The sequence below is a fragment of the Hevea brasiliensis genome, chromosome 8, assembly GCF_030052815.1.
Source record: "Hevea brasiliensis isolate MT/VB/25A 57/8 chromosome 8, ASM3005281v1, whole genome shotgun sequence".
Classification (NCBI taxonomy): Eukaryota; Viridiplantae; Streptophyta; class Magnoliopsida; order Malpighiales; family Euphorbiaceae; genus Hevea; species Hevea brasiliensis.
In genome coordinates, this window is record NC_079500.1 from 31,453,033 (window position 1) to 32,029,748 (window position 576,716).

Sequence of the window (576,716 nt, forward strand, 5' to 3'; positions counted from 1 at the left end):
TTCCCTTCAATTCATTTCTTTAGTCAACCTATAATGTTGACCCTTGATGCACTCTACGTGAGTCAATTCTAATGTTACCAATATGTCACATTTTAGTGTTGGTATATGTTACCAATTTTATTTCCAAGTGTATTGCATTTTATTGCAATTTACCAAATTTCGGTATACTATTTTGACCTAGCCAGACGACCTAGTTCCCTCGGTTTTTGGGTTTCGATCCAAACTACAAACTTGTAGGTCTATGTCTTATTACGCACGGGGCAGACATTAGTCGTCGGAACAGTAGAATGTACGGACTACGAAAATGAGGATGTTACAACTCTTCCCCTCTAAAAAGGAATTTCGTCCTCGAAATTCATGTGATTCAAACGACCGAGTTTATCGTTGTCTCATAATTTTATTCACTTTTCCATCATTGTTTTCCTCTGCCATTAGTGTTCCTACTCATGAAATTCTATTATTCATTAGTTTCTTGATCTCTCATACTAGGATTATTTACCAGTCCTTCTGTCTCTTTTACCAATTCTAACTCTATTAAATTACCTTTTGTCTAGTTATTTTGCATTTATCTCATACAAGACCTTATACCTTGGTATCTTCTTGCTTCTTATGAGTAAGAGGTAGACCACTGACAATGTCCATAGTGACTCGATCCCATTTCCATTCAGGTATGTTTATGGGCTGTAACAAACCTGATGGAACTTGATGTTCTGCTTTGACTTGCTGACATGTCACGCATCTAGTTACATAGTCAACTATGTCCTTCTTCATACCTGGCCACCAGTATCGGAGTTCCAGGTCATGGTAGACTTTTGTGCTTCCTGGGTGTATAGCATACACACTGTTATGTGCTTCTTTCAGAATATTGGTTTTCAACTCTTTATCATCTGGTATACATACTCTTTCTTTATAGTACAGGCACCCATTTTCTTTCACTTCATATTCAGTTTCCTCCCCCTCAGTGATTTTGCCCATAACAGCCATTAATTTCTCATCTGTCTTCTGCCCATCCTATATCTATTGTAATAGATTTGGCTTCACTTGCAACTCAGCCAAAGTAACTCCATAATGAGTTAAGGACAGTTGGGCATTCAAAGATCTTAATGCTATAATAGATTTTCTACTTAAAGCATCAGTGACTACATTTGCCTTCCCAGGGTGGTAGTCAATCTTAGAAAACACACCGGCTCCCTTCAACTGATCAAACAGATAGTCAATTCTAGGCAGCAGATACTTGTTCTTCACTGTTACTCTGTTTAACTGCTGGTAGTCAACACATAACCTTAGTGTCCCATCTTTCTTCTTTACAAATAGTACCGGAGCTCCCCACAGTGACACACTGGGGCGTATGAACCCCTTGTCTAGTAATTCTTGTAGCTGGATTTTTAACTCTTTCAATTCAGCAGGTGCCATCCTATATGGAGCAATTGAAATTGAGTCAGACTGCATAATCTCAATAGCAAATTCAACTTCCCTTTCTGGTGGCAAACTAGGCAATTCCTCAGGAAATAACTCAGAGAAATCCCTTACTGTGGGTATGTTAGACAAGTCAAATTTACCCTGCCTAGTGTCAACCACGTGTACCAAATAGGCTTCACACCCTTTTCTCAACCATCTCCTTGCAACTGTAGCTGAGATGACATTGGACAAGAAATCTGTCCTTGCACTCACTACTATTATTTCTTCATTCTCAGCAGTTTTCAGAGAGATTCTCTTCAATTTACAATCTACTATTGCCTGATGATGGGATAACCAGTCCATTCCCAAAATCGCATCAAACTCATGGAAAGGCAGTTCGATTAAGTCTGCTAAGAACTCTTTCCCTTGAATCTTCAATGGACAGCCCTTATACACCTTGTTTACTACCACACTGTGGCCTAGTGGATTCGTGACCAGGATGTCTTGGTCACTTTCCTCCACTGGTATTCCCTTTTCAACAGGCAGCTTGATACAAATATATGAATGAGTAGATCCATAATCCACTAATGCATGCACAGAAGTATTATAAGGGAGGAACGTATCCTTGATGACATCTGGAGCATCCTGTTCCTCCTGTGCCTGTATAGCATAGGCTCTGGCTGGTTTTCTGCCTTCTGCTCTCTCCACAGATTCTGATACAGGTTTCTGTGAAGTACTGGCTGCCTCAACCTTACCCGGCCTTCTACCCCTTGGAGCTGGAGGGGCAGGCCTATCAGTTGATACTGGAGTGGATGTAGCAGTTCTACGAGGACAATCTCAAACTAGGTGGTCTGTAGATCCACACCGTAAACAAGCACCTATCATCCTCCAACATTCACCTTTATGCCATTTTTGGCAATGTGGGCAAGCAACAGATACTGTTGGGGCTGGTCCCCTATACCCTGTCCTTGGAAAGCTAGCCATTGAAGGGGTGGATTGACCTCTCCTTGGTGCAAACTGAGATTTGGTGTAACACCCCAAAGTTCGGTAGTGCGTTCTGCTGCTCCGGTGACCAGTGTTGTCCGGACAGCTAGGATGCCTAGAACCGTACTTCGATATGAGTGAGGAGACATAAAATAATGAAATACAAGAAAAGAAAACACAAGAAAAACAAAGGAAAAATCATAGCAAAGAAATGTAACCAAGTTAAGCGAGCCGGGAACCCTAGCGATGGGTGATCATGACTGGAAGCTACCAGCGTGGACCGTTGACTAGCCCTGGACTGTGGGGAACCCTAGAAAACATTTTTAGGACTTAAATAGAACCTTATTGAAGAATAAATATCATTAGAAAGATCAAAGAAAAATTAAATAATTAGTACAAAGAAAAGTGAGAAATCGAAAAATAGACAAAACCCGGTAATACGGAAAAATCGGGAATACCACCCGAACAGGGGCATTATGGTCATTTGACATCCCGAAGTGTCTTTTGACCTAAATTTCCATTAAAAATAAATAGTATTACACTTAGAAAATGAAATGAAAAATTAATTTGGTGGTACCTAAAGTAAATAGCTAAAATCAAGGGTTTAATGTGGGATTAAGTGAAAGTTTAGCTTAAAATATGATTTAAATTTTTTAGTGGACCACTAAGAACATTAAAATGATTAAATATACTTATAAGTGGGCAGATTATTCCCACTCAAAGGTCATCTTCCTCACTTGGCTTAACCTAGCCGAATTGAAGGAGAAAGGGATCCACCATTAACGTTTTCTTCCAAGCTCATCTAATCCCTCATTTCAACCCCAAATCACCTAGGGTTCTTCATTAAACTTTGTCTACACATCACAAGGAAGATATTGATACCAAATTTGAGAAGTTTGGTGAAGGTTTAGCAAGTTACAATCAAAGGTAAGTTTACACTTTTGAGAATTCCTTTGTTAAACTTTATGTTCATGTTATGGGTGTTAGTTTTGTGAAGGAAATTTTAAAGTTTAAATAGTTATTGAGATAGCCATTTTTGGACAGCCATGGGGTCACGCATTTAGCGATTTATTATGCATATAATTGATGAGAAATAATGTTGATCATGGTGATTTAATATCCTAGTGAATTATTTCACATATATATGTTGATTTATGCACTTGGATGGGAATTGGTTAATTTGTAGGGCACTTTGATGTTGGAGGACAATTTTCGGCAGCTTGGAAAACTTGAGTAAATGTATGTAGTCATGGAAGTGTAGGCAGAATATTGACCTAGAAGGATTGATGGATATGTATGTAGATTGATATTGTAAAGTGTATGTAAGATTTGTAATGGTTAGGTGTATATGTAATGGTATTTAGAACTTGTGAATGTGAATTATATTTGGTGTGTTGAGGGTAATTGTAATCTACCCAAAGTAATGTTAATGTAAAGTAGAATATGCTTTTGGTAATGTACCAAAACAGATTGGTAGGGAAGTGAACAAATTGCAAGGTAAATGTGTGTTTGAATTGGGATTTGAAAGACATATAGAGGGCAGTGTACATTTTAGCCAATAAGTTTAAATGTGTAACCTCAATTGGTATGAGACCAATTGGAGGTGGAACTAGGCACAAAATGTGCCAACTTTCATTGAGAAAACATACCAAAATTCTGCTTGCAAGGTGACCTAAGAAAATGACCAATTCGGATTAGGTGCAATTAGGACCTGAAAAATGACCAATTGGGCAGCAGTGAGTGTTTAGGCCATAACTCACTCAAAACAGGTCCAATTGACCTAAAATTTTAACCACGAATATTTAAGACCCATACCTACAAGTCTTATGAAGACACCAAAGCCCAGAAATGACCATAAGCAAGTCAAAAAGCTTGCAAAATTTCGGGTCCAAAAACTGGCCGAACCAAAGTTGACCAAATTGACCAAAAAAATGACCTAATTGATGCCATTTGACCAGCAATAGTGTAATGACCATAACTTGGTCTACTTAACTCGGATTGACCAAATATTTTGCACTGCGGTCCATAAGACATAGATCTACAAGTTTGTAGTTTTGACCGAAACCCGAAAACCGAGAGAACTAGGCCGTCCGGCTACGTCAAACCAGTGTCCCGGAATCCAGCAATTTGCATTAAAATGCACTAAACAAGGAAATGACTTTGGTAAAACATACCAAACCTAAAACCCTATCGAATATGACATATTAATGACACTAAGACCTAAATTACCTAGAACACGTCGAGGGTCGGTATATTAGGTGACTTAGCAAATAAAGGTATTCAGTGAATTGTTTATCGAACATTATCGTTAGAGGCAAATTAATTTAGCACTGAAACACTTGAAATTGTGTTTCTCAGTTAACAAGGACTCAACAAAAGGGAAAGAAATACTAAGTCAGGACCAGGAGACAGTCATCAGAGGTTTGTGCACAACAACTGTTTCTTTTGAATTATTTTCAATTGAAATAAATATTGACTATTTGTATATTATTGTTTTAAATTGTGTAAATGAGTTTGATGGACACTTATTAATTGAAAAATATTGTGAATGGTTTGAAACTGTGAAAAATTGTTTGAATGACATTGATGGTTACTTATTGATTGAAAAGCATTGAAAATGGTTTGAAACCACAGCTATCATGTATATTGATCGTATTCCTAATTAGCTTGTCTAGTGGGACGAATTGAATTCCCTCTCTGGCTGAAGTGTTGAGGTGTGTGCCTGTTGAGGACGAATTGAATGAGTACTCATATTTTTGCTAGCTAGCCATGTTATTCCTCATTAGTCATCGACTTTTGGGACGAATTGAATACCTCATTAGCCATTGGCTTTTGGGACGAATTGAACTATGGATCATGATTAAGCTGTGTGTGATTTATTGATGTGTAATTTGAGATTGTGAAATGGATTTAAACTCTCATTGACATATACTGTCTTTTGAATTCAAACATGATCTGACTTATGGAAATCTATTGTGATATTGAGAAATGGAGTTTAAATTCTTATTGACCTTTATTGTCTTGAATTTGACTATGGTTTTAAGTATCCACTATTTATATGATTTACGAATTGTGATTTAAATTTGTATTTGGTTAATGTTGTACACCACTGACACATTGTCTCAGCGATAGCTTTCTATTGCTGTCGCAGGTAGAGAGACAGACAGGGCAGCAGACTAGGCTGTATATACATCCAGCGAGGGATTACCTGGTATAATGAGTATACCAATATTTTGCATTTTATACTGTAATGTATAACACTGTATGTACATTTTGTTTTTGGTTTTGAGCAGTTGTAAATTCAAATTGTACCTTGAAGTTGTAAATTAATTATGAGTTATTTGACTTGTGAAAATTGTATTATATTTCCTTATCTCAGACTTTGAAAAATTTCTATGGAATTGAGTTGATAAATTGTTGTGTTGAGAAATATATTGGAGTTGAGATTTGGAACATTATTGAAGTGCTTTTTACAAGTTTTCTGAAGAACTGTTTTGTCCAAAATACAGATGGCACTCTGCCAAAATTTTTACAGAAATTCCAAATAAATCAAATGAGTTAGTTGTTTCACTTCAGTTCACCAAAGTTTTTAACACCTGTAAATAGTGCTCACCACGGTAAAAGAAGTAAGAAAAGTTTTTAAAATCCCTTGTAGTATATTTAATGGGTTATCAGTAGACGGAGTTGGTAATTCATTAGGTATACTACGGGATCATGTTATGCCTTACAGAGGAGTAGGGTGTGACATGTTTTGGTGGTATCAGAGCACAGTTTTTGAATTCTGTTTTCACCTGTTATTTGAATGTTCTTTCTTCATAGTACAACTGCTCAATATCATTTTTTATACATACAGTACATTACATTATAAATATGCACTAACGGGAGGAAATCTCCTTGTGTTATTTGTTCAGGAGATCTAGAATCCTCGCATTGACTATGGAAGAGGGTGATCGTTCAGTCGATCAATCTATTGAGGCTGAGGTGCAAGGGGATGCCCCAGGCCTACAAAATGTCAGTGGTTCAGCACAGACTGCGATACCGCGATTTCTGCTTTCGATTCGCTCGTGAGATGGTGCAATGTTCCAACAAATGGTGGCAATGTACCTACTCAAGTCCCAATACAGACACGATGGTACAACCACGATCTCCTATGAGGCAGTATGATAAATTGATGAAGTATGGGGCTACAGAGTTTAAGGGGACAGTAGATCCTCTAGAAGCTGAACAATGGTTAGAGAGGATGGATAGGGTGTTCAAGAAGCTACATTGTACAGAAGAGCTTAGATTTGAATACTCAGTGTCCTTACTACGGGGATGCTTATGGTGGTGGAAAACCATTCCCCACGATGCAGTAGAGCTGCGGTGCTAACATGGAATGACTTCCTCGGGAATTGAGCGAAATATATCCCTGATGCTTATGTAGACCAGAAGCTGCAAGAGTTCCTAAGTTTGAAACAGGGGGGCAGATCAGTGGCTGGGTATGAAAGAGAATTTTCCCGCCTAAGCCATTATGCAGTGAGTCTACTCTCTACCAGTAGGGAGAGATGCAAGAGGTTTGAAACTGGCTTGAAGCCCAGTATCAGAGTACAAGTGCTCGGCTTCAAACACACTAACTTCTCTGAACTTGTTTCTCAAGCCCTAGAGTTGGAAAGAGTTGAGTTTGAGACTGCTCCAGAGAAAAAGAGATCAGAGAAGACAGAGAAAGAGGGAAAATCAGTGAGCGAGTTCCAGTGGTTATACTGGAAAGAGGAAGAACTATGGGGGACATGGCAGAGGTGGCAAGAAATCTAGTAGGGGAAGATATTCGGGACAGAGACCTCCCCTATCTGGACAGCAAAGTACCAGAGGTTCCTATCCTCCCCGCCAATGTGAAACATGTGGAAGAAATTATGGTGGGATATGCTACAAGGCTATTGGAGCCTGTTATAACTGTGGAGGCACAGGACACTTTGCCAAGGACTGCACTGATGGTCGCAGAGTTGGACCACCTCCTACTCTGTAGAAGGGTCGGTTCGAGCCACTGTCACGAAGCTCACAACCACCTAGCAGAGGTAGAGGCGGGGTAGAGGTAACCCAAGAGCAGCCAAGGCACGATAAAACAATCGAGCAAGATAGTGCTCGATCGAGTCTATGCCATGAGACAGAGGGAAGAGGCGAGACATCGATGTTGTGGTAGTACCTTCTCAACTTTTAACGAGAATGTGTTTGTGTTATTTGATCCGGTTCTACCCATTCTTATGTGAGTGCTAGCATCATTGATTGCATTCTTTGTTCCATGTACAAAAATGGACTTTGAGGTGCTAGTAACAAGTCCGTTAGGACAGAGGTCGAGGTTAATAGAATGTATAGAGATTGTCCTTTGGTGATCCAAGGACACACTTTCTGTCGATTTCATCGAAATGCCCTTGAGATTATGATATCACCTTGGGCATGGATTGGTTAGCTAGGCATCATGCCATGATTGGCTGTAGGCTGAAGACAGTCACTTTTGGCCTTCCTCAGTATAGTGATGTGGTAATACATGGGGAAAGGCAGTTATTGCCATCAAACATCATTTAATTTGCACTAGCGGAAAAATGATCGAAAGGGGTGTGAAGCATACTTGGCACATGTGGTAGACACCCAAGTGGGAGTCGGCAAGATTGAAAGACATCCCTACGAGACATGACTTTCGGATGTGTTTCCTGATGAATTGCCAAGATTACCTCCGGAAAGAGAAGTGCAGTTTGAAATTAATGTTATGCCTGGTGTGGATCCAATCTCCATAACGCCATACAGAATGGCACCAGCAGAGTTGAAGGAGTTGAAGATACAGTTACAAGAACTACTTGAAAAGGGCTTCATCCGCCCTAGTGTGTCACCTTGGGGAGCACCAGTGTTGTTTGTTAAGAAGAAGGATGGTACTCTCCGCTTATGCATTGACTACCGATAGTTGAATAAGGTGACAATAAAGAACAGATATCCATTGCCTCGCATTGATGATCTGTTTGATCAGTTGAAGGGTGCAGCTGTATTCTCCAAAATTGATTTGCGATCTGGTTACTATCAGTTGAAGGTGCAAGAGCAGAGTATTCCAAAAACTGCTTTCAGAACTCGATATGGCCATAATGAGTTTCTAGTAATGCCATTCGGGTTGACAAATGCTCCAGCTGCTTTTATGGATCTGATGAACACTATCTTCAGACCATATCTTGATCAATTTGTGGTGGTGTTTATTGATGACATTTTGATATACTCGAGGAATGCAGAAGAGCATGACAGACATCTGCGGATTATCTGCGGACCTTAAGGAGAAAGCATTTATCGCCAAATTGTCGAAGTGTGAATTTTGGCTGAAAGAAATCTCCTTTTTGGGACATGTTGTGTCAGCTGAAGGGATCAAGGTAGATTCCAGCAAGGTAGAAGCTATCCTTAATTGGAAGCCGCCCAGGAACATCACAGAAATTCGTAGTTTTCTGGGTTTAGCTGGATATTACCGTCGGTTTGTGAAGGGATTCTCTATGTTATCTTCTCCACTGACTAAGCTGCTTCGGAAAGATGTAAAATTTCAGTGGACAGACAAATGTCAGCAGAGTTTTGATGAGTTGAAGAGGTGCTTAACTGAAGCTCCAGTCCTTACTTTACCTACTCTGGGTAAAGAATACACAGTTTATAGTGATGCTTCTCTCAATGGGTTAGGCTGTGTACTGATGCAAGATCGAAATGTCATTGCTTATGCATCACGCCAGCTGAAACCGCATGAGAGGAACTACCCAACACATGATCTGGAGTTAGCAGCTATTGTTTTTGCTCTAAAAATCTGGAGACACTATCTGTATGGAGAGAAATGCTACATTTTCACAGATCACAAGAGCTTGAAGTACTTAGGTACCAAGAAGGAATTGAATTTGAGGCAGAGGAGATGGTTAGAACTCATTAAAGACTATGATTGCTTAATAGACTATCAGCCAGGGAAAGCAAATGTGGTGGCTGACGCCTTAAGTCGCAAGACTATGGCAAGTCTCAGAGTTTCTCCTTTGTCCATGGTATATGAGTTGAAAGCCTGACATGCGGTTTAGAGATTGATGATGAGGGACAGACAGTAGTTGCATGGCATGTACAGCCAGTGTTGATTGATCAAATCAGAATGGCTGCTCAGAGTGATGAAAAATATCAGAAGCTACTGAAAGAAGTCCAACAGGGCAAGAAACCTGAATTCTCTGTGAGAGATGATGGTTTATTGCTACATCAGGGTAGAATGTGCGTTCCTAGTGATGTGGAATTGAGACAAGTCATTATGAAGGAAGCACATGAGTCTCCATTTGCTATGCACCCTGGTGGAACTAAAATGTACAGAGGGCTGAAGGAACATTACTGGTGGATGGGTATGAAGAGAGATATAGCTGAATTTGTTTCCAAATGCCTAACTTGTCGATGAAGTAAAGGCGTAACATCAAGTTCAGTGGTTTGTTACATCCTTTGTCGATGCAGTGGAAATGGGAACGAATAACTATGGATTTTGTTACAGGACTTCCAAGGACACAGAGTAGTCATGATGCAGTATGGGTTATAATTGACAGATTGACCAAGTCTGCTCACTTTTTGCCAGTTCGGATGGATTATAGCCTGGAAAGATTGGCCAGATTGTATATATATGAGATTGTAAAATTGCATGGAGTGCCAGTATCAATTGTGTCTGACAGAGACCCTAGGTTCACTTCTAGATTCTGGGGTAGTCTTCAGAGAGCCCTAGGAACTAGATTGAACTTCGACCTGACATTCCACCCACGCAGACGGATGGCGATGCGAGAGGGTTATTCAGATATTGGAGGATATGCTACGGGCTTGTGTGATTGAATTTGAAGGTAGTTGGGATACACACTTGCCTTTGATTGAGTTTGCTTATAACAACAGCTACCAATCAAGCATAGGGATGCCTCCGTATGAAGCCTTGTATGGCAGGAAGTGCAGAACTCCCTTATGTTGGGATGAAGTAGGTGAAAGGAAGATGATTGGGCCAGAAATTGTCCAGCAGACAGAGGAAAAGATTAGATTGATCAGAGATAGACTCAAGGCTGCATCAGACCGTCAGAAGTCCTATATTGATATGAAAAGAACAGATATTGAGTATGCAGTGGGTGATAAGGTATTCCTCAAAGTTTCTCCTTGGAAGAGGATTATGAGATTTGGCAGAAAGGGGAAACTGAGTCCTCGTTTCATCGGACCATATGAGATTCTGGAAAGAGTGGGTCCTCTGGCATATCGGTTGGCATTACCTTCAGAGCTAGCAAGGATACACAGTGTCTTCCATGTGTCCATGTTAAGGAGGTACAGATCAGACCCATCTCATGTCTTTGTCGATTGAAGAGATTGAAGTAAATCCAGACCTCTCATATGAGGAAGAACCCATAAAAATTACGGCTTATGAGGTGAAGCGGTGAGAAACAAGCAGATACACACTGGTTAAAGTCTTTGTGGAACCATCATTCAGGCCAGGAAGCTACTTGGGAACGTGAAGAGGATATGAGGAGACAGCACCCACAGCTGTTCAGAGACTAATGCCAGGTAAAATTTCGAGACGAAATTTATTTTAAGGGGGAGAGAATTGTAACACCCCAAAGTTCGGTAGTGCGTTCTGCTACTCCGGTGACCAATGTTGTCGGGACTGCTAGGATGCCTAGAACCGTACTTCGATATGAGTGAGGAGACATAAAATAATGAAATACAAGAAAAGAAAACACAAGAAAAACATAGGAAAAATCATAGCAAAGAAATGTAACCAAGTTAAGCGAGCCGGGAACCCTAGCGATGGGTGACTTAGGAAACCACGGCGTGGACCGTTGACTAATACTGACTGCGGGAACCCTGGAAAACATTTTTAGGACTTAAATAGAACCTTATTGAAGAATAAATATCATTAGAAAGATCAAAGAAAAATTAAATAATTAGTACAAAGAAAAGTGAGAAATCAAAAAACAGACAAAACCCGGTAATACCGAAAAATCGGGAATGCCACCCGAACAGGGGCATTATGGTCATTTGACATCCCGAAGTATCTTTTGACCTAAATGTCCATTAAAAATAAATAGTATTACACTTAGAAAATGAAATGAAAAATTAATTTGGTGGTACCTAAAGTAAATAGCTAAAATCAAGGGTTTAATGTGGGATTAAGTGAAAGTTTAGCTTAAAATATGATTTAAATTTTTTAGTGGACCACTAAGAACATTAAAATGATTAAATATACTTATAAGTGGGCAGATTATTCCCACTCAAAGGTCATCTTCCTCACTTGGCTTAACCTAGCCGAATTGAAGGAGAAAGGGATCCACCATTAACGTTTTCTTCCAAGCTCATCTAATCCCTCATTTCAACCCCAAATCACCTAGGGTTCTTCATTAAACTTTGTCTACACATCACAAGGAAGATATTGATACCAAATTTGAGAAGTTTGGTGAAGGTTTAGCAAGTTACAATCAAAGGTAAGTTTACACTTTTGAGAATTCCTTTGTTAAACTTTATGTTCATGTTATGGGTGTTAGTTTTGTGAAGGAAATTTTAAAGTTTAAATAGTTATTGAGATAGCCATTTTTGGACAGCCATGGGCTCACGCATTTAGCGATTTATTATGCATATAATTGATGAGAAATAATGTTGATCATGGTGATTTAATATCCTAGTGAATTATTTCACATATATATGTTGATTTATGCACTTGGATGGGAATTGGTTAATTTGTAGGGCACTTTGATGTTGGAGGGCAATTTTCGGTAGCTTGGAAAACTTGAGTAAATGTATGTAGTCATGGAAGTGTAGGCAGAATATTGACCTAGAAGGATTGATGGATATGTATGTAGATTGATATTGTAAAGTGTATGTAAGATTTGTAATGGTTAGGTGTATATGTAATGGTATTTAGAACTTGTGAATGTGAATTATATTTGGTGTGTTGAGGGTAATTGTAATCTGCCCAAAGTAATGTTAATTTAAAGTAGAATATGCTTTTGGTAATGTACCAAAACAGATTGATAGGGAAGTGAACAAATTGCAAGGTAAATGTGTGTTTGAATTGGGATTTGAAAGACATATAGAGGGCAGTGTACATTTTAGCCAATAAGTTTAAATGTGTAACCTCAATTGGTATGAGACCAATTGGAGGTGGAACTAGGCACAAAATGTGCCAACTTTCATTGAGAAAACATACCAAAATTCTACTTGCAAGGTGACCTAAGAAAATGACCAATTCGGATTAGGTGCAATTAGGACCTGAAAAATGACCAATTGGGCAGCAGTGAGTGTTTAGGCCATAACTCACTCCAAACAGGTCCAATTGACCTGAAATTTTAACCATGAATAGCTAAGACCCATACCTACAAGTCTTATGAAGACACCAAAGCCCATAAATGACCATAAGCAAGTCAAAAAGCTTTCACAAGTTCGGATCCAAAAACTGGCCGAACCAAAGTTGACCAAATTGACCAAAAAAATGACCTAATTGATGCCATTTGACCAGCAATAGTGTAATGACCATAACTTGGTCTACTTAACTCGGATTGACCTAAAATTTTGTACCGCAGTCCATAAGACATAGATCTACAAGTTTGTAGTTTTGACCGAAACCCGAAAACTGAGGGAACTAGGCCGTCCGGCTAGGTCAAACCAGTGTCCCGGAATCCAGCAATTTGCATTAAAATGCACTAAACAAGGAAATGACTTTGGTAAAACATACCAAACCTAAAACCCTATCGAATATGACATATTAATGACACTAAGACCTAAATTACCTAGAACACGTCGAGGGTCGGTATATTAGGTGACTTAGCAAATAAAGGTATTCAGTGAATTGTTTATCGAACATTATCGTTAGAGGCAAATTAATTTAGCACTGAAACACTTGAAATTGTGTTTCTCAGTTAACAAGGACTCAACAAAAGGGAAAGAAATACTGAGTCAGGACCAGGAGACAGTCATCAGAGGTTTGTGCACAACAACTGTTTCTTTTGAATTATTTTCAATTGAAATAAATATTGACTATTTGTATATTATTGTTTTAAATTGTGTAAATGAGTTTGATGGACACTTATTGATTGAAAAATATTGTGAATGGTTTGAAACTGTGAAAAATTGTTTGAATGACATTGATGGTTACTTATTGATTGAAAAGCATTGGATATGGTTTGAAACCACAGCTATCATGTATATTGATCGTATTCCTCATTAGCTTGTCTAGTGGGACGAATTGAATTCCCTCTCTGGCTGAAGTGTTGAGATGTGTGCCTGTTGAGGACGAATTAAATGAGTACTCATATTTTTGCTAGCTAGCCATGTTATTCCTCATTAGTCATCGACTTTTGGGACGAATTGAATACCTCATTAGCCATTGGCTTTTGGGACGAATTGAACTATGGATCATGATTAAGCTGTGTGTGATTTATTGATGTGTAATTTGAGATTGTGAAATGGATTTAAACTCTCATTGACATATACTGTCTTTTGAATTCAAACATGATCTGACTTATGGAAATCTATTGTGATATTGAGAAATGGAGTTTAAATTCTTATTGACCTTTATTGTCTTGAATTTGACTATGGTTTTAAGTATCCACTATTTATATGATTTACTGGTGTGATTTAAATTTGTATTTGGTTAATGTTGTGCTGTGACACATTGTCTCAGTGATAGCTTTATTCTTTATCGCAGTAGAGAGACAGACAGGCGTGAGACTAGTGCATATACATCCAATGAGGATTACAGTATAATGAGTATACCAATATTTTTCATTTTATACTGTAATGTATGACACTGTATGTACATTTTGTTTTCGGTTTTGAGCAGTTGCAAATTCAAATTGTACCTTGAAGTTGTAAATTAATTATGAGTTATTTGACTTGTGAAAATTGTATTATATTTCCTTATCTCAGACTTTGAAAAATTTCTATGGAATTGAGTTGATAAATTGTTGTGTTGAGAAATATATTGGAGTTGAGATTTGGAACATTATTGAAGTGCTTTTTACGAGTTTTACAAGAACTGTTTTGTCCAAAATACAGATGGCACTCTGCCAAAATTTTTACAGAAATTCCAAATAAATCAAATGAGTTAGTTGTTTCACTTCAGTTCATCAAAGTTTTTAACACCTGTAAATAGTGCTCACCACGGTAAAAGAAGTAAGAAAAGTTTTTAAAATCCCTTGTAGTATATTTAATGGGTTATCAGTAGACGGAGTTGGTAATTCATTAAGTATACTACGGGATCATGTTATGCCTTATAGAGGGGTAGGGTGTGACATTTGGGCCCCTGTGACTGACCCTGACTTGGTGCTCTACTATTACTCTGAGTAGGCGAACCTCTGAATTTCTTGCTTCCGGAGAGAGTATCAATACAATTTCTAAATGTATTCTCAAATACCTACATCATTCCTTTCTGTCAAAAATATTAAAATACTGATAAGACTCTATATCTATGTTCAAATATCTTCATCCTCAAGGTGTTCTTTCTATTTTATAGCTATACTGAATTCTCAAAGCTTATAGCAATTTTTTTATGGTAACTGAGTCACTGACTCTAGCTACCTTAGAAGTGTAGTCTTTCGATAGGCTAGTTCTGAAGTTTTAAATTTCTGACTAGAATTTTCACATTTATTTCCCGTAATAGTACTCTATTCGGGCATAACTGTATCAAATTATAGATTACTTACAAATATTCTTATTTTATTCTACTAAAAGGAAACACATAGCTCTACACAATAATCTCATGTCGGTACTGTAATCTGCAGCTCACTATACAAACATCGAAAACATTACGTAGTTATTACGTTATAACCTCATGAACTAGGTTTTCTACTTCTTTTTCAAATGCCCTCTGCGACTCTAAGTCCATATCTTAACTTTGAATAATCAAAAGTAAACAGATCTGCATTAGTGTCACCTCGACTTTTATGAATGCAATGCATGTATGCACACTATCTTTCCACTTATCTTTGCCTAGGAACGCCTAAACCGTGCTCTGATACCACTAAATGTAACACCCCTCACCCATCTACAGTGTAGCCGAGTAAGGCGTGTCACACAGAGTGCGGGAGCACCTAATCTTATCTGATTTCATTACTGTTCTTGATTTATTTATTCAAAAACTTTATTTAAGGTTTAGGCTATTTTTACTTTTATCAAAATCTAACTAATTTTGAAATTTCAAAAATTTTAACGATGATCCGACAAAGTGTCGGCTGTAATTTGGACTAACAGTTCTTCTGAACCTGCCAAAGACAATTCACAACATGTTCAAATTCATAGCTCAATTTATCTCAATAATATCTCATCAGTTTCTCAAAATTTCTTAAACTCAATCTCATTCAGAGTCATTATGATTAGACAATCAATTCAGACATCATAATTCTTACATTTCATTAACTTATATAATTTTCCAATTAAGTACATAAATTTGTCAAGTATAGGATATACAAATGAAATTACAATATGCTTAGATTGAACAAAATACATAACATGTATAATTATGAGCCCTATCTACATGCATTGCTGAGGAGGTGACAATCTTGAACTCTTCTGACACTTCTGCAGATCTGGACTCTAAAAATCTCAGTCGACAGTCTACGGGTTTTACCTTCAGTACCTGCGCGAGGAAGCAATTCCATCGCGCTAAGCATTTCTGCTTAGTGGTGCAATAGTATAACAAGAAATAATATATATAAATAAAGAAAGAAATAAATCATAATTCGAATACTCAGGAATCAATTTAGTTTGATATGGTACTTCTAGTATCAATGACCTTATGTACTAGTTTGTTCCTCTTTGGAAATGCTTAGTTTGTAACTTTTCAGTAATACTACCCAGTATACAAATTATTCTAACTATATTGTATTTCAAGTCTCTACTATTCTGTAATTTATATTTTTTGTTATGTTTCTTTTGCTAATCTCTTTTACTCATTTATTCAATACTTAATTTAATTGTACTGAAATTTCGTTATACTTAACTTAGCTTCCTAAATTGAATAATGTTTTAATTGACTGCCCATGTAGCCTATACACTGACCAGACTAGATAAACAGATATACTAGCACTGGGTACCTAGTGCCTCGGGCCGTTACACTATCGGTCACAAAGTATCTCCCGGTGTGCAAACAGTGTGGCTAAAAAGCCATATAATCAATCAGGCATTAAGCCGAGTATAACAACACAATCTGTATAGCCACAGGCTATTAAAATCATAGTATGGCATAATAAGCCATAAAACACAGTATGACGTAAAGTCATTTATAGAACAGCTGTTAAAATCCTATTGGCATGCCAACCTATCCAAACTAGTCAACTAGGCAAATGAGGGCATATTACAATGTTACATATTTAATTCTTTATTCATAGGGTTTATACATCTTTATGCCTTTCACTGGTCAATAAAATTTTTGACCTTTTTATGCATCATGGATAGGTTGATTCTAGCATTAACATGTCACAATTTAAAATTCAATATGTTGTCAATATAATGCAATTTACCCTTTTCACAAGTTGGTATTCATTACCAAATCACTTTAAGCATCATTTTATGTAATTACCAATTTGCAATTTTAGTATGCTAGATTGGTCTAGCTTAAAGTCCTATTTTCCTTGGTTTTTAGCTTTTGGTCAAAGAAGCAAAATTGTAGCTCTATGTCACTCGGGGCAAAATTTTAGGTCATTATGAGTTGTATAGAGCAAGATATGGTCAATTTACTAAAGCTGGACAGATTGCACCTTAGGTGCAAAATTTGGTCAATTTCTCAATTTTTGTGTGCTAGATTTATCTAGCTTAAAGTCCTATTTCTCTTAGTACTATTCCTTTCAATTCTTTTCATTAGTCAACCTATAATGTTGACCCTTGATGCACTCTACGTGAGTCAATTCTAATGTTACCAATATGTTACATTTTAGTGTTGGTATATGTTACCAATTTCATTTCGAAGTGTATTACATTTTATTGCAATTTACTGGATTTTGGTATACTATTTTGACCTAGCCAGACGACCTAGTTCCCTTGATTTTTGGGTTTCGGTCCAAACTACAAACTTGTAGGTCTATGTCTTATTATGCGCGGGGCAGACATTAGTCGTCGGAATAGTAGAATGTACGGACTATGAAAATGAGGATGTTATACCTAGCCAGGATAGATAGATTTAATCAGAAAAGAGTTTCTGATGAGAAAATCTTTTTAATCAAGAACTGGAATTAAAAGAGAACATAATATTCATAGCAAATGGGGTTTGACATAAACCATGACTCCAGCTCAAATTGGGATTTTATGACAAAGAGATTCTAGTGCATGGTAACATATGATTATAAGTTTATTTAAGGTAAACCTTATTACTAATTGGGTGGCCATGGCATGCTGTGCTAGGTGTTAACCATGGTCTATGAGGAGCCTAAAATGATTTAGAGAAATCATTTACGGTAAGAAAGTGTTCTAATGATATTAAGAGTTGATATCATATCTCATTGCCAATTAGTGATGAGTCTAGTGAGTCACACACATACATAAGTAATCACCAAGTTAAATGTGATTTAATTAATTAGTTAAAGAGTTTAATTGATTAATTAAATAGGTTTGGTCTGCAATTAGATTGCAAAGTCCCTAGCATGGCTTGAAACCAAATCTAGGTTATTGGATGTATAGTATAAGTTAAATTTATATTTAAAAGTGCTTAAATATGAATTTAATTATGAGAAATTAATTAATAGAGATTAATTAATCAATTTATATTTGATATAAATTGATTGGAAGAAGAGAAATAACTATTTTGGGTTGAGAACTCAAAATTATGACACAAGGGTAATTTGGTCATTTCACAGGGTGACATGTGGCACCATGAGATGGTGACACAAAGCACTACACATAAGCTTGCCATTTATCTTTTAATCATGTAAGATGGTCAAAGTCAAGATTAAATCTAAGTTTAACACTTAGCACAATGTGATTGGGTCAATTAAACTAAGAGTCAATCAGAAGATGACATATGGCAAGGGTTTTAAGTGATGATCTAACCATATAAGGGAAAGGATGAGAGAAGAAAATGCAATATGATTTTCTCAAAAGAGGTGCCACCATGCTTGTTTTCCTCTTCGTCTCTTCTTCTTCATCTCTCATCAATTGAAAGAGAATTGCCAACATTCTCTTGAATTAAAAATTGCTAGAAATCATTTCTAATGTCCTGTATACATCTATAACATCTCTAAAGGCAAAACCTTAATTTCTAATTGATTAGAAAGGCTTGAGAAGCTATTCAGGGGGCTGCCATTGGTGATCTTGGTGTGGACAAGCTAGAGGGACAACATCTGGTGTCCTAGGTGCACCCCAATGGTACCAAACACAACTACAGTGCATCAAAAGGTTAGTGCCCTTGTTCTTGATTTAATCTAGAGTTCTAATGAATTAATCTGTTAATTTTAAAATCTTAAATAGTAAATGTAGATCCAAAAACATATTAAAAGTTTTTTAATGTGCTGTTTAACATTGAAATCAAATAGATAAATAATGAATCTTACATGATGCATGAGACCCTAGAAGAAAAATTTTGAATACAGTGATCTAAACTTTTGTTTTTCATGCTTTTGCTCCTTTAATTGGTATCAGAGCCACTATATTTGCCATTTAGATGGATTAATATATGATTTAATTGTGTGATTTGATCATGAGATGATTGATTCATTGCTGGTTGCAAGGAATAGGTAACGAAATGATGATGAACACCTTTGGTGCGCATGGTTTGACGCATTCAACCATGCGCATAGCTTTTGGGCTTGAATGTGAGCTTGGTTTCAAGGCCTATAATTAGGACCATGAATAATTAAAGTTTTTAATTAGGAATTTTTGAAGGAGCAAAAGCATGAAAAATATAAGTTTAGATCATTAAATTCAAAATTTTTCTTCTAGGGCCTTATGCATCATGCAAGATTCATTATTTATTTATTTGATTTCAATGTTAAACAGCATATTAAAACACTTTTAATATGATATTGGATCTACATTTTCCATTTAAGATTTTAGAATTAACAAATTAATTCATTAGAACCCTAGATTAGATCAAGAACAAGTGCACCAGCTGTGTTTGGCACATTTGGGATGTGCTTAGGACACCAGATGTTGTCCCTCTAGCTTGTCCACACCATGATCACTAATGGCAGCCCCTTGAACAGCTTCTCAAGCCTTTCAAATTAATTAGAAAATCAGGTTTTTCCTTTAGAGATGTTATAGATGCATACAGGACACTAGAAACGATTTCTAGTATTTTTAATTCAAGAGAATGTTAGCTATTCTCTTTGAATTGATGAGAGATGAAGAAGAAGAGAGGGAGAGGCTCATTGGGTGGTGGCACAAAAGAATAGAATAGCAGATTATAATTTTTCTTTTCATCCTTTCCCTTATATAGTTAGGTCACCACTTAAAACCCTTGCCACATGTCACCTTCTGATTGGCTCTTAGTTTAATTGACCCAATCACATTGTGCCAAGCATCAAACTTAGATTTAATCTTGACTTTGATCATCTTACATGATTAAAAGACAAATGGAAAGCTTATGTGTAGTGCCATGTGTCACCATCTCATGTTGCCACATGTCAACCTGTGAAAATACCAAAATACCCCTGTGTCTTAATTTTAAGTTCTCAACCCAAAATAATTAGTTCTCTTCTTTTAATCAATTTATTTCAAATATAAATTAATTAATTAATCTCTATTAATTGATTTCTTATAATTAAATTCATATTTAAACACTTAAATATAAATTTAACTTATACTATACATCTAATAACCTATATTTGGTTTCAAGCCATGCTAAAGACTTTGCAATCTAATTGCAAACCAAAACTATTTAATTAATCAATTAAACTCTTTAAATAATTAATTAAATCATATTTAACTTGGTGATTACTTGTGTATGTGTGTGACTCACTAGGCTCATCACTAATTGGCAATGAGATATGATATTAACTCTTAATATCATCAGAACTCTTTCTTACCACAAATGATTTCTCTAAATCATTTTATGCACCTCATAGACTATGGTTAACACCTAGCATAGCATGCTATAGCCACCCAATTAGTAATAAGATTTACCTTAAATGAACCTATAATCATATGTTACCATGCACTAGAATCTCTCTGTTACAAAATCCCAATCTAAGCTAGAGTCATGGTTTATGTCAAACTCTATTTACTATGAATATTATATTCTCTTTTAATTCCAGTTCTTCATTAAAAAGATTTTCTCATCAGAAACTCTTTTCTGATTAAATTTATCTGTCCTGGCTAGGAATTTGAAACATCAAGAACAATTAAATGAACATAGAATTTTACTCCTATTCACTTAGGGTAACAGATTCCATCTTGATCAACACCTACCTCCATATATAACTAGTAGGAGCAAACACATGCCTATATACCCATACACAGTACAAGTATGAAAGCAGTATCAAACTCAATCTACCTATATACAAGATAACTATGCTATCTCGGGTCTAAAGATTATATGCACTAATATGATTTATGACAATGCATTGACAAGAGTAACTCCATGTGCTTGTCATAAATGTAACTAGTTCGGCCTACTTATCATATATAAGTACCTATCATTTTTGTTATATGGCATGAGACTCACCATTCCGTCTTATTTACATCTCGTATAAATAACTTGGGAATAAACATGATTATAATCTTTCTGGATAAGTAATATCCTTATTGTGAATTATCCTCAATTGTGAACCAATTTATGATACTTTGTGCTAGAAATACTGTCACTCATATTCTTAATAACTTAAGAATAGAATTTCTAATAAAATATCAATGGACCTTTTCTACTACACATAAATATATTATGTAAAGGGAAAAGTGAAAATGCCTTTATGAAAACTAGTTGTTCTACTGATTTATCTCTCTCTTCCATTCTATTCACAAAATCTTCTTTTATCAGGACAACCTACACAAGGAGATTTCTCTCCATTAATTCATATTTATGATGCAATTGTACTATATGTACCAAATATTTGAGCAGTTGTATGTACGGACAAATATTTCAAATTCATAGTTCAAAATTTACTTTAAAACCATTGCTCTGATACCACTAAACATGTCACACCCTACCCCTCAGTAAGATGTAATATGATCCCCTAGTACATCTAATGAATTACTATACTTCGCCCACCGGTAACCCATTAAATATACTATAAGGGATTTTAAAATAATTTTCTTACTTTTCGAAGGTAGCGAGCACTTTTGGTAGGAATTAAAAACTTTTACTTGAAGTTTAAAGACTAATTGAAAATTTTATACATTTTTATTTTTACACAAATTTTGGAAAATTTTTGGCAGAGTGCTGTCTATATTTGGGAAAAATAGTTCTTCAAACACCTGTAAAAACACTTCTAATAATTTATTTCATCAAAATCAACCACTACCACAATACAAATCAACATCATTTCTCCCAACTCCATAATTCAAAACAAATCTCAATTCAATTGTCTTCAAAAATAATATTAAATAACTTCATTCGTATTCTACTAAAGAAAAATTAATTTACATTCATTACAAAACTCAAAAATAAGTTTGAACATTACAATAATTTGCACTTCCATTACACACCCAAAATAACATTTCAAAAGTTTTATACATCTGCTCAAATAATTTACACACATATATTTATATGCATAATCAAAATCTAATATACAAGAGTATACCTATAATATACCCGAGGCTAGTCACAAGCAGTCTTCAAGGTGCAGCTGCAGGAATCTCACTCAACTGCTCTATCTCTACTCTCACCTGCGACAGCATACAAATCTATCACTGAGTGGTGAACTCAGTGCACAACTAGAATTTAAAATGTAATACAATATACATTGATAATAATTATATAAAAAATTTAAAATTTTAAAATTTAACCAATTTTCAAATGTCAAAATTTTCTGTGCCAATAATAATAGTCACTTGTTAAAATAACCTTGATCAAAATTTCAATTTGTCAAATCACAACTGAACAATAAAAATAATTCTTGTAATTATAGAAATAAACAATTATTTTAACAAAATCATTTGTGCACAATCTCATTTAAAATCACAATTTCTTTTCAATCAAAACCCATTCTTTATCTCACTAACTATGCAAGACTATTCCGAAAGGGCCATCTTCGGGGTGATTCTAACTCCCTATGATCGAGGAGGTCGAATCATTGTGTACAATACACAACATAATAATGAAACTTCGGATGGGACCATAACAATTACTTAGATCTAACCTCTAATAAGAGGAGCATCTAAGCCTGTGCACATACCATGGTATTTGAAACAAAACAAAGCTAACTCCATTGTCTCATCAACAAATGATATAGAGACGGGTAATAACCTAGTCAAGCATCTATAGTGAGATATAAAACCATATCATGCATTTCTTTGTCTTTTTTGGTGAGCATAAATCACAACATAATATTAATTCAAGAAGAATTCCAATATTCCACAATTTTTTTATGCTCATCACAATCCAAAACAAAATTTTATATTTTATTTATGCAAATTGCTCAACACAATTCAAAACATAATTTATCTAGTCCAAAACAATATTCAATAATTGTTGAAATAATATTTCACAAAACTAAACCCATGCTTGCTATACCAATTTCAATAATCATTGAAATAAATCCCATAATTGATAAATATAGTGCATAAGGAAGAATAAAATCATTTAATTACGTAAAATATTCAAAACAAATTCAATAAAAAACTAGTTGTGCACAAACCCCTTTTTTTAACTCAATTTACTCAAACTTTCATTTCTCCTTCGAAGATCTCTTTCCAACTGAAACACATAAATTTAAAGTGCTTCAGTATCCATTTCTAATACTTAAATTCTAGCAATTTCTTTACAAACTTATCCTTCCTATTACGGTTTATAAATTTCGGGTCTTTCACATTTTTATGCATGGTGGCACTATTCACGGCACTATTCAAGTCAAAATATTGACTTTCTTATACTTAATAGGTTTATTAGTTCTAATTGCACCCATACACCACATTTTGGGTGTCACTTTTGTTGGCATTGATTGCCAATTCAATTTCTAAGTCTCATAAGAGAAATTACAATTTTTCAGTTTTAGTCTCTTCTTTTCTAGTGTTCCATTGGTCAAGTTGCTGTGAGAATTTGGCTAAGTGTCCTCCATCAAAGTTGTTCCTTATTGTCTTAGCTTTAATTCTCTTTTTGAATCACTCCATTTGGATTTTTGTAGCACAAGTTATGCATATTTTTCTTAGGCTGGCCAGATTTGGTCCAAACCCAGAATTCTGGGCATTTTCTGGATATTGGCAGTTTTTGGTGTGTTGAATGCAGGTGAGTTTTTGGATAGGTTATGGTCAAAATTTAGTTTGTTTTCTTCATGAAAGTTGTAGAGTCATATCTCAGCATTCCATCAGATAAGATTCAGGTCATTTGGACCTTTCTAGACCAAGTTATGGTCATTTACGTAACTATTGTTCATTTAGTCATTCTTATACAAGTCAGTGTTCCCAAATCCAGATTTGGCCTAATTGTTCACTATCCTAATATCATTTTCTGGGCATGGTTCCGAAGTGAAAAATGTGCCATTTTGTGTCTAGTTTCATTCTCAATTGACCTCACACCAATTGGGCTAGTAAATTTTCAGTTTTGGTCCCTCAAAGGGACCTAGGTCAAGCTGTCAGCATATTGACCCTAACCAATCCGTATTGAAACTTAGTTCCATCAATTCACACACACCACAAATGGTTACAATTGACTATTTCTTAACTCAAGTAAGGTTATTTGCATCAATTGACCATTTTTTAAAATTTTTCTCCCAAACCCTAAGTGCCAAGAACCCTAATTCACTAATAGTTACATCTCACTAAATCAAAGCATATAAACATGATCAATCAACTCATTCAAGCTCATGATTACCTTTAATTCCAACAATTTCTGTCAAACCCTAATTAATTTCATGCTGATCGAATTTCATAAAGCTTCACACATGAGTGATTTCTTGAGTTTCTATGTAATTTCCTACTTATTCAAGCTCATTTCTATGCATTTTACTCAAATTAAGTTGAAAAGTTGAACTTACTTGTTGAGCAGAATTTGTTACTCTAAATCTTCACTTCTTTTTTATTTTTCTTATTTCCAATCTCTCTATTAAAGCTAAAGAGCAAGACCTTACTTCGGTGAGTATGAAAATTATGAAGAAATAATAAGGTTTAAGAAGCTTAAATGACCATTAATGGAGGAAATTGAAAAGAGAAAGAGAAAGAAGAGAATGGGAGCCGGGTAAAGTTGTAGGGAAGAAGAAAAATGCTTTTTCCTTTTAATTTTTGTCTCCTTATAATAAGATAATTATCCCATAATTAATTAATTAATTTTTAAAAGTTTAATTATGTCATGCATGAGGTCATAATTCAATTATATTTTGAAATTTTCATCATTTCATTTTTTTAATTGTTTTTTAAGTCAAAAATATCTTAAAGTTTCTTAAATTAAAAATTATCATTTATTGGGTCATGCATGTGTCATCCATGATGATGTCATAATCTATTTATTTTATTTTCTTTTCTTTTCCTTTCTTTTTCCTCACTTCTTTAATTTAATTATATATATTTCAAAATTTTCATTTCTAAGATTTTATTAGACAGTTAGGTCATGGGTCAGCTCTAGGGGTGAATTTACCATTTTGCCCCTCGCCAGTTTGATCTAGTTTGCAAGTTATTCGATATTTCTTCTGGATCTCTAACCTAATTATTTGACCTGTTTAAAAATTCCTTTCTGTGATTTTCTCTTTTCCACTGTGTTCGCAATAGTCCTAAGGACCGTGGCGTCATATTTTTTGGTTCAGAATTTGGATTACGATTGACCTCGCAATCATTTCCTGGGAAGGTCACCCATCACTGTGACTCCCGGCTCATTTTACTTTTCATGCTTTGTTTTTCTTCTTTATACTTAACTATTTGACAATTAGTAATTATTTGCATTCAGGGCTTATTTAGTTGTCTTAAATGTGTTTCTAATCCCCTTAATTGTCTGGACCAATACTGGTCACTGGAATAATAAAATATACCAGGCTATGCAAAGAGGGGCGTTACAATTCTCCCCCCCCCCCCCTTAAAATAAATTTCATCTCGAAATTTTACTTGGTATCAGTCTCTGAACAGCTGTAGGTGTTGTCTCCTCATGTCCTCTTCATGCTACCAAGTAACTTCCTGGCGTGAATGATGGTTCCACAGCACTTTAACCAATATTATTTACTCATTGATTGCTCACCTTGTGTGCCTAGTTTCTTATGAGCTTTTATCATAAGTTAAATTCAAATTCATTTCAATTTTAGAGATAAGTAAATATGTGTGCTAGTGGATCCACTTTTTCTAGGATCTCGTATGATCCTATGGGGGAGAACTTAGTTTTACTCTTTTCTTATCAAATCTCTTGATCATTTGATACAACCTTCAGTTTAGTTTGGAATATTGTAGTCTTTTCTTGCTGTTGTTTTAGCAAATATTTTCCTTTGTAGTTTTTTTTTTTTTTAAATGACCTTGTTGGTCATATTTGAACTGCTTATCTCTTTATTGGCCATAGGTTCATAACCATTATCTTACCATCTCCATTTATGACCAAGGCCTATGTGCTTTTTTGCAGTATCCTGTTTGCTTTTGTTTAACTTATTTCTTTCTGGATAAAATAGTTCGGGTAATCGTTACGCGTCTTAAGTAGGTTATTTGCCCTGGTGGCAATTCCTCATCTAGTGTTTTTCTCATTTCTTACTGTTTTATTTGTTTCCTTTTTTTTTTTTTCATTCCACAACTTAACTTCAATTATTTTATTCCTCAATCTTATCTTCTTTCTTAACTTGACTGTCGAGTCAAGATTTAGCACCTCTTATCATCCCTAATAAATCCGCTATACTTTAATATTACTTTGATTTGGTCCTTTGACCATCCTAGTCAACACTTTAACTAATATTCATAACGTATCATTATTACATTTGCACTAACTATTCTAATTTTTACTTTCAAAACTCTTTTATCTATCGATATTCTATAGCTTATTTTGCACTAATATGTAGTAATTACTTCCTTTTGTACTAACCTATAATCTTTCGATATTCTAACTTTAGAGTTTTAAATCCAAGATTAGGATTTTCAAACTCCCTTCCAATAGTAAAATTCTGTCCCGGCAGAATTTTACCAAAACAGATGCCATTTGTAATAATCCTCATCTTAGTGCACTATCGGGTAGTACGTAGCTCTACACAATAATTTCAAGTCAGTACTGTAATCTGCAGCTTATAGTACAAACATTAAGAACATTGCATAGTTACTACGATACATTCCAATAGTTCAAACTTTCCTATATTTTATTCTTTTAGAATTCACTAATATCCAAAACTTATTCTAATTACCGTATCCATTGACAATTACTAGCAGTAACATCTTTGCCCTCATCTAGAGCAAATATATGGCTATAATTTACTTTTAGGTCCTCTACCTTATCTTAAATAGGCTCACTAATTAACTTATAATCTATTGTATACTAATAATAACTTTTCGCTGACAAACTCTTCCAAAACTAATGTCAATCACACTTATTATCATAGTTTATATCCTAAACGACTTGTTACTAATGCATCAAAATTTATTCCATGCAAAGGAATAACAACAGAACATATAATTCTAACATTAACATACAAATAAGTAGTGCTGGGGTCCAATAATAACTAATTGTTTCATCTAAAAATTAAAAACTTACCAGCAGCTTCATCCGAAGTTTCTGCTATTTTTCTTTGGCGCATAGTGGATGCTCTGACTGATGCGCTACTATGATTCGGTGGCTTCGCTGTACTTGGAATGCAAGGAGTACTAACTCTATTTCTAACTTGGCCCTGACCGACTATCTATGAACTCTGGAGAGCTGATCGAGGTGCTCTAGTACCATCTCTAATAAAGTGTCCATGTCCAGCACAATTGTAGCAGGCTCTAGTGGCTTTATGACACATACCCTCATGTAACTTGCCACATACTTCACAGACACAGATAGGGTTGGAACTTCTGATTCTTTGCCGATGAGTTCTCAATTGCTTTTGCCCTAAAGATCCGCCTCTGTCAGATCCATAACCACTAGGCTCTCTAGTATTCTTTTTTTTTTCCCAAATTACTATTAGAACTTTAGCCAGTCCATTTCCCGCTTTTTCCTTTTTCATGTAGCTCTTACGAGGATTGGGTTTTTGCTTAGTTAAAGAGTTTAATTAATTAATTAAATAGGTTTGATTTGCAATTAGATTGCAAAGTCCCTAGCATGGCTTGAAACCAAATCTAAGTTATTAGATGCATAGTATAAGTTAAATTTACATTTAAAGTGTTTAAATATGAATTTAATTATGAGAAATTAATTAATAGAGATTAATTAATTAATTTGTATTTGATATAAATTGATTAGAAGAAGAAAAATAATTATTTTGGGTTGAGAACTCAAAATTAAGACACAAGGGTATTTTGGTTATTTCATAGGGTGACATGTGGCACCATGAGTTGGTGACACATGGCACTACACATATGCTTGCCATTTGTCTTTTAATCATGTAAGATGATCAAAGTCAAGATTAAATCTAAGTTTCATACTTGGCACAATGTGATTGGGTCAATTAAACTAAAAGCCAATCAGAAGGTAACATGTGGCAAGGGTTTTAAGTGATGACCTAGCTATATAAGGGAAAGGATGAAAGAACAAAATACAATATGCTATTTCTTTCATTTGTGCCACCACCCAAAGAGCCTCTCCCCTCTCTTATTCTTCATCTCTCATCAATTCAAAGAGAATTGCCATCATTCTCTTGAATTAAAATTGCTAGAAATCATTTCTAGTGTCCTGTATACATCTATAACATCTCTAAAGGAAAAACCTTAATTTCTAATTGAATGGAAAGGCTTGAGAAGCTGTTCAAGGGGCTGCCATTGGTGATCTTGGTGTGGACAAGCTAGAGGGACAACATTTGGTATCCTAGGTGCATCCCAAAGGTGCCAAACACAACTATAGTGCATCAAAAGATTAGTGCACTTGTTCTTAATTTAATCTAGGGTTCTAATGAATTAATATATTAATTCTAAAATCTTAAATAGAAAATCTAGATCCAAAAACATATTAAAAGTGTTTTAATATGCTATGTAACATTGAAATCAAATAGATAAATAATAAATCTTGCATGATGCATTAGAACCTAGAAGAACAATTTTCAATTCAATGATCTAAACTTATGTTTTTCTTGCTTTCGCTCCTTCATGTAGGTAGTCTGTACCCTTACTATTTGTTTATTGGTTGATTTTGAGAAATTGACCATGAGAAATTTGGGTGGTTCCTCCATCCAAGGTTGTATGTGTTTGAATATGGGTTGTGGGGCTGTGTCTAGTTAAAGTTTCCTCCATTATTCACATAGTTCATCTGTTCTGTGGGTAGTTCATTGAAGCTGTTGTACTCTGAACTCATGTATCCTCCTCCATAACTATTATCATGTTGACTGTTGATCCCTATAGCATTGCCCTGCATTTTATCAAGCCTCTTTGTGAGCTAGCCAAATTGAGCATTTCTCATGCTTAGGGCATCCACTTTTAGGATTCCTGTTGTTCTCCTTGTATTTTCCCTTTCATTCGACCACTCATAGTTGTGATATGCGACCCTCTCTAGAAGTTTAAGTGCTTGATCCACTATTTTCTCCATCAGGTCACCTTCTGCTGCTAAATCTACTGTGCTCCTTGTAGAGGGCAATAAGCCATTATAGAAGTTCTAAACCAAGAGCCAATTTTTATGCCATGGTGTGGGCATTCTCTCTGTAGGTCCTTATATCTCTCCCATGCATCATAGAGTGATTCACCTTCCCTTTGCCTAAAGGTGTTAAATTTAACTCTCAACTTTGCAGTCCACGCAGGTGGGAAGTGAAGGAGCAGAAGCATGAAAATTGTTACATTATAGCATTGAATTTCAAAAATTTTTCTTCTCGGGTTACGTGCATCATATCTCATCTCTTATGTGCCTAATTAATTTCAATGCTCAATTGCATATTAAAACACTTTTAATATATATTAGGATCTATGTTTGCCATTCAAGATTGTGAAATAACAAATTAATTCATTTAAACCCTAGTTTAAAAGAGGAGTTAGAGCATTAACCTCTTTGATGCACTATGGATGTGATTGGCACCTTTAGAAAGCACCTAGGACCCCAAGTGTTGTCCCTCTAGCTTGTCCACTCCAAGATCACCAATGGGCAGCCCCCAATTTGCTTCTCACGCCTTTGCCAACCAATTATAAATTGGGTTCTTACCTTTAGAAAGGTTGTATGTGTGTATAGGACACTAGAAATAATTTCTAGCAGTTTTAATTCAATGGAATTTGGGCAATTCTCTTTGAGTTGATGAGAAAATAAGAAGATGAGAGGGAGAGCTATGTGTGCTGCCACCTTTAGGAGAGAATAAGTGTATGTGTTTCTTCTTTTCCATTTCTCTTTTATAATTAAGTCATCACTTAAACCCTTTGCCACATATCATCACCACATTGCATCTTAATTTTAATTGACTTAATCACATTAAGCAAAGTGCCAAAGCTAGACTTAATCTTGATTTTGATCACCTTGCATGTTTGGAAGACAAATGGCAAATTTATATGATGCCATGTGTCACCATCTCATGATGCCACTTGTCACCCTGTGAAATGACCAAATTACCCTTATGTTGTAATTTTGAGTTCTTAACCCAAAATCATTATTTTTTCTCTTCTAATCAATTTATATCAAATATAAATTAATTAATTAATCTCCATTAATTAATTTCTCACAATTAAATTAATATTTAAACACTTGAAATATTGTCACACCTTACCCCTCTGTAAGGCATAACATGATCCCATAGTATACCTAATGAATTACCAACTTCAACTATTGATAACCCATTAAATACACTACAAGAGATTTTAAAACTTTTCTTACTTTTTTTTTACAGTAGTGAGCACTATTTACAAGTGTTAAAAAATTTTTTGAACTGAAGTGAAACAGCTAACACATTTGAATTATTAGTAATTTCTGTAAAAATTTTGGCGAAATGTCATCTGTATTTTGAATAAAACAGTTCTTAAAAAACCTGTAAAAAGCACTTCAAATATATTTCTCAATCTCAAACTCCAACATTTAATCAACACAATATGTTTCTTAACTCAAATCCACAATAATTTTTCAGTATTTTCAAAGGCTGAGATAAAACAAATATATATCACAATATTTACAAATCAAAATAATTTACAATTTATTTTACAACTTCAATGTACAATTTTAATTTACAACTGCTCAAAACCAAGAACACTGTATACATACAGTGAACATACATTACAATACAAAATGCAGAATATGGTATACTCAATATACTCGATGGTCTCTCAATGTAGTACTAGCAGCCTAGTCTGCTACCCTGTCAGTCTGTCTACCTGCGACAGTAATGAAAAGCTATCACTAAGACAATGTCTCAGTGGTGCACAACATTAACCAAATACAACGTTAAATCACAATTCATAAGTCATACAAATAATGGATACTAAAAACCATAGTTAAATTCAAGGACAGTGAATGTCAATAAGAATTTAAACTCCATTTCACAATATCACAATGAATATCAATAAATCATACACACAGCTTAATCATGTTCCAAAGTTCAATTTGCCCTAAAAGCCGATTGCTAATGAGGAATTCAATTCGTCCCACAAGCCGATGGCTAATGAGGAACAACATAGCTAGCTAGCGATAATATGACTACTCATTTTATTTGTCCTCTACAGGCACACACCTCAACACTTTAGCTAGAGAGGGAATTCAATTCGTCCCACTAGACAAGCTAGCGAGAAATTCAATCAATATACATGATAGCTATGGTTTCAAACCATTTACAATGCTTTTCAATCAATAAGTATCCATCAATATCATTCAAACCATTTTTCACAATTAAAAACAATAATATACAAATAATCATAATTTATTTCAATTGATAATTTAAAAGAAATAACTGTTGTGCACAAACCTCTGATAACTGTCTTTTGGCCCTTACTTGGTGTTTCCTTCCCCTTCCCTGAGTCTTTGCTAACTGAAACACACAATTTGAAGTGTTTCAGTACTCATTTAAATTGTCTCTAAGAATAAAGCTTAATAATTTACTTATTGAATTCTATTATTCCTTAGTCAACCCAAAATGTTGACCCTCGATGCAATCTAGGTGAATTAGGTTTTAATGTTACCAATATGTCACATTTGTAGTCTTTTAGTATTGGTACATGTTACCAATTTCATTTCCAAGTATGTTGCATTTTATTACAATTTGTCAGATTTCGGTATACTAATTTAACCTAGCTAGATGACCTAGTTCCCTTGGTTTTCGGATTTTGGTCAAAACTACAAACTTGTAGGTCTATGTCTTATTGCACGCAAGGTAAAATTTTAGATCATTCTGAGTTGTGTAGACCAAGTTATGGTCAATTTACCAATGCTGGTCAGAATGCATTAAAATGGTCACTTTAGGTCATTTTTAGGTCACTTTTAGTTCGGCCAGTTTTTGGACCTGAACTTGTGCAAGCTATTTGGCTTGGTTCTGGTAATTTTTGGGTGTTGGTGTCTTCACAAGAATTGTAGATATATATCTAAACTATTCATAGTAAAGATTTCAGGTCAATTAGACTTGTTTTGAGTGAGTTATGGTCAAAATACCAACTGCTGCCCAAATGGTCAATTTTCAGGCTTTCAAAGTACTAATCCAGATTTGGTCATTTTTCAAGTCACCTTCTAAGCAGAATTGTTTGTAAACTCAAACCTTTATACACATATACATTCTATCATAACAAGCACCATAATTCAACAATATAATTCCATAAACCAAACCATGAAACAACACATTTTGGTTCACACTTCAAAGTTGCCGATTGTACATCTTCTTCAATTAGTTTCCAAGCTTCCAAAATCAAGTGTACTATCACATACATCTAGTATACATTATCCAATTTATTCCTACACACATAAACACCTACATCAACACTTTAATCTACCATTTACATGCAAGTATAAATTGCTCTTATTGAAGTTCCATGGCTGCCAAAAATGTACCTCTCCCTTAACTCATCAAACTTCAAAAATCCTCCCATAATTCAACTACCCATAGCATCCCTTCAAGGTTTAATGAAACAAGCATAAAAAATACATACTTACCACTTTTGAAACTCTTCAAAACCTCACCAAAACTTGATTTTCTTGCTGCCTATCTACTGCCCAAGTTGTGCAGAACAACTTTAGCGAAGGAAAATGTAAGGAAATAGGCTTGGATCATGGGAGAATGGAGCTTGGCCATGGACGGCCATGAAGGATTCTTTCAAGAAAAATTTCAGCCGGTTTTTGGCAAGGTGAGAAAGATGAAGTTTCTGCTGTCCACATGGTGATTAAGTGTCCACTTTGTTGAGTTAGTGGAGCACCAAGTAAGGGTTTAATGTTTGTTTATTCTAAAGTTTTCATATTCCCACATTTAACTCCCATCTTTTGCTATTTAAATTAGGTACCACCAATTTAATTTTTCAGGACATTTTCCAAGTGTAATATCATTTATTTTTAATGAACATTTAGGTCAAAAGACAACTCGGGGTGTCAAATGACCACAATGCCCCTATTCGGGTTGCATTCCCGATTTTTCGCTAATACCGAGTTTTGTCATTTTCTCGATTTCCCGTTTTTCTTTGTTCTAATTAATTATTTTTTCTTTGATATTTCTAATGATATTTATACTTCAATAGGTCTTTAATTATGTCTTAAAAATATTTTCCAGGGTTCCCCGCGGTCCATGGCTAGTCAACGGTCTACACCGTAACTTTTCGGTGCGATCACCCATCGCTAGGGTTCTCGGCTCGTTTAACTTGGTTACATTTCATTGCTATTTTTTTTCCTTTGTTTTTCTTGTATTTTCTTTGTTTTTCTTGTATTTTTTTCTTGTATTTCATTATTTTATGTCTCCTCACTCATATCTAAGTGTAGTTCTAGGCATCCTAGCTGTCTGGACAACACTGGTCACTGGAACAGTAGAATGCACTACCGAACATAGGGGTGTTACAAATATAAATTTAACTTATACTATACATCCAATAACCTAGATTTGGTTTCAAGTCATGAATCGCTAATAAGTTTCACTGGTTTTACAACCCCGCAAGTGCATGAATCGCTAACAAGTAATAAAGTGATGAGTAGAGTATTATTCCCACGAGGAATTTGATTAGTAAGTACCAATCTACATTGACTGTTTAGGCTATCAAACAATGAAGGAATGGAAGTTGTCTAGTTTAAACACTAAAATGATAAACTTAAAATGAAGTAATCTATTTTGGAACAATTCCGGAATTAAGATTTTACACCTAAATCTTGCTATGGATGTTATCTTATTTATTTACTGGTTTTAAGAATTGTTTACCTTTATGGAAATCAGTACTAAGGTATCCTAAGTCCTCTCTCAAGGTATCTAAGTTGTATTCTAATTAATTTAAACCTGACTTTCGTGGCGATCAGATTAATTAAAATCCCTTAATTTCTTTGACTAATTTTGAAGTTTCACAAAGGTATCAGCCTATGTCTAGGTCAGAATTCCTAGGTTCAAGATCTTGATTTTCTAATATTAATCTTTAACTTTTAGTCCTTCAATTAATATCTACAATCAATACTAAGTGGGTACCAGCACATAGCATGCACGAAGATCACAAGAAATTAAATCAATGAATAAATCTCAAATCTATTAAATAAAATTTAATGTTTATCCATAACAATAATTACAAGCGTTACTTTCCCAATTTCAGAATATAAAAACTACTTACTCATGAGTTCAACAAACATCATGATAAAAAGGTAAAAACAATAAAAAGAAGTCATATAGAAGAAATAAAACAATAAAAATCCATTTAAGGAGATTGAATGAAGGAACCAAAGAGAGAGTTTACAGCTTTGATCTTGTGGGACTTCGACTGGAGAACTCCCCTTGATACTGATATTCTTCTCCTTAAGACGGCTGGAGAGAGTGTAGAATGCAATTCTCTCTAAAACTCCTAAAAGTGCTATCAAAAGATAAAAGAGAGAGAGCCCCTTGTTTTGATGTTTTCTCTTCTATTTATAATGGTTGCTCTAGGGTTAGGTAATTTTGAGTCCAAAAGGCTTTAGGAATCTAATTTGAATCCAAAAACAATAGAGGGAATTCGAGTTACAAAACTGGCTACTGCATAGTACACAGCTCGTGTGTCACTACATGGGTCTCGACAAGTAGGGCCATGTAACTTGCTAGAGTGGAACTGCAAAGTTTTGCATTGGCACAAAGAGTTACATGGGTCTGCGCCAACTACACGGGCCTGGTTACACGAGCCGTGTACTATTGTTCCCATAAGGTTCTTCAAGCTTGTGCCTGGCAGAGACTTACACGGGTCCCTGCAGATTACACAGGTCTAATTACATAACCTGTGTACTTTTGTTTCTTTATTGGCTACCTGGCTTTCTTCTGGAAGAAGGTTACACAGGTCTGGGGTTTGGCTTACATGACCTGTGTACTTTGTATCAGCAGCAATACTCAGTCTTTTGACCTTCCCAAGCTTCCTTTTGCACTCCTATATTGTGGAGCTTCACCCAAACACCTAAAATGATGCAGAAAACTTGGAATTAAAGGCTTGACAATAAAAATTACAAAAACTAATGAAATCAACTACTATGCATGAAAATACTTGCCTAAATGCTATGAGATAGTATACAAACGTGCTTAAAAACATCTATACAATTCAAATGTGTCAAATACCCCCAAACTCAAACTTTTGCTTGTCCTCAAGTAAAGCAAAACTATATTTTAAAACACATTTCACGGGATGCTTAGGAATATAACCAATAATTTAATAAGCATAGAATTGAACTCCTCTAACCTTCATACCAATTTCCCTCTTTCAAGGCATAAGGGTTATATTAGCTGCTGGTTTGGAAATTCACCTCCTTTCATGGTGCTTCAACTAATTATTCCTCTATGTAAGGCCATTAATAAGTCACAAATAACCTGTTTTATCGGGATAGATTTGAGAAACACTAACTCCCCCAAATTTGCCTCTTTTGTGAGTAATTGTGATGAAGTAATTCAATTCCAACTCCATAGGCATATCTCAATTTTCTATCTCCACTAATATAGCATGCACTTTTCAAAAGATCAAAAGGTCTTTAAAAAGGGTTGTAAAGGGGCTAAGGGGATAATGACTTGGTTGCCAATGAAAAGTTTTTAGGGAATGTAAATATGAAGGTAGCATGTATGCATAATGTAACGATCGGGCTCTAACTGCTAGAGGAATTAGCTGGTTTGGCCGTAAGCCTCACGATTTTGTCCCATAGGTAGAATGGAGAACTTCCCAGGATGTCACCCATCCAAGGATTTCTCTCAAGTGAGCACGCTTAACCCTGGAGTTCTCCCAACTCTCCAGGCCATTCCACCAAAAGGCGTCTCCAGTGATTAGTTCCCCTATTTTATATATCATTACTTTTTGAACCTAAGACCATCTCCGTGCTTTGCCGATGTGGGATTTGCCTAAGGGACCATTCTCCCCCCCTTTCGGGACTCAGCGTCTTCGTTGAGGTTTGCCCCACCATTGCCCAAGAGGACACGCGAGCGGCTCTGATACCAATTGTAACAATCGGGCTCTAACCGCTAGAGGAATTGTCCGCTTTGGCCGTAAGCCTCATGGTTTTGTCCCATAGGTGGAATGCAGAACTTCCTAGGAGGTCACCTAGCCTAAGATCTCTCTCAAGCGAGCACGCTTAACCCTAGAGTTCTTCCAACTCTCCAGGCCATTCCACCAAAAGGCATCTCTAGTGATTAGTTCCCCTATTTTATATATCATTACTTTTTGAATCCAAGACCATCTCCGTGCTTTGCCGATGTAAAATTTGCCTAAGGGACCTTTTGGTGGAATGGCTTGGAGAGTTGGCAGAACTCTAGAGTTAAGCGTGCTCACTTGAGAGAAATCTTAGGATGGGTGACCCCCTAGGAAGTTCTCCATTCCACCTATGGGACAAAATCGTGAGGCTTATGGCCAAAGCAGACAATTTCTCTAGTGGTTGGAGCCCGATCGTTACAATTGGTATCAGTGCCGATCGCGTGTCCTCTTGGGTGATGGTGGGGCAAACCTCAGTGAGGACACTGAGTCCCGAAAAGGGGGTAGAAAGGTCCCTTAGGCAAATCCCATATCGACAAAGCACGGAGATGGTCTTGGGTTCAAAAAGTAATGATATATAACATGTTGGGAACTAATCACTAGAGGCGCCTTTTGGTGGAATGGCCTGGAGAGTTGGAAGAACTCTAGAGTTAAGCGTGCTTGCTTGAGAGAAATCTTAGGATGGATGACCTTCTGGGAAGTTCTCCATTCCACCTATGGGACAAAACTGTGAGGCTTATGGCCAAAGTGAACAATTCCTCTAGTGGTTGGAGCCCGATTGTTACACATAAGATATCAAGTATACTAAGTTCATTTCCACATATTTTGGAGGAAGAAGAGGGGCTTTTGGTTTTTTTCTTTTTCTTTTTCTTTTTCTTTTTTTTTTAGAGTGCCAAGTATGCTTCCATGATACTTATCTTGGGACTTTTTATCTTTTCTTTTTTTTTTTTTTTATGTCCCTTTTGTCCTCTCCCCCAAACTCATTGCTTTTGCTGGGTTAGAAAGGCAAATTTTTCTTTGATTTCAATTGCACACTTGCACTCTTTCTTAAGTTCTACATCCTCTCTTCATTTCCCTTATGCATTTTGCTTCCTCAAAAGGGTATGGTATGTGTTTAGGCTAGGGGCTAGGTAAATAACATGGGTAAGCAATAAATTCTAAGGGATAAACATAGGCTTCAAGTTGGCTACAAGGGATATACATTTTAGTTAGGGGTGGTTAAGGCTTAGTGAGGCTATAGCAAAGAATGCCTTAATCATTTCTTCATCAAGCATATGCTAGGATTTTGCCTTGATAGGTCCAAGAGATATGTTCTAGAGCTAGTGAGGCATTTTTTTTTAGGTTTGCTTGTATTTCAAAACATTTTCACCTAATTTTACAAGTTCAATGTGATAAATTAATAGTTATGAAGAGGTTTAACTAGTCTAGTTCCATTAAAGAGATTAGTTTCTTCACAAATAACATGTTAGAATCCCTTTTTGCCTATCTAGATACGTTTATTCCTCTATCCCATGGAGTCCAATTATTAGCTTACTATAATTTGGTTATAGTGCTAAGTTTCACAATTTAAAGTCCAAAATTTTTCAAAAATTTTCAAAAATTTTGATACACAAGAATAATGTAGCTGAATTTAAACAATGTAATGATAATGATATGTAAATGCAATGATATGCAATGCACTTGTATCCCCCCCCAAACTCAAACTAGACATTGTCCTCAATTTTAAAATAATATGCAAATTCAGAGCAAATGTATAAAGATTATAAGGAAGCATATTATTTATTAGGTATTGAAAAGTTTGGACATTAAGCACATAAAAGAGACCTATGATTGCAACTTAGGACTAAGGCATGTAAGATATTACAATAAATATCCTATCCTATATTCCTAGCTCTAAAAGGTCTCTAATGGTGATGATGGCGATGCTGGCTTCTCCTCCTCATCATCTAGCTTCTCCATTAGTATGTCCAATTTATTGTGGGCTTCTTGGAGGCTGTCCTCGATTGCTAGCATTATGCTATATATTGTGGTCTCCATGCACTGTAGGTCTGCAAGGACCGGATTTGTTGGTAGCGGTGTGTATGGAGGCACTCGAATGGGGGACTCTTGGAATATCTGCTCTTGGCCTTCTTCTTGAGGTTATGAAGTCTTGCCAGGTCCTTCTCATGCTTTGTCTCTCCGAGGGATGGCGTTTCCTCCGGCATCTAGCAGGTAGCATGTGTTGCCCACTTTCTTACATATCCCTATGGATATGCAGATAGTTTGATCTATTATTGACATTCCAGTGATAGAGCACAGCCTGCGATGCCTAGAAACAAAGCCAAAGTGGAGGGTAATGGTTGTGACAAGGCCACTAAGCACAATGTGCCCGATAGATTGATGACAGAGGCATCAGAGATGGTTGCATGAAAAGAAGTCGGTGCTGCAGCATTTTCTGGTGACCATACACCACAAGAAGAATAGCTCATTGGTGTTTACAATGCCAAGGCTGTCGCCATAGCCCATGATGGTGTGGGTGGCAAACTAATGCATATAGCGCAGTGCTGGACTTGTGATGCCCATGGATTTGGACTTGATGGAGTTGTATGGCTCCGTGTTTGGGGCAATGGAACTCCAGAAGTTAATTTTGTTGTAGAGCATGTGGTCCCTAGGGATCTCTTAGTTGTTGACACTGTCAAAGTTGAATATGGCATTGAACTCATCTATGTTCATCACCCGGTCGACACTGAGGAGGTAAAATTTAATTCTACCCCTATCCTCCTTATCGGTAGGCCATAAGGTGGCCTTGAAACTGCCTAAAAACTCTAGTGTGGTGTCTTTGTATGCTGGAAATTATAGTTGGGTGAACCTTGTCCACTCGATGATATTGAGTAGCCCATTTATTTCATTCTGTAGCCTGATTTGCTCCAGCTGTGGAAAATCCATGTATTTGGTGGAGCTTATTTTCCGGGTGTGAAGCCAGGTGCACATTACCTTATGGGCATCATCTCAGAATCCCTAAGGAATAGAGATTTTAGGTTATGGAGCAGCTTGTGGTTGGGGTTGCGGTGGAGGATGGGCTGGTTGAAATGGTTGGGGAGTGGCTACCCTTGTTCCTGGGGGTTGGGGTGGAGGCTGAGGTGGAGAAGATGAGGATTCTCCTCTTTGGCTCTTCCCTTGAGGAAGAGCCAATTCTTCTTGCATATCGCTTTACAGGAGCCATTGATGAGTTTTTGGGAAGCAGAATAGTAGGGTTTGGTGAAGGGAGATGAGATTTGAGGGGTTTTTATAGGCTAGAAGGGGTGGAGATGAAGGGTTTTGCCTTTATGAAGGGTTTTAATGCTAGGGGTGCATTTAAAGAGCCGTTAGGACTCTTCGTTTCACGCATTTTGTGCCCTAGGAGTCACGTCTATGACATGATACACGGGTCCCGACATATAGGGCTGTGTAAATTTTTGCCTAAAAATTTCAAATTCTATCGTAGTACACGGCCCGTGTAAATGAGCTCTAGGACTCGTGTAACTTTTTGTCTCCCGAGTTTCTTTACTGGATATGTTACACGGCCCCTATCAAATACAAGGAGGCCCATGTAACTCCCTGGCTTTAAGTTATTCTGCTAGAGACATTACACAGTCTGTGTAAATTGGGCTATGGACCCGTGTAACTTTCTATCCCCCTCAGAGTTAAAATTCAAGAAATTTATGGACTTCTAGAAAGTTGCACGGGGTGTGTAAAACCAATACACGACCTGTGTAATTTTGTGATTTTCCAAATTTTTGTCAAATAAAAAATTTATTCATCACAACACATGAAATGGATGTAAAGTTTAGCAATAGAGCTACTTCCCTGGTTTTGTCCAATTTTCCCTTTTGTGGTTTTGACTTGGTGATTATTTTCCTCTCTTGATCTCCACTCCCTTTTCCAAAAAATCCTACAAAATGAAATGCTAATGAGTACGAAACAAAAATTAATATGAAAAAGGAGAAAAAAAGAAGAAGAAAAGTTCAGAAAAATTTTTGGGTTGCCTCCTAAAAAGCGCTTGTTTATAATCTTCAGCTGGACTTTGCTTGTTTATGGTCTGTCGGTAGGATGGTCGAGGGTGCAATTGACTCCCATTTCTATGGGTTCTCCCTGAAAGTAAGGCTTCATCCTCTGCCCATTGACCTTAAATGCACCTGAGGTTTCGCTCCACACTTCTACTGCTCCATATGGAAAGACTTGGGTGACCTTGAAAGGTCCGGACCATCTTGATTTAAGCTTCCCTGGAAAGAGTTTCAATCTAGAGTTTAATAAGAGGATAAGATCTCCTTCTTTTATTTCTTTCCTTGCTATGCACCTGTCATACCATCTTTTTGTTTTATCCTTGAAAATTTTAGCGTTTTCGTATGCATCCTATCGGGTTTCTTCCAACTCATTCAGTTGTAGGAGTCTTTTCTCACTAGCAGCTTTAAGGTCAAAGTTTAGGATCTGAATTGCCCTATAAGCTTTATGCTCAAGTTCAACATGGAGATGGCATGATTTTCCATAGACCAGTCAGAAGGGTGTTGTGCCAATTGGGGTATTATATGCAGCGCAGTATGCCCATAGTGCATCATCTAACTTCATGCACCAGTCCTTCCTGGATCTGTTTACAGGTTTCTCTAGAATCTGCTTTAGTTCCCTGTTTGATATTTCTGCTTAACCGCTAGTTTGAGGATGATAAGGTGTGGCCACCTTGTGAGTCACTCCATATTTTTTCAGTAGTGTTTTGAATTGTTTGTTGCAGAAGTAACTTCCTCCATCACTGATTATTGCTCGTGGTGTGCCAAATCTTGTAAAGATGTTCTTCTTAAGGAACCTTGTGACCACTCTAGCATCGTTGGTTGGTGTCGCAATTGCTTCTACCCATTTTGACACATAATCAACTCCAACCCAAATATACTTGTTTCCACGAAAAGAGGGAAATGGGCCCATGAAGTCTATTCCCCATACATCAAACAATTCTATCTCAAGTATACCATGCAATGGCATTTCGTTCCTTCTTGAATTGTTACCTATTCTTTAGCATTGATCACAAGCTAGCACAAAGGATCTTACATCTTTAAACAAATGTGGCCAGTAAAACCCCGCTTGCAAAATCTTGGCTGCGATTTTTGAGGTGCCAAAGTGTCCTCCGTATAGTGATGAATGGCAGTGATGAATGGTACTTTCCATATCTTCCTTTGGTATGCATCTTCTTATCAGCCCATCATTCCATCTCTTGTATAGTAGAGGTTCCTCCCATATGTAATATCTCACATCATGTAGGAATTTCTTCCTTTGCTGATAAGTCATGTTTGGAGGTAGTACCCTGCATATAAGAAAATTAACAAAGCCAGCGTACCATGGAGCCTTGGAGAATGCAAGTAATTGCTCATCAAGAAATGAACCACCAATTGGAAAATCTTCAAAGTCCTCTGTGTACTTCAATTTTAATCTGGAAAGATGGTCAGCTACTACATTTTTTAATCCTTTTTTGTCCTTGATTTCAAAGTTAAATTCTTGTAGGAGTAGAATCCATCAAATTTGCCTTGGTTTTACTTCCTTCTTATTCAAAAGGTATCGGATTGCAGCATGATCTGTGAATACAATGACTTTTGACCCAATGTGGTAAGATCTGAACTTGTCCATTGCAAACACCACTGCTAGGAATTCCTTCTTTGTGGTGGCATAATTGATTTGTGCATCATCGAGTGTTTTGCTGGCATAATAAATAGCATGGAGCTTTTTATCTTATCTTTGCATGAGCACTGCTCCAACTGCAAAGTCACTCGAGTTGCACATCACCTCGAATGGTAGCTCCCAATTTGGTGGCTGCATTATTGGTGCTGATATCAGGGCTTCTTTGATCCTGTTAAAGGAGACAAGGTAATTTTCATCAAAATCAAAGGGAACATCTTGACATAACAAGTTGGTAAGTGGCTTAGCTATTTTGGAAAAGTCCTTGATGAATCTTTTATAGAATCCTGCATGTCCCACAATGCTTCGCACTCCCTTGACTGATGTTGCGGGTGGCATGTTTTCAATGATCTCAATTTTTGCCTTATTAACTTCAATTCCTCTTTCTGATATCAAATGTCTCAGAACTATGCCTTCCCTTACCATGAAGTGGCATTTTTCCCAATTTAGGACCAGGTTTGATTCTTCACATCTTTGCAACACCTTAGATAAATTAGCTAGGCAATCATCAAAAGTAGTTCCATAGACAAAAAAAATCATTCATAAAAACTTCTATGATATCTTCAATATAATAAGAAAAGATAGCCATCATGCATCTTTGAAAGGTAGCAAGGGCATTACAAAATCCAAAAGGCATTCTCCTATATGAAAATGTTCCATAGGGACAAGTGAATGTTATACTTTCTTAGTCTTCTGGGTGAATAGGAATTTGAAAGAATCCCGAATATCCATATAGATAATAGAAATAAGAGTGTTTCGCTAACCTTTCTAACATTTGGTCGATGAAGGACAGGGGGAAATGGTCTTTTCTGGTAGCACTTTTCAATTTCCTATAATCTATGTACATTTGCCAACCAGTGACTACTCTAGTAGGGATTACTTCATTGTTTTCATTTTGGATAACAGTTATCCCACCTTTCTTAGGAACTACATGTACTAGACTAACCCATTTACTATCAGAAATTGGGTATATGATACCTGCATCTAATAGTTTTAAAATTTCTTTCTTGACTACTTCTTTCATGTTTGGGTTAAGTCTTCTTTGGTGTTCGATCGTGGGTTTACTGTTTTCTTCCATGGGTATCCTATACATGCAAAACGAAGGGTTGATTCCCTTCAAATCTTCTATTTTATACCCAATGGCTTTGTTATGGATTCTAAGTTCTCTTAACAATTTTTCCTCTTCTAACTTAGACAGGCTAGCATTGATTATAACAGGATATTTAGAATTTAAGTCCAGAAATGCGTACCTTAGCGAGGAGGTGAGAGATTTATGCTTTACCTGTTTGGCGTTTTCCTGGAGCTTACCTTTGGTTTGTTTCTCCTTCAACTTCTCCATCTCGGAAGCCTTAACTAAAGGTAGGGGTGGTTGAGCTGCTAACTATTGTGTACAGGCTACTATTTCTATATTTTCATCATCCACTGTGTGGCTGTGCATAATACATACTTCAAGAGGATCTTTAAGATGTGTCTTATGAAATTCCTCTTTAACTTGTTCATCAATTATGTCAACCTTGAAGCATTCATCGGGTTCAAATTTGTGTTTCATTGTGTCGAACAAGTTGAACTCCACTTCTTCTTCCTTTACCTTGAGGGTTAATCGCCCTTTTTTTACGTCTATGATGGCTCCTGAAGTTGCCAAGAATGGTCCTCCCAAGATGATAGGAATTTGAACATCTTCTTCCATCTTAAGGACAACAAAGTCTACTGGAATGAAGAATTTGCTTACTTTGATAGGGATGTTCTCAAGTATGCCCACAGGATATTTAACAGATCGATCAGCCAATTGCAATGAGATTATTGTGGGCTTCAGTTCTCTGATCTCCAGCTTTTTGCATATTGATAGAGGCATTAAATTGACGCTTTCCCCAAGATCACAGAGGGCCTTGTCTATTTTCTTATTACCAATGAGGCAGGGTATGGAGAAGCTTCCTGGATCTTTCAACTTTGGAGGCAGTTTATTTTGTAGTATGGCACTGCATTCCTCTGTTAGAGCTATTGTTCCATAGTCTTATAACTTTCTTTTCTTTGATAGAATTTCCTTCAGAAATTTGGCATAGGATGGCATCTGAGAAAGCGCTTCAGTGAAGGGGATGTTGATGTAAAGTTTCTGTAAAACCTCCAAAAACTTCCCAAACTGCTTGTCCAATTTAGCTTTCTAAAATCTCTACGTAAAAGGTAGGGGAGGCTGGTATGGCTCTAGTAATTTCTTTGTCTTCCATGCTTCCTCTTCCTGATCTTTCTTAGCTTCTTCCTCCTTTTTCTCTGCTTAGCCTTTAGATTTTTCTATGGTTTCCTCTATCGGTTCTACCACTGGTTGTACTAGAGTTCTCCCACTCCTCAGTGTAACTGCCTTACAATGCTCCCTTGGGTTCATTTCTTGTTGGCTAGGCAGTTTGCTAGTAGCCTTACTTGAAGAACTTGCTTGCTGAGCGATTTGATTCTCTAGCATCTTGTTATGAGTAGCAAGTTGGTCCACTCTATAAGTCAGCTACTTAATCAATTCATTTTGTTGTTGTTGAGCTACTAGGAATCCTTCCATCATGGTTTCCATGGTCATTTCCAGTTCAGGTTATTGAGGTTGGAGAGGTAGTGATGGCTGTGTAAAGTTTTAACCTCTATTCTAAAATCCAGGGGGTGCTGGTGGTTTGTACCCTTGTTGCTTATTTATTGGCTGGTTCTACTGATTGGACCATGAGAAAAGTGGGTGGTTCCTCTATCTAGGGTTGTAAGTATTTGAATATGGATTGTTAGGCTGCCTCTGGTTGAAGTTTCCTCCATTATTCACATAGTTCATCTATTCTATGGAGGGTTTATTGAAATTACTGTATTCTGAACTCATGTATCCTCCTCCATAGCTGTCCTTATGTTGATGTTTGTACCAACTGCATTGGCTTGCATTCTTTCGAGCATCTTTGTGAGCTAATCAAATTGAGCATTCATCATGCTTAGGGCGTCTACTTCCAGGACCCCTGCAGTTCTCCTTGCATTTCCTCTTTCATTTGACCACTCATAATTATGGTATGCAACCCTTTCTAGAAGTTCAAGTGCTTGTGCCACTGTTTTCTCCATTAGATCTCTCTCTGCAACTGAATCAACTGTGCTCCTTGTAGAGGGTAGTAATCCATTATAGAAATTTTGCACTAATAGCTAATTTTCTATGCCATGGTGTGGACATTCCCTCTGCAGGTCTTTATATCTTTCCCATGCATCATGGAGTGATTCTCCTTCCTTTTGTCTGAAGGTGTTGAGCTCAAGCCTCAGTTTTGCAGTCTTTGCAAGTGGAAAATACCTTGCTAGAAAAGCTTGAGAGAGGTTTTCCCAAGTGGTGAATGTTCCAGCCGGTTGAGAAAGTAAACACTTCCTTGCTCTGTCTCGAAGGGAGAACGGGAATGCTTTGAGTCTTATTGCTTGATCAGACACTCTATTCATCTTGAATGTGTCACATAGGGCAAGAAAGCACTGGAGGTGATAGTGTGGGTCTTCTGTTTGTGAACCTGCAAACTGGATTTGTTGAATCATTTGGAGCCCTACTGGTTTTAATTCAAAGTTGTTGGCTTCAACTGTGGGTCTAGTGACATTGGGCTGAAATCCTTGGACAGATGGAGCTCCGTAATCTCTCAAGAGTCTTGGTCTGTCATTATTATCGGCCATGGTTGGAATTTCAGGATCTCGTCGACCATGCTCTTGATGTTTCCTTTTCGTCCTGATGGCTCTCAGAGTTATGTCTATCTCCGGATCACAGTCCAAAATTTCTTTTTCTGTCTTTGTTCTGGTCATATAGCAAATTGGGCACCTGAGAGAAAATAAGAGAAATACAACCAGTAAAATAAAATTAGATATTAAATATAATTGCCTAATTGTTAGTAGTATGCCCTAGAGCATATCATTTAGTATGTATCTTGTACATGTTTTTATTAATAAAAGGCATTTTCACTTTTTCGTTTACATAATATATTTATGTGTAATAGAAGAGGTCCATTAATATTTTGTTAGAAATTCTATTCTTAAGTTGTTAAGAATATGAGTAACAGTATTTCTACTACAAAGTATCATAAATAGGTTCACAATCTATAATACTTCACAATAAGGATATGACTTATCCAGAAAGATTGTATTCATGTTTGTTCCCAAGTTATTTATATGAGCCATAAATAAGATGGAATGGTGAGTCTAATGCCATATGACAAACATGATAGGCACTTATACATGATAAGTAGGCCAAACCAGTGACACTTATGACAAGCACATGGAGTTTACTCTTATCAATGTATTGTCATAAATCATATCAGCATATAATCTTTAGACCAGAGATAGCACAGTTATCTTGTTTATAGGTGGTTTGAGTTTGATACTGCTTTCATACTTGTATTGTGTATGGGTATATGGGCATGTTGGCTCATACTAGTTATATATGGAGGTAGGTGTTGATCAAGATGGAATCTGTTCCTCTAAGTAAAAAGGAATAAAATCCTATGTTCATTTAATTGTTCTTATTGTTTCAAGTTCCTGGCCAAGACAGATAGATTGAATCAGAAAAGAGTTTCTGATGAGAAAATCTTTTAATCAAGAACTGAAATTAAAAGAGAACATGATATTCATAGCAAATGGGCTTTGACATAAACCATGACTCCAGCTTGAGTTGGGATTTTTTAACAGAGAGATTCTAGTGCATGGTAACATATGATTATAGGTTCATTTAAGGTAAACCTTATTACTAATTGGGTGGCCATGGCATGCTATGCTAGGTGTTAAGCATGGCCTATGAGGTGCATAAAATGGTATAGAGAAATCATTTATGGTAAGAAAGAGTTCTGATGATATTAAGAGTTGATATCCTATCTCATTGCCAATTAGTGATGAGCCTAGTAAGTCACACACATACACAAGTAATCACCAAATTAAATATGATTTAATTAATTAATTAAAGACTTTAATTGATTAATTAAATAGGTTTGGTTTTCGATTAGATTACAAAGTCCCTAGCATGACTCGAAACCAAATCTAGATTATTGCATGTATAGTATAAGTTAAATTTATATTTAAAGTGTTTAAATACGAATTTAATTAATGAGAAATTAATTAATAAAGATTAATTAATTGATTTATATTTGATATAAATTGATTAGAATAAGAGAAATAATTATTTTGGATTGAGAACTCAAAATTAAGACACAAAGGCATTTTGGTCATTTCACAGGGTGACATGTGGCACCATGAGGTGGTGACACATGGCACTACACATAAGCTTGTCAAATATCTTTTAATCATGTAATATGATTAAAATTAAGATTAAATATAGGTTTGACACTTTGCACAATGTGATTGGGTCAATTAAACCTTGAGCCAATCAGAATGTGACATGTGGCAAGGGTTTTAAGTGGTGACCTAGCTATATAAGTGTAAGGATGAAAGAACAAAATACAACCAGCTGCTACCTCCCTTTGTGCCGCTACCCTTGAGGCTGCCATTCTCTCTTCTTCTTCATATCTCATCAATTCCAAGAGATTTACAAACATTCTCTTGAATTAAAAATACTAGAAATTGTTTATAGTGTCATGTTTACATCTTTAATCTCTTAAAAGGCAAAACTTGATTTTCTAATTAATAGAAAAAGCTTTAGAAGCTGTTCAAGGGCTACCATAGGTGATCTTGGTGTGGACAAACTAGAGGGGCAACATCTGGTGTCCTAAAGACGCATCCCAAAGGTGCCAAACACACTACAGTGCATCAAGAGGTTAATGCACTTGTTCTTGATCTAATCTAGAGCTCTAAAATTAATCTGATTAATTTTAAAATCTTAAATGGCAAATAAAGATCCAAAAACATATTATAAGAATTTTAATATGTTGTTTATCATTGAAATCAAATACATAAAAATAAATCTTGTACGATGCAAGTGACCCTGGATGAAAATTTTTTGAATTCAATGATATAAACTTGTGTTTTTCATGCTTTTGCTCCTTCAACTGGTATCAGAGCTACTATATTTTCCATTTAGATTATTCAATATGAGATTTGATTGTGTGATTTGATCAAAAGTTGATCAATTCATTACTAGTTGGAATGAATAAGGTGGTGGCATGGTGGAGTTCACCATGGGTGCGCATGGTTTGGCTCCTCCTATGGTGTGCGCAAAGTTTGGCTTTTTAATTTGCAATTATTGTATGATCTAAAAGCTCATCCTATGTCTAATTAAATTGTTTAATTAGAGTTTTAATCACACAATTAAATTTTGATTCAAATTAGAATTTTAAAAATTGTTTGAATGTGATTCAAATCTGAATTTTAAAAGTTATTTGAATGTGATTCAAATCTGAATTTTTAAAGTTGTTCGAATCAAATCTGAATTTTTAAAGTTGTTTCAATAATATTCAAATTTGAATTTTTAAAAATTGTTTGAATGCGATTCAAATATGATTTTTAAAAATTATTTGAATGTGATTCAAATCTGAATTTTTATGGTTGTTTGAGTGTGATTCAAATCTAAATTTTTAAATTTGTTTGAAAGTGATTCAAATCTGAATCTTTAAATTTGTTTAAATCATGTTCAAATCTGGATTTTTAAGTTGAATATGAGATATTCAATTTAATTTAAGTATGTATGTTTCATTTAATGGTTAAATAGTGATATACATGATGGATGATCATGGACTATAAAAGACCAATGTGATTGGATTTATTTCTCTTATGTTTCTTTGGGATTGTAAATTAATTAATTTATTTTAATTTATTTTGGGCATGTATTATTAAGGTTATAATAATTTTGGGTTGTAATTTCATTTATTTAAGTTCTTGTAAATTCACCTTGGTATGCCAAGGATTACTATGTAATTGGATCGCAAGAAGATGAAGGAGGTCAAGAGCATTGATGGGACCAGTGGAAGGAATTCAATATCAAGTGTTGATTATGTACTCCTTCAGCAACTCTTGTAAAATGAATGAATGAAATGCACCTAGGAATGCCCTGATTCAACTCTTGGTGGCTCAGAATTGAATCCCTTAGAAAGTCCATGATCATACCATATTTACTATTTATTCATGAATGCATGAGATGTATGGGAATGTATGCAAGTATATGATATATGCATGCTAAATGGATAATGTGCAAAGTGAGACCTTAATAGTAATTAGGATGACCATAAAATCTTCCAAACAAATGATTAAGTTAGAAATGCTATAATTAAAGTAATTATAACATGGGCTCTCCATTGGGGCAATTATTTTAAAAAATTTTAAATAGTTGCACATGATGCAATTAATTTAAGAGATTTTCTTAAGAATAATTGTTAAGTATGAGATGTTGTAAATATGTAAATGGTTTGGTGGCCAATATTAGATGTACCTGAGGACATTAAAATTACCTGCACAATTACTGGCTCAATAGGATTAACTTAACTAATGCAAGATAAGTCAATAATGGATGTAACTAAGATTTTGAGCATTAGGGGCTAGGTAAAGGATTGAACCTCGCATGAGATGTGATGGGCAAGGAGTTACTCACTTATAATTTATTATAATCCCAATAATGGATGTACCTGAGGATAATCAATAGAATTATAAGAATTCAATCACCCACTAGAAATCCATCCAACTAGGATTTCCGTTTTCTACTTTGGAAGTGTAGGATTTGCTAAGTTAGTGGGGGGGACCAATTTGATTAAAAGACCATAATCATTTTGGTTAATTACATGATACATTTATTAATTAATCTGATTATTTTCTGCAGTTAATTTTCTGATAATAATGAGCACAGAACAACCACCACTATCCAATATCCTTGCATGCATACTTGATCGCAATAGGTTGACAGGACCTAATCTGTCTAATTGGCTAAGACATTTGAAACTTGTCCTGAACCTTGAACATATAGGATATGTTCTAGACTCAAATGTTCCTAGTCCCTTACCTCTAGAGGCCACCCAAGAGGAACATGAAACTTTGGACAAGTGGAAGGAGAATGATATGAGAGCTAAGTGTTACATGCTTGCTTCCATGAGTAATGAGTTACAGAAGCAGCATAAGAACATGCAGAGTGCGAGTGAGATCCTCCTTCACCTACAAAAGTTGTACAGTGAGCATAGTAGGAATGCTAAGTATGAGATATCTAGGTAGCTATTCCGCATAAGGATGTCTGAGGGACAAAATGTTGCAGATCATGTCCACAAGATGATTCGGCTAATTGAGAAGCTAGAACATCTTGACTTTAACATGGATTTCCAACTGCAGATGGATTTGATCCTTCAGTCCCTTTCTGATTCTTTTGGGAATTTTGTGACAAATTTCCATATGACTAAATAGGAATGCACCTTGGCTGGTTTACTCAACATTCTGATTATTGCCTAAAAGAATATACCGGGCAATAAAGGAAAAGAGGTAGCTTTGATTGCATCTTCTTTTGTTGGAAAGTCCAACAAGAAGAAGGGCAATAAGAAAAAGAAAGCTCAGATTCCTGGTCCTTCAAAGAAAATAGCTAAACAGAAAGGGAATACTAAAGCTGATGGAGGCAAAGGAAAGTGTTTCTACTGCCAGAAGGATGGGCACTGGAAGAAGAACTGCCCAGAGTATCCTGCTTCTCTGAAGGACAAGAAGGATAGACCTTTGAAAGGTATGTCCATATCTTGTTATTTAGATTCTGATGATACTCATAGTTCATCTACAGCCTGGGTTTTAGATACTGGTGCCAGTTCTCACATTTCTTATGATATGCAAGAATTAGCAAATAGTAGCGGCTTGCGTTCTCGAGATGTTAGAGTTCGGATTGGTAATGGCTCAACTGTTGAAGTTTTAGGCATAGGTTCTAAATCTTTTTACATGTCATGACATATTTTGTGTTTGGAAAATATTTTATATGTACCTGATGCTTTTAAGAACATCATTTTTATATCTAGTTTGACTCAAAATGGCTATAAATTTCAGTTCATAGATGATGTTTGCAATATTTATTTTGGAAATAAATATGTTAGTTCGGGTTATATGAATGATGGTCTTTATTATTTGGATAATAATGACAAACACAAAATGAATGCAAGTGATCGGAATGAATACAATGCCATGGTGAAAATCAACTCAAGTTCAAAATATATTTGGCACTTAAGGTTATGTCATGTTGTAGAATATAGGATTGCAAAATTGGAGAAAATGGGGATTCTTTCCTCATTGGGCTCTGAACTTACTCCAACTTTTAAATCTTGCCTTCAGAGCAAGATGACTAGATCACCCTTTGTTGGACAAGGGCTAAGGGCTGAAAATATTTTAGAGCTAATACATAGTGATGTATGTGGTCCATTTAAGGAAATGGCTAGAGGCTGTTTTCATTACTTTATTACCTTTACTGATGATAAATCAAGGTTTGGGTATTTGTATTTAGGAAATTGTTACTAGTATGCCCTATAGCATATCATTTAGTATGTATCTTGTACATGTTTTTATTAACAAAAAGGCATTTCCACTTTTCCATTTACATAAAATATTTATGTGTAATAGAAAAGGTCCATTGATTATTTGTTAGAAATTCTATTCTTAAGTTGTTAAGAATATGAGTGACAGTATTTCTAGTACAAAGTATCATAAATAGGTTCACAATCGAGGATACTTCATAATAAGGACATGACTTATCCAGAAAGATTGTATTCATGTTTGTTCCCAAGTTATTTACATGAGATATAAATAAGATGGAATGGTGAGTCTCATGCCATCTTACAAACATGATAGGCATTTATAAATGATAAGTAGGCCGAACCAGTGACACTTATGACAAGCACATGGAGTTTACTCTTGTCAATATTTTATCATAAATCATATCAGTGCTATAATCTTTAGACCTGAGATAGCACAGTTATCTTGTATATAGGTAGTTTGAGCTTGATACTGCTTTCACATTTATACTGTGTATGGGTATATGGGTATGTGTTGGCTCCTACTCGTTATATATGGAGGTAGGTATTGATCAAGATGGAATCTATTCCACTAAGTAAATAGGGATAAAATCCTATGTTCATTTAATTGTTCTTGATGTTTAAAGTCCCTGGCCAGAACAGATAAATTTATTCAGAAAAGAGTTTCTTATGAGAAAATCTTTTATTCAAGGACTGGAATTAAAAGAGAACATAATATTCACAGCAAATGGAGTTTGACATAAACCATTACTGCAGCTTGAGTTGGGATTTTGTAACAGAGAGATTTTAGTGCATGGTAACATATGATTATAGGTTCTTTTAAGGTAAACTTTATTACTAATTGGGTGGCCATAGCATACTATGCTAGGTGTTAACCATGGCCTTTGAGGTGCATAAAATGATTTAGAGAAATCATTTATGGTAAGAAAGAGTTCTGATGATATTAAGTTTTGATATCATATCTCATTGCCAATTAGTGATGAATCTAGTAAGTCACACACATACACAAGTAATCACCTAATTAAATATGATTTAATTAATTAATTAATTAAAGATTTTAATTGATTAATTAAATAGGTTTGGTTTGCAATTAGATTGCAAAGTCCCTAGCATGACTTGAAACGAAATATAGGTTCTTGGATGTACAGTATAAGTTAAATTTATATTTAAAGTGTTTAAATATGAATTTAATTAATGAGAAATTAATTAATAGAGATTAATTAATTGATTTATATTTGATATAAATTGATTAGAAGAAGAGAAATAATTATTTTGGGTTAAGAACTCAAAATTAAGACACAGGGGCATTTTGGTCATTTCGCATGGTGACATGTGGCGCCATGAGATGGTGACACATGGCATTACACATAAGCTTTTCAAATGTCTTTTAATCATGTAAGATGATTAAAATTAAGATTAAATATAGGTTTGACACTTTGCACAATGTGATTGGGTCAATTAAACCTAGAACCAATCAGAGGGTGACATGTGGTAAGGGTTTAATGTGTTAACCTAGCTATATAAGTGTTGTTATGAAGAGAAAAAATACAACTAGCAGCCACTCCTCCTTTGTCATGCCATTTTGAAGCTCTCCCTCTCTTCTTCTTCATCTCTCATCAATTCAAAGAGATTAGCCATCAATCTGTTGAATTAAGAACACCAGAAATTGTTTCTAATGTCCTGTTTACATCTTTAATCTCTTAAAAGGCAGAACTTGATTTTCTAAATAATAGAAAAATCTTTAGAAGCTATTCAAGGGCTGCCATAGGTGTTCTTAGTGTGGACAAGCTAGAGGGACAACATTCGGTGTCCTGAAGATGAATCTCAAAGGTGCAAATACACTACAGCGCATCAAGAGGTTAGTGTGTTTGTTCTTGATTGAATCTAGGGTTCAAAAATTAATCTGATTAATTTTAAAATCTTAAATGACAAATACAGATCCCAAAACATATTAAAAGATTTTTAAGATGTTGTTTATCATTGAAATCAAATAGATAAAAGTAAATCTTGCATGATGCATGTGACCCTAGGTGAAAATTTTTGAATTCAATGGTATAAACTTGTGTTTTTCACGCTTTCGCTCCTTTAATTGGTATCAGAGCCACTATATTTTCCATTTAGATTGTTGATTATATGATTTAATTGTGTGATTTGATCATGAGATGATTAATCCATTGCTGGTTACAATGGATGTGTGGCGGCATGCTTGAAGAACACCATCAATGGTGTGCATGGTTTGGCTTCATGGGTGGTGCAAAGGTTTGGCTTTTTAATTTGCAATTGTTGTATAATTTAAAAGTTCATCTTATGTCTAATTAAATTATTTAATTAGAATTTTAATCACACAATTAAATTTTGATTCAAATCATAATTTTAAAAATTGTTTGAATGTGATTCAAATCTGAATTTTAAAAGTTATTTGAATATGATTCAAATCTGAATTTTTAAATTTGTTTGAATCATATTTAAATCTGATTTTTTAAAGTTGTTTGAATAATACTCATATATGAATTTTTAAAAATAGTTTGAATGTGATTCAAATCTGATTTTTTAAAAATTGTTTGAATGTGATTCAAATCTGAATTTTTAAGATTGTTTGAATGTGATTCAAATCTGAATTTTTAAATTTGTTTGAATGAGATTCAAATATAAATTTTTAAATTTATTTGAATCATATTTAAATTTGGATTTTTAAGTTAAATATGAGATATTCAATTTAATTTAAGTATATATGTTTTATTTAATTGTTAAACAGTGATATGCATGATCATGGACTATAAAAGACCAATGTGATTGGACTATTTCTTTTATATTTCTTTGGGATTGTAAATTAATTAATTTATTTTAATTTATTTTGGGCATGTACTATTAAGTTTGTAATAATTTTCTGGTTGTAATTTCATTTATTTAAGTTCTTGTAAATTCGCCTTGGTATGCCAAGGATTACTATGTAATATTGGATTGCAAGAAGTTCAAGGAGGTCAAGAGCATTGGTGGGACCCGTGGGAGGAAGTCAAGATCAAGTGTTGATTATGTACTCCTTCAGCAACTCTTGTAAAATGAATGAATGAAATGCACCTAGGAATACCCTGATTCAATTCTTGGTGGCTCAGAATTAAATCCCTTAGAAAGTCGATGATCATACCATATTTATTATTTATCCATGAATGCATGAGATGTATGGGAATGTATGCAAGTATATGATATATGCATGCTAAATGGATAATGTGCAAAGTGAGACCTTAATAATAATTAGGATGACTATATAATCTTCCAAACAAATGATTAAGTTGGAAATGCTATAATTAAAGTAATTATAATATGGGCCCTCCATTGGGGCAATTATTTTAAGAAATTTTAAATAGTTGCATAATATGCAATTAATTTAAGAGATTTTCTTAAGAATAATTGTTAAGCATGAGATGTTGTAAATATGCAAATGGCTTGGTGACCAATAGTGGATGTACCTGAGGACATTAAAATTATTTGCATAATTACTGGCTCAATGGGATCAACTTAACTAATGCAAGATAAGTCAATAATGGATGTACCTGAGATTTTGAGCATTAGGGGCTAGGTAAAGGATTGAACCTCACATGAGATGTGATGGGCAAGGAGTTGCTCATTTATAGTTTATTGTAATTCCAATAATGGATGTACCTGAGGATGATCAATAGAATTATAAGAATTCAATCACCCATTACAAATCCATCCAACTAGGATTTCCATTTTCTACTTTGGAAGTGTAGGATTCGCTAAGTTAGTGGGAGGACCAATTTGATTAAAAGACCATAATTATTTTGATTAATTACATGATACATTTATTAGTTAATCTGGTTATTTCTACATTTAATTTTCTGATAATAATGAGCACAGAACAACCACCACCATCCAATATCCTTGCAAGCATACCTGATCACAATAGGTTGACAGGACCTAATCTGTCTAATTGGCTAAGAAATTTGAAACTTGTCCTAAATCGTGAACATATAGGATATGCTTTAGATTCAAATGTTCCTGGTCCCTTACCTCCAAAGGCCACTCAAGAGGAACATGAAGCTTTGGACAAGTGGAAGGAGCATGATATGAGAGCTAAGTGTTACATGCTTGCTTCCATGAGTAATGAGTTACAGAAGCAGCATGAGAACATGCAGAGTGCAAGTGAGATCCTCCTTCACCTACAAGAGTTGTATAGTGAGCACAGCAGGAATGCTAGGTATGAGATATCTAGGCAGCTGTTCCGCATGAGGATGTCTGAGGGGCAAAATGTTGGACATTATGTCCATAAGATGATTCGACTGATTAAGCAGTTGGAACATCTTGATTTCAACATGGATTTCCATCAACTGATGGATTTGATCCTTCAGTCCCTTCCTGAGTCTTTTGGGAAATTTGTGACAAATTTCCATATGATTAAATAGGAATGCACCTTAGCTGTTTTACTCAACATGCTGGTTATTGCCCAAAAAAATATGCCGAGTAATAAAGGAAAAGAGGCAGCTTTGATTGCATCTTCTTCTACTGGAAAGTCCAACAAGAAGAAGGGCAATAAGAAAAAGAAACCTCAGATTCCTAGTCCTTCTAAGAAAATAGCTAAACAGAAAGGGAAGACTAAAGCTGATGAAAACAATGGAAAGTGTTTACACTATCAAAAAGATGGGCACTGGAAAAGGAACTGCCCAGAGCATCTTGCTGCTCTGATGGACAAAAAGGATAGACCTTCGGAAGGTATATCCATATCTTGTTATTTAGATTCTGATGATACTCATAGTTCATCTATAGCTTGGGTTTTAGACACTGGTGTTAGTAGTATGCCCTAGAGCATATCATTTAGTATGTATCTTGTACATATTTTTATTAATAAAAGGCATTTCCACTTTTCCGTTTACATAATATATTTATGTGTAATAGAAAAGGTCCATTGATATTTTGTTAGAAATATTATTCTTAAGTTGTTAAGAATATGAGTGACAATATTTCTAGCATGAAGTATCATAAATTGGTTCACAATCGAGGATACTTCATAATAAGGACATGACTTATCCAGAAAGATTGTATTCATGTTTGTTCCCAAGTTATTTATATGAGATATAAATAAGATGGAATGGTGAGTCTCATGCCATATAACAAACATGATAGGCACTTATAAATGATAAGTAGGCCGAACCAGTGACACTTATGACAAGCACATGGATTTTACTCTTGTCAATGTTTTGTCATAAATCATATTAGTGCATATAATCTTTAGACCTGAGATAGCACAGTTATCTTGTATATAGGTAGTTTGAGTTTGATACTGCTTTCATACTTGTACTGTGTATGGGTATATGGGCATGTGTTGGCTCCTACTAGTTATATATGGAGGTAGGTGTTGATCAAGATGGAATCTGCTCTCTAAGTAAATAGAGATAAAATCCTATGTTCATTTAATTGTTCTTGATGTTTCAAGTTCTGGCCAGACAGATAGATTTATTCGAAAAGAGTTTCGATGATAAAATCTTTTAATCAAGAACTGGAATTAAAAGAGAACATAATATTCATAGCAAATGGAGTTTGACATAAACCATGACTCAAATGAGTTGGGATTTTGTAACAGAGAGATTCTAGTGCATGGTAACATATGATTATAGGTTCATTTAAGGTAAACCTTATTACTAATTGGGTGGCCATGGCATGCTATGCTAGGTGTTAACCATGGTCTATGAGGTTCATAAAATGATTTAGAGAAATCATTTATGGTAAAAAAGAGTTCTGATGATATTAAGAGTTGATATCATGTCTCATTGCCAATTAGTGATGAGCCTAGTAAGTCACACACATACACAAGTTATCACCTATTTAAATATGATTTAATTGATTAATTAAAGAGTTTAATTGATTAATTAAATAGGTTTGGTTTGCAATTAGATTGCAAAGTCCCTAGCATGACTTGAAACCAAATCTAGATTATTGGATGTATAATATAAGTTAAATTTATATTTAAAGTGTTTAAATATGAATTTAATTAATGAGAAATTAATTAATAGAGATTAATTAATTAATTTATATTTGATATAAATTAATTAGAAGAAGAAAATAATTAATTTGGGTTAAGAACTCAAAATAAAGACACAGGGGCATTTTGGTCATTTTACAGTGTGACACGTGGCACCATGAGATGGTGACACATGGCATAACACATAAGCTTGCCAAATATTTTTAATCATGTAAGATGATTAAAATCAAGATTAAATATAGGTTTGACTCTTGGCACAATGTGATTGGGTCACTTAAACCTAGAGCTAATCAAAGGGTGACATGTGGCAAGGGTTTAATGTGTTAACCTAGCTATTTAAGTGTTGTTATGAGAAAATAAAACACAACCAGCAGCCACACTCCTTTGTCACACCACTTTGAGGGTTTTCATCTCTTCTTCTTCATCTCTTATCAATTCAAAGAGATTAGCCATCAATCTCTTGAATTAAGAACACTAGAAATTGTTTCTAGTGTCCTGTTTACATCTTTAATCTCTTAAAAGGCAGAACTTGATTTTCTAATTAATAGAAAAAGCTTTAGAAGCTATTTAAGGGCTGCCATAGGTGTTCTTGGTGTGGACAAGCTAGAGGGACAACATCTGGTGTCCTGAAGATGAATCTCAAAGGCGCAGACACGCTGTAGTGCATAAAGAGGTTAGTGTAATCGTTCTTGATTTAATCTAGGATTCTAAAATTAATCTGATTAATTTTAAAATCTTAAATGGCAAATACAGATCCAAAAACATATTAAAAGAGTTTTAATATGTTGTTTATCATTGAAATCAAATAGATAAAAATAAATCTTCCATGATGCATGTGACCCTAGGTGAAAATTTTTGAATTCAATCGTATAAACTTGTGTTTTTCACGCTTCCGTTCCTTCAACTGGTGCCAGTTCTCACATTTCTAATGATATGCAAGAACTAGCAAATAGTAGCAGCTTGCGTTCTCATGATGTTAGAGTCCGAATTGGCAATGGCTCAACTATTAAAGCTTTAGCCATAGGATCTAAATCTTTTTACATGTTTAGATATGTTTTGTGTTTGGATAATATTTTATATGTACCTGATGCTATTAAGAACATCGTTTTTATATCTATTTTGACTAGAAATGGCTATGAATTTCAGTTCACAGATGATGTTTGTAATATTTATTTTGGAAATAAATATGTTGGTTCAGGTTATATAAATGATGGTCTTTATTATTTGGATAATAATGACAAACACAAAATGAATGCAAGTAATCTAAAAGAATGCAATGCCATGATGAAAATCAACTCAAGATTCAAAATATATTTGGCACTTAAGATTAGGTCATGTTGCAGAATATAGGATTGCAAAATTTGAGAAAATGAGGATTTTATCCTCATTGGGCTCTGAGCCTACTCCAACTTGTGAATCTTGCCTTCAGGGCAAAATGACTAGATCACCCTTTGTTGGACAAGGGCTAAGAGCTAAAAATATTTTAGAGCTAATACATAATGATGTATGTGGTCCATTTAAAGAAATGGCTAGAGGCGGTTTTCATTATTTTATTACCATTACTGATGATAAATCAAGGTTTGGGTATTTGTATTTGATGAAATTCAAACATGAATCCTTTGAAAAGTTCAAAGAATTTAAATCTAAAGTAGAAAATCAAACAAAAAAGAGTATTAAAGCTCTTTGATCAGATCGTGGTGGTGAATATTTAAGTACTGAATTTGATGAATACTTGAGAGAGCATGGCATTATTTGCCAGCTGACTCCTCCAGGAATGCCACAGTGAATGGTGTATCTGAAAGGAGGAACCATACCCTATTGGAGATGGTACGTAGTATGATGAGCTATACTGATATGCTAATCTCCTTCTGGGGATTTGCATTAGAATCAGCTTTGTATATTCTGAATAGGATTCTATCAAAATCAGTTTCTTCTACACCTTATGAGATATGGCATGGAAGAAAACCAAGTCTTAAGCATATTAAGATTTGGGGATGTCCAGCTTATGTCAAAAACCTGAACACTGATAAATTGGAGACCAGATCAGAAGAGGGTCAATTTGTTGGGTATCCAAAAAGATAGTTTTAGATATTATTTTTATTTTCCTACTTCACAAAAGGTTGTGATAAGTAGAGATGCCCCATTTCTTGAACAACAGTTTGTTCAAGAAGAAGGCAAAGGAAGGCAAATAGAGTTAGAATTGGAGAATTCTGACCAATCAACAGATCAGATGGATATAGATCCATCAAGTCAATCTACACCCGTTGATGAAACATCTACAGCTGTTCCTCGTAGAACAACCAGGGTATCTCACCAACCAGTGAGATATGGTTTCCTTCATGAAGAAGAACAAGAGTTGTCTACTCATGAAGAAATAGATCATGGAGATGATCCACTTACCTATGAAGAATCTATATCAGATATGGACTCTTCAAAATGGGTTGAAACAAGCTTCGAGGAGTTGGAACATCCATTTTGATGATGCCATTAAATCCTTTGGCTTTATCAAAAATGAGGATGAGCCATGTGTATACAAGAAGTTTAGTGACAGTGCTATCACTTTCCTTGTCTTATATGTGGATGACATACTATTGATGGGTAATGACACAGGTATGTTGACAACTGTAAAGGTATGGTTGTCAAATACATTATCCATGAAAGACTTAGGGGAGGCAACCTATATTCTTAGGATTCGCATCTATAGAGATAGAGCAAAAAGAATAATTGGTTTATCATAAAGTCTATACTTGGAAAAGGTGTTAAAGAGGTTTAACATGCTTGATTCCGAGAGAGGATTGTTACTAGTGAGACATGGTATCCATCTTTCTGAAGAGATGTCTCTAAAGACACCTGAAGAAAGAGATAAAATGGCTAAGATTCCATATGCTTTGGCTATTGGAAGTTTAATGTATGCAATGTTGTGTACTAGGCCGAATATCGCATATGCTGTTAGTTTGACTAGCAGGTATCAATCTAATCCAGGTTTGGAACACTAGATAGCTATCAATAATATCCTTAAGTACTTGAGAACAACTAAGGGTTTATTCTTGATTTATGGAGGTGGAAACTTGCAAATGGATGGTTATACTGATTCTGATTTCCAATCAGATATCGATGATAGAAAGTCTACCTCTGGATATGTGTTCATTTGTAATGAAGGTGTAGTTAGTTGGAAGAGTTCCAAACAGAGCACGACTGCAGATTCCATTACCGAGTATATTGCTGCATCAAATGCTGTAAAGAGAGCTATTTGGATAAAGAAGTTCGTGATAGAACTTACAGTAGTTCCTTCCATTGAGTTAACAGTTCCACTACACTGTGACAACAATGGAGCAGTCATACAGGCTAAGGAACTAAGGTCTCATCCAAAATCCAAACACATAGAAAGGCACTACCACATTATCAGAGATATAGTTGGGCAAGGCGATATAGCCATGCAGAAAAAATAACATCAGCTGAAAAACCAACTGATCCATTCAATAAGCCTTTGTCACAAGCTCAGTTAGACCTACATCTTGAGAAGATGGGTCTAAGATATTGTAATGAATGGCTCTAGTGCTAGTGGGAGATTGTTAGTAGTATGACCTAGAGCATATCATTTAGTACGTATCTTGTACATGTTTTTATTAATAAAAGGCATTTTCACTTTTCCATTTATATAAGACATTTATGTGCAATAGAAAAGGTCCATTGATATTTTGTTAGAAATTTTATTCTTAAGTTGTTAAGAATATGAGTGACAGTATTTCTAGTACAAAGTATCATAAAAAGGTTCACAATCGAGGATACTTCATAATACGGACATGACTTATCCAGAAAGATTGTATTCATGTTTGTTCCCAAGTTATTTATATGTGATATAAATAAGATAGAATGGTGAGTCTCATGCCATATGACAAACATGATAGGCACTTATAAATGATAAGTAGGCCGAACCAGTGACACTTATGACAAGCACATGGAGTTTACTCTTGTCAATGTTTTGTCATAAATCATATCAGTGCATATAATCTTTAGACCTGAAATAGCAAAGTTATCTTGTATATAGGTAGTTTGAGTTTGATACTGCTTTCATATTTGTACTGTGTATTGGTATATGGGCATGTGTTGGCTCGTACTAGTTATATATGGAGGTAGGTGTTGCTCAAGATGGAATCTATTCCTTTAAGTAAATAGGAATAAAATCCTATGTTCATTTAATTGTTCTAGGTATTTAAAGTTCTTGGCTAGGACAGATAGATTTATTCAGAAAAGAGTTTCTGATGAGAAAATCTTTTAATCAAGAACTGGAATTAAAAGTGAGCATAATATTATAGCAAATGGAGTTTGACATAAACCATAACTTCAGCTTGAGTTGGGATTTTGTAACAGAGAGATTCCAGTGCATGGTAACATATGATTATAGGTTCATTTAAGGTAAACATTATCACTAATACGGTGGCCATGGCATGCTATGCTAGGTGTTAACCATGATCTATAAGGTGCATAAAATGATTTAGAGAAATCATTTATCATAAGAAAGAGTTCTGATGATATTAAGAGTTGATATCATATCTCATTGCCAATTAGTGATGAGCCTAGTAAGTCACACACATACTAATCACCAAATTAAATAGGATTTAATTAATTAATTAAAGAGTTTAATTGATTAATTAAATAGGTTTGGTTTGCAATTAGATTGCAAAGTCCCTAGCATGACTTGAAACCAAATCTAGGTTATTGGATGTACAGTATAAGTTAAATTTATATTTAAAGTGTTTAAATATGAATTTAATTAATGAGAAATTAATTAATAGAGATTAATTAATTGATTTATATTTGATATAAATTGATTAGAATAAGAGAAATAATTAATTTGGGTTAAGAACTCAAAATTAAGACGCAAGGGCATTTTGTTCATTTCACAGGGTGACATGTGGCACCATGAGATGGTGACACATGGCATTTCACATAAGCTTGCCAAATGTCTTTCAATCATGTAAGATGATTAAAATTAAGATTAAATATAGGTTTGACACTTGGCACAATGTGATTGAGTCAATTAAACATAGAACCAATAAGAGGGTGACATGTGGCAAGGGTTTAATGTGTTAACCTAGCTATATAAGTGTTGTTATGAAGAGAAAAAATACAACCAGCAACCACTCCTCCTTTGTCATGCCATTTTGAAGCTCTCCCTTTCTTCTTCTTTATCTCTCATCAATTCAAAGAGATTAGCCATCAATCTCTTGAATTAAGAACACCAGAAATTGTTTCTAATGTCTTCTTTACATCTTTAATCTCTTAAAAGGAAGAACATGATTTTCTAAATAATAGAAAAAGCTTTAGATGTAACACCCCTAAGTTCGGTAGTGCGTTCTACTGTTCCGATGGCCAGTGTTGTCCGGACAGCTAGGATGCCTAGAACTACATTTCGTTATAAGTGAGGAGACATAAAATAATGAAATACAAGAAAAGAAAATACAAGAAAAATAAAGGAAAAATAATAGCAAAGAAATGCAACCAAGTTAAGCGAGCCGAGAACCCTAGCGATGGGTGACCGCACCGGGAAGTCACGGCGTGGACCGTTGACTAGCCCTGGACCACGGGGAACCCTGAAAAATATTTTTAGGACTTAAAGAGACATCAATTGAAGTATAAATATCATTAGAAATATCAAAAAAAATTAAATATTTAGTACAAAAAAAAGTGAGAAATCGAAAAACGGACAAAACTCGGTGTTACCGAAAAATCGGGAATACAACCTGAACAGGGGCATTGTGGTCATTTGATACCCCGAGTTGTCTTTTGACCTAAATGTCCATTAAAATTAAATAATATTACACTTGGAAAATATAATGAAAAATTAATTTAGGGGTACCTAATATAAATAGCTAAAATGGGGTTCAAATTAGGTAATTAATACATTTAAACATAAAATATGATTTAACTAAGGTGAGTGGACCACTATGGGAATTAATTTAACATCTAATGGGCAGGTGTAAATCCACTAACAAATATGCAATTCACCTTCTTCAATTGAAAAGTCCCATTGCCGCATAAAAAACTCTCAAACCTCTCCCATGGCCACCCCCTTCAAACCATTACAACTCCATGATCAAGCTATCTTTTCCCACACTTGTCTTCATTAAAGTTTATCTCCACATCACAAGGAAGAGTTTGATACCAAAATCAAGAAGTTTAGTGAAGATTTGAGAAGTCTCATCCATAGGTAAGTTTGAGTTTTTGATTGTTGCTTTGTTAAAGTTTGTAAGGGTGTTATGGGTGTTTGATTTATGAAGAAAATTTTGAGGTTTGATGTTGAATGGAAATGTGTACTTTTGGCAGCCATGGAAACACCTTGAAGATAGTTTACTCTTGCTTGTAAATGGTGAATTAAATGATTGATTAAATGTATATTGTGTAGGAAATTGTTTGGGTGATGTATACTTAGTGTATATAAATGTAAAATAAGATTTAAAGCTTGGAAAGTAATGGAATGTAAGTGTACCATTGTGGCAGTTTGCTAACTCTTGAAGAATGCTGAAATTCATGCTTGGTTTATGGAATAATGATGTTAAAATGTGTTGGTTGTTATGGCAGTTTGAGTGTGTGTATGGTGGTGTGAAGTGGGACATGTAAATGAGTGTGAATTGGTGATTGAATTGTTGTAAATTAGGTTTGAAAAATTCTGCACTTGTTGGTGCACTATTGTACATTATTGTTTTAAATTGTGTTTGTGCATAATAAGTATTTCTTTTAAATTTTTCAATTGAAATAAATTATGATTATTTCTATGTTATTATTTTAAATTGTGTTTGTGCACAATAAGTTTGACTTCTCATTTTGTACTTAAAAATTTAATTCAACAATATAGTTTTAAATTGTGTCCGTGCACAATACTTTTATATTCACTGCTTTTACTAGCAAATTTATGTAGAGAAATGAGTTATGAATAAGTTTTGATTACTTTGGTTTTGGGAATATTATTTGGAACTTATTGTATTGCCAACTTTGCAAATGGAAATTTTGAGATAAAATGTGATTTATGGTTTGTATGAAATATTATGATTTGAAATTGTTTTGATTCACATTTGGCATGACACTGTTGATATATTCCTCCCTCTTTGACTTATCAGTCTGGGGTGAGTGTGATTATGTTCCTCCCTCTTTGACTTCCATGCGAGGTGAGTGTGGATGAGTACTCATTATATAGCTAGCTTCCTCCCTCATTGATTTCGATTATTGGGGTGAGTGTGTCTTGTCGTGGTATACAACACGGCATGTGTGGAAAAATTGTGTCATGGCCTAAATTATGTTATCGATTATTTGATCGAATTGTGTTATTGATTTGCAAAACGGTATTATTCAGTTATTTGATCGAATTGTGTTATTGATTTGCAAAACGGTATTATTCAGTTATTTGATCGAATTGTGTTATTGATTTGCAAAACGGTATTATTCAGTTATTTGATCGAATTGTGTTATTGATTTGCAAAACGGTATTATTCAATTACTTGATCAAATTTGTGTTAGGTGAATTTTGTAAATTGTGAAATGGAATTGTGAATCATTTGATTTGTGAACTGTCAATAAAAGATTTATATATCGCATTTCAAATTGTTATTGTGCACCACTGAGTAAATTTTACTCAGCGATAGCTTTTCATTCTTTATCGCAGTAGACAGATCGACAGGCAGACTAGGCTGCTAGTACTACATTGAGAGATCATCGGGTATATTGAGTATACCACATTTTGCATTTTGTACTGTAATATATGTTCACTGTATGTATATATTGTTCTTGGTTTTGAGCAGTTGTAAAATAAAATTGTACTTTAAAGTTGTAAAATAAATTATGAGTTATTTTGACTTGTAAAAATTATATTATATTTCTTGTATCTCAGTCTTTGAAAAATTACTATGGATTTGAGTTGAGAAATATGTTGTGTTGAGAAACATGTTGGAGTTGAGATTTGGAAATATATATTGAAGTGCTTTTTACAGGTTTTCCTGAAGAACTGTTTTATCCAAAATATAGATGGCACTCTGCCAAAATTTTTACAGAAATTCCAAATAATTCAAATGTGTTAGTTCTATCACTTCAGTTCAAAAAGGTTTTTAATACTTGTAAATAGTGCTCACCACTGTAAAAGAAGTAACAAAAGTTTTTAAAATCCCTTATAGTGTATTTAATGGGTTATCAGTAGACGGAGTTGGTAATTCATTAGGTATACTACGGGATCATGTTATGCCTTATAGAGGGGTAGGGTGTGACATGTTTTAGTGGTATCAGAGCCAGGTTTTTAAATTATGTTTTCACATGTTATTTGAATATTCTTTCTTCATAGTACAACTGCTCAATATCATTGTTTGATACATACAGTACATTACATTATAAATATGCACTAACGGGAGGAAATCTCCTTGTATTAATTGTTCAGGAGGTCTAAGATCCTCGCATTGACTATGGAAGAGGGTGATCGTTCAGTCGATCAATCTATAGAGGCTGAGGTGCAAGGGATGCCTGACCCTACATAATGTCGATTGTTTAACAGCTGACCAGCGATCATGATTCCACCTCGATTCGCTCGGCAATGATGGTGCAATGTTCCAACAAATGGTGTAATGTGCCTACTCAAGCCCCAATACAGACACCGATGGTACAACCACGATCTTCTGCTGGACAATATGACAAATTGATGAAATATGGGGCTCTGAGTTCAAGGGACGATAGATCCTCTAGAGGCGAAAGTGGTTAGAAAGGATGGATAGGGTATTCAAGAAACTGACCGCATGCAGGAGCTCATATTTTAATACTCAGTATCTTTGCTACAGGGGGATGCTTATGACTGATGGAAAACCATTCCCCACAGTTTGGTAGAACCTGCAGTGCTAACCTGGAGTGACTTTCTCAAGGAATTCAGACAAAAATATGTCCCTGATGCTTATGTAGATTAGAAACTGCAAGAGTTCCTAAGTCTAAAATAGGGGAGTAGATCGGTGGCTGAATATGAAAGGGAATTTTTTCGCCTGAGCCATTATGCAGTAAGTCTACTTTCTACCAGTATGGAGAGATGTAAGAGGTTTGAAACCGGCTTGAAGCCTAGTATCAGATTACAAGTGGTTGGATTCAAACATAACAACTTCTCTGAACTTATTTCTCAAGCACTAGAATTAGAAAGAATTGAATCTGAAGCAGCTTTTGAGAAAAAGAAATCAGAGAAGACAGAAAAAGAGGGAAAGTCAGTAGAACAGAGTTCTAGTGGTCTTACTGGAAAGAGGAAAAACTTTGGAGGATACAACAGAGATAGTAAGAAGTCCGATAGAGATAGATCTTCTGAACAGAAACCACCTCGATCCGATCAGCAAACTCAACAGAAACCCAGGAATGCGCTGTCAGATCGACTTTGTGAAACTTGTGGTAAACCACATAGTGGGGTATGTTATAGAGCCGTACGAGCATGTTTTAACTGTGGAGAGACTGGCCATTTTGCTATGGATTGTGTAAATCCAGGTCGTTCTGGATCATTTACTACACCAAAGGGATCAACCCAAGTTTCTACCCCAAAGAGTTCACCATCAGTTAATAGAGGCAAAGGTAGAGGTAGGGGTAGTATACCTAAAAGTCAGAGTACTGTGATTCAGTCAGAACAGGGTGATGCTCCAGCTGGAGTATACGCTATACGGCAGAGAGAAGAGATTTAGACTTTTGATATTATTACTGGTACGATCTCAAATAGTAACTAAGATATATATATATATGTATTGTTTGACCTGGAGTTTGCATACTTTTATGTTAGTGTTAGAACTAAATATTCTATTGTTATTCCTTTACAGGGGAATAAATTTTGATGCATTAGTGATTAGTCCTTTAAGATAAGGATTGTGATAATAAGTGAAATTAGTTTTGAAAGAGTTTATTGGCGAAAAGTATTTTCTAACACACCATAAATTATAAAGCTAATTGGCGAGCCTACTTAATGTAAGGCAAGAGGACGTAAAAGTAAGATGCAGTAATGGAATTGCTCTAGATGAGGGCAAGGAGGTTACTGTTAGAAATTGCTAATGGATATTGTAATCAGAATAAGATTCGAATATCAGTAAATTCGAAAAGGACAAAATATCGAAAAGTTTGATCTATTGGGATGTATCGTTGTAACTATGCAATGTTCTTGATGTTTATACTGTAAGCTGCAGATTACAGTACTAACTTGAGATTATTGTGTAGAGCTATGTACTACCCAATAGCACACCTAGATGAGAATAGTTGCCAATGGCATCTGTTTTGGTATAGTTATGCCAGGACAGAATTTAATTGTTAGAAATAAGTTTAAAAATCCTACTTAGGGATCTAAAACTCAAAGATTAGAATATCGAAAGGTTATAGTTCAGTACAATAGGAAGTAAGCTATAGAACATTGACAAATAAACAGAGTTATGAAAGTAAAAAAAAAAAAATTTGAACAATTGGTTCAAATATAACAAAGAAATGTTACGAATGTGAGGAAGACTATGGACTACAATGGTCAAAGGACCAATGACTAGATAAATGATTTTAACATGACCTCAAGGGTCATTCAAGAACGAACATGAATCGAAATATTAGACTGGACAATAGTAAGAGAAGATTGGTGATATACAAACAAATTAAACATTGTATTAGATTGTTAAAAGTCTTATACAAATTTGAGGAAAAGAAGAATATTCGATCGTATAAAAAGGAAAAAAATAAACGTATGACTATTGTAAGATGACTATTGGGTAAAATTTCGTGGACGAAATTTTTTTAAGGGGGGGGGGGGGGAGAATTGTAACACCCCTAAGTTCGGTAGTGCGTTCTACTGTTCCGGTGACCAGTGTTGTCCGGACAGCTAGGATGCCTAGAACTACATTTCGTTATGAGTGAGGAGACATAAAATAATGAAATACAAGAAAAGAAAATACAAGAAAAATGAAGGAAAAATAATAGCAAAGAAATGCAACCAAGTTAAGCGAGCCGAGAACCCTAGCGATGGGTGACCGCACCGGGAAGTCACGACGTGGACCGTTGACTAGCCCTGGACCACGGGGAACCCTCAAAAATATTTTTAGGACTTAAAGAGACATCAATTGAAGTATAAATATCATTAGAAATATCAAAGAAAAATTAAATAATTAGTACAAAGAAAAGTGAAATCGAAAAACGGACAAAACTCGGTGTTACCGAAAAATCGGGAATACAACCCGAACAGGGGCATTGTGGTCATTTGACACCCCGAGTTGTCTTTTGACCTAAATGTCCATTAAAAATAAATAATATTACACTTGGAAAATATAATGAAAGTTAATTTAGGGGTACCTAATATAAATAGCAAAAATGGGGTTCAAATTAGGTAATTAATACATTTAAACATAAAATATGATTTAACTAAGGTGAGTGGACCACTATGGGAATTAATTTAACATCTAATGGGCAGGTGTAAATCCACTAACAAATATGCAATTCACCTTCTACAATTGAAAAATCCCATTGCCGCATAAAAAACTCTCAAACTTCTCCCATGGCCACCCACCTTCAAACCATTACAACTCCATGATCAAGCCATCTTTTCCCACACTTGTCTTCATTAAAGTTTATCCCCACATCACAAGGAAGAGTTTGATACCAAAATCAAGAAGTTTAGTGAAGATTTGAGAAGTCTCATCCATAGGTAAGTTTGAGTTTTTGATTGTTGCTTTGTTAAAGTTTGTAAGGGTGTTATGGGTGTTTGATTTATGAAGAAAATTTTGAGGTTTGATGTTAAATGGAAATGTGTACTTTTGGTAGCCATGGAAACACCTTGAAGATAGTTTACTCTTGCTTGTAAATGGTGAATTAAATGATTGATTAAATGTACATTGTGTAGGAAATTGTTTGGGTGATGTATACTTAGTGTATGTAAATGTAAAATAAGATTTAAAGCTTGGAAAGTAATGGAATGTAAGTGTACCATTGTGGCAGTTTGCTAACTCTTGAAGAATGCTGGAATTCATGCTTGGTTTATGGAATAATGATGTTAAAATGTGTTGGTTGTTATGGCAGTTTGAGTGTGTGTATGGTGGTGTGAAGTGGGACATGTAAATGAGTGTAAATTGGTGATTGAATTGTTGTAAATTAGGTTTGAAAAATTCTGCACTTGTTGGTGCACATTGAATGCAATTGTAAGCTGCCAAATTGACCTATAATGTGTTATGAATTATGTTTAGGTCATGATACAACCAGAATTGACTTGAAGGTTGAGTTTGGTTGTCACACCCTACCCCTCTGTAAGGCATAACATGATCCCGTAGTATACCTAATGAATTACCAACTCCGTCTACTGATAACCCATTAAATACACTACAAGGGATTTACAAAACTTTTCTTACTTCTTTTACAGTGGTGAGCACTATTTACAGGTGTTAAAAACCTTTTTGAACTGAAGTGATAAAACTGACACATTTGACTTAATTGGAGTTTCTGTAAAAATTTTGGCAGAGTGCCATCTATATTTTGGACAAAACAGTTCTTCAGAAAACCTGTAAAAAAGCACTTCAATATGTATTTGCAAATCTCAACTCCAATATATTTCTCAACTCAATCCATAGTGATTTTTCGAAGACTGAGATAAAGGAAATATAATACAAAACTATTTAAGTAAATGAAATCTCAAATTTACATTTACAATAATTTACATTTAATTACATACCAAAATGTTTTACAAGAGTTTTTATACAACTGCTCAAATAATTTACATACATATTATTACATGCTTACATCAAAACCTATGTACATGGGTATATCTATGATATACCTGGAGCTGATCTGAATGTATCCTCAAAGCAACTTAATCACTGCTCTATGCTCTGCTTACCTGCGACAGCATACAAAGCTATCGCTGAGTGGTGAAACTAAGTGGTGAACAACTATAATTTAAAACATAGTACAATATACATTGACAAATTTTCTGATAAATAATTTGAGAATCTGAATACTGATCAAATTTCACAACTCAAAATATTCATTGCCAATAATGTAAATCATTTGTATAAATAACTTGGAGCACAAAATTCAATTTATCAAATCTTGACTATCCATTAAGTAATTCTAACAAAATCAATTATACATAAACCATAATTGAAATCACCCTTCCTTACCATTCAAAAGCCATTCTGTATCTCAAAAATCATACTGTATCTCAAAAATCATACTGTATCTCAAAAATCATACTGTATCTGAAAAATCATACTGTATCTCAAAAATCAATCTTTATCTCACTAATATGCAAGACTAATCCGAAAGGGCCATATTCGATGTGATTCTAACTCCCTATGGTCGGGGAGGTCGAATCTGATTCTAACTCCCTATGGTCGGGGAGGTCGAATCATCGTGCACAGTACCATCACAATAATGAATCTTCCGCAAGGGCCATAACGATAAAATAAACTTAGATCTAACCTCAAATCAGAGGAAAATCTAAGCCTGTGCACGTACCATGGTAATCAAAACACAACTAACTCCATTGTCTTCTCAACAGATGAGAGAGACGGGTAATAACCTAGTCAAGCATCTATAGTGAGATATAAAACAATATCACAATCCTTTTAGTGAGCATAAATCACAATATAATTTGATTCAAAGTCAATTCCAATATCCAATAATTTTTTTATGCTCATCACAATTCAAATCATAAATTTACATTTTTCCATGAAAATTTCCATCACAATTCAAAACATGTTATATCACAATTTTCCGAAACATAATTTATTCAATCTATAACGATGCTTAATACTTGTGGAAATACCATTTCACAAAGATAAATTCATACATACTATAGCAATTTCAATAATCATTGAATTAAATCCAATGCCTGTTAAACATAGTTCATAAGAAAATATGTCATTTAATCATATAAAATATTCAGAACAAAATCAGTTAAAAACTAGTTGTGCACAAACCTCTGATGACTGTCTCCCTGATCTGGACTCAGTGTTTCCTTCCCTTTTCCTGAGTCTTTGGTAACTGAGAAACACAATTTGAAGTGTTTCAGTACTAATTTAAACTGTCTCTATCGATGGTGTTTGGTAAATAATGCACCGAACTCAATTATTCACTTAATCACCTAATATACCGACCCTCGTTGCGTTTTAGGTAAATTAGGTTTTAGTGTCGTTAATATGTCACATTTTATAGGGTTTTAGGTTTGGTATGTTTTACCAAAGTCATTTCCTTGCTTAGTGCATTTTAATGCAAATTGCTGGATTCCGGGACACTGGTTTGACATAACCGGACGATCTAGTTAACTCGGTTTTTGGTCTCGTCGAAACTACGAACTTGTAGATCTAGGTCTTATTGCACGCGGTGCAAAATTTCAGGTCAATCCGAGTTAAGTAGACCATGTTATGGTCATTACACTATTGCTGGTCAAGTGGTACCATTTTAGGTCAATTTTAGGTCAAATTGGTCAATTCTGGTTCGGCCAGTTTTTGGACCCGAACTTGTGCAAGTCGTTTGACTTGCTTATGGTCATTTCTGGGCTTTGGTGTCTTCATAAGACTTGTAGGTATGGGTCTTAACTATTCTTGGTCAAAATTTCAGGTCAATTGGACCTAGTTTGAGTGAGTTATGGCCTAAACACTCACTGCTGCCCAATTGGTCATTTTTCAGGTCCTAATTGCACCTAATCCGAATTGGTCATTTTTTTAGGTCACCTTGCAAGCAGAATTTTGGCATGGTTTCTCAATGAAAGTTGGCACATTTTGTGCCTAGTTTCACCTCAAATTGGTCTCATACCAATTGAGGTTACACATTCAAGGTTATAGGCTAAAATATACACTGCCCTCAATATGCATTTCACACCCCAACTTCAAACACACACTTACCTTTGCCATTTGTTTACTTACCTACCAAACTGTTTTGGCACATTACCAAAAGCATTTTCTACATTACATTAGCATTATTTTGGGCAGATTCCAATCACCTTCAACACACCAATAATCATTCACAATTACAATTTCTAAGTACTATTACAAACACACCTAAACATTACAAACTTTACATACACTTTACAATGTTAATTTACATACATATCATCAATCTTTCTAGGTCAATATTCTGCCCACACTTCCTTCAATATATACCATTACTCAAGTGTCCACAAGCTGCCACAAACCATTCTTCAACATCACATTGCCGTCCCATATACCAATTCCCATCAAAGTGCATAATTCACCATATAAACATGAAATAATTCACTAAGTTACTAAATCACCATGATTAACATTATTTCTCATCAATTATATGCACAAATACCTCATAAAAAACGTGACTCATGGCTGTCCAAAATGAAAACAACAATAACTCTTCAAACTCAAAATTTTCCTTCACCAAACCAACACCCATAACATGCACACAAAACTTAACAAAGGAATTCTCAAAAATGCAAACTTACCTTTAATTGTAACTTGCTAAACCTTCACCAAACTTCTCAAAATTGGTATCAATATCTTCCTTGTGATGTGTAGACAAAGTTTAATGAAGAACCCTAGGTGATTTGGGGTTGAAATGAGGGATTAGGTGAGCTTGGAGAAAATGTTAATGGTGTTTCCTCTCATTTTCATTCACGGCTAGTTTTATGGAAATGGAGAAGATGAAGTATCCAGCTGCATATTAAGTGTACACATGTCCCACTATGTGTTTAATTAATTCCCTTAGTGGTCCACTTAGTCACTTAATCATATAATAAGCTAAATTCCCACTTATTCCACATTTAACCTTTAATTTCTACTATTTACTTTAGGTACCACCAATTTAATTTTTCATTTTATTTTCTAAGTGTAATATTATTTATTTTTAATGGACATTTAGGTCAAAAGACACTTCGGGATGTCAAATGACCATAATGCCCCTGTTCGGGTTACGTTCCCGATTTTTCGGTAACACCGTATTTTGTCTGTTTTTCGATTTCTCACTTTTCTTTGTACTAATTATTTAATTTTTCTTTAATCTTTCTAATGAGATTTATACTTCAATAAGGGTCTATTTATGTCCTAAAAATGTTTTCCAGGGTTCCCCGCAGTCCAGGGCTAGTCAACGGTCCACGCCGTGACTTCCCGGTGCGGTCACCCATCGCTAGGTTTCCCGGCTCGTTTAACTTGATCACATTTCTTTGCTATTATTTTTCCTTTGTTTTTCTTGTATTTTCTTTTCTTGTATTTCATTATTTTATGTCTCCTCACTCATATTGAAGTGTAGTTCTAGGCATCCTAGCTGTCCGGACAGCACTGGTCACCGGAACAGCAGAACGCACTACCGAACTTTGGGGTGTTACATTGGTAAGTGTTAAAAGTGATGTTTGATATGTATGCAAGAATTGCGATAAGGCAATTTCTGTTTTAGGCCTATAACTTTAAGTGTGTGGCTCCAATTGGTATGAGACAAATTGGAGGTGAAACTAGGCACAAAATGTGCCAACTTTCATGAAGGAAGCTTGCCAAAATTCTGCTTGCAAAGCAGCTTGGAAAATGACCAAATCCGGATTAAGTGCAATAAGGCCTGAAAACTGACCATTTGGGCAGCAGTTAGTGTTTAAGCCATAACTCACTCAAAACAGGTCCACTTGGCTTGAAATTTTAACCATGAATAGTTAAGACCCATATCTACAAGTCTTATGAAGACACAAAAGCCCAGAAATTACTATAAGTAAGTCAAACAGCTTGCACAAATTCGGGTCCAAAAACTAGCCGAACCTAAAATGACCTAAAGTGACCTAAAATGACCAATTTTGGTGCAATTTGACCAGCAATAGTAAAATGACCATAACTTGGCCTACATAACTCAGAATGACCTGAACTTTTGCTCCGCATTCCATAAGACATAGATCTACAAGTTTTTAGTTTTGACCGAAACCCGAAAACTGAGGGAACTAGGTCGTCCGGCTAGGTCAAACTAGTTTCCCGGAATCCAGCAATTTGCAATAAAATGCATTAAACAAAGAAATGAAATTGGTAACATGTACCAACTCTAAAAGACTATCGAATGTGACATATTAGTAACACTAAAACCTAATTTACCTAGAACACATCGAGGGTCGATATATTAGGTTGATTAAGCAAATAATAGCTTTCAGTGAATTACTTATTAAGCATTATCGTTAGAGACAGTTTAAATGAGTACTGAAACACTTCAAATTGTGTTTCTCAGTTAGCAAAGACTCAGGGAGGGGAAGGAAACACTGAGTCAGAGCCAAGAGACAATTATCAGAGGTTTGTGCACAACGACTATTTCTTTTGAATTTTTCAATTGAAATGAATTATGACTATTGTACATTATTGTTTTAAATTGTGTTTGTGCATAATAAGTATTTCTTTTGAATTTTTCAACTGAAATAAATTATGATTATTTCTATGTTATTATTTTAAATTGTGTTTGTGCACAATAAGTTTGACTTCTCATTTTCTACTTAAAAATTTAATTCAACATTATAGTTTTAAATTGTGTCCGTAAACAATACTTTTATATTCACTGCTTTTACTAGCAAATTTATGTAGAGAAATGAGTTATGAATAAGTTTTGCTTACTTTGGTTTTGGGAATATTATTTGGAACTTATTGTATTGCTAACTTTGCAAATGGAAATTTTGAGATAAAATGTGATTTATGGTTTGTATGAAATATTGTGCTTTGAAATTGTTTTGTTTCACATTTGGCATGACACTGTTGATATATTCCTCCCTCTTTGACTTATCAGTCTGGGGTGAGTGTGATTATGTTCCTCCCTCTTTGACTTCCCAGTCTGAGGTGAGTGTGGATGAGTACTCATTATATAGCTAGCTTCCTCCCTCATTGATTTCGATTATTGGGGTGAGTGTGTCTTGTCGTGGTATACAACACTGCATGTGTGGAAAAATTGTGTCATGGCCTAAATTATGTTATCGATTAGCAACATTGTATTATTCAATTATTTGATCGAATTGTGTTATTGATTTGCAAAACGGTATTATTCAGTTATTTGATCGAATTGTGTTATTGATTTGCAAAACGGTATTATTCAGTTATTTGATCGAATTGTGTTATTGATTTGCAAAACGATATTATTCAATTACTTGATCAAATTTGTGTTAGGTGAATTTTGTAAATTGTGAAATGGAATTGTGAATCATTTGATTTGTGAACTGTCAATAAAAGATTTATATATCGCATTTCAAATTGTTATTGTGCACCACTGAGTAAATTTTACTCAGCGATAGCTTTATTCTTATGTCCGCAGTAGATGATCGTGAGGCGCAGACTTGGCTGCTAATACTACATTGAGAGATCATCGGGTATATTGAGTATACCACATTTTGCATTTTGTACTGTAATGTATGTTCACTGTATGTATATATTGTTCTTGGTTTTGAGCAGTTGTAAAATAAAATTCTACTTTAAAGTTGTAAAATAAATTATGAGTTATTTTGACTTGTAAAAATTATATTATATTTCTTGTATCTCAGTCTTTGAAAAATTACTATGGATTTGAATTGAGAAATATGTTGTGTTGAGAAACATGTTAGAGTTGAGATTTGGAAATATATATTGAAGTGCTTTTTACAGGTTTTCCTGAAGAACTGTTTTATCCAAAATATAGATGGCACTATGCCAAAATTTTTACAGAAATTCCAAATAATTGAAATGTGTTAATTCTATCACTTCAGTTCAAAAAGGTTTTTAACACCTTTAAATAGTGCTCACCACTGTAAAAGAAGTAAGAAAAGTTTTTAAAATCCCTTGTAGTGTATTTAATGGGTTATCAGTAGACGGAGTTGGTAATTCATTAGGTATACTACGGGATCATGTTATGCCTTACAGAGGGGTAGGGTGTGACATGTTTTAGGGGTATCAGAGCCAGGTTTTTAAATTATGTTTTCACATGTTATTTGAATATTCTTTCTTCATAGTACAACTGCTCAATATCATTGTTTGATACATACAGTACATTACATTATAAATATTCACTAACGGGAGAAAATCTCCTTGTATTAATTGTTCAGGAGGTCTAAGATCCTCGCATTGACTATGGAAGAGGGTGATCGTTCATTCGATCAATCTATAGAGGCTGAGGTGCAAGGGGATGCTGACCCTACATAATGTCGATTGTTTAGCGGCACCATGATGTGATTCCACCTTTCGATTCGCTCGTGAGATGGCTGCAATGTTCCAACAAATGGCTGGTAATGTGCCTACTCAAGCCCCAATACAGACACCAGTGGTATAACCACAGTCTTCTGCTAGACAATATGACAAATTGATGAAATATGGGGCTACAGAGTTCAAGGGGACAGTAGATCCTCTAGAGGCAGAACAGTGGTTAGAAAGGATGGATAGGGTATTCAAGAAACTGCACTGCACAGAGGAGCTCATATTTTAATACTTAGTATCTTTGCTACAGGGGGATGCTTATGACTGGTGGAAAACCATTCCCCACAGTTTGGTAGAACCTGCAGTGCTAACCTGGAGTGACTTTCTCAAGGAATTCAGACAAAAATATGACCCTGATGCTTATGTAGATCAGAAACTGCAAGAGTTCCTAAGTCTGAAACAGGGGAGTAGATCGGTGGCTGAATATGAAAGGGAATTTTTTCGCCTGAGCCATTATGCAATAAGTCTACTTTCTACCAGTATGGAGAGATGTAAGAGGTTTGAAACCGGCTTGAAGCCTAGTATCAGATTACAAGTGGTTGGATTCAAACATAACAACTTCTCTGAACTTATTTCTCAAGCACTAGAATTAGAAAGAATTGAATCAAGCGACTTCCAGAAAAGAAATCAGAGAAGACAGAAAAAGAGGGAAAGTCAGTAGAACAGAGTTCTAGTGGTCTTACAGGAAAGAGGAAAAATTTTGGGGGATACAACAGAGATAGTAAGAAGTCCGGTAGAGATAGATCTTCTGAACAGAAACCACCTCGATCCGATCAGCAAACTCAACAGAAACCCAGGAATGGGCTGTCAGATCGACTTTGTGAAACTTGTGGTAAACCACATAGTGGGGTATGTTATAGAGCCGTAGGAGCATGTTTTAACTGTGGAGAGACTGGCCATTTTGCTATGAATTGTCTAAATCCAGGTCGTTCTGGATCATTTACTACACCAAAGGGATCAACCCAAGTTTCTACCCCAAAGAGTTCACCATCAGTTAGTAGAGGCAAAGGTAGAGGTAGGGGTTGTACACCTAGAAGTCAGACTACTGTGAATCAGTTAGAACAGGGAAATGCTCCAGTTGGAGTATACGCTATACGACAGAGAGAAGAGATTTAGACTTTTGATATTATTACTAGTACGTTCTCAAATAGTAACTAAGATATATATATGTATTGTTTGACCTGGAGTTTGAATACTTTTATGTTAGTATTAGAACTATATATTCTATTGTTATTCCTTTACAGGGGAATAAATTTTGATGCATTAGTGATTAGTCCTTTAAGATAAGGATTGTGATAATAAGTGAAATTAGTTTTGAAAGAGTTTATTGGCGAAAAGTATTTTCTAACACACCATAGATTATAAAGCTAATTGGCAAGCCTACTTAATGTAAGGCAAGAGGACGTAAAAGTAAGATGCAGTAATGGAATTGCTCTAGATGAGGGCAAGGAGGTTACTGTTAGAAATTGCTAATGGATATTGTAATCAGAATAAGATTCGAATATCAGTAAATTCGAAAAGGACAAAATATCGAAAAATTTGATCTATTGGGATGTATCGTAGTAACTATGCATTGTTCTTGATGTTTATACTGTAAGCTGCAGATTACAGCACTAACTTGAGATTATTGTGTAGATCTACGTACTACCCAATAGCACACCTAGATGAGAATAGTTGCCACCGGCATCTGTTTTGTTATAGTTATGCCAGGACAGAATTTAATTGTTAGAAATAAGTTTGAAAATCCTACTTAGGGATCTAAAACTCAAAGATTAGAATATCGAAAGGTTATAGTTCAGTACAAAAGGAAGTAAGTTATAGAACATTGACAGATAAACAGAGTTATGAAAGTAAAAAAAAAAAATTCGAACAATTGGTTGAATTATAACAAAGAAATGTTACGAATGTGAGGAAGACTATGGACTAGAATGGTCGAAGGACCAATGACTAGATAAATGATTTTAACATGACCTCAAGGGTCATTCAAGAAGGAACATGAATCGAAATATTAGACTGGACAATAGTAAGAGAAGATTGGTGATATACAAACAAATTAAACATTGTATTAGATTGTTAAAAGTCTTATACAAATTTGAGGAAAAGAAGATTATTCGATTGTATAAAAAGGAAAAAAATAAACGTATGACTATTGTAAGATGACTATTGGGTAAAATTTCGTGGACGAAATTTATTTAAGGGGGGGAGAATTGTAACACCCCTAAGTTCGGTAGTGCGTTCTACTGTTTCGGTGACCAGTGTTGTCCGGACAGCTAGGATGCCTAGAACTACATTTCGTTATGAGTGAGGAGACATAAAATAATGAAATACAAGAAAAAAAATACAAGAAAAATGAAGGAAAAATAATAGCAAAGAAATGCAACCAAGTTAAGCGAGTCGAGAACCCTAGCGATGGGTGACCGCACCGGGAAGTCACGACGTGGACCGTTGACTAGCCCTGGACCACGGGGAACCCTGAAAAATATTTTTAGGACTTAAAGAGACATCAATTGAAGTATAAATATCATTAGAAATATCAAAAAAAAATTAAATAATTAGTACAAAGAAAAGTGAGAAATCGAAAAACGGACAAAACTCGGTGTTACCGAAAAATCTAATACAACCGAGCAGGGCATTGTGGTCATTTGACACCCCGAGTTGTCTTTTGACCTAAATGTCCATTAAAAATAAATAATATTACACTTCGAAAATATAATGAAAAATTAATTTAGGGGTACCTAATATAAATAGCAAAAATGGGGTTCAAATTAGGTAATTAATACATTTAAACATAAACTATGATTTAACTAAGGTGAGTGGACCACTATGGGAATTAATTTAACATCTAATGGGCAGGTGTAAATCCACTAACAAATATGCAATTCACCTTCTACAATTGAAAAATCCCATTGCCGCATAAAAAACTCTCAAACTTCTCCCATGGCCACCCACCTTCAAACCATTACAACTCCATGATCAAGCCATCTTTTCCCACACTTGTCTTCATTAAAGTTTATCCCCACATCACAAGGAAGAGTTTGATACCAAAATCAAGAAGTTTAGTGAAGATTTGAGAAGTCTCATCCATAGGTAAGTTTGAGTTTTTGATTGTTGCTTTGTTAAAGTTTGTAAGGGTGTAATGGGTGTTTGATTTATGAAGAAAATTTTGAGGTTTGATGTTGAATAGAAATGTGTACTTTTGGCAGCCATGGAAACACCTTGAAGATAGTTTACTCTTGCTTGTAAATGGTAAATTAAATGATTGATTAAATGTATATTGTGTAGGAAATTGTTTGGGTGATGTATACTTAGTGTATGTAAATGTAAAATAAGATTTAAAGCCTGGAAAGTAATGGAATGTAAGTGTACCATTGTGGCAGTTTGCTAACTCTTGAAGAATGCTGGAATTCATGCTTGGTTTATGGAATAATGATGTTAAAATGTGTTGGTTGTTATGGCAGTTTGAGTGTGTGTATGGTGGTGTGAAGTGGGACATGTAAATTGGTGATTGAATTGTTGTAAATTAGGTTTGAAAAATTCTGCACTTGTTGGTGCACATTGAATGCAATTGTAAGCTGCCAAATTGACCTATAATGTGTTATGAATTATGTTTAGGTCATGATACAACCAGAATTGACTTGAAGGTTGAGTTTGGTAAGTGTTAAAAGTGATGTTTAATATGTATGCAAGAATTGCGATGAGGAAGTTTCTGTTTTAGACCTATAACTTTAAGTGTGTGGCTCCAATTGGTATGAGACCAATTGGAGGTGAAACTAGGCACAAAATGTGCCAACTTTCATGAAGGAAGCTTGCCAAAATTTTTCTTGCAAAGTAGCTTGAAAAATGACCAAATCCGGATTAAGTGCAATAAGGCCTGAAAACTGACCATTTGGGCAGCAGTTAGTGTTTAAGCCATAACTCACTCAAAACAGGTCCACTTGGCTTGAAATTTTAACCATGAATAGTTAAGACCCATATCTACAAGTCTTATGAAGACACAAAAGCCCAGAAATTACTATAAGTAAGTCAAACAGCTTGCACAAATTCGGGTCCAAAAACTAGCCGAACCTAAAATGACCTAAAATGACCAATTTTGGTGCAATTTGACCAGCAATAGTAAAATGACCATAACCTGGCCTACATAACTCAGAATGACCTGAACTTTTGCCCCGCATTCCATAAGACATAGATCTACAAGTTTGTAGTTTTGACTGAAACCCGAAAACTGAGGGAACTAGGTCGTCCGGCTAGGTCAAACTAGTATCCCGGAATCCAGCAAGTTGCAATAAAATGCACTAAACAAAGAAATGAAATTGGTAACATGTACCAACTCTAAAAGACTATCGAATGTGACATATTAGTAACACTAAAACCTAATTTACCTAGAACACATCGAGGGTCGATATATTAGGTTGATTAAGCAAATAATAGCTTTCAGTGAATTACTTATCAAGCATTATCGTTAGAGACAGTTTAAATGAGTACTGAAACACTTCAAATTGTGTTTCTCAGTTAGCAAAGACTCAGGGAGGGGAAGGAAACACTGAGTCAGAGCCAAGAGACAGTTATCAGAGGTTTGTGCACAACGGCTATTTCTTTTGAATTTTTCAATTGAAATGAATTATGACTATTGTACATTATTATTTTAAATTGTGTTTGTGCATAATAAGTATTTCTTTTGAATTTTTCAATTGAAATAAATTATGATTATTTCTATGTTATTATTTTAAATTGTGTTTGCGCACAATAAGTTTGACTTCTCATTTTCTACTTAAAAATTTAATTCAACATTATAGTTTTAAATTGTGTCCGTGCACAATACTTTTATATTCACTGCTTTTACTAGCAAATTTATGTAGAGAAATGAGTTATGAAAAAGTTTTGATTACTTTGGTTTTGGGAATATTATTTGGAACTTATTGTATTGCCAACTTTGCAAATGGAAATTTTGAGATAAAATGTGATTTATGGTTTGTATGAAATATTGTGATTTGAAATTTTTTTGATTCACATTTGGCATGACACTGTTGATATATTCCTCCCTCTTTGACTTATCGATGCAGGGTGAGTGTGATTATGTTCCTCCTCTTTGACTTCCTCCCGAGGTGAGTGTGGATGAGTACTCATTATATAGCTAGCTTCCTCCCTCATTGATTTCGATTATTGGGGTGAGTGTGTCTTGTCGTGGTATAAAACACAGCATGTGTGGAAAAATTGTGTCATGGCCTAAATTATGTTATCGATTGGCAACATTGTATTATTCAATTATTTGATCGAATTGTGTTATTGATTTTCAAAACGGTATTATTCAGTTATTTGATCGAATTGTGTTATTGATTTGCAAAACGGTATTATTCAGTTATTTGATCGAATTGTGTTATTGATTTGCAAAACGGTATTATTCAATTACTTGATCAAATTTGTGTTAGGTGAATTTTGTAAATTGTGAAATGAAATTGTGAATCATTTGATTTGTGAATTGTCAATAAAAGATTTATATATCGCATTTCAAATTGTTATTGTGCACCACTGAGTAAATTTTACTCATGATAGCTTTATTATTGTCGCCGCAGTAGATCGATCGACAGTAAAGCAGACTAGGCTGCTAGTACTACATTGAGAGATCATCGGGTATATTGAGTATACCACATTTTGCATTTTGTACTGTAATGTATGTTCACTGTATGTATATATTGTTCTTGGTTTTGAGCAGTTGTAAAATAAAATTATACTTTAAAGTTGTAAAATAAATTATGAGTTATTTTGACTTGTAAAAATTATATTATATTTCTTGTATCTCAATTTTTGAAAAATTACTATGGATTTGAGTTGAGAAATATGTTGTGTTGAGAAACATGTTGGAGTTGAGAGTTGGAAATATATATTAAAGTGCTTTTTACAGGTTTTCTTGAAGAACTGTTTTATCCAAAATATAGATGGCACTCTGCCAAAATTTTTACAGATAATTCAAATGTGTTAGTTCTATCACTTCAGTTCAAAAAGGTTTTTAACACCTGTAAATAGTGCTCACCACTGTAAAAGAAGTAAGAAAAGTTTTTAAAATCCCTTGTAGTGTATTTAATGGGTTATCAGTAGACGGAGTTGGTAATTCATTAGGTATACTACGGGATCATGTTATGCCTTACAGAGGGGTAGGGTGTGACATTAGAAGCTGTTCAAGGGCTGCCATAGGTGTTTTTGGTGCGGACAAGCTAGAGGGACAGCATTTGGTGTCCTGAAGATGAATCTCAAAGGCGCAAATACACTGCAGTGCATCAAGAGGTTAGTGTGTTTGTTCTTGATTTAATTTAGGGTTCTAAAATTAATCTGATTAATTTTAAAATCCTAAATAGAAAATACAGGTCCAAAAACATATTAAAAGAGTTTTAATATGTTGTTTATCATTGAAATCAAATTGATAAAAATAAATCTTGCATGATGCATGTGACCCTAGGTGAAAATTTTTGAATTCAATGGTATAAACTTGTATTTTTAACATTTTCGCTCCTTCAATTGGTATCAGAGCCACTATATTTGCCATTTAAATTGTTGATTATGTGATTTAATTGTTTGATTTGATCATCAGATGATTAATCCATTGTTGGTTGCAATGGATGCGTGGCGGCATGCTTGAAGAACACCATCAATGGTGCACATAGTTTGGCTTCATGGGTGGAGCAAAGGTTTGACTTTTTAATTTGCAATTGTTGTATGATATAAAAGCTCATCTTATGTCTAATTAAATTGTTTAATTAGAATTTTAATCACACAATTAAATTTTGATTCAAATTAGAATTTTAAAAATTGTTTGAATGTGATTCAAATCTGAATTTTAAAAGTTGTTTGAATGTGATTGAAATCTGAATTTTTAAAGTTGTTGGAATCATATTTAAATCTGATTTTTTAAAGTTGTTTGAATAATATTCAGATATGAATTTTTAAAAATAGTTTGAATGTGATTCAAATATGATTTTTTAAAAATTTTTTGTATGTGATTCAAATATGAATTTTTAAGATTGTTTGAATGTGATTCAAATATGAATTTTTAAATTTGTTTGAATGAGATTCAAATCTGAATTTTTAAATTTATTTGAATCATATATAAATCTGGATTTTTAAGTTGAATATGGGATATTCAATTTAATTTAAGTATGTATGTTTTATTTAATTGTTAAATAGTGATCTGCTTGATGGATGATCATGGACTATAAAAGACCAATGTGATTGGATTATTTCTTTTATATTTCTTTAGGATTGTAAATTAATTAATTTATTTTAATTTATTTTGGGCATGTATTATTAAGTTTATAATAATTTTTTTGTTGCAATTTCATTTATTTAAGTTCTTGTAAATTCGCCTTGGTATGCCAAGGATTACTACGTAATATTGGATTGCAAGAAGTTCAAGGAGGTCAAGAGCATTGGTGGGACCAGTGGGAGGAACTCAAGATCAAGTGTTGATTATGTACTCCTTTAGCAACTCTGTAACACCCTCCCTGTAGCAACTCTGTACATTCTACTGTTCCGGTGACCAGTGTCGGACTGGACAGCTAGAATATTCGAAAAAATGTTTAAACTAAAGTGAGGAACCATAATTAACTCAAATATCAATAAGAAAAATTTAGGAAAAATTTTAGAAATAAAATACAACCAACTTAAATGAGCCGGTGCCCTAGCGATGGGTAACCTAGTGAGAAGTTGCGGTTCTCGCAACTAGGAGCCCTAGACCGGGGAGAAAAATTATAAAATAATTATTGGGACTCCAGAGAAGGGTCATTGAGGTTCCTATGGAATTAGAATGCCAAGAAAATATTTAGAAAAATTTTTCAATTGGTACAGACAATTTTGACCCATTAAGCCAAACGGAGGGCATTTTGGTCATTTCGTCTTCAGAGATAATTTTTGGCCGACTTGTCTAGTTAAGTAAATAATTATTATGATCTAAAATATGAATAAATATTATTAAAAATTGAATTAAAAATGGGTAGGAGAGAAAAGAAAAGAAATTGAATGAAAACTTGAATTATGACATCATAATGATGTCATCAAAAAGGCCTCCACCAATCACATGTTAACAAGCACTCTTAAACCAATTAAAAAGGAAAGAAATGAGTTAAAAATTTAACAAACTTTCTGCTCTTCTTCTCGAAATTTCGGCAGCCCTCTCCCTCACCTCTTTCAACCTCTATGAAAGCTTCCTTGTAAGCTTGATTTCTCCCTTCATCCCACCATAAAACCCCATCTTCCCTTCACAAAAATTGGTCATCACAATTTGTGCAATACCTGGGCAGCAAAAAGAAGTGAAAATAAAGAAGTTTTTCAAGCTTGGATTGGCACACAACAAGGTTAGTGCCCAATTTATTCTCTCTCTCACTCAATTCATGTTTAAGGACATGATTTAAGTTGAAATTGCAAGTTTAATGCATAAATTGAACTTTGAGAACTTGGAGACTTGAAAAAAAATTAGGGTTTGCTCATGAAATGGTATATGAACATTCTAATGGTCAATTAGTGACCATTTGAGGTAAATTGACCACAACTTGGAGTGAATTGTAGCATTAGAAAACTGATTTGGTATACTACCTAGTGAAACCAGCAGGTTTGGATGTGAGTCCAGCCTGTTTGGACAGACATAACTTGGGCTGTGTAGGTTCAATTGGTGTTTGGCCAATTGGACATGAAACTAGACACATAATGGCACAACTTTGGTGAAGAAACCATGCCCATAAGACCAAACTAAGTGTACCAAAAACTTGCCCCAATCCGGGTGTCCTGCAACCAGTTTCTGCAGAATGATCAAATGAACAGTGATTGTTCATTTGGACATAACTCAGTGTAGAATGGCCCAATTGACCTGAAATTTTACCAGCAACAAGCTAAGATATAGACCAACAACTTTCATGAAGAAACCCACCGCAAATTATTACCAGAACCTATCCAACAAGGCTGTTGTATTCACTGTTCACTGCACTGTAGATATGGTCAGTCTAGAAAAATTCTAATCCGGCCAGTTGTGTTTTTTGGACCATAACTTGAGCTACAAAACTCCAAATGGAGTGATTCAAAAAAAGAAATTCAACTAGACAAAATAAGAAACAACTTTCATGTTTATCATTTTCCCAAATTCCCACTGCAACAGCAACAAATGGAATAGTAAAAATTGGGTATGAAAACTGAAAATTCTGCTCCATTAATTTTAAGCTTAGAAATGGTATTGTTAACCAATACCAATAAATTTTGAATGCAAAATGTGGTATGTTGGGAGTGTTAAAACTAATGTACCTATTTTCTATGCAAAAGTCAACATTTTTGTTGACTAATGAAGGGAATAGTAACACCAAAACTTGAAATTCAAAAATTGTAAAATTCAAAAGTATCAAATGCCCTAGTATACCTAACAAGATTGGTTTGGATAGTTTGGCATGCCAATAGAGTTCAGTTAGCAGTACTGCACATGGCATTATACCATTCTATGATTTCATGGCTTTTAGCCATTCTGACATTGTATTGAGATTTGGCCTTGTGCCTGATGTTATTACAGCTTATTAGCTATTCTGTTGCACACCGGGAGATACATATGTGACCGATGGTGTGACAGCCCGAGGTACTTGATACCCAAAGGCTACTTACCCGTTTATCCAGTCCAGTCGTCCAGTACAGGTTACTTGGGCAACAAAAAAATGAAAGTGGATAAATGTAATGAAATAACAAATATAACCAGTACAAAATAAGTACGACTACAAATACTCAAAGAAAATTTATTTACAATGAGACATTAATACATTCACTACATATTTATTTTCTGTTATTTCTTTTTATTATATTATTGGCACCACTAAGCATTATTGCTTAGCGCGTTGCTTTTGCCACGCGTAGGTTCTGGAGATCCTGACCGAGAGCCCGGTAGACCACAGACTGGGTGAGACCTCCTGCAGCTCTGCATAGTGTCCGTGTCACCTCACCATCTTCAGTGCATTGGTAGGACACTAGGTTTCATTTTGGTATTTTGTAACTAACTTTTATTTTCTTTTGTGTAAATGAAACTTATGTAATGTATTTTGATATTCAAGTAAATAATGAAAATTGTGATTATGAATGGAAAAATTTGAGTATTTACTTATTGCTTATATATAAGTACCATGAGAAATGAATGATTGAGAAATGGAGATGTTGAAAACAAAAATTATATTGAGATTTTGATATTGGAGTTTGAGAATGATTGAATATGATTATTAGAAGTGTTTTTCACAGGTTCCGAAGAACTGTTTTCTCCATTTTTAGCCGGTACTTTGCCGGATTTTCTATAAAATTTTCGGAACCTCAAATAAATTATAATTTCAATAAATGACTTAAATGAATTATATTTCACAAGTTATATTCAAAACTATGATAAAAATTAACTAAGGTAGAATAAAAATAATTAAGATAAAATGGAGTATTCCGGTACACCGTGTGACATAGCTTACTCGGATATACTGTAGACGGGTAAGGGGTGTCACAAACTCTTGTAAAATGAATGAATGAAATGCACCTAGGAATGCCCTGATTCAATTATTGGTGGCTCAAAATTGAATCCCTTAGAAAGTCCATGATCATACCATATTTACTGCATATCCATGAATGCATGAGATGTATGGGAATGTATGCAATTATATGATATTTGCATGCTAAATGGATAATGTGCAAAGTGAGACCTTAATAGTAATTAGGATGACTATAAAATCTTCCAAACAAATGATTAAGTTGGAAATGCTATAATTAAAGTAATTATAGCATGGGCCCTCCATTGGGGCAATTATTTTAAGAAATTTTAAATAGTTGCATAAGATGCAATTAATTTAAGAGATTTTCTTAAGAATAATTGTTAAGCATGAGATGTTGTACATATGCAAATGGCTTGGTGATCAATATTGGATGTACCTGAAGACATTAAAATTATTTGCATAATTACTGGCTCAATGGGATCAACTTTACTAATGCAAGATAAGTCAATAATGGATGTACCTGAGATTTTGAGCATTAGGGGCTAGGTAAAGGATTAAACCTCACATGAGATGTGATGGGCAAGGAGTTGCTCACTTATAGTTTATTATAATTCCAATAACGGATGTACCTGAGGATGATCAATAGAATTATAAAAATTCAATCACCCACTAGAAATCCATCCAACTAGGATTTCCGTTTTCTACTTTGGAAGTGTAGGATTCGCTAAGTTAGTGGGAGGACCAATTTGATTAAAAGGCCATAATCATTTTGGTTAATTACACAATACATTTACTAATTAATATGGTTATTTCTGCAATTAATTTTTTGATAATAATGAGCACAGAACAATCACCACCATCCAATATCCTTGCAAGCATACTTGATCGCAATAGGTTGACAGGACCTAATCTATCTGATTGGCTAAGAAATTTGAAACTTGTCCTGAATCTTGAACATATAAGATATGTTCTAGATTCAAATGTTCCTAGTCCCTTACCTCCAGAGGCCACTCAAGAGGAACATGAAGCTTTGGACAAGTTGAAGGAGCATGATATGAGAGCTAAGTGTTACATGCTTGCTTCCATGAGTAATGAGTTACAGAAGTAGCATGAGAACATGCAGAGTGCAAGTGAGATCCTCCTTCACCTACAAGAGTTATATGGTGAGCACAGCAGGAATGCTAGGTATGAGATATCTAGGCAGCTGTTCCGCACGAGGATGTCTGATGGGCAAAATGTTGGGGATCATGTCCATAAGATGATTCGACTGATTAAGCAGTTGAAACAACTTGATTTCAACATGGATTTCCAACTACTAACGGATTTGATCCTTCAGTCCCTTCCTGAGTCTTTTGAGAATTTTGTGACAATATTCCATATGACTAAATAGAAATGCACCTTAGCTGGTTTACTCAACATGCGAGTTATTGCCCAAAAGAATATGCCGGGCAATAAAGGAAAAGAGGTAGCTTTGATTACAACTTCTTCTACTGGAAAGTCCAACAAGAAGAAGGGCAATAAGAAAAAGAAACCTCAGATTCCTAGTCCTTCTAAGAAAATAGCTAAACAGAAAGGGAAGACTAAAGCTGATGAAAAAAATGGAAAGTGTTTCCACTGTCAAAAGGATGGGCACTGGAAAAGGAACTGCCCAGAGTATCTTGCTTCTTTGAAGGACAAGAAGGATAAACCTTCGGAAGGTATGTCTATATCTTGTTATTTAGATTCTGATGATACTCGTAGTTCATCTACAGCTTGGGTTTTAGATACTAGTGCTAGTTCTCACATTTCTAATAATATGCAGGAACTAGCAAATAGTAGCAGCTTGCGTTCTCATGATGTTAGAATCTGGATTGGCAACGGCTCAACTGTTGAAGCTTTAGCCATAGGATTTAAATCTTTTTACATGTTTGGACATGTTTTGTGTTTGGATAATATTTTATATGTACCTGATGCTATTAAGAACATCGTTTCTATATCTAGTTTGACTAGAAATGGCTATGAATTTCAGTTCACAGATGATGTTCGCAATATTTATTTTGGAAATAAATATGTTGGTTCGGATTATATGAATGATGGTCTTTATTGTTTGGATAATAATGACAAACACAAAATGAATGCAAGTAATCTAAAAGAATGCAATGCCATGATGAAAATCAACTCAAGATTCAAAATATATTTGGCACTTAAGATTAGGTCATGTTGCAGAAGATAGGATTACAAAATTAGAGAAAATGGGGATTTTATCCTCATTGGGCTCTAAGCCTACTCCAACTTGTGAATCTTGCCTTCAGGGCAAAATTACTAGATCACCCTTGTTGGACAAGGGCTAAGAGCTGAAAATATTTTAGAGCTAATACATAGTGATATATGTGGTCCATTTAAGGAAATGGCTAGAGGCAGTTTTCATTATTTTATTACCTTTACTGATGATAAATCAAGGTTTGGGTATTTGTATTTGATGAAATACAAACATGAATCCTTTGAAAAGTTCAAAGAATTTAAATCTGAAGTAGAAAATCAAGCAGGATAGAGTATTAAAGCTCGTCGATCAGATCATAGAGGTGAATATTTGAGTACTGAATTTGATGAATACATGAGAGAGCATGGCATTGTTTCCCAGCTGACTCCACTAGGAATGCCACAGCTGAATGGTGTATCTGAAAGGAGAAACCGTACCCTATTGGATATGGTACGTAGTATGATCAGCTATACTGATATGCCAATCTCCTTTTGGGGATTTGCATTAGAATCAGCTTTATATATTCTGAATAGGATTCTATCAAAATCAGTTTCTTCCACAACTTATGAGATATGGCATGGAAGAAAACCAAGTCTTAAGCATGTTAAGATTTGGGGTTGTCCAGCTTATGTCAAAAAGCTAAACACTGATAAATTGGAGACTAGATCAGAAAAGGGTCGATTTGTTGGATATCTAAAAAGATAGTTTTGGATATTATTTTTATTTGCCTACTTCACAAAAGGTTGTGATAAGTAGAGATGCCATATTTCTTGAACAACAGTTTGTTCAAGAAGAAGGCAAAGGAAGGCAAATAGAGTTAGAATTGGAGAATTCTGACTAATCAACAAATCAGATGGATATAGATCCATCTAGTTAATCTACTCCCATTGATGAAACATCTACAACTGTTCCTCATAGAACAACCAGGGTATCTCACCAACCAGAGAGATATGGTTTCCTTCATAAAGAAGAACAAGAGTTGTCTACTCATGAAGAAGTAAATCATGGAGTACCTATGAAGAATCTATATCAGATATAGACTCTTCAAAATGGGTTAAAACAAGCTTCGAGGAGTTAGAACATCCATTTTGATGAAGCCATTAAATCCTTTGGTTTTATAAAAAATAAGGATGAGCCATGTGTATATAAGAAGGTTAGTGACAGTGCTATCACTTTCCTTGTCTTATATGTGGATGACATACTATTGATGGCTAGTGACACAGGTATGTTGACAACTGTAAAGGTATGGTTGTCAAATACATTCTCTATGAAAGCCTTAGGGGAGGCAACCTATATTCTTGGGATTCGCATCTATAGAGATAGAGCGAAAAGAATAATTGGTTTATCCCAAAGTCTATACTTGGAAATGGTGTTAAAGAGGTTTAATATGCTTGATTCCAAGAGAGGATTGTTACTAGTGAGAGATGGTATCCATCTCTCTAAAGAGATGTCTCTAAAGACACCTGAAGAAAGAGATAAAATGGCCATAATTCCATATGCTTCGGCTATTGGAAGTTTAATGTATGCAATGTTGTGTACTAGGCCGAATATCGCATATGCTGTTAGTTTGACTAGCAGGTATCAATCCAATCCAGGTTTAGAACACTGGATAGTTGTCAAGAATATCATTAAGTATTTGAGAAGAACTAAGGGTTTATTCTTCATTTATGGTGGTGGAGACTTGCAAATGGATGGTTATACTGATTTTGATTTCCAATCAGATATCGATTATAGAAAGTCTACCTTTGGATATGTTGTCACACCCTACCCCTCTGTAAGGCATAACTTGATCCCATAGTATACCTAATGAATTACCAACTTTGTCTACTGATAACCCATTAAATACACTACAAGGGATTTTAAAACTTTTCTTACTTCTTTTTACAGTGGTGAGCACTATTTATAGGTGTTAAAAACTTTTTTGAACTGAAGTGAAACAGCTAATACATTTGAATTATTGGTAATTTCTATAAAAATTTTGGCAGAGTGCCCTCTGTATTTTGAATAAAACAGTTCTTCAAAAACCTGTAAAAAGCACTTCAAACATATTTCTCAACTCAAATCCACAATAATTTTTTTTCTCTCAATATCTTCAAAGGATGAGATAAAAGAAATATAGTACGAATTTTACAAGTCAAAATAACTCATTATTTATTTTACAACTTCAATGTACAATCTTAATTTACAACTGCTCAAAACCAAGAACAATATATACATACAGTGAACATACATTATAGTGCAAAATGCAAAATGTGGTATACTCAATATACCCGATGATCTCTCGCTGAATGCACTAGCAGCCTAGTCTGCTGCCCTGTCCATCTGTCTACCTGCGATAGCAATGAAAAGCTATCGCTTAGACAATGTCTCAGTGGTGCACAACATTAACCAAATACAATTTTAAATCACAAATCATAAGTCATATAAATAGTGGATACTTAAATCATAGTTAAATTCAAGACAATGAATATCATAAAGAATTTGAACTCCATTCCACAATATCACAATAAATCTAAATAGTCAAAACATGGTTAAGTTCAAAAGACAGTGAATGTCAATAAGAATTTAAACTCCATTTTACAAATTATCAAAGCTCATAGTAACATAATTTAGTCAAATAATTTAAGAACACAGTGTTGCCAATTCATATATAACTTAAGCCATGACACAAATTTCCGATCAATGCCACGTTGTACACCATGACAAAGCAATCTACAACTCCACTAATCGAAATCAATGAGGGAGGTGGCTAGCTAGCTAATGAGTACTCATCCGATCTACAACCTCAATTGGTGAACCAGAGAGGGAGGAAAATAAACGATCTCAACCCCATAAATGGAGGAGGAATAATGTGATACTGTCATCCTAAGTGTGAACACAAAATCAATTCCAAACATTTTATTCAAGTGATTCGTGAGAAATCCAATAAATTTCCAACGTCATAACTTCATTCACAAGATGGCAACACAATTCATAATTAACTTCAAATTTCCATAAATCACACTAAATCAATTTTTCAATGACAAAAGGCTAAAATAAGGTTTATTGTGCACAAACCTCTGATAACTGTCTCCTGGCCTTGACTCAGTGTTTTCTTCCCTTTCCCTGAGTCCTTGCTAACTGAGAAACACAATTTGAAGTGTTTCAGTACTAATTTAAACTGTCTCTAATGATAATGCTTGATAATTAATTCACTGAATTCTATTATTTGCTTAGTTAACCTAATATGTTGACCCTCAATGAATTCTAGTTAAATTAGGTTTTAATGTTACTAATATGTCACATTCAATAGTCTTTTAGGGTTGGTACATGTTACCAAATTCATTTCCATGTATATTGCATTTTATTACAATTTGCTAGATTCCGGGATACTAGTTTGACCTAGCTGGATGACCTAGTTCCCTCAGTTTTTGGGTTTTGGTCAAAACTAAAAACTTGTAGATCTATGTCTTATTGCACGCGGGGCAAAATTTCAGGTCATTCTGAGTTTACTAGACCAAGTTATGGTCATTTTACTATTGCTGGTCATAATGCATCAAAATTGGTCACTTTAGGTCTTTTTAGGTCATTTTAGGTTCGGCCAGTTTTTGGACTCGAACTTGTGCAAGCTTTTTGACTTGCCTATGGTCATTTTTGGGCTTTGGTGTCTTCATAAGACTTGTAGATATAGGTCTTAAATATTCATGGTAAAAATTTCAGGTCAATTGGACCTGTTTTGAGTGAGTTATGGGCTAAACACTAACTGCTGCCCAAATGGTCAATTTTCAGGCCTTAATTGCACTAATCCGGATTTGGTCACTTTTCAAGTTACCTTACAAGCAGAATTTTGGTAAGCTTCCTTCATGAAAGTTGGCAAATTTTGTGCCTAGTTTCACCTCCAATTGGTCTCATACCAATTGGAGCCACACACTTAAGGTTCTAGGCCCAAAACATAAACTGCCGTATTGCATTTTGTTCATTACTCATCAAAGTACACTTCTAACACTACCAAACTACACATTCATGCCAATTCTGGTTTGTACCATAACCTAAACACAATTCACAACATATTGTTGGTCATTTTGGCATCTTACAATCACACTCAATATGCACCATATAGTACAGAATTTTTCAAGCTCAAATTACAAATAATTCAATCACCTAACCTACCTCATTTACATGTCCAACCTCACACCATCATACATATACACAAGCTGCCATAACAAGTACCACAATTCAATATTAATATTCCATAAACCAAACATGAAATAACATTTTTATGATTCACCAAATCAAGCTGCTGATTCATATATGACACTCCATTAATTTCCAAGTTTCCAAATTCAAGTACACATTTACATATACTTAATATACATCACCTAAATTATTCCTACACATATAAACACATAATCAACCCTTTAATCTACCATTTACAAGCAAGAATAAACTGTCCTCAAAGAGTTTCCATGGCTACCAAAAATACACCTCTCCCTTTAAACATCAAACCTCAAAAATCTCTCCATAATTCAAGTACCCATAACATTCTTACTAACTTTAATGAAGCCATAACCCAAAAACACAAACTTACCACTTTGGAAACTCTTTAAAATCTCTCCAAAACTTGGTCTTCTTGTTGCCTATCTACTGCCCAAGATGTATGGACAATCTTTAATGAAGGAAAGTGCTAAGAAAGGAGCTTGAATCTCACATGCATGGAGCTCCAAGGTGGACGGCGATGGTGGTTTCCCATGAGAGCATTTCGGCTGGTTCCTTGGCAAGGTGAGGAAGAAGATGAAATCTGTCCAAATGGTGAGTTAGTGGTCCACTTTGATGGGTGAGTGGAGCACTAAGCTTAATTTAATATTAGTTTAACCTTAACTTTCCTTATTCCCACATTTAACTCCCCATTTTTGCTATTTACATTAGGTACCACTAATTTAATTTTTTTATTATATTTTTCAAGTGCAATATCATGTATTTTTAATGGACATTTAGGTCAAAAGACAACTCGGGGTGTCAAATGACCACAATGCCCCTGTTTGGGTTGCATTCCCGATTTTTCGGTAACACTGGGTTTTGTCCGTTTTCGATTTCTCACTTTTCTTTGTACTAATTAATTAATTTTTCTTTGATAATTCTAATGGTACTTATACTTCAACAGACATTTATTGAAGTCCTAAAAATATTTTCCAGGTTCCCCACGGTCTAGGGCTAGTCAACGGCCCATGCCGCAACTTTTCGGTGCGGTCACCCATCGCTAGGGTTCTCGGCTCGCTTAACTTGGTTACATTTCTTTGCTATTATTTTTCCTTCATTTTTCTTGTATTTTCTTTTCTTGTATTTCATTATTTTATGTCTCCTCACTCATATCTAACTGTAGTTATAGGCATCCTAGCTGTCCGGACAACACTGGTCACTGGAAAAGTAGAAGGCACTAACGAACTTAGGGATGTTACATATGTGTTCATTTGTAATGGAGGTGCAGTCAGTTGGAAGAGTTCCAAACTGAGCACGACTACAGATTCCATTAACGAGGCTAAGTATATTGCTGCATCAGATGCTGTAAAGGAAGTTGTTTGGAAAAAGATGTTTGTGACAAAACTTACAGTAGTTCCTTCTATTGAGTTAGCAGTTCCACTACACTGTGACAACAATGGAGCAGTCATACAGGCTAAGGAACTAAGGTCTCACCCAAAATCCAAACACATAGAAAGGCACTATCACATTATCAGAGATATAGTTGGGCAAGGCGATATAGTCATGCAGAAAAAATAACATCAGCTGAAAAACCAGCTGATCCATTCACTAAGCCTTTGTCAAAAGCTCAGTTAGACCGACATCTTGAGAAGATGGGTCTAAAATACTATAATGAATGGCTCTAATGCTAGTGGGAGATTGTTAGTAGTATGCCCTAGAGCATATCATTTAGTATGTATCTTGTACATATTTTTATTAATAAAAAGGCATTTCCACTTTTCCGTTTACATAAGATATTTATGTGTAATAGAAAAGGTCCATTGATATTTTGTTAGAAATTCTATTCTTAAGTTGTTAAGAATATAAGTGATAGTATTTCTAGTACAAAGTATCATAAATAGGTTCACAATCGAGGATACTTCATAATAAGGACATGGCTTATCTAGAAAGATTGTATTCATGTTTGTTCCCAAGTTATTTATATGAGATATAAATAAGATGGAATGGTGAGTCTCATGCCATATGACAAACATGATAGGCACTTATAAATGATAAGTAGGCCTAACCAGTGACACTTATGACAAGCACATGGAGTTTACTCTTGTCAATGTTTTGTCTTAAATCATGTCAGTGCATATAATCTTTAGGCCTGAGATAGCACAGTTATCTTGTATATAGGCAGTTTGAGTTTGATACTGCTTTCATACTTATATTGTGTATGGGTATATGGGCATGTGTTGGCTCCTACTAGTTATATATGGAGATAGGAGTTGATCAAGATGGAATCTATTCCTCTAAGTAAATAGGGACAAAATCCTATGTTCATTTAATTATTCTTGATGTTTCAAGTTCCTGGCCAGGACAGATAGATTTATTCCGTAAAAAGTTTCTGATGAGAAATTCTTTTAATCAAGAACTGGAATTAAAAGAGAACATAATATTCATAGCAAATGGAGTTTGACATAAACCATGACTTCAACTTGAGTTGGGATTTTGTAACAGAGAGATACCAGTGCATGGTAACATATGATTATAGGTTCATTTAAGGTAAACCTTATTACTAATTGGGTGGCCATGGCATGCTAGGTGTTAATCATGGTCTATGAGGTGCATAAAATGATTTAGAGAAATCATTTATGGTAGGAAAGAGTTCTGATGATATTAAGAGTTGATATCATATCTCATTGCCAATTAGTGATGAGCCTAGTAAGTCACACACACACACAAGTAATCACCTAATTAAATATGATTTAATTAATTAATTAAAGAGTTTAATTGATTAATTAAATAGGTTTGTTTTGTAATTAGATTGCAAAGTCCCTGGCATGACTTGAAACCAAATCTAGGTTATTGGATGTACAGTATAAGTTAAATTTATATTTAAAGTGTTTAAATATGAATTTAGTTAATGAGAAATTAATTAATAGAGATTAATTAATTGATTTATATTTGATATAAATTGATTAGAAAAAGAGAAATAATTAATTTGGGTTAAGAACTCAAAATTAAGACACAGGGGCATTTTGGTCATTTCGCAGGGTGACATGTGGCACCATGAGATGGTGACACATGGCATTACACATAAGCTTTCCAAATGTCTTTTAATCATGTAAGATGATTAAAATTAAGATTAAATATAGGTTTAACACTTGGCACAATGTGATTGGGTCAATTAAACATAGAGCCAATCAGAAGGTGACATGTGGCAAGGGTTTAATGTGTTAACCTAGCTATATAAGTCTTGTTATGAAGAGAAAAAAATACAACCAGCAGCCACTCCTCCTTTGTCATGCCATTTTGAAGCTCTCCCTCTCTTCTTCTTCATCTCTCATCAATTCAAAGAGATTAGCCATCAATCTGTTGAATTAAGAACACTAGAAATTGTTTCTAATGTCCTGTTTACATCTTTAATCTCTTAAAAGGCAGAACTTGATTTTCTAAATAATAGAAAAATCTTTAGAAGCTGTTCAAGGGCTGCCATAGGTGTTCTTGGTATGGACAAGCTAGAGTGACAACATTTGGTGTCCTGAAGATGAATCTCAAAGGCGCAAATACACTGCAGTGCATCAAGAGGTTAGTGTGTTTGTTCTTGATTTAATCTAGGTTTCTAAAATTAATCTGATTAATTTTAAAATCTTAAATAGCAAATATAGGTCCAAAAACATATTAAAAGAGTTTTAATATGTTGTTTATTATTGAAATCAAATAGATAAAAATAAATCTTGCATGATGCATGTGACCCTAGGTGAAAATTTTTTAATTCAATGGCATAAACTTATGTTTTTCACACTTCTGCTCCTTCAGAAATACAAACATGAATCCTTTAAAAAGTTCAAAGAATTTAAATCTGAAGTAGAAAATAAAACAGGAAAGAGTATTAAAGATCTTTGATCAGGTCGTAGAGGTGAATATTTGACTACTGAATTTAATGAATACTTGAGAGAGCACGGCATTGTTTCCCAGCTGACTCCTCCAGGAACACCACAGCTGAGTGGTGTATCTGAAAGGAGAAATCGTACCCTATTGGATATGGTACGTAGTACGATGAGCTATACTGATATGCCAATCTCATTTTGGGGATTTGCATTAGAATCAGCTTTGTATATTTAGAATAGGATTCCATCAAAATCAGTTTCTTCCACACCTTATGAGATATGGCATGGAAGAAAACCAAGTCTTAAGCATGTTAAGATTTAGGGTTGTCCAGCTTATATCAAAAAGCTGAACACTGATAAATTGGAAACCATATCGGAAAAGGGTCGATTTGTTGGATATCCAAAAGATAGTTTTGGATACTATTTTTATTTGCCTACTTCACAAAAGGTTATGGTAAGTAGAGATGCCACATTTCTTGAACAACAGTTTATTCAAGAAGGAGGCAAAGGAAGGCAAATAGAGTTAGAATTGGAGAATACTGACTGACCAACAGATCAGATGGATATAGATCCATTTAGTCAACCTACACCCATTGATGAAACATCTACAGCTGTTCCTCGTAGAATAACCAGGGTATCTCACCCACAAGTGAGATATGATTTCCTTCATGAAGAAGAACAAGAGTTGTCTACTCGTGAAGAAGCAGGTTATGAAGATGATCCACTTACCTATGAAGAAGCTATATCACATATAGACTCTTTAAAATGGATTGATGCTATGAAATCCGAGATTGATTCCATGTATAAAAATCAAGTTTGGGATCTTGTTAACCCAGCTGAAGGCATTGTACCTGTAGGGAACAAATGGGTTTTCAAGGAGAAAATTAGTTCTGATGGAAAGGTAGAGACCTATAAGGCAAGGCTAGTAACGAAAGGGTTTTGCCGAAGGCAAGGAATCGACTATGAGGAGACTTTCTCGCCTGTTTCCATGCTTAAATCAATTAGGATTCTATTAGCAATAGCTGCATACTATGATTATGAGATTTTGCAGATGGATGTCAAAACAACCTTTCTCATGGATACATTGAAGAAAACATTTTCATGGAACAACCTAGGGGTTTTGAATCCAAAGATGGTTCCAAGGTATGCAAGCTAAAGCAATCCATTTATGGGTTGAAATAAGCTTCGAGTAGTTGGAACATCCATTTTGATGAAGCCATTAAATCATTTGGTTTTATAAAAAATGAGGATGAGCTGTGTGTATATAAGAATGTTAGTAACAGTGCTATCACTTTCCTTGTCTTATATGTGGATAACATACTGTTGATGGGTAATGACACAGTTATGTTGAGAACTGTAAAGGTATGGTTGTCAAATACATTATCCATGAAAGATTTAGGGAAGGCAACCTATATTCTTGGAATTCGCATCTATAGAGATAGAGCGAAAAGAATAATTAGTTTATCCCAAAGTCTATACTTGGAAAAGTTGTTAAAGAGGTTTAACATGCTTGATTCCAATAGAGGATTGTTATAATTGAGACATGGTATCCACCTTTCTAAAGAGATGTCTCCAAAGATACCTGAAGAAAGAGATAAAATGGCCAGGATTCCACATGCTTTGGCTATTAGAAGTTTAATGTATGCAATATTGTGTACTAGGCCAGATATCGCATATGCTGTTAGTTTGACTAGCAGGTATCAATCCAATCCAGGTTTGAAACACTGGATAGCTGTCAAGAATATCCTTAAGTACTTAAGAAGAACTAAGGATTTATTCTTGATCTATAGAGGTGGAGACTTGCAATTTGATAGTTATATTGATTCTGATTTCCAATCAGATATTGATGATAGAAAGTCAACCTCTAGGTATGTGTTCATTTATAATGGAGGTGCAGTCAGTTGGAATAGTTCCAAACAGAGCACGACTGTAGATTCCACTACCGAGGCTAAGTATATTCTGCATCAGATGTTGCAAAGGAAGCTTTTTGGATAAAGAAGTTCGTGACATAACTTGCAGTAGTTCCTTCCATTGAGTCAGCAGTTCCAATTCATTGTGACAATAATGGAGCAGTCATATAGGCTAAGGAACCCCGGTCTCACTAGAAATCCAAACACATAGAAAGGCACTACCACATTATCAAGGAAATAATTGGACGAGGCAATATAGCCATGCAAAAAATAGCATCAGCTAAAAATCTAGCTGATCCATTCACTAAGCCTATGACACAGACTCAGCTAGACCGACATCTTGAGAAGATGGGTCTAAGTTATTATAATGAATGGCTCTAGTGCTAGTGGGAGATTGTTAGTAGTATGCCCTAGAGCATATGATTTAGTATATATCTTGTACATGTTTTTATTAGTAAAAGGCATTTCTACTTTTCTATTTACATAATATATTTATGTGTAATAGAAAAGTCCATTGATATTTTGCTAGAAATTCTATTCTTTAGTTGTTAGGAATATGAGTGACAGTATTTCTAGTACAAAGTATCATAAATAGGTTCACAATCGAGGATACTTCACAATAAGGACATGACTTATATAGAAAGATTGTATTCATGTTTGTTCCTAAGATATTTGTATGAGATATAAATAAGATGGAATGGTGAGTCTCATGCCATATGACAAACATGATAGGCACTTATACATGAAAGTAGGTCAAACCAGTGACACTTATGAAAAGCACATGGAGTTTACTCTTGTCAATATACTATCATAAATCATATCAGTGCATATAATTTTTAGACCCGAGATAGCACAATTATCTTGCATATAGATGGTTTGAGTTTGATACTGCTTTCATACTTGTACTGTGTATAGGTATATGGGCATGTGTTGGCTCCTACTAGTTATATATGGAGGTAGGTATTGATCAAGATGGAATCTGTTCCTCTAAGTAAATAGGGATAAAATCCTATGTTCATTTAATTATTCTTGTTGTTTTAAGTTCCTGGCCAAGATAGATAAATTTAATCAGAAAAAGAGCTTCTAATGATAAAATCTTTTAATCAAGAACTGGAATTAAAAGAGAACATAATGTTTATAGCAAATGGGGTTTGACATAAACCATGACTCCAGCTTGAGTTAGAATTTTATAACAGAGAGATTCTAGTGCATTGTAACATATGATTATAGGTTAATTTAAGGTAAACCTTATTACTGATTGGGTAGCCATGGCATGCTATGCTAGTTGTTAACCATGGTCTATGAGGTGCATAAAATGGTTTAGAGAAATTATTTATGGTGAGAAAGAGTTCTGATGATATTAAGAGTTGATATCATATCTCATTGCCAATTAGTGATGAGCCAAGTAAGTCACACACATAGACAAGTAATCACCAAATTAAAAATGATTTAATTAATTAAAGAGTTTAATTGATTAATTAAATAGGTTTTGTTTGCAATTAGATTGCAAAGTCCCTAGCATGACTCAAAACCAAATCTATATTATTGGATGTATAGTATAAGTTAAATTTATATTTAAAGTATTTAAATATGAATTTAATTAATGAGAAATTAATTAATAAAGACTAATTAATTGATTTATGTTTGATATAAATTGATTAGAAGAAGAGAAATAATTATTTTGGGTTGAGAACTCAAAATTAAGACACAGGGGCATTTTGGTCATTTCACAGGGTGACATGTGGCACCATGAGGTGGTGACACATGGTACTACACATAAGCTTGTCAAATGTTTTTTAATCATGTAATATGATTAAAATTAAGATTAAATATAGGTTTGACACTTGGCACAATGTGATTGGGTCAATTAAACCTAGAGCCAATCATAAGGTGACATGTGGCAAGGGTTTTAATTAGTGACCTAGCTATATAAGTGTAAGGATAAAAGAACAAAATACAACCAACTATTGCCTCCCTTTGTGCCACCACCCTTGAGGCTGTCATTCTCTCTTCTTCTTCATCTCTCATCAATTGCAAGAGATTAGCAAACAATCTCTTAAATTAAAAATACTAGAAATTATTTCTGGTGTCATGTTTACAACTTTAATCTCTTAAAAGGCAAAACTTGATTTTCTAATTAATAGAAAAAGCTTCAAAAGTTGTTCAAGGGCTGCCATAGGTGATCTTGGTGTGGACAAGCTAGAGGGTCAACATCTGGTGTCCTAAAGACGCATCACAAAGGTGCCAAACACACTACAGTGCATCAAGAGGTTAGTGCACTTGTTCTTGATCTAATCTAGGGTTCTAAAATTAATCTGATTAATTCTAAAATCTTAAATGGCAAATATAGATCAAAAAACACATTAAAAGAGTTTTAATATATTGTTTATCATTGAAATCAAATAGACAAAAATAAATCTTACATGATGTATGTGACCCTAGGTGAAAATTTTTTGAATTCAATGATACAAACTTGTGTTTTTCATGCTTCCGCTCCTTCATAAATCAGCTAAATTACCTATCGCTTGGTAGTACCAAACCCAAAAATTCCCCAGAAATAGCACCAAAAACTTGTTTCACTGGTTTTACAACCCCGCAAGTGTACGGATTGCTAACAAGTAATAAAGTGATGAGTAGAGTATCATTCCTGTCACACCTTACCCCTCTGTAAGGCATAACATGATCCCGTAGAATACCTAATGAACTACCGAACTTCACCTACCGATAACTCATTAAGTACCCTACAAGGGATTTTAAAATAATTTTCTTATTTTTGATAAGTGGTGAGCATTTCTAATAAGTATTTTAAACATGTAATAAGGTTTACCTTAAATGAACCTATAATCATATATTACCATGCACTAGAATCTCTCTGCTACAAAATCCCAACTCAAGCTGGAGTCATGGTTTATGTCAAACTCTATTTGCTATGAATATTATGTTCTCTTTTAATTCCAGTTCTTGATTAAAAAGATTTTCTCATCAGAAACTCTTTTCTGAATAAATCTATCTGTCCTGGCCAGGAACTTGAAACATCAAGAAGAATTAAACGAACATAGGATTTTATCTCTATTTACTTAAAGGAACAGATTCCATCTTGATCAACACCTACCTCCATACATAACTAGCAGGAGCCAACACATGCCCATATACCCATATATAGTACAAGTATGAAAGCAGTATCAAACTCAAACTACCTATATACAAGATAACTGTGCCATCTCAGGTCTAAAGATTATATGCACTGATATGATTTATGACAAAACATTGATAAGAGTAAACTCCATGTGCTTGTCATAAGTGTCACTGGTTCGGCCTACTTATCATTTATAAGTGCCTATCATGTTTGTCATATGGCATGAGACTCACCATTCCATCTTATTTATATCTCATATAAATAACTTGGTAACAAACATGAATACGATCTTTCTGGATAAGTCATGTCCTTATTATGAAGTATCCTCGATTGTGAACCTATTTATGATACTTTGTGCTAGAAATATTGTCACTCATATTCTTAACAACTTAAGAATAATATTTCTAACAAAATATCAATGGACCTTTTCTATTACATATAAATATATTATGTAAACAGAAAAGTGGAAATGCCTTTTATTAATAAAATTATGTACAAGATACATACTAAATGATATGCTCTACGGTATACTACTAACAATCTCCCACTTGCACTAGAGCCATTCATTACAATATCTTAGACCTATCATCTCAAGATGTCGGTCTAACTGAGTCTGTGACATAGGCTTAGTGAATGGATAAGCTGGATTTTCAGCTGATGCTATTTTCTGCATGGTTACATCGCCTTGCCCAACTTTTTCTCTGATAATGTGGTAGCGCCTTTCTATGTGTTCGGATCTCTGGTGAGACCTTGGTTCCTTAGCCTGTATGACTGCTCCATTACTGTCACAGTGTAATGGAACTGCTGACTCAATGGAAGGAACTACTGTAAGTTCTGTCATGAACTTTTTTATCCAAACAGCATCTGATGTAGCAATATACTCAGCCTCTATAGTAGAATCTGTAGTCGTACTCTGTTTGGAACTCTTCCAACTGACTGAACCTCCATTACAAAAGAACACATATCCAGAGGTAGACTTTCTATCATCGATATCTGATTGGAAATCAGAATCAGTATAACCATCCAATTGCAAGTCTCGACCTCCATAAATCAAGAATAAATCCTTAGTTCTTCTCAAGTACTTAAGGATATTCTTGACAGCAATCCAGTGTTCCAAACCTAGATTGGATTGATACCTGCTAGTCAAAGTAACAGCATATGCGATATTCGGCCTAGTACACAACATTGCATACATTAAACTTCTAATAGCCGAAGAATATGGAATCCTGGCCATCTTATCTCTTTCTTCAGGTGTCTTTGGAGACATCTCTTTAGAAAGATGGATACCATGTCTCACTGGTAACAATCCTCTTTTGGAATCAAACATGTTAAACCTCTTTAACAATTTTTCCAAGTATAGACTTTGGGATAAACCAATTATTCTTTTCGCTCTATCTCTATAGATGTGAATCCCAAGAATATAGGTTGCCTCCCCTAAGTCTTTCATGGAGAATGTATTTGACAAACATACCTTTATAGTTGTCAATATACCTGTGTCATTACCCATCAACAGTATGTCATCCACATATAAGACAAGAAAAGTGATAGCATTGTCACTAACCTTCTTATATATACTTGGCTCATCCTCATTTTTTATACAACTAAAGGATTTAATGGCTTCATCAAAACGGATGTTCCAACTCCTCGAAGCTTGTTTCAACCCATAAATGGATCGCTTTAGCTTCATACCTTAGAACCATCTTGGGATTCAAATCCCCTAGGTTGTTCCATGAAAATTTTTTCTTCAATGTATCCATTGAGAAAAGTTGTTTTGACATCCATCTGCCAAATCTCATAATCATAGTATGCAGCGATTGCTAATAAAATCCTAATTGATTTAAGCATGGCAACAGGCGAAAAAGTCTCCTTATAGTCGATTCCTTGCCTTTGGTGTCACACCCTACCCCTTTGTAAGGCATAACATGATCCCGTAGTATACCTAATGAATTACCAACTCCGTCTACTGATAACCCATTAAATATACTACAAGGGATTTTAAAAACTTTTCTTACTTCTTTTACAGTGGTGAGCACTATTTACAGGTGTTAAAAACCTTTTTGATATGAAGTGATAGAACTAACACATTTGAATTATTTGGAATTTCTGTAAAAATTTTGGCAGAATGCCATCTGTGTTTTGGATCAAACAGTTCTTCAAAAAACCTGTAAGAAGCACTTCAATTATTTTCCAAATCTCAACTCCAACACATTTCTCAACACAACAATTTATCAAGTCAAATCCACAGTGGTTTTTCAAAGATTGAGATACGAGAAATATAATACAATTTGTACAAGCCAAAACCACTCATAATTATTTTACAAATGAAATGTACAATTTGGATTTACAACTGCTCAAAACCAACAACAAAATATATATACAGTGAATATACATTACAGTACAAAATGCAAAATATTGGTATACTCGTTATACTGTAATCCTCATTTGGATGTACTAGCAGCCTAGTCTGCTGCCCTGTCTATCTCTCTACCTGCGACAGCAATAAAAAGCTATCGCTGAGACAATGTCTCAGTGGTGCACAACATTAACCTAATACAATTTTAAATCACAATTCATAAATCATATCAATAGTGGATACTTAAAACCGTAGTTAAATTCAAGACAATGAATGTCATAAGGAATTTAAACTCCAATTCACAAATTATCAAAATTCATAATAACACAATTTAGTCAAATAGCTTAAGAATACCGTATTGCCAATTCATACACAATTTGATCAAATTACTGAATAACACAGTTTTTCCAATCAATGACACAATTTGATCAAATAACTGAATAATATCGTTTTGCAAATCAATAACACAATTCGATCAAATAACTGAATAATACAATGTTGCCAATCAATAACACAATTTAGGTCATGACACAAATTTTTCCATATATGTCGTGTTGTACACCACGACAAGACATACTCACCCCAATAATCGAAATCAATGAGGGAGGAAGCTAGCTATCTAATGAGTACTCATCCACACTCACCTCAGACTGATAAGTCAAAGAGGGAGGAACATAATCATACTCACCCCAGACTGATAAGTCAAAGAGAGAGGAATAATCACACTCACCCCATTAATGGAGGAGGAACATAGTATCAGTGTCATGCCAATTGTGAGTCAAAACAATTCCAAACATTTTATTCAAATGATCCGTAAGAATCCAATAACTTTCCAAAGTTATAATTTCATTCACAAAATGGCAACACAATTCGTAATTCACTTCAATTTCCACAAAAATCATTTACAGTGCTTTTCAATCAATAAGTATCCATCAATATCATTCAAACAATTTTTCACAGTTTCAAACCATTCACAATGTTTTTCAATCAATAAGTGTTCATCAAACACATTTCCACAATTTAAAACAATAATATACAAATAGTCAATATTTATTTCAATTGAAAAATTTAAGAGAAATAGTTGTTGTGCACAAACACAATTTAAAACAATAATGTACAATAGTCATAATTCATTTCAATTGAAAATTTCAAAAGAAATAGCCGTTGTGCACAAACCTCTGATGATCATGCAGTGCGGACTCGGTGTTTCCTTCCCTTTTCTTTGAGTCCTTGTTAATCGAGAAACACAATTTGAAGTGTTTCAGTACTAAATTAAACTGTCTCTATCGATGGTGTTTGGTAAATAATGCACTGAACTCAATTATTCACTTAATCACCTAATATACCGACCCTCATTGCGTTTTAGGTAAATTAGGTTTTAGTGTCGTTAATATGTCACATTCGATAGGGTTTTAGGTTTGGTACGTTTTACCAAAGTCATTTTCTTGTTTAGTGCATTTTAATGCAAATTGCTGGATTCCGGGACACTGGTTTGACCTAACCGGACGATCTAGTTCCCTCGGTTTTCGGGTCTCGGTCAAAACTACAAACTTGTAGATCTAGGTCTTATTGCACGCGGGGCAAAATTTCAGGTCAATCCGAGTTAAGTAGACCAAGTTATGGTCATTATACTATTGCTGGTCAAATGGTACCATTTTAGGTCAATTTTAGGTCAATTTGGTCAACTCTGGTTCGGCCAGTTTTTGGACCCGAACTTGTGCAAGCTTTTTGACTTGCTTATGGTCATTTCTGGGCTTTGGTGTCTTCATAAGACTTGTAGGTATGGGTCTTAACTATTCATGGTTAAAATTTCAGGTCAATTGGACCTGTTTTGAGTGAGTTATGGCCTAAACACTCACTGCTGCCCAATTGGTCATTTTTCAGGTCCTAATTGTACCTAATCCGAATTGGTCATTTTCTTAGGTCACCTTGCAAGCAGAATTTTGGTATGTTTTCTCAATGAAAGTTGGCACATTTTGTGCCTAGTTTCACCTCAAATTGGTCTCATACCAATTGAGGTTACACATTTATGGTTATAGGCTAAAATGTACACTGCCCTCAATATGCCTTTCACACCCCACTTCAAAGACACATTTACCTTTGCAATTTGTTTACTTACCTACCAATCTGTTTTGGTACATTACCAAAAGCATTTTCTACATTACATTAACATTACTTTGGGCAGTTTACCATTACCCTCAACACACCAAATGTAATTCACATTTACAATTTCTAAGTACCATTACATACACACCTAAGCATTACCAATTTTACATACACTTTACAATATCAATCTACATACATATCATCAATCCTTCTAGGTCAATATTCTGCCTACACTTCCTTCAATATATACATTTACTCAAGTGTTCCCAAGCTGCATAAATCTTCTTCAACATCAAAGTGCCGTCCAAGTTACCAATTCCCATCCAAGTTCATAAATCACCATATAAACATGAAATAATTCACTAGGTTACTATATCACCATGATCAACATTATTTCTCATCAATTATATGCACAAATATCTCATCAAAAACGTGACTCATGGCTGTCCAAAATGAAAACAACAATAACTCTTCAAACTCAAAATTTTCTTTCACCAAACCAACACCCATAACATGCACACAAAACTTAACAAAGGAATTCTCAAAAAATGTAAACTTACCTTTGATTGTAACTTGCTAAACCTTCACCAAACTTCTCAAAATTGGTATCAATATCTTCCTTGTGATGTGTAGACAAAGTTTAATGAAGAAACCTAAGAGGTTGGAGTTAAAAATGGAGAGTTAAGAAAGCTTGCATGAAAAATGGCTATGGAGTTTCCTCTTACCTTCATTCACGGCAATGTTGAATTCATGTGGAGAAGATGGAGTTTCAGCTGCGTATTAAGTGTACACATGTCCCACTCTGTGTTTAATTAATTCCCTTAGTGGTCCACTAAAAAATTAAATCATATTATAAGTTAAACTTTCACTTAATCCCACATTAACCCATGATTTTAGCTATTTACTTTAGGTACCACCAAATTAATTTTTCATTTCATTTTCTAAGTGTAATATTATTTATTTTTAATGGACATTTAGGTCAAAAGACACTTCGGAATGTCAAATGACCATAATGCCCCTGTTCAGGTGGCATTCCCGATTTTTCGGTATTACCGGGTTTTGTCTGTTTTTCGATTTCTCACTTTTCTTTGTACTAATTATTTAATTTTTCTTTGATCTTTCTAATGATATTTATTCTTCAAATAAGGTTCTATTTATGTCCTAAAAATATTTTCCAGGGTTCCCCGCAGTCCAGGGCCAGTCAACGGTCCACGCCGTGACTTCCCGGTGCGGTCACCCATCGCTAGGTTTCCCGGCTCACTTATTCGGTTACATTTCTTTGCTATGATTTTTTTCCTTTGTTTTTCTTGTATTTTCTTTTTTTGTATTTCATTATTTATGTCTCCTCTCTCATATCAAGGTGTGGTTCTAGGCATCCTAGCTGTCCGGACAGCACTGGTCACCGGAACAGCAGAACGCACTACCGAACTTAGGGGTGTTACAATTCTCCCCCCCTTAAATAAATTTCGTCCACGAAATTTTACCCAATAGTTATCTTACAATAGTCATACGTTTATTTTTTTTCCTTTTTATACGATCGACTAATCTTCTTTTTCTCAAATTTGTATAAGACTTTTAACAATCTAATACAACGTTTAATTTGTTTGTATATCACCAATCTTCTCTTGCTATTGTCCTGTCTAATATTTCGATTCATGTTCCTTCTTGAATGACCCTCGAGGTCATGTTAGAATCATTTATCTAGTCATTGGTCCTCTGACCATTCTAGTCCATAGCCTTCCTCACATTTGTAATATTTCTTTGTTATATCTGAACCAACTGTTCGAATTTTTACTTCCATAACTCTTTTTATCTGTCAATATTCTATAACTTACTTCCTTTTGTACTGAACTATAACCTTTCGATATTCTAACTTTTGGAGTTTTAGATCCCTAAGTAGGATTTTCAACTTAATTCCAACAATAAAATTCTGTCCTGGCATAACTATACCAAAACAGATGCCGTTGGCAACTATTCTCAGCTAGGTGTACTATCGGGTAGTACGTAGCTCTACACAATAATCTCAAGTCAAGATCAGTGTCTGCGACTACGATTATAAACATCAAGAGCATTGCATAGTTACTACAATACATCCCAATAGATCAAACTTTGTTATCTTTTATTCTTTTTGAATTCACTGATATTCGAATCTTATTCTGATTACAATATCCATTAGCAATTTCTAACAGTAACCTCCTTGCCCTCATCTAGAGCAATTCCATTACTGCATCTTACTTTTACGTCCTCTTGCCTTACATTAAGTAGGCTCGCCAATTAGCTTTATAATTTATGGTGTGTCAGAAAATACTTTTCGCCGATAAACTCTTCCAAAACTAATTTCACTTATTATCACAATCCTTATCTTAAGGACTAATCACTAATGCATAAAAATTTATTCCCCTGTAAAGGAATAACAACAAAACATATAGTTCTGACACTAACATAAAAGTATGCAAACTCCAAGTCAAACAATACATATATATATCTTAGTTGCTAATTGAGAAAGTACTAGCAATGATGTCAAAAGTCTCAGTCTCTTTTCTGTCGTATAGCGTATACTCTAGTTGAAGCATCACCCTGTTTTGGCTGATTCACGATGAGTCGACTTCTAGGTGTACTACCCTACCTCTACCTTTGCCTCTACTAAGCGATGGTGAACTATTTGGGGTAGAAACTTGGGTTGATCCCTTTGGTGTAGTAAACGATCGAGCGACTGGATTTACACAATCCCTAGCAAAATGGCCAGTCTCTCCACAGTTAGAACATGCTCCTACGGCTCTATAGCATATCCCACTATGTGGTTTACCACAAGTTTCACAAAGTCGATCTGACAGCGCATTTCTAGGTTTCTGTTGAGTTTGCTGATCAGATCGAGGTGGTTTCTGTCCAAAAGATCTATCTCTACCGAACTTCTTACTATCTCTGTCGTATCCCCCAAAGTTTTTCCTCTTTCCAGTAGGACCACTAGAACTCTGTTCTGCTGACTTTCCCTTTTTTTCTGCCCTCTCTGATTTCTTTTTCTCAGGGGCCACTTCAGATTCAATTCTTTCTAATTCTAGTGCTTGAGAAATAAGTTTAGAGAAGTTGTTATGTTTGAATCCGACCACTTGTAATCTGATACTAGGCTTCAAGCCGGTTTCAAACCTCTTACATCTCTCCTATTGGTAGAAAGTAGACTTCTTGCATAATGGCTTAGGCGGGAGAATTCCCTTTCATACTCGACCACCGATCGCCCCCTGTTTGGACTTAGGAATTCTTGCGACCACGGTCTACATAAGCATCGGGGACATATTTTTGCTGAATTCCTGAGGAAGTCATTCCATGTTAGCACAGTAGGTTCTACTGCGTGTGGGAATGGTTTTCCACCAATCATAAGCATCCCCACAGTAGCAAAGATACCGAGTACTCAAATCGAGCTCCTCTGTGCAATGCGTTTCTTGAATACCCTATCCATCCTCTCTAACCATTGTTCAACTTCTAGAGGATCTCTGTCCTTAAACTCTGTAGCCCCATACTTCATCAATTTGTCATATTGTCTAGCGTAAGGCGTGGTTGTACCACTGGAGTGCAGATTGGGGCTTGAGTAGGCACATTACCATCCATTTGTTGGAACAATGCAGCCATCTGCTGAGCGAACTGAGCAGGGAACTGCGGTACTGCGGGGGCTGGTGCTACTGAACCACTGACATTATGTAGGCATGGGGCATCCCCTTGCACCTCAGCCTCTATCGATTGATCGACTGAACGATCACCCTCTTCCATAGTCAATTCGAGGATTTTAGACCTCCTGTACAATAATACAAGGAGATTTCCTCCCGTTAGTGCATATTTATAATGTAATGTACTGTATGTATCAAACAATGATATTGAGCAGTTGTACTGTGAAGAAAGAATATTCAAGTAACAAGTGAAAATAGAATTTAAAAACTTTGCTCTGATACCACTAAAACATGTCACACCCTACCCCTTTGTAAGGCATAACATGATCCCGTAGTATACCTAATGAATTACCAACTCCGTCTACTGATAACCCATTAAATATACTACAAGGGATTTTAAAAACTTTTCTTACTTCTTTTACAGTGGTGAGCATTATTTACAGGTGTTAAAAACCTTTTTGATATGAAGTGATAGAACTAACACATTTGAATTATTTGGAATTTCTATAAAAATTTTGGCAGAATGCCATCTGTGTTTTGGATAAAACAGTTCTTCAAAAAACCTGTAAGAAGCACTTCAATTATTTTCCAAATCTCAACTCCAACACATTTCCCAACACAACAATTTATCAAGTCAAATCCACAGTGGTTTTTCAAAGATTGAGATACGAGAAATATAATACAATTTGTACAAGCCAAAACCACTCATAATTATTTTACAAATGAAATGTACAATTTGGATTTACAACTGCTCAAAACCAACAACAAAATATACATACAGTGAATATACATTACAGTACAAAATGCAAAATATTAGTATACTCGTTATACCAGGTAATCCCTCGCTGGATGTACTAGCAGCCTAGTCTGCTGCCCTGTCTATCTCTCTACCTGCGACAGCAATAAAAAGCTATCGCTGAGACAATGTCTCAGTGGTGCACAACATTAACCTAATACAATTTTAAATCACAATTCATAAATCATATCAATAGTGGATACTTAAAACCGTAGTTAAATTCAAGACAATGAATGTCATAAGGAATTTAAACTCCAATTCACAAATTATCAAAATTCATAATAACACAATTTAGTCAAATAGCTTAAGAATACCGTATTGCCAATTCATACACAATTTGATCAAATTACTGAATAACACAGTTTTTCCAATCAATGACACAATTTGATCAAATAACTGAATAATATCGTTTTGCAAATCAATAACACAATTCGATCAAATAACTGAACCATACAATGTTGCCAATCAATAACACAATTTAGGTCATGACACAAATTTTTCCATATATGTAGTGTTGTACACCATGACAAGACATACTCACCCCAATAATCGAAATCAATGAGGGAGGAAGCTAGCTATCTAATGAGTACTCATCCACACTCACCTCAGACTGATAAGTCAAAGAGGGAGGAACATAATCATACTCACCCCAGACTGATAAGTCAAAGAGGGAGGAATAATCACACTCACCCCATTAATGGAGGAGGAACATAGTATCAGTGTCATGCCAATTGTGAGTCAAAACAATTCCAAACATTTTATTCAAATGATCCGTAAGAATCCAATAACTTTCCAAAGTTATAATTTCATTCACAAAATGGCAACACAATTCGTAATTCACTTCAATTTCCACAAAAACCATTTACAGTGCTTTTCAATCAATAAGTATCCATCAATATCATTCAAACAATTTTTCACAGTTTCAAACCATTCACAATGTTTTTCAATCAATAAGTGTTCATCAAACACATTTCCACAATTTAAAACAATAATATACAAATAGTCAATATTTATTTCAATTGAAAAATTTAAGAGAAATAGTTGTTGTGCACAAACACAATTTAAAACAATAATGTACAATAGTCATAATTCATTTCAATTGAAAATTTCAAAAGAAATAGCCGTTGTGCACAAACCTCTGATGACTGCATACAGTGCGGACTCGGTGTTTCCTTCCCTTTTCTTTGAGTCCTTGTTAACTGAGAAACACAATTTGAAGTGTTTCAGTACTAAATTAAACTGTCTCTATCGATGGTGTTTGGTAAATAATGCACTGAACTCAATTATTCACTTAATCACCTAATATACCGACCCTCATTGCGTTTTAGGTAAATTAGGTTTTAGTGTCGCTAATATGTCACATTCGATAGGGTTTTAGGTTTGGTACGTTTTACCAAAGTCATTTTCTTGTTTAGTGCATTTTAATGCAAATTGCTGGATTACGGGACACTGGTTTGACCTAACCGGACGATCTAGTTCCCTCGGTTTTCGGGTCTCGGTCAAAACTACAAACTTGTAGATCTAGGTCTTATTGCACGCGGGGCAAAATTTCAGGTCAATCCGAGTTAAGTAGACCAAGTTATGGTCATTATACTATTGCTGGCCAAATGGTACCATTTTAGGTCAATTTTAGGTCAATTTGGTCAACTCTGGTTCAGCCAGTTTTTGGACCCGAACTTGTGCAAGCTTTTTGACTTGCTTATGGTCATTTCTGGGATTTGGTGTCTTCATAAGACTTTTAGGTATGGGTCTTAACTATTCATGGTTAAAATTTCAGGTCAATTGGACCTGTTTTGAGTGAGTTATGGCCTAAACACTCACTGCTGCCCAATTGGTCATTTTTCAGGTCCTAATTGTACCTAATCCGAATTGGCCATTTTCTTAGGTCACCTTGCAAGCAGAATTTTGGTATCTTTTCTCAATGAAAGTTGGCACATTTTGTGCCTAGTTTCACCTCAAATTGGTCTCATACCAATTGAGGTTACACATTTATGGTTATAAGCTAAAATGTACACTGCCCTCAATATGCCTTTCACACCCCACTTCAAAGACACATTTACCTTTGCAATTTGTTTACTTACCTACCAATCTGTTTTGGTACATTACCAAAAGCATTTTCTACATTACATTAACATTACTTTGGGCAGTTTACCATTACCCTCAACACACCAAATGTAATTCACATTTACAATTTCTAAGTACCATTACATACACACCTAAGCATTACCAATTTTACATACACTTTACAATATCAATCTACATACATATCATCAATCCTTCTAGGTCAATATTCTGCCTACACTTCCTTCAATATATACATTTACTCAAGTGTTCCCAAGCTGCCGCAAATCTTCTTCAACATCAAAGTGCCGTCCAGGTTACCAATTCCCATCCAAGTTCATAAATCACCATATAAACATGAAATAATTCACTAGGTTACTATATCACCATGATCAACATTATTTCTCATCAATTATTTGCACAAATATCTCATCAAAAACGTGACTCATGGCTGTCCAAAATGAAAACAACAATAACTCTTCAAACTCAAAATTTTCTTTCACCAAACCAACACCCATAACATGCACACAAAACTTAACAAAGGAATTCTCAAAAAATGTAAACTTACCTTTGATTGTAACTTGCTAAACCTTCACCAAACTTCTCAAAATTGGTATCAATATCTTCCTTGTGATGTGTAGACAAAGTTTAATGAAGAAACCTAAGAGGTTGGAGTTAAAAATGGAGAGTTAAGAAAGCTTGCATGAAAAATGGCTATGGAGTTTCCTCTTACCTTCATTCACGGAAATGTTGAATTCATGTGGAGAAGATGGAGTTTCAGCTGCGTATTAAGTGTATACATGTCCCACTATGTGTTTAATTAATTCCCTTAGTGGTCCACTAAAAAATTAAATCATATTATAAGTTAAACTTTCACTTAATCCCACATTAACCCATGATTTTAGCTATTTACTTTAGGTACCACCAAATTAATTTTTCATTTCATTTTCTAAGTGTAATATTATTTATTTTTAATGGACATTTAGGTCAAAAGACACTTCGGGATGTCAAATGACCATAATGCCCCTGTTCAGGTGGCATTCCCGATTTTTCGGTATTCTGGGTTTTATGCTTTTTCGATTTCTCACTTTTCTTTGTACTAATTATTTAATTTTTCTTTGATCTTTCTAATGATATTTATTCTTCAAATAAGGTTCTATTTATGTCCTAAGAATGTTTTCTAGGGTTCCCCGCTGTCCAGGGCCTGTCAACGGCCCACGCCATGACTTCCCGGTGCGGTCACCCATCGCTAGGTTTCCCGGCTCACTTATTCGGTTACATTTCTTTGCTATGATTTTTTTCCTTTGTTTTTCTTGTATTTTCTTTTCTTGTATTTCATTATTTATGTCTCCTCTCTCATATCAAGGTGTGGTTCTAGGCATCCTAGCTGTCCGGGCAGCACTGGTCACCGGAACAGCAGAACGCACTACCGAACTTAGGGGTGTTACATTTGGCGAAACCCTTTCGCTACTAGCCTTGCCTTATAGGTCTCTACCTTTCCATCAAAACCAATTTTCTTCTTGAAAACCCATTTGTTCCCTATAGTTACAATACCTTCAAGTGGGTCAACAAGATCCCAAACTTGATTCTTATACATGGAATCAATCTCAGATTTTATAGCATCAATCCATTTTGAAGAGTTTATATTTGATATAGCTTCTTCATAGGTAAGTGGATCATCTCCATGATCTACTTCTTCATGGGTAGACAACTCTTGTTCTTCTTCATGAAGAAAACCATATCTCACTGGTGGGTGAGATACCCTGGTTGTTCTACGAGGAACAGCTGTAGATGTTTCATCAATGGGTATAGGTTGACTAGATGGATCTATATCCATCTGATCTATTGGTTGGTCAGAATTCTCCAATTCTAACTCTATTTGCCTTCCTTTGCCTCCTTCTTAAACAAACTGTTGTTCAAGAAATGTGGCATCTCTACTTATCATAACCTTTTATGAAGTAGGCAAATAAAAATAATATCCAAAACTATCTTTTGGATATCGAACAAATCGACCTTTTTCTGATCTGGTCTACAATTTATCAGTGTTCAGCTTTTTGATATAAGCTGGACAACCCCAAATCTTAACATGCTTAAGACTTGGTTTTCTTCCATGCCATATCTCATAAGGTGTGGAAGAAACTGATTTTGAAGGAATCCTATTAGAATATACAAAGCTGATTCTAATGCAAATCCCCAAAAGAAGATTGGCATATCAGTATAGCTCATCATACTACATACCATATCCAATAGGGTACGATTTCTCTTTTTAGATACACCATTCAGCTGTGGCGTTCCTGAAGGAGTCAGCTGAGAAACAATGCCATGCTCTCTCAAGTATTCATCAAATTCAGTACTCAAATATTCACCTCCACGATCTGATCGAAGAGCTTTAATACTCTTTCCTGTTTAATTTTCTACTTCAGATTTAAATTCTTTAAACTTTTTCAAAGGATTCATGTTTGTATTTCATCAAATACAAATACCCAAATCTTGATTTATCATCAGTAAAGGTAATAAAATAATGAAAGCCCCCTCTAGCCATTTCTTTAAATGGACCACATACATCACTATGTATTAGCTCCAAAATATTTTCAGCTCTTAGCCCTTGTCCAACAAAGGGTGATCTAGTCATTTTGCCCTGAAGGCAATATTCACAAGTTGGAGTAGGCTCAGAGCCCAATGAGGATAAAATCCCCATTTTCTCTAATTTTGTAATCCTATCTTCTGCAACATGACATAACCTTAAGTGCCAAATATATTTTGAACTTGAGTTGGTTTTCACCATGGCATTGCATTCTTTTAGATCACTTGCATTCAATTTGTGTTTGTCATTATTATCCAAATAAGAAAGACCATCATTCATATAACCCGAACCAACATATTTATTTCCAAAATAAATATTGCAAAAATCATCTGTGAACTGAAATTCATAGCCATTTCTAGTCAAACTAGATATAGAAATGATGTTCTTAAAAGCATCAGTTACATATAAAATATTATCCAAACACAAAACATGTCCAAACATGTAAAAATATTTAGATCCTATGGCTAAAGCTTCAACAGTTGAGCCATTGCCAATCCGGACACTAATATCTTGAGAACGCAAGCTGCTACTGTTTGCTAGTTCCTGCATATCATTAGAAATGTGAGAATTGGCACCAGTATCTAAAACCCAAGCTGTAGATGAACTATGAGTATCATCAGAATCTAAATAACAAGATATGGACATACCTTCCAAAAGTGTATCCTTCTTGTCCTTCAGAGAAGCAAGATACTCTGGGAAATTCCTTTTCCAGTGCCCATCCTTTTGGTAGTGGAAACACTTTCCTTTGCCTCCATCAGCTTTAGTCTTCCTTTTCTGTTTAGCTATTTTCTTGGAAGGACCAGGAATCTGAGGTTTCTTTTTCTTATTGCCCTTCTTCTTGTTGGACTTTCCAGCAGAAGAAGATGCAATCAAAGCTACCTCTTTTCCTTTATTGCCTGGCATATTCTTTTGGGCAATAACCAGCATGTTGAGTAAACCAGCTAAGGTGCATTCCTGTTTAGTCATATGGAAATTTGTCACAAAATTCCCAAAAGACTCAGGAAGGGACTGAAGGATCAAATCCGTCTGTAGTTGGAAATCGATGTTGAAGTCAAGATGTTCAAATTGCTCAATCAGCCAAATTATCTTGTGGACATGATCCCCAACATTCTGTCCCTCAGACATCCTCATACGGAATAGCTGTCTAGATATCTCATACCTAGCATTCCTGCTGTGCTCACCATACAACTCTTGTAGGTGAAGGAGGATCTCACTCGCACTCTGCATGTTCTAATGTTGCTTCTGTAACTCATTAGTCATGGAAGCAAGCATGTAACACTTAGCTCTCATATCATGCTCCTTCCACTTGTCCAAAGTTTCATGTTCCTCTTGTGTGGCCTCAGTAGGTAAGGGACAAGGAACATTTGAATCTAGAACATATCCTATATGTTCAAGGTTCAGGACAAGTTTCAAATTTCTTAGCCAATCAGACAGATTAAGTCCTGTCAACCTATTATGATCAAGTATGCTTGTAAGGATATTGGATGGTGGTGGTTGTTTTGTGCTCATTTTTATCAGAAAATTAACTGCAGAAAATAACCAGATTAATTAGTAAATGTATCATGTAATTAACCAAAATGATTATGGTCTTTTAATCAAATTGGTCCTCCCACTAACTTAGCGAATCCTACACTTCCAAAGTAGAAAACGGAAATCCTAGTTGGATGGATTTCTAGTAGGTAATTGAATTCTTATAATTCTATTGATCATCCTCAGGTACATCCATTATTGGAATTACAATAAACTATAAGTGAGCAACTCCTTGCCCATCACATCTCATGTGAGGTTCAATCCTTTACCTAACCCCTAATGCTCAAAATCTCAAGTACATCCATTATTGACTTATCTTGCATTAGTTAAGTTGATCCCATTGAGCCAGTAATTATGCAAATAATTTTAATGTCCTCAAGTACATCCAATATTGGCCACCAAACTATTTTAATATTTACAATATCTCATGCTTAACAATTATTCTTAAGAAAATCTCTTAAATTAATTGCATCTTATGCAACTATTTAAAATTTCTTAAAATAATTGCCTCAATGGAGGGCCTATGTTATAATTACTTTAATTATAGCATTTCCAACTTAATCATTTGTTTGGAAGATTTTATGGTCATTCTAATTACTATTAAGGTCTCACTTTGCACATTATCCAATGAGCATGCATATATCATATAATAGCATACATTCCCATACATCTCATGCATTCATGGATAAGCAATAAATATGGTATGATCATGGACTTTCTAAGGGAATCAATTCTGAGCCACCAAGATTTGAATCAGGGAATTCCTAGGTGCATTTCATTCATTCATTCATTTTACAAGAGTTGCTGAAGGAGTACATAATCAACACTTGATCTTGAATTCCTCCCACTGGTCCCACCAATGCTCTTGACTTCCTCGAACTTCTTGCAATCCAATATTACATGGTAATCCTTGGCATACCAAGGCGAATTTACAAGAACTTAAATAAATGAAATTACAACCCAAAAATTATTACAAACTTAATAATACATGTCCAAAATAAATTAAAATAACTTAATTAATTTACAATCCCAAAGAAACATAAAAGAAATAAAACTAATCACATTGGTCTTTTATAGTCCATGATCATCCATCATGCATATCACTATTTAACAATTAAATAAAACATACATACTTAAATTAAATTGAATATCTCATATTCAACTAAAAAATCTAGATTTGAATATGATTCAAATAAATTAAAAAATTCATATTTGAATCTCATTCAAATAAATTTAAAATTCAGATTTGAATCACATTCAAACAAATTTAAAATTCAGATTTGAATCACATTCAAACAACTTTAAAAATTCTGATTTGAATCACATTCAAACATTTTTTTTAAAAATCAAATTTGAATCACATTCAAACATTTTTTAAAAAATCAGATCTGAATTTTATTCAATCATTTTTAAAAAATCAGATTTAAATATGATTCAAACAACTTTAAAAATTCAGATTTGAATCACATTCAAACAACTTTTAAAATTCAGATTTGAATCATATTCAAACAATTTTTAAAATTCTGATTTGAATCATAATTTAATTGTGTGATTAAAACTACTAATTAAACACTTTAATTAGTCAAAGAATAGGCCTTAGATCATACAACAATTGCAGAATTAAAAGCCAAACCTTGAACCACCCATGGAAGCCAAACCATGCGCACCATTAATAGTGTTTTTTCAAGTATGCTGCCACCTTGCTTTGCAACCAGCAATGAACTTTTGATCTCATGATCAAACACACAATTAAATCATATAAACATCAATCTAAATGGAAAATATAGTGGCCCTGGTACCAATTGAAGGAACGGAAGCGTGAAAAATACAAGTTTATACCATTGAATTCAAAAATTTTCACCTAGGGTCACACGCATCATACAAGATTTATTTTTATCTATTTGATTTCAATGATAAACAACATATTAAAACCCTTTTAATATGTTTTTGGATCTGTATTTGTCATTTAAGATTTTAAAATTAATCAGATTAATTTTAGAACCCTAGATTAAATCAAGAACGATTACACTAACCTATTGATGCACTGCAGCGTGTCTGCGCCTTTGAGATTCGTCTTCAGGATACCAGATGTTGTCCCTCTAGCTTGTCCACACCAAGAACACCTATGGAAGTCCTTGAACAGCTTCTAAAGCCTTTTCTATTAATTAGAAATTCAAGTTCTGCCTTTTAAGAGATTAGAGATGTAAACAGGACACTAGAAACAATTTCTAGTGTTCTTAATTCAAGATATTGATGGCTAATCTCTTTGAATTGATGAGAGATGAAGAAGAATAGATGAAAAACCTCAAAATGGCGTTAAAAAGGAGAGGAGTGGCTGCTGGTTTCTTTTCTTTTTCATAACAACACTTAAATAGCTAGGTTAACACATTAAACCCTTGCCACATGTCACCCTTTGATTAGCTCTAGGTTTAAGTGACCCAATCACATTGTGCCAAGTGTCAAACCTATATTTAATCTTGGTTTTAATCATCTTACATGATTAAAAAACATTTGTCAAGCTTATGTGTAATCCCATGTGTCACCATCTCATGGTGCCACATGTCACACTATGAAATGACCAAAATGCTCCTGTGTCTTAATTTTGAGTTCTCAACCCAAAATAATTATTTCTCTTCTTCTAATTAATTTATATCAAATATAAATTAATTAATTAATCTCTATTAATTAATTTCTCATTAATTAAACTCATATTTAAACACTTTAAATATAAATTTAACTTATATTATACATCCAATAATCTAGATTTGGTTTCAAGTCATGCTAGGGACTTTGCAATTTAATTGCAAACTAAACCTATTTAATTAATCAATTAAACTCTTTAATTAATTAATTAAATCATATTTAAATAGGTGATAACTTCTGTATGTGTGTGACTTACTAGGCTCATCACTAATTGGCAATGAGACATGATATCAACTCTTAATATCATCAGAACTCTTTCTTACCATAAATGATTTCTCTAAATCATTTTATGAACCTCATAGACCATGGTTAACACCTAGTATAGCATGCCATGGCCACCCAATTAGTAATAAGGTTTACCTTAAATGAACCTATAATCATATGTTACCATGCACTAGAATCTCTCTGTTACAAAATCCCAACTTAAGCTGGAGTCATGGTTTATGTCAAACTCCATTTGCTATGAATATTATGTTCTCTTTTAATTCCAGTTCTTGATTAAAAAGATTTTCTCATCATAAACTCTTTTCTGAATAAATCTATCTGTCCTGGCTAGGAACTTGAAACATCAAGAACAATTAAATGAACATAGGATTTTATCTCTATTTACTTAGAGGAACAGATTCCATCTTGATCAACACCTACCTCCATATATAACTAGTAGGAGCCAACACATGCCCATATACCCATACATAGTACAAGTATGAAAGCAGTATCAAACTTAAACTACCTATATACAAGATAACTGTGCTATCTCAGGTCTAAAGATTATATGCACTGATATGATTTATGACAAAACATTGACAAGAGTAAACTCCATGTACTTGTCATAAGTGTCACTGGTTTGGCCTACTTATCATTTATAAGTGCCTATCATGTTTGTCATATGGCATGAGACTCACCATTCCATCTTATTTATATCTCATATAAATAACTTGGTAACAAACATGAATACAATCTTTCTGGATAAGTCATGTCCTTATTAAGAAGTATCCTCGATTGTGAACCTATTTATGATACTTTGTGCTAGAAATATTGTCACTCATATTCTTAACAACTTAAGAATAATATTTCTAACAAAATATCAATGGACCTTTTCTATTATACATAAATATATTATGTAAATGGAAAAGTGGAAATGCCTTTTATTAATAAAAATATGTACAAGATACATACTAAATTATATGCTTTAGGGCATACTACTAACATTCTAAGTATTCTCTCAAGGTATCTAGGGTGTATTCTAATTAACTTAAACCTGACTTTCATGGCGATCAGATTAATTAAAATCCCTTAAGGTCTTTGACTAATTTTGAAGTGAAGGAGTGGAAGCATGAAAAACATAAGTTTAGATCATTGAATTCAAAAATTTTTCATCTAGAGTCACATGCCTAATGCAAGAATCATTTTTATCTATTTGATTTCAATGATAAACAGAATATTAAAACTCTTTTAATATGTTTTTGGATCTATATTTGCCATTTAAGATTTTAGAATTAACAGATTAATTTATTAGAACCCTATATTAGATCAAGAACAAGTGCACTAATCTTTTGATGCACTGCAGTGTGTTTGACACCTTTAGGATGCGCCTTAGGACACCAGATGTTGTCCCTCTAGCTTGTCCACACCAAGATCACCTATAGTAGCCCTTGAAAAGCTTTTAAAGCTTTTTCTATAAATTAGAAAATCAAGTTTTGCCTTTGGAGAGATTACAGATGTAAACAGGATACTAGAAATAATTTCTAGTATTTTTAATTCAAGAAATTGTTTGCTAATCTCTCTGAATTGATGAGAAATGAAGAAAAATAGAAGGGACAGTAGCCAAGGTAGCGGCACAAAGAGATGAATGGCAGCTGGTTATATTTTGTTCTTTCACCCTTACACTTATATAGCTAGGTCACCACTTAAAACCCTTGCCACATGTCAACTTTTGATTGGCTCTAGGTTTAATTGACCCAATCACATTGTGCCAAGTGTCAAACCTATATTTAATCTTGACTTTGATCATCTTACATGATTCAAAGACATATGGAAAGCTTATGTGTAGTGCCATGTGTCGCCATCTCATGGTGCCACTGAAGGAACAGAAGCGTGAAAAATACAAGTTTATGCCATTGAATTCAAAATTTTCACCTAGGGTCACATGCATCATACAAGATTTATTTTTATCTATTTGATTTCAATGATAAACAACATATTAAAACTCTTTTAATATGTTTTTGGATCTGTATTTTCCATTGAAGATTTTAAAATTAATCAGATTAATTTTAGAACCCTAGATTAAATCAAGAACAAACACACTAACCTCTTGATGCACTGCAGTGTATTTGCGCCTTTGAGATGTGTCTTCATGACACCAGATATTGTCCCTCTAGCTTGTCCACGCCAAGAACACCTATGGCAGCCCTTGAACAGCTTCTAAAGCTTTTTCTATTATTTAAAAATTCAAGTTCCGCCTTTTAAGAGATTAAAGATGTAAACATGATACTAGAAACGATTTCTAGTATTTTTAATTCAAGAGATTGATGGCTAATCTCTCTGAATTGATGAGAGATGAATGGAGAGCCTCAAAATGGAGTGACAAAGGAGGAGTGGTTGCTGGTTGTATTATTTTAATTCATAACAACACTTATATAGCTAGGTCAACACATTAAACCCTTGCGACATGTCACCCTCTGATTGGTTCTAGGTTTAATTGACCTAATCACATTGTGCTAAGTGTCAAACCTATATTTAATCTTAATTTTAATCATCTTACATGATTAAAAGACATTTGGCAAGCTTATGTGTAATGCCATGTGTCACCGTCTCATGGTGCTACATGTCATCTTGTGAAATGACTAAAATGCCACTGTTTCTTAATTTTGAGTCCTTAACCCAAAATAATTATTTCTCTTCTTTTAATCAATTTCTATCAAATATAAATTAATTAATTAATCTCTATTAATTATTTTCTCATTAATTAAATTCATATTTAAACACTTTAAATATAATTTTAACTTATACTATACATCCAATAATCTAGATTTGGTTTCAAGTCATGTTAGGGACTTTGCAATCTAATTGCAAACCAAACATATTTAATTAATCAATTAAACTCTTTAATTAATTAATTAAATCATATTTAAATAGGTGATAACTTGTGTATGTGTGTGACTTACTAGGCTCATCGCTAATTGGCAATGAGATATGATATCAACTCTTATTATCATCAGAACTCTTTCTTACCATAAATGATTTCTCTAAATCATTTTATGCACCTCATTGACTACGGTTAACACCTAGCATAGAATGTCATGGCGACCCAATTCGTAATAAGGTTTACCTTAAATGAACCTATAATCATATGTTACCATGCACTGGAATCTCTCTGTTACAAAATCCCAACTCAAGCTGGAGTCATGGTTTATGTCAAACTTTATTTGCTATGAATATTATGTTCTCTTTTAATTCCAGTTCTTGATTAAAAAGATTTTCTCATCAGAAACTCTTTTCTGAATAAATCTATCTGTCTTGGCTAGGAAGTTGAAACATCAAGAACAATTAAATGAACATAGGATTTTATCTCTATTTACTTAGAGGAACAGATTCCATCTTGGTGAACACCTACCTCCATATATAACTAGTAAGAGCCAACACATGCCCATATACCCAGACACAGTACAAGTATGAAAGCAGTATCAAACTCAAACTGCCTATATATCAAACTCAAACTACCTATATATAAGATAACTGTGCTATCTCAGGTCTAAAAATTATATGCACTGATATGATTTATGACAAAACATTGACAAGAGTAAACTCTATGCGCTTGTCATAAGTGTCACTGGCTCGGCCTACTTATCATTTATAAGTGCCTATTATGTTTGTTATATGGCATGAGACTCACCATTTCATCTTATTTATATCTCATATAAATAACTTGGTAACAAACATGAATACAATCTTTCTGGATAAGTCATGTCCTTATTATGAAGTATCCTCGATTGTGAACCTATTTATGATACTTTGTACTAGAAATACTGTCACTCATATTCTTAACAACTTAAGAATATAATTTCTAACAAAATATCAATGGACCTTTTCTATTACACAAAAATATATTATGTAAACGGAAAAGTGGAAATGCTTTTTATTAATAAAAATATGTACAAGATACATACTAAAGGATATGCTCTAGGGCATACTACTAACAATCTTCCACTAGCACTAGAGCCATTCATTACAATATCTAAGACCCATCTTCTCAAGATGACGGTCTAGCTGAGCCTGTGACATAGGCTTAGTGAATGGATCAGCTGGATTTTCAGTTGATGCTATTTTCTGTAAGGCTACATCACCTTGCCTACCTATTTCTCTAATAATGTGGTAGCGCCTTTCTATGTGTTTGGATTTTTTGTGAGACCTTGGTTCCTTAGCCTGTATGACTACTTCATTATTGTCACAGTGTAGTGGAACTATTGACTCAATGGAAGGAACTTCTATAAGTTCTGTCATGAACTTCTTTATCTAAACAGCTTCCTTTGTAGCATCTGATGTAGCAATATACTCAGCCTCAGTAGTGGAATCTGCAGTCGTGCTCTGTTTGGAACTCTTCCAACTGACTGCACCTCCATTACAAATGAACGCATATCCAGAGTTAGATTTTCTATCATCGATATCTGATTGGAAATCAGAATCAGTATAACCATCCAATTGCAAGTCTCCACCTCCATAGATCAAGAATAAATCCTTAGTTCTTCTCAAGCACTTAAGGAAATTCTTGACAGCTATCCAGTGTTCCAAACCTAGATTGAATTGATACCTGCTAGTCAAACTAACAGCATAAGCGATATCCGGCCTAGTACACAATGTTTCATACATTAAACTTTCAATAGTCGAAGTATATGGAATCTTTGCCATTTTATCTCTTTCTTTAGGTGTCTTTGGAGACATCTCTTTAGAAATATGGATACCATGTCTCACTGGTAACAATCCTCTCTTGGAATCAAGCATGTTAAACCTCTTTAACACCTTTTCCAAGTATAGACTTAGGGATAAACCAATTATTCTTTTCGCTCTATCTCTATAGATGCGAATCCCAATAATATAGGTTGCCTCCCCTAAGTATTTCATGGAGAATATATTTGACAACCATACCATTACAATTGTCAATATACCTGTGTCATTACAACAATACATCATCCACATATAAGACAAGGAAAGTGATAGCACTGTCACTAACCTTCTTATATACACTTGGCTCATCCGCATTTTTTTATAAAACCAAAGGATTTAATGGCTTCATCAAAACGGATGTTCCAACTCCTCGAAGCTTGTTTCAACCCATAAATGGATTGCTTTAGCTTGCATACCTTGGAACTATCTTGGGATTCAAAACCCCTAGGCTGTTCCATGAAAATATTTTCTGCAATGTATCCATTGAGAAAAGCTATTTTGACATCCATCTGCCAAATCTCATAATCATAGTATGCAGCTATTGCTAATAGAATCGTAATTGATTTAAGCATGGCAACAAGCGAGAAAGTCTTCTCATAGTCGATTCCTTGCCTTTGGCGAAACCCTTTCGCTACTAGCCTTGCCTTATAGGTCTCTACCTTTCCATCAGAACCAATTTTCTTCTTGAAAACCCATTTGTTCCCTATAGGTACAATACCTTCAGGTGGGTCAACAAGATCCCAAACATGATTCTTATACATGGAATCAATTTCAGATTTCATAGCATCAATCCATTTTAAAGAATCTTTATATGATGTAGCTTCTTCATAGGTAAGTGGATCATCTCCATGATCTACTTCTTAATGAAGGAAACCATATCTCACTAGTGGGTGAGATACCCCAGTTGTTCTACGAGGAAAAACTGTAGATGTTTCATTAACGAGTATAGGTTGACTAGATGGATCTATATCCATTTGATCTGTTGATTGGTCAGAATTCTCTAATTCCAACTCTATTTGCCTTCCTTTGCCTCCTTCTTGGACAAACTGTTATTCAAGAAATGTGGCATCTCTACTCACCACAACCTTTTGTGATGTCGGAAAATAAAAATAATATCCAAAAATATCTTTTGGATATCCAAAAAATCGACCTTTTTCTGATCTTGTTTTCAATTTATCAGTGTTCAGCTTTTTGATATAAGCTGGACAACCCCAAATCTTAACATGCTTAAGACTTGGTTTTCTTCCATGCCATATCTCATAAGGTGTGGAAGAAATTGATTTTGATGGAATCCTATTCACAATATGCAAAGCTGTTTCTAATGAAAATCCCCAAAAAGAGATTGGCATATCAGTATAGCTCATCATACTACGTACCATATCCAATAAGGTAAAATTTCTCCTTTCAAATACACCATTCAACTATGGTGTTCCTAGAGGAGTCAGTTGGAAACAATGCCACACTCTCTCAAATATTCATCAAATTCAGTACTTAAATATTCTCCTCCACGATCTGATCAAAGAGCTTTAATACTCTTTCCTGTTTTAATTTCTACTTCAGATTTAAATTCTTTGAACTTTTCAAAGAATTCATATTTGTATTTCATCAAATACAAATACCCAAACCTTGATTTATCATCAGTAAAGGTAATAAAGTAATGAAAATCGCCTTTAACCATTTCCTTAAATGGATCACATACATCACTATGTATTAGCTCCAAAATATTTTTAGCCCTTAGCCCTTGTCCAAGAAAGGGTGATCTAATCATTTTACCCTGAAGGCAAGATTCACAAGTTGGAGTAGGCTCAGAGCCTAATGAGGATAAAATCCCCATTTTCTCCAATTTTGCAATCCTATCTTCTGTAACATGACCTAATCTTAAGTGCCAAATATATTTTGAATTTTGAGTTGATTTTCATCATGGCATTGCATTCTTTTAGATTGCTATACTTTAGACAGTGGAAACACTTTCCTGCTGGCAGTGAAAACCCTTTCCTGCTGATAGTGGAAACACTTTCCTTTACCATTGTCAACTTTGATCTTTGTTTTTCTGTTTGTCTATCTTCTTGGAAGGACTAGGAATCTGAGGTTTCTTTTTCTTATTGCCCTTCTTCTTGTTAGACTTTCCAGTAGAAGAAGATGCAATCAAAGCTGCCTCTTTTCCTTTATTGCCCAGCATATTCTTTTGGGCAATAACTAGCTTGTTGAGTAAACCAGCTAAGGTGCATTCCTGTTTTGTCATATGAAAATTTATCACAAAATTCCCAAAAGACTCAGGAAGGGACTGAAGGATCAAATCCATCTGTAGTTGGAAATCCATGTTGAAGTCAAGATGTTCCAACTGCTCAATCAGCCAAATCATCTTGTGGACATGATCCCCAACATTCTGTCCCTGAGACCTCTTCATGCGGAACAGCTGCCTAGATATCTGATACCTAGCATTCCTACTATGCTCACCATACAACTCTTGTAGGTGAATGAGGATTTCACTCGCACTCTGCATGTTCTAATGCTACTTCTATAACTCATTACTCATGGAAGCAAACATGTAACACTTAGCTCTCATATCATGCTCTTTCCACTTGCCCAAAGTTTCATGTTCCTCTTGAGTGGCCTCTGGAGGTAAGAGACTAGGAACATTTGAATCTATAACATATCCTATATATTCAAGGTTCAGGACAAGTTTCAAATTTCTTAGCCAATCGGAGAGATTAGGTCCTGTCAACCTATTGCGATCAAGTATGCTTGCAAGGATATTGGATCGTGGTGGTTGTTCTGTGCTCATTATCATGAGAAAATTAATTGCAGAAAATAACCAGATTAATTAGTAAATGTATCAAGTCATTAACCAAAATGATTATGGTCTTCTAAAAAAATTGGTCCTCCCACTAACTTAGCGAATCCTACACTTCCAAAGTAGAAAACGAAAATCCTAGTTGGATGGATTTCTAGTGGGTGATTGAATTCTTTTAATTCTATTGATCATCTTCAGGTACATCCGTTATTGGAATTACAATAAATTATAAGTGAGCAACTCCTTGCCCATCACATCTCATGTGAGGTTCAATCCTTTACCTAGCCCCTAATGCTCAAAATCTCAAGTACATCCATTATTGACTTATCTTGCATTAGTTAAGTTGATCCCATTGAGCTAGTAATTATGCAAATAATTTTAATGTCCTCAGGTACATCCAATATTGGCCACCAAACCATTTACATATTTACAACATCTCATGCTTAACAATTATTCTTAAGAAAATCTCTTAAATTAATTGCATCTTATGTAACTATTTAAAATTTCTTAAAATAATTGCCCCAATGGAGGGCCCATGTTATAATTACTTTAATTATATCATTTCCAACTTAATCATTTGTTTGGAAGATTTTATAGTTATCCTAATTACTATTAAGGTCTGACTTTGCACATTATCCATTTAGCATGCATATATCATATAATTGCATACATTCTCATACATCTCATGCATTCATGGATAAGTAGTAAATATGGTATGATCCTGGACTTTCTAAGGGATTCAATTCTGAGCCACCAAGAATTGAATCAGGGCATTCGTAGGTGCATTTCATTCATTCATTTTACAAGAGTTGCTGAAGGAGTACATAATCAACACTTGATCTTGAATTCCTCCCACTGGTCCCACCAATTCTCTTAACCTCCTTGAACTTCTTGCAATCCAATATTACATAGTAATCCTTGGCATACCAAGGCAAATTTACAAGAACTTAAATAAATGAAATTACAAAAAAAAATTATTACAAACTTAATAATACATGCCCAAGTAAATTAATATAAATTAATTAATTTACAATCCCAAAGAAACATAAAAGAAATAAATCCAATCACATTGGTCTTTTATAGTCCATGATTATCCATCATGCATATCATTATTTAATAATTAAATAAAACATAAATACTTAAATTAAATTAAATATCTTATATTCAACTTAAAAATCTATATTTGAATATGATTCAAATAAATTTAAAAATTCATATTTGAATCTCATTCAAACAAATTTAGAAATTCAGATTTGAATCACATTCAAACAACCTTAAAAATTCAGATTTGAATCACATTCAAACAATTTTTAAAAAATTCAGATCTGAATATTATTCAAACAACTTAAAAAATCAGATTTAAATATGATTCAAACAACTTTAAAAATTCAGAATTGAATCACATTCAAACAACTTTTAAAATTCAGATTTGAATCACATTCAAGCAATTTTTTAAAATTCTGATTTGAATCAAAATTTAATTGTGTGATTAAAATTATAATTAAACAATTTAATTAGACATAGGATGAGCTTCTAGATCATACAACAACTGCAAATTAAAAAGCCAAAGCTTAGCACCACCCATGAAGCCAAACCATGCGCGCCATTGATGGTGTTCTTCAAGCATGCCGCCACATATCCATTGCAACCAGCAATGGATAAATCATTTCATGATAAAACACACAATTAAATCATATCATCAAGAATTTAAAAGGAAAATATAGTCGCTCTGATACCAATTGAAGGAACGGAAGAGTGAAAAACACAAGTTTATGCCATTGAATTCAAAATTTTCACCTAGGGTCACATTCATCATGCAAGATTTATTTTTATCTATTTGATTTCAATGATAAACAACATATTAAAACTCTTTTAATATGTTTTTGGATCTATATTTGCCATTTAAGATTTTAAAATTAATCAGATTAATTTTAGAACCCTAGATTAAATCAAGAACAAACACACTAACCTCTTGATGCACTTAGGTGCATTTGCGCCTTTGAGATGCGTCTACAAAACACCAGATGTTGTCCCTCTAGCTTTTCCATGCCAAGAACACCTATGGCAGCCCTTGAACAGCTTCTAAAGCTTTTTCTATTATTTAGAAAATTAAGTTCTGCCTTTTAAGAGATTGAAGATGTAAACAGGACACTAGAAACGATTTCTAGTATTTTTAATTCAAGAGATTTATGGCTAATCTCTCTGAATTGATGAGAGATGAAGAAGAAGTGATCGAGAGCCTCAAAATGGTGTGACAAAGGAGGAGTGGCTGCTGGTTGTATTATTTTTAATTCATAACAACACTTATATACCTAGGTCAACACATTAAACCCTTGCCACATGTCATCCTCTGATTGGTTCTAGGTTTAATTGACCCAATCACATTGTGCCAAGTGTCAAACCTATATTTAATCTTAATTTTAATCATCTTAGATGATTAAAAAACATTTGGCAAGCTTATATGTAATGCCATATGTCACCATCTCATGGTGCCACATGTCACCATCTCATGGTGCCACATGTCACCCTCTGAAATGACCAAAATGCCTCTGTGTCTTAATTTTGAGTTCTTAACCCAAAATAATTATTTCTCTTCTTCTAATCAATTTATATCAAATATAAATTAATTAATTAATCTCTTTTAATTAATTTCTCATTAATTAAATTCATATTTAAACACTTTAAATATAAATTTAACTTATACTATACATCAAATAATCTAGATTTGGTTTCAAGTCATGCTAGGGACTTCGCAATCTAATTGCAAACCAAACCTATTTAATTAATCAATTAAACACTTTAATTAATTAATTAAATCATATTTAATTAGGTGATAACTTGTGTATGTGTGTGACTTACTAGGCTCATCACTAATTGGCAATGAGATATGATATCAACTCTTAATATCATTAGAACTCTTTCTCACAATAAATGATTTCTCTATATCAATTTATGTACCTCATAGATCATGGTTAACACCTAGCATAGTATGCCATGGCCACCCAATTAGTAATAACGTTTACCTTAAATGAACGTATAATCATATGTTACCACGCACTGGAATCTCTCTGTTACAAAATCCCAACTCAAGTTGAAGTCATGGTTTATGTCAAACTCCATTTGCTATGAATATTATGTTCGCTTTTAATTCCAGTTCTTGATTAAAAGATTTTCTCATCAGAATCTCTTTTTTGAAAAAATATATCTGTGCTGGCCAGGAAGTTGATACATCAAGAACAATTAAATGAACATAGGGTTTTATCTCTATTTACTTAAAGGAACAGATTCCATCTTGATCAACACCTACCTCCATATAGAACTAGTAGAAACCAACACATGGCCATATACCCATACACAGTACAAGTATGAAAGCAGTGTCAAACTCAAACTACCTATATACAAGATAACTGTGCTATCTCAGGTCTAAAGATTATATGCACTGATATGATTTATGACAAAACATTAACAAGAGTAAACTCCATGTGCTTGTCATAAGTGTCACTGGTTCAACCTACTTCTCATTTATAAGTGTCTATCTTTGTTTGCTATATGGCATGAGACTCACCATTCAATCTTATTTATATCTCATATAAATAACTTGGTAACAAACATTAATACAATCTTTCTGGATAAGTCATGTCCTTATTATGAAGTATCCTCGATTGTGAATCTATTTATGATACTTTGTACTAGAAATACTGTCACTCATATTCTTAACTTAAGAATATAATTTCTAGTAAAATATCAATGGACCTTTTCTATTACACATAAATATATTATGTAAACGGAAAAGTGGAAATGCCTTTTATTAATAAAAATATGTACAAGATACATACGAAATGATATGCTCTAGGGCATACTACTAACAACCACATGTCACCCTGTGAAATGACTAAAATGCCACTGTGTCTTAATTTTGAGTTCTTAACTCAAAATAATTATTTCTCTTCATCTAATCAATTTATATCAAATATAAATTAATTAATTAATTTCTCATTAATTAAATTCATATTTAAGCACTTTAAATATAAATTTAGCTTATACTATACATCCAATAACGTAGATTTGGTTTCGAGTCATGCTAGGGACTTTGCAATCTAATTGCAAACCAAACCTATTTAATTAATCAATTAAACTCTTCAATTAATTAATTAAATTATATTTAATTTGGTGATTACTTGTGTATGTGTGTGACTTACTAGGCTCATCACTAATTGGCAATGAGACATGATATCAACTCTTAATATCATCAGAACTCTTTCTTACCATAAATGATTTCTCTAAATCATTTTATGCACCTCATAGACCATGGTTAATACCTAGTATAGCATCCCATGGCCACCCAATCAGTAATAAAGTTTACCTTAAATGAACCTATAATCATATGTTACCATGCACTAGAATCTCTCTGTTACAAATCCCCAATTCGAGCTGGAGTCATGGTTCTCTTTTAATTCCAGTTCTTGATTAAAAGGATTATCTTATCAGAAACTCTTTTCTAAATAAATCTATCTGTCCTGATCAAGAACTTGATACATTAAGAACAATTAAATAAATATAGGATTTTATCCCTATTTAATTTGAGGAATAGATTCCATCTTGATCAACACCTACCTCCATATATAACTAGTAAGAGCCAACACATGCCCATATACCCATACACAGTACAAGTATGAAAGTAGTATCAAACTCAAACCACCTATATACAAGATAATTGTGCTATCACAGGTCTAAAGATTATATGCACTGATATGATTTATGACAATACATTTATAAGAGTAAACTCCATGTACTTGTCATAAATGTCACTGGTTCGGCCTACTTATCTTGTATAAGTGCCTATCATGTTTGTTATATTGCATGAGACTCACCATTCCATCTTATTTATATCTCATATAAATAACTTGAGAACAAACATGAATACAATCGTACTGAATAAGTCATGTCCTTATTGTGAAGTATCCTTGATTGTGAACCTATTTATGATACCTTATGCTAAAAATACTGTCACTCATATTCTTAATAACTTAAGAATAATATTTCTAACAAAATATCAATGGACCTTTTCTATTACACATAAATATATTATGTAAACGGAAAAGTGAAAGTGCCTTTGATTAATAAAACATGCACAAGATACATACTAAATGATATGTTCTAGGGCATACTACTAACAATCTCCCACTAGCACTAGAGCCATTCATTATAATACCTTAGACCCATCTTCTCAAGATATCAGTCTAACTGAGCTTGTGACAAAGGCTTAGTGAATGAATTAGCTGGATATTTCAGTTGATGGTATTTTCTGCATGGATATATCGCCTTGCTCAACTATCTCTCTGATATTATGGTAGGGCCTTTCTTTGTGTTTGGGTTTCTAGAGAGACCGGGATTCCTTATATCCTAAAAACTTCTTTTGCAGCATCTTATGCAGCAATATACTCAGCCTCGACAGTGGAATCTGCACTCGTACTCTGTTTGGAACTATTCCAACTAACTACACTTCCATTACAAATGAACACAAGCCTAGAGATAGGCTTTCTATCATCGATATCTGATTGGAAATCAGAATCAACATAACCATCCAATTGCAAGCCTCAACCTCCACATATCAAGAATAAATCCTTAGTTCTTCTCAAGTACTTAAGGATATTCTTGATAGCTATCCAGTGTTCCAAACCTGGATTGGATTGATACCTGCTAGTCAAACTAACAGCATATACGATATTCGGCCTAGTACACAACATTGCATACATCAAACTTCCAATAGCCGAAGCATTTAGAATCCTGGACATTTTATCTCTTTCTTTAGGTGTCTTTGGAGACATCTCTTTAGAAAGGTGGATACCATATCTCACTAGTAACAATCCTCTCCTGGAATCAAGCATGTTAAATCTCTTTAACACCTTTTCAAGTATAGATTTTGGGATAAACCAATTATTCTTTTCGCTCTATCTCTATAGATGCGAATCCCAAGAATATAGGTTGCCTCCCCTAAGTCTTTCATGGAGAATGTATTTGACAACCATACCTTTACAGCTGTCAACATACCTATCTCACTACCTATCAATAGAATTTTATCCATATCTAAGACAAGAAAAGTGATAGCACTTATCACTAACCTTCTTATATACACATGGCTCATCCTCATTTTTTATAATACCAAATGACTTAATGGCTTCATCAAAACTGATGTTCCAACTCCTTGAAGGTTGTTTTAGCCCATAAATGGATCACTTTAACTTGCGCACTTTGGAACCATCTTGGGATTCAAAACCCCTAAGTTGTTCCATGAAAATGTTTTCTTCAATGTATCCATTGAGAATAGTTGTTTTGGCATCCATCTACCAAATCTCATAATCATAGTATGCAGCTATTGCTAATAGAATCCTAATTGATTTAAGCATGGCAACAGGTGAGAAAGTCTCCTCATAGTCGATTCCTTACCTTTGGCGAAACCCTTTCGCTACTAGCCTTGCCTTATAGGTCTCTACATTTCCATCAGAACTAATTTTCTTCTTGAAAACTCATTTGTTCCCTATAGGTACATGAAGGAGCGGAAGCGTGAAAAAACACAAGTTTATACCATTGAATTCAAAAATTTTCACCTAGGGTCACATGCATTGTAACACCCCTCACCCATCTACAGTGTGAAGGAACGGAAGCGTGAAAAACACAAGTTTATACCATTGAATTCAAAAATTTTCACCCAGGGTCACATGCATCATGCAAGATTTATTTTTATCTATTTGATTTCAATGATAAACAACATATTAAAACTCTTTTAATATGTTTTTGGATCTGTATTTGCCATTTGAGATTTTAAAATTAATCAGATTAATTTTAGAACCCTAGATTAAATCAAGAATGATTACACTAACCTCTTGATGCACTGCAGCGTGTCTGCGCCTTTGAGATTCGTCTTCAGGACACCAGATCTTGTCCCTCTAGCTTGTCTACACCAAGAACACCTATGGAAGCCCTTGAATAGCTTCTAAAGCTTTTTCTATTAATTAGAAATTCAAGTTCTGCCTTTTAAGAGATTAGAGATGTAAACAGGACACTAGAAACAATTCCTAGTGTTCTTAATTCAAGAGATTGATGGCTAATCTCTTTGAATTGATAAGAGATGAAGAAGAAGAGATAAAAACCCTCAAAGTGGCATGACAAAGGAGTGTGGCTGCTGGTTGTGTTTTATTTTCTCATAACAACACTTAAATAGCTAGGTTAAAACATTAAACCCTTGCCACATGTCACCCTTTGATTAGCTCTAGGCTTAAGTGACCCAATCACATTGTGCCAAGTGTCAAATCTATATTTAATCTTGATTTTAATCATCTTACATGATTAAAAAAAAACATTTGGCAAACTTATGTGTTATGCCACGTGTCACCATCTCATGGTGCCACGTGTCACACTATAAAATGACCAAAATGCCCATGTGTCTTTATTTTGAGTTCTTAACCCAAAATAATTATTTTCTTATTCTAATTAATTTATATCAAATATAAATTAATTAATTAATCTCTATTAATTAATTTCTCATTAATTAAATTCATATTTAAACACTTTAAATATAAATTTAACTTATATTATACATCCAATAATCTAGATTTGGTTTCAAGTTATGCTAGGGACTTTGCAATCTAATTGCAAACCAAACCTATTTAATTAATCAATTAAACTCTTTAATTAATTAATTAAATCATATTTAAATAGGTGATAACTTGTGTATGTGTGTGACTTACTAGGCTCACCACTAATTCGCAATTAGACATGATATCAACTCTTAATATCATCAGAACTCTTTCTTACCATAAATGATTTCTCTAAAACATTTTATGAACCTCATAGACCATGGTTAACACCTAGCATAGCATGCCATGGCCACCCAATTAGTAATAAGGTTTACCTTAAATGAACCTATAATCATATGTTACCATGCACTAGAATCTCTCTGTTACAAAATCCTAACTCAAGCTGGAGTCATGATTTATGTCAAACTCCATTTGCTATGAATATTATGTTCTCTTTTAATTCCAGTTCTTGATTAAAAAGATTTTCTCATCAAAAACTCTTTTCTGAATAAATCTATCTGTCCTGGCCAGGAACATGAAACATCAAGAACAATTAAATGAACATAGGATTTTATCTCTATTTACTTAGAGGAACAGATTCCATCTTGATCAACACCTACCTCCATATATAACTAGTAGGAGCCAACACATGCCCATATACCCATACACAGTACAAGTATGAAAGCAGTATCAAACTCAAACTACCTATATACAAGATAACTGTGCTATCTCAGGTCTAAAGATTATATGCACTGATATGATTTATGACAAAACATTGACAAGAGTAAACTCCATGTGCTTGTCATAAGTGTCACTGGTTCGGCCTACTTATCATTTATAAGTGCCTATCATGTTTGTCATATGGCATGAGACTCACCATTCCATCTTATTTATATCTCATATAAATAACTTGGGAACAAACATGAATACAATCTTTCTGGATAAGTCATGTCCTTATTATGAAGTATCCTCGATTGTGAACCTATTTATGATACTTTGTGCTAGAAATATTGTCACTCATATTCTTAACAACTTAAGAATAATATTTCTAACAAAATATCAATGGACCTTTTCTATTACACATAAATATATTATGTAAACGGAAAAGTGGAAATGCCTTTTATTAATAAAAATATTTACAAGATACATACTAAATGATATGCTCTAGGGCATACTACTAACAATCTCTCACTAGCACTAGAGCCATTCATTACAAAATCTTAGACCTATCTTCTAAAGATATCGGTCTAACTGAGTCTGTGACATAGGCTTAGTGAATGGATCAGCTGGATTTTCAGCTGATGCTATTTTCTGCATGGCTACATCGCCTCGCCCAACTATTTCTCTGATAATGTGGTAGCGCCTTTCTATGTGTTTGGGTTTCTGGTGAGACCTTGGTTCCTTAGCTCAGATAATCGCTCTCCATTGTTGTCACAAAGGTAATGGAACCGCGACTCAATGGAAGGAACTACCGTAAGTTCTCACGAACTTCTTTATCAAAACAGACTTCCTTTGCGATCTCGATGCGAGAATATACTCGGCTCAGAGTGGACTCTGCAGTCGTGCTCAGTTTGGAACTCTTCCAACTGACTACACCTCCATTACAAATGAACACATATCCAGAGGTAGACTTTCTATCATCGATATCTGATTGGAAATCAAAATCAGAATAACCATCCAATTGCAAGTCTCCACCTCTATAAATCAAGAATAAATCCTTAGTTTTTCTCAAGTACTTAAGAATATTCTTGACAGCTATCCAGTGTTCCAAACCTGGATTGGATTGATACCTGCTAGTCAAACTAACAACATATGCGATATCCGGCCTAGTACACAACATTGCATATATTAAACTTCCAATAGCCAAAGCATATGGAATCCTGGCCATCTTATCTCTTTCTTCAGGTGTCTTTGGAGACATCTCTTTAGAAAGATGGATACCGTGTCTCACTGGTAACAATCCTCTCTTGGAATCAAGCATGTTAAACCTCTTTAACACCTTTTCCAAGTATAGACTTTGGGATAAACCAATTATTCTTTTCGCTCTATCTCTATAGATGCGAATTCCAAGAATATAGGTTGCCTCCCCTAAGTCTTTCATGGAGAATGTATTTGACAACCATACCTTTATAGTCGTCAACATACCTGTGTCATTACCCATCAACAGTATGTCATCCACATATAAGACAAGGAAAGTGATAGCACTGTCACTAACCTTCTTATATACACATGGCTCATCTTCATTTTTGATAAAACCAAAGGATTTAATGGCTTCATCAAAACGGATGTTCCAACTCCTCGAAGCTTGTTTCAACCCTTAAATGGATCGCTTTAGCTTGCATACCTTGGAACCATCTTGGGATTCAAATCCCTTAGGTTGTTCCATGAAAATGTTTTCTTCAATGTATCCATTGAGAAAAGCTGTTTTGACATCCATCTGCCAAATCTCATAATCATAGTACGCAGCTATTGCTAATAAAATCCTAATTGATTTAAGCATGGCAACAAAGTAGAAAGTCTCCTCATAGTCGATTCCTTGCCTTTGGCGAAACCCTTTCGCTACTAGCCTTGCCTTATAGGTCTCTACCTTTCCATCAGAACCAATTTTCTTCTTGAAAACCCATTTGTTCCCTATAAGTATAATACCTTCAGGTGGGTCAACAAGATCCCAAACTTGATTCTTATACATGGAATCAATCTCGGATTTCATAGCATCAATCCATTTTGAAGAGTCTATATCTGATATAGCTTCTTCATAGGTAAGTGGATCATCTCCATGATCTACTTCTTCATGAGTAGACAACTCTTTTTTTTCTTCATGAAGAAAACCATATCTCACTGGTGGATGAGATACCTGGTTGTTCTACGAGGAACAAATTGTAGATGTTTCATCAACGGGTATTGGTTGACTAGATGGATCTATATCCATCCGATGCTGGTTGGTCAGAATTCTCCAATTCTAACTTTATTTGCCTGCCTTTGCCTCCTTCTTGAATAAACTGTTGTTCAAGAAATGTGGCATCTCTACTTATCACAACCTTTTGTGAAGTAAGCAAATAAAAATAATATCCAAAACTATCTTTTGGATATCCAACAAATCGACCTTTTCTAACTGGTCTCCAATTTATCAGTGTTCAGCTTTTTGATATAAGCTGGACAACCCCAAATCTTAACATGCTTAAGACTTGGTTTTCTTCCATGCCATATCTCATAAGGTGTGGAAGAAACTGATTTTGATGGAATCCTATTCAGAATATACAAAGCTGATTCTAATGCAAATCCCAAAAGGAGATTTGCATATCAAGATAGCTCATCATACTACGTACCATATCCAATAGGGTACGATTTCTCCTTCGGATACACCATTCAGTTGTATGCGTTCTGGAGGAGTCACCGAGAAACAATGCCATGCTCTCTCAAGTATTCATCAAATTCGATTTCAAATATTCACCTCCACGATCCGATCAAGAGCTTTAATATTCTTTCTGTTTGATTTTCTACTTGATTTAAATTCTTTGAACTTTTCAAAAGATTCATGTTTGTATTTCATCAAATACAAATACCCAAACCTTGATTTATCATCAGTAAAGGTAATAAAATAATGAAAACCCCCTCTAGCCATTTCTTTAAATGGACCACATACATCACTATGTATTAGCTCCAAAATATTTTCAGCTCTTAGCCCCTGTCCAACAAAGGGTGATCTAGTCATTTTGCCCTGAAGGCAAGATTCATAAGTTGGAGTAGGCTCAGAGCCCAATGAGGATAGAATCCACATTTTCTCCAGTTTTGCAATCCTATCTTCTGCAACATGACATAACCCTAAGTGCCAAATATATTTTGAACTTGAGTTGGTTTTCACCATGGCATTGCATTCTTTTAGATCACTTGCATTCAATTTGTATTTGTCATTATTATCCAAATAATAAAGACCATCATTCATATAACCCGAACCAATATATTTATTTCCAAAATAAATATTGCAAACATCATCAGTGAACTGAAATTCATAGCCATTTCTAGTCAAACTAGATATAGAAATGATGTTCTTAAAAGCATCAGGTACATATAAAATATTATCCAAACACAAAACATGTCTAAACATGTAAAAAGATTTAGATCCTATGGCTAAAGCTTCAACAGTTGAGCCATTGCCAATCCGGACTCTAATATCTTGAGAACGCAAGTCGCCATCGCTTGCTAGTTCTGCATATCATTAGAAATGTGAGAACTGCACCATATCTAAAACCCAAGTCAGATGAACTATGAGTATCATCGAATCTAAATAACAAGATGTGGACATACCTTCCAAGGTGTATCCTTCTTGTCCTTCAGAGAAGCAAGATACACCGGCGGTTCCTTTTCCAAAGGCCCATCCTTTTGGCATTGGAAACACTTTCCTTTGCCACCATCGCCTTTAGTCTTCCTTTCTGCTTAGCTATTTTCTTGGAAGGACCAGAATCGAGGTTTCTTTTTCTTATTGCCCTTCTTCTTGTTGGACTTTCCAGAGAAGAAGATGCAACCAAAGCTACCTCTTTTCCTTTATTGCACAGCATATTCTTTTGGGCAATAACCAGCATGTTGAGTAAACCAGCTAAGGTGCATTCTGTTTAGTCATATGGAAATTTGTCACAAAATTCCCAAAAGACTCGGGAAGGATCAAGGATCAAATCCGTCTGTAGTTGGAAATCCATGTTGAAGTCAAGATGTTCCAACTGCTCAATCAGCCGAATCATCTTGTGGACATGATCCCCAACATTATGTCCCTCAGACATGCTCAAATGGAATAGCTGTCTAGATATCTCATACCTAGCATTCCTGCTATGCTCACCATACAACTCTTGTAGGTAAAGGAGGATCTCACTCGCACTCTGCATGTTCTCATGTTGCTTCTGTAACTCATTACTCATGGAAGCAAGCATGTAACACTTAGCTCTCATATCATGCTCCTTCCACTTGTCCAAAGTTTCATGTTCCTCTTGTGTGGCCTCTGGAGGTAAGGGACCAGGAACATTTGAATCTAGAACATATCCTATATGTTCAAGGTTCAGGACAAGTTTCAAATTTCTTAGCCAATCAGACAGATTAGGTCCTGTCAACCTATTGTGATTAAGTATGCTTGCAAGGATATTGGATGGTGGTGGTTGTTTTATGCTCATTTTTATCAGAAAATTAACCGCATAAAATAACCAGATTAATTAGTAAATGTATCATGTAATTAACCAAAATGATTATGGTCTTTTAATCAAATTGGTCCTCCCACTAACTTAGCGAATCCTACACTTCCAAAGTAGAAAACGGAAATCCTAGTTGGATGGATTTCTAGTGGGTGATTGAATTCTTATAATTCTATTGATCATCCTCAGGTACATCCATTATTGGAATTACAATAAACTATAAGTGAGCAACTCTTTGCCCATCACATCTCATGTGAGGTTCAATCCTTTACCTAGCCCCTAATGCTCAAAATCTCAGGTACATCCATTATTGACTTATCTTGCATTAGTTAAGTTGATCCCATTGAGCCAGTAATTATGCAAATAATTTTAATGTCCTCAGGTACATCCAATATTGGCCACTAAACCATTTACATATTTACAATATCTCATGCTTAACAATTATTCTTAAGAAAATCTCTTAAATAAATTGCATCTTATGCAACTATTTAAAATTCCTTAAAATAATTGCCCCAATGGAGGGCCTATGTTATAATTACTTTAATTATAGCATTTCCAACTTAATCATTTGTTTGGAAGATTTTATGGTCATTCTATTTACTATTAAGGTCTCACTTTGCACATTATCCATTTAGCATGCATATATCATATAATTGCATACATTCCCATACATCTCATGCATTCATGGATAAGCAGTAAATATGGTATGATCATGGACTTTCTAAGGGATTCAATTCTGAGCCACCAAGAATTGAATCAGGGCATTCCTAGGTGCATTTCATTCATTCATTTTACAAGAGTTGCTGAAGGAGTACATAGTCAATACTTGATCTTGAATTCCTCCCACTGGTCCCACCAATGCTCTTGACCTCCTTGAACTTCTTGCAATCCAAAAATTCAGATTTGAATCTCATTCAAACAAATTTAAAAATTCATATTTGAATCACATTCAAACAACTTCAAAAATTCAGATTTGAATCACATTCAAACATTTTTTAAAAAATCAGATTTGAATCACATTCAAACATTTTTTAAAAAATCAGATCGGAATTTTACTCAATCAATTTTAAAAAATCAGATTTAAATATGATTCAAACAACTTTAAAAATTCAGATTTGAATCACATTCAAACAACTTTTAAAATTCAGATTTGAATCACATTCAAACAATTTTTAAAATTCTGATTTGAATCATAATTTAATTGTGTGATAAAAACTACTAATTAAACACTTTAATTAGTCAAAGAATAGGCCTTAGATCATACAACAATTGCAGAATTGAAAGCCAAACCTTAAACCACCCATGGAAGCCAAACCATTCGCACCATTGATGGTGTTTTTTTTCAAGTATGCCGCCAACTTGCTTTGCAACCAGCAATGAACTTTTGATCTCATGATCAAACACACAATTAAATCATATAATCAACAATCTAAATGGCAAATATAGTGGCTCTGATACCAATTGAAGGAACGAAAGCGTGAAAAACACAAGTTTATACCATTGAATTCAAATATTTTCACCTAGGGTCACATGCATCATGCAAGATTTATTTTTATCTATTTGATTTCAATGATAAACAACATATTAAAACTCTTTTAATATGTTTTTGGATCTGTATTTGCCATTTAAGATTTTAAAATTAATCAGATTAATTTTAGAACCCTAGATTAAATCTAGAACGATTACACTAACCTCTTGATGCACTGCAGCGTGTCTGCGCCTTTGAGATTCGTCTTCAGGACACCAGATGTTGTCCCTCTAGCTTGTCCACACCAAGAACACCTATGGCAGCCCTTGAATAGCTTCTAAAGCTTTTTCTATTAATTAGAAATTCAAGTTCTGCCTTTTAAGAGATTAGAGATGTAAACAGGACACTAGAAACAATTCCTAGTGTTCTTAATTCAAGAGATTGATGGCTAATCTCTTTGAATTGATAAGAGATGAAGAAGAAGAGATAAAAACCCTCAAAGTGGCGTGACAAAGGAGTGTGGCTACTGGTTGTGTTTTATTTTCTCATAACAACACTTAAATAGCTAGGTTAACACATTAAACCCTTGCCACATGTCACCCTTTGATTAGCTCTAGGTTTAAGTGACCCAATCACATTGTGCCAAGTGTCAAACCTATATTTAATCTTGATTTTAATCATCTTACATGATTAAAAAAACATTTGGCAAGCTTATGTGTTATGTCATGTGTCACCATCTCATGGTGCCACGTGTCACACTGTAAAATGACCAAAATGCCCCTGTGTCTTTATTTTGAGTTCTTAACCCAAAATAATTATTTTCTTCTTCTAATTAATTTATATCAAATATAAATTAATTAATTAATCTCTATTAATTAATTTCTCATTAATTAAATTCATATTTAAACACTTTAAATATAAATTTAACTTATATTATACATCCAATAATCTAGATTTGGTTTCAAGTCATGCTAGGGACTTTGCAATCTAATTGCAAACCAAACCTATTTAATTAATCAATTAAACTCTTTAATTAATTAATTAAATCATATTTAAATAGGTGATAACTTGTGTATGTGTGTGACTTACTAGGCTCATCAATAATTGGCAATTAGACATGATATCAACTCTTAATATCATCAGAACTCTTTCTTACCATAAATGATTTCTCTAAAACATTTTATGAACCTCATAGACCATGGTTAACACCTAGCATAGCATGCCATGGCCACCCAATTAGTAATAAGGTTTACCTTAAATGAACCTATAATCATATGTTACCATGCACTAGAATCTCTCGGTTACAAAATCCCAACTCAAGCTGGAGTCATGGTTTATGTCAAACTCCATTTGCTATGAATATTATGTTCTCTTTTAATTCCAGTTCTTGATTAAAAAGATTTTCTCATCAGAAACTCTTTTCTGAATAAATCTATCTGTCCTGGCTAGGAACTTGAAACATCAAGAACAATTAAATGAACATAGGATTTTATCTCTATTTACTTAGAGGAACAGATTCTATCTTGATCAACACCTACCTCCATATATAACTAGTAGGAGCCAACACATGCCCATATACCCATACACAGTACAAGTATGAAAGCAGTATCAAACTCAAACTACCTATATACAAGATAACTGTGCTATCTCAGGTCTAAAGATTATATGCACTGATATGATTTATGGCAAAACATTGACAAGAGTATTATCATTTATAAGTGCCTATTATGTTTGTCATATGGCATGAGACTCACCATTCCATCTTATTTATATCTCATATAAATAACTTGGGAACAAACATGATTACAATCTTTCTGGATAAGTCATGTCCTTATTATGAAGTATCCTCGATTGTGAACCTATTTATGATACTTTGTGCTAGAAATATTGTCACTCATATGCTTAACAACTTAAGAATAATATTTCTAACAAAATATCAATGGACCTTTTCTATTACACATAAATATATTATGTAAATGGAAAAGTGGAAATGCCTTTTATTAATAAAAATATTTATAAGATACATACTAAATGATATGCTCTAGGGCATACTACTAACACAGTGTAGCCGAGCAACGCGTGCTACACGGCATGCCAAAGCACCTAATCTTATCTGATTTCATTACAGTTCTTGATTTATTTATTAAAAAACTTTATTTAAGGTTTAGGCTATTTTTACTTTTATCAAAATCTAACTAATTTGGAAATTTCAAAAATTTTAACGATAATCTGACAAAGTGTCGGCTGTAATTTGGACTAACAGTTCTTCTAAACCTACCAAAGACAATTCATAACATATTCAAATTCATAGCTCAGTTTATCTCAATAATATCTCATCAGTTTCTCAAAATTTCTTAAACTCAATCTCATTCAGAATCATTATGATTAGACAATCAATTCAGACATCAGAATTCTTACATTTCATTAACTTATATAATTTTCCAATTAAGTACATAAATTTGTCAAGTATAGGATATACAAATGAAATTACAATATACTTAGAATGAACAAAATACATAACATGTATAATTATAAGCCCTATCTTCATGCATTGCCGAAGAGGTGACAATCTTGAACTCTTCTGACACTTCTGCAGATCTGGACTTCAAAAATCTCAGTCGACAGTCCACTAGTTTTACCTTCAGTACCTGCGCGAGAAAGCAATTCCATCGCGCTAAGCATTTCTGCTTAGTGGTGCAATAGTATAACAAGAAATAATATATATAAATAAAGAAAGAAATAACTCATAATTCGGATATCCAGGAATCAATTATTCTAACTGTATTATATTTTAAGTCTATAAGGTTCTGTAAATTGTATCTTTGTTATGTTTCTTTTGCTAATCTCTTTTACTCATTTCATTCAATGCTTAATTTAATTGTACTAAAATTTTCGTATACTTAACTTAACTTAACTGCCTGAATTGAATAATGTTTTAATTGACTGCCCATGTAGCCTATACACTGACCAGACTGGATAAACGAATATACTACCACTGGGTACCTAGTACCTCGGGCCGTCACACCATCGGTCACAAAGTATCTCCCGGTGTGCAAACAGTGTGGCAAAAAAGCCATATAATCAATCAGGCATTAAGCCGAGTATAATAACACAATCTGTATAGCCATAGGCTATTAAAATCATAGTAGGGCATAATAAGCCATAAAACACAGTATGACGTAAAGTCACTTACAAACCAGCTGTCAGAATCCTATTAGCATGCCAACCTATCCAAACTAGTCAACTAGGCAAATTAGGGCATATTACAATGTTACATATTTAATTCTTTATTCATAGGATTTATACATCTTTATGCCTTTCACTGGTTAATAAAATTATTGACCTTTTTATGCATCATGGATAGGTTGATTCTAGCATCAACATGTCACAATTTACAATTCAATATGTTGTCAATATAATGCAATTTACCCTTTTCACAAGTTGGCATTCATTGCTAAATCACTTCAAGCATCATTTTTTGTAATTACCAATTTGCAATTTTAGTGTGCTAGATTGGTCTAGGTTAAAGTCCTATTTCCCTTGGTTTCTAGCTTCTGGTCAAGGAAGCAAAATTGTAGCTCTATGTCTTATTGCACTTGGGGCAAAATTTCAGGTCATTATGAGTTGTATAGACCAAGATATGGTCAATTTACTAAAGCTGGACAGATTGTACCTTTGGTGTAAAATTTGGTCAATTTCTCAATTTTTGTGTACTAGATTTGTCTAGCTTGAAGTCCTATTTCTCTTGGTACTATTCCCTTTAATTCATTTCATTAGTTAACCTATAATGTTGACCCTTGATGCACACTACGTGAGTCAATTCTAATGTTACCAATATGTCACATTTTATAGCCCTTTAGTATTGGTATATTTTACCAATTTCATTTCCAAGTGTATTACATTTAATTGCAACTTACTGGATTTCGGTGTACTATTTTGACCTAGCCGAACGACCTAGTTCCCTCGGTTTTTGGGTTCCAGTCCACACTACAAACTTGTAGGTCTATGTCTTATTGCACGCGGGATAAAATTTCAGGTCATTCTGAGTTGTGTATACCAATATATGATCAATTTACCAATGCTAGACAGAATGCACTAAAATAGTAGGCTTAGGTCATTTTTAGGTCACTTTTTGTTCGGGCAGTTTTTGTACCTGAACTTATGTAAGCTATTTGGCTTGCTTCTGGCCATTTCTAGGCTTTGGTTCTTCATAAGAATTGTAGATCTATGTCTAAGCTATTCATGATAAAAATTTCAGGTCAATTGGACCTGTTTTGAGTAAGTTATGGTCATCCTAATGACTACTGTTCATATGGTCAAAAATCTGGGTTGCAAGGTTGCTATTCCGGATTTAGTCATTTTTAAGGTCAGTTTCTAGGCCGAATTTTGGCAATATTTCTACATGAAAGTGAAGGAACGGAAGCGTGAAAAACACAAGTTTATACCATTGAATTCAAAAATTTTCACCTAGGGTCACATGCATCATGCAAAATTTATTTTTATCTATTTGATTTCAATGATAAAAAACATATTAAAACTCTTTTAATATGTTTTTGGATTTGTATTTGCCATTTAAGATTTTAAAATTAATCAGATTAATTTTAGAACCCTAGATTAAATCAAGAACGATTACACTAACCTCTTGATGCACTGCAGTGTGTCTGCGCCTTTGAGATTCGTCTTTAGGACACCAGATGTTGTCCCTCTAGCTTGTCCACATCAAGAACACCTATGGCAGCCCTTGAACAACTTCTAAAGCTTTTTCTATTAATTAGAAATTCAAGTTCTGCCTTTTAAGAGATTAGAGATGTAAACAGGACACTAGAAACAATTTCTAGTGTTCTTAAATCAAGAGATTGATGGCTAATTTCTTTGAATTGATGAGAGATGAAGAAGAATAGATGAAAAGCCTCAAAGTCGCATGACAAAGGAGAGGAGTAGCTGCTGGTTATTTTTCTTTTCATAACCACACTTAAATAGCTAGGTTAACACATTAAACCCTTGCCACATGTCACCCTTTGATTAGCTCCAGGTTTAAGGGACCCAATCACATTATGCCAAGTGTCAAACCTATATTTAATCTTGATTTTAATCATCTTACATGATTAAAAAACATTTGGCAAGCTTATGTGTAATCCCATGTGTCACCATCTCATGGTGCCACGTGTCACACTATGAAATGACCAAAATGCCTTTGTGTCTTAATTTTGAGTTCTTAACCCAAAATAATTATTTTTCTTCTTCTAATTAATTTATATAAAATATAAATTAATTAATTAATCTTTATTAATTAATTTCTCATTAATTAAATTCATATTTAAACACTTTAAATATAAATTTTATTTATACTGCACATCCAATAATCTAGATTTGGTTTCAAGTCATGCTAGGGACTTTGCAATTTAATTGCAAACCAAACCTATTTAATTAATCAATTAAACTCTTTAATTAATTAATTAATTAATTAATTATACTTAAATAGGTGATAACTTGTTTATGTGTGTGACTTACTAGGCTCATCACTAATTGGCAATGAGACATGATATCAACTCTTAATATCATCAGAACTCTTTCTTACCATAAATGATTTCTCTAAATCATTTTATGAACCTCATAGATCATGGTTAACACCTAGCATAGCATGCCATGGCCACCCAATTAGTAATAAGGTTTACCTTAAATGAACCTATAATCATATGTTACCATGCACTGGAACCTCTCTATTACAAAATCCCAACTCAAGCTGGAGTCATGGTTTATGTCAAACTCCATTTGCTATGAATATTATGTTCTCTTTTAATTCCAGTTCTTGAATAAAAGATTTTCTCATCAGAAACTCTTTTCTGAATAAATCTATATGTCCTGGCCAGGAACTTGAAGCATCAAGAACAATTAAATGAACGTAGGATTTTATCTCTATTTACTTAGAGGAACAGATTCTATCTTGATCAACACCTACCTCCATATATAACTAGTAGGAGCCAACACATGCCCATATACCCATACATAGTACAAGTATGAAAGCAGTATCAAACTCAAACTACTTATATACAAGATAACTGTGCTATCTCAGGTCTAAAGATTATATGCACTGATATGATTTATGATAAAACATTGACAAGAGTAAACTCTATGTGCTTGTCATAAGTGTCACTGGTTCGGCCTACTTATCATTTATAAGTTCCTATCATGTTTGTTATACGGCATGAGACTCACCATTCCATCTTATTTATATCTAATATAAATAACTTGAGAACAAACATGAATACAATCTTTCTTGATAAGTCATGTCCTTGTTATGAAGTATCCTCGATTGTGAACCTATTTATGATACTTTGTGCTAGAAATATTGTCACTCATATTCTTAACAACTTAAGAATAATATTTCTAACAAAATATCAATGGACCTTTTCTATTACACATAAATATATTATGTAAACGGAAAAGTGGAAATGCCTTTTATTAATAAGAATATCTACAAGATACATATTAAATGATATGCTTTAGGGCATACTACTAACAATCTCCCACTAGCACTAGAGCCATTCATTACAATATCTTAGACCTATCTTCTCAAGATGTCAGTCTAGCTGAGTCTGTGACATGGGCTTAGTGAATGGATCAGCTGGATTTTCAGCTGATGCTATTTTCTGCACGGCTACATCGCCTCGCCCAACTATTTCTCTGATAATGTGGTAGCGCCTTTCTATGTGTTTGGATTTCTGTTGAGACCTTGGTTCCTTAGATTGTATTACTGCTCCATTATTGTCACAGTGTAGTGGAACTGCTGACTCAATGGGAGGAACTACTGTAAGTTCTGTCACGAACTTCATTATCCAAACAGCTTCCTTTGCAGCATCTGATGCAGCAATTTACTCAGCCTCTATAGTGGAATCTGCAGTCGTGCTCTGTTTGGAACTCTTCCAACCGACTGCACCTCCATTACAAATGAACACATATCCAGAGGTAGACTTTCTATCATCGATATCTGATTGGAAATCAGAATCAGTATAACCATCCAATTGCAAGTCTCTACCTCCATAAATCAAGAATAAATCCTTAGTTCTTCTCAAGTACTTAAGGATATTCTTGACAACTATCCAGTGTTCCAAACCTAGATTGGATTGATACCTGCTAGTCAAACTAACAGCATATGCGATATCCAGCCTAGTACACAACATTGCATACATTAAACTTCCAATAGCCGAAGCATATGGAATCCTGGCCATCTTATCTCTTTCTTCAGGTGTCTTTGGAGACATCTCTTTAGAAAGGTAGATACCATGTCTCACTGGTAACAATCCTCTCTTGGAATCAAGCATGTTAAACCTCTTTAACACCTTTTTCAAGTATAGACTTTGAGATAAACTAATTATTCTTTTCGCTCTATCTCTATAGATGCGAATCCCAAGAATATAGGTTGCCTCCCCTAAGTCTTTCATGGAGAATGTATTTGACAACCATACCTTTGTAGTCGTCAACATACCTGTGTCATTACCTATCAACAGTATGTCATCCACATATAAGACAAGGAAAGTGATAGCACTGTCACTAACCTTCTTATATACACATGGCTCATCCTCATTTTTGACAAAACCAAAGGATTTAATGGCTTCATCAAAACGGATGTTCCAACTCCTCGAAGCTTGTTTCAACCCATAAATGGCTCGCTTTAGCTTGCATACCTTGGAACCATCTTGAGATTCAAAACCCCTACGTTGTTCCATGAAAATGTTTTCTTCAATGTATCCATTGAGAAAAGCTGTTTTGACATCCATCTGCCAAATCTCATAATCATAGTATGCAGCTATTGCTAATAAAATCCTAATTGATTTAAGCATGGCAATGGGTGAGAAAGTCTCCTCACAGTCGATTCCTTGCCTTTGACGAAACCCTTTCGCTACTAGCCTTGCCTTATAGGTCTTTACCTTTCCATCAGAACCAATTTTCTTCTTGAAAACCCATTTGTTCCCTATAGGTACAATACCTTCAGGTGGGTCAACAAGATCCCAAACTTGATTCTTATACATGGAATCAATTTCGGATTTCATAGCATCAATCCATTTTGAAGAGTCTATATCTGATATAGCTTCTTCATAGGTAAGTGGATCATCTCCATGATCTACTTCTTCATGAGTAGACAACTCTTGTTCTTCTTCATGAAGAAAACCATATCTCACTGGTGGATGAGATACCCTGGTTGTTCTACGAGGAATAGCTGTAGATGTTTCATCAATGGATATAGGTTGACTAGATGGATCTATATCCATCTGATATGTTGGTTGGCCAGAATTCTCCAATTCTAACTCTATTTGCCTTCCTTTGCCTCCTTCTTGAACAAACTGTTGTTCAAGAAATGTGGCATCTCTACTTATCACAACCTTTTGTGAAGTAGGCAAATAAAAATAATATCCAAAACTATCTTTTGGATATCCAACAAATCGACCCTTTTCTGATCTGGTCTCCAATTTATCAGTGTTCAGCTTTTCGATATAAGCTGGACAACCCCAAATCTTAACATGCTTAAGACTTGGTTTTCTTCCATGCCATATCTCATAAGGTGTGAAAGAAACTGATTTTGATAAAATCCTATTCAGAATATATAAAGCTGATTTTAATGCAAATCCCCAAAAGAAGATTGGCATATCAGTATAGCTCATCATACTACATACCGTATCCAATAGGGCACGATTTCTCCTTTTAGATACACCATTCAGTTGTGGCATTTCTGGAGGAGTCAGCTGAGAAACAATGCCATGCTCTCTCAAGTATTCATCAAATTCAGTACTCAAATATTTACCTCCACGATCTGATCGAAGAGCTTTAATACTCTTTCCTGTATGATTTTCTACTTCAGATTTAAATTCCTTAAATTTTTCAAAGGATTCATATTTGTATTTCATCAAATACAAATACCCAAACCTTGATTTATCATCAGTAAAGGTAATAAAATAATGAAAACCCCCTCTAGCCATTTCTTTAAATGGATCACATACATCACTATGTATTAGCTCCAAAATATTTTCAGCTCTTAGCCCTTGTCCAACAAAGGGTGATCTAGTCATTTTACCCTAAAGGCAAGATTCACAAGTTGGAGTAGGCTCAGAGCCCAATGAGGATAGAATCCCCATTTTCTCCAGTTTTGCAATCCTATCTTCTGCAACATGATATAACTTTAAGTGCCAAATATATTTTGAACTTGAGTTGGTTTTCACCATGGCATTGCATTCTTTTAGATCACTTGCATTCAATTTGTGTTTCTCATTATTATCCAAATAATAAAGATCATCATTCATATAACCCGAACCAACATATTTATTTCCAAAATAAATATTGCAAACATCATCTGTGAACTGAAATTCATAGCCATTTCTAGTCAAACTAGATATAGAAATGATGTTCTTAAAAGCATCAGGTACATATAAAATATTATCCAAATACAAAACATGTCCAAACATGTAAAAAGATTTAGATCCTATGGCTAAAGCTTCAACAGTTGAGCTATTGCCAATCCGGACTCTAATATATTGAGAACACAAGCTACTACTGTTTGCTAGTTCCTGCATATCATTAGAAATGTAAGAACTGGCACCAGTATCTTAAAACCAAGCTGTAGATGAACTATGAGTGTCATTAGAATCTAAATAACAAGATATGGACATACCTTCCGAAGCTGTATCCTTCTTATCCTTTAGAGAAGCAAGATACTCTAGGCAGTTCCTTTTCCAGTGCCCATCCTTTTGGCAGTGGGAACACTTTCCTTTGCCTCCATCAGCTTTAGTCTTCCTTTTCTGTTTAGCTATTTTCTTGGAAGGACCAGGAATCTAAGGTTTCTTTTTCTTATTGCCCTTCTTGTTGTTGGACTTTCCAGCAGAAGAAGATGCAACCAAAGCTACCTCTTTTCCTTTATTGCCTGACATATTCTTTTGGGCAATAACAACATGTTGGGTAAACCAGCTAAGGTGCATTCCTGTTTAGTCATATGGAAATTTGTCACAAAATTCCCAAAAGACATAGGAAGGGACTGAAGGATCAAATCCATCTGTAGTTGGAAATCCATGTTGAAGTAAAGATGTTCCAACTGCTCAATCAGTCGAATCATCTTGTGGACATGATCCCCAACATTCTGTCCCTCAGACATCCTCATACGGAATAGCTGTCTAGAAATCTCATACCTAGCATTCCTGCTGTGCTCACCATACAACTCTTGTAGGTGAACGAGTATCTCACTCGCACTCTGCATGTTCTCGTGTTGCTTCTGTAACTCATTACTCATGGAAGCAAGCATGTAACACTTAGCTCTCATATCATGCTCCTTCCACTTGTCCAAAGTTTCATGTTCCTCTTATGTGGCCTCTGGAGGTAAGGGACCAGGAACATTTGATTCTAGAACATATCCTATATGTTCAAGGTTCAGGAAAAGTTTCAAATTTCTTAGCCAATTAGACAGATTAGGTCCTGTCAACCTATTGTGATCAAGTATGCTTGCAAGGATATTGGATGGTGGTGGTTGTTTTGAGCTCATTTTTATCAGAAAATTAATTGCAGAAAATAACCAGATTAATTAGTAAATGTATCATGTAATTAACCAAAATGATTATGGTCTTTTAATCAAATTGGTCCTCCCACTAACTTAGCGAATCCTACACTTCCAAAGTAGAAAATGGAAATCCTAGTTGGATGGATTTCTAGTGGGTGATTGAATTCTTATAATTCTATTTATCATCCTCAGGTACATCCATTATTGGAATTACAATAAACTATAGGTGAGCAACTCTTTGCCCATCACATCTCATGTGAGGTTCAATCCTTTACCTAGCCCCTAATGCTCAAAACCTCAGGTACATCCATTATTGACTTATCTTGCATTAGTTAAGTTGATCACATTGAGCTAGTAATTATGCAAATAATTTTAATGTCCTCAGGTACATCCAATAATGGCCACTAAACCATTTACATATTTACAACATCTCATGCTTAACAATTATTCTTAAGAAAATCTCTTAAATTAATTACATCTTATGCAACTATTTAAAATTTCTTAAAATAATTGCCCCTATGGAGGGCCTATGTTATAATTACTTTAATTATAGCATTTCCAACTTAATCATTTGTTTGGAAGATTTTATGGTCATTCTAATTACTATTAAGGTCTCACTTTGCTCATTATCCAATTAGCATGCATATATCATATAGTAGCATACATTCCCATACATCTCATGCATTCATGGATAAGTAATAAATATGGTATGATCATGGACTTTCTAAGGGATTCAATTCTGAGCCAGCAAGAATTGAATCAAGGCATTCCTAGGTACATTTCATTCATTCATTCATTTTACAAGAGTTGTTGAAGGACTACATAATCAACACTTATTCTTGAATTCCTCCTACTGGTCCCACCAATGCTCTTGACCTCCTTGAACTTCTTGCAATCCAATATTACATAGTAATTCTTGGCATACCAAGGCAAATTTACAAGAACTTAAATAAATGAAATTACAACCCAAAAATTATTACAAACTTAATAATACATGCCCAAAATAAATTAAAATAAATTAATTAATTTACAATCCCAAAGAAACATAAAAGAAATAAATCCAATCACATTGGTCTTTTATAGTCCATGATCATCCATCATGCATATCACTATTTAACAATTAAATAAAACATACATACTTAAATTAAATTGAATATCTCATATTCAACTTAAAAATCCAGATTTGAATATGATTCAAATAAATTTAAAAATTCAGATTTGAATCTCATTCAAACAAATTTAAAAATTCAGATTTGAATCACATTCAAACAACTTTAAAAATTCAGATTCGAATCACATTCAAACATTTTTTAAAATATCAGATCTGAATTTTATTCAATCAATTTTAAAAAATCAGATTTAAATATGATTCAAACAACTTTAAAAATTCAGATTTGAATCACATTCAACCAACTTTTAAAATTCAGATTTGAATCACATTCAAACAATTTTTAAAATTCTGATTTGAATAATAATTTGATTGTGTGATTAAAAATCCTAATTAAACATTTTAATTAATCATATGATGAACCTTTCATCATGCAACAATTGCAGAATTTAATAACAACCATGCGCACCATGATCTTCCCAAGCCACGCGCACCATGTTGGAGTTCATCAAGCATGCCGCCACACCTCTTGATCCAACCAGCAATGGATCAATCATCTCATGATCAAATCACACAATTAAATCATATAATCAACATTCTAAATGGCAAAGATAGTGGCTCTGATACCAATTGAAGGAACGGAAGCGTGAAAAACACAAGTTTATACCATTGAATTCAAAAATTCTCACTTAGAGTCACATGCATCATGCAAAATTTATTTTTATCTATTTGATTTCAATGATAAACAACATATTAAAACTCTTTTAATATGTTTTTGGATCTATATTTGCCATTTAAGATTTTAAAATTAATCAGATTAATTTTAGAACCTAGATTAAATCAAGAACGATTACACTAACCTCTTGATGCACTGCAGCGTGTCTGCGCCTTTGAGATTTGTCTTCAGGATACCAGATGTTGTCTCTCTAGCTTTTCCACACCAAGAACACCTATGGCAGCCCTTGAACAGCTTCTAAAGCTTTTTCTATTAATTAGAAATTCAAGTTCTGCCTTTTAAGAGATTAGAGATGTAAACAGGACACTAGAAACAATTTCTAGTGTTCTTAATTCAAGAGATTGATGGCTAATCTCTTTGAATTGATGAGAGATGAAGAAGAATAGATGAAAAACCTCAAAGTGGCGTGACAAAGGAGAGGAGTAGCTGCTGGTTATTTTTCTTTTCATAACCACACTTAAATAGCTAGGTTAACACATTAAACCCTTGCCACATGTCACCCTTTGATTAGCTCTAGGTCTAAGTGACCCAATCACATTGTGCCAAGTGTCAAACCTATATTTAATCTTGATTTTAATCATCTTACATGATTAAAAAACATTTGGCAAGCTTATGTGTAATCCCATGTGTCACCATCTCATGGTGCCACGTGTGACACTGTGAAATGACCAAAATGCCCCGGTGTCTTAATTTTGAGTTCTTCACCCAAAATAATTATTTTTCTTCTTCTAATTAATTTATATAAAATATAAATTAATTAATTAATCTCTATTAATTAATTTCTCATTAATTAAATTCATATTTAAACACTTTAAATATAAATTTTATTTATACTGCAGATCCAATAATCTAGATTTGGTTTCAAGTCATGCTAGGGACTTTGCAATTTAATTGCAAACCAAACCTATTTAATTAATCAATTAAACTCTTTAATTAATTAATTAATAAATTATATTTAAATAGGTGATAACTTGTGTATGTGTGTGACTTACTAGGCTCATCACTAATTGGCAATGAGACATGATATCAACTCTTAATATCATCAGAACTCTTTCTTACCATAAATGATTTCTCTAAATCATTTTATAAACCTCATAGACCATGGTTAACACCTAGCATAGCATGTCATGGCCACCCAGTTAGTAATAAGGTTTACCTTAAATGAACCTATAATCATATGTTACCATGCACTAGAATCTCTTTGTTACAAAATCCCAACTCAAGCTGGAGTCATGCTTTATGTCAAACTCCATTTGCTATGAATATTATGTTCTCTTTTAATTCCAGTTCTTGATTAAAAGATTTTCTCATCAGAAACTCTTTTCTGAATAAATCTATCTGTCCTGGCCAGGAACTTGAAACTTCAAGAACAATTAAATGAACATAGGATTTTATCTCTATTTACTTAGAGGAACAGATTCCATCTTGATCAAGACCTACCTCCATATATAACTAGTAGGAGCCAACACATGCCCATATACCCATACATAGCACAAGTATGAAAGCAGTATCAAACTCAAACTACCTATATACAAGATAACTATGCTATCTCAGGTCTAAAGATTATATGCACTGATATGATTTATGACAAAACATTGACAAGAGTAAACTCCATGTGCTTGTCATAAGTGTCACTGGTTCGGCCTACTTATCATTTATAAGTGCCTATCATGTTTGTTATATGGCATGAGACTCACTATTCCATCTTATTTATATCTCATATAAATAACTTGGGAACAGATATGAATACAATCTTTCTGGATAAGTCATGTCCTTATTATGAAGTATCCTCGATTATGAACCTATTTATGATACTTTGTGCTAGAAATATTGTCACTCATATTCTTAAAAACTTAAGAATAATATTTCTAACAAAATATCAATGGACCTTTTCTATTACACATAAATATATTATGTAAACGGAAAAGTGGAAATGCCTTTTATTAATAAAAATATGTACAAGATACATACTAAATGATATGCTCTAGGGCATACTACTAACAGAAAGTTGGCCTATTTGGTGTCTAGTTTCACCTCCAATTGGCCTCATACCAATTGAGTGTACAGTTTTGGACTTACGACCTAATTTAGGTACTACCATCAATACACAACCTGCACAAAACACATACATTTCCAATTTGATATTCCTTCTCCTCCTCATTACTTCAATATTCAATCAATGACACTTCCATATATATATGGTACACAATTCCAGCAATAATTTTGGGCAGAATATTCAAGTGCTCAATGCACACAATTCACCATTAAGTTCAACATTCATTTCCACCAAAATTCAACATATCTCAATGTCAATATTACACATACACTTCAATATAATCATACTTCAATATCACTTACACGTATTGCTCACAATTTAATACTAGCATATTTCATTAATAAACTACATATTCACACACAAATTCAAGATTTAATAGGCTGCCATACATGGTAGTTTGCCAAAGCATCAAGACCCATATTCAAACCCTTAGTTCAAGCACTAACATGCACATCATTAGATATCAACTTACTACCACTAACATTTAAGTTAATCAACCTTAATTTCCATCCATTATAGGTAAGAAAAACTCAACTACAATAAACTTTCATGGCTGTCCAAAATTGAATATATCAATAACTCATCGAATCCTTCAAATTTCTTCACCATCCAACTCATCTCAACCTTAATACAAACTTTAATGAAGCAAGGGATGAAAAACTAGCACTAACCTTTTTTAGCTTCACCAAAATTTCATCAAATCCTCTTCTTTTTGCTTCCAACATACTGCCAAAGGTGTGTGTGCATGCTTTGATAAAGAAACTATGGTGAAATGAAGGCTTGAACATGGTTGCATGGTGATGGAGGGAGTTTGGCCATAGTGGACTTCCATGGAGGTAATTTCGGCTAGTTATTTCCGAAGCTTGAAGATGATGATTTCTGCCCAATTCCACTTTGACATATCCCATTTATTTAAGGTTAGTGGAGCACTACCAAATAAATTAATGTTTAATGACTTAAAAGTTACCTAATTTGCACATTTATCTCATTTCCTTCACTATTTACATAATGTACCACCATTTAATTTTTCATGACATTTATAAAGTGTAATATCATTTATTTTTAATGGAAATTAAGGTCAAAAGACAACTCTAGGTGTCAAATGACCAAAATACCCCACTTCGGGCTATATTTCCGATTTTTTGATAATACCGATTTTTGTTTGTTTCTTGATTTTTTATTTTTCTTTGTACTAATTTATTAAATTTTTCTTTGATATTTCTAGTGTCAATTATATTTCAATAAACCTTTATTTATGCTTCAAAATTAAATTCCGAGGGTTTCCCACAGTCCTGGGGTTGGCAACGGCCTTCCCGGTGCGGTCACCCATCGCTGTGGTGCCGGCTCATTTAACTTAGCTTCATTTTCTCTCTTTCATTTCTCTTTGATTTTTTTTGTATTTTCTTTTTATTTATTTCATCATTTTATGTCTGTTCATTATCACCAAAGTGCAGTTCTAGATATTCCGACTTTCTGGGGCAAACATTAGCCGTCGAAATAGTAGAATGTACGGACTATGAAAATGAGGATGTTACATGCATCATGCAAGATTTATTTTTATTTATTTGATTTCAATGATAAACAACATATTAAAACTCTTTTAATGTGTTTTTGGATCTGTATTTACCATTTAAGATTTTAAAAATTAATTAGATTAATTTTAGAACCCTAAATTAAATCAAGAACAAACACACTAACCTCTTGATGCACTACAGTGTATTTGCGCCTTTGAGATGCATCTTCAGGACACTAGATGTTGTCCCTCTAGCTTGTCCACACCAAGAACACCTATGGCAGCCCTTGAATAGCTTCTAAAGCTTTTTCTATTAATTACAAAACCAAGTTCTGCCTTTTGAGAGATTAAAGATGTAAACAGGACACTAGAAATGATTTCTAGTATTTTTAATTCAAGAGATTGATGGCTAATCTCTTTGAATTGATGAGAGATAAAGAAGAAGAGATGGAGAGCCTCAAAATGGCATGAAAAAGGAGGAGTAGCTACTGGTTGTATTTTTTCTCTTCACAACATAGTTATATAGCTAGGTTAACACATTAAACCCTTGCCACATGTCATCCTCTAGTTGGTTCTAGCTTTAATTGACCCAATCACATTGTGCCAAGTGTCAAACCTATATTTAATCTTAATTTTAATCATCTTACATGATTAAAAGACATTTGGCAAGCTTATGTGTAATGTCATGTGTCACCATCTCATGGTGCCACATGTCACCCTGTGAAATGACCGAAATGCCTCTGTGTCTTAATTTTGAGTTTTTAACCAAAAATAATTATTTCTCTTCTTCTAATCAGTTAATATCAAATATAAAATAATTAATTAATCTCTATTAATTAATTTTTTTTAATTAAATTCATATTTAAACACTTTAAATATAAATTTAACTTATACTGTTCATCCAATAATCTAGATTTGGCTTCAAGTCATGCTAGGGACTTTGCAATCTAATTGCAAAACAAACCTATTTAATTAATCAATTAAACTCTTTAATTAATTAATTAAATCATATTTAATTAGGTGATAACTTGTGTATGCGTGTGACTTACTAGGCTCATCACTAATTGGCAATGAGATATGATATCAACTTTTAATATCATCAGAACTCTTTCTTACAATAAATAATTTCTCTAAATCATTTTATGCAACTCATAGACCATGGTTAACACCTAGCATAGCATGCAATGGCGACCCAATTAGTAATAAGGTTTACCTTAAATGAACCTATAATCATATGTTACCATGCACTGGAAACTCTCTGTTACAAAATCCCAACTCAAGCTGGAGTCATAGTTTATGCCAAACTCCATTTGCTATGAATATTATGTTCTCTTTTAATTCCAGTTCTTGATTAAAAAGATTTTCTTATCAGAAACTCTTTTCTCAATAAATCTATCTGTCCTGGCCAGGAACTTGAAACATTAAGAACAATTAAATGAACATATGATTTTATCTCTATTTACTTAGAGGAACAGATTCCATCTTGATCAACACCTACCTCCATATATAACTAGTAGGAGCCAACACATGCCCATATACCCATACATAGTACAAGTATGAAAGCAGTATCAAACTCAAACTACCTATATACAAGATAACTGTGCTATCTCAGGTCTAAAGATTATATGCACTGATATGATTTATGACAAAACATTGACAAGAGTAAACTCCATGTGCTTGTCACAAGTGTCACTGGTTCGGCCTATTTATCATTTATAAGTGCCTATCATGTTTGTCATATGGAATGAGACTCACCATTCCATCTTATTTATATCTCATATAATAACTTGGGAACAAACATGAATACAGTCTTTCTGGATAAATCATGTCTTTATTATGAAGTATCCTCTATTGTGAATCTATTTATAATACTTTGTACTAGAAATACTATCACTCATATTCTTAACAACTTAAGAATAGAATTTTTAACAAAATATCAATGGACCTTTTCTATTACACATAAATATATTATGTAATTGGAAAAGTGGAAATGCCTTTTATTAATAAAAATATGTACAAGATACATACTAAATGATATGCTCTAGGGCATACTACTAATAATCTCCCACTAGCACTAGAGCCATTCATTATAATATCTTAGACCCATCTTCTCAAGATGGTGGTCTAGCTGAGTCTGTGACATAGGCTTAGTGAATGGATCAACTGGATTTTCAGCTGATGCTATTTTCTGCATGGCTACATCGCCTTGCCCAACTATTTCTCTGATAATGTGGTAGCGCCTTTCTACTTGTTTGGATTTCTTGTGAGACCTGGGTTCCTTAGCCTGTATGACCGCTCCATTGTTGTCACAGTGTAGTGGAACTGCTGACTCAATGGAAGAAACTACTATAAGTTCTGTCACAAACTTCTTTATCCAAACAGCTTCCTTTGCAGCATCTGATGCAGCAATATACTCAGCCTCTGTAGTGGAATCTATAGTCGTACTCTGTTTGGAACTCTTCCAACTGACTGCACCTCCATTACAAATAAACACATATTCAGAGATAGACTTTCTATCATCGATATCTGATTGGAAATTAGAATCAGTATAACCATCCAATTGCAAGTCTCCACCTCCATAGATCAAGAATACATCCCTAGTCCTTCTTAAGTACTTAAGGATATTCTTGACAGCTATCCAGTGTTCCAAACTTGGATTGGATTGATACCTGCTAGTCAAACTAACAGCATATGCGATATCCGGCCTAGTACACAATGTTGCATACATTAAACTTCCAATAGCCGAAGCAAATGGAATCCTAGCCATTTTATCTCTTTCTTCGGGTGTCCTTGGAGACATCTTTTTAGAAAGATGAATACCATGTCTCACTTGTAACAATCCTCTCTTGGAATCAAGCATGTTAAACATCTTTAACACCTTTTCCAAGAATAGACTTTGGGATAAACCAATTATTGTTTTCGCTCTATCTCTATAGATGCGAATACCAAGAATATAGGTTGCCTCCCCTAAGTCTTTCATGGAGAATGTATTTGACAATCATACCTTTACAGTTGTCAACATACCTGTGTCATTGCCCATCAATAGTATGTCATCCACATATAAGACAAGGAAAGTGATAGCACTATCACTAACCTTCTTATATACACATGGCTCATCCTCATTTTTTGATAAAACCTTAATGGCTTCATCAAAACGGATGTTCCAACTCCTCGAAGCTTGCTTCAACCCATAAATGGATCGCTTTAGCTTGTATACCTTGGAACCATCTTGGGATTCAAAGCACTTAGGTTGTTCCATGAAAATGTTTTCTTCAATGTATCCATTGAGAAAAGCTATTTTGACATCCACCTGCCAAATCTCATAATCATAGTATGCAGCTATTGCTAATAGAATCCTAATTGATTTAAGCATGGTAGCAGGCGAGAAAGTCTCCTTATAGTCGATTCCTTGCCTTTGGCGAAACCATTTCGCTACTAGTCTTGCCTTATAGGTCTCTACCTTTCCATCAGAACCAATTTTCTTCTTGAAAACCCATTTGTTCCCTATGGGTACAATACCTTTAGGTGGGTCAACAAGATCCAAAACTTGATTCTTATACATGGAATCAATTTAAGATTTCATAGCATCAATCCATTTTGAAGAATCTTTACCTGATATAGCTTCTTCATAGGTAAGTGGATCATCTCCATGATCTACTTCTTCATGAGTAGACAACTCTTGTTCTTCTTCATAAAGGAAACCATATCTCACTGGTGGGTGAGATACCCTAGTTGTTCTACGAGGAACAGCTGTAGATGTTTCATCAATGGGTATAGGTTGACTAGATGGATCTATATCCATCTGATCTGTTGACTGGTCAGAATTCTCTAATTCCAACTCTATTTGCCTTCCTTTGCCTCCTTTTTGAACAAACTGTTGTTCAGGAAATGTGGCATCTCTACTCACCACAACCTTTTGTTATGTAGGCAAATAATAACTAAAACTATCTTTTGGATATCCAACAAATCGACCCTTTTTCTGATCTGGTTGCCAATTTATTAGTGTTCAGCTTTTTGATATAAGCTGGACAACCCCAAATCTTAACATGCTTAAGACTTGGTTTTCTTCCATGCCATATCTCATAAGTTGTGGAAGAAACTGATTATGATGGAATCCTATTCAGAATATACAAAGTTGATTCTAATGCAAATCCCCAAAAGGAGATTGGCATATCAGTATAGCTCATCATACTACGTACCATATCCAATTGGGTACGATTTCTCCTTTCAAATACACCATTCAACTGTGGTGTTCCTGGAGAAGTCAGTTGGGAAACAATGCCATGCTCTCTCAAGTATTCATCAAATTCAGTACTCAAATATTCTCCTCTACGATATGATCGAAGAGCTTTAATACTCTTTCTTGTTTGATTTTCTACTTCAGATTTAAATTCTTTGAACTTTTCAAAGGATTCATGTTTGTATTTCATCAAATACAAATACCCAAACCTTGATTTATCATCAGTAAAGGAAATAAAGTAATGAAAATCACCTTTAACCATTTCCTTAAATGGATCACATACATCACTATGTATCAGTTCAAAAATATTTTCAGCTCTTAGTCTTTGTCCAACAAAAGGTGATCTACCCATTTTGCTCTGAAGGCAAGATTCATAAGCTGGAGCAGGCTCAGAGCCCAATGAGAATAAAATCCCCATTTTCTCCAATTTTGCAATCCTATCTTCTGCAACATGACCTAATCTTAAGTGTCAAATATACTTTGAACTTGAGTTGATTTCCATCATGGCATTGCATTCTTTTAGATTGCTATACTCTGGACAGTGGAAACACTTTCCTGCTAGTAGTGTAAACACTTTCCTGCTAGCAGTGGAAACACTTTCCTTTACCTATGTCAACTTTGATCTCTGTTTTTTCTGTTTGGCTATCTTCTTGGAAGATCTTGGAACTTGAGGTTTCTTTTCTAGTTGCCCTTTTTCTTATTGGACGTTCCAGCAGAAAAATATGCAATCAAAGCTACCTCTTTCCCTTTATTGCCCTGTATATTCTTTTGGACAATAACCAACATGTTGAGTAAACTAGCCAAGGTGCATTCCTGTTTAGTCATATGGAAATTTGTCACAAAATTCTCAAAAGACTCAGGAAGGGACTGAAGGATCAAATACATCTATAGTTGGAAAGCAATGTTGAAGTCAAGATGTTCCAACTGCTCAATCAGCCGAATCATCTTGTGGACATGATCCCCAAAATTCTATCCCTTAGACAACCTCATGCGGAACAGCTGTCTAGATATATCATACCTAGCATTCCTGCTGTGCTCACCATATAACTCTTATAGGTGAAGGAGGATCTCACTCGCACTCTGCATGTTCTCGTGCTGCTTCTGTAACTCATTACTCATGGAAGCGAGCATGCAACACTTAGCTCTCAAATCATGCTCCTTCCACTTATCCAAAGTTTCATGTTCCTCAGGAATGGCCTCTAGAGGTAAGGGACCAGGAACATTTGAGTCTAGAACATATCCTCTATGTTCAAGGTTCAAGGTTCAGAACAAGTTTCAAATTTCTTAGCCAATTAGAGATATTAGGTCCTGTCAACCTATTGCGATCAAGTATGCTTGTAAGGATATTGGATGGTGGTAGTTGTTCTGTGCTCATTATTATCAGAAAATTAACTTCAGAAAATAAACAAATTAATTAGTAAATGTATCAAGTAATTAATAAAAATGATTATGGTCTTTTAATCAAATTGGTCCTCCCACTAACTTAGCGAATCCTACACTTCTAAAGTAGAAAATGGAAATCCTAGTTGGATGGATTTCTAGTGGGTGATTGAATTCTTATAATTCTATTGATCATCCTCAGGAACATCCGTTATTGGAATTACAATAAACTATAAGTGAGCAACTCCTTGCCTATCACATCTCATGTGAGGTTCAATTCTTTACCTAGCCTCTAATGCTCAAAATCTCAGGTACATCCATTATTGACTTATCTTGCATTAGTTAAGTTGATCCCATTGAGCTAGTAATTATGCAAATAATTTTAATGTCCTCAGGTACATCCAATATTGGCCACCAAACCATTTACATATTTACAACATCTCACGCGTAACAATTATTCCTAAGAAAATCTCTTAAATTAATTGCATGTTATGCAACTATTTAAAATTTCTTAAAAAAATTGCCCTGATGGAGGGCCCATGTTATAATTACTTTAATTATAGCATTTCGAACTTAATCATTTGTTTGAAAGATTTTATAGTCATCCTAATTACTATTAAGGACTCACTTTGCACATTATCCATTTAGCATGCATATATCATATAATTGCATATATTCCCATACATCTCATGCATTCATGGATAAGTAGTAAATATGGTATGATCATGGACTTTCTAAAGGATTCAATTCTGAGCCACCAAGAAATGAATCAGAACATTCCTAGGTGCATTCCATTCATTCATTTTACAAGAGTTGCTGAAGGACTACATAATTAACACTTGATCTTGAATTCCTCCCACTGGTCCCACCAATGCTCTTGACCTCCTTGAACTTCTTGCAATCCAATTACATAGTAATCCTTGGCATACCAAGGCGAATTTACAAGAACTTAAATAAATGAAATTACAACCCAAAAATTATTACAAACTTAATAATACATGCCCAAAATAAATTAAAATAAATTAATTAATTTACAATCCCAATGAAACATAAAAGAAATAAATCCAATCACATTGGTCTTTTATAGTCCATGATCATCCATCATGCATATCACTATTTAACAATTAAATAAAACATACATACTTAAATTAAATTGAATATCTCATATTCAACTTAAAAATCCATATTTGAATATGATTCAAATAAATTTAAAAATTTAGATTTGAATCTCATTCAAGCAAACTTAAAAATTCAGATTTGAATCACATTCAAACAATTTTTAAAAATTCAGATTTGAATCACATTCAAATAATTTTTAAAAATTCAGATCTGAATATTATTCAAACAACTTTAAAAAATCAGATTTAAATATGATTCAAACAACTTTAAAAATTCAGATTTGAATCACATTCGAACAACTTTTAAAATTCAGATTTGAATCACATTCAAATAATTTTTAAAATTCTTATTTGAATTAAAATTTAATTGTGTGATTAAAATTCTAATTAAACAATTTAATTAGACATAGGATGAGCTTTTATATCATACAACAATTGCAAATTAAAAAGCCAAGCCTTTGTACCACCCATGAAGCCAAACCATGCGCACCATTGATGGTGATCTCTTGCATCCCGCCACACATCCATTACAACCAGCAATGGATGAATCATCTTATGATAAAAACACACAAATAAATTATATTATCAACAATCTAAATGGCAAATATAGTGGCTCTGATACCAATTGAAGGAGCGGAAGCGTGAAAAAATACAAGTTTATACCATTGAATTCAAAAATTTTCACCTAGGGTCACATGCATTATGCAAGATTTATTTTTGTCTATTTGATTTCAATGATAAACAACATATTTAAACTCTTTTAATATGTTTTTAGATCTGTATTTACCATTTAAGATTTTAAAAATTAATTAGATTAATTTTAGAACCGTAGATTAAATCAAGAACAAACACACTAACCTCTTGATGCACTACAGTGTATTTGCGCCTTTGAGATGCGCCTTTGGACACCGGATGTTGTCCCTCTAGCTTGTCCACACTAAGAAACCCTATGGTAGCCGTTGAACAACGTCTAAAGCATTTTCTATTAATTAGAAAATTAGGTTCTGCCTTTTAAGAGATTAAAGATGTAAACAGGACACTAGAAACGATTTCTATTATTTTTAATTCAAGAGATTGATGGCTAATCTCTTTGAATTGATGAGAGATGAAGAAGAAGGGATGGAGAGCCTCAAAATGGTGTGACAAAGGAGGAGTGGCTGCTGGTTGTATTATTTTTAATTCATAACAACACTTATATAGCTAGGTCAACACATTAAACCCTTGCCACATGTCATCCTCTGATTCGTTCTAGGTTTAATTGACCCAATCACATTGTGCCAAATGTCAAACCTGTATTTAATCTTAATTTTAATCATCTTACATGATTAAAAGACATTTTGCAAGCTTATGTGTAATGCCATGTGTCACCATCTCATGGTGCTACATGTCACCCTGTGAAATGACAAAATGCCTCTGTGTCTTAATTTTGAGTTCTTAATCCAAAATAATTATTTCTCTTCTTCTAATAAATTTATATCAAATATAAATTAATGAATTAATCTCTATTAATTAGTTTATTATTAATTAAATTCATATTTAAATATTTTAAATATAAATTTAACTTATACTGTACATCTAATAATCTACATTTAGCTTCAAGTCATGCTAGGGACTTTGCAATCTAATTGCAAACCAAACCTATTTAATTAATCAATTAAACTCTTTAATTAATTAATTAAATCATATTTAATTAGGTGATAACTTGTGTATGTGTGTGACTTACTAGGCTCATCACTAATTGGCAATGAGATATGATATCAACTCTTAATATCATTAGAATTCTTTCTTACCATAAATGATTTCTCTAAATCATTTTATGCGCCTCATAGACCATGGTTAACACCTAGCATAGCATGTTATGGCTACCCAATTAGTAATAAGGTTTACGTTAATTGAACTTATAATCATATGTTACCATGCACTGGAATCTCTCTATTACAAAATCCCAGCTCAAGCTGGAGTCATGGTTTATGTCAAACTCCATTTGCTATGAATATTATGTTCTCTTTTAATTCCAGTTCTTGATTAAAAAGATTTTCTCATCAGAAACTCTTTTCTGAATAAATCTATCTGTCTTGGCCAAGAACTTGAAACATCAAGAGCAATTAAATGAACATAGGATTTTATCTCTATTTACTTAGACGAACATATTACATCTTGATCAACACCTACCTCCATATATAACTTGTAGGAGCCAACACATACCAATATATCCATACACAGTACAAGTATGAAAGCAGTATCAAACTCAAACTACCTATATACAAGATAACTATGCTATCTCATGTCTAAAGATTATGTAAACTAATATGATTTATGACAAAACATTGACAAGAGTAAACTCCATGTGCTTGTCATAAGTGTCACTGGTTCAGCCTACTTATCATTTGTAAGTGCCTATCATGTTTGTCATATGGCATGAGACTCACCATTCCATCTTATTTATATCTCATATAAATAACTTGGGAACAAACATGAATATAATCTTTCTGGATAAGTCATGTCCTTATTATGAAGTATCCTCGATTGTGAACTTATTTATGATACTTATACTAGAAATACTGTCACTCATATTCTTAACAACTTAAGAATAGAATTTCTAATAAAATATCAATGGACCTTTTCTATTACACATAAATATATTATGTAAACGAAAAAGTGGAAATGCCTTTTATTAATAAAAATATGGACAAGATACATACTAAATGATATGCTCTAGGGCATACTACTAACAGTACAATGCCTTCAGTTGGGTAAACAAGATCCCAAACTTGATTCTTATGCATGGAATCAATCTTGGATTTCATGGCATCAATCCATTTTGAAGAGTCTATATCTGATATAGCTTCTTCATAGGTAAGTGGATCATCTCCATGATCAATTTCTTCGTGAGTAGAGAACTCTTGTTCTTTGCCTCCTTCTTGAACAAACTGTTGTTTAAGAAATGTGGCATCTCTTCTTATCATAACCTTTTGTGATGTAGGCAAATAAAAATATTATCAAAAACTATCGTTTGGATATCCAACAAATCGACCCTTTTCTGATATGGTTTCCAATTTATCAGTGTTCAGCTTTTTGATATAAGCTGGGCAAACCCAAATCTTAACATGTTTAAGACTTGGTTTTCTTCCATGCCATATCTCATAAGGTGTGGAAGATACTAATTTTGATGGAATCCTATTCAGAATATAAAAAAGCTGATTCTAATGCAAATCCCCAAAAAGAGATTGGCATATTTGTATAGCTCATCATACTACATACCATATCCAATAGGGTACGATTTCTCCTTTCAGATACACCATTCAGCTGTGATGTTCGTGGAGGAGTCAACTGGAAAACAATGCCTTAACTAGAAAACAGTTGTGATGTTCCAGCAGAAGAAGATGTAATCAAAGCTACCTCTTTTCGTTTATTACCCGGCATATTCTTTTGGGCAATAACCAGCATGTTGAGTAAACCAGCCGAGGTGCATTCTTATTTAGTCATACGAAAATTTTTCACAAAATTCCCAAATGACTCAGGTACGAACTGAAGGATCAAATCCGTCTGCAGTTGGAAATCCATGTTAAAGTCAAGATGTTCCAGCTGCTCAATCAGCCGAATCATCTTGTGGACATGATCCCCAAACTTCTGTCCCTCAAACATCCTCATGCGAAATAGCTGTTTAGATATCTCATACCTAGCATTCCTGTTATGCTCTCCATACAACTCTTGTAGGTGAAGGAGGATCTCACTCACACTCTATATGTTCTCATGCTGCTTCTGTAACTCATTACTCATGGAAGCAAGCAAGTAACACTTAGCTCTCATATCATGCTCCTTCCACTTGTCCAAAGTTTCATGTTTCTCTTGAGTTGCCTCTGGAGGTAAGGGACCAAGAACATTTGAGTCTAGAACATATCTTATATGTTCAAGGTTCAGGATAAGTTTCAAATTTCTTAGCCAATCAGATAGATTAGGTCCTGTCAACCTATTATGATCAAGTATGCTTGCAAGGATATTAGATGGTGGTGGTTATTTTGTGCTCATTATTATCAGAAAATTAACTGCAGAAAATAACTAAATTAATTAGTAAATGTATCATGTAATTAACCAAAATGATTGTGGTCTTTTAATCAAATTAGTCCTCCCACTAACTTAGCGAATCCTACACTTCCAAAGTAGAAAACAGAAATCCTAGTGGGTGATTGAATTCTTATAATTCTATTGATCATCCTCAGGTACATCCATTATTGGAATTACAATAAACTATAAATGAGCAAATCCTTGCCCATCACATCTCATGTGAGGTTCAATCTTTGACCAAGCCCCTAATGCTCAAAATCTCAACTATATCCATTATTGACTTATCTTACATTAGTTTAGTTGATCCCATTGAGCTAGTAATTATGAAAATAATTTTAATGTCCTTAGGTACATCCTGTCACACCTTACCCCTCTGTAAGGCATAACATGATCCCGTAGAATACCTAATGAACTACCAAACTTCACCTACCGATAACTCATTAAGTACCCTACAAGGGATTTTAAAATAATTTTCTTATTTTTTGGAAGTGGTGAGCATTTTCTAATAGGTATTAAAAACATTTAATTGGATATTTAAAACTAGTTAGAATTTTTTTTCCATTTTTATTTGTCCATAAATTTTGGAAAAAATTCGGCAGAGTGCCGTCTATATTTGGGGAAAACTGTTCTTCAAAAACCTATAAAAACACTTCCAATAATTCTTTTTCATCAAAATCCATCACTACTACAACAAACTTAACATCAATTTTTCCTAAACTCCAAAACTCCAACATAATTCTCAATTCAAATATCATAAAAAATAAAACTAAATAATTTTATTAAAGCAAAATCAATTTACTTTCATCAACCAAACTTTACATAAGCAAATCCAAAATAATATTATTAGAAACTCTATACAACTGCTCATGACTAGTTTTTACATATACATATAGTTACATACACAAATATAAACATTACATTCAGGGTATAAATTTATACCTGAAAAAACTTCAGGAATGGTGGCTTCAAGATCCTCAGCAGCTCACTCTGCTGCTCCTCTAGTTTCTTTATCTGCGACAGCAATAACAGCCATCGCTGAGTACTATGACTCAGTGGTGCACAACATACTAAAATACATTTATGCATAATTCAAAACACATTTATTCAAATACTGAGCGAGATATGAGAAACAGATGAAGAACATGATTTACAAACTTTTAGTCTAAACAATTTCATTTAGGAAGTCTCAAAATAAATTTCATAAAAACACACAGTTATATCATGCCATTCGAAACAATAATCATCTCAATAGCCAAAGGCTTATGAGAAATTACATCACAAGGCTAGCTAGCTCAAATATATGAGTACCCATTCAATTTCTTCTTCTACTGGCACACACCTCAACACTTCAGCCAGAGAAGGAATCAAAATTCAAAACTATTTCTTCTCACTAGTCATGCTAGTGAGGTATTCAAATATATGGTCATGACACTGTGGTTTCAAAACTATCTTAATAATTTACTAACATTTATTGCCATTTCAAACACATACAAGTAAACTTTCAATAATTTAAGTCAAAAACATAATACACATTTTGCAATATAAGTAATTCATTTCATGCACTTTGTAAATGAATTTTAAAGAATATTGATGTTGTGCACAAACCTTATACGAGTCGCCTCTTGGCCTTGACTCGATATCTCGGGTTTTTTCCCAATATTCTTTTCAACTGAAACACACAATTTCACAGTGTTTCAGTATCATAATTTATCATAAATCCAAAAAATGAATTCAAATCTACTTATACCTAGCTTTAATATGCTAAACTTGACATTCTTTAAAATTTGTATTTTGGGGTTACTATTCATGACACAATTCAAGTTAATTTATCGACTTTCTAATGCTTAATAGGTATGGGAATTCTAATTTCACCCACATACCACATTTTGATTACCTAATTTTTTGGTTTTGATTCTTTTCTCAAATCTTAAGTCTTTTAGGCACAAATTTCAAATTTTCAGTTTTGGTGCCCTATTTTGTACTGTTCCATTAGTCATGTTGCTATTAGAATTTGGCTAAGTTTTCTTCATAGAAGTTGTTCCTTATTGTCTTAATTTTATTTTCTGTTTTTAATCACTACATTTGTAGTTTTGTAGCCCAAGTTATAGCCATTTGAACATGGCTAGCCAGATTTGGTTTTACCCAGAATTCTGGGCAAATTCTGGATTTTGGCAATTTTTGTGGTTGATTGTAGATAGATTTTCAAATAGGTTATGGTCAAAATTTGGGTTTTTTTTCTTCACAAAAGTTGTAGAGCTATGTCTCAGCTTTCTACTGGTAAAATTTCAGGTCATTTGGACCTTCCTATACTAAGTTATGGTCATTTGTGTAACTACTGTTTATTTAGTCATCTTTGTACTGGTCAGTTTGCCTAATCCGAATTTGGCCAATTTGTTCACTAAGTTATGGTCACTTTCTAGGCATGATTCTAAATAAAAAATGTGCCACTTTGTATCTAGTTTCATTCTTAATTGGCCTCACACTCATTGGGTTGGTAAATTTTCAGTTTTGATCCCTGAAAGGGACCTAGGTCAAGCTGCCTATAGATTGACCACAACCAATCCAAATTTAAACTTGCTTCTTACACTCCATACACACCCCAAATGGTCACACTTGACCATTTCTCAACTCAAGTAAGGTCAATAAAATCATTTTGCCAATTCTCAAATTTTTCTTCAATTTTTTTTCACATGGGTCAAGAACCCTAATCATGCAATTGATTAATTCATTCCCAATTCACTACACTAATCACATATTCAACCTTAATCAAGTTCAAATTCATGTCTAATTTAAATTGAACATATCAAAACTCCAAGGTACCATGGCTGGCCGAATTCCCTTCTCTTCCTACTCATTAATTTTTTCCAATTTCTTCATATAATCTCATCCATTTCTACCCTAAATCAATCATGTATACTAAAATGAAAGGTTTGATTAGCTTACCTTAAGTGAGCAAAATTTATATCTCCAATTCTTCAAACTTTGCTTGATTTATTTACTCTCAATCTTCTTATCAAAGCTTAAACACAAGTTTTAGTTAACGGATGTAGGGATTTCATGGCAAAATTTAGGGTTTAATAAAGCGTTAGGTGGGCTTCAATGGAGGTTTTATGAGAGAAATGAAAGAGATGGGAGAGAGAGAGAGGGTAGACGGGTTGAAGATAGGAAATAAGACCAATTTTTTTTATTTTCTTAATTTGTCTTTTAATTGTTAGAAATTATCCCAAAATTTCAAATTTTAAAAATAAAAATTTATTGCATCATGCTTATGTCATGCATGATATCATAACTTTTGATTTTTTTTTTGGATTTTTCATTTCTTTTCCATTTACTTCTTTAATTTAATTCTTGATCCCAAAATTTTCTTTTCTTCAATTTTATTGGACAATTAGGTCAAGAGTCAGCTATAGGGGTGAATTGACCAAATTGCCCCTCGCCGGTTCGATCCGATTTGCAAGTAATTTGATATTTCTTTCGGATCTCTAACCTAATTATTTGACCTGCTTAACAATTGTTTTTCGTGATTTTCTCTTTTCCACTGTGTTCTCAATAGTCCTAAGGACCGTAACATCAGATTATACGGTTCAAATTTCGAGTTTAAATTGACCTCGTAGCCCTTCCCGAGAAGGTCATCCATCGATGTGACTCCCGGCTCATTTAACTTCTTGTGTTCTGTTTTTCTTATTTACACTTAACTATTTGACAATTATTAATTATTTGTTTTCAGGGCTTATCTAGTTGTCTTAGATGTGGTTCTAATCTCCCTAATTATCTAGACCGACACTGGTTACCGGAACAGTGAAATATACCAGGCTATACAAATAGGGGTCTTATAATTCTCCTCCCCTTAAAATAAATTTTGTCTCAAAATTTTACCTTGTATTAATTTCTGAACAGCTGTGGGTGCTATCTCCTCATATCCTTCTCTCGTTCCCAAGTAGCTTCTTGGCCCGAATGATGGCTCCATAGCACTTTCACTAATGGTATCTGCTTGTTCCGTAGCTACGTCACCTCATAAGCCAAAATCTCTATGGGTTCTTCCTCATATGTGAGGTCTGGATTCACTTCAATTTCTTCTACTGGTAGTACATGAGATGGGTGTGATCGATACCTCCTCAACATGGACACATGGAAGACATTATGTATCTTCTCTAACTCTGGAAGTAGTGCCAAACGATATGCCAAAGGACCCACTCTTTCCAGAACCTCATATGGCCCAATGAAACGAGGACTTAGTTTCCCCTTTCTACTGAATCTCATAATTCTCTTCCAAGGGGAAACCTTGAGGAATACTTTCTCACCCATGGCATATTCAATATCTCTTCCCTTCAGATCAATATAAGACTTCTGACGGTCTGATGTAGTCATAAGTTGATCTCTTATCAATATGATTTTCTCTTCAGTTTGCTGAACGATTTCTGGCCCAATCAACTTTCTTTCACCTACCTCATCCTAACACAATGGGGTTCTACATTTTCTGCTATGCAAAGCTTCATATGGAGGCATTCCAATGCTTGATTGGTAGCTATTGTTATAAGCAAACTCAATCAAAGGCAAGTGTGTATCCCAACTGCCCTCAAATTCAATCACACAAGCCCGTAGCATGTCCTCCAAGATTTGAATTACTCTCTCAGACTGGCCATCTGTCTGTGGGTGGAATGCCGTACTGAAGTTCAGTCTAGTTCCTAGGGCTTTTTGAAGACTACCCCAGAATCTATAAGTGAACCTAGGATCTCTATCTGATACGATAGATACTGGCAGTCCATGCAGTCTTACTATCTCATCAATGTACAACTTGGTCAATCTTTCTAAACTGTAACCCATCCAGACAGGCAAAAAATGAGCAGACTTGGTCAGTCTGTCAACTATAACCCATCTGCATCATGACTCTTCTATGTCCTCGGAAGTCCCATCACAAAATCCATCGTTATTCACTCCCATTTCCATTCCAGTATTGGTAGTGGATGTAACAAACCAGCTGGTACTTGATAGGGCCCATATAGATTACATTATATATTTTATACATTATAATTAGTTATTATTTATAATGTAAACTATGAATTGTATGTTGAAATATAGATTATGGAACTCTAATTAATTTGTAAATCATGTAAATTAATGAAACTTGAGAACTTATATATATAAATTGTGCATGAATGGAAATGCATGGAAATGAATATGAAATTGAGATATATGAATGAGATGTGAATAATTAGAATAATTGATGAGATTTTTATTATAAAATATTATTGAAATTTTCAAACAGGTGAATAGTAAAACACGTCAAACGATAATAAAATAGGGGAAACTCCGTTAGTTCTCTGTCAAAAAATAATCGATATTAAATATAATGATAACAAAATTTTTAAAGCAATATAGTAAGATAAGTTAGGGTACTCCTGCACCGAATATAGCGCACCTTGCTCGGCTACACTATAGTGGGGTGAGGGGTGTTGTATGATCTCAGGTCAATTTTAGAGAACACAGCTACACCCCTCAACTAATCAAACAAGTCATTAATGTTGGGTAATGGGTATTTGTTCTTTATTATCACCTTATTCAACTGCCGATAGTCGATAAATAAGCGGAGAGTGCCATCCTTCTTCTTGACAAACAACACTAGCGCTCCCCAAGGTGACACACTAGGGTGGATAAAGCCCTTATCAAACAGCTTTTACAACTGCACTTTCAACTCTTTCAGTTCTACTGGTGCCATTCTATACGGTGTTATAGAGATTGGGTCCACACCAGGCATAACATCATTTTCAAACTGCACCTCTCTTTCTAGAGGTAATCCTGGCAATTCATCAGGATACACATCTAGAATGTCACATATAATAGGGATGTCTTTTAGTGTCAGACTCCCCACTTGGGTGTTTATCACATGTGCCAAGTATGCTTCACACCCCTTTCTGATCATTCTTCTGGCTAGTGCAGCGGAAATGATGTTTGATGGCAGTAACTGCCTCTCCCCATGTATTACCACATCACCGTACAAAGGGAGACCAAAAGTGACTGTCTTCAGTCTACAGTCAATCATGGTATGATGCCTTGCTAACCAATCCATGCACAAGATGATATCATAATCTCTGAAGGGCATTTCAATCAAATCTGATAGAAAAGTGTGTCCTCGGATTACCAAAGGACAATCTCTATAGATGCTATTGACCCGGACCTTTTGTCCTAACGGACTAGTTACTAGCACTTCAAAATTCATTTTGGCACACGGAAGAGCAAGTGAACTGACTATGCTAGCACTAACATATGAGTGGGTTGAACCCGGATCAAACATTACAAATACATCTTGATCAGAGATAGAGAATGTACCGGCTATAACATCAAAAGTCTCAACCTCTTCCCGCTGTCTCAAAATGTAGACTCTGGCCGAAGCACTCCCTTATACTGACTAGCTAACAGTACCCTGACTACCAGAAGCATTACTCTACCTCTGCCTCTTCCTCTGCTAACCGGTTGTGAACCTCTGATAGCAGGACTCTAAACAAACCCTTCTGCAGTTATAGGAGCTGGCCTAAATCTAGGGGCACTAGTGCAGTCCTTAGCAAGATGGCCTTTGCCTCCATAGTTAAAGTAAGCTCCTGTTGCCCAATAACATTCTCCCCCATGAAATCTTGCCACATGTCTCACAGGGGCGGGCAAGATATGAATCCCTAGTCGACTGCTAACCAGATCTAGGGGGTCTCTGTCCAAAGAATCTACCCCTTCTAAACCTTCTACCGCTACCTCTGTTTGGTCTCCCAAATTTGTTTTTCTTTCCAGATGTACCACTGGGACTTTGCTCTACTGATTTTTCCCCTTTGTTTTTCTCTGATTTCTTAGTCTTTTCTGATTTCTCTTTTGCTGGTGTCACTTCTAATTCAATCCTTTATAGCTCAAGTGCCTGTGAGATGAGCTCAGAGATGTTACTGTGTTTGAATCCCACTACTTGCATCCACAGACTGGGCCTCAAACCAGTCTCAAATCTCTTGCACCTTTCCTTGCTAATAGAAAGGAGACTACCAGCTTAGTGGCTTAAGCGGAAGAACTCCCTCTCATATTCTGCCACTGATATGTTGCCTTGCTTTAGACTCAGAAATTCTTGTAGTTTCTGATCCACATATGCATCTGGGATATATTTCTACCTAAACTCTTTGATGAAGTCATCCCAGGTCAGTACTGGAGGTTCTGCCAAGCTTTGGGGGATGGTCTTCCACCAATCATACGCATACTCTTGCAGTAGTGATACTGAGTACTCGAATTTTAGTTCATCTTGGCAGTGCAGCTTCTTAAACACTCGGTCCATCCTCTCTAGCCACTGCTCTACCTCTAAAGGGTCCACTGTACCCTTAAATTCTATCACCTCATACTTCAACAGCTTGTCATACTGTCTGACTGGAGCTTGAGGTTGCACCATAGAAGTCTGGGGTGGAGCTTGAGTAGGCATACCCCTAGCCATTTATTGAAACATCGCAGACATCTGCTGAGCAAATTGTGTAGGAAACTGCGGCATTTGTGGGGCTGGTGCTACTGACCCACTGACATTTTGTAGAACTGAGGCTTCCCCTTGTGCCTCAGCTTCAACAGATTGCTCTACAGAGCGATCCCCTTTTTCCATTTTAGTCTGGAGTTAGGATATCTCCTGAACAAATAACACAAGGAGATTTCCCTCCGTTAGTTCATATTCATGATGTAATACAACGTATGTAACAAATAAGGACATTGAGCAGTTGTACTTATCAAAGAAAAGACACAAATTCACAAATCAAAATATATTTAAAAAATTCGCTCTGATACCATTAAAACATATCACACCTTAACCCTCTATAAGGCATAACATGATCCCGTAGAATACCTAATGAACTATCGAACTTCACCTACTGATAACTCATTAAGTACCCTACAAGGGATTTTAAAACAATTTTCTTACTTTTTGGAAGTGGTTAGCATTTTCTAACAGGTATTAAAAACATTTAATTGGAGTTTGAAAACTAGTTAGAATTTTTTTCCATTTTTATTTGTCCGCAAATTTTGAAAAAATTTCGGCAGAGTGCCATCTATATTTTGGGAAAACAGTTCTTCAAAAACCTGTAAAAACACTTCAAATTATTCTTTTTCATCAAAATCCATCGCTACCACAACAAACTCAACATCAATTTTTCCCAAACTCCAAAACTCCAACATAATTCTCAATTCAAATATCATAAAAAATAATACTAAATAATTTCATTAAAGTAAAATCAATTTACATTCATCAACCAAACTTTACATAAGCAAATCTAAAATAATATTATTACAAACTCTATATAACTGCTCATGATCAGTTTTTACATATACATATAGTTACATACACAAATATAAATATTACATTCAGAATATAAATTTATACCTGACAAAACTTCAGGAAAGGTGGCTTTAAGATCCTCAATAGCTCACTCTGCTGCTCCTCTAGTCTCTTTATCTGCGACAGCAATAATAGCCATCGCTGAGTACTATGGCTCAGTGGTGCACAACATACTAAAATAATGCATAATTCAAAACACATTTATTCAAATATTGAACGGAATATGAGAAACAGATGCAAAACATGATTTACAAACTTTTAGTCCAAACAATTTCATTTAGGAAGTCTCAAAACAAATTTCATAAAAACACACAGCTATATCATGCCATTCGAAACAATAATCATCTCAATAGCCAGAGGCTTATGAGAAATCACATCACAAGGCTAGCTAGCTCAAATATATGCGTACCCATTCAATTTCTTCTTCTACTGGCACACACCTCAACACTTCAGCTAGAGATGGAATCAAAATTCGAAACTATTTCTTCCCACTAGTCATGCTAGTGAGGTATTCAAATATATGATCATGACACTGTGGTTTCAAAACTATCTTAATAATTTACTAAACATTTATTGCCATTTCAAACACATACAAGTAAACTTTCAATAATTTAAGTCAAAATCATAATACATATTTTGCAATATAAGTAATTCATTTCATGCTTTTTGTAAATGAATTTTAAAAAATATAGATGTTGTGCACAAACCTTATACGAGTCGCCTCTTGGTCTTTACTCGATGTTTCGAGTTCTTTTCCTGTATTCTTTTTAACTGAAACACACAATTTCACAGTGTTTCAGTATCATAATTTATCATAAATCCAAAAAAATGAATTCTAATCTACTTATACCTAGCTTTAATATGCTAAACTTGACGTTCTTTAAAATTTGTATTTTGGGGTTACTATTCACAATACTATTCAAGTCAATTTGTTGACTTTCTAATGCTTAATAGGTATGGGAATTCTATTATTACCCACATACCAAAATTTGGTTGCCTAATTTGTTGGTTTTGATTATTTTGTCAAATCTTAAGTCTTTTAGGCACAAACTTCAAATTTTTAATTTTGATGTCCTGTTTTGTATTATTCCATTGGTCAAGTTGCTGTTAGAATTTGGCTAACTTTTCTTCATAGAAGTTGTTCCTTATTGTCTTAACGTTATTTCTGTTTTTGAATCACTCCATTTTGCAGTTTTGTAGCCCAAGTTATAGCCATTTGAGCATGGCTGATCGAATTTGGTTTTACCCAGAATTCTGGGCAAATTCTAGATTTTGCAATTTTTGTGGTTGAATACAGGTTAATTTTCAAACAGGTTATGCTCAAATTTTGGTTTGTTTTCTTCATGAATGTTGTAGAGCTATGTCTCAGCTTTCTACTGATAAAATTTTAGGTCATTTGGACCTTCCTAGACCAAGTTATGGTCATTTGCATAACTACTGTTCATTTAGTCTTTTTTGTATAGGTCAGTTTGCCTAATCCGGATTTGGCTAAATTGTTCACTAAGTTATGGTCACTTTCTGGGCATGATTCCTAAATGAAAAATGTGCCACTTTGTGTCTAGTTTCATTCTCAATTGGCCTCACACTAATTGGGTTAGTAAATTTTTGGTTTTGGTCCCTGAAAGGGACCTAGGTAAAGCTGCCTGCAGATTGACCATAACCAATCCGAATTTAAACTTGGTTCCAACACATCATACACACCACAAATAGTCACACTTGACCATTTCTCAAATCAAGTAAGGTCAATAACATCATTTGGCCAATTCTCAAATTTTTTTTCAATTTTGTCACATGGGTCAAGAACCCTAATCATGCAATTAATTAATTCATACCCAATTCACTACACTAATCACATATTCAACCTTAATCAAGTTCAAATTCATGTCTAATTTAAATTGAACATATCAAAACTCCAAGGTACCATGGCTTTAACACCCCGAACCTCCGAGTTATGAATAGTACCAGTTTTGGTCCATGACTAATACTATTCAAAGACACCTTGAGGATCAAAAATAAATAAAAAATTAATTGAGATAGACACAATAAAAATTCTAATGAACAAAAAAGCTAAGGACTCATCGGGTATTATAAAAAGAAGGATTATGACCCGATGAGGGGCATTTTGGTCAATTCACCTCAAGAGTTGACTTTTGACAAAAATGTCAATTAAATTAAATGAAATTAATGAATTGAAATTATGGGGTAAAAAATTGAAGAAAAATTCAAGTAAAAATATGTAAGGAAAAATTTAAGAAATGAAAACTTAAACTTTCATTTCCATTATGACAAAATTAAAATGAAAGACTTATGGAGTTTTGATAGTTAAATTTAATTATTTAATTAAAAGGAAAAATTAAGTGTAAATGTTTAAAAAAAAAAAGAGGAATAAAAATTTAAGTTAATTATCCTTATGACACAATTAAAATTTATAATTTTAATAAGCTAATTTTGGGGATATATATATATATATATATATATATATATATATATATAAAAGAAGACAAATGTCTTCTTCATTTCTTTTTTTCATAAGATGCCACCACCCTCTCCTCTCTCTTCCTCTTTGTCTCTTTTTCTCTTCTTCTACCACTTCTTCACCTCATTGATTTTCCCTCCCAAGTTTTAATTCCCTTAAATTCCCTTCATAAATTCTATAGCCCACTAAAAGAAAACATCAAAGAGATCTTTTATTGAGAGATTAAAAGCAAGGAGAACAAGAATTGGAAGAAAAGTGAAGTTGGAAAGAAATCAAGAAGAGGTAAGTTTCTTTTCATGTTAGATTAGTTGTATAAGCTTAGAATGAAGTTAATTTAGGATGAAATTTCATAAGAAAATGAAAGAAAACATGTATGGAACCTAAACTAGGGTTTTGGCCAAGTGGGAGAAAAATTAAGGTTTGATGTATTTTTAGTTAAATTGATGATAAATCTAAGTTGAAGTGAAGCAGTATGCATGATTCGAAGTAGTAAGATTTCATGGGATTGCATAAATTTAATTATGGGAGATTAGGGTTCATGGAAAAATTGGGTTTTGGTGCTAGAGAGTGAAATTAGTGTGTGCAGTGTTAAATTATGATCATTTGAGGTTTATTTAGTTTGAATTGACATTGGGTTGATGAATGGAAGTAACGAAATGGTAGGACTAGGGAAAATTGCAAACTTTGTTGTTTGAAAATTGTGGGTTTTGTGCTAGGAAGTGCCATTGATGTGTCAATGCTAAATTATAGTCATTTTGGGTGAATTAAATGTGAATTGAGGTTGGTTAGAGGGAATAATTGAAGAAATGAAAATTTTAAACCTAGGGCAGAATTTGCACACTGAGTTCAGTGTGTTTGATAGCCCATAAATTGAGCTACACAACTCCAATTGGTGTGAAACCAATTGGAAATGAAACTTAAGACATAGGGCTAGAATTTTCATGAAGAGACCCACCCCAGAAACTGCCCAGAAATTGCCTAAACCTTGGCTTGAACTTTGAGACACATTTCTGGAACCTGCAGAATTTGACCATATGAACAGTAAATTTTGCATGGCCATAACTCTCTTTAGAAAACTCCGATTTAGGTGATTCTTGAACTTAAGACATAGTAGAACATTTCATATGAAGAACTTGAGGCCAAATTATGGACTTAACTCAATCAAATTGCTGAACAAATTTGAATCATCGAATCTGCAGAATTGCAGATTTACCATATGAACATTAAATTTTCCATGGCCATAACTCTCTCTAAAAAACTCTGATTTAGGCAATTATTGAATCGATGGAAACCTAAGACATAGTAGAACATTTTGTTTGAAGATCATTAGACCAAATTTGTAACATCCTCCCGGTAGCAACTCCGTACATTCTACTGTTCCGGTGACCGGTGTCGGTCCGGATAGCTAGAACGTCCGGAAAAATATTTAAACTAAAGTCAGTAACCATAATTAATTCAAATATTAATAAAAAAAATTTAGTAAAAATTTTAGAAATAAAATACAACTAAGTCAAATGAGCCGGTGCCCAAGCGAAGTGTAACCAGAGGGAAGTTGCGGTTCTCACAACGAGGAGCCCTAGACCTGGGGAAAAATTCATAAAATAATTTTTGGGACTCCAGAGAAGGGTCATTGAGGTTCCTATGGCATTAGAATGCCAAGAAAATATTTAGAAACATTTTTCAATCGGTACAGACAATTTTGACCCGTTAAGCCAAACGGAGGGCATTTTGCTCATTTCGCCTTCAGAGACGATTTTTGGCCGACTTGTCCAATTGAGTAAATAATTATTATGGTCTAAAATATGAATAAATATTACTAAAAATTAAAGTGAAAATGAGTAGTGATGAAAAGAAAAGAAAAATGAAATAAAAAGCAAATTATGACATATGATGATGTCATTTAAAAAGCTACCACCAATCACATTTAAACAAACATTCAATTAACAAATAAAAAGAGATAAATATGGCCAAAAAAATTAAAGAAAGCAGCAGCCCCTTCATTTCATTCCCGCACCAAAGAAAACAAAAAGAGGAAAACCACCATTAAAGCTCCAAATAAGCTTGATTCCATAGCCAACTACACCAAAACCTCACCCTCTCTTCACAAAAAAATTTTCCTTATCACTAGAGCTAAATTTGGGCAGCCATTAGAAGAGAAGAAAGTGAAAAAAAGTGAAGTCAAGCTTGGGAAAATTCTGCCCTACAAGAGGTTATTGCCTATTATGCATACATCTTTCTCTTTCCATGATTAGAGACCTAAAATAAGCAAGAATTTGTGAATTAAATGAATGGAATTTATGTGTATGTATATAATGAATTTTGGCAGCCGTAGGGAGGAACAAGATTAAGTGTTTTTGATGGACTTAGAGTGGACTAAAGATGATGTTTAAGGTATATATATATATATGTATGATGAATTGGTGTGCTAACTAAGGTAATTGGTGTAATCCTTGAAAATGAGCTAGGGTTTGGGAGTGAAACTTGGATTTAGCTTATGAAATTGTGAAAGAACATTTTAATGGTCAATTAGTGACCATTTGAGGCAAGTTCATCATAATTTGAAGAGATTTAGAGTGATGCAAAGTGAATGTGTAGGCTGCCTAGGGACAGCAGCAGGGTGACTGAAATTTCAGTCCACTTGGACAGCCATAACTTTGGCTGTGTAAGTTCAATTGGTGTTTGGCCAATTGGACATGAAACTAGGATTATAATGGCACATTTTTGCTGAAGAAACCATGCCCAAAAGACCAAAGCAAGAGGACCAAAAGTTGGCCCCAATCCGGATACCCTGCAACAGCACCTGCAGAAATGACCAAATGAATAGTAACTGTTCATTTGGCCATAACTCACTGTAGATATGGTCAATTGACCTGAAATTTTTACAGTAACAAGATATGATATAGACAAACAACTTTCATGAAGAAACCAACCCCAAATTATGCCATTAACCCATTCAAATTATTGAACAAAGTTGAGTTATCAAACCTGCAACTCTGCAGATTTACATTTGAACAGTAATGTTTGGATGGCTATAACTCTCTCTAGAAAACTTGGATTTAGGCGATTCTTGAACCGATGGAAACCTAAGGCATGGTAGAACATTTCATATGAAGAAAGTTAGACCAAATTATGAACTTAACTTGGTCAAATTACTGACCAGAATTGGACCAAAATCTGCCAAAACCCAAAATTTCAGCAGGAACAGTACCCATAAACAGTAAACTTATTTTGGCCATAACTTGAGTACAAAACTCCAAATGAAGTGATTCAAAAAAGGAAATTCAACTAGACAAAATAAGGAACACCTTTCATGTTTACCATTTCCTCAAATTCCCACTGCAACAGGGCTTAATGGAACAGTAAAGTTAGGCTTCAAAAACTGAAAATTCTGCCCTTTTGGTTTTAAGCATAGAAATGGTAATGGCAATCAATTCCAACAAGTTTTAAATACAAAATGTGGTATGTTTGGGGTGTTAAAACCAATACACCTATTTTCTATCCAAAAGTCAACATTTTTGTTGACCAATGAGGTGAATAGTGACACCAAAACTTGAAATTCAAAATTTGAAATTAGAAATGCATCTAGGGGACTTTAAATTGCAATTGGCAATTAATACTAGCAAATGTAAAACTCAAAATGTGGGATCTTGGTGTAATTAGAATTAACATATCCCTTAAGTATGAAAAAGTCAACATTTTGGTTGACTAGTAAGGTGAATAGTAATCAAAATGAGTAACAAACTAAGATGAAGACCTAGAACCAATTCTAAGCTTAAATGCTTAGAATTATATGACAAATGTGGACTATGTATCTTAGTCAAAATTGTTAAAAGGAAATTAAGACCATAAATTTGAAATCCATGAAATATTCATGGATTACTTGAAACATGAAAAATAAGTCACCTAATTGATGTGAATAGATAGTTAGGGCTTATATGCCCATCAAAAATGGAATTCATAAAATATTATTAACTCAACTTGAAATATTAAATTGTGACTACATAAGTAGATTCTTAAATGTATAAATGAGAAAGGAAAATGTTTTGAATACAATGGTACATGTGAACCATTGTTTAGAATTGTGATCAATATGAATAACATAATGAATGAATAAATGAACTATATTAATGTATGAATGAGACATTAGTTCTCATTATTATAGAAAGAAGAAGTATTTTGAGTACAATGGTATAAAAGGATAATTGATGTGAATTGTGATCATATAAATGATCAAATGATTGTATGAATTATAATTGAAATTTATCATGAAATAATGAATTCATAAAACAATATATTAATATTTAATGATATTATGTGGCCTTGTATTGCCTAGACACGTGTGTCAGATTGGATAGATTGGCATGCCAATAGGGTATTGTTTTAGCAGTACTGTGAAAGGCTTTATGCCTGTATTCATGGCTTTATGCCCGTATTCATGGCTTTTATGCCCGTATTCATGGCTTTTATGCCCGATTATGTGATATCATGACTTTTTAGCCATACTGACTGCATACGTGGTAGACGTTCTGTGTCCCATGGTATGACGGCCCGAGGCACCGAGGTGTCCAGTGCCAACGACCTGTTATCCAGTCCAGTCGTCCAGTATAGGTTACTTGGGCATGGAAAAGTATAACTATGATTAAACTGATTATTAAAGAAAATACGAAAATTAAGAATCAGGAATGATTACAAAAATACAAAGAAGCTCAAGATCATGAAGAAAATAATTAACGAAATGCATGAAGAAGTTAATATCATAAAACATGATTAGCCCTCGACTAAACAATAAGTTAGTAATTATTCATTTCTTATGAACACAATAGCAAGGAAATTATTATTTTTATTTGCATATTATATTTTCTTGTATTATTTGCACCACTAAGCTTTATGCTTAGCGCGTCGCTTTTGCAGCGTAGATGCGAAAGATTTGGACAGAGGGCCCGATGAGACCACAGTTCGGTAAGGCGGTTCACGATTACGCATAGTGTCCGTGTCACCTCACCATCCACAGTGCATTGGTAGGACACTAGGTTTCATTTTGACATTTTGTAACTAATTTCTATTTTCTCATATGTATTTGAACTTATGGAATGTATTTTGAGGTTCATGTAAATAATGAAAAATCGTATTAATGAATGTAAAAGTGAATGTTTATCTGTGATTTATACATGATATCACATGAGATGAATGATTGAGAAATGAATGGTGAAAAATGTTGAGATTTTGATATCGAAGTTTGAGAGTGATGAGATGATTGAATATGATCATAGGAAGTGTTTTTCACAGGTTCCGAAGAACTATTTTCTCCATTTTTAGCTGGTACTTTGCCGGATTTTCTATAAAATTCTCGGAACCTCAAATAAATTATAATTTCGATAAATGGCTTAAATAAATTATATTTCACAAGTTATATTCAAAAGGAAGAATAAAAATGAATTAAGATAAAATAGAGTGCTCGGCACACTGAGTGGCATAACTTGCTCGACTACACTGTAGTCGGGTAAGGGGTGTCACATTTAGTGGTATCAGAGCGCGGTTTAGGCGTTCCTAGGCATAGATAGATAGAATAAGATTGTGTACATAACATGCATTGCATTTGTATGAGTTGAGGTGACACTAATGCATATCTGTTTTCTTGGTTATTTTAGGTTAAGGTATGGACTCATAATCGCAGAGGGCAGTAGAAGAAGAAGTAGTAAGTCGTATCCCGATTGGGAGTGATATTGGAAATCAGGGAGATCCTGCTCCACCAGTGCAAGAGGTGCCTGTACAACCCCAACAGGCCTTGTTTGAGCAGATGACTGAATTCTTCGGACAGATGACTGGGGTTATTCCACCACCGCTTCAGCGGAAATCACCTCTAGGAAAAATTAGGAAATATGGAGTTGTAGATTTCAATGGTAGAAAGGAAGACGATTCTGCAGCGGCTAAGTATTGGTTAGAAAGGACTGAAAAAGTCCTGCAGTAGCTCCATTGCACACCAGAACAGAGTTTGGAGTGTGCAATTTCAATGTTACAAGAAGCTGCATATCGGTGGTGGGATGTCATAACCAAGGTAGTGCCACCAGCTGACGTAACTTGGGAATTCTTTCTGATAGAGTTCAGAAAGAAATATATTAGCTGTGTTCATGAAGAGGAACAAAAGAGGAGTGGTGATCAGCAAAAGAGGAAATTTGGACAATCTAGTAATAAGAGGCCGAGAGAACAGTTAAGTCAGACATCTAATCAAAGTAGGAGATCTAGACCCAGAAGAGATCAACCAGAAACACAAGTAGTGAGTGCGTCAGGACTAGCAAGAAAATGTGGCCATTGTAACAAGTGGCATAAAGGTGAATGTAGGGGATTGACTGGAGCCTGTTATAGATGTGGGGCATATTATATTTTCTTGTATTATTTGCAACACTAAGCTTTATGCTTAGCGCGTCGCTTTTGCAACGCGTAGGTACTGAAGATTTGGACAGAGGGCCCAGTAGACCACAGATTCGGTAAGGCAGTTCACAGTTCTGCATAGTGTCCGTGTCACCTCACCATCCACAGTGCATTGGTAGGACACTAGGTTTCATTTTGACATTTTGTAACTAATTTCTATTTTCTCATATGTATTTGAACTTATGGAATGTATTTTGAGGTTCATGTAAATAATGAAAAATCATATTAATGAATGTAAAAGTAAATGTTTATCTGTGATTTATACATGATATCACATGAGATGAATGATTGAGAAATGAATGGTGAAAAATGTTGAGATTTTGATATTGAAGTTTGAGAGTGATGAGATGATTGAATATGATCATAGGAAGTGTTTTTCACAGGTTCCGAAGAACTGTTTTCTCCATTTTTAGCCGGTACTTTGCCGGATTTTCTATAAAATTCTCGGAACCTCAAATAAATTATAATTTTGATAAATGGCTTAAATAAATTATATTTCACAAGTTATATTCAAAAGGAAGAATAAAAATGAATTAAGATAAAATAGAGTGCTCGGCACACTGAGTGGCATAACTTGCTCGGCTACACTGTAGTCGGGTAAGGGGTGTCACAAAATTATGGACTTAACTTGATCAAATTTCTCAATGAATTTGGATTGATAAATCTGCCAGAGCTGATTCTGCAGCATGAACAGTGACGTGAACAGTAACCATATTTTCGTCATAACTTGAGGTACACAGCTCCGAATTAGGCGATTCGAAAAGGAAAATAAATTGAAGACCTAGATGAACAATTTTCATGAAGAACACCTCACCAAATTATGATCGAGACTAGGTAAAAATTGGATTCAAAGATTGGGGCACCAAGCTGTCCAAAACCAAAATTTTCTAAAATTTGGAAAGCTAACTTGGGATGCATTAGACATGCATGTAATGAGTTTTTGGTAGCAATTAAGATTGAGGTATTCTATTTGTGTATTTTCAGTAGAAAAAGAAGTTGGAACAGACAAGGAATAGTGAGTAAAGAGAAAGGAGAGCATTGAAGGTTTGTGCACAACTAACCTTTTTCTTTGTTTTAGCTTCGTAAATTGATTTGAATGAGTTTATTTGAATGAGTTTGATTTGAAATGAGTTTATTTTGAATGAGGTATGTTTTTCTCTTGTATTTGAGGAATTTATGTGTTGCACCCCTTTTATGGGTTTTATGATGATTTGAATATGTTATTGTTTTGCAAACGTGATTATTGATTTAGAAACTCTTGAAAGTTGTTTTGAAACCACAGCTAGCATGACAGTCCCTTTCAGAACTTCCTAGTACTTGGGGTTGATAATTGATACTGATTATGTCTCCCATTAATAACGGTTAGTGGGGTAAGACTACATGAGTACTCATTAGCTAGCTAGCCCTTCCCTCATTAATAATGGTTAGTGAGCTTGAGATTGCTTTGTCGTGGTGTACAACACGGCACTGATTGTGAAATTTTGTGTCATGGACTAAACTGTGTGTTGATGTTGGCAACACTAATGCTTTGTGAATTGTGATTTATGAAATGTGATTTCTCATTTGAAATGTTATTCCAATAAATGGCTCTTACGGACTTAGAACTATTGTGAAGTTTTCATGCTTATGAAAAATGTGATTTATTATGCTTTGACAAATTGTGTTTTACCTTAAGTTTTAAAGTTATTAGTTGTGCACCACTGAATGATATACTCAGCGATAGCTTCTTTATGCTGCCGCAGGTAAGGGAAAGAAGAAGGCTGCCGAGTGAGAGACTTGAAAGCAGCATTTTGGTATTGCTTGTGGGTATTTATGTTAGGTATACCCTTGTGATTCCTTTGGATGTATTTTATACCTTTTTGTATGGATGTACGGACATTTAGCAGTTTGTATTTAAAAGCATTGCTTTGCTATCACATTTTGAGTTTGTAACTATTTTGTATTTTACTTTGAGACTTATGAAAATGTAACTTTTGCAATATTTAGTCTCTTATTATTTTTCAATGAATGTTTACATGGAATTTTAACTATTCTCATGCAGTGTTCCGTAAAATAATTGATAGGATAAAAAGCTATGATTTGTTTTAAAATCCTTTGTAGCATAACTAATGGGTTGTCGGTAGGTGGAGTTCGGTAATTCCTTATGTATGCTACGGAACCATGTCATGCCTTACTAAGGATAAGGTGTGACAATGGCTAGCTGAATTTCCCTCTCTTCCTAATCATGAAAGTTTTCCAAGTTCTTCATATAATATCATCCATTTCTACCCTAAATCAATCATGTCTACTAAAAAGAAAGGTTGGATTAGCTTACTTTAAGTGAGCAGAACTTATATCTCTAATTCTTCAAACTTTGCTTGATTTATTTACTCCCAATCTTCTTATCAAAGCTCAAACACAAGTTTTAGTTAAGGGATGTAGGGATTTCATGGCAAAATTTAAGGTTTAAGAGAGCTTTAGGTGGGCTTCAATGGATGTTTTATGAGAGAAACAAAAGAAATGGGAGAGAGAGAGGGTAGACGGGTTGAAGATAGGAAAGAAGACCAATTTTTTCCTTTTTTTAACTTGTCTTTTAATTGTTATAAATTATCTTAAAATTTCAAATTTTAAAAATAAAAATTTATTTTATCATGCTTATGTCATGCATTATGTCATAACTTTTGATTTTTTTTTTTTGGATTTATCATTTCTTTTCCATTTACTTTTTTAATTTAATTCTTGATCCTGAAATTTTGTTTTCCCCGATTTTATTAGACAGTTAGGTCAGGAGTCAGCTCTCAGGGTGAATTGACCAAATTGCCTCTCACCGGTTCGATCCGGTTTATAAGTAATTCGATATTTCTTCCGGATCCCTGACCTAATTATTTGACCTATTTAACAATTCTTTTTTCATGATTTTCTCTTTTCCACTGTGTTCGCAATAGTCCTAAGGACCACAAGTTTAAATCGACCTCGCAGTCCTTCCCGAGAAGGTCACCCATCGTTGTGACTCCCGTCTCATTTAACTTCTTGTGTTATGTTTTTCTTATTTATACCTAACTATTTGACAATTACTAATTATTTGTTTTCAGGGCTTATCTAGTTGTCTTAGATGTGTTTCTAATCCTCTTCACTATCCGGACCGACATCGGTCACCGGAACAATGAAATATACCATGCTATACAAATAGGGGTGTTACACATCCAATATTAGCCACCAAACCATTTACATATTTACAACATCTCATGCTTAATAATTATTCTTAAGAAAATCTCTTAAATTAATTGCATCATATGCAACTATTTAAAATTTATTAAAATAATTACCCCAATAGAGGGCCTATGTTATAATTACTTTAATTATACCATTTCCAACTTAATCATTTGTTTGGAAGACTTTGTGGTCGTCCTAATTACTACTAAGGTCTCACTTTGCATATTATCCAATTAGCATGCATATATCATATACTTGTATACATTCCCATACGTCTCATGCATTCATGGATAATAAGTAAATATGGTATGATCATGGACTTTCTAAGGGATTCAATTCTGAGCCACCAAGAATTGAATCAGTGTATTCATAGGTGCATTTCATTCATTCATATTACAAGAGTTGCTGAAGGAGTGCATAATCAACACTTGATCTTGAATTCCTCACACTGGTCTCACCAATGCTCTTGACCTCCTTGATCTTCTTGCAATCCAATTACATATGTAATCCTTGGCATACCAAGGCAAATTTACAAGAACTAAATAAATGAAATTACAACCCAAAATTATTACAACCTTAATAATACATGCCAAAAAATAAATTAAAGTAAATTAATTAATTTACAACCCAAAGAAACATAAAAGAAATAAATCCAATCACATTGGTCTTTTATAATCCATGATCATCCATGATACATATCACTATTTAATAATTAAATAAAACATACATACTTAAATTAAATTGAATATCGCATATTCAACTTAAAAATCTAGATTTGAATATGATTCAAACAAATTTAAAAAATCATATTTGAATCTCATTCAAACAAATTTAAAAATTCAGATTTGAAACACATTCAAACAAATTTAAAAATTCAGATTTGAATAACATTCAAATGATTTTAAAAAATTCAGATTTGAATCATATTCAAACAATTTTAAAAATTTAGATTTGAATCACATTCAAACAACTCTTAAAATTTAGATTTGAATCACATTCAAACAACTTTAAAATTTCATATTTGAATCACATTCAAATAACTTTAAAAATTCATATTTGAATCACATTCAAACAACTTTTAAAATTCATATATGAGTCAAAATTTAATTGTGTGATTAAAACTCTAATTAAACAATTTAATTAGACATAGGATGAGCTTTTATATCACAAAACAATTGTAAATTCAAAACCCAAACTTTGTGCACACCATTGGTGACCATAAAGTGTGCGCACCATTGGTGTTCATCACCATGCCGCCACCTTTACTCTGCAACCAGTAATGGATCTATCATCTCATGATCAAACCACACAATTAAATCATATAATCAACAATCTAAATGGCAAATATTGTGACACCCCTTACCCATCTAATAGTGTAGCCGAGCAAGATATGCCACACAGTGTATCGGAACACCCTATTTTAATTCAATCATTTTTATTCTTCCTAATTTATTATTATTATTTTTTTATAGTTATGAAGTACAATTTGTGAAATGTAATTCATTTCAGTCATTTATTGAAATCATAAATTTTTTTTTGAGGTTCCTCAAATTTTATAGAAAATCTAGCAGAGTACAGGCTAAAAATGGAGAAAACAATTCTTCGGAACCTGTGAAAAACACTTCCAATATGTTTTCAATCATTCCCAAACTTCATTTCATCAACAATGTCTCAATATTTTTCAACAATATTTCCATTTCTCATTCATTCATTTCACATAATATTCATATACAAGTCATAAATAAATACTCAATGTTTCATTCATAAACACAATTTCCACTATTTACATTAATATGAAAATATATTACATAAGTCTTAATTATACATGAGAAAATAAAAGTTTGATTACATAATACCAAAATGAAACCTAGTGTCCTACCAATGCACTGAAGACGGTGAGGTGACATGGACACTATGCAGAGCTGCAGAAGGTCTCACCCAGTCTGTGGTCTACTGGGCTCTGGCTCGGTCTCTCCAGAACCTACACGTGGCAAAAAACAACACGCTAAGCAATAATGCTTAGTGGTGCCAATAATAAAATAAAAAGAAATAACAGAAAATAAATATGCAGTGCATGTTCTGATGTCTTATGCAGACAATTTTTCTATCATTATTGGCAATCTTATTTATTTTGTATTTCTTATATTCATAATTTCATTAAATTTATCCACTTTCATTTTTAGTTGTCCAAGTAACCTATACTGGATGATTGGACTGGATAAATAGGTAAACTGGCACTAGGTATCAAGTACCTCGGGCCGTCACACCATTGGTCACATATGTATCTCCAGGTGTGCAACAGAACAGCTAATGAGCTGTAATAAATATTAGGCACAAGGCCAAGTATCATCACAATGTCAGAATGGCTAAAAGCCATAAAATCACAAAATGGCATAATGCCATGTGCAGTACTGCTAACTAAACCTTATTGGCATGCCAACCTATCCAAACCAATCTTGCTAGGTGTACTAGGGCATGTTACACTTTTAAACTTTACAATTCTTGAAATTGAAGTTTAGATGTTACTATTCATTTTATTAGTCAACTAAAATGTTGACTTTTGCATAGACAATAGGTACATTGGTTCTAATACTCCCAACATACCACATTTTGCATTCTAAAATTGTTGGTATTAGTTGCCAATACTATTTTTAAGCTTAGTATTAGTTATTCAAAATTTTCATATTTCAAGCATTATGTTTACTATTCCATTGATCATTTATACAGTAGGAATTTGGCAAAATTGTCTTCATGAAAGTTGTTCCTTATTTTGTCTAGTCACATTTCCTTTTTTGAATTACTCCAGATTTGGTAACGTAAGTTTGGTTGGCAATTTGACTAGGTTATGGTCAGAATTTGGATTTGTGTTCTTCATGAAAGTTGTAGGTCTATGTCTCAGCTTTCTGCTAGTAAAATTTCAAGTGAATTGGACCTTTCTACACTGAGTTATGACCAAATAAATAAATACTATTCATTTAGTCATTTTGCCCAGGCAGAATGTAAGTCACCCGGATTAGGATAATTTTTAGGTTAACTTGGTTTGGTTTTTTGGGCAAGGTTTCCATACCAAAGTTGTGCCATTATGTGTCTAGTTTCATGTCCAATTGGCTTTGCACCAATTGAACCTCTACAATTCCATTTATAACTACCAAAACCTGCTGGACTCATGCTCAGTCCTGCAGGTCAGCCATGGTAGCTCACCCATACACAAATGCCAAGCCTCCATTCACTTCATTTCCTCATCATACACATTCAAATGGTCACTAATTGACCATTACAAGGTTAATGAACCATCACATGAGCAAACCCTAGAATTGTTCAAGTGTCCAATTTTATTTTTTCATTTCACACATGCACAATTCTTGCATTTCATGTACTCAATTATGTTTAATCCCTGATCCACTACCAAAGGCTGCTCATAACTAATTTTCTAACAAGCAAAATCATCAAACCCTAGCTAACCCTAGCTGCCAAAATTGTAGGGTGCACACACACACTTGTTTATTTTATTTTTCTTACATTTCCTACACAATTCATGCACTTAGACATGAATTAAAGCAAAAGGAACAAAGATTGGACACTAACCTTGAATGGAGCAGAATTTCAAGCTAACCAAACTTCTTTTTTTCTTCCTCTTTTGGCTGCCTAGAGGATGTTCAAGTTGATAGGTTAATTTTTTTGTGAAGCTAAGTGGTGGTTTCAAGGTGAGATGAGGTGAGGTTGGGAGCTTTAGTGAGCTTTCATGGTGGAATGGGTATGGAGGAGAGGGAAATGGCTGAAATGGTTTAGGAAGAAGAAACAGATTGCTTTTGTTAATTTTTACCTCATTTTACCTCTTTTTAATTGGTTTTTAATAGCTTGTTCAAATGTGATTAGTGGGATCACTTTTAATGACGTCATGGTGATATCATAATTGACATTTTATCTCATTTTCCTTTCCTTTCTTCTCTACTCATTTTCAATTTAATTTTTAGCAATATTTATTCAATTTCATGTCATAATAATTATTTAATTAACTGGACAAATTAGCAAAAAATCACCTCTAAAGGCGAAATGATCAAAATGCCCTCTGTTTGGCTTAACAGACTAAAATTGTCTGTACCAATTGAAAAATTTTTCTAAACATTTTCTTAGCATTCTAATGCCATAGAAACCTTAATGACTCTTCTCTGAAGTCCCAAAATTTTTTTATAAATTTTCTTCTGGGTCTAGGGCTCCGAGTTGAGAGGACCGCAACTTCTCACTGGGTTACCCATCGCTAGGGCACTGGCTCATTTAACTTGATTGTATTTTATTGCTAAAATATTTCCTACATTTTTCTTGTTAATATTTGAGTTAATTATGGTTCCTCACTTTAGTTTAAATATTTTTTCGGATGTTCTAGCTGTCCGGACTGACACTGGTCACCGAAACAGTAGAATGTACGAACTTGCTACAGGGAGAGTGTTACAACTCTTCCTCTCTAATTTAAATTTCATCCTCGAAATTTACCTGATGCAAATAGTTGAGGGAACTGTTGCCTCATCGTCTCTTCACTTTCCCAAGTTGCCTCCTCAGTGTTGTGGTGCCTCCAAAGCACTTTTACCAATGGAATCTGCTTATTCCTCAACTCTTTCACTTCCCGAGCTAGGATCCGTATGGGTTCTTCTTCATATGTCAAATCCGATTGTACTTCAATTTCTTCCATGGAGATGACATGTGAAGGATCTGAGTGGTATCTTCTTAGCATAGATACGTGGAACACATTGTGGATTTTGTCCAGCTTTGGTGGTAAAGCTAGCCTATAGGCCACTGGATCCACATGTTCAATGACTTCATATGGGTTAATGAACCTAGGGCTTAACTTACCTTTTCTTCCAAACCTCATTACCTTCTTCCACGGTGAAACCTTGAGGAACACTTTGTCTCCAACTGTGTATTCTATTTCTATTCTCTTCAGGTCGGCATAGGATTTTTGTTTGTCTGAGGCAACCTTCAGATTGGCTTTGATTAGCTTTACCTTCTCCTTAGTCTGTTTCACCAGGTCTGGCCCTACCAGTTTATCTTCACCAAATTCAGTCCAGGACACTGGAGTTCTACATTTCCTCCCATACAGTGCTTCATACGGGGCCATTTGGATACTAGCTTGGTAGCTATTGTTGTATGCAAATTCTGCCAGTGGGAGGTATCTGTCCCAACTTCCCTCAAACTGAATGACACAACTCCTCAGCATATCCTCAATGACCTATCATATATTTCATGTTATTATTATCATTTCAGTTCAATATTTGTATTAGTTCAATTAGTTTCAATTATTTACCTGGATTACTCTTTTTGATTGCCCATCCATCTGAGGATGGAAAGCTGTGCTGAAGTGGACTTGTGTACCCAAGGATTCATGCAATTTCTTCCAAAATCTTGATGTAAACCTTGGGTCTCGATCATATATGATGGAAAGTGAAATTCCATGCAGTCTAACTATCTCACTAATACACAATTCTGCTAACTTCTACAGTGAGTAGTCAGTCCTAACTGGCAGAAAATGTGCTGACTTCGTCAATCTATCTACTATCACCCATACTGCATCATGCTTCTTCTGGATGAGAGGTAGACCACTTACAAAATTCATGGTGACTCGATCCCATTTCCATTCAGATATGCGTATAGGCTGCAGCAAACTCGATGGAACTTGATGTTCTACCTTGACTTGCTGACATGTTAAGCATTTATTCACATAGTCAGCTATGTCCTTCTTCATACCAGGCCACCAATAATGAAGCTTCAGATCATGGTACATTTTTGTACTTCCTGGGTGCATAGCATAAACACTGATGTGCGCCTCTTTCAGGATACTGGCCTTCAATTGCCTATCATTTGGTACACAAAATCTTCCTTTGTAGTACATACACCCATCTGTTTTCACTGCATAGTCAGTTTCTTTTCCTTCTAGGATTTTGCTCATAATAGCCTTTAGCTTCTCATCTACCTGCTACCCATCTAAAATCTGCTACAGCAGGTTTGGCCTCACTTGTAACTCCACCAAAATAGCTCCATCTCAAATCAAGGATAGACGAACATTCAATGATCTTAAAGATGTGATGGATTTTCTGCTTAAAGCATCAGCAACTACATTTGCCTTCCCAGGATGGTAGTTAATCACACAATCATAGTCCTTCAAGAACTCAATCCATCGCCTCTGTCTAAGGTTGAGCTCCTTTTGGTTTGGCAAGTATTTTAGACTTTTGTGGTCTGGGTAAATGCAACACTTTTCACCATACAAGTAGTGCCTCCATATCTTCACTGCGAAGATAATTGCTGCAAGTTCTAGATCATGGGTAGGGTAATTCTGTTCATGTGGCCTTAGTTGCCTGAAAGCATAAGCGACCACCTTCCCCTCTTGCATTAATACACACCTTAATCCATTATGAGAGGCATCACTGTAGACCACAAAGTCCTTTCCCGACACTGGCTATGTCAACACTGGTGCCTCTGTCAACATAGCCTTTAACTTCTCAAAACTGGTCTGACACTTGTCATTCCAATCAAATATTCCATTCTTGTGTAACAAATTGGTCATTGGAGCAGCTATTAAGGAAAATCCCTTCACAAATCTTCTGTAATACCCAGCTAGCCCTAAGAAGCTTCTGACCTCAGTTGTATTTCTGGGAGGCTTCCATTCCATCACTGCTTCTATTTTCTTGGGATCCACTCTAATCCCATCAGCTGACAATATGTGTCCAAGGAATCAAATCTCACCCAACCAGAAGTCACACAATAAATTTCTCAACATTATCAACTCAGTTTCTTTGGATCCACTCTACCCCTCCGTAAGGCATAACATGATCCCGTAGTATACCTAATGAATTACCAACTTCGTCTACTGATAACCCATTAAATACACCACAAGGGATTTTAAAACTTTTCTTACTTCTTTTTATAGTGGTAAGCACTATTGACAGGTTTTAAAATTTTTTTTTTTAACTGAAGTGAAACAGCTAACACATTTGAATTATTAGTAATTTCTGTAAAAATTTTGGTAGAGTGCCATCTGTATTTTGAATAAAATAGTTCTTCAAAAACCTGTAAAAAGCACTTCAAATATATAATTCCTCAATCCCAAACTCCAATAATTTGTTCAACACAATAAATTTCTCAACATTATCAACTCAGTTCAACAATCAAATTTCCAGTGTTCCCGAAAAAAAAAAACTAAGATAAGATAAATTTATCACAATACTTTTACAAGCCAAAATAATTTACAATTTTAGTTTATAACTTCAATGTACAAATTTAATTTACAACTGCTCAAAACCAAGAACAATATACACATACAGTGAACATACATTACATTACAGAATGCAAAATATGGTATACTCAATATACCCGATGAACTCTCAATATAGCATTAGTAGCCTAGTCTGCTGCCCTGTCAGTCTGTCTACCTGCGACAGCAATGAAAAGCTATCGCTGAGTAAAATTTACTCAGTGGTGCACAATAACAATTTGAAATGCGATATATAAATCTTTTATTGACAATTCACAAATCAAATAATTCACAATTCCATTTCACAATTTACAAAGTTCATATAACACAAATTTGATCAAATAACTGTATAATATAGTTTTGCTAATCAATAACAAAATTTGATCAAATAACTGAATAATACAGTGTTGCCAACCAATAACACCATTTGATCAAATAACAGAATAATACAGTTTTTCCAATCAATAACTCCATTTGATCAAATAACTTAATAATACAGTTTGTCAATCAATAACACAATTTAAGGCCATGACACAATTTTTTCCGCACATGCCGTGTTGTACACCACGACAAGACACACTCACCCCAATAATCGAAATCAATGAGGGAGGAAGCTAGCTAGATAATGAGAACTCATCCACACTCACCTTAGACTGACAAGTTAAAGAGGGAGGAACATAATCACACTCACCCCAGATTGATAAGTCAAGAGGGAGGAATATAATAACAGTGTCATGCCAAGTGTGAATCAAAACAATTTCAAATCACAATATTTCATACAATTCCCAAATCACATTTTATCTCAAAATTTCCATTTGCAAAGTTGGCAACACAATAATTTCCAAATAATATTCCCAAAACCAAAACAATAAAAAATTATTCATAACTCATTTCTCCAAATAAATTTGATAGTAAAAGCAGTGAATATAAAAGTATTGTGCACGGACATAATTTAAAACTATAATGTTTAATTAAATTTTTAAGTAGAAAATGAGAACTCAAAATTATTATGTACAAACACAATTTAAAAAAATAACATACAAATAATCATAATTTATTTCAATTGAAAATTTCAAAAGAAATAACTATTGTGTACAAACCTCTGATAACTGTCTCTTACCTCTGACTCAGAGTTTCCTTCCCTTTCCCTGAGTCTTTGCTAACTGAGAAACATAATTTGAAGTGTTTCAGTACTCATTTAAACCATTTCTAACAATAAACCTAAGATGTTGACCCTCGATGCAGTCTAGGTGAATTAGGTTCTAATGTTACCAATATGTCACATTTGTAGCCTTTTAGTATTGGTACATGTTGCCAAATTCATTTCCATGTATATTTCATTTTATTGCAATTTGTCGAATTCCAGTATACTAATTTGACCTAGCCGGATAACCTAGTTTTCTCGGTTTTCGGTTTTTGGGTTTCGGTCAAAACTACAAACTTGTAGATCTATGTCTTATTGCATGCGGGGCAAAATTTTAGATCATTCTAAGTTTACTAGACCAAGTTATGGTCATTTTACTATTGCTGGTCAGAATGTACTAAAATGGTCACTTAGGTCATTTTTAGGTCACTTTTGGTTCGGCCAATTTTTGGACCCGAACTTGTGCAAGCTATTTGGCTTGGTTCTTGCCATTTTTAGGCTTTGGTGTCTTCATAAGACTTGTAGATATATGTCTCAAATATTCATGGTAAAAATTTCAGGTCAATTGGACCAGTTTTGAGTGAGTTATGGCCAAAACACTAACTGCTGCCCAAATGGTCAATTTTCAGGCCTTAAATGCACTGATCCGGATTTGGTCATTTTTCAAGTTACCTTTAAAGCAGAATTTTGGTAAGCTTCCTTCATGAAAGTTGGCACTTTTTGTGCCTAGTATCACCTCCAATTGGTCTCATACCAATTGGAGCCACACACATAAGGTTCTAAGCCAAAATACACACTACCCTATTGCACATTGTTTATCACTCATCAATTACACCTTTAAAACTTACAAAGTTACACATTCATGCCATTTCTGTTTTGTACCATAGCATAAAAAAATTTCACAACACATTTTTGGTCATTTTGGTAGCTTATAACCACACTCAATATGCACATTATAGTCCAGAATTTTCCAAGTTCAAATTACAAACAATTTAACCACATAACCTAGCTCATTTACATGTCCAAACTCAAACCTTTATACACATGTACAAGCTGCCATAACAAGTACCATAATTCAACAATAATATTCCATAAACCAAACCACAGAATAACATATTTTAGTCCGCACTTCAAATTGCCGAATTGTAATCGTCTTCACTTAGCTTTCCAAGCTTCCAAAGTCAAGTCTACATTCACATACATTTAGTATACATCACCTAATTTATTCCTACACACATAAACACTTCATCAACACTTTAATCTACCATTTACATGCAAAGATAAACTACCCTTATTGAAGTTCCATGGCTGCCAAAAATATACTTCTCCCTTAACTCATCCAACTTCAAAAATCTTTCCACAATTCAATAACCCATAACATCCACACAAACTTTAATAAAGCAAGCATCAAAAATACCTACTTACCACTTTGGAAACTCTTCAAAACCTTGACTAAACTTGATCTTCTTACTGCCTATCTGCTGCCCAAGTGGTGTAGAGCAATTTTAGTGAAGGGAGCTAGTGGAAAAATGGCTTACTTCATGCTTGCATGGAGCTTGTCCATGGATGGCCATGGAGGATTCTTCCAAGGGAAAGTTTCGGCTGGTTTTTTGGGAGGGTTGAGGAAGATGAAATTCCGTCCAAAATATGCTGGTCACATGTCCACTTAAGTGGAGTTAGTGGACCACTAACTTAGATTAAGTGTTTAATATTCTAAAGTTTTCATATTCCTCATTTAGCTCCTATATTTTGCTATTTAAACTATGTACCACCAATTTAATTTTTCATGATATTTTCCAGGTGTAATATCATTTATTCTTAATGGACATTTAGGTTAAAAGACAATTTGAGGTTTCAAATGACCACAATGCCCCTGTTCCGATTGCAATCCTGATTTTTCGGTAACACTGAGTTTTGTCCATTTTCTCGATTTCTCACTTTTCTTTGTACTAATTAATTAATTTTTCTTTGATATTTTTAATGTTATTTATACTTCAATAGGTCTTTAGTTATATCTTAAAAATATTTTTCAGGGTTCCCCACGGTCCAGGGCTAGTCAACGGTCCACGCCGCAACTTCCCAGTGCGGTCACCCATTGCTAGGGTTCTCGACTCATTTAACTTTGTTACATTTCATTGCTATTATTTTTCCTTTGTTTTTCTTGTATTTTCTTTTCTTGTATTTCATTATTTTATGTCTCGTCATCCATATTTAAGTGTAATTCTAGGCATCCTAGCTGTCCGGACAACACTGGTCACCGAAACAGTAGAACGCACTACCGAACATAGGGTTGTTACACCCACTACCTCAGATTTGCCAGATTTCCTACCCCTTTGTAGTGCAGGAGCAAGTCTATCTGCTTGTGTTAGAGCAGTTGTAGTAGTTATGCATGGACAGTTCCTCAGCTGATGCTTTGTCGACCCACACCTTAAGCAGGCACTAGTCACTCTCCAACACTCCCCCTTATGCCACTTTAGGCAATATGGACATGGAGAAGATGATGGGGTTAGTCCCCTGAACCCCGTCCCTGGAGAGCTTCCCACTGATGGTGTGGACTGATCTCTCCTAGGGTTCAACTTTGGCTTGGGTCCTTGGGACTGACCCTGACCTTGAGGTCGACCTAAACTCTATGCAGGTGGACTTTTGAACCTTTTTCCTGGTGCAGGAGATGAGCTAGACTAACCCAGGCCCCTCTTCTGCTGTCTCTCCCTTCTGGTCTGCTCACTTATTCTAACCTTTTCAACTTTTAATGTAGCTTCCACTAACTTGGTGAAGTCTGTAATTCCCAAGGCAGCAATCATGATCTTTATGTTATCATTTAATCCCTCTTCAAATCTCTTACATCTCTCGACTTTATTAGGGACTATCTCCCTTCCATAATGACTTAATCTGACAAATTCCTTTTCATACTAGGCCACTGTCAGCTGTCTCTGCCTCAGGTTAATGAAATCTCTTCTTCTCTCTTCCAGATATACACTACCCACATATTTCTTCTTGAATTCTGAGAGGAAGAAGTCCCAAGTTATTACTTCTGGCTGCACTTCACCAGACACTGTATCCCACCATTGGTAGGCATTATCTTGCAACAGAGATACAACAGCTTCTAGGTTTTGCACTGGAGTGCAGTGGAGTTGTTTAAAACCCTTCCTGTTCTATTCAACCAATTTTCGGCTGCAATAGAATCATCTTCTCTCTTGCCAAAGAAATCCACTGCTCTAAATTTTCTTAGTCTTTCCAAGTGTGATTTCTGTTATGGAAGTGGTGGTGGTGGTGGCATTACCCCAGCCATTTATCTGAAGAATTCGGCCATTTGCTGGAACATGGCCTGTGGAGGCTGAGCAGGCCCTGCTTTAGCTAGTGGAGCAGGTTCTCCCCTACCCCCAGTCTTAGTTGCTGCAGGTGGAGCATGACTCTCCACTTCCTCCTCAACTACCCTCTGAGATGTAGGGTCCATATCCTATTTAACAAAGACAAACAGATCTGCATTAGTGACACCTCGACTCTTACAAATGCAAAGTATGGTATAGACTCTATCTAAACCAAGAAACGCCTAAACCGTGCTCTGATACCACTAAATGTCACACCCCTTATCCGTCTATAGTGTAGCCTAGCAAGATATGCCACACAGTGTATCGGAACACCCTATTTTAATTCAATCATTTTTATTCTTCCTAATTTATTATTATTATTTTTTATAGTTATGAAGTACAATTTGTGAAATGTAATTAATTTCAGCCATTTATTGAAATCATAATTTTTTTTTTGAGGTTCCACAAATTTTATAGAAAATCCAGCAGAGTACCAGCTAAAAATGGAGAAAACAGTTCTTCGGAACCTATGAAAAACACTTCCAATATGTATTCAGTCATTCTCAAACTTCATTTCATCAACAATGTCTCAATATTTTCATTTCTCATTCATTCATTTCACATAATATTCATATATAAGTCATAAATAAATACTCAATGTTCCATTCATAAACACAATTTCCAATATTTACATTAATATCAAAATACATTACATAAGTCTTAATTATACATGAGAAAATAAAAGTTTAATTACATAATACCAAAATGAAACCTATTGTCCTACCAATGCACTGAAGAATATAACCATCCAATTGCAAGTCTCCACCTCCATATATAAAGAATAAATCCTTAGTTCTTCTCAAGTACTTAAGGATATTCTTGACAGCTATAAAGTGTTCCAAACCTGGATTGGATTGATACCTGCTTGTTAAACTAATAGCATATGCGATATCCAACTTAGTACACAACATTGCATACATCAAACTTTCAATAGCAGAAGCATATAGAATCCTGACCATTTTATCTCTTTCTTTAGGTGTCTTTGGAGACATCTCTTTAGAAAGGTGGATACCATGTCTCACTGGTAACAATCCTCTCTTGGAATCAAGCGTGTTAAATCTCTTTAACACCTTTTCAAGTATAGACTTTAGGGTAAACCAATTATTCTTTTCACTCAATCTCTATAGATGCAAATCCTAAGAATATAGGTTGCCTCCCCTAAGTCTTTCATGGAGAATGTATTTGACAATCATACCTTTACAGTTGTCAATATACCTATGTCATTACCTATCAACAGAATTTTATCCACATCTAAGACAAGGAAAGTGATAGCACTTATCACTAACCTTCTTCTATACACATGGCTCATCCTCATCTTTGATAAAATCAAATGACTTAATGGCTTCATCAAAACGGATGTTCCAACTCCTCGAAAGTTTTTTTCGCCCATAAATGGATCGCTTTAGCTTGCACTTTGGAACCATCTTGGGATTCAAAACCCCTAGGTTATTCCATGAAAATGTTTTCTTCAATGTATCCATTGAGAAAAGCTATTTTGACATCCATCTGCCAAATCTCATAATCATAGTATGCAGCTATTGCTAATAGAATCCTAATTGATTTAAGCATGGCAATAGGTGAGAAAGTCTCCTCATAGTCGATTCCTTACCTTTGGCGAAACCCTTTCACTACTAGACTTGCCTTATAGGTCTCTACCTTTCCATTAGAACTAATTTTCTTCTTGAAAACCCATTTGTTCCCTATGGGTACAATGTCTTCAGGTGGGTCAACAAGATCCCAAACTTGATTCTTATACATGGAATCAATCTTGGATTTCATAGCATCAATCCATTTTAAAGAGTCTATATCTAATATAGCTTCTTCATAGGTAAGTGGATCATCTCCATTATCAACTTCTTCATGAGTAGATAGCTCTTGTTCATGAAGGAAACTATATCTCATTGGTGGGTGAGATACCCTAGTTGTTCTACGAGGAACAGCTGTAAATGTTTCATTAATATGTATAGGTTAACTATATGAATCTATATCCATCTGATCTGTTGGTTGATCAGAACTTTCCAATTCTAACTCTATTTGCCTTCCTTTGCCTCCTTCTTGAACAAACTTTTGTTCAAGAAATGTGGTATCTCTACTTATCACAACCTTTTATGATTTAGGCAAATAAAAATAATATCCAAAACTATCTTTTAGATGTCCAAGGAAACCGACCCTTTTCTGATATGGTTTTCAATTTATCTGTGTTCAGCTTTTTGATATCAGCTAGACAACCCCAAATCTTAACATGCTTAAGACTTGGTTTTCTTCCATGCCATATCTCATAAGGTGTGGAAGATGCTGATTTTGATGGAATCCTATTCAGAATATAGAAAGCTGATTCTAATGCAAATCCACAAAAGGAGATTGGCATATTACTATAGCTCATCATACTATGTACCATATCCAATAGGGTATGATTTCTCCTTTTAGATACACCATTCAGTTGTGATGTTCTTGGAGGACTCAGGTGGAAAACAATGCCATGCTCTCTCAAGTATTCATCAAATTCAGTACTCAAGTATTCACCTCCACGATCTGATCGAAGAGCTTTAATACTCTTTTCTATTTGATTTTCTACTTCAGATTTAAATTCTTTGAACTTTTCAAAGGATTCATGTTCGTATTTCATCAAATACAAATACCCAAACCTTGATTTATCATCAGTAAAGGTAATAAAATAATGGTAACCGTCTCTAGCCATTTTTTTAAATGGACCATACACATCACTATGTATTAGATCCAAAATATTTTCAGCTTTTAGTCCTTGTCCAACAAAGGGTGATCTAGTTATTTTACCTTAAAGGCAAGATTCACCAGTTGGAGTGTGCTCAGAGCACAATGAAGATAAAATCCCCATTTTCTCCAGTTTTGAAATTATATCTTCTGCAACATTACCTAATCTTAAGTGCCAAATATATTTTAAACTTAAGTTAATTTTCATCATGGCATTGCATTCTTTTGGATTGCTTTCATCATGGCATCACATTACCTATGCTGTCACAGGTGAAAAGAGCATAGAGTAGTCGAGTAAGCTTCTTCGAAGACACATTCAGATCAGCTCCAGGTATATCATCGGTATACCCATGTACATAGGTTTTGATGTATGCATGTAATAATATGCATGTAAATTATTTTAGCAGTTGTATAAAAACTCTTGTAAATTATTATAATGTAAATTTGAGATTTCATTTACCTGTATAGTTTTGTAATATTAATTTTTGAGTCTTGTAATTAATGAAATGTTTCTTTTGTGATGAGGTTGGTTTGAAAATAAATTGATTTGATTATTGAGATTTGAATTGTGAGATGAAATGAAGTTTATTGAGGTTATATTTGAGAAATCATATTAGGAGTATTTTCCTTTTCAGGTTTAAAGAACTGTTTTCTCAAAATACAGCCGGCACTCTGCCGAAATTTAAAAAAAAAAAATTATAATATCAGATTTTAATCGATGATTTAAATTTCACCAAAATTGATTTAAAATCCCTTATAGCATATTTAATAGGTTACTGGTAGGCAAAGTACGGTAATTCATTAGGTGTACTACGGGATCATGTTACATCTTATGGAGGAGTAGGGTGTGACATGTTTAGTGGTATTAGAGCAATGGTTTTAAAGTAAATTTTGAATTGTGAAATTGAATTAATTTTCTTAGTAAATACAACTGCTCAAATGTTTGATACATATAGTATATTTATATCACAAATATGAACTAATGGAGAGAAATCTCCTTGTGTTGGTTGTACAGGGAATAGAAAATCCCGTGAAAAGATATGGAAGAAAAGGATGAGACAATAGAACAGTCTGTGACGGCGGAAGTGCAAGGGGAGGCCTTGGCTCCTCAGAGTGTCGAAGGCCCGACTATGCCAATTTTATCGGTACAAATTACCACACAAATAGCCCAGCAAATGGCCACTTTCTTTCAACAAATAGCTAATACACTATTAGCTCAAGCTCAAGCACAAACCCAACCCCCAAAAGGGTAGTGTGAAATAGAGAAGAGGTAGAAACCTATGGGTCAGAGCTCGAGCAGTAATTTGAGGAAGAGAAAAGAATTTAAAAAGCCCGAGCTCAGGGATATGACAGAGGCTCAGGGATATGACAGAGGCGAATCATCAGGGCAGAGACCACTAAGGTCCAGTCGTCGAACAATCAGAAGTGCCTATTCTGCCTGTATCTGCCATGTTTGTGGCAAGTTACACGGGAGTATTTGTCGTAAGGCCACTAGAGCCTGCTACAATTATGGTGAACATGGACATTTCGTTAGAGATTGTACTAGAGCACCTCGATCTACTCTCTGGAGTTCACAAACAGTCGGTCAGAGTTGAGATAGAAATAGAGTTGGTACTCCTCACAACCATAACACAGTGAATCAACCAGAATATAGTAGCGCACTAGTCAGAACATCCACTATGCACCAAGGAGAGAGAGCAGAAACTTTGGATGTAGCTACTGGTAAGTTCTTAATTTTGGAGGAAACAATTAGTTATTATTTTATCCTAGCACTACTTATTTGTATGTTAGTGTTAGAATTATATTTTTTGTTGCTATTCCTTTTCAGGGTAATAAATTTTAATGCATCAGTGACTAGTCCTTTAAGACAAAAACTATAATAACAAGTATGATTGAAATTAATTTTAGAAGAATTATTAGCTAAACCTATTTTCTAACACACCATAAATTATAAATCTAATTAGCGAGCCTACTTAATGTAAGGCAAGAGGACCTAAAAGTAAGTTGCCATAATAGAATTGCTCTAGATGAGGGCAAAGATATTACAGTTAGTAATTATTAATGGATATTGTAATCAGAATAAGTTTAGGATATAAGTGAACTCAAGAAGGATAAGATATATGAAAATTTGATCTATTGGAATGTATCGTAGCAACTATGCAATGTTCTTGATGTTTGTATTGTAAGCTGCAAATTACAGTACTGACTTGAGATTATTGTGTAGAGCTACGTATTATTCGATAGTACACCAAGATGAGAATAGTTGCCAACGGCATCTGTTTTGGTATAGTTATGCCAGGACATATTTTTATTGTTGAAAATAAGTTTGGAAATCCTACTTAGGGATTTAAAACTCAAAAGTTAGAATATCGAAAAGTTATAGTTCAGTACAAAAGGAAGTAATTTATAGAATATTGGTAGATAAACGAGTTATGGAAGTGAAAATTTGAATAGTTGATTTAAATGAAATAATAAATGTTATGAATATGAGTAAGATTGTTGACTAGAATGGTCAGAGGACTAATGATTAGACAAATAATTTTAACATGACCACAATGGTCATTCGATAAGGAAACATGAATTGAAATATTAGACAGAACGATAGTAAGAGAACATTAGTGCTATACGAACAAATTAAATATTGTATTAGATTGTTAAATGCCTTACACAAACTTAAGGGAAAGAAGATTATATGATTGTATAGAAAAGAGAAAAACTAAGTTATCACTTCATAAAACCACACAAGGTCCTAAAAAGAGTGGATTCGTTAGCACACAAAATTACTTACCTCTAAAAAGGTGAAATGAATTTAAATTCAATGTATGATGGGGAAACTCATAAAGATCTTAGTACATGAGGTGAAGCAGCTGAGAAATAAATGTATACATTTGGTTAAGGTGTTATGGACCATCATTCAGGCCAATAAGTTACTTAGGAACGAGAGGAGGATATGAGGAGGCAGCACCCACAGTTGTTCAGAGACTAAAATCAACTAAAATTTCGAGATGAAATTTATTTTAAGGGGGAGAGAATTGTAACACCCCTATATTTGGTAGTGCATTATACTTTTCCAGTGACCAGTGTCTGTCCAGACAGCTAGGATGCTTAGAATTATACTTAAATGTTAGTGAAGAGACATAAAATAATGAAATACAATAGAGAAATAACAAGAAAAATAAAGGAAAAATAAGAGCAATAAAATGTGATTAAGTTAAATGAGCCAAAAACTGTAGCGATGGGTGACCGCACTGAGAAGTTGCGGCGAGGACCGTTGACTAGCCCTGAACCACGAGAAACCCTGGAAAATATTTTTGGGACCTAATTAAATATCTGTTGAGGTATAAATGACATTAGAAATGTCAAAGAAAAATTAATAAATTAGTATAAAAAAAAAACAAAAATTCAAGAAACAAACAAAAATCGGTGTTATCGAAAAATCGGGAATACAAACTGAACAGGGGCATTTTGGTCAATTGACACCTAGAGTTTCCTTTTGACCTCAATGTCTATTAAAAATGAGTGATAGCACACTTTGAAAATGTCATGAAAATTAAAAATGTGGTACATAAAATAAATGATGGAAGTTTGGGGCATAATTATAATTAAGGGAAAATTTAGATTATTAAACATTTAATCCACCTTAGTGGAGCACTATGGATTTGTATATTGATTAAGTGGACAGCATATCCCACTTCAGCCACTTCTTCTTCTTCATTTCATCTTCAAGCAGAATCCAATCCTTCAAAAAACTCCATGGATGGCCAAGCCTTCAAGCTCTTATCCACCAAAATCAAGTCATGAAATCTTCAAGGTTCTTTCATTAAACTTTATCCTCATACATTGGCCAGCATATTGGGAGCAAAAAGAAGGATTTTTGTTAAGGTTTGAGCAAGCTCCAAAAAGAGGTAAGGGTCCAATTCACTTCCTTTCTTAAGTAAAGTTTATGTTTAGCTTGAGATGAGTTGATTGATGATAAAAATTGATGGAATTGTTGAGTTATTGGACTGCCCAATTTTAGGCAACCATGGGAGCCTATATTATTTGAGTATTCTTCCCAATTTACTTTGCTAGAATTGTGTTGAATAAATATAGAGATACCAAGAATGAATATTGAAGTATTGGGAGGAGGAGGATTACCAAATTGGGAGTGTAAATTCTCTTATGCAAGTTGAAGGAACGGAAGCGTGAAAAACACAAGATTATACCATTGAATTCAAAAATTTTCACCTAGGGTCACAAGCACCATGCAAGATTTATTTTTATCTATTTGATTTCAATGATAAACAACATATTAAAACTCTTTTAATATGTTTTTGGGTCTGTATTTGCCATTTAAGATTTTAAAATTAATCAGATTAATTTTAGAACCCTAGATTAAATCAAGAACGATTACACTAACCTCTTGATGTCTTGCAGCGTCATACTGCGCTTTGAGATTCGTCTTGAGACACAGATGTTGTCCCTCTAGCTTGTCCACACCAAGAACACCTATGGCAGCCCTTGAACAGCTTCTAAAGCCTTTTCTATTAATTAGAAATTCAAGTTCTGCCTTTTAAGAGATTAGAGATGCAAACAGGACACTAGAAACAATTTCTAGTGTTCTTAATTCAAGAGATTGATGGCTAATCTCTTTGAATTGATGAGAGATGAAGAGAAATAGCTGGAGAGGCTCAAAGTGGCGTGACATATGAGAGGAGAGGCTGCTGGTTGTGTTTTCTTTTCATAACCCCACTTAAATAGCTAGGTTAACACATTAAACCCTAGCCACATGTCACCTTTTGATTAGCTCTAGGTTTAAGTGACCCAATCACATTGTGCCAAGTGTCAAACCTATATTTAATCTTGATTTTAATCATCTTACATGATTAAAAATATTTGGCAAGCTTATGTGTTATGCCATGTGTCACCATCTCATGGTGCCACGTGTCACACCGCAAAATGACCAAAATGCCCTCGTGTCTTAATTTTGAGTTCTTAACCCAAAATAATTATTTTCTTCTTCTAATTAATTTATATCAAATATAAATTAATTAATTAATCTCTATTAATTAATTTCTCATCAATTAAATTCATATTTAAACACTTTAAATATAAATTTAATTTATACTACACATCCAATAATCTAGATTTGGTTTCAAGTCATGCTAGGGACTTTGCAATTTTATTGCAAACCAAATCTATTTAATTAATCAATTAAACTCTTTAATTAATTAATTAAATCATATTTAAATAGGTGATAACTTGTGTATGTGTGTGACTTACTAGGCTCATCACTAATTGGCAATGAGACATGATATCAACTCTTAATATCATCGAACTCTTTCTTACCATAAATGATTTCTCTAAATCATTTTATGAACCTCATAGACCATGGTTAACACCTAGCATAGCATGCCATGGCCACCCAATTAGTAATAAGATTTACCTTAAATGAACCTATAATCATATGTTACCATGCACTAGAATCTCTCTGTTACAAAATCCCAACTCAAACTGGAGTCATGGTTTATGTCAAACTCCATTTGCTATGAATATTATGTTCTCTTTTAATTCCAATTCTTGATTAAAAGATTTTTCTCATCGAAACTCTTTTAGAATAAATCTATCTGTCTGGCAGGAACTTGAAACATCAAGAACAATTAAATGAACATAGGATTTTATCTCTATTTACTTAGAGGAACAGATTCCATCTTGATCAACACCTACCTCCATATATAACTAGTAGGAGCCAACACATGCCCATATACCCATACATAGTACAAGTATGAAAGCAGTATCAAACTCAAACTACCTATATATAAGATAATCATGCTATCTCGTGTCTAAAGATTATATGCATCGATATGATTTATGACAAAACATTGACAAGAGTAAACTCCATGTGCTTGTCATAAGCGTCACTAGTTCGGCCTACTTATCATTTATAAGTGCCTATCATGTTTGTTATATGGCATGAGACTCACCATTCCATCTTATTTATATCTCATATAAATAACTTGGGAACAAACATGAATACAATCTTTCTGGATAAGTCATGTCCTTATTATGAAGTATCCTCGATTGTGAACCTATTTATGATACTTCGTGCTAGAAATATTGTCACTCATATTCTTAACAACTTAAGAATAATATTTCTAACAAAATATCAATGGACCTTTTCTATTACACATAAATATATTATGTAAACGGAAAAGTGGAAATGCCTTTATTAATAAAAATATGTACAAGATACATACTAAATGATATGCTCTAGGGCATATTACTAACAATCTCCCACTAGCACTAGAGCCATTCATTACAATATCTTAGACCCATCTTCTCAAGATGTCAGACTAACTGAGTCTGTGACATAGGCTTAGTGAATGGATCAGCTGGATTTTTCAGCTGATGTTATTTTTCTGCATGGCTATATCGCCTTTGCCCAACTATATGTCTGATAATGTGGTAGTGCCTTTCTATGTGTTTGGATTTTGGGTGAGACCTTAGTTCCTTAGCTCAGATGATCGTTTCCATTATTGTCACAAAGGTAATGGAACTGCGACTAAATGGAAGGAACTACTGTAAGAACTGACACGAACTTCTATATCCAAACAGACTTTCCTTTGCAAGATCTCGATGCAGAATATACTCACCTCAGAGTGGAATCTGCAATGCGTGCTCGCTTGGAACTCTTCCAACCGATCGCACCTCCATTACAAATGAACACATATCCAGAGGTAGACTTTCTATCATCGATATCTGATTGGAAATCAGAATCAGTATAACCATCCAATTGCAAGTCTCCACCTCCATAAATCAAGAATAAATCCTTAGTTCTTCTTAAGTACTTAAGGATATTCTTGATGACTATCCGATGTTCCAAACCTGGATTGGATTGATACCGCTAGTCAAACTAACAGATATGCGATATCCGCCTAGTACACAACATTGCATACATTAAACTTCCAATAGCCAAGCATATGGAATCCTGCCATCTTATCTCTTTCTTCAGTGTCTTTGGAGACATCTCTTTAGAAAGATGGATACCATGTCTCACTGGTAACAATCCTCTCTTGGAATCAAGCATGTTAAACCTCTTTAACACCTTTTCCAAGTATAGACTTTGGGATAAACCAATTATTCATTTCGCTCTATCTCTATAGATGCGAATCCCAAGAATATAGGTTGCCTCCCCTAAGTCTTTCATGGAGAATGTATTTGACAACCATACCTTTATAGTCGTCAACATACCTGTATCATTACCCATCAACAGTATGTCATCCACATATAAGACAAGGAAAGTGATAGCACTGTCACTAACCTTCTTATATACACATGGCTCATCCTCATTTTTGATAAAACCAAAAGATTTAATGGCTTCATCAAAACGGATGTTCCAACTCCTCGAAGCTTGTTTTAACCAATAAATGGATCGCTTTAGCTTGCATACCTTGGAACCATCTTGGGATTCAAATCCCTTAGGTTGTTCCATGAAAATGTTTTCTTCAATGTATCCATTAAGAAAAGCTGTTTTGACATCCATCTGCCAAAACTCATAATCATAGTATGCAGCTATTGCTAATAAAATCCTAATTGATTTAAGCATGGCAACAGGCGAGAAAGTCTCCTCATAGTCTATTCCTTGCCTTATAGGTCTCTACCTTTCCATCAGAACCAATTTTCTTCTTGAAAACCCATTTGTTCCCTATAGGTACAATACCTTTAGGTGGGTCAACAAGATCCCAAACTTGATTCTTATACATGGAATCAATCTCGGATTTCATAGCATCAATCCATTTTGAAGAGTCTATATCTGATATAGCTTCTTCATAGGTAAGTGGATCATCTCCATGATCTACTTCTTCATGAGTAGACAACTCTTGTTCTTCTTCATGAAGAAAACCATATCTCACCGGTGGATGAGATACCTGTTGTTCTACGAGGAACAGCTGTAGATGTTTCATCAATGGGTATAGGTTGACTAGATGGATTTATATCCATCTGATCTGTTGGTTGGTCAGAATTCTCCAATTCTAACTCTATTTGCCTTCCTTTGCCTCCTTCTTGAACAAACTGTTGTTCAAGAAATGTGGCATCTCTACTTATCACAACCTTGTGTGAAGTAGGAAAATATAAATAATATCCAAAACTATCTTTTGGATATCCAACAAATCGACCCTTTTCGATCCGGTCTCCAATTTATCGTTGTTCACTTTTTGATATAAGCTCTACAACCCCAAATCTTAACATGCTTTAGACTTGGTTTTCTTCCATGCCATATCTCATAAGGTGTGGAAGAAACTGATTTTGATGGAATCCTATTCAGAATATACAAAGCTGATTCTAATGCAAATCCCCAAAAGGAGATTGGCATATCAGTATAGCTCATCATACTACGTACCATATCCAATAGGGTATGATCTCTCCTTTCAGATACACCATTCACCGTATGCGTTCTGGAGGAGTCACCGAGAAACAATGCCATGCTCTCTCAAGTATTCATCAAAATCAGAACTCAAATATTCACCTCCACGATCTGATCGAAGAGCTTTAATATTTTTTTCTGTTTGATTTTCTACTTCAGATTTAAATTCTTTGAACTTTTCAAAGGATTCATGTTTGTATTTCATCAAATACAAATACCCAAACCTTGATTTATCATCAGTAAAGGTAATAAAATAATGAAAGCCCCCTCTAGCCATTTCTTTAAACGGACCACATACATCACTATGTATTAGTTCCAAAATATTTTCAGCTCTTAGCCCTTGTCCAACAAAGGGTGATCTAGTCATTTTGCCTTGAAGGCAAGATTCACAAGTTGGAGTAGGCTCAGAGCCCAATGAGGATAGAATCCCCATTTTCTCCAATTTTGCAATCCTATCTTCTGCAACATGACATAACCTTAAGTGCCAAATATATTTTGAACTTGAGTTGGTTTTCACCATGGCATTGCATTCATTTAGATTGCTATACTCTGGCTAGTGGAAACACTTTCTTACTGGCAATGGAAACACTTTCCTGTTAGCAATGGAAACACTTTCCTGTTGGCAGTGGAAACACTTTCCTTTGCCTCCATCAGCTTTAGTCTTACTTTTCTGTTTAGCTATTTTCTTGGAAGGACCAGGAATCTGAGGTTTCTTTTTCTTATTGCCCTTCTTCTTATTGGACTTTCCAGCAGAAGAAGATGCAACCAAAGCTACCTCTTTTCCTTTATTGCCCAGCATATTCTTTTGGGCAATAACTAGCATGTTGAGTAATTCAGCTAAGGTGCATTCCTGTTTAGTCATATGGAAATTTGTCACAAAATTCCCAAAAGACTCGTGAAGGGATCAAGGATCAAATCCGCTTGTAGTTGGAAATCCATGTTGAAGTCAAGATGTTCCAACCGCTCAATCAGCCAATCATCTTGTGGACATGTTCCCAACATTCTGTCCCTCGGACATCCTCATACTGAATAACTGTCTAGATATCTCATACCTAGCATTCTGCTGTGCTCACCATACAACTCTTGTAGGTGAAGGAGGATCTCACTAGCACTGCATGTTCTCATGTTGCTTCAGAACTCATTACTCATGGAAGCAAGCATGTAACACTTAGCTCTCATATCATGCTCCTTCCACTTGTCCAAAGTATCATGTTCCTCTTGTGTGGCCTCCGGAGGTAAGGGACCAGAACATTTGAATATAGAACATATCCTATATGTTCAAGGTTCAGACAAGTTTCAAATTTCTTAGCCAATCGCATGATTAGGTCCTGTCAACTGTTGTGATCAAGTATGCTTGCAAGGATATTGGATGGTGGTGGTTGTTTTGTGCTCATTTTTATCGTAAAATTAATCGCAGAAAATAACCAGATTAATTAGTAAATGTATCATGTAATTAACCAAAATGATTATGGTCTTTTAATCAAATTGGTCCTCCCACTAACTTAGCGAATCCTACACTTCCAAAGTAGAAAACTAAATCCTAGTTGGATGGATTTCTAGTGGGTGATTGAATTCTTATAATTCTATTGATCATCCTCAGTACATCCATTATTGGAATTACAATAAACTATAAGTGAGCAACTCCTTGCCCATCACATCTCATGTGAGGTTCAACTTTTACTAGCCCCTAATGCTCAAAATCTCAGTACATCCAATATTGACTTATCTTGCATTAGTTAAGTTGATCCCATTGAGCCAAGAATTATGCAAATAATTTTAATGTCCTCAGTACATCCAATATTGGCCACCAAACCATTTACATATTTACAACATCTCATGCTTAACAATTATTCTTAAGAAAATCTCTTAAATTAATTGCATCTCATGCAACTATTTAAAATTTCTTAAAATAATTGCCCCAATGGAGGGCTTATGTTATAATTACTTTAATTATAGCATTTCCAACTTAATCATTTGTTTGGAAGATTTTATGGTCATTCTATTTACTATTAAGGTCTCACTTTGCACATTATCCATTTAGCATGCATATATCATATAATTGCATACATTCCCATACATCTCATGCATTCAGGGATAAGCGAAATATGGTATGATCATGGACTTTCTAAGGATTCAATTCTGAGCCACCAAGAATTGAATCAGGCATTCCTAGGTGCATTTCATTCATTCATTTTACAAGAGTTGCTGAAGGAGTACATAATCAACACTTGATATTGAATTCCTCCCACCGGTCCCACCAATGCTCTTGACCTCCTTGAACTTCTTGCAATCCAATATTACATAGTAATCCTTGGCATACCAAGGCGAATTTACAAGAACTTAAATAAATGAAATTACAACCCAAAAATATTACAAACTTAATAATACATGCCCAAAATAAATTAAAATAAATTAATTAATTTACAATCCCAAAGAAACATAAAAGAAATAAATCCAATCACATTGGTCTTTTATAGTCCATGATCATCCATCATGCATATCACTATTTAACAATTAAATAAAACATACATACTTAAATTAAATTGAATATCTCATATTCAACTTAAAAATCCAGATTTGAATATGATTCAAATAAATTTAAAAATTCAGATTTGAATCTCATTCAAACAAATTTAAAAATTCAGATTTGAATCACATTCAAACAACTTCAAAAATTCAGATTTGAATCACATTCAAACATTTTTTAAAAAATCAGATTTGAATCACATTCAAATATTTTTTAAAAAATCATATCTGAATTTTATTGAATCAATTTTAAAAAATCAGATTTAAATATGATTCAAACAACTTTAAAAATTCAGATTTGAATCACATTCAAACAACTTTTAAAATTCAGATTTGAATCACATTCAAACAATTTTTAAAATTCTGATTTGAATCATAATTTAATTGTGTGATTAAAACAACTAATTAAACACTTTAATTAGTCAAAGAATAGGCCTTAGATCATACAACAATTGCAGAATTAAAAGCCAAACCTTGAACCACCCATGGAACCATTGTTGCCGCCACCAATGGTGGCTTCTCCATGTGTGACGCCACATCTCATGATCCAACCAGCAATGAATCTCTTGATCTCATGATCAAACACACAATTAAATTATATAATCAACAATCTAAATGGCAAATATAGTGGCTCTGATACCAATTGAAGGAACGGAAGCGTGAAAAACACAAGATTATACCATTGAATTCAAAAATTTTCACCTAGGGTCACAAGCACCATGCAAGATTTATTTTTATCTATTTGATTTCAATGATAAACAACATATTAAAACTCTTTTAATATGTTTTTGGGTCTGTATTTGCCATTTAAGATTTTAAAATTAATCAGATTAATTTTAGAACCCTAGATTAAATCAAGAACGATTACACTAACCTCTTGATGTGCTGCAGCATGTCTGCGCCTTTGAGATTCGTCTTCAGGACACCAGATGTTGTCCCTCTAGCTTGTCCACACCAAGAACACCTATGGCAGCCCTTGAACAGCTTCTAAAGCCTTTTCTATTAATTAGAAATTCAAGTTCTGCCTTTTAAGAGATTAGAGATGCAAACAGGACACTAGAAACAATTTCTAGTGTTCTTAATTCAAGAGATTGATGGCTAATCTCTTTGAATTGATGAGAGATGAAGAGAAATAGCTGGAGAGGCTCAAAGTGGCGTGACATATGAGAGGAGAGGCTGCTGGTTGTGTTTTCTTTTCATAACCCCACTTAAATAGCTAGGTTAACACATTAAACCCTAGCCACATGTCACCTTTGATTAGCTCTAGGTTTAAGTGACCCAATCACATTGTGCCAAGTGTCAAACCTATATTTAATCTTGATTTTAATCATCTTACATGATTAAAAATATTTGGCAAGCTTATGTGTTATGCCATGTGTCACCATCTCATGGTGCCACGTGTCACACTGCAAAATGACCAAAATGCCCTCGTGTCTTAATTTTGAGTTCTTAACCCAAAATAATTATTTTCTTCTTCTAATTAATTTATATCAAATATAAATTAATTAATTAATCTCTATTAATTAATTTCTCATCAATTAAATTCATATTTAAACACTTTAAATATAAATTTAATTTATACTACACATCCAATAATCTAGATTTGGTTTCAAGTCATGCTAGGGACTTTGCAATTTTATTGCAAACCAAATCTATTTAATTAATCAATTAAACTCTTTAATTAATTAATTAAATCATATTTAAATAGGTGATAACTTGTGTATGTGTGTGACTTACTAGGCTCATCACTAATTGGCAATGAGACATGATATCAACTCTTAATATCATCAGAACTCTTTCTTACCATAAATGATTTCTCTAAATCATTTTATGAACCTCATAGACCATGGTTAACACCTAGCATAGCATGCCATGGCCACCCAATTAGTAATAAGATTTACCTTAAATGAACCTATAATCATATGTTACCATGCACTAGAATCTCTCTGCTACAAAATCCCAACTCAAGCTGGAGTCATGGTTTATGTCAAACTCCATTTGCTATGAATATTATGTTCTCTTTTAATTCCAGTTCTTGATTAAAAGATTTTTCTCATCAGAAACTCTTTTCTGAATAAATCTATCTGTCCTGGCCAGGAACTTGAAACATCAAGAACAATTAAATGAACATAGGATTTTATCTCTATTTACTTAGAGGAACAGATTCCATCTTGATCAACACCTACCTCCATATATAACTAGTAGGAGCCAACACATGCCCATATACCCATACATAGTACAAGTATGAAAGCAGTATCAAACTCAAACTACCTATATATAAGATAACTGTGCTATCTCAGGTCTAAAGATTATATGCACTGATATGATTTATGACAAAACATTGACAAGAGTAAACTCCATGTGCTTGTCATAAGCGTCACTGGTTCGGCCTACTTATCATTTATAAGTGCCTATCATGTTTGTTATATGGCATGAGACTCACCATTCCATCTTATTTATATCTCATATAAATAACTTGGGAACAAACATGAATACAATCTTTCTGGATAAGTCATGTCCTTATTATGAAGTATCCTCGATTGTGAACCTATTTATGATACTTCGTGCTAGAAATATTGTCACTCATATTCTTAACAACTTAAGAATAATATTTCTAACAAAATATCAATGGACCTTTTCTATTACACATAAATATATTATGTAAACGGAAAAGTGGAAATGCCTTTATTAATAAAAATATATACAAGATACATACTAAATGATATGCTCTAGGGCATATTACTAACACAAGTTGTGATTGTTAGTAGTGTATAAATTAGGTTATAACTGTAAAGTTGTGACTCCAATTACTATGAGGCTAATTGGAGGTGAAACTAAACATAAAATAGGCCAATTTTCATGCAGAAGTGTTGCTCAAATTCTGCCTAGAAGTGACCTAAAAGAATGCATAACATAAGAACCCAGAATTTGACCATATTAATAGTAGTCAGTATTTTGGCCATAACTCACTCAAAACAGAGCCAAATGACCTACAATTTATACCATGGAAAGCTTAGACATAGAGATACAACTCTTATGAAGACACTAAAGCCTAAAAATGACTAGAACCAAGTCAAAATACTTGCACAAGTTGGGTTATAAAAACTGGCCGAATTGACTTTGACCTAAAAATGACCTAAACTTTGCAATATAAGTGCAACTTGACCAGCAATAGTAAAATGACCATAACTTGGTCTATAGAACTCCAAATGGCATGAAATCAGTCCCAAAATTTCAATAAGACATAAATCTACAATATTGATAATTTGACCAAAACCCAAAAATCAAGGAAACTAGGTCAATTAACTTGATTAAGTTGGCACACTAAATCTTGAATTGGTACAATTGACCATTAAGTCAAGAAAGTTCAAATACTCATATCTCCCACCAGAAGTGTCCAATTTAAATGAGCCATACCAATCTAGAAAGCTAAGAAAGAGACCTAAAACATTGTTTTAGACAACTTCCTCAAATTATAAATGTATAAGGTCAGAATTTATGGTAAAGCCATTGACCTAATTGAGGACAATGCCAATATAGGACCTTTGAGTCCAAGTTAACAATTTATCTATAAAGAATTCTATAAGACTTGAAAAATGGTAAGCAAAATTTTTGGTTGTCCCCAAGACATAGGGCAACAATACTTATGAAGAATGCTAGACCTCAATGTGATTACAAACAGTCCAAATAAATTAGTAAATTCAGAACCAAAAATGCCTAAAAAGGAAACAAAAACTTAGATTTGACCTAGTTATGATTAATTGACCATAACTTCAGCTATACAATTCCAAATGACATGATTCAAAAAGCAAATTAAAGAAGACACAATGAGAAACAATTTAATGAAGAGAAATCTATTAAATTTATACTGTAGCTTGGTTCAATAGACCATAAACATTGGCCATGAAATCTGAATAATTACAATAAAATGCAATAAGCTTTGAAATGAAATTGGCAACATATGTCAACATGTGAGAAATGAAAAGTGGAACATATTAGTGACATTAAAACTAATTCACCTAGTGTGCATTAAAAGGTCAACATTATAGGTTGATTAATGAAAGGAATAGTATTAATAAAATTTAATTATTAAACCTTATTATTAGAAACAATTTAAATGAGTACTGAAACACTTTAAATTGTGTGTTTCAGTTAGAAAAGACAGTGGGAAGGGAAAAGACCCACTGAGTCAAGGCCAAGAGGCAACTCATCAGAGGTTTGAGCACAACTAATTTTTAATTGATTTTGTTCTGAATATTTCATATGATTAAATGAAGTTATTTTCCTTACGTATTATGTTTATCAAGTATTGGATTTAATTCAATGATTCTTGAAATTATTATAGTATGTATGAATTTAGCTTTGTGAAATGGTATTTCAACAAGTATTAAGCATTGTTATGGACTGAATAAATTATGTTTTGAAAAATTGTGATAGAATATGTTTTGAATTTTGATGGGCAATTTGCATGGAAAAAAATACAAAATTATGTTTTGAATTGTGATGAGCATAAAAATTATTGGATATTGGAACTGACTCTGAATCGAATTATTTTGTGATTTATGCTCACAAAAAGGACAAAGATATTTATGATATTGTTTTGTATCTCACTATTGATGCTTGATTAGGTTACTACCTGTCTCCCTCATTTGTTGAGGAGACAATGGAGTTAGCTTTGTTTTGATTACCATGGTACGTGCACAGGCTTAGATTCTTCTCTTATTAGAGGTTAGATCTAAGTTTTTATTTATTATGGCCTTTTCGAAAGTTTCATTATTGTGATGTGTACTATGCACGATGATTCGACCTCCCCGACCATAGGGTGTTAGAATCCGATTGGACCTCCCCGACCATAGGGAGTTAGAATCACCCTGAAGATGGCCCTTTCGGATTAGTCTTGCACAATTAGTGAGATAAAGAATGGTTTTTGAATAGTAAAGAATTTCGATTTCAAATGGAATTTATGCATAATTAATTTTGTTGGAATTAATCTTTATTTCCATGATTGCTGGAATTACTTTAAATGTCCAGTTATGATTTGATAAATTGAATTTCTTGCACAAAGTCATTTTAACCAATGATTTATATTATTGACAACGAAGGTTTTGACTTTTGGAATTTTGTTGAATTTCGAGACTACTTTCAAATTAATTGTTATAATTTTGTAAGTGTCTATTGTACTATATTTTAAATTATAGTTGTGCACCACTGAGTTCACCATTCAGTGATAGCTTTGTATGCTGTCGCAGGTGAAATGAGCATAGAGCAATCGAGTAAGCTTCTTTGAAGACACATTCAGATTAGCTCCAGGTATATCATAGGTATACCCATGTACATAGATTTTGATGTATACATGTAATAATATGTATGTAAATTATTTGAGCAGCTGTAGAAAAACTCTTGTAAAATATTTTGTTATGTAATTAAGTGCAAATTATTGTAATGTAAATTTGAGATTTTATTTACCTGTATAGTTTTGTAATATTAATTTTTGAGTCTTGTAATCAATGAAATGTTTCTTTTATGATGATGTTGATTTGAAAATGAATTGATTTGATTATTGAGATTTGAATTGTGAGATGAAATGAAGTTTATTGGGGTTGTATTTGAGAAATCGTATTGGGAGTGTTTTCCTTTTCAGGTTTGAAGAATTGTTTTCTCAAAATACAGCTGGCACTCTGCCGAATTTTAAAAAAAAAAATTATAATACTAGATTTTAATCGATGATTTAAATTTCACTAAAATTTATTTAAAATCCCTTGTAGCATATTTAATGTGTTATCGATAGGCGAAGTACGGTAATTCATTAGGTGTACTACGGAATCATGTTACATCTTACGGAGGAGTATGGTGTGACAGGTATCAGCCTATGTCTAGGTCAGAATTCCTAGATTCAAGATCTTGATTTTCTAATATTAATCTTGACCTTTCAGTCCTTCAATTAATATTTACAATCAATACTAAGTGGGTACTAGCAAATAGCATACATTAAGATCATAAGAAATTAAATCAAGTAACAAGTCTCAAATCCAATAAATAAAATTTAATGTTTCTCCATAACAATGATTACAAGCATTACTATCCCAATTCCAAAATATAAAAACTGTTCACTCATGAGTTCAACAATCATCATGATAAAAAGGTAAAAACAATAAAAATAAATCATATAGAAGAAATAAAACAATAAAAATCCGTTTAAGGAGATGGAATGAAGGAACCGAAAATAGAGTTTGCAGCTTTGATCTTGTGGGACTTTGGCTGGAGAACTCCCCTTCATACTAATATTCTTCTCCTCAAGACGACTGGAGAGAGTGCAGAATGCAAGTCTCTCTAAAACTCCTAAAAGTGCTATTAAAAGATAAAAGAGAGAGAGCCCCTTGTTCTGATGTTTTCTGTTCTATTTATAATGGTTGCTCTAGGGCTAGGTCATTTTGAGTCCAAAAGGCTTTAGGAGTCTAATTTGAATCCGAAAACAAGAGAGGGAATTCGAGTTACAAAGATGGCTGCTGCATAGTACACGACCCGTGTGTCACTACATGGGTCTCGACATGTAGGGCCGTGTAACTTGCTGGAGTGGAACTGTGGAGTCTTACATTGGCACAGAGAGTTACATGGGTCTGCGCCAACCACACGGGCTATGTACTATTGTTCCCATAAGGTTCTTCAAGCTTGTGCCCGGCAGAGACTTACACGGGTCCCTGCAAATTACATGGGTCTAATTACATGACCCGTGTACTTTTGTTTCTCCATTGGCTATCTGGCTTTCTTCTGACGGAAGGTTACACGGGTCTAGGGCTTGGCTTACACGACCCGTGTACTTTGTATCAGTAGCAATACTCAGTCTTTTGACCTCTCCAAGCTTCCTTTTGCACTTCTATACTGTGGGGCTTCACCAAAACACCTGAAATGATGTATAAAACATGGAATTAATGACATGATAATAGAAATTGCAAAAACTAATGAAATCAACTACTATGTATGAAAATACTTACCTAAATGCTATGAGATTGTAACACCCTCCCGATAATCATTCCGTACATTCTACTGTTCCGGTGACCGGTGTCGGTCCAGACAGCAAGAACGTCCGGAAAAATAATTAAACTAAAGTCAGGAACTATAATTAACTCAAATATTAATAAGAAAAATTTAGTAAAAATTTTAGAAAATAAAATACAACCAAGTAAAACGAGCCGGTGCCCAAGCGATGGGTAACCGGAGGGAAGTTGCGGTTCTCGCAACGAGGAGCCCTAGACCCGGGTAAAAATTCATAAAATAATTTTTGGGACTCCAGAGAAGGGTCATTGAGGTTCCTATGGCATTAGAATGCCAAGAAAATATTTAGAAAAATTTTTCAATCGGTACAGACAATTTTGACCCGTTAAGCCAAACAGAGGGCATTTTGGTCATTTCGCCTTCAGAGGTGATTTTTGGCCGACTTGTCCAGTTAAGTAAATAATTATTATGACTCAAAATATGAATAAATATTGCTAAAAATTAAATTGAAATGTGGTAGAAAAGAAAAGCAAAGAAAAATAGTGGAAATTAAGGATAATGACATCACATGATGTCATTATCTTACTCCTAACCAATCACCATCTAACAAGCAATCTTAAAACACTTAAAAGAGTCAAAAATAGACCAAAAATTTCTGGTTTCCTTCTTCATCTTCAACCAGCCAAAACGTGAGTTTCTTCCTCCATAGCTTTTATTTTTTTATACCTTCCAATCTTTGATTCCTTACCCTAAAACCCTTAGGTCTCTTCATTAAAACTTGTCCACACACCTTGTAGGAGTGTTTGGCAGCCAAGAAAAGCCAAGAAAGTGAAGGAATTGCTTGGGAAAATTCTGCCCTCCTAAGGTTAGTGCACCTATATCCATTAAACTCTTTATTTTCATGGTTTAGGACTTGAAACTATTAAGAATTGTGATTTAAATTAACAAAAACTTATGTGTATAACATCTTGAATTTTGGATGCCCTAGCTATGGAATAAGGGGAAGTGTTTTGATGAGCTTAGAGTGGAATAGAAACCATGTTGAAGTGATAAACATATGAGCAATGCATTGGTAGCTACTAAGATACATGGCATAAACCATGAATTTGAATTAGGGTTTGGAAAGGTGAAAATGTGACTTGGCTTAGGAAATTATTAGAGAGCATTTTAATGGTCAATTAGTGACCATTTTAGGTAATTTGAACAACAAATGGACAGAAAAATGAGGTTGCAAAGTGAGGATTGCAGGCTGCCCTAGGGCAGCAGCATAGGGACTGAAAATTCAGTCCCTTTGCACTGCCATAACTTGGGCTGTGTTAGTCCAATTGGTGTTTGGCCAATTGGACATGAAACTAGGCTTATAATGGCACATTTTTGCTGAAGAAACCATGCCCAAAAGACCAAAGCAAGAGGACCAAAACTTGGCCCCAATACTGATAGCCTGCAAATAGCCCCTGCAGAATGACCAAATGAACAGTAACTGTTCATTTGGTCATAACTCACTGTAGATTTGGTCAATTGACCTGAAATTTTTACAGCAACAAGTTAAGACATAGGCAAACAACTTTCATGAAGGAACCTACCCCAAATTATAGCCAGAACCCATCCAAACAAGTGGTTCCAGTCACTGTTCATGCACTGTAGATATGGTAATTTTCTGCAGAATGCACATCCGGACAGCTTGGGTTTTTGGGCCATATCTGGAGCTACAAAACTCCAAATGGAGTGATTCAAAAAAGGAAATTCAACTAGACAAAATAAGGAACAACTTTCATGTTTTACATTTCTTCAAATTCCAACAGTAACAGTGTCCAATGGAACAGTTAAGTTGACTCACCAAAACTGAAAATTCTGCTTGTGTTGGGTTAAACTTAGAAATGGTATTAACACTTAATGCCAACAAGTTTTGAATGCCAAATGTGGTATATTGGGAGTGCCAAAGTCAATGTACATATTTTCTATCCAAAAGTCAACATTTTTGTTGACCAATAAGGTGAATAGTGACACCAAAACCAAAAATTGGCAATTTTGCCAAAATGACCTAAGCTTTGAGAAAGTGACCAAAACTAACAAGTTTTAAATGCAAAATGGGGTACATTGGGAGTGTTAAAACCAATGCACCTATGTTCTATGCAAAAGTCAACTTTTTGTTGACTATTGAAGTGAAGAATTCAAAAGTATCAAATGCCCTAGTAGGCCTAATGTGATTGGTTTGGATAGGTTGGCATGCCAATAGGGTTCTGATAGCAGTACTGCGTATGATGTATGGCTTCATTGCCATTCTGTGATGTGATAGCCTATGGCTATACTGATTATGATGTTTTACTTGGCTTTAAGCCTTATTGCTTATATGGCTTTTTAGCCATTCTGTTTGCACACCGGGAGACACATTGTGACCGATGGTGTGGTGTACACAGGTACACAGTGCTAGTTTACCCGTTTATCCAGTCCGGTCAATTTGTATAGGTTACTTGGGCATGGAAAAGTATAACTGTAATTGAACTGATTGTTAAAGAAAAGATGAAAATTAAATATCAGAAATGATTACGATAGAATACAAAGAAACTCAAGATCATGAAGAAAATAAATAAACAAAATGCATGAAGAAGTTAATATCATAAAACGTAATTAGCACTCGACTAAACATTAAGTTGGTAATTATTCAGTTCTTATGAACACAATGGCTAAGAAATTATGATTTTTATTTGCATATTATTTCTTTCTATTTTATTATTTGCACCACTAAGCTTTATGCTTAGCGCGTCGCTTTTGCAACGCGTAGGTACTGAAGATACTGATCGAGAGCTAGTAGACCACAGATTGGGTAAGTCCATCCTGCAGTTCTGCATAGTGTCTGTGTCACCTCACCGTCTGCAGTGCATTGGTAGGACACTAGGTGTCATTTTGGTATTTTGTAATTGATCTTATTTTCTCATGTGTAAATGAACTTATGAAATATAATTTGATGTTTATGTAAATAATGAGAATTGTGTTTGTAAAGGAAAAAGTGAATGTTTAACTGTAATTTATATATGATTATCACATGTTATGCAAATGGATCAAATGAGATGAATGATTGAGAAATGAATGGTTGAAAAATGTTGAGATTTTGACAAATGGAGTTGAGATGATTGAATATGAATATAGGAAGTGTTTTTCACAGGTTCCGAAGAACGGTTTCACCATTTTTAGCCGGTACTCTGCCGGATTTTCTATAAAATTCTCGGAACTTCAAATAAATTATAATTTCGATAAATGGCTTAAATGAATTATATTTTACAAGTTATATTCAAAACTACGATAAAAATGAATTAAGATAAAATAGAGTGCTCCGGCACAATGAGTGGCACAACTTGCTCGGCTACACTGTAGTCGGGTAAGAGGTGTCACATTTAGTGGTATCAGAGCACGGTTTAGGCGTTTCTGGGCCTAGATTGAGTCCATACCATGCATTGCATTTGTAAGAGTCGAGGTGACACTAATGCAAATCTGTTTATCCTTCTTATTTTGAATAGGATATGGACCCTTCATCTCAGAGAGCCGTTGAGGAGGAAGTGGAGAGTCATGCTCCACCTGCAGCAGCTGAGACTGGGGGCATGAGAGAATGCTCCGCCCGGCTCAAGGCAGCCTGCTCAGCCTCCACAGACCATGTTTAAGCAAATGGCCGATTTCTTTAGACAAATGGCCGGGGTAATGCCAGCACCACCACCACCACCAGCTCCACAGCAGAAATCACATCTAGAAAGGCTAAGAAAGTTTGGAGCAGTGGATTTCTATGGCAAGAGAGAAGATGACTCTGTTGCAGCCGAGAATTGGTTGAACAGAACAGGCAGAGTCCTAAAACAACTCCACTGCACTCCGGAGCAAAACCTGGATGCTGCTGTATCCTTGTTACAAGACGATGCCTACGAATGGTGGGACATTGTGTCCAGTGAAGTGCAGCCAGAAGCTGTAACTTGGGACTTCTTTCTCTCTAAATTCAAGAAGAAATATGTGGGTACTGTATATCTGGAAGAGAGAAGAAGAGAATTTATTAACCTGAGGCAGAGACAATTGTCAGTGGCTGAGTATGAGAAGGAATTTGTAAGATTAAGCCGCTATGGAAGGGAGATAGTCCCTAATGAAGCTGAAAGATGTAAGAGATTTGAAGAGGGACTAAATGACAACATAAAGATTCAGCTCACTGCCCTGGGAATTACAGAATTTACCAAGTTAGTGGAAGCTGCATTGAAAGTGGAGAAAGTGAGAATAAATGAAAAAAATAGGAAAGAGAGGCAGCGTAAGAGGGAATTTGGACCAGGACAGTCAAGTATACCAACCGATAGTAAGAAGTTTAAGGGTCCTAGTTCACAAGATCAGACACAGGGCCACAGAGGCCAGATGGGAATATCTATAGCTAGTTCCCCGGGCACAATAACAAGGGGATTAACCCCAGTGCCTGAATGTATGCATTGTGGTAGAAGACACAGAGGGGAGTGTCGACTGTTAACTGGAGAGTGTTTCAAGTGTGGGGCTACGGATCATTTCATAAGAGATTGCCCTCAGAGGAGTGGCTCAATAGCTCCTGTACAAGTTCATAGACCTTCCCCTATAGTTCAAAGGGGTAAAGGATCGGGTAGAGCAGAAACGGCTGACATTTCACAGAAGATTATTTCTGAGACCATTGAAAAGCCCGAAGTCAGGGTGGCACCACAAGTATATGCAATGGAAGCTCAGGAAGAGCCAAACCCAGACACTGATGAGGCAATACAAGGAAGTGAAGAAACAAGGAGGTAGTAACTCCCCGATTACTTAAGTCAGGTAAATTTCGAGGACGAAATTTAAATAAGAGGGGAAGAGTTGTAACACCCTCCCGGTAATCATTCCGTACATTCTACTGTTCCGGTGACCGGTGTCGGTCCGGACAGCTAGAACGTCCGAAAAAATAATTAAACTAAAGTCAGGAACTATAATTAACTCAAATATTAATAAGAAAAATTTAGTAAAAATTTTAGAAAATAAAATACAACCAAGTAAAACGAGCCGGTGCCCAAGCGATGGGTAACCGGAGGGAAGTTGCGGTTCTCGCAACGAGGAGCCCTAAACCCGGGTAAAAATTCATAAAATAATTTTTGGGACTGCAGAGAAGGGTCATTGAGGTTGCTATGGCATTAGAATGCCAAGAAAATATTTAGAAAAATTTTTCAATCGGTACAGACAATTTTGACCCGTTAATCCAAACGGAGGGCATTTTGGTCATTTCACCTTCAGAGGTGATTTTTGGCCGACTTGTCCAGTTAAGTAAATAATTATTATGACTCAAAATATGAATAAATATAGCTAAAAATTAAATTGAAATGTGGTAGAAAAGAAAAGCAAAAAAAAAATAGTGGAAATTAAGGATAATGACATCACATGATGTCATTATCTTACTCCTAACCAATCACCATCTAACAAGCAATCTTAAAACACTTAAAAGAGTCAAAAATAGACCAAAAATTTCTGGTTTCCTTCTTCATCTTCAACCAGCCAAAACGTGAGTTTCTTCCTCCATAGCTTTTATTTTTTTTATACCTTCCAATCTTTGATTCCTTACCCTAAAACCCTTAGGTCTCTTCATTAAAACTTGTCCACACACCTTGTAGGAGTGTTTGGCAGCCAAGAAAAGCCAAGAAAGTGAAGGAATTGCTTGGGAAAATTCTGCCCTCCTAAGGTTAGTGCACCTATATCCATTAAACTCTTTATTTTCATGGTTTAAGACTTGAAACTAGTAAGAATTGTGATTTAAATTAACAAAAACTTATGTGTATAACATCTTGAATTTTGGATGCCCTAGCTATGGAATAAGGGGAAGTGTTTTGATGAGCTTAGAGTGGAATAGAAACCATGTTGAAGTGATAAACATATGAGCAATGCATTGGTAGCTACTAAGATACATGGCATAAACCATGAATTTGACTTAGGGTTTGGAAAGGTGAAAATGTGACTTGGCTTAGGAAATTATTAGAGAGCATTTTAATGGTCAATTAGTGACCATTTTAGGTAATTTGAACAACAAATGGACAGAAAAATGAGATTGCAAAGTGAGGATTGCAGGCTGCCCTAGTGCAGCAGCATAGGGACTGAAAATTCAGTCCCTTTGCACTGCCATAACTTGGGCTGTGTTAGTCCAATTGATGTTTGGCCAATTGGACATGAAACTAGGCTTATAATGGCACATTTTTTCTGGAGAAACCATGCCCAAAAGACCAAAGCAAGAGGACCAAAACTTGGCCCCAATACGGATACCCTGCAAACAGCCCCTGCAGAATGACCAAATGAACAGTAACTGTTCATTTGGACATAACTCACTGTAGATTTGGTCAATTGACCTGAAATTTTTTCAGCAACAAGTTAATACATAGACAAACAACTTTCATGAAGGAACCTACCCCAAATTATAGCCAGAACCCATCCAAACAAGTGGTTCCAGTCACTGTTCATGCACTGTAGATATGGTAATTTTCTGAAGAATGCACATCTGGACAGCTTGGGTTTTTGGGCCATATCTGGAGCTACAAAGCTCCAAATGGAGTGATTCAAAAAAGTAAATTCAACTAGACAAAATAAGAAACAACTTTCATGTTTTACATTTCTTCAAATTCCAACAGTAACAGTGTCCAATGGAACAGTGAAATTGACTCACCAAAACTGAAAATTCTGCTTGTGTTGGGTTAAACTTAGAAATGGTATTAACACTTAATGCCAACAAGTTTTGAATGCCAAATGTGGTATATTGGGAGTGCCAAAGTCAATGTACATATTTTCTATCCAAAAGTCAACATTTTTGTTGACCAATAAGGTGAATAGTGACACCAAAACCAAAAATTGGCAATTTTGCCAAAATGACCTAAGCTTTGAGAAAGTGACCAAAACTAACAAGTTTTAAATGCAAAATGGGGTACATTGGGAGTGTTAAAACCAGTTCACCTATGTTCTATGCAAAAGTCAACTTTTTGTTGACTATTGAAGTGAATAGTGACATAAAAACTTGAAATTCAAAAATTGAAGAATTCAAAAGTATCAAATGCCCTAGTAGGCCTAATGTGATTGGTTTGGATAGGTTGGCATGCCAATAGGGTTCTGATAGCAGTACTGCGTATGATGTATGGCTTCATTGCCATTCTGTGATGTGATAGCCTATGGCTATACTGATTATGATGTTTTACTTGGCTTTAAGCCTTATTGCTTATATGGCTTACTAGCCATTCTGTTTGCACACCGGGAGACACATTGTGACCGATGGTGTGACGGCCCGAGGTACCTGGTACCCAGTGCTAGTTTACCCGTTTATCCAGTCCGGTCAATTTGTATAGGTTACTTGGGCATGGAAAAGTATAACTGTAATTGAACTTATTGTTAAAGAAAATACGAAAATTAAATATCAGAAATGATTACGATAGAATACAAAGAAACTCAAGATCATGAAGAAAATAAATAAACAAAATGCATGAAGAAGTTAATATCATAAAACGTAATTAGCCCTCGACTAAACATTAAGTTGGTAATTATTCAGTTCTTATGAACACAATGGCTAAGAAATTATTATTTTTATTTGCATATTATTTCTTTCTATTTTATTATTTGCACCACTAAGCTTTATGCTTAGCGCATCGCTTTTGCAACGCGTAGGTACTGAAGATACTGATCGAGAGCCAGTAGACCACAGATTGGGTAAGTCCATCCTGCAGTTCTGCATAGTGTCTGTGTCACCTCACCGTCTGCAGTGCATTGGTAGGACACTAGGTGTCATTTTGGTATTTTGTAATTGATCTTATTTTCTCATGTGTAAATGAACTTATGAAATGTAATTTGATGTTTATGTAAATAATGAGAATTGTGTTTGTAAAGGAAAAAGTGAATGTTTAACTGTAATTTATATATGATTATCACATGTTATGCAAATGGATCAAATGAGATGAATGATTGAGAAATGAATGGTTGAAAAATGTTGAGATTTTGACAAATGGAGTTGAGATGATTGAATATGAATATAGGAAGTGTTTTTCACAGGTTCCGAAGAACGGTTTCACCATTTTTAGCCGGTACTCTGCCGTATTTTCTATAAAATTCTCGGAACTTCAAATAAATTATAATTTCGATAAATGGCTTAAATGAATTATATTTTACAAGTTATATTCAAAACTACGATAAAAATGAATTAAGATAGAATAGAGTGCTCCGGCACACTGAGTGGCATAACTTGCTCGGCTACACTGTAGTCGGGTAAGGGGTGTCACATTTAGTGGTATCAGAGCACGGTTTAGGCGTTTCTAGGCCTAGATTGAGTCCATACCATGCATTGCATTTGTAAGAGTCGAGGTGACACTAATGCAGATCTGTTTATCCTTCTTATTTTGAATAGGATATGGACCCTTCATCTCAGAGAGCCGTTGAGGAGGAAGTGGAGAGTCATGCTCCACTGCGGCGGTGAGGCCCGGAGGCATGAGAGAATCTGCTCCGCCAGCTCAAGCAGAGCCTGCTCAGCCTCCACAGGCCATGTTTCAGCAAATGGCCGATTTCTTTAGACAAATGGCCGGGGTAATGCCAGCACCACCACCACCACCAGCTCCACAGCAGAAATCACATCTGGAAAGGCTAAGAAAGTTTGGAGCAGTGGATTTCTATGGCAAGAGAGAAGATGACTTTGTTGCAGCCGAGAATTGGTTGAACAGAACAGGCAGAGTCCTAAAACAACTCCACTGCACTCCGGAGCAAAACCTGGAGGCTGTTGTATCCTTGTTACAAGACGATGCCTACGAATGGTGGGACACTGTGTCCAGTGAAGTGCAGCCAGAAGCTGTAACTTGGGACTTCTTTCTCTCTGAATTGAAGAAGAAATATGTGGGTACTGTATATCTGGAAGAGAGAAGAAGAGAATTTATTAACCTGAGGCAGAGACAATTGTCAGTGGCTGAGTATGAGAAGGAATTTGTAAGATTAAGCCGCTATGGAAGGGAAATAGTCCCTAATGAAGCTGAAAGATGTAAGAGATTTGAAGAGGGACTAAATGACAACATAAAGATTCAGCTCACTGCCCTGGGAATTACAGAATTTACCAAGTTAGTGGAAGCTGCATTGAAAGTGGAGAAAGTGAGAATAAATGAATAAAATAGGAAAGAAAGGCAGCGTAAGAGGGAATTTGGACCAGGACAGTCAAGTATACCAACCGATAGTAAGAAGTTTAAGGGTCCTAGTTCACAAGATCAGACACAGAGCCACAGAGGCCAGATGGGAATATCTATAGCTAGTTCCCTGGGCACAATAACAAGGGGATTAACCCCAGTGCCTGAATGTATGCATTGTGGTAGAAGACACAGAGGGGAGTGTCGACTGTTAACTGGAGAGTGTTTCAAGTGTGGGGCTACGGATCATTTCATAAGAGATTGCCCTCAGAGGAGTGGCTCAATAGCTCCTGTACAAGTTCATAGACCTTCCCCTATAGTTCAAAGGGGTAAAGGATCGGGTAGAGCAGAAACGGCTGACATTTCACAGAAGATTGTTTCTGAGACCGTTGAAAAGCCCGAAGTCAGGGTGGCACCACAAGTATATGCAATGGAAGCTCAGGAAGAGCCAAACCCAGACACTGATGAGGCAATACAAGGAAGTGAAGAAACAAGGAGGTAGTAACTCCTTGATTACTTAAGTCAGATAAATTTCGAGGACGAAATTTAAATAAGAGGGGAAGAGTTGTAACACCCTCCCGGTAATCATTCCGTACATTCTACTGTTCCGGTGACCGGTGTCGGTCCGGACAGCTAGAACGTCCGGAAAAATAATTAAACTAAAGTCAGGAACTATAATTAACTCAAATATTAATAAGAAAAATTTAGTAAAAATTTTAGAAAATAAAATACAACCAAGTAAAACGAGCCGGTGCCCAAGCGATGGGTAACCGGAGGGAAGTTGCGGTTCTCGCAACGAGGAGCCCTAGACCCGGGTAAAAATTCATAAAATAATTTTTGGGACTCCAGAGAAGGGTCATTGAGGTTCCTATGGCATTAGAATGCCAAGAAAATATTTAGAAAAATTTTTCAATCGGTACAGACAATTTTGACCCGTTAAGCCAAACGGAGGGCATTTTGGTCATTTCGCCTTCAGAGGTGATTTTTGGCCGACTTGTCCAGTTAAGTAAATAATTATTATGACTCAAAATATGAATAAATATTACTAAAAATTAAATTGAAATGTGGTAGAAAAGAAAAGCAAAGAAAAATAGTGGAAATTAAGGATAATGACATCACATGATGTCATTATCTTACTCCTAACCAATCACCATCTAACAAGCAATCTTAAAACACTTAAAAGAGTCAAAAATAGACCAAAAATTTCTGGTTTCCTTCTTCATCTTCAACCAGCCAAAACGTGAGTTTCTTCCTCCATAGCTTTTATTTTTTTATACCTTCCAATCTTTGATTCCTTACCCTAAAACCCTTAGGTCTCTTCATTAAAACTTGTCCACACACCTTGTAGGAGTGTTTGGCAGCCAAGAAAAGCCAAGAAAGTGAAGGAATTGCTTGGGAAAATTCTGCCCTCCTAAGGTTAGTGCACCTATATCCATTAAACTCTTTATTTTCATGGTTTAAGACTTGAAACTAGTAAGAATTGTGATTTAAATTAACAAAAACTTATGTGTATAACATCTTGAATTTTGGATGCCCTAGCTATGGAATAAGGGGAAGTGTTTTGATGAGCTTAGAGTGGAATAGAAACCATGTTGAAGTGATAAACATATGAGCAATGCATTGGTAGCTACTAAGATACATGGCATAAACCATGAATTTGAATTAGGGTTTGGAAAGGTGAAAATGTGACTTGGCTTAGGAAATTATTAGAGAGCATTTTAATGGTCAATTAGTGACCATTTTAGGTAATTTGAACAACAAATGGACAGAAAAATGAGATTGCAAAGTAAGGATTGCAGGCTGCCCTAGGCAAGAAAGATAGGACTGAAAATTCAGTCCCTTTGCACTGCCATAACTTGGGCTGTGTTAGTCCAATTGGTGTTTGGCCAATTGGACATGAAACTAGGCTTATAATGGCACATTTTTGCTGAAGAAACAATGCCCAAAAGACCAAAGCAAGAGGACCAAAACTTGGCCCCAATACGGATACCCTGCAAACAGCCCCTGCAGAATGACCAAATGAACAGTTTGGCCATAACTCACTGTAGATATGGTAATTTTCTGCAGAATGCACATCCGGACAGCTTGGGTTTTTGGGCCATATCTGGAGCTACAAAACTCCAAATGGAGTGATTCAAAAAATGAAATTCAACTAGACAAAATAAGGAACAACTTTCATGTTTTACATTTCTTCAAATTCCAACAGTAACAGTGTCCAATGGAACAGTGAAGTTGACTCACCAAAACTGAAAATTCTACTTGTGTTGGGTTAAACTTAGAAATGGTATTAACACTTAATGCCAACAAGTTTTGAATGCCAAATGTGGTATATTGGGAGTGCCAAAGTCAATGTACATATTTTCTATCCAAAAGTCAACATTTTTGTTGACCAATAAGGTGAATAGTGACACCAAAATCAAAAATTGGCAATTTTGCCAAAATGACCTAGGCTTTGAGAAAGTGACCAAAACTAACAAGTTTTAAATGCAAAATGGGGTACATTGGGAGTGTTAAAACCAATGCACCTATGTTCTATGCAAAAGTCAACTTTTTGTTGACTATTGAAGTGAATAGTGACATAAAAACTTGAAAGTCAAAAATTGAAGAATTCAAAAGTATCAAATGCCTTAGTAGGCCTAATGTGATTGGTTTGGATAGGTTGGCATGCCAATAGGGTTCTGATAGCAGTACTGCGTATGATGTATGGCTTCATTGCCATTCTGTGATGTGATAGCCTATGGCTATACTGATTATGATGTTTTACTTGGCTTTAAGCCTTATTGCTTATATGGCTTATTAGCCATTCTGTTTGCACATCGGGAGACACATTGTGACCGATGGTGTGACGGCCCGAGGTACATGGTACCCAGTGCTAGTTTACCCGTTTATCCAGTCCGGTCAATTTGTATAGGTTACTTGGGCATGGAAAAGTATAACTGTAATTGAACTTATTGTTAAAGAAAATACGAAAATTAAATATCAGAAATGATTACGATAGAATACAAAGAAACTCTAGATCATGAAGAAAATAAATAAACAAAATGCATGAAGAAGTTAATATCATAAAACGTAATTAGCCCTCGACTAAACATTAAGTTGGTAATTATTCAGTTCTTATGAACACAATGGCTAAGAAATTATGATTTTTATTTGCGTATTATTTCTTTCTATTTTATTATTTGCACCACTAAGCTTTATGCTTAGCGCGTCGCTTTTGCAACGCGTAAGTACTGAAGATACTGATCGAGAGCCAGTAGACCACAGATTGGGTAAGTCCATCCTGCAGTTCTGCATAGTGTCTGTGTCACCTCACCGTCTGCAGTGCATTGGTAGGACACTAGGTGTCATTTTGGTATTTTGTAATTGATCTTATTTTCTCATGTGTAAATGAACTTATGAAATGTAATTTGATGTTTATGTAAATAATGAGAATTGTGTTTTTAAAGGAAAAAGTGAATGTTTAACTGTAATTTATATATGATTATCACATGTTATGCAAATGGATCAAATGAGATGAATGATTGAGAAATGAATGGTTGAAAAATGTTGAGATTTTGACAAATGGAGTTGAGATGATTGAATATGAATATAAGAAGTGTTTTTCACAGGTTCCGAAGAACGGTTTCTCCATTTTTAGCCGGTACTCTGCCGGATTTTCTATAAAATTCTCGGAACTTCAAATAAATTATAATTTCGATAAATGGCTTAAATGAATTATATTTTACAAGTTATATTCAAAACTACGATAAAAATGAATTAAGATAAAATAGAGTGCTCCGGCACACTGAGTGGCATAACTTGCTCGGCTACACTGTAGTCGGGTAAGGGGTGTCACAGAGATAGTATACAATCGTGCTTAAAAGCATCTATACAATTCAAGTGTATCACTAGGGACTTTGCAATCTAATTGCAAACCAAACCTATTTTATTAATTAGGTAAACTCTTTAATTAGTCAATTAAATCACATTTTACTTGTGATTATCTTGTGTATGTGTGTGACTTACTAGGCTCATCACTAATTGGCAATGACATATGATATTAACTCTTAATATCATCAGAACTCTTTCTTACCATAAATGATTTTTCTAAATCATTTTAGGCATCTCATAGACCATGGTTGACACTTAGCATAGCGTGCCATGGCCACCCAATCAGTAACAGGGAATACCTTAAATGAACCTATAATCATATGTTACATTGCACTAGAATCTCTCTATTATAAAATCCCAATTCGAGCTGGAGTCATGGTTTATGTCAAACCCCATTTGCTATGAATATTATATTCTCTTTTAATTCCAGTTCTTGATTAATTCGATTTTCTTGTTAAAAACTCTTTTTTGACTAAATCTATCTGTCCTGGCTAGGAACTTGAAACATCAGGAACAATTAAATGAACATAGGACTGTATCCCTATTTACTTAGGGTAACAGATTCTATCTTGATCAACACCTACCTCTATATATAACTAGTAGGAGCCAACACATGCCCATATACCCATACATAGTATAAGTATGAAAGCAGTATCAAACTCAAACCACCTATATACAATATAACTGTGTTATATCAGGTTTAAAGATTATATGCACTAATATGATATATGATAATGTATTGACAAGAGTAAACTCCATGTGCTTCTCATATGCGTCACTGGTTCGACCTACTTATCATGTATAAGTGCCTATCATGTTCATTACATGGCATGAGACTTACTATTCCATCTTATTTATATCTCATATAAATACCTTAGGAACAAACATGATTAAAATCTTTCTAGATAAGTCATGTCCTTATTGTGAAGTATCCTCGATTGTGAACCAATTTATGATACTTTGTGCTAGAAATATTGTCACTCATATTCTTAACAACTTAAGAATATAATTTCTAACAAAATATCAATGGACCTACTCTATTACACATAAATACTTTATGTAAATGAAAAAGTGAAATTACCTTTTATTAATAAAATATGTACTAGATACATGTAACACTCCTATTTGCATAGCCTGGTATATTTCACTATTCCGGTGTCTGGACAACTGAGGGGATTAGAAGCACACTTAAGACAACTAGATAAGCCCTGAATACAAATAATTAGTAATTACCAATTAGTTAAGTATAAATAAGAAAAACAGAACAAAAGAAGTTAAACGAGCCGAGAGTCACAGCGATGGGTGACCTTCTCGGGAAGGACGGCGAGGTCGATTTAAACTTAATTTTCAAATCGTAAAATGTGACGCTGCAGTCCTTAAGACTATTACGAACACAGTGGAAAAGAGAAAATCACGACAAAGAACTGTTAAGCCAGTCAAATAATTATGTCAGAGATCCACAATGAATATTGAATTATTTGCAAATCGGATCGAACCGGTGAGGGGCAATTTGGTCAATACACCCCGAAAGCTAACTCCTGACCTAACTATCCAATAAAATCGAATAAAAGAGAATTTCAGGATCAAGAATTAAATTAAAGAACTAATGAAAAAAAGGTAAATACAAAAGAAAAAGAAACTTGAAAAAGTTTATTACCTCATGCTTACCTCATTAGATGACATCATCATGATGTCAAAATACAATTTTAATTTGCCTAACTAAATTGACCAAGTCAAAAGCATTTTTAAAGACTTAAAAATACATAAAATTGAAAAATTAAAGCTTAAGTGTTTGAGAAATTTAATTCAGCTATAAATTTTGCCTTTCTCTAATTCAGCCGTACTTCGCCTTTCTCTCATCTCTTCCATCCTTCCACCATGAAAGCTTATTTTAAAGCTTTCTAAACCAAAAATTCAGCCATAGATTTTGATGTTTCCTTGGTTAAAACTTGTCCTTGGGTCTTGATTTGAAGATTGAAAGTGAAAAAGAAAGGAAAATTACAGAGTTTGAGAAGATAGAAAAAACTTCATTTGAGGTAAACTTTGTTTTAAGTTAATTTAGTTATGCATGCATGGAAGTGAACTTGAAGATGTGGATTTAAATTTAGGAGTTACAAAAATTATGCATGTCTTGGTAAACCATGGAATTTTGGCCAACCATGGTATTTAGGGTTTTGATGGTGTTTATTTAAATTAAACATGAATTGTGATGTGTTAAGAGGTGTTGAGCATGGTTAGTAAAGTGAATTTGAATGAATGGTATTAATTGGAAAATTAGGGTTCTTGAATTATGGTTTGAGAGAAAAATTGTAGAAAATGGTCAATGGATGTAAAGGACCTTATTTGAGTTGGGAAATGGTTAATTGTGACCATTTGTAGTGTGTATGAATTGTTGGAACCAAGTTCCAATTCAGATTGGAGAGGGTTAATCTGTAGGCAGCATGACCTAGGTCCCTTTCAGGGACCAAAACTGAAAATTTATCAACCCAATTGGTATGAGGCCAATTGGGAATGAAACTAGACACAAAATGGAACATTTTTCATTAAAAAATCATGCCCAGAAAGTGATCATAACTTAGTGGCCAAGTCCGGAATTGGCAAACTGACCTGTACAAAAATGACTAAATAAATAGTAGTTACGTAAATGACCATAACTTAGTCTAGGAAAGTCCAAATGACCTGAAATTTTACCAGCTAAAAGCTGAGACATAGACTACAACTTTCACTAAGAAAGCAAACCCAAATTTTGACCATAACCTGTTTGAAAAGCCACCTACAGTCAACCTACAAAAATTGCCTTTATCCAGTGAATGCCAAGAATTCTGGGTAAAACTAAATCCGGCCAGCCATATTCAAATGGCTATAACTTAGGCTAAAAAACTCCAAATGTAGTGACTCAAAAAGAGAAATAAAGTTAAGACAATAAAAAAGAACTTCTATGAAGAAAACTTATCCAAATTTCTACAGCAACATAACCAATTGAACAGTGCAAAACAGGACACAAAAACTGAAAATTTGAAATTTGTGCCTAAAAGACTTAAGATTTGATAAAACAACCAAAACCAATAAAATTGGTAACCAAAATGTGGTATGTGGGTATAGTTGATTTTCTCATACCTTTTAAGCATAAGAAAGTCAATATTTTGACTTGAATAGCACCATAAATAGTAACATCGACATGAAAATTTCCAAGAACGTAAGTTTAAGCATATTGGGGCTAGAATTGAGCATATATGAATTTAATTGTTGGATTTATTATGAGTTAAGATACTGAAACAGTGTCAATTGTTTGTTTCAGCTGAAAAAGACCCAAAAAATCTAAAGGACTGAGTCAAGGCTTAGAGGTAACTCATGTCAGATTTGTGCACAATAAATTATGTAACTATTTTCTAAGTAAAAATTTGACTTGTTATGCTTTATGGAAACGCTGTATTATTTATAAATTGTGTTGCCATTTTGTGATCACAATAATGACTTTGGAAATTATTTGGGATCTTTTCTAAATTATTTGAGTACTTTGTTTTGAATTGATTTTGTGTTCACACTTAGAATGACAGAATCACATTATTCCTCCTCTATCTATGGGGTTGAGATCATTTATTTTCCTCCCTCTTTGGCTTACCAGTTGAGGTTGTATATCGGATGAGTACTCATTAGCTAGCTAGCCACCTCCCTCATTGATTTCGATTAGTGGGGTTGTAGATCGCTTTGTCGTGGTGTACAACATAGCATTGATCAGAAATTTTGTGTCATGGCATAAGTTGTGTATGAATTAGCAACACTGTGTTTATTAAATTATTTGACTAAAATTGTGCTATAATAAGTTTTGATAATTTGTGAAATGTGATTGTGAAATATTTAAATTCTGATTTGTCAATGAATGTTTTATGTACTATATTTCGAATTTTTATTGTGTACCATTGAGTATTTTTATACTCAGCGATAGCTTATTTTACTGTCGCAGATAAAGACAAGGAGAAAGCAGCAGAGTGAGCTGCTATTAAGATAAAGGACTACATTGACCTTTTTGGTATGGGTATTTATTTATACCCTTGTAGTTATTTTGATGTAAATATTGTAATATCATATGTATTAATGTAAAGTTGAGCAATTGTACAGTAAATTATAATACAGTATTTAGATTTTCTTTTTGTAAATTAAGATATGTATTGTAAATAAAATATTAAATGCAATGTGAATGAATTGATGAGATATTTTGAAATGACAATTTTTGATTGAATTGTGGACTTGGGTTGCATTATGATGAACTAAGTTATTTTGGTGGTAGGGAGTTGTGAAAACAAATATTGGGAGTGTTTTTTATAGGTTTTTGAAGAACTGTTTTCTCAAAATACAGATGACATTCTGCTGAAATTTTTTCAAAATTTGAAGACAAATAAAAATAGACAAAATTTTTTACTAGTTTTTAAACTTCAATTAAATGTTTTTAATTCCTACTAAAATGCTCACCACTTCCAAAAAGTAAGAAAATAGTTTTAAAATCCCTTGTAGGGTACTTAATGAGTTATCGATAGGTGAACTTCGGTAATTCATTAGGTATTCTACGGGATCATGTTATGCCTTACAGAGGGGTAAGGTGTGACATATTTTAGTGGTATCAGAGCATAGTTTTTCAATAAATTTTGACTATGTGTATGAATATTTCTTTGATAATTATAACAGCTCAAGTGTCTTTAATTGATACATATGACATATTTACATCATGAATATGCACTAAAGGAGGTGAACCTCCTTGTGTTTGATCTCAGGAAGTTGAAATTTTTGACAAACGAAATGGAAGAGGGAGATCATTCCGTGGAACAATCTGTTGAGGCTGAGGTCCAAGGGGAAGCCCCAGCATTCCAGAACATGAGTGGATTAGCCACTCCAACTCCTACTCCAGCGCCGCAGTTTCCTGCTCAATTTGCACAGTAGATGGCTGCATTTTTCCAAAAAATGGCTGGAAATGTGCCACCTCAAGCTCAGATGCAAGCACCTACAGCATAACCACAGCCCTCAGCTCGGCAATATGAAAAATTAATGAAATTTGGGGCCACCGAGTTTAAGGGTACTGTGGATCCACTAGAAGCTGAACAGTGGCTAGAAAGAATAGAAAGGGTATTCAGAAAACTATAGTGTGCCGAAGAATTAAAATTTGAATATTCAGTATCCCTTTTGCAAGGGGATGCATATGAATGGTGGAAGACCATCCCCCACAGCCTAGTTGAGCCACTTGTGCTAACATGGATAGACTTCCTAAGGGAATTCTAGCAGAAATGAGTTCTTGATGCGTATGTAGATATGAAATTACAAGAATTCTTGAGCCTGAAGCAAGGGGACAGAACAATAGCGGAGTATGAGCGGGACTTTTCAAGGCTAAACCACTATGCTGGAAGCTTAGTCTCCACTCCCCGAGACAGATGTAAGAGGTTTGAGGCTGGGTTGAGGCCTAGCTTAAGAATGCAAGTTGTGGGATTCAGACACCAGAATTTCTCTGAGCTGATTTCACAGGCCCTGAAACTAAAAAGGATAGAATCAGAAGGGGCAGTGAAGAAGGGTACACCAGAGAAAGAGAAGACTGAAAAGACTACTGGACAAGCACTGAAAATTGGTTCAGGGAAGAGAAAACAGTCTGGAGGATCTAGCTTTCGCAGATTAGGCAGAGGCAAATTCTTTGGCCAAAGACCACCCCGGTTTGGTCAGCAGACCTAGCAAGCACCCCGAGGAGCTTTATCAGTACGGCAGTGTGAAACTTGTGGTAGAACGCACGGTGGGGTTTATTTTAAGGCCACCGGTGCATGTTTTAACTGTGGAGGGAGTAGAAATTTTGCTAAGAATTGTACTAGTCCTCATCGATCTGGACCTTCTGCTACATCTGAGGGATCAGTCTAAGTCTCTACACCTACAGGGTCACAGCCAACTTGTCGAGGTAGAGGCAGAGGCAGAGGTAGGGGTCTTGGTAGCACTCCTAGAAGTCAGAGTACTGTTAACCAGCCAGAACGAAGTGGTGCACCAGCTAAAGTCTATGCCATGAGACTGAGAGAGAAGGCTAAATCATCAGATGTAGTAGCTGGTATTTTCTCTATCCTTGACTAAGATGCATATGTGTTGTTTGATCCTGGCTTCACACATTCATATGTCAGTGCTAGTGTGATGTGTTCTACTGCTTTCTAGTGTGTACAAATGGACTATTATGTGCTAGTAACTAGTCCATTAGGTAAGGAAGTTAGGGTCAATAGAATCTATAGAGACTGTCCTTTGGTGATCCAAGGACATGTTTTTTTGTTAGATTTGATTGAAATGCCCTTCAGAGATTATGATATTATTTTGGGCATGGATTGGTTAGCTAGGCATCACGTAATAATTGATTATAGATAGAAGCCAGTCACTTTTGGTCTCCCTCTGTACAGTGATGTGGTAATATATGGGGAGAGACAATTACTGCCATTAAACATCATTTCGGCTGTTTTTGCCAGAAGGAATATCAAAAAGGGGTGTGAAGCATACTTGGCACATGTGATAAACACCCAAGTGGGGAGTCCGACACTAAGAGACATCCCTACTGTATGTAACTTTCTGGATGTGTTTCTTGATGAATTGCCAGGGTTACCTCCAGAAAGAGAGATGCAGTTTGAAATTGATGTTATGTCTGGTGTGGACCCAATCTCGATAACACCATATCGAATGGCACCAGCAAAATTGAGAGAGTTGAAAGTGCAGTTGCAAGAGCTAGTTGATAAGGGCTTTATCCGCCCTAGTATGTTACCTTGGGGAGCACCATTGTTGTTTGTTAAGAAGAAGGATGGCACTCTTCGCTTATGTATTGACTATTGGCAGTTGAATAAGGTGATAATAAAGAATAGATACCCATTGCCCCGCATTGATGATTTGTTTGATCAGTTGAGGGGTGTAGTTGTGTTCTCCAAAATTGACCTGAAATCAGGTTATTATCAGTTGAAAGTACAAGAGCAGAGTATTTCTAAAACTGCCTTTAGAACACGCTATAGCCATTACGAGTTCTTAGTCATGCCATTCGGGTTAACTAATGCTCCGACTGCTTTTATGGATCTGATGAAAACTATCTTCATACCATACCTCGACTAGTTTGTAGCTTTGTTTATATATGACATATTGGTTTATTCTAGGAGTGCAAAGAAGCATGATAGACACCTACGCATTGTATTGCAGACTTTGAGAGAGAAACAGCTATATGCAAAACTATCAAAAAGTGAATTTTTATTGAAGGAGATATCCTTTTTAGGGCATATAGTATCAGCAGAAGGTATTAAGGTAGATTCCAGTAAGATATAAACTATCCTTAATTAGAAGCCACCCAGAAATATTACAGAGATTCGCAGTTTCCTGGGGTTAGCTGGATACTACTGACGTTTTGTGAAAGGGTTCTCCATGTTGGCATCTCTACTGACCAAGCTGCTTAGGAAAGATGTGAAATTTCAGTGGACGGATAAATGCCAGTAGAGTTTTAATGAATTGAAGAGGTGTTTTACTGAGGCTCCAGTCCTAACTTTACCTAGCCTGGGTAATGAATACAAAGTATATAGTGATGCTTCTCATAATGGGTTAGGTTGTGTACTGATGCAAGATCGAAATGTCATTGCATATGCTTCACGCCAGCTGAAACCTCATGAGAGAAATTATTCAACACATGACTAGGAGCTAGCAGCTATTGTGTTTGCTCTTAAGATCTGGAGACACTATTTATATGGGGAGAAATGCTGCATTTACACAGATCATAAGTGTTTGAAGTATCTAGGTACTCAGAAAGAGTTGAATTTGAGAAAGAGGAGATGGTTAGAGTTGATAAAAGACTATGAATGTCTGATAGATTATCAGCCAAAGAAAGCTAATATGGTGGCTAACGCCTTAAGTCGCAAGACTATAGTAAGTCTCAGAGTTTCTCCTTTATCTATGGTACATGAGTTGAGATCATTACATGCCAGCTTATAGATTAATGATGAGGGGCAGGAAGTAGTTGCATGGCATGTACAACCAGTGTTGATTGATCAGATCAGAATGGATGCTCAAAATGATCAGAAGTATCAGAAGTTATTAGAAGAAGTCAGACAGGTAAAGAAACCAGAATTCTCAGTGAGTGATGACGGTCTATTGCTACACTAGGGTAGAATGTGTGTTCCTAATGATGTTGACTTGAGATAGATTATTTTGAAGGAAGCACATGAGTCTCCTTTTGCTATGCACCCTGGTGGTATAAAAATGTATAGAGGGCTGAAAGAGTATTACTGGTGGATGGGTATGAAAAGAAATGTAGCAGAATTTGTTTCCAAATGCCTAACTTGTCAGCAAGTAAAGGTAGAGCATCAAGTACCCACTGGGTTATTACATCCACTACTAGTACCAGAATAGAAATGGGAGAGAATAACAATGGATTTTGTTGTGAGACTTCCGATGACACACAAGAGTCATGATGCAGTATGGGTCATAGTTGACAGACTGACCAAGTCTGCTCATTTTCTGCCAGTTCGGATGGACTACAGTTTAGAAAGATTGGCCAAGTTGTGCATTGATGAGATTGTGAGACTACATGTAGTGCCAGTATCCATCGTATCAGACAGAGATCCTAGGTTCACTTCTAGATTCTAGGGTAGTCTTCAGAAAGCCCTAGGAACTAGATTGAACTTCAGTACGGCATTCCACGCACAGAAAGATGGCCAGTCTGAGAGGGTATGTCAGATCTTGGAGGACATGCTATGGGCTTGTGTGATTGAGTTTGAGGGCACTTGGGACACACACTTGCCTTTGATTGAGTTTGCTTATAACAACAGCTACCAATCAAGCATTGGGATGCCTCCATATGAAGCTTTTGTAACACCCTCCCTTTAGCAACTCCGTACATTCTACTGTTCCAGTGACCAATGTCAGTCCGGATAGCTAGAACAGTTGGAAAAATATTTAAACTAAAGTGGGGAACCATAATTAACTCAAATATTAATAAGAAAAATTTAGAAAAAATTTTAGAAATAAAATACAACTATGTTAAATGAGCCAGTGCCCTAGCGATGGGTAACCTAGTGGGAAGTTGCGGTTCTCGCAACTAGGAGCCCTAGACCCGAGGGAAAATTCATAAAATAATTTTTGAGACTCCAGAGAAGGGGTCATTGAGATTCCTGTGGCATTAGAATGCTAAGAAAATGATTAGGAAAATTTTTCAATCGGTACAGACAATTTTGGTCCGTTAAGCCAAACGGAGGGCATTTTGGTCATTTCGCCTTCAGAGATGATTTTTGGCCGACTTGTCCAGTTAAGTAAATAATTATTATAACATAAAATGTGAATAAATATTGCTAAAAATTGAATTGAAAATGAGTAGAAAAGAAAAAGAAAAGAAAATGGAATAAATGAGAATTTTGACATCATTATGATGTCATTAAAACCCCAATGACCAATCACATTGTGACACATGTCCTTAACCCATTTAAAATGAATAAAATGTGCAGAAAATTAAAGCAAAAAACTGATTTCTTCTTCTTCCCATTTCCATTTGTTACCCATTTCTTCCTCCATTAAAATTCCTTTAATTTTCTCTCTTCTAAACCTTGAATTCTCACCACTAAACCCTAAGTTCTCTTCATTAAAAATTGTCCTTACCTCTTGGAAAGGTGTTTGGCTTCCAAGAAAGAGAAAGAAAGTGAAGGAATTTTGAGTGGAAAAATTTTGCTCACAAGGTTAGTGACCAATCTCTCTTCCTTTCTTTCAATATATGTTTAAGGACTTGATTGAGCTTAGAAATTGCAAGGAATTGGAAAGAAAACTATAAGTATGTACTCTTCAAAATTTTGGCAGCTTTAGAGTATGTTAGGATTTCATTGATTAGGTTAATTTATAGTGGTCCATGCCTGCCATTGAATATGAGTTAGATTTCTTAATTCATTAATTGCATGTATAAGAAGAATTGAAGTTGATGGAGTTAGGGTTTGGGCAAAACCTAGGGTTTTGCTCATGTGTTGGTGAATGAAAGTTTAAATGGTCAATAAGTGACCATTTGGCTGTGTATGATGAGGAAATGAAGTAATTTGAGGCTTGGCAATTGAGTGTGGGTGAGCTGCCTTGGCTGACCTACAGGACTTAGCATTAGTCCAGTAGGTTGGGTAGTTATAAATAGAGTTGTAGAAGTTCAATTGGTGCAAGTCTAGTTGGAAATGAAACTTGACACATAATGGCACAACTTTGGTATGGAAACTCTGCCCAGAAAGTTGACTTAAAAATTACCCTAATCCAGGTGACCTGCATTCTGCCTGGGCAAAATGACTAAATGAACAGTATTTATTCATTTGCTCATAACTCGGTGTAGAAAGGTCCAATTGACTTGAAACGTTACCAACAGAAAGCTGAGACATAAACCTACAACTTTCATGAAGAACACATCTCCAAATTCTGAACATAACCTAGTCAAATTGCCAACCAAACTTAGGTTACCAACCGCAGAACCGCTTTGCCTAATTTTGGATTTTGTCCAATCCGGCTAGTTATGCTGTTTAGGCCATAACTTGAGCTACAAAACTCCAAATGGAGTGATTCAAAAAAGGAAATGTAGCTAGGCAAAATAAGGAACAACTTTCATGAAGACAATTTTGCCAAATCCTACTGTAAAAAATGACCAATAGAACAGTAAACACAAGGCTTGAAATCTGAAAATTTTGAACAACTAGCACTAAGCTTAGAAATGGTATTGGCAACCAATACCAAGAATTTTAGAATGTAAAATATGGTATGTTGGGAGTATTAGAACCAATTTACCTATTGTCTATGCAAAAGTCAACATTTTAGTTGACTAATGAAATGAATAGTAACACCTAAACTTAAATTTCAAGAATTGTACAATTTAAAAGTGTAACATGCCCTAGTACACCTAGCAAGATTGGTTTGGATAGGTTGGCATGCCAAAAGGGTTCAGTTAGTAGTACTGCACATGGCATTATGCCATTCTGTGATTTTATAGCTTTTAGCCATTCTGACATTATGTTGATACTTGGCCTTGTGCCTAATGTTTTTACATTCTGTTGCACATCGGGAGATACATATGTGACCGATGGTGTGATGGCCCGACGTACTTGATACCCAGTGCCAGTTTACCCGTTTATCTAGTCTAGTCATCCAGTATAGGTTACTTGGGCAACCAAAAATGAAAGTGAACAAATTTAATGAAATAATGAATAGAATAAGTACATAATAAATAAGATTAACAATAATGATCGAAAAATTATCTGCATAAGACATCAAAACATGCACTGCATATTTACTTTCTATTATTTCTTTTTATTTTATTACTAGCATCACTAAGCATTATTGCTTAGCGCGTTGCTTTTTGCCACACGTCGGTTCTGGAGACACAGACCGAGAGCCCAGTAGACCACATACTGGGTGAGATCTTCTGCAGCTCTGTATAGTGTCTATGTCATCTCACTGTCATCAGTTTATTGGTTGGACACTAGGTTTTATTTTGGTATTTTGTAATTAACTTTTATTTTCCCTTGTGTAATTAAGACTTATGTAATGTATTTTAGTATTGATGTAAATTATGGAAATTGTGTTTATGAATGAACAAGTGAATATTTATTTATGACTTTTATATGAATTTCATATGAAATGAATGAATGAGAATGGGAGTATATGTGAGAAATATTGGGATTTTATTGATGAAATAAAGTTTGGGAATGATTGAACATTTTGGAAGTGCTTTTCACAGGTTCCAAAGAACTGTTTTATCCATTTTTAGTCAGCACTCTGCTGGATTTTCTATAAAATTTGTGGAAGCTCAAATAAATTATAATTTCAATAAATGACTGAAATGAATTATGTTTCACAAATTGTGCTTCATAACTATGAAAAAAATAAATTAGGAAGAATAAAAAAGATTGAATTAAATAGGGTGTTTGGGTACACTATGTGGCATATCTTGCTTGGCTACACTGTAGATGGGTAAGGGGTGTCACATTTAGTGGTATTAGAGCACGGTTTAGGCGTTTCTGGGTCTAAATCGAGTCCATATCATGCCTTGCATTTGTAAGAGTCGAGGTGCCACTAATGCAGATCTGTTTGTCTTTGTTATTTTGAATAAGAAATGGACCCTACATCACAGAGGGCAGTTGAGGAGGAAGTGGAGAGTCATGCTCCATCTGCAGCAGCTGAGACTGGGGGTTGGGAAGAACCTGCTCCACCAGCTCCAGTAGAGCCTGCTCAGCCTCCACAGGCCATGTTACAGCAAATGGCCAAGTTTTTCAGACAAATGGCTGGGGTAATGGCACCACCACCACCACTTCCACAGCAGAAATCACATCTAAAAAGGTTAAGAAAATTTGGAGTAGTGGATTTCTTTGGCAAGAGAGAAGATGATTCTGTTGCAGCCAAAAACTAGTTGAACAGAACAGGCAGAGTTTTAAAATAACTCCACTGCACTTCAGAGCAAAATCTAGAAGTTGTTGTATCTCTATTGCAAGATGATGCCTACCAATGGTGGGATACAGTGTCTAGTGAAGTGCGGCCAGAAGTAATAACTTGGGACTTCTTCCTCTCAGAATTCAAGAAGAAATATGAAGGTAGTGTATACCTAGAAGACAAAAGAAGAGTGTTAATTAACTTGAGGCAGAGACAGCTGATAGTGGCCGAGTATGAAAAGAATTTGTCAGACTAAGCCGTTATGGAAGGGAGATAGTCCCTAATGAAGCCAAAAGGTGTAAAAGATCTGAAGAGGGATTAAATGACAACATAAATATCATGATTACTGCCTTAGGAATCACATACTTCACTAAGTTAGTGGAAGCTGCTATAAAAGTTGAAAAGGTTAAAATAAGTGACCAGACCATAAGAGAGAGACAGCAAAAGAGGAGCCCGGGTCAGTCTAGCTCATCTCTTACACCTGGAAAGAAGTTCAAAGGTCCACCTGCACAGAGTTCAGGTCAACCACAAGGTCAGGATCAGTTCTAGGGGCCCAAGCCATAGTTTACCACTAGGAGAGGTCAGTCCACACCATAAGTGGGCAGCTCTCCAGGGACAGGGTTGAGGGGACTAGCCCCAGCATCTTCTGCATGTCCAGATTGCCTGAAGTGCCATAAGGGGGAGTGTTGGAGAGTGACTGGTGCCTGCTTAAGTTGTGGGTCGATAAAGCATCAGCTGAGGAACTGTCCACGCAGAACTACTACAACTGCTCCAACACAAGCGAACAGACCTACTCTTGCACCACAAAGGGGTAGGAAATCTGGCAAATCTGAGGCAGTGGGGACCATCACAGAGGCCTGCATCTGAGCCAGCAGAGAGGCCTGAGGGCAGACCACCTACTAGAGCCTATGCCATGGGAGCTCAGGAGGAGCAAGATGCCCCGAACATCATCAGGGGTACGTTCTCCTTCTACAATACATCTGTGCATGCATTGGTGGATCCAGGATCCACTCATTCATACATCTGCATCAACCTACCTGTAGAAAAGGGGATACTAGTAGGGGAGAGTGACCAAGATATTCTGGTCACTAATCTATTAGGCCACAGTGTAGTGGTGAACAAAGTGTACAAGGGTTGCCCGTTAAGGATTCAAGGGTATGAATTCTTGGCAGACCTAATTAAATTACCTTTCCATGAGTTTAACGTGATTTTGGGAATGGACTGGTTGTCACATCATCAAGCAATGGTTGATTGTAAGCTGAAGAGGATTTCTTTGAAAACTCCTGAGGGTAATGAGATCACAATTGTGGGGGAAAGGATAGATTTCTTATCCAATGTTATCTCAGCCACAGTTGTAAGAAAACTGATAAGAAAAGGCTGTGAAGCCTACCTAGCATATGTGGTGGATACTAGGCAGGCTAAGCCAGATCTATGTGACATGCCCACAGTAAGAGACTTCCCAGATGTGTTCCCTGATGAATTGTCTGGCTTGCCACTAGAAAGGGAAGTTGAATTTGCTATTGAGATACTGCCGGGTACAACACCAATCTCTATTGCTCCTTATAGGATGGCGCCCACAAAATTGAAGGAACTGAAAATCCAGTTATAGGAGTTACTGGATAAGGGGTTCATACACCCCAGTGTGTCACCATGGGGAGCTCCAGTGCTGTTTGTAAATAAGAAGGATGGGACTTTGAGCTTATGCATCGATTACCGGCAGTTGAATAAAGTAACTGTGAAGAATAAATATATGTTGCCTAGAATTGATGATCTATTTGATCAGTTGAAGGGAGCAGGAGTATTTTCCAAAATTGATCTCAGATCAGGGTATCATCAGTTGAGGGTGAAGGATGCAGATGTGCCAAAGATTTCATTTAGGACCCGGTATTGGCATTATGAGTTCTTGGTGATGCCCTTTGGCGTAACAAATGCACCAGCGGCGTTCATAGACCTTATAAACCATATCTTCCATCCATACCTAGATTAGTTTATAGTGGTCTTTATTGATGATATTTTGGTGTATTCCAAGACCAGGGAAGAACATGATGAGCATTTGAGGATTGTTCTGCAAACCCTAAGAAAAAAGAAGCTGTATGCTAAGTTGTCCAAGTGTGACTTCTGGTAAAATGAGATTGCATTCCTTGGACATATAGTATTAGCTGATGGGATTAGAGTGGATCCCAAGAAAATAAAAGCAGTGATAGAATGGAAGCCTCCAAGAAATACAACTGAGCTTAGAAGCTTATTGGGGCTAGCTGGGTATTACAAAAGATTTGTGAAGGGATTTTCCTTAATAACTGCTCTAATGACCAAGTTGTTACACAAGAATGTCAGATTTGACTGGAATGACATGTGTCAGACCAGTTTTGAGAAGTTGAAGGCTATGTTGACAGCGGCACAAGTGTTAACACAGCCAGTGTCGAGAAAAGACTTTGTTGTCTACAGTGATGCCTCTCATAATGGGTTAGGGTGTGTATTGATGCAAGAGGGGAAGGTGGTCGCTTATGCTTCAGGCAACTAAGGCCACATGAACAGAATTACCCTACCCATGATCTAGAGCTTGCAGTAATTATCTTCGCACTGAAGATATGGAGGCATTACTTGTATGGTGAAAAGTGTTACATTTACACAGACCACAAAAGTCTAAAATACTTGCCAACCTAGAAGGAGCTCAACCTCAGACAGAGGCGATGGATTGTGTTCCTAAAGGACTAGGATTGTGTGATTGACTATCATCCTAGGAAGGCAAATGGAGTTGCTGATGCTTTGAGCAGAAAATCCATCACAGCTTTGAGATCATTGAATGACCGTCTATCCTTTACTCGAGATGGAGCTATTTTGGCTGAGTTGCAAGTAAGGACAAATCTGCTACAACATATTTTAGATGGGCAGCAGGTAAATGGGAAGCTAAAGGCTTTTATGAGCAAAATCCTAGAAGGGAAAGAAACTGACTATGCAGTGAAAATATATGGGTGTCTATACTATAAAGGAAGATTATGTGTACCAGATGATGGGGAATTGAAAGCCAGTATTCTGAAAGAGGCACACACCAGTGTTTATGCTATGCACCCAGGAAGTACAAAAATGTATCATGATCTGAACCTTCAGTATTGGTGGCCTGGTATGAAGAAGGACATAGCTGACTAAGTGACTAAATGCTTGACATGTCAGCAAGTCAAGGTAGAACATCAAGTTCCATTGGGTTTGCTACAGCCTATACGCATACCTGAATGGAAATGGGATCGGGTCACCATAGATTTTGTAAGTGGTCTACCTCTCACCCAGAAGAAGCATGATGCAGTATGGGTGATAGTAGATAGATTAACAAAGTAAGCATATTTTTTGCCAGTTAGGGCTGACTACTCACTGGAGAAGTTAGCAGAATTGTATATCAGTGAGATAGTTAGACTACATAGAATTCCACTTTCCATCATATTTGATCGAGACCTAAGGTTTACATTGAGATTTTGGAAGAAGTTGCATGAATCCTTGGGTACACAACTCCACTTCAGCACAGCTTTCCATCCTCAGATGGATGGGCAATCAGAAAGAGTAAACCAAGTAAACAATTGAAACCAATTGAACTGACACAAATATTGAACTGAAATGATAATAATAACATGAAATATATGTCAGGTCCTTAAAGATATACTGAGGAATTGTGTCATTTAGTTTGAGGGAATTTGGGATAGATGCCTCCCACTGGCAGAATTTGCATACAACAATAGCTACCAAGCTAGTATCCAAATGGCCCTGTATGAAGTACTGTATGGGAGGAAATGTAGAACTCCAGTGTGCTAGACTGAATTGGGCGAAGATAAACTAGTAGGGCCAGACCTAGTGAAACAGACTGAGGAGAAGGTAAAGATAATCAAAGCCAATCTGAAGGTTACCTCAGACAGACAAAAATCTTATGCTGATCTGAAGAGAAAGGAAATAGAATACATAGTTGGCGATAAAGTGTTCCTCAAGGTGTCACCATGGAAGAAGGTACTAAGGTTTGGAAGAAAAGGTAAGTTAAACCCTAGGTTCATTGGCCCATATGAAGTCATTAAACGTGTGGGTCCAGTGGCCTATAGGCTAGCTTTACCACCAAAGCTGGACAAGATCCACAATGTGTTCCACGTATCTATGCTAAGAAGATACCGCTCAGATCCTTCACATGTCATCTCCATGGAAGAAATTAAAGTACAACTGGATTTGACATATGAAGAAGAACCCATACGAATCCTGGCTCGAGAAGTGAAAGAGTTGAGGAATAAGCAGATTCCACTGGTGAAAGTGCTTTGGAGGCACCACAACACTGAGGAGGCAACTTGGGAAAGTGAAGAGACAATGAGGCAACAGTTCCGTCAACTGTTTGCAGCAGGTAAATTTTGAGGACGAAATTTAAATTAGAGGGGAAGAGTTGTAACACCCTCCCTGTAGCAACTCCGTACATTCTACTATTCCGGTGACCAGTGTCGGTTCAGACAGCTAAAATGTCTAAAAAAATAATTAAACTAAAGTGAGGAACCATAATTATGTTAGTCGTATGCCCTTGAGCATATCATTTAGTATGTATCTTATACATGTTTTTATTAATAAAAGGCATTTCCACTTTTCCGTTTACATAATATATTTATGTGTAATAGAAAAGTTCCATTGATATTTTGTTAGAAATTCTATTTTTAACTGATTAAGAATATGAGTGACAGTATTTCTAGTACAAAGTATCATAAATAGGTTCACAATCAAGGATACTTCACAATAAGGATATGACTTATCCAGAAAGATTGTATTCATATTTGTTCCCAAGTTATTTATATGAGATATAAATAAAATGGAATGGTGAGTCTCATGCCATATAACAAACATGATAGGCATTTATACATGATAAGTAGGCCGAACCAGTAACACTTATGACAAGCACATGGAGTTTACTCTTGTCAATGTTTTGTCATAAATCATATCAGTGCATATAATCTTTAGACTTGAGATAGCACAGTTATCTTGTATATAGGTACTTTGAGTTTGATACTGCTTTTATACTTATACTGTGTATGGGTATATGGGCATGTGTTGGCTCCTACTAGTTATATATGGAGGTAGGTGTTGATCAAGATGGAATCTGTTCCTCTAAGTAAATAGAGATAAAATCCTATGTTCATTTAATTGTTCTTGATTTTTCAAGTTCCTGGCCAGGACAGATAGATTTATTCAGAAAAGAGTTTCTGATGTGAAAATCTTTTTAATCAAGAACTGGAATTAAAAGATAACATAATATTCATAGCAAATGGGGTTTGACATGAACCATGACTCCAGCTTGAGTTGGGATTTTGTAACAGAGAGATTCTAGTGCATGGTAACATATGATTATAGGTTCATTTAAGGCAAACCTTATTACTAATTGGGTGTCCATGGCATGCTATGCTAGGTGTTAACCATGGTCTATGAGTTGCATAAAATGATTTAGAGAAATCATTTATGGTAAGAAAGAGTTCTGATGATATTAAGAGTTGATATCATGTCTCATTGCTAATTAGTGATGAGCCTAGTAAGTCACATACATACACAAGTTATCACCTATTTAAATATGATTTAATTAATTAATTAAAGAGTTTAATTAATTAATTAAATAGGTTTGGTTTGCAATTAGATTGCAAAGTCCCTAGCATAACTTAAAACCAAATCTAGATTATTGGATGAATAGTATAGGTTAAATTTATATTTAAAGTGTTTAAATATGAATTTAATTAATGAGAAATTAATTAATAGAGATTAATTCATTAATTTATATTGATATAAATTAATTAGAAGAAGAAAAATAATTATTTTGGATTGAGAACTCAAAATTAAGACACAGGGCCATTTTGGTCATTTTACAGTATGACACGTGGTACCATGAGATGGTGACAGATGGGATTACACATAAGCTTGCCAAATGTTTTTTAATCATGTAAGATGATTAAAATCAAGATTAAATATAGGTTTGACACTTGGCACAATGTGATTGGCTCACTTAAACCTAGAGCTAATCAAAGGGTGACATGTGGCAAGGGTTTAATGTGTTAACCTAGCTATATAAGTGTTGTTATGAAAGAGAAAAATACAACCAGCAGTCACTCCTCCTTTTTCACGCCATTTTGAGGCTTTCCATCTATTCTTCTTCATCTCTCATCAATTCAAAGAGATTAGCCATCAATCTCTTGAATTAAGAACACCAGAATCTCTAATCTCTTAAAAGGCAGAACTTGAATTTCTAATTAATAGAAAAAGCTTTAGAAGCTATTCAAGGGCTGCCATAGGTGTTCTTGGTGTGGACAAGCTAGAGGGACAACATTTGGTGTCCTGAAGACGAATCTCAAAGGCACAGAAACGCTGCAGTGCATCAAAAGGTTAGTGTAATCGTTCTTGATTTAATCTAGGGTTGTAAAATTAATCTGATTAATTTAAAAATCTTAAATGGAAAATACAGATCCAAAAATATATTAAAAGAATTTTAATATGTTGTTTATCATTGAAATCAAATAGATAAAAATAAATCTTGCATGATGCATGTGACCCTAGGTGAAAATTTTTTAATTCAATGGTATAAACTTATGTTTTTCACATTTCGTTCCTTCAATTTGGTATCAGACCCACTATATTTTCCATTTAGATTTTTGATTATATGATTTAATTGTGTGTTATGATCATGAGATGATTTATCAATTGCTGGTTGCAATGGAGGTTTGGCGGCATGCTTGAAAAACACCATCAATGGTGCACATGGTTTGGCTTCTTTGGGTGGTTCAAGGTTTGGCTTTTAATTATGCAATTGTTGTATGATCTAAGGCCTATTCTTTGACTAATTAAAGTGTTTAATTAGTAATTTTAATCACACAATTAAATTATGATTCAAATCAGAATTTTAAAAATTGTTTGAATGTGATTCAAATTTGAATTTTAAAAGTTATTTGATTGTGATTCAAATATGAATTTTTAAAGTTGTTTGAATCATATTTAAATATAATTTTTTAAAGTTGATTGAATAATATTAAGATCTGATATTTTAATAAATGTTTGAATGTGATTCAAATCTGATTTTTTAAAAAATGTTTGAATGTGATTCGAATATGAATTTTTAAGGTTGTTTGAATGTGATTCAAATCTGAATTTTTAAATTTGTTTAAATAAGATTCAAATATGAATTTTTAAATTTATTTGAATCATATTCAAATCTGGATTTTTAAGTTGAATATGAGATATTCTATTTAATTTAAGTATGTATGTTTTATTTAATTGTTAAATAGTGATATGCATGATGGATGATCATGGACTATAAAAGACCAATGTGATTGGATTTATTTCTTTTATGTTTCTTTGGGATTGTAAATTAATTAATTTATTTTAATTTATTTTGGGCATGTATTATTAAGTTTGTAATAATTTTTTGCTTGTAATTTCATTTATTTTAGTTCTTGTAAATTCTCCTTGTTATGCCAAGGATTACTATGTAATATTGGATTGCAAGAAGTTCAAGGAGGTCAAGAGCATTAGTGGGACCAGTGGAAGGAATTCAAGATCAAGTGTTGATTATGTACTCCTTCAGCAACTCTTATAAAATGAATGAATGAAATGCACCTAGGAATGCCCTGATTCGATTCTTGGTGGCTCAGAATTGAATCCCTTAGAAAGTCCATGATCATACCATATTTATTGCTTATCCATGAATGCATGAGATGTATGGGAATGTATGCTATTATATGATATATGCATGCTAAATGGATAATGTGCAAAGTGAGACCTAAATAGTAATTAAGATGACCATAAAATCTTCCAAACAAATGATTAAGTTGGAAATGTTATAATTAAAGTAATTATAACATGGGCACTCCATTGGGGCAATTATTTTAAGAAATTTTAAATAGTTGCATATGACGCAATTAATTTAAGAGATTTTCTTAAGAATAATTATGAAGCATGAGATGTTGTAAATATGTAAATGGTTTAGTGGCCAGTATTGGATGTACCTGAGGACATTAAAATTATTTGCATAATTACTGGCTCAATGGGATCAACTTAAATAATGCAAGATAAGTCAATAATGGATGTACCTGAGATTTTGAGCATTAGGGGCTAGGTAAAGGATTGAACCTCACATGAGATGTGATGGGCAAGGAGTTGCTCACTTATAGTTTATTGTAATTCCAATAATGGATGTACCTGAGGATGATCAATAGAATTATAAGAATTCAATCACCCACTAGAAATCCATCCAACTAGGATTTCCGTTTTCTACTTTGAAAGTGTAGGATTCGCTAAGTTAGTGGGAGGACCAATTTGATTAAAAGACCATAATTATTTTGGTTAATTATATGATACATTTACTAATTAATCTGGTTATTTTCTGCAATTAATTTTCTGATAATAAAGAGCACAGAACAACCACCACCATCCAATATCCTTACAAGCATACTTGATCGCAATAGGTTGACAGGACCTAATCTCTCTGATTGGCTAAGAAATTTGAAACTTGTCCTAAGCCTTGAACATATAGGATATGTTCTAGATTCAAATGTTCCTGGTTCCTTACCTCCAGAGGCCACTCAATAGGAACAGGAGACTTTGGAAAGGTGGAAGGAGCATGATATGAGAGCTAAGTGTTACATGCTTGCTTCCATGAGTAGTGAGTTACAGAAGTAGCATGAGAACATGTTGAGTGCGAGTGAGATCCTCTTTCACCAACAAGAGTTGTATGCTAAGCATAGCAGGAATGCTAGGTATGAGATTCCGTATGAGGATGTCTGAGGGACAGAATGTTGGGGATCATGTCCACAAGATGATTCGGCTGATTGAGCAGTTGGAACATCTTGATTTCAACATGGATTTCCAACTACAAACGGATTTGATCCTTCTGTCCCTTCCTGAATCTTTTGGGAATTTTGTGAGAAATTTTCATATGACTCAATAAGAATGCACCTTAGCTGGTTTACTCAACATGCTGGTTATTGCCCAAAAGAATATACTGGTCAATAAAGGAAAAGAGGTAGCTTTGATTGCATCTTCTTCTGCTGGAAAGTCCAACAAGAAGAAGGGCAATAAGAAAAAGAAAGCTTAGATTCTTGGTCCTTCCAAGAAAATAGCTAAACAGAAAAGGAAGACTAAAGCTGATGGAGGCAAAGGAAAGTGTTTCCACTGCCAAAAAGATGGGCACTGGAGAAGGAACTGCCCAGAGTATCTTGCTTCTCTGAAGGACAAGAAGGATACACCTTCGGAAGGTATGTCCATATCTTGTTATTTAGATTCTGATGATACTCATAGTTCATCTATAGCTTGGGTTTTAGATACTAATGCCAGTTCTCACATTTCTAATGATATGCAGGAACTAGCAAATAGTAGCAGCTTGCATTCTTAAGATGTTAGAGTCCGGATTGGCAATGGCTCAACTGTTGAAGCTTTAGCCATAGGATCTAAATCTTTTTACATGTTTGGACATGTTTTGTGTTTGGATAATATTTTATATGTGCCTGATGCTTTTAAGAACATCATTTCTATATCTAGTCTTACTAGAAATGGTTATGAATTTCAGTTCACGGATGATGTTTGCAATATTTATTTTAGAAATAAATATGTTGGTTCGGGTTATATGAATGATGGTCATTATTATTTGGATAATAATGACAAACACAAATAAATTGAATGCAAGTGATCTAAAAGAATGCAATGCCATGGTGAAAACCAAGTGATCTAAAAGAATGCAATGCCATGGTGAAAACCAACTCAAGTTCAAAATATATTTGGCACTTAAGGTTATGTCATGTTACAGAAGATAGGATTGCAAAACTGGAGAAAATTGGGATTCTATCCTCATTGGGCTCTGAGCCTACTCCAACTTGTGAATCTTGCCTTCAGGGTAAAATGACTAGATCACCTTTTGTTGGACAAGAGCTAAGAGCTGAAAGTATTTTGGAGCTAATACATAGTGATGTATGTGGTCCATTTAAAGAAATGGCTAGAGGGGGCTTTCATTATTTTATTACCTTTATTGATGATAAATCAAGGTTTGGGTATTTGTATTTGATGAAATACAAACATGAATCCTTTGAAAAGTTCAAAGAATTTAAATCTGAAGTAGAAAATCAAACAGGAAAGAGTATTAAAGCTCTTCGATCAGATCGTGGAGGTGAATATTTGAGTACTGAATTTGATGAATACTTGAGAGAGCATGGCATTATTTCCAGTTAACTCCTCCAGGAACGCAACAGCTGAATGGTGTATCTGAAAGGAGAAATCATACCCTATTGGATATGGTACGTAGTATGATGAGCTATACTGATATGCCAACTCCTTTTGGGGATTTGCATTAGAATCAGCTTTGTATATTCTGAATAGGATTCCATCAAAATCAGTTTCTTCCACACCTTATGAGATATGGCATGGAAGAAAACCAAGTTTTAAGCATGTTAAGATTTGGGGCTGTCTAGCTTATATCAAAAAGCTGAACACTGATAAATTGGAGACCAGATCAGAAAATGGTCAATTTGTTGGATATCCAAAAGATAGCTTTGGATATTATTTTTATTTACCTAATTCACAAAAGGTTGTGATAAGTAGAGATGCTACATTTCTTGAACAACAGTTTGTTTAAGAAGGAGGCAAAGGAAGGTAAATAGAGTTAGAATTGGAGAATTCTGACCAACCAACAGATCAGATGGATATAGATCCATCTAGTCAACCTATACCCGTTGATGAAACATCTACAGCTGTTCCTCGTAGAACAACCAGGTTATCTCACCCACCAGCGAGATCTGGTTTCCTTCATGAAGAAGAACAAGAGTTGTCTACTCATGAAGAAGTAGATCATGGAGATGATCCACTTACCTATGAAGAAGCTATATCAGATATATACTCTTCAAAATGGATTGATGCTATGAAATTCGAGATTGATTCCATGTATAAGAATCAAGTTTGGGATCTTGTTGACCCACCTGAAGGCATTGTACCTATAGGGAACAAATGGGTTTTCAAGAAGAAAATTGGTTCTGATGGAAAGGTAGAGACCTATAAGGCAAGGCTAGTATTGAAAGGGTTTTGCCAAAGGCAAGGAATCGACTATGAGGAGACTTTCTCGCCTGTTGCAATGCTTAAATCAATTAGGATTTTATTAGCAATAGCAACATACTATGATTATGAGATTTGGCAGGTGGATGTCAAAACAGCTTTTCTCAATGGATACATTGAAGAAAACATTTTCATGGAACAACCTAGGGGTTTTGAATCCCAAGATGGTTCCAAGGTATGCAAGCTAAAGCTATCCATTTATGGGTTGAAACAAGCTTCGAGGAGTTGGAACATCCGTTTTGATGAAGGCATTAAATCCTTTGGTTTTATCAAAAATGAGGATGAGCCATGTGTATATAAGATGGTTAGTGACAGTGCTATCACTTTCCTTGTCTTATATGTGGATGACATACTGTTGATGGGTAATGACACAGGTATGTTAACAACTGTAAAGGTATGATTGTCAAATACATTCTCTATGAAAGACCTAGGGGAGGCAACCTATATTCTTGGGATTTGCATCTATAGAGATAGAGCGAAAAGAATAATTTGTTTATCCCAAAGTCTATACTTGGAAAAGGTGTTAAAGAGGTTTAACATGCCTGATTCCAAGAGAGGATTATTACCAGTGAGACATGGTATCCACCTTTCTAAAGAGATGTCTCCAAAGACACCTGAAGAAAGAGATAAGATGGCCAAGATTCCATATGCTTCGGCTATTGGAAGTTTAATGTATGCAATGTTGTGTACTAGGCCGGATATTGCATATGCTGTTAGTTTGACTAGCAGGCATCAATACAATCCAGGTTTGGAACACTGGATAGCTGTCAAGAATATCCTTAAGTACTTGAGAAGAACTAAGGATTTATTCTTGATATATGGAGGTGGAGACTTGTAATTGGATGGTTATATTGATTCTGATTTCCAATCAGATATCGATGACAGAAAGTCTACCTATGGATATGTGTTTATTTGTAATGGAGGTGCATTCAGCTGGAAGAGTTCCAAACAGAGCACGACTGCAGATTCCACTACAAAGGTTGAGTATATTACTGCATCAGATGCTGCAAAGGAAGCTGTTTGGATAAAGAAGTTCGTAACAGAACTTACAGTATTTCCTTCCATTGAGTCAGCAATTCCACTACACTGTGACAACAATGGAGCAGTCATATAGGCTAAGGAACCAAGGTCTCACCAGAAATCCAAACACATAGAAAGGCGCTACCACATTATCAGAGAAATAGTTGGACGAGGCGATGTAGCCATATAGAAAATATAACACCCCTATGTTCGGTAGTGCGTACTACTGTTCCGGTGACCAGTGTTGTCCGGACAGCTAGGATGCCTAGAACTACACTTCGATATGAGTGAGGAGACATAAAATAATGAAATACAAGAAAAGAAAATACAAGAAAAACAAAGGAAAAATAATAGCAAAGAAATATAACCAAGTTAAGCGAGCCGAGAACCCTAGCGATGGGTGACCGCACTGGGAAGTCACGGCGTGGACCGTTGACTAGCCCTGGACTGCGGGGAACCCTGGAAAATATTTTTAGGACTTTAAGAGACATCAATTGAAGTATAAAAATCATTAGAAATATCAAAGAAAAATTAAATTATTAGTACAAGGAAAAGTGAGAAATCGAAAAACAGACAAAACCCGGTGTTACCGAAAAATCGGGAATGCAACCCGAACAGGGGCATTGTAGTCATTTGACATCCCGAATTGTCTTTTGACCTAAATTTCCATTAAAAATAAATAATATTACACTTGGAAAATATAATGAAAAATTAAATTAGGGGTACCTAGTGTAAATAGCCAAAAGTGGAGTGAAAATTGTGTAATTAGCACATTAAACATATAAAATGATTTAACTAAAGTGAGTGGACCACTAAGGAATAAACTAAACACTAAATGGGCAGGTGTAAACCCATTACACAATCTGCAACTTCATCTTCTCCAATTCTCTCATCCATGCCGAAATGGGAAGTTGAAATCCTCCATGGCCGTTTGGCTTAAAGCTCCATCATCCTCTTCAATTCACCTCCAAACACCTAGGTTGTTTCATTAAAGATTACCTCCACATCACAAGGAAGAGTTTGATAGCAAAATCAAGGAAGTTTAGTGAAGGTTTAACAAGTCCTAACAATAGGTAAGTTTGTATTTTTGAATATTGCTTTGTTAAAGTTTGAAAACATGTTATGGGTGTTCGCTTTGTAAAGAAATTTTAAAGTTTGAGAAGTTATTGACATATCCAATTTTGGACAGCCATGGAGTTGTACATTTAATGAAATATTCATACATATATTTGATGGGAATTTATATTGAGTAAGGTGATTTAATGTCCTAGTAGGTTAATCCCACATGTATATGGTGATTGTGCACTTGAAATGGAAGTTGACGAAATCATGGGAAACTTTGGCAATGGGGAGCATTTCTGCAGCCTTGGGACTTCTTGATGAATGTTTAAATTCATGACTATATTGGGTGAATTCTGACATTGAGGATTGATGAATATGTATATAAATTGGTTGTGGAAATTGTATGTAATAATTAGGAGTGTTTATGTGTACATATTATTGTTTTTGGACTTTGTGAATTAGTGTTTCATTTGGTGTATTGAGGATATTGTATTCTGTCCAAAGTGACTTTATTGTGAAGTGATAAACGGTTTTGGTAATGTACCAAATCATAATTGGTAAGAGAGATGGACTTATAGCAAGGTAATGTGTAATTGCAAGATGTTTAAGTAATGTATTTAAGGACAGTGTGCATTTCAGCCTATAACTTTAAGTGTGTGGCTCCAATTGGTATGAGACTAATTGGAGATGAAACTAGGCACAAAATGTGCCAACTTTCATGAAGGAAACATACCAAAATTCTGCTTGCAAGGTAGCTTGAAAAATGACCAAATCCGGATTAAGTGCAAGTGAGGCCTGAAAACTGACCATTTGGGCAGCAGTTAGTGTTTAGGCCATAACTCACACAAAATAGGTCCAATTGACCTGAAATTTTAACCATGAATATTTAAGACCCATATCTACAAGTCTTAGGAAGACACCAAAGCCCAGCAATGACCATAAGCAAGTCAAACAGCTTGCACAAGTTCAGGTCCAAAAACTGGCCGAACCAAAGTTGACCAAAATTGACCTAAAATGACCAAATTTGATGCCATTTGACCAGCAATAGTAAAATGACCATAACTTGGTCTACATAACTCAGAATGACCTAAAATTTTGCCCCACGTTCCATAAGACATAGATCTACAAGTTTGTAGTTTTGACCAAAACCCGAAAATCGAGGGAACTATGTCGTCCGGCTAAGTCAAACTAGTATCCCGGAATCCAGCAAGTTGCAATAAAATGCACTAAACAAGGAAATGAAATTGGTAACGTGTACCAACCCTAAAGCACTATTGAATGTGACATATTAGTAACACTAAAACCTAATTTACCTAGAACGCATCGAGGGTCGATATATTAGGTTGATTAAGCAAATAATAGCTTTCAGTGAATTATTTATCAAACATTATCGATAGAGACAGTTTAATTTAGTACTGAAACACTTCAAATTGTGTTTCTCAGTTAGTAAAGACTCAGGGAAAGGGAAGGAAACACTGAGTCCAGACCAGGAGACAGTTATCAGAGGTTTGTGCACAACAACTATTTCTTTTGAATTATTTTCAATTGAAATAAATTATGACTATTTATATATTGTTGTTTTGAATTGTGAAACTGTGAAAAATTGTTTGAATGATGTTGATGGATACTTATTGATTGAAAAGTATTGGAAATGGTTTGAAACCACAGCTATCATGTATATTGATTATATTCCTCGCTAGCTTGTCTAGTGGGACGAATTGAATTCCCTCTCTGGCTGAAGTGTTGAGGTGTGTGCCTGTTGAGGATGAATTGGATGAGTACTCATATTTTTGCTAGCTAGCTACGTTATTCCTCATTAGTCATCGACTTTTGGGACGAATTGAATACCTCATTAGCCATTGACTTTTGGGACAAATTGAACTTTGGAACATGATTAAGCTGTGTGTGATTTATTGATTTGTATTATGAGATTGTGAAATGGAGTTAAATCCTTATTGACATTCACTGTCTTTTGAAGCTAACTATTTTTGATCTCTGAGATTTATTGTGGTATTGTGTTAAATTCCTTCTGACACTCATTGTCTTGAATTTAACTATGATTTTACATATCCATCATTTAAATGATTATGAATTTTGATTTAAATTGTATTTGGTTAATGTTGTGCACCACTAAGGCCTTGTCTCAGCGATAGCTTTTCATTGCTGTCGCAGGTAGTTCGCAGGTAGACAGACAGACAAGGCAGCAGACTAGGCTGCTAGTACCTCCAGCGAGAGATTTTTGGGTATAACGAGTATACCACATTTTGCATTTTGTACTGTAATGTATGTTCACTGTATGTACATATTGTTTTTGATTTTGAGCAGTTGTAAATTCAAATTGTACCTTGAAGTTGTAAAATAATTATGAGTTATTTTGGCTTGTAAAAATTGTATTATATTTCTTGTATCTCAGTCTTTGAAAAATCACTGTGGATTTGAATTGAGAAATATGTTGTGTTGAGAAAAATATTGGAGTTGAGATTTGGAAATATATTGAAGTGTTTTTTACAGGTTTTCTGAAGAACTATTTTATCCAAAATACAGAGGACACTCTGCCCAAAAAAAAAAATTTACAGAAATTACTAATAGTCTAAATGTGTTAGTTAATTCACCTCAGTTCAAAAAGGTTTTTAACACCTGTAAATAGTGCTCACCACTGTAAAAGAAGTAAGAAAAGTTTTGAAAATCCCTTGTAGTGTATTTAATGGGTTATCAGTAGGCGAAGTTAGTAATTCATTAGGTATACTACGGGATCATGTTATGCCTTACAGAGGGGTAGGGTGTGACAGAAAATAGCATCAGCTGAAAATCCAGCTGATCCATTCACTAAGCCTATGTCACAGACTCAGCTTGAACGACATCTTGAGAAGATAGGTCTAAGATATTGTAATGAAAGGCTCTGGTGCTAGTGGGAGATTGTTAGTAGTATGCCTTAAAGCATATCATTTAGTATGTATCTTGTACATGTTTTTATTAATAAAAGGCAATTCCACTTTTCTGTTTACATAATATATTTATGTGTAATAGAAAAGGTCCATTGATATTTTGTTAGAAATTCTATTCTTAAGTTGTTAAGAATATGAGTGATAGTATTTCTAGTACAAAGTATCATAAATAGGTTCACAATCGAGGATACTTCATAATAAGGACATGACTTATCCAGAAAGATTGTATTCATGTTTGTTCCCAAGTTATTTATACGAGATATAAATAAGATGGAATGGTGAGTCTCATGCCATATAACAAACGTGATAGGCACTTATACATGATAAGTAGGCCGAACCAGTGACACTTATGACAAGCACATGGAGTTTACTCTTGTCAATGTTTTGTCATAAATCATATCAGTGCATATAATCTTTAGACCTGAGATAGCACAATTATCTTGTATATAGGTAGTTTGAGTTTGATACTACTTTCATATTGTACTGTGTATGGGTATATGGGCATGTGTTGGCTCCTACTAGTTATATATGGAGGTAGGTGTTGATCAAGATGGAATCTGTTCCTCTAAGTAAATAGAGATAAAATCCTATGTTCATTTAATTGTTCTTGATGTTTCAAGTTCCTGGCCAGGACAGATAGATTTATTCATAAAAGAGTTTCTAATGAGAAAATCTTTTTAATCAAGAACTGGAATTAAAAGAGAACATAATATTCATAGCAAATGGGGTTTGACATGAACCATGACTCCAGCTTGAGTTGGGATTTTGTAACAGAGAGATTCTAGTGCATGGTAACATATGATTATAGGTTCATTTAAGGCAAACCTTATTACTAATTGGGTGTCCATGGCATGCTATGCTAGGTGTTAACCATGGTCTATGAGTTGCATAAAATGATTTAGAGAAATCATTTATGGTAAGAAAGAGTTCTCATGATATTAAGAGTTGATGTCATGTCTCATTGCCAATTAGTGATGAGCCTAGTAAGTCACACACATACACAAGTTATCACCTATATAAATATGATTTAATTAATTAATTAAAGAGTTTAATTGATTAATTAAATAGGTTTGGTTTGCAATTAGATTGCAAAGTCCCTAGCATGACTTGAAACCAAATCTAGATTAGAGGATGTATAGTATAAGTTAAATTTATATTTAAATTGTTTAAATATGAATTTAATTAATGAGAAATTAATTAATAGAGATTAATTAATTAGTTTATATTTGATATGAATTAATTAGAAGAAGAAAAATAATTATTTTGGGTTGAGAACTCAAAATTAAGACACAGGGGCATTTTGGCCATTTCACAGTATGACACGTGGCACTATGAGATGGTAACACATGAGATTACACATAAGCTTGCCAAATGTTTTTTTACTCATGTAAGATGATTAAAATCAAGATTAAATATAGGTTTGACACTTGGCACAATGTGATTGGGTCACTTAAACCTAGAGCTAATCAAAGGGTGACATGTGGAAAAGGTTTAATGTATTAACCTAGATATATAAGTGTTGTTTTGAAAAAGAAAAATATAACCAGCAGCCACTCCTCCTTTGTCACGCCATTTTGAGGCTCGCCATCTATTCTTCTTTATCTCTCATCAACTCAAAGAGATTAGCCATCAATCTCTTGAATTAAGAACACTAAAAATTGTTTCTGGTGTCCTGTTTACATTTCTAATCTCTTAAAAGGCAGAACTTGAATTTCTAATTAATAGAAAAAGCTTTAGAAGCTATTCAAGGGCTGCCATACGTGTTCTTGGTGTAGACAAGCTAGAGGGACAACATTTGGTGTCCTGAAGACAAATCTCAAAGGCACAGAAATGCTGCAATGCATCAAGAGGTTAGTGTAATCATTTTTTATTTAATCTAGGATTTTAAAATTAATCTGATTAATTTAAAAATCTTAAAAGGCAAATACATATCCAAAAACATATTAAAAGAGTTTAAATATGTTGTTTATAATTGAAATCAAATAGATAAAAATAAATCTTGCATGATGCATATGACCCTAGGTGAAAATTTTTGAATTCAATGGTATAAACTTGTGTTTTTCATGCTTCCGTTCCTTCAGATTTACTCAAATATTAATAAGAAAAATTTAAAAAAAATTTTAGAAATAAAATACTACTAAGTTAAATGAGCTGGTGCCCTAACGATGGGTAACCTAGTGGAAAGTTGCGATTCTCGCAACTAAGAGCCCTAGACCCGAGGAAAAATTCATAAAATAATTTTTAGGACTTCAGAAAAGGGTCATTGAGGTTTCTATGGCATTAGAATGCCAAGAAAATGCTTTGGAAAATTTTTCAATCGGTACAGACAATTTTGGTCTGTTAAGCTAAACGGAGGGCATTTTGGTCATTTCGCCTTCAGAGGTGATTTTTGGTCGACTTGTCCAGTTAAGTAAATAATTATTATAACATAAAATGTGAATAAATATTGCTAAAAATTGAAATGAAAATGAGTAGAAAAGAAAAAGAAAAGAAAATGGAATAAATGAGAATTTTGACATCATTATGATGTCATTAAAACCCCAATGACCAATCACATTGCGACACATGTCCTTAACCCATTTAAAATGAATAAAATGGACAAAAAATGAAAAAAAGAAAACTAATTTCTTCTTCTTCATATTTCCAGCCGTGACCCATTTCTTCCTCCATTAAAATTGCTTTCATTTTCTCTCTTCCAAACCTTAAATTCTCACCACTAAACCCTAAGTTCTCTTCATTAAAAATTGTCCGTACCTCTTGGGAAGGTGTTTGGCTGCCAAGAAAGCCAAAGAAAGTGAAGGATTTTTTAGTGAAAAAATTCTGCTCACAAGGTTAGTGACCAATCTCTCTTCCTTTCTTTCAATATATGTTTAAGGACTTGATTGAGCTTAGAAATTGCAAGGAATTGGAAAGAAAACTATAAGTATGCACTCTTCAAAATTTTGGCAGCCTTATAGTATGTTATGATTTCATTGAGTAGGTTAATTTATAGTGGTCCATGGCTGCCATTGAACATGAGTTATATGTCTTAATTCATTGATTGCATGTATAAGAAGAATTGAAGTTGATGGAGTTAGGGTTTGGGTAAAACCTATGGTTTTGCTCATGTGTTGGTGAATGAAAGTTTAAATAGTCAACTAGTGACCATTTGGCTGTATATGATAAGGAAATGAAGTGAGTTGAGGCTTGGCAATTGAGTGTGTGTGAGCTGCCTTGGCTGACCTGCAGGACTGAGCATGAGTCCAGCAGGTTTAGGCAGTTATAAATGGAGTTGTAAAGGTTCAATTGGTGCAAGGCCAATTGGACATGAAACTAGATATATAATGGCACAATTTTGGCATGGAAACCCTGCCCAGAAAGTTGACCTAAAAATTGCCCTAATTTGGGTGACCTGCATTCTGCCTGAGCAAAATGACCAAATGAACAGTGTTTATTCATTTGGTCATAACTCAGTGTAGAAAGGTCCAATTGACCTGAAATTTTACCAACAGAAGACATAGACCTACAACTTTCATGAAGAACACAACTCCAAATTCTGACCATAACCTAATCAAATTACCAACCAAACTTAGGTTACCAAATCTGGCAGAACCAGTTTTGCCCATAATTTTGGATTTTATCCAATCCAGCTAGTTATGCTACTTAGGCCATAACTTGAACTACAAAACTCCAAATGAAGTGATTCAAAAAAGGAAATGTAACTAGACAAAATAAGAAAGAACTTTCATGAAGACAATTTTGCCAAATTCCTACTGTAAAAATGACCAATGGAACAGTAAACACAAGGCTTGAAATCTGAAAATTTTGAACAACTAGCACTAAGCTTAGAAATGGTATTGGCAACCAATACCAACAATTTTAGAATGTAAAATGTGGTATGTTGGGAGTATTAGAATCAATGTACCTATTGTCTATGCAAAAGTCAACATTTTAGTTGACTAACGAAATGAATAGTAACACCTAATCTTAAATTTCAAGAATTGTACAATTTAAAAGTGTAACATACCCTAGTACACATAGCAAGATTGGTTTGGATAGGTTGGCATGCCAATAGGGTTCAGTTAGCAGTACTGCACATGGCATTATGCATTATGTGATTTTATGGATTTAGCCATTCTAACATTATGTTGATACTTGGCCTTGTACCTAATGTTATTACATTATGTTGCACACCGGGAGATACATATGTGGCCGATGGTGTGACGGCCCGAGGTACTTGATACCCAGTGCCAATTTACCCATTTATCTAGTCCAGTCATCCAATATAGGTTACTTGGGCAACCAAAAATGAAAGTCAACATCAAAATTGTCTGCATAATAAATAAGATTACCAATAATGATCCAAAAATTGTCTGCATAAAACATCAAAACATGTAAAGCATATTTACTTTATGTTATTTCTTTTTATTTTATTATTGGCACCACTAAGCACTATTGCTTAGCGCGTTGCTTTTTGCCATGCGTAGGTTCTGGAGAGACCGACCGAGAGCCCAGTAGACCACAGACTAGGTGAGATCTTCTGCAGCTCTGCATAGTGTCCGTGTCACCTCACCGTCATCAGTGCATCGGTAGGACACTAGGTTTTATTTTCTCATGCGTAATTAAGACTTATGTAATGTATTTTAGTATTGATGTAAATTATGGAAATTGTGTATATGAATGAACAAGTGAATATTTATTTATGACTTTTATATGAATTTCATATGAAATGAATGAATGAGAATAGGAGTATATATGAGAAATATTGGGATTTTGTTGATGAAATGAAGTTTGGGAATGATTGAAAATTTTGGAAGTGCTTTTCACTGGTTCTGAAGAAATGTTTTATCCATTTTTAGCCAGCACTCTATCGGATTTTCTATAAAATTTGCGAAACCTCAAATAAATTATAATTTCAATAAATGACTTAAATGAATTATATTTCACAAATTATACTTCATAACTATTAAAAAAATAAATTAGGAAGAATAAAAAATGATTGAATTAAATAGGGTGTTCAGGTACACTGCGTGGCATATCTTGCTTGGCTACACTGAAGATAGGTAAGGGGTGTCACAGCTTTGTATGGCAGAAAATGCAGAACTCCCCTGTGTTGGGATGAGGTAGGTGAAAGAAAGTTGATTAGGCCAGAAATTATTCAGAAAATTGAAGAGAAAATCAGATTAATTAGAGACAGACTTAAGGCTGCATCAGACCGTCAGAAGTCCTATATTGATTTGAAGAGAAGACATATTGAGTATACGGTGGGTGAGAAAGTATTCCTCAAGGTTTCCTCTTGGAAGAAAGTTATGAGATTCGGCAGAAAGGGGAAACTGAGTCCTCGCTTCATTGGGCCATATGAGGTTCTGGAAAGAGTGGGTCCTTTGGCATATCGGTTGGCACTACCTCCAGAGTTGGAGAAGATACATAACGTCTTCCATGTGTCCATGTTGAGGAGGTATCGATCAGACCCATCTCATGTACTACCAGTAGAAGAAATTGAAGTGAATCCAGACCTTACATATGAAGAAGAACCCATAGAGATTCTGGCTTATGAGGTAAAGCAGCTACAGAATAAGCAGATCCCGTTAGTGAAAGTGTTGTGGAACCATCATTCGGGCCAGGAGGCTACTTAGGAACGAGAGGAGGACATAAGGAGACAGCACCCACAGCTGTTCAGAGATTAATACCAGGTAAAATTTCGAGATGAAATTTATTTTAAGGGGGGGAGAATTATAACACTCCTATTTGCATAGCCTAGTACATTTCACTATTCTGGTGACCGGTGTCGGTCCGGATAACTGAGGGGATTAGAACCACACTTAAGATAACTAGATAAGCCCTGAACACAAATAATAGTAATTACCAATTAGTTAAGTATAAATAAGAAAAACAGAACATAAGAAGTTAAACGAACCGAGAGTTACAGTGATGGGTGACCTTCTCGGGAAGGACTGCGAGGTCGATTTAAACTCAAATTTGGAACTATAAAATGTGACACTACGGTCCTTAGGACTATTGCGAACACAGTGGAAAAGAGAAAATTATGAAAAAGAACTGTTAAGCCAGTCAAATAATTAGGTTAGAGATCTGGAAGGAATATTGAATTATTTGCAAATCGAATCGAACCGACGAGGGGCAATTTGGTCAATTTACCCCTAGAGCTGACTCTTGACCTAACTATCCAATAAAATCGAAGAAAAGGGAATTTCGGGATCAAGAATTAAATTAAAGAACTAATGAAAAAAATAAATACAAAAGAAAAGGAAAGTTGAAAAAGTTTATTACCTCATGCTTACCTCATTAGATGACATCATCATGATGTCAAAATACAATTTTAATTTGCCTACCTAAATTGACCAAGTCAAAAGCATTTTTAAAGACTTAAAAATACATAAAATTGAAAAATTAAACCATTCTTCTTTTTCTTTTTTCAAGTGTGCCAGCTCCCATTCTCTTCTCTCTCGTTTTTTCTCTCATCTCTTCCATCTTTCCACCATGAAAGCTTATTTTAAAGCTTTCTAAACCAAAAATTTAGCCATAGATTTTGATGTTTCCTTAGTTAAAACTTGTCCTTAGGTCTTCATTTGAAGATTGAAAGTGAAAAAGAAAGGAAGATTGGAGAGTTTGAGAAGATAGAAAAAACTTCATTTGAGGTAAACTTTCTTTTAAGTTAATTTAGTTATGTATGCATGGAAGTGAACTTGAAGATGAGGATTTAAATTTAGGAATTACAAAAATTATGCATGTCTTGATAAACCATGGAATTTTTGCCAGCCATGGTATTTAGGGTTTTGATGGTGTTTATTTAAATTAAACATGAATTGTGATGTGTTAAGAGGTGTTGAGCATGGTTAGTGAAGTGAATTTGAATGAATGGTATTAATTGGAAAATTAGGGTTCTTGACTTATGGTTTGGGAGAAAAATTATAGAAAATGGTCAATGGATATAAATGACCTTATTTGAGTTGAGAAATGGTTAATTGTGACCATTTGTAGTGTATATGAATTGTTGGAACCAAGTTCCAATTCGGATTGGAGAGGGTCAATATGCAGGTAGCATGAGCTAGGTCCCTTTCAGGGATAAAAATCGAAAATTTACTAATTCAATTGGTGTGACGCCAATTGGGAATGAAACTAGACACAAAATGGCACATTTTTCATTCAAGAATCATGCTCAAAAAGTGACCATAACTTAGTGAACAATTAGGCCAAATCTAGAATTGGCAAACTGACCTGTACAAAAATGACCAAATGAATAGTAGTTACGTAAATGACCGTAACTTGGTCTAGGAAGGTCCAAATGGCCTAAATTTTTACCAGTAGAAAGCAGAGACATATCCCTACAACTTTCATGAAGAAAACAAACCCAAAGTTTGACAATAACCTGTTAGAAAAGCCACCTGCAATCAATCTACAAAAACTGCCTTTATCCAGTGAATGCCCAGAATTCTGGGTAAAACCAAATCTAGCCAGCCATGTTCAAATGGCTATAACTTAGGCTACAAAACTCCAAATGGAGTGATTCAAAAAAGGAAATAAAGTTAAGACAATAAGAAACAACTTCAATGCAGAAAACTTAGCCGAATTTTCACAGCAACATGACCAATAGAACAGTGCAAAATAGGATACCAAAACTGAAAATTTGAAATTTATGCCTAAAAGACTTAAGATTTGATAAAACAATCAAAACCAACAAAATTGGTAACCAAAATGTGGTATATGGGTATAGTTGGATTTCTCATACCTTTTAAGCATAAGAAAGTCAATATTTTGACTTGAATAGTATCATGAATAGTAACATCGACATGAAAATTTCTAAGAACGCAAGTTTAAGCATATTGGGGCTAGAATTGAGCATATATGAATTTAATTGTTGGATTTATTGTGAGATAAGACACTGAAACATTGTGAATTGTGTGTTTTAGCTGAAAAATACAAAAAAAATCTAAAGGACTAAGTCAAGGCTTAGAGGTGACTCATGTCAGGTTTGTGCATAATAAATTATGTAATTATTTCCTAAGTAAAAATTTGACTTGTTATGCTTTATGGAAACGCTGTATTATTTATAAATTGTGTTGCCATTTTGTGATCGCAAAAATGACTTTGGAAATTATTTGGGATCTTTTCTAAATTATTTGAGTACTTTGTTTTGAATTGATTTTGTGTTCACACTTAGCATGACAGTATCACATTATTCCTCCTCCATCTATGGGGTTGAGATCGTTTATTTTCCTCTCTCTCTGGCTTATCGATTGAGGTTGTATATCGGATGAGTACTCATTAGCTAGCTAGCCACCTCCCTCATTGATTTTGATTAGTGGGGTTGTAGATCACTTTGTCGTGGTGTACAACACGGTATTGATCGGAAATTTTGTGTCATGGCTTAAGTTGTGTATGAATTGGCAACACTGTGTTTATTAAATTATTTGACCAAAATTGTGCTATAATGAGTTTTGATGATTTGTGAAATATTCCAATTGTGATTTATCAATGAATGTTTTATGTACTGCATTTTAAATTTTTATTGTGCACTACTGAGTATTTTTATACTCAGCGATAGGTTATTTTGCAAATAAAGGCAAGGAGAAAGTAGCACAGTGAGCTGCTATTGAGATAGAGGACTATATTGACCTTTTTGGTATGGGTATTTATTTATACCCTTGTAGTTATTTTGATGTAAATATTGTAATGTCATATGTATTAATGTAAAGTTGAGCAGTTGTACAATAAATTATAATATAGTATTTTAAATTTTCTTTTTGTAAATTAAGATATGTATTGTAAATTAAATATTAAATGCAATGTGAATGAATTGATGAAATATTTTGAAATGACAAATTTTGATTGAATTGTGGACTTGGGTTGCATTATGATGATCTAAGTTATTTTGGTGGTAGGGAGTTGTGAAAACAAATATTGGAAGTGCTTTTTATAGGTTTTTGAAGAACTGTTTTCTCAAAATATAGACGGCACTCTACCGAAATTTTTCCAAAATTTACTGACAAATAAAAATGGACAAAAGTTTCTACTATTTTTGAAACTTCAATTAAATGTTTTTAATTCCTACTAAAATGCTCACCACTTCCAAAGAGTAAGAAAATAGTTTTAAAATCCCTTGTAGGGTACATAATGAGTTATCGGTAGGTGAAGTTCTATAATTCATTAGGTATTCTATGGGATCATGTTATGCGTTACAGAGGGGTAAGGTGTGATAATACATACTAAATGTTATGCTATAGGGCATACTACTAACAATCTCTCACTAGTACTAGTGCCATTCATTACAATTTCTTAGACTCATCTTCTCAAGATATCGGTCTAACTGAGCTTGTGACATAGGCTTTGTGAATGGATCAGCTGGATTTTCAGCTGATGCTATTTTCTGTATGGCTACATTGCCTCGCCCAACTTTCTCTCTGATAATGTGGTAGTGCCTTTCTATGTATTTGGATTTCTGGTGAGACCGGATTCCTTATATCCAAATAGCCTCTTTTGCAGCATCTGATGTAGCAACATACTCAGCCTCTGTAGTGAAGTTAGCAGTCGTACTCTGTTTGGAACTCTTTCAACTACCTGCACCTCCATTACAAATGAATACAAACCCAGAGGTAGGCTTTCTATCATCGATATCTGATTAGAAATCAGAATTAGTATAACCATCCAATTGCAAGTCACCACCTCCATAAATCAAGAATAAATCCTTAGTTCTTCTCAAGTACTTAAGGATGTTCTTGACAGCTATCCAGTGTTTCAAACTTGGATTGGATTGAAACCTACTAGTCAAACTAACAACATGTGCGATATCTGGCCTAGTACACATCATTGTATATATCAAACTTCCAATAGCCGAAGCATATGGAATCCTGGCCATTTTATCTCTTTCTTCAGGTATCTTTGGAGACATCTCTTTAGAAAGGTGGATACCATGTCTCACTGGTAACAATTCTCTCTTGGAATCAAGCATGTTAAACCTCTTTAAAACCTTTTCTAAGTATAGACTTTGGGATAAACCAATTATTCTTTTCGCTCTCTCTCTATAGATGCGAATTCCAAGAATATAGGCTGCCTCCCCTAAGTCTTTTATGGAGAATGTATTTGACAACCATACCTTGACAGTTGTCAACATACCTATGTCATTGCCTATCAACAGAATATCATCCACATATAAGGCAAGGAAAGTCATAGCACTATCACTAACCTTCTTATATACATTGAAGGAGCGAAAGCATGAAAAACATAAGTTTAGATCATTGAATTCAAACTTTTTTTCTAGGGTCTCATAGATGATGCAACATTTAATATTTATATATTTGATTTCAATGTTAAACAATATATTAAAACACTTTTAATATGTTTTTGGATCTACATTTGCCATTTAACATTTTAGAATTAACAGATTAATTCATTAGAACCCTAGATTAAATCAATAACATATGCACTAACCTTTTGATGCACTATAATTGTGTTTGGTACCTTTGTGAAGCTCCTAGGACCCCAGATGTTGTCCCTCTAGCTTGTCCACACCAAGATCACCAATGGTAGCCCCTTGAACAACTTCTCAAGCCTTTCCAATCAATTAGAAATTAAGGTTTTGCCTTTAGAGATGTTATAGATGTATACAGGATTTCTAGCAATTTTAATTCAAGAGAATATTGGCAATTCTCTTTGAATTGATGAGAGATGAAGAAGAAGAGAGGAAGAGGAAGACAAGGATGGCAGCACTTCTTTTGAGAAAATCATATTGTTATTTTGTTCTTTCATCCTTTCCCCTATATAGTTAGGTCATCACTTAAAACCCTTGCCACATGTCATCTTCTGATTGGCTCTTACTTTAATTAACCCAATCACATTTTGCCAAGTGTCAAACCTAGACTTAATCTTGACTTTGATCATCTTACATGATTAAAAGACAAATGGCAAGCTTATGTGTAGTGCCATGTGTCACCATCTCATGGTGCCACTGTTAGTTGTATGCCCTAGAGCATGTAATTTAGTATGTATCTTGTACATGTTTTATTAATAAAAAGCATTTTTACTTTTCTATTTACATAATATATTTATGTGTAACAGAAAAGGTCCATTGATATTTTGTTAGAAATTTTATTCTTAAGTTGTTAAGAATATGAGTGACAGTATTTCTAGCACAAAGTATCATAAATTAGTTCACGATCGAGGGTACTTCACAATAAGGACATGACTTATCCAGAAAGATTGTAATCATGTTTATTCCCAAGTTATTTATATGAGATGTAAATAAGATGGATAGGTGACTCTCATGCCATATAACAAACATGATAGGCACTTATGCATGATAAGTAGGCCGAACCAGTGACATTTAAGACAAGCACATAGAGTTTACTCTTGTCAATGTATTGTCATAAATCATATTAGTGCACATAATCGTTACACCTAAGATAGCACAATTATCTTGTATATAGGTGGTTTGAGTTTGATACTGCTTTCATACTTGTACTGTGTATGGGTATATGGACATGTGTTAGCTCCTACTAGTTATATATGGAGGTAGGTGTTGATCAAGATGGAATCAGTTACCCTAAGTAAATAGGGATAAAATCCTATGTTCATTTAATTATTCTTGATGTTTCAAGTTCCTGGCCAGGATAGATAAGATTTAATCAGAAAAGAGTTTTTGATGGAAAAATCTTTTTAATCAAGAATTGGAATTAAAAGAGAATATAATATTCATAGCAAATGGGGTTTGACATAAACCATGAGTCCAGCTCGAATTGAGATTTTGTAACCGAGAGATTCTAGTGCATGGTAACATATGATTAAAGGTTCATTTAAGGTATTCCTTATTACTAATTGGATGGCCATAGCATGCTATGCTAGGTGTTAACCATGGTTTATGAGGTGCATAAAATGATTTAGAGAAATCATTTAAGGTAAGAAAGAGTTATGATAATATTAAGAGTTAATATCATATCTCATTGCCAATTAGTGATGAGCCTAGTGAGTCACACACATACATAAGTAACCACCAAGTTAAATGTGATTTAATTAATTAGTTAAGGAGTTTAATTGATTAATTAAATAGGTTTGGATTGCAATTAGATTGCAAAGTCCCTAGCATGGCTTAAAACCAAATCTAAGTTATTTAATATATAGTATAAGTTAAATTTATATTTAAAGTGTTTAAATATGAATTTAATTATGAGAAATTAATTAATAGAGATTAATTAATTAATTTATATTTGATATAAATTGATTATAAGAAGAGAAATAATTATTTTGAGTTGAGAACTCAAAATTAAGGCACAAGGGTATTTTGGTCATTTCACAGGGTGACATATGGCACCATGAGATGGTGACACATGGCACTACTCATAAGCTTGACATTTGTCTTTTAATCATGTAAGATGATCAAAGTCAAGATTAAATCTAAGTTTGACACTTGGCACAATGTGATTGGGTCAATTAAGCTAAGAGCCAATCAAAATATGATATGTGGCAAGGGTTTTAAGTGATGACCTAGCTACATAATGGAAATGATGAAAGAACAAAATATGATCTGCTATTTCTTTCATATGTGCCGCCACCCAAAAAAGCTCTCCCCTGTCTTCTCCTTCATCTCTCATTAATTCAAAGAGAATTGCCAACATTCTCTTGAATTAAGATTGCTAGAAATCGTTTCTAGTGTCCTGTATATATTTATAACATCTCTAAAGGCAAAACCATAATTTCAAATTGATTGGACAGGCTTGAGAAGCTATTCAAGGGGCTGTCATTGGTGATCTTGGTGTGGACAAGCTAGAGAGACAACATCTGGTGTCCTAGGTGCATCCCAAAGGTACCAAACGCAACTGCAGTGCATCAAAAGGTTAGTGCACCTGTTCTTGATTTAATCTAGGGTTCTAATGAGTTAATCTATTAATTCTAAAATCTTAAATGGAAAATGTAGATCCAAAAACATATTAAAAATGTTTTAATATGTTGTTTAACATTGAAATCAAATAGATAAATAATGAATATTGTATGATGCATGAGACCCTAGAAGCAAAATTTTGAATTCAATGATCTAAACTTATATTTTTCATGCTTTCGCTCCTTCAATTGGTATCAGACCCACTATATTTGCCATTTAGATTGTTGATTATATGATTTAATTGTGTGATTTGATCATGAGATGATTGATTCATTACTGGTTGCAAAGAATAGGTGGCGGTATGATTATGAACACCATTGGTGCGCATGGTTTGGTGCATTCAACCATGCGCATGGCTTTTGGGCTTGAATGTAATACCCATATGTTTGGTAGTGCATTCTACTATTCTGGTGACCAGTGTCGGTTCGGACAGCTAGAATTCCTAGAACTACGTTTAAAAGTTAGTGAGGAGACATAAAATAATGAAATATAAGAAAAGAAAATACAAGAAAAACAAAGGAAAAATAATAACAATTAAATGTAACCAAGTTAAACGAGCTGAAAACCATAGCAATGGGTGACCGCACTGGGAAGTTGCGGCATAGATCGTTGACTTGCCCTAGACAGCGGGGAATCCTAGAAAATATTTTTAACACTTAAATAAACATATATTGAAGTATAAATGTCATTAGAAATATCAAAGAAAAATTAATTAATTAGTACAAAGAAAAACGAGAAATCGAGAAAACGACAAAACTCGGTGTTACTGAAAAATCGGGAATGCAACTCGAATAGGGGCATTGTGGTCAATTGAAACACTGAGTTGCCTTTTGACCTAAATGTCCATTAAAAATAAATGATATTAAACTTGGAAAATGTCATGAAAAATTAAAATGGTGGTACATAATCTAAATAGCAAAAGATAGGAGGAAAATGTGGGAAATTGGAAACTTTGGAATAAACAAACCTTATAATTGATTTTAGTGCTCCACTTGTAACACCCTAGGCAAATCCCACATCGACAAAACACGGGAGAGATGCTGAGTTTATAAGTTGGCGGTTCGTTACCCCTAATGACACGTTTTAAAACCGTGAGGGCTTCGGCTCAGAGCGGACAATATCACTAGTGGGCCGGGCCATTACATTTGTGGTATCAGAGCCGCTCTGCATGCAACCTTGAACGATGGTGGGGCAAACCTCAGTGAGGACGCTGAGTCCCATAAGGGGGGTGGATTGTAACACCCTAAGCAAATCCCACATCAGCAAAACACAGGAGAGATGCTCGGTTTATAAGTTGGTGGTTCGTAACTCCTATTAATGAGTTTTAAAACCGTGAGGGCTTCGCCCCAGAGCGGAAAATATCACTAGTGGGCCGGGCCATTACATTTGTGGTATTAGAGCTGGACTCCCTCTAGTACGGTGTGTGGTGCGAGGACGCACCAGGCGGAAGCTGGTGGGCTTGTCACGACCCAGGGATGGGGTTGGGACGTACTTGTTCAACCAGCTATGCACTGGGGTGGAAACTTCGTGTCCCACATCGGAAACGGGAAGAAAAGATTTTGGCCATATATGTGGGAGCCTTCCTCACCTGGTCAGCACGCTTTTGGAATGAAACCTCCCAAGGGACAAATCTGTGAGGCCCATGGGCCAAAGTGGATAATACTAACTGGAGAAGGATCGGGCTGTTTAGCGTCCTCACTGAGGTTTACCGCACCATCGTTCAAGATTGCACGCGGAGCGGCTCTGATACCACAAATGTAATGGCCCGGCCCACTAGTAATATTGTCCGCTCTGAGCCGAAGCCCTCACGATTTTAAAATGCATCATTAGGGGTAACAAACCGCCAACTTATAAACCCAGCATCTCTCCCGTGTTTTGTCGATGTGGGATTTGCCTAGGGTGTTACAATCCACCCCCCTTATGGGACTCAGCATCCTCACTGAGGTTTGCCTCACCATCATTCAAGGTTGCACGCGGAGCGGCTTTGATACCACAAATGTAATGGCCCGACCCACTAATGATATTGTCCGCTCTGGGCCGAAGCCCTCATGGTTTTAAAACGCGTTAATAGGAGTTATGAACCACCAACTTATAAACTGAGCATCTCTCCCGTGTTTTGCTGATGTGGGATTTGCTTAGGGTGTTACAGTCCACCCCCTTATGGGACTCAGCGTCCTCGCTGAGGTTTGCCCCACCATCGTTCAAGGTTGCACGCGGAGTGGCTCTGATACCACAAATGTAACGGGCCTGGCCCACTAGTGATATTATCCGCTCTGAGCCGAAGCCCTCATGGTTTTAAAACGCGTCATTAGGGGTAACGAACTGCCAACTTATAAACCCAACATCACTCCCGTGTTTTGTCGATGTGGGATTTGCCTAGGGTGTTACAATCCACCCCCCTTATGGGACTCAGCGTCCTCGCTGAGGTTTGCCCCACCATCGTTCAAGGTTGCACGCGGAGTGGCTCTGATACCACAAATGTAATGGCCTAGCCCACTAGTGATATTGTTCACTCTGGGATGAAGCCCTCACAGTTTTAAAACGCGTCACTAGGAATTACGAACCACCAACTTATAAACCCAGCATCTCTCCCGTGTTTTGCCGATGTGGGATTTGCCTGGGGTGTTACACCACTAACATCTTCAAAATGGGCCTTTAATTAGCATATGGGCAGAAGATTCTATCATCTTTAACCTTAGGACATCTAGCCGAAATCCATATTAAGAGAAAACTCCATAACGATCCATGGTGAGAGCTCCATGCAAGCATGTTCTAGCCACTTTTTCCACTAGGTTCCTTTATTAACTTTGCTCCTCACCCTGTAAGGAAGAGTTTGATAGTAATTTTAAGAAGTTTAGTGAGATTTTGATCAAGCTTCAAAAGTGGTAAGTGAGTGTTTTCAATTCTTGTTTCATTAAAAGTGTAACCAAGGTTGTGGGTAGTTGATTTATGGAAGAATTTTTGATGTTGATGATTGAATGGTGATACACCATTTTGGCAGCCATGGAAACTCACTATTTGTAGCTTGTTCTTACTTGTTTATGGTTGTTTAAGATGTTGGTATAAGTGTTATGTATATAGAAATAATTTGGATAATGTATACTAAGTGTATGTGTGATAGTGCACTTAGTTTTGGAAGCTTGGAAGCTATTTGAAGGAGATGTGCAAATCGGCAACTTTAAAGTGTAGTTTAAAATGTGTTGTTTCATGGTTTGGTTTATTGAATTATGTTGTTATTGATGGAAGCATGTATACATGCATAATGGTTTAGAATTGGGTATGTAAATGGGGTATGTTCATGTGGTAAAATGGTGTAAATGGACTTTGGAAAATTCTTTGTTATAGTGTGCATATTGAGCGTCACACTTTACCCCTCCTTAAGGCATAACATGATCCCATAGTATACCTAATGAATTACCAACTTCGTCTACTGATAACCCATTAAATACACTACAAGGGATTTTAAAACTTTTCTTACTTCTTTTTACAGTGGTGAGCACTATTGATAGGTGTTAGAAAATTATTTTTTTTAACTGAAGTGAAACCAAATAACACATTTGAAGTATTAATAATTTCTGAAAAAATTTTGACAGAGTGCCATCTGTATTTTGAATAAAACAGTTCTTCAAAAACCTGTAAAAAGCATTTCAAATATATAATTCCTCAATCCCAAACTCCAATAAATTTGTTCAACACAATAAATTTCTCAACATTATCAATTTAGTTCAACAACCAATTTTCCAGTGTTTCCAAAAGCTGAGATAAGATAAATATTCCATAATATTTTTGCAAGCCAAGATAATTTACAATTTTAGTTTACAACTGCTCAAGACTAAGTACAATATATACATACAGTGCACATACATTACAATAAAAACTACACAATATGGTATACTCAATATACCCGGTGAAATCTCAAGATGTAGCATAAGCAGCCTACTCTGCTGCCCTGTCAGTCAGTCTACCTGCGACAGCAATGAAAAGTTATCGCTGAGTAAAATTTACTCAATGGTGCACAATAACAATTTAAAATGCGGTATGTAAAACTTTTGTTGACAATTTACAATCCAAACAATTCATAATTTTTCAAAGCTCATATAACACAAATTTGATCAAACAGTTGAATAACACAGTGTTGCCAATCAATAACACAATTTGATCAAATAACTGAATAACACAGTTTTGCCAATCAATAACACAATTAGATCAAATAACTGAAAACACAGTTTTGCCAATCAATAACACAATTTGATTAAATAACTGAATAATACAGTTTTGCCAATCAATAACACAATTTAGGCCATGACACAAATTTTTCTGAACATGCAGTGTGTACATCACGACAAGGCACACTCACCCCACTAATCGAAATCAATAAGGGAGGAAGCTAGCTAGATAATGAGAACTCATCCACGCTCACCTCAGACTGGCAAGTCAAAAAGGGTGGAATATAATCACACTCACCCCATAAATAGAGGAGGAACATAGTAATATTGTCATGCCAAGTGTGAATCAAAACAATTCCAAATCACAATATTTAAATATTTCATACAAACCACAAATCATATTTTATCTCAAAATTTCCATTTGCAAAGTAGGCAACACAATAATTTCCAAATAAGATTCCTAAAGCCAAAACAATAAAAATTATTCATAACTCATTTCTCCAAACAAATTTTCTGTTAAAAGTAGTGAATCTCAAAAGTATTGTGCACAAACCTTTGATATATGCCTCTTGGCCCTTACTCAGCATTCCTTATGCTTCTCAATATCCTTTTCAACTGAAACACACAATTTAAAGTGTTTCAGTACTCAATGAATTTGTTTCTAACAATAAAATCCAATATTTAAATTTTCTTGGTACTATTCCCTTCAATTCATTTCATTAGTCAACCTATAATGTTGATGCACTCTATGTGAGTCAATTCTAATGTTACCAATATGTCACACTTTATAGCCCTTTGGTGTTGGTATATGTTACCAATTTCATTTCCAAGTGTATTACATTTTATTGCAATTTTATCGAATTTCGGTGTACTATTTTGACCTAACCGGACGACCTAGTTTCCTCTGTTTTCAGGTTTCGGTCCAAATTACAAAACATGTAGGTCTATGTCTTATTGCACGCAGGGCAAAATTTTAGGTCATTCTGAGTTGTATAGACCAAGATATGGTCAATTTACTAATACTGGACAGATTGCACTAAAATGGTTGGCTTAGGTCATTTTTAGGTCACTTTTGGTTCAGCCAGTTTTAGTACTTGAACTTGTGCAGGCTATTTGGCCTAGTTCTGGCCATTTTCTGGGCTTTGGTGTCTTCATAAGAATTGTAGATATATGTCTAAAATATTCATGGTAAAAATTTCAGGTCAATTGGACCTGTTTTGAGTAAGTTATGGTCAAAACACTAACTGCTGCTCAAATGGTCAATTTTCAGGCTTTTAAGTCACTAATCCGGATTTGGTCATTTTTCAAGTCACCTTCTAGGCAGAATTTATGTAACATTTCTATATGAAAGTTGGTCTATTTGGTGTCTAATTTCACCCTCCATTGGACTCATACCAATTGGGTTCACAGTTTGGCACTTATGACCTAATTTAGGTACTGCCATTAATACACAACCTACACAAAACACTTACACTTCCAATTTGATATTCCTTCTCCTCCTCATTACTTCAATATTCAATCAATGGCACTTTCATATATATATATATATATATATATATATATATATATATATATATTGTACACAATTCTAGCAAGCATATTGGGCAGAAAACTCAAGTGCTCAATGCACACAATTCACCATTCAAGCCCAGCATTCACTTCCACCAAAATTCAACATATCTCAATATCAATATTACACATACACTTCAATATACTCATACTTCAATATCACTTACACATGCTGCCCATAATTTAACACTATCATATTTCATTAATAAACTTCATATTCACACACAAATTCATGATATTATAGGCTGCCAAATATAGCAGTTTGCCAAAGCATCAATGTCCCATTTCAAACCCTTAATTCAAGCACTAATATGCACAAACTTGGACATTAACCTACTACAACTTTTATTTGGGTTAATCAAACTTAATTCCCATCCAATGCATATAAGAATAAGTTACTAACCCTACATTTCCATGGCTGCCAAAATTAAGGTTCACCAATACTCATCATTTCCTCAATTTTTCTTAGCAATTCAACTTACCCAAAGCTCAACATAAGGATTATTGAAGGAAAATGGAAAGATTAAGCATTAACCTCAACTTGAGCTTGACAAATCCTTGAAATTTCCTCTCCTTTTTGCTGCCTATAGGTTGCCCATGGTGTAAGGATCATTTTTCATGAAGGAAGCTTGAAGAAATAATTGCTTGAGCATGGAGAACTTGAGCTCATGCATGAAACGGCCATGGTGAATTTGGGAGGATTTCATTTCGGCCATGGATGAAAGCTTGAAGAAAATGAGATGGTTTAGTGGAACAATCTGTCCCAATTACTTATATAGGTGGCTCAAGATAAGAGTTAGTGGAGCACCTAGGAATAATTTAATGGTTATTTATTTAAAGTTTCCAATTTTTATAATTTGGCCACCACACTTTCACTATTTACATAATGTATCTCCTTTTAATTTTTCATGACATTTTCAAAGTGTAATATCATTTATTTTTAATGGAAATTTAGGTCAAAAGGCAACTCGGGATGTCAAATAACCATAATGCCCCTATTCGGGTTGCATTCCTGATTTTTCAGTAATACCGAGTTTTGTCATTTTCTATATTTCTCATTTTTCTTTGTACTAATTATTTAATTTTTCTTTGATATTTCTAATGACATTTATACTTCAATAGATGTTCATTTAAGTCTTAAAAATATTTTCCAGGGTTCCCCACGGTCCAGGACTAGTCAACGGTCCACACTGTAACTTCCCGATGCGGTCACCCATCGCTATGGTTCTCGGCTCGTTTAACTTAGTTTCATTTCATTGCAATTATTTTTCCTTTGTTTTTCTTATATTTTCTTTTCTTGTATTTGACTTCCTTATATCTCCACACTAATATTTAAATATAATTCAAAGCATCCTAGCTGTCCGGACAGACACTGTCACCGGAACAGTAGAACGCACTATCGAACATAGGGGTGTTACATTGAGAATGGTTACAAGCTGTCCAAAATGACCAAAATGTGATGTAAAGTGTGTTAATGTTATGGTACAAACTAGAATTGGCATGAAAGGATTAGCTTGTTAAGGATAGAATGTGTAATTGGTATGTGATGAAGAGTGAGTAGCAGGGCAGTGTATGTTTTAGCTTAGAACCTTAAGTGTGTGACTCCAATTGGTATGAGACCAATTGGAGGTGAAACTAGGCATAAAAAGTACCAACTTTCATGAAGGATGCTCACCTAAATTCTGCCTAGAAGGTGACTTGAAAAATGACCAAATTCGGATTAGTGACTTGAAAGCCTAAAAATTTACCATTTGAGCAGCAGTTAGTGTTTTGACCATAACTTACTCAAAACAAGTCCAAATGACCTGAAATTTTTACCATGAATAGTTTAGATATATATCCATAGTTCTGATGAAGACAACAAAGCCTAGAAATGGCCAAAACTAAGCCGAATAGCTTGCACAAGTTCAGGTACCAAAATTGGTCGAACCAAAAGTGACCTAAAAATGACCTAAAGTTACCATTTTGGTGCATTCTGTCCAGCATTGGTAAATTGATCATAAATTGGTCTACACAACTTAGAATGACCTGAAATTTTTCCTTGCATGCAAAAAGACATAGACCTACAAGTTTGTAGTTTGGACCCGAACCCAAAAACTAAGGGAACTAGGTCGTCTGGCTAAGTCAAAATAGTACACTGAAATCTGGTAAATTGCAATAAAATGCAATACACTTGGAAATGAAATTGGTAATATATACCAATACTAAAGGGCTATAAAATGTGACATATTGATAACATTAGAATTGAATCACTTAGAGTGCATCAAGGGTCTACATTATAGGTTGACTAATGAAATGAATTGAAGGGAATAGTACCAAGAAAATTTAAATATTGGATTTTATTATTAGAAACAAATTCATTGAGTACTGAAACACTTTAAATTGTGTGTTTCAGTTGAAAAGGATATTGAGAAGCGTAAGGAACACTAAGTCAGGGCCAAGAGGCATATATCAAAGGTTTGTGCACAATACTTTTTATATTCACTGCTTTTACCTGAAATTTTATTTGGAGAAATGAGTTATGAATAATTTTTTATTGTTTTGGCTTTGGGAATCTCAATTGGAAATTATTGTGTTGCCTACTGTGCAAATGGAAAATTTGAGATAAAATATAATTTGTGGTTTGTATAAAATATTTAAATATTGTGATTTGGAATTGTTTTGATTCACTCTTGGTATGACAATATTACTATGTTCCTCCTCCATTTATGGGGTGAGCGTGATTATATTCCTCCCTCTTTGACTTGCCAGTCTGAGGTGAGTGTGGATGAGTTCTCATTATCTAGCTAGCTTCCTCCCTTATTGATTTCGATTATTGGGGTGAGTGTGCCTTGTCGTGGTGTACAACACGGCATGTTCGGAAAAGTTTGTGTCATGACCTAAATTGTGTTATTGATTGGCAAAACTATGTTACTCAGTTAATTGATCAAATTGTGTTACTGATTGGAAAAACTACATTACTCAATTATTTGATCAAATTTTGTTATTGATTGGCAAAACTTTGTTACTCAATTGTTTGATCAAATTTGTGTTATATGAGCTTTGAAAATTTGTGAATTGTTTAGATTGTAAATTGTCAATAAAAGTTCTTCATACGACATTTTAAATTGTTATTGTGCACCACTGAGTAAATTTTACTCAGCGATAGCTTTTCATTGCTGTCGCAGGTAGACAGACTGACAGGGTAGCAGACTAGGCTGCTAGTACTACATTGAGAGTTCATCGGGTATATTGAGTATACCATATTTTACATTTTGTATTGTAACGTATGTTCACTGTATGTATATATTGTTGTTGATTTTGAGCAGTTGCAAATTAAAATTGTACATTAAAATTATACATTAAAGTTGTAAACTAAATTTGTAAATTATTTTGGCTTGTAAATATTGGGATATATTTCTTTTATCTCAACTTTTGAAAACACTAGAAAATTATTGTGGATTTGAGTTGGCAAATGTTGAGAAACTTATTGTGTTGATTGCATATTGGAGTTTGGGATTGAGAAAAATATTGGAAGTGTTTTTTATAGGTTTTTGAAGAACTGTTTTATTCAAAATACATATGGCACTCTGCTAAAATTTTTATAGAATTTATTAATACTTCAAATATGTTATCGGGTTTCATTTCAGTAAAAAAAATGTTTAACACATGTAAATAGTACTCACCACTTTGTAAAGAAGTAAGAAAAGGTTTAAAATCCCTTGTAGTGTATTTAATGGGTTATCAGTAAACGAAGTTTGGTAATTTATGAGGTATACTACGAGATCATGTTATACCTTACAGAGGGGTAGGGTGTGACATTGAATGTGGGCTTGGTTTCAAGGCCCATAATTAGGCCCATGACTAATTAAAGTGTTTAATTAGGAGTTTTAATCACACAATTAAATTTTGATTCAAATCTAAATTTTTAAATTTTTTTGAACGTGATTCAAATCTAAATTTTTAATTTTGTTTGAATGTGATTTAAATCTAAATTTTTAAATTTGTTTGAATCATATTCAAATCTGGATTTTTAAGTTAAATATGAGATATTCAATTTAATTTAAGTAAGTATGTTTTATTTAATTATTAAATAGTGATATGCATGATGGATGATCATGGGCAATAAAAGACCAATGTGATTGGATTTATTTCTTTTACGTTTCTTTGGGTTGTAAATTGATTAATTTATTTTAATTTATTTTGGTGGCATGTATTATAAAGGTTGTAATATTTTTTGGGTTGTAATTTCATTTATTTTGTTCTTGTTAATTCGCCTCCTTAGTATGCCAAGGATTACTATTTAATTGGATTGCAAGAAGATCAAGGAGGTCAAAAGCATTGGTGGGACCAGTGGGAGGAATTCAAGATCAAGTGCTGATTATGTATTCCTTCAGTAACTCTTGTAATATGAATGAATGAAATGCACCTATGAATGCCCTAATTCAATTCTAGGTGGCTCAGAATTGAATCCCTTAGAAAGTCCATAATCATACCATATTTATTGTTTATCCATGAATGCATGAGATGTAACATCCTCACTTTAGCTAGTCCGTATAGTCTACTGTTTCGATGACCAATGTCAATCAAGGCAGCTAGAATGTTTGAAATTGTAATTAGACTAAAGTGGGGAGTTATAAAGAAACTAAATAATACTCATAAAAATCAAGGAAAATTTATAGGAATGAAATACACTAAAGTTAAACGAGCCGAAACCCCAGTGATGAGTAACCCAAAGGGGAAGTGACGGTGAAGGCCGTTAACAACCTTAGACCCGGGGAAAATTTAGAAAATAATTTTTGGGACTGTAGAGAAGGGTCATTGAGGTTCCTATGTCATTAGAATGCCAAGAAAATGCTTCAAAAAATTTTTCTATCGATACAGACAATTTTGGCTCGTTAAGTTAAATGGAGGGCATTTTAGTCATTTCATCTTCAGAGATGATTTTTTATCAACTTGTCCATTTATGCAAGTGAATTACATGGCATAAAATATGAACAAATATTGATGAAAAATTATTTAAAAAAGAATAGGCAATGAAAGAAAAGAAAATGAAAATTATGGGATTTATTATTTCATGCTTATGTAAGCATGAGGTAATTAAAAATTCTATGGCCAATCAAATTAAAGCAAGACAATTATAATACATTAAAAATAGAAAAAAAAGAGGGCAGAAATCTGGAACAAACCAGCAGCCTCTCCCTTCTTCAAAAAATGTGCCAAAGCTCTCCCTCACTCCTCCATAGCCAAGCTCAACAAAAGCTTGCTTTCCCTAGTTTTATTCCAACAAAAACCCTAGGTGTTAACAGAAAAGCTTGCTCTTTCATCTTAGTGAATCTTTTGGGAGCAAAAAGAAGTGTTAAAGAAGAGTTCTTACAAGTTTGAGATTAGCAAAAAGAACTTGTTTTTCTCTTTAAATTCATGTTGAAGGAGTATGATTGAGTGCAAAATTACAAAGAAATTTAACAAATAACATGTGTATGCCCATACCACATTTTTGGTAGCCTTGGATGTGGTAAGGTTTTGAGGATTTCATGGAACTAGAATGGTAGTATGGCTACCTTAACATTGGTCTCTTAAGTGAAATGATGAAATGCAAGTTAAATGCATGATTTGAGATGTTAGGGTAAGGGTTTGGGTATGAAATGGAGACTTTGATCATGTAATGGTGAAATTAAGTTTTATTTGTAAATTAGTGACCATTTGGTTATGTGTAAATAAGAAATTAAGTGGTTTGTGTAGTGGGAATTGAGGTTAGTGTGGCTGCCCTTGGTGACCTGCAGGACTGGGCATGAGTCAAGTAGGTTTGGGCAGCAATAACTGGAGTTGTAGACGTTCAATTGGTGCAAGGCCATTTGGACATGAAAGTAGACACATAATGGCACAACTTTGGTGAAGAAACCATGCCCATAAAACCAAAAACAAGTTGACCTAAAGATTGCCCTAATCCGGGTGACCTGCATTCTGCCTGAGCAAAATGACCAAATGAATAGTATTTAGTCATTTGGCCATAAATCACTCTAAAAATGTCCAATTGATCTAAAATTTTACCAGCAACAACCTGAGATATATACCTACAACTTTCATGAAGAAACCTAAGCCAAATTATGACCATAACATTTTCAAAAAGTGACCTGCAGACACTGCTCAAAATACTATAGATTTGGTCAGTCAAGAAAATCTGGAAAATTTGTAATCCGGCCAGTTGTGGTTTTTGGGCCATAACCTGAGCTACAAAACTCTAAATGGAGTGATTCAAAAAAGAAATGTAATTAGACAAAATAAGGAACAACTTTCATGTTGATCACTTTGCCAAATTCCCACTTCAAAATTGACTAATGGAATAGTAAACACAAAGCTTGAAATCTGAAAATTTTGAACAATTAACATTAAGCTTAGAATTGGTATTGGCAGCCAATACCAACAATTTTAGAATGCAAAATGTGGTATGTTGGGAGTATTAAAACCAATGTACCTATTGTCAATGTAAAAGTCAACATTTTTGTTGACTAACGAATTGAATAGTAACACATAAACTTGAATTTCAAGAATTGCATAATTTAAGAGAGTAACATACCCTAGTATACCTAGCAAGATTGGTTTGGATATGTTGGCATGCCAATAGGGTTCTGTTAGTAATACTGCATATGGCTTCATGCCATCCTGTGTTTTATGGCCTCACGTGCCATTCTGTGACATAATAGGCTTTGGCTATGTTGATTGAGTTGTTATACTCAGGTTTTATCCCTGATAATTATTACAGCTTATTAGCTGTTCTGCTGCACACCGGGAAACACAATGTGACCGATGGTGTGATGGTCCGAGGTACTTAGTACCCAGTGCCAGTTTACCCATTTATCCAGTCCAGTCAACTAGTATGGGTTACTCGGGCAATGATAATAAATCTTACTAAATTTTAATCGAATAATACTGCAATAAATATCAGAAATTAAGTCTACCAAAGATGTAAACATACATTCTACATATTTACTTTATTTTAGTTATTTTATTTTATATTGTCATCATTAAGCAGAATTGCTTAACGCGGCGCTTTTGCCATGCGCAGGTATTGGAGACATAGCTGGGGAGCCTAGCAGACATCAGACTGGGTGAACTTTTCAGAGCTGCATACTGAGTCTAGAGTCACCTCTCACCTGCTGTGAACTTGGTAGGACATTAGGACTTTGGGTGGCATTTTGTATTTTGCATTTTATATTAGTTTTGTATTGTAACTATAAACTCTTGAAATTATTTGATAATGTAAATATATGAAATTTCATGTTATCAAAATTTTTTGTATATTATGTTGAAAAAATGAAATGTTGAGAAATATTCATGAATGTGCTTCAAGTGATGAGGTGAACAAAAAAAAATTATGAAAATAGTGTTGAAATTTTGAGATTGAGTTGAGATGTGTGTATAATGGAGTTTTGGATTTGAAAATTTTATTCGAAGTGTCTTTTAAATAGGTTCAGAAGAACTGTTTTTCTAATTTATAGCCGGCACTCTGCCGAATTTTCTTTAAAATTTGTGAAAAAAAATTCAGATTAATCAAAATTGTAGATAAATGAGTTTAAAAAGGGTAACTTGTACTGTAAATATGATTTAGTGCTCCGGCACACTGTGTGGCATATTTTACTCGGCTACACTGTAGACGGGTAAGGGGTGTCACATTTAGTGATATCAGAGCATCGGTTTAGGCATTTCTGGGGCTAGATAGAGTGCATACCATTGCATTGCATTTATAAGTGTTGAGGTGACCCTGATGCAGATCTATTTGTTTTCTTATTTTGATTAGGATATGGATCCTGCTTCCCAAAGAGCAGTTGATGAAGAGGTGGAGAGTCGTGCTCCACCAAGGGCTGAATCTGGAGACAGAGGAGAATCTGCTCCACCAGCAGCTGAGGCACTTGCCCAACCTCAGTTTGCACTATTCCAGCAAAGGACCGAATTTTATCGACAAATAATGGGGGCAAAACCACCACCACAACCACAGCCACAACCTCCACCAACACCACAAAAGTCCCATTTGGAGAAACTTCGGAAACATGGGGCTGTGGATTTCTTCAGAAAGAAGGAGGATAAACCCATGATAGCGGAAAAACTGGTTGGATAGAACAATCAGAGTGCTGAAACAGCTTCATTGCACCCCCGAGCAGAACTTGGAGGGTGTTGTGTCCCTACTTCAGGATGATGCATACCAATGGTGGGACACAGTTACCGGTGAGGTGCAACCGGCTCAAATCACCTGGGATTACTTCCTAACAGAGTTCATGAAGAAGTATGTCAATAAGGTGTATTTAGAAGAGAGAAGAAGAGAATTTATCAGTCTGAGACAAAGGCAACTATCAGTGGTAGAGTATGAGCGAGAATTCGTCAAACTAAGCTGGTATGGGAGGGAGATAGTCCCTACAGAGGTAGAGAGGTGCAGAAGGTACGAAGAAGGGCTTAATAACAATATCAAAGTTATGATAACAGCATTGGAGATCACAGATTTTGCCAAATTAATAGATGTTGCATCGAAAGTATAAGGAGTCTGAATAAATAAGCAAACCAGAAGGGAAAGACAGTAGAAGAGGGGTCCAAGTTAGTCAAGTTCATATTCTGCTCCTAGTAAGAAGAGTAAAAGTCCTCCTGCTCAGAGTTCAGGACAAGCACAAGGTCAGGGTCAGTCTTAGGGGCCCAGACCACAGTTCACACCTAGGAGAGGCCAGTCCACACCATCAGTGGGTAGCTCTTTAGGGATGGTGTTTAGGGGACCAGCCCCAGCATCTTCTACCTGTCCATACTGCCAGAAGTGGCATAAGGGGAACTGTTGGCGAGTGACTGGTGCATGCTTACGGTGTGGATCTACAGAACATCAGATAAAAATTTTTTCGAAGAGGACTACTACAGCTACTTCAACACAAGCAGATAGATCTGATCCTGCACCACAAAGGGGTAGGAAGCCCGGTAAATCTGAGGCAGCTGGTCCATCACTGAGGCCTGCATCCGAGTCAGCTGAGAGGCCAGAGACTAGAGTACCTGCCAGGGCCTATACCATCAGAGGTCAGGAGGAGCAAGATGCCCCGGACATCTACAACACTTCTGTGCATGCATTGGTGGATCACGGATCCACTCATTCATACAACTGCATCAAATTGCCCGTAGAGAGGGGAGTTCCAGTAGAGGAGAGTGATCAAGACATTCTGGTCACAAATCCACTAGGCCACAATGTGGTAGTGAATAAAGTATATAAAGGTTGCCTATTGAGGATTCAGGGGTATGAATTCTTGGCAGACCTAATTGAATTGTCCTTTCATGAGTCTAACGTGATTTTGGGAATGGATTGGTTGTCACGTCATCAGGCAATAGTTGATTGCAAACTGAAGAGGATTTCTCTGAAAACTGCTGAGGGTAATGAAATTTCAGTTTTGGGTAAAAGGACAGATTTCTTGTCTAATGTTATATCAGACACAATTATAAGAAGATTGATGAGAAAAGGCTGTGAAGCTTACCTAGCAAACGTGGTTGATACTAAGCAAGCTAAGCCAAATCTGTGCGATATACCCACAGTAAGAGACTTCCCAGATGTGTTTCCTGAAGAATTGTATGGTTTACCACCAGAAAGGGAAGTTTTGTTTGCTATTGAGGTAATTACGGGTACAACACCAATTTCTATTGCCCCTTGTAGGATGGCACCCACTGAATTGAGGGAGTTGAAAATTCAGTTGCAGGAGTTACTTGATAAGGGGTTCATACACCCCCAGTGTGTCACCATGGGAAGCTTCGGTGCTGTTTGTGAAGAAGAAGGATGGAACCTTGAGATTGTGTATTGATTACCGACAGTTGAACAATGTAACTATGAAGAATAAATATCTGTTGCCCAGAATTAATGGTCTGTTTGATCAGTTAAAGGGAGTCGGTGTATTTTCAAAAATTGATCACAGATCAGGGTATCATCAGTTGAGGGTAAAGGATGCAGATGTGTCAAAAACTACATTAAAAACCCGGTATGGGCATTATGAATTTCTAGTGATGCCGTTTGGGTTAACAAATGCAATATTATCCACCAGCAACATTTATGGACCTTATGAACCGTATCTTTCATCCATATTTAGATCGGTTTGTACTGGTCTTTATTGATGATATTTTGGTGTATTCCAAGACCAGGGAAGAACATGATGAACATTTGAGGATTATTCTGCAAACCCTGCGAGAAAAGAAGCTGTATGCTAAGCTGTCCAAGTGTGACTTCTGGATGAGTGAAATCTCTTTTCTTGGACACATAGTATCAGCAGAGGGGATTAGAATGGATCCCAAAAAGATAGAAGCAGCGATGGAATGGAAGCATCCCAGAAATAAAACTGAGATCAAAAGTTTCTTGGGGCTAGCTGGGTATTACAGAAGATTTGTGAAGGGGTTATTTCTTATAGCTGCTGCAATGACCAAGTTGTTGCACAAGAATGTGAAATTTGGCTGGAACGACAAGTGCCAAGCCAGTTTTGAGAGGTTGAAGACTATGTTGACAGAAGTACCAGTGTTAACACAGCCAGTGTCGAAAAAAGACTTTATGGTCTATAGTGATACCTCACATAATGGGTTAGGGTGTGTATTGATGCAAGAGGGGAAAGCGGTCACCTATGCTTCCAGGCAGTTAAGGCCACATGAACAGAACTACCCTACTCATGGCCTGGAGTTAGCAGCAATTATCTTTGCATTGAAGATATGGAGGCATTATTTATATGGTGAAAAATGCTACATCTATACAGACCATAAGAGTCTAAAATATTTGCCAACCTAGAAGGAGCTCAATCTTAGACAGAGGCGATGGATTGAGTTCCTAAAGGACTATGATTGTGTGATAGATTATCATACTGGGAAGGCAAATGTATTTGCTGATGCTTTGAGTAGAAAGTCCATCACAGCTTTAAGATCACTAAATGCCCATCTGTCCTTAGCTCAAGATGGAGCTATTTTGGCTGAGTTACAAGTGAGGCCAAACCTGTTACAGCAGATACAAGATGGGCAGAAGGCAGATGAAAAATTAATGGCAATTGTGGGTAAAATTCTAGAGGGAAAGGAAACTGATTGTGAGGTGAAAGCAGATGGGTGTCTGTACTACAGAGGAAGAGTGTGTGTACCAGATGATGGGGAACTAAATACTAGTATTCTGAAAGAAGCACACACTAGTGTTTATGTTATGCACCCGGAAAGCACAAAAATGTATAATGATTTGAAGCCTCATTATTGGTGGCCTGGTATGAAGAGGGATATAGATGACTATGTGACTAAGTGTTTGACATGTCAACAAAGTAAAGCAGAACATCAAGTTCCATCAGGATTGCTACAGCCTATAAGCACACCTGAATGGAAATGGGACCGGATCACTATGGATTTTGTTAGTGGTTTACCTCTCACCCTGAAGAAGCATGATCTAGTATGGGTGATAGTGGATAGATTAACGAAGTCAAAACATTTTCTGCCAGTTAGGACTAACTACTCATAGGAGAAGCTAGCAGAATTATGTATCAGTGAGAAAGTTAGACTGCATGGAATCTCACTTTCCATCATATCTGACCGAAACCCAAGGTTTACATCGAGATTTTGGAAAAAGTTGCAAGAAGCCTTGGGCACACAACTCTGTTCTAGCACGGCTTTTCATCCTCAGACGGATGGACAGTCAGAACGAGTAATCCAGGTAAACCTAGAACTTAATTGAATTTTCACAATTTATAAATTGATGAAATGATAATAACAATGTGAATCGTGTGACAGATCCTAGACGATATGCTGAGGAGTTGTGTCATTAAGTTTGAGGGGAGTTGGGATAGATACCTCCCACTAGCAGAATTTGCATATAACAATAGCTACCAAGCTAGCATTCAAATGGCCCCATATGAAGCACTATATGGGAGGAAGTGTAGAACTCCGTATCTTGGACTGAATTGGGCGAAGATAAGCTGGTAGGACCAGACCTGGTGAAACAGACTGAGGACAAAGTGAAGATAATCAAAGCTAATTTGAAGGTTGCCTCAGATATACAAAAATCTTATGCCGACTTGAAGAAAAAAGAGATAGAGTATGCTATTGGTGACAAAGTGTTTCTCAAAGTCTCACCGTGGAAGAAAGTACTGCGGTTTGGAAGAAAGGGTAAGTTAAGCCCTAGGTTCATTGGCCCATATGAAGTCATTGAATGTGTGGGACCAGTGGCCTATCAGCTAGCTTTACCACTAGAACTGGATAAAATCTATAATGTATTCCATGTTTCTATGCTGAGAAGATATTGCTCAGACCCTTGACATGTCATCTCCATGGAAGAGATTAAAATCTAACCGGACTTGACATATACAGAAGAGCCTATATGGATCCTAGCTCGAGAAGTGAAGGAACTAAGAAATAAACAAATTCCACTAGTGAAAGTGCTTTGGAGGCATCACAACACTGAAGAGGCAACTTGGGAAAGTGAAGAGACAATGAGGCAACAGTTTCCTCAACTGTTTGCATCAGGTAAATTTCGAGGATGAAATTTTTATTAGAGGGGAAGAGTTGTAACATCCTCACCATAGCTGGGGCGTACAGTCTACTGTTCTGGTGACCAATGTCAGTCTGGGCAGCAAGAATGTTTCAAATTGTAATTAGACTAAAGTGAGGAGTTATAAAGAAACTAAATAATGCTCATAAAAATCAAAGAAATTTTATAGGAATGAAATACACTAAAGTTAAATGAGCCGAAAACCCAGTGAAGAGTAACCCGAAGGGGAAGTGACCGTGAAGGCCGTTAACAACCCTAGACCCGAGGGAAAATTTATAAAATAATTTTTGGGACTCTAGAGAAGTGTCATTGTGGTTCCTATGGCATTAGATGCCAAGAAAATGCTTCGAAAAATTTTTCTACCAGTACAGACAATTTTAGCTCATTAAGCCAAACGGAGGGCATTCTGGTCATTTTCGTCTTCAGAGATGATTTTTGACCAACTTGTCCATTTATGTAAGTGAATTATATGACATAAAATATGAACAAATATTGATGAAAAATTATTCAAAAATGAATAGGCAATGAAAGAAAAGAAAATGAAAATTATGGGATTTATTATTTCATGCTTATGTAAACATGAGGTAATTGAAATGCTATGGCCAATCAAATTAGAGCAAGACAATTATAATCCATTAAAAATAGAAAAAAGAGGGCAGAAATCTAAAACAAACCAGCAGCCTCTCCCTTCTTCAAAAAACGTCCCAAAGCTCTCCCTCACTCCTCCATAGCCAAGCTCACCAAAAGCTTGCTTTCCCTAGTTTTCTTCGAACAAAAACCCTAGGTGTTAACACAAAAGCTTGCTCTTTCATCTTGGTGAATCTTTTGGGAGCAAAAAATAAGTGTTAAAGAAGAGTTCTTACAAGTTTGAGATTAGCTCCATTAAAGGTTAGTGACTTAAACTTTTTTTCTCTTTAAATTCATGTTGAAGGAGTATGATTGAGTGCAAAATTACAAAGAAATTTAACAAATAACATGTGTATGCCCATCCCACATTTTTGGCAGCCTTGGATGTGGTAAGGTTTTGAGGATTTCATGGAACTATAAATGGTAGTATGGCTGCCTTAACATTAGTCCGTTAAGTGAATTGGTGAAATGCAAGTTAAATGCATGATTTGAGATGTTAGGGTTAGGGTTTGGGTATGAAATGGAGACTTTGATCATTTAATGGTGAAAGTAAGTTACAATGGTCAATTAGTGACCATTTGGTTATGTGTAAACAAGAAATGAAGTGGTTTGTGTAGTGGGAATTGAGGTTAGTGTGGCTGCCCTTGGTGACCTGTAGGATTGGGCATGAGTCCAGTAAGTTTGGGTAGTAATAACTGGAGTTGTACAGATTCAAGTGGCACAAGGCCAATTTGACATGAAACTAGACACATAATGGCACAACTTTGGTGAGGAAATCATGCCCATATAACCAAAACAAATTGACCTAAAGATTGCCCTAATCTGGGTGACCTGCATTCTGCCTGGGCAAAATGACCAAATGAATAGTGTTTAGTCATTTGGCCATAACTCAGTGTAGAAAGGTCCAATTGATCTGAAATTTTACTAGCAATAAGCTGAGATATATACCTACAACTTTCATGAAGAAACCTAACCCAAATTATGACCATAACATATTCACAAAGTGACCTGTAGTCACTGCTCAAAATACTATAGATTTGGTCAGTCCAGAAAATCTGGAAAATTTGTAATCTGGCCAGTTGTGGTTTTTGGGCCATAACTTGAGGTACAAAACTCCAAATGAAATGATTCCAAAAAATAAATGTAACTAGACAAAATAAGTAACAACTTTCATGTTGACCACTTTGCCAAATTCCCACAGCAAAAAAGAGATATGGAACAGTAAACACAAAGCTTGAAATTTGAAAATTTTGAACAATTAACATTAAGCTTAGAAATGGTATTGGTAACCAATACCAACAATTTTAGAATGCAAAATGTGGTATGTTGGGAGTATTAAAACCAATGTACCTATTTTCCATGTAAAAGTCAACGTTTTTGTTGACTAATGAATTGAATAGTAACACCTAAACTTGAATTTCAAGAATTGTATAATTTAAGAGTGTAACATGCCCTAGTACACCTAGCAAGATTGGTTTGGATAGGTTGGCTTGCCAATAAGGTTCTATTAGCAGTACTGCATATGGCTTCATGCCATTCTATGTTTAATGGCCTCACGTGCCATTCTGTGACATAATAGCTTTTGGCTATGTTGATTGAGTTGTTATAATAGGGTTTTATCCCTGATAATTATTACAGCTTATTAGTTGTTCTGCTGCACACCAAGAAACACAATGTGACCAATGGTGTGATGGTCTGAGGTACTTAGTACCGAGTGCCAGTTTACCCGTTTATACAGTCCAGTCGACTAGTATGGGTTACTCAGGCAATGATAATAAATCTTACTAAATTTTAATCGAATAATACTGCAATAAATATCAGAAATTAAGTATACCAAAGATGTAAACATACATTCTGCATATTTACTTTGTTTTAGTTATTTTATTTTATATTGCCACCACTAAGCAGAATTGCTTAGCGCGTTGCTTTTATCATGCACAGGTACTGGAGACATAGCTGGGGAGCCCAACAGACATCAGACCGGGTGAAATTTCAGAGCTGCATACCGAGTCCAGAGTCACCTCTCATCTGCAGTGCACTTGGTAGGACATTAGGACTTTGGGCTGTATTTTGTATTTTGCATTTTGTATTAGTTTTGGATTGTAACTATAAACTCTCCAAATTATTTGATATAGTAAATATATTAAATTTCATGTTATCTAAATTTTCTGTATATTATGTTGAAAAAGTGAAATGTTGAGAAATATTCATGAATGTGCTTCAAGTGATGATGTGAACAAGAAAAAAATTCCGAAAATAGTGTTGAGATTTTCAGATTGTGCTGAGATGTGTGTATAATGGAGTTCTGGATTTGAAAATTTTATTGGAAGTGTCTTTTAAATAGGTTCAGAAGAACTGTTTTTCCAATTTATAGCCTGCACTCTGCCGAATTTTCTTTAAAATTTGTGAAAAAAATTCAATTTAATCAAAATTGTAGATAAATGAGCTTAAAAAGGGTAACTTGTAATGGAAATATGATTTGGTGCTCCGGCACATTGTGTGGCATATTTTACTCAGCTACACTGTAGACGGGTAAGGGGTGTCACATGAGATGTATGGGATTATATGCAAGTATATGATATATGCATGCTAAATGGATAATGTGCAAAGTGAGACCATAATAGTAATTAGGATGACCATAAAATCTTTCAAATAAATGATTAAGTTGGAAATGGTATAATTAAGGTAATTATAACATGGGCCTTCCATTGAGGCAATTATTTTAAGAAATTTTAAATACTTGCATATGTTGTAATTAATTTAAGAGATTTTCTTAAGAATAATTGTTAAGCATGAGATGTTGTAAATATGTAAATGGTTTGGTGGCCAATAATGGATGTGCCTGAGGACATTAAAATTATTTGCATGTTTACTAGCTCAATGGGATCAACTTAACTAATGCAATATTAGTCAATAATGGATGTGCCTAAGATTTTGAGCATTAGGGGCTAGGTAAAGGATTGAACCTCACATAAGATGTGATGGGCAAGGAGTTGCTCACTTATAGTTTATTGTAATTCCAATAATGGATGTGCCAGAGGATGAACAATAGGATTATAAGAATTCAATCACCCACTAGAAATCCATCCAACTAGGATTTCTATTTTCTACTTTAGAAGTGTAGGATTCGCTAAATTAGTGGGAGGACCAATTTGATTAAAAGCCACTAATCATTTTGGTAAAATACATGATACATTTACTAATTAATCTGGTTATCTTCTGCAATTAATTTTCTAATAATAATGAGCACACCACAACCACCAACATCCAATATCCTTGCAAGCATACTTGATCGCAATAGGTTGACAGGACCTAATCTCTCAAATTGGCTAAGAAATTTGAAAATTGTCCTGAGCCTTGAACATATAGGATATGTTCTAGACTCAAATGTTCCTGGTCTCTTAACTCCAGAGGCCTCTCAAGAGGAACATGAAACTTTGGACAAGTGGAAGGTGTATGATATGAGAGCCAAGTGTTACATGCATGCTTCTATGAGTAATGAGTTATAGAAGCAGCATGAGAACATGCAGCGTGCGAGTGAGATCCTCCTTCACCTATAAGAGTTGTATGGTGAGCATAGCAGGAATGCTAGGTATGAGATATCTATACAGCATGAGGATGTCTAAGGGACAGAATGTTGGGGATCATGTCCACAAGATGATTTGGCTGATTGAGCAGCTGGAACATCTTGACTTTAACATGGATTTCCAACTGCAGATGAATTTGATCCTTTAGTCCCTACCTGAGTCATTTGGGAATTTTGTGACAAATTTCCATATGACTAAACAGGAATGCACCTTGGCTGGTTTACTCAACATGCTGGTTATTGCCCAAAAGAATATGCTGGCCAATAAAGGAAAAGAGGTAGCTTTGATTGCATCTTCTTCTGCTGGAAAGTCCAATAAGAAGAAGGGCAATAAGAAAAAGAAACCTCAAATTTCTGGCCCTTCTAAGAAAAGAGTTAAACAGAAAGGGAGGACTAAAGCTGATGGAGGCAAAGGAAAGTGTTTTCACTGCCAGCAAGATGGGCACTGGAAAAGGAACTGCCCAGGATATCTTGCTTCACTGTAGGACAAGAAAAATACACCTTTGGAAGGTATGTCCATATCTTGTTATTTAGATTTTGTTGATACTCATAGTTCATCTACAACTTGGGTTTTAAATACTGGTGCCAATTCTCACATTTCTTATGATATGCAGGAACTAGCAAATAGTAGCAGCTTGCATTCTCGATATGTTAGACTCCGAATTGGCAATTGCTCAACTGTTGAAGCTTTAGCCATAGGATCTAAATCTTTTTACATGACTCGATGTGATACTTTACCCCTCTATAAGGCATAACATGATCCCATAGAATACCTAATGAACTACCGAACTTCACCAACTGATAACTCATGAAGTACCCTACCAGGGATTTTAAAACAATTTTCTTACTTTTTGAAGTGGTGAGCATTTTCTAATAGGTATTAAAACATTTAATTAAAGTTTGTAAACTACTTAAAATTTTTGTCTCTTTTTATTTTTTCGTAAATTTTAGAAAAATTTTAGTAGAGTGCCGTCTGTATTTTGATAAAATAGTTCTTCAAATACTGGTGAAAAGCACTTCCAATGATTTATCTCATCAACTTCATCAAATCAACCTCCATCACAACCAATTTCAACATTATTTCTCAAATTCCAAAAATTCAAATCGGTAATTTCCAATTCAAATAACATCCAAAATAATACTAAGTAATTTCATTCAAGTTAAAACAAAATACTTTCATTCATACTTCATTAAAATTAAAACAAATTACATTCATCCAAATTTTACATTAGAAAAATCCAAACTAATATTATTACAAACTTTATACAACTGCTTATGACCATTTTCTACATTTAAATACATTTACATATATCAACATAATTTTTACAATCAGGGTATAAAATATACCCGATAAAACTTCAGGGAAGGTGGCTCCACAATCCTTAGCAGCTCACTCTACTGCTGCTCTAGTCTCTATATCTATGATAGCAATAACAGCCATCGCTGAGTACTATGACTCAGTGGTACACAACATACCAAAAAATTATTTATGCAGAATTTAAATCATATTTATTCAAAAATTAAACTGAACATGAGATATAAATTCAAAACATGACTTATAAAATTTTAATCCAAACAATTTCATTTTGAAAGTCTCAAAACAAATTTCATAAAAATACACAGTTATATCATGCTATTCGAAACAATAATCATCTCAATAGCCAGAGGCTTATGAGAAGTCACATCACAAGGCTAGCTAGCTCAAATATATGGGAACCCATTATTTTTCTTTTTTTGCTGGCACACACATCAACACTTCAGCTAGAGAAGGAATCAAAATTTGAAACTGATTTCCCCTACTAGTCATGCTAGTGAGGTATTCAAATATATGGTCATGACACTGTGGTTTCAAAACTATCTTAACAATTTACTAAACATTTATTGACATTTCAAACACAAACAAGTAAAATTTCAATAATTAAAGTCAAAAGCATAATATACATTTCATGCACTTTGTAAATGAATTTTAAAGAATATTGATGTTGTGCACAAACCTTATACGAGTCGTCTCTTGGCTTTGACTCGATGCCTCGGGTTCTTTCTCGATATTCTTTTCCACTGAAATACACAGTTTCACAGTGTTTCAGTATCACAATTTATCATAACTCCAAAAATAAAATCAAATCTACTTATACCAAGCTTAAATATGCTAAACTTAATATTCTTTAAAATTTGTATTTCGGGGTTACTATTCACGATACTATTCCAGTCAATTTCTTGACTTTCTAATGCTTAATAGGTATGGAAATTCCAATTTCACTCACATACCACATTTTGGTTACCTAATTTGTTGGTTTTGGTTATTTTCTCAAATTTTAAGTCTTTTAGGCAAAATTGCAAATTTTTAGTTTTGGTGTCCTATTTTGCACTGTTCCATTGGTCATGTTGCTGTTAAAATTTGGCTAAGTTTTCTTCATAGAAAATGTTTCTTATTGTCTTAAATTTATTTCTCTTTTTGAATAACTCCATTTGGAGTTTTTTAGCTCAAGTTTTAGCCATTTGAACATGGCTGGCCGAATTGGCCTAACCCAGATTTTATGGGCACCAACTTGGTTCTGGCAGTTTTAGGTCACTAAATTTAGATGGCTAAATGACTTGGTTAAGTGCATAATTTGGGTTTATATTCTGGATGAAAGTTTTAGGGCTATGTCTCGTCTTTCTACTGGTAAAATTTCAGGTTATTTAGACCTGCCTAGCCCAAGTTATGACTAAATGAACAAATACTGTTCATTTGGTTATTTTTTTACAGGTCAGATTACCTAATCCGGATTTGGCCAATTTGTTCACTATGCTATGGTCACTTTCTGGGCATGATTCCCGAATGAAAAATGTGCCATTTTGTGTCTAGTTTCATTTTCAATTGGCCTCACACCAATTGGGTTGGTAAATTTTCAGTTTTAGTCCTTGAAAGGGACCTTGGTCATGCTGCCTGCAGAATGTCCATAACCAATCCGAATTTCCATTTGGTTCCAACACTTCCAACACACCACAATTGGTCATACATGACTAATTTGCAGCTCAAATAAGGTCAAACACACCATTTGACTAATTCTCAAAATTTTATCCTAAACCTTAGGTGTCAAAAACCCTAACTCATAAAATTCAATCCTAATGCATTCTACACATCTATCCATAGTTTACATACTTAATTCTACCTAAGCAACCATTCAAATGCATCAAATTCACCCATTTTAAACCCTAACTAAGGCTGGCCGAAATTCATGTTTGGTCCCTCAACCATGTTTTCTTTTGATTTGTTTCAATTTCTAAGTTTATTAAAGCATATTTGCATGAAATTTAAAGAAATAAATTAGAGTTTATTACTAACCTTTGTGTAGTAATCTCCAACTCCTCTTTTCTCCAAATTGCTTTTTATTTCTTGCTCCTCTATATTCAAGGTGCAAGGATGAGGTTTAATTTGACAATTTAGAGAATTTAATAGAAATTTGAGGGTTTTAAAAGCTTAGAATTAAGCTTTAATGGAAGTGGAAAATGGAAAGAGAGAGAAGTGAGAGAGGGAGATATGGGGCGGCTCAAATGAAGAAGAAGAACCATTTTTTTTTTCTTTTTATTTTGTCTTTTAATTATTAATATTTATCCTCAAATTTTCAATTATTTAAATATTAGGTTTATTGCATCATGCATGATGTCATGCATGATGTAATAACCCTCTTCAACCTTTTTTTCTTTTTCTTTTTTTTTTCATTTCTTTTTCCTTAGTTCTGTAATTAAATTCTTGATCCCGAAATTTTCTTTTCTCTGATTTTATTGGACAATTAGGTTAGGAGTCAGCTCTAGGGGTGAATTGACTAAATTGCCCCTCGCCGGTTCGACCCGGTTTGCAAATAATTCAATATTTCTTCTGGATCCTTGACCTAATTATTTAACCGGCTTAACAATTTTTTTTTGTGATTTTCTATTTTCCACTGTGTTCGCAATAGTCCTAAGGACTGCGGCGTCAGATTTTACGGCTCGAAATTCGAGTTTAAATCGACCTCGCAGTCCTTCCCGAGAAGGTCACCCATTGCTGTGACTCTCAGCTCATTTAACCTCTTATGTTCTACTTTTCTTATTTATACTTAACTAATTGAAAATTATTAATTATTTGTATTCAGGGCTTATCTAGTTATCTTAGATGTGGTTTTAATCCCCTTAATTATCCGGACTAACACCGGTCACCGGAATAGTAAAATATACCAGGCTATGTTAATAGGGGTATTACAATTCTCCCCCCTTAAAATAAATTTCGTCTCGAAATTTTACCTGGTATTAGTCTCTAAACAGCTGTGAGTGCTGTCTCTTCATGTCCTCCTTGTAACGGCCCGGCCCACTAGTGATATTGTCCGCTTTGGGCTGAAGCCCTCATGGTTTTAAAACGCGTCACTAGGGGTTACGAACCATCAACTTATAAACCCAGCATCTCTCCCTTGTTTTGTCGATGTGGGATTTGCCTAGGGTGTTACAATCCACCCCCCTTATGGGACTCAGCGTCCTCGCTGAGGTTTGCCCCACCATCGTTCAAGGTTGCACGCGGAGCTACTCTGATACCACAAATGTAATGGCCCAACCCACTAGTGATATTGTCCGCTCTGGGCTGAAGCCCTCACGGTTTTAAAACGCATCACTAGGGGTTACGAACCATCAACTTAGAAACCCAGCATCTCTCCCGTGTTTTGTCGATGTGGGATTTGCCTAGGGTGTTACAATCCTTCAAATTGTAACAGCCCGATCCTTCTCCAGTTAGTATTGTCCGCTTTGGCCCATGGGCCTCACGGATTTGTCCCTTGGGAGGTTTCATTCCCAAAAGCGCGCTGACCAGGTGAGGAAGGCTCCCACATATATAGCCCAAATCTTTTCTTCCCGTTTTCGATGTGGGACACAAAGTTTTCACCCCAATGCGTAGCTGGTTGAACAAGCACGTCCCAACCCCATCCCTGGGTCGTGACACTCCTCTCATTCCCAAGTAGCCTCCTGGCCTGAATGATGGTTCAACAGCACTTTTACTAACTGTATCTCCTTGTTCCGTAGCTGCTTCACCTCATAAGCCAGAATCTCTATGGGTTCTTCCTCGTATGTGAGGTCTGGATTCACTTCAATTTCTTCCACTGGTAGTACATGAGATGGGTCTGATCGATACCTCCTCAACATGGACACATGGAAGACATTATGTATCTTCTCTAACTCTGGAAGTAGTGCCAAACGATATGCCAAAGGACCCACTCTTTCCAGAACCTCATATGGCCCAATGAAATGAGGACTCATTTTCCTCTTTCTGCCGAATCTCATAATTCTCTTCCAAAGGGAAACCTTGAGGAATACTTTCTCACCCACTGCATATTCAATATCTCTTCTCTTTAAATCAATATAGGACTTCTAACGGTCTGATGCAGTCTTAAGTCGATCTCTGATCAATCTGATTTTCTCTTTAGTTTGCTGAATAATTTCTAGCCCAATCAACTTTCCTTCGCCTACTTCATCCCAACATAGGGGAGTTCTGCACTTTCTGCCATACAAAGCTTCATATAGAGACATCCCAATGCTTGATTGGTAGCTGTTGTTGTAAGCAAACTCAATCAAAGGCAAGTGTATGTCTCAATTGCCCTCAAATTCAATCACAAAAGCCCATAGCATGTCCTCCAAGATCTGAATTACCCTTTCAGACTGGCCATCTGTCTGTGGGTGGAATGTCGTACTGAAGTTCGATCAAGTTCCTAGGGCTCTCTGAAGACTACCCCAGAATCTATAAGTGAACCTAGGATCTCTGTCTGATATGATGGATACTAGCACTCCATGCAGTCTTACTATCTCATCAATGTACAACTTGGCCAATCTTTCCAAACTGTAGTCCATCCGGATAGGCAAAAAATTAGTAGACTTGGTTAGTCTGTCAATAATGACCCATACTGCATCATGACTCTTTCGTGTCCTCAGAAGTCCCATAACAAAATCCATAGTTATTCTCTCCCATTTCCATTTCGATACTGGTAGTGGATGTAACAATCCAGCTGGTACTTGATGCTCTGCCTTCACTTGCTGATAAGTTATGTAACACCCCAAAGTTCGGTAGTGCGTTCTATTGCTCCGGTGACCAGTGTTGTCCGGACAGCTAGGATGCCTAGAACTACACTTTGACATGAGGGAGGAGACATAAAATAATGAAATACAAGAAAATAAAATATAAGAAAAACAAAGGAAAAATAATAGCAAAGAAAGGTAATCAAGTTAAACGAGCCGGGAAACCTAACGATGGGTGACTGCACTGGGAAGTCACGGCGTGGACCGTTGACTAGGGCTAGACTGCGGGGAACCCTGGAAAACATTTTTAGGACTTAAATAGACCCTTGTTGAAGAATAAATCTCATTAGAAAGATCAAAGAAAAATTAAATAATTAGTACAAAGAAAAGTGAGAAATAGAAAAACGGACAAAACCCGGTGTTACCGAAAAATCGGGAATGCAACCCGAACAGGGGAATTATGGTCATTTGACATCCCGAAGTGTCTTTTGACCTAAATGTCCATTAAAAATAAATAATATTACACTTAGAAAATAAAATGAAAAATTAGTTTAGTGGTACCTAATACAAATAGCTAAAATCATGGGTTAATGTGGAATAAATGCACATTTGGCTTATTATATGATTATTTGGAGTTAGTGGACCATTAAAGGATTAATTAAACACATAGTGGGGCAGGTGTACTTCCATTACGCCATCAGAAAATTTCATCTTCTCCATTGTACCAAAGTTGCCGTGAATGAAGGTGAGAGAAAACTCCATGGGCGTTTCATGCAAGCTCACTTAACCTCCCCATTTTCAACTCCAATCCCTTAAGTGGCTTCATGAAAGTTTGTCTACTCATCACAAGGAAGAGTTTGATACCAAATTTGAGAAGTTTAAGCAAGGTTTAACAAGCTCCAACCATAAGGTAAGTTAGCATTTTTGAAGATTTCTTTGATAAACTTTGTATACATGTTATGGGTGTTGGTTTTGTGAAGGAAATTTTTAAGTTTGAAGAGTATTGAGATATCCATTTTTGGGCAGCCATGTAATCATGTATTGATGAAGTATTTGCACATATAATTGATGAGAATTATGTTGGTTGTGATGATTTAATAACCTAGTGAATTACTTCACATGTATAAGGTGATTTTTGCACTTGGAATGGGATTTAATGAATTGTAGGACACTTGGTGTTGAAGGACAATTTTGGCAGCTTGGGGACACTTGAATAAATGTATGTATTCATGGAAGTGTTGGCAGAATGTTGACATAGAAGGATTGATGGATATGTGTATGAAATTATTTTGTAAAGTGTATGTGAGAATTAGTGATGTTTAGGTGTGTATGTGATTGTATTTAGACTTTGTAAATGTGAACTTTAATTGGTGTATTGAAGATAATTATAATTTGCCCAAAGTGAGGATAATGTGAAGTGGGATGTGGTTTTTGTAATGTACCAAAACAGATTTAGTAGGGAAGTAAACATATTGCAAGGTAAATGTGTGTAATTGATGTGTGTTAAGCAAAGTAACCAAGGGCAGTGTACATTTTAGCCAATAAGTTTAAATGTGTAACCTCAATTGGTATGAGACCAATTGGACGTGGAACTAGGCACAAAATGTGCCAACTTTCATTGAGAAAGCATACCAAAATTCTGCTTACAAGGTGACCTAAGAAAATGACCAATTCGGATTAGGTGCAATTAGGACCTGAAAAATGACCAATTGGGCAGCAGTGAGTGTTTAGGCCATAACTCACTGAAAACAGGTCCAATTGACCTGAAATTTTAACCATGAATAGTTACGACCCATACCTACAAGTCTTATGAAGACACCAAAACCCAGAAATGACCAGAAGCAAGTCAAAAAGCTTGCACAAGTTCGGGTCCAAAAACTGTCCGAACCAAAGTTGACCAAATTGACCTAAAAATGACCTAATTTGATGCCATTTGACCAGCAATAGTGTAATGACCATAACTTGGTCTACTTAACTCGGATTGACCTAAAATTTTTCACCGTGGTCCATAAGACATAGCTCTACAAGTTTGTAGTTTTGACCAAAACCCGAAAACAGAGGGAACTAGGCCGTCCGGCTAGGTCAAACCAGTATCCCGGAATCCGACAAATTGCAATAAAATGCAAGGAAACGCAGTATACATAGAAATGAAATTGGTAGCGTGTACCAAACCTAAAACCCTATCGAATGTGACATATTAAGGACACCAAAACCTAATTTACCTAGAAAATATTGAGGGTCGGTATATTAGGTGATTAAGCAAATAATAGATTTCAGTGAACCACTTAACAAGCATTATCGATAGAGACAATTTAATTTAGTACTGAAACACTTTAAATTGTGTTTCTTAGTTAGTAAAGACTCAGGGAAAGGGAAGGAAACACTAAGTCCAGACCAGGAGACAGTTATCAGAGGTTTGTGCACAACTAGTTTTTAACTGATTTTGTTTTGAATATTTCATATGATTAAATGACATATTTTTCTTATGTATTATGTTTAACAAGCATTGGATTTAATTCAATGATTATTGAAATTGTTATAGTATGTATGAATTTAGCTTTGTGAAATGGTATTTTCACAAGTATTAAGCATTGTTATGGATTGAATAAATTATGTTTTGGAAAATTGTGATAGAACATGTTTTGAATTGTGATGGTAATTTTCAGGGAAAATGCAAATTTATGATTTGAATTGTGATGAGCATAAAAATTATTGGATATTGGAATTGAATTTGAATCGAATTATATTGTGATTTATGCTCACTAAAAGGATTGTGATATTGTTTTATATCTCACTATAGATGCTTGACTAGGTTATTACCCGTCTCTCTCATTTGTTGAGAAGACAATGGAGTTAGTTGTGTTTTGATTACCATGGTACGTGCACAGGCTTAGATTTTCCTCTGATTTGAGGTTAGATCTAAGTTTATTTTATCGTTATGGCCCTTGCGGAAGATTCATTATTGTGATGGTACTGTGCACAATGATTTGACCTCCCCGACCATAGGGAGTTAGAATCTGATTCGACCTCCCCGAGCATAGGGAGTTAGAATCACATCGAATATGGCCCTTTCGGATTAATCTTGCATATTAGTAAGATAAAGATTGATTTTTGAGATACAGAATGGCTTTTGAATGGTAAGAAATTGTGATTTCAATTATGGTTTATGTATAATTGATTTTGTTGAATTACTTAAATGGTTAGTCATGATTTGATAAATTGAATTTTGTGATCAAAGTCATTTATACAAATGATTTACATTATTGGCAATGAATATTTTGAGTTTTGAAATTTGATGAGTATTCAGATTCCCAATTTATTTACTGTAAATTTTGTCAATGTATATTGTACTATGTTTTAAATTATAGTTGTGCACCACTGAGTTCACCACTCAGTGATAGCTTTGTATCTTTGTCATGAGTAAGAAGAGCATAGAGCGATAAGTAAATTTCCTTGAAGATATATTCAGATCAGCTCCAGGTATATCATAGGTATACCCATGTACATAGGTTTTGATGTATGCATGTAATAATATGTATGTAAATTATTTGAGCAGTTGTATAAAAACTCTTGTAAAATATTTTGGTATGTAATTAAATGTAAATTATTGTAAATGTAAATTTGAGATTTCATTTACTTGAATAGTTTTGTATTACATTTCTTGTATCTCAGTCTTTGAAAAATCACTGCAGATTTGAGTTGAGATTTGCAAATACATATTGAAGTGTTTTTTTTTTTTTCAGGTTTTCTGAAGAACTGTTTTATCCAAAATACAGAGGGCACTCTGCCAAAATTTTTACAGAAATTCCAAATAATTCAAATGTGTCAATTCTATCACTTCAGTTCAAAAAGGTTTTAACACCTGTAAATAGTGCTCACCACTGTAAAAGAAGTAAGAAAAGTTTTAAAAATCCCTTGTAGTGTATTTAATGGGTTATCAGTAGACGGAGTTGGTAATTCATTAGGTATACTACGGGATCATGTTATGCCTTACAGAGGGGTAGGGTGTGACAAGTTAGGCATTTGAAAACAAATTTTTCCACATCTCTTTTCATACCCATCCACTAGTAATGCTCTTTCAGGCCTCTATACATTTTTGTGCCAACAGGGTGCATGGCAAAAGGAGACTCATGTGCTTCCTTTAAAATGATCTGCCTCAAATCAACATCATTAGGAACACACATTCTGCCCTGGTGTAGCAGTAGACCATCATCTCTAAATGAGAATTCTGGCTTCTTGCCCTGTCAGACTTCTTCCAACAGCTTCTGATACTTTTGATCATTTTGAGTAGCCATTCTGATCTGATCAATCAACACTGCCTGTACATGCCATGCAACTATTGTCTGCCCCTTATCATTAATCTTTAAGCTGGCATGTAATGATCTCAATTCATGTACCATAGACAAAGGAGTAACCCAAAGACTTGCCATAGTCTTGCGACTTAAGGCGTCAACCACCATATTAGGTTTCCCTGGCTGATAGTCTATCATACAATCATAGTCTTTTATCAACTCTAACCATCTCCTTTGTCTCAAATTCAACTCCTTTTGAGTGCCCAGATACTTTAAACTCTTATGATCTATATAGATGTAGCACTTCTCCCCATACATATAGTGTTTCCAGATCTTAAGAGCGAACACAATAGCTGCAAGCTCCAAGTAATGTGTTGGATAATTCCTCTCATGCGGTTTCAGCTAGCGTGATGGTTAAGCAATGACATTTCAATCTTGCATCAATACACAGCTTAACCCATTATGAGAAGCATCACTGTAAACTGTGTATTCTTTACCCGGAGTAGGTAAAGCTAGGATTGGAGCCTCAGTCAAACATCTCTTTAATTCATCAAAACTCTATTGATATTTGTCCATCCACTGAAATTTCACTTCTTTTCGAAGTAATTTGGTCAATGGAGATGATAACGTGGAAAATCCTTTCACAAAACGACGCTAATATCCAGTTAAACCCAGAAAACTACGAATCTCTGTGATATTTTTGGGTGGCCTCCAATTAAGGACAACTTCTATCTTACTTATATCTATCTTGATGCCCTTTACCGATACTACATGCCGCAAGAAAGATATTTCCTTTAGCCAAAATTCACACTTCGATAATTTGGCGTATAGGTGTTTCTCCCTTAAAGTCTGCAGTATAATCCGCAGATGTCTATCATGCTCTTCTACACTCCTCGAATAGACCAATATAGCATCTATGAATACCACAACAAACTGATCTAGGTATGGTCTGAAGATAGTGTTCATCAGATCCATAAAAGTAGCAAGAGCATTAGTCAACCCGAATGGCATGACAAAGAACTCATAATGGCCATAGCGGGTTCTGAAGGCTATTTTAGGAATACTTTGCTCTTGTACTTTCAGTTGATAATAACTTGATCTCAGGTCAATTTTGGAGAACACAGCTACACCGCTCAACTGATCAAATAAGTCATCAATGCTGGGCAATGGATATCTATTCAGTATAGTCACCTTATTCAACTGTCGATAATCAATACATAAGCAGAAAGTGCCATCTTTCTTCTTAACAAATAACACTGGCGCTCCCCAAGGTGACACACTAGGGCAGATAAAGGACTTGTCAAGTAGTTCTTGCAACTACACTTTCTACTCTTTCAATTCTGCTGGAGCCATTCTATATGGTGTTATGGAGATTGGGTCCACACCAGGCATAACATCAATCTCAAACTACACCTCTCTTTCTAGAGGTAATCCTGGCAATTCATCAGGAAACACATCCGGAAAGTCACATACAGTAGGGATGTCTCTTAGCGTTGGACTCCCCACTTGGGTGTCTATCACATGTGCTAAGTATGTTTCACACCCCTTTTTGATCATCCTTTTGGCTAGTGTAGCCGAAATGATGTTTGATGGCAGTAAATGCCTCTCCCCGTGTATTACCACATCACCATAGAGAGGGAGACCAAAAGTGACTGTCTTCAATCTATAGTCAATCATAGTGTGATGCCTGGCTAACCAATCCATGCCCAAGATAATATCATAATCTCTGAAGGGCATTTCAATCAAATCTAATGGAAAAACATGTCCTTGGATTACCAAAGGACAGTCTCTATAGATTCTGCTGACCCGAACCTCTTGTCCTAACAGACTAGTTACTAGCACTTCAAAACCCATTTTGACACACGAAACAGCAAGTGAACTGACTATGCTAGCACTAACATATGAGTGGGTTGAACGCGGATCAAACAACACAAATACTTCTTGATCAGAGATAGAGAATATACCGGCCACAATGTTAGAAGTCACAGCCTCTTCTCGCTGTCTCATCGTATAAACCCTGGCTGAAGCACTTCCTTATGTTAACTGACTAACAGTACTCTGACTGCCCAAAGCATTACCTCTACCTCCGCCTCTTCCTCTGCCAACTGGTTGTGAATCTCTGATAGTAGGACTCTGAATAGATCCTTCTGCAGTAGTAGGAGCTGGACCAAATCTAGGGGCACTGGTGCAGTCTTTAGCAAGATGGCCCTTGCCTCCACAGTTAAAGCCGGCTCCTATTGCCTAATAGCATTCTCCCCTATGAATCTTGCCACAAGTCTTATAGGGGCGGGTAGGTTGTGAACCCCTACTCGACTGTTGACCAAACCTAGGGGGTCTCTGTCTAGAGAATCTTCCCCTTCCAAACCTTCCACCTTGACCTTTACTAAGTCCCCCAAATTTCTTCTTCATTCCAGAGGTACCACTAGGACTTTGTTCAACTGATTTTTTCCCCTTTATCTTTCTCTGATTTTTTAACCTTCTCTGATTTTTCTTTTGCTGGGGTCGCTTCTGATTCAATTCTTTCCAACTCAAGTACCTGAGAGATGAGCTCTAAGAAGTTACTGTGTCTGAATCCCACTACTTGTATCCTTAAACTGGGCTTCAAACCCATCTCAAATCTCTTGCACCTTTCCTTGCTGGTAGAAAGGAGACTCTCAGCATAGTGGCTTAAGCGGGAGAACTCCTTCTCATATTTTACCACTGTTCTGTTACCTTGATTCAAACTAAAAAATTCTTGTAGTTTGTGATCAACATATGCATCTGGGCCGTATTTCTGTCTGAACTCTCTAATGAAGTCATCCCAGGTCAGTACTGGTGGTTCAACCAAGCTGTGGGGGATGGTCTTCCACCAATCATATGCATCCCCTTGCAGTAGCGATACTGAGTACTCGAATTTTAGTTCATCTTGGCAGTGCAGCTTCTTGAACACTCTGTCCATTCTTTCCAGCCATTACTCTGCCTCTAGTGGGTCTACTGTACCCTTAAATTCTGTAGCCCCATACTCCAATAGCTTGTCATACTATCTAACTAGAGCTTGAGGTTGCACCACAGTAGTTTTGGGGTGGAGCTTGAGTAGGCATACCCCCAGCCATTTGTTGAAACATTGCCGCCATTTGCTGTGCAAACTGTGCAGGAAACTATGGCATTTGTGGGGCTGGTGCCATTGACCCACTGACACTCTGCAGAGCTGGGGCCTCCCCTTGTGCCTCAGCTTCAACAGATTGCTCAACTGAGCGATTCCCTTCTTTCATAACAGTCTGGAGTAAGATATCTCCTAAATAAATAACACAAGAATATTCCCTCCGTTAGTTCATATTCATTATGTAATACAATGTATGTAACAAATATAGACATTGAGCAGTTGTACTTAACAAAGAAAAGATACAAATTCACAAGTTAAAACATACTTAAAAATTTTCGCTCTGATACCACTAAAACATGTCACACCTTACCTTTCTGTAAGGCATAACATGATCCCGTAGAATACCTAATGAACTACCTAACTTCACCCACTGATAACTCATTAAGTACCTTACCAGGGATTTTAAAACAATTTTCTTACTTTTTGAAGTGGTGAACATTTTCTAATAGGTATTAAAACATTTAATTAAAGTCTGTAAACTAGTTAAAATTTTTGTCCCTTTTTATTTTTCTGCAAATTTTAGAAAAATTTCGGCGGAGTGCCGTCTGTATTTTGATAAAACAGTTCTTCAAATACCTGTGAAAAGCACTTTCAATGATTTATCTCATCAACCTCCATCACAACCAATTTCAACATCATTTCTCAAATTCCAAAAATTCAAATCAGTAATTTTCAATTCAAATAACATCCAAAATAATACTAAGTAATTTCATTCAAATTAAAACAAAATACTTTCATTCATATCTGCAACAGATAAAACTTCAGGGAAGGTGGCTCCACAATCCTTAGTAGCTCACTCTGCTGCTCCTCTAGTCTCTATATCTGTAACATCTATAATAGCCATCGCTGAGTACTATGACTCAGTGGTGCACAACATACTAAAATAATATTTATGCAGAATTTAAATCATATTTATTCAAAAATTAAACTGAACATAAGATATAAATTCAAAACATGACTTATAAAATTTTAATCTAAACAATTTTATTTCGAAAGTCTCAAAACAAATTTCATAAAAACACACAATTATTCATGCAATTCGAAACAATAATCATCTCAATAGCCAGAGGCTTGTGAGAAGTCACATCACAAGGCTAGCTAGCTCAAATATATGGGAACCCATTCTTTTTCTTCTTCTACTGAAACACACCTAAACACTTCAGCCAGAGAAGGAATCAAAATTCGAAACTGATTTCTCCCACTAGTCACGCTAGTGAGGTATTCAAATATATGGTTATGACACTGTGGTTTTAAAACTATCTTAACAATTTTCTAAACATTTATTGCCATTTCAAACACAAACAAATAAACTTTCAATAATTAAGTCAAAAGCATAATACACATTTCATGCACTTTGTAAATGAATTTTAAAGAATATTGATGTTGTGTACAAACCTTATACGAGTCGCCTCTTGGCCTTGACTTGATGCCTCAAGTTCTTTCCTGGTATTTTTTTCCGCTGAAACACAGTTTCACAGTGTTTCTGTATCACAATTTATCATCACTCCAAAAATAAATTCAAATCTACTTTTACCAAGCTTAAATATGCTAAACTTTACATTCTTTAAAATTTATATTTTGGGGTTACTATTCATGATACTGTTCAAGTCAATTTGTTGACTTTCTAAAGCTTAATAGGTATGAAAATTTCAATTTCACTCACATACCACATTTTGGTTACCTAATTTGTTTGTTTTGGTTGTTTTCTCAAATTTTAAGTGTTTTAGGCAAAATTACAAATTTTCAGTTTTGGTGTCCTATTTTGCACTGTTCCATTGGTCATGTTGCTGTTAGAATTTGGCTAAGGTTTCTTCATAGAAATTTTTCCTTATTGTCTTAACTTTATTTCCCTTTTTGAATCACTCCATTTGGAGTTTTGTAGCTCAAGTTATAGCCATTTGAACATGGCTAGCCGGATTGGCCTAACCCAGATTTTCTAGGCACGAACTTGGTTCTAGCAGTTTTAGGTCACTAACGTTGGGTTGCTAAATGACTTGGTTAATGGCATAATTTGGGTTTGTGTTCTTCATAAAAGTTTCAGGGCTATGTCTCTGATTTCTACTGGTAAAATTTCAGGTCATTTAGACCTACCAAGCCCAGGTTATGGCCAAATGAAAAAACATTGTTCATTTGGTCATATTTGTACAGGTCATATTGCCTAATCCGGATTTGGCCAATTTGTTCACTATGTTATGGTCAGTTTCTAGGCGTGAGTCCTACATAAAAAATGTGCCATTTTATATCTAGTTTCATTCCCAATTAGCCTCACACCAATTGGGTTGGTAAATTTTTAGTTTTGGTCCCTGAAAGGGACCTTGGTCATGCTGCCTGCAGAATGTCCATAACCAGTCCGAATTTCCATTTGGTTCTAATACTTCCAACACACCACAATTGGTCATACATGACCATTTTTCAGCTAAAACAAGGTCAAACACACCATTTGACCAATTCTCAAAATTTTATCTCCTAAACCCTGGGTGCCAAAAACCCTAACTCATAAAATTCAAACCTAATGCATTCTAAACAAGTATCCATAGTTTACATACTTAATTCAACCTAAGCAACCATTCAAATGCATCAAATTCACCCATTTCAAACCCTAACTAAGGCTGGGTGAGATTCATGTTTGGCCCCTCAACCACGTTTTCTTTTGATTTGTTTCAATTTCTAAGTTTATAAAAGCATATTTGCATGAAATTTAAAGAAATAAATTAGAGTTTATTACTAACCTTTGTGTAGTAATCTCCAACTCCCCTTTTCTCCATATTGCTTTCTATTTCTTGCTCCTCTATACTTTTCAAGGTGCAAGGATGAGGTTTAAGTTGATAATTTAGAGAATTTAATAGAAATTTGAGGGTTTTAAAAGCTTAGAATTAAGCTTTAATGGAAGTGGAAAATGGAATGAGAGAGAAGTGAGAGAGGGAGATATGGGGCGGCTCAAATGAAGAAGAAGAACCATTTTTTTTCCTTTTTATTTTGTCTTTTAATTATTAAGATTTATCCCCAAATTTTCAATTATTTAAATATTAGGTTTATTACATCATGCATGATGTCATGCATGATGTAATAACATTTTTCAACCTTTTTTTCTTTTTCTTTTTTTTTTTTCATTTATTTTTCCTTAGTTCTTTAATTAAATTCTTGATCCTGAAATTTTCTTTTCTCTGATTTTATTGGATAGTTTGGTCAGGAGTCAGCTCTAAGGGTGAATTGACCAAATTGCCCGTTGCTAGTTCGACCCGATTTGCAAATAATTTAATATTTCTTCTAGATCCCTGACCTAATTATTTGACTGGCTTAATAATTCTTTTTTATGATTTTCTCTTTTCCACTATGTTCGCAATAGTCCTAAGGACTGCGGCGTCACATTTTACGGATCGAAATTCGAGTTTAAATCGACCTTACAGTCCTTCCCGAGAAGGTCACCCATCGCTATGACTCTCGGCTCATTTAACCTCTTATGTTCTGTTTTTCTTATTTATACTTAACTAATTGACAATTATTAATTATTTGTGTTCAGGGCTTATCTAGTTGTCTTATATGTGGTTCTAATCCCCTTAATTTTCCGTACTGACACCAGTCACCGGAATATTGAAATATGCCAGGCTATGTCAATAGGGATGTTACACTGGACATGTTTTGTGTTTGAATAATATTTTATATGTACCTGATGCTAGAGATAGTTATGAATTTCAGTTCACAAATGATGTTTGCAATATTTATTTTGGAAATAAATATATTGGCTCGAGTTATATGCATGATGGTCTTTATTATTTGGATAATAATGACAAACACAAATTGAATGCAAGTGATCTAAATGAATGCAATGACATGGTGAAAATCAACTCAAGTTCAAAATATATTTGGCACTTAAGATTAGGTCATGTTACAGAAGATAGGATTGCAAAACTGGAGAAAATGGGGATTCTATCCTCATTGGGTTCTGAACCTACTCCAACTTGTGAATCCTCCCTTCAAGGCAAAATGACCAGATCACCCTTTGTTGGACAAGGGCTAAGAGCTGAAAATATTTTGGAGCCAATACATAGTGATCTATGTGGTCCATTTAAAGAAATGGCTAGAGGCAATTTTCATTATTTTATTACCTTTACTTATGACAAATCAAGGTTTGGGTATTTGTATTTGATGAAATACAAACATGAATCCTTTGAAAAGTTCAAAGAATATAAATCTGAAGTAGAAAATCAAACAGGAAAGAGTATTAAAGCCCTTCGATTATATCGTGGAGGTGAATACTTGAGTACTGAATTTGATGAATACGTGAAAGAGCATGGCATTGTTTCCCAGCTGACTCTTCCAGGAACACCACAGCTGACTCCTCCAGGAACACCGCAGCTGAATGGTGTATCTGAAAGGAGAAATCATACCTTATTGGATATGGTACGTAGTATAATAAGCTATACTGATATGCCAATCTCCTTTTGGGGATTTGCATTAAAATCAGCTTTGCATGTTCTGAATAGGATTCCATCAAAATCAGTATCTTCCACACCTTATGAGATATGGCATGGAAGAAAACCAAGTCTTAAGCATTTTAAGATTTGGGGTTGTCCAACTTATATCAAAAAGCTGAATACTGATAAATTGGAAACCATATCAAAAAAGGGTCGATTTGTTGGATATCCAAAAGATAGTTTTGGATATTATTTTTTTTTTCCTACATCACAAAAGGTTGTGGTAAGTAGAGATGCCATATTTCTTGAACAATAGTTTGTTCAAGAAGAATGCAAAGGAAGGCAAATAGAGTTAGAATTGGAGAATTCTGACCAACCAACAGATCAGATGGATATAGATCCATCTAGTCAACTTACACCTATTGATGAAATATCTATAGTTGTTCCTCAAAGATCAATTAGGGTATCTCACCCACCAGTGAGATATGGTTTCCTTCATGAAGAAGAACAAGAGTTGCCTACTCATGAAGAAGTAGATCATGGAGATGATCCACTTACCTATGAAGAAGCTATATCAGATATAGACTCTTCAAAATGGATTGATGTTATGAAATCCGAGATTGATTCCATATATGAGAATCAATTTTGGGATCTTGTTGACCCACCTGAAGGTATTGTACCTATAGGGTACAAATCGGTTTTCAAGAAGAAAATTGGTTCTGATGGAAAGGTAGAGACCTATAAAGCAAGGCTAGTAGCGAAAGGGTTTCGCCAAAGGTAAGGAATCAACTATAAGGCGACTTTCTTGCCCGTTGCCATGCTTACATCAATTAGGATTCTATTAGCAATAGCTGCACACTATGATTATGAGATTTGGCAGATGGATGTCAAAATAACTTTTCTCAATTGATACATTTAAGAAAACATTTTCATGGAATAACCTAGGGGTTTTGAATCCCAAGATGGTTCCAAAGTATGCAAGCTAAAGCGATCCATTTATGGGTTGAAACAAGCTTCGAGGAGTTGGAACATCCATTTTGATGAAGCCATTAAGTCATTTGGTTTTATCAAAAATGAGGATGAGCCAGCTGTATATAAGAAGGATAGTGATAATGCTATCAATTTCCTTGTCTTATATGTGGATGACATTTTATTAATGGGTAATGACACAGGTATGTGGACAACTGTAAAGGTATGATTGTCAAATATATTCTCCATGAAAGACTTAGCGGAGGCAACCTATATTCTTGGGATTAGCATCTATAGAGATAGAGCGAAAAAAAAAAATTAGTTTATCCTAAAGTCTATACTTGGAAAAGGTGTTAAAGAGGTTTAACATGCTTGATTCCTATTAGTAGCATGCCCTAGAGCATATCATTTAGTATGTATCTTGTACATATTTTTATTAATAAAAGGCATTTCCACTTTTTCATTTACATAATATATTTATGTGTAATAGAAAAGGTCCATTGATATTTTCTTAGAAATACTATTCTTAAGTTGTTAAGAATATGAGTGACAATATTTCTAGCACAAAGTATCATAAATAGGTTCACAATCGAGGATACTTCATAATAAGGACATGACTTATCTAGAAAGATTATATTCATGTTTGTTTCCAAGTTTTTTATATTAGATATAAATAAGATGGAATGGTGAGTCTCATGCCATATAACAAACATGATAGGCACTTATAAATGATAAATAGGCTGAACAAGTGACACTTATGACAAGCAAATGGAGTTTACTCTTGTCAATGTTTTGTCATAAATCATATCAATGCATATAATCTTTAGACCTGAGATAGCACAGTTATCTTGTATATAGGTAGTTTGAGTTTGATACTGCTTTCATACTTGTACTATGTATGGGTATATGGGCATGTGTTGGCTCCTACTAGTTATATATGGAGGTAGGTGTTGATCAAGATGGAATCTGTTCCTCTAAGTAAATAGAGATAAAATCCTATGTTCATTTAATTGTCCTTAACATTTCAAGTTCCTAGCCAGGACAGATAGATTTATTCAAAAAAGAGTTTCTGATGAGAAAATCTTTTTAATCAAGAACTGGAATTAAAAGAGAACATAATATTTATAGCAAATGGAGTTTGACATAAACCATGACTCCAGCTTGAGTTAGGATTTTGTAACAGAGAGATTCTAATGCATGGTAACATATGATTATAGGTTCATTTCAGATAAACCTTATTACTAATTGGGTGGCCATGGCATGCTATGCTAGGTGTTAACCATGGTCTATGAGGTTCATAAAATGATTTAGAGAAATCATTTATGGTAAGAAAGAGTTCTGATGATATTAAGAGTTGATATCATGTCTCATTGCCAATTAGTGATGAGCCTAGTAAGTCACACACTTACACAAGTTGTCACCCATTTAAATATGATTTAATTAATTAATTAAAGAGTTTAATTGATTAATTAAATAGGTTTGGTTTGCAATTAAATTGCAAAGTCCCTAGCATGACTTGAAACCTAATCTAGATTATTGGATGTGTAGTATAAATTAAATTTATATTTAAAGTGTTTAAATATGATTTTAATTAATGAGAAATTAATTAATAGAGATTAATTAATTAATTTATATTTGATATAAATTAATTAGAAGAAGAAAAATAAATATTTTGGGTTTAGAACTCAAAATTAAGACACAGGGGCATTTTGGTCATTTCACAGTATGACACGTGGCACCATGTGATGGTGACACATGGGATTACACATAAGCTTGCCAAATGTTTTTTAATCATGTAAGATGATTAAAATCAAGATTAAATATAGGTTTGACACTTGGCACAATGTGATTGAGTCAGTTAAACCTAGAGCTAATCAAAGGGTGACATGTGGCAAGGGTTTAATGTGTTAACCTAGCTATTTAAGTGTGGTTATGAAAAGAAAAAATAACAAGCAGCCACTCCTCTCTTTTGTCACGCCACTTTGATGCTTTTCATCTATTCTTCTTCGTCTCTCATCAATTCAAAGAGATTAGCCATTAATCTCTTGAATTAAGAACACTAGAAATTGTTTCTAGTGTCCTGTTTACATCTCTAATCTCTTAAAAGGCAGAACTTGAATTTCTAATTAATAGAAAAAGCTTTAGAAGCTGTTCAAGGGCTGCCATAGGTGTTCTTGGTGTGGACAAGCTAGAGGGATAACATTTGGTGCCCTGAAGACGAATCTCAAAGGCGCAGACACGCTGCAGTGCATCAAGAGGTTAGTGTAATCGTTCTTGATTTAATCTAGGGTTCTAAAATTAATCTGCTTAATTTTAAAATCTTAAATTGTAAATACATATCCAAAAACATATTAAAAGAGTTTTAATATGTTGTTTATCATTGAAATCAAATAGATAAAAATAAATCTTGCATGATGCATGTGACCCTAGGTGAAAATTTTTGAATTTAATGGTATAAACTTGTGTTTTTCATGCTTCCATTCCTTCAATTGGTATTGGAGCCACTATATTTGCCATTTAGATTGTTGATTATATGATTTAATTGTGTGATTTGATCATGAGATGATTGATCCATTGCTGGTTGCAATGGATGTGTGGCGGCACACATGGTGAAGCCACCATTGGTGGCGGCAACAATGGTTCTTCATGGTGGCACAAGGTTTGCTTTTTAATTTACAATTATTATATGATCTAAAAGCTCATCCTATGTCTAATTAAATTGTTTAATTAGAATTTTTATCACACAATTAAATTATGATTCAAATTAGAATTTTAAAAAATGTTTGAATGTGATTCAAATCTGAATTTTAAAAGTTGATTGAATGTGATTCAAATCTGAATTTTTAAAGTTGTTTGAATCATATTTAAATCTGATTTTTTAAAGTTGATTGAATAATATTCAGATCTGATTTTTAAAAAATGTTTGAATGTGATTCAAATCTGATTTTTTTAAAAATGTTTGAATGTGATTCAAATCTGAATTTTTAAAGTTATTTGAATGTGATTCAAATCTGAATTTTTAAATTTGTTTGAATGAGATTCAAATCTGAATTTTTAAATTTATTTGAATCATATTCAAATCTGGATTTTTAAGTTGAATATGAGATATTCAATTTAATTTAAGTATGTACATTTTATTTAATTGTTAAATAGTGATATGCATGATGGATGATCATGGACTATAAAAGACCAATGTGATTGGATTTATTTCTTTTATGTTTCTTTGGGATTGTAAATTAATTAATTTATTTTAATTTATTTTGGGCATGTATTATTAAGTTTGTAATAATTTTTGGGTTGTAATTTCATTTATTTAAGTTCTTGTAAATTCGCCTTGGTATGCTAAGGATTACCATGTAATATTGGATTGCAAGAAGTTCAAGGAGGTCAAGAGCATTGGTGGGACCAGTGGGAGGATTCAAGATCAATTGTTGACTATGTACTCCTTCAGCAACTCTTGTAAAATGAATGAATGAATGGAATGCACCTAGGAATGCCCTGATTCAATTCTTGGTGGCTCAGAATTGAATCCCTTAGAAAGTCCATGATCATACCATATTTATTGCTTATCCATAAATCCATGAGATGTATGGGAATGTATGCTATTATATGATATATGCATGCTAATTAGATAATGTGCAAAGTGAGACCTTAATAGTTATTAGAATGACCATAAAATCTTCCAAACAAATGATTAAGTTGGAAATGCTATAATTAAAGTAATTATAACATAGGGCCTCCATTGGGGCAATAATTTTAAGAAATTTTAAATAGTTGCATAAGATGCAATTAATTTAAGAGATTTTCTTAAGAATAATTGTTAAGCATGAGATGTTGTAAATATGTAAATGGTTTAGTAGCCAATATTGGATGTACCTGAGGACATTAAAATTATTTGCATAATTACTGGCTCAATGGGATCAACTTAACTAATGCAAGATAAGTCAATAATGGATGTACCTGAGATTTTGAGCATTAGGGGCTAGGTAAAGGATTGAACCTCACATGAGATGTGATGGACAAGGAGTTGCTCACTTATAGTTTATTGTAATTCCAATAATGGATGTACCTGAGGATGATCAATAGAATTATAAGAATTCAATCACCCACTAAAAATCCATCCAACTAGGATTTCCATTTTCTACTTTGGAAGTGTAGGATTCGCTAAGTTAATGGGAGGACCAATTTGATTAAAAGACCATAATCATTTTGGTTAATTACATGATACATTTACTAATTAATCTGGTTATTTTCTGCAGTTAATTTTCTGATAAAAATGAGCACAAAACAACCACCACCATCCAATATCCTTGCAAGCATACTTGATCACAATAGGTTGACAGGACCTAATCTGTCTGATTGGCTAAGAAATTTGAAACTTGCCCTGAACCTTGAACATATAGGATATGAAGGAACGGAAGCGTGAAAAACACAAGTTTATACCATTGAATTCAAAAATTTTCACCTAGGGTCACATGCATCATGCAAGATTTATTTTTATCTATTTGATTTCAATGATAAACAACATATTAAAACTTTTTTAATATGTTTTTGGATCTGTATTTGCCATATAAGATTTTAAAATTAATCAGATTAATTTTAGAACCCTAGATTAAATCAAGAACGATTACACTAACCTCTTGATGTACTCGCAGATGTCTGCGCTTTGAGATTCGCCTTCGTGACACTAGATGTTGTCCCTAGAGCTTGTCCACACCAAGAACACCTATGGAAGCCCTTGAACAGCTTCTAAAGCCTTTTCTATTAATTAGAAATTCAAGTTCTGCCTTTTAAGAGATTAGAGATGTAAACAGGACACTAGAAACAATTTCTAGTGTTCTTAATTCAAGAGATTGATGGCTAATCTCTTTGAATTGATAAGAGATGAAGAAGAAGAGATAAAACCTCAAAGTGGCGTGACAAAGGAGTGTGGCTGCTGGTTGTGTTTTATTTTTCTCATAACAACACTTAAATAGCTAGGTTAACACATTAAACCCTTGCCACATGTCACCCTTTGATTAGCTCTAGGTTTAAGTGACCCAATCACATTGTGCCAAGTGTCAAACCTATATTTAATCTTGATTTTAATCATCTTACATGATTAAAAAACATTTGGCAAGCTTATGTGTAATCCCATGTGTCACCATCTCATGGTGCCACGTGTCACAATCGTGAAATGACCAAAATGCCCTCTGTCTTAATTTTGAGTTCCTAACCCAAAATAATTATTTTCTTCTTCTAATTAATTTATATCAAATATAAATTAATTAATTAATCTCTATTAATTAATTTCTCATCAATTAAATTCATATTTAAACACTTTAAATATAAATTTAATTTATACTACACATCCAATAATCTAGATTTGGTTTCAAGTCATGCTAGGGACTTTGCAGTTTAATTGCAAACCAAACCTATTTAATTAATCAATTAAACTCTTTAATTAATTAATTAAATCATATTTAAATAGGTGATAACTTGTGCATGTGTGTGACTTACTAGGCTCATCACTAATTGGCAGTTAGACATGATATCAACTCTTAATATCATCAGAACTCTTTCTTACCATAAATGATTTCTCTAAATCATTTTATGCACCTCATAGACCATGGTTAACACCTAGCATAGCATGCCATGGCCACCCAATTAGTAATAAGGTTTACCTTAAATGAACCTATAATCATATGTTACCATGCATTAAAATCTCTCTGTTACAAAATCCCAACTCAAGCCGAGTCATGGTTTATGTCAAACTCCATTTGCTATGAATATTATGTTCTCTTTAATTCTAGTTCTTGATTAAAAGATTTTCTCATCGTAAACTCTTTCTCAATAAATCTATCTGTCTCCGACTGTGAACTTGAAACATCAAGAACAATTAAATGAACATAGGATTTTATCTCTATTTACTTAGAGGAACATATTCCATCTTGATCAACACCTACCTCCATATATAACTAGTAGGAGCCAACAGATGCCCATATACCCATACATGATAAGTATGAAAGCGAGATCAAACTCAAACTACCTATATACAAGATAATCGTGCTATCTCAGTCTAAAGATTATATGCACTGATATGATTTATGACAAAACATTGACAAGAGTAAACTCCATGTGCTTGTCATAAGTGTCACTGGTTCGGCCTACTTATCATTTATAAGTGCCTATCATGTTTGTTATATGGCATGAGACTCACCATTCCATCTTATTTATATCTCATATAAATAACTTGGGAACAAACATGAATACAATCTTTCTGGATAAGTCATGTCCTTATTATGAAGTATCCTTGATTGTGAACCTATTTATGATACTTTGTGCTAGAAATATTGTCACTCATATTCTTAACAACTTAAGAATAATATTTCTAACAAAATATCAATGGACCTTTTCTATTACACATAAATATATTATGTAAACGGAAAAGTGAAAATGCCTTTTATTAATAAAATATGTACAAGATACGTACTAAATGATATGCTCTAGGGCATACTACTAACAGGATATGTTCTAGATTCAAATGTTCCTGGTCCCTTACCTCTAGAGGCCACACAAGAGGAACATGAAACTTTGGACAAGCGGAAGGAGCATGGTATGAGAGCTTGCTTCCATGAGTAATGAGTTATAGAAGCAACATGAGAACATGCAGAGTGCGAGTGAGATCCTCCTTCACTTACAAGAGTTGTATGGTGAGCACAGCAAGAATGCTAAGTATGAGATATCTAGACAGCTATTCCATATGAGGATGTCTGAGGGACAGAATGTTGGGGATCATGTCCACAAGATGATTCGGTTGATTGAGCAGTTGGAACATCTTGACTTCAACATGGATTTCCAACTACAGACGGATTTGATCCTTCAGTCTCTTCCTGAGTCTTTTGGGAATTTTGTGACAAATTTCCATATGACTAAACAGGAATGCACCTTAGCTGGTTTACTCAACATGCTGGTTATTGCCCAAAAGAATATGCCAGGCAATAAAGGAAAAAAGGTAGCTTTGATTGCATCTTCTTCTACTGGAAAGTCCAACAAGAAGAAGGGCAATAAGAAAAAGAAATCTCAGATTCCTAGTCCTTCTAAGAAAATAGCTAAACAGAAAAACAAAGGCCAAAGCTGACAAAGGCAAAGGAAAGTGTTTCCACTGCCAACAGGAAAGTGTTTCCATTGCCAACAGGAAAGTGTTTCCATTGCCAGCAAGAAAATGTTTCCACTAGATAGAGTATAGCAATCTAAAAGAATGCAATGTCATGGTGAAAACCAACTCAAGTTCAAAATATATTTGGCACTTAAGGTTATGTCATGTTGCAGAAGATAGGATTGCAAAACTGGAGAAAATGGGGATTTTATCCTCATTGGGCTTTGAGCCTACTACAACTTGTGAATCTTGTCTTCAGGGCAAAATGACTAGATCACCCTTTGTTGGACAAGGGCTAAGGGCTGAAAATATTTTGGAGCTAATACATAGTTATGTGGTCCATTTAAGGAAATGGCCAGAAGCGATTTTCATTATTTTATTACCTTTACTTATGAGAAATCAAGGTTTGGGTATTTGTATTTGATGAAATACAAACATGAATCCTTTGAAAAGTTTAAAGAATTTAAATCTGAAGTAGAAAATCAAACAAGAAAGAGTATTAAAGCTCTTCGATCAGATCGTGGAGGTGAATATTTGAGTATTAAATTTGATGAAGAGCATAGCATTGTTTCCCAGATGACTCCTCCAGGAACGCCACAACTGAATGGTGTATCTGAAAGGAGAAATTGTACCTCATTGGATATGGTACGTAGTATGATGAGCTATACTGATATGCCAATCTTCTTTTGGGGATTTGCATTAGAATCAGCTTTGTATATTCTGAATAGGATTCCATCAAAATTAGTTTCTTCCACACCTTATGAGATATGGCATGGAAGAAAATCAAGTCTTAAGCATGTTAAGATTTGGGGTTGTTCAGCTTATATCAAAAAGCTGAACTCTGATAAATTGGAGACCAGATCAGAAAAAGGTCGATTCGTTGGATATCCAAAAGATAGTTTTGGATATTATTTTTATTTGCCTACTTCACAAAAGGTTGTAATAAGTAGAGATGCCACATTTATTGAACAACAGTTTGTTCAAGAAGGAGGCAAACGTAGGCAAATAGAGTTAGAATTAGAGAATTCTGACCAACCAACAGATCAGATGGATATAGATCCATCTAGTCAACCTATACCCGTTGATGAAACATCTATAGCTGTTCCTCGTAGAACAACCAGGGTATCTCACCCACCTGTGAGATATGGTTTTCTTCATGAAGAAGAACAAGAGTTGTCTACTCATGAAGAAGTAGATCATGGAGATGATCCACTTACCTATGAAGAAGCTATATCAGATATAGACTCTTCAAAATAGATTGATGTTATGAAATCCGAGATTGATTCCATGTATAAGAATCAAGTTTGGGATCTTGTTGACCCACCTGAAGGTATTGTACCTATAGGGAACAAATGGGTTTTCAAGAAGAAAATTGGTTCTGATGGAAAGGTAAAGACCTATAAGGCAAGGCTAGTAGCAAAAGGGTTTTGCCAAAGGCAAGGAATCGACTATGAGGAGACTTTCTCGCCTGTTTCCATGCTTAAATTAATTAAGATTTTATTAGCAATAGCTGCATACTATGATTATGAGATTTGGCAGATGGATGTCAAAACAGCTTTTCTCAATGGATACATTGAAGAAAACATTTTCATGGAACAACCTAGGGGATTTGAATCCCAAGATGGTTCCAAGGTATGCAAGCTAAAGTGATCCATTTATGGGTTGAAACAAGCTTCGAGGAGTTGGAATATCCATTTTGATGAAGCCATTAAATCCTTTTGTTTTATCAAAAATGAGGATGAGCCATATGTATATAAGAAGGTTAGTGACAGTGCTATCACTTTTCTTGTCTTATATGTGGATGACATACTGTTGATGGGTAATGACACAGGTATGTTGATGACTATAAAGGTATGGTTGTCAAATACATTCTCCATGAAAGACTTAGGGGAGGTAACCTATATTCTTGGGATTCGCATCTATAGAGATAGAGCGAAAAGAATAATTGGTTTATCTCAAAGTCTATACTTGGAAAAGGTTTTAAAGAGGTTTAACATGCTTGATTCCAAGAGAGGATTGTTACCAGTGAGACATGGTATCTACCTTTCTAAAGAGATGTCTCCAAAGATACCTGAAGAAAGAGATAAGATGACCAAGATTCCATATGCTTCGGTTATTGGAAGTTTAATGTATGCAATGTTGTGTACTAGGCCAGATATCGCATATGCTGTTAGTTTGACTAGCAGGTATCAATCCAATCCAGGTTTGGAGCACTGGATAGTTGTCAAGAATATCTTTAAGTACTTGAGAAGAACTGAGGATTTATTCTTGATTTATGGAGGTGGAGACTTGCAATTGGATGGTTATACTGATTCTGATTTCCAATCAGATATCGATGATAGAAAGTCTACCTCTGGATATGTCTTCATTTGTAATGGAGGTGCAGTCAGTTGGAAGAGCTCCAAACAGAGCACGATTGCAGATTCCACAACAGAGGCTGAGTATATTGCTGCATCAGATGCTGCAAAGGAAGCTGTTTGGATAAAGAAATTTGTGACAGAACTTACAGTAGTTCCTTCCATTGAGTCAGCAGTTTCACTACACTGTGACAATAATGGAGCAGTCATACAGGCTAAGGAACCAAGGTCTCATCAGAAATCCAAACACATAGAAAGGCGCTACCACATTATCAGAGAAATAGTTGGGCGAGGCGATGTAGCCATGCAGAAAATAGCATCAGCTGAAAATCCAGCTGATCCATTCACTAAGCCTATGTCACAGACTCAGTTAGACTGACATCTTGAGAAGATAGGCCTAAGATATTGTAATGAATGGCTCTAGTGCTAGTGGGAGATTGTTAGCAGTATGCCCTAGAGTATATCATTTAGTATGTATCTTATACATATTTTTATTAATAAAAGGCATTTCCACTTTTCCGTTTACATAATATATTTATGTCTTATAGAAAAGGTCCATTGATATTTTGTTAGAAATATTATTCTTAAGTTGTTAAGAATATGAATGACAATATTTCTAGCACAAAGTGTCATAAATAGGTTCACAATCGAGGATACTTCATAATAAGGACATGACTTATTCAGAAAGATTGTATTCATATTTGTTTCCATGTTATTTATATGAGATATAAATAAGATGGAATGGTGAGTCTCATGCCATGTAACAAACATGATAGGCACTTATAAATGATAAGTAGGCTGAACCAGTGACATTTATGACAAGCACATGGAGTTTACTCTTGTCAATGTTTTGTCATAAATCATATCAGTGCATACAATCTTTAGACCTGAGATAGCACAGTTATCTTGTATATAGGTAGTTTGAGTTTGATATTGCTTTCATACTTATACTATGTATGGGTATATGGGCATGTGTTGGCTCTTACTAGTTATATATGGAGGTAGGTGTTGATCAAGATGGAATCTGTTCCTCTAAGTAAATAGAGATAAAATCCTATGTTCATTTAATTGTTCTTGATATTTCAAGTTCCTGGCCAGGACAGATAGATTTATTCAGAAAAGAGTTTCTGATGAGAAAATCTTTTTAATCAAGAACTGGAATTAAAAGAGAACATAATATTCATAGCAAATGGAGTTTGACATAAACCATGACTCCAGCTTGAGTTAGAATTTTGTAACAGAGAGATTCTAGTGCATGGTAACATATGATTATAGGTTCATTTAAGGGAAACCTTATTACTAATTGGGTGGCCATGGCATGCTATGCTAGGTGTTAACCATGGTCTATGAGGATCATAAAATGATTTAGAGAAATCATTTATGGTAAGAAAGAGTTCTGATGATATTAAGAGTTGATATCATGTCTCATTGCCAATTAGTGATGAGCCTAGTAAGTCACACAATTACACAAGTTATCACCTATTTAAATATGATTTAATTAATTAATTAAAGAGTTTAATTGATTAATTAAATAGGTTTGGTTTGCAATTAAATTGCGAAGTCCCTAGCATGACTTGAAACCAAATCTAGATTATTGGATGTGTAGTATAAATTAAATTTATATTTAAAGTGTTTAAATATGAATTTAATTAATGAAAAATTAATTAATAGAGATTAATTAATTAATTTATATTTGATATAAATTAATTAGAAGAAGAAAAATAATTATTTTAGGTTAAGAACTCAAAATTAAGACACAGGGGCATTTTGGTCATTTCATAGTGTGACACGTGGCACCATGAGATGGTGACACATGGGATTACACATAAGCTTGCCAAATGTTTTTTAATCATGTAAGATGATTAAAATCAAGATTAAATATAGGTTTGACACTTGGCACAATGTGATTGGGTCACTTAAACCTAGAGCTAATCAAAGGGTGACATGTGGCAAGGGTTTAATGTGTTAACCTAGCTATTTAAGTGTGGTTACGAAAAGAAAAAATAACAAGCAGCCACTCCTCTCCTTTGTCACGCTACTTTGAGGCTTTTCATCTATTCTTCTTCATCTCTCATCAATTCAAAGAGATTAGCCATCAATCTCTTGATTTAAGAACACTAGAAATTGTTTCTAGTGTCCTGTTTACATCTTTAATCTCTTAAAAGGCAGAACTTGAATTTCTTATTAATAGAAAAAGCTTTAGAAGCTGTTTAATGGCTGCCATAGGTGTTCTTGGTGTGGACAAGCTAGAGGGACAACATTTGGTGTCCTGAAGACGAATCTCAAAGGCGCAGACACGCTGCAGTGCATCAAGAGGTTAGTGTAATCGTTCTTGATTTAATCTAGGGTTCTAAAATTAATCTGATTAATTTTAAAATCTTAAATGGCAAATACAGATCCAAAAACATATTAAAATAGTTTTAATATGTTGTTTATCATTGAAATCAAATAGATAAAAATAAATCTTGCATGATGCATGTGACCCTAGGTGAAAATTTTTGAATTCAATGGTATAAACTTGTGTTTTTCATGCTTTCGTTCCTTCAATTCTAAGAGAGGATTGTTACCAGTGAGACATGGTATTCACCTTTCTAAAGAGATTTCTCCAAAATACCTGAAGAAAGAGATAAAATGGCTAGGATTCCATATGCTTCGGCTATTGGAAGTTTGATGTATGCAATGTTGTGTACTAGGCCGAATATCGCATATGTTGTTAGTTTGACTAGCAGGTATCAATCCAATCCAGGTTTGGAACACTGGATAGCTGTCAAAAATATTTTTAAGTACTTGATAAGAACTAAGGATTTATTCTTGATATATGGAGGTGGTGACTTGCAATTGGATGGTTATATTGATTCTAATTTCAAATCAGATATCGATGATAGAAAGTCTACCTCTGGATATGTGTTCATTTGTAATGGAGGTGCAGTCAGTTGGAAGAGTTCCAAACAGAGTTCAACTACAGATTCCACTACCGAGGTTGAGTATATTGCTACATCACATGCTACAAAGGAAGCTGTTTGGATAAAGAAGTTTGTGATAGAACCTGTAGTAGTTCTTTCCATTGAGTCAGCAGTTCCACTCTACTGTGACAATAATGAAGTAGTCATACAGGCTAAGGAACCTCGGTCTCACCAGAAATCCAAACACATAGAAAGGTGTTGTCATATTATTAGCGAGATGTTGGGCAAGGCGATGTAGCCATGCAAAAAATAGCATCAGCTGAAAATCTAGCTGATCCATTAACTAAGCCTATGTCACAAACTCAGCTAGACCGCCATCTTGAGAAGATGAGTATAAGATATTGTAATGAATGGCTCTAGTACTAGTGGGAGATTATTAGTAGTATGCCCTAGAGCATATCATTTAGTATGTATCTTGTACATATTTTATTAATAAAAGGCATTTTCACTTTTTCACTTAGATAATATATTTATGTATAATAGAAAAGGTCCATTGATATTTTGTTAGAAATTCGATTCGTAAGTTGTTAAGAATATGAGTGACAGTATTTCTAGCATAAAGTATCATAAATTGGTTCACGATCGAGGGTACTTCACAATAAGGACATGACTTATCCCAAAAGATTATAATCATGTTTGTTCCCAAGTTACTTATATGAGATGTAAATAAGATAGAATGGTGAGTCTCATGCCATATAACAAATATGATAGACACTTATGCATGATAAGTAGGCTGAACCAGTGACATTTATGATAAGCACGTGGAGTTTACTCTTATCAATGTATTGTCATAAATCATATCAGTGCATATAATTTTTAGACCTAAGATAGCACAGTTATCTTGTATATAGGTGGTTTGAGTTTTATACTGCTTTCATACTTGTACTGTGTATGGGTATATGGCTATATGTTAGCTCCTACTAGTTTTATATGGAGGTAGGTGTTGATCAAGATGGAATCGGTTACCCTAAGTAAATAGGGATAAAATCTTATGTTCATTTAATTATTCTTGATGTTTTAAGTTCCTGGCCAGGACAGATAAGATTCAATCAAAAAAGAGTTTCTGATGAGAAAATCATTTTCATCAAGAATTGGAATTAAAAAAGAACATAATATTCATAGCAAATGGGGTTTGACATTAACCATGACTCTAGCTCGAATTGGGATTTTGTACTAGAGAGATTCTAGTGCATAGTAACATGTGACTAAAGGTTCATTTAAGGTATTCCTTATCACTAATTAGGTGGCCATGGCATGCTATGCTAGGTGTTAACTATGGTTTATGAGGTGCATAAAATAATTTAGAGAAATCATTTATGGTAAGAAAGAGTTCTGATGATATTAAGAGTTAATATCATATCTCATTGCCAATTAGTGATGAGCCTAGTGATTCACACACATACATAAGTAATCATGAAGTTAAATGTGATTTAATTAATTAGTTAAAGAGTTTAATTGATTAATTAAATAGATTTGGCTTGCAATTAGATTGCAAAGTCCCTAGCATGGCTTGAAACCAAATCTAAGTTATTGGATGTATAGTATAAGTTAAATTTATATTTAAAGTGTTTAAATATGAATTTAATTATGAGAAATCAATTAATAGAGATTAATTAATTAATTTATATTTGATATAAATTGATTAGAAGAAGAGAAATAATTATTTTAGGTTGAGAACTCAAAATTAAGACATAAGGGTAATTTGGTCATTTCATAGGGTAACATGTGGCACCATGAGATGGTGACACATGACATTGCACATAAGCTTGACATTTGTCTTTTAATCATGTAAGATGATCAAAGTCAAGATTAAATCTAGGTTTGACACTTGGCACAATGTGATTGGGTCAATTAAGCTAAGAGCCAATCAGAAGATGACAAGGGGCAAGGGTTTTAAGTGATGAGCTAGCTATATAAGGGAAAGGATGAAAGAACAAAAGGATGATCTAGTCATTTAGCCCTGAAGGCAGGATTCACAAGTTGGAGTAGGTTCACAACCCAATAAGGATAATGTTAGTAGTATGCCCTAGAGCATATCATTTAGTATGTATCTTTTATATGTTTTACTAATAAAAGGCATTTTCACTTTTCCATTTACATAATATATTTATGTGTAATAGAAAAGGTCCATTGATATTTTGCTAGAAATTCTATTCTTAAGTTGTTAAGAATATGAGTGACAGTATTTCTAGCACAAAGTATCATAAATTGGTCCACAATCGAGGATACTTCACACAAGACATGACTTATCCAGAAAGATTATATTCATATTTCTTCCCAATGTATTTATATGAGATGGAAATAAGATGGAATGGTGAGTCTTATGCCATATAACAAACATGATAGACACTTATGCATGATAAGTAGGCCAAACCAGTGATATTTAGGACAAGCACATGGAGTTTACTCTTGTCAATGCATTATCATAAATCATATCAGTGCATATAATCTTTAGACCTGAGATAGCATAGTTATCTTGTATATAGGTGGTTTGAGTTTGATGCTGCTTTCATACTTGTACTGTGTATGGGTATATGGGCATGTGTTGGCTCCTACTAGCTATATATGGAGGTAGGTGTTGATTAAGATGGAATCTGTTAGCCTAAGTAAATAGGGATAAAGTCCTATGTTCATTTAATTATCTTGATGTTTCAAGTTCCTGGCCAGGACATATATATTTAATCAGTGAAAGATTCTAATGAGAAAATCTTTTTAATCAAGAATTGGAATTAAAAGAGAACATAATATTCATAGCAAATAGGGTTTGACATAAACCATGACTCCAGCTCAAATTGGGATTTTGTAATAGAGAGATTCTAGTGCATAGTAACATATGATTAAAGGTTCATTTAAGGTATTCTTTATTATTAATTAGGTGGCCATGACAAGCTATGCTAGGTGTTAACCACGATCTATGAGGTGCATAAAATGATATGGAGAAATCAACTATGGTAAGAAAGAGTTCTGATGATATTAAGAGTTAATATCATATCTCATTGCCAATTAGTGATGAGCTTTGTGAGCCACACACATACACAAGTAATCACCAAGTTAAATGTGATTTAATTAATTAGTTCAAGAGTTTAATTGATTAATTAAATAGGTTTGGTTTGCAATTAGATTGTAAAGTCCCTATCATGGCTTGAAACCAAATCTAGATTGTTGGATGTATAATATAAGTTAAATTTATATTTAAAGAGTTTAAATATGAATTTAATTATGAGAAATTAATTAATAAAGATTAATTAATTAATTTATATTTGATATAAATTGATTAGAAGAAGAGAAATAATTATTTTGGCTTGAGAACTCAAAATTAAGACACAAGGGTAATTTGGTCATTTCACAGGGTGACATGTGGCACCATGAGATGGCGACACATGGCACTACAAATAAGCTTGCCATTTATCTTTTAATCATGTAAGATGATCAAATTCAAGATTAAATCTAAGTTTGACACTTGGCACAATGGGATTGGGTCAATTAAACTAAGAGGCAATAAGAAGATGACAAGGGACAAGGGTTTTAAGTGATGACCTAGCTATATAAGGGAAAGGATGAAAGAACAAAAGGATGATCTAGTCATTTAGCCCTGAAGGCAGGATTCGCAAGTTAGAGTAGGTTCAGAACCCAATAAGGATAATGTTAGTAGTATGCCCTAGAGCATATCATTTAGTATGTATCTTTTATATGTTTTACAAATAAAAGGCATTTTCACTTTTCTATTTACATAATATATTTATGTGTAATAGAAACGGTCTATTGATATTTTGTTAGAAATTCTATTCTTAAGTTGTTAAGAATATGAGTGACAGTATTTCTAGCACAAAGTATCATAAATTGGTCCACAATCAAGGATACTTCACACAAGACATGACTTGTCCAGAAAGATTATATTCATATTTCTTCCCAATGTATTTATATGAGATATAAATAAGATGGAATGGTGAGTCTTATGCCATGTAACAAACATGATAGACACTTATGCATGATAAGTAGGCCAAACCAGTGATATTTAGGACAAGCACATGGAGTTTACTCTTGTCAATGCATTTTCATAAATCATATCAGTGCATATAATCTTTAGACCTGAGATAGCATAGTTATCTTGTATATAGGTGGTTTGAGTTTGATGCTGCTTTCATACTTGTACTGTGTATGGGTATATGGGCATGTGTTGGCTCCTACTAGCTATATATGGAGGTAGGTGTTGATTAAGATGGAATCTGTTAGCCTAAGTAAATAGGGATAAAGTCCTATGTTCATTTAATTATCTTGATGTTTCAAGTTCCTGGCCAAGACAGATATATTTAATCAGTGAAAGTTTCTAATGAGAAAATCTTTTTAATCAAGAATTGGAATTAAAAGAGAACATAATATTCATAGCAAATAGGGTTTGACATAAACTTGAGATTTTGTAAATAGGGTTTGACATAAATATTCATAGCAAATAGGGTTTGACATAAACCATGACTCCAGCTCAAATTGAGATTTTGTAATAGAGAGATTCTAGTGCATAGTAACATATGATTAAAGGTTCATTAAGGTATTCTTTATTACTATTTGGGTGGCCATGACATGCTATGCTAGGTGTTAACCATGATCTATGAGGTGTATAAAATGATATGGAGAAATCAATTATGGTAAGAAAGAGTTCTGATGATATTAAGAGTTAATATCATATCTCATTGCCAATTAGTGATGAGCTTTATGAGTCACACACATACACAAGTAATCACCAAGTTAAATGTGATTTAATTAATTAGTTAAAGAGTTTAATTGATTAATTAAATAGGTTTGGTTTGCAATTAGATTGTAAAGTCCCTAGCATGGCTTGAAACCAAATCTAGATTATTGGATGTATAATATAAGTTAAATTTATATTTAAAGAGTTTAAATATGAATTTATGTAACACCCCCGTTTGCATAACCTGGTAGATTTCACTGTTCCGGTGATCGGTGACGGTCCGGACAATTAAGGGGATTAGAACCACACTTAAGACAACTAGATAAGCCACAAACACAAATAATTAGTAATGTTTAATTAGTTAACTATAAATAAGAAAAACAGAACATAAGAGGTTAAACGAGCCGAGAGTCACAGCGATGAGTGACCTTCTCAGGAACGACTGCAAAGTCATTTTAAACTCAAATTTCGAACCGTAAAAAGTGACGCTGCGGTCCTTAGGACCCTTGTGAACACAGTGGAAAAGAGAAAATCATGAAAAAAAATTGTTAATCCAGTCAAATAATTAGGTCAAGGAGCCAGAAGAAATATTGGATTATTTACAAACCGGGATGAACCGGCGAGGGGCAATTTGGTCAATTGACCCCAGAGTGACTCTGACCTAATCACAAATAAAAATGGAGAAAAGAAAATTTCGGAATCGAGAATTAAATTAAAGAACTAATAGAAAAAAAAAAAGAAGAAGATGGAAAAGTCAAGGGTGATGACATCATGCATGACCTCATGCATGATGCCATAAATAAATTAATTAAATTATTTATTAAATTAGCTTTTGTGGTCTTCCATAAGACTAAAGATATAAAAGAAAAAGAAAATAAAAAAAAAAAAGAAAACACTCATCTTTCATACGTTTCTCTCTCTTCCAAGCTCTCCTCTCCCTTTCTTTTTATTTTTCCACCATTAAAGCTTATATTTAAGCTTTTAAAACCATAAATTACACCATAAATTTCCTAGTTCCTCATGTTAAACCTTGTCTTTGAGTCTTGAAAAGAAGATTGGAGCAAGAAAGAAAAGGAAAAATTGAAGAAATAAAGACTTGGAAATTCTACATAAAAGGTTAGTAATCAAATTTGATAATTTGAGTTTGATTCTTACATTTCTAACTTATTGAGCTTGTAAATAAACTTAAAATGAAAAGAAATTAATTGTTGGAAGATTAAAGCAAAACTCATCTAGCTAGGGTTTTGATGTGTGTGCATGAATTTGATGGATTTAAAGGTGTATATGAGCTTGATAGAGTTAAAGAAGCATGTATATAGACATTGAATTGGTTAAATGAAACAACTTAGTGAGTTAGGGTTTTGGGACTTAGGGTTTGTGAACCAAAAATGTAAGAAATGAGTAAATGGCATGTTTGACCTATTGTGAAATGAAAAATGGTCAATAATGACCAAAAGAGATGTGTGGGAATTGTTGGAATGAAAACCAAATTCGTAGGTCAAATGGTCATGCTGCTGGCGGCATGACCAAACCCACTTTGAAGGACCAAAATGGACATTTTACAAACCCAATTGATATGCCACCAATTGGGAATGAAAATAGACATAAAAGGGCACAATTTTCATTAAGGAACCATGCCCAAAAACTGACCAAAACTTAGTGAAACAATTGACCAAAGTGAAATGAGAGCAGGCTGCCACTGCACCAAACTGACCAAATGAACAGTAACTGTTTATTTGGTCATAACTCGAGTTAGGAAGGTCAAAATTACCTGAAATTTTACCAGCAATTAGATATAATATAGATCTAAAACTTTCATGCAGAACACCAACCCAAATTATGCCATTAACCCATTCAAATTATTGAGCAAAGTTGAGTTAATGTACCTGCGATTCTGCAGAATTCCATTTGAGCAGTAATGTTTGAAGGGCTATAACTCTCTCTAGGAAACTCGGATTTAGGTGATTCTTGAACCGATGGAAACCTAAGACATAGTAGAACATTTCATATGAAGAAAGTTAGACCAAATTATGAGCTTAACTTGATCAAATTATTGAACAAAGTTGGACAAAAAATATGCCAGAACCAAAATCTCAGCATGAATAGTGAACGTAAACAGTAATTGTATTTTGGCTATAACTTGAGCTACAAAACTCCGATTGAGGTGATCCAAAAATGAGAATACACTTAAGACAATAAAGAACATTTTCTATGAAGGAAGTTTTGACAAATTCCAACAATAGATTGACCAATGGAACAGTGCAACTTCGGAGCACCAAAACCGAAAATTGGCAATTTTGCCAAAATGACTTAAGCTTTGAGAAAATGACCAAAACCAATAAGTTTAATGGCCAAAATGTGGTATTTGGGTGAAGTTGGAGTTTCCATACCTATTAAGCCTTAAAAAGTCAACAATTTGACTTGAATAGTGCAGTGAATAGTAACCCGAAACACAAAATTTCAAGAACGTCAAATTTAGCACGTTAGAGCTAGGTAAAAGTGAAGTTAAATTTATTTTTAGATTTATGTTAAATTGTGGTACTGAAACACTATAAAATTGTGTGTTTCAATGGAAAAGAATACCGGGACAGAACCCGAGGACTCGAGTCAAGGCCAACAGGCGACTCATTTGAGGTTTATGCACAACTAAATCTTTTGTTGTTTTTCAATTGCAAATTGATTTGAAATAAATTTATTATATGATTCATGATTTTTGTTGTGTTGAGAATTTTCACTTATTGAATCAAATTGTATAATTTGAATATAAATTTTCTTATGCATTTAAGGATTTATTGCATTGCTTTGATGATTGTAAATATTAAGTTTGATGTGTTGCCAACCTTGAATATGAATTTATGATGATTAAATATGCTGATAATTTGTAAATACTTTGTAAATAAAAATTGTTTTGAATATGATTTGAAACCACAGTTGACATGACAAAATATGTTGTGAATTCTCATTAGCTTGTCTAGTGAGATAACTCCTCCACTTGATGGGGCGAGTTTCTTCCTCTCTGGCTTGCCAGTTGTGGAATGATGTGAATGAGTACTCATATATACTAGCTAGTCTTTGTTTCTCCCTTTTAGCCTTGGTTATTAGGAGAATGTGAAATGTCGTGGTGTACAACACGGCATTTATTCGAATTTTGGGTCATGGGTTCGACTGTGTGTATTGTTGGCAACGCCCTTTAAATTATGCATGATTTTATAAATTTTGATTGAAATAAATAATTTGTCAATGATTCAAAAATTTTTGCATTGTCTCGGAATTTCAAAGAAATGTAAATAAATAGTTACTATTTGATCAAAATGTTATTCGAATGAATAATTTGCATAAATGAAAATGTTGATTTCTGAAGGTCATGGATTTTCAAGAATTTAGAAATTTTAAAATTCTATTTGTTATGAATTGTCAAGCATAAATTGTGTTAAGTTTTAAATTGTTAGTTTGTGCACCACTGAGCTCACCACTCAGCGATAGCTTTGTATGTTGTCGCAGATATAGGGACTAAAAGAGCAGCATATTGAGCTGCTGAGGACAGGGGAGTTACCTGCTTGAAGCTATCGGGTATAATTTATACCCTGACTGTAAATACTTCTTTTGATGTATATATTGCACATAAATGTATGGACATGTAAAAATCGGTCTTGAGCAGCTTGTATAAAGTTTGTATAAAGCTGTAATAAATTTTAGTTTGGATTTTCTTAATGTAAATTTCTTATAATGATGTATCTAAATTGTTTTATTTCTAAGGAAATATGAATGATATTGATTGACAGTATTTTGAGAATTATTGAACTTGTGAATTTGAGAAATTGGTTGAAATTGGGTATGAATTTGAAGCAGTGGTTAGAAAATTATTGGAAGTTCTTTTATTTCAGGTATTTGAAGAACTGGTTTCTCAAAATATAGAGGGAACTCTGTCAAAATTTTTATAAAATTTGCGAAAAAAGAAAATGGGCTAAAATTTCCAACTAGATTTAATTTAACTAAATGTTTTAAGTACTTATTAGAAAATGCTCACCACTTGTCAAAAATAAGAAAATTGTTTTAAAATCCCTTGTAGGGTACTTAATGAGTTATCGGTAGGTGAAGTTCGGTAGTTCATTAGGTATTCTACGGGATCATGTTATGCCTTACAGAGGGGTAAGGTATGACAATTTAATTATGAGAAATTAATTAATAAAGATTAATTAATTAATTTATATTTGATATAAATTGATTAGAAGAAGAGAAATAATTATTTTGGCTTGAGAACTCAAAATTAAGACACAAGGGTAATTTGGTCATTTCACAGGGTGACATGTGGCACCATGAGATGGTGACACATGGCACTACACATAAGCTTGCCATTTGTCTTTTAATCATGTAAGATGATCAAAGTCAAGATTAAATCTAAGTTTGACACTTGGCACAATGGGATTGGGTCAATTAAACTAAGAGCCAATCAGAAGATGACAAGGGACAAGGGTTTTAAGTGATGACCTAGCTATATAAGGAAAAGGATGAAAGAACAAAAAGATGACCTAGTCATTTAGCCCTGAAGGCAGGATTCGCAAGTTGGAGTAGGTTCAGAACCCAATAAGGATAATGTTAGTAGTATGCCCTAGAGCATATCATTTAGTATGTATCTTTTATATGTTTTACTAATAAAAGGCATTTTCACTTTTCCATTTACATAATATATTTATGTGTAATAGAAAAGGTCCATTGATATTTTGTTAGAAATTCTATTCTTAAGTTGTTAAGAATATGAGTGACAGCATTTCTAGCACAAAGTATCATAAATTGGTTCACAATCGAGGATACTTCACACAAGACATGACTTATCCAGAAAGATTATATTCATATTTCTTCCCAATGTATTTATATGAGATATAAATAAGATGGAATGGTGAGTCTTATGCCATATAACAAACATGATAGATACTTATGCATGATAAGTAGGCCAAACCAGTGATATTTAGGACAAGCACGTAGAGTTTACTCTTGTCAATGCATTGTCATAAATTATATCAGTGCATATAATCTTTAGACTTGAGATAGCATAGTTATCTTGTATATAGGTGGTTTGAGTTTGATGCTTCTTTCATACTTGTACTGTGTATGGGTATATGGGCATGTGTTGGCTCCTACTAGTTATATATGGAGGTAGGTGTTGATTAAGATGGAATCTATTACCCTAAGTAAATAGGGATAAAGTCCTATGTTCATTTAATTATCTTGATGTTTCAAGTTCCTGGCTAGGACAAATATATTTAATCAGTGAAAGTTTCTAATGAGAAAATCTTTTTAATCAAGAATTGGAATTAAAAGAGAACATAATATTCATAGCAAATGGGGTTTGACATAAACCATGACTCCAGCTCAAATTGGGATTTTGTAATAGAGAGATTCTAGTGCATAGTAACATATGATTAAAGGTTCATTAAGGTATTCTTTATTACTAATTGGGTGGCCATGACATGCTATGCTAGGTGTTAACCATGATCTATGAGGTGCATAAAATGATATGGAGAAATCAATTATGGTAAGAAAGAGTTCTGATTATATTAAGAGTTAATATCATATCTCATTGCCAATTAGTGATGAGCTTTGCGAGTCACACACATACACAAGTAATCACCAAGTTAAATGTGATTTAATTAATTAGTTCAAGAGTTTAATTGATTAATTAAATAGGTTTGGTTTGCAATTAGATTGTAAAGTCCCTAGCATGGCTTGAAACCAAATCTAGATTATTGGATGTATAATATAAGTTAAATTTATATTTAAAGTGTTTAAATATGAATTTAATTATGAGAAATTAATTAATAAAGATTAATTAATTAATTTATATTTGATATAAATTGATTAGAAGAAGAGAAATAATTATTTTGGCTTGAGAACTCAAAATTAAGACACAAGGGTAATTTGGTCATTTCACAGGGTGACATGTGGCACCATAAGATGGTGACACATGGCACTACACATAAGCTTGGCATTTGTCTTCTAATCATGTTAGATGATCAAAGTCAAGATTAAATTTAAGTTTGACACTTGGCACAATATGATTGGGTCAATTAAACTAAGAGCCAATCAAAAAATGGCATGTGGCAAGGGTTTTAAGTGATGACTTAGCTATATAAGGGAAAGGATGAAAGAAAAAACAATACAAGCTGATTTTCTCAAAAGACATGCCGCCACCCTTTTCTTCCTTTTCCTCTCTTCTATTTCATCTCTCATCAATTCAAAGAGAATTACCAACATTCTCTTTAATTAAAATGGCTAGAAATAGTTTCTAGTGTGTTATATACATCTATAACATCTCTAAAGGCAAAACCTTAATTTCTTATTGATTGAAAAGGCTTGAGAAGCTGTTCAAAGGGCTGCCATTGGTGATCCTAGTGTGGACAAGCTAGAGGGCCAACATCTGGTGTCCTAGGTGCTTCCCAAAGGTACCAAACACAACTACAGTGCATCAAAAAGTTAGTGCACATCTTCTTGATTTAATATGGGGTTCTAATAAATTTTTCTGTTAATTCTAAAAATCTTAAATGGCAAACATAGATCCAAATACATATTAAAAGAGTTTTAATATGTAATTAAACATTGAAATTCATAGGTAAAAATTGAATCTTGCATGATGCATGAGACCATAGAAGAAAATTTTTGAATTCAATGTTCTAATCATATAATTTTCATGCTTCTGCGCCTTCAATTGGTATAAGAGCCACTATATTTGCCATTTAGATTATTTAATAGTTGATTTAATTGTGTGATTTGATCATAAGATGTTTGATCTATTGCTGGTTGCTTTCACCAAGAGTGGCGGCAAGGTGTAGTGACCACAAAGCATGCGCATAGCTTGAGAACCATGGTATGCGTAAGGTAAATGGGTTTTGCATATGCAATTGTTGTATGATCTAAGGCCCATCTAATGACTAATTAAAATGCTTAATTAGGAGTTTGAATCACACAATTAAATTTGATTCAAATTTGAATTTTTAAATTTGTTTGAATGTGATTCAAATCTGAATTTTTAAATTTGTTTGATTCATATTTAAATCTGGATTTTTAAGTTGAATATGAGATATTCAATTTAATTTAATTATGTATGTTTTATTTAATTGTTAAATAGTGATATGCATAATGGATGATCATGGACAATAAAAGACCAATGCGATTGGATTTATTTCTTTTATGTTTCTTTGGGTTGTAAATTAATTAATTTATTTTAATTTATTTTTGTGGCATGTATTATAAAGGTTGTAAAATTTTTTGGGTTATAATTTCATTTATTTTGGTTCTTCTTAATTCACCTTGGTATGCCAAGGAATACTATGTAATTGGATTGCAAGAAGATCAAGGAGGTCAAGAGCATTGGTGGGACCAATGGGAGGAATTCAAGATCAAGTGTTGATTATATACTCCTTCAGCAACTCTTGTAATATGAATGAATGAAATGCACCTAGGAATGCCCTGATTCAAATCTTGGTAGCTCAGAATTGAATCCCTTAAAAAGTACATGATCATACCATATTTATTGTTTATCCATGAATGCATGAGATATATGGGATTGTATGCAAGTATGTGATATATGCATGCTAATGGATAATGTGCAAAGTGAGACCATAATAGTAATTAGGGCGACTACAAAATCTTTCAAACAAATGATTAAGTTGGAAATGGTATAATTAAAGTAATTATAACATGGGCCCTCCATTGAGGCAATTATTTTAAGAAATTTTAAATACTTGCATATGATGCAATTAATTTAAGAGATTTCTTAAGAATAATTGTTAAGATGAGATGTTGTATATATGTAAATTGTTTGGTGGCCAATAATGGATGTGCCTAAGGACATTAAAATTATTTGCATGTTTACTAGCTCAATGGGATCAACTTAACTAATGAAAGATAAATCAATAATAGATGTGCCTGAGATTTTGAGCATTAGGGGCTAGGTAAAGGATTGAACCTCACATGAGATGTGATGGGCAAGGAGTTGCTCACTTATAGTTTATTGTAATTCCAATAATGGATGTGCTTGAGGATGATTAGTAGGATTATAAAAGTTCAATCACCCTGTGACACCCCTTACCCGTTTACAGTGTAGCTGAGCAAGTTATGCCACTCAGTGTGTCGGAATACCAATTCATGTTTCAATTTCAATTATTCCATTTTAATTCATTTATTTATAATTTTTTATAAATCTAAATTTTTCCGCAAATTTTATAGAAAATTCGGCATAGTGCCAGCTATAAATTGGAAAAACAGTTCTTCTAAACCTGTTAAAAACACTTCCAATAATATCATCACATTATTCTCAATCAACCTCCAATATATTCTCAACAATTTCTCAATTCACTTTAGTATCTCAAAAATTCAATTCAATTCAAAACACAATCAACTCAATGAAAAATGCTCAATTTATTATTGAACATATTTCATAGATACTTACATCAAAAGCTTAATTACATGAATTTATAATATACATTACAGAAGGTTACAAAATACAAAATATCAAAATATCAGAATATCAAAGTGGCCTAATGTCCTACCAAATGCACTGCAATGAGAGGTGACTCTGAACTCTGAGTGCAGATATGAAGGCTCACCCTGTATGAGGCCTGCTGGACTCCCCAGCTATGTCTCCAGTACCTGCGCGTGGCAAAAGCGACGCACTAAGCAATTCTGCTTAGTGGTGACAATATGAAATAAAATAAAATAAAATAAAATAAAATAAAACATGTGTGCAAAATGTATGTTTACATTTTTGGGTGGACTAAATTTCAAATATTTATTGCAATATTATTCGATTAAAGTTTGGTAAGATTTATTAACAATGCCCGAGTAACCTATACTAATTGACTAGACTGGATAAACGGGTATACTGGTACTGGGTACTAAGTACCTCAGACCATCACACCATCGGTCACATTGTGTCTCCTGGTGTGCAACAGAACAGCTAATAAGCTGTAATAATTATCGAGGATTAAACCCGAGTATAACAACTCAATATCATAGCCAAAGACTATTATGTCCCGGAATGGCATGAAAAGCCATAAAAAACAGAATGGCATGAAGCCATATGCAGTACTGCTAACAGAACCCTATTGGCATGCCAACCTATCCAAACCAATCACATTAGGCCTACTAGGGCATTTAACACTTTTTATTTTTGTAATTCTTTGAAATTGAATTTTTTTATGATTACTATTCATTTCATTGGTCAACCAAAATGTTGACTTTTACATTGGCAATAGGTAAATTAGTTTAAATATCATCAACATACCACATTTTGCATTTTAAACTTGTTGGTATTGGTTGCCAATACCATCTCTAAGCTTAATGTGAATTGGACAGAAATTTCAGTTTTCAAGCTTTGAGTTTACTGTTCCATTAGTTACTGTTGCAGTGGGAATTTGGAAAAATGCTCAATATGAAAGTTGTTTCTCATTTTGTCTAGTTGAATTTCCTTTTTTGAATCACTCCATTTGGAGTTTTGTAGCTCAAGTTATGGCCTAAAAACCATAACTGGCCGGATTGGGCAGAACCCAAAATTCTGGGTAAAATTGTTTCTGCCAGATTTTGTAACTCAAGTTTGGTTGACAATTTGACTAGGTTATGGTCATAATTTGGGTCAGGTTTCTTCATGAAAGTTGTTGGTCTATATCGCAACTTGTTGCTGGTAAAATTTCAGGTCAATTGGACCTTGCTACATTGAGTTATGGCCAAATGACCAAATACTGTTCATTTGGTCATTTTGCCCAGGCAGATTGCAGGTCACCCAGATTAGGGCAAACTTTTGGTCAAGTTGGTTTGGTTTTCTGGGAATCGTTTCTTCACCAAAGTTGTGCCATTATGTGTCTAGTTTCATGTCCAATTGGCTTTGCACCAATTGGACCTCTATATTTCAAGTTATGGCTGCCCAAACCTGCTGGACTCATGTCCAATTTTGTAGGTCACCTAGGGCAGCCACACTAATCTCAATTCCCACTACCCAATTCACTTCATTTTTTATTCAAACCAAACCAAATGGTCACTAATTGACCATTAAAGCCTACTTCCATTATCACAAGATCAAAGTCTCATTCCTCAACCCAAACCCTAACTCAACATTTCAAAACCATGCATTATCATTGCATTTATCAATTCCCTTATGAGATACTCATTAAGGGCAGCCACACTAGCATGTTAACTCCCCAAAAATCATCACCATATTACCCTTACCATGGCTGCCAAAATTTAGGGTTAGAATACCAATGGTGTTTCATCAAATTTCTTTGTCATTTATACCCATTTATAGTTCTTAAACATAAAATTTAAGTGAAATTCAAGCTTTTGTTCACTAACCTCTTATGCAGTGAATTTCCCACTTGATCAAATTCTTGTTTTCCTCTTTTTATTGCTCCCTAAAGCTTCACTAGGATGTAAGAAAAAATTTTTATGTTGCTAGGTTAGGGTTTTGTTGGGTAGAAGTTTGTAAAATCAAGCTTTGAAAAAGCTTGAAAATAGTGGTTATGGAGAAGGTTCACGCAAGGAAGAAGAAAGGGAGTGAAAGGTCTGATTTTTTTGTTTATTTTCACCCCATTTTGTCTTTTTAAACACATTTATGCCATGTGTTAACACTTGATTGGGTGAAGGCACACTAATGACATCATGTGATGTCATAAATTCCTATTTAATTCATTTTTTTCTACTCATTTTCAATTCAATTTTTAATAATATTTATTCATATTTTATGTCATAATAATTATTTACTTAACTGGACAAGTCGGCCAAAAATCACCTCTGAAGGCGAAATGACCAAAATGCCCTCCGTTTGGCTTAACGGGCCAAAATTGTCTGTACCGATTGAAAATTTTTTCTAAGTATTTTCTTGGCATTCTAATGCCATAAGAACCTCAATAACCCTTCTCTGGAGTTCCAGAAATTATTTTATAATTTTTCCCCCGGGTCTAGGGCTCCTAGTTGCGAGAACCGCAACTTCTCACTCGGTTACCATCGTTAGGGCACCGGCTCATTTAACTTGGTTGTATTTTATTTCTAAAATTTTTCCTAAATTTTTCTTATTAATATTTGAATTAATTATGGTTCCTCACTTTAGTTTAAATATTTTTCCGGACATTCTAGCTGTCCGGACTGACACTGGTCATCGGAACAGTAGAATGTACGGAGTTGCTACCGGGAGGGTGTAACACACCCACTAGAAATCCATCGAATTAGGATTTCCGTTTTCTACTTTGGAAGTGTAGGATTCGCTAAGTTAGTGGGAGGACCAATTTAATTAAAATACCATAATCATTTTTGTTATACACATAATACATTTACTAATTAATCTGGTTATTTTCTGCAGTTAATCTTCTGATAATAATGAGCACACCACAACCACCACCATCCAATATACTTGCAAGCATACTTAATCAAAATAGGTTGACAGGATCCAATCTCTCGGATTGGCTAAGAAATTTGAAACTTTTCCTAAACCTTAAACGTATAGGTTATGTTATAGACTCAAATGTTCCTGATCTCTTACCTCCTGAGGCCACTCAAGAGGAACATGAAACTTTGGATAAGTGGAAGGAGCATGATATTGTTAATAGTATGCCCTGGAGCATATCATTTAGTACGTATCTTGTACATGTTTTTATTAATAAAAGGCATTTTCACTTTTCAATTTACATAATAAATTTGCGTGTAATAGAAAAGGTCCATTGATATTTTATTAAAAATTCTATTTTTAAGTTGTTAGAAATATGAGTGACAGTATTTCAAGAACAAAGTATCATAAATTGGTTCACAATCGAGGATACTTCACAATAAGGACATGACTTATTCGGGAAGATTGTATTCATGTTTGTTCCCAATGTATTTATATGAGATATAAATAAGATGGAATAGTGAGCTTTATGCCATATAACAAACATGATAAGCACTTATGCATGATAAGTAGGCCGAACCAGTGACATTTATGACAAGCACATGAACTTTACTCTTGTTAATGCATTATCATAAATCATATCAATGCATATAATTTTTAGACCTGAGATAGCACGGTTATCTTATATATAGGTGGTTTGAGTTTGATAATGCTTTCATACTTATACTGTGTATGGGTATATGGGCATATGTTGGCTCCTACTAGTTATATATGGAGGTAGGTGTTGATCAAGAAGGAATCTGTTACCCTAAGTAAATAGGGATAAAATCCTATGTTCATTTAATTGTTTTTGATGTTTCAAGTTCCTGACCAAGACAGATAGATTTAATCAGAAAAGAGTTTCTGATGAGAAAATCTTTTAAATCAAGAACTAGAATTAAAAGAGAACATAATATTCATAACAAATGGAGTTTGACATAAACCATTTTGTAACAGAGAGATTATAATGCATGGTAACAAATGATTATAGGTTCATTTAAGGTAAACCTTATTACTAATTGGGTGTCTATGACATGCTATGCTAGGTGTTAACCATGGTCTATGAGGTGCATAAAATGATTTAGAGAAATCAATTATGGTAAGAAAGAGTTCTGACGATATTAAGAGTTAATATCATATCTCATTGCCAATTAGTGATGAGCCTAGTAAGTCACACACATACACAAGTAATCACCAAGTTAAATGTGATTTAATTAATTAGTTAAAGAGTTTAATTGATTAATTAAATAGGTTTGGTTTGCAATTAGATTGCAAAGTTCCTAGCATGGCTTGAAACCAAATCTAGGTTATTGGATGTATAGTATAAGTTAAATTTATATTTAAAGTGTTTAAATTTGAATTTAATTATGAGAACTTAATTAATGGAGATTAAATAATTAATTTATATTTGATATAAATTGATTAGAAGAATAGAAATAATTATTTTGGATTAAGAACTCAAAATTAAGACACAAGGGTAATTTGGTCATTTCATAGGGTAACATGTGGCACCATGAGATGGTAACACATGGCACTATACATAAGCTTGCCATTTGTCTTTTAATCATGTAAGATGATCAAAGCCAAGATTAAATCTAAGTTTGACACTGGGCACAGTGTGATTGGGTCAATTAAACTAAGAGCCAATCAAAAGATGACATGTGGCAAGGGTTTTAAGTGATGAGCTAGCTATATAAGGAAAAGGATGAAAGAACAAAAATATAATCTTATTTCTTTCATTGTGTGCCGTCACCCTTGTCCTCTTCTTCATCTCTTCTTCTACATCTCTTATCAATTCAAAGAGAATTAACAACATTCTCTTGAATTAAAATTGCTAGAAATTGTTTCTAGTGTCCTATATACATCTATAACATCTCTAAAGGCAAATCCTTAATTTCTCATTGATTAGAAAGGCTTGAGAAGTTGTTCAAGGGGCTGCCATTGGTGATCTTGGTGTGGACAAGCTAGAGGGACAACATCTGGGGTCCTTGGTGCTTCGCAAAGGTACCAAACACTACTCAATGCATCAAAAGGTTAGTGCACTTGTTCTTGATTTAATCTAGGATTCTAATGAATAAATCTGTTAATTCTAAAATCTTAAATGGCAAATGTAGATCCAAAAATATATTAAAAGCATTTTAATATGCTGTTTAACATTGAAATCAATTAGGTAAATAATAAATCTTGCATGATGTCACACCCTACCCCTCTGTAAGGCATAACATGATCCCGTAATATACCTAATGAATTATTAACTCCGTTTACTGATAACCCATTAAATACACTACAAGGGATTTTCAAAACTTTTCTTACTTCTTTTACAGTGGTGAGCACTATTTACAGGTGTTAAAACCTTTTTGAACTGAAGTGATAGAACTAACACATTTAAATTATTTGGAATTTCTGTAAAAATTTTGGCAGAGTGCTATCTGTATTTTGGATAAAACAGTTCTTCAGAAAACCTGTAAAAAGCACTTCAATATGTATTTGCAAATCTCAACTCCAACATATTTCTCAACACAACATTTTTCTCAACTCAAATCCGCAGTGATTTTTCAAAGACTGAGATACAAGAAATATAATACAAAACTATTCAAGTAAATGAAATCTCAAATTTACTTTTACAATAATTTACATTTAATTACATACCAAAATATTTTACAAGAGTTTCTATACAACTGCTCAAATAATTTACATACATATTATTACATGCATACATCAAAACCTATGTACATGGGTATACCTATGATATACCTGGAGCTGATATGAATATATCTTCAAGGAAATTTACTTACTGCTCTATGCTCTTCTTACCTGCGACAGCATACAAAGCCATCGCTGAGTGGTGAACTCAGTGGTGCACAACTATAATTTAAAACATAGTACAATATACATTGACAAATTTACAGTAAATAATTTGGAAATCTGAATACTCATCAAATTCCAAAACTCAAAATATTCATTGCCAATAATGTAAATCATTTGTATAAAATGACTTTGATCACAAAATTCAATTTATCAAATCATGACTAACCATATAAGTAATTCCAACAAAATCAATTATACATAAACCATAATTGAAATCACAATTCTTTACCATTCAAAAGCCATTCTATATCTCAAAAATCAATCTTTATCTCAAAACCATGTTGTATCTCAAAAACCACGCTGTAGCTCAAAAACCATGCTGTATCTCACAAATCATTCTTCATCTCACTAACTATGCAAGACTAATCCGAAAGGGCCATCTTCGGGGTGATTCTAACTCCCTATGGTCGGGGAGGTCGAATCATCGTGCACAGTACCATCACAATAATGAATCTTTCGCAAGGGCCATAACGATAAAATAAACTTAGATCTAACCTCAAATTAGAGGAAAATCTAAGCCTGTGCACGTACCATGGTAATAAAAACACAACTAACTCCATTGTCTTCTCAACAAATGAGAGAGACAGGTAATAACCTAGTCAAGCATCTATAGTGAGATATAAAACAATATCACAATCCTTTTAGTGAGCATAAATCACAATATAATTCGATTCAAAGTCAATTCCAATATCCAATAATTTTTATGCTCATCACAATTCAAATCATAAATTTGCATTTTCCATAAAAATTACCATCACAATTCAAAACATGTTCTATCATAATTTTCCAAAACATAATTTATTCAATCCATAACAATGCTTAATACTTGTGGAAATACCATTTCAGAAAGCTAAATTCATACATACTATAACAATTTTCAATAATCATTGGATTAAATCCCATGCTGGTTAAACATAATACATAAGAAAAGTATATCATTTAATCATATGAAATATTCAAACAAAATTAGTTAAAAACTAGTTGTGCACAAACCTCTGATGACTGTCTCCTGGTCTGGACTCAGTGTTTCCTTCCCTTTCCCTGAGTCTTTACTAATTGAGAAACACAATTTGAAGTGTTTCAGTACTAAATTAGACTGTCTCTATCGATAATGTTTGACAAATAATTCACTGAAAGCTATTATTTGCTTAATCACCTAATATACCGACCCTCGATGTGTTCTAGGTAATTTAGATTTTAGTGTCATTAATATGTCACATTCGATAGTATTTTAGGGTTGGTACGTTTTACCAAACTCATTTCCCTGTTTAGTGCATTTTAATGCAACTTGCTGGATTACGGGATACTAGTTTGACCTAGCCGGACGAGCTAGTTCCCTTAGTTTTCGGGTTTTGGTCAAAACTACAAACTTGTAGATCTATGTCTTATTGCACGCAGGCAGGTCAATCCGAGTTATGTAGACCAAGTTATGGTCATTTTACTATTGCTGGTCAAATGGCATCAAATTAGGTCATTTTAGGTCAATTTGGTCAACTTTGGTTCGGCCAGTTTTTGGACCCGAACTTGTGCAAGCTGTTTGACTTGCTTATGGTCATTTCTGGGCTTTGGTGTCTTCATAAGACTTGTAGGTATGGGTCTTTACTATTCAGGGTTAAAATTTCAGGTCAATTGGACCTGTTTTGAGTCAGCTATGGCCTAAACACTAGCTGCTGCCCAATTAGTCAATTTTCAGGCCTCAATTGCACATAATCCGAATTGGTTATTTTTCATGTCACCTTGCAAGCAGAATTTTGGTATGCTTTCTTAATGAAAGTTGGCGCATTTTGTGCCTAGTTTCACCTCCAATTTGTCTCAAGCCAATTGAAGTTACACATTTAAAGTTATAGGCTAAAATGCATACTGCCCTTAATTACCTTGCTTAAACATACATCAATTACACATTTACCTTACTCTTAGTTCACTTCCCTTACCAATTCTGTTTTGATACATTACCAAAACCATATACCACCTTACCTTAAAGTCAATTTGGGTAGATTACAAACATCCTCAATACCCCAATAAAACTCTAATTCATAAAGTCCAAATACAACCATAATTACACATAAACACTACTCATTATTTCATACAACTTCCACAACTAATTTATATATATATATCCATCAATCCTCAATGCCATAATTCTGCCAATATCTTCATGAACTCATACATTTATCAAAGAGTTCCAAGGCTTCTGAATTGTTCCACAATGCCAAAGTGTCCTACAATTCATCAATTTCCATTCCAAGTGCACAATTACCATATACATGTGGAATTAATTTACTTGGACATTAAATCACCCTAATCAATATAATTTCTCATCAAATATATGTATAAACATTTCATTAAACATATAACTCCATGGCTGTCTAAAATGGACATATCAATAACTCCTCAAACTTGAAAATTTTCTTCACAATTCAAACACCCATAACAAGTAAACAAAGTTTAACAAAGCAATATTCAAAAATACAAACTTACCTTTGGTTGGGACTTATTAAACCTTCACTAAACTTCTTGATTTTGGTATCAAGCTCTTCCTTGTGATGTGGGGACAATTTTTAATGAAGCTACCTAGGTGTTTAGAGGTGAAATGAAGGAGTGGATCAAGCTTGAAGAAAAATGGCCATGGAGGTTTTGGGAGCTTTTCATTCACGGCAATGGAGGTTTCTAATGTTGAAGATGATATTTTAGTGGAGAAATCTGCCCACTTACTACATTTTAAATTCCCTTAGTGGTCCACTCACATTAGTTAATTCATTTAATATGTTTAATGTGCTAATTACACACTTATTCCACATTAAACCCTTAATTTTTGTTATTTACTTTAGGTACCACCAAATTAATTTTTCATTTTATTTTATAAGTGTAATATTATTTATTTTTATTTGACATTTAGGTCAAAAGACAATTTGGGATGTCAAATGACCATAATGCCCCTGTTCGGGTTGCATTCCCGATTTTTCGGTAACACCGGGTTTTGTCTGTTTTTCGATTTCTCACTTTTCTTTGTACTAATTATTTAATTTTTCTTTGATATTTATAATGATATTTATACTTCAATTGATGTCTCTTTGAGTCCTAAAAATATTTTCCAGGGTTTCCCGCAGTCCAGGGCTAGTCAACGGTCCACGCTGTGACTTCCCGGTGCGGTCACCCATCGCTAGGGTTCTCGGCTCGCTTAACTTGGTTACATTTCTTTGCTATTATTTTTCCTTTGTTTTTCTTGTATTTTCTTTTCTTGTATTTCATTATTTTATGTCTCCTCACTCATATCGAAGTGTAGTTCTAGGCATCCCAGCTGTCCGGACAACACTGGTTACTGGAACAGTAGAACGCACTACCGAACTTCGGGGTGTTACAATTCTCCCCCCCTTAAAATAAATTTTGCCTCGAAATCTTACCTAGTATTAGTCTCTGAACAGCTGTGGGTACTGTCTTCTCATATCCTCTTCACGTTCCCTTGTAGCTTCCTGGCCTGAATGATGGTTCCACAACACTTTAACCAGGTGTATCTGTTTGTTCCTCAGCTGCTTCACCTCATAAGCTAGAATTTTTATGGGTTCTTCCTCATATGAGAGGTCTGGATTTACTTCAATCTCTTCAACTGATAGTACATGAGATGGGTCAAATCTGTACCTCCTTAGCATGGACACATGGAAGACATTATGTATCCTTGCTAACTCTGGAGGTAATGCCAATCGATATGCCAAAGGACCCACTCTTTCCAGAACTTCATATGGTCCAATGAAACGAGGACTCAGTTTCCCCTTTCTGCCAAATCTCACAATCCTCTTCCAAGGAGAAACTTTGAGGAATACTTTATCACCCACTGCATACTCAATATCTCTTCTCTTCAGACCAACATAGGACTTCTGACGGTCTGATGCAGCCTTGAGTCTATCTCTGATCAATCTAATCTTTTCCTTTGTCTGATGAACAATTTCTGGCCCAATCATCTTCCTTTCACCTATTTCATCCCAACATAAGGGAGTTCTGCATTTTCTGCCATACAAAGCTTCATATGGAAGCATCCCTATGCTTGATTGGTAGCTGTTGTCATAAGTAAACTCAATCAAAGGCAAGTGTATATCCCAACTACCTTCAAACTCAATCATACAAACCCGTAGCATATCCTCCAATATCTAAATAACCCTTTCAGGTTGGCCATCTGTCTGTGGGTGGAATGCTGTGCTGAAGTTCAATCTAGTTCTTAGGGCTCTCTGAAGACTACCCAAGAATCTAGAAGTGAACCTAGGATCTCTGTCAGACGCAATTGATACTGGCACTCCATGCAGTTTTACAATCTCATATATGTACAATCTGGCCAATCTTTCTAGGCTATAGTCCGTCCGAACTGGCAAAAAGTGAGCGGACTTGGTTAGTCTATCAACTATATCCTATACTGCATCATGACTATTCTGTGTCCTCGGAAATCTCATCACAAAATCCATAGTTATCCGTTCTCTTACTATGTTTCATAGGGTGCTATTTGTATGCTAGCTCGACACTTATTAATGTATACAAATTCTGTTAGTGGGATGTATCTGTCCCATCTCCTCTCGAATTCAATGACACAAGTTCTCGATATATTCTTGAGGGCTTATCACATTTTACAGGTTATTTTTATCATTTCATTTCATTATTTATAAGAACTCAATGAGTTTCTGAATTTACCTGAATTACTTGTTTCAATTGTCCATCTGTTTGAGGATGATACATTGTACTGATATCTTTAAGCTTATAGCAATTACTGTGGTACAGGTAATTCACATTAATATAACTGAGTCACTGACTCTAGCTACCTTACAAGTGTAATCATTTGATAGGCTAGTTCTGAAGTTTTAAATTTCTAACTAAAATTTTCACATTTATTTCCAGTACTAGTACTCTATTCGGGTGCAACTGTATCAATTTATAGATTACTTACAAATATTCTTAATTTACTGTATCACGAGGAAGTACGTAGCTCTAAACAATAATCCCGTGCCTGCATCAGAATCTGCAGCTTACAATACAAACATCGAGAACATTACATAGTCACTACGTTATAACCTCATGGACTAGGTTTTCTAACATCTTATTTTTCTCGAATCCACTAATATCCCAAACCGATTCTGATTACAATTTCCTTTGAGAATTACTAACAGTAACATCTTTGCCCTCATCTAGAGCAATTCTATTACTGTAACTTACTTTTAGGTCCTCTTGCCTTACATTAAGTAGGCTCGCCAATTAGATTTATAATTTACGGTATGTTAGAAAATACTTTTAGCTAACAATTCTTCCAAAATTAATGTCAACCATACTTGTTATTGTAGTTATTATCCTAAACGACTAGTCACTAATACATCAAAATTCATTTCTATGTAAAGGAATAACAACAGAACATATAGTTCTGACACTAACACACAACTAAGTAGTGCTGGGATCAAATAATAACTAATTGTTTCTTTCAAAATTAAGAACTTACTAGCAGCTACATCTGAAGTTTCTGCTCCTTTTACTTGGCGCATAGTGGACTCTCCGACTGGTGCGCTACTATATTTGGGTTGATTCACTGTGTTATAGTGGTGAGGAGTACCAACTCTATTTCTATCTTGACTCTGACTGACGGTCTGTGAACTCCGAAGAGCAGATCGAGGTGGTTTAATACAATCTTTAGCAAAGTGTCCAAGTTTTCCACAATTGTAGTAGGCTCCAGAGGCCTTACGATAAATACCTCCATGTAGCTTACTACAAACATGGCAGAAATGGCCAGAATAGGAACTTCTGGTTGTTCGACGACTAGATTTTAGTTGTCTCTGCCCTGATGATTTGCCTCTATCATATTTCTGAGCTCGGGGTTCCTCAAATTATTTTCTCTTCCCCAAATTACTGTTCGAACTCTGACCCATAGGTTTCTCCCTCTTTTCCATTTCACACTGCCCTTGTGGGGGTTGGGTGCAGATTTGGGCTTGGGGTGTGATTATCACCGCTTGTTGAAAGAAAGTGGCCATTTGTTGGGCCATTTGTGCGATAATTTGTACCAAGAAACTGCACAATGCCTTCGACATTTTATGGAGCTGGGGCCTCAACTTGTTCTTCTGCCATCACAGACTGTTCTATTGTCTCATTCTTCTCTTCCATTTTTTTCATAGAATTTTCTATTCCTGTACAACCAACACAAGGAGATTCCTCTCCATTAGTTCACATTTATGATGTAAATGTACTATATGTATCAAATATTTGAGCAGTTGTAGTTCTGACAAAAAGATTTCAAATTCACAGTTCGAAATTCACTTTAAAACCATTGCTCTGATACCACTTAAACATGTCACACCCTACCCCTCTGTAAGGCATAACATGATCCCGTAGTATACCTAATGAATTACCAACTCCGTCATCGATAACCCATTAAATACACTACAAGGGATTTTCAAAACTTTTCTTACATCTTTTACAAATGGTGAGCACTATTTACAGTGTTAAAACCTTTTTGAATCAAGTGATAGAACTAACACATTTAAATTATTTGGAATTTCAGAAAATTTTGGCAGAGTGCCATCTGTATTTTGGATAAAAGCAGTTCTTGAAAACTCAGAAAAGCACTTCAATATGTATTTGCAAATCTCAACTCCAACATATTTCTCAACACAACATTTTTCTCAACTCAAATTCGCAGTGATTTTTCAAAGACTGAGGTACAAGAAATATAATATAAAACTATTCAAGTAAATGAAATCTCAAATTTACATTTACAATAATTTACATTTAATTACATACCAAAATATTTTACAAGAGTTTCTATACAACTGCTCAAATAATTTACATACATATTATTACATGCATACATCAAAACCTATGTACATGGGTATACCTATGATATACCTGGAGCTTATATGAATATATCTTCAAGTAAATTTACTTACTGCTCTATGCTCTTCTTACTCATGATAAAGATACAAAGCTATCATTGAGCTGAACTCGATGGTGCACAACTATAATTTAAAACATAGTACAATATACATTGACAACTTTACAGTAAATAATTTGGAAATCTGAATACTCATCAAATTCCAAAACTCAAAATATTCATTGCCAATAATGTAAATCATTTGTATAAAATGACTTTGATTACAAAATTCAATTTATCAAATCATGACTAACCATATAAGTAATTCCAACAAAATCAATTATACATAAACCATAATTGAAATCACAATTCTTTACCATTCAAAAGCCATTCTGTATCTCAAAAATCAATCTTTATCTCAAAACTATGTTGTATCTCAAAAACCACACTGTAGCTCAAAAACCATGCTGTATCTCACAAATCATTCTTTATCTCACTAACTATGCAAGACTAATCCGAAAGGGCCATCTTCGGGGTGATTCTAACTCCCTATGGTCGGGGAGGTCGAATCAGATTCTAACTCCCTATGGTCGGGGAGGTCGAATCATCGTGCACAGTACCATCACAATAATGAATCTTCTGCGAGGGCCATAACGATAAAATAAGCTTAGATCTAACCTCAAATCAGAGGAAAATCTAAGCCTGTGCACGTACCATGATAATCAAAACACAACTAACTCCATTGTCTTCTCAACAAATGAGAGAGACGGGTAATAACCTAGTTAAGCATCTATAGTGAGATATAAAACAATATCACAATCCTTTTAGTGAGCATAAATCACAATATAATTTAATTCAAAGTCAATTCCAATATCCAATAATTTTTATGCTCATCACAATTCAAATCATAAATTTGCATTTTCCATGAAAATTACCATCACAATTCAAAACATGTTCTATCACAATTTTCCAAAACATAATTTATTCAATCCATAACAATGCTTAGTACTTGTAGAAATACCATTTCACAAAGCTAAATTCATACATACTATAACAATTTTCAATAATCATTGAATTAAATCCCATGCTGGTTAAACATAATACATAAGAAAAGTATGTCATTTAATCATATGAAATATTCAAACAAAATTAGTTAAAAACTAGTTATGCACAAACCTCTGATGACTGTCTCCTGGTCTGGACTCAGTGTTTCCTTCCCTTTCCCTGAGTCTTTACTAACTGAGAAACACAATTTGAAGTGTTTCAGTACTAAATTAGACTGTCTCTATCGATAATGTTTGACAAATAATTCACTGAAAGCTATTATTTGCTTAATCACCTAATATACCGACCCTCGATGTGTTCTAGGTAATTTAGGTTTTAGTGTCATTAATATGTCACATTCGATAGTATTTTAGGGTTGGTACGTTTTACCAAACTCATTTCCTTGTTTAGTGCATTTTAATGCAACTTGCTGGATTCCGGGATACTAGTTTGACCTAGCCGGAAGAGCTAGTTCCCTCAGTTTTCGGGTTTTGGTCAAAACTACAAACTTGTAGATCTATGTCTTATTGCACGCGGGGCAAAATTTCAGGTCAATCTGAGTTATGTAGACTAAGTTATGGTCATTTTACTATTGCTTGTCAAATGGCATCAAATTAGGTCATTTTAGGTCAATTTGGTCTACTTTGGTTCGGCCAGTTTTTGGACTCGAACTTATGCAAGCTGTTTGACTTGCTTATGGTCATTTCTAGGCTTTGGTGTCTTCATAAGACTTGTAGGTATGGGTCTTATCTATTCATGGTTAAAATTTCAGGTCAATTGGACCTGTTTTGAGTGAGTTATGGCCTAAACAATAACTACTGCCCAATTAGTCAATTTTCAGGCCTCAATTGCACCTAATCCGAATTGGTCATTTTTCATGTCACCTTGCAAGCAGAATTTTGGTATGCTTTTTTAATGAAAGTTGGCACATTTTTTGCCTAGTTTCACCTCCAATTGGTCTCATGCCAATTGAAGTTACACATTTAAAGTTATAGGCTAAAATGCATACTGCCCTTAATTACCTTGCTTAAACATACATCAATTACACATTTACCTTACTCTAAGTTCACTTCCCTTACCAATTCTGTTTTGATACATTACCAAAACCATATACCACCTTACCTTAAAGTCATTTTGGGCAGATTACAAACATCCTCAATACCCCAATAAAACTCCAATTCATAAAGTCCAAATACAACCATAATTACACATAAACACTACTCATTATTTCATACAACTTCCACAACTAATTTATATACTTATCCATCAATCCTCAATGCCATAATTCTGCCAATATCTTCATGAACTCATACATTTATCAAAGAGTTCCAAGGTTGCCTAATTGTTCCACAATGCCAAAGTGTCCTACAATTCATCAATTTCCATTCCAAGTGCACAATTACCATATACATGTGGAATTAATTTACTTGGACATTAAATCACCCTAATCAATATAATTTCTCATCAAATATATGTATAAACATTTCATTAAACATATAACTCCATGGCTGTCCAAAATGGACATATCAATAACTCCTCAAACTTGAAAATTTTCTTCACAATTCAAACACCCATAACAAGTATACAAAGTTTAACAAAGCAATGTTCAAAAATACAAACTTACCTTTGGTTGGGACATATTAAACCTTCACTAAACTTCTTGATTTTGGTATCAAGCTCTTCCTTGTGATGTGGGGACAATTTTTAATGAAGCTACCTAGGTGTTTAGAGGTGAAATGAAGGAGTGGATCAAGCTTGAAGAAAAACGGCCATGGAGGTTTTGGGAGCTTTTCATTCGCGGCAATGGAGGTTTCTAATGTTGAAGATGATATTTTAGTGGAGAAATCTGCCCACTTACTACATTTTAAAATCCCTTAGTGGTCCACTCACATTAGTTAATTCATTTAATATGTTTAATGTGCTAATTACACACTTATTCCACATTAAACCCTTAATTTTTGTTATTTACTTTAGGTACCACCAAATTAATTTTTCATTTTATTTTCTAAGTGTAATATTATTTATTTTTAATGAAAATTTAGGTCAAAAGACAATTCGGGATGTCAAATGACCATAATGCCCCTGTTCGGGTTGCATTCCCGATTTTTCGGTAACACCGGGTTTTGTCTGTTTTTTGATTTCTCACTTTTCTTTGTACTAATTATTTAATTTTTATTTTATATTTCTAATGATATTTATACTTCAATTGATGTCTCTTTGAGTCCTAAAAATATTTTCCAGGGTTCCCTGCAGTCCAGGGCTAGTCAATGGTCCACGCCGTGACTTCCCGGTGCGGTCACCCATCGCTAGGGTTTTCGGCTCGCTTAACTTGGTTACATTTCTTTGCTATTATTTTTCCTTTGTTTTTCTTGTATTTTCTTTTCTTGTATTTAATTATTTTATGTCTCCTCACTCATATCAAAGTGTAGTTCTAGGCATCCTAGCTGTCCGGACAACACTGGTCACTAGAACAGTAGAACGCACTACCGAACTTCGGGGTGTTACACATGATGCATGAGACCCTAGAAGAAAATTTTTTGAATTCAATGTTCTAAACTAATATTTTTCATGCTTCCGCTCCTTCAAATAGGTATCAGAGCCACTATATTTTCCATTTAGATTGTTTATTATATGATTTAATTGTGTGATTTAATCATAAGATGATTGATTCATTGGTGGTTGCAAAGAAATATGTGGCGACACACATGGTGGAGCCACCATAGGTGGCGGCATCAATGGCACCTCATGGTGCGCAAGGTTTGCTTGAATATGGGCTTGGTTTCAAAGCCCATAATTAGGCCCATGACTAGTTAAAGTGTTTAATTAGGAGTTTTAATTACACAATTAAATTTTGATTCAAATCTGAATTTTTAAATTTGTTTATATGTGATTCAAATCTGAATTTTTAAATTTGTTTGAATCATATTCAAATCTGGATTTTTAAGTTGAATATGAGATATTCAATTTAATTTAAGTATGTATGTTTTAATTAATTGTTAAATAGTGATATGCATGATGGATGATCATGAACAATAAAAGACCAATGTGATTGGATTTCTTTATTTTATGTTTCTTTGGGTTGTAAATTAATTTATTTATTTTAATTTATTTTAGTGGCATGTATTATAAAGGTTGTAATATTTTTTAGGTTGTAATTTCATTTATTTGGTTCTTGTAAATTTGCCTTGGTATGCCAAGGATTATTATGCAATTGGATTGCAAGAAGATTAAGGATGTAACACCCTCACTGTAGCAATTCCGTACATTCTACTGTTCCGGTGACCGGTGTCAGTCCAGACAGCTAGAACGTCTAGAAAAATAATTAGACTAGAGTGAGGAGTCATAAATAACTCAAATATTAGTAAGAAAAATTTAGGAAAAATTTTAGAAATAAAATACAACCAAGTTAAATGAGCCGGTGCCCTAGCGATGGGTAACCCAGTGGGAAGTTGCGGTTCTCGCAACTAGGAGCTCTAGACCCAGGAAAAAATTTATAAAATAATTTTTGAGACTCTAGAGAAGAGTCATTGAGGGTTCAATGTCATTAAAATGCCAAGAAAAGGTTTAGAAAAATTTTTCAATCGGTACAGACAATTTTAGTCTGTTAAGCCAAACGGAGCGCATTTGGTCATTTCGTCTTCAGAGATGATTTTTGGCTGACTCGTCCAGTTAATTAAATAATTATTATGATCTAAAATATTAATAAATATTGCTAAAAATTGAATTGGAAAAGAGTAGAAAAGAAAAATGAAGAAAAATGAAAGAAATTAGGAATGATGACATCATATGATGTCATTAAACACTCTTCACCCAATCACTATTTGACAAGCAAATTAAAAGGGATTAAAATGACATAAAAATGAGATAAAAATAGAACAATTCCAGCAGCCCTTCTTCTTATTCCCGCACCAAAGAGAAAAAAAAGAGGAAGACCACCATTAAAGCTCCAAATGAGCTTGATTCCCTAGCCAACTACACCATAAAACCTCACCCTCTCTTCACAAAAAATTTCCCTTACCACTAGAGCTAAACTTTGGCAGCCATTAGAAGAGAAGAAAGTGAAGGAAAGTGAAGGGTGAAAATTCATCCAAGAGGTTAGTGCTAATTTTCTTACTTCCATTCTTTTTTAAGCATGAATTTAAGTTGAGTTAAGTTGAAAAATTGATGAAAAATGAATTAAAGATGCATGAACTTGCCCCATTAAATTTTGGCAGCCTTAGGGTACTTAGGGTTTCAACAATTTGATTACATAATAGTTATGTATAGCTGCCATTAAACATGATTTTGGTATTTTAATTCATGGATTGTATGTATATAGAGAATTGAAATTGTTGGAGTTAGGGTTTGGGCACCAAAATTTGGATTTTGTTTAAGTATTGGTGAAAAGAGGTTGTAATGGTCAGTTAGTGACCATGTGGTCAAGTTTGAGTAGGAAATTGAGTGAATGGTGTCAAGAGAATTGAGGTTATGTATGCTGCCCTTGATGACCTGCAGGACTAGGCATGAGTCCAGCAGGTTTGGATAGCCATAACTTGAATTGTAGAGGTTCATTTGGTGCAAGGCCAATTGGACATGAAACTAGACACATAATGGCACAACTTTGGTGAAGAAACCATGCCTATAATGAAGGAACGGAAGCGTGAAAAAACACAATATTATACCATTGAATTCAAAAATTTTCACCTAGGGTCACATGCACCATGCAAGATTTATTTTTATCTATTTGATTTCAATGATAAACAACATATTAAAACTCTTTTAATATGTTTTTGGATCTGTATTTGCCATTTAAGATTTTAAAATTAATCAGATTAATTTTAGAACCCTAGATTAAATCAAGAACGATTACACTAACCTCTTGATGTCTTTGCAGTGTCTGCGCCTTTGAGATTCGTCTTCAGGACACCAGATGTTGTCCCTCTAGCTTGTCCACACCAAGAACACCTATGGCAGCCCTTGAACAGCTTCTAAAGCCTTTTCTATTAATTAGAAATTCAAGTTCTGCCTTTTAAGAGATTAGAGATGTAAACAGGACACTAGAAACAATTTCTAGTGTTCTTAATTCAAGAGATTGATGGCTAATCTCTTTGAATTGATGAGAGATGAAGAGAAATAGCTGGAGAGGCTCAAAGTGGCGTGACATATGAGAGGAGAGGCTGCTGGTTATGTTTTCTTTTCATAACCACACTTAAATAGCTAGGTTAACACATTAAACCCTAGCCACATGTCACCTTTTGATTAGCTCTAGGTTTAAGTGACCCAATCACATTGTGCCAAGTGTCAAACCTATATTTAATCTTGATTTTAATCATCTTACATGATTTAAAAACATTTGGCAAGCTTATGTGTTATGCCATGTGTCACCATCTCATGGTGCCACGTGTCACACTGTGAAATGACCAAAATGCCCCTGTGTCTTAATTTTGAGTTCTTAACCCAAAATAATTATTTTCTTCTTCTAATTAATTTATATCAAATATAAATTAATTAATTAATCTCTATTAATTAATTTCTCATCAATTAAATTCATATTTAAACACTTTAAATATAAATTTAATTTATACTACACATCCAATAATCTAGATTTGGTTTCAAGTCATGCTAGGGACTTTGCAATTTAATTGCAAACCAAATCTATTTAATTAATCAATTAAACTCTTTAATTAATTAATTAAATCATATTTAAATAGGTGATAACTTGTGTATGTGTGTGACTTACTAGGCTCATCACTAATTGGCAATGAGACATGATATCAACTCTTAATATCATCGAACTCTTTCTTACCATAAATGATTTCTCTAAATCATTTTATGAACCTCATAGACCATGGTTAACACCTAGCATAGCATGCCATGGCCACCCAATTAGTAATAAGATTTACCTTAAATGAACCTATAATCATATGTTACCATGCACTAGAATCTCTCATTACAAAATCCCAACTCAAATTTGGAGTCATGGTTTATGTCAAACTCCATTTGCTATGAATATTATGTTCTCTTTTAATTCCAGTTCTTGATTAAAAGATTTTTCTCATCGAAACTCTTTTACGAATAAATCTATCTGTCTGGCAGGAACTTGAAACATCAAGAACAATTAAATGAACATAGGATTTTAACTCTATTTACTTAGAGGAATGATTCCATCTTGATCAACACCTACCTCCATATATAACTAGTAGGAGCCAACAGATGCCCATATACCCATACACGGTACAAGTATGAAAGCGAGATCAAACTCAAACTACCTACATACAAGATAACTGTGCTATCTCGTGTCTAAAGATTATATGCATCGATATGATTTATGACAAAACATTGACAAGAGTAAACTCCATGTGCTTGTCATAAGTGTCACCGGTTCGCCTACTTATCATGTATAAGTGCCTATCATGTTTGTTATATGGCATGAGACTCACCATTCCATCTTATTTATATCTCATATAAATAACTTGGGAACAAACATGAATACAATCTTTACGGATAAGTCATGTCCTTATTATGAAGTATCCTCGATTGTGAACCTATTTATGATACTTTGTGCTAGAAATATTGTCACTCATATTCTTAACAACTTAAGAATAATATTTCTAACAAAATATCAATGGACCTTTTCTATTACACATAAATATATTATGTAAACGGAAAAGTGGAAATGCCTTTTATTATTAAAAATATGTACAAGATACATACTAAATGATATGCTCTAGGGCATACTACTAACAATCTCCCACTAGCACTAGAGCCATTCATTACAATACCTTAGACCCATCTTCTCAAGATGTCAGTCTAACTGCGATTGTGACAAAGGCTTAGTGAATGAATCAGCTGGATTTTCAGCTGATGCTATTTTCTGCATGGCTATATTGCCTTGCCCAACTATATCTCTGATAATATGGTAGTGCCTTTCTATGTGTTTGGATTTTGGTGAGACCTTAGTTCCTTAGCCTATATGACTGCTCCATTGTTGTCACGAGGTAATGGAACTAGCGACTCAATGGAAGGAACTCTTGTAAGTTACATCACGAACTTCTTCATCAAAGCGACTTCTTTTGCGAGATCTCGATGCAGAATATACTCGACCTCGATGAGTGGAATCTGCAATGCGTGCTCTGTTTGGAACTCTTCCAACCGATCGCACCTCCATTACAAATGAACACATATCTAGAGGTAGACTTTCTATCATCGATATCTGATTGGAAATCAGAATCAGTATAACCATCCAATTGCAAGTCTCCACCTCCATAAATCAAGAATAAATCCTTAGTTCTTCTCAAGTACTTAAGGATATTCTTGTGACTATCGATGTTCCAAACTGGATTGGATTGATACTTGCTAGTCAAACTAACGATATGCGATATCAGGCCTAGTACACAACATTGCATACATTAAACTTCCAATAGCGAAGCATATGGAATCTGGCCATCTTATCTCTTTCTTCAGTGTCTTTGGAGACATCTCTTTAGAAAGGTGGATACCATGTCTCATGGTAACAATCCTCTCTTGGAATCAAGCATGTTAAACCTCTTTAACACCTTTTCCAAGTATAGACTTTGGGATAAACCAATTATTCTTTTCGCTCTATCTCTATAGATGCGAATCCCAAGAATATAGGTTGCCTCCCCTAAGTCTTTCATGGAGAATGTATTTGACAACCATACCTTTATAGTCTTCAACATACTTTTATCATTAACCATCAACGTATGTCATCCACATATAAGACAAGGAAAGTGATAGCCTGTCACTAACCTTCCTATATACACATGTCTCATCCTCATTTTTGATAAAACAAAAAGATTTAATGGCTTCATCAAAACGGATGTTCCAACTCCTCGATGCTTGTTTCAACCCATAAATGGATCGCTTTAGCTTGCATACCTTGGAACCATCTTGGGATTCAAATCCCTAGGTTGTTCCATGAAAATGTTTTCTTCAATGTATCCATTAAGAAAAATTTGTTTTGACATCCAGTGCCAAATCTCATAATCATAGTATGCATTATTGCTAATAAAATCCTAATTGATTTAAGCATGGCAACAGTAGAAAGTCTCCTCATAATCTATTCCTTGCCTTTGGCGAAACCCTTTCGCTACTAGCCTTGCCTTATAGGTCTCTACCTTTCCATCAGAACCAATTTTCTTCTTGAAAACCCATTTGTTTCCTATAGGTACAATACCTTCAGGTGGGTCAACAAGATCCCAAACTTGATTCTTATACATGGAATCAATCTCGGATTTCATAGCATCAATCCATTTTGAAGAGTCTATATCGATATAGCTTCTTCATAGGTAAGTGGATCATCCCCATGATCTACTTCTTCATGAGTAGACAACTCTTGTTCTTCTTCATGAAGAAAACCATATCTCACCGTGGGTGAGATACCCTGGTTGTTCTACGAGGAATAGCTGTAAATGTTTCATCAATGGGTATTGGTTGACTAGATGGATCTATATCCATCTGATCTGTTGGTTGGTCAGAATTCTCCAATTCTAACTCTATTTGCCTTCCTTTGCCTCCTTCTTGAACAAACTGTTGTTCAAGAAATGTGGCATCTCTACTTATCACAACCTTTTGTGAAGTAGGCAAATAAAAATAATATCCAAAACTATCTTTTGGATATCCAACAAATCGACCTTTTACGATCTGGTCTCCAATTTATCGTTGTTGACTTTTTGATATAATTTGGACAACCCCAAATCTTAACATGCTTAAGACTTGGTTTTCTTCCATGCCATATCTCATAAGGTGTGGAAGAAAGCGATTTTGATGGAATCCTATTCAGAATATATAAAGTGATTCTAATGCAAATCCCCAAAGGAGATTGGCATATCGGTATAGCTCATCATACTACGTACCATATCCAATAGGGTACGATTTCTCCTTCAGATACACCATTCACCGTGGCGTTCTGGAGGAGTCGGTGAGAAATAATGCCATGCTCTCTCAAGTATTCATCAAATTCAGTACTCAAATATTCACCTCCACGATCTGATCGAAGAGATTTAATATTCTTTCCTGTTTGATTTTCTACTTCAGATTTAAATTCTTTGAACTTTTCAAAAGATTCATGTTTGTATTTCATCAAATACAAATACCCAAACCTTGATTTATCATCAGTAAAGGTAATAAAATAATGAAAGCCCCCTCTAGCCATTTCTTTAAACGGACCACATACATCACTATGTATTAGTTCCAAAATATTTTCAGCTCTTAGCCCCTGTCCAACAAAGGGTGATCTAGTCATTTTGCCCTGAAGGCAAGATTCACAAGTTGGAGTAGGCTCAGAGCCCAATGAGGATAGAATCCCCATTTTCTCCAGTTTTGCAATGTTATCTTCTGTAACATGACATAACCTTAAGTGCCAATATATTTTGAACTTGAGTTGGTTTTCACCATGGCATTGCTTTCATTTAGATTGCTATACTCTGGCCAGTGGAAACACTTTCTTACTGGTAATGGAAACACTTTCTTGTTGGCAGTGGAAACACTTTCCTTTGCCTTCATCAGCTTTAGTCTTCCTTTTCTGTTTAGCTATTTTCTTAGAAGGACCAGGAATCTGAGGTTTCTTTTTCTTATTGCCCTTCTTCTTGTTGGACTTTCCAGCAGAAGAAGATGCAACCAAAGCTACCTCTTTTCCTTTATTGCCTGGCATATTCTTTTGGGCAATAACCAGCATGTTGAGTAATTCAGCTAAGGTGCATTCCTGTTTAGTCATATGAAAATTTGTCACAAAATTCCCAAAAGACTCAGGAAGGGACTGAAGGATTAAATCCATTTGTAGTTGGAAACCCATGTTGAAGTCAAGATGTTCCAACTGCTCAATCAGCCGAATCATCTTGTGGACATGATCCCCAACATTCATCCCTCGGACATCCTCATCTGAGAATAGCTGTCTAGATATCTCATACCTAGCATTCCTGCTGTGCTCACCATACAACTCTTGTAGGTGAAGGAGGATCTCACTTGCACTCTACAAGTTTTCATGTTGCTTCTGTAACTCATTACTCATGGAAGCAAACATTTAACACTTAGCTCTCATATCATGCTCCTTCCACTTGTCCAAAGTTTCATGTTCCTCTTAAGTGGCCTCTGGAGGTAAGGGACCAGGAACATTTGAATCTAGAACATATCCTATATGTTCAAGGTTCAGGACAAGTTTCAAATTTCTTAGCCAATCAGAGAGATTAGGTCCTGTCAACCTATTGCGATCAAGTATGCTTGCAAGGATATTGGATGGTGGTGGTTGTTTTGTGCTCATTTTTATCAGAAAATTAACTGAGAAAATAACGATTACTTAGTACATTTATCATGTAATTAACCAAAATGATTATGGTCTTTTAATCAAATTGGTCCTCCCACTAACTTAGCGAATCCTACACTTCCAAAGTAGAAAACGGAAATCCTAGTTGGATGGATTTCTAGTGGGTGATTGAATTCTTATAATTCTATTGATCATCCTCAGGTACATCCATTATTGGAATTACAATAAACTATAAGTGAGCAACTCCTTGCCCATCACATCTCATGTGAGGTTCAATCCTTTTACTAGCCCCTAATGCTCAAAATCTCAGGTACATCCAATATTGACTTATCTTGCATTAGTTAAGTTGATCCCATTGAGCCGATAATTATGCAAATAATTTTAATGTCCTCAGGTACATCCAATATTGGCCACCAAACCATTTACATATTTACAACATCTCATGCTTAACAATTATTCTTAAGAAAATCTCTTAAATTAATTGCATCTCATGCAACTATTTAAAATTTCTTAAAATAATTGCCCTAATGGAGGGCTTATGTTATAATTACTTTAATTATAGCATTTCCAACTTAATCATTTGTTTGGAAGATTTTATAGCCATCCTAATTACTATTAAGGTCTCACTTTGCACATTATCCATTTAGCATGCATATATCATATAATTGCATACATTCCCATACATCTCATGCATTCATGGATAAGCAGTAAATATGGTATGATCATGGACTTTCTAAGGGATTCAATTCTGAGCCACCAAGAATTGAATCAGGGCATTACTAGGTGCATTTCATTCATTCATTTTACAAGAGTTACTGAAGGAGTACATAATCAACACTTGATCTTGAATTCCTCCCACTGGTCCCACCAATGCTCTTGACCTCCTTGAACTTCTTGCAATCCAATATTACATAGTAATCCTTGGCATACCAAGGCGAATTTACAAGAACTTAAATAAATGAAATTACAACCCAAAAATATTACAAACTTAATAATATATGCCCAAAATAAATTAAAATAAATTAATTTACAATCCCAAAGAAACATAAAAGAAATAAATCCAATCACATTGGTCTTTTATAGTCCATGATCATCCATCATGCATATCACTATTTAACAATTAAATAAAACATACATACTTATATTAAATTGAATATCTCATATTCAACTTAAAAATCCAGATTTGAATATGATTCAAATAAATTTAAAAATTCAGATTTGAATCTCATTCAAACAAATTTAAAAATTCAGATTTGAATCACATTCAAACAACTTCAAAAATTCAGATTTGAATCACATTCAAATATTTTTTAAAAAATCAGATTTGAATCACATTCAAATATTTTTTAAAAAATCAGATCTGAATTTTATTGAATCAATTTTAAAAAATCAGATTTAAATATGATTCAAACAACTTTAAAAATTCAGATTTGAATCACATTCAAACAACTTTTAAAATTCAGATTTGAATCACATTCAAACATTTTTTTAAAATTCTGATTTGAATCATAATTTAATTGTGTGATTAAAACAACTAATTAAACACTTTAATTAGTCAAAGAATAGGCCTTAGATCATACAACAATTGCAGAATTAAAAGCCAAACCTTGAATCACCCATGGAACCATTGTTGCCGCCACCATTGGTGGCTTCACCATGTGTGACGCCACACCTCTTAATCCAACCAGCAATGAATCAATCATCTTATGATCAAATCACACAATTAAATCATATAATCAACAATCTAAATGGCAAATATAGTGGCTCGATACCAATTGAAGGAACAGGCGTGAAAAAACACAATATTATACCATTGAATTCAAAAATTTTCACCTAGGGTCACATGCACCATGCAAGATTTATTTTTATCTATTTGATTTCAATGATAAACAACATATTAAAACTCTTTTAATATGTTTTTGGATCTGTATTTGCCATTTAAGATTTTAAAATTAATCAGATTAATTTTAGAACCCTAGATTAAATCAAGAACGATTACACTAACCTCTTGATGTCTTTGCAGCGTCTGCGCCTTTGAGATTCGTCTTGAGGACACGGATGTTGTCCCTCTAGCTTGTCCACACCAAGAACACCTATGGCAGCCCTTGAACAGCTTCTAAAGCCTTTTCTATTAATAAGAAATTCAATTTCTGACTTTAAAGAGATTAGAGATGTAATAAGCATACTAGAAACAATTTCTAGTGTTCTTAATTCAAGAGATTGATGGCTAATCTCTTTGAATTGATGAGAGATGAAGAGAAATAGCTGGAGAGGCTCAAAGTGGCGTGACATATGAGAGGAGAGGCTGCTGGTTATGTTTTCTTTTCATAACCACACTTAAATAGCTAGGTTAACACATTAAACCCTAGCCACATGTCACCTTTTGATTAGCTCTAGGTTTAAGTGACCCAATCACATTGTGCCAAGTGTCAAACCTATATTTAATCTTGATTTTAATCATCTTACATGATTTAAAAACATTTGGCAAGCTTATGTGTTATGCCATGTGTCACCATCTCATGGTGCCACGTGTCACAATGTGAAATGACCAAAATGCCCCTGTGTCTTAATTTTGAGTTCTTAACCCAAAATAATTATTTTCTTCTTCTAATTAATTTATATCAAATATAAATTAATTAATTAATTTCTCATCAATTAAATTCATATTTAAACACTTTAAATATAAATTTAATTTATACTACACATCCAATAATCTAGATTTGGTTTCAAGTCATGCTAGGGACTTTGCAATTTAATTGCAAACCAAATCTATTTAATTAATCAATTAGACTCTTTAATTAATTAATTAAATCATATTTAAATAGGTGATAACTTGTGTATGTGTGTGACTTACTAGGCTCATCACTAATTGGCAATGAGACATGATATCAACTCTTAATATCATCAGAACTCTTTCTTACCATAAATGATTTCTCTAAATCATTTTATGAACCTCATAGACCATGGTTAACACCTAGCATAGCATGCCATGGCCACCCAATTAGTAATAAGATTTACCTTAAATGAACCTATAATCATATGTTACCATGCACTAGAATCTCTCTGTTACAAAATCCCAACTCAATCTGGAGTCATGGTTTATGTCAAACTCCATTTGCTATGAATATTATGTTCTCTTTTAATTCCAGTTCTTGATTAAAAGATTTTCTCATCAGAAACTCTTTTCTGAATAAATCTATCTGTCCTGGCCAGGAACTTGAAACATCAAGAACAATTAAATGAACATAGGATTTTAACTCTATTTACTTAGAGGAACAGATTCCATCTTGATCAACACCTACCTCCATATATAACTAGTAGGAGCCAACAGATGCCCATATACCCATACACAGTACAAGTATGAAAGCAGTATCAAACTCAAACTACCTATATACAAGATAACTGTGCTATCTCAGGTCTAAAGATTATATGCACTGATATGATTTATGACAAAACATTGACAAGAGTAAACTCCATGTGCTTGTCATAAGTGTCACTGGTTCGGCCTACTTATCATGTATAAGTGCCTATCATGTTTGTTATATGGCATGAGACTCACCATTCCATCTTATTTATATCTCATATAAATAACTTGGGAACAAACATGAATACAATCTTTCTGGATAAGTCATGTCCTTATTATGAAGTATCCTCGATTGTGAACCTATTTATGATACTTTGTGCTAGAAATATTGTCACTCATATTCTTAACAACTTAAGAATAATATTTCTAACAAAATATCAATGGACCTTTTCTATTACACATAAATATATTATGTAAACGGAAAAGTGGAAATGCCTTTTATTATTAAAAATATATACAAGATACATACTAAATGATATGCTCTAGGGCATACTACTAACATATAAAACCAAACCAAGTGGACAAAAAGCTTATCCTAATCCGGGTGATCTGCAGTCTGCCTGGGCAAAATGACCAAATGAACAGTTTTTGGTCATTTGGCCATAACTCAGTGTAGAAAGGTCCAATTAACCTCAAATTTTACCAGCAACAAGATGAGATATAGACCAACAACTTTCGTGAAGAACACAAATCTAAATTCTGACCATAACCTAGTCAAATTGCCAACCAAACTTAGGTCACCAAATCTAGCAGAACCAAATTGCCAGAAAATCTGGGTACAGGTCACTCCGGCCAGTTATGGTAAAATGACCATAACTTGAGCTACAAAACTCCAAATGGAGTGATTCAAAAAGGAAATGCAACTAGACAAAATAAGGAACAACTTTCATGTTGATCATTTTGCCAAATTCCCACTGGAAAAATGACCAATGGAACAGTAAAGACAAAGCATGAAAACTGGAAATTCTGCCCAATTAACATTAAGCTTGGAAATGGTATTGGCAACCAATACCAACAAATTTTGAATGCAAAATGTGGTATCTTAGAGAACTTAGGTTCAATAAATTTATTATGTATTAAAAAGTCAACAATTTGAGTGAATAGTAATGTACATAGTAGTATAAAGACACAAAGTATAATAACTAAGTTGGTAGAGGAAATTAAGGTATGAAATTTAGAATCCATGAAACATTCATAGATTACTCGGAATAGAAATAGTAATTCACTTAAATGGCTTAATGAACATTTAAGTTATGTGAGTATATAGTTAAGATTTATTTCCATTACTAGTAGGTCTAATAAAACATAAGTAATACCACTTGAATATGAAATGACATTAACCTAGATGGATTGTTGAGTATAAATGGGATGACGTTTACATTAGGATTTATATTTCCATTACAAATAAGATAATAACACCTTGTATGAGTTATGAATTCATATAAATATTGTAATGAATAAATGAATCACATGAAAATATGAATGGAACATTAGTTTTCTTTATAAGAGAAAGGAAGAACGTTTTGAGTACAATGGTATATGAACACCATTGTTATCAATTGTGATCAATATGAATGATGTAAGGAATATATGAATATTATGATGAATGTATAAATTATGAAATTTATCATGAAATAATGAAGTCATAAAACGCAATATATTAATATTTAATGATATTATGTGCCCTTGTATTGCCTAGACATGTGTGTCAGATTGGATAGTTTGGTATGCCAATAGGGTATTATATTAGCACTACTGCAAAAGGCTTTATGCCTGTATTCATGGCTTTGTGCCCGTATTCATGGCTTTATGCGCGCATTCATGGCTTTATGCCAACATTCATGGCTTTTATGCCTGATTATGTGATATCATGGCTTTTTAGCCATACTGACTGCATACGTGGTTGACGTTCTGCGTCCCATGTTATGACGGCCCGAGGCACCACGGTGTCCAGTGCCAATGACCCGTTATCTAGTTTAGTCAGCCTGTCATAGGTTACTTGGGTAGTGAAATTTATTGAAATAAGTTAAGAATATTAGCAATTAAAAATATTAGAAATTAAATAAAATAAATGAGTAAGATGACCTAAAATAAATTAGAATAATTGTTTATTAGAAAGAAACGAAATGAACTGGACTGATATTAAAATTTACTTATTATGAGATAATCTAAGACAACCTAGCAAGTATTGAGAAAATGCTCAAAGATTAGCAAAGAAAATTATAACATACATAAATATTGCAAATGTGACTTACATAATAATATAAGCATAAATTTATTATTTTTAGATCATTTTTCTTTGTATATTATTACTGTACATTGGCGAAATAAACACTTCTAAAGAAGACTAAATTAGGATAAAACATATTAAATTTTAGAAATCGCATGTGAAGTATAAATAAATCTTAATTATTCGAATTTTGTTTCTATCTTTATTTGTATATTATTTTCTTGTTATGTTATTGCACCACTAAGTAGCAATGCTAAGCGTGATGGAATTGTTTCCTTCGCGCAGGTACTGAAGCTAGAAAACAATGGATGTTTGACTGGAAATTTTGGGAGTTCTGATCTGCAGAAGTGTCTGAAGTATTCAAAGTTGTCACCTCCTCAGCAATGCATGTAGATAGGGCCCATATAGATTATATTTTATATTTTATATTTTGTATAAAATGCCTAGATATTGTGTTGTAATGTATATTATGAACAGGTAATTAATGGGAATGCAATGTAAATTAATTAATTAGCTTTTTCATAAATAATTAATTTATATATCATGTAAATTATGAAATTATGTAAATTAATGAAATTTGAAAATTTTACTTATGTGATTTGAGCATGAATGAGATTTTATGGATTTGAAGACAGATTTGAAATATATAGATAATACATGGAAATGAATATGAAATTGAGATATATGAATGAGATGTGAATTATGAGATGGTTATGAAAATAATTGATGGGATTTTTATTGTAAAATATTATTGAAATTTTCAAATAGGTGAATAGTAAAACACGTCAAACGATAATAAAATAGGGAAAACTCCGTTAGTTTCTCTGTCCAAAAATAATCGATATTAAATATAACAAGAACAAAATTTTTAAAGAAATAAAGTAAGGTAAGTTAGGGTGCTCCAGCACTGAATATAGCACGCCTTGCTCGGCTACATTGTAGTCAGTGAAGGGTTTTACAAAGGAGGTCAAGAGCATTGGTGGGACTAGTGGGAGGAATTGAAGATCAAGTGTTGATTATGTACTCCTTTAGCAACTCTTATAATATGAATGAATGAATTGCACCTAGGAATGCCCTGATTCAATTCTTCGTAGCTCAGAATTGAATGCCTTAGAAAGTCCATGATCATGCCTTAGAAAGTCCATGAATGCATGAGATATATGGGATTGTATGCAAGTATATGATATATCCATGCTAAATGGATAATGTCCAAAGTGAGGCCATAATAGTAATTAGGACGACCACAAAATCTTCCAAACAAATGATTAAGTTAGAAATGGTATAATTAAAGTAATTACAACATGGGCCCTCCATTGAGGCAATTATTTTAAGAAATTTTAAATACTAGCATATGATGCAATTAATTTAAGAGATTTTCTTAAGAATAATTGTTAAGCATGAGATGTTGTAAATATGTAAATGGTTTGGTGCCCAATAATGGTTGTGCCTGAGGATATTAAAATTATTTGCATATTTACTGGCTCATTGAGATCAACTTAACTAATGTAAGATAAGTCAATAATGGATGTGCCTGAGATTTTGAGCATTAGGGGCTAGGTAAAGGATTAAACCTCACATGAGATGTGATGGGCAAGGAGTTGCTTACTTATAGTTTATTATAATTCCAATAATGGATGTGCCTGAGGATGATCAATAAGACTTTAAGAACTTAATCACACACTAGAAATCCATCCAACTAGGATTTCCATTTTCTACTTTGAAAGTGTAAGATTCGCTAAGTTAGTGGGTAGACCAATTTGATTAAATACGTGATACATTTACTAATTAATATGGTTATTTTCCGCAGTTAATTTTCTGATAATAATGAGCACACTCAACCACCACCATCCAATATCCTTGCAAGCATACTTGATCTCAATAGGTTGACAGGATCTAATCTCTTTGATTGGCTAATAAATCTGAAACTTATCCTGAACCTTAAACATATAGGATATATTCTAGACTCAAATGTTCCTGGTCCTTTACCTCCAGAGGCTACTCAAGAGGAACATGAAACTTTGGACAAGAGGAAGGAGTATGATATGAGAGCCAAGTGTTATATGCTTGCTTCTATGAATAATAAGTTACAAAAGCAGCATGAGAACATGCAGAGTGCGAGTGAGATCCTCCTTCACCTACAAGAGTTATATGGTGAGCATAGTAGGAATGCTAGGTATGAGGTATCTAGACAGCTATTTCGGATGAGGATGTCTGAGGGACAGAATGTTGGGGATTATGTCCACAAGATGATTCGGCTAATTGAGCAGCTGGAATATCTTGACTTTAACATGGATTTGCAACTACAAACGGATTAGATCCTTTAGTCCCTTCATGAGTCATTTGGGAATTTTGTGACAAATTTCCATATGACTAAGTAGGAATGCATCTTGGCTGGTTTACTCAACATGCTGGTTATTGCCCAAAAGAATATGCTGGGGAATAAAGGAAAAGAGGTAGCTTTGATTGCATCTTCTTCTGCTGGAAAGTCCAACAAGAAGAAGGGCAATAAGAAAAAGAAAACTCAAATTCCTGGTCCTTCCAAGAAAATAGCTAAACAGAAAGGGAAGACTAAAGCTGATGGAGGCAAGGGAAAGTGTTTCCACTGCCAGAAGGATGGGCACCAGAAAGGGAACTGCCCAGAGTATAGCAATCGAAAAGAATGCAATGCCATGATGAAAATCAACTCAAGTTCAAAATATGTTTGACACTTAAGATTAGGTCATGTTGCAGAAAATAGGATTGCAAAACTGGAGAAAATGGAGATTTTATCCTCATTGGGCTCTGAGCCTACTCCAACTTGTGAATTCTGCCTTCAGGGCAAAATGACTAGATCACCTTTTGTTGGACAAGGACTAACAGCTAAAAATATTTTAGAACTAATACATAGTGATGAATGTGGTCCATTTAAGGAAATGGTTAGAGGCGGTTTTCATTATTGTATGACCTTTACTGATGATAAATTAAGGTTTGGGTATTTGTATTTGATGAAATACAAACGTGAATCCTTTGAAAAGTTCAAAGAATTTAAATCTGAAGTAGAAAATCAAAGAGGAAAAAGTATTAAAGCTCTTCGATCAGATCGTAGAGGTGAATACTTGAGTACTGAATTTGATGAATACTTCAAAGAGCATGGCATTATTTTCTAGCTGACTCCTCCGGGAACACCACAGCTGAATAGTGTATCTGAAAGGAGAAATTATACCCTATTATATATGGTATGTAGTATGATGAGCTATACTAATATGCCAATCTCCTTTTGGGGATTTGCATTGGAGTCAACTTTGCATATTCTGAATAGGATTCCATTAAAATCAGTATCTTCCACACCTTATAAGATATGGCATGGAAGAAAACCAAGTCTTAAGCCTGTTAAGATTTGGGGCTGTCCAGCTTATATCAAAAAGCTGAACACTAATAAATTGGAAACCAGATCAGAAAAAGGTCGATGTATTGGATATCCAAAAGGCAGTTTTTGATATTATTTTTACTTGCCTACATCACAAAAGGTTGTGGTAAGTAGAGATGCCACATTTCTTGAACAACAGTTTATTCAAGAAGGAGGAAAAGGAAGGAAAATAGAGTTAGAATTGGAGAATTCTGACCAACCAACAGATCAGATGGATATAGATCCATCTAGTCAACCTACACCTATTAATGAAACATCTACAGATGTTCCTCGTAGATCAACCAGGATATCTCACCCACCAGTGAAGATGAACAAGAGTTGTCTACTCATGAAGAAGTAGGTCATAGAGATAATCCACTTACCTATGAAGAAGCTATATCAGATATAGACTCTTCAAAATGGATTGATACTATGAAATCCGTGATTGATTCCATGTATAAGAATCAAGTTTGGGATCTTATTCACCCACCTAAAGGTATTGTACCTATAGGGAACAAATGGGTGTTCAAGAAGAAAATCGGTTTTGACGGAAAGGTAGAGACCTATAAAGTAAGGTTAGTAGCGAAAGGGTTTCGCCAAAGGCAAGGAATTGACTATGAGGAGATTTTCTCGCCTGTTGCCATGCTTAAATCAATTAGAATTCTATTAGCAATAGCTGCATACTATGATTATGAGATTTGGTAGATGGATGTCAAAACAGCTTTTCTCAATGGATACATTGAAGAAAACATTTTCATGGAACAAACTAGGGGTTTTGAATCCCAAGATGGTTCCAAAGTGCGCAAGCTAAAACGATCCATTTATGGGTTAAAACAAGTTTCGAGGAGTTGGAACATCCATTTTGATGAAGCCTTTAAGTTATTTAGTTTTATCAAAAATGAGGATGAGCCATGTGTATATAAGAAGGTTAGTGATAGTGCTATCACTTTCCTTGTCTTATATGTGGATAATATTCTGTTGATAGGTAATGACACAGGTATGTTGACAACTGTAAAGGTATAGTTGTCAAATACATTATCTATGAAAAACTTAGGGGAGGCAACCTATATTCTTGGGATTCGCATTTATAGAGATAGACCGAAAAGAATAATTGGTTTATCCCAAAGTTTATACTTGGAAAAGGTGTTAAAGAGGTTTAACATGGTTGATTCAAAGAGAGGATTGTTACCAGTGAGACATGGTATCCACCTTTCTCAAGAGATGTCTCCAAAGACACCTGAAGAAAGAGATAAAATGGCTAGGATTCCATATGCTTCAACTATTGGAAGTTTGATGTATGCAGTGATGTATACTAGGCCGGATATTGCATATGTTGTTAGTTTAACTAGCAGGTTTCAATCTAATCCATGTTTGGAATATTGGATAACTATCAAGAATATCTTTGAGTACTTGAGAAGAACTAAGGATTTATTCTTGATTTATGGAGATGGTGACTTGCAATTAGATGGTTATATTGATTCTGATTTCTAATCATATATCGATGATAGAAAGTCTACTTCTGGGTTTGTGTGTATTTGTAATGGAGGTTCAGTTAGTTGGAAGAGTTCCAAACAGTGCATTCTTGATTCCACTATAGAGGCGAGTACATTCTTTGCATCGAATCGCAAAAGAGGCTGTTTGGATATTAGGAACCAGTCTCACCAGAAGTCGAAACACATAGAAAGGCGCTACCATATTATTAGAGAGATAGTTGGGCAAGGCGATGTAGCCATGCAGAAAATAGCTTCAGCTGAAAATCCAGCTGATCCATTCACTAAGCCTACGTTACAAGCTCAGTTAGACCGACATCTTGAGAAGATGGGTCTAAGGTATTGTAATGAATGGCTCTAGTGCTAGTGGGAGATTGTTAGTAGTATGCCCTAGAGCATATCATTTAGTATGTATCTTATACATGTTTTATTAATAAAAGGCATGTAACACCCTCACTGTAGCTATTCCGTACATTATACTGTTCCGGTGGCCGGTGCCGGTCTGGATAGCTAGAACATCTGGAAAAATATTTAGACTAAAGTGAGGAGCCATAATTAATTCAAATAATAATAAGAAAAATTTAGTAAAAATTTTAGAAATAAAATACAATGAAGTTAAATGAGCCGGTGCTCTAGCGATGGGTAACCCAGTGGGAAGTTGTGGTCCTCGCAGCTAGAAGCCCTAAACCCGAGAGAAAATTTATAAAATAATTTTTGGGACTCCAGAGAAGAGTCATTGTGATTTCTATAGCATTAGAATGCCAAAAAAAAGCTTAGAAAAATTTTTATATCGGTACAGACGATTTTGGCTCGATAAGCCAAATGGAGGGCATTTTGGTCATTTCGTCTTCAGTGATGATTTTTGGCCGACTTGTCCAGTTAAGCAAATAATTATTATGATCTAAAATATGAATAAATATTGCTGCAAGTTAAATTGAAATTGAGTAGAAAAGAAAAGAAAAGAAAAATAAAATATAAGTAGATTAATGATATCATGCATGAGGTAATTAAAATTCCTAACGAATGGGAAATGGACAAGTCACTTAAAAGGGATAAAAACTAAATAAAAATGAAACAAAAATGAAAAAGAAATCTGTTTCATCTTCTCCAATCAGTCGAATCAAGAGAGAGAGAAAAGGAAAAGAGAGAAAGGAAGAAAGAAACGGAGATGAACAGTAGCAGAAACAGGGGTTCAGCAGGGGCAACATGTTTCTCTTCCATCCAGATGAGTTTGGCTCAACTTATACCATTGATTTTTGGATATGTTTGAGGTATGTATGTATAGAAGTTATGGTTAAAATTTAGTAATTGTTCAACAGTTGGATTTGGGGAGATATATTGTTGAACACAGGCTGTCTGCAACTTGAATTATGAATTTTGGCTATTGAAATTTGAGAAAAATAAATAGTTAGGATGCTTATAAAATTATGAAATTAGGTACAAATGATATTTGAGATATTGAGGCTGTTGTGTTAAAATTTGGTGAATTTTAGACTTGTGGTTTATGAGATAGCTGTGGGTGCTGTCTCCTCATGTTCTCCTCTCATTCCCAAGTAGCCTCCTAGCCTGAATGATGGTTCCACAGCACTTTCACTAATGGTATCTGTTTGTTCCTCAGCTACTTCACATCATAAGCCAGAATCTCTATGGGTTCTTCCTCATATGTGAGGTATGGATTCACCTTAATCTCTTCTACTCGTAGTATATGAGATGGGTCTTATCAATATCTCCTCAACATAGACACATGAAAAATAATATGTATCTTCTCTAACTCTAGAGGTAGTGCCAAACGATATGCTAAAGGACCCACTCTCTCTAGAACCTCATATGGCCCAATAAAACGAGGACTTAGTTTCCCCTTTTTGCCGAATCTCATAATCCTCTTTCAAGGGGAAACCTTGAGGAATACTTTGTCACCCACTGCATACTCAATATTCCTTCTCTTCATATCAATATAGGACTTCTGATGATCTGATGCAGTATTAAGTCGATCTCTAATCACCCTGATCTTTTCCTCGATTTGTTGAACAATTCAAGCCCAATCATTTGCCTTTCACCTACTTCATCCCAACACAAGGGATTTTTGCATTTTTTGCCATACAAAGCTTCATATGGAGGCATCCCAATGCTTGATTGGTAGCTGTTGTTGTAAGTAAACTCAATCAAAGGCAAGTGTATGTCCTAACTGCCCTCAAATTCAATTATACAAGCCCGTAGCATGTCCTCCAAGATCTGAATTACCCTCTCAGACTGGCCATCTATCTGTGGGTGGAATGCCGTACTGAAGTTCAATCTAGTTCCTAGGGCTCTCTGAAGACTATCCCAAATTCTAGAAATGAACCTAGGATCTCTGTCTGATATGATGGATACTGGCACTCCATGCAGTCTTACTATCTCATCAATGTATAACTTGGCCAATCTTTCTAAACAGTAGTCCTTCCGTACTGGCAGAAAATGAGCAAACTTGGTCAGTCTGTCAACAATAACCCATACTGCATCATGACTCTTCTGTGTCCTTAGAAGTCCCATCATAAAATCCATTGTTATTCTCTCCCATTTCCATTCCGATACTGGTAGTGGATGTAACAAACCAGCGGGTACTTGATGCTCTGCCTTCACTTGCTAACAAGTTAGGCATTTGGAAATAAATTATGCCACATCTTTTTTCGTACCCATCCACCAGTAATGCTCCTTTAGCCCTCTATACATTTTTGTGCCACCAAGGTGCATGGCAAAAGGAGACTCATGTGCTTCCTTCAAAATGTTCTTCCTCAAATCAACATCATTAGGAACACAGATTCTATCCTCGTGTAGTAATAGACTGTCATCTCTTATTGAGAATTCTGGTTTGTTGCCTTGTCTGACTTCTTCCAATAGCTTCTGATACCTTTCATCATTCTGAGCAGCCATTCTGATCTGATCAATCAACACTGGCTGTACATGCCATGCAACTGCTGTATGCCCCTTATCATTATTCTCTAAGCTGGCATGTAATGATCTTATCTCATGTACCATATACAAAGGAGTGACCCGTAGACTTGCCATAGTCTTGCGACTTAAGGCATCAGCCACCACATTAGCTTTCCCTGGCTGATAGTCTATCAGACAATCATAGTCTTTTATTAACTCTAACCATCTCCTCTGTCTCAAATTCAACTCTTTTTGAGTACCCAAATACTTCAAACTCTTATGATCTGTGTAGATATAACACTTTTCCCCATACAAATAGTGTCTCCAAATCTTAAGAGCAAACACAATAGCTTCTAGCTCCAAGTCATGTGTTGGATAATTCCTCTCATGCGGTTTCAGCTGGCGTGATGCATAGGCAATGACATTCCGATCTTGCATCAATACACAGCCTAACCTATTATGAGAAGCATCACTATAAACTGTATATTCTTTACCCGGTGTAGGTAAAGTCAGGACTAGAGCCTCAGTCAAACATTTCTTTAATTCATCAAAACTCTGTTGGCATTTATCTGTCCACTGAAATTTCACATCTTTGCGAAGTAGCTTGGTCAATGGAGATGCCAACATGGAGAATCCTTTCACAAATAGACGATAATATCCAGCTAAACCCAGAAAACTGCGAATCTCCATGATATTTCTGGTTGGCCTCCAATTAAGGACAACTTTTATCTTACTTGGATCTATCTTGATGCCTTCTACCGATACTACATGCCCCAAGAAAGATATTTCCTTCAGCCAAAATTCACACATCGACAATTTAGCGTATAGTTATTTCTCCCTCAAAGTCTGCAGTACAATCTGCAGATGTCTATCATGCTCTTCTGCACTCCTCGAATAGACCAATATATCATCTATGAATACCACAACAAACTGATTAAGGTATGGCCTGAAGATGGTGTTCATCAGATCCATAAAAGCAGCCGGAGCATTAGTTAACCTGAATGGCATAACCAAGAACTCATAATGGCCATAGCACGTTCTGAAGTTAGTTTTAGGAATACTCTTGTACTTTCAGCTGATAATAACCTGATCTCAGGTTAATTTTAGAGAACACAGCTACACCCCTCAATTGATCAAACAAGTCATTAATGTGGGAAAAATGGATAACTATTCTTTATTGTCACCTTATTCAACTACCGATAGCCAATAGATAAGAGAAGAGTGCCATCCTTCTTCTTAACAAGCAACACTGGCGCTCCCCAAGGTGACACACTAGGGCGGATAAAGCCCATGTAAAGCAGCTCTTGCAACTGCACTTTCAACTCTCTCAATTCTGCAGGTGCCATTCTAAATGGTGTTATAGAGATTGGGTCCACACTAGGCATAACATCAATCTCAAATTGCACCTCTCTTTCTAGAGGTAATCCTAGTAATTCATCTGGAAACACATCCAGAAAGTCACATACTGTAGGGATGTCCCTCAGTGTTGGATGTTAGTAGTATGCCCTAGAGCATATCATTTAGTATGTATCTTGTACATGTTTTTATTAATAAAAGGTATTTCCACTTTTCCATTTACATAAGATATTTATGTGTAATAGAAAAGGTCCATTGATATTTTGTTAGAAATTATATTCTTAAGTTGTTAAGAATATGAGTGACAGTATTTCTAGTACAAAGTATCATAAATAGGTTCACAATCGAGGATACTTCATAATAAGGACATGACTTATCAAGAAAGATTGTATTCATGTTTGTTCCCAAGTAATTTATATGAGAAATAAATAAGATGGAATGGTGAGTCTCATGCCATATGACAAACATGATAGGCATTTATAAATGATAAGTAGGCCGAACCAGTGATACTTATGACAAGCACATGGAGTTTACTCTTGTCAATGTTTTATCATAAATCATATCAGTGCATATAATCTTTAGACCTGAGATAGCACAGTTATCTTGTATATAGGTAGTTTGAGTTTGATACTACTTTCATACTTGTACTGTGTATGGGTATATGGGCATGTGTTGCTCCTACTAGTTATATATGGAGGTAGGTGTTTATCAAGATAGAATATGTTCCTCTAAGTAAATAGAGATAAAATCATATGTTCATTTAATTATTCTTGATGTTTCAAGTTCCTGGCCAAGACAGATAGATTTAATCAGAAAAGAGTTTCTGATGAGAAAATCTTTTTAATCAAGAACTGGAATTAAAAGAGAACATAATATTCATAGCAAATGGAGTTTGACATAAACCATGACTCCAGCTTGAGTTAGGATTTTGTAACAGAGAGATTCTAATGAATGGTAACATATGATTATAGGTTCATTTAAGGTAAACCTTATTACTGATTGGGTAGCCATGGCATGCTATGCTAGGTGTTAACCATAGTCTATGAGGTGCATAAAATGATTTAGAGAAATCATTTATGGTATGAAAGAGTTCTGATGATATTAAGAGTTGATATCACGTCTCATTGCCAACTAGTGATGAGCCTAGTAAGTCACACACATACACAAGTTATCACCTAATTAAATATGATTTAATAAATTAATTAAAGATTTTAATTGATTAATTAAATAGGTTTGGTTTACAATTAGATTGCAAAGTCCCTAGCATGACTTGAAACCAAATCTAGATTATTGGATGTAAAGTATAAGTTAAATTTATATTTAAAGTGTTTAAATATGAATTTAATTAATGAGAAATTAATTAATTAATTTATATTTGATATAAATTGATTAGAAAAAGAGAAATAATTATTTTGGGTTAAGAACTCAAAATTAAGACACAGGGGCATTTTGGTCATTTCACAGGGTGACATGTTGCACCATGAGATGGTGACACATGGCATTACACATAAACTTGCCAAATGACTTTTAATCATGTAAGATGATTAAAATTAAGATTAAATATAGGTTTGACACTTGGCACAATGTGATTGGGCCAATTAAACCTAGAACCAATCAGAGGGTGACATGTGGCAAGGGTTTAGGTGGTGACCTAGCTATATAAGTGTTGTTATGAAAAAGAAAATAGGACAACCAGCTGGTGTTCTCATTTGTGCCTTCACCATGAGGCTCTCCCTCTCTTCTTCTTCATCTCTCATCTATTCCAAGAGATTAGCAAACAATCTCTTGAATTAAAAATACTAGAAATTATTTCTAGTGTCCTGTTTATATCTTTAATCTCTTAAAAGGCAGAACTTGATTTTCTAAATAATAGAAAAAGCTATAGAAGCTATTCAAGGGCTGCCATAGGTGTTCTTGGTGTAGACAAGCTAGAGGGACAACATGTGGTGTCCTGAAGACGAATCTCAAAGGTGCAAATACACTACAGTGCATCAAGAGGTTAGTGTGTTTGTTCTTGATTTAATCTAGGGTTCTAAAATTAATCTAATTAATTTAAAATTCTTAAATGGCAAATACAGATCTAAAAACATATTAAAAAAGTTTTAATATGTTATTTATCATTAAAATCAAATAGATAAAAATAAATCTTGCATGATGCATGTGACCCTAGGTGAAAATTTTTGAATTCAACGGTATAAACTTGTGTTTTTCACGCTTCCGTTCCTTCAATTGGTATCAGGGCCACTATATTTGCCATTTAGATTGTTGATTATATGATTTAATTGTGTGTTTTGATCATGAGATGATTTATCTATTGTTGGTTGCAATGGATGTGTGGCGGCATGCATGAGAACACCTAATGGTGCGCAAGGTTATGGTTCCATGGGTGGCTCAAGGTTTGGCCTTTTCATTTGCAATTGTTGTATGATCTAAAAGCTCATCTTATGTCCAATTAAATTGTTTAATTAGAATTTTAATCACACAATTAAATTTTGATTCAAATCAGAATTTTAAAGATTGTTTGAATGTGATTCAAATCTGAATTTTAAAAGTTGTTTAAATGTGATTCAAATCTGAATTTTTAAAGTTGTTTGAATCATATTAAGTCTGATTTTTTAAAGTTGTTTGAATAATATTCAGATCTGAATTTTATAGATTGTTTGAATGTGATTCAAATCTGATTTTTTAAAAATTGTTTGAATGTGATTCAAATCTGAATTTTTAAATTTGTTTTAATGAGATTCAAATATGAATTTTTAAATTTATTTGAATCATATTCAAATCTGGATTTTTAAGTTGAATATGAGATATTTAATTTAATTTAAGTATGTATGTTTTATTTAATTGTTAAATAGTGATATGCATGATGGATGATCATAGACTATAAAAGACCAATGTGATTGGATTTATTTCTTTTATGTTTCTTTGGGATTGTAAATTAATTAATTTATTTTAATTTATTTTGGGCATGTATTATTAAGTTTTTAATAATTTTTGGGTTCTAATTTCATTTATTTAAGTTTTTGTAAATTCTGAAGGAACGGAAGCGTGAAAAACACAAGTTTATACCATTGAATTCAAAAATTTTCACCTAGGGTCACATGCATCATGCAAGATTTATTTTTATCTATTTGATTTCAATGATAAACAATATATTAAAACTCTTTTAATATGTTTTTGGATCTGTATTTGCCATTTAAGATTTTAAAATTAATCAGATTAATTTTAGAACCCTAGATTAAATCAAGAACGATTACACTAACCTCTTGATGCACTGCAGCGTGTCTGCGCCTTTGAGATTCGTCTTCAGGACACCAGATGTTGTCCCTCTAGCTTGTCCACACCAAGAACACCTATGGCAGCCCTTGAACAGCTTCTAAAGCCTTTTCTATTAATTAGAAATTCAAGTTCTGCCTTTTAAGATATTAGAGATGTAAACAGGACACTAGAAACAATTCCTAGTGTTCTTAATTCAAGAGATTGATGGCTAATCTCTTTGAATTGATGAGAGATGAAGAAGAAAAGATAAAAACCCTCAAAGTGGCGTGACAAAGGAGTGTGCCTGCTGGTTGTGTTTTATTTTCTCATAACAACACTTAAATAGCTAGGTTAACACATTAAACCCTTGCCACATGTCACCCTTTGATTAGCTCTAGGTTTAAGTGACCCAATCACATTGTGCCAAGTGTCAAACCTATATTTAATCTTGATTTTAATCATCTTACATGATTAAAAATCATTTGGCAAGCTTATGTGTTATGCCATGTGTCACCATCTCATGGTGCCACGTGTCACACTGCAAAATGACCAAAATGCCCCTGTGTCTTAATTTTGAGTTCTTAACCCAAAATAATTATTTTCTTCTTCTAATTAGTTTATATCAAATATAAATTAATTAATTTCTCATTAATTAAATTCATATTTAAACACTTTAAATATAAATTTAACTTATACTTTACATCCAATAATCTAGATTTGGTTTCAAGTCATGCTAGGGACTTTGCAATTTAATTGCAAACCAAACCTATTTAATTAATCAATTAAACTCTTTAATTAATTAATTAAATCATATTTAAATAGGTGATAACTTGTGTATGTGTGTGACTTACTAGGCTCATCACTAATTGGCAATGAGACATGATATCAACTCTTAATATCATCAGAACTCTTTCTTACCATAAATGATTTCTCTAAATCATTTTATGAACCTCATAGACCATGGTTAACACCTAGCATAGCATGCCATGGCCACCCAATTAGTAATAAGATTTACCTTAAATGAACCTATAATCATATGTTACCATGCACTAGAATCTCTCTGTTACAAAATCCCAACTCAAGCTAGAGTCATGGTTTATGTCAAACTCCATTTGCTATGAATATTATGTTCTCTTTTAATTCCAGTTCTTGATTAAAAAGATTTTCTCATCAGAAACTCTTTTCTGAATAAATCTATCTGTCCTGGCCAGGAACTTGAAACATCAAGAACAATTAAATGAACATTGGAGTTTATCTCTATTTACTTAGAGGAACAGATTCCTTCTTGATCAACACCTACCTCCATATATAACTAGCAGGAGCCAACACATGCCCATATACCAATACACAGTACAAGTATGAAAGCAGTATCAAACTCAAACTACCTATATACAAGATAACTGTGCTATCTCAGGTCTAAAGATTATATGCACTGATATGATTTATGACAAAACATTGACAAGAGTAAACTCCATGTGCTTGTCATAAGTGTCACTGGTTCGGCCTACTTATCATTTATAAGTGCCTATCATATTTGTTATATGGCATGAGACTCACCATTCCATCTTATTTATATCTCATATAAATAACTTGGGAACAAACATGAATATAATCTTTCTGGATGAGTCATGTCCTTATTATGAAGTATCCTCGATTGTGAACCTATTTATGATACTTTGTGCTAGAAATATTGTCACTCATATTCTTAACAACTTAAGAATAATATTTCTAACAAAATATCAATGGACCTTTTCTATTACACATAAATATATTATGTAAACGGAAAAGTGGAAATGCCTTTTATTATTAAAAATATGTACAAGATACATACTAAATGATATGCTCTAGGGCATACTACTAACAATCTCCCACTAGCACTAGAGCCATTCATTACAATATCTTAGACCTATCTTCTCAAGATGTCGGTCTAACTGAGTCTGTGACATAAGCTTAGTGAATGGATCAGCTGGATTTTCAGCTGATGCTATTTTCTGCATGGCTACATCGCCTCGCCCAACTATTTCTCTGATAATGTGGTAGCGCCTTTCTATGTGTTTGGATTTTTTGTGAGACCTTGGTTCCTTAGCTTTGTATGATCGCTCCATTATTGCCACGGTGTAGTGGAACTGGCGACTCAATGGAAGGAACTCATGTAAGTTACATCACGAACTTCTTTATCTAAGCGACCGTTTGCGACATCGATGCGACAATATACTCGACCTCGTAGTGGAATCTGCAGTCGTGCTCTGTTTGGAACTCTTCCAACTAACTGCACCTCCATTACAAATGAACACATATCTTGAGGTAGACTTTCTATCATCGATATCTGATTGGAAATCAGAATCAGTATAACCATCCAATTGCAAGTCTCCACCTCCATAAATCAAGAATAAATCCTTAGTTCTTCTCAAGTACTTAAGAATATTCTTGTGACTATCGATGTTCCAAACTGGATTGGATTGATACCGCTAGTCAAACTAACGAGATATGCGATATCCGGCCTAGTACACAACATTGCATACATTAAACTTCCAATAGCCGAAGCATATGGAATCCTGGCCATCTTATCTCTTTCTTCAGGTGTCTTTGGAGACATCTCTTTAGAAAGGTGGATACCATGTCTCACTAGTAACAATCCTCTCTTGGAATCAAGCTTGTTAAACCTCTTTAACACTTTTTCCAAGTATAGACTTTGGGATAAACCAATTATTCTTTTCGCTCTATCTCTATAGATGCGAATTCCAAGAATATAGGTTGCCTCCCCTAAGTCTTTCATGGAGAATGTATTTGACAACCATACCTTTATAGTCGTCAACATACCTGTGTCATTACCCATCAACAGTATGTCATCCACATGTAAGACAAGGAAAGTGATTGCACTGTCACTAACCTTCTTATATACACATGGCTCATCCTCATTTTTGATAAAACCAAAGGATTTAATGGCTTCATCAAAACAAATGTTCCAACTCCTCGAAGCTTATTTTCAACCCATAAATGTATCGCTTTAGCTTGCATACCTTGGAACCATCTTGGGATTCAAAACCCCTAGGTTTTTCCATGAAAATGTTTTCTTCAATGTATCCATTGAGAAAAGCTGTTTTGACATCCATCTGCCAAATCTCATAATCATAGTATGTAGCTATTGCTAATAAAATCCTAATTGATTTAAGCATGGCAACAGGCGAGAAAGTCTCCTCATGGTCTATTCCTTGCCTTTGGCGAAACCCTTTCGCTACTAGCCTTGCCTTATAGGTCTCTACCTTTCCATCAGAACCAATTTTCTTCTTGAAAACCCATTTGTTCCCTATAGGTATAATACCTTCAGGTGGGTCAACAAGATCCCAAACTTGATTCTTATACATGGAATCAATCTCGGATTTCATAGCATCAATCCATTTTGAAGAGTCTATATCTGATATAGCTTCTTCATAGGTAAGTGGATCATCTCCATGATCTACTTCTTCATGAGTAAACAACTCTTGTTCTTCTTCATGAAGAAAACCATATCTCACTGGTGGGTGAGATACCCTGGTTGTTCTACGAGGAACAAATGAAGATGTTTCATCAACGGTATTGGTTGACTAGATGGATCTATATCCATCCTGATGCATTGGTTGGTCAGAATTCTCCAATTCTAACTCTATTTGCCTTCCTTTGCCTCCTTCTTGAACAAACTGTTGTTCAAGAAATGTGGCATCTCTACTTATCACAACCTTTTGTGAAGTAGGCAAATAAAAATAATATCCAAAACTATCTTTTGGATATCCAACAAATCGACCTCTTTCTGATCTGGTCTCCAATTTATCAGTGTTCAGCTTTTTGATATAAGCTGGACAACCCCAAATCTTAACATGCTTAAGACTTGGTTTTCTTCCATGCCATATCTCATAAGGTGTGGAAGAAACTGATTTTGATGGAATCCTATTCAGAATATATAAAGCTGATTCTAATGCAAATCCCCAAAAGGAGATTGGCATATCAGTATAGCTCATCATACTACGTACCATATCCAATAGGGTACGATTTCTCCTTTCAGATACACCATTCAGCTGTGGCGTTCCTGGAGGAGTCAGTTGAGAAACAATGCCATACTCTCTCAAGCATTCATCAAATTCAGTACTCAAATATTCACCTCCACGATCTGATCGAAGAGCTTTAATACTTTTTCCTGTTTGATTTTCTACTTCAGATTTAAATTCCTTAAACTTTTCAAAGGATTCATGTTTGTATTTCATCAAATACAAATACCCAAACCTTGATTTATCATCAGTAAAGGTAATAATGAAAACCCCCTCTAGCCATTTCTTTAAATGGACCACATACATCACTATGTATTAGCTCCAAAATATTTTTAGCTCCTAGCCCTTGTCCAACAAAGGGTGATCTAGTCATTTTGCCCTGAAGGCAAGATTCACAAGTTGGAGTAGGCTCAGAGCCCAATGAGGATAGAATACCCATTTTCTCCAATTTTGTAATCCTATCTTCTACAACATGACATAACCTTAAGTGCCAAATATATTTTGAACTTGAGTTGGTTTTTACCATGGCATTGCATTCATTTAGATTGCTATACTCTGGCCATTGGAAACACTTTCTTACTGGCAATGGAAACACTTTCCTGTTGGCAATGGAAACACTTTCCTGTTGGCAGTGGAAACACTTTCCTTTGCCTTTGTCAGCTTTGGTTTTCTTTTTCTGTTTAGCTATTTTCTTAGAAGGACCAGGAATCTGAGGTTTCTTTTTCTTATTGCCCTTCTTCTTGTTGGACTTTCCAGCAGAAGAAGATACAACCAAAGCTACCTCTTTTCCCTTATTGCCTGGCATATTCTTTTGGGCAATAACCAGCATGTTGAGTAATTCAGCTAAGGTGCATTCCTGTTTAGTCATATGGAAATTTGTCACAAAATTCCCAAAAGACTCGTGAAGGATCAAGGATCAAATCCGTTTGTAGTTGGAAATCCATGTTGAAGTCAAGATATTCCAACTGCTCAATCAGCCGAATCATCTTGTGGACATGATCCCCAACATTCTGTCCCTCAGACATCCTCATGCGGAACAACTGCCTAGATATCTCATACGTAGCATTCCTGCTGTGCTCACCATACAACTATTGTAGGTGAAGGAGGATCTCACTCGCACTCTGCATGTTCTCATGTTGCTTCTGTAACTCATTACTCATGGAAGCAAGCATGTAACACTTAGCTCTCATATCATGCTCCTTCCACTTGTCCAAAGTTTCATGTTCCTCTTGTGTGACCTCTGGAGGTAAGGGACCAGGAACATTTGAATCTAGAACATATCCTATATATTCAAGGTTCAGGACAAGTTTCAAATTTCTTAGCCAATCAGACAGATTAGGTCCTGTCAACCTATTGTGATCAAGTATGCTTGCAAGGATATTGGATGGTGATGGTTGTTTTGTGATCATTTTTATCAGAAAATTAACTGCAGAAAATAACCAGATTAATTAGTAAATGTATCATGTAATTAACCAAAATGATTATGGTCTTTTAATCAAATTGGTCCTCCCTCTAACTTAGCGAATCCTACACTTCCAAAGTAGAAAACGGAAATCCTAGTTGGATGGATTTCTAGTGGGTGATTGAATTCTTATAATTCTATTGATCATCCTCAGGTACATCCATTATTGGAATTACAATAAACTATAAGTGAGCAACTCCTTGCCCATCACATCTCATGTGAGGTTCAATCCTTTACCTAGCCCCTAATGCTCAAAATCTCAGGTACATCCATTATTGACTTATCTTGCATTAGTTAAGTTGATCCCATTGAGCCGAATTATGCAAATAATTTTAATGTCCTCAGGTACATCCAATATTGGCCACCAAACCATTTACATATTTACAACATCTCATGCTTAACAATTATTCTTAAGAAAATCTCTTAAATTAATTGCATCTCATGCAACTATTTAAAATTTCTTAAAATAATTGCCCCAATGGAGGGCTTATGTTATAATTACTTTAATTATAGCATTTCCAATTTAATCATTTGTTTGGAAGATTTTATAGCCATTCTATTTACTATTAAGGTCTCACTTTGCACATTATCCATTTAGCATGCATATATCATATAATTGCATACATTCCCATACATCTCATGCATTCATGGATAAGCAGTAAATATGGTATGATCATGGACTTTCTAAGGGATTCAATTCTGAGCCACCAAGAATTGAATCAGGGCATTCCTAGGTGCATTTCATTCATTCATTTTACAAGAGTTGCTGAAGGAGTACATAATCAACACTTGATCTTGAATTCCTCCCACTGGTCCCACCAATGCTCTTGACCTCCTTGAACTTCTTGCAATCCAATATTACATAATAATCCTTGGCATACCAAGGCGAATTTACAAGAACTTAAATAAATGAAATTACAACCCAAAAATATTACAAACTTAATAATACATGCCCAAAATAAATTAAAATAAATTAATTAATTTACAATCCCAAAGAAACATAAAAGAAATAAATCCAATCACATTGGTCTTTTATAGTCCATGATCATCCATCATGCATATAACTATTTAACAATTAAATAAAACATACATACTTAAATTAAATTGAATATCTCATATTCAACTTAAAAATCCAGATTTGAATATGATTCAAATAAATTTAAAAATTCAGATTTGAATCTCATTCAAACAAATTTAAAAATTCAGATTTGAATCACATTCAAACAACTTCAAAAATTCAGATTTGAATCACATTCAAACATTTTTTTAAAAATCAGATTTGAATCACATTCAAATATTTTTTAAAAAATCAGATCTGAATTTTATTGAATCAATTTTAAAAAATCAGATTTAAATATGATTCAAACAACTTTAAAAATTCAGATTGGAATCACATTCAAACAACTTTTAAAATTCAGATTTGAATCACATTCAAACAATTTTTTAAAATTCTGATTTGAATCATAATTTAATTGTGTGATTAAAACAACTAATTAAACACTTTAATTAGTCAAAGAATAGGCCTTAGATCATACAACAATTGCAGAATTAAAAGCCAAACCTTGAACCACCCAAGGAACCATTGTTGCCGCCACTAATGGTGGCTTCACCATGTGTGACGCCACACCTCTTAATCCAACCAGCAATGAATCTCTTGATCTCATGATCAAACACACAATTAAATTATATAATCAAAAATCTAAATGGAAAATATAGTGGCTCTGATACCAATTGAAGGAACGGAAGCGTGAAAAACACAAGTTTATACCATTGAATTCAAAAATTTTCACCTAGGGTCACATGCATCATGCAAGATTTATTTTTATCTATTTGATTTCAATGATAAACAACATATTAAAACTCTTTTAATATGTTTTTGGATCTGTATTTGCCATTTAAGATTTTAAAATTAATCAGATTAATTTTAGAACCCTAGATTAAATCAAGAACGATTACACTAACCTCTTGATGCAATCGCAATGTCTGCGCCTTTGAGATTCGTCTTCAGGACACCAGATGTTGTCCCTCTAGCTTGTCCACACCAAGAACACCTATGGCAGCCCTTGAACAGCTTCTAAAGCCTTTTCTATTAATTAGAAATTCAAGTTCTGCCTTTTAAGAGATTAGAGATGTAAACAGGACACTAGAAACAATTCCTAGTGTTCTTAATTCAAGAGATTGATGGCTAATCTCTTTGAATTGATGAGAGATGAAGAAGCAGAGATAAAAACCCTCAAAGTGGCGTGACAAAGGAGTGTGCCTGCTGGTTGTGTTTTATTTTCTCATAACAACACTTAAATAGCTAGGTTAACACATTAAACCCTTGCCACATGTCACCCTTTGATTAGCTCTAGGTTTAAGTGACCCAATCACATTGTGCCAAGTGTCAAACCTATATTTAATCTTGATTTTAATCATCTTACATGATTAAAAATCATTTGGCAAGCTTATGTGTTATGCCATGTGTCACCATCTCATGGTGCCACGTGTCACACTGCAAAATGACCAAAATGCCCCTGTGTCTTAATTTTGATTTCTTAACCCAAAATAATTATTTTCTTCTTCTAATTAATTTATATCAAATATAAATTAATTAATTAATCTCTATTAATTAATTTCTCATTAATTAAATTCATATTTAAACACTTTAAATATAAATTTAACTTATATTATACATCCAATAATCTAGATTTGGTTTCAAGTCATGCTAGGGACTTTGCAATTTAATTGCAAACCAAACCTATTTAATTAATCAATTAAACTCTTTAATTAATTAATTAAATCATATTTAAATAGGTGATAACTTGTGTATGTGTGAGACTTACTAGGCTCATCACTAATTGGCAATGAGACATGATATCAACTCTTAATATCATCAGAACTCTTTCTTACCATAAATGATTTCTCTAAATCATTTTATGAACCTCATAGACCATGGTTAACACCTAGCATAGCATGCCATGGCCACCCAATTAGTAATAAGATTTACCTTAAATGAACCTATAATCATATGTTACCATGCACTAGAATCTCTCTGTTACAAAATCCCAACTCAAGCTAGAGTCATGGTTTATGTCAAACTCCATTTGCTATGAATATTATGTTCTCTTTTAATTCCAGTTCTTGATTAAAAGATTTTCTCATCGAAACTCTTTTCTCAATAAATCTATCTGTCTGGCCAGGAACTTGAAACATCAAGAACAATTAAATGAACATAGGATTTTATCTCTATTTACTTAGAGGAACAGATTCCTTCTTGATCAACACCTACCTCCATATATAACTAGCAGGAGCCAACACATGCCCATATACCCATACACAGTACAAGTATGAAAGCAGTATCAAACTCAAACTACCTACATACAAGATAACTGTGCTATCTCAGGTCTAAAGATTATATGCACTGATATGATTTATGACAAAACATTGACAAGAGTAAACTCCATGTGCTTGTCATAAGTGTCACTGGTTCGGCCTACTTATCATTTATAAGTGCCTATCATATTTGTTATATGGCATGAGACTCACCATTCCATCTTATTTATATCTCATATAAATAACTTGGGAACAAACATGAATACAATCTTTCTGGATAAGTCATGTCCTTATTATGAAGTATCCTCGATTGTGAACCTATTTATGATACTTTGTGCTAGAAATATTGTCACTCATATTCTTAACAACTTAAGAATAATATTTCTAACAAAATATCAATGGACCTTTTCTATTACACATAAATATATTATGTAAACGGAAAAGTGGAAATGCCTTTTATTATTAAAAATATGTACAAGATACATACTAAATGATATGCTCTAGGGCATACTACTAACAAATTCGCCTTGGTATGCCAAGGATTACTATGTAATATTGGATTGCAAAAATTTCAAGGAGGTCAAGAGCATTGGTGGGACCAATGGGAGGAATTCAAGATTAAGTGTTGATTATGTACTCCTTCAGCAACTCTTGTAAAATAAATGAATGAAATGCACCTAGGAATGCCCTGATTCAATTCTTGGTGGCTCATAATTGAATCCCTTAGAAAGTCCATGATCATACCAAATTTACTGTTTATCCATGAATGCATGAGATGTATGGGAATATATGTAATCATATGATATATGCATGCTAAATGGATAATGTGCAAAGTGAGACCTTAATAGTAATTAGGATGACTATAAAATCATCCAAATAAATGATTAAGTTGGAAATGCTATAATTAAAGTAATTATAAAATGGGCCCTCCATTGGGGCAATTATTTTAAGAAATTTTAAATTGTTGTATAAGATTCAATTAATTTAAGAGATTTTCTTAAGAATAATTGTTAAGCATGAGATGTTGTAAATAAGTAAATGGTTTTGGTGGCGAATGTTTGATGTACCTGAGGACATTAAAATTATTTGCATAATTACTGGCTCAATAGGATCAACTTAACTAATGCAAGATAAGTCAATAATGGATGTACCTAAGATTTTGAGCATTAGGGGCTAGGTAAAGGATTGAACCTCACTTGAGATGTGATGGGCAAGGAGTTGCTCACTTATAATTTATTGTAATTCCAATAACGGATGTACCTGAGAATGATCAATAGAATTATAAGAATTCAATCACCCACTAGAAATCCATCCAACTAGGATTTCCGTTTTCCACTTTGGAAGTGTAGGATTCGCTAAGTTAGTGGGAGGACCAATTTGATTAAAAGACCATAATTATTTTAGTTAATTACATGATACATTTACTAATTAATCTAGTTATTTTCTACACTTAATTTTCTGATAATAATGAGCACAGAACAACCACCACCATCCCATATCCTTGTAAGCATACTTGATCGCAATAGGTTGACAGGACCTAATCTGTCTGATTGGCTAAGAAATTCGAAACTTGTCATGAACCTTGAACATATAGGATATGTTCTAGATTCAAATATTCATGGTCCCTTACCTCCAGAGGCCACTCAAGAGGAACATTGCTTTTAGGGCAAAATGACTAGATCACCCTTTGTTGGACAAAGGCTAAGAGATGAAAATATTTCGGAGTTAATAGATAGTGATGTATGTGGACCATTTAAGGAAATGGCTTTATTACCTTTACTGATGATAAATTAAGGTTTGGGTATTTGTATTTGATGAAATACAATCATGAATCTTTTAAAAAGTTCAAAGAATTTAAATCTGAAGTAGAAAATAAAATAGGAAAGAGTATTAAAGCTCTTCGATCAGATCGTGGAGGTGAATATTTGAGTACTGAATTTGATGAATACTTAAGAGAGCATGGCATTGTTTCCCAGCTAACTCCTCCAGGAATGCCACAGCTGAATTGTAACATCCTCATTTTCGTAGTCCATACATTCTACTGTTCCGATGGCTAATGTCTGCCCCGGAAAGTCGGAATGTCTGGAACTACACTTCGGTGATAATGAACAGACATATAATGATGAAATAAATAAGAAGAAAATGCAAGAAAAATCAAAGACAAATGAAAGAGAGAAAATGTAGCTAAGTTAAACGATCCGACACCGCAGCGATGGGTGGCCGCACTGGGAAGGCCGTTGCCGACCCCAGGACCGTAGGGAACCCTCATAATTTAATTTTGGGACGTACGTAAAGGTCTATTGAAATATAATTGACACTAGAATTATTAAAGAAAAAATTAATAAATTAGTACAAAGAAAAATGAAAAATCGAGAAACAGACAAAAATCGGTGTTACCGAAAAATCGGGAATATAACCCGAAGTGGGGTATTTTGGTTATTTGACACCTAGAGTTGCCTTTTGACCTAAATGTCCATTAAAAATAAATTATATTTCACTTTATAAATGTCATGAAAAATTAAATGGTGGTACAATATGTAAATAGTGAAAGAATTGAGCTAAATGTGCAAATTAGGAAAATTGAAATAATTAAACATTAAGTTAAAGTGAGTGCTCCACTAACTCAAGTCTTGGGACACTTAATCAAGTCATTTTGTGTAACACCCCTAAGTTCGGTAGTGCGTTCTACTGCTCCGGTGACCAGTGTTGTCCGGACAGCTAGGATGCTTAGAACTACACTTCAATATGAGTGAGGAGACATAAAATAATGAAATACAAGAAAAGAAAGTACAAGAAAAACAAAGGAAAAATCATAGCAAAGAAATATAACCGAGTAAGTGAGCCGGGAAACCTAGCGATGGGTGACCGCACCGGGAAGTCACGGCGTGGACCGTTGACTAGCCCTGGACTGCGGGGAACCCTGGAAAACATTTTTAGGACATAAATAGACCCTTATTGAAGTATAAATCTCATTAGAAAGATTAAAGAAAAATTAAATAATTAGTACAAAGAAAAGTGAGAAATCGAAAAACAGACAAAATACGGTGTTACCGAAAAATCAGGAACGTGACCCGAACAGGGGCATTATGGTCATTTGAAATCCCGAAGTGTCTTTTGACCTAAATTTCCATTAAAAATAAATAATATTACACTTAGAAAATAAAATGAAAAATTAAATTGGTGGTACCTAAAATAAATAGTGAAAATAATGGGTTAAATGTGGAATAAGTGGGAAGTTAGCTTAAAATATGATTTAATTTTTTAGTGGACCACTAAGGGGATTAATTAAATACATAGTGGGACATGTGTACACTTAAAATGCAGCTGAATAATCCATCTTCCTCATTTGCATTCAACATTGCCGAATTGAAGAACCAAATAGAAACTCCATGGGCGTTTGCATGAAAGCTTCATCCACTCCCTCTTTTCATCTCTAAATACTTAAGTAGCTTTATGAAAAATGGTCTACACATCACAAGGAAGATATTGATACCAATTTTGAGAAGTTTGGTGAAGGTTTAGCAAGTTACAATTAAAGGTAAGTTTGCATTTTTGAGAACTTCTTTGTTAAAGTTTATGTTCATGTTATGGGTGTTGGTTTGGTGAAGGAAAATTTTGAGTTTGAAGGGTTATTTTTGTTTTCATTTTGGAAAGCCATGAGTCACGTTTTTGATGAGATATTTGTGCATATAATTGATGAGAAATGGTGTTGATCATGATGAATTAGTAACCTAGTGAATTATTTCATGTTTATATGGTGATTTATGCACTTGGATGGGAATTGGTAAATTGGATGACACTTTGATGTTGAAGAATGGTTTGCGGCAGCTTGGGGACACTTGAGTAATGGTATATATTGAAGGAAGTGTGGGCAGAATATTGACCTAGAAGGTTGATGAGATGTATGTAGATTGATATTGTAAAGTGTATGTAAAATTTGTAATGGTTAGGTGTATTTGTAATGGTAATTAGAAATTGTAATTGTGAATGATATTTGGTGTGTTGAGGGTAATGGTAATCTACCCAAAATAATGTTAATGTAAAGTAGATAATGCTTTGGTAATGTACCAAAACTGATTGGTAGGGTATGGAAGTAAACTTTGCAAGTTAAATGTGTGTTTGAAGTGGGGTGTGAAAGGCATAGTGAGGGCAGTGTACATTTTAGCCTATAACCTTAAATGTGTAACCTCAATTGGTATGAGACCAATTTGAGGTGAAACTAGGCACAAAAGGTGCCAACTTTCATTGAGAAACCATACCAAAATTCTGCTTGCAAGGTGACCTAAAAAAATGACCAATTCGGATTAGGTGCAATTAGGACCTGAAAAATGACCCATTGGGCAGCAGTGAGTGTTTAGGCCATAACTCACTCAAACCAGGTCCAATTGACCTGAAATTTTGACCAAGAATAGTTAAGACCCATACCTACAAGTCTTATGAAGACACCAAAGCCCAGAAATGACCATAAGCAAGTCAAACAACTTGAACAAGTTCGGGTCCAAAAACTGGCCGAACCAGAGTTGACCAAATTGACCTAAAATTGACCTAAAATGGTACCATTTGACCAGCAATAGTATAATGACCATAACTCGGTCTACTTAACTCGGATTGACCTGAAATTTTGCACCGCGGTCCATAAGACCTAGATCTACAAGTTTGTAGTTTCGACCGAGACCCGAAAACCTAGGGAACTAGATCGTCCTGTTAGGTCAAACCAGTGTCCCGGAAATCCAGCAATTTGCATTAAAATGCACTAAGCAAGGAAATGACTTTGGTAAAACATACCAAACCTAAAACCCTATCGAATGTGACATATTAACGACACTAAAACCTAATTTACCTAAAACGCAACGAGGGTTGGTATATTAGGTGATTAAGTGAATAATTGAGTTCAGTGCATTATTTACCAAACATTATCGTTAGAGACAATTTAATTTAGTACTGAAACACTTCAAATTGTGTTTCTCAGTTACTAAAGACTCAGGAAAAGAGAAGGAAACACTGAGTCCAGACCAGGGAGACAGTCATCAGAGGTTTGTGCACAACTAGTTTTCAACTGATTTTACTCTGAATAAGATTTCATATGATTAATTGTATGTTATTGATTTAAATTGAGTTTGTGCACAACAAATATTTCTTTTTGATTTTTCAATTGAAATAAATATTGACTATTTGTATATTATTGTTTTAATTGTGGAAATGTCTTTGAATGGGTATTTATTGCTTGAAAAGCATTGTAAATGATTTGAAACTGTGAGAAATTGTTTGAATGATATTGATGGATACTTATTGCTTAAAAGCATTGTAAATGGTTTGAAATTGTGGGAAAATTAGTTTAGTGTGATTTGTGAAAATCGAAGTTAATTATGAATTGTGTTGCCATTTTGTGAATGAAATTATGACTTTGGAAATTTATTGGATTCTCACGAATCATTTGAATAAAATGTTTGGAATTGATTTTGTGTTCACACTTAGCATGACAGTATCGTATCATTCCTTCTCCAATTATGGGGTTGTGATCGTTTATTTCCTTCTCCATTTATGGAGTCGTGATCGTTTATTTTTCCCTCTCTGGTTTACCAGTTGAGGTGATCGGATGAGTACTCATTATATAGCTAGCTCCCCTTCCTCATTGATTTCGATTAGTGAGGTTGTGATTGCTTTGTCGTGGTGTACAACGCGGCATTGATCGGAAAATTGTGTCATGGCTTAAGTTGTGAATGAATTGGCAACACTGTATTCTTAAATTATTCGACTAAATTGCGTTATTATGTATTGTGAGATTGTGAAATTGATTTAAACTCTTGTTGACATATACTGTCTATTGAATTCAACCATGATCTGACTTATTGAAAATTATTGTGATATTGACAAATGGAGTTTAAATTCTTGTTGACATTTATTGTCTTGAATTTAACTATGATTTTAAGTATCCACTATTTACATGACTTATGAATTGTGATTTGAAATTGTATTTGGTTAATGTTGTGCACCACTGAGACATTGTCTCAGCGATAGCTTTTTATTGCTGTCGCAGGTAGAGAGACAGACAGGGCAGCAGACTAGGCTGCATATACATCCAGCGAGGGATTTCCTGGTATAATGAGTATACCAATATTTTGCATTTTGTACTGTAATGTATGACACTGTATGTACATATTGTTTTGGTTTTGAGCAGTTGTAAATTAAATTGTACCTTAAAGTTGTAAATTAATTATGAGTGTTTTGGATTGTAAAAGCTGTATTATATTTCCTTATCTCAGACTTTGAAAAATTTCTATGGAATTGAGTTGAGAAATATATTGTGTTGAGAAAAATGTGGAGTTGAGATTTGAAAATATATTGAAGTGCTTTCTACAGGTTTTATGAAGAACTGTTTTGTCCAAAATACAGATGGCACTCTGCCAAAATTTTTATAGAAATTCCAAATAAACCAAATGAGTTAGTTGTTTCACTTCAGTTCACCAAAGTTTTTAATACCTGTAAATAGTGCTCACCACTGTAAAAGAAATAAGAAAAGTTTTTAAAATCCCTTGTAGTGTATTTAATGGGTTATCAGTAGACGGAGTTGGTAATTCATTAGGTATACTACGGGATCATGTTATGCCTTACAGAGGGGTAGGGTGTGACATGTTTTAGTGGTATCAGAGCAAAGTTTTTAAATTCTGTTTTCACCTGTTATTTGAATGTTCTTTCTTCATAGTACAACTGCTCAATATCATTGTTTGATACATACAGTACATTACAGTATAAATATGCACTAACGAGAGTAAATATCCTTGTGTTATTGTTTAGGAAAGCTAAGATCCTCGTATTGAATATGGAAGAGGGTGATCGTTCAGTCGATCAGTCTATTGAGGCTGAGGTGCAAGGGGATGCCCCAGGCCTACAAAATGTTAGTGGTTCAAAGAAGACTGCAAAGATCGCAGCTTTCTGCTCGATTCGCCAAAGAGATGGTCGCAATGTTCCAACAAATGGTGATCGCACCTACTCAAGTCCCAATTCAGACACCAGTGGTACAACCACAGTCTCCTACGAGGCAATATGATAAATTGATAAAATATGGGGCTACAGAGTTCAAGGGGACAGCAGATCCTTTAGAGGCTGAACAGTGGTTAGAGAGGATGGATAGGGTATTCAAGAAACTGCATTGCACAGAGGAGCTCAGATTTGAATACTCAGTGTCCTTGTTACAGGGGGATGCTTATGACTGGTGGAAAACCATTCCCACACCAGTAGAGCCTGCAGTGCTAACATGGAATGACTTCCTCAGGGAATTCAGGCAGAAATATGTTCCTGATGCTTATGTAGACCAGAAGCTACAAGAATTCCTAAGTTTGAAACAGGGGGGCAGATCAGTGGCTGAGTATGAAAGAGAATTCTCCCGCCTTAGCCACTATGCAGTAAGTTTGCTTGCTACCAGCAGGGAGAGATGCAAGAGGTTTGAAACTAGCTTGAAACCCAGTATCAGAGTACAAGTGCTCGGTTTCAAACATACTAACTTCTCTGAACTTGTTTCTCAAGCCCTAGAGTTGGAAAGAGTTGAGTTTGAGACTGCTCCTGAGAAAAAGAGATTAGAGAAGACAGATGAAGAGGGAAAGTCAGTAGAACAGAGTTCCAGTGGTCCTACTGGAAAGAGGAAGAACTATGAGGGACACAACAGAGGTGGCAAGAAGTCTGGTAGGGGAGGACATTCAGGACATAAACCTCCTTTATCTGGTCAGCATAGTACCGGAGGTTCCTACCATTCCCGCCAATGTGAAAATTGTGGAAGATATCATGGTGGGATATGCTATAAGGCTATTGGGGCCTGTTATAACTGTGGAGGCATAGGACACTTTGCCAAGGACTGCACCAGTAGTCGCAGAGTTGGACCACCTCCTACTACTGCAGAAGGGTCAGTTTAGAGCCTTGTTACCAGAAGTTCACAACCACCCAGCAGAGGTAGAGGCAGGGGTAGAGGTAACCCAGCAGGCAGCCAAGGCACAGTAAAACAATCAGAGCAAGATAGTGCTCCAGTCAGAGTCTATGCCATGAGACAGAGGGAAGAGGCAGAGATATCTGATGTTGTGGCTAGTACCTTCTCAACTTTTAACCAAGATGTGTTTGTGTTAATCGATCTGGGTTCTACCCATTCTTATGTGTGTGCTAGCATCATTGATTGCATTGCTGCTCCAGGTACAAAAATGGATTTTGAGGTGCTAGTAACAAGTCCGTTAGGACAGGAGGTCGGGGAAATAAATTTTGATGCATTAGTGATTAGTCCTTTAGGATAAGGATTGTGATAATAAGTGAAATTAGTTTTGGAAGAGTTTATCGGCGAAAAGTATTTGCTGACACACCATAAAATTATAAAGCTAATTGGCGAGCCTACTTAATGAAAGGCAAGAGGACGTAAAAATAAGTTACAGAAATAGAATTGCTCTAGATGAAGGCAGAGATGTTACTGTTAGTAATTGTTAATGGATATTGTAATCAGAATAAGTTCGGATATCAGTGAATTCGAAAAGGATAAAAGATAGGAAAGTTTGATCTATTGAATAAGCTATAGATTACAGTACTAACTTGAGATTATTGTGTAGAGCTACGTACTACCCGATAGTACATCTAGATGAGAATAGTTGCCAACGGCATCTGTTTTGGTATAGTTATGCCAGGACAGAATTTAATTGTTAGAAATAAGTTGAAAATCCTACTTAGGGATCTAAAACTCAAAAGTTAGAATATCGAAAGGTTACAAACAAGATAAAAGGAAGTAAGTTATAGAATATTGATGATAAAAAGAGTTACTAAGTAGAGATTTGAACAGTTGATTCATATGTAACAAAGAAATATTACGAATGTGAGGAAGACTATGGATTAGAATGGTCAGAGGACCAATGACTGATGAATGATTCTAACATGACCTCAAGGGTCATTCAAGAAGCAACGTGAACCGAAATATTAGACAGCATAATAGTAAGAGGAGATTGGTGTTATCCAAACAAATCAAACATTGTATTAGATTGTTAAAAGTCTTATACAAATTTGAGAAAAAGAAGATTATACGATCATATAGAAAGGAGAAAATAAACGTATGACTATTGTAAGATGACTACTGGGTAAAATTTCGAGACGAAATTTATTTAAGGGGGGGAGAATTGTAACACCCCTAAGTTCGGTAGTGCGTTCTGCTGTACCGGTGACCAGTGTTGTCCGGACAGCTAGGATGCTTAGAACTACACTTCAATATGAGTGAGGAGACATAAAATAATGAAATACAAGAAAAGAAAGTACAAGAAAAACAAAGGAAAAATCATAGCAAAGAAATATAACCGAGTAAGTGAGCCGGGAAACCTAGCGATGGGTGACCGCACCGGGAAGTCACGGCGTGGACCGTTGACTAGCCTACGGATGCGGTGAACCACTGAAAAAATTTTTAGGACATAAATAGACACTTATTGAAGTATAAATCTCATTAGATAGATTATAGAAAAATTAAATAATTAGTACAAAGAAAAGTGAGAAATCGAAAAAGCAGACAAAATACGATTATTCTGAAAAATCGAACGTGACCCGAACAGGGGCATTATGGTCATTTGACATCCCGAAGTGTCTTTTGACCTAAATGTCCATTAAAAATAAATAATATTACACTTAGAAAATAAAATGAAAAATTAAATTGGTGGTACCTAAAATAAATAGTGGAAATCATGGGTTAAATGTGGAATAAGTGGGAAGTTAGCTTAAAATATGATTTAATTTTTTAGTGGACCACTAAGGGGATTAATTAAATACATAGTGGGACATGTGTACACTTAAAATGCAGCTGAATAATCCATCTTCCTCATTTTCATTCAACATTGCCGAATTGAAGAACCAAATAGAAACTCCATGGGCGTTTGCATGAAAGCTTCATCCACTCCCTCTTTTCATCTCTAAATACTTAAGTAGCTTTATGAAAAATGGTCTACACATCACAAGGAAGATATTGATACCAATTTTGAAAAGTTTGGTGAAGGTTTAGCAAGTTACAATTAAAGGTAAGTTTGCATTTTTGAGAACTTCTTTGTTAAAGTTTATGTTCATGTTATGGGTGTTGGTTTGGTGAAGGAAAATTTTGAGTTTGAAGGGTTATTGTTGTTTTCATTTTGGACAGCCATGAGTCACGTTTTTGATGAGATATTTGTGCATATAATTGATGAGAAATGGTGTTGATCATGATGAATTAGTAACCTAGTGAATTATTTCATGTTTATATGGTGATTTATGCACTTGGATGGGAATTGGTAAATTGGATGACACTTTGATGTTGAAGAATGGTTTGCAGCAGCTTGGGGACACTTGAGTAATGGTATATATTGAAGGAAGTGTGGGCAGAATATTGACCTAGAAGGTTGATGAGATGTATGTAGATTGATATTGTAAAGTGTATGTAAAATTTGTAATGGTTAGGTGTATTTGTAATGGTAATTAGAAATTGTAATTGTGAATGATATATGGTGTGTTGAGGGTAATGGTAATCTGCCCAAAATAATGTTAATGTAAAGTAGATAATGCTTTTGGTAATGTACCAAAACAGATTGGTAGGGTATGGAAGTAAACTTTGCAAGTTAAATGTGTGTTTGAAGTGGGGTGTGAAAGGCATAGTGAGGGCAGTGTACATTTTAGCCTATAACCTTAAATGTGTAACCTCAATTGGTATGAGACCAATTTGAGGTGAAACTAGGCACAAAAGGTGCCAACTTTCATTGAGAAACCATACCAAAATTCTGCTTGCAAGGTGACCTAAAAAAATGACCAATTCGGATTAGGTGCAATTAGGACCTGAAAAATGACCAATTGGGCAGCAGTGAGTGTTCAGGCCATAACTCACTCAAACCAGGTCCAATTGACCTGAAATTTTGACCAAGAATAGTTAAGACCCATACCTACAAGTCTTATGAAGACACCAAAGCCCAGAAATGACCATAAGCAAGTCAAACAACTTGCACAAGTTCGGGTCCAAAAACTGGCCGAACCAGAGTTGACCAAATTGACCTAAAATTGACCTAAAATGGTACCATTTGACCAGCAATAGTATAATGACCATAACTCGGTCTACTTAACTCGGATTGACCTGAAATTTTGCACCGAGGTCCATAAGACCTAGATCTACAAGTTTGTAGTTTCGACTGAGACCCGAAAACCGAGGAAACTAGATCGTCCGGTTAGGTCAAACCAGTGTCCCGGAAATCCAGCAATTTGCATTAAAATGCACTAAGCAAGGAAATGACTTTGGTAAAACATACCAAACCTAAAACCCTATCGAATGTGACATATTAACGACACTAAAACCTAATTTACCTAAAACGCATAGCGAGGTTGGTATATTAGGTGATTAAGTGAATAATTGAGTTCAGTGCATTATTTACCAAACATTATCGTTAGAGACAATTTAATTTAGTACTGAAACACTTCAAATTGTGTTTCTCAGTTACTAAAGACTCAGGAAAAGAGAAGGAAACACTGAGTCCAGACCAGGGAGACAGTCATCAGAGGTTTGTGCACAACTAGTTTTCAACTGATTTTACTCTGAATAAGATTTCATATGATTAATTTTATGTTATTGATTTAAATTGAGTTTGTGCACAACGAATATTTCTTTTCAATTTTTCAATTGAAATAAATATTGACTATTTGTATATTATTGTTTTAAATTGTGGAAATGTCTTTGAATGGGTATTTATTGCTTGAAAAGCATTGTAAATGATTTGAAACTGTGAGAAATTGTTTGAATGATATTGATGGATACTTATTGCTTAAAAGCATTGTAAATGGTTTGAAATTGTGGGAAAATTAGTTTAGTGTGATTTGTGAAAATCGAAGTTAATTATGAATTGTGTTGCCATTTTGTGAATGAAATTATGACTTTGGAAATTTATTGGATTCTCACGAATCATTTGAATAAAATGTTTGGAATTGATTTTGTGTTCACACTTAGCATGACAGTATCGTATCATTCCTTCTCCAATTATGGGGTTGTGATCGTTTATTTCCTTCTCCATTTATGGAGTCGTGATCGTTTATTTTTCCCTCTCTGGTTTACCAGTTGAGGTGATCGGATGAGTACTCATTATATAGCTAGCTCCCCTTCCTCATTGATTTCGATTAGTGAGGTTGTGATTGCTTTGTCGTGGTGTACAACGCGGTATTGATCAGAAAATTGTGTCATGGCTTAAGTTGTGAATGAATTGGCAACACTGTATTCTTAAATTATTTGACTAAATTGCGTTATTATGTATTGTGAGATTGTGAAATTGATTTAAACTCTTGTTGACATATACTGTCTATTGAATTCAACCATGATCTGACTTATTGAAAATTATTGTGATATTGACAAATGGAGTTTAAATTCTTGTTGACATTTATTGTCTTGAATTTAACTATGATTTTAAGTATCCACTATTTACATGACTTATGAATTGTGATTTGAAATTGTATTTGGTTAATGTTGTGCACCACTGAGACATTGTCTCAGCGATAGCTTTTTATTGCTGTCGCAGGTAGAGAGACAGACAGGGCAGCAGACTAGGCTGCATATACATCCAGCGAGGGATTTCCTGGTATAATGAGTATACCAATATTTTGCATTTTGTACTGTAATGTATGACACTATATGTACATATTGTTTTGGTTTTGAGCAGTTGTAAATTAAATTGTACCTTGAAGTTGTAAATTAATTATGAGTGTTTTGGATTGTAAAAGCTGTATTATATTTCCTTATCTCAGACTTTGAAAAATTTCTATGGAATTGAGTTGAGAAAAATGTGGAGTTGAGGTTTGAAAATATATTGAAGTGCTTTTTACAGGTTTTCTGAAGAACTGTTTTGTCCAAAATACAGATGGCACTCTGCCAAAATTTTTACAGAAATTCCAAATAAACCAAATGAGTTAGTTGTTTCACTTCAGTTCACCAAAGTTTTTAATACCTGTAAATAGTGCTCACCACTGTAAAAGAAATAAGAAAAGTTTTTAAAATCCCTTGTAGTGTATTTAATGGGTTATCAGTAGACGGAGTTGGTAATTCATTAGGTATACTACGGGATCATGTTATGCCTTACAGAGGGGTAGGGTGTGACATTTTGGACAGAAATTCCGTCCATCTTCTTCCTCATAAATGACCAGCCGAATTGATCCTCCCAAAACCTCCATGGAAGTCCACCATGGCCAAACTCCCTCCATCACCATGCAACCATGTTCAAGCCCTCATTTCACCATAGTTCTTCATCAAAGCTTGCACACACACCTTGCGCAGTATGTTGGAAGCAAAAAGAAGAGGATTTGATGAAGTTTTGGTGAAGCTCAAAAAAGGTTAGTGCTACTTTTTCATCCCTTGCTTCATTAAAGTTTGTATTAAGGTTGAGATGAGTTGGATGGTGAAGAAATTTGAAGGATTCGATGAGTTATTGATATATTCAATTTTGGACAGCCATGAAAGTTTATTGTAGTTGAGTTTTTCTGACCTCTAATGGATAGAAATTAAGGTTGATTAACTTAAATGAAAGTTGTAGTAAGTTAATATCCAATGATGTGCATGTTAGTGCTTGAATTAAGGGTTTGAATATGGGTCTTGATGCTTTGGCAAACTGCCATTTTTGGCAGCCTATTAAATCATGAATTTGTGTGTGAATATGTAGTTTATTAATGAAATATGCTAGTATTAAATTGTGGGCAGTATGTGTAAGTGATATTGAAGTATGATTATGTTGAAGTGTATGTGTAATATTGACATTGAGATATGTTGAATTTTGGCGGAAGTGAATATTGAACTTAATGGTGAATTGTGTGCATTGAGCACTTGAATATTCTGCCCAAAATTGTTACTGGAATTGTGTACAATATATATATAGAAGTGTTACTGATTGAATATTGAAGTAATGAGGAGGAGAAGGAATATCAAATTGGAAGTGTATGTGCTTTGTGCAGGTTGTGTATTGAAGGCAGTACCTAAATTAGGCCATAAGTGCCAAACTATGAACCTAATTGGTATGAGGACAATGGGGGATGAAACTAGACACCAAATAGGCCAACTTTCATGTAGAAATGTTGCCAAAATTATGCCTAGAAACTGACCTTAAAAATGACCAAATCCAGAATAGCAACCTTGCAACCCAGATTTTTGACCATATGCACAGTAGTCATTAGGATGACCATAACTCACTCAAAACAGGTCCAATTGACATGAAATTTTTACCATTGCTAGTTTAGACATAGATCTACAATTTCTATGAGGACATCAAAGCCCAGAAATGGCCAGAACCAAGCCAAATAGCTTACACAAGTTTAGGTACCAAAACTGGCTGAACCAAAAGTGACCTAAAAATGACCTAAGCATACTATTTTAGTGCATTTTGTCCAGCATTGGTAAATTGACCATATCTTGGTCTACACAACTCAGAATGACCTGAAATTTTGCCCCGCGTGCAATAAGACATAGACCTACAAGTTTGTAGTTTGGACCGAAACACAAAAACCGAGGAAACTAGGTCGTCCGGCTAGGTAAAAATAGTACACCAAAATCCAATAAATTGCAATAAAATGCAATACTCTTGGAAATGAAATTGGTAACATATACCAACACTAAAGGGCTATAAAATGTGACATATTGGTAACATTAGAATTGACTCATGTAGAGTGCATCAAGGGTCAACATTATAGGTTGACTAATGAAATGAATTGAAGGGAACAGTACCAAGAGAAATAGGACTTTAAGCTAGACAAATCTAGCACACAAAAATTGAGAATTGACCAAATTTCGCACCAAAGGTGCAATCTGTCCAGCTTTAGTAAATTGACCATATCTTGGTCTATACAACTCATAATGACCTGAAATTTTTTCCCGAGTGCAAAAAGACATAGAGCTACAATTTTGCTTCTTTGACCAGAAGATAAAAAACCAAGGGAAATAGGACTTTAAGCTAGACCAATCTAGCACACTAAAATTGCAAATTGGTAATTATATAAAATGAGGCTTGAAGTGATTTGGCAATGAATGCCAACTTGTGACAAGGGTAAATTACATTATATTGACAACATATTGAATTGTAAATTGTGACTTGTAAATTGTGACATGTTAATGCTAGAATCAACCTATCCATGATGCATAAAAAGGTCAATGATTTTATTGACCAGTGAAAGGCATAAAGATTTATAAACCCTATGAATAAAGAAATTAAATATGTAACATTGTAATATGCCCTAATTTGCCTAGTTGACTAGTTTGGATAGGTTGGCATGCTAATAGGATTCTGACAGCTATTCTGTAAATGACTTTACGTCATATTGTGTTTTATGGCTTATTATCCCATACTATGATTTTAATAGCCTATGGCTATATAGATTGTGTTATTATACTCGGCTTAATGCCTGATTGATTATATGACTTTTTAGCCACACTGTTTGCACATCGAGAGATACTTTGTGACCGATGGTGTGACAGCCCGAGGTACTAGGTACCCAATGCTAGTATATCCGTTTATCCAGTCTGGTCAGTGTATAGGCTACATGGGCAGTCAATTAAAACATTATTCAATTCAGGCAGTTAAGTTAAGTATACGAAAATTTCAGTACAATTAAATTAAGCATTGAATGAAATGAGTAAAAGAGATTAGCAACAAAAACATAACAAAGATACAATTTGCAGAACCTTAGAGACTTAAAATACAATACAGTTAGAATAATTGATTCCTGGATATCCGAATTATGAGTTATTTCTTTCTTTATTTGTATATATTATTTCTTGTTATACTATTGCACCACTAAGTAGAAATGCTTAGCGCGATGGAATTGCTTCCTCGTGCAGGTACTGAAGGTAAAACCAGTAGACTATCAACTGAGATTTTTGGAGTCCAGATCTGCAGAAGTGTCAGAAGAGTTCAAGATTGTCACCTCCTCAGCAATGCATGTAGATAGGGCTCATAATTATACATGTTATGTATTTTATTCATTTTAAGTATATTGTAATTTCATTTGTATATCCTGTACTTGAAAATTTTATGTATTAATTGGAAAATTATATAAGTTAATGAAATGTAAGAATTCTGATGTCTGAATTGATTGTCTAATCATAATGACTCTGAATGAGATTGAGTTTAAGAAATTTTGAGAAACTTATGAGATATTATTGAGATACATTAAGCTATGAATATGAACATGTTGTGAATAGTCTTTGGCAGGTTTAGAAAAACTGTTAGTCCAAATTACAACAGACACTTTGTCGGATTATCATTAAAATTTTTTAAATTTCCAAATTAGTTAGATTTTGATAAAAGTAAAAATAGCCTAAACCTTAAATAAAGTTTTTGAATAAATAAATCAAGAACTGTAATGAAATCAGATAAGATCAGGTGCTCCGGCACTCTGTGTGACACGCCTTGCTCGGCTACACTGTAGACAGGTGAGGGGTGTTACATGAATTGTGTACCTGAAAGGAGAAATCGTACCCTATTGGATATGGTACGTAGTATAATGGGCTATAATGATATGCCAATCTCCTTTTGGGGATTTGCATTAGAATCAGCTTTGTATATTCTGAATAGGATTCCATCAAAATCAGTTTCTTCCACACCTTATGAGATATGGCATGGAAGAAAACCAAGTCTTAAGCATGTTAAGATTGGGGTTGTCTAGCTTATATCAAAAAGCTGAACACTGATAAATTGCAAACCAGATCAGAAAATGGTCGATTTGTTGGATATCCTAAAGATAGTTTTGGATATTATTTTTATTTGCCTACATCACAAAAGGTTATGGTGAGTAGAGATGCCACATTTCTTGAACAATAGTTTGTTCAAAAAGGAGGCAAAGGAAGGCAAATAGAGTTGGAATTGGAGAATTCTGACCAACCAACAGATCAAATGGATATAGATCCATCTAGTCAACCTACACCTGTAGATGAAACATCTACAGCTGTTCCTCGTAGAACAACCAGGGTATCTTAGCTTCTTCATGAAGAAGAACAAGAGTTGTCTGCTCATGAAGAAGTAGATCATGGAGATGATCCACTTACCTATGAAGAAGCTATATCAGATATAGACTCTTAAAAATGGATTGATGCTATGAAATTCGAGATTGATTCCACGTATAAGATTCAAGTTTGGGATCCTGTTAACCCACTTGAAGGTATTGTACCTATAGGGAACAAATGGGTTTTCAAGAAGAAAATTGGTTCTGATGGAAAGGTAGAGACCTATAAGGTAAGGCTAGTAGCGAAAGGGTTTCGCCAAAGGTAAGGAATCGACTATGAGGAGACTTTCTCTCCTGTTGCCATGCTTAAATCAATTAGGATTCTATTATCAATAGCTGCATACTATGATTATGAGATTTGGCAGATGGATGTCAAAACAGCTTTTCTCAATGGATACATTAAAGAAAACATTTTCATGGAACAACTTAGGGGTTTTGAATCCTAAGATGGTTCCAAGGTATGTAAGCTAAAGTGATCCATTTATGGGTTGAAGCAAGCTTCGAGGAGTTGGAACATCCATTTTGATGAAGCCATTAAATCCTTTGGTTTTATCAAAAATGAGGATGAGCCATGTGTATATAAGAAGGTTAGTGACAATGCTATCACATTCCTTGTTTTATATGTGGATGACATACTGTTGATGGGTAATGACACAGGTTTGTTGACAACTGTAAAGGTATGGTTGTCAAATACATTCTCCATGAAAGACTTAGTGGAGGAAACCTATATTATTGGGATTTACATCTATAGAGATAAAGCGAAAAGAATAATTGGTTTATCCCAAAGTCTATACTTGGAAAAGGTGTTAAAGGGGTTTAACATGCTTGTTTCCAAGAGAGGATTGTTACCAGTGAGACATGGTATCCATCTTTCTAAAGAGGTGTCTCCAAAGACACCTGAAGAAAGAGATAAGATGACTAGGATACCATATGCTTCGAATATTGGAAGTTTAATGTATGCAATGTTGTGTACTAGGCCGGATATCGCATATGCTATTAGTTTGACTAGCAAGTATCAATCCAATCCAGGTTTGGAACATTGGATAGCTGTCAAGAATATCCTTTTGTACTTGAGAAGAACTAAGGATTTATTCTTGATCTATGGAGGTGGAGCTTACAATTGGATGGTTATACTGATTCTGATTTCTAATCAGATATTGATGATAGAAAGTCTACCTCTAGATATGTGTTCATTTGTAATGGAGGTGCAGTCAGTTGGAAGAATTCCAAACAGAGCATGACTGCAGATTCCACTATCGAGGCTGAGTGTATTGCTGCATCAGATGTTGCAAAGGAAGCTGTTTGGATAAAAAAGTTTATGACAGAACTTATTGTAGTTCCTTCCATTAAGTCAGCAGTTCCACTACACTGTGACAACAATGGAGCAGTCATACAGGCTAAGGAACCAAGGTCTCACCAGAAATCCAAACACATAGAAAGGCGCTACCACATTATCAGAGAAATAGTTGGACGAGGCGATGTAGCCATGCAGAAAATAGCATCAGCTGAAAATCTAGCTGATCCATTCACTAAGCCTATATCACAGACTCAGCTAGACCGACATCCTGAGAAGATGAGTGTAAGATATTGTAATGAATAGCTCTTGTGCTAGTGGGAGATTGTTAGTAGTATGCCCTAGAGCATATCATTTAGTATGTATCTTGTACATGTTTTTATTAATAAAAGGCATTTCACTTTTCCGTTTACATAAGATATTTATGTGTAATAGAAAAGGTTCATTGATATTTTGTTAGAAATTTTATTCTTAAGTTGTTAAGAATATGAGTGACAGTATTTCTAGTACAAAGTATCATAAGTAGGTTCACAATTGAGGATACTTCATAATAAGGACATGACTTATCCAGAAAGATTGCATTCATGTTTGTTCCCAAGTTATTTATATGAGATATAAATAAGATGGAATGGTGAGTCTCATGCCATATGACAAACATGATAGGCACTTATAAATGATAAGTAGGCCAAACCAGTGACACTTATGACAAGTACATGGAGTTTACACTTGTCAATGCTCTGTCATAAATCATATCAGTGCATATAATCTTTATACCTGAGATAGCACAGTTATCTTGTATATAGGTAGTTTGAGTTTGATACTACTTTCATACTTGTACTGTATATGAATATATGGGCATGTGTTGGCTCCTACTAGTTATATATGGAGGTAGGTGTTGATTAAGATGGAATCTGTTCCTCTAAGTAAATAGAGATAAAATCCTATGTTCATTTAATTGTTCTTGATGTTTCAAGTTTCTGGCCAGGACAGATAGATTTAATCAGAAAAGAGTTTCTGATGAGAAAATCTTTTCTGATCAAGAACTGGAAATAAAAGAGAACATAATATTCAAAGCAAATGGAGTTTGACATAAACCATGACTCTAGCTTGAGTTGGGATTTTGTAATAGAGAGATTCTAGTGCATGGTAATATATGGTTATAGGTTCATTTAAGGTAAACCTTATTACTAATTGGATAGCCATGGCATGCTATGCTAGGTGTTAATGATGTTCTATGAGGTGCATAAAATGATTTAGAGAAATCATTTATGGTAAGAAAGAGTTTTGATGATATTAAGAGTTGATATCATATCTCATTGCCAATTAGTGATGAGCCTAGTAAGTCACACATATACACAAGTTATCACCTAATTAAATATGATTTAATTAATTAATTAAAGAGTTTAATTGATTAATTAAATAGGTTTGGTTTGCAATTAGATTGCAAAGTCCCTAGCATGACTTGAAACCAAATCTAGATTATTGGATGTAAAGTATAAGTTAAATTTATATTTAAAGTGTTTAAATATGAATTTAATTAATGAGAAATTAAATAATAGATATTAATTAATTGATTTATATTTGATATAAATTGATTAGAAAAGAGAAATAATTATTTTGAGTTAAGAACTCAAAATTAAGACACAAGGGCATTTTCGACATTTCACCAGGTGACATGTGGCACCATGAGATGGTGACACATGGCATTGCACATAAGCTTGCCAAATGTCTTTTAATCATATAAGATGATTAAAATTAAGATTAAATATAGGTTTGACACTTGGCACAATGTGATTGGGTTAATTAAACCTAGAGCTAATCAAAGGGTGACATGTGGCAAGGATTTAATGTGTTAACCTAACTATTTAAGTTGGATCATGTCCACAAGATGATTCGGCTGATTGAGCAGTTGGAATATCTTGACTTCAACATGGATTTCCAACTACAGACGGATTTGATCCTTCAGTCCCTTCCTGAGTCTTTTGGGAATTTTGTGATAAATTTTGTGGTTGTATTTTATTTTCTCATAACAACACTTAAATAGCTAGGTTAACACATTAAACCCTTGCCACATGTCACCCTTTGATTAGCTCTAGGTTTAAGTGACCCAATCACATTGTGCCAAGTGTCAAACCTATATTTAATCTTGATTTTAATCATCTTACATGATTAAAAAACATTTGGCAAGCTTATGTGTAATCCCATGTGTCACCATCTCATGGTGCCACGTGTCACACTGTAAAATGACCAAAATGCCCCTGTGTCTTAATTTTGAGTTCTCAACCCAAAATAATTATTTTTCTTCTTCTAATTAATTTATATCAAATATAAATTAATTAATTAATCTCTATTAATTAATTTCTCATTAATTAAATTCATATTTAAACACTTTAAATATAAATTTAACTTATATTATACATCCAATAATCTAGATTTGGTTTCAAGTCATGCTAGGGACTTTGCAATTTAATTGCAAACCAAACCTATTTAATTAATCAATTAAACTCTTTAATTAATTAATTAAATCATATTTAAATAGGTGATTACTTGTGTATGTGTGTGACTTACTAGGCTCATCACTAATTGGCAATGAGACATGATATCAACTCTTAATATCATCAGAACTATTTCTTACCATAAATGATTTCTCTAAATCATTTTATGAACCTCATAGACCATGGTTAACACCTAGCATAGCATGCCATGGCCACCCAATTAGTAATAAGGTTTACCTTAAATGAACCTATAATCATATGTTACCATGCACTAGAATCTCTCTTACAAAATCCCAACTCAAGCTGGAGTCATGGTTTATGTCAAACTCCATTTGCTATGAATATTATGTTCTCTTTAATTCGATTCTTGATTAAAAGATTTTCTCATCGAAACTCTTTTACAATAAATCTATCTGTCTGGCAGAACTTGAAACATCAAGAACAATTAAATGAACATAGGATTTTATCTCTATTTACTTAGAGGAAAGATTCCATCTTGATCAACACCTACCTCCATATATAACTAGTAGAGCCAACACATGCCCATATACCCATACACGATGCAAGTATGAAAGCAGTATCAAACTCAAACTACCTATATACAAGATAATTGTGCTATCTCAGGTCTTAAGATTATATGCACTGATATGATTTATGACAAAACATTGACAAGAGTAAACTCCATGTGCTTGTCATAAGTGTCACTGGTTCGGCCTACTTATCATTTATAAGTGCCTATCATGTTTGTCATATGGCATGAGACTCACCATTCCATCTTATTTATATCTCATATAAATAACTTGGGAACAAACATGAATACAATCTTTCTGGATAAGTCATGTCCTTATTATGAAGTATCCTCGATTGTGAACCTATTTATGATACTTTGTGCTAGAAATATTGTCACTCATATTCTTAACAACTTAAGAATAATATTTCTAACAAAATATCAATGGACCTTTTCTATTACACATAAATATATTATGTAAACGGAAAAGTGGAAATGCCTTTTATTAATAAAATATGTACAAGATACATACTAAATGATATGCTCTAGGGCATACTACTAATAGTAGCAACACAGAGTATTCAAGCTTTAGTTCATCTTGGCAGTGCAACTTCTTTAACACTCTGTCCATTCTTTCCAGCCATTGCTCTGCCTCTAGAGGGTCTACTGTACCCTTGAATTCCGTAGACCCATACTTCAACAGCTTGTCATACTATCTGGCTAGAGGCTGTGGTTGCATCACAGATGTCTGAGGTGGAGCTTGAACAAGCATACCCCCAGCCATTTGTTGAAACATTGCCGCCATCTGCTATGCGAACTGTGCAGAAAACTGTGCCATTTGTGGGGCTGGTGCCACTGACCCATTGACATTCTGTAGAGCTGGGGCTTCCCCTTGTGCCTCAGCCTCAACAAATTGCTCAACTGAGTGATCCCCTTCTTCCATTTCAATCTGGAGTAGGATATCTTCTGAACAAATAACACAAGGAGATTTCCCTCCGTTAGTTCATATTTATGATGTAATGCACTCTATGTAACAAATAAGGACATTGAGCAGTTGTAATTAACAAAGAAAAGACACAAATTCACAAGTTAAAAAAAACTTCAAAAATTTGCTCTGATACCACTAAAACATGTCACACCTTACCCCTCTCTAAGGCATAACATGATCCCGTAGAATACCTAATGAATTACTGAACTTCACCTATTGATAACTCATTAAGTACCCTATAACGAATTTTAAAACAATTTTCTTACTTTCATAAGTGGTGAACATTTTCTACTAGGTATTAAAACATTTAATTAGAGTTTGAAAACTAGTTAAAATTTTTGTTCCATTTTATTTTTCCGTAAATTTTATAAAAATTTTAGCAGAGTGCCGTCTGTATTCTGAGAAAACAGTTCTTCAAATATCTGTAAAAAGCACTTCCAAAGATTTATCTCTACAACTTCATCAATTCAACATCCATCCCAACCAATTTCAACATCATTTCTCAATTTCCAAAATTCAACATCATCAAATAATATAATTCAATTTCATTCAAATTAACACAAAATATTTCCATTCATATTTCAATGAAGATAAAACAATTTAGATACATCATTCTAAATATTTACATTAGGAAAAATCCAAACCAAAATTTATTACAAGCTTTATACATATGCTCATTACCATTTCCTACATTTACATACATTACATACATCAAAATATTTTTTACAATCAAGGTATAAAATATACTCGATAAACTTCAGGGAAGGTGGCTCCACAATCCTCAGTAGCTCACTCTGCTACTCTTCTAGTCTCTATATCTGCGATAGCAATAAGAGCCATCGCTAAGTACTAGGACTCAGTGGTGCACAACATACTAAAATAATCTTTATGCGAAATTTAAATAGTATTTATTCAAAAATTAAACTGAACATGAAATATAAATTCAAAACATGATTTATAAAATTTTAATCCAAACAATTTCATTTCAAAATTCTTAAAACAAATTTCACAAAAACACGCAATTATATAATGCCATTCGAAACAAATATCATCTCAATAGCCAAAGGCTAAGGAGAAGTCACATCACAAGGCTAGCTAGCTCAAATATATGGGAACCCTTTCTTTTTCTTCTTTTACTGGCACACACCTCAACACTTCAGCCAGAGAAGGAATCAAAATTCGAAAATAATTTCCCCCACTAGTCATGCTAGTGAGGTATTCAAATATATGGTCATGACACTGTGATTTCAAAACTATCTCAACAATTTACTAAACATTTATTTTCATTTCAAACACAAAACAATTAATCTTTCAACAATTTAAATCAGAAGCATAGTAAACATTTCAAGACAATGGTGTCACAATTCAATATTTCAATTTATTCAAAACAATGTGCAGAAGAAAATTTACAGAAATTCTATGTTGTGCACAAATCTTATACGAGTCGCCTCCTGGTCTTAACTCGACACCTCAGGTTCTTTCTCAGTATTCTTTTCCACTAAAACACACAGTTTCTCAGTGTTTCAGTACCACAATTTATCATGACTCCAAAAATAAATTCAAATATACTTATATCTATCTTTAATATGCAAAACTTGATGTTCTTTAAAATTTATTTTTTAGGGTTACTATTCATTATACTATTCAAGTAAATTTGTTGACTTTCTAAGGCTTAATAGGTATGGGAATTCCAATTTCACTCACATGCCACATTTTGGTTACCTAATTTGTTTGTTTTGGTTGTTTTCTCAAAACTTAAGTCTTTTAGGCAAAATTTCAAATTTTTAGTTTTGGTGTCTTATGTTGCACTGTTCTATTGGTCATGTTGCTGTTAGAATTTGGTTAAGTTTTCTTCATAGAAATTGTTTCCTATTAGCTTAAATTTATTCTCGTTTTTGAATCACTCCAATTGGAGTTTTGTAGCTCAAGTTATAGCCATTTTAACATGGTTGGCCAGATTAGCCTAACCCAGATTTTATGGGCACCAAAACTGGTTCTAACAGCTTTAGGTCACCAAATTTGGGTGGCTAAATGACTTGGTTAAGGGCATAATTTGGGTTTGTCTTCTTCATGAAAGTCTTAGGTCTATATCTCATATTTCTACTGGTAAAATTTCAGGTCATTTTGACCTGCCTAGCCCAAGTTATGGCCAAATGAATAAACACTGTTCATTTGGTCATTTTTGTACATGGCAGAATACCTAAGTTTGGATTTGGTCAATTTGTTCACTAGGTTTTAGTCACTTTCTGGGCATGATTCCTGAATGAAATATGTGCCATTTTGTGTCTAGTTTCATTCCCAAATTGCCTTACACCAATTGGGTTGGTAAATTTTTAGTTTTGGTCTCTGAAAGGGACCTTGGTCATGCTGCCAGAAAACTAACCACATCCAATCCGAATTTCCATTCAATTCCAACACTTCCAACATATCACAATTGGTCACAAATGACCATTTTTTCAGCTTAAACTAGGTCAAACACATTATTTGACCTATTCTCCAATTTTTTTCTTCCAAAACCCTAGGCCCAAACCCTAACTTTCATGAAATTCAACTTTAATGCATTCCAAACACCAAACCATAGTTTATATTCAATATTCAACTTAAACAACCATTTAAATACATCCAATTCACTCATTTCCCACCCTAACCTACTGCTGGCCGAATTCCCACTTCTTCCCCCATTAATTTTTTTCTTTTCATTTAAGTTAAAATCTAAGTTAATTAGACTAAACATAAACACTAGGCTATAAATTCCAAGTTTAAATGACTAACCTCAATCTCTGATGTCCAATTCTTCAATTCTCTTCTTTTTTCTTTTTCTTTGCTTCTTCAATCTTCTTTTTCAAAGCTCAAACATAAGGTTTTATGAAGTGGTTATGGGAGAAATTAGGGTTTAGTAGAGATTTTAAAGCTTGAAACAAGCTTTAATGGAGTTTCCTTTCATGGTGAAATGAGGGAGAGGAGCCGACTGTTTTAGGGAGGAAGATGTGAATGACTTCTTTTTTTATGTTATTTTTGTCTTAATTGATGGATTTCAACTTAGTAAAATTTGGTAGGAAAAATAAATTTAATTATGACATCATCATTGATGTCACCCATGATGCAATAACCTTTTTCTTTTCTTATTCTTTTTTTTTTCATTTATTTTTCCTTAGTTCTTTAATTTAATTCTTGATTCCAAAATTTTCTTTTCTCTGATTTATTGGATAATTAGGTCAGGAGTTAGCTCTAGGGGTCAATTGACCAAATTGCCCCTCATCGGTTTGACCCGGTTTGTAAATAATTCAATATTTCTTCAGGATCCCTGACCTAATTATTTGACCGGCTTAACAATTCTTTTTCATGATTTTCTCTTTTCCACTGTGTTCGCAATAGTCCTAAGGACCGTGCTGTCACATTTTACGATTCGAAATTTGAGTTTAAATCGACCTCGCAGCCTTTCCCTAGAAGGTCACCCATCACTGTGACTCTCGGCTCATTTAACTTCGTGTGTTCTATTTTTCTTATTTATACTTAACTAATTGACAATTACTAATTATTTGTTTTCAGGGCTTATCTAGTTGTCTTAGATGTTGTTCTAATCCCCTCTATTATCTGGACCGACACTTGTCACCGGAATAGTGAAATATACCAGGCTACGCAAATAGGGGTATTACAGATATTGTATAGGGATGTCTTGAATATATGGTTAAAATTTGGGATTTATCTGATGGTTAGATAATTATATATAAATTTGAATGCACAAGCTGCCAGATTGGGTATTAATGGTTTGTGGATTTGAGATTTATGATAGGAGTTTAGTCCAATTTAAGGGGAAATGCTGTTGAATTTTTATTGGATATTTAATTTGGAAAAGTGAAGTTATAATTGATTATGATTATTATGGTTCTAAGAGAAATCTTGAAGAATAACAAGCTCAAGTTTTATTTCAAAAATGTTAGTGCTAATTCATCCTTAAAACTTTGTATATATATCATATGGAGTATGAAATGAGGGTGAAATTAAGAGAATTGAAACAAGTTTTGCATGAATAAATTCCACAAATTTCGGCAGCCTTAGGATACATTAGGGTTTCATTGATTAGATTGAGTTATAGTTGTACATGGCTGCCATTGAACATAAATTTGATGCTTTGATTCATTAATTGCATGTATATGGAGAATTGAAGTTGTTGGAGTTAGGGTTTAGGCAACAAATTTATGATTTTGCTCATGTATTGGTGAAAGGAAATTCTAATGGTCAATTAGTGACCATTTGGTTGTGTTTGAGTAAGAATTGAAGTGAATTGTGCCATGGGAATTGAGGTTAGAGGTGCTGCCTTGAGTGCACTGCAGGTCTAGATGTGAGTCCAGCATGTTTGAGTAGCTATAACTTGGGTTGTGTAGGTTCAATTGGTGCATGGCCAATTGGACATGAAATTAGACACATAATGGCACAACTTTGATGAAGGAAGCCTATCTAGAAAACAAACTTAGGATGCTCTAAAAATTGACCAAATCCGAGTAACACACATTCTGCCTATGTAAAATGACCAAATGAACAATGTTCATTCATTTGGTCATAACTCAGTGTAGAAAAGTCCAATTGACCTGAAATTTATATTAGTTGAAAGCTGAGGCAATTTAGAACAACTTTCATGGAGAACACAAATTCAAATTCTGCACTTAACTAAATGAAATTGCCAGCCAAAGTTGGACTATCAAAACTAGCAGAACCAAAAATTGCCCAAAAATTCGGGGCAAAGGCAATCTGACCAGTTATGGTGAAATAGCCATAACTTGAGCTAGAAAACTCCAAATGGGGTGATTCAAAAAGTGAAATGTAACTAGACATAATAAAGAACAACTTTGATTGAGCACACTTAGCCAAATTCTCACTGTAGAATAGTCTAATGGAACAGTGAACTCTAACACCCAAAACTGAAATTTTCGATTTATTCTCCATTGGTTAGAAGCAATGATTGGCAACTAATGCCAACACTTTTGGGAACCAAAATGTGGTAAATCTATGTGATTAAAACTCATGTAACTATTTTATATGAGAAAGTCAATATTTTGACTTAAATGACCAAATGAATAGTAACCTTACATGTTAAGTATAAATATTCAAGAAATAACTTTGTAATATGCCATAGTAGGCCTAATGTGATTGGTTTGGATTGGTTGGCATGCCAATAGGGTTCTGATAGCAGTACTGCGCATGGCTTCATGCCATTTTGTGATATGATAGCCTATGGCTATATTGATTATGATGTTATACTTGGCTTTATGCCTTATTGCTTTTATGGCTTATTAGCCATTTTGTCTGCACACCAGGAGACACATTGTGACCGATGGTGTGATGGCCTAAGGTACCTGGTACCCAGTGCTAGTTTACCCGTTCATCCAGTTCGGTCAATTTGTATAGGTTGCTTGGGCATGAAAAAGTATAAATGTAATTGAATTTATTATTAAAGGAAGTAAGGAAATTAAATATTAAGACAAAGAACAAGAATGATTACAATGAAAAGAGGCTCAAAAATTATCAAGAAAACGATCAATAAAATGCTAGAAAGAGTTAATATCATAAGAATATTAGCAACTGAAAATATTAGCAATTAAATAAATGAGTAATAATAATTAAAATAAATTAGATTAGTTATTTAGCAGAAAAAAAAATTTGAAATGAATTGGAATGATATTAATATTTAATTATTATGAAAGAATTAAGAGTTTTTTAAGAGGAACAAATGATAGTTAATACTAGAAGTATTATATGAAATTAAATTAAATTCCAGAGTATCCAAATTTTGATCCATTTCCTTCTTTATTTGTATATTATTTTCTTGTTATATTATTACACCACTAAGCAGAAATGCTTAACACGATGGATTTGTTTCCTTCGTGCAGGTACTGAAGGTAAAGCCCAGCGAATATTAAACAGAGATTTTAGAGTTCTGATCTGCAGAAGTGTCTGAAGTATTCAAGGTTGTCACTTCCTCAGCAATGCATGAAGATATGGCTCATATTAGTCATATTATGTAATTTGTACATTATAATTATTTATTATGTTGTAATGAAAATGAAGAAATTGTATGTAATATGCACCTGATGTAAATTATGAATTTATGCAACTAGTTTGTAAAATATGTAAACTAATGAAATTGAGAATTTTGATATATGTAATAAGCGTGAATGAATTTGTACCAATAAGTATGGATTTGAATTACATAATGATTTTTGAAATGATGATATGAGTATGGATGAATTATTGTATGGAAAATATTATTGAGATTTTTAAACAGGTAAATATTGAAATATGCCAAACGATAATAAAATAGGGGAAACTCCGTTGGTTTCTCCTTAGAAAAATAATTGATATTAAAATATAATGAGAAAAAATTATTAAAAGAATAAAGTATGATAAGATAGGGTGCTCCAGCATCGAATGTAGCACACTTTGCTCGGCTACACTATAGTCGGGTTAGGGGTGTTACAAGGCATTTCCGCTTTTTCATTTACATAATATATTTATGTGTAATAGAAAAGATCCACTGATATTTTGTTAGAAATTCTATTCTTAAGTTGTTAAGAATATGAGTGACAATATTTCTAGCACAAAGTATCATAAATTGGTTCACAATCGAGGATACTTCACAATAAGAGCATGACTTATCCAAGAAGATTGTATTCATATTTGTTCCAAATGTATTTATATTAGATATAAATAAGATGAAATGGTGAGTCTTATGCCATATACCAAACATGATGGGCACTTATGCATGATAAGTAGGCCGAACCATTGACATTTATGACAAGCACATGGAGTTTACTCTTGTCAATGCATTGTCATAAATCATATCAATGCATATAATCTTTAGACCTGAGATAGCACAGTTATCTTATATATAGGTGGTTTGAGTTTGATACTACTTTCATACTTGTACTGTGTATGAGTATATAGGCATGTCTTGGCTCTTACTAGTTACATATGGAGGTAGTTGTTGATCAAGATGGAATATGTTACCCTAAGTAAATAGGGATAAAATCCTATGTTCATTTAATTGTTCTTTATGTTTCAAGTTCTTGGCCAGGACAGATAGACCTAACCATAAAAGAGTTTTTGATGAGAAAATCTTTTTAATTAAGAACTAGAATTAAAAGAGAACATAATATTCATAGCAAATGGAGTTTGACATAAACTATGACTCCAGCTCGAATTGGGATTTTGTAACAGAGAGATTCTAGTGCATGGTAACATATGATTATAGGTTCATTTAAGATAAATCTTATTACTATTTGGGTGGCCATGGCATGTTATGCTAGGTGTTAACCATGGTCTATGAGGTGCATAAAATGATTTAGAGAAATCATTTATGTTAAGAAAGAGTTCTGATGATATTAAGAGTTAATATCATATCTCATTGCCAATTAGTGATGAGCCTAGTAAGTCATACACATAAACAAGTGATCACCAAGTTAAATGTGATTTAATTAATTAGTTAAAGAGTTTAATTGATTAATTAAATAGATTTGGTTTGCAATTATATTGCAAAGTCCCTAGCATGGCTTGAAACCAAATATAGGTTATTAGATGTATGGTATAAGTTAAATTCATACTTAAGTGTTTAAATATGAATTTAATTATGAGAAATTAATTAATAGAGATTAATTAATTAATTTATATTTGTTATAAATTGATTAGAAGAAGAGAAATAATTATTTTGGGTTGAGAACTCAAAATTAAGACACAAGGGTAATTTGGTCATTTCACAGGATGACATATGGCACCATGAGATGGTGACACATGGCACTACACATAAGCTCGCTATTTGTCTTTTAATCATGTAAGATGATCAAAGTCAAGATTAAATCTAAGTTTGACACTTGGCACAATGTGATTGGGTCAATTAAAATAAGAGCCAAGCAGAAGATGACATGTGACAAGGTTTTTGAGTAATGACCTAGCTATATAAGGGAAAGGATGAAAGAACAAAAATGCAATCTAATTTCTTTCTTTATGTGCCGCCACCCTTGTCTTCTTCTTTATCTCTTCTTCTACATCTCTCATCAATTCAAAGAGAATTAACAACATTCTCTTTTAATTCTCTTTGAATTAAAATTGCTAGAAATTGTTTCTAGTGTCCTATATACGTTTATAACATCTCTAAAGGCAAAACCTTAATTTCTAATTGATTGGAAAGGCTTGAGAAGCTATTCAAGGGGCTGTGATTGGTGATCTTAGTGTGGATAAGCTAGAGGGACAACATCTGGGGTCCTAGGTGCTTCACAAAGGTACCAAACACAACTACAAAACATCAAAAGGTTAATGCACTTGTTCTTGATTTAATCTAGGGTTCTAATGAATTAATCTGTTAATTCTAAAATCTTAAATGGAAAATGTAGATCCAAAAACATATTAAAAGTGTTTTAATATGCTGTTTAAGTTTGAAATCAATTAGGTAGATAATGAATCTTGCATGATGCATGAGACCCTAGAAGAAAATTTTTTGAATTCAATGTTCTAAACTAATATCTTTCATGCTTCCGCTGCTTCAGATATGAGAGCCAAGTGTTACATGCTTGCTTCTATGAGTAATGAGTTACAGAAGCAACATGAGAACATGCAGAGTGCGAGTGAGATCCTCCTTCACCTACAAGAGTTATATGGTGAGCGCAACAGGAATGCTAGGTAAGAGATATCTAGACAGCTATTCCGCATGAGGATTTCTGAGGGATAGAATGTTGGGAATCATGTCCACAAGATGATTCGGTTGAATGAGCAGCTGGAACATCTTAACTTTAACATGGATTTCCAACTGCAAACGGATTTGATCCTTCAGTCCCTTCCTGAGTCATTTGGGAATTTTGTGACAATTTTTCATATGACTAAGCAGGAATGCACCTTGGCTAGTTTACTCAACATGTTGGTTATTGCCCAAAATAATATGCCGGGCAATAAAGAAAAAGAGGTAGCTTTGATTGCATCTTCTTCTGCTAGAAAGTCCAACAAGAAGAAGGGCAATAAGAAAAATAAACCTCAAATTCCTAGTCCTTCTAAGAAAATAGCAAAACAGAAAGGGAAGACTAAATCTGATGGAGGCAAAGGAAAGTGTTTCCACTGCCAGCAGGATAGGCACTGGAAAGGAACTGCCTAGTGTATAGCAATATAAAATAATGCAATCCCATGATGAAAATCAACTGAAGTTCACTTTTGAAGGCATGTCCATATCTTGTTATTTAGATTCTGATGATACTCATAGTTCATCTACAGCTTGGGTTTTAGATACTGGTGCTAGTTCTCACATTTCTTATAATATGTAGGAACTAGCAAAAAGTAGCAGCTTGTGTTCTTTAGATGTTAGACTTCGGATTGGCGATGGCTCAACTATTGAAGCTTTAGCCATAGGATCTAAATCTTTTTACATATCTGGACATGTTTTGTGCTTGGATAATATTTTATATGTACCTGATGCTTTTAAGAACATCATTTCTATATCTAGTTTGACTAGAAATGGCTATGAATTTCAGTTCATAGATGATGTTTGAAATATTTATTTTGGAAATAAATATGTTGGCTTAGGTTATATGAATGATGGTCTTTATTATTTGGATAATAATGACAAACACAAATTGAATGCAAGTGATCTAAATGAATGCAATACCATGGTGAAAATCAACTCAAGTTCAAAATATATTTGGCACTTAAGATTAGGACATGTTGCAGAGGATAAGATTGCAAAACTGAAGAAAATGAGGATTTTATCCTCATTGGGTTCTAAACCTACTCCAACTTGTGCATCTTGCCTTCAGGGCAAAATGACCAGATCACCCTTTGTTGGATAAGGGCTAAAACCTAAAAATATTTTGGAGCTAATACATAATGATGTATGTGGTCCATTTAAAGAAATGGCTAGAGGCAATTTTCATTATTTTATTACCTTTACTGATGATAAATCAAGGTTTGGGTATTTTTATTTGATGAAATGCAAACATAAATCCTTTGAAAAGTTCAAAGAATTTAAATCTGAAGTAGAAAATCAAACAGGAAAAAGTATTAAAGCTCTTCGATTAGATCGTGGAGGTGAATACTTGAGTACTGAATTTGATGAATGCTTGAAAGAGCATGGCATTATTTCCCAGCTAACTCCTCTAAGAATACCACAGCTGAATGGTGTATCTAAAAGGAGAAATCGTACCCATTTAGATATGGTATGTAGTATGATGAGCTATACTAATATGCAAATCTCCTTTTGAGGATTTGCAATAGAATTAGCTTTGCATATTCTAAATAGGATTCCATCAAAATCAATATCTTTCACACCTTATGAGATATGGCATGGAAGAAAATAGAGTCTTAAGCATATTAAGATTTGGGGTAATCCAACTTATATCAAAAAGCTGAACACTGATAAATTGGAAACTAGATCAGAAAAGGGTCGATTTGTTGGATATCCAAAAGAAAGTTTTGGATATTATTTTTATTTACCTACATCACAAAGAGTGGTGGTAAGCAGAGATGCCATATTTCTTGAATAACAGTTCATTCAAGAAGGAGGTAAAGGAAGGCAAATAGTGTTAGAATTGGAGAATTCTGACCAACCAACAGATCAGATGGATATAGATCCTTCTAGTCAACCTACCCCTGTTGATGAAATATGTACTGTAATTCCTCACAGATCAACCAGGATATCTCACCCACTAGTGAGATATGGTTTTCTTCATGAAGAAGAACAAGAGTTGTCTATTCATGAAGAAGTAGATCATGGAGATAATCCACTTACTTATGAAGAAGCTATATCAGATATATACTCTTCAAAATGGATTGATGCTATGAAATCCGAGATTGATTCCATGTATAAGATTCAAGTTTGGGATCTTATTAACCCACCTGAAGGTATTGTACCTATAGGGAACAAATGGGTTTTCAAGAAGAAAATTGGTTCTGATGGAAAGGTAGAGACCTATAAAGTAAGGCTAGTAGCGAAAGGGTTTTGCCAAAGGCAAGGAATTGACTATAAGGAGACTTTCTTGCCTGTTTCCATGCTTAAATCAATTAGGATTCTATTAGCAATAGCTACATACTATGATTATGAGATTTGGAAGATGGATGTCAAAACAGCTTTTCTCAATGGATACATTGAAGAAAACATTTTCATGGAACAACCTAAGGGTTTTGAATCCCAATATGGTTCCAAGGTATGCAAGCTAAAGTGATCCATTTATGGTTTAAAACAAGCTTCGAGGAGTTGGAACATCCATTTTGATGAAGCCATTAAGTCATTTGGTTTTATCAAAAATAAGGATGAGCCATGTGTATATAAGAAGGTTAGTGATAGGGCTGTCACTTTCCATGTCTTATATGTGGATGACATTTTGTTGATAGGTAATGACATAGGTATGTTCATAACTGTAAAGGTATGGTTGTCAAATACATTCTCCATGAAAGACTTAGGGGAGGCAACCTATATTCTTGGGTTTCGCATTTATAGGATATAGCGAAAAGAATAATTGGTTTATCCCAAAGTTTATATTTGGAAAAGGTGTTAAAGAGGTTTAACATGCTTTATTCCAAGAGAGGATTGTTACCAGTGAGACATGGTATCCGCCTTTCTAAAGAGATGTCTCCAAAGACACCTGAGAAAGAGATAAAATGGCTAGGATTCCAGATGCTTCGGCTATTGAAAGTTTGATGTATGCAATGTTGTGTACTAAGCCGGATATTGCATATGCTGTTAGTTTGACTAGCAGGTTTTAATCCAATCCAGGTTTGGAACACTGGATAGTTGTCAAGAATATCCTTAAGTACTTGAGAAGAATTAAGGATTTATTCTTGATTTATGGAGGTGGTGACTTGCAATTGGATGGTTATACTGATTCTGATTTCCAATCAGATATCGATGATAGAAAGTCTACCTTTGGATATGTGTTCATTTGTAATGGAGGTGCAGTCAGTTGGAAGAGTTTCAAACAGAGTATGACTACAGATTCCACTATAGAGGCCGAGTATACTGCTGCATTAGATGCTGCAAAAGAGAGTGTTTAGATATAAGGAACAGTCTCACCAAAAATCCAAACACATAGAAAGAGGCTACCACATTATCAGAGAAATAGTTGGGTGAGGTAATATAGCTATGCAGAAAATAGCATCAGCTGAAAATCCAGGTGATCCATTCATTAAGCCTATGTCACAAGTTCAGTTAGACTGACATCTTGAGAAGATGGGTCTAAGATATTATAATGAATGGCTTTAGTGCTAGTGGGAGATTGTTAGTAGTATGCCCTAGAGCATATCATTTAGTATGTATCCTGTACGTATTTTATTAATAAAAAGGCATTTTCACTTTTTTGTTTACATAATATATTTATGTGTAATGTAACATCCCCACTGTACATGTTCTGTACGTTCTGTTGCTCTGGTGACCTAATATCAGTTCGGGCAAGTCAGGATGTCTGGAACTACACCTCGATGATAGTGAACAGACATATATTGATGAAATCAATAAAAAGAAAATACAAGAAAATTTAAAGAAAAATAAAAGAGAGAAAATGAAACTAAGTTAAATGAGCCGACACCGAAACGATGGGTGACCGTACCGGGAAGGCCGTTGCCGACCCCAAGACCGCGGGGAACCCTCAGAATTAAATTTTGGGACGTAAGTAAAGGTTTATTGAAATATAATTGACACTCGAACTATCAAAGAAAAATTAATAAATTACTACAAAGAAAGACGAAAAAAATCAAGAAATAAACAAAAATCGGTGTTACCGAAAAATCAGGAATACAACCCGAAGAGGGGCATTTTGGTCAATGCCCATTAAAAATAAATGATATTACACTTCGGAAATGTTATGAAAAATTAAAATGAGATACATTATGTAAATAGTAAAAGATTAGTGGCAAATGAGCAAATTAAGGAATTTAAGATTAATGAATAATTAATTCAAGTTAGTGCTCCACTAACTCAAGCTTTAGGACACCTATTGAAGTCATTTTGGACAGAAATTCAGTCCATCTTCTTCCTCCCAAACAACCAGCCGAATTGTCCTCCACGAAAGCTCCATTGCTGCCCCACATGCAAAGCTCCATTGGTGCATGATCAAGCCATCATTTCCACTTGGATCCTTCATTAAAACTTGCCTAATCATCTTGGGGAAGATATTGGCAACAAGAAAAACAATATTTGGTGAAGTTTTAACAAGCTCTAAAAGTGGCAAGTGTCCAAATCCTCTCCCTTGCTTTAGTAAACCTTGTGTTTAGGTTGAGGTGAGTAATTCGGTGAAGATAAAGGAAGGAAATATTGAGACATGAACTTTTCCATTTTTGGCAGCCATGAAGGTTTGTTGTATTTGAGTTTTTCTTACCTCTAATGGATGGGAATCAAGGTTGATTAACTCAAATGGAAGTTGTAGTAGGTTAATGTCCAAGTATGTGTATGTTAGTGCTTGAATTAAGGGTTTAAAAGTGGGACTTTGATGCTTTAGTAAACTGTCATATTGGGCAACCTTAAATATCATGAATTTTTGTGTGAGTTTATAAAATTTATTAATGAAATATGATGGTATTGAATGGTGGGCAGTTTGTGTAATTGCCATGGAAGTGTATGTGTAATATAGGTATTGATGTACATTGAATTTGGGTTGAAGTAAATGTTGAACTTTAATGGTATATTGTGTGCATTGAGCACTTGAGTGTGCTACCCAAAATTTCTAGAATTGTGTTGAATATGTATAGAAGTGCCATGAATGAATATTGAAGTATTGGAAGGAGGAGGATTGTCAAAATTGGAAGTGTAATGTTTAAATGCAGGTTCTGTGTGTTGGCAGGACCTAAATTAGGTCATAAGTGCAAAACCGTGAACCCAATTGGTATGAGGCCAATGGGGGGTGAAACTAGACACCAAATAGGCCAACTTTCATGTAGAAATGTTGTCAAAATTCTGCCTAGAAACTAACCTTAAAAATGACCAAATCCGGAATGGCAACCTTGCAAACCCAGATTTTTGACCATATGAACAGTAGTCATTGGGATGACCATAACTCACTCAAAACATGTCCAATTGACCTGAAATTTTTACCGTGGATAGCTTAGACACATAGAGCTACAATTCGTATGAAGACACTAAAGCCCAGAAATGGCCAGAACCAAGTCAAATAGCTTGCACAAATTCAGGTACCAAAATTGCCAGAACGAAATGTGACCTAAAATTAATCAAATTTTGCACTAAAGGTGCCATCTGTCTAGCATTAGTAAATTGACCATATCTTGGTCTATAGAACTCAGAATAACCTAAAAGTTTGCCAAAGGCTCAATAAGACATAGAGCTACAATTTTTCTTCTTTGACTAGAAGCTAAAAACCAAGAGAAATAGGACTTTAAGCTAGACCAATCTAGCACACTAAAATTGAGAATTCGACATTTACATACTATGATGCTTGAAGTAATTTGGCAATGAATGCCAACTTGTGAAAAGGGTAAATTGCACTATATTGGTAGTATATTGAATTACAAATTGTGATATGTTGATGCTAGAATCAACTTATCCATAGTACCTAGAAAGGTCAATATTTATATTGACTTGTGAATTACATGATAACTAATAAACTAAAAAAAAAAATGAAGAATTAAACAAATGATTTGTAATGTGCCCTAGCTTGCCTAGTTGACTAGTTGGATAGGTTGGCATGCCAATAGGATTCTGACAGCTGTTCTGTAAATGGCTTTATGCCATATTATATTTTTACGGCATATTATGTCGCACTGTGACTTTAATAGCCTACGGCTATACGTATTGTGTTATTATACTTGGCTTATCGCCAGGTTGACTATATGGCTTTTTAGCCACACTGTTTGCACACCGGGAGACACTTTGTGACCGATGGTGTGACGGCCTGAGGTACTAGGTACCCAGTGCCAGTATATCCATTTATCCAGTCTGGTCAGTGTATAGGCTATACGGGCAGTTAGGTTAAGCACTGTTAAATTCAAATAGCTAAATCCAGTCTTCTGACATATAGCACCACCAAAATTAGCAAAAATGAAAGGTTAGCAAATAAAAGCAGAATCAATAACTGGACAAGAATATTAATGTCATAAATTCATAAACAATTCATTTATTTTTATTGGTGTATATTTCTTTATATTTGGCACCACTAAGCAAAATTGCTTAGTGCATTACTTTTGTAACGCGTAGGTATTGGAGACACAGCTGGGAAGCTCAGCAGACCTACGACCGGGTGAGACATCAGATATGCACAGGATTTCAGAGTTATCTGCACTACACTGCATACATGATAGGACTTAGGATCTTGTGTAATGACTATCAGTTGTATTTTGACATTTTGTTATGTAATATGTATAGATATCATAAAAGTTTAAAGTTTGCAATAATTTGTATATATTAAAGTCCTATGGATAGTGTTTTGATGAATGTAAAATATGATGGACTGTATTTTGAAATTATGAAATTGTGACACTAAAAAAATTAGTTGGATGGTTGAGATTATCATATTGAACTATTTTTAACAAGTTTATAAGGACATTTTGTCCGAAATACAGACGGCACATGCTGGATTTTTATTACCATTTTTGAAATACTAATTTTATTAAAGTATGAAAATAGTATCAGCATGATATGAATATTATATAAAAGACTTCTTAAAATCAAATTGAGTTTAGGAAATGAGTTGATTACAGACTAGGTGCTCCGGCATACCGTGTAGCACGCCTTGTTCGACTACACTATAGATGGGCGTGGGGTGTTACATGTAATAGAAAAGGTCCATTGATATTTTGTTAGAAATTCTATTCCTAAGTTGTTAAGAATATGAGTGACAAGATTTCTAGCATAAAGTATCATAAATTGGTCCACAATCGAGGATACTTCACACAGGACATGACTTATCTAGAAAGATTGTATTCATGTTTGTTCCCAATGTATTTATCTTAGATATAAATAAGATAGAATGGTGAGTCTCATGCCATATCACAAACATGATAGGCACTTATGCATGATAAGTAGGCCGAGCCAATGACATTTATGACAAGCACATGGAGTTTACTATTGTCAATGCATTGTCATAAATCATATCAGTGCATATAATCTTTAGACTTGAGATAGCACAGTTATCTTGTATATAGGTGGTTTGAGTTTGATACTGCTTTCATACTTGCATTGTGTATGGGTATATGGGCATGTGTTAGGTCCTACTAGTTATATATGGAGGTAGGTGTTAATCAAGATGGAATCTATTACCCTAATAAATAGGGATAAAATCCTATGTTCATTTAATTGTTCTTGATGTTTCAAATTCCTGGCCAGGATAGATATATTTAATCAGAAAATAGTTTCTGATGAAAAAATCTTTTTAATCAAGAACTGAAATTAAAAGAGAACATAATATTCATAGCAAATGGGGTTTGACATAAACCATGACTTCAGCTCGAATTGGAATTTTGTAACAGAGAGATTTTAGTGCATGGTAACATATGATTAAAGGTTCATTTAAGGTATTCCTTATTACTAATTGGGTGGCCATTGCATGCTATGCTAGGTGTTAACCATGGTCTATGAGGTGCATAAAATGATATAGAGAAATCATTTATGGTAAGAAAGAGTTCTGATGATATTAAGAGTTAATATCATATCTCATTGCCAATTAGTGATGAGCCTGAAGGAGCGAAAGCATGAAAAACATAAGTTTAGATCATTGAATTCAAAATTTTTCTTCTAGGGTCTCATGCATTATGTAAGATTCATTATTTATCTATTTGATTGCAACGATAAATAGCATATTAAAACACTTTTAATATATTTTTTAATCTACATTTGCCATTTAGGATTTTATAATTTACAGATTAATTCATTAGAACCCTAGATTAAATCAAGAACAAGTGCACTAACCTTTTGATGCACTGTAGTTCTGTTTGGCACTTTTGGGATGCGCCTAGGACACCAAATGTTGTCCCTCTAGCTTGTCCACACCAAGATCACCAATGACAGTGTGACACCCCTTACCCGTCTACAGTATATCCGAGTAAGCTATGTCACACGGTGTACCGGAAGATTCCATTATTTTATAAAAAATCTGGCAGAGTACCAGCTAAAAATGGAGAAAACAGTTCTTCAGAACCTATGAAAAACACTTCCAATAATCATATTCAATCATTCTCAAACTCCAATATCAAAATCTCAATATAATTTTTATTTTCAACAACATCTCCATTTCTCAATCATTCATTTCTCATGGTACTCATATATAAGCAATAAGTAAATACTCAAATTTTCCATTCATAATCACAATTTTCATTATTTACATGAACATCAAAATACATTACATAAGTTTCATTTACACAAAAGAAAATAAAAGTTAGTTACAAAATACCAAAATGAAACCTAGTGTCCTACCAATGCACTGAAGATGGTGAGGTGACACGGACACTATGCAGAGCTGCAGGAGGTCTCACCCGGTCTGTGGTCTACTGGGCTCTCGGTCAGTATCTCCAGAACCTACGCGTGGCAAAAGCAACGCGCTAAGCAATAATGCTTAGTGGTGCCAATAATAAAATAAAAAGAAATAACAAAAAATAAATATGTAATGAATGTATTAATGTCTCCTAGTAAATAAATTTTCTTTGAGTATTTGTAGTCGTACTTATTTGTACTGGTTATATTCATTATTTCATTACATTTATCCACTTTCATTTTTTTTTTTGTTGCCCAAGTAACCTATACTGGATGACTGGATTGGATAAATGGGTAAACTGGCACTGGGTATCAAGTACCTCAGGCTGTCACACCATCGGTCACATATGTATCTCCCGGTGTGCAACAGAACAGCTAACAAGCTGTAATAACATCAGGTACAAGGCCAAATTTCAACACAATGTCAGAATGGCTAAAAGCCATGAAATCACAGAATGGTATAATGCCATGTGCAGTACTGCTAACTAAACCTTATTGGCATGCCAAACTATCCAAACCAATCTTGTTAGATATACTAGGGCATTTGATACTTTTGAATTTTACAATTTTTGAATTTCAAGTTTTGGTGTTACTATTCCCTTCATTAGTCAACAAAAATGTTGACTTTTGCATAGAAAATAGGTACATTGGTTTTAACACTCCCAACATACCACATTTTGCATTCAAAATTTGTTGGTATTGGTTAACAATACCATTTCTAAGCTTAAAATTAATGGAGCAGAATTTTCAGTTTTCATACCCAATCTTTTATGTTCCATTAGTTGTTGTTGCAGTGGGAATTTGGGAAAATGATAAACATGAAAGTTGTTCCTAATTTTGTCTATTTGAATTTCGTTTTTTGAATCACTCCATTTGGAGTTTTGTAGCTAAAGTTATGGTCCAAAAACCACAACTGGCCGGATTGAAAATTTTCAGGGCTGACCATATCTACAGTGCAGTGAACAGTGACTGCAACTCCCTTGTTGGATAGGTTCTGGTCATAATTTGGGGTAGGTTTCTTCATGAAAGTTGTTGGTCTATATCTTAGCTAGTTGATGGTAAAATTTCAGGTCAATTGGACTATTCTACATTGAGTTATGGCCAAATGAACAGTCACTGTTCATTTAGTCATTCTGCAGAAACTGGTTGCAGGACACCCGGATTGGGGCAAGTTTTTGGTCTACTTGGTTTGGTCTTATGGGCATGGTTTCTTCACCAAAATTGTGCCATTATGTGTCTAGTTTCATGTCCAATTGGCCAAATACCAATTTAACCTCTACAATTCATGTTATGGCTGTCCAAACAGGCTGGATTCACAGCCACACCTGCAGGTCACACAAGGCAGCCACATCAACCTCAAATCCCACAACCCAATTCACTTCATTTTTGATTCAAACCAAACCAAATTGTCACTAATTGACCATTAAAACCTACTTCCATTATCACAAGATCAAATCTCATTCTTCAATCCAAACCCTAACTCAACAATTCAAAACCATGCATAATCATTGCATTTATCAATTCACTCATAAGTTACACTTTAAGGGCAGCCATAGTTGCACATTAGCTTCCCAAAAATTTTCACCATATTACCTTAACCATGGCTGCCAAAATTTAGGGTTAGCATACCAATGTCTTTCATCAAATTTCTTTGTCATTTAATCACCTATATAGTTCTTAAACATGAATTTGAAGTGAAATTTAAGGTTTAGGGCACTAACCTTGAATGGAGCAGAATTTTCTCTTGACCCAACTTAGATTTTTCCTTCACTTTCCTTGGCTTTCTTGGCAACCAAACACATTCCCAAGAGGTAAGGATAATTTTTAATGAAGGGACTTAAGGTTTAGTGGTGAGAATTCAAGGTTTGGAAGAGAGAAAATGAAAGGAATTTTAATGAAGGAGAAAAATGGTTCACGTATGGAAATTGGGAAGAAGAAGAAGCTGGGTTTTTCTTTCATTTTCTGCCCATTTTATTGATTTTAAATGGGTTAAGGACATGTGTCACAATATGATAGGTCATTGGGGTTTTAATGACATCATAATGATGTCAAAATTGTCATTTATTCCATTTTCTTTTCTTTTTCTTTTCTACTCATTTTCAATTCAATTTTTAGCAATATTTATTCATATTTTATGTTATAATAATTATTTACTTAACTGGCAAGTTGGCCTACTTATCATGTATAAGTGCTTATCATGTTTGTTATATGGCATGAGACTTACCATTCCATCTTATTTACATCTCATATAAACAACTTGGGAACAAATATGACTATAATCTTTCTGCATAAGTCATGTCCTTATTGTGAAGTATCCTCGATTGTGAACCAATTTATGATACTTTGTGCTAGAAATACTATCACTCATATTCTTAACAACTTAAGAATAGAATTTCTAATAAAATATCAATGGACCTTTTCTGTTACATATAAATATATTTTGTAAATAGAAAAGTGAAAATGCCATTTATTAATAAAACATGTATAAGATACATACTAAATGATATGCTCTAGGGCATACCACTAACAATCTCCCACTAGCACTAGAGCCATTCATTACAATATCTTAGAAGCATCTTCTCAAGATGCCGATCTAGCTGAGTTTTATAAGATAGGCTTAGTGAATGGATCAGCTTAATTTTTAGCTGATGCTATTTTCTGCATGGCTACATCGCCTTGCCCAACTATTTCTCTGATAATGTGGTAGCGCCTTTCTATGTGTTTGGATTTCTGGTGAGACCAAGGTTCTTTATATCCAAACAGCCTCTTTTGCAGCATCTGATGCAGCAATGAACTAGGCCTCTGTAGTGGAATCAGCAGTCGTACTCTATTTGAAACTCTTCCAACTGACTGCACTTCCATTACAAATGAGCACGTATCCAGAGGTAGACTTTCTATTATCGATATCTGATTGGAAATCACAATCAGTATAACCATCTTGACAGCTATCCGGTGTTCCAAACCTGGATTGGATTGATACCTGCTAGTCAAACTAACAGCATATGCGATATCCGGCCTAGTACACAACATTGCATGCATCAAACTTCCAATAGCCGAAGTATATGGAATCCTGGCCATTTTATCTCTTTCTTCAGGTGTCTTTGGAGACATCTCTTTAGAAAGGTGGATACCATGTTTCACTGGTAACAATCCTTCTATTGGAATCAAGCATGTTAAACCTCTTTAACACCTTTTACAAGTATAGACTTTGAGATAAACCAATTATTATTTTCTCTCTATCTCTATAGATGCGAATCCCAAGAATAAAGGTTGCCTCCTCTAAGTCTTTCATGGAGAGTGCATTTGACAACCATACCTTTATAGTTGTCAACATACCTATGTCATTACCTATCAACAGAATATCATCCACATATAAGACAAGGAAAGTGACAACACTATTACTAACCTTCTTATATATACATGGCTCATCCTTGTTTTTTTATAAAACCAAATGACTTAATGGCTTCATCAACACAGATGTTCCAACTCCTTGAAGCTTGTTTTAACCCATAAGTGGATCGCTTTAGCTTGCATACCTTTGAACCATCTTAGGATTCGAAACCCCTATGCTGTTCCATGAAAATGTTTTTTTTCAATGTATCCATTGAGAAAAGCTATTTTGACATCCATCTGTAAAATCTCATAATCATAGTATGCAGCTATTGCTAATAGAATCCTAATTGATTTAAGAATGGCAACAGGCGAGAAAGTCTCCTTATAGTCAATTCCTTGCCTTTGGTGAAACCTTTTTGCTACTAGCCTTGCTTTATAGGTCTCTACCTTTCCATCAGAACCAATTTTCTTCTTGAAAACCCATTTGTTCCTTATAGGTACAATACCTTCAGGTGGGTCAATAAGTTCCCAAACTTTATTCTTATACATGGAATCAATCTTGGATTTCATAGCATCAATCCATTTTGAAGAGTTTATATCTTATATAGCTTCTTCATAGGTAAGTGGATCATCTCCATGATCAGCTTCTTAACGAGTAGACAACTCTTATTCTTCATCATGAAGAAAACCATATCTCACTGGTGGGTGAGATATCCTGGTTGATCTATGAGGAATAGCTGTAGATGTTTCATCAATAGGTGTAGGTTGACTAGATGGATCTATATTCATCTGATATGTTGGTTGGTCAGAATTCTCCAATTTTAACTCTATTTGCCTTCCTTTGCCTCCTTCTTGAACAAACTGTTGTTCAAGAAATATGGCATCTCGACTTACCACAACCTTTTGTGATGTAGGAAAATAAAAATAATATCCAAAACTATCTTTTGGATATCCAACAAATCTACCCTTTTTTGATCTGGTTTCCAATTTTTCAGTGTTCAGCTTTTTGATATAAGCTGGACAACCCCAAATCTTAACTTGCTTAAGACTTAATTTTCTTCCATGCCATATCTCATAAGGTGTGAAAGATACTGATTTTGATGGAATCCTATTCAAAATATACAAAGTTGATTCTACTACAAATCCCCAAAAGGAGATTGGCATATCAGTATAGCTCATCATACTACGTACCATATCTAATAGGGTACGATTTCTCCTTTCAGATACACCATTCAACTGTGGTGTTCCTGGAGGAGTCCGCTGGGAAACAATGCCATGCTCTATCGAGTTTTCATCAAATTCAGTACTCAAGTATTCACCTCCACGATCTGATCGAAGAGCTTTAATACTTTTTCCTATTTGATTTTCTACTTCAGATTTAAGTTCTTTGAACTTTTCAAAGGATTCATATTTGTATTTCATCAAATACAAATACCCAAACCTTGATTTATCATCAGTAAAGGTAATAAAATAATGAAAACCGCCTCTAGCCATTTCTTTAAATGGACCACATACATCACTATGTATTAGCTCCAAAATATTATCAACTCTTAGCCCTTATCCAACAGAGGGTGATCTAGTCATTTTGCCTTGAAGGCAGGATTCACAGGTTGGAGTAGGTTCATAACCTAATGAGGATAGAATCCTGATTTTTTCCAGTTTTGCAATCCTATCTTCTGCAACATGACCTAATCTTAAGTGCCAAATATATTTTGAACTTGAGTTGATTTTCACCATGCCATTGCATTCATTTTGATCACTTGCATTTAATTTGTGTTTGTCATTATTATCCAAATAATAAAGACCATCATTCATATAACCTGAACCCACATATTTATTTTGAAAATAAATATTGCAAACATCATATGTGAACTAAAATTCATAGCCGTTTCTAGTCAAACTAGATATAGAAATGTAACACCCCTATTAGCATAGCCTAGTAGATTTCACTATTCCGGTGACCGGTGTCAGTCCAGACAATTAAGAGAAGTAGAACCACATCTAAGACAACTAGTTAAGCCTTAAATACAAATAATTAGTAATTGTCAAATAATTAAGTGTAAATAAGAAAAACAGAACACAAGAAGTTAAATGAGCCGAGAGTCACAGTAATGGGTAACCTTCTCGGGAATGACTGCGAGGTCAGTCTAAACTCAAATTTCAAATCGTAAAATGTGATGTTGTGGTCCTTAGGACTATTGTTAACATAGTGGAAAAGAGAAAATCATGAAAAAGAGTTGTTAAGCAGGTTAAATAATTAGGTCAGGGATCCAGAAGAAATATTAAATTACTTGCAAACCGGATAGAACAGGCAAGGGGCAATTTAGTCAATTCACCCCTAGAGCTGACTCCTGACCTAACTATCTAATAAAATTGGAGAAAAGAAAATTTTTAAATATAGAATTAAATTAAAGAAGTAAGGAAAAAGAAAGGAAAAAGAAAAGAAAAGAAAATAAGATTAATGACATCACCCCATGACATGAGCATGACCTCATAAATAAATTACCATTTAATTTATTTATTTGACTAAATCAAACAAAGGATAAAAAAAAAATTTAAAATTTTATCTTCTTCATTGTTTTCCGTCACTTTCCTCTCTCATATCTCTCTCTCATTTTCTCTTCATTTCCACCATTTTTGGAGTTAGAAAGCTTAATTTTCTCTAGTTTCTTCCCATAAATTTCTTAAACTCCAATACAAAATCTCACTCTTAGACCTTGATACTTCGCTTGGGAATAAAAGGGAAGAAAGGAATCAAAGATTTGAGAATAAGAAATTTTGTCCAACAAGGTTAGTAATCTAAACTTGAAAATTTGTAGTTAAATGATTATGTTCTAGTTTAATTAACTTAGAAATTGTGTAAAATCAAACAAAAACAATTGTTGAGGGACCAAATAGAAATTTTGGCCTGCTAGGGTTAGGGTTTGAAATGAATGAGTTTGAGTTGTTTGAATGGTTATTTGAGATGAATTAGGTATATTGATCATGAATGTGCACTTTGAATGCATTAGATTGCACTTTATGTGTAGCTAGGGTTTTGAGCTTGTGAAAAATTGGAGAAAAAGTTGAGAATTGGTCAATTAATGTTATTGACGTTATTTGAGTTGAGAAATGGTCAATTGTGACCATTTGTGATGTGTATGAATTATTGGAAACAAGTTCCAATTCGGATTGGTGAGGGTCAATCTACAAGCAGCTTGACCTAGGTCCCTTTCATAAACTAAAACTGAAAATTTACTAACCCAATTATTGTGAGGCCAATTGGGAATGAAACTAGACACAAAATGGCACATTTTTTATTTTGGAATCATGGCCAGAAAGTGACCATAACTTAGTGAACAATTAGGCCAAATCCGAAATTAGGTAAACTAACCTGTACAAAAATGACGAAATAAACAGTAGTTACGTAAATGACCATAACTTGGTCTAGGAAGGTCCAAATGACCTAAATTTTAAACTGATAGAAAGCTGAGATATAGCCCTACAACTTTCATGAAGAAAACAAACCCATATTTTGACCATAACCTGTTTGAAAAACTTACCTGCATTCGACACACAAAAACTGCCATTATCTAGTGAATGCCCAGAATTCTGGGTAAAACTAAATCCGGCCAGCCATGTTCAAATGGCCAGAACTAGGGCTACAAAAATCCAAATGGAGTGATTCAAAAAGAGAAATAAATTAAGACAATAAAGAACAACTTCTATGAAGAAAACTGAGCCAAATTACCACAGTAGCATGACCAATGTAACTGTGCAAAACAGAGTACTAAATCTGAAATTTTGGAATTTCACCTAAGAGATTTAAGATTTGAGGAAAACAACCAAAACCAACAAGTTAGGTAACCAAAATGTGGTATGTGGGTGAAATTGAAATTTCCATACCTATTAAGCATTATAAAGTTAACAAATTGACTTGAATAGTGTCGTGAATAATAACCCAAAAATGCAAAATTCAAATAACGTTAATTTAAGTACATTAGAGTTAGAAATAAATAGATGTGAAATTATTATGGATTTTATTATAAGTTATGATACTGAAACATTGTGAAATTGTGTATTTTAGTTGAAAAGAATACCGAGAAAGAACCCGAAGCATCGAGTCAAGACTAAGAGGCACTCACATAAGGTTTGTGCACAACATAAACATTCTTTAAAATTCCTTTGCAAAGTGCATGAAATGAATTGTGGTTTATTTATATTGTAAAATAATGATTAAAATGTACACTATGCTTTTGATCTAAATTGTTAAAAATTTGATAATATGTGATTTGATTTTCAGTAAATGTTTGATAAATTGATAAGATAGTTTTGAAACCATAGTGTCATGACTATATATTTGAATGTCTCACTAGCATGACTAGTGGGAGAAATTAGTTTCGAATTTTGATACCTTCTCTGGCTGAAGTGTTGAGGTGTGTGCCAGTAGAAGAAGAAATTTGAATGGGTACCCATAGATTGAGCTAGCCAGCCTTATGATTTCTCATAAGCCTCTGGCTATTGAGATGAATATTATTTCGAATGGCATGATATAACTGTGTGTTTTTATGAAATTGTTTTCAGATTTCCTAAATGAAATTGTTTGAACTAAAAATTTATAAGTCATGTTTTGTATATATTTTTCATGTTCTGTTCAATATTTGAATAAATGTGTTTTGATTTATGCATAAACTATTATTTTAGTATGTTGTGCACCACTGAGTCATAGTACTCAACGATAGCTGTTATTGTTGTCGCAGATATAGAGACTAGAGGAGCAGCATAGTGAGCTACTGAGGATCTTGGAGCTACATCCCTGAAGTTTTGTTGGGATTGTAATATTTATTTTTGTGTATGTAATGTATGTACATATATAAACTGGTCATGAGCAGTTGTATAGAGTTTGTAATAATATTATTTTGGATTTGCTAATGTAAAGTGGTTGATAAATGTAATTTGTTTTTACTTTAATGAAAAATGAATGGAAATATTGAGTACTATTTTGATAACAATTGAGTTGTGAATTATTGATTTGAATTTTGGAGTTTGAGAAATGATGTTGAGTTGTGTTGAGGTAGTAGTGAGTTTGATGAAAAAGAATTATTGGAAATGTTTTTACAGGTTTTTGAAGAACTGTTTTCTTAAAATACAGACGACACTCTGCTGAATTTTTTCCAAAATTTGCGTAAAAATAAAATGGACAAAAATTTGAACTAGTTTTTAAACTTCTATTAAATGTAAGAAAATGCTCACCACTTCCTACAAGTAAAAAAATGATTTTAAAATCCCTTGTAGGATACTTAATGAGTTATCGGTAGGTAAAGTTTGATAGTTCATTAGGTATTCTACGAGATCATGTTATGCCTTACAAAGGGGTGAGGTGTGACATGTCTTACTGGTATCAGAGCAAATTTTTAAAGTATATTTTGACTTGTGAATTTATGTCTTTTCTTTGATAAGTACAACTGCTCAATGTCCTTATTTGTTACATACAGTGCATTACATCATAAATATGAACTAACGAAGGGAATCTCCTTGTGTTATTTGTTCAGGAGATATCCTAACTCTAACCTAAAATGGAAGAAGGGGATCGCTCTGTTGAGCAGTCAGTAGAGGCTGAGGCCCAAGGGGAAGCCCCAGCTTTCCAAAATATCAGTGGGTTAGTGGCACCAACCCCACAGATGCCATAATTTCTGGCGTAGTTCGCCCAGCAAATGGCTGCGATGTTCCAACAGATAGCTGGGGGTATGCCTACTTAAGCTCCACCCCAGACTTCTGTGGTGCAACCTTAAGCTCCAGTTAGACAATATGACAAATTATTGAAGTATGGGGTGACAGAATTCAAGGGTACAGTAGACCCTTTAGAGGCAGAGCAGTGGCTAGAGACGATGGACCGAATGTTCAATAAACTGCACTGCCCGGATGAACTAAAATTTGAGTATTTGGTATCTTTGTTGCAAAGGGATGCATATGACTGGTGGAAGACCATCCCCCACAGCTTGGCAGAACTACCAATATTGACCTGGGACGACTTCATCAGAGAGTTCGGACAGAAATATGTCCCAGATGCTTATGTGGTTCAGAAACTGCAAGAGTTTCTGAGTCTGAAATAAGGCAACAGATCTGTGCCAGAATATGAGAGGGAGTTCTCCCGCTTAAGCCACTATGCTGAGAGTCTCTCGTCTACCAACAAAGAAAGGTGCAAGCAATTTGAGACTGGTTTGAAGCCCAACTTGAGGATGCAAGTAGTGAGATTCAGACACAGTAACTTCTCTGAGCTCATCTCCGAGGCACTTGAGTTAGAAAGGATTGAATTAGAAGCGACACTAGTAAAAAGAGAAATTAGAGAAAACTGAGAAATCAGAGAAAGATAAAGGGGAAAAATTAGTAGAGCAAAGTCCCATTGGTACATCTATAAAGAAGAAAAAATTTGGGGGACCAAGCAGAGGTAGAGGTGGAAGGTTCGGAAGGGGCAGATTCTCCGGACAGAGACCACCTAGGTCTGGTCAGCAGTCGACCAGGGGTTCATATCTTCCCCACCCTTGTGAGACATATGGCAAGATTCATGGGGGAGAATGTTATTGGGCAACAGGAGCTTACTTTAACTGTGGAGGCAAGGGCCATCTTGCTAAGGACTGCACCAGTGCCCCTAGATTTGGGCCAGCTCCTACAACTGCAGAAGGGTCTGCTCAAAGTCCTGTTATCAGAGGTTCACAACCGGTTAGCAGAGGAAGAGGCAAAGGTAGAGGCAATGCTTCTAGTAGTTAGGGTACTGTTAGCTAGTCAGCATAAGGGAGTGCTTCAGCTAGGGTTTGCGTGATGAGACAGTGGGAAGAGGCTGAGACTTCCGATGTTGTAGCCGGTATATTTTTTATCTCTGATCAAGAAGTATTTGTGTTGTTTGATCCAAGTTCAACCCACTCATATGTTAGTGCTAGCATAGTTAGTTCCCTTGCGGTTTTGTGTGCCAAAATGGATTTTGAAGTGCTAATAACTAGTCCATTAGGACAAAAGGTCTGGGTCAATAAAATGTATAGAGATTGTCCTTTGGTGATCCAAGGACACACTTTTCTATCAAATTTGATAGAAATGCCCTTCAGAGATTATGATATCATCTTGGGCATGGATTGGTTAGCCAGGCATCACGCCCAGATTAACTGTAGACTGAAAATAATCACTTTTTGTCTCCCTCTGTACGGTGATGTGGTAATTGTTAGTAGTATGCCGTAGAGCATATCATTTAGTATATATCTTGTACATGTTTTTTATTAATAAAAGGCATTTTCACTTTTCTGTTTACATAATATATTTATATATAATAAAAAAGGTCCATTGATATTTTGTTAGAAATTCTATTCTTAAGTTGTTAAGAATATGAGTGACAGTATTTCTAGCACAAAGTATCATAAATAGGTTCACAATCAAGGATACTTTACAATAAAGACATCACTTATTCAGAAAGATTGTAATCATGTTTGTTCCCAAGTTATTTATATGAGATGTAAATAAGATGGAATGGTGAGTCTCATGCCACATAACAAACATGATAGGCACTTATACATAATAAGTAGGTCGAACCAGTGACATTTATAACAAGCACATGGAGTTTACTCTTGTCAATGTATTGTCATAAATCATATTAGTGCTTATAATGTTTAGACTTGAGATAGCACAGTTATCTTGTATATAGGTGGTTTGAGTTTGATACTGCTTTCATACTTGTACTGTGTATGGGTATATGGGCATGTGTTGGCTCCTACTAGTTATATATGGAGGTAGGTATTGATCAAGATGGAATCTGTTCCTCTAAGTAAATAGGGATAAAATCCTATGTTCATTTAATTGTTCTTGATATTTCAAGTTCCTGGTCAGGACAGATAGATTTATTCAGAAAAGAGTTTCTGATGAGAAAATCTTTTTAATCAATAACTAGAATTAAAAGAGGACATAATATTCATAGCAAATGGGGTTTGACATAAACTATGACTCCAGCTTCAGTTAGGATTTGGTAACAGAGAGATTCTAGTGCATGGTAACATATGATTATAGATTCATTTAAGGCAAACCTTATTACTAATTAGGTGGCCTTGGATTGTTATGCTAGGTGTTAACCATGGTCTATGAGGTGCATAAAATGATTTAGAGAAATCATTTATGGTAAGAAAGAGTTCTGATGATATTAAGAGATAATATAATGTCTCATTGCCAATTAGTGATGGGCCTAGTAATTTACACACATATACAAGTAATCACCAAATTAAATATGATTTAATTAATTAATTAAAGAGTTTAATTGATTAATTAAATAGGTTTGGTTTGCAATTAGATTGCAAAGTCCGTAGCATGGCTTAAAACCAAATCTAGGTTATTGGATGCATAGTATAAGTTAAATTTATATTTAAAGTGTTTAAATATGAAATTAATTAATGAGAAATTAATTAATAGAGATTAATTAATTAATTTATATTTGATATAAATTGATTAGAAGAAGAGAAATAATTATTTTGGGTTGAGAACGCAAAATTAAGACACAGGGGTATTTCGGTCATTTCACAGGGTGACATGTGGCACTACACATAAGCTTGCCATATGTCTTTTAATCATGTAAGATGATTAAAGTCAAAATTAAATATAGGTTTAACACTTGGCATAATGTGATTGGGTCAATTAAACCTAGAACCAATTAGAAGGTGACATGTGGCAAGGGTTTTAAGTGGTGACCTAGCTATATAAGTGTAAGGATGTAAGAACAAAACACACAAGCTGCTCATTCTCTTTGTGCCGCCACCCTTGGCTGCCATTCCCTTTTCATCTGCTTCATCTCTCATCAATTCAAAGAGATTTCCCAACAATCTCTTTAATTAAAAATACTAGAAATCGTTTCTAGTATCCTATTGACATCTGTAATCTCTCAAAAGGCAAAACCTGATTTTCTAATTGATTGGAAAAACTTTAGAAGCTGTTCAAGGGACTGCCATTGGTGATCTTGGTGTGGACAAGCTAGAGGGACAACATCTGGTGTCCTAGGCGCATCTCAAAGGTGCCAAACACTCTGCAATGCATCAAACAGGTTAGTGCACTTGTTCTTGATCTAATCTAGGGTTCTAATGAATTAATCTGTTAATTCTAAAATTTTAAATGAAAAATGTAGATCCAAAAATATATTAAAAGAGTTTTAATATGCTGTTTATCATTGAAATCAAATAGATAAAAATAAATCTTGCATGATGCATGTGACCCTAGAAGAAAAATTTTGAATTTCAATGATCTAAACTTGTGTTTTTCATGCTTCCGCTCCTTCAATTGGTATCAGAGCCACTATATTTTCCATTTGGATTCTTGATTATATGATTTAATTGTGTGTAGATGATAGATCCACTGCTGGTTGCAATGATAAAGGTGGCGACTTGATGAAGACTCCATATGTGCGCATGGTTTGAGCACTTCTTATGGTGTGCATTGTTTGGGCAATGTTTGTGCAATTGTTGTATGATCTAATGCCCATAATTATGTCTATTTTATGTCTAGTCAAATTGTTTAATTAGAGTTTTAAATCACACAATTAAATTTTGATTCAAATCAGAATTTTAAAAGTTGTTTGAATGTGATTCAAATCTGAATTTTTAAAGTTGTTTGAATGTGATTCAAATCTGAATTTTAAAAGTTGTTTGAATACGATTCAAATCTGAATTTTTAAAGTTGTTTGAATATGATTCAAATATGAATTTTTAAAAGTTGTTTGAATGTGATTCAAATCTGATTTTTTAAAGTTGTTTGAATGTGATTCAAATCTGAATTTTTGAATTTGTTTGAATGTGATTCAAATATGAATTTTTAAATTTGTTTGAATCATATTCAAATCTGGATTTTTAAGTTGAATATGAGATATTCAATTTAATTTAAGTATGTATGTTTTATTTAATTATTAAATAGTAATATGCATGATGGATCATAGACTATAAAAGACCAATGTGATTGGATTTATTTCTTTTATGTTTCTTTTGGATTGTAAATTAATTAATTTATTTTAATTTATTTTGAGCATATATTATTAAGGTTGTAATAATTTTTGGGTTATATTTTCATTAATTTAGTTCTTGTAAATTCGCCTTGGTATGCCAAGGATTACTATGTAATTGGATTGCAAGAAGATCAAGGAGGTCAAGAGCATTGGTGGGATCAGTGGGAGGAATTCAAGATCAAGTGTTGATTATGTACTCCTTCAGCAACTCTTTTAAAATGAATGAATTAAATGCACCTAGAAATGCCCTGATTCAATTATTGGTGGCTTAGAATTAAATCTCTTAGAAAGTCCTTGATCATACCATATTTACTGTTTATCCATGAATGCATGAGATGTATGTGAATGTATGCAAGTATATGATATATGCATGTTAAATGGATAATGTGCAAAGTGAGACCTTAATAGTAATTAGGATGACTATAAAATCTTCCAAACAAATGATTAAGTCAGAAATGTTATAATTAAAGTAATTATAATATGGGCCCTCCATTGAGGCAATTATTTTAAGAAATTTTAAATACTTGCATAAGATACAATTAATTTAAGAGATTTTCTTAAGAATAATTGTTAAGCATGAGATGTTGTAAATATGTAATGCTTTTGTAACACCCCTAGTTGTATAGCCTGGTATATTTCACTGTTTCGGTGACTGGTGTCGGTCCGAAAAATTAAGAGGATTAGAACCATACTTAAGACAACTAGAGAAACCATAAACACAAATAATTAGTAATGTTCAATTAGTTAAGTATAAATAAGAAAAACAGAACATAAGAAGTTAAACGAGCCGAGAGTCACAACGGTGGGTGACCTCCTCGGGAACGACTGCGAAGTCATTTTAAACTCAAATTTCGAATCGTAAAATGCGACGCTGCGGTCCTTAGGACCCTTATGAACACAGTGGAAAAGAGAAAATCACGAAAAAGTACTGTTAAGCCGGTCAAATAATTAGGTCAGGGAACCGAAAGTAAGATAGAATTATTTGCAAACCGGGATGAACCGGCGAGGGGCAATTTGGTTAATTGACCCCGAGAGCTGACTCCTGACCTAACTGTCAAATAAAATTGGAGAATAGAAAATTTTGGAATCGAGAATTAAATTAAAGAACTAATAGAAAAAAAAAGAAGAGGAAAATGAAAAAGTAAAAAGGTGATGACATCATGCATGACCTCATGCATGATGTCATAAAAGAATTAATTAAATTATTTATTAAATTAGATTTTGTGGTCTTCCATAACTAAAATAAATAAAGAAAAGAAAAGAAAAAAAAAACAAAAATCTCTTTCTTCTTCCTCTCTTTACCGCCCCACCATCTCCATACTTCCTCTATGAAAACTCTCCATTAAAGCTTGCACTCAAGCTTTAATTTGTTCACTTACCCTTCATAAATCCCATAAAAACCTTACTAGAGCTTGTAATCTCAACTTAAGAAGAAGATTGAAAGAAGAAAGGAGGAGAAAAAAATTGAAGATTTGATATTAAAGTTGAGGTAAGTGTATCCATTTAAAAGTTGAGATTTGATTGTTGTATTTTTGGTTTGAATTAGCTTGTAATATGTTTAAAATGAAATAAAAATATGGGTAAGGACTAAACTGAATTTTTGTCCAGCCTATGTAGGGGTGAGTATTGCATGAGTTTGATTGAATGAAATATGTTAGAAAGCTTGAATAAGTTGAGGAATTGTGTTTGTATGGTTGGAATTAGTAAAATGCAATAAATTAGGTGAGTTAGGATTTTGGGACTTAGGGTTTTGAAGCAAAAATTTGAAGAAGTGAGTAAATTGTGTTTTTGACCTATTGTGAAGTGAAAAATGGTCAATTATGACCAAATGAGTTGTGTTTGAATTGTTGGAATGGAAGTCAAATTCGGAGGTTGTATGGTCATGCTGCTGGTAGCATGACCAAGTCAACTTTGAAGGATCAAAACTGAAATCTTACAAGTCCAATTGATATGGCACCAATTGGGGATGAAAATAGACATAAAATGACACAATTTTCATTGAGGAACCATGCCCAAAAAGTGACCAAAACTTAGTGAACCAATTGACCAAAGTTGGATAAGAGCAGTCTGCCACTGTACAAACTGACCAAATGAACAGTGTTTGTTCATTTGGTCATAACTCGAGCTAGGCAGGTCCAAATGACCTGACATTTTACCAGTGGTTAGATGAGATATATACCTAAAACTTTCATGAAGAACACAAGTCCAAATTCTGCCAGAAACCAAGCCATTTGGCCACCCCAAGTTGGTGACCCAAATCTGCCAGCACCAAAATTACCCAGAAAATCAGGGTTGTGTCCAATCCGGCAGCCCTAGTTCAAATGGCCATAACTTGAGCTAAAAAACTCCAATTTGGGTGATTAAAAAATGAGAATAAACTTAAGACAATAAGGAACATTTTCTATGAAGGAAGTTTTGTCAAATTCCAACAGTAAAATTACCAATGGAACAGTGCAACTTAGAGCACCAAAACTGAAAATTTGATATTTTTGCTTGAAGGACTTAAGCTTTGAGAAAATGACCAAAACCAACAAATTTAATGACCAAAATGTGGTATGTGGGTGAAGTTAGAGTTCCCATACCTATTAAGCCTTAAAAAGTCAACAATTTGACTTGAATAGTATAGTGAATAGTAACCCGAAACACAAAAACTTCGAGAATGTTGAAATTAGTACATTAAAGCTAGGTAAAAATGAAGTGAAATTTATTTTTGGATTTATGTTAAGTTATGGTACTGAAACACTATGAAATTGTGTGTTTCAGCTGAAAAAGACTTGGAAATTCGAAGAGACTGAGTAAAGGCCTAAAGGCGACTCACGTCAGGTCTGTGCACAGTAATTTTTATTTGAATATATGATTCTTGAAAAATTGATTTTTTTTGAGCTAGTTACGAATTGTGTTGCCATTTATGATTGTGAATGTGACTTTGAAAGTTTACCAGATTTACAATAAATTATTTGAATAAATTGTTTTGAATTGATTTTGTGTTCACACTTAGCTTGACAATATCACACTATTCCTCCTCCATTTATGGGGCTGAGATCGTTTATTTTCCTCCCTTTCTGGCTTGCCAGTTGAGGTTGAGTTCGGATGAGTACTCATTAGCTAGCTAGCCACCTCCCTCATTGATTACGATTAATGGAGTTGTAGATTGCTTTATCGTGGTGTACAACACGGCATTGATCGAAAATTTTGTGTCATGGCTTAAGTTATGTATGACTTTGGCAATACTGTGTTTATGAAATTGTTTGACTAAATTGTGTTATTATGATCTTTGATAATTTGAGAAATATTTAAATTATGTTTCACAAATGAATGATTTATGTATTGCATTTTAAATTTTTATTGTGCACCACTGAGTATTTTTATACTCAGCGATAGCTTATTTTGCTATCGCAGATAAGAGCAAGGAGAAAGCAGCAGAGTGAGCTGCTATTAAATCGAGGACTACTCTGGTCTTTTTGTACGAGTATTATTTTATACCCTTGTAGTTAATTTTGATGTAAATATAATAATGTTGTATGTATCAATGTATGTTGAGCAATTGTAAATAAATTGTAATAATATTATTTTTGGATTTCCTTCTGTAAATTTAATATTTGAACATGTGAATTTCATGTTTTATGCCTTGTGAATGAAGTATTAAATATTTTGAGATGATGAATTTTGATTTGTATTGTGAAATTACTTTGAAGTGATTTGAATTGAGTTGATTGAGATTTAATGGAAGTTGGGAGTTGTAAAAAATTTTTGGTAGTGTTTTTCTCAGGTATTTGAAGAACTGTTTTCTCCAATTACAAATGGAACTCTGTCAAAATTTTTATAAAATTTGCGGCAAAATTAAAATGGACAAAAATTTTTACTAGTATTTAAACTTTGAATAAATGGTTTTTAATTCCTACCAAAATGCTCACCACTTCCAAAATGTAAGAAAATTGTTTTAAAATCCCTTGTAGGGTACTTAATGAGTTATCGGTAGGTGAAGTTCGATAGTTCATTAGTATTCTACGGGATCATGTTATGCCTTACAGAGGGGTAAGGTGTAACATGTTTTAGTGGTATCAGAGCATGGTTTTTTTTCAATAAATTTTGATTATGTGTATGAATATTTCTTTGATAAGTACAACTGCTCAAGTGTCTTTAATTGATACATATGACGTATTTACATCATGAATATGCACTAACGGAGGTCAACCTCCTTGTGTTTGATCTCAGGAAGTAGAAAATTTGGGAAAACGGAATGGAAGGAGGAAATCATTCCGAAGAACAATCTGTTGAGGCTGAGTGTAACACCCTCCCTGTACCAACTCCGTACATTCTAATGTTCCGGTGACCGGTGTCGGTCCGGACAGCTAGAACGTCCGAAAAAATATTTAAACTAAAGTCGGGAATCATAATTAACTCAAATATTAATAAGAAAAATTTAGTAAAAATTTTTGAAATAAAATACAACCAAGTTAAACGAGCCGGTGCCCTAGCGATGGGTAACCAGAGGGAAGTTGTGGTTCTCGCAACGAGGAGCCCTAGACCCAGGGAAAAAATTATAAAATAATTTTTGGGACTCCAGAGAAGGGTTATTGAGGTTCCCATGGCATTAGAATGCCAAGAAAATACCTAGCAAAATTTTTCAATCGGTACAGACAATTTTGACCCGTTAAGCCAAACGGAGGGCATTTTGGTCATTTCGCCTTCAGAGGTGATTTTTGGCCGACTTGTCTAGTTGAGTAAATAATTAATATGACATAAAATATGAATAAACATTACTAGAAATTAAATTGAAATTGAGTAGTGATGAAAAGAAAAGAAAAAATCAAAGAAAAACTCATTTATGACATCTTGATGATGTCATTTAAAATTGCCAACCAATCACCATTAAGTAACCATTTGACTAACTAATAAAATAGCTAAATAAAGACCAAGGAAGACCAAAAACCAGCTACCTTCTCTTCAGCCAAAAACGTGAGTTTCTCTTCTTCCTCCCTCCATTGATGTTCAATCAAGCAAGCTTAATTTCCTACCTTGTTACACCACTAAACCCTAACCCCTTTCATTAAACCTTGACCATATCACTTGGGGAAGCTTTTGGCAGCCAAGAAGAAGAAGGAAAGTGAAGTTTTAGCTTGAAGAAATCTGCCCTACAAGAGGTTAAAGTGAGGTTAGTGCTATCCTTTCACTCTCACTCCTTTAATCCTTGTTAGAGCATCATTTTAAGTTAAGAAATTGTAAGAATTTGAAGTAAATTATATGTGTTAGGGCATCTTCAATTTTTGGCAGCCCTAAGGAAGGATGTGGTTGATTGTTTTAATGAATTTAGAATGGATAGAAATGATGTTTAAGGTATGAATATGCATGGATGTTGAATTAGTGTGCTAATTGAGGTTTATGGGTAATTTAAATTGGACATTAGGGTTTTGAGAAGTGAAACTTGGATTTAGCTTATGAAATTGTGAAAGAACATTATAAGGGTCAATTAGTGACCATTTTAGGTATGTTGACCATGAATTGGACTGAAAAATAGTATAGCCAAGTGAATGTGTAGGCTGCCTTCTTAGTGCAGCAGAGTGACTGAAATTTCAGTCCACTTGCACAGCCATAACTTTGGCTGTATAGGTCCAATTGATTTTTGGCCAATTGGACATGAAACTAGGCTTATAATGGCACATTTTTTCTGAAGAAACCATGCCCAAAAGACCAAAGCAAGAGGACCAAAACTTGGCCCCAATCCGGACACACTGCAACAGCCCCTGCAGAATTGACCAAATGAACAGTAACTGTTCATTTGGCCATAACTCACTGTAGATTTTGTCAATTGACCTGAAATTTTTACAGAAACAAGTTAAGGCATAGACAAACAACTTTCATGAAGAAAACTACCCCAAATTATGGCCAGAACCTAACCTAAATGGCAGTGGCAGTCACTGTTCATGTTACTATAGATATGGTAATTTTTGCAGAATGGAAATCCGGCCAGCTGTGGTTTTTGGATCATATCTGGAGCTACAAAACTCCAAATGGAGTGATTCAAAAAACGAAATTCAACTAGACAAAATAAGGAATAACTTTCATGTTTTCCATTTCTTCAAATTTCCACTGTAACAATTCCAAATGGAACAGTAAAGTTATGGTACAAAATCTGAAAAATCTGCTCCTTTTGTTTAATGTTTAGAAATGGTATTAACGCTCAATGCCAACAAGTTTTAAACACAAAATGTGGTATGTTGGGAGTGCCAAAACCAATGTACCTCATTTCTACCTAAAATTCAACATTTTAGTTGACCATAGAGGTGAATAGTAACACCGAAACTTGAAATTCAAAGATTGAAGAATTTTAAAGTATTGAATGCCCTAGTATACCTAACAAGATTGGTTTGGATAGTTTGGCATGCCAATAGGGTTCGATTAGCGATCGCACATGGCAATATGCCATTCGTGATTTTATGGCTTTTAGCCATTTTGACATTATATTGAGACTTGGCCTCGTGCCTAATATTATTTACACTTGTTAGCCGCTCGCTGCACACCGGGAGATGCATATGTGACCGATGGTGTGATGTACCGAGGTACTAGATACCCAGTGCCAGTTTACCCGTTATCCAGTCCAGTTGTCTAGTGTAGGTTACTTGGGGCAACCAAATGAATAAAAGTGGACAAAGTAAATGATATACAAATACCAAACAAATAAAACATATACATTCACTACACATTTAAATTCTTGCTATTTTCTTTTATTATATTATTGCACCACTAAGCATTATTGCTTAGCGTTGTTTTGCCACGCCGTAGGTAATCGGAGATCCCGAACGTGGGCCCGTGAGACCACAGATCGGGTGAGTTCATCTTGCGCTCGCACGTTGTCCTTGTCACCTCAACTTCTGCAGTGCATTGGTAGGACACTAGGTGTCATTTTGATATTTTGTAGCAAATTTTTACTTTCTCATATGTATTTGAACTTATGTAATATATTTTGATGTTCATGTAAATAATGAAAGTTATGATTAAGAATGCAAAATTTGAGCATTTATTTATTGCTTGTATATGAGTATTATGAGAAATGGATGTTTGAGAAATGAAAAGGTTATTGAGAACTGAAATTGAGAAATATTGTTGAGATTTTGGATATTGGAGTTTGAGATGATTGAATACAAATTTTGGAAGTGTTTTTAACAGTTCCAAGAACTGCTTTCTCCATTTTTAGTCGGATCACTGCGGATTTTCTATAAAATTTTCTAACCTCAAATAAATTATAATTTCACTAAATGAACTATATTTCACAAACTATATACAAAACCTTGACAAAAATTAATTAAGGTAAAATAGAGTGTGCCGGTACACCGTGTGGCATAGCTTGCTCGGCTACACTGTAGACGGGTAAGAAGTGTCACACTGAGGTTCAAAGGGAAGCCCCAGCACTCCAGAACGTGAGTGGGTCAGCCACTCCAGCCTCGCTCCAAAGACCGCAGCTTTCTGCTCAATTTGTACAAACAGATGGTCGCGTTTTCTAGCACATGGCTGGTAATCTGCCACACCAAGCTCAAAAGCTAGTACAGAGCACAACCACAAAATTTCTCACGGCAATATGAAAAATTGATGAAATTTGGGGCCACCGAGTTTAAAGGCACTGTGGATCCACTGGAGGCAGAACAGTGGTTGGAAAGAATGGAACGAGTTTTCAGAAAATTGTAGTGTACGGAAGAGATGAAGTTTGAGTATTCTGTTTCCTTGTTGCAAGGGAATGCGTATGAATGGTGGAAGACCATCCCCCACAGCCTGGTAGAACCTCCAGTCCTTACATGGACAGACTTCTTGAGGGAGTTTCGACAGAAATGGGTTCCCGATGCATATGTGGATATGAAGTTGCAAGAATTTTTGAGTTTGAAACAAGGGAACCGAACCATAGTAGAGTATGAGAGAGACTTCTCAAGGCTAAGCCACTATGCTGAAAGCTTAGTCTCCACCCCTAGAGACAGATGTAAGAGGTTTGAGTCCGGATTAAGGCCGAATTTGAGAATGCAAGTCGTGGGTTTCAGACATCAGAATTTCGCTGAATTCATCTCATAGGCCCTGGAACTGGAAAGGATGGAATCAGAAGGGGCAGTGAAGAAGGGTACACAAGAGAAAGAGAAGACTAAAAAGACTACGGGACAAACATCTGAGAGCGGCTCTGGAAAGAGGAAACAGTTTGGGGGATCCAGCTCTCGTAGATCCGGCAGAGGCAGATTTTCTGGCCAAAGACCACCCCTGCAGTCACCACCCAACAAGCTTCTCGAGGATCTCTATCAGTACGACAGTGTGAAACTTGTGGGAGAACTCATGGTGGGGTTTGTTTCAAGGCCACCGGTGCATGTTTTAACTGTGGAGGGAGTGGACATTTAGCTAAGGATTGCACTAGTCTGCGCTGGTCTAGATCTTTTGCTACATCCGAAGGATCAGCCCAAGTTTCTGCACCTAGAGGGTCACAGTCAGCTGCTAGAGGTAGAGGTAGAGGTAGGGGTCCTAGTAGCACTCCTGGAAGTCAAAGCATCATAACCACCAAGACTCAAGAGCGCACTGGTCAGAGTGTATACCATGCGTCAGAGGGAAGAAGCTGAAACATCAGACGTTGTAGCTGGTAATTTCTCCATCCTTGACCAAGATGTGCATGTGTTATTTGATCCTGGCTCCACACATTCGTATGTTAGTGCTAGTGTGATGTGTTCTACTGCTATTCAGTGTGTACCAATGGGCTATGATGTGCTAGTAACTAGTCCATTAGGCCAGGAGGTCAGGGTAAATAGATTATATAGGGATTGTCCTTTGGTGATCCAAGGACACACTTTTCTGTCTGATTTAATTGAAATGCCCTTCAGAGATTATGACATTATCTTAGGCATGGATTGGTTAGCCAGGCATCACGCCATGATTGATTGTAGACTAAAGACAGTCACTTTTGGTCTTCCTCAATATGGTGATGTAGTAATACATGGGGAGAGATAGTTATTACCTTCAAACATCATTTCAGCTGCACTGACCCAGAAAATGATTAGAAAAGGGTGTGAGGCGTACTTGGCACATGTGATAGACACCCAAGTGGGGAGTCCATCACTGAGGGACATTCCTACTGTATGTGACTTTCCGGATATATTTCCTGAAGAATTTCCAGGATTACCTCCAGAAAGAGAAGTGCAGTTTAAAATTGATGTTATGCCTGGTGTGGACCCAATCTCCATAACACCATACAGAATGGCACTTGCAGAACTAAAAGAATTGAAAGTGCAGTTGCAAGAGCTATTTGATAAGGGCTTTATCCGCCCTAGTGTGTCACCTTGGGGAGCGCTAGTATTGTTTGTAAAGAAGAAAGATGGCACTCTTCGATTATGCATTGACTATCAGCAGTTGAATAAGGTGACAATAAAGAACAGATACCCATTGCCCCGTACTGATGACTTGTTTGATCAGTTGAGAGGTGCAGCTGTGTTCTCCAAATTGACCTGACATCAGGTTATTATCAGCTGAAAGTACAAGAGCAGAGTATTCCTAAAAATGCCTTCAGAAGCCGCTATGGCCATTATGAGTTCTTGGTCATGCGATACGGGTTAACTAATGCTCCGACTGCTTTTATGGATCTGATGAACACTATCTTCAGACCATACCTCGACCAGTTTGTTGTGGTATTCATAGATGATATATTGGTCTATTCGAGGAATGCGGAAGAGCATGATAGACATCTGCGGATTGTACTACAGACTTTGAGAGAGAAACAACTATATGCCAAATTGTCGAAGTGTGAATTTTGGCTGAAGGAGATATCTTTTTGGGGCATATAGTATCAGCAGAGGGTATTAAGGTAGATCCTAGCAAGATTGAAGCTGTCCTTAATTGGAAGCCACCTAGAAATGTCACAGAGATTCGCAGTTTTCTGGGGTTAGCTGGACACTACCGTCGATTTGTGAAGGGATTCTCCATGTTGGCATCTCCATTGACCAAGCTACTTAGAAAGGATGTGAAATTTCAGTGGACGGACAAATGCCAGCAAAGTTTTGATGAATTGAAGAGATGTTTGACAGAGGCTCCAGTCCTGACTTTACCTATACTGGGTAAAGAATATACAGTTTACAGCGATGCTTCTCACAGTGGGTTAGGTTGTGTGTTAATGCAAGATCGAAATGTCATTGCCTATGCATCACGCCAGCTAAAACCGCATGAGAGGAATTATTCGACACATGACTTGGAGCTTGCAGCCATTGTGTTTGCTCTTAAGATCTGGAGGCACTATTTGTATGGGGAGAAATGTTATATCTACACATATCATAAGAGTTTGAAGTATTTGGGCACCCAGAAATAGTTGAATTTGAGACAGAGGAGATGGTTAGAATTGATAAAAGACTATGATTGTCTGATAGACTATCAGCCAGGGAAAGCTAATGTTGTGGCTGACGCCCTGAGTTGCAAGACTATGGCAAGTCTACAGGTTACTCCTTTGTCTTTGGTGCATGAGTTAAGGTCACTACATGCCAGTTTAGAGATTAATGATGAGGGGCAGACAGCTGTTGCATGGTATGTACAAACAAGATTAATTGATCGATCGTAATGGTCGCCGTAATGATGAAAGGTATCATAAGCTGTTGGAAGAAGTCCGGCAGGGCAAGAAACCAGAGTTCTCAATCAGAGATGATGGTTTACTGCTACACCAGGGCAGAATATGTGTTCCTAATGATATTTATTTTAGGCAGATCATTTTGAAGGAAGCACATGAGTCTCCTTTTGCTATGCACCCTGGTGGTACAAAAATGTATAGAGGGCTAAAGAAGCATTACTGGTGGATGGGTTTAAAAAGAGATGTGGCAGAGTTTGTATCCAAATGCCTAACTTGTCAACAAGTAAAGGCAGAGCATCAAGTACCAACTGGGTTGTTACATCCACTACCAGTGCCAGAATGGAAATGGGAGAGAATAACAATGGATTTTGTGATGGGACTTCTAAAGACACAGAAGAGTCATGATGCAGTGTGGGTCATTGTCGACAGACTGACTAAGTCTGCTCATTTTCTGTCAGTACGAATAGACTGCAGTTTAGACAGATTGGCCAGGTTGTACATCGATGAGATTTTGAGACTTTATGGAGTGCCTGTCACACCTTATCCCTCCGTAAGGCATAACATGCTCCCGTAGAATACTTAATGAACTACCGAACTTCACCTACCGATAACTCATTAAGTACCCTACAAGGGATTTTAAAACAATTTTCTTACATTTTGGAAGTGGTGAGCATTTTGGTAAGAATTAAAAACCATTTATTCAAAGTTTAAATACTAGTAAAAAATTTTTGTGCATTTAAATTTTGCCGCAAATTTTATAAAAATTTTGACAGAGTTCCCTCTGTATTTTGAGAAACCAGTTCTTCAAATACCTGTAAAAAGCACTTCCAAACATATTTCACAACTCCCAACCACCAATAATTCTCAATCAACTCAATCAAGGCACTTCAAATAATTTCACAATACAAATCAAGATTTCTCATCTCAAAGTATTTAATATCTTCATTTACAAAACATAAAGTAGAAAATTCATGTTTACAAATATTAAATTTACAGAAACAAACCCAAAATAATATTACTACAATTTATTTACAACTGCTCAATTTACATTGATACTTATGACATTACAGTATTTACATCAAAATAACCATAAGGGTATAAAACAATACCCGTACAAAAAGGGATCAAAAGATCTTGTCAATTCCGCACTCACTCCGCTTTCTCCTTGCTTTGATCTGCGACAAGAATTAAACTATCACGAGTATAAACATACTCAGTGGTGCACAATAAAGATTTAAAATGTGATACATAAATCATTTATTGATGAAACATAATTTGAATACTTCACAATCACATTTCACAAATATCAAGCTCATAACAACTCATTTTGTCAAATAATATATTAAACAACAGTTTAGTCAAACAATTGCGTAAACACAGTGTTGCTAAAGTCGTACACAACTTAAGCCATGACACAAAATTTCCGATCAATGCCGTGTTGTACACCACGACAAAGCAATCTCAACCCCATTAATCGAAACAAATGAGGGAGGTGGCTAGCTAGCTAATGAGTACTCATCCGATCTACAACCTCAACTGGCAAGCCGAGAGGGAGGAAAATAAACGATCTCAACCCCATAAATGGAGGAGGAAATGTGATATCACATGCTAAGTGTGAACATAAAATCCATTTCAAACATTTCATTCAAATATTGCATACAAAAATCAAATCAATTTCCAAAGTTATAATTTGATCACAAGGTGGCAACACAAAAGTTCATATGTTCATAATGCATGCTAAATCAATTTTTCAAGAGTAAAATGCTTAAATAGGGTTTATTGTGCACAAACCTCAAGCGAGTCGTCCCTTAGCCTCGACTGCTTTCCTCGGTTCCGTCCCGATATTCTTTTCAACTGAAACACAAAATTTTACAATGTTTCAGTACTAGAACTTAACATAAATCCCAAAATAAATTTTAACTTCGCATTTACTTAGCTCTAACGTGTTAAATTCGACGTTCTCGAAATTTTGTGTTTCGGGTTACTATTCACTGCACTATTCAAGTCAAATAATTGACTTTCTAAGGATTAATAGGTATGGGAACTTCAACTTCACCCACATACCACATTTTGTTCATTAAACTTGTTGGTTTTGGTCACTTTTTCAAAGCATAGGTCATTTTGGCAAAATTGCCAATTTTCGGTTTTGTGCTCCGAAGTTGCACTATTCTATTGGTCGATCTACTATTGGAATTTGACAAAACCTCCTTCATAGGAAATGTTCCTTATTGTCTAAAGTGTATTCTCATTTTTGGATCACCTCAATCGGAGTTTTGTAGCTCAAGTTATGGCCAAAATAAGTTTATTGTTCACGTGCACTGTTCATACTGCAATTTAGGTGCTGGCAGATTTTTGGTCCAACTTTGGTCAGTAATTTGATCAAGTTAATTTCATAATTTGGTCTAACTTTCTTCAGATGAAATGTTCTACTATGTCTTATGTTTCTATCGATTCAAGAATCGCCTAAATCCGAGTTTTCTAGAGAGAGTTATAGCCATCCAAACATTGCTGCTCAACTGATAATTCTGCAGAGTTTCAGTACAGTAATTTTAACTTTGCTCAATGATTTGAATGCGTTAATGGCCTAATTTGGGTTGGTGTTCTTCATGAAAGTTTTAGGTCTATATCATATCTAATTGCTGGTAAAATTTCAGGTCAATTTGACCTACCTAGCTCGAGTTATGACCAAATAAACAGTTACTGTTCATTTGGTCAGTTTTGGTGCAGGGCAGCCTGCAATCAATTCACTTTGGTCAATTGTTTCACCAAGTTTTGGTCAGTTTTTGGTCATGGTTCCTTAATGAAAATTGTGCTCTTTTATGTCTATTTTCATCTCCAATTGGTGGCATATCAATTGGACTTGTAAAATTTGAGTTTTGGTCCTTCAAAGTGGGTTTGGTCATGCTGCCAGCAGCATGACCTTTAAACCTACGAATTTGGTTTAATTTCCTACCATTCCCACACAACTTATTTGGTCATAATTGACCATTATTTCATTTCACAATAGGTTAAACATGCCATTTATGCATTTCTCCTAAATTTTGCCTCAAAACCCTAACATTCAAACCCTAGCTCTTCCATCTCATGCATTAAATCACAACTAGTGCACTTAACCTTAACCATTCACTAATCAAAGCTTTTAAACTTATTCTAATGCATCAAATTCATGTAAATCATACTCCTCTCAAGCTGCCCAAATTTCAGTTTGTCCTTCACAATTTTTTTTTTTTTATTTCATTTCTTTAGTTTCTAGTTAATTAGACTAATAACACAACTAATTCAACAAAAAAATCAAATTTAATCTACTAACCTTAGTGAAGAATTTCTTTCCTTCAAACTTCTTCCTTTCTTTTTTTTTTCTATTTATTCTTTAATTCTATTGTCAATTCCGAAATTTTCTTTTCTCCGATTTTATTTGACAATTAGGTTAGGAGTCAGCTCTCGGGGTCAATTGACCAAATTGCCCCTCGCCGGTTTATCCCGGTTTGCAAATAATCCCATATTTCTTTCGGCTCCCTGACCTAATTATTTGACTGACTTAACAGTTCTTTTTCATGATTTTCTCTTTTCCACTGTGTTCATAAGGGTCCTAAGGACCGCAGCGTCACTTTTTACGGTTCGAAATTTGAGTTTAAAATGACTTCGCGATGCGTTCAGGAGGTCACTCATCGCTGTGACTCTCGGCACGTTTAACCTCTTATGTTCTGTTTTTCTTATTTATAGTTAACTAATTAAACATTACTAATTATTTGTGTTTATGGCTTCTCAAATTGTCTTAAGTGTGGCCCTAATCCCATTAATTGTCCGGACCGACACCGATCTCCGGAACAGTGAAATATACCAGGCTATACAACGGGGGTGTTACAGTGCCAGTATCCATTGTATCAAACAGAGATCCTAGGTTCACTTCTAGATTCTGGGGTAGTCTTCAGAGAGCCCTAGGAACTAGATTGAACTTCAGTACTGCATTCCACCCACGCATGCATGGCCACCCGAGAGGGTAATTCAGATTTTGGAGGACATGCTACGGGCTTGTGTGATTGAGTTTGAGGGTAGTTGGAGTACACACTTGCCTTTGATTGAGTTTGCTTACAACAACAGCTACCAATCAAGCATTGGGATGCCTTCATATGAAGCCTTGTATGGCAGAAAATGTAGAACCCCGTTGTGTTGGGATGACGTGGGTGAAAGAAAAATGATTGGACCCGACATTGTTCAACAGACTGAAGAGAAAATCAGGGTGATCAGAGATCGACTTAAAGCTGCATCAGACCGTCAGAAGTCCTATATTGATTTGAAAAGAAGGGATATTGAGCATACAGTGGGTGAGAAAGTTTTCCTCAAGGTTTCTCCTTGGAAGAGGATTATGAGATTCGGCAGGAAGGGGAAATTAAGTCCTTGTTTTATTGGGCCATATGAGGTATTGGAAAGAGTGGGTCCTTTGGCTTATCGTTTGGCACTACCTCCAGAGTTGGAGAAGATACATAACGTCTTCCATGTGTCTCTGTTGAAGAGGTATCGATCAGACCCATCTCATGTCCTACCAGTAGAGGAAATTGAAGTGAATCCAGACCTCACATATGAAGAAGAACCCATAGAGATTCTGGTTTATGAGGTGAAGCAGCTATGGAACAAGCAGATACCTTTGGTAAAAGTGCTGTGGAACCATCATTCGGGCTAGGAGGCTACTTGGGAACGAGAGGAGGACATGAAGAGACAACACCCATAACTGTTCAGAGATTGATACCAGGTAAAATTTCGAGACGAAATTTATTTAAGGGGGGAGAGAATTGTAACACCCTTATTTGTATAGCCTAGTATATTTCACTGTTCCGATGACCGGTGTCGGTCCAGACAATTAAGGGGATTAGAACCATACTTAAGACAACTAGAGAAACCATAAACACAAATAATTAGTAATGTTCAATTAGTTAAGTATAAATAAGAAAAACAGAATGTAAGAAGTTAAACGAGCCGAGAGTCATAGCGATGGGTGACTTCCTCGGGAACGACTGCGAAGTCATTTTAAACTCAAATTTCGAACCGTAAAATGTGACGCTGTGGTCCTTAGGACCCTTATGAACACAGTGGAAAAGAGAAAATCACGAAAAAGTACTGTTAAGCTAGTCAAATAATTAGGTCAGGGAGCCAGAAGAAATATAGAATTATTTGCAATCCGGGATGAACCGGCGAGGGGTAATTTGGTCAATTGACCTCGAGAGCTCACTCCTGATCTAACTGTCAAATAAAATCGGAGAATATAAAGTTCTGGAATCTAGAATTAAATTAAAGAACTAATAAAAAAATAAAAAAAAGAAGAGGAAAATGAAAAAGTAAAAAGGTGATGACATCATGCATGACCTCATGCATGATGTCATAAAAGAATTAATTAAATTATTTATTAAATTAGATTTTGTGGTCTTCCATAACTAAAATAAACATAGAAAAGAAAAGAAAAAAAAACAAAAATCTCTTTCTTCTTCCTCTCTTTGCCGCCCCACCTTCTCCATACTTCCTCCATGAAAACTCTCCATTAAAGCTTGCACTCAAGCTTTAATTTGTTCATTTACCCTTCATAAATCCCATAAAAACCTTACTAGAGCTTGTAATCTCAACTTAAGAAGAAGATTGATAGAAGAAAGGAGGAAAAAAAATTGAAGATTTGGTATTAAAGTTGAGATAAGTGTATCCATTTAAAAGTTGAGATTTGATTATTGTATTTTTGGTTTGAATTAGCTTGTAATATGTTTAAAATGAAATAAAAATATGGGGAAGGACCAAACTAAATGTTCATCCAGCCTATTTAGGGGTGAGTATTGCATGAGTTTGATTGAATGAAATATGTTAGAAAGCTTGAATAAGTTGAGGAATTATGTTTGTATGGTTGGAATTAGTAAAATGCAATAAATTAGGTGAGTTAGGGTTTTGGGACTTAGGGTTTTGAAGCAAGTAAATTGTGTGTTTGACCTATTGTGAAGTGAAAAATGGTCAATTGTGACCAAAATGAGTTGTGTTTGAATTGTTGGAATGGAAGCATGACCAAGTCAACTTTGAAGGACCAAAACTGAAATTTTACAAGTCCAATTGATATGGCACCAATTGGGGATGAAAATAGACATAAAATGACACAATTTTCATTCAGGAACCATGCCCAAAAAGTGACCAAAACTTAGTGAACCAATTGACCAAAGTTGGATAAGAGCAGTCTGCCACTGTACAAACTGACCAAATGAACAGTGTTTATTCATTTGGTCATAACTCGAGCTATGCAGGTCCAAATGACCTGAAATTTTTCCAGTGGTTAGATAAGATATATACCTAAAACTTTCATGAAGAACACAAGTCCAAATTCTGCCAGCAACCAAGCCATTTGGCCACCCCAAGTTGGTGACCCAAATCTGCCAGCACCAAAATTACCCAGAAAATCAAGGTTGTGTCCAATCCGGCAGCCCTAGTTCAAATGGCCATAACTTGAGCTAAAAAACTCCAATTTGGGTGATTAAAAAATGAAAATAAACTTAAGACAATAAGGAACATTTTCTATGAAGGAAGTTTTATCAAATTCCAACAGTAAAATTACCAATGGAATAGTGCAACTTGGAGCACCAAAACTGAAAATTTGACAATTTTGCTTGAAGGACTTAAGCTTTGAGAAAATGACCAAAACCAACAAATTTAATGACCAAAATGTGTTATGTGGGTGAAGTTGGAGTTCCCATACCTATTAAGCCTTAAAAAGTCAACAATTTGACTTGAATAGTATAGTGAATAGTAACCCGAAACACAAAAACTTCGAGAACGTCGAAATTAGTACATTAAAGCTAGGTAAAAATGAAGTGAAATTTATTTTTGGATTTATGCTAAGTTATGGTACTGAAACACTGTGAAATTGTGTGTTTCAGCTGAAAAAGACTTGGAAATTCGAAGAGACTAAGTCAAGGCCTAAAGGCTACTCACGTCAGGTCTGTGCACAGTAATTTTTATTTAAATATATGATTCTTGAAAAATTGATTTTTTTTAAGCTAGTTACGAATTGTGTTGCCATTTATGATTGTGAATATGACTTTGAAAGTTTACCAGATTTCCAATAAATTATTTGAATAAATTGTTTTGAATTGATTTTGTGTTCACACTTAGCATGACAGTATCACACTATTCCTCCACCATTTATGGGGTTGAGATCGTTTATTTTCCTCCCTCTCTGGCTTGCCAGTTGAGGTTGAGATCGGATGAGTACTCATTAGCTAGCTAGCCACCTCCCTCATTGATTACGATTAATGGGGTTGTAGATTGCTTTGTCGTGGTGTACAACACGGCATTGATCTGAAATTTTGTGTCATGGCTTAAGTTGTGTATGACTTTGGCAATACTGTTTTTATGAAATTGTTTGATTAAATTATGTTATTATGAGCTTTAATAATTTGAGAAATATTTAAATTATGTTTCACCAATGAATGATTTATGTATTGCATTTTAAATTTTTATTGTGCACCACTGAGTATTTTTATACTCAGCGATAGCTTATTTTGCTGTCGCAGATAAGAGCAAGGAGAAAGCAGCAGAGTGAGCTGCTATTAAATCGAGGACTACTCTGGTCTTTTTGTATGGGTATTACCCTTGTAGTTAATTTTGATGTAAATATAGTAATGCTGTATGTATCAATGTAAGTTGAGCAATTGTAAATAAATTGTAATAATATTATTTTTGGATTTCCTTCTGTAAATTTAATATTTGAACATGTGAATTTCATGTTTTATGCCTTGTGAATGAAGTATTAAATATTTTGAGATGATGAATTTTGATTTGTATTGTGAAATTACTTTGAAGTGATTTGAATTGAGTTGATTGAGATTTATTGGAAGTTGGGAGTTGTGAAAAATTTTTGAAAGTGTTTTTCTCAGGTATTTGAAGAACTGTTTTCTCCAATTACAAACGGAACTCTGTCAAAATTTTTATAAAATTTGCGGTAAAATTAAAATGGACAAAAATTTTTACTAGTATTTAAATTTTGAATAAATGGTTTTTAATTCCTACCAAATTGCTCACCACTTCCAAAATATAAGAAAATTGTTTTAAAATCCCTTGTAGGGTACTTAATGAGTTATCGATAGGTAAAGTTCAGTAGTTCATTAGTATTCTATGGGATCATGTTATGCCTTACAGAGGGGTAAGGTGTAACAGCTTTGGTGGCCAATATTGGATGTACTTGAGGACATTCAAATTATTTGTATAATTACTGGCTCAATGGGATAAACTTAACTAATGAAAGATAAGTCAATAATGGATGTACCTAAGATTTTGAGCATTAGGGGCTAGGTAAAGGATTGAACCTCACATGAGATGTGATGGGCAAGGAGTTGCTCACTTATAGTTTATTGTAATTCCAATAATGGATGTACCTAAGGATGATCAATAGAATTATAAGAATTTAATCACCCACTAGAAATTCATCTAACTAGGATTTTCATTTTTTACTTTGGAAGGGTAGGATTTGCTAAGTTAGTGGGAGGACCAATTTGATTAAAAGACCATAATCATTTTGGTTAATTACATGATACATTTACTAATTAATTTGATTATTTTCTGCAGTTAATTTTCTGATAATAATGAGCACAGAACAACCACCACCATCCAATATCCTTGCAAGCATACTTGATCGCAATAAGTTGATAGCACCTAATTTATTGGATTGGCTAAGAAATTTGAAACTTGCCCTGAACCTTGATCATATGTGATATGTTCTAGACTCAAATGTTCCTGGTCCCCTACCTCCAGAGGCCAATCAAGAGGAATATGAAATGTTGGACAAGTGGAAGGAGCATGATATGAGAGCCAAGTGTTACATGCTTGCTTCTATGAGTAATGAGTTATAGAAGCAGCATGAGAACATGCAGAGTGTGAGTGAGATCCTTCTTCACCTACAAGAGTTATATGGTGAACACAGTAGGAATGCTAGGTATGAGATATCTAGGCAGCTATTCCACTTGAGGATGTCTAAGGGACAGAATGTTGGGGATCACGTCCACAAGATGATTCGGCTGATTGAGCAACTGGAACATCTTGACTTTAACATGGATTTCCAACTGCAGACGGATTTGATCCTTCAGTCCCTACCTAAGACATTTGGGAATTTTGTGACAAATTTCCATATGTCTAAACATGAATGCACCTTGGCTAGTTTACTCAACATGCTAGTTATTGCCCAAAAGAATATGCCGAGCAATAAAGGAGAAAAGGTAGCTTTGATTGCGTCTTCCTCTGCTGGAAAGTCCAACAAGAAGAAGGGCAATTAGAAAAAGAAACCTCAAGTTCCAAGATCTTCCAAGAAGATAGCCAAACAGAAAAACAAAGATCAAAGCTGACAAAGGCAAAGGAAAGTGTTTCCACTGCCTGCAGGATGGGCACTAAAAAGGGAACTGCCTAGAGTATAGCAATCTAGAAGAATGCAATGCCATGATGAAAATCAACTCAGGTTCAAAATATATTTGGTACTGAAGGTTAGGCCATGTTACAGAAGATAGGATTACAAAACTAGAGAAAATAGGGATTTTATCCTTATTGGGCTCTGAGCCAACTCCAACTTGTGAATCCTACCTTCAGGGCAAAATGACTAGATCACCCTTTGTTAGATAAGGACTAAGAGCTAAAAATATTTAGGAACTAATAAATAGTGATGTATGTGGCCCATTTAGAAAAATGGCTAGAGGCGATTTTCATTATTTTATTACCTTTACTGATGATAAATCAAGGTTTGGATATTTGTATTTGATGAAATACAAATATGAATCCTTTGAAAAGTTCAAAGAATTTAAATCTGAAGTAGAAAATCAAATAAGAAAAAGTATTAAAGCTCTTCGATCAGATCTTGGAGGTGAATACTTGAGTAGTGAATTTGATGAATACTTGAGAGAGCATGGCATTGTTTCCCAGATGACTACTCCAGGAACACCATAGCTGAATGGTATATCTGACAGGAGAAATCGTACCCTATTGGATATGGTATGTAGTATGATGAGCTATACTGATATGCCAATCTCCTTTTGGGGATTTGCATTAGAATCAGCTTTGTATATTCTGAATAGGATTCCAACAAAATTAGTATCTTCCACACCTTATGAGATATGGCATGGAAGAAAACCAAGTCTTAAGCATGTTAAGATTTGGGGTTGTCCAGCTTATATCAAAAAGCTGAACACCGATAAATTGGAAATCAGATCAGAAAATGGTCGATTTGTTGGATATCCAAAAGATAGTTTTGGATATTATTTGCCTACATCACAAAAGGTTGTGATAAGTAGAGATGCCACATTTCTTGAACAACAGTTTATTCAAAAAGGAGGCAAAGGAAGGCAAATAGAGTTGGAATTGGAGAATTTTGACCAACCAATATATTAGATGGATATAGATCTATCTAGTCAACCAACACCTATTGATGAAACATCTACAGTTGTTCCTCGTAGAACAACCAGGGTATCTCACCCACTAGTGATATATGGTTTCCTTCATGAAGAAGAACAAGAGTTGCCTACTCATGAAGAAGTAGATCATGGAGATGATCCACTTACCTATGGAGAAGCTATATCAGATATAGACTCTTCAAAATGGATTGATGCTATGAAAACCGAAATTGATTCCATGTATAAGAATCAAGTTTGGGATATTGTTGACTAACTTCAAGGTATTGTACCCATAGGGAACAAATGGGTTTTCAAGAAGAAAATTGGTTCTTATGGAAAGATAAAGACCTATAAGGCAAGGCTATTAGCGAAAGGGTTTCGCTAAAGGCAAGGAATCGACTATGTGGAGACTTTTTCACCTATTGCCATGCTTAAATCAACTAGGATTCTATTAGCAATAGCTGCATACTATGATTATGAGATTTGACAAATGGATGTCAACATAGCTTTTCTCAATGGATACATTGAAGAAAACATTTTCATGGAACAACCTAGGGGTTTTGAATCCCAAGATGGTTCCAAAGTGCACAAGCTAAAGCGATCCATTTATGGGTTAAAACAAGCTTCGAGGAGTTGTAACATACGTTTTGATGAAGCCATTAAGTCATTTGATTTTATCAAAAATGAGGATGAGCCATGTGTATATAAGAACATTAGTGATAGTCTTGTCACTTTTCTTATCTTATATGTGGATAATATTCTGTTGATAGGTAATGACACAGGTATGTTGACAACTATAAAGGTATGGTTGTCAAATACATTCTCCATGCAAGACTTAGGGAAGGCAACCTATATTCTTGGGATTCGCATCTATAGAGATAGAGCGAAAAGAATAATTGATTTATCGCAAAGTCTATACTTGGAAAAGGTGTTAAAGAGGTTTAACATGCTTGATTCCAAGAGAGGATTGTTACCAGTGAGACATGGTATCCACCTTTCTATGTCTAAAGAAAGAGATAAAATGGCCAGATTTCCATATGCTTCGGCTATTGGAAGTTTGATGTATGCAATGTTGTGTTCTATGCCAGATATTTCATATGTTGTTAGTTTAACTAACAGGTATCAATCCAATCCAGGTTTGGAATAATGGATAGCTGTCAAGAATATCCTTAAGTACTTGAGAAGAACTAAGAATTTATTCTTAATATATGGAGGTGGAGACTTACAATTGGATGGTTATATTAATTCTGATTTCCAATCAGATATCGATGATAGAAAGTCTACCTCTAGGTATGTGTTCATTTGTAATGGAGGTGCAGTTAGTTGGAAAAGTTCCAAACATAGTACGACTGTAGATTCCACTACTGAGCCTAAGTATATTGCTGCATTAGATGCTGAAAAATAAGCTATTTTGATATAAGGAACCTCGGTCCCACTAGAAATCCAAACACATAGAAAGGCGCTATCACATTATCAGAGAGATAGTTGGGAAAGACGATATAGCCAAGTAGAAAATAGCATCAGCTGAAAAATCCAGCTGATCCATTCACTAAGCCTTTGTCACAAGTACAGTTATACCGACATCTTGAGAAGTTGGGTCTAAGGTATTGTAATGAATGGCTCTAGTGCTAGTGGGAGATTGTTGGTAGTATACCCTAGAGCATATCATTTAGTATGTATCTTATACATGTTTTTATTAATAAAAGGCATTTTCACTTTTCCGTTTATATAATATATTTATGTGTAATAGTAAAGGTCCATTGATATTTTGTTAGAAATTCTATTCTTAAGTTGTTAAGAATATGAGTGACAGTATTTCTAGCACAAAGTATCATAAATAGGTTCACAATCAATGATACTTTACAATAAGGACGTGACTTACCCAGAAAGATTGTAATCATGTTTGTTCTCAAGTTATTTATATGAGATGTAAATAAGATGGAATGGTGAGTCTCATGCCATATAACAAACATGATAGGCATTTATACATGATAAGTAGGTCGAACCAGTGACATTTATGACAAGCACATGGAGTTTACTCTTGTCAATGTATTATCATAAATCATATCAGTGCATATAATCTTTAGACCTAAGATAGCACAGTTATCTTGTATATAGGTGGTTTGAGTTTGATACTGCTTTTATACTTGTACTGTATATGGGTATATGGGCATGTGTTGGCTCGTACTAGTTATATATGGAGGTAGGTGTTGATCAAGATGGAATTTGTTCCTCTAAGTAAATAGGGATAAAATCCTATGTTCATTTAATTGTTCTTGATGTTTCAAGTTCCTGACCAGGACAGATAGATTTATTCAGAAAAGAGTTTCTGATGAGAAAATCTTTTTAATCAAGAATTGGAATTAAAAGAGAACATAATATTCATAGCAAATGGGGTTTGACGTAAACCATGACTCCAGTTTCAGTTGGGATTTTGTAACAGAGAGATTCTAGTGCTTGGTAACATATGATTATAGGTTCATTTAAGGTAAACCTTATTACTAATTGGGTAGCCATGGCATGCTATGCTAGGTGTTAACCATGGTTTATGAGGTGCATAAAATGATTTAGAGAAATCATTTATGGTAAGAAAGAGTTCTGATAATGTTAAGAGTTGATATCATGTCTCATTGCCAATTAGTGATGAGCCTAGTAAGTCACACACATACACAAGTAATCACAAATTAAATATGATTTAATTAATTAATTAAAGAGTTTAATTGATTAATTAAATAGGTTTGGTTTGCAATTAGATTGCAAAGTCCCTAACATGGCTTGAAACCAAATCTAGGTTATTGGATGTATAGTATAAGTTAAATTTATATTTAAAGTATTTAAATACGAATTTAATTAATGAGAAATTAATTAATAGAGATTAATTAATTAATTTATATTTGATATAAATTGATTAGAAGAAGAGAAATAATTATTTTGGGTTAAGAACTCAAAATTAAGACACAGGGGTATTTTGGTCATTTCACAGGGTGACATGTGGTACCATGAGATGGTGACACATGGCACTACACATAAGCTTTCCATATGTTTTTTAATCATGTAAGATGATTAAAGTCAAAATTAAATATAGGTTTGACACTTGTCACAATGTGATTGGGTTAATTAAACCTAGAACCATTCAGAAGGTGACATGTGGCAATGGTTTTAAGTGGTGACCTAGCTATATAAGTGTTAGAATGTAAGAACAAACACACAAGCTGCTCATTCTCTTTGTGCCACCACCCTTGGCTGCCATCCCCTTTTCATCTTCTTCATCTCTCATCAATTCAAAGAGATTTCCCAACAATCTCTTGAATTAAAAATACTAGAAATCGTTTCTAGTGTCTTGTTTACATTTGTAATTTCTCAAAAGGCAAAACCTAATTTTCTAATTGATTGGAAAAGCTTTAGAAGCTATTCAAGGGGCTGCCATTGCTGATCTTGAAGTGGACAGGCTAGAGGGACAACATCTGGTGTCCTAGGCGCATCCCAAAGGTGCCAAACATGAAGGAACGGAAGCGTGAAAAACACAAGTTTATACCATTGAATTCAAAAATTTTCACCTAGGGTCACATGCATCATGCAAGATTTATTTTTATCTATTTGATTTCAATGATAAATAACATATTAAAACTCTTTTAATATGTTTCTGGATCTGTATTTGCCATTTAAGATTTTAAAATTAATTAGATTAATTTTAGAACCCTTAGATTAAATCAAGAACAAACACACCAACCTCTTGATGCACTGTAGTGTATTTGCGCCTTTGAGATTCATCTTCAGGACACCAGATGTTATCCCTCTAGCTTGTCCACACCAAGAACACCTATGGCAACTCTTGAATAGCTTCTAAAGCTTTTTCTATTATTTAGAAAATCAAGTTCTGCCTTTTAAGAGATTAAAGATATAAACAGGACACTATAAATAATTTCTAGTATTTTTAATTCAAAAGATTGTTTGCTAATCTCTTGGAATAGATGAGAGGTGAAGAGGAAGAGAGAATATGAGTCTCAAGGGTGGCGGCACACAATGGGAGGCAGCAGCTTGTATTTTTATTTTTTCATAATAACACTTATATAGCTAGGTCACCACTTAAACCCTTGCCACATGTCCCCCTTTGATTGGTTCTAGGTTTAATTGACCCAATCACATTGTGCCAAGTGTCAAACCTATATTTAATCTTAATTTTAATCATCTTACATGATTAAAAGACATTTGGCAAGCTTATGTGTAATGCCATGTGTCACCATCACATGGCGTCACATGTCACCCTGTGAAATGACCAAAATGCCCCTGTGTCTTAATTTTGAGTTCTCAACCCAAAATAATTATTTCTCTTCTTCTAATCAATTTATATCAAATATAAATCAATTAAGTAATATCTATTAATTAATTTCTCATTATTTAAATTCATATTTAAACACTTTAAATATAAATTTAACTTATACTATACATCCAATAATCTAGATTTGGTTTTAAGCCATGCTAGGGACTTTACAATCTAATTGCAAACCAAACCTATTTAATTAATCAATTAAACTATTTAATTAATTAATTAAATCATATTTAATTTGGTGATTACTTGTGTATGTGTGTGACTTACTAGGCTCATCACTAATTGGCAATGAGACATGATATCAACTCTTAATATCATCAGAACTCTTTCTTACCATAAATGATTTCTCTAAAATATTTTATGCACTTCATAGATCATGGTTAACACCTAGCATAGCATGCCATGGCCACCCAATTAGTAATAAGGTTTACCTTAAATAAACCTATAATCATATGTTACCATGCACTAGAATCTCTCTGTTACAAAATCCCAATTCAAGCTGGAGTCATGGCTTATGTCAAACCCCATTTGCTATGAATATTATGTTCTCTTTTAATTTTAGTTGTTGATTAAAAAGATTTTTTTCTCATCAGAAACTCTTTTCTGATTAAATCTATCTATCCTGGCGAGGAACTTGAAACATCAAGAACAATTAAATGAACATAGGATTTTATCCCTATTTACTTAGAGGAACAGATTCCATCTTGATCAACACCTACCTCCATATATAACTAGTAGGAGCCAACACATGCCCATATATCCATACACAGTATAAGTATGAAAGCAATATCAAACTCAAATCAGCTATATACAAGATAACTGTGCTATCTCAGGTCTAAAGATTATATGCACTGATATGATTTATGACAATACATTGACAAGAGTAAACTCCATGTGCTTGTCATAAGTGTCACTGGTTCGACCTACTTATCATATATAAGTGCCTATCATGTTTGTCATATGGCATGAGACTCACCATTACATCTTATTTATATCTCATATAAATAACTTGGGAACAAACATGAATACAATCTTTCTGGATAAGTCATGTCCTTATTGTGAAGTATCCTCGATTGTGAACCTATTTATGATACTTTGTACTAGAAATACTATCACTCATATTCTTAACAACTTAAGAATAGAATTTCTAACAAAATATCAATGGACCTTTTCTATTACACATAAATATATTATGTAAACGAAAAAGTGGAAATACCTTTTATTAATAAAAATATGTACAAGATACATACTAAATGATATGCTCTAGGGCATGCTACTAACAATCTCTAACTAGCACTAAAGCCATTCATTACAATATCTTAGACCCATCTTTTTAAGATGTCCATCTAGCTGAGTCTGTGACATAGGCTTAGTGAATGGATCAGCTAGATTTTCAACTGATGCTATTTTCTGCATGGCTACATCACCTCATCCAACTATTTCTCTGATAATGTGGTAGCGCCTTTCTATGTGTTTGGATTTCTAGTAAGACCGGGGTTCCCTAGCCTGTATGACTGCTCCATTGTTGTCACAGTGTAGTGGAACTGCTGACTCAATGGAAGGAACTACTACAAGTTCTGTCACAAACTTTTTTATCCAAATAGCTTCCTTTGCAGCATCTGATGCAGCAATATACTCAGCCTCGGTAGTGGAATCTGCAGTCGTGCTCTGTTTGGAACTCTTCCAATTGACTGCACCTCCATTACAAATGAACACATACCCAGAGGTAGACTTTCTATCATCGATATTTAAATTGAAAATCAAAATTAGTATAACCATCCAATTGCAAGTCTCCACCTTCATAGATCAAGAATAAATCCTTAGTTATTCTCATGTACTTAAGGATATTCTTGACAGATATCTAGTGTTCCAAACCTGGATTGGATTGATACCTCCTAGTCAAACTAATAGCATATACGATATCCGGCCTAGTACACAACATTGCATACATTAAACTTCCAATAGCCGAAGCATATGGAATCCTGGCCATTTTATCTCTTTCTTCAGGTGTCTTTGGAGAAATCTCTTTAGAAATATGGATACCATGTCTCACTGGCAATAATCCTCTCTTGGAATCAAGCATGTTAAACCTCTTTAACAGCTTTTCCAAGTATAAACTTTGGGACAAACCAATTATTCTTTTCGCTCTATCTCTATAGATGTGAATCCCAAGAATATAGGTTGCCTCCCCTAAGTCTTTCATGGAGAATGTATTTGTTAACATACCTGTGTCATTACCCATCAACAGTATGTCATCTACATATAAGATAAAGAAAGTGATAGCACTGCCACTAACCTTCTTATATACACATGGGTCATCCTCATTTTTGATAAAACCAAATGACTTAATGGCTTCATCAAAATGGATGTTCCAACTCCTAGAAGCTTGCTTCAACCCATAAATGGATCGCTTTAGCTTGCATACCTTGGAACCATCTTGGGATTTAAAACCCCTAAGTTGTTCCATGAAAATGTTTTCTTCAATGTATCCATTAAGAAAAGCTATTTTGACATCCATCTTCCAAATCTCATAATCATAGTATGCAGCTATTGCTACTAGAATACTAATTGATTTAAGCATGGCAATAGGCGAGAAAGTCTCCTCATAGTCAATTCCTTGCCTTTGGCAAAACCCTTTGACTACTAGCCTTGCCTTATAGGTCTCTACCTTTCCATCAAAACCAATTTTCTTCTTGAAAACCCATTTGTTCCCTATAGGTACAATACCTTCAGGTGGGTCAACAATATCCCAAACTTGATTCTTATACATGGAATCAATCTCAGATTTCATAGCATCAATCCATTTTGAAGAGTTTATATCTGATATAGCTTCTTCATAGGTAAGTGGATCATCTCCATGATCTACTTCTTCATAAGTAGACAACTCTAGTTCTTCTTCGTGAAGGAAACCATATCTCACTGGTGGGTGAGATACCCTAGTTGTTCTATGAGGAATAGCTGTAGATGTTTCATCAACGGGTGTAGGTTGACTAGATGGATCTATATCCATCTAATCTATTGGTTGGTCAGAATTCTCCAATTCTAACTCTATTTGCCTTCCTTTGCCTCCTTCTTGAACAAACAGTTGTTCAAGAAATGTGGCATCTCTACTTATCACAAACTTTTGTGAAGTAGGAAAATAAAAATAATATCCAAAACTATCTTTTGGATATCCAACAGATCGACCCTTTTCTGATCTGATTTTCAATTTATCAGTGTTTAGCTTTTTGATATAAGCTGGACAACCCCAAATCTTAACATGCTTAAAACTTGGTTTTCTTCCATGTCATATCTCATAAGGTATGGAAGAAACTGTTTTTGATGGAATCCTATTTAGAATATGCATAGCTGATTCTAATGCAAATCCCCAAAAGGAGATTGGCATATCAGTATAGCTCATCATACTACGTACCATATCCAACAGGGTATGATTTATCCTTTCAGATACACCATTCAGCTATGGTGTTCCTTGAGGAGTCAGCTGGGAAACAATGCCATGCTTTCTCAAGTATTCATCAAATTCAGTACTCAAATATTCACCTCCACGATTTGATCGAAGAGCTTTAATACTCTTTCCTGCTTGATTTTCTACTTCAGATTTAAATTCTTTGAACTTTTCAAAGGATTCATGTTTGTATTTCATCAAATACAAATACCAAACCTTGATTTATCATCAGTAAAGGTAATAAAGTAATGAAAACTGCCTCTAGTCATTTCCTTAAATGGACCACATACATCACTATGTATTAGCTCTAAAATATTTTTATTTTACCCTGAAGACAAGATTCACAAGTTAGAGTAGGCTCAAAGCCCAATGAGGATAGAATCCCCATTTTCTCCAATTTTGCAATCCTATCTTCTGCAGCATGACATAACCTTAAGTGCCAAATATATTTTGAACTTGAGTTGGTTTTCACCATGGCATTGCATTCATTTAGATCACTTGCATTTATTTTGTGTTTGTTATTATTATCTAACTAATAAAAATCATCACTCATATAACCCGAACCAACATATTTATTTCCAAAATATATATTGCAATCATCATCTGCGACCTGAAATTCATAGCCATTTCTAGTCAAACTAGATGTAGAAATGATGTTCTTAAAAGCATCAGATACATATAAAATATTATCCAAACACAAAACATGTCCAATCATGCAAAAAGATTTAGATCCTATGGCTAAAGCTTCAATGGTTGAGCCATTTCCAATCCAGAGTCTAACATCTTGAGAACGCAAGCTGCTACTATTTGCTAGTTCCTGCATATCAAGAGAAATGTGAGAACTGGCACCAGTGTCTAAAGCCCAAGATGTAGATGAACTATGAGTATTATCAAAATCTAAATAACAAGATATGGACATACCTTCCGAAGGTTTATCCTTCTTGTCCTTCAGAGAAGCAAGATACTCTGGGCAGTTCCTTTTCCAGTGCCCATCTTTCTAGCGCTGGAAACACTTTCCTTTGCCTCCATCAGCTTTAGTCTTCCCTTTCTGTTTAGCTATTTTCTTGGAAGGACCAAGAATCTGAGGTTTCTTTTTCTTGTTGCCCTTTTTCTTGTTGGACTTTCCAGTAGAAGAAGATGCAATCAAAGCTGCCTCTTTTCCTTTATTGCCCGGCATATTCTTTTTGTTACACCTTACCCCTCTGTAAGGCATAACATGATCCCGTAGAACACCTAATAACTACTGCACTTCACCTACCGATAACTCATTAAGTACCCTACAAGGGATTTTAAAACAATTTTCTTACTTTTGTTAAGTGGTGAGCATTTTCTAATAGGTATTTAAAACATTTCCATTCAACAACAATCTATATATATACATCATACCAAAATTTACAGTATGAAAATTCAAATTAAATTTTATTACAACTTTATACAAACTTTGTACAAACTGCTCAAGACCGATTTACATGTCCATACATTTATGTGCAATACCTACATCAAAAGAAATATTTACAGTCAGGGTATAAATTATACCCGATAACTATAAGCTGATAACTCCTCAATCCTCAGCAGCTCAGTCTGCTGCTCCTCTAGTCTCTATATCTGCGACAGCAATAAAAACTATCGCTGAGTACTAGGACTCAGTGGTGCACAACATACTAAAATAATCTTTATTCAGAACTTAAATCACATTTATTCAAAAATTTGACTGAACATGAGAATTAAATAAAAATCATGCATTATGAGATTTTAATCCCAAATAATTTCACTTTGAATTATCAAATCACATATCATAAAACCTACAGTTAGATCATGCCATTCGAAACAAATAGAATCTCAATAGCTAGAGGCTAAAGAGAAATCACATCACAAGGCTAGCTAGCTCAAATATATGGATATCCATTCAAATCCTCTTCTACTGGCACACCTCAACACTTCTCTAGAGAAGGAATCAAAATTCAAAACAAATTACCCCCACTAGTCGTGCTAGTGAGGTGTTCAAATATATGTTCATGACACTGTGGTTTCAAAACTTATCTTAACAATTTGCTAAACATTGTCATTTCAAATATACACCATAACTTTCACAATTTCAATCAAAACATCATAAATAAGGTCACAATAACTTTCACAATTCAAAGAAAAGTAAAATACATTTTTCATTCACTTTATCAATGAATTTTAAAGCACAGTGATGTTGTGCACAAACCTCAAGTGAGTCGCCTCTTGGCCTTCACTCGGTTCCTCGGGTTCTTTCCCGGTATTCTTTGCAACTAAAACACACAATTTTACAGTGTTTTAGTACCATAACTTAGCATAAATCCAAAAATAAATTTAACTTCACTTTTACTTAGCTCTAACGTGCTAAACTCGACGTTCTTGAAATTTTGTGTTTTGGGGTTACTATTCACTACACTATTCAAGTCAAATTATTGACTTTCTAAGGCTTAATAGGTATGGGAATTCCAACTTCACCCACATACCACATTTTGGTCACTAAATTTGTTGGTTTTGGTTGTTTATTCAAATTCTAAGTCTTTTAGGTAAATTAGATAATTTTCAGTTTTGGAGTCTAAGGCTGCACTGTTTCATTGGTCACTTTTCTATTAGAATTTGGCAAAGCTTCATTCATAGAAAATGTTCCCTATTGTCTTAAGTTTATTCTCCTTTTTGAATCACTCCAATTGGAGTTTTTTAGCCCAAGCCATAGCCATTTGAACCATGGCTGCCGGATTGGATTCAACCCAGATTTTCTGGGCAATTTTGGTTCTGGCAGTTTTAGGTCACCAACTTGGGGTGACCAAATGACTTGGTTAATGACATAATTTGGGCTTGTGTTCTGCATGAAAGTTTTAGGCCTATATCTCATCTAGCCAATGGTAAAATTTTAGGTCATTTAGACCTGCCTAGCTCAAGTTATGGCCAAATGAACAAACACTGTTCATTTGGTCAGTTTGTACAAGGCAGACTGAGATTTTCCAAGTTTGGTCAATTTGTTCACTAGGTTTTGGTCACTTTTTGGGCATGCTTCCTAAATGAAAATTGTATCATTTAGTGTCTATTTTCATTCCCAATTACTCTCATACCAATTGGACTTGTAAAATTAAATTTTTGGTCCCTTAAAGGTAACTTGGTACTCAATCCGAATTTGCTTTTGATTCAAACACTCCTAACACACCTCATTAGGTCACAATTGACCATTTCTCTCCTTAAACTAGGTCAAATACATCATTTACAAATTTCTCACATTTTTGTCTCTAAGCCCTAATGTCCAAAACCCTAATTCACACTAATTGTTGCATTTAACAAATCCAATGCTTTTAACTATAATCACTCAACTAATTAAGGTTCGTATACTCATTCAAATCCATCAAACCATGCAAATCATACTCTCCATCATGATGGCCAAAATTTCAGTTTGGTCCCCCACACATATTTTTGTTTCATTTCTTTAGTTTCTATGCTCATTTCAATAACTAAAAATTCACTTAAAATAGAAAATTGCAAGTTAGAATACCAACCTTTGTGTAGCAATTTCTAACTTCCCTTTTCTCCAATTTTCTTTCTATTTCTTGCTCCTCTATACTCTTCAAGATGCAAAGATGAGGTTTTTCAATGATGGAGAATGAAATAAGAGAGAGGGAAGTGAGAGAGTGGGTTTCGACCAAATGAAGAAGATGAAGGAAAATGATTTTTTTTTTGTTTCTTTATTTTATGTATTTATCCTCTAATTGACTTAGTCAAATTATTAAGTAAATAAAAATTATTTATGACCTCATAGGTGATGTCACCATGATGATGTCACTACCTTTTTAACTTTTCCTTTTCTTCTTTTTTTTCTATTTATTTTTATATTAGTTCTTTAATTTAATTCTCGATTCAAAAATTTTCTTTTTCTCAATTTTATTTGACAGTTAGGTCAGGAGTTAGCTCTCGGGGTCAATTGATAAAATTGCCCCTTACCGATCCAACCCGGTTTGTAAATAATTCAATATTTCTTCCGGCATCCTGACCTAATTATTTGACTGGCTTAACAGTTCTTTTTCGTGATTTTCTCTTTTCCATTGTGTTCATAATGGTCCTAAGGACAGCAGCGTCACATTTTACGATTCGAAATTTGAGTTTAAATTCACTTCGCAGTCATTCCCGAGAAGGTCACCCATCGCTGTGACTCTCGGCTTGTTTAACTTCTTATGTTATGTTTTTCTTATTTATACTTAACTAATTGGCAATTGCTAATTATTTGTGTTTATGGCTTCTCTAGTTGTCTTAAGTATGGTTCTAATCTCCTTAAATGTCCAGACCGATACCGATCACCGAAACAATGAAATATACCAGGCTATACAACTAGGGGTGTTACAATTCTCCCCCCCATAAAATAAATTTCGTCTCGAAATTTTACTTGGTATCGACTTCTGAATAGCTGTGGGTGCTATCTCCTCATGTCCTCCTCTCTTTCCTAAGTAGCCTCCTCGCCCGAATTATAGTTCCACAACACTTTTACCAATGGTATCTGCTTGTTTCGTAGCTACTTCACCTTATAAGCCAGAATCAATATGGGTTCTTCCTCATATGTGAGGTCTGGATTCACTTCAATTTCTTCCACTGGCAGTACATGAGATGGGTCTGATCGATACCTCTTCAACATAGACACATGGAAGACATTATGTATCTTCTCCAACTCTGGAGGTAGTGCCAAATGATATGCCAAAGGACCCACTCTTTCCAGAACCTCATATGGCCTGATAAAACGAGGACTCAGCTTCCCTTTTCTGCTGAATCTCATAATTCTCTTCCAAGGAGAAACCTTGAGGAAAACTTTCTCACCCACTGCATACTCAATATCCCTTCTCTTTCGATCAATGTTGGACTTCTGATGGTCTGATGCAGTTTTAAATCGATCTCTGATCACCCTGATCTTCTCCTCAATTTGCTGAACAATTTCGGGTCCAATCATCTTTCTTTCACCCACGTCATCCCAACATAACGGGGTTCTACATTTTCTGCCATAGAAAGCTTCATATGGAGGCATCCCAATGCTTGACTGGTAGCTGTTGTTATAAGCAAACTCAATCAAAGGCAAGTGTGTATCCCAACTGCCCTCAAACTCAATCACACAAGCCCGTAGCATGTCCTCCAAGATCTGAATTACCCTCTCAGACTGGCCATCTGTCTGTGGGTGGAATGCAGTACTGGAGTTCAATCTAGTTCCTAGGGCTCTTTAAAGACTACCCCAAAATCTAGAAGTGAACCTAGGATCTCTGTCTGATACAATGGATACTGGCACTGTAACACCCCTAAGTTCTGAGAGTGCTCTGCTCCGGTGACCGGTGTTGTCCTGGACAAACTAGGATGCCTAGAACCACACTTCAATGAGAGTGAGGAGACATAAAATAATGAAATAAAAGAAAAGAAAGTACAAGAAAAACAAAGAAAAAATGATTGCAAAGAAATGTGATCAAGTTAAACGAGCCGGGAAACCTAACGATGGGTGACCGCACTGGGAAGTCACGGCGTGGACCGTTGACTGGCCCTGGACTGCTGGGAACCCTGGAAAACATTTTTGGGACATAAATAGACCCTTGTTGAAGAATAAATATCATTAGAAATATCAAAGAAAAATTAAATAATTAGTACAAAGAAAAGTGAGAAATCGATAAACAGACAAAACCCGGTAATACCGAAAAATCAGGAATGCCACCCGAACAGGGGCATTATGGTCATTTGACATCCCGAAGTGTCTTTTGACCTAAATGTCCATTAAAAATAAATAGTATTACACTTAGAAAATAAAATGAAAAATTAAATTGGTGGTACCTAAAATAAATAGTGGAAATTATGGGTTAAATGTGGAATAAATGAATAATTACTTTATTATATGATTAAGTGACTAAGTGGACCACTAAGGGGATTAATTAAATACATAGTGGGACATGTGTACACTTAAAATGCAGCTGAATAAGTCATCTTCCTCATTTGCATTCAAATTGCCGAATTGAAGAGTGAAGGAAACTCCATAGCCATTTTTCATGCAAGCTTTCTTAACTCTCCATTTTCAACTCCAACCTCTTAGTGTTCTTCATTAAACTTTGTCTACACATCACAAGGAAGATATTGATACTAATTTTGAGAAGTTTGATGAAGGTTTAGCAAGTTACAATTAAAGGTAAGTTTGCATTTTTGAGAATTTCTTTGTTAAAGTTTATGTTCATGTTATGGGTGTTAGTTTGGTGAAAGAAAATTTTGAGTTTGAAGGGTTATTGTTGTTTTCATTTTGGACAGCCATGAGTCACGTTTTTGATGAGATATTTGTGCATATAATTGATGAGAAATGGTGTTGATCATGATGAATTAGTAACCTAGTGAATTATTTCATGTTTATGTGGTGATTTATGCACTTGGATGGGAAATTGTAAAATGGACGGCACTTTGATGTTGAAGAATGGTTTGTGGCAGCTTGGGGACACTTGAGTAATGGTATATATTGAAGGAAATGTATGCAGAATATTAACCTAGAAGGATTGATGATATGTATGTAGATTGATCTTGTAAAGTGTGTGTAAAATTTGTAATGGTTAGGTGTGTTTGTAATAGTACTTAGAAATTGTAATTGTGAATGATATTGGTGTGTTGAGGCTGATTGGAATCTGCCCAAAATAATGTTAATGTAAAGTAGAAAGTGCTTTTGGTAATGTACCAAAACTGATTTGGTAGGGTATGGAAGTAAACTTTGCAAGGTAAATATGTGTTTTGAATGGGGTGTGAAAAGCATATTGAGGGCAGTACACATTTTAGCCTATAACCTTAAATGTGTAACCTCAATTGGTATGAGACCAATTTGAGGTGAAACTAGGCACAAAATGTGCCAACTTTCATTGAGAAACCATGCCAAAATTCTGCTTGCAAGGTGACCTAAAAAAATGACCAATTCGGATTAGGTGCAATTAGGACCTGAAAAATGACCAATTGGGCAGCAGTGAGTGTTTAGGCCATAACTCACTCAAACCAGGTCCAATTGACCTGAAATTTTAACCAAGAATAGTTAAGACCCATACCTACAAGTCTTATGAAGACACCAAAGCCCAGAAATGACCATAAGCAAGTCAAACAACTTGCACAAGTTCGGGTCCAAAAACTGGCCGAACCAGAATTGACCAATTTGACCTAAAATTGACCTAAAATGGTACCATTTGACCAGCAAGAGTGTAATGACCATAACTCGGTCTACTTAACTCGGATTGACCTGAAATTTTGCACATCGGTCAATAAGACCTAAATCTACAATATTGTAGTTTCGACCGAGACCGAAAACCGAGGAAACTAGATCGTCCGTTAGGTCAAACCAGGTCCCTATCCAAAGAATTTTCATTAAAATGCACTAAGCAAGGAAATGACTTTGGTAAAACATACCAAACCTAAAACCCTATCAAATGTGACATATTAACGACACTAAAACCTAATTTACCTAAAATGCAACGAGGGTCGGTATATTAGGTGATTAAGTGAATAATTGAGTTCAGTGCATTATTTACCAAACACCATCGATAGAGACAGTTTAAATTAGTAATCAAACACTTCAAATTGTGTTTCGCTACCAAAGACTCAGAAAAGGGAAGGAAACACTGAGTCCAGATCGTGGGGATACCATCGAGGTTTGTGCACAACAACTGTTTCTTTTGAATTATTTTCAATGGAAATAAATATTGACTATTTGCATATCATTGTTTTAAATTGTGGAAATGTGTTTGGTGGACACTTATTGATTGAAAAACATTGTGAATGGTTTGAAACTGTGAAAAATTGTTTGAATGGTATTTGATGGATACTTATTGATTGAAAAGCAATCAGTAAATGGTTTTTGTGGAAATTGAAGTGAATTACGAATTGTGTTGCCATTTTGTGAATGAAATTATAACTTTGGAAATTTATTGGATTCTTACGGATCATTTGAATAAAATGTTTGGAATTGTTTTGACTCACAATTGGCATGACACTGATAATATGTTCCTCCTCCATTAATGGGGTGAGTGTGATTATTCCTCCCTCTTTGACTTATTAGTCTGGGGTGAGTATGATTATGTTCCTCCCTCTTTGACTTCCCACCGAGGTGAGTATGGATGAGTTCTCATTATATAGCTAGCTTCCTCCTCATTGATTTCGATTATTGGGGTGAGCATGTCTTGTCGTGGTGTACAACACGGCATATATGGAAAAAATTGTGTCATGGCCTAAATTGTGTTATAGATTGGCAACACTGTATTCTTCAGTTATTTGATCGAATTGTGTTATTATGTATTGTGAGATTGTGAAATTGATTTAAACTCTTATTGACATATACTGTCTATTGAATTCAACCATGATCTGACTTATTGAAAATTTTTGTGATATTAACAAATGGAGTTTAAATTCTTGTTGACATTTATTGTCTTGAATTTAACTATGGTTTTAAGCATCCACTATTGATATGATTTATGAATTGTGATTTAAAATTTGTATTTGGTAAATGTTGTGCACCACTGAGACATTGTCTCAAATGATAGCTTTTATTGTCGCAGTAGAGAGCAGACAGGCAGCAGACTAGGTCGCTAGTACCGCCAATGAGAGATTTTGGGTATAGTAAGTATACCACATGTGGCATTTTGTATCAGAATGTATATTCACTGTATGTATATTTTGTTCTTGGTTTTGAGCAATTGTAAATTTAAGTTGTACAAGAAAGTTGTAAAATAATTATGAGTTATTTGGCTTGTAAAAATTGTGTTATATCTTTGTATCTTAGTCTTTGAAAATCACTGTGGATTTGACTTGAGAAATGTGTTGTGTTGATAAAAATGTTGGAGTTGAGATTTGAAAATATATTGAAGTGCTTTTTATAGGTTTTCTGAAGAACTGTTTTGTCCAAAATACAAATGGCACCTTGCCAAAATTTTTACAGATATTCCAAATAAATCAAATGAGTTAGTTGTTTCACTTGATTCACCAAAGTCTTTCACACTGTAAATAGTGCTCACCATCAGAAAAGAAGTAAGAAAAGTTTTTAAAATCCCTTGTAGTGTATTTAATGGATTATCAGTAGACGGAGTTGGTAATTCATTAGGTATACTACGGGATCATGTTATGCCTTACAGAGGGGTAGGGTGTGACATGTTTTAGTGGTATCAGAGTAAAGTTTTTAAATTCTGTTTTCACCTGTCATTTGAATATTCTTTCTTCACAGTACAACTGCTCAATATCATTGTTTGATACATACAGTACATTACATTATAAATATGCACTAACGGGAGGAAATCTCCTTGTGTTATTGGTTTAGGAGATCTAAAATCCTCGCATTGACTATGGAAGAGGGTGATCGTTTAGTCGATCAATCTATTGAGGCTGAGGTGCAAGGGGATGCCCCATGCCTACATAATGTCAGTGGTTCAGTAGCACCACCGCAGCATCGCAATTCTCGGGCCACAGACAAACACCGCAATGTTCCAACAAATAGATGGTAATGTGCCTACTCAAGTCCCAATACAGACACCGGTGGTGCAACCACAGTCTTCTGCTAGACAATATGACAAATTGATGAAGTATGGGGCTACAGAGTTCAAGGGGACAGTAGATCCTCTAGAGGCAGAGCAATGGTTAGAGAGGATGGATAGGGTATTCAAGAAACTGCATTGCACAGAGGAGCTTAGATTTGAGTACTCGTGATCTTTGCTCTGGGGATGCTTATGACTGGTGGAAAACCATCCCCACACCGATAGAACTGCAGTGCTAACATGGAATGACTTCCTCGTGAATTCGGGCAAAAATATGTCCCCGATGCTTATGTAGACCGTGTCGCAAGAATTCCTAAGTCCAAACAGGGGCATCGGTGGTCGAGTATGAAAGGGAATTCTCCCGCCTAAGCCATTATGCAGTAAGTCTACTTTCTACCAGCAGGGAGAGATGTAAGAGGTTTGAAACCGGCTTGAAGCCTAGTATCAGATTACAAGTGGTCGGATTCAAACATAACAACTTCTCTGAACTTATTTCTCAAGCACTAGAATTAGAAAGAATTGAATCTGAAGCGGCTCTTGAGAAAAGAAATCGAGAAGGCAGAAAAAGAGGGAAAGTCAGCAGAACAGAGTTCTAGTGGTCCTACTGGAAAGAGGAAAAACTTTGGGGGATACGACAGAGATAGTAAGAAGTCCAGTAGAGATAGATCTTTTGGACAGAAACCACCTCGATCCGATCAGCCAACTCAACAGAAACCCAGAAATGCGCTGTCAGATCGACTTTGTGGAACTTGTGGTAAACCACATAGTGGGGTATGTTATAGAGCCGTAGGAGCATGCTTTAATTGTGGAGAGACTGGTCATTTTGCTAAGGATTGTGTAAATCCAGGTCGTTCTGGATCATTTACTACACCAAAGGGATCAACCCAAGTTTCTACCCCAAAGAGTTCACCATCAGTTAGTAGAGGCAGAGGTAGAGGTATGGGTAGTACACCTAGAAGTCAGACTACTGTGAATCAGCCAAAACAGGGTGATGCTTCAACTAGAGTATACGCTATATGACAGAAAAGAGACTGAGACTTTTGACATCATTGCTGGTACTTTCTCAATTAGCAACTAAGATATATATATGTATTGTTTGACCTGGAGTTTGCATATTTTTACATTAGTGTTAGAACTATATGTTCTGTTGTTATTCCTTTACAGGGGAATAAATTTTGACGCATTAGTGATTAGCCCTTAAGATAAGGATTGTGATAATAAGTGAAATTAGTTTTGAAAGAGTTTATCGGCGAAAAGTATTTTCTAACACACCATAAATTATAAAGCTAATTAGTGAGCCTACTTAATGTAAGGCAAGAGGACGTAAAAGTAAGATGCAGTAATGGAATTGCTCTTGATAAGGGCAAGGAGGTTACTGTTAGAAATTGCTAATGGATATTGTAATCAGAATAAGATTCGAATATAATTTAATTAAAAAATAATAAAAGATAACAAAGTTTGATCTATTGGTATGTATCGTAGTAACAATTCAATTTTCTAGATGTTTATACGTGTCGCAGACATTAAGACTAACTTGAGATTATTGTGTAGAGCTACGTACTAACCGATAGTACACCTAGATGAGAATAGTTGCCAACGATCTGCTTTTGGCATAGTTATGCCGTGAGACAATTTAATTGTTAGAAATAAGTTTGAAAATCCTACTTAGGGATCTAAAACTCAAAAGTTAAAATATCGAAAGGTTATAGTTCAGATAAAAGGAAGTAAGTTATAGAACATTGAGATAAAAAGAGTTATGGAAGTAAAGACTTGAACAGTTGATTCATATGTAACAAAGAAATATTCAATGTGAGGAAGACTATGGACTAGAATGGTCGAGGACCAATGCACGATGAATGATTCTAATATGACCTCAAGGGTCATTCAAGAAGGAACGTGAGCTGAAATATTAGACAACACAATAGTAAGAGGAGATTGGTGTTATCCAAACAAAGTAAACATTGTATTAGATTGTTAAAAGTCTTACGATCATATAGAAAGGAGAAAATAAACGTATGACTATTGTAAGACGACATCGGGTAAAATTTCGTGGACGAAATTTATTTAAGGGGGAGAATTGTAACACCCCTAAGTTCGGTGAGTGCGCTCACGCTCCAGTGACTAGTGTTGTCCGGACAGCTAGGATGCCTAGAACCACACTTCAATGAGAGTGAGGAGACATAAAATAATGAAATAAAGAAAAGAAAGTACAAGAAAAACAAAGGAAAAATGATTGCAAAGAAATGTGATCAAGTTAAACGAAATGAAACCTAACGATGGGTGATCAGACTGGAAGTCACGGCGTGGACCGTTGGATCGCCCTGGATCGGGGAACCCTGGAAAACATTTTTGGGACATAAATAGACCCTTGTTGAAGAATAAATATCATTAGAAATATCAAAGAAAAATTAAATAATTAGTACAAAGAAAAGTGAGAAATCGAAAAATAGACAAAACCCGGTAATACCGAAAAATCAGGAATGCCACCCGAACAGGGGCATTATGGTCATTTGACATCCCGAAGTGTCTTTTGACCTAAATGTCCATTAAAAATAAATAGTATTACACTTAGAAAATAAAATGAAAAATTAAATTGGTGGTACCTAAAATAAATAGTGGAAATTATGGGTTAAATGTGGAATAAATGAATAATTACTTTATTATATGATTAAGTGACTAAGTGGACCACTAAGGGGATTAATTAAATACATAGTGGGACATGTGTACACTTAAAATGCAGCTGAATAAGTCATCTTCCTCATTTGCATTCAAATTGCCGAATTGAAGAGTGAAGGAAACTCCATAGCCATTTTTCATGCAAACTTTCTTAACTCTCCATTTTCAACTCCAACCTCTTAGTGTTCTTCATTAAACTTTGTCTACACATCACAAGGAAGATATTGATACTAATTTTGAGAAGTTTGATGAAGGTTTAGCAAGTTACAATTAAAGGTAAGTTTGCATTTTTGAGAATTTCTTTGTTAAAGTTTATGTTCATGTTATGGGTGTTAGTTTGGTGAAAGAAAATTTTGAGTTTGAAGGGTTATTGTTGTTTTCATTTTGGACAGCCATGAGTCACGTTTTTGATGAGATATTTGTGCATATAATTGATGAGAAATGGTGTTGATCATGATGAATTAGTAACCTAGTGAATTATTTCATGTTTATGTGGTGATTTATGCACTTGGATGGGAAATTGTAAAATGGACGGCACTTTGATGTTGAAGAATGGTTTGTGGCAGCTTGGGGACACTTGAGTAATGGTATATATTGAAGGAAATGTATGCAGAATATTAACCTAGAAGGATTGATGATATGTATGTAGATTGATCTTGTAAAGTGTGTGTAAAATTTGTAATGGTTAGGTGTGTTTGTAATAGTACTTAGAAATTGTAATTGTGAAGGATATTGGTGTGTTCAGGCTGATTGGAATCTACCCAAAATAATGTTAATGTAAAGTAGAAAGTGCTTTTGGTAATGTACCAAAACTGATTTGGTAGGGTATGGAAGTAAACTTTGCAAGGTAAATATGTGTTTTGAATGGGGTGTGAAAAGCATATTGAGGGCAGTACACATTTTAGCCTATAACCTTAAATGTGTAACCTCAATTGGTATGAGACCAATTTGAGGTTAAACTAGGCACAAAATGTGCCAACTTTCATTGAGAAACCATGCCAAAATTCTGCTTGCAAGGTGACCTAAAAAAATGACCAATTCGGATTAGGTGCAATTAGGACCTGAAAAATGACCAATTGGGCAGCAGTGAGTGTTTAGGCCATAACTCACTCAAACCAGGTCCAATTGACCTGAAATTTTAACCAAGAATAGTTAAGACCCATACCTACAAGTCTTATGAAGACACCAAAGCCCAGAAATGACCATAAGCAAGTCAAACAACTTGCACAAGTTCGGGTCCAAAACTGGCCGAACCAGAATTGACCAATTTGACCTAAAATTGACCTAAAATGGTACCATTTGACCAGCAAGAGTGTAATGACCATAACTCGGTCTACTTAACTCGGATTGACCTGAAATTTTGCACCGCGGTCCATAAGACCTAAATCTACAAGTTTGTAGTTTCGACCGAGACCCGAAAACCGAGGAAACTAGATCGTCCGGTTAGGTCAAACCAAAGGTCCCTAATCCAAAGAATTTGCATTAAAATGCACTAAGCAAGGAAATGACTTTGGTAAAACATACCAAACCTAAAACCCTATCAAATGTGACATATTAACGACACTAAAACCTAATTTACCTAAAATGCAACGAGGGTCGGTATATTAGGTGATTAAGTGAATAATTGAGTTCAGTGCATTATTTACCAAACACCATCGATAGAGACAGTTTAAATTAGTACTGAAACACTTCAAATTGTGTTTCTCAGTTACCAAAGACTCAGGAAAAGGGAAGGAAACACCGAGTCCAGATCGTGGGGATCATCGAGGTTTGTGCACAACAATTGTTTCTTTTTAATTATTTTAAATGGAAATTAATATTGTCTATTTTCTTATCATTGTTTTTAATTGTGGAAATGTGTTTGGTGGACACTTATTGATTGAAAAACATTGTGAATGGTTTGAAATCGTGAAAAATTGTTTGAATGGTATTTGATGGATACTTATTGATTGAAAAGCAATCAGTAAATGGTTTTTGTGAAAATTGAAGTGAATTACGAATTGTGTTGCCATTTTGTGAATGAAATTATAACTTTGGAAATTTATTGGATTCTTACGGATCATTTGAATAAAATGTTTGGAATTGTTTTGACTCACAATTGGCATGACATCGATAATATGTTCCTCCTCCATTAATGGGGTGAGTGTGATTATTCCTCCTCTTTGACTTATTAGTCAGGGTGAGTATGATTATGTTCCTCCCTCTTTGACTTCCCACCGAGGTGAGTATGGATGATTTCTCATTATATAGCTAGCTTCCTCCCTCATTGATTTCGATTATTGGGGTGAGCATGTCTTGTCGTGGTGTACAACACGGCATATATGGAAAAAATTGTGTCATGGCCTAAATTGTGTTATAGATTGGCAACACTGTATTCTTGATTATTTGATCGAATTGTGTTATTATGTATTGTGAGATTGTGAAATTGATTTAAACTCTTATTGACATATACATCTATTGAATTCAACCATGATCTGACTTATTGAAAATTTTTGTGATATTAACAAATGGAGTTTAAATTCTTGTTGACATTTATTGTCTTGAATTTAACTATGGTTTTAAGTATCCACTATTGATATGATTTATGAATTGTGATTTAAAATTTGTATTTGGTAAATGTTGTGCACCATCGAGACATTGTCTCGTGATAGCTTTTATTGTCGCAGTAGAGACAGACAGGCGCAGACTAGGTCGCTAGTACCACAATGAGAGATTTTTGGGTATAGTAAGTATACCACATGTGGCATTTTGTACTGTAATATATATTCACTGTATGTATATTTTGTTCTTGGTTTTGAGCAGTTGTAAATTTAAGTTGTACAGTAAAGTTGTAAAATAATTATGAGTTATTTGGCTTGTAAAAATTGTGTTATATCTTTGTATCTTAGTCTTTGAAAATCACTGTGGATTTGACTTGAGAAATGTGTTGTGTTGATAAAAATGTTGGAGTTGAGATTTGAAAATATATTGAAGTGCTTTTTATAGGTTTTCTGAAGAACTGTTTTGTCCAAAATACAAATGGCACCTTGCCAAAATTTTTACAGATATTCCAAATAAATCAAATGAGTTAGTTGTTTCACTTCAGTTCACCAAAGTCTTTCACACCTGTAAATAGTGCTCACCACTGTAAAAGAAGTAAGAAAAGTTTTTAAAATCCCTTGTAGTGTATTTAATGGATTATCAGTAGACGGAGTTGGTAATTCATTAGGTATACTACGGGATCATGTTATGCCTTACAGAGGGGTAGGGTGTGACAGGCACTCCATGCAGTCTCACAATCTCATCAATGTACAACTTGGCCAATCTTTCTAAACTGTAGTCTATCTGAACTGGCAGAAAATGAGCAGACTTGGTCAGTCTGTCAACAATGACCCATACTGCATCATGACTCTTCTGTGTCCTCGGAAGTCCCATCACAAAATCCATCGTTATTCTCTCCCATTTCCATTCTGGTACTGGTAGTGAATGTAACAACCCAGCGGGTACTTGATGCTCTGCCTTTACTTGCTGACAAGTTTGGCATTTGGATACAAACTCTGCCACATTCCTTTTCATACCCATCCACCAGTAATGCTCCTTTAGCCCTATATACATTTTTGTGCCACTAGGGTGCATGGCAAAAGGAGACTCATGTGCTTCCTTCAAAATGATTTGCCTCAAATCAACATCATTAGGAACACACATTTTGCCCTGGTGTAGTAGTGACCATCATCTCTGTTTGAGAATTCTGGTTTCTTGCCCTGTCAGACTTCTTCTAATGATTTCTGATACTTCTGATCATTCTGAGTAGCCATTCAGATCTGATCAATCAACACTGGCTGTACATGCCATGCAACTGTTGTCTGCCCATCATCATTAATCTCTAAGCTGGCATGCAATGATCTTAACTCATGTACCAAAGACAAAGGAGTGACCCATAGACTTGCCATAGTCTTGCGACTTAAGGCATCAGCCACAACATTAGCTTTCCCTGGCTGATAATCTATCAGGCAATCATAGTCTTTTATCAACTATAACCATCTCCTCTGTCTCAAATTCAACTCCTTCTAAGTGCCCAAATACTACAAACTCTTATGATCTGTGTAGATGTAACACTTTTCCCTATACAAATAGTGTCTCCAGATCTTAAGAGCGAACACAATGGCTGCAAGCTCCAAGTCATGTGTCAAATAATTCTTCTCATGTGGTTTTAGCTGGCGTGATGCATAAGTAATGACATTTTGATCTTGCATCAATACACAGCCTAACCCATTGTGAGAAGCATCACTGTAAACTGTATATTCTTTACTCGGAGTAGACAAAGTCAAGACTGGAGCTTCAGTTAAACATTTCTTCAATTCATCAAAACTCTATTGGCATTTATCTGTCCACTGAAATTTCACATCTTTTCTAAGCAGCTTGGTCAATGGAGATGCCAACATGGAGAATCCCTTCACAAACTGACGGTAGTATCTAGCTAAACCCAGAAAACTGTGAATCTCTATGACATTTTTGGGTGGCCTCCAATTAAGGGCAGCTTCAATCTTACTTGGATCTACCTTGATGCCCTTTTCTAATACTACATGCCCCAAAAAGGATATTTCCTTCAGCTAAAATTCACACTTCGACAATTTGGCAAATAACTATTTCTCCCTCAAAGTCTGCAGTACAATCCGCAGATGTCTAACATGCTCTTCTGCATTCCTCGAATATACTAATATATCATCTATGAATACCACAACAAACTGGTTGAGGTATGGTCTGAAGATAGTGTTCATCAGATCCATAAAAGCAGGCGGAGCATTAGTTAACCCGAATGGCATAACCAAAAACTCATAATGGCCATAACGGGTTCTGAAGGCAATTTTAGCAATACTCTGCTCTTGTACTTTCAACTGATAATAACCTGATCTCAGGTCAATTTTGGAGAACACAGCTGCACCCCTCAACTAATCAAACAAGTCATCAATGCGGGGCAATGGATATCTATTCTTTATTGTCACCTTATTCAACTGTCGTTAGTCAATGCATAACCAAAGAGTGCCATCCTTCTTCTTTGCAAACAACACTGGCGCTCCCCAAGGTGACAAACTAGGGCGGATAAAGCCCTTGTCAAGCAGCTCTTGCAACTGCACTTTTAACTCTTTCAATTCTGCTGGTGCCATTCTATATGGCGTTATGGAGATTGGGTCCACATCAGGCATAACATCAATTTCAAACTGCACTTCTCTTTCTGGAGGTAATCCTGGCAATTCATTAGGAAACACATCCGGAAAGTCACATACTGTAGGGATGTCCCTCAATGCTGGACTCCCCACATGGGTGTCTATCACATGTGCCAAGTATGCTTCACACCCCTTTCTGATCATCCTTCTAGCTAGTGCAGCCGAAATGATGTTTGATGGCAGTAAATGCCTCTCCCCATGTATTACCACATCACCGTACAAAGGGAGACCAAAAGTGACTGCCTTCAGTCTACAGTCAATCATGGCATGATGCCTGGCTAACCAATCCATGCCCAAGATAATATCATAATCTTTGAAGGGCATTTCAATCAAATCTGACAGAAAAACATGTCCTTGGATCACCAAAGGATAGTCTCTATAAATTCTATTGACCCGAACCTCTTGTCCTAACGGACTAGTTACTAGCATTTCAAAACCCATTTGCACACATGGAACAACAAGTGAACTGACTATGCTAGCACTAACATATGAATGGGTTGAACCTGGATCAAACAACACAAATACTGAAGGAACGGAAGCGTGAAAAACACAAGTTTATACCATTGAATTCAAAAATTTTCACCTAGGGTCACATGCATCATGCAAGATTTATTTTTATCTATTTGATTTCAATGATAAACAACATATTAAAACTCTTGTAATATGTTTTTGGATCTGTATTTGCCATTTAAGATTTTAAAATTAATCAGATTAATTTTAGAACCCTAGATTAAATCAAGAACGATTACACTAACCTCTTGATGCAATCGCAATGTGTCTGCGCCTTTGAGATTCATCTTCAGGACACCAGATGTTGTCCCTCTAGCTTGTCCACACCAAGAACACCTATGGCAGCCCTTGAATAGCTTCTAAAGCTTTTTCTATTAATTAAAAAATCAAGTTCTGCCTTTTAAGAGATTAAAGATGTAAACAGGACACTAGAAACAATTTCTAGTTTTCTTAATTCAAGAGATTGATGGCTAATCTCTTTGAATTGATAAGAGATGAAGAAGAAGAGATAAAAACCCTCAAAGTGGCGTGACAAAGGAGTGTGGCTGCTGGTTGTCTTTTATTTTCTCATAACAACACTTAAATAGCTAGGTTAACACATTAAACCCTTGCCACATGTCACCCTTTGATTAGCTCTAGGTTTAAGTGACCCAATCACATTGTGCCAAGTGTCAAACCTATATTTAATCTTGATTTTAATCATCTTACATGATTAAAAAACATTTGGCAAGCTCATGTGTTATGCCATGTGTCACCATCTCATGGTGCCACGTGTCACACTGTGAAATGACCAAAATGCCCCTGTGTCTTAATTTTGAGTTCTTAACCCAAAATAATTATTTTCTTCTTCTAATTAATTTATATCAAATATAAATTAATTAATTAATCTCTATTAATTAATTTCTCATTAATTAAATTCATATTTAAACACTTTAAATATAAATTTAATTTATACTACACATCCAATAATCTTGATTTGGTTTCAAGTCATGCTAGGGACTTTGCAATTTAATTGCAAACCAAACCAATTTAATTAATCAATTAAACTCTTTAATTAATTAATTAAATCATATTTAAATAGGTGATAACTTGTGTATGTGTGTGACTTACTAGGCTCATCACTAATTGGCAATGAGACATGATATCAACTCTTAATATCATCAGAACTCTTTCTTACCATAAATGATTTCTCTAAATCATTTTATGAACCTCATAGACCATGGTTAACACCTAGCATAGCATGCCATGGCCACCCAATTAGTAATAAGGTTTACCTTAAATGAACCTATAATCATATGTTACCATGCACTAGAATCTCTTTGTTACAAAATCCCAACTCAAGCTGGAGTCATGGTTTATGTCAAACTCCATTTGCTATGAATATTATGTTCTCTTTTAATTCCAGTTCTTGATTAAAAGATTTTCTCATCAGAAACTCTTTTCTGAATAAATCTATCTGTCCTGCCAGGAACTTGAAACATCAAGAACAATTAAATGAACATAGGATTTTATCTCTATTTACTTAGAGGAACAGATTCCATCTTGATCAACACCTACCTCCATATATAACTAGTAGGAGCCAACACATGCCCATATAACCATACACAGTACAAGTATGAAAGCAGTATCAAACTCAAACTACCTATATACAAGATAACTGTGCTATCTCAGGTCTAAAGATTATATGCACTGATATGATTTATGAAAAAACATTGACAAGAGTAAACTTCATGTGCTTGTCATAAGTGTCACTGGTTCGGCCTACTTATCATTTATAAGTGCCTATCATGTTTGTTATATGGCATGAGACTCACCATTCCATCTTATTTATATCTCATATAAATAACTTGGGAACAAACATGAATACAATCTTTCTGGATAAGTCGTGTCCTTATTATGAAGTATCCTCGATTGTGAACCTATTTATGATACTTCGTGCTAGAAATATTGTCACTCATATTCTTAACAACTTAAGAATAATATTTCTAACAAAATATCAATGGACCTTTTCTATTACACATAAATATATTATGTAAACGGAAAAGTGGAAATGCCTTTTATTAATAAAATATGTACAAGATACATACTAAATGATATGCTCTAGGGCATACTACTAACAATCTCCCACTAGCACTAGAGCCATTCATTACAATACCTTAGACCCATCTTCACAAGATGTCGGTCTAACTTAACTTGTGATAAAAGCTTAGTGAATGGATCAGCTGGATTTTTCAGCTGATGTTATTTTTCTGTATGGCTATATCACCTTGCCCAACTATTTCTCTGATAATGTGGTAGCGCCTTTCTATGTGTTTGGATTTTGGTGAGACCTTAGTTCCTTAGCCTGTATGACTGCTCCATTATTGTCACAGTGTAGTGGAACTGCTGACTCAATGGAAGGAACTACTGTAAGTTCTGTCACGAACTTCTTTATCCAAACAGATTCTTTTGCAGCATCTGATGCAGCAATATACTCAGCCTCAGTAGTGGAATCTGCAGTCGTGCTCTGTTTTTATATCTTCCAACTGACTGCTCCTCCATTACTAATGAAAACATATCCTGAGGTAGACTTTCTATCATCGATATCCGATTGGAAATCGAATCGTGATAACCATCAAATTGCAAGTCTCCACCTCCATAAATCAAGAATAAATCCTTAGTTCTTCTCAAGTACTTAAGGATATTCTTGACAGCTATCCAGTGTTCCAAACCTAGATTGGATTGATACCTGCTAGTCAAACTAATAAAGATATGCGATATCCGGCCTAGTACACAACATTGCATACATTAAACTTCCAATAGCCGAAGCATATGGAATCCTGGCCATCTTATCTCTTTCTTCAGATGTCTTTGGAGACATCTCTTTAGAAAGATGGATACCATGTCTCACTGGTAACAATCCTCTCTTGGAATCAAGCATGTTAAACCTCTTTAACACCTTTTCCAAGTATAGACTTTGGAATAAACCAATTATTCTTTTCGCTCTATCTCTATAGATGCAAATCCCAAGAATATAGGTTGCCTCCCTAATTCTTTCATGGAGAATGTATTTGACAACCATACCTTTATAGTCGTCAACATACCTGTGTCATTACCCATCAACAATATGTCATCCACATATAAGACAAGGAAAGTGATAGCACTGTCACTAACCTTCTTATATACACATGGCTTATCCTCATTTTTGATAAAACCAAAGGATTTAATGGCTTCATCAAAACGGATGTTCCAACTCCTCGAAGCTTGTTTCAACCCATAAATGGATCGCTTTAGCTTGCATACCTTAGAACCATCTTGGGATTCTAATCCCCTAGGTTGTTCCATGAAAATGTTTTCTTCAATGTATCCATTGAAAAAAAAACTGTTTTGACATCCATCTGCCAAATCTCATAATCATAGTATGCAGCTATTGCTAGTAAAATCCTAATTGCTTTAAGTATGGCAACAGGCGAGAAAATCTCCTCATAGTCGATTCCTTGCCTTTGGCGAAACCCTTTCGCTACTAGCCTTGCCTTATAGGTCTCTACCTTTCCATCAGAACCAATTTTCTTCTTGAAAACCCATTTGACGAATTGAACTATGGATCATGATTAAGCTGTGCGTGATTTATTGATGTGTATTATGAGATTGTGAAATGGATTTAAACTCTCATTGACATATACTGTCTTTTGAATTCAAACATGACCTGACTTATGAAAATCTATTGTGATATTGAGAAATGGAGTTTAAATTCTTACTGATCTTTATTGTCTTAAATTTGACTATGGTTTTAAGTATCCACTATTTACATGACTTATGAATTATGATTTAAATTGTATTTGGTTAATGTTGTGCACCACTGAGACATTGTCTCAAATGATAGCTTTTATTGCCGCAGTAGAGAGACGACAGCAGACTAGGCTGCTAGTACATCCAGCGAGGGATTACCTGGTATAATGAGTATACCAATATTTTGCATTTTGTATTGTAATGTATGATCACTGTATGTATATTTTGTTTTTGGTTTGAGCAGTTGTACATTCAAATTGTAACTTAAGGTTGTAAAATAATTATGAGTTGTTTTGGATTGTAAAAGCTGTATTATATTTCCTTATCTCAGACTAAAAAAAAATTTTCTATGGAATTGAGTTGATAAATTGTTGTGTTGAGAAATGTACTGGAGTTGAGATTTGGAAATATATTGAAGTGTGCTTTTTATAGGTTTTCTAAAGAACTGTTTTGTCCAAAATACAGATGGCACTCTGCCAAAATTTTTACAAAAATTCCAAATAAACCAAATGAGTTAGTGGTTTCACTTCAGTTCACTAAAGTTTTTAATTCCTGTAAATAGTGCTCACCACTGTAAAAGAAGTAAGAAAAGTTTTTAAAATCCCTTGTGGTGTATTTAATGGGTTATCAGTAGACGGAGTTGGTAATTCATTAGGTATACTACGGGATCATGTTATGCCTTACAGAGGGGTAGGGTGTGACATGTTTTAGTGGTATCAGAGCCTGGTTTTTTAAATTCTGTTTTCACCTGTTATTTGAATGTTCTTTCTTCATAGTACAACTGCTCAATATCATTGTTTGATACATACAGTACATTACAGTATAAATATGCACTAACGAGAGTAAATCTCCTTGTGTTATTTGTTCAGGAGATCTAAAATCCTCGCATTGACTATGGAAGAGGGTGATCGTTCAGTCGATCAATATATTGAGGCTGAGGTGCAAGGGGATGCCCCAGCTGTACATAATGCCAGTGGTTCAAAGAAGACCACCGCAGCACTACGCTTCTGCTCAGTTCGCTCAGCAGATGGCTGCAATGTTCCAACAAATGGCTGGTAATGCGCCTACTCAAGTCCCAATACAGACACCAGTGGTACAACCACAGTCTCCTACGAGGCAGTATGATAAATTGATGAAGTATGGGGCTACAGAGTTTAAGGGGACAGTAGATCCTCTAGAAGCTGAACAGTGGTTAGAGAGGATGGATAGGGTGTTCAAGAAACTTCATTGTACAGAGGAGCTCAGACTTGAATACTCCGTATCTTTGTTACAGGGGGATGCTTATGACTGGTGGAAAACCATTCCCCACACCGTAGAACTCAGTAGTCTTGACTGGAATGACTTCCTCGGGAATTGATGTAAATACATCCCTGATGCTTATGTAGACCAGAAGCTACAAGAATTCTTAAGTTTGAAACAGAGGGGCAGATCAGTGGCTGAGTATGAAAGAGAATTTTCCCGCCTTAGCCATTATGCAGTGAGTCTACTCTCTACCAGCAGGGAGAGATGCAAGAGGTTTGAAACTGGTTTGAAGCCTAGTATCATAGTACAAGTGCTCGGCTTCAAACACACTAACTTCTCTGAACTTGTTTCTCAAGCCCTAGAGTTGGAAAGAGTTGAGTTTGAGACTGCTCCAAAGAAAAAGAGATCAGAGAAGACAGAGAAAGAGGGAAAATCTGTAGAACAGAGTTCCAGTGGTCATACTGGAAAGAGGAAGAACTATGGGGGACATGGCAGAGGTGGCAAGAAGTCTGGAAGGGGAAGATATTCAGGACAGAGACCTCCCCTATCTGGTCAGCAGAGTACCAGAGGTTCCTATCCTCCCCACCAGTGTGAAACTTATGGAAGAAATCATGGTGGGATATGCTACAAGGATATTGGAGCCTGTTATAACTGTGGAGGCACAGGGCACTTTGCCAAGGACTGCACCAGTAGTCGCAGAGTTGGACCACCTCCTACTACTGCAGAAAGGTCAATTCAGAGCCCTGTCACCAGAAGTTCACAACCACCTAGCAGAGGTAGAGCCAGGGGTAGAGGTAGCCAAGCAGGCAGCCTAGGCACAGTAAAACAATCAGAGCAAGATAGTGCACCAGTCAGAGTCTATGCAATGAGGCAGAGAGAAGAGGCTGAGACATCTGATGTTGTGGCTGGTACCTTCTCAACTTTTAACCAAAGTGTGTTTGTGTTATTTGATCCGGGCTCTACCCATTCTTATGTGAGTGCTAGCATCATTGATTGCATTGTTGTTCCATGTACAAAAATGGACTTTGAGGTGCTAGTAACAAGTCCGTTAGGACAGGAGGTCAGGGTTAATAGAATGTATAGAGATTGTCCTTTGGTGATCCAAGGACACACTTTCCTATCTGATCTCATTGAAATGCCCTTCAGAGATTATGATATCATCTTGGGCATGGATTGGTTAGCTAGGCATCATGCCATGATTGACTGTAGGCTGAAGACAGTCACTTTTGGTCTCCCTCAGTACAGTGATGTGGTAATACAAGGGGAGAGGCAGCTATTGCCATCAAACATCATTTCGGCTGCACTAGCCAGAAAAATGATCAGGAAGGGGTGTGAAGCATACTTGGCATACGTAGTAGACACCCAAGTGGGGAGTCCAGCATTGAAAGACATCCCTACAGTACATGACTTTCCTGATGTGTTTCCTGATGAATTGCCAGGATTACCTCCAGAAAGAGAAGTGCAGTTTGAAATTAATGTTCTGCCTGGTGTGGATCCAATCTCCATAACGCCATACAGAATGGCACCAGCAGAGTTGAAGGAGTTGAAGATACAGTTGCAAGAATTACTTGAAAAGGGCTTCATCCGCCCTAGTGTGTCACCTTGGGGAGCACCAGTGTTGTTTGTTAAGAAGAAAGATGGTACTCTCCGCTTATGCATTGACTACCGGCAGTTGAATAAGGTGACAATAAAGAACAGATATCCATTGCCTCGCATTGATGATCTGTTTGTTCAGTTGAAGGGTGCAGCTATATTCTCCAAAATTGATCTACGATCTAGTTATTATCAATTGAAGGTGCAAGAGCAGAGTATTCCAAAAACTGCTTTCAGAACTCGGTATGGCCACTATGAGTTTCTAGTAATGCCATTCGGGTTGACAAATGCTCCAGCTACTTTTATGGATCTGATGAACACTATCTTCAGACCATATCTTGATCAATTTGTGGTGGTGTTTATTGATGACATTTTGATATATTCAAGGAATGCAGAGGAGCATGACAGACATCTGCGGATTGTACTGCAGATTTTAAGGGAGAAAGAACTATACGCCAAATTGTCAAAATGTGAATTTTGGCTGAAAGAAATCTCCTTTTTGGGACATGTTGTGTCAGCTGAAGGGATCAAGGTAGATTCCAGCAAGGTAGAAGCTATCCTTAATTGGAAGTCGCCAGAACATCACGTAAATTTGCGATTTAGGTTTAGCTGGATATTACCGTCGGTTTGTGAAGGGGTTTTCTATGTTATCTTCTCCACTGACCAAGCTGCTTCGGAAAGATGTAAAATTTCAGTGGACTGATAAATGTCAGCAGAGTTTTGATGAGTTGAAGAGGTGTTTAATCAAGCTCAGTTCTCACTTTACCTACTCCGTAAAGAATACACGATTTATAGTGATGCTTCTCACAATGGGCTAGGGCGTGTAATCGATGCAAGATCGAATGTCATTGCTTATGCATCACGCCACCAAACCGCATGAGAGGAACTACCCAACACATGATCCGAGTTAGCAATATTGTTTTTGCTCAAGATCCGAGACACTATCTGTATGGAGAGAAATGCTACATTTTCACAAATCACAAGAGCTTGAAGTACTTAGGTACCTGTAAGGAATTGAATTTGAGGCGGAGGAGATGGTTAGAACTCATCAAAGATTATGATTGCTTAATAGACTATCACCAGAAAAGCAAATGTGGTGGTCGACGCCTTAAGTCGCAAGACTATGGCAAGTCTCGCAGTTTCTCCTTTGTCCATGGTATATGAATTGAAAGCACAAAGATGCCGCTTTAGAAATTGATGATGAGGGACAGATGAGTTGCTTGGCATGTACAGCGGTGTTGATTGATCGATCGTAATGGTCGCTCAGAGTGATGAAAAGTATCGAAGCTACCGAAAGAATTCCACAGGCAAGAAACCCGAATTCTCCGTGAGAGAGGATGGTTTGTTGCTACATCGAAGCGTAATGTGCTCCTAGTGATGTGGAATTGAGACAGATCATTATGAAGGAAGCACAAGAGTCTCCATTTGCTATGCACCTGGTGGAACTAAAATGTACAGAGGGTCAAAGAGCATTCTTGGTGGATGGGCATGAAAAGAGATATAGCCGAATTCGTTTCCAAATGCCTAACTTGTTAGCAAGTAAAGCGAGAACATCAAGTTCCAGTGGTTTATTACATCCTTTGTCGATGCATCGAAATGGGAACGAATAACTATGGATTTTGTTACAGGACTTCCAAGGACACAGAGTAGTCATGATGCAGTATGGGTTATAGTTGACAGATTGACCAAGTCTGCTCACTTTTTGCCAGTTCGGATGGACTATAGCCTGGAAAGATTGGCTAGATTGTACATATATGAGATTGTAAAACTGCATGGAGTGCTGTATCAATTGTGTCAGCAGAGATCCTAGGTTCACTTCTAGATTCAGGGTAGTCTTGAGAGAGCCTAGGAACTAGATTGAACTTCAAAGACCAAACATTCCACCCCGCAGACAGATGGCGATCCGAGAGGGTTATTCAGATATTGGAGGATATGCTACGGGCTTGTGTGATTGAATTTGAAGGTAGTTGGGATACACACTTGCCTTTGATTGAGTTTGCTTATAACAACAGCTACCAATCAAGCATAGGGATGCCTCCATATGAAGCTTTGTATGGGAGGAAGTGCAGAACTCCTTTATGTTGGGATGAGGTAGGTGAAAGGAAGATGATTGGGCCAGAAATTGTCCAGCAGACAGAGGAAAAGATCAGATTGATCAGAGATAGGCTTAAGGCTGCATCAGACCGCCAGAAGTCCTATGTTGATCTAAAGAGAAGAGATATTGAGTATGCAGTGAGTGATAAGGTATTCCTCAAAGTTTCTCCTTGGAAGAGGATTATGAGATTTGGCAGAAAGGGGAAACTGAGTCCTCGTTTCATCGGACCATATGAAGTTCTGGAAAGAGTGGGTCCTTTGGCATATCGGTTGGCATTACCTCCAGAGTTAGCAAGGATACACAGTGTCTTCCATGTGTCCATGTTAAGGAGGTACAGATCTGACCCATCTCATGTACTATCAGTTGAAGAGATTAAAGTAAATCCAGACCTCTCATATGAAGAAGAACCCATAAAAATTCTGGCTTATGAGGTGAAACAGCTGAGGAACAAACAGATACACCTGGTTAAAGTGCTGTGGAACCATCATTCAGGCCAGGAAGCTACTTGGGAACGTGAAGAGGATATGAGGAGACAGCACCCACAGCTGTTCAGAGACTAATGCCAGGTAAAATTTCGAGATGAAATTTATTTTAAGGGGGAGAGAATTGTAACACCCCTAAGTTCGGTAGTGCGTTCTACTGCTCCGGTGACCAGTGCTGTCCGGACAGCTAGGATGCCTAGAACCACACTTTAATATGAGTGAGGAGACATAAAATAATGAAATACAAGAAAAGAAAACACAAGAAAAACAAAGGAAAAATCATAGCAAAGAAATGTAACCAAGTTAAGCGAGCCGGGAACCCTAGCGATGGGTGACCGCACTAGGAAGTCACGGCGTGGACCGTTGACTAGCCTTGGACTGCGGGGAACCCTGGAAAACTTTTTTTGGACTTAAATAGAACCTTATTGAAGAATAAATATCATTAGAAAGATCAAAGAAAAATTAAATAATTAGTACAAAGAAAAGTGAGAAATAGAAAAACAGACAAAACCCGGTAATACCGAAAAATCGGGAATGCCACCCGAACAGGGGCATTATGGTCATTTGACATCCCGAATTGTCTTTTGACCTAAATGTCTATTAAAAATAAATAGTATTACACTTAGAAAATAAAATGAAAAATTAGTTTAGTGGTACCTAAAGTAAATAGCAAAAATCATGGGTTAAATGTGGAATAAGTGGGAATTTAACATATTATATGATTTAAAATTGTGAGTGGTTCACTAAGGGAATAAAATAAAACAAAGAGGGGCAGCTGTACTTCCACTAAACCAACAGAAATTTCATCTTCCTCAAGGTCCTCATCCATGCCGAATTGAGAGAAAGAGGAAGCCACCATTGATGTTTCATGCAAGCTCTCTTAACTCTCCATTTTCAACTCCAATCTCTTAGGTTCCTTCATGAAACTTTGTCTACTCATCACAAGGAAGAGTTTGATACTAAATTTGAGAAGTTTAAGCAAGGTTTAACAAGCTCCAAACATAAGGTAAGTTCATAATTTTGAAGATAGCTTTGTTAAGTTTTGTGTGCATGTTATGGGTGTTGGTTTTGTGAAGGAAAATTTTGAGTTTGAAGAGTTATTGTTGTTTTCATTTTGGACAGCCATGGAGTCATGTTTTTGATGAGATATTTGTGCATATAATTGATGAGAAATGGTGTTGATCATGATGATTTAATAACTTAGTGAATTACTTCATGTTTATATGGTGATTTTGGCACTTGGATGAGAATTGATGAATTGTAGGGCAATGTGGTGTTGAAGAAGGTTTTCGGCAGCTTGGGAACCCTTGAATAATTGTATGTATTGATGGAAGTGTTGGCAGAATGTTGACATAGAAGAATTGATGAATGTTTATGTAAATTAGTAGTGGAAATTATATGTAATGAATAGGTGTATTTATGTACATATATTGCTAAATTTGGACTTTGTGGTTTAGGGTTGTATTTGATGTATTGAGAATATTTGTATTCTGTCCAAATTGACCATAGTAAGAAGTGATAAATGAATATGGAATGGTATAAAATCAGAATTAGGTATGGGGATTTAAAGTAGAGCAAGTTAAATGTGTGTTTGAATTGGGGTTTGAAAGGCATATAGAGGGCAGTGTGCAAATAGACCAATAAGTTTAAATGTGTAACCTCAATTGGTATGAGACCAATTGGAGGTGGAACTAGGCACAAAATGTGCCAACTTTCATTGAGAAAACATACCAAAATTCTGCTTGCAAGGTGACCTAAGAAAATGACCAATTCGGATTAGGTGCAATTAGGACCTGAAAAATGACCAATTGGGCAGCAGTGAGTGTTTAGGCCATAACTCACTCAAAACAGGTCCAATTGACCTGAAATTTTAACCATGAATAGTTAAGACCCATACCTACAAGTCTTATGAAGACACCAAAGCCCAGAAATGACCATAAGCAAGTCAAAAAGCTTGCACAAGTTCGGGTCCAAAAACTGGCCGAACCAGAGTTGACCAAATTGACCTAAAATTGACCTAAATTGGTGCCATTTGACCAGCAGTAGTATAATGACCATAACTTGGCCTACTTAACTCAGATTGACCTGAAATTTTGCCCCGCGTGCAATAAGACATAGATCTACAAGTTTTTAGTTTTGACCGAAACCCAAAAACCGAGGGAACTAGGCCGTCCGGCTAGGTCAAACCAGTATCCCGGAATCCAGCAAGTTGCATTAAAATGCACTAAACAAGGAAACGAGTTGGCAAAAGGTACCAAACCTAAAACCCTATCGAGTGTGACATATTAATGACACTAAAACCTAATTTACCTAAAACGCATCGAGGGTCGGTATATTAGGTGATTAAGCAAATAAAGGTATTCAGTGAATTGTTTATCGAACATTATCGTTAGAGGCAAATTAATTTAGCACTGAAACACTTCAAATTGTGTTTCTCAATTAACAAGGACTCAGCAAAAGGGAAAGAAATACTGAGTCAAGACCAGGAGACAAATATCAGAGGTTTGTGCACAACAACTGTTTCTTTTGAATTATTTTCAATTGAAATAAATATTGACTATTTGTATATTATTGTTTTAAATGGTGGAAATGAGTTTGATGGACACTTATTGATTGAAAAATATTGTGAATGGTTTGAAACTGTGAAAAATTATTTGAATGACATTGATGGATACTTATTGATTAAAAAGCATTGGAAATGGTTTGAAACCACAGCTATCATGTATATTGATTGTATTCCTCATTAGCTTGTCTAGTGGGACGAATTGAATTCCCCCTCTGGCTGAAGTGTTGAGGTGTGTGCCTGTTGAGTATGAATTGGATGAGTACTCATATTTTTGCTAGCTAGCCATGTTATTCCTCATTAGTCATCGACATTTGGGACGAATTGAATACCTCATTAGCCATCGGCTTTTGGGACGAATTAAACTATGGATCATGATTAAGCTGTGCGTGATTTATTGATGTGTATTATGAGATTGTGAAATGGATTTAAACTCTCATTGACATATACTGTCTTTTGAATTCAAACATGACCTGACTTATGAAAATCTATTGTGATATTGAGAAATGGAGTTTAAATTCTTACTGATCTTTATTGTCTTAAATTTGACTATGGTTTTAAGTATCCACTATTTACATGACTTATGAATTATTATTTAAATTGTATTTGGTTAATGTTGTGCACCACTGAGACATTGTCTCAGCGATAGCTTTTTATTGCTGTCGCAGGTAGAGAGACGGACAGGGCAGCAGACTAGGCTGCTAGTACATCCAGCGAGGGATTACCTGGTATAATGAGTATACCAATATTTTGCATTTTGTATTGTAATGTATGATCACTGTATGTATATTTTGTTTTTGGTTTGAGCAGTTGTACATTCAAATTGTAACTTAAGGTTGTAAAATAATTATGAGTTGTTTTGGATTGTAAAAGCTGTATTATATTTCCTTATCTCAGACTAAAAAAAAAATTTCTATGGAATTGAGTTGATAAATTGTTGTGTTGAGAAATGTACTGGAGTTGAGATTTGGAAATATATTGAAGTGTGCTTTTTACAGGTTTTCTGAAGAACTGTTTTGTCCAAAATACAGATGGCACTCTGCCAAAATTTTTACAAAAATTCCAAATAAACCAAATGAGTTAGTGGTTTCACTTCAGTTCACCAAAGTTTTTAATACCTGTAAATAGTGCTCACCACTGTAAAAGAAGTAAGAAAAGTTTTTAAAATCCCTTGTGGTGTATTTAATGGGTTATCAGTAGACGGAGTTGGTAATTCATTAGGTATACTACGGGATCATGTTATGCCTTACAGAGGGGTAGGGTGTGACAGAAATGAGGAAGAAGCTGCTGGAATTTGTGGTTATTTATTCTTCATTTTGTCTTTTTATTTATTAGTCAATTGATGGCTTAATTTGTGATTGGTCAAAATTTTTAAATGATGTCATTTTTGCTTTATTTTGGATTTTCTTTTTCTTTTCTTTCACTACTCATTTCAAATTTAATTTCTAGCAATGTTTCTTCATATTTTATGTTATATTAATTATTTACTCAACTGGACAAGTCGGCCAAAAATCACCTCGGAAGGCGAAATGACCAAAATGCCCTCCGTTTGGCTTAACGGGTCAAAATTGTCTGTACCGATTGAAAAATTTTTCTAGGTATTTTCTTGGCATTCTAATGCCATAGGAACCTCAATAACCCTTCTCTGGAGTCTCAAAAATTATTTTATAATTTTTCCCCCGGGTCTAGGGCTCCTCGTTGCGAGAACCGCAACTTCCCTCCGGTTACCCATCGCTTGGGCACCGGCTCGTTTTACTTGATTGTATTTTATTTCTAAAATTTTTACTAAGTGTTTCTTATTAATATTTGAGTTAATTATGGTTCCTGACTTTAGTTTAATTATTTTTCCGAACGTTCTAGCTGTCCGGACCGACACCGGTCACCGGAACAGTAGGATGTACGGAGTGGTTACCGGGAGGGTGTTACAATCAGTGCATGTAATCTTTAGACCTGAGATAGCATAGTTATCTTGTATATAGGTGGTTTGAGTTTGATACTGCTTTCATACTTGTACTGTGTATGGGTATATGGGCATGTGTTGGCTCCTACTAGTTATATATGTAGGTAGGTGTTGATCAAGATGGAATATGTTCCTCTAAGTAAACAGGGATAAAACACTATGTTTATTTAATTGTTCTTGATGTTTCAAGTTCCTGGCCAAGACAGATAGATTTAATCAGAAAAGAGTTTCTAATGAGAAAATCTTTTAATCAAGAACTGGAATTAAAAGAGAACATAATATTCATAGAAAATGGGATTTGACATAAACCATGACCCCAACTTGAGTTGGGATTTTGTAACAGAGAGATTCTAGTGCATGGTAACATTTGATTATAGGTTCATTTAAGGTAAACCTTATAACTGATTGGGTGGCCATGGCATACTATGCTAGGTGTTAACCATGATCTATGAGGTGCATAAAATGATTTAGAGAAATCATTTATGGTAAGAAAGAATTCTAATGATATTAAGAGTTGATATCATGTCTCATTGCCAATTAGTGATGAGCCTAGTAAGTCACACACATACACAAGTAATCACCTAATTAAATATGATTTAATTACTTAATTAAAGATTTTAATTGATTAATTAAATAGGTTTGGTTTGCAATTAGATTGCAAAGTCCCTAGCATGGCTTGAAACCAAATCTACGTTATTGGATGTATAGTATAAGTTAAATTTATATTTAAAGTGTTTAAATATGAATTTAATTAATGAGAAATTAATTAATAGAGATTAATTAATTAATTTATATTTTATATAAATTGATTAGAAGAAGAGAAATAATTATTTTGCGTTAAGAACTCAAAATAAGACACAGGGGCATTTTGGTTAATTCACAGGGTGACATGTGGCACCATGAGATGGTGACACATGGCACTACATATAAGCTTGCCAAATGTCTTTTAATCATATAAGATGATTAAAATTAAGATTAAATATAGGTTTGACACTTGGCACCATGTGATTGGGTCAATTAAACCTAGAAGCAATCAGAATGTGACATGTGGTAAGGGTTTTAAGTGGTGACCTAACTATATAAGTGTTGTTATGAAAGAACAAATAACAACCAGCTGCTGCCTCCTTTGTGCCGCCACCCTTGAGGCTGCCATTCTCTCTTCTTCTTCATCTCTCATCAATTCTAAGAGATTAGAAAACAATCTCTTGAATTAAAAATACTAGAAATTGTTTCTAGTGTTCTGTTTACATCTGTAATCTCTTAAAAGGAAACTTGATTTTCTAATTCATAGAAAAAGCTTTAAAAGCTATTCAAGGGCTGCCATAGGTGATCTTGGTGTGGACAAGCTAGAGGGACAACATCTGGTGTCCTAAAGACGCATCCCAAAGTTACAAATACGATGCTATGCATCAAGAGGTTAGTGTATTTGTTCTTGATTTAATCTAGGGTTCTAAAATTAATCTGATTAATTCTAAAATCTTAAATGGCAAAACAGATCCAAAGACATATTAAAAGTTTTTTAATATGTTGTTTATCATTGAAATCAAATAGATAAAAATAAATCTTGCATGATGCATGCGACCCTAGGTGAAAATTTTGAATTCAATGGTATAAACTTGTATTTTTCATACTTATGCTCCTTCAATTGGTATTAGAGCCACTATATTTGCCATTTAGGTTGTTGATTATATGATTTAATTGTGTGGAATATTCATGAGATGACAGATCCATTGCTGGTTGCAAGAAAGGTGGCGGCTTTGGTGAAGAGCACCATCATTGGTATGCCATCTTTGGCCTTCATGGGTGGCGCAAGGTTTGGCCTTTTAATTTGCAATTGTTATATGATCTAAAAGCTCATCCTATGTCTAATTAAATTGTTTAATTAGAGTTTTAATTACACAATTAAATTTTGATTCAAATCAAAATTTTAAAAATATTTTGAATGTGATTCAAATTTGGATTTTAAAAGTTATTTGAATGTGATTCAAATCTGAATTTTTAAAGTTGTTTGAATCATATTCAAATCTGAATTTTTAAAGTTGTTTGAATAATGTCAAATATGAATTTTTAAAGAATTGTTTGAATGTGATTCAAATCTATTTTTTAAAAATTGTTTGAATGTGATTCAAATCTGAATTTTTAAGGTTGTTTGAATATGGTTCAAATCTGAATTTTTAAATTTGTTTGAATGTAATTCAAATCTGAATTTTTTAATTTGCTTGAATCATATTCAAATCTAGATTTTTAAGTTGACTATGAGATATTCAATTTAATTTAAGTATGTATATTTCATTAAATTGTTAAATGGTGATATGCATGATGGATGATCATGGACTATAAAAGACCAATGTGATTGGATTTATTTCTTTTATATTTCTTTGGGATTGTAAATTAATTTATTTATTTTAATTTATTTTGGGCATGTATTATTAAGGTTGTAATAATTTTTTGGGTTGTAATTTCATTTATTTAGTTCTTGTAAATTTGCCTTGGTATGCTAAGGATTACTATGTAATATTGGATTGCAAGAAGATCAAGGAGGTCAATAGCATTGGTGGGACCAGTGGAAGGAATTCAAGATCAAGTGTTGATTATGTACTCCTTCAGAAACTGTTGTAATATGAATGAATGAAATGCACTTAGGAATGCCCTGATTCAATTCTTGGTGGCTCAGAATTGAAACCTTTAGAAAGTCCATTATCATACCATATTTACTGTTTATCCATGAATGCATGAGATGCATGTGAATGTATGCAAGTATATGATATATGCATGCTAAATGGATAATGTGCAAAGTGAGATCTTAAAAGTAATTAGGATGACCATAAAATCTTCCAAACAAATGATTAAGTTAGAAATGCTATAATTAAAGTAATTATAACATGGGCCCTCCATTGAGACAATTATTTTAAGAAATTTCAAATACTTACATAAGATGCAATTAATTTAAGAGATTTTCTTAATAATAATTGTTTAGCATGAGATGTTATAAATATGTAAATGGTTTGGTAGCCAATATTGGATGTACCTGAGGACATTAAAATTATTTGCATAATTAATGGCTCAATGGGATCAACTTAACTAATGCAAGATAAGTCAATAATGGATGTACCTGAGATTTTGAGCATTAGGGGCTAGGTAAAGGATTGAACCTCACATGAGATGTGATGGGCAAGGAGTTGCTCACTTATAGTTTATTGTAATTCCAATAATGGATGTACATGAGGATGATCAATAGAATTTGTGAAACCCCTTACCTGTCTACAGTGCAGTCGAGCAAGTTATGCCACTCAGTGTATCGGAACACCAATTCATGTTTCAATTTCAATTAATCCCTTTTTATTCATTTATTTATAATTTTAGATAAATCTAAATTTTTCCGCAAATTTTATAGAAAATCCGGCAGAGTGCCGGTTATAAATTGGAAAATAGTTCTTCTGAACCTGTTTAAAAACACTTTCAATATAATTATAATCTCAATCTCAGTCAACCACCAACATTTTTCAATAATTTCTCAAATCAATTCAGTATCTCAAAATTCACATTCATCTCATATCACACCCAATTCAATGAGAAATACTCATATTTATTTCTGAACACAGCTCATGGGTAATTACAGCAAAAATATAATTACATGAGTTTATAATTTACATAACAATTACAAATACAAAAGACTTAGGTAGCCCAATGTCTTACCAATGCACTGCAATTGTGAGGTGACTTTCAACTCTGAGTGCAGATCTGAAAACTCTCCCTGTATGAGGTCTGCTGGACTCCCCAGCTATGTCTCCAGTACCTGCGTGTGGCAAAAGCAACGCGCTAAGCAATTCTGCTTAGTGGTGACAATATAAAATAAAATAAATAAAACAAAAACATGTATGCAGAATGTATGTTTACATTTTTCGATAGACTTAATTTTAAATATTTATTGCAATATTAATCGATTAAAGTTTGGTAAGATTTATTAACATTGCCCGAGTAATCTTTACTAGTTGACTGGACTAGATAAATGGGTAAACTGGTACTGGGTACTAAGTACCTCAGACCATCACACCATCGGTCACATTGTGTCTCTCGGTGTGCAACAGAATAGCTAATAAGCTATAATAATTATCGGGGATTAAACCCGAGTATAACAACTCAATATCATAGCCAAAGGCTATTATGTCACAGAATGGCATGAAAAGCCATGAAATACAGAATGGCATGAAGCCATATGTAGTACTGCTAACAGAACCCTATTGGCATGCCAACCTATCCAAACCAATCACATTAGGCCTACTAGGGCATTTAATACTTTTCATTTATGTAATTCTTTGAAATTGAATTTTTATGATTACTATTCATTTCATTGGTCAACCAAAATGTTGACTTTTGCATTGGCAATAGGTAAATTAGTTTGAATATCATCAACATACCACAATTTACATTTTAAACTTGTTGGTATTGGTTGCCAATACCATCTCTAAGCTTAATGTGAATTGGACAGAATTTTCAGTTTTCAAGCTTTGGGTTTACTGTTTCATTAGTCACTGTTGCAGTGGGAATTTGGAATAATGATCAACATGAAAGTTGTTCCTTATTTTGTCTAGTTGAATTTCCTTTTTTGAATCACTCCATTTGGAGTTTTGTAATTCAAGTTATGGCCTAAACACCATAACTGGCCGGATTGGACAGATTCCAAAATTCAGGCAAAGCGGTTTACGCGGTTGGTAACCTAAGTTTGGTTGCAATTTGATTAGGTTATGTTCATAATTTGGGCTAGGTTTCTTCATGAAAGTTGTTGGTCTATATCTCAGCTTGTTGGTGGTAAAATTTCAGGTCAATTGAACCTTTCTACATTGAGTTATGGCCAAATAACGAAACATTGTTCATTTGGTCATTTTGCCCAAGCGGATTGCAGGTCACCCGGATTAGGGAAAACTTTTGGTCAACTTGGTTTAGTTTTCTGGGCATGGTTTCTTCACCAAAGTTGTACCATTATGTGTTTAGTTTCATGTCCAATTGGCTTTGTACCAATTGGACCTCTATAATTCAAGTTATTGCTGCCCAAATCTGCTGGACTCATGTCCAATTCTGCAGGTCACCAAGGGCAGCCACACTAATCTCAATTCCCACTACACAAACCACTTCATTTCTTGTTTACACATCACTAAATGGTCACTAATTGACCATTAAAATTCACTTTCACCATTACATGTTCAAAGTCTTCATTTTATACTCAAACCCTAACCCTATCATCTCCAATCTTGCATTTAACTAGCATTTCATCATTTTACTTGAGAGACTATTGTTAAGTAGCCCTATTACCATTTTAGCTCCATGAAAATCATCAAAACCTTACCACATCCATGGCTGCCAAAATTATAGGATGGGCATACACATGATATTTATTAAATTTCTTTGCACTTTTACACTCAATCATGCTCCTTCAACATGAATTTAAAGAGAAAATCTAATATAAGTCACTAACCTCTAAGGGAGCGAATTTCCCACTTGATCAAATTCTTGTTTTCCTCTTATTTTTTCTCCCAAAAGCTTCACTAGGATGTAAGAACAAATTTTTATGTTGCTAGGTTAGGGTTTTGTTGGGTAGAAGTTTGTAAAATCAAGCTTTGAAAAAGCTTGAAAATAGTGGTTATGGAGAAGGTTCATGCAAGGAAGAAGAAAGGGAGATAAAGATCTAATTTTTTTTATTCATTTTTAGCCCATTTTGTCTTTTTAAATACATTTATGCCATGTGTCAACACTTGATTGGGTGGGAGACTTTTAATGACATCATTATGATGTCATAATTCTAATTTCTTTCATTTTTTCACCATTTTCTTGTCTATTTAATTTCAATTAAATTTTTAACAAAATTTATTCATATTTTATGTTATATAAATTATTTAGTCAATTGGACAAGTTGGCCAAAAATCATCTCTGAAGATGAAAGGACCAAAATGCCCTCCGTTTGGCTTAACAGGCCAAAATTTTTTGTACCGATTGAAAAATTTTTCTAAGTATTTTCTTAGCATTCTAATGCCATAAGAACCTCAATAACCCTTCTCTGGAGTCCCAGAAATTATTATATAATTTTTCCCCTAGGTCTAGGGCTCTTAGTTGCGAGAACCGTAACTTCTCACTAGGTTACCCATCGCTAGGGCACCGGCTTATTTAACTTGGTTGTATTTTATTTCTAAAATTTTTGCTAAATTTTTCTTTTTAATATTTGAGTTAATAATGGTTCCTCACTTTAGTTTAAATATTTTTCCGGACGTTCTAGCTGCCCGGACCAATACTGGCCACTGGAATAGTAAACTGTATGGACTAACTAAAGTGAGGATGTTACAACTCTTCCCCTCTAATAAAAATTTCGTCCTCGAAATTTACCTGATGCAAACAGTTGAGGAAACTGTTGCCTCATTATCTCTTCACTTTCCCAAGTTGCCTCTTCAGTGTTGTGGTGCCGCCAAAGCACTTTCACCAGTGGAATTTGTTTATTTCTCAGTTCCTTCACTTCCCGAGCTAGGATTTGTATAGGTTCTTCTATGTATGTCAAGTCCGGTTGGATTTCAATCTCTTCCATGGAAATGACATGTGAAGGGTCTGAGCGATATATTAACAACATAGAATCATGGAATACATTATGGATTTTATCCAATTCTAGTGGTAAAGCTAGCCGATAGGCCACTGGTCCCACACGTTCAATGACTTCATATGGGCCAATGAACCTAGGGCTTAGCTTACCCTTTCTTCCAAACCTCAGTACTTTCTTCCACAGTGAGACTTTGAGTAACACTTTATCACCAACTGCATACTCTATTCCTTTTCTGTTCAAGTCGGCATATGATTTCTGTCTATCTGAGGCAACCTTCAGGTTAGCTTTGATTATCTTCACTTTCTCCTCAGTCTGTTTCACAAGGTCTGGTCCTACTAGCTTATCCTTGCCCAATTCAGTCCAACACACTGGAGTTCTACATTTTCTCCCATACAGTGCTTCATACGGGGCCATTTGGATGCTAGCTTGGTAGCTATTATTGTATGCGAATTCTGCCAGTGGGAGATATCTATCCCAACTCCCCTCAAACTCAATGACACAACTCCTTAGCATATCCTCCAGGATCTATCACATAATTCACATTGTTACTATCATTTCAATTTATTAATTATGAAAATTCAATTAGTTCTTAGGTTTACCTGGATTACTCGTTCTGACTGTCCATCCGTCTAGGGATGAAAAGCAGTGCTAAAACGGAGTTGTGTGCCCAAGGCTTCTTGTAACTTTTTCTAAAATCTCGATGTAAACCTTGGGTCTCGGTCAGATATGATGGAAAGTGGGATTCCATGCAGTCTAACTATCTCACTGATATACAATTCTGCTAGCTTCTCTAATGAGTAGTCAGTCCTAACTGGCAGAAAATGTGTTGACTTTGTCAATTTATCCACTATCACCCACACTGCATCATGCTTCCTTTGAGTGAGGGGTAGACCACTAACAAAATCCATAGTGACCCAGTCCGATTTCCATTAAGGTATGCTTATAGGCTGCAACAATCCTGATGAAACTTGATGTTTTGCTTTAACTTGCTGACATGTCAAACACTTAGTCACATAGTTAGCTATATCCCTCTTCATACCAGGCGACCAATAATGAGGCTTCAAATCATTATACATTTTTGTGCTCCCCGGGTGCATAGTATAAACACTAGTGTGTGCTTCTTTCAGAATATTAGTCTTCAGTTCCCCATCATCTAGTACACACACTCTTCCTTTGTACTATAGACACCCATCTTCTTTCACCTCATATTCAATTTCCTTCCCCTCAGGAATTTTTTCCACAATGGCCATTAATTTTTCATCTGCCTTCTGCCCATCTTGTATTTGCTGTAGTAGAGTTGGCCTCACTTGCAACTCAACCAAAATAGCTCCATCTTGAGCTAAGGACAGAAAGGCATTTAGTGATCTTAAAGCTGTGATGGACTTCCTGCTCAAAGCATCAGCCACTACATTTTGCCTTCCCAGGATGATAATCTATCACACAATCATAGTCCTTCAGGAACTCAATCCATCGCCTTTGTCTAAGGTTATCGCCTTTGTCTAAGGTTGAGCTCCTTCTGAGTTGGCAAATATTTTAGACTTTTGTGGTCTGTGTAAATGTAGCACTTTTCACCATATAAGTAGTGCCTCCATATTTTTAGCGCGGAGATAATTACTGCAAGCTCTAGATCATGGGTAGGGTAATTCTGTTCATGTGGCCTTAGCTGCCTGGAAGCATAAGCGACCACCTTCCCCTTTTGCATCAATACACACCCTAACCCATTATGAGAGGCATCACTGTAGACCACAAAGTCCTTTCCCGACACTGGCTGTGTTAACACTGGTGCCTCTGTCAACATAGCCTTTAACTTCTCAAAACTAGTCTGACACTTGTCATTCCAGTTAAATCTGACATTCTTGTGTAACAACTTGGTCATTGGAGCAGCTATTAAGGAAAATCCCTTCACAAAACTTCTGTAATAGCCAGCTAGCCCCAAGAAACTTTTGACCTCAGTTGTATTTCTGGGAGGCTTCCATTCCATCACTACTTCTATCTTTTTGGGATCTACTCTAATCCCCTCAGCTGATACTATGTGTCCAAGGAAGGAGATTTCACTCATCCAGAAGTCACATTTGGATAGCTTAGCATACAGCTTCTTTTCTCGCAGGGTTTGCAGAACAAGCCTCAAATGTTCATCATGTTCTTCCCTGGTCTTAGAATAAACCAGAATATCATCAATAAAGACCACTACAAACCAATCTAAGTATGGATGGAAGATACGGTTCATAAGGTCCATAAATGCTGCTGGTGCATTTGTTAACCCAAACGGCATCACTAGAAATTCATAATGCCCATACCGGGTTCTGAATGCAGTTTTTGACACATCTGCATCCTTTACCCTTAACTGATGATACCCTGATCTGAGATCAATTTTTGAAAATACACCGACTCCCTTCAACTGATCAAACAGATCGTCAATTCTGGGTAATGGATATTTATTCTTCACAGTTACTTTGTTCAACTGCCGGTAATCAATACACAATCTCAAGGTTCCATCCTTCTTCTTCACAAATAGCACCAGAGCTCCCCATGGTGACACACTGGGGCGTATGAAACCCTTATCAAGCAACTCTTGCAACTGAGTTTTCAACTCCCTCAATTCAGTGGGTACCATCCTATAAGGAGCAATGGAAATGGGTGTTGTACCCGACATTACCTCAATAGCAAACTCGACTTCCCTTTCTGGTGGTAAACCAGGCAACTCTTCAGGAAATACATCTGGGAAGTCTCTTACTGTGGGTATGTCACCCAAGTTTGGCTTAGCTTGCCTAGTATCAACCACGTGTGCTAGTAAGCTTCACAGCCTTTTCTAATCAATCTTCTTGCAACTGTGGCTGAGATAACATTGGACAGGAAATCTGTCCTTTCACCCACAACAGTGATCTCATTACCCTTAGAAGTTTTCAGAGAAATCCTCTTCAATTTGCAATCAACTATTTCCTGATGACGTGACAACCAGTCCATTCCCAAAATCACATCAAACTCGTGGAAGGGCAACTCAATTAGGTCTGCTGAGAATTCATACCCCTGAATCCTCAACGAGCAACCTTTATACACTTTATTCACTACCGGCCTAGTGGATTTGTGACCAGAATGTCTCGATCACTCTCCTCTACTGGAACTCCCCTCTCTATGGGTAGTTTAATGCAAATGTAGGAATGAGTGGATCTTGGATCCACCAATGCATGCACAGAAGTGTTGTAGAGGGAAAACGTACCCCTGATGACATCCGGGGCATCTTGCTCCTCCTGAGCTCTGATGGCATAGGTCCTAGCAGGTATCCTAGTGTCGGCCTCTCAGCTGACTCGGATGCAGGCCTCACTGATGGACCAGCTGCCTCAAGTTTACCGGGCTTCCTACCCGTTTGTGATGTAGGAGTAGGTCTGTCAGTTTGTGTTGGAGCAACAGTAGTAGTCCTCTTCGGACAATTCTTGATCTGATGTTCTGTCGATCCACACCGTAAGCATGCACCGGTCACTCGCCAACATTCCCCCTTATGCCGCCAGCGATCGACAAGCGAGAGAAGATCACGGCTGGTCCCTAAACACCGTCCCCGGAGAGCTGCCCATTGATGGTGTGGGTGGCCTCTCCTAGGTGTGAGCGTGGTGCAGGCCCTCGAGGCGGCCGACCTGTGGTGGTCTGAACTCGAGCAGAGGACCCTTGCTCTTCTTCTTGGGAGCAAAAATGCCTTTGGGTGACCCGGACCCCTCTTCTGCTGTCTTTCCCTTCTATTTTGTTCACTGATTCTGACCCTTTCCACTTTTGATGCAGCATCCACTAGCTTAGCAAAATCTGTAATCTCCAATGCTGTGATCATGACTTTGATGTTATCATTGAGTCCTTCTTCAAACCGTCTGCACCTCTCTGCCTCTGTAAGGACTATCTCCCTCCCATACCTACTCAGTCTGACAAACTCACGCTCATACTCAGCCACTGACAACTGTTTCTGTCTCAGACTAATAAATTCCGTTATTCACTCTTCTAAATACACCTTGCTAACATATTTCTTCCTGAACTCTGTGAGGAAGAATTCCCAGGTGATCCTTTCAGGTTGCACCTCACTGGTTACTGTGTCCCACCATTGATATGCATCATCCTGAAGTAGGGACATAGCACCCGCCAGGTTCTGCTCAGGGGTGCAGTTTAGCTATTTCAACACTCTGATGGTTCTATCCAGCCAATTTTCTGCGGCCATGGGATCATCCTCCCTCTTCCCAAAGAAGTCCACAGCCCCATGTTTTCTCAATTTCTCCAGATGAGATTTCTATAGCACTGGTGGAGGTTGTGGCTGTGGAATTGTCCCCATCATTTGCTGGTAGAATTCAGTCATTTGCTGAAATAAAGCAAACTGAGGTTGGGCAGGTGCCTCAGTTGCTGGTGAAGCAGATTCTCCCCTACCCCCAGACTCAGCCCTTAGTGGAGCATGACTCTCCACCTCTTCATCAACTGCTCTTTGCAAGGCAGGATCCATATCCTATTCAAAATAAGAAAATAAACAAATCTGCATCAGTGTCACCTCAACACTTACAAATGCAATGCAATGGTATGTACTCTATCTAGGCCCAGAAACGCCTAAACCGATGCTCTGATACCACTAAATGTGACACCCCTTACCCTTCTACAGTGTAGTCGAGCAAGTTATGCCACTCAGTGTATCGGAACACCAATTCATGTTTCAATTTCAATTAATCCCTTTTTATTCATTTATTTATAATTTTAGATAAATCTAAATTTTTTCGCAAATTTTATAGAAAATCCCAGTGAGTCTGGCTATAAATTGGAAAAGCAGTTCTTACGAACTGTTTAAAAAAACTTTCAATATAATTATAATCTCAATCTCAGTCAACCACCAACATTTTTCAACAATTTCTCAAATCAATTCAGTATCTCAAAATTCACATTCATCTCATATCACACCCAATTCAATGAGAAATACTCATATTTATTTCTGAACACAGCTCATGGGTAATTACAGCAAAAATATGATTACATGAGTTTATAATTTACATAACAAAAGTTTACAAATACAAAAGACTTAGGTAGCCCAATGTCCTACCTGTAACACCCCTCACCCGACTATAGTGTAGCCGAGCAAAGTGTGCTACATTTGGTGCCGGAGCACCCTATGTTATCTTACTTTATTCCTTTCATATTTTGATCTCGATATATTTTAATATTAATAAATTTTTCGACGGAGAAACCAGCGGAGTTTCCCCTATTTTATTACCAGTTGACGTATTTTACTATTTACCTGTTTGAAAGTTTCAATAATATTTTACAAATAAAATCTCATCAATTATTTTCATAACCATCTTATAATTCACATCTCATTCATATATCTCAATTTCATATTCATTTCCATGCATTATCTATATATTTCAAATCTATTTTCGAATCCATACAATCTTATTCATGCTCAAATCACATAAGTAAAATTTTCAAATTTCTTTAATTTACATAATTTCATAATTTACATGATATATAAATTAATTACATATGAAAAAGCTAATTTATTAAATTACATTACATTTCTATTAATTACCTGCTCATAATCTACATTATAATACAATATCTAGCATTTCATACTAAATACAAAATATGATCTATATGGGCCCTATCTACATGCATTGCTGAGGAGGTGACAACCTTGAATACTCTAGCCATACTGCAGATCCGACTCCAAAAATCTTAGTCAAAGTACTGCGAGGAAACAAATCCATCGCGCTAAGCATTGCTGCTTAGTGGTGCAATAATAGAACAAGAAAATAAAATATACAAATAAAGAAAGAACGAAGCATAATTTGAATATTTAAGAATCAATTTAATTTAATACAATGTGTCTAATATTAATTATCTTTTGTTCTCATTTGTTTCGCTTTGAAAGCGTTTAATTCAAATTTGAGGATAATGTACAACATACAGAATTAATAAAAATACTCAGTTTATATTTATATGGCAATAGAAGGTACATTTAAAATATTTAGTTAAGTTATACCTATTTTTGCAACTCTTTTATCATTTTACTTAACAATTTTTATGTGGTTTGGATCATTTCATAATTGTAACTAATTCTTTTGAAGTCTTATTAACTCATTTATTTGATTTCTAATATTTTTAATTACTAATAGTCTTAATTTATTTTAATAAATTACACTGCCCAAGTAACCTACGACAGGCTGACTAAACTGGATAACGGGTCGTTGGCTCTGGACACCGCGGTGTCTCGGGCCGTCATACCATGGGACACAGAACGTCAACCATGTATGCAGTCAGTATGGCTAAAAAGCCATGATATCACATAATCGGGCATAAAAGCCATGCATACGGGCATAAAAGCCATGAATACGGGTATAAAGCCATGAATACAGGCATAAAGCCTTTCGTAGTACTGCTAAAACAATACCCTATTGGCATGCCAAACTATCCAAACCAATCACATTAGGCCTACTAGGGCATTTTGCATTTTTAAGTTTCACATTTTTGAATTTCAAGTTTTGGTGTCACTATTCACTTCATTAGTCAAACAAAAAGTTGACTTTGCATAGAAAGTAGGTACATTGGCTTCGGCACTTCAAACATACCACGTTTTTCATTTAAAACTTGTTGGAAGTGATCACCATTACCATTTCTAGGCTTAAACCAAGGGAAACAAAATTTTCAGTTTTTGAAGCTTAACTTTACTATTCTATTAAGCACTGTTACAGTGGGAATTTGAGGAAATGGTAAACATGAAAGTTGTTCCTTATTTTGTCTAGTTGAATTTCCTTTTTTGAATCACTCCATTTGGAGTTTTGTAGCTCAAGTTATGGCCAAAATAATTTTACTGTTCACGTGCACTGTTCATGCTGAGATTTTGGAGTCCGCAGATTTTTGGTCCAACTTTGGTCAGTAATTTGATCAAGTTAAGTTCATAATTTGGTCTAACTTTCTTCTTATGAAATGTTCTACCATACCTTAGGTTTCCATCGGTTCAAGAATCGCCTAAATCCGAGTTTTTTAGAGAGAGTTATAGCCATCCAAACATTACTGCTCAAGTGAAAATCTGCAGAGTTGCAGGTTTGATAACTTAACTTTGCCCAATACTTTGAATGGGTTAATGGCATAATTTGGGGTAATGTTCTTCATGAAAGTTGTTTGTCTATATCATATTTTGTTGTTGTAAAATTTTCAGGTAAATTTGACCAATCTACAGTGAGTTATGGCCAAATGAACAGTTACTGTTCATTTGGTCATTCTGCAGGGGCTGTTTGCAGGGTATCCGGATTGGGGCCAATTTTTGGTCCTCTTGCTTTGGTCTTTTGGGCATGATTTCTTCAGCAAAAATGTGCCATTATAAGCCTAGTTTCATGTCCAATTGGCCAAACACCAATTGGACCAACACAGCCAAGGATATGGCAGTCCAAGTGGACTGAAATCTCAGCCATCATCTTTCTTTGTCTTTAGGCAGCCTACCATTCCACTTTGCCATGCCATTTTTCAGTCCAATTTATGGTCAACATACCTCAAATGGTCACTAATTGACCATTAGAATGTTCTTTAACCAATTCATAAGCCAAGTCAAATTTTCATTCCTAAACCCTAGCTAAATTTCAAAGTTTTCACAATTTCCCTAATTTACTCTTTCATTCTCTATATATATATATGTATACACTTTAAACATAATATTCAATTCACTCTAAGTCCATTAATACAATCAAACTCATTCCTTCCTAGGGCTGCCGAAAATTCATGTACACATACACTTGGGTTTGGTTCATTTATTTCACAATTTCTTACCTATTACACATCTCTAACATGGAATTATTGAGTTTTAAATACATATGTGCACTAACCTTTAAGTGGCAGAATTTCTCCAAGCTTAACTTCACTTTCCTTGTACTCTCTTGGCTGCCAAACACTTCCTCTAGGTCCAAGGATTCATTTTAGTGTTGGGGTCTTGAGGAAATATGGTGAGGAAGCATGAGAAATGAAGCTTTTTTTTGAAAATCAATGGAGGGAGAAGAGGGAGAGATTCACGTCTTGAGGAAGAAGAAGAAGAAGAGCAGCTGGTTTTTAATTCCTTTAGCCTTCATTTTGTCTCTTTTATTAGTTAGTCACTTGGTTGTTTGAATGCAATTGGTTATAGTTCTTAATGACATCATCAAGATGTCATAAATGAGCCTTTCTTTGATTTTTCTTTTCTTTTCATCACTACTCAATTTCAATTTAATTTTTAGTAATATTTATTCATATTTTAGATCATAATAATTATTTACTCAACTGGACAAGTCGGCCAAAAATCACCTCTGAAGGCGAAATGACCAAAAATGCCTTCCGTTTGGCTTAACGGGTCAAAATTGTCTGTACCGATTGAAAAATTTTTCTAAATATTTTCTTGGCATTCTAATGCCATAGGAACCTCAATGAACCTTCTCTGGAGTCCCAAAAATTATTTTATAATTTTTTCCCCTGGTCTAGGGCTCCTAGTTGCGAGAATCGCAACTTCCCACTGCTTACCCATCGCTTGGGCATCGGCTCGTTTAACTTGGTTGTATTTTATTTCTAAAATATTTCCTAAATTTTTCTTATTAATGTTTGAGTTAATTATGGTTCCTGACTTTAGTTTAAATATTTTTCCGGACGTTTTAGCTGTCCGGACTGACACCGATCACCGAAACAGTAGAATGTACGGAGTTGCTACCGAGAGGGTGTTACACTACCAATGCACTGCAATTGTGAGGTGACTTTGAACTCTGAGTGCAGATCTGAAAACTCACCCTATATGAGGTTTGCTGGACTCCCCAGCTATGTCTCCAGTACCTGCGCTTGGCAAAAGCGACGCGCTAAGTAATTCTGCTTAGTGGTGACAATATAAAATAAAATAAAATAAAATAAAAACATGTATGTAGAATGTATGTTTACTTTTTTGGGTAGACTTAATTTCAAATCTTTATTACAATATTAATCGATTAAAGTTTGGTAAGATTTATTAACATTGCCCGAGTAACCTATACTAGTTGACTAGACTGGATAAACGGGTAAACTGGTACTACGTACTAAGTACCTCGGACCATCACACCATCGGTCACATTGTGTCTCCCTGTGTGCAACAGAACAGCTAATAAGCTGTAATAATTATCGGGGATTAAACCCAAGTATAACAACTCAATATCATAGCCAAAGGCTATTATGTCACAGAATCGCATGAAAAACCATGAAATACAGAATGGCATGAAGCCATATGTAGTACTGCTAATAGAACCCTATTGGCATGCCAACCTATCCAAACCAATCACATTAGGCCTACTAGGGCATTTAACACTTTTCATTTATGTAATTCTTTGAAATTGAATTTTTATGATTACTATTCATTTCATTGGTCAACCAAAATGTTGACTTTTGCATTGGCTATAGGTAAATTAGTTTGAATATCATCAACATACCACATTTTGCATTTTAAACTTGTTGGTATTAGTTGCCAATACCATCTCTAAGCTTAATGTGAATTGGACAGAATTTTCAGTTTTCAAGCTTTGGGTTTACTATTCCATTAGTCACTGTTGCAGTGGGAATTTGAAAAAATGATCAACATGAAAGTTGTTCCTTATTTTGTCTAGTTGAATTTCCTTTTTTGAATCACTCCATTTAGAGTTTTGTAATTCAAGTTATGGCCTAAAAACCATAACTGCCCGGATTGGACAGATTCCAAAATTCTGGGCAAAACTGGTTCTGCCAGATTTGGTAACCTAAGTTTGGTTGGCAATTTGATTAGGTTATGTTCATAATTTGGGTCAGGTTTCTTCATGAAAGTTGTTGGCCTATATTTTAGATTGTTGCTGCTAAAACTTCAGGTCAATTGGACCTTTCTACATTGAGCTATGGCCAAATGACCAAACACTGTTCATTTGGTCATTTTGCCCAGGCAGATTGCAGGTCACCCGGATTAGGGCAAACTTTTGGTCAACTTGGTTTGGTTTTCTGAGCATGGTTTCTTCAACAAAGTTGTGCCATTATGTGTCTAGTTTCATGTCCAAAGTTGTGCCATTATGTGTCTAGTTTCATGTCCAATTGGCCTTGCACCAATTGGACCTCTATAATTCAAGTTATTGCTGCCTAAACCTGCTGGACTCATGTCCAATTCTACAGGTCACCAAGGGCAGCCACACTAATCTCAATTCCCACTACACAAACCACTTCATTTCTTGTTTGCACATCACTAAATGGTCACTAATTGACCATTAAAATTCACTTTCACCATTACATGTTCAAAGTCTTCATTTTATACTCAAACCCTAACCCTATCATCTCCAATCTTGCATTTAACTAGCATTTCATCATTTTACTTAAGAGACTATTGTTAAGGCAGCCCTATTACCATTTTAGCTCCATGAAAATCATCAAAACCTTACCACATCCATGGCTGCCAAAATTATAGGATGGGCATACACATGATATTTATTAAATTTCTTTGCACTTTTACACTCAATCATGCTCCTCCAACATGAATTTAAAGGGAAAATCTAATTTAAGTCACTAACCTCTAAGGGTGTGAATTTCCCACTTGATCAAATTCTTGTTTTCCTCTTATTTTTGCTCCCAGAAGCTTCACTAGGATGTAAGAACAAATTTTTATGTTGCTAGGTTAGGGTTTTGTTGGGTAGAAGTTTGTAAAATCAAGCTTTGAAAAAGCTTGAAAATAGTGGTTATGGAGAAGGTTCATGCAAGGAAGAAGAAAGGGAGAGAAAAATATGATTTTTTTTGTTCATTTTCAGCCCATTTTGTCTTTTTAAACACATTTATGCCATGTGTCAACACTTGATTGGGTGGGAGACTTTTAATGACATCATTATGATGTCATGATTCTAATTTCTTTCATTTTTTCACCCTTTTCTTGTCTATTTAATTTCAATTAAATTTTTAACAAAATTTATTCATATTTTATGTTATATAAATTATTTATTTAATTGGACAAGTTGGCCAAAAATCATCTCTGAAGACGAAATGACCAAAATGCCCTCCGTTTGGCTTAACGGGCCAAAAATGTCTGTATCGATTGAAAAAATTTTCTAAGTATTTTCTTGGCATTCTAATGCCATAAGAACCTCAATAACCCTCTCTGGATTCCTTGAAATTATTTATAATTTTTCCCCTGGGTCTAGGGCTCTTAGTTGCGAGAACCGTAACTTCTCACTAGGTTACCCATCGCTAGGGCACCGGCTCATTTAACTTGGTTCTATTTTATTTTTACAATTTTTGCTAAATTTTTCTTATTAATATTTGAGTTAATTATGGTTCCCCACTTTAGTTTAAATATTTTTTCGGACGTTCTAGCTGTCCGGACCAATACTGGTCACTGGAATAGTAGACTGTATGGACTAACTAAAGTGAGGATGTTACAGAATTATAAGAATTCAATCACCCATTAGAAATCCATCCAACTAGGATTTCCGTTTTCTACTTTGGAATTGTAGGATTCGCTAAGTTAGTGGGATGACCAATTTGATTAAAAGACCATAATCATTTTGGTTAATTATATGATACATTTAAAAATTAATCTGATTATTTTTTGCAGTTAATTTTCTAATAATAATGAGCACAGAACAACAACCACCATCCAATATCCTTGCAAGCATACTTGATCGCAATAGGTTGACAGCACCTAATCTCTCTGAATGGCTAAGAAATTTGAAACTTGTCCTAAACCTTGAACATATAGGATATGTTCTAGACTCAAATGTTCCTGGTCCCTTAGCTCCAGAGGCCACTCAAGAGGAACATGAAACTTTGGACAAGTGGAAGGAGCATGATATGAGAGCTAAGTGTTACATGCTTGCTTCCATGAGTAATGAGTTACAGAAGCAGCATGAGAAGATGCAGAGTGTGAGTGAGATTCTCCTTCACCTACAAGAGTTGTATGGTGAGCATAGCAAGAATGCTAGGTATGAGATATCTTGGCAGCTGTTCTGAAGGAGCGAAAGCATGAAAAACACAAGTTTATACCATTGAATTCAAAAATTTTCACCTAAGGTCACATGCATCATGCAAGATTTATTTTTATCTATTTGATTTCAATGATAAACAATATATTAAAACACTTTTAATATGTTTTTGGATCGTTATTTGCCATTTAAGATTTTAAAAATTAATCATATTAATTTTAGAACCCTAGATTAGATCAAGAACAAATACACTAACCTCTTGATACACTGCAGTGTATTTGTGCCTTTCGGATGCGTCTTCAGGACACCAGATATTGCCCCTCTAGCTTGTCCACGCCAAGTTCACCTATGGCAGCCCTTTAATAGCTTCTAAAGCTTTTTATATTAATTACAAAATTAAATTTTACCTTTTAAGAGAGTAGAGATGTAAACAGGACACTAGAAATAATTTCTAGTATTTTCAAATCAAGAGATTGCTTGCTAATCTCTTGGAATAGATGAGAGAAGAAGATGAAGAGAAGGGAGAGCCTCTTGGGTGGTGGCACCAAGGATATCAGCTGCTGGTTGTATTGTTTTCTTTTCATAACAATACTTATATAGCTAGGTCAACACATTAAACTCTTGCCACATGTCACCCTCTGATTGGTTCTAGGTTTAATTGACCCAATCACATTGTGCCAAGTGTCAAAGCTATATTTAATCTTAATTTTAATCATCTTACATGATTAAAAACATTTGGCAAGCTTAAGTGTAGTGCCATGTGTCACCATCTCATGGTGCCACATGTCACCCAATGAAATGACTAAAATGCCCCTGTGTCTTAATTTTGAGTTCTCAACCCAAAATAATTATTTCTCTTCTTGTAATCAATTTATATCAAATATAAATCAATTAATTAATCTTTATTAATTAATTTCTCATTAATTAAATTCATATTTAAACACTTTAAATATAAATTTAACTTATACTATACATCGAATAACCTAGATTTGGTTTCAAGTCATGCTAGGGACTTTTCAATCTAATTGCAAACCAAACCTATTTAATTAATCAATTAAACTCTTTAATTAATTAATTAAATCATATTTAATTAGGTGATTACTTGTGTTTGTGTGTGACTTACTAGGCTCATCACTAATTGGCAATGAGACATGATATCAACTCTTAATATCATCAGAACTCTTTCTTACCATAAATGATTTCTCTAAATTATTTTATGCACCTCATAGACTATGGTTAACACCTAGCATAGCATGCCATGGCCACCCAATTAGTAATAAGGTTTACCTTAAATGAGCCTATAATCATATGTTACCATGCACTAGAATCTCTCTGTTACAAAATCCCAACTCAAGCTGGAGTCATTGTTTATATCAAACTCCATTTGCTATGAATATTATGTTCTCTTTTAATTCCAGTTCTTGATTAACAAGATTTTCTCATCAGAAACTATTTCTGAATAAATCTATCTGTCTTGGCCAGGAACTTAAAACATCAAGAACAATTAAATGAACATAGGATTTTATCTCTATTTACTTAGAGGAACAGATTCCATCTTGATCAACACCTACCTGCATATATAACTAGTAGGAGCCAACACATGCCCATATTCCCATACAGAGTATAAGTATGAAAGCAGTATCAAACTCAAACCACCTATATACAAAATAACTGAGCTGTCTCAGGTCTAACGATTATATGCACTTATATGATTTATAACAATGCATTGACAAGAGTAAACTCCATGTGCTTGTTATAAGTGTCACTGGTTTGGCCTACTTATCATGTATAAGTGCCTATCATGTTAGTTATATGGTATAAGACTCAACATTCTATCTTATTTATATCTCATATAAATAACTTGGAAACAAACATGAATACAATCTTTCTGGATAAGTCATATCCTTTTTATGAAGTATCCTCAATTGTGAACCTATTTATGATACTTTGTGCTAGAGATACTATCACTCATATTTTTAACAACTTAAGAATAATATTTTTAACAAAATATCAATGCACCTTTTCTATTACACATAAATATATTATGTAAACGAAAAAGTGAAAAATGCCTTTTATTAATAAAAACATGTACAAGATACATACTAAATGATATGCTTAGGGCATACTACTAACAATCTCCCACTAGCACTAGAGCCATTCATTACAATATCTTAGACCCATCTTCTCAAGATGTCAATCTAGCTGAGTCTGTGACATTGGCTTAGTGAATGGATCAGCTGGATTTTCAGTTGATGCTATTCTCTGCATGGCTACATCACCTCGTCCAACTATTTCTCTGATAATGTGGTAGCGCCTTTCTATGTGTTTGGATTTCTAGTGAAACCTTGGTTCCTTAGCCTGTATGACTGCTCCATTGTTGTCACAGTGTAGTGAAACTGCTGACTCAATGGAAGGAACTACTGCAAGTTCTGTCATGAACTTCTTTATCCAAACAAATTTCCTTTGCGATTCGATGCGAGAATATACTCAATTTCGGTAGTGGAATCTGCAGTCATGCTCTGTTTGGAACTCTTCCAACTGACTGCACCTCTATTACAAATGAACACATATCCAGAGGTAGACTTTCTATCATCGACATCTGATTAGAAATCAGAATCAGTATAACCATCCAATTGCAGGTCTCCACCTCCATAGATCAAGAATAAATCCTTAGTTCTTCTCAAGTACTTAAGGATATTCTTGACAGCTATCCAGTGATCCAAACTTGGATTGGATTGATACCTGCTAATTAAACTAACAGTATATGCGATATCCGGCCTAGTACACAATATTGCATACATTAAACTTCCAATAGCTGAAGCATATGGAATCCTAGCCATTTTATCTCTTTCTTCAGGTGTCTTTGGAGACATCTCTTTAGAAAGATGGATACCATGTCTCACTGGTAACAATCCTCTCTTGGAATCAATCATGTTAAACCTCTTTAACACCTTTTCTAAGTATAGACTTTGGGATAAACCAATTATTCTTTTCGCTCTATCTCTATAGATGCGAATCCCAAGAATATAGGTTGCCTCCCCTAAGTCTTTCATGGAGAATGTATTTGACAACCATACCTTTACAGTTGTCAACATACTTGTGTCATTACCCATCAACAGTATATCATCCACATATAAGACAAGGAAAGTGATAGCACTGTTACTAACCTTCTTATATACACATGGCTCATTCTCGTTTTTTATAAAACCAAATGATTTAATGACTTCATCAAAACGGATGTTCCAACTCCTTGAAGCTTGCTTCAACCCATAAATGGATCGCTTTAGCATGCATACCTTGGAACCATCTTGGGATTTAAAACCCCTAGGTTGTTCCATGAAAATGTTTTCTTCAATGTATCCATTGAGAAAAGCTTTTCTGACATCCATCTTCTAAATCTCATAATCATAGTATGCAGCTATTGCTAATAGAATCCTAATTCATTTAAGCATGGCAATAGGAGAGAAAGTCTCCTTATAGTCTATTCCTTCCCTTTGGCGAAACCCCTTCGCTACTAGCCTTACCTTATAGGTCTCTACCTTTCCATCAGAACCAATTTTCTTCTTGAAAACCCATTTGTTCCCTATAGGTACAATACCTTCAGGTGGGTCAATAAGATCCCAAACTTGATTCTTATACATGGAATCAATTTCAGATTTCATAGCATCAATCCATTTTGAAGAGTCTATATCTGATATAGCTTCTTCATAGGTAAGTGGATCATCTCCATGATCTACTTCTTCATGAGTAGACAACTCTTATTCTTCTTCATAAAGGAAACCATATCTCACTGGTGGGTGAGATACCCTGGTTGATCTATGAGGAATAGTTATAGATGTTTCATCAATGGGTGTAGGTTGACTAGATGGATCTATATCCATCTGATCTATTGGTTAGTCAGAATTCTCCAATTCTAACTCTATTTGCCTTCCCTTGCCTCTTTCTTGAACAAACTGTTATTCAAGAAATGTAGCATCTCTACTCACCACAACCTTTTGTGATGTAGGCAAATAAGAATAATATCCAAAACTATCTTTTGGATATCCAACAAATAAACCCTTTTCTGATCTGGTTTCCAATTTATCAGTGTTTAGCTTTTTGATATAAGCTGGATATCCCCAAATCTTAACATGCTTAAGACTTCGTTTTCTTCCATGCCATATCTCATAAGGTGTGGAAGAAACTGATTTTGATGGAATCCTATTCAGAATATACAAAGTTGATTCTAATGCAAATCCCCAAAAGGAGATTAGCATATCAGTATAGCTTATCATACTACGTACCATATCCAATAGGGTATGATTTCTCCTCTCAGATACACCATTCAGCTATGGCGTTCCTGGAGGAGTTAGCTGGGAAACAATGCCGTGCTCTCTCAAGTATTCATCAAATTCAGTACTCAAATATTCACCTCCACGATCTAATCGAAGAGCTTTAATACTCTTTCCTGTTTGATTTTCTACTTCAGATTTAAATTCTTTGAACTTTTTAAAGGATTCATGTTTGTATTTCATCAAATACAAATACCCAAACCTTGATTTATCATCAGTAAAGGTAATAAAGTAATGAAAACTGTCTCAAGCCTTTTCCTTAAATGGACCACATACATCACTAAGTATTAGCTCCAAAATATTTTCAGCCCTTAGCACTTGTCCAACAAAGGGTGATCTAGTCATTTTGCCCTAAAGACAATATTCACAAGTTGGAGTAGGCTCAGATCCCAATGAGGATAGAATCCCCATTTTCTCCAGTTTTGCAATCCTATCTTCTACAACATGACATGACCTTAAGTGCCAAATATATTTTGAACATAAGTTGGTTTTCAACATGGCATTGCATTCATTTAGATCACTTATATTCATTTTGGGTTTGTCATTATTATCTAAATAATAAAGACCATCATTCATATAACCCGAACTAACATATTTATTTCCAAAATAAATATTGTAAACATCATTTGTGAACTGAAATTCATAGCCATTTCCAGTCAAACTAGATATAGAAATGATGTTCTTAAAAGCATCAGGTACATATAAAATATTATCCAAACATAAAACATGTCTAGACATGTAAAAAGATTTAGATCCTATGGCTAAAGCTTCAACAGTTGAGCCATTGCTAATCTAGAGTCTAACATCTCGAGAATGCAAGCTGCTACTATTTGCTAGTTCCTACATATCATTAAAAATGTGAGAACTGGCACCAGTATCTAAAACCCAAGCTGTAGATGAACTATGAGTATCATCAGAATCTAAATAACAAGATATGGACATACCTTTCGAAGGCGTATCCTTCTTGTCCTTAAGAGAAGTAAGATACTCTGGGCAATTCCTTTTCTAGTGCCCATCCATCTAGCAGAGGAAACACTTTCCTTTGCCTCCATCAGCTTTAGTCTTCCCTTTCTGTTTAGCTATTTTCTTGAATGGACCAGAAATCTGAGATTTCTTTTTCTTATTGCCCTTCTTCTTATTGGACTTTCCAGTAGAAAAAGATGCAATCAAAGCTACCACTTTTCCTTTATTGCCCAGCATATTCTTTTGGGCAATAACCAGCATGTTGAGTAAACCAGCTAAGGTGCATTCCTGTTTATTCATATAGAAATTTGCCATAAAATTTCCAAAAGACTCAGGAAAGGATTGAAGGATCAAATCCGTCTATAGTTGGAAATCCATGTTGAAGTCAAGATGTTCCAACTGCTCAATCAGCCGAATCATCTTGTGGACATGATCCCCAACATTCTGTCCCTCAAACATCCTTATGCGGAACAGCTGCCTAGATATCTCATACCTAGCATTCCTGCTATGCTCACTATATAACTCTTGTAGGAGAAGGAGGATCTCACTCGCACTCTGCATGTTCTCATGCTACTTCTGTAACTCATTACTCATGGAAGCAAGCATGTAACAGTTAGCTCTCATATCAAGATCCTTCCACTTGTCCAAAGTTTCATGTTTCTCTTGAGTGGCCTCTGGAGGTAAGGGACTAGGAACATTTGAATCTAGAATATATCCTATATGTTCAAGGTTCAAGACAAGTTTCAAATTTCTTAGCCAATCAGACAGATTAGGTCCTGTCAACCTATTGCGATCAAGTATGCTTGCAAGGATATTGGATGGCGGTGGTTATTCTGTGCTCATTATTATCAGAAAATTAACTGTAAAAAATAACCAAATTAATTAGTAAATATATCAAGTAATTAACCAAAATGATTATGGTCTTTTAGTCAAATTGGTCCTCCCACTAACTTAGCGAATCCTACACTTCCATTGTAGAAAACGGAAATCCTAGTTGGATGGATTTCTAGTGGGTGATTGAATTCTTATAATTCTATTGATCATCCTCAGGTACATCCATTATTGGAATTACAATAAACTATAAGTGAGCTACTCCTTGCCCATCACATCTCATATGAGGTTCAATCCTTTACATAGCCCCTAATGCTCAAAATCTCAGGTACATCCATTATTGACTTATCTTGCATTACTTAAATTGATCCCATTGAGCCAGTAATTATGCAAATAATTTTAATATCCTCAGGTACATCCAATATTGGCCACCAAACCATTTACATATTTACAACATCTCATGCTTAATAATTATTCTTAAGAAAATGTCTTAAATTAATTACATCTTATGCAACTATTTAAAATTTCTTAAAATAATTGCCCCAATGGAGGGCCCATGTTATAATTACTTTAATTATGGCATTTCCAACTTAATAATTTGTTTGGAAGATTTTATGGTCATCCTAATTACTATTAAGGTCTCACTTTGCACATTATCCATTTAGCATGCATATATCATATAATTGCATATAGTCCCATACATCTCATGCATTCATGGATAAGCAGTAAATATGGTATGATAATGGACTTTCTAAGGGATTCAATTCTGAGCCACCAAGAATTGAATCAAGGCATTCCTAGGTGCATTTCATTCATTCATTTTACAAGAGTTGTTGAAGGAGTACATAATCAACACTTGATCTTGAATTGCTCCCACTGGTCCCACCAATGCTCTTGACCTCCTTGAACTTCTTGCAATCCAATATTACATAGTAATCCTTGGCATACCAAGGCGAATTTACAAGAACTTAAATAAATGAAATTACAACCCAAAATTATTACAACCTTAATAATACATGCCTAAAATAAATTAAAATAAATTAATTAATTTACAATCCCAAAGAAACATAAAAGAAATAAATCCAATCACATTGGTCTTTTATAGTCCATGATCATCCATCATGCATATCACTATTTAACAATTAAATAAAACATACATACTTAAATTTAATTGAATATCTCATATTCAACTTAAAAATCCAGATTTGAATATGATTCAAACAAATTTAAAAATTCAGATTTGAATGTCACACCCTACTCCCTTATAAGATGTAACATGATCCCGTAGTACACCTAATGAATTACCGTACTTCGTCTACCGATAATCCATTAAATATACTATAAGGGATTTTAAAACAATTTTCATGAAATTTAAATCATCGATTAAAATCTGGTGCTATAAAAATTTTTTTTTCAAAATTTTGGCAAAGTGCTGGTTGTATTTTGAGAAAAACAGTTCTTCAAAACCTGCAAAGAACACACTCCCAATATGTTTTCTCAAATACAACTTCAATAACTTCATTTGAACCCATAATTCAAATCTCAATAATCAAATCAATCTCCTTATAAAAGAAACATTTCATTGATTACAAGACTCAAAATTAATATTACAAAACTATTCAGATAAATGAAATCCCAAATTTACATTTACAATAATTTATATTTAATTACATACCAAAATATTTTACAAGAGTTTTTATACAACTGCTCAAATAATTTACATACATATTATTACATGCATACATCAAAACTTATGTACATGGGTATACCTATGATATACCTGGAGCTGATCTGAATGTGTCTTCAAAGAAACTTACTCACTGCTCTATACTCTTCTTACCTGTGATAGCATACAAAGCTATCGCTGAGTGGTGAACTCAGTGGTGCACAACTATAATTTAAAACATAGTACAATATACATTAACAAAATTTACAGCAAATAATTTGGAAATCTGAATACTCATCAAATTCCAAAACTCAAAATATTCATTGCCAAGAATGTAAATTATTTATATGAAATGACTTTTATCACGAAATTCAATTTATCAAATCATGACTAACCATTTAGGGTAGTTCCAACAAAATCAATTATACATAAATCATAACTGAAATCACAATTCTTTACTATTCAAAAACATTATGTATCTCAAAAACTATGTTGTATCTCAAAAATTATGCTGTATCTCAAAAATCATTCTTTATCTCAAAAATCATTCTTTATCTCACTAACTATGCAAGACTAATCCGAAAGGGCCATATTCGATGCGATTCTAACTCCCTATGGTCAGGGAGGTCGAATCAGATTCTAACTCCCTATGGTCGGGGAGGTCGAATCATCGTGCACAGTACACACCACAATAATGAATCTTCCGCAAGGGCCATAACGATAAAAAAACTTAGATCTAACCTCCAATCAGAGGAAAATCTAAGCCTGTGCACGTACCATGGTAATCAAAACACAACTAACTCCATTGTCTTCTCAACAAATGAGAGAGACGGGTAATAACCTAGTCAAGCAGACATAGTGATATATAAAACAATATCACAATCCTTTTAGTGAGCATAAATCACAATACAATTCGATTCAAAGTCAATTCCAATATCCAATAACTTTTATGCTCATCACAATTCAAATCATAAATTTGCATTTTTCCATGAAAATTACCATCACAATTCAAAACATGTTCTATCACAATTTTCCAAAACATAATTTATTCAATCCATAACAATGCTTAATACTTGTGGAAATACCATTTCACAAAGCTAAATTCATACATACTATAACAATTTCAATAATCATTGAATTAAATCCAATGCTTGTTAAACATAATACATAAGAAAAATATGTCATTTAATCATATGAAATATTCAAAACAAAATCAGTTAAAAACTAGTTGTGCACAAACCTCTGATAATTGTCTCCTGGCCTTGACTCAGTGTTTCCTTCCCTTTCCCTGAGTATTTGCTAACTGAGAAACACAATTTGAAGCGTTTCAGTACTCATTTAAACTGTCTCTAACGATAATGCTTGATAATTAATTCACTGAATTCTATTATTTGCTTAGTCAACCTAATATGTCGACCCTCGATGCATTCTAGGTAAATTAGGTTTTAATGTTACTAATATGTCACATTCAATAGTCTTTTAGGGTTGGTACATCTTACCAAATTTATTTCCATTTATATTGTATTTTATTGCAATTTGCTGGATTCCGGGATACTAGTTTGACCTAGCAGGATGACCTAGTTCCCTCAGCTTTCGGATTTCGGTCAAAACTACAAACTTGTAGATCTATGTCTTATTGCACGCGGGGAAAAATTTCAGGTCATTCTGAGTTACGTAGACCAAGTTATGGTCATTTTACTATTGCTGGTCAAAAGGCATCAAAATTGGTCACTTTAGGTCATTTTAGGTTCGGCCAGTTTTTGGATCCGAACTTTTGCAAGCTGTGTGACTTGCTTATGGTCATTTCTGGGCTTTGGTGTCTTCATAAGACTTGTAGGTATAGGTCTTAACTATTCATGGTCAAAATTTCAGGTCAACTGGACCTGTTTTGAGTGAGTTATGGCCAAAATACTAACTACTGCCCAAATGGTCAATTTTCAGGCCTTAAATGCACTAATCCGGATTTGGTCACTTTTCAAGTTACCTTACAAGCAGAATTTTGGTAAGATTCCATCATGAAAGTTGGCACTTTTTGTGCCTCGTTTCACCTCCAATTGGTCTCATACCAATTGGAGCCACACACTTAAGGTTCTAAGCCCAAAACCTAAACTGCCCTATTGCATTTCCTTCATTACTCATCAAAGGTCACTTTTAGCATTTACCAAACTCCACATTCATGTCAATTTTGGTTTGTACCATAACCTAAACATATTTTACAACATATTGTTGATCATTTTGGCAGCTTATAATCACATTCAACATACACCATATAGTGCAAAATTTGTCAAACTCAATTATAATAATTCAATCACCTAACCATAACACATAACTTCTCCACTAACATAACATATAACTTCACCACTATCTTACATACACATTTGGTAAACTTTAGGATCACAATTCATTAAAAAATTCCATGAATTTCAGCATTCTTCAAGGGGTTAACAAGCTGCCGCATTGTAAAGTCTCCATAATTGCTTTCAAGCTCAATTCTCCACTTGGTCCAACATCACATATACATGAAGTTAACTTACTAAAATTTTAAATCACATTAGTCAACATTAATTCTCCACAATACATGTAAGAATATTTCATTTAGTATACAATTCCATGGCTATCCATTTAGGTAATCACGCATAGAATTTCAAACTCAACATAATTTCCAACTCAAGTGCTCAACTTTAACATACACCAACAATTAACCTACTAAAACTTCTATTCACTTTAATCAATATCAATACCCATAAATTTCATGTGAAAATAATTCAAACTCTTTAATTACCATGGCTGCCTAAACTAACACACAATCATAACTCACCAAAAACTCAAAATTTCTTCATCAACTTATTCATCTCAAGCTTCCCATAAACTTTACTTAAGAAAGAAAACAATTTAAACACTTACCTATTGATGAGGCTTGTTAAATCTTCATCAAAATCCCTTGAATTAGTATCTATTTCTTCCTTGTGATGTGGGGATGAAAATTTGTGAAGTGACTTTGGTGTTTAGGTTGGAAATGGTGGAGGTTTAGGAAGCTTCAATCAATTCGGCCATGGAGGATTTGGAGAGCTTCATTTCGGCATGGAAGGGATGAATGAAGAAGACGAAGTGTTAGTGGAAATACACCTGCCCACATAAGGATTAATTTAACCCCATAGTGCTCCACTCACCAATACTTAATTATATTATAAGTTAAAAGTGTTAATTACTCAAATTATACCCCATTTTTGCTATTTACATTACGTACCATTAATTTAATTTTTAATTATATTTTTCAAGTGTAACATTATTTATTTTTAATGGACATTTAGGTCAAAAGACAACTCGGGGTGTCAAATGACCACAATGCCCCTGTTCGGGTTGCATTCCCGATTTTTTGGTAACACCGGGTTTTGTCCGTTTTTCGATTTCTCACTTTTCTTTGTACTAATTATTTAATTTTTATTTAATATTTTTAATGGTATTTATACTTCAATATGTGTCTATTTAAGTCCTAAAAATATTTTCTAGGGTTCCCCGCGGTCCAGGGCTAGTCAACGGTCCACGCCGCGACTTCCCGGTGCGGTCACCCATCGCTAGGATTCTCGGCTCGCTTAACTTGGTTACATTTCTTTGCTATTATTTTTCCTTTATTTTTCTTGTATTTTCTTTTCTTGTATATCATTATTTTATGTCTCCTCACTCATATTGAAGTGTAGTTCTAGGCATCCTAGCTGTCCGGACAACACTGGTCACTGGAACAGTAGAACGCACTACCGAACTTAGGGGTGTTACATTGAATCTCATTCAAACAAATTTAAAAATTCAGATTTGAAACACATTCAAACAACCTTAAAAATTCAGATTTGAATCACATTCAAACAATTTTTAAAAATCAGATTTGAATCAAATTCAAACAATTTTTAAAAATTTAGATTTGAATATTATTCAAACAACTTTAAAAAATCAGATTTAAATATGACTCAAACAACTTTAAAAATTCAGATTTGAATCACATTCAAACAACTTTTAAAATTCAGATTTGAATCACATTCAAACAATTTTTAAAATTCTGATTTGAATGAAAATTTAATTGTGTGATTAAAACTACTAATTAAACACTTTAATTAGTCATAGGATAAGCCTTAGATCACACAACAATTGCAGAATTAAAAAGACAAACCTTGCACCATCCATGAAACCCAAACCATGCGCACCATGTTGGAGTTCATCAAGCATGCCGCCACACATCCATTGCAACTAGCAATGGATAAAAAATCTCATGATCAAAACGCACAATTAAATCATATAATCAACAATCTAAATGGAAAATATAGTGGCTCTGATACCAATTAAAGGAGTGAAAGCATGAAAAACACAAGTTTATACCATTGAATTCAAAAATTTTCACTTACGGTCACATGCATCATGCAAGATTTATTTTTATCTATTTGATTTCAATGATAAACAATATATTAAAACAATTCTAATATGTTTTTGGATCTGTATTTTCCATTTAAGATTTTAAAAATTAATCAGATTAATTTTAGAACCCTAGATTAGATCAAGAACAAATACACTAACTTCTTGATGCACTGCAGTGTAATTGTGCCTTTCGGATGCGTCTTCAGGACACCAAATGTTGCCCCCCCCCTAGCTTGTCCACACCAAGTTCACCTATGGTAGTCATTGAACAGCTTCTAAAGCTTTTTCTATTAATTAGAAAATCAAGTTTTGCCTTTTAAGAGACTAAAGATGTAAACAGGACACTAGAAACAGTTTCTAGTATTTTCAAATCAAGAGATTGTTTGCTAATCTCTTGGAATAGATGAGAGAAAAAGACGAAGAGAAGGGAGAGCCTCTTGGGTGGTGGCACGAAGGATATTAGCTGCTGGTTGTGTTGTTTTCTTTTCATCACAACACTTATATAGCTAGGTCAACACATTAAACCCTTGCCACATGTCACCCTCTAATTGGTTCTAGGTTTAATTAACCAAATCACATTGTGCCTGTAACACCCTCCCGGTAACCACTCCGTACCTCCTACTGTTCCGGTGACCAGTGTCAGTCCGGACAGCTAAAATGTCCGGAAAAATATTTAAACTAAAGTCAGGAACCATAATTAACTCAAATATTAATAAGAAAAATTTAGTAAAAATTTTTGAAATAAAATACAACCAAGTCAAACGAGCCGGTGCCCTAGCGATGGGTAACCAGAGGGAAGTTGCGGTTCTCGCAACGAGGAGCCCTAGACTCGGGGGAAAAATTATAAAATAATTTTTGGGACTCCAGAGAAGGGTCATTGAGGTTCCCATGGCATTAGAATGCCAAGAAAATACCTAGAAAAATTTTTCAATCGGTACAGAAAATTTTGACCCGTTAAGCCAAACGGAGGGCATTTTGGTCATTTCGCCTTCAGAGGTGATTTTTGACCGACTTGTCCAGTTGAGTAAATAATTATTATTATCTAAAATATGAATAAACATTACTAGAAATTAAATTGGAAATAAGTAGTGTTGAAAAGAAAAGAAAAATGAAATAAAAAGCAAATTATGACATATGATGATGTCATTTAATAAGCTACCACCAATCACATTTAAACAAACATTCAATTAACAAATAAAAAGAGATAAATATGGCCAAAAAATTAAAGAAAGCAGCAGCCTTCTTCTTCCCCAAAATCAGCCGCACCATAGCCAAGGGAAAACCTCCATTTCTTTTCTTCATTCAAACTTGAAAAGCTGTCTCACCTTAACTCAAAACTCTTAAGTCCCTTCATCAAAATTGATCACTCAACCTTGCAAAACCTTTTGGCAGCCAAGAAGAAGAAAGAAAGTGAAGTTTGAGTTGGGAAAAATCTGCCCTATTCAAGGTTAGTGCATTAGATACTTAAAACTCTTTATTTTTATGATTTGTAACTTGAATTGAGTAAGAATTGTAACTAAAATGAACAAGAATTATGTGTATATATACTATGAATTTTCGGCAGCCCTTGTGAAGGAATTATTCTGATTGTTTTGATGGACTTAGAGTGAACTATAGCTTATGTTTAAAGTGTATACATATACATATACAAAGAATGAAAGAGTTGAATAAGGAATTTGTGAAAACTCATATGGGAATTAGGGTTTTGAGAAGTGAAAAATTGACTTGGCTTAGGAAATTGTTAGATAACATTTTAATGGTCAATTAGTGACCATTTTAGGTAAGTTGACCACAATTTGGACTGAAAAATAGTATAGCAAAGTGAATGTGTAGGCTGCCCTAGGGCAAGCAGGTGATCAAATTTCAGTCCACTTGGACTGCCATAACGTGGGCTGTGTTGGTCCAATTGGTGTTTGGCCAATTGGATATGAAACTAGGCTTATAATGGCACATTTTTTTCTGAAGAAACCATGCCCAAAAGACCAAAGCAAGAGGACCAAAAGTTGGCCCCAATCCGGACACCCTGCAACTGATTCTGCAGAATGACCAAATGAACAGTAACTGTTCATTTGGCCATAACTCACTGTAGATTTGGTCAATTGACCTGAAATTTTTACAGAAACAAGTTAAGACATAGACAAACAACTTTCATGAAGAAACCTACCCCAAATTATGGCCAGAACCAATTCAAAAATGCAATCACAATCACTATTCATGTTACTATAGATATGGTCAATTCTGCATATTGGCAATCCGGCCAGCTGTGGTTTTTGAGCCATATCTGGAGCTAAAAAACTCCAAATGGAGTGATTCAAAAAAGGAAATTCAACTAGACAAAATAAGGAACAACTTTCATGTTTGTCATTTCTTCAAATTCCCACTGCAACAGTGTTTAATGGAACAGTAAACATATGCTTCAAAAACTGAAATTTTCTGCCCTTTTGATTTTAAGTTAGAAATGGTAATGGTGACCAATTCCAACAAGTTTTAAAGGCAAAATGTGGTATGTTGGGAGTGCCAAAACCAGTGTACCTAATTTCTACCTAAAAGTCAACATATTAGTTGACCAAAGAGGTGAATAGTGACACCGAAATTTGAAATTCAAAGATTGAAGAATTTAAAAGTTTCAAATGCCCTAGTATGCCTAACAAGATTGGTTTGGATAGTTTGGCATGCCAATAGTGTTCAGTTAGCAGTACTGCACATGGCAATATGCCATTCCGTGATTTTATGGCTTTTAGCCAATCTAACCTTGTAATGAGATTTGGCCTTGTGCCTGATGTATTCTGACTTGTTAGCTGTTACATTTGCCTGCCGGGAGATGCATATGTGACCGATGGTGTGACGGCCCGAGGTACTAGGTACCCAGTGCCAGTTTACCCGTTTATCCAGTCCAGTCGTCTAGTGTAGGTTACTTGGGCAACTAAATGAATGAAAGTGAACAAAGTTAATGAAATGATGGATATACCAATACCAAACAAACAAATCATACACATTCTATACATATTTATTTTCTGTTATTTTCTTTTATTATATTATTGCACCACTAAGCATTATTGCTTAGCGCGTTGCTTTTGCCACACGTAGGTACTGGAGATACAGATCGTGAGCCCAGTAGACCGCAGACTGGGTGAATCCATCCTGCAGATTACGCACGATGTCCGTGTCACCTCAACTTCGATTGCATTGGTAGGACACTAGGTGTCATTTTGGCATTCTGTAATAAATTTTGATTTTCTCATAAGTAATTAAACTTGTGTAATGTATATTAATGTTCATGTAAATTATGAAAATTTTATTTGTGAATGGAAAAGTAAATGTTTATTTGTGATTTATACTTGATTATCACATGTGATGGATGTTTGAGAAATGAAAAGGTTGTTGAGAACTAAAATTGAGAAATATTGTTGAGATTTTGGATATTGGAGTTTGAGATGATGGAATACAAATATTGGAAGTGTTTTTAACAGGTTCCGAAGAACTGTTTTCTCCATTTTTAGCCGGTACTCCGCTGGATTTTCTTTAAAATCTTCGGAACCTCAAATAAATAATACTTTTGATAAATGGCTAAAATAAATTATATTTCATAAATTATATTCAAAAGCATGATATAAATAAATTAAGGTATATTAGAGTGTGCCGGTACACCGTGTGGCATTACTTACTCGGGTATACTGTACACGGGTAAGGGGTGTCACAGTGCCAAGTGTCAAACCTATATTTAATCTTAATTTTAATCATCTCACATGATTAAAAACATTTGGCAAGCTTATGTGTAGTTTTATGTGTCACCATCTCATAGTGCCACATGTCACCCTGTGAAATGACCAAAATGCCCCTGTGTCTTAATTTTGAGTTCTCAACCCAAAATAATTATTTCTCTTCTTCTAATCAATTTATATCGAATATAAATCAATTAATTAATCTTTATTAATTAATTTCTCATTAATTAAATTCATATTTAAACACTTTAAATATAAATTTAACTTATACTGTACATCCAATAACCTAGACTTGGTTGGTTTCAAGTCATGCTAGGGACTTTGCAATCTAATTGCAAACCAAACCTATTTAATTAATCAATTAAACTCTTTAATTAATTAATTAAATCATATTTAATTAGGTGATAACTTGTGTATGTGTGTGACTTACTAGGCTCATCACTAATTGGCAATGAGATATGATATCAACTCTTAATATTATCAGAACTCTTTTTTACCATAAATGATTTCTCTAAATCATTTTTTGCACCTTATAAACCATGGTTAACACCTAGCATAGCATGCCATGGCCACCCATTTGTAATAAGGTTTACCTTAAATGATCCTATAATCATAAGTTGCCATGCACTAAAATCTCTCTGTTATAAAATCCCAACTAAAGCTAGAGTCATGGTTTATGTCAAACACCATTTGCTATGAATATTATGTTCTCTTTTAATTTTAGTTCTTGATTAACAAGATTTTCTCATCAGAAACTCTTTCTGAATAAATCTATCTCTCCTAGCCAGGGACTTGAAACATCAAGAATAATTGAATGAACATAGGATTTTATCTATATTTACTTAGAGGAATAGATTCCATCTTGATCAACACCTACCTCCATATATAACTAGTAGGAGCCAACACATGCCCATATACCCATACACAGTACAAGTATGAAAGTAGTATCAAACTCAAACCACCTATATACAACATAACTGAGCTATCTCAGGTCTAAAGATTATATGCACTGGTATGATTTATGACAATTCATTGACAAGAGTAAACTCCATGTGCTTGTCATAAGTGTCACTGGTTCGGCCTACTTATATTGTATAAGTGCCTATCATGTTTGTTATATGGCATAAGACTCACCATTCCATCTTATTTATATCTCATATAAATAACTTGGGAACAAACATGAATACAATCTTTCTGGATAAGTCATGTCTTTATTATGAAGTATCCTAAATTGTGAACCTATTTATGATACTTTGTACTAGAGATACTGTCACTCATATTCTTAATAACTTAAGAATAATATTTCTAATAAAATATCAATGGACTTTTTCTATTACACATAAATATATTATGTAAACGAAAAAGTGAAAATGCCTTTTATTAATAAAAACATGTACAAGATACATACTAAATGATATGCTCTAGGGCATACTACTAACATGTTCCGCATGAGAATGTCTGAGGGACAGAATGTTGGAGATCATGTCCACAAGATGATTCGGCTAATTGAGCAGCTGGAACATCTTGACTTTAACATGGATTTCTAACTGCAGACGGATTTGATCCTTTAGTCCCTTCCTGAGTCTTTTGGGAATTTTGTGACAAATTTTTATATGACTAAACAGGAATGCACCTTGGCTGGTTTACTCAACATGCTGGTTATTGCCCAAAAGAATATGAAGGGAAATAAAGGAAAAGAGGTAGCTTTGATTGCATCTTCTTCTGCTGGAAAGTCGAACAAGAAGAAGGGCAATAAGAAAAAGAAACCTCAGATTTCTAGTCCTTCCAAGAAAATAGCAAAATAGAAAGGGAAGACTAAAGCTGATGAAGGCAAAGGAAAGTGTTTCCACTGCCAGAAGGATGGGCACTAGAAAAGGAACTGCCCAGAGTATCTTGCTTCTCTAAAGGACAAGAAGGATAGACCTTTAAAAGGTATGTCCATATCTTGTTATTTAGATTTTAATGATACTCATAGTTCATCTACAGCTTGGGTTTTAGATATTGGTGCCAGTTCTCACATTTCTTATGATATGCAGGAACTAACAAATAGTAGCAGCTTGCGTTCTCAAGATGTTAGAGTCCGGATTGGCAATGGCTCAACTATTGAAGCTTTAGCCATAGGATCTAAATCTTTTTACATGTTTGAACATGTTTTGTGTTTGGATAATATTTTATATGTACCTGATGCTTTTAAGAACATCATTTCTATATCTAGTTTGACTAGAAATGGCTATGAATTTCAGTTCACAGATGATGTTTGCAATATTTATTTTGGAAATAAATATGTTGGTTTGGGTTACATGAATGATGGTCTTTATTATTTAGATAATAATGACAAACATAAAATAAATACAAGTGATCTAAATGAATACAATGCCATAGTGAAAGCTAACTCAAGTTCAAAATATATTTGGCACTTAAGGTTATGTCATGTTACAAAAGATAGGATTGCAAAATTTGGAGAAAATGGGGATTTTATTCTCATTGGGCTCTGAGCCTACTCCAACTTTTTAATCCTGCCTTCGGGGCAAAATGAGTAGATCACTCTTTGTTGGACAAGAGCTAAGAACTGAAAATATTTTGAAGCTAATACATGGTGATGCATGTGGTCCATTTAAAGAAATGGCTAGAGGCAGTTTTCATTATTTTATTACCTTTACTGATGATAAATCAAGGTTTGGGTATTTGTATTTGATGAAATAGAAACATTAATCCTTTGAAAAGTTCAAAGAATTTAAATCTGAAGTAGAAAATCAAACAGGAAAAAGTATTAAAGCTCTTCGACCAGATCGTGGAGGTGAATACTTGAGTATTGAATTTGATGAATACTTAAGAGAGCACGGCATTGTTTCTTAGCTGAATCCTCCAGGAACACCACAGCTGAATGGTGTATTTGAAAGGAGAAATCGTGCCCTATTACATATGGTATGTAGTATGATGAGCTATACTGATATGCCAATCTCTTTTTGGGGATTTGCATTAGAATCAGCTTTGCATATTCTAAATAGGATTCCATTAAAATCAGTATCTTCCACACCTTATGAGATATGGCATGGAAAAAAACCAAGTCTTAAGCATGTTAAGAATTGGGGTTGTCCAGCTTATATCAAAAAACTCAACACTGATAAATTGGAAAATAAATTAGAAAAGGGTCGACTTGTTGGATATCCAAAATATAGTTTTGGATATTATTTTTATTTGCCTACTTCACAAAAGGTTGTGGTAAGTAGAGATGCCACATTTCTTGAACAACAGTTTATTCAAGAAGGAGGCAAAGGAAGGCAAATATAGTTAGAATTGCAGAATTCTAACCAATTAACAGATCAGATGGATATAGATCCATCTGGTCAACTTATACCCATTAATGAAACATCTACATCTGTTCCTCGTAGAACAATCAAGGTATCTCACCCACCAGTGAGATATGGTTTACTTCATTAAGAAGAACAAGAGTTGTCTACTCATGAAGAAGTAGATCATGGAGATGATCCACTTACCTATGAAGAAGCTATATCAGATATAGACTCTTCAAAATGAATAAGATGGAATGGTGAGTCTCATGCCATATGACAAACATGATAGGCACTTATACATGATAAGTAGGCCGAACCAATGATACTTATGACAAGCACATGGAGTTTACTCTTGTCAATGTATTGTCATAAATCATATCAGTGCATATAATCTTTAGACCTGAGATAGTACAGTTATCTTGTATATAGGTGGTTTGAATTTGATACTGCTTTCATACTTGTACTGTGTATGGGTATATGGGCATGTGTTGGCTCCTACTAGTTATATATGTAGGTAGGTATTGATCAAGATGGAATCTGTTCCTCTAAGTAAATAGGGATAAAATCCTATGTTCATTTAATTATTCTTGATGTTTCAAGTTCCTGGCCAGGATAGATAAATTTAATCAGAAAAGAGTTTCTGATGAGAAAATCTTTTACTCAAGAACTAGAATTAAAAGAAAACATAATATTCATAGCAAATGGGATTTGACATAAACCATGACTCCAGCTTGAGTTGGGATTTTGTAACAGAGAGATTCTAGTGCATGGTAACATTTGATTATAGGTTCATTTAAGGTAAACCTTATTACTGATTGGGTGGCCATGGCATGCTATGCTAGGTGTTAACCATGATCTATGAGGTGCATAAAATGATTTAGAGTAATCATTTATGGTAAGAAAGAATTCTAATGATATTAAGAGTTGATATCATGTCTTATTGCCAATTAGTGATGAGCCTAGTAAGTCACACACATACACAAGTAATCACCTAATTAAATATGATTTAATTAATTAATTAAAGATTTTAATTGATTAATTAAATAGGTTTGGTTTGCAATTAGATTGCAAAGTCCCTAGCATGGCTTGAAACCAAATCTAGGTTATTGGATGTATAGTATAAGTTAAATTTATATATAAAGTGTTTAAATATAAATTTAATTAATGAGAAATTAATTAATAGAGATTAATTAATTAATTTATATTTGATATAAATTGATTAGAAGAAGAGAAATAATTATTTTGGGTTGAGAACTCAAAATAAGACACGGGGGCATTTTGGTTATTTCACAGGGTGACATGTGGCACCATGAGATGGTGACATATGACACTACATATAAGCTTCCCAAATGTCTTTTAATCATGTAAGATGATTAAAATTAAGATTAAATATAGGTTTGACACTTGGCACAATGTGATTGGGTCAATTAAACCTAGAACCAATCAGAAGGTGACATGTGGCAAGGGTTTTAAGTGGTGACCTAACTACATAAGTGTTGTTATGAAAGAACAAATAACAACCAGCTGCTGCCTCCTTTGTGCCGCCACCCTTGAGGCTGCCATTCTCTCTTCTTCTTCATCTCTCATCAATTCTAAGAGATTAGCAAACAATCTCTTGATTTAAAAATACTAGAAATTATTTCTAGTGTTTTGTTTACATCTGTAATCTCTTAAAAGGAAAAACTTGATTTTCTAATTCATAGAAAAAGCTTTAGAAGCTGTTCAAGGGCTGCCATAGGTGATCTTGGTGTGGACAAGCTAGAGGGACAACATCTGGTGTCCTAAAGACGCATCCCAAAGGTACAAATATGCTGCAGTGCATCAAGAGGTTAGTGTATTTGTTCTTGATTTAATCTAGGGTTCTAAAATTAATCTAATTAATTCTAAAGTCTTAAATGGCAAATATAGATCCAAAGATATATTAAAAGTGTTTTAATATGTTGTTTATCATTGAAATCAAATAGATCAAAATAAATCTTGCATGATGCAAGTGACCCTAGGTGAAAATTTTGAATTCAATGGTATAAACTTGTGTTTTTCATGCTTCCGCTCCTTCAAATTGGTCCTCCCACTAACTTAGCGAATCCTACACTTCCAAAGTAGAAAACGAAAATCCTAGTTGGATGGATTTCTAGTGAGTGATTGAATTCATATAATCCTATTGATCATCCTCAGGTACATCCATTATTGGAATTAAAATAAACTATAAGTGAGCAACTCCTTGCCCATCACATCTCATGTGAGGTTCAATCCTTTACCTAGCCCCTAATGCTCAAAATCTTAGGCATATCCATTATTGACTTATCTTGCATTAGTTAAGTTGATCCCATTGAGCCAGTAATTATGCAAATAATTTAAATGTCCTTATTGTGAAGTATCCTCGATTATTAACCAATTTATGATACTTTGTGCTAGAAATACTGTTACTCATATTCTTAACAACTTAAGAATGGAATTTCTAGCAAAATATCAATGGACCTTTTCTATTACACATAAAAATATTATGTAAATGGAAAAGTGAAAATGCCTTTTATTAATAAAACATGTACAAGATACATGCTAAATGATATGCTTTAGGGCATACTACTAACAGAGCCTAGTAAGTCACACACATACACAAGTAATCACCAAGTTAAATGTGATTTAATTAATTAGTTAAAGAGTTTAATTGATTAATCAAATAGGTTTGATTTGCAATTAGATTGCAAAGTCCCTAGTGTGGCTTGAAACCAAATGTAGGTTATTGGATGTATAATATATGTTAAATTTCTATTTAAAGTGTTTAAATATGAATTTACTTATGAGAAATTAATTAATAGAGATTAATTAATTTATTTATATTTGATATAAATTGATTAGAAGAAGAGAAATAATTATTTTGGGTTGAGAACTCAGAATTAAGACACAAGGGTAATTTGGTCATTTCAAAAGGTGACATGTGGCACCATGAGATGGTGACACATGGCACTACACATAAGCTTGCCATTTGTCTTTTAATCATGTAAGATGATCAAAGTCAAGATTAAATCTAAGTTTGACACTTGGCACAATGTGATTGGGTCAATTAAACTCAGAGCCAATCAAAAGATGACATGTGGCAAGGGTTTTAAGTGATGACCTAGCTATATAAGGGAAAGGATGAATGAACAAACAATACAATATGATTTTCTCAAAAGAGGTGCCACCACCTTTGTCTTCCTTTTCCTCTCCTCTTCATCTCTCATCAATTCAAAGAGAATTGCCAATGTTCTCTTGAATTAAAATTGCTAGAAATAGTTTCTAGTGTCCTATATACATCTATAACATCTCTAAAGGAAAAGCCTTAATTTCGAATTGATTGGAAAGGCTTGAAAAGCTGTTCAAGGGGCTACCATTGGTGATCTTGGTGTAGACAGGCTAGAGGGACAACATCTGGTGTCCTAGGTGTTTCCCAAAGGTACCAAACACAACTACAGTGTATCAAAAGGTTAGTGCACATCTTCTTGATTTAATCTAGGGTTCTAATGAATTAATCTATTAATTCTAAAAATCTTAAACGGAAAACATAGATCCAAATACATATTAAAAGTATTTTAATATGTAATTGAACATTGAAATCAATAGGTAAAAATTGAATCCTGCATGATGCATGAGACCCTAGAAGAAAATTTTTGAATTCAATGTTCTAATCTAATAATTTTCATGCTTCCGCTCCTTCAGATAAAATCCCCATTTTCTCCAGTTTTGCAATCCTATCTTCTACAATATGACCTAATCTTAAGTGCCAAATATATTTTGAATTGGAGTTCATTTTCATCATGGCATTGCATTCTTTTAGATTGCTTGCATTCAATTTGTGTTTATCATTATTTTTCAAATAATAAAGACCATCATGCATATAACCTGAGCCAACATATTTATTTCCAAAAAAAATATTGCAAACATCATCTGTGAACTGAAATTTATAACCATTTCTAGTCAAACTTGATATAGAAATGATGTTCTTAAAAGCATTAGGTACATACAAAATATTATTCAAACACAAAATACGTCCACACATGTAAAAAGGTTTAGATCCTATGGCTAAAGCTTCAACAGTTGACCATTGCCAATCTGAATTCTAACATCTCTAGTATGCAAGCTGCTACTGTTTGCTAGTTCCTGCATATCATAAGAAATGTGAGAACTAGCACGAAAATCTAAAACGTAAGCTGTAGATGAACTATGAGCATCATCAGCATCTAAATAACAAGATATAGACATACCTTCTGAAGGTGTATCCTTCTTGTCCTTTAGAGAGGCAAGATACTCTGGGCAGTTCCTTTTCTAGTGCCCATCCTTCTGGCAATGGAAACACTTTCCTTTGCCTCCATTAGCTTTGATCTTCGCTTTCTAGTTGGTTATCTTCTTGGAAGGTCCTGGAAATTGAGGTTTCTTATTCTTATTGCCTTTCTTCTTCTTGGACTTTCCAGAAGAAGGAGATGGAATAAAAACTATCTCTTTTCTTTTATTGCCTGACATATTCTTTTGGGCAATAACAAGCATGTTAAGTAAACCAACCAAGGTGTATTCCTGCTTAATCATATGAAAATTTATCACAAAATTTCCAAATGACTCAGGAAGGGACTGAAGGATCAAATCCGTCTGCAATTGAAAATCCATGTTAAAGTCAAGATGTTCCAGCTGCTCTATAAGCCGAATCATCTTGCGGACATGATCCCCAACAATTTGTCCCTCAGACATCCTCATTTGAAATAGCTACCTAGATATCTCATACCTAGCATTCCTGCTATGCTCACCATTCAACTCTTGTTGGTGAAGGAGGATCTCACTTGCACTTTGCATGTTCTCACGCTGCTTTTGTAACTCATTACTCATGGAAGTAAGCATGTAATACTTGGCTCTCATATCATACTCCTTCCATTCGTCCAAAGTGTCGTGTTCCTCTTGAGTGGCCTTTGGAGGTAAGGGACCTGAAACATTTGAGTCTAGAACATATCCAATACATTCTAGGTTCAGGACAAGTTTTAAATTTCTTAGCCAATAAGAAAGATTAGGTCCCGTCAACCTATTATGATCAAGTATGCTCGCAAGGATATTGGATGGTGGTGGTTGTTGTGTGCTCATTATTACCAAAAGAATAACTGCAGAAAATAACTAGATTAATTAGTAAATGTATTAAGTAATTAACCAAAATGATTATGGTCTTTTAATCAAATTAGTCCTCCCACTAACTTGACGAATCCTACACTTCCAAAGTAGGAAAAGGAAATCTTAGTTGGATGGATTTCTAGTGGGTGATTGAATTCTTATAGTCTTATTGATCATCCTTAGGCACATCCATTATTGGAATTACAATACACTATAAGTGAGCAACTCCTTGCCCATCACATCTCATATGAGGTTCAATCATTTATCTAGCCCCTAATGCTCAAAATCTCAAGCACATCCATTATTGACTCATCTTGCATTAGTAAGTTGATCCCATTAAGCCAGTAAACATGCAAATAACTTTAATGTCCTAGGGCACATCCATTATTGGCCATCAACTTATTTACATATTCACAACATCTCATGCTTAACAATTATTCTTAAGAAAATCTCTTAAATTAAAATGCATCACATGCAAGTATTTATAATTTCTTAAAATAATTACCTCAATGGAGGGCCCATGATATAATCACTTTAATTATACCATTTTTAACTTAATCATTTGTTTTGAGCCACCAAGAATTGAATCAGAGAATTCCTAGGTGCATCTCATTCATTCATTTTACAAGAGTTACTGAAGGAGTACATAATCAACACTTGATCTTGAATTCCTCCCACTGGTCCCACCAATCCTCTTGACCTCCTTGATCTTCTTGCAATCCAATTACATTGTAATCCTTAGCATACCAAGGCGAATTTATAAGAATATGGACTTTAAAGTCCTTAAATAAATGAAATTACAACCTAAATTATTACAACACTTATAATACATGCCACCAAAAATAAAATTAATTATTTTACAACCCAAAGAAAAATAAAAGAAATAAATCCAATCACATTGGTCTTTTATTGTCCATGATCATCCATCATGCATATTACCATTTAGCAATTAAATAAAACATACATACAAAAAATAAATTGAATATCTCATATTCAACTAAAAAATTCATATTTGAATCTCATTCAAACAAATTTAAAAATTCAAATTTGAATCTCATTCAAACAAATTTAAAAATTCATATTTGAATCTCATTCAAACAAATGAATCAAAATGTAATTGTGTGATTAAAATTCTTAATTAAATAATTTAATTAAGCTTGGGCCTAATTATGGGCCTTAAATACATAATAATTATACAAAGAGGTCCATAGTCCATGCGCATCATGTAAACACTCCCTAGGAGTGTTCTCCTTAAAACCATGCGAACCATCAAGCTCATAACCATGCCGCCACATATATGAATGCAACCAGCAATGAATCAATCAAAATTGATTAAATCACACAATTAAATCTCATATTAAACAATCTAAATGGCAAATATAGTGGCTCTGATACTAATTGAAGCAGCAGAAGCATGAAAATTGTTACATTAGAGCATTGAATTTCAAAAATTTTTCTTCTAGGGTTACATGCATCATACCACATCTCTTATGTGCCTAATTAATTTCAATACTCAATTGCATATTAAAACCCTTTTAATATGTATTAGAATCTATGTTTGCCATTCAAGATTGTGAATTAATAAATTAGTTCATTTAAACCTTAGTTTAAAAGAGGAGTTAGAGCACTAACCTCTTTGATGCACTATGGATGTGATTGGTACCTTTAGGAAGCACCTAGTGAATGAGCGAAAGCATGAAAAACACAAGTTTATACCATTGAATTCAAAAATTTTTACCTAGGGTCACATGCATCATGTAAGATTTATTTTTATCTATTTGATTTCAATGATAAACAACATATTAAAACACTTTTAATATATTTTTTGATCTGTATTTGCCATTTAAGATTTTAAAAATTAATCAGATTAATTTTAGAATCCTAGATTAGATCAAGAATAAATACACTAACCTCTTGATGCACTGCAGTGTATTTGTGCCTTCCGGATGCGTTTTCAGGACACCAGATGTTGTCCCTCTAGCTTGTCCACACTAAGAATACCTATGGCAGCCCTTAAATAGCTTCTAAAGCTTTTTCTATTAATTAGAAAATCAAGTTTTGCCTTTTAAGAGATTAAAGATGTAAACAGGACACTAGAAACAATTTCTAGTATTTTTAATTTAAGAGATTGTTTGCTAATCTCTTGGAATAGATGAGAGAAGAAGATGAAGAGAAAGGAGAGTCTCTTGGGTGGCGGCACCAAAGAAAATAGCTGCTGGTTGTGTTGTTTTCTTTTCATAACAACACTAATATAAGTAGGTCAACACATAAACCCTTGCCACATGTCACCCTCTGATTGGTTCTAGGTTTAATTGACCCAATCACATTGTGTCAAGTGTCAAACCTATATTTAATCTTAATTTTAATCATCTTACATGATTAAAAACATTTGGCAAGCTTATGTTTAGTGCCATGTGTCACCATCTCATGGTGCCACATGTCACCCAGTGAAATGACCAAAATGCCCCTGTGTCTTAATTTTGAGTTCTCAACCCAAAATAATTATTTCTCTTCTTCTAATCAATTTATATCAAATATAAATTAATTAATTAATCTCTATTAATTAATTTCTCATTAATTAAATTCATATTTAAACACTTTAAATATGAACTTAACTTATATTGTACATCCAATAACCTAGATTTGGTTTCAAGTCATGCTAGGGACTTTGCTGTAATACCCCTATGTTCGGTAGTGCGTTCTACTGTTCCGGTGACCAGTGTTATCCGGACAGCTAGGATGCGTAGAACTACACTTAGATATAGATGATGACACATAAAATAATGAAATACAAGAAAAAAAAAGAAAAAATAATAGCAATGAAATGTAACCAAGTTAAGCGAGTCGAGAAGCCTAGCCATGGGTGACCGCACCGGGAAGTCGCGGCGTGGACCGTTGACTAGCCCTGGACCGCGGGGAACACAAGAAAATATTTTTAAGACCTAAATAGACATCTATTGAAGTATAAATATCATTTGAAATATCAAAGAAAAATTAATTAATTAGTACAAAAAAAGTGAGAAATAAAAAAAAGGACAAAATCGGTGTTACCAAAAAATCGGGAATGCAACCCGAACAGGGGCATTGTGATCATTTGACACCCTGAGTTGTCTTTTGACCTAAATTTCCATTAAAAATAAATGATATTACACTTGAAAAATGTCATGAAAAATTAAATTGGTGGTACATAGTTTAAATAGCAAAAATTGGGAGCTTAATGTGGGAAAATGAAACTTTAGATTAAACTAACATTTAATTTTAACATAGTGCTCCACTAACTTAGCTAAGTGGACCACTTACTCTTCATTTTGGACATATTTCATCTTCTTCCTCACCTCTCAAAATTCCAGCCGAAAACTTTCTTGAGAAAACCTCCATGGTCGCATGGTTTGGAGCTTCATGCAAGCTTGATCCAAGCCTCCTTCCTTACACTTCCCTTCATTAAAAGTTGTCCATACACCTTGGGCAGTAGATAGCTAGCAAGAAGATCAAGTTTTGGTGAAGTTTTGAAGAGTTTCCAAAGTGGTAAGTAGGTATTTTTGATGCTTGCTTCATTGAAGTTTGTGTGGATGTTATGGGTACTTGAATTGTGGAAAGATTTTTGAGGTTTGATGTTTAAGGGAGATGTATATTTTTGGCAACCATGGAAACTCCTTAAGAACAGTTTATCCTTGCTTGCAAATGGTAGATTCAAGGGTTGATTAAGTGTTTATGTGTATAGGAATTAATTTGGGTGATGTATACTAAGTATATGTGAATGTATACTTGAATTTGGAAGCTTGGAAATTAATGGAGAGAGATATATGAATCGGCAGCTTGAATGGTGAACCAAAAAAATGTTATTTCATGGTTTGGTTTATGGAATATTAATGTTGAATTGTGATACCTATTATGGCAGCTTGTGTATGTGTATGAGGGTTTGAGTTTGGACATGTAAATGAGCTAGGTTATGTAGTTAAATTATGTGTAATTTGAACTTGGAAAATTATGGACTATAATGTGCATATTGAGTGTGGTTATAAGCTGCCAAAATGACCAAAAATGTGTTGTGAAATGTGTTTATGTTATGGTACAAAACAGAAATGGCATGAATGTGTAACTTGGTAAGTGTTAAAAGTGTATTTGGTATGTGATGAAGAGTGTTGCAATAGGGCAGTGTGTATTTTGGCCTAGAACCTTAAGTGTGTGGATCCAATTGGTATGAGACCAATTGGAGGTGAAACTAGGCATAAAAAGTGCCAACTTTTATGAAGGAAGCTTATTAAAATTATGCTTGGAAGGTAACTTGAAAAATGACCAAATCCGGATTAGTGCATTTAAGGCCTGAAAATTGACCATTTGGGCAGCAGTTAGTGTTTTGGCCATAACTCACTCAAAACAGGTCCAATTGACCTAAAATTTTACCATGAATAGTTGAGACATATATCTACAATTCTTTTGAAGACACCAAAGCCCAAAAATGACCATAAGCAAGTCAAATAGCTTGCACAAGTTCGGATCTAAAAACTAGCCGAACCTAAAATGACCTAAAATGACCTAAAGTGACCAATTTTGGTACATTCTAACCAGCAATAGTAAAATGACCATAACTTGGTCTACACAACTCAGAATGACCTGAAATTTTTCCCCGCGTGCAATAAGACATAGATCTACAAGTTTTTAGTTTTTACCAAAACCCAAAAACTGAGGGAACTAGGTCGTCCAGCTAGGTTAAATTTGTATACCGGAATCCGACAAATTGCAATAAAACGCAATATACGTGGAAATGAATTTTGTAACATGTACCAATACAAAAAGGCTACAAATGTGACATATTGGTAACATTAAAACCTAATTCACCTAGAATGCATCGAGGGTCGACATCTTAGGTTGACTAAGGAAATAATAGAATTCGATAAATTAATTATTGAACCTTATTCTTAGAGACAGTTTAAATGAGTACTAAAATACTTCAAATTATGTTTCTCAGTTAGCAAAGACTCAGGAAAAGGGAAAGAAATACTGAGTCAGAGCCAAGAGACAGTTATTTAGTTTGTGCACAATAGTTATTTCTTTTGAATTTTTCAATTGAAGTAAATTATGATTATTTGTATGTTATTGTTTTAAATTGTGTTTGTACACAATAATTTTGACTTCTCATTTTCTACTTAAAAATTTAATTGAACATTATAGTTTTAATTTGTGTCAGTGCACAATACTTTTATATTCACTGCTTTTACTAGCAAATTTATTTGGAGAAATGAGTTATGAATAATTTTTTATTTTTTTGGTTTTGTGAATATTATTTGGAAATTATTGTGTTGCCAACTTTGCAAATGGAAATTTTGAGATAAAATGTGATTTATGGTTTGTATGAAATATTGTGATTTGAAATTGTTTTGATTCACACTTGGCATGACACTATTACTATGTTCATCCTCCATTTATGGGGTGAGTGTGATTATATTCCTCCCTCTTTGACTTACCAGTCTGGGGTGAGTGTGATTATGTTCCTCCCTCTTTAACTTGCCAGTCTGAGGTGAGTGTGGATGAGTACTCATTATTCAGCTAGCTTCCTCTCTCATTGATTTCGATTATTGGGGTGAGTGTGTCCTGTCGTGGTGTACAACACGGCATGTGTGGAAAAAATTGTGTCATGACCTAAATTGTGTTATCAATTGGCAACACTATGTTATTCAGCTATTTGATCAAATTGTGTTATTGATTGGCAAAACTGTATTGTTCAGTTATTTGATCAAATTGTGTTATTGATTGGCAAAACTGGGTTACTCAGTTATTTGATCAAATTTGTGTTATATGAACATTGTAAATTGTGAAATGGAATTGTGAACTATTTAATTTGTGAATTGTCAATAAAAGATTTATGTATCACATTTCAAATTGTTATTGTGCACTACTGAGTAAATTTTATTCAGCGATAGCTTTTTATTACTGTCGCAGGTAGACAGACTGACAGGGTAGCAGACTAGGCTGCTCGTATTACACTGAGAGATCATCGGGTATATTGAGTATACCATAGTTTGCATTTTATATTATAATGTATGTTCATTGTATGTATATAGTGTTCTTGGTTTTGAGCAGTTGTAAATTAAAATTGTACATTGAAGTTGTAAAAATAAATTGTGAATTATTTTGGCTTGTAAAATTTGTACTATATTTCTTTTATCTCAGCCTTTGGAAATATTGAAAAATTATTGTGGATTTGAGTTAAGAAATTTATTGTGTTGAACAAAATGTTGGAGTTTGAGATTGAGAAATATATTTGAAGTGCTTCTTATAGGTTTTTGAAGAACTATTTTATTCAAAATACAGATGGCACTTCGCCAAAATTTGTACAGAAATTATTAATAATTCAAATGTGTTAGCTGTTTCACTTCAGTTCAAAAAAGTTTTTAACACCTCTAAATAGCGCTCACCACTGTAAAAAGAAGTAAGACAAGTTTTAAAATCCCTTGTAGTGCATTTAATGGGTTATCAGTAGACAAAGTTGGTAATTCATTAGGCGTACTACGGAATCATGTTATGCCTTACAAAGGGGTAGGGTGTGACATTTGCAATCTAATTGCAAACCAAACCTATTTAATTAATCAATTAAAATCTTTAATTAATTAATTAAATCATATTTAATTAGGTGATAACTTATTTATGTGTGTGACTTACTAGGCTCATCACTAATTGGCAATGAGACATGATATGAACTCTTAATATCATCATAACTCTTTCTTACCATAAATGATTTCTCTAAATTATTTTATGCACCTCATAGACCATGGTTAACACCTAGCATAGCATGCCATGGCTACCCAATTAGTAATAAGGTTTACCTTAAATGAACCTATAATCATATCTTACCATGCACTAGAATCTCTTCGTTACAAAATCCCAACTCAAGCTGGAGTCATGGTTTATGTTAAACCCCATTTGCTATGAATATTATGTTCTCTTTTAATTCCAGTTCTTGATTAAAAAGATTTCCTCATCAGAAACTCTTTCTAAATAAATCTATCTATCCTGGCCAAGAACTTAAAACATTAAGAACAATTAAATGAACATATGATTTTATCTCTATTTACTTAGAGGAACAGATTCCATCTTGATCAACACCTACCTCCATATATAACTAGTAGGAGCCAACACATGCCCATATACCCATACACAGTACAAGTATGAAAGCAGTATCAAACTCAAACCACCTAAATACAAGATAATTGTGCTATCTCTGGTCTAAAGATTACATGCACTGATATGATTTGTGAAAATGCATTGAAAAGAGTAAACTCCATGTGCTTGTCATAAGTGTCACTGGTTCGGCCTACTTATCAAGTATAAGTGCCTATCATGTTTGTTATATGGCATGAGACTCACCATTCCATCTTATTTATATCTCATATAAATAACTTGGAAACAAACATGAAATACAATCTTTCTGGATAAGTCATGTCCTTATTATAAAGCATCCTTGATTGTGAACCTATTTAGGATACTTTGTACTATAAATACTGTCACTCATATTCTTAACAACTTAAGAATAGAATTTCTAACAAAATATCAATGGACCTTTTTCTATTACACATAAATATATTATGTAAACAAAAAAGTAGAAATGCCTTTTATTAATAAAAACATGTATAAGATACATACTAAATGATATGCTCTAGGGCATACAGCTAACAATCTCCCACTAGCATTAGAGCCATTCATTACAATATCTTAGATCCATCTTCTCAAGATGTCGGTCTAGCTGAGTCTGTGACATAGGCTTAGTGAATGGATCAGCTGGATTTTCAGCTGATGCTATTTTCTGCATGGCTACATCACCTCGTCCAACTATTTCTCTGATAATGTGGTAGTGCCTTTCTATGTATTTGGATTTCTGGTGAGACCTTGGTTCCTTAGCCTGTATGACTGCTCCATTGTTGTCACAGTGTAGTGGAACTGTTGACACAATGGAAGGAACTATTGTAAGTTTTGTCATGAACTTTTTTATCCAAATAGCTTCCTTTGCAGCATCTGATCAGCAATATCCTCAGCCTTGGTAGTGGAATCTGTAGTCGTGCTCTGTTTGAAACTCTTCCAACTGACTGCACCTCCATTACAAGTGAACACATACCCAGAGGTAGACTTTCTATCATCGATATCTGATTGGAAATCAGAATCAGTATAACCATCCAATTGCAAGTCTCCACCTCCATAGATTAAGAATAAATCCTTAGTTCTTCTCAAGTACTTAAGGATATTCTTGACAACTATCCAGTGTTCCAAACCTGGATTGGATTGATACCTGCTAGTCAAACTAACAGCATATGTGATATTCGGCCTAGTACATAACATTGCATACATTAAACTTCCAATAGCCGAAGCATATGGAATCCTGGCCATTTTATCTCTTTCTTCAGGTGTCTTTAGAGATATCTCTTTAGAAAGGTGGATACCATGTCTCACTAGTAACAATCCTCTTTTGGAATCAAGCATGTTAAACCTCTTTAACACCTTTTCCAAGTATAGACTTTGGGATAAACCAAGAATATAGGTTGCCTCCCCTAAGTCTTTCATGGAGAATGTATTTGACAACCATACCCTTATAGTTATCAACATACCTGTGTCATTACCCATTAACAGTATATCATCCACATATAAGACAAGAAAAGTGATAGCACTGTCACTAACCTTCTTACATACACATGGCTCATCCTCATTTTTGATAAAACCAAATGATTTAATGGCTTCATCAAAATAGATGTTCCAACTCCTCGAAGCTTGCTTCAACCCATAAATGGATCGCTTTAGCTTGCATACCTTGGAACCATCTTGGGATTCAAAACCCTTTGGTTGTTCCATGAAAATGTTTTCTTCAATGTATCCATTGAGAAAAGCTATTTTGACATCCATCTGCTAAATCTCATAATCATAGTATGCAGCTATTGCTAATAGAATCCTAATTGATTTAAGCATGGCAACAGGCGAGAAAGTCTCCTCATAGTCGATTCCTTACCTTTAGCGAAACGCTTTCGCTACTAGCCTTGCCTTATAGGCTTCTACCTTTCCATCAGAACCAATTTTATTCTTGAAAACCCATTTGTTCCCTATAGGTACAATACCTTTAGGTGGGTCAACAAGATCCCAAACTTGATTCTTATACATGGAATCAATTTCGGATTTCATAACATCAATCCATTTTGAAGAGTTTATATCTGATATAGCTTCTTCATAGGTAAGTGGATCATCTCCATGATCCACTTCTTCATGAGTAAACAACACTTGTTCTTCTTCATGAAGAAAACCATATCTCATTGGTGGGTGAGACACCCTAGTTGTTCTACAAGGAAGAGCTGTAGATGTTTCATCAATGGGTGTAGGTTGACTAGATGGATATATGTCCATCTGATCTGTTGGTTGGTCAGAATTCTCCAATTCTAACTCTATTTGCCTTCCTTTGCCTCCTTCTTGAACAAATTGTTATTCAAGAAATGTAGCATCTCTACTCACCACAACCTTTTGTGATGTAGGCAAATAAAAATAATATCCAAAACTATCTTTTGGATATCCAATAAATCGACCTTTTTCTGATCTGGTTTCCAATTTATCAGTGTTCAGCTTTTTGATATAAGCTAGACAACCCCAAATCTTAACATGCTTAAGACTTGGTTTTCTTCCATGCCATATCTCGCAAGGTGTGGAAGAAACTGATTTTGATGGAATCCTTTTCAGAATATACAAAGCTGATTCTAATGCAAATCTCCAAAAGGAGATTAGCATATCAGTATAGCTCATCATACTACGTACCATATCCAATAGGGTACGATTTCTCCTTTCAGATACACCATTCAGCAGTGATGTTCCTAGAGGAGTCAGTTGGGAAACAATACCATGCTCTCTCAAGTATTCATCAAATTCAGTACTCAAATATTCACCTCCACGATCTGATCGAAGAGCTTTAATACCCTTTCCTGTTTGATTTTCTAATTTAGATTTAAATTCTTTGAACTTTTCAAAGGATTTATGTTTGTATTTCATCAAATACAAATACCCAAACCTTGATTTATCATCAATAAAGGTGAAAACTGCCTCTTGCCATTTTCTTAAATGGACCACATACATCACTATGTATTAGCTCCAAAATATTTTCAGCCCTTAGCCCTTTTCCAATAAAGGGTGATCTAGTCATTTTACCCTGAATGCAAGATTCACAAGTTGGAGTAGGCTCAAAGCCCAAAGAGGATAGAATCCCCATTTTCTCCATGTTTTGCAATCCTATCTTCAGCAACATGACATAACCTTAAGTACCAAATATATTTTGAACTTGAGTAGGTTTTCTCCATGGCATTGCATTCATTTAGATCACTTGCATTCATTTTGTGTTTGTCATTATTATCCAAATAATAAAGACCATCATTCATATAAACCGAACCAACATATTTATTTCCAAAATAAATATTGCAAACATCATCTGTGAACTGAAATTCATAGCCATTTCTAGTCAAACTAGATATAGAAATGATGTTCTTAAAAGCATCAGGTACATATAAAATATTATCTAAACACAAAACATGTCCAAACATGTAAAAAGATTTAGATCCTATGGTTAGAGCTTCAACAATTGAGTCATTGCCAATCCGGACTCTAACATCTTGAGAACGCAAGCTGCTACTATTTGCTAGTTCCTGCATATCATTAGAAATGTGAAAACTGGCACCAGTATCTAAAACCCAAGTTGTAGATGAACTATGAGTATCATTAGAATCTAAATAACAAGATATGGACATAGCTTCTGAAGGTTTATCCTTCTTGTCCTTTAGAGAAGTAAGATACTCTGGGCAGTTCCTTTTCTAGTGCCCATCTTTCGGGCAGTAGAAACACTTTCCTTTGCCTCAATCAGCTTTAGTCTTCCCTTTCTGTTAAGATATTTTCTTGGAAGGACTAGCAATCTGAGATTTCTTTTTCTTATTGCCCTTCTTATTATTGGACTTTGCAGTAGAAAAAGATGCAATCAAAGCTACCTCTTTTCCTTTATTGCCTGGCATATTCTTTTGGGCAATAACCAGCATGTTGAGTAAACCAGCTAAGGTGCATTCCTGTTTAGTCATATGAAAATTCATGACAAAATTCCCAAAAGACTCAAGAAGGGACTGAATGATCAAATATGTCTGTAGTTGGAAATCCATGTCGAAGTCAAGATGTTCCAGCTGCTCAATCAGCCAAATCATCTTGTGGACATGATCCCCAACATTCTGTCTCTCAGACATCCTCATGCGGAACAGCTGCCTAGATATCTCATACCTAGCATTCATGTTGTGCTCACCATATAACTCTTGTAGGTGAAGGAGGATCTCACTCGCACTCTGCATGTTCTCATGCTGCTTCTGTAACTCATTACTCATAGAAGCAAGCATGTAACACTTAGCTCTCATATCATGCTCCTTCCACTTGTCCAAAGTTTCATGTTCCTCTTGAGTGGCCTCTGGAGGTAAGGGACCAGAAACATTTGAATCTAGAACATATCCTATATGTTCAAGGTTCAGGACAAGTTTCAAATTTCTTAGCCAATCAGAGAGATTAGGTCCTGTCAACCTATTGCGATCAAGTATGCTTGCAAGGATATTGGATGGGGTGGTTGTTCTGTGCTCATTATTATCAGAAAATTAACTGCAGAAAATAACCAGATTAATTAGTAAATATATCATGTAATTAACCAAAATGATTATAGTCTTTTAATAAAATTGGTCCTCCCACTAACTTAGCGAATCCTACACTTTCATAGTAGAAAACGGAAATCCTAGTTGGATGGATTTGTAGTGGGTGATTGAATTCTTATAATTTTATTGATCATCCTCAGGTACATCCATTATTGGAATTACAATAAACTATAAGTGAGCAACTCCTTGCCCATCACATCTCATGTGAGGTTCAATCCTTTACCTAGCCCCTAATGCTCAAAATCCCAGGTACATCCATTATTGACTTATCTTGCATTAGTTAAGTTGATCCCATTAAGCCAGTAATTATGCAAATAATTTTAATGTCCTTAGGTACATCCAATATTGGCCACCAAACCATTTACATATTTATAACATCTCATGCTTAACAATTATTCTTAAGAAAATCTCTTATTTTTATTGCATCATATGCAACTATTTAAAATTTCTTATAATAATTGCTCCAATGGAGGGCCTATGTTATAATTACTTTAATTATAGCATTTCCAACTTAATCATTTGTTTGGAAGATTTTATGGTCATCCTAATTACTATTAAGGTCTCACTTTGCACATTATTTATTTAGCATGCATATATCATATACTACATACATTCACATACATCTCATGCATTCATGGACAATAAATAAATATGGTATGATCATGGACTTTCTAAGGGATTCAATTCTGAGCCACCAAGAATTGAATCAGGGCATTCCTAGGTGCATTTCATTCATTCATTTTACAAGAGTTGCTGAAGGAGTACATAATCAACACTTGATCTTGAATTCCTCCCATTGGTCCCACCAATGCTCTTGACCTCCTTGAACTTCTTGCAATCCAATTACATAGTAATCCTTGGCATACCAAAGCGAATTTACAAGAACTTAAATAAATAAAATTATAACCCAAAAATTATTACAAACTTAATAATAAATGCCCAAAATAAATTAAAATTAATTAATTAATTTACAATCCCAAAGAAACATAAAAGAAATAAATCCAATCACATTGGTCTTTTATAGTCCATGATCATCCATCATGCATATCACTATTTAACAATTAAAGAAAACATACATAATTAATTTAAATTGAATATCTCATATTCAACGTAAAAATCCATATTTGAATATGATTCAAATAAATTTAAAAATTCAGATTTGAATCACATTCAAACAAATTTAAAAATTCAGATTTGAATCACATTCAAACAATTTTTAAAAATCAGATTTAAATCACATTCAAATAATTTTTAAAAATTCAGATTTGAATATTATTCAAACAACTTTAAAAAATTAGATTTAATTATGATTCAAACAACTTTGAAAATTCAGATTTGAATCACATTCAAACAATTTTTAAAATTCTGATTTGAATCAAAATTTAATTGTGTGATTAAAACTACTAATTAAACATTTTAATTAGTCATAGGATAGGCCTTAGATCATACAACAACTGTAGAATTAAAAAGCCAAACCTTGCACCACCCATGAAACCACAAACCTTGTGCACCATGTTAGTGTTCTTCAAGCATACCGCCACACATCCATTGCAACCAGCAATGGATAAATCATCTCATGATAAAAACACACAATTAAATCATATAATCAACAATCTAAATGGAAAATATAGTAGCTCTGATACCAATTGAAGGAGCGAAAACATGAAAAACACAAGTTTATACCATTGAATTTAAAAATTTTCACCTAGGGTCACATGCATCATGCAAGATTTATTTTTATCTACTTGATTTCAATGATAAACAACATATTAAAACACTTTTAATATGTTTTTGGATCTGTATTTGTCATTTAAGATTTTAAAAATTAATCAGATTAATTTTAGAACCCTAGATTAGATCAAGAACAAATACATTAACCTCTTGATACACTGCAGTGTATTTGTGCCTTTCGGATGCGTCTTCATGACACCAGATGTTGTCCCTCTAGCTTGTCCACACCAAGAACACCTATCGCAGCCCTTAAATAGCTTCTAAAGCTTTTTCTACTAATTAGAAAATCAAGTTTTGCCTTTTAAGAGATTAAAGATGTAAACAGGACACTATAAATAATTTCTAGTATTTTTAATTCAAGAGACTGTTTGCTAATCTCTTGGAATAGATGAGAGAAGAAGATCAAGAGAAGGGAGAGTCTCTTGGGTGGCGGCACCAAAGAAAATAGCTGCTGGTTGTGTTGTTTTCTTTTCATAACAACACTTATATAAGTAGGTCAACACATAAAACCCTTACCACATATCACCCTCTGATTGGTTCTAGGTTTAATTGGCCCAATCACTTTGTGCCAAGTGTCAAACCTATATTTAATCTTAATTTTAATCATCTTACATGATTAGAAACATTTGGCAAGCTTATGTGTAGTGCTATGTGTCACCATCTCATGGTGCCACATGTCACCCTGTGAGATGAGCAAAATGCCCCTGTGTCTTAATTTTGAGTTCTCAACCCAAAATAATTATTTCTCTTCTTCTAATCAATTTATACCAAATATAAATTAATTAATTAATCTCTATTAATTAATTTCTCATTAATTAAATTCATATTTAAATACTTTAAATATAAATTTAACTTATACTATACATCCAATAACCTAGATTTGGTTTCAAGTCATGCTAAGGACTTTGCAATCTAATTGTAAACCAAACCTATTTAATTAATCAATTAAACTCTTTAATTAATTAATTAAATCGTATTTAATTAGGTGATAACTTATGTATGTGTGTGACTTAGGGCCTGTTTGGATTAACTGTTGAATACAACTGATAGCTGTTAACTGATAGCTGTTACTGTTAGCTGATAGCTGATAACTGATAGCTGATGATAGCTGTTTTATATTAAGTGTTTGGTAAAATTATATTTAGCTGTTGCTGTTAATATGTGAAATGACTAATAAGGGTATATATCATATAATTTATTTTATTATTTAAATAAATATAAAATTATAAATTTATTATATTATATTATTTATTTTATTATTAAATTAAATATATAATTATTAAATTAATATATTATATTATTTAAATAAATATATAATTATTAATCTTTTATATTATATTATTTATTTTATTATTGAAATAAGAAAATAATTATATTTTTAAGATAATTAAATAATTTTAAAAATATAGATAAAATAATAAAATAATTATTATTGTTAATAGAAAAATTTATAATTAATTTTAAGTTTTTGGATATAAATAAATATTTTATATTTTATGTTATTAATAAAAAATATTTTAACAAAGTTGAAATACGTTAATTAAAATTATAAATAAAAAAATAAAAATATTAATAATATTAATTTTCAAGTTAAATAAAAAAGGATAATATGGTCAAAATAAAAAATAAAATCATATCAGCTATCAGCTGATGAGAAACAGCTCTAAAATAGAGTTGATAAAAATTGCAGCTGATGGGTATTATATCAGTTGCCTATTATCTATCAGCTCTATTTTTCAAGCTTGCCAAACACCACAATTTACCTGTTTGGGTGTCTATCAGCTATCAGCTGCACCCAACAGGTAAACCAAACACCCTCTTACTAGGCTCATCACTAATTGGCAATGAGACATGATATCAACTCTTAATATCATCAGAACTCTTTCTTAACATAAATGATTTCTCTAAATTATTCCATGCACCTCATAGACCATTGTTAACACCTAGCATAGCATGTCATGGCTACCCAATTAGTAATAAGGTTTACCTTAAATGAACCTATAATCATATGTTACCATGCACTGGAATCTCTCTGTTACAAAATCATAACTCAAGCTGGAGTCATAGTTTATGTCAAACCCCATTTGCTATGAATATTATGTTCCCTTTTAATTCCAGTTCTTGATTAAAAATATTTTCTCATCAGAAACTCTTTCTGAATAAATCTATCTGTCCTGGCCAGGAACTTGAAACATCAAGAACAATTAAATGAACATAGGATTTTATCTCTATTTACTTAGAGGAACAGATTCCATCTTGATCAACACCTACCTCCATATATAACTAGTAGGAGACAACACATGCCCATATATCTATACACAGTACAAGTATGAAAGCAATGTCAAACTCAAACCACCTATATACAAGATAACTGTGTTATCTCAGGTCTAAAGATTATATGCACTGATATGATATATGATAATGTATTGACAAGAGTAAACTCCATGTGCTTATCATAAGTGTCACTAGTTCGGCCTACTTATCATGTATAAGTGCCTATCATGTTTGTTATATAGCATGAGACTCACCATTTCATCTTATTTATATCTCATATAAATATTTTGGAAACAAACATATTACAATCTTTCTGGATAAGTCATGTCCTTATTGTGAAGTATCCTGGATTGTGAATCAATTTATGATACTTTGTGATAAAAATATTGTCAGTCATATTCTTAACAACTTAAGAATAGAATTTCTAACAAAATATCAATGGACCTTTTCTATTACACATAAATATATTATGTAAATGGAAAAGTGGAAATGCCTTTTTTTAATAAAAGCATGTACAAGATACATACTAAATGATATGCTCTAGGACATACTACTAACACCTAGGACCCCGAGTGTTGTCCTTCTAGCTTGTTCACACCAAGATCACCAAGGGGCAACCCCCAATTTGCTTCTCAAGCCTTTGCCAACCAATTATAAATTAGGTTCTTACTTTTAGAGAGGTTGTATGTGTGTATTGGACACTAGAAATAATTTCTAGCAATTTTAATTCAAAGGAATTTGGGTAATTCTCTTTGAATTGATGAGAAAAGAGGAAGAGGAAAGGGAGAGCTAAGTGTGCCGCCACCTTTAGGAGAGAGTAAGTGTATGTGTTTCTTCTTTTCTTTTTCCCTTTTATAATTAGGTCATCACTTAAACCCTTTGCCACATGCCATCACCACATTGCATCTTAATTGACTTAATCACATTAAGCTAAGCGTCAATGCTAGACTTAATCTTGACTTTGATCACCTTGCATGATAGAAAGAGAAATGGCAAACTTATATGATGCCATGTGTCACCATCTTATGGTGCCACATGTCACCCTATGAAATGACCAAATTACCCTTATGTTGTGATTTTGAGTTCTTAACTCAAAATCATTATTTCTCATCTTCTAATCAATTTATATCAAATATAAATTAATTAATTAATCTCTATTAATTAATTTCTCACAATAAAATTCATATTTAAACACTTTAAATATAAATTTGTCGTATACTATATATCCAATAACCTAGATTTGGTTTCAAGTTATGCTAGAGACTTTGCAATCTAATTGCAAACCAAATCTATTTAATTAATTAATTAAACTCTTTAATTAATCAATTAAATCACATTTTACTTGGGAATTATATTGTGTATGTGTGTGACTTACTAGGCTCATCACTAATTGGCAATGAGATATGATATTAACTCTTAATATCATCAGAACTCTTTCTTACCATAAATGATTTCTCTAAATCATTTTAGGCATCTCATAGACTATGGTTGACACCTAGTGTAACACCCCTCACCCGACTACAGTGTAGCCGAACAAAGCGTGCTACATTCGGTGCCGGAGCACCCTAACTTATCTTACTTTATTTCTTTAAAAATTTTGTTCTCGTTATATTTAATATCGATTATTTTTTGACGAAGAAACTAACGGAGTTTCCCCTATTTTATTTTCGTTTGACGTGTTTTACTATTCATCTGTTTGAAAATTCACCAATATTTTCTAAGTATAATCTCATCCATACTTATATCATCATTTGAAAAATCATTATGTAATTCAAATCTATACTCATTTGCACAAATTCATTCATGCTCCATTCTTATAGCAAAATTCTCAAATTTGCATTAATTTACATCATTTGCAATAATTAAATAAATCCTTAATTTACATGATATATAAATTAATTACATATGAAAAAGCTAATTAATTAATTTACATCGCATTCCTATTAATTACCTATTCATAATATACATTATAATACAATATCTAAGCATTTTATACAAAATATAAAATATAATCTATATGGGCCCTATCTACATGCATTGCTGAGGAGGTGACAACCTTGAATACTTCAGATACTTCTGCAGATCAAAACTCCCAAAATTCCCAGTCCAACGTCCATTGGGTTCTAGCTTCAGTACCTGCGCGAAGGAAACAATTCCATCGTGCTAAGCATTGCTGCTTAGTGGTGCAATAATATAACAAGGAAATAATATACAAATAAAGATAGAAATAAAACATAATTCAAATAATTAAGATTTATTTATACTTCACATGCGGTTTCTAAAATTTAATATGTTTTATCCTAATTTAGTCTTCTTTGGAAGTGTTTATTTTGCCAATATACAGTAATAATATACAAAGAAAAATGATCTAAAAATGATAAATTTATGCTTATATTATCATGTAAGTCACATTTGCAATATTTATGTATGTTATAATTTTCTTTGCTAATCTTTTAGCATTTTTTCAATACTTTTTAGGTTGTCTCAGATTATTTCATAATAAGTAAATTTTGATATCGGTCCAGTTCATTTCGATTCTTTCTAATAAATAACTATTCTAATTTATTTTAGGTCATCTTACTCATTTATTTTATTTAATTTCTAATATTTTAAATTGCTAATATTCTTAACTTATCTCAATAAATTTCACTGCCCAAGTAACCTATGACAAGCTGACTAAACTGGATAACGGGTCGTTGGCACTGGACACCGTGGTGCCTCTGGCTGTCATACCATGGGACGCAGAACGTCAACCACGTATGCAGTCAGTATGGCTAAAGAGCCATGATAACACATAATCGGGCATAAAAGCCATGAATGTTGGCATAATGCCATGAATGCGGGTATAAAGCCATGAATACAGGCACAAAGCCATGAATACAGGCATAAAGCCTTTTACAGTACTGCTAAAACAATACCCTATTGGCATGCCAAACTATCCAATCTGACACACATGTCTAGGCAATACAAGGGCACATAATATCATTAAATATTAATATATTATGTTTTATGACTTTATTATTTTATGATAAATTTCATCATTTATACATTCATCATAATATTCATACATTCCTTACATCATTCATATTGATCACAATTCACAATAATGGTGTTCATATACCATTGTACTCAAAACATTCTTCCTTTCTCTTATAAAGAGAACTAATGTTTCATTCATATTTTCATGTGATTCATTTATTCATTACAATATTTATATGAATTCAAAACTCATACAAGGTGTTATTATCTTATTTGTAATTGAAACATAAATCCTAATGTAGACCTCATCCCATTTATACTCAACAATCCATCTAGGTTAATTTCATTTCATATTCAAGTGGTATCACTCATGTTTTATTAGACCTACTAGTAATGGGAATACAAATCTTAACTATATCCTCAGATAACTTAAATGTTCATTAAGTCATTTAGGTGAATTACTATTTCTATTCCAAGTAATCCATGAATGTTTCATGGATTCCAAATTTCATACCTTAATTTCCTCTACCAATTTAGTTATTATACTTTGTGTCTTTGTATTACTATTCACATTACTATTCACTCAAATTGTTGACTTTTTAATACATAATAAATTTATTGAACATAAGTTCTCCAAGATACCACATTTTACATTCAAAATTTATTGGTATTGGTTGCCAATACCATTTCCAAGCTTAATGTTAATTGGGCAGAATTTTCAATTTTCATGCTTTGTTTTTACTGTTCCATTGGTCATTTTTGCAGTGGGAATTTGGCAAAATGATCAACATGAAAATTGTTCCTTATTTTGTCTAGTTGAATTTCTTTTTTTAAATCACTCCATTTGGAGTTTTGTAGCTCAAGTTATGGTCATTTTACCATAATTGGCCGGAGTGACCTGTACCCAGATTTTCTGGGCAATTTGGTTCTACCAGATTTGGTGACCTAAGTTTGGTTGGCAATTTAACTAGGTTATGGTCAGAATTTGGATTTATGTCCTTCATGAAAGTTTTTGGTCTATATCTCAGCTTGTTTCTGATAAAATTTCAGGTCAATTGGACCTTTATACACTGAGTTATGGCCAAATGACCAAACACTATTTATTTGGTCATTTTGCCCAGGCAGACTGCAGGTCACCCGGATTAGGGCAAACTTTTGGTCACTTAGTTTGGTTTTCTGCGCATGGTTTCTTCACCAAAGTTGTGCCATTATGTGTCTAGTTTAACCTCCGATTGGCCTCATACCAATTGGAGTCACACAACGTTAGTTATAGGTCAAACAATACCCTGGACTCATAGGTCTGAATTTCCTGCATAAGAGAAGCACTCCCAATTTTCAATTTCACCCAACTTCCAAACTTCAATTCACATTTATAGCACTTATAATAGTCAATAATCAACCTCAACATCATCAAATTCAAGTCACAACACAAAATTCCATATTTGAGCAAACCCTAAATCAACTTGCATAAATTTTAAATTCCAAGAGAATTTCTAGCACTAACCTTATTCCTTGGCTTCACTCAACTTCAATTCAACCTTATAATCAATAAAAAACTTGAAGCTCCTTCTTGGTCCACCTTGGCTGAAATTCCTCTTGCCCCAAACTCAATTTCTTTTGGTTTTCTTGAGTGCTTTCTACTAATTAGGCTTTAGTTTAGGGTGGGCTATAATTTTTCCAAGAAAAAATTTGGTTGAGACTTAGGGTTTTAAGCTTTGGATTTTAGGTTTTAATGGAAAATTTTAGAGAAGAAGGGAAGAAGGCAAGTGGACGGGAAGATGCAGATTTTTGTTCAATAATTAACCTATATAATAATTAAATATTTAATGGCAATAGGTAAATAAGTAGAATGGCAAATTTGAAATTATTTTGAAGTTTATAATCATTATAATTTGACTTTTCAATAATTATTTTTAATTTTCATAATTTCAATTAATTAAATTAATTTAGCTTCATTAAATTAATAATCATCATTTTTTGTCAATATTGGACCCTCAAATTTAATTGACGAAATTTTGCTCTTACCAAGTTGTCGGTTTATCTTTCTTTCTTCTTTCTTTTAATCATTTTTAATTTAATTTTTATCAATATTTATTCCTATTTTATGTCATAATAATTATTTACTTAATTGGACAAGTTGGTCAAAAATCATTTCCGAAGACGAAATGACCAAAATGCCCTTCGTTTGGCTTAATAGACTAAAATTGTCTGTACCGATTGAAAAATTTTTTCTCAACCTTTTCTTGGCATTCTAATGCTATAAAACCCTCAATGACTCTTCTCTGGAGTCTCAAAAATTATTTTATAATTTTTCCCCTGGGTCTAGGACTCCTAGTTGCGAGAACCACAACTTCCCACTGGGTTACCCATCGCTAGGGCACCGGCTCATTTAACTTGGTTGCATTTTATTTCTAAAATTTTTCCTAAATTTTTTTTATTAATATTTGAGTTAATTATGGTTCCTCACTTTAGTTTAAATATTTTTCCAGACGTTCTAGCTGCCCAGACCGACACTGGTCACTAGAACAGTAGAATGTGCAGAATTACTATAGTGAGGGTGTTACACCTAGCATAGCGTGCCATGGCCATACCCAATCAGTAACAAGAAATACCTTAAATGAACCTATAATCATATGTTACCATGCACTAGAATCTCTCTGTTACAAAATCCCAATTCGAGACTAGAGTCATGGTTTATGTCAAACCCCAATTACTATGAATATTATGTTCTCTTTTAGTTCCAGTTCTTGATTAATTAGATTTTCTTGTCAGAAACTCTTTTCTGACTAAATCTGTCTGTCCTGGCCAGGAACTTGAAACATCAAGAACAATTAAATGAACATAGGACTTTATCCCTATTTACTTAGGGTAACAGTTCCGTCTTGTTCAAGACCTACCTCCATATATAACTAGTAGGAGCCAACACATACCCATATACCCATAACAGTACAAGTATGAAAAGCAGTATCAAACTCAAACAACCTATATACAAGATAACTGTGTTATCTCAGGTCTAAAGATTATATTCACTGATATGATATATGATAATGTATTGACAAGAGTAAACTCCATGTGCTTGTTATATGCGTCACTGGTTTGGCCTACTTATCATGTATAAGTGCCTATCATGTTTGTTATATGGCATGAGACTCACCATTTCATCTTATTTATATCTCATTTAAATACTTTGGAAACAAACATGATTACAATCTTTCTGGATAAGTCATGTCCTTATTGTGAAGTATCCTCGATTGTGAATAATTTATGATACTTTGTGCTAGAAATATTGTCACTCATATTCTTAACAACTTAAGAATAGAATTTCTAACAAAATATCAATGGACATTTTCTATTACACATAAATACATTATGTAAATGGAAAAGTAAAATTTCCTTTTATTGATAAAACATGTACTAGATACATACTAAATAATATGCTCTAGGGCATACTATTAACAGAAAGTACCTTGCTAGAAAGGCTTGTGAGAGGTCCTCCCACATGGTGAATATTTCAGTTGGTTGAGAAAGTAACCACTTCCTTGCTCTATCTCGAAGGGAAAATGGAAATGCTTTGAGTCTTATGGCTTGATCAGAGATCCCATTCATCTTGAATGTGTCACAAAGAAGTGGTAGTACGGATCTTCTGTTGGTGAACCCCCAAACTGGGTTTACTGGATCATCTAGAGCCATGCCAGTTTTAATTCCAAATTGTTGGCATCCACTATGGGTCTTGTAACACTAAGCTGGAATCCTTGTATGGAGGGAGCTCTGTAGTCCTTTAAAAGTCTCGGCTTGTTGTTGTTATTGTTGGCCATATTTAGAATTTCTGGATTTACTTGATCTTGTCCTTCACGTTTCCTCTCCCTTCTAATAGTTCTTAGAGTTCTGTCTATCTCTGGATCCAAATCAAAGACTTTTTCCTCTGGTCTTGTTCTGGTCATGTACCAAACTAATCACCTGAGAAAGAATAAGAAAATAAAACAATTCAAGCAAAACTAAATAATAAATGAAATTGCCTAAATCAGCTAAATTACTTATCACCTAATATTACTAAAATTAAAATTCCCTGGCAATGGCACCAAAAACTTGTTTGCTAGTTTTTCAACCACCGCAAGTGCACGGATCACTAACAAGTAATAAAGTGATGAGTGAAGTATCATTCCCACGAGGAATTTAATTAGCAAGTACCAGGCTACATGACAATTTTGATTGTTTAGGCAACCGAATATGGATGAGAATGGGTTAAACCTATTTTAGATGCTAAAAGTAATTTTTGAATTAAACTATTTATAAAAGCAATTCCAGAATTAAGACTCCACACTAGAACTTTACTATGGATTTTAATCTTGTCTATTCATCGGATTGAGAATAATTGGTTTGATGGAAATTAATCCTAGGATATCCTAAGTCCTCTCTCAAGGCACTTAAGGTGTATTTTAATTAACCTAAAATCTACTTTTATGGTGATTAAATTAATTAAAACCCTTTAAGATCTATGATTAATTTTGGAATTCCACAAAGGTATTAGCCTATCTCTAGGTCAGATTTCCTAGGTTCAAGATCTCGATTTTCTAATATTAATCTTCACCTTTTAGTCCTTCAATTAATATCTGCAATCAATACTAAGTGGGTACCAACACATAGCATGCATTAAGATCACAAGAAGTTGAATCAAAGAACTAAACTCAAATCCAATAAATAAAACTCAATATATATCCATAATAACAATTGCAAATGTTATTCTCCTAATTCAAGAATAAAGAAATTACTCACTCATGGTGAGTTCAATAAACATGAAGGAAATAAAATAACAGAGCATAAAGAGTCCGTTTAGAGAAATAGAACAAAAGAACCAAAGAGGAATGACTGCAGTCTCGATCCTTGTGGAACTTCGGCTGAGGGTTTCCCTTCTGTGCTGGCGTTCTACTCTTTAAGACGGCTGCGAAGAATACAAGTATGAAAAATGAAAACCCTTTTGAAAACTCTGAAAAGCTCTACAAAAAGGTTAAACTAAAAAGAAGAGCCTTTTTGTTGTCATTTTCTGCTTCTATTTATAATAGTTGGTCTAGGGTTAGGTCTTTAGAATCCCAAAAGCATTAGGAGTCTGTTCGGAGTGTGTAAACAAGAGCTAGAATTCGGATTAGGAAACTGGCTGCCGTATAGTACACGGCCCGTGTGTCACTACACTGCCCAGAGCCGTGTAACTTACTGGAGCTGAATGGTTGCGTCTTGCATTGGCACAGCAGTTTATTGAGGGAGAGGAAGCATGGAAAACATAAGTTTAGATCATTGAATTCAAAATTTTTCTTCTAGGGTCTCATGCATCATGCAAGATTCATTATTTATCTATTTGATTTCAATGTTAAACAGCATATTAAAACACTTTTAATATGTTTTTGTATCTACATTTTCCATTTAAGATTTTAGAATTAACAAATTAATTCATTAGAACCCTAGATTAAATCAAGAATAAGTACACTAACCTTTTGATGCACTATAGTTGTGTTTGGTACCTTTGGGATGCACCTAGGACACCAGATGTTGTTCCTCTAGCTTGTCCACACCAAGATCACCAATGGCAGCCCCTTGAATAGCTTCTCAAGCTTTTCCAATCAATTAGAAAATAAGGTTTTGCCTTTAGAGATGTTATAGATGTATACAAGACACTAGAAACGATTTCTAGCAATTTTAATTCAAGAGAATGTTAACAATTCTCTTTGAATTGATGAGAGATGAAGAAGAAGAAAGGGGAGAGCTTCTTTGGGTGGCGGCACATATGAAAGAATAGCTAATTGTTATTTTGTTCTTTCATCCTTTCCCTTATATAGCTAGGTCATCACTTAAAACCCTTGCCACATGTCATCTTCTGGTTGGCTCTTAGTTTAATTGACACAATCACATTGTGCTAAGTGTCAAACTTAGATTTAATCTTGACTTTGATCATCTTACATGATTAAAAGACAAATGGCAAGATTATGTGTAGTGCCATGTGTCACCATCTCATGGTGCCACGTCATGTAACACCCCTTATCCGTCTACAGTGTAGCTGAGTAAGATGTGCCACACAATGTATCGGAACACCATATTTTATCTCAATTATTTTCATCCTTTCTTGATTTTTTTCTTCATGGTTATGAATTGTAATTTGTGGAATTTAACTCATTTAAGTCATTTATTGAAATTTTAAATTCATTTGAGGTTCCAAAAATTTTATAGAAAATCCGGCAGAGTACCTGCTAAAAATGGAGAAAATAGTTCTTCGGAACCTGTGAAAAACACTTCCAATAGTCATTCTATTCCACAAATCCCCAATCTTCGCATTAATTCTCAAAATTCTTCCACTTGCCATTCATTCATTTTAACATCATAATCATATACATTTCATTTATAAACACAAATTTACAAATACTGACATTCATACGAAATTATATTACATAAGTTTCAATTTATACATGAGAAAATAAAAGTTTGATTACAAACAGTACAAACAATACAAAATACCAAAATGGGACCTAGTGTCCTACCAATGCACTGTAGCCTGTGAGGTGACACGGACACTATGCAGAACTGTGAATGGCCTCACCCAGTCTGTGGTCTACTGAGCTCTCTGTCCAAATCTTTAGTACCTACGCGTTACAAAAGCGACGCACTAAGCATAAAGCTTAGTGGTGCCAATAATACAAGAAAATATAATATGCAAATAAAAATAAAAATTTCATAGTTATTGTGTTTATAAGAAATGAATAATTACTAACTTATTATTTAATCAAAGGCTAATTACATTTTATAATATTAACTCTTTCTAGTATTTTATTGACCGTTTTCTTGATAATTTTTGAGCCTCTTTTCATTGTAATTATTCTTATTCTTTATTTTGATATTTAATTTCCTTACGTCCTTTAAAAATCAATTCAATTACAATTATACTTTTCACAATTATACTTTTCCATGCCCAAGTAACCTATACAAATTGACCTGACTGGATAAACGGGTAATCTAGCACTGGTACCAGGTACCTCAGGCCATCACACTATCGGTCACAATGTGTCTCCCGATATGCAGACAGAATGGCTAATAAGCCATAAAAGCAATAAGGCATAAAGCCAAGTATAACATCATAATCAGTATAGCCATAGGCTATCATATCACAGAATGGCATGGAGCCATGCATCATACGCAGTACTGCTATCAGAACCCTATTGGCATGTCAACCTATCCAAACTAATCACATTAGGCCTACTAGGGCATATTACAAAGTTAGTTCTTGGATATATGTAATTAACATATAATGTTACTATTCATTTAGTCATTTAAGTCAAAATATTGACTTTCTCATATATAATAGTTACATGAGTTTTAATCACATAGATTTAGCACATTTTGGTTCCCAAAAGTGTTGACATTAGTTGCCAATCCATACTTGTAACCATTGGAGAATAATTCAAAATTTCAGTTTTTGGGTGCTAGAGTTCACTGTTTCATTAGGCCATTCTACAGTGAGAATTTGGCCAAATGTTCTTCATCAAAGTTGTTCCTTATTGTGTCTAGTTACATTTCATATTTTGAATCACTCCATTTGGAGTTTTGTAGCTCAAGTTATGACCTAAACACCATAACTAGCCGGATTGTAATTTTTCCAAAATTTCTGGGCAGAATCAATGCTGCAGTTTTTGTACACTAATTGCAGGTCAGTTTTTGGATATGTTATGATCAAAATTTGGGTTTATTTTCTTCATGAAAGTTGTAGGGTTATGTTGCATCTTTCTACTGGTAAAAATTCAATTCAATTGGACCTTTCTACATTGAGTTATGACTAAATGAATGAACACTGTTCATTTGGTCATTTTCCAGGGACTGCATATTGGTCACCTGGATTAGGTCAATTTTTAAAGCCATTTAGGTTGGTTTTCTAGGATAGTTTCCTTCATCAAAGTTGTTGCATTTTATGTCTAGTTTAACCTCCAATTGGCCTTACACCAATCAGAGTTACCTAGCTTGAGTTATAACCCTAAGAGCACACTAAACTCAAGTCCAGTATTCTGGTACCTTGAGAGGCAGCATACCAATACACTTCTTAATGCCACAATTCACTCCAATTTAAATTCAATTCACCATAAATGGTAACCAATTGACCATTAAAACACTAATTCACCCTCAAAGCACAAATCTCTTAATTTAGTTCAAGAGCCTTAATTCTCAAATTTCAATTCATGCACATACATCAATTAAACATATTAATTCACTATCC

At 34.7% G+C, this 576,716-nt stretch overlaps 2 non-coding genes across 2 annotated transcripts; both read left to right on the plus strand.

Moving 5' to 3' along the window:
- Nucleotides 1-29,191: 29,191 nt before the first annotated feature.
- Nucleotides 29,192-29,298, plus strand: LOC131182663 (small nucleolar RNA R71). Its single transcript, XR_009150925.1, has one exon. It is a non-coding gene; the product is annotated as a small nucleolar RNA R71 (small nucleolar RNA).
- A 15,655-nt stretch (nt 29,299-44,953) lies between these two features.
- LOC131182690 (small nucleolar RNA R71) lies at nt 44,954-45,060 on the plus strand. Its single transcript, XR_009150951.1, has one exon. It is a non-coding gene; the product is annotated as a small nucleolar RNA R71 (small nucleolar RNA).
- The last annotated feature ends 531,656 nt before the right edge of the window (nt 45,061-576,716 follow it).